The following is a 576,716-nucleotide window of genomic DNA, read 5'->3' as shown; positions in this document are numbered from 1 at the left end:
TGATGGGTCGCCGCCTAAAGACTCTCCCCAATTGCATGCACCCAACCGCATGCACCCGGACTGCATCAACCAGTTGCAGCGGCGACCTGTGGACACACCTCTGCCAGTCTGAGGGGACAGTATTGACCTTGATAGGCCAGTGGTCTCATTCAGAATAAGGCAGCTTCGTGAGTGACAGTGTTGAAACTCCTGCATCAGTTGGCATGCTTTAATAAGCACTGCATTCTGCATTTCACTCTGCATTTATGAGTTTTCGATCCAGGGAAGACAATCATGCCCAGAGATCATTGTTTTCACTTCTTCTTCTTTTTGGAGATTCTTCTCTTGGACGTGTTCTCCCTCCCTCACCTCTCTGCATTTCTGTCCAGAAGGGCAGCTAAAATGTTCAGGATAAGGAACAGATGGAGCACCAGTCCCACCCATTTTAAGCTGGTCCTGTTTGCAGGTTTGAAGTGTTTAAAAGGAGGGGAACATATTCTTCAAAAGGTCAAGAGCATTCATTAAAGCTCCTCTCGGAAGCTGGAGCAGATGCCGGTGAGCCTCGCGCGACTGGTAACCTCGGGCAAAATGGACCTTGGCGAAACAAGATCTGCAACCATCCTTCCTCTGATATTCTCACTTTGTGGCACTGATTCCCTGCGGTGAAGTTTTTCATTTTCTCTGGCAGAAGTGAAGGGCAGCTATGAGGCCAAGGTGGTGGTTGCTTAAACAGAACTTCAGAGGAGAAACTGATGAATACAAGAACAAGATAACCTTAACACAAGAACATAAGAAAGGCCATGCTGAATCAGACCAAGGCCCATCAAGTCCAGCAGTTTGTTCACACAGTGGACAACCAGGTGTCTCTAGGAAGCCCACAAACTGCAGCAGCACCATCCAGCACCTGATATAAATGGCATGCTCCTCTGATCCTGGAGAGAACAGGTATGCATCATGACTAGAATCCATTTTTACTAGTAGCCATGAATAGCCTTCTGCTCCATGAACACATCCACTCCCCTCTTAAAGCCTTCCAAGTTGGTAGCCATCACCACATCCTGGTGCAGGGAGTTCAACAATTTAATTTGAACTTGGTCTTATTGATTGGGGGGGTGCTGTCAAGTCACATCTGACTTATGGCAATCCTGTCGGGCTTTCAAGGCAAGAGACGTTGGGAGGTGCTTTGCCATCACCTTCCTCTGCATCACGACCCTGGTGTTCCTTGGAGTCGTCCCATCCAAATACTTGCCAGTGTCGACCCTGCTTAGCTTCTGAGATCAGATGAGACCAGGATAGCCTTTCATATTGTACGAAACTGGCTTCTGATATTGAAGGTCAATGGGAAGTAAGTTACACTTAAATCCTTAGAGGAGGAAGTGGAAGATCTTGCAAACCTGGGTTTCAGGCTCACTCACACACTCTGACAGGCGAACGTCTCCATCAAGAGTAACGTGTATGGTAATCATTACAGCGAGAGCTTTTGAAGGTGGCAAGTTTTTTCTTCTGATTTGAAATGCAAATTCTCCTTGACAGTGTGAAAGTACAATCATTTAATAGATTTGCAAATTAGAAATATTGTAGAAGTACCAACATGATGATTTTACTGCGAGCGTTGTAATAAACTTAAAATAATATCACGGAAAATTCCAGGTTTTGTTACATCTATTTGTCTTACAAAACCTTCAACACAGAAACTTAAATTCATTTTTTCTCTCTCTTTGATGCATAAAACATAATCTAAATGATCTCCACAAAATGAGCCAATATTCATAACCTGGCAAACAGTAGTAGGTTTTATAGAGTATTGCTATATGGCTAAAGTTTATAGGCATATGGTGTAGAATATGAATATGGTATCTTAAGAAGCTCAAGATTTCCCCTCCCCTCTCCTTATCTTTAAAGTAAGTTTCTAGCCTTCATGGTTTCCAACAACAGCACAGTCAAAATTGCTATCCAGCTATGGGGTTGCAAAGTGCCTTCAAGTCTCTTACAGTGACCCTGTAGGGTTTTCAAGGCAAGAGATGAACAAGAGTGGTTTGCCATTGCCTGCCTCTGTGTAGAAACCCTGGACTTCCTTTGGTGGGCTCTCATCCTAGTACCGTCATCCAAGGGGAGGGGGCGTGGCTCAGTGGTACAGCATCTGCTTGGCACGCAGGAGGTCCCAGGTTCAATCCCCGGCATCTCCAGTTAAAAGGGACTAGGCAAGCAGGTGATGTGAAAAACCTCTACCTGAGACCTGCTGCTGATCTGAGTAGACAGTACTGACTTTGATGGACCAAGGGTCTGATTCAGTATAAGGCAACTTAATGTGTTCATGTGTTCAAGCAGGGCTCACCCTGCTTACCTTCTGAGATCTGATGAGATTGGGCTAGCTTGGGACATCCAGGTCAGGGTGTGGTCAGTCAGTCAGTCAGTTTATTGTAACGGTCCAAGACCAGTCAAAATATTCGTCACATGTACAGAAAATAGAAATATTAAGTTTAAGTTTAGGAGGAATATAAAGTAATCCAAAACATGTAAGCACCAAGAATTAATTATAAACATTATGTAGGTCTTATACATGATTAACCAATTAAAATCAGTGCATAATAATTTACACTATGATAAAAAGTCTCAATTCATAAAAAGTCTCAAGTCAGGGTGTGGTAAGCAGAGGTGATTTGCCTTTGTGTAGCAACCCTGTTCTTCCCTGCTGGTCTCCCATCCAAGTACTAACTTTGGAAGCATTAGTAAAAAGGAATGTGGTCTAGGGATGCTGGAATCCCTGCCATTTTGACTCAAGTAAGTTGGCTGTTCATGAGCAGCTCAAGCCTGTTCAGTGGGTTGCCTTCTTTGAATTCAAGCAGTATGGTACAGTGCATTTGGCCATATGTCAAAAGACCTATAAAACTCTATTTTGAGTCTAACATTTTTTTAAAGTTTGTGTTATTGAGGTTTCCCACTCCTCCACACATAGCCAGCTGGGTGATTTTAGGCTAATCACAGCTCTCTAAGAGCTCTCTCATCCCTACCTACCTCGCAAGGTGTCTGTTGTTGGGAGATGAAGCAGCGGATCCCACTGGGGGGGATCCGGGTTTGTGGACCCGCGGGGGGAGAGAGGAGCGGGGGGAACAGGGGCTGGGTCCCGTCTTACCGGCAGCCGCGGCCGATCCGGGTGGCGGCGTGCCGTTCCAGGCGGTGGGGTGATGGTGGCACGGGTAGCCCAGGGCCCCCCGGCCAGCCCCCTCGGGGGAGGGGGCGGGCCTGGGTCCTACGTGAGGCAGCCGAGAGGGACAATGGTGGCCGCCAGCTCCTGTCCACCCCCGCGGCCGCCCCCCGCCCCCTTTTTGATGGTTTTGGCAGGCTTTGCCGGGGGTCACGGGGCCCGCCCCGGTCCAATGGGGGTCTGTGCCAGCCGGCATGCCAGGGGGGGATAAAACATGGCCCCGCCCCTGGCCACAGCCATTCTTTCCCCTCCACGGGGTTTGGGAGCAGGGCACCGGGTGCTCCTTCAAGTCAACGGGCGGGTCAGGGGATAGCCCCCCTGGAATGCACCTGCCCAGGGACCTTCAGGAACTGATTCTGGATGGGTACTATATGGACATATTCACCCTCATGAAGCCGGAGGCTTCTGAAGGCAGGAGCTCACGGGCAGGGAAGCGGGAGCCAAAAAAGCTCAAGGTGGACCCTCGAGATCGCACTTTTGACAACTGGTTGGTGGGCTTCGATGTATACATGGTGGTGGTGGCCACTTCTTACTCCAAACGGGCGTGGCATCTGCTTAATCACCACAGCTGCGTGCTGAAGGCTCGCGCCTTGGCAGGGAATGCGGCGGCCTTGGAGTATGATGAGGAGTTCCGCAAGCGGGCTTCTCACAATGACGCATGGCACTGGGATCTCATTGACAGTCACCTGTGGACAACGCTGGTGAACCCCCATGCCAAGGGCAGGCCCGAAGCCGGGAGATCCGGCAGGTGGGGCAACCGCAAGGACCCCTTTCGGCAGGTGTGTTGGGACTTCAGCCATGGGCGCTGCAACCGGTCCAAGTGCAAGTTCAAGCACATTTGCGAGTCGTGTGGTGGGTCCCACTCTAAAAGCAGCTGCACCAAAGGGTCCACTGGCCACCGGTCCTTTTGGGGGGGCTGGCCCTCTGCCCGCAGGGATGGGGAGGCCGGTGGCACCGCGGGTGGGGGCAAATGAGGCCTCCACGGTGGGGGGACTCACCAGCACACCAGTGAAGTTGGACGTGCTGCGGCGATGGCTGGCAGAGTACCCAAATAAGGAAGTGGCGCAGTTCCTGGGGGCAGGTTTCGCTGAGGGTTTCCACATCCTGTTTCAAGGCCCCAGGGTAGCCATGCTCTCGGGCAATCTGAAGTCAGCCAAAGAACTGCCGGGCGTGGTCGCGGACAAAATTCGTAAGGAGGTTCTGGCGGGACGGGTGGTGGACCCCTTCGAAGGCCCTCCATTAACCAACCTCCAGGTGTCCCCACTGGGTGTGGTCCCAAAGAAGGCTCCCGGGGAATACCGACTCATACATCATTTGTCATTCCCGAGAGGGGCCTTGGTTAACGAGGCCATCCCGCCTGAGTTTTGTTCAGTTCGCTATGCCTCCTTTGACCAGGCAGTGAAGCTAGTCCGGGCAGTGGACCACACAGTTGGCTGCCGCCCATGTGGGTCCCGGCATACTGCTATCTCAGGCTGCTCCCATCAGGCGGGTTGGGCGCAGGGTGTTATCAGCTGACGGACGGGTCAGCTGATCCCTGGATGCTGCCCTTCATGCTTGCCAATGCCTAACGCTGTAATCAATAAAGTTGTGGCCTGTTTACTCCAGCTATGGTGTACTAGTCATTCTTGGGTAAGATCACGCTGGTCGGTTACCAGGGCATGGGTTTCCCCTGGGGTGGCAGTAACCCCCTTCCCCCGTTCCGTTCCCCCCCCCATAGGGCTGGGGCCGCAAAGGAAGGATATTGCAAGCCAGTTTGATTCTCCTTAAAAGGTAGAGAAAGTCGGCATATAAAAACCAACTCTTCTTCTTCTTCTTCGTTTAGTTTTCACAAGGCTTTCATTTTTAACTCTGCAGATTGGATTCTTCAAGACTCCTATCTGCAGGCTTAGTCCAAAGTGGATAACTGGAAGAATAATGGGGAGGGGAAATAATTCGTGAACTTTACCAAACTCTCCATCTCTTTCTCCTTGAAAATGAGAACATGGCAGCCAAGAGGGACGTTGCCAAGAGCCCAACTGTTGCCTCACTGCGTTGCTTCCACTGCCAAGCCTCCATTTTGTCAAAAGGCCTGTATTCACTTGCCAGTGCAAATGTGGAATGGATGGGGTCCCCTCTTCTAGCGAAATGTCAGCATTCCTCTTGCCACCGATTGCTAAGCAACACTTCGTGAAAATACATTCCATTTTCTGCTCTTCCCATTTGGCACCTCCCACCATGTTCTTTCGTGTTCAGCTCCACCGTGTAACAAATCAAAAGGCTGTTTTCTGTCGTCGGATGCCAGTGCAAATTGTTGCCATCCCTGGAAGGAGAGGCAATCAAATTGGCAACCCCCAAAAAAGTGAAGACCTCCGAGTGACTGCGTGTACCGAAACGCCACGATTCAACGGAGGACGGAGTGCTGCCAAGCGAAACCCAAAAAACATGATGCCCCCCTCCTCCCCTCCAACACAGATTAGAACTTCAAGATGATCAAAGAAACAAACACTTTTAATGAAACATATGCAGGAGACGTCGAAGGAGAGGTTTCACGATGCATCTGCTCGGAGACCAGAAGGCTTATCAAAAGTGTGAAGTCGGAAAGGAGAGAAAGATTACCAGGGAGTGATGCCAGAGGAGATTGCAGGAATATTTTAAAAACTGAAGGCAGAGAAGAACATCTATCCGGTGCGAATCTGAAAGGCTTTCCCCTCAATCTGCAACGAGCTACCATACATTCTTAGGATGTGCATTGAATTAGAGCAGTCGCTCTTGAACTGCGGGCCTGAGTGTGCTTTCGGAAGGACCCTGGAAATAGCAGGAGAACCCTCCAGAAAAATGTGGGCTGCTTTTGCCAGAGCAAAAAAACCCCAAGGAAATGACAAATGAAAACTCAGTGCCCGCTTCCTCGATTGATGACAGCAGCGGGGAGCATGCGCCAATTTAGCAACGCTTCTCCTTTCTGTTCTGCAGGCTTACTCAATACTGCTGCATTGGCACAAAGAAGGGAAGGAGGTTGAATTCCAGCCTTCCAAACTGCCTTTCCTGTTGAAACAGCGAGAAAATATGAGCAAGCTGCAAAGAATAGGGCAACGGCTCACGTGGCAGCAAAGTTTAAGAGCCAGTGCTTTAAATTAAAGCAGGGTTCTCCATCCTTTTTGAGACTGCAGACACCTTCGGAATTCTGACACAGGGTGGTGGGTAGGGTTGCCAACCTCCAGGTACTAGCTGGAGATCTCCTGCTATTACAACTGATCTCCCGCCAATAGAGATCAGTTCGCCTGGAGAAAACGGCCGCTTTGGCAACTGGACTCCATAGCATTGCAGTCCCGCCCCTCCCCAAACCCCACCCTCCTCAGGCTCCACCCCCAAACCCTCCCTCTGGGGGCGAAGAGGGACCTGGCAACTCTAGTGGTAGGTGCAATCTTAATATGGCTGCCCCTGAATGTGGAGCCAACATTCAAATGTTAGGGAATGAGGTAATGCAAAAATCTCAGAGTAACCGTTCATCATGCCTTTTAAAAGTAACATCTTGTGAAAAAATAATTTCTTCTATACCTACAGTTTACCTTCAGTCACACGGTGAAGATCCTTGTGCTGTGGTGTATACAGCGAATCAGATCTCCAATGGCCAATCAGATGTTCTACTGGGCAAAAGTCCCACTAGCCCTGCTCACTTTCTGAGATCTTCAGGTGCCACCTGGAGGTTGGCAAGCCTACCAATGAAAATGCTGCATGTCAGCCCCCCCCCCCCCAATTTCCCTATAAGATTGTCACTTATAGGAGGGCAGAGAGCTGTTTCTGTTGGCAGCAGAGTATAGGACTCATAATAATGGGTTTAAATTATGGGCGGAAAAGTATCAGCTGGATATTAGGAAACTTTTTTTTTTTTTTTACAGTAAGAGAAGTTCAGCAGTGGAATCGGCTGCCTAGGGAGGCGGTGAGCTCCCCCTCACTGGCCGTCTTCAAGTAGCGACTGGACGAAGACTTTTCAGGGAAGAAGAAGAGGAGTTGGCTTTTATATGCCGACTTTCTCTACCATTTAAGGAAGAATCAAACTGGCTTACAATCACCTTCCCTTCCCCTCCCCACAACAGACACCCTGTGAGGTAGGTGGGGCTGAGAGAGCTGTGACTAGCCCAAGGTCACCCAGCTGGCTTCATGTGTAGGAGTGGAGAAACCAATCCAGTTCACCAGATTAGCCTCTGCCCCTCATGGGGAGGGGTGGGGCATCGAACCCGGTTCTCCAGATCAGAGTCCACTGCTCCAAACCACCACTCTTAACCACTACACCATGCTGGCTCTCAAGCATTAGGCTGATCCTGCATTGAGCAGGGGGGTTGGACTAGATGACCTGTATAGCCCTTTCCAACTCTATGATTCTATGATTTTACAGATAGCAACTGATCCACTTTACTCTGAAATGAGACCCCCTGGGTGACATTTGGACAGTCACTCTGTTAGCCTAACCTACTTTACAGGTTGTTGAGAGGATAAAAGGGAGAAAGGAGAAACTGTGCATACTGCCCTGAGTTCCTTACACCAAGGGTGTTCAAAATGTATGGCTGTATGAACAGGTCCCCCCTCTCCTCTAGCAGGAGGCTTTTGGGGCTGAGGTGAGGCAAAGATTGCGCGCGCGGCCGCACTGACGCGATCGCGTCACTTCCAGTTTACACCCATAAGCGCCGCATCGCAAGGGGGCTTTTACCACTCAAACTGGGAGTTTGTGTGGTAAAAGGCCCGTTGTGATGCGACACTTCTGGGTGTAAACGCATCGCTACGGGCCGTTTACCACTCAAAGTCACAGTCTGAGTGGTAAAAGGCCCATTGCGATGCAGCGCTTCCGGGTGTAAACCAAAAGTGCCATGGCGCTGCGGGCAGGCGCGCATGCACGCATTGCCTGCCGACCCTCAACTGGTCCACGTCAGCCAGGTGGACTGGCGGGGGTTTGCCCGCCACCACCTGGCACTTGGCTACCCTATGTATGAAGTAGGGATGTTTAAATAGGCCCTTTTCCTTTCTATTTTGTTTTCCTGCGTTGTTCCAGTGTGCTTTTTCATTCTGCCCCTTTTCACTGATGGCGCCGCTTTACCATTTGTTTCTTTTAGGCTATTTTTATGTATTTATGCATCATTTATATGCAATTATCGCACAAATAACATTGAGGGGGGAGTGTCAGCTTTGAGGGGAAAATTCAGCAGAGGAAACAGAAAACGGCTTGAAATTAATGACTTCTGGGTTCGGTTTGTACAAAGGAGTTAAAACACCACGAGGTTTTTAAAGTCAATCCAGGCGGGATAAGAAAGTCAGTAGCATCCTGAATGAAAATGTGATGGATATGTAGGTTTGCCAACCTCCAGGTGGTAGCTGGAGATCTTCCACTATTACAACTGATCTCCAGATGACAAAGATCAGTTCATGTGGAGAAAATGGCTGCTTTGGAAGGTGGCATTATACTCCATTTAAGTCCCCCCATCCCCAAATCCTGACTTCCTCAGGGTTCACCCCCAAAATCTCCAGGCATTTCCCAACCCAGAGCTGGCAACCCTATGGATATGAAATGGAAATTCCGAAGTATTTCTGCTTATTTATATTTATTTACTTCATTTATGCCCTGCTTCTATCCCCAGCGAGGACCCAAGGTGGCTTGCAACATCCCCCCCTTCTCTATTTTATCCTTACAACAACCTTGCGAAGTAAGTTAGTGTCTGATTTACCAGTATGATTGCCCGGTCCCTATTTGCCACCACCAGGAGGTTTTTTGGGGTGGAGCCTGAGGAGGGCGGGATTTGGGAGGGACTTCAATACCATAGAGTCCTATTGCCAAGGCAGCCATTTTCTCAAGGGGAACTGTTCTCTGTCACCTGGAGATTGGTTGTAATAGTAGGAGATCTCCAGCTAATACCTGGAGGTTGGCAACCCTATTCATCAAGGTTACCCAGCAAGCTTCCATAGCAGAGTGAGGTTTTGAACCCAAGCTTCCTAAATCCTAGTTGATCTACTTATTCTTATCTATGCTGCAAACTTGAAAACAAGGGCTGAGAATAAGCCTCCTTCCAGCTTCCCTCTCTTCCTGCCTTCCCTCCTTTGGGTGGCAGGAGAAAAATGTATTTTTAAAAAATCGCCAACTTTGCACAGTGTGATATCACTTTCAAGGAAAACCCAGAAATGACATCGCAGGACTCTAGGAACCACTGACATCTCTATGGTTTTGCCATGGAGCTTCAGGCAATTCCTAGAGCAACATGATGTCATTTCCAGTTTTTCCTGGAAGTGATGTCATGGCACATGAGAAGGTAACACCCCTCTCCCCATGTCCCCACTCTTCCATCTCCTGCCTACTGAGAATGTTCACTCTGCTAAACATTCCTAAATTTCACAAATGTCATAACATTATGGCTTGAGTGGCTGGTTTAGCCTAGGGTTGCCAACCTCCAGGTGCTGGCTGGAGATCTCCTGCTATTACAACTGATCTCCAGCCGACAGATATCCGTTCACCTGGAGAAAATAGCCATTTTGGCCATTGGACTCTATGACATTGAAGTCCCACCCCTTCCCAAACCCTGCCCTCTTCAGGCTCCGCCCCAAAAACCTCCCGCCGGTGGCGAAGAGGGACCTGGCAACCCTACCCACGGTCAAGGCAAATAGTATATTACAATACCTATGAATGCACAGCTGTTTTGCTTTTTTTTAATCAAAACTACAACAGCAATAATAATGAGTTCTCATCGTGCCGGAACTCAAAATACTCTGATTTTTTTAAAAAGGAAATAAAGTCTTAGCGCAGAGTAGACCCTTCTCACGTCCTCCCTCCCCTTTGCACGAACAACTCGAAACCTCATTTTAAAAGTCTTTGCCCTTGTAGTGCTTGGAGGGAGGGAGACGTTTGGCCTTCCCGTGTGTTTCTAAAAGTCCTCAGCCCTCTCCTGAAATTCAATTTCCTTTAGAAAAAGACTGTGCAAATGAATTAATCATTTCTTTCCATGGCAATTAATTTTCCACGGTGCCTGTGAAGCCACCGATCGGGCATCCACCAGGCGGGAAAGTCTCTCACTTCTGTTGATGTTGCTTCTGCTCTTTTAACTAGTTGGATGCCGGGCGGATTTGGTAGATACAAATGTGGCTGTGCGGAGGGGTGGGGGCGGTTGCCAACAACCTGGAGGGAAGAAAAAATGTCTTGCCCTTTTAACAGAAGCTGCACACATAGAAATGGGCAGCTGAAGCTTTTCATAACGCATAGGCAAATACCATAACCTGGTAAATAATATCTCATTAAGCCACTTGGAAGTCATAGAATCATAGAGTTGGAAGGGACCACCAGGGTCAGCTAGTCCAATCCCCTGCACAATGCAGGGAAAATCACAACCACCTCCTCTAGGGTTGCCAACCTCCAGGTACTAGCTGGAGATCTCCTGCTATTACTACTGATCTCCAGCCAATAGAGATCAGTTCACCCAGAGAAAATGGCCGCTTTGGCAAGTGGACTCTAGCACGGAAGTCCCTCCCCTCCCCAAACCCCGTCCTCCTCAGACTCCGCCCCCAAAAACCTCCAGGTATTTCCCAACCCTGAGCTGGCAACCCTACCTGGAGAAAACGGCCAGTTTGGAAGGTGGACTCTATGGCATTATACCATACTTTAGCAATGAAAATTGAAATGCTGTAAGCCTCTCTGCTGGCATGTTAGTTCCGGTACAACCCAGAAAAGACAATGGGTAGCTCTAGGAATTACCGGAAACTGTGGTTTTACCAGAGAGTTTCCGGAAATTCCTAGAGCAACCCATTGTCTCAGAAGTGATGGAATAACATCGACATCACACCCCATGTCTCCACCCCCCAACCCTCCACCTGGCAACCCTAACAACCATAGTTAGTGGAGTGTGGCCTGCCTTCTGACAACCACCCTATTACCCACAGATTAACTAAACCAGGATTTTACATGATTGTCTGAATTATGTGCCTATGTCACGATGGTGGGTTTGAATAAAAGCAAAGACATGAACGAGGAAAGAATCAGTTTGCAAATGAATGCAGATGAAATAGATAAATAAACATTCTGGAGTCAATTGTGGAACTGGTGGGTCCTTTTGAGTTGTTAACCACCAATTTGTAGTACATTTTGAGTTGTTAACCACCCATTTGTAGCATGCACAAGCAGATATGTGTTCTGTGGTACACATGAGCGAGAAGTTCGATGGCAGCTCGCTCCCTCTCCGAAAGCTGTTATTGCAATGGAAAAGGGCTTCTCATGGTGCCCCGGTCCCGTTGCCACCTGGCTCGCTTGAAAATCGATCAGGACCTACCTCCATCCGAAGGTGCCGCAAAGTTGCTGAAAGATGGCTCCGTCCTGGATAGTTCATCATTGTGGCGTCCCGACAGGAGAGAACAGATGCTCGGTAAGGATCATGCTGTCCTGGAAGTTGCTGAACAATTTGCCTTTGATGGATGCCGCAGTACTCTAAAAGGAATCGTGTACCAGTCAATTCAAGACATGGGATAGAGGAGGAGGAGGAGGCTTCTCTCCTGCCTGTACCTCTCTCCCCTGTTAACTTTGATTTGATTCTCACAGCTTTTACCTTCTGCAGCTTTTCTGTTTGCATTGTCTTATTTATTTAGATCGTTTGTATCCTGCCATGTCAAAACACACTCTAGGCGGCTTACTAAGTTAAAGCCTATAAATGAAATGTAATCCACAAAAACCGTACGCAGCCGTCAAGTGTGCTAATGCTAGTGCGAACTAAGGGTCAAACTACACGTTACAGCAGGGTTACCAGCTCTGGGTTGGGAAATACCTGGAGATTTTGGGGGCGGAGCCTGAGGAGGGCGGGGTTTGGGGAGGGGAGGGACTTCAATGCCATAGAGTCCAATTGCCAAAGTGGCCATTTTCTCCGGGGGAACAGATCTCTATCAGCTGGAGATCAGTTGTAATAGCAGGAGATCTCCAGCTAGTACTTGGAGGTTGGCAACCCTAATGCTACAGTCATCTTGAGTTTGGCCAAGAAGATTTTCAGTCAGACGCCAGTTTGCAAGTACTCCCCTGGGAAAGCAAGTTTGGGGTATGTGGGGGCCTGATTTGGAAGAGGGAGCTTAAGCCCTCCCACTGCCCCCGTTTTTCTGACTGGAAATGGCCCAGGGAAGCCACCGTTTGTCCCCCAGGAGGCTGTATATGTACTAACAGGCAATAGGACTCAAATTTTCCCCCATCCATGCCAAGAGTTGCAGGGATTTGGTTTTTTGGGGGAGAGGTTGTATAGCTTTTAAAAATATATTGTTATTTTTAGATCATTTTGTATCACTGTTGAGCCACTGACACTACAAACCTAAGCAGAGTTACACTCTTCTAAGCTAGGGTTACCAGGTCCCTCTTCTCCACCGGCGGGAGATTTTTGGGGTTGAGACTGAGGAGGGTGGGGTTTGGGGAGGGGGGACTTCAATGCCATAGAGTCCAATGGCCAAAGCGGCCATTTTTCTCCAGGTGATCTGATCTCTATTGGCTGGAGATCAGTTGAATTAGCAGGAGATCTCCTGCTACCACCTGGCAGTTGAGGAAACCAGCACAGGAGCCAAGTGTATACAAAGTGCACAATTTTTATAAGGCTACCAAACCTATCATACAAAGTATCTAATATATATACTATATACACTATCAATCTAAGAAACAATATATCAATACAAGTGGATTGCCAAGCTAAAACATACACGGTGACTGTACAAGTGAAATAGAGTCTCTCTCAATTGTAGAAGAAATGGTATCCAAAGTATTCACAACGTGGTTCACAAAGTATTCACAACAGGTTCACTGTACTAATATCCACCCGATATTAGTACAGTGGTGCCTATTTCTCCTCCACTACCTGGCAGTTGGCAACCCTATTCTAAGCCCAGTAAAGTCAGTGGGCTGAAAAGAACACAACTCTGCATAGGACCGCACTGTTAGGCCATTTATGCATGGCTATTTCCACGCCGTGCCCCTGCCGAATACTTCGGGGCTTTTCTTTTATTATGCTCGCATTTTCTGACTGTCAGAGGCCGCCTTGCTCTCCCCACGCCTTTCAGCATGTTTTGCCTGCATTTTCTGGATTCGTGTTAAGTCAGCATCCAGAAAACATGGGGTGGGGGGTGGGGAATGGTAGCATAATCAAAGCAAAGTCCCAAAGTAATTGGTGGGGTGGCCGCGAGGATACAGCCAAGCATAAATGGCCTTAGAGTTTCCCAGAGAGGAGAAAAATATCCCTATCAACTGATTCTACTGCACATTAGCAGTAATGTTAAATACAGAATTCAGTGTGTGAGTGAGTGTGTGTGTGTGTGTTAAGTGCCATCAAGTCGCTTCCGACTCATGGCGACCCTATGAATGAAAGTCATCCAAAATGTCCTATCTTTGACAGCCTTGCTCAGATCTTGCAAACTGAACGCTGTGGCTTCCTTTATTGAGTCAATCCATCTCTTGTTGGGTCTTCCTCTTTTCCTGCTGCCAGAATTCATTAGACCCCCCCCCCCCAAAAAAAAAAAATCTTGTTGGGTCTCTACTGCAGACCAACACGGCTACCCTCCGAAACAGAATTCATTGTTCTCTTGCCCCTGATTTTTTCTCTCTCAAAATATTTCTATGATAGCTTCTCCTGCCCCACCCCCATGTCTTTAATGGAAAATGAGATTTTTCACACCACCTTGGCAAATATTTTCCCCGGCAGGTACGCTGTCGAACATGTTGCATTGACAGCATGACATGGAATCTAAAAAGCACAGAGAGACTAATTACAGGAAGGAAATTACACCAAAAGACCAATTTTCTCATGATGCAAATGACAGCCTGGTGCCCTGCCTCCTAGCCCGATTGGGCAGTTTGCCTATGAAACCTTCTTGTATCGAGTTATATACAATTGCCACAGCAATTGGAGAGGGAAAAAATGGCATTCTCGCACAGTTAGCACCAAGCCTGAGAATCCAAGGTGAGCTGACAGCTAAGTAAGGTATCATATTAACAGCCCAATCACATCCTGCTGCTTCAGTTTCAGCACTGGAGAGATTTCCAGTGGTAGGCCTACAGCTGGGATAAGGCCAAAAGCCGACCCAAACCCCATGTTCTGCACCACTATGCCAGGTCTGAATGCAGCTCACCAACCCTAGTCTGGGGCCAGGATGTGGGGTGGATATAGGGCTGCCAGGTCTTCGCCACCGGCGGGAGATTTTTGGGGCAGGGGCCTGAAGAGGGCAGGGTTTGGGGAGGGGAGGGACTTCAACACGATAGTCAAAATGAATACTAGTCATGATGTATACCTATTCGCTACAGTATCAGGGGAGCATGCCTATTATATTAGGTGCTATGGAACACAGGAAGGAAGCTTCTGCAGTTGTCTTGTTTGTGGACTTCCTAGGGGCACCTGGTTGGCCATTGTGTAAACAGATGGCTGGACTTGATGGGCCTTGGTCTGATCCAGCAGGGCTTTTCTTATGGTCTTATGTTCCATGGTCCTCATTCCCATTGTGTGGTGGAAAGTTCTGTCAAGTTTCAGGGTTTTCAAGGCAAGAGACAAACAGAGCTGGTTTGCCATTACCTGCCTCTGCATAGCAACCCTGGACTTTGTTGGTGGTCTCCCATCCAAGTACTAACCAGGGCCAACCCTACTTAGCTTGCAAGATCTAATGAGATCGAGCTAGCCTGGGCCATCCATTGTAGAACCAGCTTAAAGAATTACCCAGTCCCTCCTTCAGCGAGTCTTGTCTCGTCTAGCCTTAGACAAAATGATCATCATTTCACTCCTGGCCAGCAGATTTCTTTCCCAGTCCTCTCCTTCCCTTGTGATTTTCCATTGCAGGCCTCGTTAGCCTGGAAACCCTCCAAAATGTTTTTTGGAAGCGGCTGCCATCTTTGCTAATAGCTATCTCAGCTTCTTCCAGCTTCTGCCGGTGAGGAGCAGCAGCTCCAGTGGGCTGTCTTTAGATGACGGAGATCATGCTGAATCCCTGTTCGGCTACAAAGCTACAGCTGGAAGGCCTGGGGGCAGGCTGCTCTCAGCCAAACCCTGTTGTAACAGCAGAGCTGATGAGAAGGCAGGAGTGCTGCTCTGAGCTCCTTGGAAGAAGGGCTGGACACAAATGAAAATACATTTTTGTGCTAGGACTCAGTCTAAGAGCCAGCATGGTGTAGTGGTTAGGAGCGGTGGACTCTAATCTGGAGAGCCAGGTTTGATTCCCCACTCCACCGCATGAGCGGCGGACTCTAATCTGGTGAACCAGATTTGTCTCCCCACTCCTACACAAGAAGCCTGGTGGGTGACCTTGGGCTAGTCACAGTTCTCTTCGAGCTCTCTCAGTCCCACCTACCTCACGAGTAGGGTTGCCAGCCTCCAGGTACTACCTGGAGATCTGCTATTACAACCGATCTCCAGCCGATGGAGATCAGTTCACCTGGAGAAAATTCCTGCTTTGGCAATTGGACTCTAAGGTATTGAAGTCCCTCCCCGAGCCCCGCACTCCTCAGACTCCAATCCAAAATCTGCAGGTATTTCCCAACCCAGAGCTGGCAACCCTACCTGGAGAAAATGGCCACTTTGGAAGGTGGAGTCTATGGCATTATACCCCGCTGAAGTCCCTCCACTCCCCAAACCCCGCCCTCCTCAGGTTCCACCCCTATAATCTCCAGGTATTTCCCAATTCGGAGCTGGCAGCGCTAAGCATGCAGAGTCCCAATTTATCTTGGGGTCACGCAAGGAAAGAAGACAGGGTTTACCTCTTCAACCTCCACCCAAATAACAGATGATGAGTTTTGAAGGACACACCTTTCCACCTCTAAAATGCCAATTACAAAGCAGAGACACTAGGATCCAGTGTCTCAGTTCATCCATAAGTTGCAACTTGTACAGCCTCAGTTTGCCTCAGAGGTCTGTGGAGCCGGTTGTGGGGCCTTCAACTTCCACTCGGATTTGCTGTTGAAAACTGGGCTCCCTGCTTTGTTATTAATAATGAACTTTGGGGACAGCCAGAACAAAGTATCGGAAATAGGGTTGCCAACCTCCAGGTGGTGGCCGGAGATCTCCTGCTATTACAATGGATCGCCAGCCAACAGAGATCAGTTCACCTGGAGAAAATGGCCGCTTTGGCCATTGGACTCTACACACATAAAATTTAACTTGCCATCCTATCCATATATTCTCTTTTAAGACTGCCTGTTACCTTGTAAAATATTTGAGAAAGTACTCAAAACACCTTGAAAAATGTTTTTGCTACTGTTCTGTATTAAACCACCACTGGTTACTTGGTTAGATTTGGCTAGAGAGAACCGAGGAGAACAGTAGACATGAAGAATGAACCCCAAAGAGGCCTTAACCAGAAATAAGATACACAGATTTAACAAGCCAGCTATTCTTCATTTCCCTTCACCCTCCTGTGCTGTAAGAGTAGCCTATTTCTTACCCTCTCGCAACGTTGAGCATCCGTTCTGCGCCTACTGTGAAGAGCAAATCACTGTCTCATTTGTAACGTGGGAAGACAAGCCCCAGAACTTTCTCAGCTTGTAGGGCTCCCCAGATACCTTTCTGCTTCCCCATTCAGCTGCCAAACAGGGGAGTTTGTGGGATTTCTGACACCTTTAAAGACATTCCAGCGGATTTAAGTACACCCGGGCAGATGGCGTGGAAGGGATACGCAGGAAGCACGGAGAAACCTCTGCCAGATATGCAGGTAACGTTGGGTTTTGGGGAGAAGAAAGGAGGCAACTATCGTCGTCACCACTCGCCGCCTCTGCCAAGAGCGGGGAGATCCTACCGATGATACAGCATCTCATTAAAAAGGAAAACTCTTCCACTTATGTCATTCAAGGAGCCTGCAACTTCCATGGGGTCGCGAAGCAATTATTTAATGCTTTCGACTCTCACTTTAAAAAAAAAGAAAAGGATGCCATGTTATTTTCAAGGCAACGGCCTCAAAATGAGAGCTCGGCTTCATTTCATTGTGGACTACGCTAGATAACTCTCCCCCTCTTGCTCCCTGGGGTCTCAGGCTGGCTTTTACCTCACATGAAAGCTGGAGCCAGAAGAACTGTCAGGAGGAGAAGAATTAACCGCCGAGGAACGATCAGATGCATTTTTCAGAGCCGAACGTGCAGGGGGGGGGGGGCAGATGTATGCAGAAAGCATTTAGCAAATCCGAAAATATTTCTTAGACACACACATGTGAAATGAAAAACGGAAACCAGGGCGAGGAAGGCCATCCGCATATTAGATGGAGCAGCCAAATAACCGAAACATATGAGTCTGATTTTGCTTGGTGGTGTGATTTCAGTTGTTTCGTATTTCATCTCTGCAGGGGGGCAACTGTTATTTGGTACAGAGCCAATGTATTTATTTAGATAGTTACACCCCACTTTTCTCCCCATTGGGGATTCAAAGCATCTTACAACATCGCTCTCCCCTGCTCTGTTTTATCATCACAACAATCCTGTGAGGCAGGTTAGGCTGAGAGAGTGACTGGCCCAAGGTCACCCACTAGGGCTGCCAGGTCCCTCTTTGCCACTGGTGGGAGGTTTTTGGGGTGGAGCCTGAGGAGGGCAGGGTTTGGGGAGGGGAGAGACTTCAATGCCATAGAGTCCAATTGCCAAAGCGGCCATTTTCTCCAGGTGAACTCATCTCTGTTGGCTGGCAATTCATTGTAATAGCAGGAGATCTCCGGCCACCACCTGGAGGTTGGCAATCCTATTTCCTATACTTTGTTCTGGCTGTCCCCAAAGTTCAATATTAATAACAAAGCAGGGATCCCAGTTTGTAATAGCAGGAGATCTCCAGCTAGTACCTGGAGGTTGGCAACCCTATCACTCACTGAGTTTCCATAGCAGAGTGGAACTCAAACTTGGTGGTGGTGAAAAGTGCTGTCAAGTTGCAGCCAACTTATGGCGAATCCGTAGGGTCTTCAAGGCAGGCGACGAACAGAGATGGTTTGCCATTGTCTACCTCTGCGTAGCAACCCTGGCCTTCATTGGTGGTCTTCCATCTAAGTACTAAATCAAAAGAGTTTTTGGCTAAACATTAACTTTCTGACAGAGCGGTTCCTCAGTGGAACAGGCTTCCTCAGGAGGTGGTGGGCTCTCCTTCCCTGAAGGTTTTTAAGCAGAGGCTAGATGGCCATCTGTCAGTAATACTTATTGTGAGGAGGAGGAGGAGGAGGAGGAGAAGGAGAAGTAGAAGAAAGAGAAGAAGGAGAAGAAGGAGGAGGAGGAGGAGGAGGAGAAGAAGGAGAAGGAGAAGGAGAAGAAGAAGAAGAAAAAGACTGAGTAGAGAATTCTGACTTTGATGGACCAAGGGTCTAATTCAGTATAAGGCAGTTTCATGTGTTCATTGTCCGTGGGATTCAAGGGATTTGTGGGGCAAAATGAGTCTGATATTAAGGGAACTTATTGTGTCCACAGTACAATCAGAGGTATCTAATCACTTTCTTTTTTATTATTTTAATTATTAAACTCCTAGCTGGGAAACCAGTTACTAATGCCTAATGGGAATAACAATCCTTTATTGCTCCTTGCTGGAATTTGAGTTTTCAGCGGCTATGTCGAACAATACGTTAGATTTCTGCCAAACAGTTTATTCTTATTAGCTTGGAGTGGGAGGTTTGAAACTTGAAAGCATACTTGCTATTTTCTTTCCTGTCTCCTGAAACACGCATTTCCTCCCTTGAACACATAGTTTTGAAATGAAAGGCAGGACTGAACGAAAGTTGGTTCCAGGCATACAATTCTGCATGCAAGCTCTGTCCATAAAAGGGTTTTTTGCTTGCGTGGGCAAAATCCTGAACTATAAGCAGCCTATAAACTAGGGTTGCCAGGGCCACCCTCTCCACCGGTGGGAGGTTTTTGGGGCGGAGCCTGAGGAGGGTAGTATTTGGGGAGGGGAGGGACTTCAATGCCAGAGTCCAATTGCCAAAGTTGCCATTTTCTCCAGGTGAACTGATCTCCGTCGGCTGGAGATCAGCTGTAATAGCAGGAGATCTCCAGCTAGTACCTGGAGGTTGGGGAGAAAAACGGCACCTCTGTACTCGTACCAAAAGGTTTAGAAAAACAGTACAGGAAACTGTATATACACAAAGTGCAAATATTTATAAGCTACTGAGGTGAAACATAGACCATATACGTGACATATATACAACACAATTATATACAATATGTACAGTTCACACAACAAATGTAGAGAAATTTCCAAAGGTCTCAACTGAGTACCAAAAATATATAGAGGAAGTTTCAAAGGTCACAACTGAGTACCAAATGAATGCTAATATTGTAATCCTTGTGTAAAGTTCATATAGAGCCACAATCATCGATGGATACGGCCGTTTCAGATCCACAGCAGTGGAAATCTTTCTTCAGTCCTTAATACAAAAGTGCTGTTACATATTCATCATTCCTTCCCACACAGGGTAAGTATAAGCAATTACAATCAGACGTCAGTAAAGTACATCACATAGTGCAGCTAATACCTGGAGGTTGGCAACCCTACTATAAACATGACAAAGAGGTTGAAGCCCTCGCTTTCTGCAGCAGGACTGTAGACGAATGATTGGACAGGTTGGGCTCGCAGCAGAGTGTAGTGAAGGTGGGTAAGCCGGGACCAAATTTGGGAAGACTGTGCAGCATTCAAAGAGGACTACGGAGGCTGCAGATTTCGCACAAACGTGTTCACAGTTGAACGTACCATAAGAATGACTAAGTGCGGCTTGTTGTATTGTTTGAACTCTTCGACCACAATTCCTTGAGTAGCACCACCTCCGGCAGCCACCTGGCCGCAGGTACGGAAGCACAGGGAGATACTGTGCAGTTCTGTCCCCTATTTAACTGGTGTGTTTTATGGTGTGTTGTACTGAGGGCTTTAACTGTTTCCTGAGCCGTCTCAGGGGCTCTTTGTGGCAGAAGGCGAGACAGAAATATTTCAATTAATTCATTAAGTCATGAAATCGGCCCTACCATTAAAGTGAATGTGGAATCTCACACAGGCGGGGAATTATATACACAACACCCCACGCAGAATATAAGGGACTCTGGACTGAGGCAGGGCATTGTATTGACTCTGTGTACATCTCCCCATCCCGAACCTTAATGCGCAGCCATGGAAATGAAATAGCTAGCTTTTTTTCCTTTTCTTTTTTAGAGCCAATTAATATTCCATGAAAGTTTCATTTAACGCCACAAAAAGTCATCTTCCCAATGAAGGGCACTCTTATAATCTCCTTGTTTCATTGTCTGGTAATGTGGAGTTGAGAAGCAGAGGGCTTGGTGAGTAAAATACAGGTTACATAGGTTAGAAAAAGTCACCAAGCATTTTTTTTAGTGTCTGTTTTTCATCAAGATACCGAAAGTTGGAAATTTCACCCAGTGTTAATAATACAGTATTAGTTACACATGACTGCCTTATTGGAACTAAACCAACATGACTCCTGCTCACTCCGTCCTGAATTTCTCTAGCGGGCAGCTATTTAAGCAGACAAAAGCCTTCCTAATTTGCAATATAGGTCAGTGCTTAGCTATGGGAGTTTTACTGTGGATCAAGTGTTAATTCTGCACGTTTGACAAAATCGCCATAGGAATATTGCGGTAAACAACATGTTTGTTTGTTTTTAAAAAAAAAAACAAAAAAAAAACCCTTATCATCATAAGATATGCTTCTTTTGGAAATAAAACACATAGCATACATGGATCAGAATCAGAATCATCATAGAGTTGGAAGGGACCACCAGGGTCATCAAGTCGAACCCCCTGCACAATGCAGGAAACTCACATCTACCTCCCACACCCCCAGTGACTAGAAGAGGGCCAAGATGCCCTCCCTCTCATCATCTGCCTAAGGTCACAGAATCAGCTTTGCTGACAGGTTAAGAGCGGCGGACTTTAAGCTGGAGAACTGGGTTTGATTCCCCACTCATAGAATCATAGAGTTGGAAGGTACCACCAGGGCCATCTAGTCCAACCCCCTCACAATGCAGGAAATTCACAACTACCTCCCCCCACACCCTCAGTGACCCCTACTCCATGCCCAGAAGATGGCCAAGATGTCCTCCCTCTCATTATCTGCTGAAGGTCATAAAATCAGCATTGCTGACAAATGGCCATCTAGCCTCTTCTTAAAACGTTCTTACATTGGTAAGCCCGGGTGAAATCCCCGTGCATAAGGCAAAGTGCAGGACACCCAAACCTGGTTTCACTCACAGCCAATTACAAAGCAGCATGTCCAGAGGCGGGGATTGAAATGTTTCCTGCTTCCTCAGAGCTCTTTCTGAGCGTAAGAAAGACTTCTTCAAACCCAGGCTTGGATTTCTCCCCAACTTTCAGATTTCTCCATTTGGGGTGGGGGGGTGTTGTTGTTGTTGTGGTTCTTAAAATGCTTTTTTGTGCAGCAATTGGGGATTTGGGGGGGAATATTTCTCACAGTGAGCACTACAAGTAAGCCAATTACAAAGCAGCATTTAAAGGGGCGGGACTTGATTTGACCTTGGAGGCTGCTGGTGCAGAGATTCCCAACAGGAAAATGTGGGTCCAGCCAGCAACGAACCTCAGGTAAAACTCACATGCATAAATGACCTTTGTTAACGTGTTTACATTTTAGGCTCTGGGAGATTTCTTTGCACGTATTACCTTGTGTCAGAAACGATGCCTCTCCCCTTGGTCAACGCCACAAGAAGCAGGACCTCATTCCCATAGATCATCCTACAATTAATTATGTACAATGGTACAGAGAGGCCCAATGACGATACATCAAGAAATACGACACTTGAGAAATCACATCCACATTTCACTCCCAAGGAACAGAGGATTATTTCAGCCCGACATATTTACACCATCGGGGGAACAAATTAATTATCCACTAGACAATTGCCTAGTGGTAGAAGACAAAGCTCCTCCATTATGGCAGACCGGAATAACTTTGAAAATAGTTGGAATGGGGGAGAGGCATGTGTGCCGAGAGGTTGACGCAATGATTCTAGGAGCTCCAGGCCAAGTTGGATGAGCTGGAACATGGCTTGTTTTTCATTATCTTGTGGAGAGAGAAGCAAGATGCCTTCTGGAGTGCATTATCAAAAACACGAGATTTTCGAGTGGTTGTGTTTTTGTTTCCCAATGTTATAATCCGTGGGTGTCAAACTCCTGGCTATGAGAAACAGGCCTTGGGGTCATGACCTGAGAACGGTACCAGATGTCTTTGCTCAAAGGACAATGTGCTCGAAACCAAAAGCAAAGAAAGAGAGAGAGAGTTGACGTACTGATGGACTTAATAGTGGCCTGAGATGAAAGACGGAACACATCTAGTTGCCTTCAACAGATCATCACAGGTTACGTAAAGTTTACCAACGTAAAAGAGGGGGGACTACTGTCATCAGATTGTAACTTCTGGTTGATTCCAATGAAGATTATGGAGTGATTCATTCCCCCCCCCACATCTGATCTCTGCTCAAACAGCCCTGGAGAACTGGCCACTCACATCTCTGTTTAGGGGTTCTCCTAGGGTTGCCAACCTCCAGGTACTAGCTGGAGATCTCCTGCTATGACAACTGATCTCCAGCCGATAGAGATCAGTTCCCCTGGAGAGGGGAGGGGCTGTGGCTCAGTGGGAGAGCATCTGCTTGGCATGCAGAAGATCCCAGGTTCAATCCCTGGCATCTCCAGTTAAAGGGACTAGGCAAGTAGGTGATGTGAAAGACCCCTGCCTGAGACCCTGGAGAGCTGCTGCCGGTCCGAATAGACAATACTGACTTGGATGGACCAAGGGGCAGCTTCATGAGTTTGAACCACTGGCCACAGAATAGTTGGATACAAACCCTCTTTATTTGGATGACCAGCAAGATGAGAAAATGGCCGCTTTGGCATTTGGACTCTATGGCATTGAAGTCCCTCCCCTCCCTCCTCAGGCTCTGTCCCAAAAGCCTCCCGCCGATGCAGAAGAGGGACCTGGCAACCCTAGATTCTCTGGACCAAAGCTTGTGTCCCTCTAACAAGAGCACCCCTTTTTACCAGATGAAAGTCACACAGTAGCTGTCTCCTGATAGCTAAAGTAATGATTGATGGTGGTATATCTTAGTGCTCAATTAATTTGAAAGAACTTCACATGGAAGTCACCTGGCAATGCTTGTGGTTGGAAAAGAATGAATGGGAGATAAAGGAATTCAATAGGTGGTGTGTGGGTATTTGTACCTGTGAACATAGGAAGAGAGGGGGTCTTTTCACTGGTTGGAATATTGAGCAAATAAGGAAAGAGGAACCACAGCACAGGAGATCTCATCTTGTGTTTGGGAGAGCTCAAGGATCATGCCTGACTCCTTGGCAAGCCTAGGCTGGACTGGCGACCTAACTTGCTGGGGAAATTTCCTGTGGGCTACTGCCATGGAGGGACACTGGTGAGCTGGAACAGGTACAGAGAAGAGCGGCAAGGATGATTGGGGGCTTGGAGACCAAGCCCTGTGAGGAAAGGCTGAGGGACGTGGCAATTTTCAGTCTGTAGAAGAGGAGGTTGAGGGGGGAGGGGACATGGTTGCTCTCTTGAAGTATTTGAAGGGCTGTCACTTAGAGGAGGGCAGGGAGCTGCTCCTGATGGCAGAAGATAGGATTCACAATAAAGGGCTTAAATTACAGGTGGAAAGGTACCATCTGGAAATTAGGAAAAGGTTTTTTTTACAGTGAGAGTAGTTCAGCAGTGGAATTGGCTGCCTAGGGAGGTGGTGAGCTCCTTCTCTCTGGCAGTCTTCAAGCAGCGGCTGGATGAATGCTTGTCAGGGATGCTTTTGGCTGACCCTGCACTGAGCAGGGGGTTAGATTAGATGGCCTCTATGGCCCCTTCCAACTCTATGATTCTATGACCCAAGTAGGCTTTGTAGTGCCAACGGTGCCTTGAGGGGCCTACTCAACTCAGACCTGACTGTAGTGGTGATTTCAGGGGATATAGGTTGTGCTGTCAGCCCCAAAGGTAACTCAGCTCTTCATTCGTTTATTTGGATAAACATACCATGCTTTTCTTCCTTTCTCTGTTTTATATGTTCAACAGCCCTGTGAGGTACTGAGGTGGGTTAGGCTGAGAATGTGTGACTGGGCCAAGGTCATCTGGTAAGCTTCTATGGCACAGTGGGGATTCGAACCTGGATCTCCCAGTTCCTAGCCCAGCACTCTAACCACTACACCACACTGGGTCTCTTTGCTCCGCGTCTGTTTTGACATACTAATCCACCTCTGAGCTTAATTGCTTTTCCAAATGCCAAATGACACTGGTACATTACGATGGATGTGAATGGGCTTATTCTAGTGCTCACACCTTGCAATCAACATTAGATTTCCTTGCTGTTTGTTGAGTACCACAGCAATGGCTGCTTCTAAATTTCTGTTCTTGTGGCAAGAAAAATAAGCCACCCTTCAAACATTATGCAAGGCAAAGTCTTTCTGCCATCCAGATGAACTTCTGACTTTTATGCATGGGAGTTTTACCTGGGGTTCGAGGCTCTCTTGGCCCACACTTTTCTGTTCCGAATCCTAAAAATGCTATGCATGTTTGGATAGATAAAGCCTACGAATATGTAACAATTGCACATTTAACAGAAACACTACAAAAAGATATTCAAAGACCAAACAAAGATAAATGGAACGCCTTTTATGAATATATTAAAATTAAAAAATAACACAAAAAAATTAGGAGATAGGTGTAAGTTAAGTTGATGATCAAATGTATTATGTTTTTGTTTTTTGTTTTTGAATGTAATATTGAGCTTTACAAGGGGGGAGGACTATGCTTTTTTTTTACTAATACTTTTTTCTTTTCTTTTGTCAATGTAAAATATTGTTTAATCAAAAGGGGGTTTTGTTTGTTTGTTTTTCCCCTTTTCTTTTTTCCTGTATCCCCACTTAATACTGAAAACCAATAAAAACATTTATTAAAAAAAAATGCTATGCATGTTGTTGTTTGCCCTGGAGAAAGTCCTGGGGTTTCCGGAGTACTGCAGAATCACCAGCTCAAATCTGGAAGTGTCTGAGTCCCCGCCCCTTGAAAACGCTGCTTTGTAATTGGCTGTAGTGCTTACTGTGAGAAAAACGTCAACCCCCCACCCAGCTCCCCTCTCCCGTGCTTTGGCTTATTCATGGAAATGAGGACAATTTGACCCAACCTGATCTCAGGGGAAATTGAAGAATCATGTTACAACCGGATTGGGAAGACCCGGACATTGTGCAGACTGGGCGCAAGGTCATCTCTGAGGGATGGAAAACTCATGCATAGCCCCAACGAAAAACCACATCGGACCGGCGGAGAAAATAAGTCAAAGCACCCATGCATAAAAGATCTGTATTGGTCCAAATGATGAGAAGCAACCCTAAATCACAGGACTGGTTTACATCGAGATGTATGTCATTGGATCTCCAGTCATTCGAGCACTCTGCACGGGTGCTTTGCAGCTGCCTGAGTCAACCAACTCCAGCACAAAGCATCCTACCTTGGAAAATTCTGCCTGTGGTTTACTTTTTTAAATGTGATTGACTCATTCACACATGCAAAGTGCCACGGGAATGTGTAGACCAGTGCTCTGTTGAGAAAACACGGGTTTATCAACAACATATCATCCTTTGGACTGCCAAAGTATTCAAAGCATATTCCAGGAAGTACTCGGATTTTAAGGACAGTGACCCACTCCAGTCATCTAATACAGGATTGCCAGGTCCCCCCACTCCTCCAGCGGGAGATTTTGGGGGAAGGAATCACACGCGCACGGCCGCGAGCAACACAATCTCATCACTTCTGGTTTACTTTCGAAAGCACCGCCGCACAGCAGGACAATTTACCACTCAAACCCCTATTTGAGTGGTAAATCGTCCCATCATGCTGCAACTTTCTGGAAGTAAACTGGAAGTGATGGGATCGCGTTGCTCAATCCTTGCTGTCAGCCCACAGATGGATTGGCGGGCAACTGCCCGCCAATCCAAGCCACCTGGCAACCCTACATCTAATATGACATTGAAAGGTAAGAGCTGGTCCACATCTTGCCAGAAGAGTTTTAGCTGCTGCTAACAAGTTCATAACCCATCCTCCATCCTATCATCTTCTAATAATCCTAATAATGCACTCTTGATAATCTGGACCCTCATAATCTTGCTAATCCAAAGAAGACAACGGCTGGGTCTTTACAAAATCTGATTCCTAATATAACATTGGTATCTCATATACCCCTGGTGCACTTCCTTTCTCGTTCCAACATCGTATACATTATTATGCATCCTCTTTAAAGCCAGGATGAAAGCTAACCACCCAGAAGTCTTGCTTCCCATTTATAATTATTCATTAAAATGCATTCCTTCCATCTGCTTGGAGTTATTTATTTTTCCAAACATCCCATCTTTTAACAAAGAGCTCCTCTCCACCATCCTGACATTACTAATTACTTATTTCCTTCTTCAACTGCACACACACACACACACACACACACACACAGAGAGAGAGAGAGAGAGAGAGAGAGAGAGCACTCTCTAGAATCCCACCTAAAAGAGCACCACCAGCGTGGTGTAGTGGTTAAGAGCGGTGGTTTGGAGCGATGGACTCTGATCTGGAGAACCGGGTTTGATTCCCCACTCCTCCACATGAGCGGCAGACGCTAATCTGGTGAACCGGGTTGGTTTCCCCACTCCTAGACATTAAGCCAGCTGGGTGACCTTGGGCTAGTCACAGCTCTTAGAGCTCTCTCAGCCCCACCTACCTCACAGGGTGTCTGTTGTGGGGAGGGGAAGGGAAGGTGATTGTAAGCCGGTTTGAGTCTCCCTTAAGTGGTAGAGAAAGTCGGCATATCAAAACCAACTCTCCTTCCTCTTCCTCCTCCTCCTTCTCCTTCTCTTCCTGAAGGGGAAGTGAACAAACAGGACATAGGGTCTTATTCCAAGACACTGAAATACTGGACAATTCTACCAACTATTTTGTCAGATTGCACAGAGAAGCCATTGAAATTCATAAACATCAGCACAACTTTGACAGAAAAGAAGAGAGTTTAAGAATGAATATGGCTTGGCTTCCTGTCCTGAAAAACTCCAGACTAACAGAGGCTACAGTCCACAATAGCCATGCGGATTAGCCTTGGATTCCACATGTTAACAGATCACTTCAGGATACAATGGTTCCACGTTAACATATCACACCCTCATTAGCACATTATCTTGATTCTTACAGGACAACGATTTGCACATTACCTTTAATACTTTTGCAGGACAATGACTCAGCTCAAACCCAACCCCCTTCTAACTATATATATTACTCTTCCAACACACTTGACACTGTCCTTCATTGTTACTCCTCTGAAGATGCCTGCCACAGCTGCTGGCGAAACGTCAGGAAAGAAAATACCAAGACCACGGTCATAACCTACAAGAACCAGGGAAGTGAATTGTACACGGTTTGTCACGAGCACCTTCCTAGGGTGCTTCTGTACTGCTGGGCTTTCTTTATCTGTCTTGTACCCACATTTAGCACACTTAAGGCACAGTGAATGAGGGGGGCTTGAGTCATGTAGTGGCCAGGCTGGGCAGATAGGCTGCTTTGGTGGGCAACCTCCTGCCATTGATCCTGCCATTGAGCGAGGAGAATGATCAGGGGCCTGGAGACCAAGCCCTGTAAGGAAAGGCTGAGGGAGCTGGGAATGTTTAATCTGGAGAGGACGAGGTTGAGGGGCGACATGATTGATCTCTTTAAGTATTTGAAGGGTTGTCAGAGGAGGGCAGGGAGCTGTTCCTGATGGCAGCAGAGGACAGGACTTGCAATAATGGGTTTAAATTGTGGGCAGAAAGGTACCATCTGGACATTAGGATTGTTATGTTTTTACAGTAAGGGAAGTTCAGCAGTGGAATGGGCTGCCTAGGGAGGTGGTGAGCTCCCCCTCACTGGCAGTCTTTAAGCAGAGGCTGGGCAAACACTTGTCAGGGATGCTCTAGGCTGCTTCTGCACTGAGCAGGGGGTTGGACTAGATGGCCTGTATGTAGGGATGCCAGATCCTTCTTCGCCACCGGTGGGAGATTTTTGAGGCGGAGCCTGAGGAGGGCGGGGTTTGGGGAGGGGAGGGACTTCAATGCCATAGAGCCCAATTGCCAAAGCTGCCATTTTCTCCAGGTGAACTGCCCTCTATCAGCTGGAGATCAGTTGTAATAGCAGGAGATCTCCAGCTAGTACCTGAAGGTTGGCAACCCTACACCCACCCCTAGGGTTGCCAGTCCTCCCTGGCCACCGGTGGGGGGGCAGGAGGTAGGGTTGCCAGCTCCAGGTTTGGAAATCACTGGAGATTTAAGGGTGGAGCCTGGGGAGGGCAGGGGCCTCAGTGGGGTACAATGCCATAGAGTCCACCCTCCAAAGCATCCATTTTCTTCAGGGGAACTGATCTGTGTAGTCTGGAGATGAGCTGTAATTCCGGGGGATCCCCAGGTCCCACCTGAAGGCTGGCATCCCTATCCACCCCTAACAAAGAGCTTTGCCTCTCTTTTTCCAGGCTTCTGTTTCAGCTCGTTCTCTTTCAGCGGTTACAGCAGACAGATGCTTTTCTAGAACAGCAATAGCTCTTTCTGGGGGTATATGAAACCGTAAGGTAAGAAACAGCTCTCTCCTGTGATGATATTTTGCATTTGCAGAGAGCTTCTTAGAAAGTTCAGAACACTTACACTAATTCATCCTCACAGCGCTCTTAGAAAGGAGACAGAATTAAAGATGTGCCTGAGGGAACAAAAGCATTTATGCTTTTATGTTATCACTATGTTATCATTGGGAACAACTTTAGGGGAGAGACCCTAGCTCAGAGGTAGAGCCTCTGCTTTGCATGCCGGAGGTCTCAGGTTCAATGCCCAACATCTCCAGCTAGGTCAGACTTGTCGTTGTACATTTGGTGATTAGCAAGCTGGTACTCATAATACTAGAACGTGGGGGTCATCTGCTGAAGCTGGAGGGTGAGAGATTCAAAACTGATAAAAGGAAGTATTTCTTCATGCAACGCAGAGTTAAATTGTGGAACTCCCTGCCCCAGGATGTGGTGATGGCTACCAGCTTGGAAGGCTTTAAGAGGGGAGCAGACATGTTCATGGAGGAGATTCATGGCTACTAGTTAAAATGGATACTAGTCATGATGCATACCTATTCTCTCCAGGACCAGAGGAGCATGTCTATTATATTAGGTGCTTTGGGACACAGGCAGGACAATGCTGCTGCAGTCATCTTGTTTGGGGGCTTCCTAGAGGCACCTGGTTGGCGTCTGTGTGAACAGACTTGTTGGGCCTTGGTCTGATCCAGCATTGCTTTTCTTATGTTCTTATGGTAGCTGCTTTTCCACGTTATTTATGCATATATGGTGAGCTTTTGCATGGCAGATTGTACGTTTTTCTGAAGAAGCTGGATGACGAAACAGTGCCATTTTCTAGAACAAAGCTTCTTAAACTATGGGTCGTGAATGCGGGGGTCGCGGAAAACTTGGCAACAGTAAATGGTAAAATTATACGTATACCAAATAATTATTTTAAAGTACATTTCTTTATGATTTATTATCAGTAAATGTTTGATTTGTATACCTATTGCATATACCTATATACCCAGGGTCATATAAAAAATTCTCAGGCAAAAAGGGGTCGTGAGTGGAAAAAGTTTAAGAAGCCCTGCTCTAGAGGACCTTCAGATAGAGATTACCTGACACAGCGGCAAGTCTGACCTAAGACGAATTTAAGGTGGAACCCTTGATTTATTTTTGGACTTTAAATTGTTCCAGCAAGTTGTGCATCACAGGACCACCTTTCAATTATTTCTACTGTATAGGTAGATATTCTTAGAAATAAGAGATTATATTATCTTTTTTCACTTCCAGTGCTGATTTTGGTGATTGATTTGGCATAAGGCAGCTTCATGTGTCTCTCATGGCCAGTGCTTAGAAGTTTGGACTTGGATCTGACAGACCTGGGTTCACATCCTCTCTCAGCTAATAGGTAGGGTTGCCAGGTCCCTCTTCGCCACTGGCAGGAGATTTTTGGGGCAGAGCCTGAGGAGAGAGGGGTTTGGGGAGGGGAGGGACTTAAATGCCGTAGAGTCCAATGGTCAAAGCAGCCATTTCCTCCAGGTTAACTGATATCTAACGGCTGGAGATCAATTGTAACAGCAGGAGATCTCCAGCTAATTCCTGGAGGTTGGCAACCCTAGCTAATGGGTGACCTTTAGTGGGCCTCTCTGTCTCATCTTACCCTACCTTACAGGGTAGTTGTGGAGGTGAAGTGAAGGAGGGCAGAACCCTGTATGCCTCCCTGAGCTCCTTGGAGTGGGGCAGGATAAAAATGTGACAAGCCAAACTCATGGAAATTGCCATCTACTAAGTAGGGTTGCCAACCTCCAGGTAATAGCTGGAGATCTGCTATTACAACTGATCTCCAGCCTATAGAGATCAGTTCACCTGGAGAAAATGGCTGCTTTGGCAATTGGACTCTATGGCATTGAAGTCCCTCCCTTCCCCCCACCCCCTCAGGCTCCGCCACAAAAACCTCCCGCCAATGGCGAAGAGGGACCTGACTACCCTACTACTAAGTCTGAACTTTGGTCTATAAAGGTCATTATAGCTGAGTCTGCCTGGCAGCGACTCTTCAATAACTTGTGTGCACTGGGTTTTCAACTCATCTGCTATCTGAACCTTTAACAGGAGATGCTGGGGACTGAACCTGGGATCTTCTGCACACAGAACAGATGCTTTACCACTAAGCTACAGCCAAACAGCAAGCGATACTCAGCTGTGTACATGTTTATAGAATGCAGCCGCAGAGGCTGCAAACTAAAGCGGAAGACCAGACCCTTCCCCGCCTCATTTCTGCTCAGATTTACTCCAGATTTTGTCACACAAGGCAAAAAGACATAGGCCATTTTTGCACGGTAATTAGCAGTATGTTCCAGGCTGAATTGTTCCAGGCCGCATATTTTTTTAAAAAAAATTTGCACGCTGAACCGTCATTCCGGAAGTGACTGCGAAGCTGGCGCATACCTGCTTCACATTACTAAAGAGCCCATTTTATGTGACTTTTAGTGTTTGCCGCAAAGAATCCCCCTCGAGAAACCATGCAAAACAACAGAGGCGCGCTAGCTATGCACATGCTAATGGCTATGCAAACAGGAACAAAGGAGCAGGCAAGTGGGGAGGTGGAATTTCTCCCTATGCGTTGGGACCGTGAATAGGCCTGATCTTTTCCACTGTGGGGTGAAAGAGCTGATAGGGAAGGGCATGATTTTTAGCTAGAGCAAGGGCCACAGCACACAGCAAAACGCTCTGTCCTTTTTTTTCCTGTTCTGCTCTGCGAAGCTGGCTCTCTCTTTTCATCTGCTTTGGTGACAGGTAAGCATCAGTGTGCCACTTGGGCGGGTGTTTAGGTCCAGCATCCCCAAAAGATTCCAGTAGAATTTCCACCACCACCACCCCCATATCGATGCATGCATGTCAGCACTCAACTGCAAACGTGTCTGCCGACTTGATGAACCAGCGTAACCTCACCTCTCTCCGTTGCTTCCTACACTTGGTGGCTTGTCAAAGCCTGTGCGCGCAAAGGATGTCACGTATCCATGTGCTAACACATTTGCATGCAGCGCTTGACACGAGGAGGGCTGAGGAAAAGGCTCCCGAAGAGCAGGAGCCGGGCTTTTAAAATAATGGTGATAAATGACAGTGTTTGCATGCATTCGTTTTCTCCGAGACGTGTGAGATTAAATTAATGAAGTTAACTTCCGAAAGCGTACGTGTTCGCCCTCTTTCTGGTGATCGGTAGGGTTGCCAATCTCCAGGTACTAGCTTAGGGTTGCCAGGTGCCCAGTGGTGGCGGGCAAACCCCTGTTAATTCACCCCTCTGCCCGCCGACCAGCTGAGGGTCGGTGGTGGGCAAATGTACACGTGCACGCACCGCGTTCACATCAGTTCCGGTTTACAACCGGAAGCGCCGCCTCATGAGGGGCCTTATACCACTCAAACTCTTTTACTTGAGTGGCAAAAGGCCCCTTGCAAAGCGTTTACACTTGGAAGTGTGGCATCGCAAGCGGCCCTTTACCACTCAAACTAAGAGTTTGAGTGGTATAAGGTCCCTTGCGAGGCGGCACTTTTGGATGTAAACCGGAAGTGACGTGCACTCGTGCAATCCTTAGCTCTGCCCCAAAAGCCTCCCGCCAGAGGAGAGGGGGGACCTGGCAGCCCTATACTAGCTGGAGATCTCCTGCTATTACAACTGATCTCCAGCCGATAAAGATCAGTTCACCTGGAGAAAATGGTCGCTTGGGCAATTGGTAGGGTTGCCAGGTCCCTCTTTGCCACTGGCAGGAGGTATTTGGGGGCAGAGCCTGAGGTGGGTGGGGTTTGGGGAGGGGAGGGGCTTCAATGCCATTAAGTCCAATTGCCAAAGTGGCCATTTTCTCCAGGGGTAGGAGGAAGGCTCCAGCCTCCCTTTCCACTCTGCAAGCCCGATCAGGAGCGATCAGGTTTGCAGTTTGGAATGAGAGGCTGGAGCATTCCCAGGAGCATGGGGGGGGGGTCGCTTCCCCCTTTCTGCGTCCGCCCGCTGACCATCAGTAGCCCGGTTGATTTTTGTAACCAGGGCAGGCTGTAGGGTTGCCAGGTTACTCTTTGCCATCAGCAGGAGGTTTTGGGGGTGGAGTCTCAGGAGGGCATGGTTTGGGGAGGGGAAGGACTTCAGTGCCATAGAGTCCAATTGCCAAAGCAGCCATTTTCTCCAGATGAACTGATCTCTACCAGCTGGAGATCAGTTGTAATAGCAGGAGATCTCCAGCTAGTACCTGGAAGTTGGCAACCCTAACAGGCTTGACGGGGTTAAGTTAGAGGCTTCCCGTTGCTGAAGGGTATTTAGAAAACAGTTTTCACATTACATACATGGTTACATTTGCTAAGGTTACCCTTCGTGGGATCTGTTATGCATGCAGCACTTTGAAATTGATTACTATGGATGTGCAATAACAGAGGAATATGCTTGAAAGACTGATGAAGAATCCAAAGAATTTGAAACGGCCGTATCTTCCTTGAAGCAAATCCTCCTTGAACCTATTATTGTCAGAACTACTCATTTACCTGTATGATACTTATACAGAAGATTGATGTACATACAATGAGAGACATTGCACTCTTGTTCAGATATATTCCTTGTCTTACCGTCCATGAGATGGGTTGTACAGTTGATGTATAAGATTTCTTGTTAATATGTATGTGTAATTGTTTGTGCGTAATTGTTAGACACAGTAGCTCATAAATATATATTTTTTGCACTTCATTATACTGGTTCGCTCCTGTACTAGTTTCCTCATCAGTTGATAATAGTACAGTGGTGTCTATTTTCTCCCCCAGTACCTGGAAGTTGGCAACCCTAACAGGCTGTATGTTCCGAGATTAACATTTTCAGAGCAAATCAGGGGCTTTCCTCAGCCCCCCAGTGCCCAGCTTTATACATTTGGTGCCCTATATGGCAGAGGTTTCTGCCCCCTGATAAAAAATGGGCCATCGATCATGCTATAAAATGTGATTCCAACCAGTCAGGAATCACACTATGATTATGACGATGTAACAGTGTCGATCACAAAGCCCATTCATGGTGAGGGCAATGCTTCCCTCTTTCTGAATTGTCACGTGCTAGGGTTGCCAGGTCCCCCCTGGCAACTGGCTGGAGTTTTCTGAGGCTGGGACGATGTGACCCAGAAGTGGTGGACGCTCTAGCAATCTCCGCTGAAAACTCTATGGTTTCCATTGAGTTTTTAAGGGGTGTTCTAGAATGTCCGCCCCATAGTTGCGGGCATAAACCGGAGCGTCCAGCTCCACGACTCTCGGGGCAGGCAACGGGGTCTTGTGGCGAGGGTACTCGGGCACCAGATCGGGGTGCAGCCGGTCGAGCAGCGTTTTTGGCCGGCGGCCCATGAGGAGTTCCGCTGGACACTTCCCGGTTGCGGCGTTGGGTGTGGTGTGCTGGGCTAGGAGGAACTCCACTGACCCCGTCCCAAACGTGGCGATTGATGCGACGTAACGCCTCCTTGGTTGTCTGGACCATTCGCTCCGCCTGACCGTTGGTGGCGGGGTGGAACGGAGCCGAGGTCATGTGGTGGATTAAGTTTTTGTCCAGGAACTCTTGAACTCGGCGGAGGTGAATTGGGCCCCGTTGTTGGAGACCACAGTGTCTGGCAAGCTGTGAGTAGCGAAAACCTTGCGCTGTTCCCGGATGACAACACGCAAGGTCATGGATCCGACATCGACATGGATCCAGCCACTTGGAGTAGGAGTCCACGATGAGCAGGAATGTCTTACCCTGGAAGGGCCCCACGAAGTCTATGTGGATGCGGGATCAGGGTGTGTGTGTGAACTCCCAGTGTTGGGTCGGGGCTCGCAGCATCTCCGATCGCGACTCCTGGCAGGGTCGGCAACGGCTCACCCACTCCTCGACAGCAGTGTCGATGCCCGGCCACCACACGTAGCTCCTCGCCAGGGCCTTCATGCACACAATTCCCGGATGGCAGGCGTGTAGAGCCTCCAGGACCTTCGTGCGCAGTTTTGCCAGAACTACAACGCGGTTCCCCCAGAGCAAGCACCCCTTGTTGAGCGAGAGCTCGTGCTGGCGCGTAGCGAATGGCTTGAACTCCCCATAGGGGTTTTTTTGGGGGGGGAGTGCTAGAATGTCCGTGGAAGTTATGGTCACCACCAATACCGGGCAATTGGCAAGGCTAACACATGCTCTTGCCTCTATTCAACCGTCCACTAGAAAAGGTGCGATAAGAGTTTTTTTTCCCCATAGGGAGGAAAGCTTATGCAACTCCCCCTTCTATTGTCTCCGGTCAGCTCTGAAAGATGCTGCCCTGCAAGTGTATCTCCTGAACATATTTCTCATCCCACAGGGTATACATACCATTCCCATTAGCCACCGTATTTTCATAGGGTGGTACGCTCAGAGCTACTAACCAAAACAGCTTTGCTTTGAGGCACACACAGCAGCCGGAGAAATACTCAACCTGCAGAGATAAAAGCCGCTCCAGTCTGGAGAGGGTTTCTTGCCAGGTGCAAGTTCGTCTTTTTTTTCCTCCCCCTTCTCTCCAAGAAGCCCTAGCAGCAAGAACAGCTGCGGAGGGGAATGGGAGGGAGGGAGGGAAGGAAAGGGGGGGGATAATACTATAAACTCAAAGAAAACACAACTGCCGTAGCCTGAACTTCTATTAGGAGAGTCAAAGCCCCCAAGAAGCAGTGTTTACATTCATCCAAATACTGCATCCGGCACTTCGAAGATACAAGATTTTTTACTTTATAGTTAGGAACTGGCTAGTCCACTTGAAGGCTAGGGTTGTCAGGTCCCTCTTTGCCACTGGCAGGAGGTTTCTGGGGTGGAGCTTGAGGAGGGCGGGGTTTAGAGAGGGGAGGGACTTCAATGCCATAGAGTCCAATGGCCAAAACGGCCATTTTCTCCAGGTGAACTGATCTCTATTGTCTGGAGATCAGTTGTAATAGCAGGAGATCTCCAACTAGTACCTGGAGGTTGGCAATGGCAACCCTACTGAAGGCCTATGAGGACTCTTAACAATGCCATTTTATTCTTTGTGTCAGTTTAAGGATAGGCAAATGTCTGTTCTGTGCCTTTTTATGGTCATTTGTCTCTTGGTAGCTTCTCTACTTTTATCTGTCAATTTTATACCTTGTCTTTGTTGGGTGTGTATATATCTGACAAATAAGGTTGCCAACCTCCAGGTACTAGCTGGAGATCTCCTGCTATTGCAACTGATCTCCAGCCCATAGAGGTCAGTTTCCCTGGAGAAAATGGCTGCTTTGGCAATTGGACTCTATGGCATTGAAGTCCTTCCCCTCCCCAAACCCCACCCTCCTCAGGCTCCACCCCCAAAATCTCCAGGTATTTCCCAACCCAGAGCTGGCAACCCTACTGACAAAGGGAGAAGAAGAAGAGTTGGTTTTTATATGCTGACTTTCTCTACCACTTAAGGAAGAATCAAATCGCCTTACAATCACCTTCCCTCCCTCTCCCTACAACAGACACCTTGTGAGGTAGGTGAGGCTGAGAGAGCTCCAAGAGAACTGTGACTAGCCCAAGGTTACCCAGCTGGCCTCATGTGTGGGAGTGGGGAAACCAACCCGATTCACCATATTAGCATCCGCTTCTCATGTGGAGGAGTGAGGAATCAAACCTGGTTCTCCAGATTAGAGTCCACTGCACCAAACCACCGCTCTTAACCACCACACCACGCTGGAGCTTTGACTCTTGAAAGAGCATAACCTGAAATCATTGTTGGTCTTTAAGGTGCTTCTGAACTTGAATCTAGCGGCTCTGTATATTTGTCATACCGGTTTTTAAAAAGTTGTGATCTATGCAGTATTTAAATTACAATGTCATTTATACCCATAAGCTGTATATTACGCTGATTGATTGGTGCACAAAACATGGCATGAAAAGAAGGGTTCCCGGGATTAGATCCCACCATAAATCACTGCTAACAGGATTTCTAGGTAGGATTTCTAGGAATTCCACCTACCAGCCTCCCCGCCTCCTCCTGCAGTATAAAATGCTCTCTGAAGTGCTACTGGCAGGTGTGGCCTCCAGGAACTGTATAAGTAAAGTTGCCAGGTCCCTCTTTGCCACCGGCAGGAGGTTTTTGGGGTGGAGCCTGAGGAGGGCAGGGTTTGGGGAGGGGAGGAAATTCAATGCCGTAGAGTCCAATTGCCAAAGCAGCCATTTTCTCCAGATGAACTGATCTCTAACAGCTGTAGATCAGTTGTAATAGCAGGAGATCTCCAGCTAGTACCGGGAAGTTGGAAACCCTATGTATAAGAGATTAGTCAGAGGTCTGCAGTGGCAGAGGAGAACCAACTCTTCTTCTTCTAGAAGCTATACAGGCTACAGAAATTAGGGCGTCGATACTAATAAAGAAAACGAAAACAAAGATTTCTAACCTAACTCAGAGAATACAGTTAGCTGGTGTCTGCTCTTCACTCACATCTGGAAGAAGCAAATGGGTGTGCATGTAAATAGGATACTCTTTGGCTGTCCCTCACATGGATATGCTGCCCCACAAACACAGACAGAACAAAGAGAATAGCTAATTTTCCATGCTCCCCTTACACATGTGTGTAGAAGGATCCTAGCCAATCCAGCTTCTGGGTTCCGACTGCAAAAAGCAGCCAGAATGCAGTAGCCAATAGTCAGATGTTCCTCACATCAGAGGGATTTCTCATCTCCATAAATACAGGCTTTCCTAAAATGAAACAGTTTTTTCCTGCTCCCATCCTGCTCTCAATCTGGGAGCAATCTGGGAGCATACCTATGGCACACCAGTGCAACCTCCGGTAAAAGTTCTCTATTTTTCATTATTTGATGTATTTAGTTAATTGGGGTAGCTACCCCCAGTTGTCCCTGGACGGCCAGGCTAGCTCGATCTTGTCAGATCTCAGAAGCTAAGCAGGGTCGGCCCTGGTAAGTATTTGGTTGGGACACCACCAAGGAATTCCAGGGTCGCTATACAGAGGAAGGCAATGGCAAACCATCTCTGTTAGTCTCTTGCCTTGAAAACCCTATGGAATTGCCATAAGTAAGCTGTGACTTGATGGTACTTTACACACACACATACACACACACACCAGTTGTCCCAGAAAAATAGGGAACCATTCCACACCAAAAAATAGGGAAGAATGGGGAGATACAGACCCCCCCACACACACACACACATCAACTGGTATCCAACGAACCATCAATGGAAGGTATGCAGATGTTCCTCACTACCTCTCCCCACCATATAGTTCCTTTCAGCCCCTGTTCTCAGGGTCTTGGGACCAGTATGTATGAACAGCAGTGTGGGTCTGGGGGCTGGAGTGATGGGGTTTCCATGAAATCACCCTCTCGTCCATCAATGAGGACTCAGCATCGAAAAAGAACATCCAAACTCTTCTCCAAAGAAGACTGATTTATTCCGCAAGAGGATTCCTCAGTAGAAAAGTCTGTGTTGATGTTAAAAGAACAGATTCGGCTATCTGGCAAGCTTTCCTCGCCTTAACGGCGCGGAGCCTAAAGCTGAAAGGAAAAACCATTCGCCTGTTTACAACTCAGTCTGATGTCATAAGCTATTCGGTGAGTGATGGAAGTTGGCGTCTGAAGACCGTTCCACCCAAATTGCTTTCTGACCAGCCCAACTCAGCCCTGTTTGCTAACAATTTTGTGTGTGTGTTTACAACACAGGTGGTGGTAGAGACCAAGCCACCTGGACCTTCCACCATGTTTACATATTTTCCTCGTGAGGTATATTTGCCCTCGTAAAGTACACGGTAATGCCTTTATCCTGTATGTGTGTGTGTGCAGTAACTAAACCTGCCAACCAACTTTAGGCTGGATCTCTGTTCTTCCCACTCTGAAATCCAGTCTCCCAATGTCAGCCACTGAGAGCAAGAAAGAGCTGAGAACTTTCCTGAATTCCATACGCGAGTCATCCAATCTAACAATCCTGGCCAATGTGCATCTGCTTGGTTCCCTCTCTTTAGCAGTCAATCTTCTGTGCTACTAATCCAGCCACCAACATGGCCTATATTGAAGTGTGGGAGGTAGGGTTGGGAAATACCTAGAGGTTTGGGGGTGGAGCCTGAGGAGGGGAGGGTTTGGGGAGGGGAGGGACCTCAGCATGTGTATAATGCCATACAGTCCACCTTCCAAAGTGGCCATTTTCTCCAGGTGAACTGATCTCTGTCTCCTGGAGATCAGTTGTTATAGCGGGAGATCTCTAGCTACCACCTGGAGGTTGGCAAGACTAATGGGAGGGTCCAAAATAAAATGAATATTCTCATATGTATTGATTATTGACCCTGACCTGTATGTCCCAGGTTGGCCAGATCTTTTATTTTATTTTTTATTCAAAAATTTACAAACAAGCAAACAACATCCATTCACATACATTCTCATACATGTAAAATAAATCGTCTGTCAAGGAGTTCATTATCAGATAATCGCAAAACTTTTACAGGTCATTGATTTAATCTAAATTCAAATTAAATCCATTAGCTGTAATCCCACTGCTTCCCAAGCTATTTTCCCAAACAATGCTAAAACTTTGGTTCTTGTAGGTTATCCGGCTGTGTGACCGTGGTCTTGGTCTTTTCTTTCCTGACGTTTCGCCAGCAGCTGTGGCAGGCATCTTCAGAGGAGTAACACAAAGGACAGTGTCTCTCAGTGTCAAGTGTGTAGGAAGAGTAATATATAGTCAGAAGGGTGTTGGGTTTGAGCTGAGTCATTGTCCTGCAAAGTATTAAAGGTAATGTGCAAATCATTGTCCTGTAAGAATCAAGATAATGTGCTAATGAGGGTGTGGTATGTTACTGTGGAACCATTGTATCCTGAAGTGATCTGTTAACATGTGGAATCCAAGGCTAATCCGCATGGCTATTGTGGACTGTAGTCTTTGTTAGTCTGGAGGTTTTTCAGGACAGGAAGCCAAGCCTTATTCATTCTTAAACTCTCTTCTTTTCTGTTAAAGTTGTGGTGATGTTTATGAATTTCAATGGCTTCTCTGTGCAATCTGAAACTTAATGCTTAATAATTATCTGACTGTCTATCAAGGCAATACTGAATCCAAATAGTTAATGCAGTTTTTCTTATGCAACTTTACTTTGCATTTAGCAGGTTGGCCAGATCTTGTCAGATCTCAGAAGATACGTAAGATCAGCCACCGAGGAAGTCCAGGGTTGTGATGCAGATGCAGGCAATGGCAAGCCACCTCTGTTAATCTCTTGCCTTGAAAACCCTCTGGGGTTGCCATAAATTGGCTGTGACTTGACAGCACTTTCCACAGTGGATTATGGAGGACAAGCTGGAGATATCCTGCTACTACAACTGATCTCCAGACGATAGAGATCAGTCCATAGAATCATAGAGTTGGAAGGGACCACCAGGGTCATCTAGTCCAACCTCCTGAACAATTCAGAAAATGCACAACTACCTCCCCCCCACACCCCCAGTGACCCCTACTACATGCCCAGAAGATGGCCAAGATGCCCTCCCTCTCATCAGCTGCTTAAAGTTATAGAATCAACATTGCTGACAAATGACCATCTAGCCTCTGCTTAAAAACCTCCAGGGAAGGAGAGCTTACCCCCTCCCAAGGAAGCCTGTTCCATTGAGGAACTGCTCTGACTGTTATAAAAATTTTCCTAATGTCTAGATGGAAACTCTTTTGATTTAATTCCAACCCATTGGTTCTGGTTCAGCCTTCTGGGGCAACAGAAAACAACTCGGCACCATCCTCTATATGACAGCCCTTCAAGTACTTGAAGATGGTTGCATCGGGGGCAGGCACCCTGCCCCAATGAATGTGCCACCATTAACAGACTGGAACTGCAGGATCCTACCCAGAACATCTTTTGTTTTCACTTACCAGCCTTCTCTTTTGAGAACCCTGGATCAGCTTTCTGGGAGCTTCAGAGAAATTCAGGAACCACAGATGGAAAACATCTGTTCCCCTGATCCTACAACATGTGGCCAGTCCTTACTACAGTCCTGCCCCCTACAAAGGCTGTTTTGTAGAGACAAGAGGGGGGTCCGTTTTCAGACCAAACAGGCTGAGAGGTGTTGTAGCGCGTGTTCATCTTCCGTTCTAAGACTACACTGCGCGTGGAAGACCATTTGCACTCTGCGTGTGCTTTACATGGATACTTTCATTTACGTATGGGAGAGAAGGAGAGAGAGATCATGCAGAGTTAGAACTAGGAGACATATATGATTAATGGGATAATCACAGATATTACAACAGCGCGAGGCAGTGCCTACTATTTCCCAGTCTCCAAGGACCAGCTTTCTTCACATGCAGTACAAACAGCTGCAGAACTTTCAATACAATCACCTCTGTTCCCTCTGATGTAGGACTTTGTTCGGCACGTTAAGAAATCCTGTCGCCTCATGCCTCTTCCCCAGCTGTCTGTTGTTATGTCTGATGGCTCCTTGTCTCTTATTGTTAATTCGATCCCTTGTTGAATTGACGGTGCCACGCTAAACAAAGTTACGCCCAGCGAAGACTGTCGACTAACGGAATCGAAAAGGGTGGACACAAGGCATAGTTAAATTGTGGAACTCCCTGCCCTAGGATGTGGTCATGGCTGCCAATTTGGAAGGCTTTAAGAGGGGAGCCCCAGAAAGCCCCAGAAGGTTGGACCAGAACCAACGGGTTGAAATTAAATCAAAAGAGTTTCTGTCTAGACATGAGGAAGAATTTTCTAACAGTTAGAGCGGTTTCTCAGTGGAACAGGCTTCCTCAGTAGGTGGTAAGCTCTCCTTCCCCGGAGGTTTTTAAGCAGAACCTAGATGGCCATCTGTCAGCAATGCTGATTCTATGACCTTAGGCAGTTCATGAGAGGGAGGGCATCCTGGCCATCTTCTGGGCATGTAGTAGGAGTCTCTGGGGGTGTGGGGAAGGGAGGCAGTTGTGAATTTCCTGCATTTTGCAGGAGGTTGGGCTAGATGACCCTGGTGGTCCCTTCCAACTCTATGATTCTATATGTCTGGAGATTTGGGGGCAGAGCCTAAGGGAGGAAGAATTTGGGAGAGGGAGGGAGCTCAGCAGGGATATAATTCCACACAGTCCATCTTATGAAGCTTCCATTTCCTCCAGGGAAACTGATCTCTGTTGCCTGAAGATCAATTGTAATTCCAGCAAATCTCCAGCCACAACCTGGAGGATGGCAACCCAAACCTCAGGCTATGGACCTTCCAGTCTAAGCCCATTCATTCCAATAGATGAGGCTGGGGTAACTCTGCATAGGATTGCACTGTTAGACTCTATTTGGGACTTCCAGAATGGATCAATACCATCTTGACTCCAGAAGGTATTTGAAGGTGATTTGGGACATTCAGGCCACGTAACCTTTTACGATGTCATGCTCCTTTTGGTTTACACTCCTCGCCTTGGCAGAACACATGCGTTCTTTGATGTTTGCACTGCGCGCAGCTGCTAAAAATTTAGAGAGCAATCCTAAACTGGTCTAGACAGAAGTAAGTCCCGTTTTGTTCAATAGGACTTGCTCCCAGGAAAGGGTTCTTAAGGTCACGGCCTTGGAAACGTGCTCAGAAATCAACAAAAGACATGTTTGTATCTAGATAATAAACAACAATCACATGAACAACAATAACACCCCAATATTAGGTAGGAAAAATGGTTTCTTGTAAGGGGGGGGGGCAACAGAAAACAGTCACTAAGGAGAGGAAAGCATTCAACATGCCCTGTGCAGTTAGTGACATCTAGTGGTGAAACCAGAGAAGAAGATGGAGTTGGTTTTTATACGCCGACTTTTTCTACCACTTAAGAATCAAACCGGCTTACAGTCACCTTCCCTTCCCCTCCCCACAACAGACACCCTGTGAGGTAGGTGGGGCTGAGAGAGCTGTGCCTAGCCCAAGGTCACCCAGCTGGCTTCATGTGGAGGAGTGGGGAAACAAATCCAGTTCACCAGATTAGCCTCCGCAGCTCATGTGGAGGAGCGGGGAATCAAACCCGGTTCTCCAGATCCGAGTCCACCGCTCCAAACCACTGCTCTTAACCACTACACCACACTGTACATTGCATCCAAGGCTCTAATTCAGATTGGGTGGGCACACCTCTTCAAAATCTTATTCTTCATCCCAAGATGTTGATGCTTTCCTCCCCATAAGCCATCCCATGCTAAGTGAATGTCATTTGAATGAGACGCCTCTGCCATCAAACATTCAGGGAATGAGAAAATAACTAAGGCCCTCTAAGCTAGGTGAATATTGAAGTAGTGTTGCATTCTCAAGTGAGGTCTGATCAGCGAGAACACACACACACACACACACTCAGTGACAGCTTCAGAACGGACCTGGTTGAAATCTCTTATTTGAAAGGATGGGACGTGGCTCATGGGTAGAGCATCTGCTTGAGACCCTAGAGAGCCGCTGCCAGTCTGAGCAGACAATACCGACTGTGATGGACCAAGGGTCTGATTCAGTATAAGGCAGCTTCATCTGTTCATGTATTCATGTGAACATTGCCCCGTGTGAAATATCCCCTACTCTTAATGTGCCATGAGGACTTGAACCCTAAACCTCCTTCCGAAAGAGCTCTTGCTTGGCAAATCTCCTCTGTGCCACAGCATCCTTCTTGAGACGGCCAGCAGAAGAAGAACATCCTGCCCCGAAGGATCCAGCTGGGAAAAGCTGACTGAAGCATCCAATAAGAGTTAGCCTGGCAGTATAAACTTGCTGCCTGCAGGCTGGGTCCTACAGTTGGAACAAGGCTCTGCATGTAAGTGAGTGGGCTGGTAACATATACCCCTGTGCTACTGGAGCTGGGTGGATAGGGTTGCCAGGTCCCTCTTTGCCACCAGCGGGAGATTTTTGAGGTGGAGCCTGAGGAGGGCGGGGGTTGGGAAGGGGAGGGACTTAAACACCATAGAGTCCAATTGCCAAAGCGGACATTTTTCTCCAGGTGAACTGGTCTCTATCGGCTGGAGATCAGTTGCAATAGCGGGAGATCTCCCCCTAGTACCTGGCGGTTGGCAACCCTATGAATGGACCATGGCTGAGTAATACAGCAAGTTTTATGTGCGGAACTTCCCAGGTTCAATTCCCAACATCTGCAGTTAAAAGGGCCAGCCAGTAGGTGATATGAAAGACCTCTGCCAGAGACCCTGGAGAGCTGCTGCCGGTCAGAGTAGAAAACACTGACTTTGATAGACCAACTCTTCAACTCAGCAGACGGCAGCTTCATGGGTTCACAGGTGATCAGATTGCTGCCGGTGTTTGACCTCATGCCCTGTCTTCTGCTTGGACTGCCTTACTGATGAGCTTGGCCATGCTTCTGCTAAACCCTGGACTGCCTTGACATGGAGATTGACCTCTGGCCCAACCCTGACATGGTGGTGGAAAGAGCGGGAGGTCTCCAGGTGCCACCTGGAATTTGGCAACCCAGCCTCCAAGGCCTGATGCGTTCAGACTAGCCTGGGTTGACCATAGGGTTGCCAACCTCCAGGTGGCGGCGGGAGACCTCCTGCTATTAAAACTGATCTCCAGGCAATAGAGATCAGTTCCCCTGGAGAAAATGGCTGCTTTGGCAATTGGACTCTATGGCATTGAAGTCCCTCCCCTCCCCAAACCCCACCCTCCCCAGGCTCCGCCCCTAAAATCTCCAACCTGGAGCTGGTAACTCTACTTGACCAGTTCAGGCCAAACTCTGATGTAGTTTGTGCTGAGCCCCGTGGAACCGTCCTCTGCTTCTGATTTTCAGTTCCCTTCACCTCTGGCTTGTCTGGGATTTCTCCGCGCAGTCTGAACGGCCTTACTCTTTCTCATCTGTCAGAAGCAGGAAGGCCAGGCCGCTGTGGTAGCTCTCCCTGTGTGACAAATGGCTCCTGGGAAAGCTCTCCTGAAGGCCCGCTGCCTGGGATGGGAGAAGGAACCACCTGGGGGAAAGCCCCCATTCATCCTGGAGCTCTACATATTGTGTGCGGGGGCGAGAAGGCCCCCAACTGGAAGGATCTCTCCTAATGGAACGCTCCCTTCTTCTTCACCTGTCATCAAAACAGGTGTCATTCTTCCCAGGTGCAATGTTCAAACAAATGCTGCTTTTCGCAAACCAAAGTTTTACAAAGCCTCGTTTTCATTTGATGGCTTGGCCTCCTGGTAGATGTAAAACATGCTCTCTGGGGTCCAGTTTTGGACTAGCTTGCAACCCAAACCTGCATTCGACACCATTTCGTTTTGCACCTGCTGTTTCCTTACACGTCTAACAACCTTCTCCCCTGTGGCATCGGTTAAGTGTGACAAGCTTTTATCCCATACAGATAAGCATACAACTCTCTCACCTTTGATAATTTGTGGAGGCAAAAAGGCAAATGCGATCTTGGGCTGGCTGTATCAACAGAAGTATAGTGTCCAGATTACGTGCAAAGCGATGGTATCGCTTTGCTCTGGTTAGACCTCACCTAGAGTACTGTGTTCAGTTTTGGGCACCGCAAGTTAAGAAAGATATAGACAAGCTGGAACATGTCCAGAGGAGGGCAACAAAGATGGTGAGGAGTCTGGAGACCAAGTCTTATGAGGAAAGGTTGAAGGAGTTGGGTATATTTAACCTGAGAGGGGATATGATAATCATATGATATGAGAAGACTGAGAGGGGATATGATAACTATCTTCAAATACTTGAAGGCTGTCATATAGAGGATGGTGCCGAGTTGTTTTCTGTTGCCCCAGAAGTTCGAACCAGAACCAACTGGTTGAAATTAAATCAAAAGAGTTTCCGTCTAGACATTAGGACGAATTTTCTAACAGTTAGAGGGATTCCTCAGTGAAACAGGCTTACTCGGGAGGTGGTAAGCTCTCCTTCCCTGGAGGTTTTTAAGCAGAGGCTAGATGGCCATCTGTCAGCAACGCTGATTCTATGACCTTAAGGAGATGATGAGATGGAGGGCACCTTGGCCATTTTCTGGGCATGGAGTAGGGGTCACTGGGGGTGTGGGGGGGAGGTAGTTGTGAATTTCCTGCATTGTGTAGGGGGTTGGACTAGATGACCCTGGTGGTGCCTTCCAACTCTATGATTCTATGAGTGGGGAATCAAACCTAGTTCTCCAGCTTAGAGTCCACCGCTCTTAACCACTGCGCCTCACTGGTTCTCACACCCATAAGGCACACCCATTGCCTCCTGTTATGACCACTGGCTCCTAGCTCAGCCATCAGCACAGGGCTCTCTGCTTGGAGCCGGCAGGCAGAGCAGGTCTTAGGGGTAATACCTGTTGCAGTGCATGCTCTCGGCAGCTAGAAGCCAGTTGAGGAACAGCAGAGAATTGGCTCCACCTTACAGTGCTCTCCCAAGCAGTGGCTTGGCCGAAAAACTTGCTCTCTTCCTTTGCTAACTCCGTTCCATTTTCCGAGGCGGCTTCCACAGGAGAATATTTCTCGTGGACGTTGTCCAACTCTTTGTGAGAGAGAATTTAGCTCGGTATTAATGCCTAAATCTGCCAAGGCGCAACAAAAATCGCCTGCAGCATTGAACAACAACAACAACCCCAAAAAAGAAAAGAAAAAAAAAACCCTCAAAATGCTAATGAGGATCGGATTTAAGTTTTTGTTGGGATTTATTGTACTTAGAAAGGCAACGAAATTTAAGTCAACAAAGTAATTATTCCAATTAAAACATCTTTGTTCGAAACTGACTGTGAATTAGGAAAGCAGCCACAGACGGGCACGGCGCTGGTCAACGTACGACTTAGGGAAAACTCCGGAGAGGGCGTTTTGCCAAGTTGATTTACCGAAAAGGCTTAAAGCAATCAAGCCCAGACACTCGTCCTTTGATGAAGATAGCTATCTGCCTTAAAATATTTCGGTGGAAAACCTCCTGCAGAGATAATGGAATGCCATTAAAAGTTTAGCGACAAGTGTTAAGAAAGAAAGAGACTCCAAATAGGCAGATATCAGAAATATTTGCCAATGACAAGTTTTTCCTCTCCCGCTGGGCTCAAATCTGGGAAAAGAAGGGGAGGGGGTTGCAGATCAGAAGAGCACCCTCTGCAAAGTTCGGTTTGGACGACGTTAAAATGCAAAGGAGGAGGGGGCTGTAGCTCAGTGGTGGAGCATCTGCTTGGCATGCAGAAGGTCCCAGGTTCAATCCCCAGCATCTCCAGTTAAAGGGACTAGGCAGGTAGGTGATGTGAAAGACTCCTGCCTGAGACCCTGGAGAGCCGCTGCCAGTCTGAGTAGACAATACTGACTGTGATGGACCAAGGGTCTGATTCAGTATAAGGCAGCTTCATCTGTTCATGTGTTCATGTGAACATTGCCCCGTGTGAAATAGCCCCTACTCTGTGTGCCATGAGGACCTGAACCCTAAACCTCCTTCTGAAAGAGCTGTTGCTTGGTAAATCTCCTCTGTGCCACAGCATACTTCTTGAGATGGCCAGCAGAAGAAGAACATCCTGCCCAGAAGGATCCAACTGGGAACAGCTGACTGAAGCATCCAATAAAAGCTAGCCTGGCAGTATAAATCTGTTGCCTGCAGGCTGGGCCCTATAGTTTGAACAGGGCTCTGCATGTAAGTGAACGGACTGGTAACGTACAACCCTGTGCTACTGAAGCTGGATAGACATGGCTGAGTAATACAGCATGTTTTGTGTGCAGAAGGTCCCAGGTTCAATCCCCTGCATCTCCAGTTAAAGGGACTAGCCAGTAGGTGATGTGAAAGACCCCTGCCTGAAACCCTGGAGAGCCGCTGCCGGTTTGAGTAGACAATACTGACTTTGATGGACCAAGGGTCCGATTCAGTATAAGGCAGCTTCACGTGTTGATGTGTATTCGTAGCTAATGTGTCCTACGATTATTTTATCCCCGGCATCTCCAGTTAAAGGGACCAAGCAAGTAGGGGATGCGAAAGACCCTCTGCGTGAGACCCTGGAGAGCCACTGCCGGTCTGAGTAGACAGTACTGACTTTGATGGACCAAGGGTCGGTTTCAGTATAAGGCAGATTCATGTGTTCATGCGTGTGTTCAAAGGGTTACAGTCTCTTGTATCATGACATGGATTCTCCCTTTGTACTTTTTTTGGCCGTCAAGTCACAGCCCATCCCACTTATGACGACCCTGTAGGGCACGGTTCCCCGACCTTTTTGAGCCTGCGGGTGCCTCTGGACTTCTAACACAGCGTGGTGGGCGCAGCCACAAACTGGCTGCGGGAGGAGGTGGAGCCAGCCAAAAAATGGCTGCCCCAACGTCAGTGAAGATCCTTGTGCTGTGGTGGCAACTGCTTCCAAAGCAATGTTTTTCAAAAGTCTGCACAGCCGATCAATTCTCCCATGGTCAATAAGTAGCCTTGCTGGGAAAAGCCCCACGTGACCCTTCCTACTTTCTAAAAATACTTAGCGGACAGCAGGTTGGCAGGTGTCATAGCACCCAAGGGTACTACATTGGGGACCTCTGCTGGAAGGTTTTCAAGGCATGAGATGAACAGAGGTGGTTTTGCCATTGCCTGGCTCTGCATAGCAGTCCTGGACTTCCTTGACGGTCTCCCCTCCAAGTACTAACCAGGACTAACCAAGTACTAACTCTGCTTAGCTTCCAAGATCTGGGCTATCCAGGTGAGGGTTGTTTTTCCTTGACCATGAGACAATGTAGCAGGTGGGTATGAAGAAGTGTTCTGCAAAGCCTAGTTCCATGGCCTGTATCTCTCTGGAGAAGCATTTGCGGCATGTCTGAATGAAGTGCAGCAGGAAATTCAAACCAAAGCAGGCTTTCGTTGGCCAAGTCCTGGCCGTAATGAAGTATCTTTATCAGAGAAATTTTGAAGACAGTTATTCAGGTGTCACATTCTGGCACAACACCGACAGAGTACGAAAGGTTACCCATAAGGATCCCAACCTGACCTCATGGAAGGCACCACATTTAGCCGTACAGAATGGAAATCCATCAAACTTGTGACAGATGGATTCACATTCTAGCTGTATCTGAAGAAGTGAGCTCATACCCTGCCAGAAAATATTTTTGTTAGTCTTTAAGGTGCTACAGGACTCTTGCTCTTTTCTACTACTGCAGACAGACTAACACGGCTACCCACTGTGAATTATCTACAAGAAGGTAGTAAGTCTTCTTGCCACTGTAGTAATACTATGGGAGGGGCCATGGCTCTGTGGTAGAGCATCTGCTTGGCATGCGGAAGGTCCTAAATTCAATCCTTGTCATCTCCCGTTAAAAGGACAAGGCAGCAGGTGATAATGAAAGACCTCTGTGTGAGACTCTGGAGGGCTGCTGCCAGTCACAGTAGACAATATTGACTCTGACAGATCAATCGTCTCATCAGTATAAGGCAGCTTTATGTAGATCCACCAGTGGAAAGGGATAGTAAACAGCCCCCTCCCCCAATTTTAACTGCCAGCTTAAGAACATGGGTGCAATTCGGTGTGTTCTTTGGAGGCTTTTAACCAGAGGCTAGATGGCCATCTGACAGCAAAGCTGATTCAGTGAACTTAGGGAGATCGTGAGAGGGAGGGAAGAAAAACAAGAGTTGGTTTTTATATGCCAGTTTTCTCTACCACTTAAGGATCAAACCGGCTTACAATCACCTTCCCTTCCCTCCCACAACAGACACCCTGTGAGGTAAGTGGGGCTGAGAGAGTTCGGAGAGAACTGTGATTACCCAAGGTCACCCAGCTGGCTTCATGTGTAGGAGTGGGGAAACCAACCCAGTTCACTAGATCAGAGTCTGCCACTCATGTGGAGGAGTGGGGAATCAAACCCGGTTCTCCAGATTAGTGTCCACCGCTCTTAACCTCTACACCACGCTGGCTCTCTGAGACAGTGTTCGGCTCTTGTGGCCCTCTCTTACACGTTCAGGGTAATGCCAATTGCCACTATGGGGTCTGGAAGGAATTTTTGTCCTGGCCTGCTCCTTTGTTCTTCTGTTTGCATAGCCATTAGCAATAGCTGTTTCAATAGCTAACGCCCAGCTGTTATTTTGCATTCTTCCTTGCAAGGATTCTTCACTGTGGGGGTGGAGAAAACACAAAACGTTGTAAAATGAGTACCCAGCTTGCTGGGGGTAAAGGGAAGTTGACTGGGGAAGGCACTGGCAAACCACCCCGTAAACAAAGTCTGCCTAGTAAACGTCAGGATGTGATGTCACCCCATGGGTCAGGAATGACCTGGTGCTTGCACAGGGGACCTTTACCTTTTAAGATATGTGAAGCAGATATGCACCAGCTCTGGAATGAAGGTTCAGCATGGAAAAATAAAAATATGCTGGGCACTTCAGCCTGGAAGGCACTGCTAATCACCAAGCATAAATGGCCTGTTTCAAAGGTAGAGGATAGTAGATTTCTGAGACAAAGAAGACAGAGACAGTCAGTTCTGCCTTCCGCTGACAGGCTTAAGATGCTGCTGTAGCAGAAGCAGCGAGATCATTTTTTGTCTGTGAGCTGGAAAATCAACTGCTCCTTTTTGCTGGGCACGGTGCTGTAGATGCACTCGAGTGAAACCAGCGTTAAGCTCGAACAACAGGCGGCCTTTGAGCCTACCTGACCCTCCCGAATGCCGCCCTTGGTCCCTCCAGTGGCCCTTTCCAGAGGCAAAAGATGTGCATAGGGGATCGATGGGCCTTGACAGGGAACCAGGACACAGGGGCCTCGAGCATCCCAGCTCCCACTCCCTTGGTAAAGTAGGCCTGTGGCAAAACTAGTTGCAAATCAAACCCTTGTGATATACAGGTGGAAACCAAGTTTTCAAAAGGCAAATTATTCCCTTTAAAAGACCTTGCTATCATTTGTGTGTGTGTGTGTGTAGTGCCGTCAAGTCGCTTCCGACTCATGGCGACCCTATGAATCAATGTCCTCCAAAACATCCTACTCTTAACAGCCTTACTCAGATCTTGCAAACTGAGGGCCGTGGCTTCCTTTATTGAGTCAGTCCATCTCTTGTTGGGTCTTCCTCTTCTCCTGCTGCCTTCAACTTTTCCTAGCATGATTGTCTTTTCCAGTGACTCTGGTCTTCTCATAATGTGACCAAAGTACGATAGCCTCAGTTTAGTCATTTTAGCTTCTAGGGTCAGTTCAGGCTTGATTTGATCTAGAACCCACTGATTTATTTTTTTGGCAGTCCTTGGCATCTGTAACACTCTCCTCCAACACCACATTTTAAAGGAATCTACTTTCTTCCTATCAGCTTTCTTCATTGTCCAGCTAACAGTTATCACTTGGTAAAAGCCACCTCTAAACCAGGTTGTTGTTTTTTTAGAACATTAAGGATGTTTATACACATTCAACAAAAGGGGGAAAAAGAAAAACACAACAGCAAGCTATGAGTCCAACTTCAACCTTTTAAAGTGATCTTCAACTCAGGAAAAGCCAAATCTATCACTGTGCAGCTTGGCAAAATTAATGAATTTTATTTACAAATTCACGTCCCAAGATTACAACAGTAAACACTTGAGTGAATTCCCGTACTAACAAAATGCAGCGATTTATTTGTAATGGTATTAAAATGGAACAGACTGAGAGTCTCTCTTGAGTCGGGTCAAGCAGTTCCGCAGGAGTCTGAGATACACGTGACGATCTCGTGTTGACTGCGATAAGGCCTTCCAGTGTTTTCCTCATAATCCTAGTGGCTCTCTCCTTTCTTGCCTACCACCTGTGGGAAGAGAAGGGTCAAGTTACAGCTTGGAGAACTGACAAAAAAGACTAATACCCACAACAATTAAGGAAGCTAGGGACTGCGGGAAGTATTTTTTCTCTTCAATGTGCATTCCAGAGCTGCCAGGGATAGGGGAAGAGATCTTTAAGCCTAACCTACCCCACAACGAAACAAAAAAAGGATTGAACTGGAAAATGAATAGTATTCAGCCAACAAAGCATGTCACCACGTACTAATTTTGCATTATGAGAAGAGGCCAAAGTGGAACTGGATACAATCCCCCCTCCAAACAGCCTTTTGTGTCTGCACTGAGACGCAAGCATCATTCTATGTCCTGCTATGCAGTGAAGCCAGAGATGATCCCAGTGGCAGCAAGATTGAGAAGAAGAAGAGTTGGTTTTTATATGCCGACTTTCTCTACCACTTAAGGAAGAATCAAACCGGCTTACAATCACCTTCACTTCCCCTCCCCACAACAGACACCCTGTGAGGTAGGTGGGGCTGAGAGGTGTGACTAGCCCAAGGTCACCCAGCTGGCTTCATGTGTAGGAGTGGGGAAACCAACCCAGTTCACCAGATTGGCCTCAGCCGCTCATGTGGAGTGGGGAATCAAACCTGGTTCTCCAGACCAGAGTCCACCGGTCCAAATCACCACTCTTAACCACTATGCCACGCTGGCAAGAATGGACTGTGAGGTACAGATACTGCATTGTGACTATGGGCCTCCCCAGTAATCTCATAAAGTTCCAGACCAGGTGTGTCAAACATATGGCCAGTGGGCCGGATCCGGCCCCTTGACAGCTCTTATCTGGCCTACGAGCCAGTGGAGGCAGCCACCCCCCACCCCAGTCCCTACTGTGGTTAATGGGGAAGGGCATATTTCTGCATATGTATAGACTTGGAGCAAGGTGTAGGGTAGAAACTAGTTCAAGCACTTAGTAGCAAGGTGTGAACATATAAATCCTAAACCGTCTGTAAAAAACAGACCTGTTCTCAAATTAGGGATGAAGTATTGAAGTCACAGTTTATGTGGGAAACTGGTCACCTATGTGTATATATACCTGGCTGCTGTACTAACCCTTAGTAAGTGCTATTTTTGTCCATTGTGAACCACTTCAGCAGAGCAGGGTGAGAAGGAGAAGATAAAGTCCCATTCCAGTTCTACCACCACTTTGGAGTTCAGAAGACACACAGTACAGTAACCCTCAAGCTATCTATCTCTTGTCAAGTGACGGAATGGTACATACCCAAGAGGCATATTGTGGCCATTAATTCCACAGACCAGTTTAAACACTGTACGTTTAACAAGACAGTTTTCAGCATTATCTGATAACAAAGATGCAAAAATATTCCGTCTTCTGGGCAGCAGCAGGAAACTTCATAACCTCTGAAGTCTAATATTCACAACTGATATGTAGAGTGCATAGTGAAATACTCCAAATGTTCCCCATTCCCAAAAATCAAGACTAGCCTAACATTGCAGAATAGGAATTGCGCTATACAGTGGCATGCAGATGAGACCTTTTTTAAGAGTTTCAAGACCAAAACTAGAACTACAATCTCACATCAGCACAATATTGTGTAAAAAAAACCCAACAGTTAAGATTTGATTAATTATGTTATAAAAAAGCAAAATTAAACCAGACCAAAAGAGTGAAAACATTTATTCTTCGCTTGTGTTTAAAAGCAAGGTGCTGCAGTTTGGATTAAGCAGGGTTACATCCACAAATTAAACTATTACGAGGTTAGCAGAGGTAGACCAACCATCTCCCAAAAAAAATCACGTCTATACCATTCAGAAGGGGGAAATAGTCAACTGGCCCATGTGTATTACCTGAAAAATTAAACATTCTGGCATTGACATTTTTTCAGCACAATCGGACCTGGTTATATATTCTCTTCCTTACCAACCAAGCAACTTATATGAATGGCAAAAAACTAAATAAAGCAAATTTGTTATTAATACAAACATGACCTGTTTTCCTCCACTGGGGATGAATTCTATTCAGATTCCTTATTTTGAGATTCCTTCTTATTGAGATTTAAAACTATCTGTCACTACAATACTCCAGCAGAGAAGTAATACTGCCTCCGATTTTAGTATCTTGCTGATGTTTTGGAAAAGGTAATGAAGTACTGGATCCATACTAAGCTTTCCAACAGTGGAATGGAACTTTCCTGCCTCCTCCCTCCCTCCGCCACCATAGTCAACACACACAATTAAACTGCAAGCTATCATCTGGGGAAAACATCCTCCAGAAGACAAGTGTTAAGTGATATGAAGAAGTGATATCCCAAGATATGAAGCATCCAAATTACAGGTAGGGTTGCCAAGTACCCCCCTCCTCCGGCAGGAGAATTTGGGGGTGAGGATCGCACGCGTGCAGCCGTGAGCAGTGCGATCCTGTCGCTTCCGGAAGCACCGCAACACAGTGGGACGATTTACCACTCAGACCCCCATTTGAGTGGTAAATCATCCTGTCATGCTGCAGCTTTCCGGAAGTGACGGAATTGCGCTGCTGGAGGCTGCGAACTCACGTGATCCTTGCGCTCAGCCAGCAGATGGACTGGCGGGCAGCTGCCTACCATTCCAAGCCACCTGGCAACCCTAAGAGGGACGTACGACAAGCAGTCGCCTCGCTGGTAACAGAAAGAGACAGCTGAAAAGCAACAAGGCGCAAGAAAGAAGATTTTAAAATGATATCGTTAAAAACGAAAGAGATGAGTCCGTGAGAAAAGAAGAGTGCCGTCCCAGAAGGCGTAGAGTAGGCAGCGATGGCACCGAAAGCAGTGAAATGGTGAGGAAGGCAAGGCAGACGCTAGATGAGCAGAGGGAACTGGGACGGGGTAGTGGAAGAAGAGCTCGTTTAAAAGAGATATATGTCTATATCTTCTGCATTTTTATTTCTTGGGGCCAGGGAAATGCTGAAAGATAGTAAAAAAAAACAAGAGTGTTAGACGGAAGCAAAGGAATTAAAAATTGCCACCGAACGAACAGGAAAGAATGGAAGCGTCATGCCGAAAGGGAGGAAAACCGATGCACGTCTCATGCGCCTGCGTTGGGGCTGCCATCTGACACACAGAGAGCGGTGGGAACTCTAGCATCGTATGCTCCTTGTGGGGGCCTGACATAACATTCATTCATTAACACATTTATACCTGGTCTTGCATGGGCCAAGGAGGCTTAAAATCATAATCTAAAACAAGCAAAATAAAATAACAAACCCCAAATCCCTCCCTCCCTACGGGATATTAACTAGCAAGGGGTAAAAAGAAAATAAAGCAGGTCTGGTCAAGTCTTGCCCGGACATAGGAAAGGGCTGGCAGCTCTTTGGGCCTGCTAAATTTAAGTCCGCACTATTTCAACAAAGCATACAGCATGCCACACGCTGCAAGTACTTTTTTATTTCACACGACAGCCAGCAAAAAAGGGAATCAAGCCATCTCTCATCCTGCTGCTTGTAGCCTTCCTGGCAGGTTAGCCTGGAAAGACCGATTTTTAAAGATCTTTTTTAGATCTTCTCGGATACGATATTTTCATCAGACGCTACTGTGTGTACCTATCAGAATAGCAGCACATTTCCCCTCTTTACATGGCAAAAATCTGACACAAGGAGCTTTGACCCTCGAAAGCACATACCTTTCCAAATTTAAGGTGCTACTGGACTCGAATCTAGCTGTTCTGCTGTAGACAGACATGGCTACCCTCTGGGACTCTCTTTACATCCTGGAGGTAGCCAGCCTACATTCTTCCCATTTAATGTTCTGTAACTCTCTTTTGTAAGAGTATGTGATGGAAATCTCATTGTGGTCCCAGGGCCCTCCAAATCTAGCTCCCATCTCCATGCCCAATATATATGGGGAGGGGCCGTGGCTCAGTGGTAGAGCCTCTGCTTGGCATGCAGAAGGTCCCGGGTTCAGTCCCCGGCATCTCCAGTTAAAGGGACTAGGCGAGGAGGTGATGTGAAAGACCTCTGCCTGAGACCCTGGAGAGCCACTGCCGATCAGAGCAGACAATACTGACTTTGATGGACCAAGGGACTGATTCAGTATAAGGTGGCTTCATGTGTTCATCATCCCCCCTCTTTTATGCACCTCAGACCCAGAGGGCTCTAAGCTCTTCTCTTCACAGCATCAATTGCAAGAGAGGACAAGCAGAGCTCTCCGCTAGTTTGTCTTTCTCTCTGCGATGACAACAGAGCTGACCCAATGGCCGAGGCACGGCTTAGCCCGGGGTCATTCCAGGCACACTCAGATGGTGCTTCTGCCAATTGCCGAAACAAGTAATTTTACATAAACTGCACTTTGGACCAAACTCCTTTTTAAAAGCCTTTGCAAACATAAAAGAAAACCTACTGCATTCTCCCCTCCTCCTTGCTGCCCCCAAAGGTGCACCAAACCTGCAGGAGTGGGACTCAAGGATGTCGTGGCAGACGGCAGTGGGAAGCAGGTGGGAAAGCTCCACATTAAGAACATAAGAAAGGCCTCGCTGGGTCAGACCGAGACCCATCAAGTCCAGCCGTCTGTTCACACAGTGGCCAACCAGGTGCCTCCAGGAAGCCCACAAACAAGACAACTGCAGCAGCATTCTCCTGCCTGTGTTCCAAAGCACCTACGGTATATACTCGTGTATAAGCCGAGTTTTTCAGCCCAAAAAAAGGGCTGAAAAAACCAAACTCGGCTTATACGCGGGTCAATACGGTAGGAGGGGGGAGGGGGAGGGGGGAAGGAGGGAAGAGGAACTTACCGCCGCCACCGCCGAAGCTGGCCCGCATGCCTTCTGTGTGGTTTGGAAGCGGCCAGCGGGGCCTGCCTGCTCACAGGCAGGGCCCCGCCGCCGGCCTGCGCACCCTCTGGGCGGCCTGGAAGCGGCCAGCGGGGCCTGCCTGCGCGCAGGCAGGGCCCCGCCCCGACCGGCTCCAGCGCTGGAAGGGCTCCGCTGCCGCCTCCAGCTGATCAGCGGGCCTCCTCCTCCCACCTCTCCCGGTAAGTTGGGGGTTCAGGGGCTCTTCCCCCTCCCCCCCCAGGGTGGCGCTGGGGTCGGGGTGGGTCTGGAGGGCCCGGGAGGGGGTGGCACTGGGGTTGGTCTGGAGGGCCCGGGAGGCCGGGCGGGAGGGCGACCCGTTGTATAAGCCGACCCTCTGCTTATACGCGGGTGCCTAATTTTTCCCCATTTTTGGGGTGAAATTAGGCACCTCGGCTTATATGCGGGTCGGCTTATACATGAGTATATACGGTAATATAATAGGCATGCTCCTCTGGTCCTGGAGATAATAGATATGCATCATAAGATCATAAGAAAAGCCATGCTTGATCAGACCAAGGTCCATCAAGTCCAGCAGTCTGTTCACACAGTGGCCAACCAGGGGCCTCTAGGGAGCCCACAAACAAGACTGCAGTAGCACTGTCCTGCCTGTGTTCCACAGCAACTAATACAACAGGCATGCTCCTCTGGTCATGGAGAGAATAGGTATGCATCATGACCAGTATCCATTTTGACTAGCAGCCATGGATAGCCCTCTCCTCCAAAAACATGTCCACTCCCCTCTTAAAGCCTTCCAAACTGGCAGCCATCGCCACATCCTGGGGCAGGGAGTTCCACAATTTAACTATGCGTTGTGTAAAGAAATATTTCCTTTTATCAGTTTTGAATCTCTCACCCTCCAGCTTCAGCAGATGACCCTGTGTTCTGGTATTATGAGAGAGGGAGAAAAGCATCTCCCTGTCCACTCTCTCCACACCATGCATAATTTTATAGACCTCTATCATGTCTCCCCTTAACCGCTTCTTTCCAAGCTAAACAGCCGTAAGCTCAGAACACTCAAGCCCCTTGGTTGGTTTTTATTTGCTGACTTTCTCTACCTCTTAAGGGAAAATTAAACTGGCTTACAATCACCTTCCCCTCCCCACAACAGACCCCCTGTGAGGTAGGTGGGACTGAGAGAGTGTGACTGGCCCAAGGTCACCCAGCTGGCCTCGTGTGGAGGAGTGGGGAAACAAAGCCAGTTCACCAGACTAGCCTCCGCCGCTCATGAGGAGGAGTGGGGAATCAAACCCGGTTCTCTGGATCAGACTCCACTGCTCCAAACCACCGCTCTTAACCACTACACCATGCTGGCTCTCTAGGTTTCCCCTCTGACTTGCTGTAGACCCAGGATCGGGCAGCCCCCCCCCATTCCCTTTGCTAATAAAAGACACCAGACTGAACTATCTGAAAATAAACTTAGCACCCAAACAGGGACATTCTTGGCCTGTGGAACATTGATTCTATTTGACTGGGGTTAAACAGTTGGCCACAACTGACAGCCTTTGACTGGTCAACTAGTGGCAGGCCAACCCCAGCATCAACCCGGTCTTTTAACTCTACGCTACCTGTCGCCAATCTAAAAGGCAGGCTCACTCCAGAGCAACAGTATCCAATGCACATGCGAGTCCAGCGCACACGTTTTTGCATCTTGAGTGTATCTGGCTGGGCTCCAAAGAAAGAGATCCCGAGCCCTTCTGATTGCAGAGAAATTATGAAAAATACAGAGGGAAGGCTGGGTCATCAGAAGAGAGCTGAAAAATGCTTTGCAAGATCGCAGGATCAACTTTAACACCAAGCCATATCCCCGTTTCAACTATGTCTTCTACCGGGCTTATGATTATACCAGGGGTGTCAAACATACGGCCTGGATCCGGTCCGCGAGCCGGCCAAGGCAGCCAACACCCCCCCGCAGTCCTGAACAGGGCTCGTGAGCCCACTGCAGGCTCACCAGCCAAGGAAACCACCCTCCCACCCCACACCCTTGATCTGGGCTGGCGCGGCCCAACCAAGTGACATTTACGTCATATCCGGCCCTCGTACCAAATGAGTGTGACACCCCTGGTCTATACTCTTACTACCTGCAAAGCACATCTTGGAAGCAGAAGAATGTGGCACAAGACCATGTACTTAAAAAAAAAAAATCCAACTACTACTTAGCATATTGATTCTGAACTTTTTTTTGGCGGGAGTACAACACATTCGTAGTACTGCAGAAGGGCAGACCAGTGGCAATTTCCCCCAGCCTTCTTCCCCCTCCCTCTACAAATCCTGGCTTCCTGGAGAGAAAAGAACCCATTCTGGAAAACCCTGCCTTAAGAGGACATTGGTCTTCACAAGCCTTCTCAGCAGGGACCGTGCATTCTTCAACACCTTGCAAACACACGCAGAACAACCCAGCCAAGATGCTTGCAGTTCTTTTGGCTGCAGTGCAAGTTCAAGGTAAAGACTCCGAGTTGACAAAAAAATCACTCTTTTCAGCTAAAACTACCCCCCAAACTGCAACCCGCCATCTGATTTGAGGCATTGGCTCTGAACATACCCGCTTGAAATCATTCATGTTTGTCGCTTGGACTGGCGTGCCGATGAATGTGAAATACGTGATTCTCGTTGTCTCTTCATCTCCTTGATTGGACTGGACGAATAACTGAAAGGTAGAAGATTAACACTGAGATATGGGAAGCAGAGAGCCAACAGCCCATTTCTTTATAATTCAACTTAGTTCACTTAATTCACTTAGAGGAGGGAAGGGAGCTGTTCCTGTTGTCAGAAGAGGATAGGGCTCGCAATAAAGGGTTTAAATTGTGGGTGGAAAGGTACCAGCTGGATATTAGGGGGAAAAAAATTATAGTTAAGAGTTCTTTGACAGTGGAATTGGCTACCTAGAGAGGTGGTGAGCTCCCCCTCACTGGCAGTCTTTAAGCAGAGGCTGGACAAGCACTTGTCAGGGATGCTCTAGGCTGATCCTGCATTAAGCAGGGAGTTGGACTAGATGGCCCCTTCCAACTCTATGATTCTATGAAAAGCAGATGGCAAGGCAAGGGATTGGATCCAGACTGAACTTCCCATTGGCAGAATGGAACTTCCCTGCTTACCACTGCAGCTCACTGATACACATGAAATGCTGTTCCTGGGGAGAAATAAGGGACCCTGAGAAATGACATGGGGGGTGTCTCTGAAGTGGAAAAAGGGAATTGGTGGAAGTGGCCGATTTAGTCAGTCAGTCAATCAGTCAATCGACCTTTATTGGCATATAGCTGATTTAGTCCGAGCTGACCACTGTTGAGTAGCACTCCTATTGACCGAAGAACGGTACACTCCGTCTATCTGGGGTGGTCGTCCTCTTCCACCGAGCGCACAGCTTCGGGAGGGATGCACATGGAGCAGTGAGGGAGGTAGGGGACACCCGCCTAGCTAGCCAGATCAGCCGAATCAACCCTGGCGATCAATGGGGTGACAGATGTCGCAGCCAGATGGCCCTCACATCCGTAGCATTCCTCAACATGCCACTTCAAATACACTAACGGGAAACATACGCTGGTAATAAATGGCAGGATTTGACCACGCATGAGGGCTTGAACCTGGTACTTAGAATGATACCAGCTTGCGAGCGACCCCCCAAGCTGGACCAACAAAGAAGCTTCTTAGCAGGAGAAAGCAGGTCATATGGTCATGACTGCTCTCCTAATAGAATTACACAATTCATTCAAGCCCTGCACCAAAACACAAACAACTTGGCAGCCAGACCCAATCTTCAAAACCCTGGAGAATGCAGAAAGGAGAGCCACAGGCAATGAACTGGCAGCTCATGCTTGGTATTCTTGGGTCTTGTAGTAAACATCTGCAAATCCAGGCTGTTCAGAAGCTGAACAACAAAGGATTCCTCTGCTTACAACAGGCCACTTTTTCCGTCTTGCCCAGGGGTCCCTGACCTTTCTAAGCCTGTGGGTACCTTTGGAATTTGAACACAGGATGGTGGTGGGCATGCCCAAAAAATGGCTCCCAAAGGAGGCAGAAAAATGTCAGGGAACAAGGCTATGTGTAACCCTAATAGTAACACTTCAGCCTTTCCAGCAGACACTCTAACAGGATGCTTTTAAAAATGAACATCTTGGGGAAAAACATTTTCTTGCTGACACTACAGCGACGATCACTGTAGAGATGACAGCTGCTGCCAAAGCAATTTCATTTTTGTTTTGTTTGAAACTGCACCGCCAGACTTCCAATGGCCTATCAGAATCAGTGCTGGGCAAAGCCCTGCCCACTTTCTAAAATCACTTTGCCAGTGCCTTGAAAGGTGTCAGTGGGCACCATGGGGCCCATGGACACCACGCTGGGGACCCCTGGTCTAGCCTCGTTTTCAGCCCCCCACCCCCACCCTACGGAAAGCCTGAGCGCTCTCGTCTCCAACTCTAATACTAGGACCACATCTAAGAGTGAAGGACATCGGAGGATCTTGTTCAGATCCAGAACCGCAGCGACAAAATCGGGCTCTGTTAAGAGTATCACAGCCCCTGTGAATGGTTTTAAAGTTCTACTATACCAGGGGTATTGAACTCATTTGTTAAGGGGACCGGATAAAACATAAATGTCACTTGGTCGGGACGGGCTGTGCCTCGTCAGCCCAGATCAGGACTGGAGGGGGTGGCTGCCTCAGCTGGCTTGCGGGCTGGATAACAGCTCTCAAGGGGCCAGATCCAGCCCGCGGGCCTTATGTTTGAGACTCCTGTACTATACTTTGGAAGCGGTCTTTCGAAATTATCTGCGATTACCATAAACAGGAAGCTAGAGTTAAAAGCTTTTAACTTACAGTTACACTGTTAACATTCTGAAACTTTACATAGCGAAGCTGGATAATACTTTCTTCTTTGATATCCTCTGGCGATAGTTCCAGAGCTTGAGTGGGCTCGCTTCTTTCCGCTTCTTCAAAATCAATTGATCGGGGGAGGTTGATAAAGATTTTTATGTACTTGGGACCTTGACCTGTGTTAACATATACATTAATATATATTATATATATATATTATATATATATATCAAACAATTTTAGAGCAGGCATCAATCCTTCATTTATAGCCGGTGGAATTTTGAAAGTTCCTCTGTACGTCACTGGCCCGTGGCATGATTTTGATCACATTGCCTAAGGTTTGTCCTGACAATGTGACACGATGGACAACACGATCCTTGGTGGCCAGGTCCAAATTAAACTCATGAGGCCACATCTTCCCATTTGGCCCATCGTGGCATCTTCCTCCAGTCCAAGGAGCCACCACCTGACGTTATGGTGATAGAAGGTTCCTTGGGCTAGGTGAAGGTAGTTTTAGCTGACGGCAGGACTTATCTAATTGTTAAGGCCTCAGAATGTGGGTTAAAAAAACCCACACAATGGGTCCAAGTAGTCAGAGCGGAAATGTTAGTCTTAAATTTGGAAATCGTACATTTTAAAAATAAAGGAGAAGATAAAACGTTTCAGAAAAAGAAGATTTGGTTTTCATATGCCGACTTTCTCTACCACTTAAGGAAAAATCAAACCGGCTTACAATCACCTCCTCTTCCCCTCCTCAAAACAGACACCCTGTGAGGTAGGTGGGGCTGAGAGAGAACTGTGACTAGCCCAAGGTCACCCAGATGGCTTCATGTGGAGGAGTGGGGAAACAAGTCCAGTTCACCAGATTAGCCTCCGCCGCTCAAGTGGAGAAGTGGGGAATCAAACTCGGTTCTTCAGATCAGACTCCACCTCTCCAAACTACCGCTCTTAACCACTACACCACGCTGGCTCATTTAAAATGCCAGTAACTCATGAAGCTAGGGATGCCAACCTTCAGGTGGGATCTGGGGATCCCCAGCAATTACACCTCATCTCCAGACCACAGAGATCAGTTCCCCTGGAGAAAATCGATGCTTTGGAGGGTGGACTCTATGGCACTGTACCCTACTGTGGACCCTGCCCTTCCCAGGACCCACCCCCAAATTCCCATGAGTTTCCCAACCTAGAGCTGGCAACCCTACTCTCTACTGGAGGCCGGGGAGGGGCCTGGCAATCCTACATGAGGCAGCCTCAAAAAATCTCAGCGGACATTTTCAGTTGCCTGGGCAATCCAAAACAGCAACTGCGGTTTCATTTTGAAACCCGAGATAGAAATGGGCAGACAGCAGATACCAGAAGGGAGACCGGGGGTTGAGAAGCAAAGCAAAACGGAGAGACAGGGAAGGAAGCAGGGAAAGGGAAGAAGCTGTGAGGGAGTGGAAGCGAGGGGCTTGTCCTTCATATTATCAAAACCACGACGGCACTAAAAATATCATCAGCGGGACACGTGAAGAAAATGAGGAGGGGCTGTGGCTAAGTGGCAGAGCCTCTGCTTGGCATGCAGAAGATCCCAGGTCCCATCCCCGGCATCTCCAGTTAAAGGGACTAGGCAAGTAGGTGAAGTTTAAGACCTCGGCTTGAGACCCTGGAGAGCCGCTGCCGGTCTGAGTAGACAATACTGACTTTGATGGACCAAGGGTCTGGTTCAGCAGAAGGCAGCTTCATCTGTGCTCATGTGTGTACCTTTGCCCCAAGAAAAGTCTTTTTACTCACCATTATCAGGCCCGTGAAATTTCATAGAATAAAGCTTGACAGGCTGGTTAAAAGCTACTGTAATAAGCAGCTGTGGAAGGGGGAAAAACAGCTGTAAGAGAGATTTCAAATGCACCTCTAAACTATTAGCATTCAACAATCTCATTTTGGCTTGAACTGCAGTGCTTGTTCATAGCGGTGACAAACAGACCTCCCAGCATATCAAAAGACAGAGCAGAGGTTCTCAAGCTTTCACCCATTACCATCCACCCAGTAAAGAACCGTCTCAGAGAATGCCCCTGCCCTCACCAAGGAGAAAATTAGGAGAACATTATGCCAGGAAAGCAACTTTATATATAGTTTATTATATATGCAGACAATGCATAAATAGGAGAGTGCCGATTTTTAGTTGAGCTGAATTGCCTTTTCTTTTTGAGAACGCGTTCCCCGCACACTCAACTTTGTCCCTATTTCAATGCTCCCGGTTTCTTATTCTCATGTGTGTGTTTTTATCCCAAGCTGGGAGGGGCCATTCCTGTTTGGGGCCACTTTGAGGTCAGGAAGCAATTTTCCTTCCGGCCAGATTAGACCTGGAGGTTCACCCCCCCCCCCCATCTTCTGGGCATGGAGTAGAGGTCACTGGGTATGTGTGTGGAGAGGTAGTTGTGAATTTCCTGCATTGTGCAGGGGGTTGGACTAGATGACCTTGGAGGTGCCTTCCAACTCTGATTCTATGAATCCAGGTGGCTGCATGCCACTTTATTAAGGACCTGGGAAGAAATCTAAGATGAGGGTTTTTAGCCTCGGGGCAGGGTGACCAGCATGAAAACTCTTCCACATGGGAAGTTGTTTCAAGGGGAAAGGGTAGCCTAAAATCCTAAATGCCTCACTTTTGACCTACAGAGTTCTGATCACCTAAAATTTGTACATTACCCCCCTTGGGGACTGCACAGCTCCCCAATTAGGAATCACTGAGTTAGTACATCACACTAGGAATTAGAAGACCTGGGGTCAAACCCCCATTAAGACAGGAAGCTTCCCTGGGACACCTTGGGTCAGTCACTCTCTCTTTCATCCTAGCCCCACAGGGCTGTTATGAGGATGGACGCAGGAGGGCAGAAACATGTTTGCACCCTGAGCTTCTTCGAAGAAAGGTGGGATTAAAAAATGTTTTACATGTAGTGGGCTGGATCCAAAGATGCCAATCTGCTGGTGCAACAGCAGTTACACTGGCACTTCCGCTGGCAGAGGAGGAGGAGGAAGAGAAGAGTTGGTTTTTATATGCTGACTTTCTCCACCACTTAAGAAAGACTCAAACCGGCTTACAATCACCTTCCCTTCCCCTCCCCACAACAGACACCCTGTGAGGTAGGTGGGGCTCAGAGAGTTCAGAGAGAACTGTGACTAGCCCAAGGTCACCCAGCTGGCTTTCTGTGTAGGAGTGGGGAAACAAATCCAGTTCACCAGATTAGAGTCCACCACTCATGTGGAGGAGTGGGGAATCAAACCTGGTTCTCCAGATCAGAGTCCACAGTTCCAAACCATTGCTGTTAACCACTGCACCACACTGGCGGGAAGGACCTGTCACTCAACACAGGACTGCACTGGTGAAAATGTGGAGAAATAAAAGGGCAGCACCAGTCACTAGGAGATAAAAAATACCGCCAAGGCCAATGGTGCAAAATAAAGTAAAAATACATTTTATATACTCAGTTAAAATCCCCAAAATTCCCTATGTGTTTTGCCAAGAGGCTTCTTCAGGGAAATTTGTTAGTCTTGCAGTGATTTTTCCAAAGAGTATAAGATCAGTAGCTACTAGATCAGTATTGTACTCTTTTGGAAGAGCACTGCAAGGCTAACAGATTCCCCTAAAATCTCTTGGCAAAATGCGTAGGGAATTTCAACTGAGTAAATATGCAGGCAAGACATTTAAATATTTTTTTACTGTTAAAAATGCACAAATGGAGGGCTTCTTCTCTCTCTTACTCTCCCAGGGCCTCTGTCCCTTAGAATTACAAATTAAACATTCTTTGGAGGTCAAATACCTGCTCATCACAGTCCGATTCCAGGTAAGAAGGGTCTTTACGTAAACAGTTCTCAAACTCATGTTCGTCACTTTCGTTAAGGCATTCACAGCCAGCTTTGTTGACGAACGGCATCAAATCCATCTGGAAGGAACAGAGAGTGGAGCGGATTAGATGGTCGGGCTGCATATGGAGGTAAGACATGCTTGAGTAGTAGAGCACCAAAGGAGCGAAACCCAGGTTTCCCGTGAAGGCTGACAAGACCTTCACTGCCCCAAACCCCCTTTTTCGGTCCATATATTTTCACAATTTATAATTCAGTGCTAATTTCCTCCTTTTTCTGGGCTCTGGTGACACTACATGAAAGTGCGATCATGGAGAAAAGAGGGAAAGACAGGACCAAACAGAGACCTTTGTTTCCCATGTCCAAAAAAAACTTGAAACCACTTTTAATGCAGGAGCTTTGATGCTTGGAACATGTTCCCTACTCTGAGAGCCAGAGTGGTGTAGTGGTTAAGAGCGGTGGACTCTAATCTGGAGAATCAGGTTTGATTCCCCACTATTCCACATGAGCGGCGGAGGCTAATCTGGTGAACTGGGTTTATTTCCCCACTCTTACACATGAAGCCAGCTGGGTGACCTTGGGCAAGTTACAGCTCTGTTAGAGCTCTCTCAGACAGGGTTTCTGTTGTGGGGAGGGGAAGGGAAGGCGATTTGTAAGCGGGTTTGATTCTTCCTTAAGTGGTAGAGAAAGTCGGCATATAAAAACCAACTCTTCTTCTGTTACAGCTAAAAAATTCTATACTGGCTTCTTCCCCAACCATAGCTTTTTCAGCTTGCAGGGTGGGTGGGTTTCGAAGACATGTTCACACATCCTCACTTATCACCTGATGGACTGCAACATCAAGTGACACCTCACCTACAGTAATGACCTGAACCCAAGACAGAAGTCATGTCATCCTGAGTCAAGTTAAACAAAAAAAGGAATATTGGACTTACTGTGAAGGTTCCTCTAACTCGAAGGAAGGGAGGGCATCTTATCCAACCCTAATTAAGAGGGGATTTCTCAGAGTGATAATGGCTCAGACACTATAAGATCACCTTGACCAGATGAAAGTGCCTTATACTGAATCAGACCCTTGGTCCATCAAGGTCAGTACTGTATACTCAGACTGGCAGTAGCTCTTCAGGGTGATAGGTCTTTCAAGTTACCTACTTGCCTGGTTCCTTTAACTTTCCAGTTAACTTTTCATTTTCATCTGTTATTTTTTTCCCTTACCAAATGGCAAATACTAAGATACACGTGCTTAGGTAACACTGTCGTGGGAGCTGGCGGATTATGCCAAAGTCCAGGAATGACCACCAGTAACCACCAGAGCTAATAGAAATGCAGTTGTTTATTTTTACAGTGCTCAAATACATACACTCTTTCCACCACTATTTCCCGACACAGACTCATGGAGTCTAAGCTATTTATACACAATGCCACCACTAGACATTAATTAGTGAGTCAGGCTGAGTCACCCTCCAGGTGCAAACATCACCTGAGCTTCTGGCCTCAATTGGTTCTAGCCAGTGTAAACCAGGCCTTCTAGGGGCTTTCATGCTATTGCAGCATTCCAGGTTGACAGTTAGATCCCCTCAATCTAACACCTGCTATTGTCACAGCTAATATGACAGCTTTGCATATTCCGACAAACACAGGGTGCAGCAAAACCAAGGCAATCTAATTCTGGAACTCTCCACTTAGCCAAGGCTAAGTTTTAAGCTTTACAATTCCAAAAACAACAACAACTGCATTACACTATAGGTCAAGTTGGTGGCTCTTTGGAAGTTAAAGATGCCACATTATATGCAACCTTACAGTAGGAGAGCCAACATTCACAAATCTAAACTGGCGCACAATCAAGCAATATTGAGGGCAAACATGAAGTCCAAGGCAATATTCATGGTTTATTTACATAAGGATCAGTATCTATTCAGCTGTGAATTTGAAGTACTCTACATATCAAAAGAGATGTTTTTTAAAAAAATTCAATGTAAAGCGATTCCATGATGTGAAAACTGCCATCAAGTCACAGATGACTTATGGCGACCACCTGGGGTTTTCAAGGAAAGAGACATTTGGAGGTGGTTTGCCATTGCCTGCCTCTGCATGGGCTGTGGCTCAGTGGTACAGCCTCTGCTTGGCATGCAGAAGGTCCCAGGTTCAATCCCCGGCATCTCTAGTTAAAGGGAGCAGGCAGGTAGGTGATGTGAAAGACCTCCACCTCAGACCCTGAAGAGCCGCTGCCGGTCTGAGTAGACAAGACTGGCTTTGATGGACCATGGGTCTGATTCAGTATAAGGCCACTTCATGTGTTTATGTGGCCTGAGAGAGTTCTGAGAGAACTGTGACTGGCCCAAGGTCACCCATCAGGCTTCATGCGGAGGAGTGAGGAGTCAAACCCGGTTCTCCGGATTAGTCTGCCACTCTTAACCACCACACCACGCTGGATCTCTGATTCTAGGTTTCTGAAAAGCTGTTTCCCCAGCTAACGGATCGGGTTTGCGAATAAGGAACACAAACCTTCACAACACCACAGAAACAGAGCGAGAGCCATTCAGGCTCATGGACCCATTAGCGGTCTTGGCGCTTCACAGAAATATTAAGCACTGAGCCCTGTCAAAGGTTTTTCATTAATATTTTGGGAAGAGGACAAAAATGGACCTCTTTTTAAAGCAGGAACATTAAGCCAAATATTGCTCAGAAGCTGTCATGGAAATGACAGCTCCAGTTGAGTGTTTTGTCACATTAAGGGCCTCATTTACATGTGTTTGTTTATCCAGCTGTCAGGCACGGCTTTGAACTGAAGTGTTCGCGAGCAGAAGGTAAGACTCAAACATGGAAAACGTGTTGAAAGGTGTTTGCTGAAAGCCGCTCGCAATTTCTTTCACCCCCAAGTCCAAACCTAGAAGCCACTGTCTGACGCTGGCGAGAGCCAGTGTGGTGGAGTGGTGGACTGGGTTTAATTCCCCTACTCCTCCAGATGAGTGGTGGACTCTAATCTGGAGAACCAGGTTTGATTCCTCAGAAGCTTAAGCAGGGTCGACCCTGGCAAATATTTGGATGGGAGACCTCCAAACATCCCCGGGGTCGCTATGCAGATGCAGGCAATGGCAAACCATCTCTGTTAGTCTCTTGCCTTGAAAACCCTACTGAGTCGCCATAAATCAGCTGCGACTTGACGGCACTTTGCACACACACACACACACACACACACACAGCAGTCATATAGATCTCTTATTGGTTTGACCTTAAAAGTATCTGTACAAGCCAGTTCCTGGGAGGAACTTAGATTGAACAGAGACCTGGGATTCCTGTCTCATTATCAATGCTGATTTCTCCATGCCTACTACCCCTCTGCATATCACACCTGATCCAATCAGGCCTGCCAATGTCATTTACCTGGTATTGACGTTTACAATAAACATAAACAGGCCCCTGTGGATATGCAGAAACCCCGTCCCCAATTCTTTGAGCATCTGACCAGTCAAAAAAAAATATATTATTGCAGCGGTTCCTAAACTTTTTGAGTCACGGAGCACTTTTCAGGAGAGAAATTCGTCACGGAGCACTAATTTTCACCTAGCACCTATATACTAAACCGAATGACAGTAGTATTTTTCTTTGCAATCCCTTCATGGAGCACTAGGAGATGTTTCGCGGAGCACCAAATGCTCCGAAAACAGTTTGGGAACCGCTGGTCTATTCAACGGAAAGGTCAACTATTTTTGAAGCTATTAACTATCAGAATGGGGGGGGGAGATATTTTAACCAGCAAAAGGCTTGACACTTGCACTAGTCACAAAAACAAATTAATAATTATGGGAGAGAATTAAAATTTTAAAACGGGGAGGATTTTTTTTCTCTTCTCTGAAGTATTTAGCAACTAGCAATACTGTAAGTTATTTTAGCCTATCATAAATTATTTGGAAATTTTAATTAGGAATGTTTTTGGTTGAGCTGCTACAATTTTTTACCTTTTGTATAAACAATACATGTGTTTTACTGGCTTGTGCTGTATCTGAAATCTGTAAATCTGAATACTGTAAGTGATATTTACTTTATATGTTGTATTTGATCCAATAATTGGATTTAATTTTAAAATGATGTTTTATAAGTACAATATAGAAAACTTTTGATTTATTGTTAAGATGGACGTTAGGACTGTTGGGAACTATTAGTGCTTTTACTGATATGTAATGTTGCATTACTGTGTCTTGCCCAGAAAATCATTGTTTGCTAGCTCTGGTCTGTTGTTTGTTAAAATATTAGATACTTTAATCATTGTTATGATTTTAAGATCGGACTTCACTAATCTATTTTTCCTTTCTGTATTCCTATCTGTTTGGAGATGCAGTTCTAGCAGATGACCAGTAGAAGCTCTGCTACTCTGTGATTGGCTCATCTGATCGGCTCATCACTGACTGGCTCATCTCTGATTGGCTTATGCAGGGCTGGGGGAGGGGTCGAGCAGCTCTCCCTAAGAAATGACATCAGATGGAAATAAAAGAACTAAGCTGCAACTAACACAGTGACAGCCCTGACCTGGATTTCCCAAGCTAGGCTGATCTCGTCAGATCTCAGAAGCTAAGCAGGGTCAGCCCTGGTTAGTATTTGGATGGGAGACCACCAAGGAATACCAGGGTTGCTGTGCAGAGGAAGGCACTGGCAAACCACCTCTGTTAGTCTATTGCCATGAAAACCCAAAAAAAGGGGTCGCCATAAGTCGGCTGCGACTTGACGGCACTTTACACACACACACAACACAGTGACACTTCTTGACTTCATGGGATATCTGTCTGCAGGCAAAGGAGTAGCCAACTGACACTATTTGACCTATGCCAATCCTACTGGATTCCTGAGGCATAAATTTATAAACCTGCGCAAGTCATTAGAATAATATTCAAAATAAATGTGCATACATATCCTTTTGGAATATCAGTATCCTCATTGTTTCCAGGGTCATTCTCTAGGTGCTGTTTGATTTTCTCTTCTAGCCCCACAACGTCAGCGCCTTGATACAGGTCGATTCGCACTTTGGTCCGGAAGAAAAGAAATGTAGGGGTGGCTGATATATTATTGGTTGCTGCTGTTCCCTAGCATACAGGGGGGAAAGTCTGCTGTTAGCACCCTGTAGCGGTATTCTCCAGTTTTCAAAGTAAGGATTAGATACACCACATCCAAAGTCAATGGCATAAACATTAACAACTGCAACACATCTGGTCGTATTCACAAAAGTTAATTCGCTTTTCATTGAGAAACACACTGAACGCTGATTTTATGGAGACAGAGGATTGTCTACATGTTGGCTTTTGAACTATGTACCACCAAAAACGTAAGCTGTAAGGCCTGCAAGAAAGAGATGTTCGGCCAGGCCTATGGTTGAGGACAGCAACGGTTCCATAACTGGTCTCCCTGTTCCTGTTTCATTGCGCGTTCTAGTTTTGTTCCATCTTGCCCACCCACCTTTTTCTCCTGACTGGGGCATTTATTAATAAATTGAATGGTGCTTCTAGATTTTAGCAATACATAAATTGCGGATTTTATTAGTATTTGAGCGGTAAACCATTATGTATTATGGTGTTATTGTTTTAAATTGAATCTAAATTATGACTGTTATTATGCTGGATGTGAGCCGCCCTTGGTCGGGCAGGGGCAGGATAAAAATGTAGTACAGGTTGAGGATCCCTTATCCGGATTGTTTGGGACCAGAAGTGGTCTGTATTTCAGATCTTTCCATATTTTGGAATATTTGCATATACATATTAAGCTATCTTGGGGATGGGACCCAAGTCTAATCACAAAATTCATTTATGTTTTATATACACTTTATACACATAGCCTGAATGTAATTTTAAACAATATTTTAAATCATTTTGTGTACATTGTACCATCAGAAAGCAAATTGGTGTGCTACTGAAGGCCTGTGAGTAATGCCTGCATGCCGGCTAAAAAAGTCTGGTTTTCAGGTCAGTCCGGATAAGGGATGGATGGACAGATGATAGACAGACAGATGATAGATGATAGACATAGATAGACAGACGAATGAATGAGAGAGACAGCTGATAGACAGACAGCTGACAGACAGCTGACAGACAGACAGCTGATAGAAAGATGATAGGATAGATTTAGATAGATAGTCGGATGATAGACAGATGATAGGCAGATGTTAGATGATAGACAGATGTTAGATGATAGACAGATGATACATGACAGAGTGCAGTTGAAGTGGTCACTGACTGCTTCACAGGGTACATGCAAAAGACACAGGTACCCTGTACAGAACTGCAGCAGTTGTTATGAAAACCTGATAGCACAAGCCATGCACCAATTTCAGAAGGCAGATGTTGGTACGAAACATGCAAGGGCCATATAGGGCTTTAAAGGTCAACACAAGCACCTTGAACTTCAGCTAATTCTTACATAATGTAGCAGTTACACCCAACAAAAATCAACGGGCTGCCCAGTAACAGTATACCGGGAAAATATTTGCTAACAGCTGGATTTTGTTTATTTGCATACAACCACATCAAGAACCACCACCGCTCACCTGGCACTGATGTACATCGACTTCCAAAAAGGTCGCCTGGGGATATTTATTGCTCAGAGAGTTGAAAGCAGGAGCTATCCTTAAACATGGCCCACATCTGTCAGGGGGGAAAAGAAAGAAAACACATGAACACCCCATATTCTGGACTACTGTAATGCACTGTACATTGGTCTCATCTCAAATGAATTTAGAAACCCCAATTGGTACAGAATGCCGTGCCGCAGCTATTATTGGGACCTAGATGGAGCACAAGAGATGGATTGACTCAATAAAGGAAGCCACAACCTTCAATTTGCAAGATCTGAGCAAGGCTGTCAAAGATAGGACATTTTGGAGGACTTTCCTTCATGGGGTCGCCATGAGTCGGAAGCGACTTGACGGCACTTAACACACACACACACACAGATGGAGCACACCTATTACTCCCATTCTGCAGGCACTTCACTGGCTACCCATAAGAAAGGCCATGCTGGATCAGACCAAGGTCCATCAAGTCCAGCCGTCTGTTCACACAGTGGCCAACCAGGTGCCTCTAGGAAGCCCACAGATAAGACAACTGCAGCAGCATTGTCCTGCTTGAGTTCCACAGCACCTAATATAATAGGCATGCTCCTCTGATCCTGGGGAGAATAGGTATGCATCATGACTAGTATCCATTCTTACTAGTAGTCATGAATACCCCTCTCCTCCATGAACATGTCCACTCCCCTCTTAAAGCCTTCCGAGTTGTAAGCTATCACTACATCCCGGGGCAGGGAGTTCCACAATTTATGCATTGTATGAAGAAATACTTCCTTTTATCTGTTTTGAATCTCACACCCTCCAGCTTTAGCAGATGACCCCATGTTCTAGTATTATGAGAGAGGGAGAAATGCTTCTCCTTGTCCACTCTCCACATACCATGCATAATTTTATAGACATCTACCATGTCTCCATCAGTTACCAGGCTCAACTTAAGGTACTGGCTATCAAATACAAAGCCCTTCAAGGCCTTGGACCATCATAGCTGCAATACCATTTCTCCCCCTATGCGCCACCACAAATGCGCCACACAATAGAGCAGGGTCTTCTGCCAGTGCCAGCCCGCAAATGGGCAAAATCAACAACTGCCCATGCATGTGCCTTCTCGGTTGTGACCCCTACCACATGGAACAGCCTGCCTGAGGAAGTCAGGAAGGCTCCCACTTTCCTGGCTTTCCACAAACTATGCAAAACTGAATTATTTAAGTAGAAAAGAGCAAGAGTCCAGTAGCTCACTTTTTCAGATACAGCTAGAATGTGAGTCTATCTATCCTTAAGTAGTGAAGAGTGAATTAATACACCCAGTGGCAATACCATGCTTATACCCTGCCAAAAATTTTGTTAGTCTTTAAGGTGCTACTAAACTCTTGCTCTTTTCTACTGCTATTGACAGACTAACACAGCTACCCATTGTGAATTATTTAAGAGGGCTTTTCTACACTGGCAACAGTCATGCCATACTAAATGTTTCACAGAGCTACTTGGATAAATTATTAGAGACTGTGGTCTGTACTACTGTGTATAAGCTTGCTGAAACCAGGATCCTACTATGTGATTTTTGCATCATTTAATGTGTCATATTAATATTTAGGTCATATTAATATTTAGGTAATTAAATTGTGTTACAGGATGTCATCTTATTGATGGTCTCCCTGTGCCAGTTCAATGAATTTCACTTGTAGAAGCAGAAAAACGTGCAATGCTATGGCGTCACATTTTAGCGACATCAATCTGACTGTGGAAGGAGATGCGCGAGAAACACTTTTGGCAGGATCCCTGCATTTGGCACACAACGTCCAGTTTCAGAAAAGACATCCAAGTGAATCATTTTCTCTGTAAGATGCATAATGAAAGCTTGCCAGCGGAGCCTTTGAAACTGAATCCGTTGTATTTTGGAATCTTGCAGGGATTTCTGACCCTACTAGAAATCAACCTTTGTCAACTTAGAAGTTTAGGATTTCAAAAAAGAAAAATTACCAACGCTTCTCCACAGGGCTCGGGACTATAACCAACTTGAAAGCCGAGAGAACATAAATTGTTTTCTGAAATAATACTATCCAAGCGCTTGGTGCTCTTCAGTGTTCTAGTGACGAATCGTTCCTTGCCTATTAAAACACACTGCCGCCTTGGGAGTACAATGGATCACCTTCTGCTCATGCTGAATATTACAAAAACAAGTGCCAGAGGAAAAGACGGCCGCAACAGTTACTCATAACCCTCCCCCCACATATCCCTGGCCAATTTGTGCACACTAACACCATTTCATTCATAGGGTTGCCATGAGTCGGAAGCGACTTGACAGAACTTAGCACACACGCACAACACCATGCCTTTGAGTATTTGCGGGACCCACTCAAGCGCCTCCAGCATTTCCCCAGTCACAGATCCACAAGCGTGGGCTTGCCTTACTAGCCAGTCTCTAATTGTTGTAGGTCCTCTGGCTTATGCCCTTGGTTTCTAAGGCAGGGGGGTCAAACATATGCACAAAGTGATGGTATCGCTTTACTCTGCTCTGGTTAGACCTCACCTAGAGTGCTGTGTTCAGTTTTGGGCACTGCAATTTGAGAAAGATGTAGACAAGCTGGAACGTGTCCAAAGGAGGGCAACAAAGATGGTGAGGGGTCTGGAGACCAAGTACTATGAGGAAAGGTTGAAGGAGCTGGGTACATTTAGCCTGAAGAGGAGAAGGCTGAGAGGGATATGATAACCATCTTCAAGTACTTGAAGGGCTGTCATATAGGGGAGGGTGCCGAGTTTCTGTTGCCCCAGCAGGTCAGACCAGAACCAGCGGGTTGAAATTAAATCAAAAGAGTTTCCATCTAGACATTAGGAAGAATTTTCTAACAGTTAGTGTGTTTCCCAGTGGAACAGGCTTCCTCGGGAGGTGGTAAGCTCTCCTTCCCTGGAGGTTTTTAAGCAGAGGCTAGATGGCCATCTGTTAGCAATGCTGATTCTATGATCTTAAGCAGATGATAAGAGGGAGGGTATCTTGGCCATCTTCTGGGCATGGAGTAGAGGTCACTGGGGGTGTGGGGGGAGGTAGTTGTGAATTTCCTGCATTGTGCAGGGGGTTGGACTAGATGACCCTGGTGGTCCCTTCCAACTCTATGATTGTATATGGCACAGGAGCTGGATTCGCCCCCGAGAGCTCTTATCTGGCTTATGAACCAGCCAAGGAGCACCCCCCCCCCAAGTCCCGATCTGGGCTGGTGAGACCTGGCCCGACCAAGTGATATTTATGCCACATCCAGCCCTCGTAACAATTGAGTTCGACACCCTTGCTCTAAGAAATGGCGTGTGTGTGTGTGTATGACAGATTCTCACCATTTCTGCCTTGGCAGCCCTATCTCCTTGTCACAATCTCCACTTCATAGAGAACTCAAGGTAAAGGGAGTCTGCCGTGGGGAAGCCATATTGGTGGAAATCTGTTCTCAGTGTCATTCAGAACGCCCGCAGAACTCCTTTCCGTCTTAGAACTAACTCTCCTGAACACAAAGAAAAGCCAACAAGATGTTGTAGAATAATGTTTTGTTTCTACTAATGGTTGAATCACATTAATTTGTTTAATACGGCGCAACCAAAGTCATTGTCAGGTTGGTTTATGCCAATACCTGCCATCATGTTTGTATGGACTTGTTTGCATTGGTAACCTCATCAAGATGTTGTTCTGCACAGCTTTTAGCCTGGCTCCCGGGTGGGAGTTGGGGAGTTTATCAGTGTGTGTGCGTGGAGGAGGTTTCTTTCTCACAGCAGCTGCAGAAAGCAACCTTGAGAGGTGCAGATAGCAATGGAGGCCTCTGGAAAAGTGAAACCACCTGGAGCTGGGTGGGAAATGAAGGGGAAGGGAGCCTGTGCCAGCTATAACCTGAGCTTGTAAGAATGTATATGTCATTAGAGTTTTAGTGCTTGTACCAGAGCTATGAGATTTTCTGAATGTTCCACGGAGGAGGAGGAGAAGAGTTGGTTTTTATATGCCGACTTTCTCTACCACTTAAGGGAGAATCAAACCAGCTTACAATCTCCTTCCCTTCCTCTCCCCACAACAGACACCCTGTGAGGTAGGTGGGGCTGAGAGAGTGTTACTGGCCCAAGGTCACCCAGCTGGCTTCATGTGGAGGAATGGGGAAACAAATCCAGTTCACCTGATTAGCCTCCGCCGCTCACGTGGAGGAGTGGGGAATCAAACCCAGTCCTCCAGATCAGACTCCATCGATCTTAACCACTGCACCACACTGGCTCTCCACTGGCTATTGCTGATCAACTACTGAGTGCCTTTGGTTACTGAATAATTGCCTGGACAACGAGAAGACTCACAGTAATAAAGCACGGTCATGACATTAAATCCATGAGCTTTGTGAACTGAGGCAAATTCAGAATCTTTGGAATGAGTATGACCACCATTATGGCTTTGATGATAACCTGGGATTCTGTGTTTGCTCCATTCTCTGAGAATCAGAATCCCTCACAGGGTTGAACATATCATGAAAAATATCTGGGTGTGTTAGGGCGCTCATTTATGTAGCTTAATCCGGTAGCGCTGTGCTGTACAGATTAAAGAAGGGGTCTGCTCCTGTGACTCCACAATACAACAGGCCAAAATACTACTAAACAACAAAAAGGAACTTTTCAGTTTAGGGCTAACTACCTGACCACTACAAAACTATTAGCCAATTGACAGAGTTCGGCCGCATAACGCCACATTTTTAATACTTAATTAAAAGAACTCTTATAGAGGGGCGTACAATAAACTTGAGTAAATTATGAAACGACGACATTAAATTCTAAGCTATAATCCTATGCAGTCTAAGCCCATTAAAATGTGCCAGTGTGGTGCAGTGGTTAAGAATGGTGGTTTGGAGAGGTGGACTCTAATCTGGAGAACTGGGTTTGATTCCCCACTCCTCCACATGAGCGGCGGAGACTAATCTGGTGAACTGGATTTGTTTCCCCACTCCTACACATGAAGCCGGCTGAGTGACCTTGGGCTAGTCACAGCTCTCTTAGAGCTCTCACAGCCTGACCTACCTCACAGGGTGTCTGTTGTGGGGAGGGGAAGGGAAGGTGATTGCAAACTGGTTTGATTCTCCCTTCAGTGGTAGAGAAAGTCGGCATATAAAAACCAACTCTTCTTCTGGCACTATTAGTGTACTGCTAACTTATGCAACATAAGCAATGGCCAATAATACTCACAAGGCTAGTTGTCTGGGAGCCAAGGACAGACAAAAGGAAGTCTTTCTTCATTTACAGAGTAATTAACTTGTGGAATTCTCTGCCACAGCAGGTAGTGAAGACCACTACCGTAGTTTAGTTAGCCTTATTTATCGTAGTGATTTATATCTCTCTTTTCTCTCCAATGAAAGCCCCCAAAGAGGGTCACACCATCATTGCCACCTCTTTCATTTTATCCTCACAACAATGTCTGCGAGGTAGGCTTGGCTGAATGGCTAGTGCACCACCAGCCAATGGAGTTTCTTAGCCGAGTGGAGATTTGACCCTCAGTCTGGACAGGAGCTCTTATCACTATGCTAGTTTTTAGTTCCAGCTGACAACTTTCCTTCAGAGAAGGTGCACTGCAATTGGTTTAATTCCTTGAGCAGGTGAAGATCACATGCCATCGCACCTGCTCGACGTAACCCCCCCCCCATTCAGATATCACATCTCTAGAATCTGGGGAGGGGGAAGAAGGAGGAATAAGATCTCACAGCCCACCAGGACTTCTTAATTGGGCCACAGGCTTCATTGCCCCAGGTGCAACCCAACAACAGAGGATAGAACTTGCAATAATGGGTTTAAATTGCAGGTGGAAAGGTACCGGCTGGATATTAGGGGAAAACTTTTTACAGTAATAATTGTTCGACAGTGGAATCGGCCACCTAGGGAGGCAGTGAGCTCCCCCACACTGGCGGTCTTTAAGCAGAGGCTGGACAAGCACTTGTCAGGGATGCTCTAGGCTGATCCTGCATTGAGCAGGGGGTTGGACTAGATGGCCTGTACGGCCCCTTCCAACTCTATGGTTCTACAGATAAGCACAGTTGCAAAATTTGATGCATTTGTGATTTTCCAAGTACGTATCCTTTTGACAGCTATCCTTCACTGACAGTGATGAAAGACCATATCCCAAGCAGGAAGTACGGTGATTAGTCACAGCGTATGAATGAAACCAGACTAGAGAATCTAGGGTGTGGGTTTAGTTACTAGAACAAGAGTCAACTTATTAAATGCTACAGGAAGGGTAGATACAAATAAACCCAGTGAGAACAGGATAGCAGGAATGTCTTGGCTGAAAACTGAAATGTCTGGCTGGAAAATACTATTTATTACTTACTCCAGTTACACCCCATTTCTCTCCAGTGGGAACCAAAGGTGGCTTACAACATTCTCCCCTTCCCCACTGTATCCTCACAACAACTCTGTGAGGTAGGTTAGGCTGAGTGTGTGTCACTGGCCCAAGGTCAGCCAGCAAGCTTCTACGGCAGAGTGTGGGATCTACACCCATGTCTTCTAGACCTTAATCAGACACTCTAACCACTACATCATATTGTCACTGTATGCAACAGTAGAAGAGCTCTTTTGTTACTGTTCTGCTGTGCTTTTACATATTTATAGCTCATCATAAGAACATAAGAAAGGCCATGCTGGATCAGACCAAGGTCCATCAAGTCCAGCAGTCTGTTCACACAGTGGCCATCCAGGTGCCTCTAGGAAGCCCACAAACAAGACAACAAGACATTCTGTGTCACACAAATGAATAAAATACTGGAAAATATTTCTTTCAACACTCTATGTTGTGTCTAGGCAGTTTTCAGTCCAACATGTCACACAGAATCATAGAGTTGGAAGGGGGCCATATAGGCCATCTAGTCCAACCTCCTGCTCAATGCAGGATCAGCCTAATACACCCCTGACAAGTGTTCAAAGAAGAGGAGTAGAAACTCACTGAAATGGGGCAGACAACTGACCAAGGATAGATCACAAAGACAAGCTGTGCTGGATCAGACCTAAAGGTCTACTGCTTCTAGAATGATTTTTTCAACAGTGGCCAACCCACAAGCAAAGCATGATGGCAACAGCCCTCCTCCACTTTTGCTCCATAGCAGAGGAGCCCTGCCCCATTAGTGCTAATAACCACTGATAAGTAAATACAGGGAGGTCAGGGGAAATGAGAGTCAGCATGGTGTTGTGGTTAAGAGCAGCGGGACTTTAATCTGGAGAACTGGGTTCGATTCCCCACTCCTCCACATGAAGCCTGCCGGGTGATCCTGAGCCAGTCACAGTTCTTTCTCAGTCCAGGTGGAGGCCGGCAGTGGCAAACCACCTCCGAATGTCTCTTGCTGTGAGCTCTAGCCCTGCGGCAAACCCATAAACAGATTCCAGCAGACGGCAAGTCCACGAAAGCAGTTTTATTGATTAGACTCGACAGGTTACAGAAGCCATATTCAGAATGACACTAGTAAGGGGCTAAGGCAAGGCACATGGCATATATGGAAAAGCAAAAGGAGATAACCAGTAACCCAAGCAACCCCCCTCCCAGAGGCAGGAAGGAGTACTTGGCAATTCCCACACTAAAGGAATCAATGAAGGACTCTATGAAGCCTAAACACGGGGCACAGACTGGCCTTGGAGAGAACTGCAAAACCACACCTGGGAGCACAACCATGAACTGTCTTCATGGCCTGCTCCTGACACTTGCCTTGAAAACCCTATGGGGGTCGCCATAAGTCAGCTGTGACTTGACGGAACCCACGAACCCACACACAGGGGAAACCTGAAGCATTTCAAGGCGGAGGCCATCAACATATCTTGCGGCAGGAAATTCCTTCAGTTAATTATACATTGGACAAATAAGTACTGTTGAAGAGAATACTCTTTCTCCCCATCCTGTTATACACAGTTGTGACGTACGTTTATAAACAAGAAATGGAACTCCCAAACATTTAGTTTCGCCAGCCTCTATCTGGTCTCTCCTGCATCACTCCTAAGTAAAAAAATCTCATACACATTTCACAGTGACAGGGCTGTAAGTGACTTCAAGTCAGGGATGAGAGAGAAGCAGGCAAGTCTGCAGAGAGCACCGAACTTTAAGACACAGTAAAGGCCGCTCAGTCTAAGTAAAAAACGAGGCGCATTAGACCCAAGAAACTTATCTTCTTAATTCAAGTCCAGTTGCACCTTAAAGACCAGCCAAAGTTTCCAGGATATGAGCAGCTCACTTTGTCACATAGGTATTTTGTTCCACTGCTAGTGTTGAACCCATAAAGTTGCCTTATACTGAATCATACCCTCGGTCCATCAAAATCAGTATTGTCTACTCAGACCGGCAGCAGCTCTCCAGGGTCTCAGGCAGAGGTCTTTCACATCACCTACTCGCCTAGCCCCTTTAACTGGAGATGCTGAGGATTGAACCTGGGACCTTCTGCATGCCAAGAGGATGCACTACCACTGAGCCATGGCCCCTCCACAGTCCTAGATATTATCCAGAAACAGGATGTTTGCTAATTACCACCCTAAGCAATAGAGAACCTTTACTGAACTGGCCTTTCGTGTTTAGAGATGCCGGGGATTGAACCTGGGACCTTCTGCATGCCAAGCAGATGATCTACCATTGAGTCATGGCCCCTCCCCTGTTCTACACGCTAACATGGCTACCCACCTAAAATTAACTTCATAAATCATAAATGACTCTTATAGCATCATAAAGACTAATAGGAGCTAGTCTTTAAGTAGTGACAGAAGCTTTTTAGATCTGGAGCATAATGAACGGGGGGGGGGGGGGAAGGTAATGTTACCAGCTATGCCTCTTGCATTTCATAATATAGTGACCCCACTGTTTACATTTTCCCCTACACCACATGTGCATTTTTAACACACATGCACCTTCCCTTTGCCAACAAAATACATTTCATGAGCTGGACATAAATGGGCCTTACTCTGCAAACCATTTATTGTGGTATAAGCTCTCAATCTTTTAAAGTGCCCCAAGGCAGATTTTTTCTGGTAATGCAAATACCTCTTTGGAATGTATAAGTTCATATGTACACTGTTAGGTCTCAACCAGCAATACGTAGGCAGGAAAGTGATACAAAAGCCAGGGCAGACAGCTGAATGAGCATATCATTCAGTGTTAAGAACAAAAGAAAGGCCATGCTGGATCAGACCAGAGTCCATCAAGTCCAGCAGTCTGTTCACACAGTGGCCAACCAGGTGCCTCTAGGAAATCCACAAACAAGATAACTGCAGCAGCACCTTCCTGCCTGTGTTCCACAGCACCCAAGATAACAGGCATGCTCCTCTGATCCTGCAGAGAATAGGTATGCATCATGACTAGTATCCATTTTAACTAATAGCCATGCATACCCCTTTCCTCCATGAACACGTCCATTCCCCTTAAAGCCTTCCAAGTTGGCAGACATCACCACATCCTGGGGCAGGGAGTTCCACAATTTAACTATGTGTTGTGTGAATAACAATGTTCAATGTCCTTCAGTGTTCAATGGTGTGCGGAAGCAGGCAGATACTGTGTGTGTAAAGTGTTATCAAGTCGCATCCTCTTTACTAGCAATTATTTAAACAGGGATTAAGAATACCGCAAGAGCCAGTGTGGTGTAGTGTTCAAGGTGTTGGACAAGGAACTGGGAAACCCAGGTCGAATACCCATTCTGCCATGGAAACTTGCTGGGTGACGGTGGGCCAGTCACAAACTCTCAGCCTTGACCCTGGCTAGTATTTGGATGGGAGACCTCTAAGGAATACCAGGAACATGCGGCAGAGGCAAGGAATGGCAAACCACCTCTGAATGCCTCTTGCCTTGAAAATCCTCTGGGGTTGCCATAAGTCAGCTGTGACTTGGCGGCAAGAAAAGAAAAAAGACTTGTTATCATTCCTTTACATAAAATCTGTGCTTGGCCATGCTTATGTAGAGTTCTCCTTACCCCACTTCAAAAAGACTTGTGTTCTTACAGCAAGCCAGAGAATCCTCTTTACACAGAATTCTCAAGATGAAGCAATGTTTCTATTAGTACCATGGAGATGCACGTTCAAATCCCCATTCAGCCACAAAGCTTGCTGGGTGACCCTGGTCCCCTCTCTCTCACTCTGAACCTCACCAGGCTTCCATGAGGCTAACAAAAATATACACCCATCTGAGTTCCTGAGAAGCAGCAGGCCAAAAAGCACAAAGGGTTATAGAAAAACACAAAAGGTTTCCCCCAAAAGTAATTAAAAATGATTCAGGTAGTAGGATGAAAAGAATCATACATAGAAACGATAGGACAAAAACAGAGGATTATATATTTAACGTACTGGTTTTTCAAAAAGTACAAAATGTAAAGTTATAACCTAGAATTAACAGAAATCACAAATGGGAGGTAGATATTTAATTGAACGTGCAAGTATAATTGTATGTATAGCAGCAATTACAGTATGTTGGAATACTAGTGTGTATGGTCGCAATCTCAGTTTGATATATTATATTGGATTGTCTTTTCAATTGCTGAGTAACAAACTGGATGGACAGTTATACACACACAGAGAGAGAGAGAGAAAGAGAGAAAAGAGAGAGAGAGAAAAGCAAGCGAGAGAGAATCTTTTATTTCCTTTCTATCCATTACTGAAAATTAAAAAGCAATCAAACAAGTTTCCCCCCAAGAGCTGGGGAGACCGGATTTCAAGTCTACTTATGCATGGGAGGTTTTGCCATTCTCTAGATGCACGTTTTCCCCATCCGAATTCTCAAAACTCTGCATGGGGTGTTTATTTTTGAGTTTTGCGAAATAGTATGTTGGAATACTAGTGTGTATGGTCGCAATCGCAGTTTGATATATTATATTGGATTGCCTTTTCAATTACTGAGTAACAAACTAGATGGACAGTTCTTTCATAACCTTATGTATTTTACATGTTTTAAATTACACACACACACACATATGTATATATATATATAGAGAGAGAGAGAGAGAATCTTTTGTTTCGTTTCTATCCATTACTGAAAATTAAAAACAAAATTAAAAAGCAATCAAACAAGTTTCCCCCCAAGAGCTGGGGAGACCGGATTTCAAGTCTACTTATGCATGGGAGGTTTTGCCATTCTCTAGATGCACATTTTCCCCATCCGAATTCTCAAAACTCTGCATGGGGTGTTTATTTTTGAGTTTTGCGAACTAGTATGTTGGAATACCAGTGTGTATGGTCGCAATCGCAGTTTGATGTATTATACTGGATTGCCTTTTCAATTGCAGAGTAACAAACTGGATGGACAGTTCTTTCATAACCTTATGTATTTTTACATGCTTTAAATTATACACACACACACATATATATATATGTGTGTGTGTGTGTGTGTACATATATATATATATATATATATAGAGAGAGAGAGAGAGAGAGAGAGAGAGAGAGAGAGAGAGAGAGAGAGAGAGAATGAATTTTTTGTTTCCTTTCTATCCATTACTGAAAATTACAAAAAAAAATTAAAAAGCAATCAAACAAGTTCCCCCCCCCCCAAGAGCTGGGGAGGCCGGATTTCAAGTCCACTTATGCATGGGAGGTTTTGCCGCTCTCTAGATGCACATTTTCCCCATCCGAATTCTCAAAACTCTGCATGGGGCGTTAATTTTTGAGTTTTGCGAACTAGTATGTTGGAATACCAGTGTGTATGGTCGCAATCGCAGTTTGATGTATTATACTGGATTGCCTTTTCAATTGCAGAGTAACAAACTGGATGGACAGTTCTTTCATAACCTTATGGATTTTTACATGTTTTAAATTATACACACACACACATATATATATATGTGTGTGTGTGTGTGTGTACATATATATATATATATATATGTATATATATATATATATATAGAGAGAGAGAGAGAGAGAGAGAGAGAGAATGAATTTTTTGTTTCCTTTCTATCCATTACTGAAAATTACAAAAAAAAATTAAAAAGCAATCAAACAAGTTTCCCCCCCAAGAGCTGGATTTCAAGTCCACTTATGCATGGGAGGTTTTACCATTCTCTAGATGCACATTTTCCCCATCCGAATTCTCAAAACTCTGCATGGGGCGTTAATTTTTGAGTTTTGCGAATATGGATGGGGGGGAAAGGAGCCTCTAGAGAACGAGAACGGCAAATCGAAGGCAAAACCTCCCGTGCACAAAGGCCCCCCACCCCCCACCCACCCCGCAGCCAAAGTCTCCAGCGACCTCGCTGCAGCCACTCCCCTCCCTCGCCCACCTCACAGGGGCGTTGTGCGGACCAAAGAGAAGAGAGACGGCAGCCTGGTCTCCGGGGAGGGAAGGCGGGAGGAACGCTCGCTCACCCCCTCATCGTGAACTTGGCCACCACCAGGCGGGACCCGGCCGCGCTCAGCTCGCTCTGGAACTCGGCGTCGTTGGCGACCACCTTCACGCCCACCATCCCGGCAACGGCGGGCCGCCTCAGCGTCGCAGGCAGGCAGGCCGGGAGCAGCAGCGGCGTCGCCACCCGCGAGGTGCACCGTCACCGCGGGAGGAAGGGCGCGCGCCCAGCATGCACCGCGGCCGCCCCGCCGCCGCCGTCCCAGAAACCCTCGCCCGAGACAGAGAAGTCATTCAGGGTTCCGCCGCGGAGGGGCGGGCTAGAGCGGCACGGGGAGCCAACTTCCGGCTGAAGTGGAATCCCGGAAGGGCGGCGTTGGCCAGCCGCGCGCCCGCTCTAGCATCGCCGTCTCCATCATGCAATCCCCACCCACGCACCCACCCCAGTCGGTTCCATGGCGGAAGAAGGTATTGATTCCGCAGACGCCATCTTGGTATAGGGCAATGGTTTGGGAGAAGGGGAGTCCGCCCGGCTTGCTGGGGGTAAAGGGAGTAGAAAAGGGCCAGAGTCCAGTAGCCCCTTAAAGACTAACAAAAATATTTTCTGGTAGAAAAGGGCCAGAGTCCAGTAGCCCCTTAAAGACTAACAAGAATATTTTCTGGTAGAAAAGGGCAAGAGTCCAGTAGCACCTTAAAGACTAACAGAAATATTTTCTGGTAGAAAAGGGCAAGAGTCCAGTAGCCCCTTAAAGACTAACAATATTTTCTAGTAGAAAAGGGCCAGAGTCCAGTAGCCCCTTAAAGACTAACAAAAATATTTTCTGGTAGAAAAGGGCCAGAGTCCAGTAGCCCCTTAAAGACTAACAAGAATATTTTCTGGTAGAAAAGGGCAAGAGTCCAGTAGCACCTTAAAGACTAACAGAAATATTTTCTGGTAGAAAAGGGCAAGAGTCCAGTAGCCCCTTAAAGACTAACAATATTTTCTAGTAGAAAAGGGCCAGAGTCCAGTAGCACCTTAAAGACTAACAATATTTTCTAGTAGAAAAGGGCAAGAGTCCAGTAGCCCCTTAAAGACTAACAAAAATATTTTCTGGTAGAAAAGGGCCAGAGTCCAGTAGCCTCTTAAAGACTAACAAAAATATTTTCTGGTAGAAAAGGGCCAGAGTCCAGTAGCCCCTTAAAGACTAACAATATTTTCTAGTAGAAAAGGGCCAGAGTCCAGTAGCACCTTAAAGACTAACAATATTTTCTAGTAGAAAAGGGCCAGAGTCCAGTAGCCCCTTAAAGACTAACAAAAATATTTTCTGGTAGAAAAGGGCCAGAGTCCAGTAGCCCCTTAAAGACTAACAAGAATATTTTCTGGTAGAAAAGGGCAAGAGTCCAGTAGCACCTTAAAGACTAACAGAAATATTTTCTGGTAGAAAAGGGCAAGAGTCCAGTAGCCCCTTAAAGACTAACAATATTTTCTAGTAGAAAAGGGCCAGAGTCCAGTAGCACCTTAAAGACTAACAATATTTTCTAGTAGAAAAGGGCAAGAGTCCAGTAGCCCCTTAAAGACTAACAAAAATATTTTCTGGTAGAAAAGGGCCAGAGTCCAGTAGCCCCTTAAAGACTAACAAGAATATTTTCTGGTAGAAAAGGGCAAGAGTCCAGTAGCACCTTAAAGACTAACAGAAATATTTTCTGGTAGAAAAGGGCAAGAGTCCAGTAGCCCCTTAAAGACTAACAAAAATATTTTCTGATAGAAAAGGGCAAGAGTCCAGTAGCACCTTAAAGACTAACAAGAATATTTTCTAGTAGAAAAGGGCAAGAGTCCAGTAGCACCTTAAAGACTAACAAAAATATTTTCTAGTAGAAAAGGGCAAGAGTCCAGTAGCCCCTTAAAGACTAACAAGAATATTTTCTGGTAGAAAAGGGCCAGAGTCCGGTAGCACCTTGAAGACTAACAATATGTTCTAGTAGAAAAGGGCCAGAGTCCGGTAGCACCTTAAAGACTAACAGAAATATTTTCTGGTAAAAAAGGGCAAAAGTCCAGTAGCATCTTGTGTGTGTGTGTTAAGTGCCGTCAAGTCGCTTCCGACTCATGGCGACCCTATGAATGAAAGTCCTCCAAAATGTCCTGCCTTGGACAGCCTTGCTCAGGTCTTGCAAATTGAGGGCTGTGGCTTCCTTTATTGAGTCCGTCCATCTCTTGTTGGGTCTTCCTCTTTTCCTGCTGCCCAGAAGTACCTTAAAGACTAACCAAAATATTTTCTGGCAGGGTATGAACTTTCGTGAGCCACAGCTCACTTCTTCAGATACAGCTAGAATGTGAATCCATCTGTCTTTACGTAGAGGAGAGTGAATTCAGACAAACATTAGTATGTAAATGTTAACAGTATGTAAATGTGAATAGCAGGCGTGATGGGATTAGGTGTGGTATGCAGAAGAGTCTGTGATGTCCAGGGGAGAGATGGGTGTGGAGAAACCAGCATTGGTAATGAGCCATGAAATCAATGTCTTTATTCAGCCCAGGTCAATGCATTGACTTTAGTTTGAATATCAACTGTAATTCAGCAGTTTCTCTAGGGGTAAAGGGAAGACGACTGGGGAAGGCACTGGCAAACCACCCTGTAAACAAAATCTGCCTAGTAAACCTCGGGATGTGACGTCACCCCATGGGTCAGGAATGATCTGGTGCTTGCACAGGGGACCTTTACCTTTTCTTAAAAGGTTCCAGACATCTGAGTTGGGAAATACCTGGAGATTTTGGGAGTGGATCCTGAGGAGTTAAAATACATCTGTGTTATTCACTCCAGTGACACAAATGCTATTACAGTCATGTCTCCAGTAATTAAGTGCTGCTGCATGACATCTAAAATCATACTAGTTGTCAGGTATGATACTACCTACAATTGTAACGCATTATAGTTCGGGGTTCATGCAAGAGGCACCTCACTTCAACAACCCAGAAATTTACCTTTGGAATATCATTCAAGCCGCTCATTTTGGTTCTCCTCTTGGAAATACCTACGTCAAACGATGTGCCAAGGCAAACAATGACTGGATTATTAAGGGACCAGGTATCTGAAGAAGCGAGCTGTGGCTCACGAAAGCTCATACCCTACCAGAAAATATTTTTGTTAGTCTTTAAGGTGCTACTGGACTCTTGCCCTTTTCTACTACCGTAAAACAAAGTCTGCTTAGTAAACGTCGGGCTGTGACGTCACCCCATGGGTCAGGAATGACCCGGTGCTTGCACAGGGGGCCTTTACCTTTACTTGGCAATAATTTTATCATTTTGCCCACCACCAGCACAAAAGGCTGGTTCAGTAGAGGTTCTCTATCGCTGAGGGCGGTAATTAGCAAAAATCCCATTTCTGGGTAATATCTAGGACTGTAGAGGGGCCGCAGCTCAGTGGTAGAGCATCAGCTTGGAATGCAGAAAGTATAGAGTTGCCAACCTCCAGGTGGTGGCTGGAGATCTGCTATTACAACTGATCTCCAGGCGACACAGATCAGTTCCCCTGGAGAAAATGGCTACTTTACAAGGTGGACTTTATGGCATTATACCCTGCTGAAGACCCTCTCCTCCCCAAACTCCACCACCAAATTTCCTTTCCTGACGTTTCACCAGCAGCTGCTGGCAAAACGTCAGGAAAGGAAATACCAAGACCACGGTTACATAGCCCGGATAACCTATAAGAACCAATGAACTCTGACCGTGAAAGCCTTCGACAATATTTCCACCACCAAAATCTCCAGGCATTTCCAATCCAGAGCTGACAACTCTAAGATTTTGAAGTATTCCTGCACAATTTTTATAAATCACTTTGATAATATTTCTTGTGTTTTTGGCTTCAATCTAATTCCAGTTCCTAAGCCTATGTGGCTACTCATGTTGTGAAACTCATGCAGCAAGTAGTCTACCTTGAAGGGTTGACTTTCTTGGCCAGTGTGTTGTAGTGGCTAAGAATGGTGGTTTTGAGCAGTGGACTCTGATCTGGTGAAACGGGTTTGATTCCCTACTCCTCCACATGAAGCCAGCTGGGTGACCTTGGGGTAGTCACAACTCTTTCAGAGCTCTCTCAGCCCCACCTACCTCACAGGGTGTCTGTTGAGGGGAAGGGAAGGTGATTGTAAGCTGGTTAGATTCTCCATTAAGTAATAGCGAAAGTCGGCATATAAAAACAAACTCTTTTTCTTAAATCCCAAGAAGGTTGGAAACCTGCCCTTGTCTTCTACCTGTTTGGATAGTGCAAAGGGGCTGGTGGCAGCTGAGGGGTGAGGACTCCAACTCCAGGTGTGTGGTAATTTTGTATTTTGGGCTGCCCCTAACAATAAGTCCCTTGACTGGGCCTTCTTGATATCAACCAACAGGGATGGAGATCAAGACCTCTCTCTGATGTGGCTTTCTAGCACTTGTATTCAGATAGCAGCCTCTGTTGGCTAAGCAGTAAAATGAGAACAAGGCAACAGAGGCAGTTTTGTATGTATGGGAGGGGGGACGTAAAGCATACATCTTTTGCTTCATTCATAGGATTATGAAAAAAGATAAAAATGATACAATGTTGCCAACCTATGAGTTTTTGTAACCAATGTTATCCTCTGCACTTCTCTCTCTGTTACATTTTTATCCCACTCTCCACAAAGGAGTTCAAGTTGGTCTATATGGTTCTCCCCTAGGGTTGCCAGGTTTCTCCTCACCACGGTCAGGAGGTTTTTGGGGTGGAGCCTGAGGAGGGCGGGGTTTGGGGAGGGACCTCAATGCCCTCGAGTCCAGTTGCTAAAGCTGCCAATTTCTCCAGGGGAACTGATCTCTATCGGCTGGAGATCAGTTGTAATAGCAGGAGATCTCCATCTAGTACCTGGAGAATGTACGAGTAGCCATGCTGTATTAGTCCAATGGTCCATCTAGTACAGCATCCTGTTTCTAACAGTGGACAGTCAGATATTACAGGGCCTGCAGGCAACACCTCTCACCTGCTGGCTCAAGGTCACCCAATGGGCCTCATTTCGGAGGGGAGAGTTTGAACCCAGATCTCTTCAGTCCTGATTTGACCCTCTTAACCACTATATTGCACTTTCTCTCTCTCATGATGGTATTTCCCCTCCGCATACATGTTGGTAACCATATACGAGCATATTCCACACAGGTATCCCTCTTATAGTTCAATCCTATGCAGAGTTACTCCAGTTTAAGCCCATTGAAATGAATGAGAGACTGCAGTGACTCTCTTTAGGATTGCACTATGAGTCTGCAATCCTGTGGATGCTTATCTGACAGTAAGCCCTATAGACCACAGTTGGACTTTCTTCTGAGAAAACACACTTAAAATTACACCCCATGTCCGTATCTAGGAATCACAAGTTTAAAAAGCTGACATGATCAAAAGTTTATCTGGCTATTTATTCAGGTATGTATAGAATATACAGTAGTAGTAGAAGAAGAGTTGGTTTTTATATGCCACCTTTCTCTACCACTTAAGGAAGAATCAAACCGGCTTACAATCATCTTCTTCTCCCCACAACAGACACCCTGTGAGGTAGGTGAGGCTGAGAGAGCTCTAAGAGAGCTGTGACTAGCCCAAGGTCACCCAGCTGGCTTCATGTGGAGGAGTAGGGAAACAAATCCAGTTCACCTGATTAAAGTCCGCCACTCCAAACCACCGTTCTTAACCACTACACCATGCTAACTCTGTTTATATACATTTATACACAATAAATATATAAATGTTTACATACGTTTATACACACATATTATCAATATTATATATATATATATATTACACACACATATAATAAATGTGTATGTGTGTGTATATATGTATATATTATTTATTTAAAACATTTCTATGCTGCCTTTCCACCCAAATAGGGTCCCCAAGCCAGCAAACATTAAAACATTTCAGACATTAAAACAGCATTTAAAATAGAGTAAATATAACATATTTAAACAATTAAATAAAATATATAAACACAACAGTGAGGAGAGCCAATAACGGTTATTGGGGGAATGCCAAACAGAAAGTCTTCACCTGCTGGGGGAAGACAATGATAGAAGGAGACAGATGAATCTCCCTGGGGAGGAAGTTCCAAAGTTTTGGTGCCACAACCAAGAAGGCCCTTTTTCTGGTTGCTGAAGCCACAGATGACAGGGGCACCCAAAGCAGAGCCTCCAAAGATTACCTGAGCGGATGGGTAGGTTCATATGGGAGAAGGCAATCCTGAATACTCATACTATTATCATTACTAAATACATATATTTATGTACATTGTATTTTTTATATATATATTTTATTATTTTTCAATAATTGCTATACATCTCATTTGACAATACACCCTATATACCAAGCTTTGACTCAATAAAAAAAATTAAAAAATTATTAGGTGCATGTCTTCAGTATTAAATATAATTAATAATAATTGACTTCCCCGCCGACTTCCTCCCTCCCTACAAATATCTGGTGTCTCCTTTGTATTAACATTTTCTAATCCTTGTAAGTCATTATTTTAATGTTATACTTTCCCCTTATTTAATATATTTCGATAAGCAATAATAATATAATATTAATTATAAAGAGAGAGGGGGGAAGAAAAGAAAAAATCATTTAAAAAATAAAAACAGAGACATAACAAAGCCCATTAACATGATTGTGTTGATGTGCATTGTAGATCCTCTCCCCACCCAGGAGGGCCTGAAAGGGTGGCAGGCGCGCGCGCACGCGCCGTCCTCCACCCACCTCCCCTCCCCCTCCCGTTTCCATGGCTACGAAGCTCGCCGGCTCCCTTTCGCTCCCTGTGGGTGGGCGGGGGAACGCCGCCGCTGCCGCCAAGCGCGGCGCCAGCGCTTTGCGACACTCGCGGCCGCAGTCGCGGCAGCTGGTGGAGCCCGTCAGCTGATTTGCGGCGGCGGGCGGGAGCGCCAGTGGGGAAGAGGGAAGGAGCCGGAGAGGGGGGGGGGCGCGCCCTCTCCCACCCCCCAGCAGGAAAGGGCCCGCCGGGAGCCAGGTAGGTGTCCCTGCAGGAGGCATCGAGGCGAAGGTCTCTCTTGTGCTCCCCTTCTCCTTCCACCAATGCTCCCTCTCGCTCCCTTCCAAGGTTGTTCCCCCCCCCCGCCGGAAAGTGGCCCCTCTCCATCCTCTCCCACTTGCTTCCTTCCAAGGTTGCCCTGCCCCCCATTAATAGGCGAGCCCCCCCCCCCAGAAAGTGGCACTTCTCCATCTTCTCTTTCCTTGCTCCCTTCCAAGGTTGTTGTCCCCCACCCCCCCGGGAAATGGCACCTCTCCATCTTCTCCCTCTTGCCTCCCTTCCAAGGTATTCCTGCCCCCTTAATAGGCGAGCCCCCCCCCGGAAAATGGCACTTCTCCCTCTTGCTCCCTTCCAAGGTTGTTGCCCACCCCCCCGAAAATTGCACCTCTCCATCTTCTCCCTCTTGCTCCCTTGCAGGGTTGTCCTGCTCCCCTTAATAGGCGAGCCCCCCCCCCGGAAAGTGGCACCTCTCCATCTTCTCTCTTTTCTTGCTCCCTTCCAAGGTTGTTCCCCCCCCCCCGGGAAATTGCACCTCTCCATCTTCTCCCTCTTGCTCCCTTGCAGGGTTGTCCTGCTCCCCTTAATAGGCGAGCCCCCCCCCCCGGAAAGTGGCACCTCTCCATCTTCTCCCTCTTGCTCCCTTCCAAGGTTGTTGCCCCCCCCCCGGGAAATGGCACCTCTCCATCTTCTCCTTCTTGCTCCCTTCCAAGGTATTCCTGCCCCCCTTAATAGGCGAGCCCCCCCTGGAAATGGCACTTCTCCCTCTTGCTCCCTTCCAAGGTTGTTGCCCCCCCCCTGGGAAATGGCACCTCTCCATCTTCTCCCTCTTGCTCCCTTCCAAGGTATTCCTGCCCCTTTTAATAAGTGAGCCCCCTCCCCCGGAAAGTGGCACTTTCCCATCTTCTGCCCCTTGCTCCCTTGCAGGGTTGTCCTGCTCCCCTTAATAGGCGAGCCCCCCCCCCCCCGAAAGTGGCACCTCTCCATCTTCTCCCTCTTGCTCCCTTCCAAGGTATTCCTGCCCCCCTTAATAGGCGAGCCCCCCCCCCCTGGAAATGGCACTTCTCCCTCTTGCTCCCTTCCAAGGTTGTTGCCCCCCCCCCCTGGGAAATGGCACCTCTCCATCTTCTCCCTCTTGCTCCCTTGCAGGGTTGTCCTGCTCCCCTTAATAGGCGAGCCCCCCCCCCCCCCCGGAAAGTGGCACCTTTCCATCTTCTCCCTCTTGCTCCCTTCCAAGGTATTCCTGCCCCCCTTAATAGGCGAGCCCCCCCCCCCGGGAAATGGCACCTCTCCATCTTCTCCCTCTTGCTCCCTTCCAAGGTTGTTGCCCCCACCCCCGGGAAATGGCACCTCTCCATCTTCTCCCTCTTGCTCCCTTGGAGGGTTGTCCTGCTCCCCTTAATAGGCGAGCCCCCCCCCCAGGAAAGTGGCACCTCTCCATCTTCTCCCACTTGCTCCCTTCCAAGGTATTCCTGCCCCCCTTAATAGGAGAGCCCCCCCCCCGGAAATGGCACCTCTCCATCTTCTCCTTCTTGCTCCCTTCCAAGGTATTCCTGCCCCTTTTAATAAGCGAGCCCCCTCCCCCGGAAAGTGGCACTTCTCCATCTTCTCCCTCTTGCTCCCTTCCAAGGTTGGCCTGCCCCCCTTAATAAGCAAGCCCCCCACCCAGAATGTGGCACCTCTCCATCGTCTCCCTCTCCCTTCCAAGGTTGTCCTGCCCCCCTCCGAAAGCGAGCCCACCCCACCCCAGTCTGGAAAGTGGCACCTCTCCATCTTCTCCCTTTTTCTCCCTTCCAAGGTTGGCCTGCCTTCTTATAGTGAGTCCCCCCTCCTGGGAAATGGCACCTCTCCGTCTTCTTCTTGCTCCCTTCAAGGTTTGCCTGCCCCCTTAATAAGCAAGCCCCCCCCCGGAATGTGGCTCCTCTCCATCATCTCCCTCTCCCTTCCAAGGTTATCCTGCCCCCCTCTGAAAGCGAGACCACCCCCCGGTCCTGAAAGTGGCACCTCTTCTCCCTCTTGCTCCCTTCCAAGATTGACCTGCCCCCCTTAATAAGTGGGTCCCCCCCCTCCTGGAAAATGGCATCTCTCCATCTTATTCCTCTTCCTTCCTTCTTTCCTTCCTTCCAAGGTTGTCCTGCCCCCCTTAATAAGTGAGCCCCCCCAAAAAAAGCACCTCTCCATCTTCTCCCTCTTGCTCCCTTCCAAGGTTGTCCTGCCCCTCTCCAAAAGCAAGCCCCCCGTCCCCGGAAAGTGGCACCTCTCCATCTCCTTCCACCTTCTTGCCAATTTCTCCCTCTCCTTAAGCCTCCTCTTCCTTCACCATGAAGTCGGCTTGGGGAGCAGCGACAAAAGCCTTTCCACCCTCCTTTGCAATAGAAGGGATTTGTAAGCACCTTCCTCAAACCCCCCCCCATTTCCTGTATTCCTATTATGTTCATTGGCGTGCATGTGTGGATGCCTTTTACACATTGCAAGCTGCTTTGAGAGACCGGTAAAGGCTGGAGGTGGGGGAAGTTGAGTGTGAATATTAGAAAGGGGGAGGGACACATTGGAAGAGGTCGATCCATGGTTGTGGTTGAAAGTGAACATAAGAAAGGCCCTGCTGGATCAGACCAAGGCCCATCAATTCCAGCAGTCTGTTCACACAGTGGCCAACCAAGTGCCTCTGGGAAGCAACCTTGATCTTTCTTGGTGGTCTCCTATCCAAGTACTAACCAGGGCTGACCCTGCTTGGCTTCCGTGATCTGATGAGACCAGGCTAGCTTGGGCCATTCAGGTCTGGGCTAGGTCAATTCATAGGTAGGCGCATTGGTCCAAAGCAAAATCCCCACATGTATGTGACTGCCTTTCTTAAGGACTAACCTAGGGTTGTCAGCTCATCTGGGGGTGGATCCTGGGGAGAGTGGGGTTTAGGGAAGGGAGGGACTTCTGTGGGGTATAGTGCCATAAAGTCCACCCTCCAGGGCATCAGTTTTCTCCAGGGGAGCTGATCCCCTACAGTCTGGAGATCAGTTGTCATCCCAGAAGATCTCTGGAGGGTGATAACCCTGACAACCAAAGCAAACATTTACCCTTTGGTGTCTCCAGAAGTCCTCATCAGGGCTTGATGAAGGGTTCTGGAAAGCTTACTTGCATTAGTCCTAATCGGTGGTATTAACGTGGTTTGGGGTATACATGGAGAAGGTCGTCTTCTTCTTTTGGTTGCATGAGGCACCCTAAGTGGTCAATGCTTTGCAGTGTTCTTGGGCTCTTTCAGTGGAAGGAGCCTTCTCTGCCTTCCCATACCACATGTGACAATTTCTCCCTTCTTCAGCATGGGTGGCAAATATACCGTTTTCATATCCCTCCCCATTGGGTATATTTTTTGAAATACGTGTTGGTTCTCTTCCCTTTTCTCTCTCCCCCCCCCACCAAAAAAATCCTCTTGACTTTAGTGGGTAGGGGGCAACAGTTGCCAACACTCTCTTCTGGTGCTTTTGATCTTGGCAGGTCTACTGTTGAATCTTGAAATGGGAACTCCTTCCGTTTCTTAGTAGCATGCTCTCTCTCCCCTCCCCGGCTCTTCTTGCATTATTATAAGCCGAGCAGGTGAGTATAGGGCATACCCTATTACCTTATCCGTAGGCAGAAGCTGGACAAGGGGACCCATGGTCTGTTTAGGACATCAGAAGGCTTTGCTGAGGTTTGGGGGAGAGAAGCCAACATAGAACAGTAGCTACAGAGAGGAGGTGAATCTGCACAGGTTGAGTGGAAAAGCTGATGGGATCTAAACCTGAGTTTTAAAACACTTCCCCTGCATTCATTGTTAGTCTGAAAGCCATAGTGTAGGACTGTAGCAGTTTTATAACGAATCATAGAATGATAGAGTTGGAAGGGACTACCGGGGTCATCTAGTCCAACCCCCTGCACAATGCAGAAAATTCACAACTATCACCTGGGCATGCAAGAAAGGGTTGTGAGAGCCAAACACTGATGCAAACCTTCCTGTCCTCCCTTTCATGATCTGCCCATGGTCATAGAATCAGCATTGCTGACAGATGGCCACCTAGTCTCTGCTTAAAACCTCCAGGGAAGGAGAGCTCACCACTTCCCGAGGAAGCCTGTTCCATTGAGGAACCGCTCCAACTGTTAGAAAGTTCTTCCTAACGTTTAGCCGGAAACTCTTTTGATTTAATTTCAACCCGTTGGTTCTGGTCCGACAACTTGGCACCATCCTCCGTGTGACTTCCCTTCAGGTACTTAAAGATGGCTATCCTATCACCTTTCAGTCGTCTCCTCTCCAGGCTAAACATATCCAGCTCCTTCAACAGTCTTCTTCTCTAGCTGGCAACAGATGCCGTCTTTTTGTGGGGCTTGGGTGGGAGGACTGGATCTTCAGCTGGATCTGTTTTAGTTGATGGCAGGTGTTCTTTGCTTTTATCCATCCAGAACCGGGCTGTTTGAGAAATACTTATAGCAACCTTAAGCAGCCTGTATCCCTTCCAATATAAAATCCTTTAATAATTCAGGAATAGCAGGCTGGTTGCTGTCACTTTTTTCTTCCTCTGTTCAGCAGGGACAAGCTTGGATGGCAGAATATCCAGTACCACCCATGCGGGTGGTCCCTCCTCCTTTCAAATGGTAACTGGGTATATATACCTCCTGTTAACTTTCAAGGAAAAGGAGCCCTTTCCTGTGTTTTAGGCCATCTAGTGGCTAACACTCTTCTGTATTTCTGCCCTGAAGCCTGTACTTTCTGGGGCACTGGGTCAAACTGACAGGGTTGCAGATATTCCCGGTTTTCCTGCTAGCCACTCTCTCCCCCCCACCCTTTAACAGCTTTGACTTTTGAAACTGTTGGGCTGTTTGGAAAACAAATGAATGTGCTGGTTGTTCAGGAAGTTAACCTCTCTCATAATACTAGAATGTGGGGTCATCTGCTGAAGCTGGATGCTGAGAGATTCAAAACTGATAAAAGGAAGTATTTCTTCACACAAGGCATGGTTATATTGTGGAATTCCCTGCCCCAGGATGTGGTGATGGCTGCCAACTTGGAAGGCTTTAAGAGGGGAGTGGACATGTTCATGGAGGAGAGGGGTATTCATGTCTACTAGTTATAATGGATACTAGTCATGATGCATACCTATTCTCTCCAGGATCAGAGGAGCATGCCGAATATATTAGGTGCTGTGGAACACAGGCAGGACAATGCTGCTGCAGTCGTCTTGTTTGTGGGCTTCCTAGAGGCACCTGGTTGGCCAATGTGGGAATAGACTGCTGGACTTGATGGGCCTTGGTCTGATCCAGCATGGCCTTTCTTATCTGATGGGCCTTGATCTGATCCAGCATGGCCCTTCCTCCTTTCACCCCATAATATATGTGCAGCATTCATTCCAGATGACTTGAATGACATTCTGAGCTGTATGCAGGTATTTATTTACACCCTGCTTTCCTCCTCAGTGGGGACCAAAAGCAGCTTAAACATCATCTTCCGTTATTTTATCTTCACAATATGTACTCCATTTGATAGAACTGCAGCTACTCTACTGTGCTTTGTGATATCGATGAGAACACTGCTTCCTTACATATTAGTACTTTGTTCCATTATGAAATTGACTCCTATTTTTAAAAAGACTTGTTGACAAAAAAATCATGTATTAGTAGGGCTGTTTGTGCCGGTGAGCTGTTTCAGATGGCAAGGAACACTTTTTAACAATAGTGTGAATTGCTACATTGGTCTATGGCTTGAGAGAGTACAGATACTACAAGGTTAACACTTCAGAGTCAATAGTGTAGAGGGTGCTGTAAAGAATATACAGTAGTAGAGCGTGGTGTAGTGGTTAACAGCGGTGGACTCTGATCTGGAGAACAAGGTTTGATTCCCCACTCCTCATGAGCGGCGGAGGCTAATCTGATGAACAGGGTTGGTTTCCCCACTTCTAGACATGAAGCCCGCTGGGTGACCTTGGGCCAGTCACACTCTCAGCCCCACCCACCTCACAGGGTGTCTGTTATGGGGAGGGGGAGGGAAGGTGATTGTAAGCCGGTTTGATTCTTCCTTAAGTGGTAGAGAAAGTCGGCATATAAAAACCAACTTTTCTTCTTCTAATATGGAAGATGTTGATGAGAGAAACCTGGGTTGGGGGGAGAAACCATTTGTCAATGCCTTATTGATGTTTCAGAACAATCCTAAGACCATAATGCACCTTTCCAGCATGAAGGAGCAGATAACTCTCTTCTCCACTAAGAGCGGGATAGTTTATCTTCCCTTTGAACCAGGGTCTGCCAGGATATACTGAGGCACTGCCGTGACTTTACGGGCATACGTTTGTTGGAAGGAGACTCTATTCTGGGTTATTGGTTAGTTTTTAAATGTAATTTTCACTGGAGTAAGTGTTGGAGGCCCTGATCTGGATAGCCCAGGCTAGCCTGGTCTTGTCAGATCTCAGAAGCTAAGCAGGGTCTACCCTGGCTAGTATTTGGATGGGAGATCTCTGAGGAATACCAGGGTTGTGAGGCAGAGGCAGACAATGTCAAACCACCTCTGTATGTCTCTTGCCTTGAAAACACCACCAGGGGTTGCTGTCAGATGTGCCTTGATGGCAAAAAAAGAGAAGTGTTGAGGTGGGACATGCAGATGTGCATGGCCTACTGGTAACCCAGGAGCAGTAGGTCCTCACCCCCCAAAAGGCAGCTTCATGTGTTCAAATTCCCTTTTCCGCTCTTGTGTATGTTTCGGACTCAGAGCAGGAATGCCAGTGTCCGTCGTATGTATTTTTAAAAACTGACCTGCCTATGGTGAGTTTTAGATCCATTTCCTTAAATCACTCAGGCATTTGTTGTCTGTCTTGCTCCATTGGGCTGGGAGAAGGTGGTAGCTTTTGGAAATTCCCCTGTGAACAGAACTTGCATGGTTTACCGGAGATGCGGCACTTCCTCTCCTGTGTGGGGGGAGAAGGCCTGAACTGGATATCCACATGTCTGTTGAATAATTTGCTTTGTGGCAATTTGAACAAGGTAGGGTTTAGACAGGGGGTATGAAGCTATGAGGGAGGCTTTGGATTGCCCAGCAGTGAATGCGGAGAGGAGAAGAAATCATTATACAAATTCTTTTTTAAAAAATGCTTTTAAAAATCAGTGCAAATTAATTTTTTTTTAGAAATTGATTTTGAAAGCAAAAGTGTATGTGGTTTGGGGGAAGGCATAAATTTTCTCTCGTAGGCTTGTGATAACTTTAAATCAATGCATTGCTCAAAACTATTTAATTTTCTCTCATAGGCTTGTGATAACTTTAAATCAATGCATTGAAATCAATGCATTGCTCAAAACTGTGCAGTCTAAGGGAGTGACAACAGTTTATGTCCCAAAAAGGCAGTCGTTGGCAGTGGGTTTAGTAAAGATCTTAAGTGTGTTTCCATGAAACAAAGCCCCATTGTGTTCAGCTGGGGTTAGTTCCAAATAAGATTGTTTAGGATTGCAGCCCTAGTGTTATACTACATGGCGTGTCATAATGAAGACGCTGTTTGGTTTCTAAACCGAGAGTGCATAATCAACGGTGTACTTCATAAGCCTCAGTAGTCCTGACATATGCACTGCAAATGTCAAAGTTCTGAAAAGTCGGCGTGGTGTAGTGGTTAAGAGCGGTGGTTTGGAGCAGTGGACTCTGATCTGGAGAACCAGGTTTGATTCCCCACTCCTCCACATGAGTGGCGGAAGCTAATCTGGTGAACTGGGTAGATTTCCCCACTCCTACACATGAAGCCAGCTGGGTGACCTTGGGCTAGTCACGCTCTCTCAGCCCCACCTACCTCACTGGGTGTCTGTTGTGGGGATTGGAAGGGAAGGTGAATGTAAGCCGGTTTGATTCTCTCTTAAGTGGTAGAGAAAGTCGGCATATAAAAACTACCTCCTCCTCCTTCTTCTCACCTCTGAAATGTTCACGAATTCACTCTTGCGATTAAAACAATTGTGATTTAACTTGCTTCAGACTACGATTGCTTTGGTTTGTTGAAGTTTGCACACATTATGCCCCTTTGTTGAGCAGTGTTTGAAACCTTCCGCTAGCCTAAGAATGTCTTCTTCCCCGGGGAAGGCTTCAAATGTTGCTGAGCAACATGGTAGGGGGAAGACGGAAGGCATTCTCACTTTTTGTAAAAAGTTCTGTAACTTGCACAAATGTAAATGTCTTCACTGTGGCTATTAACTGCTTATTTGTGTGTGTGTGTGTGGGAGTATTGCGTAGTTGGCCGTCAATGCTCTTTCCCTAATGTAGATTCGAAAAAGGTTAATTTTGTACTTTATCACAAGCCTATGATTCTTCATGGTGATGAGGATATATAAAGAAAACAAATGAGCACACAAGTGAATTTGTGTTTGTGTTCCCTGGCATATTATGGGAGTTCCTGCCATCAGCTGAGTGAAAGGATTACCCTTCCAAGTAGTGGCCTAGCTAATTTTCCAGGTCAATACAATCCTTGGCCCTCCTGCTGATAATGATAGGCTGATTACTGATTGATGCTGTGGATTCATCCCCATGGCAACCAGGACCGGATCTGCTTACTTAATTTTCTAAAAGCCCTTTCACAGGGCAGGCTGAAAATAATGATTTTGCAACATTTTGCCCCCCAAACAAAAATTTTTTCCTCATCCATTATATCCAAGGTTGCAGAGTAACTGTGGTTGAAAAAAATATACGTTAATATTTTCACTTCCTCCCTTATTTTCTCTATTCATTCAATAGAGCGTTGAAGTGTTGGGGGTTTTTATATGCTGACTTTCTCTACCACTTAAGGCAGAATCAGACCGGCTTACAATCACCTTCCCTTCCCCTCCCACAATGGACACCCTGTGAGGTAGGTGGGGCTGAGAGGGTGCTTAATGGAACTGTGACTAGCCCAAGGTCACCCAGCAGGCTCCATGTGTAGGAGTGGAGAAACCAACCCGGTTCACCAGATTAGCGTCTGCTGCTCATGTGGAGGAGTGGGGAATTGAACCCAGTTCTCCAGATCAGAGTCCACCACTTCAAACCAACACTCTTAACCACTACCCCATGCTGGCACATGAACACATGAAGCTGCCTTACACTGAATCAGACGCTTGGTCTATCAAAGTCAGACCAGCAGCTGCTCTCCAGGGTCTCAGGTAGAGGTCTTAAACTTCACCTATCTGCCTAGTCCCTTTAACTGGAGATGCCGGGGATTGAACCTGGGACCTCCTGCATGCCAAGCAGATGCTCTGCCACTGAGCCACAGCCCCTCCCCGAATACAGGTGTGCTGGCTAAGAATTTTTTGTAAATATGCATTTTTCCCTTTCTGATCATTTTATAAAACGATCAAAAGGTTCAACATTTCCCCCTCCCCTCCCTTGATTGCTTGTCATATAAAGGCCAGACACAAATAATGATCCAAGATCATGTACAGTGATTTTAATGCTAGTAGCATGTCTCTGAGATGAGTACTGCCACCTGAATTAATCATAATTTCTACAGAACCACTTAAATATTTCATCCCCAGTTTGTCACCCAGATGAATGTTTTCTGAGCGTGGCATAATATTGCTGTTTTTGCCTGAAACTTATTCATTGAGCTTTTGTGCTATCATCCAGGGATATGCTTGCCTGATCACGCTGTGAAGCTGTGGTAGTGTGTTTTGCACAGCATGTGTTGTGGGTCAGATTTGTGCTAATTAGTAGATCCATGAAACCACGATTTGTCCCTTTTCCTCTATCAAGGGCCCATCTATGGTCCCTCCACCTATATCTTCCCACAGTGCCTTTCTGTGACCAGCTGAGAAGGGCAGTCAAGTATCCAACTCCACAATGGATCTAGGTCCACCCACATTATGAACCCAGAAGAAGAAGAAGAGTTGGTTTTTATACGCCAACTTTCTCTACCATTTAAGGGAGACTCAAACCAGCTTACAATCACCTTCCCGTCCCCTCCCCATAACAGACACCCTGTGAGGTAGGTGGGGCTGAGAGAACTCTAACAGAGCTGTAACGTGCCCAAGGTCACCCAACTCTTCTTCATGCTTAAGCTGTGGTCCTTTCAGAAAGTTCCAGTCATAGGACTCCCGGTTAAATAACTGCACGTGCTCTGTTTTGAGCTTTTTCTGAAGATTGTTCTGAAAATAAAATTGGTTCAAAATGTAGCTGTAAGACTCTTTGCTTGTGAAGGCTATAGGTAGTATATCTTGCTAGTATAGAAAGAACAGCGCTGGCTGCCACCGTTTTCCCATTCATTCAGAAATGAATTTCGCACAGAGCCTTTCATCATCTTAGTAAACTAATACGAGTCCTTTATTGTTCCGTTCAAGATGGGAATAAGGATGGGAATAGAGGGAACATCATAAACTAACAAGCTAATCTAGGATGGACAGGAATACAGGAAAACATGTCCTGCTCTCCTGGTGGTAAGATGGAGAAGAGAGTGAGAAGGAAGAGAAGGTGTTATCCAGAAGGAAGAGTCTCTGAGAATGTGTGTGTGTTAAGTGCCGTCAAGTCTCTTCCGGCCTCTGGCGACACTATGTATCAATGCCCTCCAAACCATCCTATTGTTAACAGCCTTGATCAGGTCTTGCAAACTGAGGGCCATGGCTTCTTTCATATAGTCAATCCATCTGATGTTGGGGGTCTTCCTCTTTTCCTGCTGCCTTCAACTTTTCCTGGCATTATTGTCTTTTCCAGTGTCTTTTCATAATATGACTAAAGTACAGTAGCTTCAGTTTAGTCATTTTAGCTTCTAAGGGAGAGTTCAGGCTTGGCTTTTTTTTGTGTGTGTATGCCGTCAAGTCACATTTGACTTATGGCGACTCCGTAGGGTTTTCAAGACAAGAGATGTTCAGAGGTGGTTTGCCATTGCCGGCCTCTGCATCACAACCCTGGTATTCCTTGGAGGTCTTCCATCCACATAGGCCAACCCTGCTTAGCTTTGGAGATCTGACGAGATCAGTCTAGCCTGGGCTACCCAGGTTAGGGGTGATTTGATCTAGAGCCCGCTTATTTGTCTTTTGGACAGTCCCACGGTTTAGCAATCTACACATCAAAGGGACAGCACCAGAGGAGTGAAAAGGAAGGGACGGGGTCCTGAGCTATATATTTTTGTGGTTCTGTAGCCCCCTCTGAAGTCTTGGTGTGCGTTGAGACTGTTGCACAGTCCTTCCCTACCAACACTTAGCAGACAAATATTTGTCTGCTACTGTAGCTTTGTCATTGATGTAAAAATATTGATTTTTTCACACAGTTATATTTAGCATTGTAAATCATAGTGAGGCTTAGTCTGTTGTAATCAGCCTGTTATCTGTTAAAATGAGCTTGTGGCGCTCCTTAAAAATGAAGATATTGGTGATAAAGGCATTCAAATCCTGTACTAAAAAATCGGAAGGAAGCAGGTAAAGAATATATATATTTATATATTTATTCTAGTGATGTAACATTCCCTTTGTGAAGGCTTGGTGGTGGTGGTTCCTCATCTGGATTCTTTATGGTGTATTCTTGCCAGTATTTGCTAGCTACTTTAAGTGATTTACATTAAAACATGTTTAATTTCTTCATGTGAGCAATACAGCTTTGAAACGTTAAATGGAGTATCTATTATTATAAGTAGTATACAACATTTTAACTTTAACTGAATGTGGGAAAAGCTGTAGAACTGTAGTAAAAAAAATGTCTACGTTGCACTGAAAAGATTGATATTTGACTGTGCAATTGTCCATTTTGGAAATGGGCAGTAAAAGCTAAAATGCCTGTTAGAATTTCTGAGCAAATGCCTGTTAGAATTTCTTCAGCTATGTGTTTAATCCATAGACCATTGCACGGGTACTGTAGAGTTATGATAGATATCCAGCGCTAGCAAGCGTGAAATACATTCAAGTATATACAGAGTATGGGACCATGAGGATGCTGTCTCTTAAATTTGTAACACGGCTGATTAGGAAGTTTAAAATACTTTCCTAGTCCCGGTCAGTTCCTTTGATCATAGTTTAACCTCAAGGTTAAGCACTGCTTAATAATGAGAACACATTTCTACAAGGAACCAGCATAGTTATTAGTTTAGTTCTTAATTGGGATATGGAAATTAAAGGATTGCAGCATTTACGGATCTTTCTTGGTTTTGTGGTTAACTAAAGTCCCTTGATCCTCTAGCGACCATATAAAGTGTTCTTCTTGTGTGAGTACATCAGGACACAGAGGCAAATTTTAGATACCAGAGCAAGTAGCAGCAGATGCTAATCTGGTGAACCCGGTTGGTTTCCCCACTCGAATACATGAAGCCAGCTGGGTGATCTTGGGCTAGTCACACTCTCAGCCCCACCTACCTCACAGGGTGTCTGTTGTGGGGAGGGGAAGGGAAGGTGATTGTAAGCTGGTTTGATTCTTCCTTAAATGGTAGAGAAAGTTGGTATATAAAAACCTACTCTTCTTATTCACGTACTATGGAAGTAGAGTGTGTCTTTAGCCCTGTTGATCCTTAAACTAAACTGCCTTACCTTCACTATCCATCTAAGGGTGTAATGAGGTAAGAGGAATATTGAACCTAGAAGAAGATTAAGAAAGATGTTATATTTCCAAATTTTTGAAATATTTTATATTTCCGAACATTGGAGAACTCAGTTAGCACCCTTGTTTCCAGAATCTGATATTTCTGTGGCCCTCAAATTTAGTGTTGGACTGCTGGTCAATTGATAGCCTGAAATGATGGGTTACTACTACATCTCTGCCGTCAAATATTACACAAAGTCAAGAATGCCCTCATGTGCCAGTCCACCTGTTTCATTACATCATGCTTTCTGACGCCAGTGGCAGGAGGGAAGATGCTTTGCTCCTCAAGCAGTTAAGGATGAATCTCAGGAGTCCACCTGGTGCCAGAAAAGGCTTAAAAATATCCTTGTTATAATGAGTACATTCAGAACTTAGTGAGACAAAGGGCGAAAATGCACGGTCGCTTTATCCTCCTTTAATCCCTGTTTCAGCCAGGATTCAGCCAGGATCGAACGCATGCGTTTCGCCTAATGTGCGTTCGATCCTGGCTAAAACAGGGATTAAAGGAGGATAAAGCAACCATGTGTTTGGGGATAGTAACAGGAAGGGTGTTTTTTTAACTTCAAGTTTGCCCAGTAATTTATTTTCCTGTTAAAGCATTGCTGTTTTGTTTGTTTTAATTTTGCGTGAGTTAACATCGGCAAGCCATTATCAACAGGGGGTTATTTCCTTGCTGAAATATCGAAGGGCGGTCTTGTTTTGTGTATTTTTGTTTCTGTTTGTGCAGTTTGCATTGGCTCCTCGTGTGTGATTGGTCCAAACATGTTCCATGCCCAAGGGGAGATGTGTAGTTTAGATAGCTGAAGGTTGATGTAAACAGAGGAGAAGTGGAATAAATTGACATGCTTTGAATAAGCTTGAATAAGCTATACCTGATGGCAGGTTTATTGACTTTAAACACTATGAGGGCAGCTACAATGCCACCTAAAAGGCAGGAATATTTTTGAGGGATTTATAGACAACAAACATTGGCAGTTTTAAGCAATAAAATATTCATGGCACCTTATTTACTCCAAAACTTAAATAATTGTTTTCCTTCCGCTTATGCTGTTTTGTTTTCTTCTTTCAGCATAAAGTTTGTAAGGCTCATTTGAATTGTTTTACAGAGCGACTGTATTTTGAAGTGTAAGGATGTGACTCTGGCCACCAAGACTAGATTAATTCATGCCATCATATTCCCTATTACTATGTATGGGTGTGAAAGCTGGACAGTGAAGAAAGCTGATAGGAAGAAAATTGATTCCTTTGAAATGTGGTGTTGGAGGAGAGGGTGACGGATTCCGTGGACTGCCAAAAAAACAAATCAGTGGGTTATAGATCAAATCAAGCCTGAACTGACCCTAGAAGCTAAAATGACTAAACTGAGGCTGTCGTATTTTGGTCACGTCATGAGACGACAAGAGTCACTGGAAAAGACCGTCATGTTAGGAAAAGTAGAGGGCAGCAGGAAAAGAGGAAGACCCAACAAGAGATGGACTGACTCAATAAAGGAAGCCACAGCCCTCCATTTGCAAGATCTGAGCAAGGCTGTGAAAGATAGGACATTTTGGAGGACTTTCATTCATAGGGTCGCCATGAGTCGGAAGCGACTTGACGGCACTTAACACACACACACACAGAGCGACTGAGAGGTTACAAAATGTTTCACTTTAAGCCATCTTTGCCCTTGCAACGGTTCGTTGTCAGTAGTATCATGGAAGGAATCTTAATGAAGAAATTATTTTAGGTGAACCAGGCCAGAACAAAACCAAAACAGGTAGATGGGATTTCAGTAGAGGAGCAGGTCTCCCAAAAGGTTCCCAGTTTGTTTGAATGTATCTTTTGGTAACTTACCACCACAGATACAGCAGTAGGAGGAGGAGGAGTTGGTTTTAATACCTCACTTTTCTCTACCTTTAAGGAGTCTCAAACTGGCTTACAATCACCTTCCCTTCTTCTTCCCACAACAGGCACCTTGTGAGGTGGGGCTGAGAGAGTTCTGGGAGAACTGTGACTAACCCAAGGTCACCCAGCAGGCTTCATGTGGAGGGGTGGGGAATAAAACCCGGTTCACCAGATTAGAGTCTGCCGCTCTTAACCAGTATACCACGCTGGCTCTCCAGCATATCTAAAGGGGTCATTTCTAATAGTGGATTTGTACAAGCACCACAGATCTATGCAGCCCACAAAAGGAGATGTGTGTGATAAGTGCCATCAAGTCACTTCCAACTTATAGCGACCCTATGAATCAATGTCCTCCAAAATGTCCTATCATTAACATCCTTGCTCAGCTCTTGCAAACTGAGGGCCATGGCTTCCTTTATCGAGTCAATCTATCTCATGCTGAGTCTTCCTCTTTTCCTGCTGCCTCAACTTTTCCTAGCATGATTGTCTTTTCCAGTGAGTCTCATAATGTGACCAAAGTATGATAGTCTCAGTTTAGTCATTTTAGCTTCTATGAAGAATTCATGCTTGGTTTGATCTAGAACGCACTGATTTCTGTTTTTGGTGGTCCATGGAATCCCACTGATTTCTGTTTTTGGGTGGTCCATGGAATCCCATTGATTTTTGTTTTTGGTGGTCCATGGAATCCCACTGATCTCTGTTTTTGGTGGTCCATGGAATCCATGAAACTTTCCTCCAACACCATATTTCAAATGAATAGCTTTTCTTCTTATGTTTTGGAGGTCATTAATTCATAGGGTCACCATAAGCTGGAAATGACTTGATACCACTTAACACACACAATGTGGGGTCATCTGCATGTTTCAGATTGTTAATGTTCCTTCCACCAATTTTCACTCCACCTTCATCTAAATCTAATCCAGCTTTCCTTATGATATGGTCTACATATAGATTGAGGGCAATAAAATATGTCATTGTCTGACACTTTTGCCAATTGAAAACCATGCTGTTTCTTCATATTCTGACCTGACAATAGTCTCTTGTCCAGAGTATAGATTGTGCATCAAAACAATCACATGTTGTGACATGCCCTCTTCTTTTAAAACCCGCCATAGCTTTTCCTGATCCACACAGTCAAAAGCTTTGTCGTAGTCTGTGAAACACAGACTGATTGTTCTTCTGAAATTCTCTCATATGCTCCAGTAACCAACATAAATTTATCACTAAAAGTGATAGGGGTAGCATAATAGAATCTTTTGACTTCTAACTCAGTCAATGGGCTGTTTGACTTGCTTGGAACACCCTGTATCTTCCTGTAATACAAGCAGTATTATATGTTTAAAGTAGGATGCACTAGAACTAGAACTACTCCGTCTAAATATATTTGAAATTGAAAATTGCCGGTACTGATTTTAATAGTACAGTTGGAGATAAAAAGCCGCTTCGTTTTCCCCTTGGAAAAGGTCATGCTGCTATATAATCTCTTATGGCAGCACAAATACAGATTTTAAAAAGGCTCTGATGGTATGCCAAATTAGCTGTTTACCACTAAAGTGATGATGCATTGAGGGATGAAATAATTGCCAGCTGTTGTCCCTTTCCCTGAAGCAGAGGCTTTGTGCGTGGCTGATATTCAGGCAGAATCGCAGAAAGAAGGGAGCAATATTTGGCCAGAAGGGAGGCGCAACCCCCCCCCCCCCCAAAAAAAACTCCTATTGGATTAATATGCCCATTAACTATTTGCAATTCGGTATGTAAGGTATTCCTATATACAATTTACTTTATTGACCATTTCATCAGATAGTGTGTAAATATGAAAACCTCCTGCAGTAGTTTTTACTTAAAATGCATCTTTGGTGTTTTTTATTGGGGTGGGGGAGTGGATGAATAAGTTGTATGTTGCAAAGAAAGAAAGAAAGAAAAAAGAAAGAAAGAAAGAAATTGAGTGATTGATTGATTGATTGATTGGGAAGCAGTGCCGTTTCTTCATAGTACAGCTGTAGCAGCTTTAAAACTTAGCCTTCCTACTGCAGTGCTGAAACCAATACCACATAGAAGTGTCTCTTCCTCTTGTGGGTTTGAACTATACCAACTTTATCTGCTGTAGTTTCCACATTCTGAAAGAACCCATGGTAAAAGGCCTGTCAGGATATAACCTGGAGTTCAGAGTAGTCAGTGTGGACATGTAGCATGCTTATTGATAATGCTAAACCCAGCTATTTGAGAAAGCAGAATGGATCACAGTATCTTGCTCTCAATATTGAACCTCACTAACTTTTTTATCCCACCTCATTAATAGTATGGTGTGTGATTGGAGGGCAAAGAGGAGCCGCCACTGACAGACAGCAAAGGTTGTCTGCAAATGTATTAATTGGGATAGTTTCTGTGTTTCAGCTCAGGATGCCTGCATTTATTTTATATTAAACTACATCCCTTTTGATTTGAAACCTGCAACACATTTTTTTCCTGATGTTGCTTTCAGTTGTGCTGTTCTTAGGGGCAAATAACCATTAAGTTTCTTTGCCCAACGCTGATAGGCCAAGAAGCAAAATAACATTTTTAGTTAAGTGCTTAAAAAACCCATTTCTTAATCAGTTAGTAACTAATGGAGCAATCCAACATCCCTTCCTTGATTATCTTTAATTAAACTGAACGTTTTCTGGGTGAAGAAAACAAAGTTTGTAACGTTTCTGCAAAGGATAAGGTGAAATTGGGTCAAGATATCCAACTGCTTAAGACTTGATCCGTAAGAGGTTAAATCTAAGGCGTTCAGAAATGGAGCAAGCTTGCAGAAGCTGTTTTTTTTTTAGCACCTGCACCCCCTTGTTCTCCAAGCGTGGTGTAGTGGTTAAGAGCGGTGGACTCTAATCTGGAGAACCGGGTTTGATTCCCCACTCCTCCATATGAGCGGTGGACTCTAATCCGGAGTTTGTTTCCCCACTCCTTGGGCTAGTCCCAGTTCTCTCAGCATTCTCTCAGCCCCACCTACCTCGCAAGGTGTATGTTGTGGGGAGGGGAAGGGAAGGCAGTTGTAAGCCACGTTGAGACTCCTTAAAGGTAGAGAAAAGCAGGGTATAAAAACCAACTCTCCTCCTCCTCCTGAAAGCTGTTCAGGATATCTCTATACCAATATGTCTTCTGATAAGGGAAGCTACTGTAAGAAGTGAAATGGGCAGAAAGTATGCCTCTTCTGTCTTGTATGAGTTTTTGCTGTGTGATTGAGGATAGGTGACTTTGTCCAGTTCATCTTCCTTGCCACGAGGCGTATTAGTCAGCAGTGACTCTCATCAGTGGCTTTTTCATGGGTATCGAGCGTTGCCTCAAGGAAAGAAAAGGTGCCAAAATCGCTTACAGACTCAGTTCAGGGAAGCATCGATTAAACCCATGGGAGTTTCATTTGTTCTGAGTTTATATCAGGGGTTCCCAACCTGTTTGAGATTATGGGCACCTTTGGGATTATATGAGGGGGGTGGTGAGCGCCACCCCAAACTGGCTTCCTCAGGAAGCACGCCAAACCGAAGATGGCTGCCTCATAAGGTAGAGCTGAACAGGGTATCACCCTGGTTAAGAGCGGTGGTTTGGAGCAGTGGACTCTGATCTGGAGAACCGGGTTTGATTCCCCACTCCTCCACATGAGCAGCGGAGGCTAATCTGGTGAACTGGGTTGGTTTCCCCACTCCTCCACATGAAGCCAGCTGGGTGACCTTGGGCCAGTCACAGTTCTCTCAGCCCCACCTACCTCTCACGGTGTCTGTTGTGGGGAGGGGAAGGTGATTATAAGCCGGTTTGATTCTGCCTTAAGTGGTAGAGAAGGTCGGCATATAAAAACCAACTCTTCTTCTTTTTTTAATAACTGAGGAACAGTTTTATGGTTTTAAATGTTTTATTCTTATAGTCGTAAATTTTAATGTTGTCACCCGCCCTGGGCCTGGCGAGGGCGGGTAAGAAGTATGAAAAATAAAATAAATAAATGGAATAAAGTTAAAAACAATCTTACTTTTTTCCCCCCAGGTGTGAAAGCATCATGGCGGGCAACAGTCTGGTGCTGCCGATTGTGCTGTGGGGGCGCAAATCCCCCACCCACTGCGTGTCCGCCGTCCTGTTAATGGACGACGTGTCAATGATTGTAACAGGCTGTCATGATGGGCAGATATGTCTTTGGGACCTTTCGTCAGATCTGGAAGTAAGTGGAAACTGTGTTTCATGACGCCTTCGGCCTAAATCGTTTATTTTAACAGCTTTCAGAAATGTAATTTAAACTCATTTCCGGGCAGGCCTACTCTTGAGTTGGGTAAGTGTCTATAATCTATTGGTAACTCTTGTTGCAGTATGTGTGCATGGACTGACTCAATAAAGGAAGCCACAGCCTTCAATTTGCAAGATCTGAGCAAGGCTGTCAAAGATAGGACATTTTGGAGGACTTTCATTCATAGGGTCGCCATGAGTCGGAAGCTACTTGACGGCACTTAACACACACACACACACACACACACACACAACTCTGTTGCAGTATGTGTGCTTCTTCTAAAACAAAACCTTGTAGCTTGTGCTGATGCATGGCAATCAATATGTGTTATTGATATTCATAGGCTTGCTTTTGTAGGAGGTTGATTAAAAAAATCACTAAGCCATGGAAAATCAATGAGCCAAGCTGAAAAGTGACTCCATAGGGTCATTCCCTCCCCTCCTGACCCTTTTTTGGGGGTTGGGTGGGGGTAAACACACTAGGTCAATTTAACACAAATAACTAATATAGATATCAACCCCGGGAATGCATTGTGTTCCCTAAATTCTGCTTTTAAAGCTGTGCATATCATTTTGTTGCAAAAAAGTTACATGTTATATGTATTAGCTTTTGAAAATCAGGCGGTGTTGATAAGACTGCTCATAAAACTGCACACAGTGCAAATGCAGCCCAGATTTTCTGTGTCAGAATACTTGCCCTTCTTTCCTTTTATGTTGATGTGGATGGATTTTTTTTGTTTCTAAATCCTATTAGACCTTTTCTGCATATAGAAAATCTCAAAAAGCCACAGAACTTTGCCAGTTTTTCATAGATTTCTGTAATCATGGAAAAGGAAAAACAGTTTTTTTCTTATAGTCTTGTACTATAAGACTAGAAAGACAAATGTTGGCTGATTTGGCTGGTGTAATGTCGGACGTCTGCTCTAGGGCTTGAGCGAGAGCCATTGTTGCCGCTTCTAAGCAGTGACTTGTTTTGAAAATAATAGTTATAAATATTTTTTAAAGTGCTGGGCAATCCTGAAGTGAGAGCACCAACACAGGGCGGCATGTTCCTGCTTGGCGCCGCAGCTTCTCCTGCAGCAAAAGGGGTGTCGCCTGACCTCATGCACCTTTGGGATGCAAAACGCAGCTGTCGAGTACAACCGCAAACAGGGTCCTACACATCTCTCATGCGCCAGGTGGAAAGACGCTGGCTTTTGTGCACCGTAAACCAATTTGTGTACACAACTCAGACTCTGAAACACGGATTGATCTTGCCGATAAGCAACCCCCGTGGTCACAAGCTAGAGCTGAAGGAGCAAGATGGATCGTATTGATTGGATATTATAAATAGCAGGCAGCAGAGAAATTGCCTGGCGTGCTTAGAGTTTGGCAGGAGTAATGAAAGAGACTAGCATCTAGCCACTCCCCCTTTGTGTTTTTTTTCCCCTAGAGAAAAATAGCTGTAGCCTCTGCCAGTATAATTAACTCTGACCCCTTTAAACATAATATACCTGAAAGGTCGCCTCTTCCAGCATGGTGTAGTGTTAAGAGCGGTGGTTTGGAGCGGTGGACTCTGATCTGGAGAACCGGGTTTTGTTCCCCATTCCTCCACATGAGTGGCGGCCATTTATCTGGTAAACCAGGTTGGTCTCCCCACTCCTCCACTCGAAGCCAGCTGGGTGACATTGGGCTAGTCACACTTTCTCAGCCCCACCTACCCCACAGGGTGTCTGTTGTGGGGAGGGGAAGGGAAGGTGATTGTAAGCCGGTTTGATTCTGCCTTAAGTGGTAGAGAAGGTTGGCATATATAAAAAAAACTCTTCTTCTTCTTCAAAGGTCACCTCTTCCCATGTGCTCCATTATGATTGCTGAGATCCACTGAGAAGCACCCTTTTGTTACGATCATGTAGCATTGGTACAAAGAGGGTTCTTCTCCATGGTTACCTCCAGTGATAGAACATCCATTGGAAATATGCCATTGGAAATATCCATTGGAAACCCTGTAGCGAAACCCTGTAGGCATCCGGAGTTCAGGGTTGGTTTGCTCCAGATTTCTACAGTCCAAATCCTATTGCCCTGGATGCCCCGTCCTATTGATTGTATTTGACTTCTCATGAAGCTTCCTTATACTGAATAGGACCCTTGGTCCATCAAAGTCAGTATTGTCTACTCAGACTGGCAGCGGCTCTCCAGGGTCTCAGGCAGGGGGTCTTTCACATCACCTACTCGCCTAGTCCGTTTAACTGGAGATGCTGGGGGTTGAACCTGGGACCTTATGCATGCCAAGCAGATGCTCTGCCACTGAGCCACAGCCCCTCCCCCAGCCCCTATTACTTGCCCTATGTAATCCGCCTTGAGTATAAATAAAGTAACTAAAATAAAATGAAATTAGGGCATCACTTTTAGGTCATATCTCAAAGCAGTTTAATCATCTGAAACTTACATGTCCACGTGACCACCCTTTAGTGATACAACGTACAATTTAGTAAACAAAAGCCATCTCTTATTGTTAATACTGTTTGTTCCCTATTATGTTACATCACCAAAACGAAAAACCCTTAAAATGTGCCCTCTTAATTCACAGTTTGCTGCTTAAAATTGCCCCATAATAATTAGAGTTAGTCCCCACCAATCGGAGGGTAAATTTTAGTCGATCTATAACTAAACAGATTAAAGTGTGTAGCCCCACTGAATATAATTTATTTTGTGTTGAAAAGTTTCTGTTTCAGTATGAGGAAGGTTATAAAAAGGTAAAAGTAGTCCCCTGTGCAAGCAACCATGGGGTGACGTCACATCCCGACGTTTCCTAGGCAGACCTTGTTTACGGGGTGGTTTGCCATTGCCTTCCTCAGTCATCTACATTTTACCCCCAGCAAGCGGGGTATCCCATGGGTACTCATTTTACCGACCTCGGAAGGATGGAAGGCCGAGTCAACCTTGAGCCGGCTACCTGAAACTGACTTCCGTCGGGATCGAACTCAGGTCGTGAGCAGAGCTTTTGACTGCAGTACTGCAGCTTACCACTCTGTGCCGCGGGGCTCCTGAGGAAGGTTATACATCTGTACAAATTAGCCAACATACCAGTATCATAACTGTAATTGGAGTAAATGAACTGCTTAAAAACATTTTTTTTTAAAAGAATATGTTCTCCAGTAGAAGCCTGGGTAAGTCCGAAATAAAAATGAGTTGACAAATACAGAGTTGTAGTCACTGTGATATTTTGAACATAGTTTTTATGGAATATACTTACAGTGCAATCCTGTGCAGAGTTACTCCAGTTGAAGCCCACTGAAATGAACAGGCTTGGAATGGAGTACTTCTCTTTAGGACTGTGCTGTTATTCTATTTCCTTTCTGCTGAAGTGGCATACAAATGTATTGGGCGTCTTAACAGTAAGTTCTAAATCAGTCTAAGGAGAGTTTTGACACCTTAAACGTGTTACCTATTCCTGTGCCTATAATATACACTTTCGTTTCCAAAAGCGTTACAGAGGACTCACATCCATCTGTTAGCTCACTGCTTTCGCTGTAATCGCAATAGCCTTTATTTAGCACTTCTGCTTAAAAACTAGCCTGAGATCTTCTCAGTTTTTTTTTTGTGGGTGTCTCTTTTTCTCTCTAACTCTAGATAAATCCCAGAGCTCTGTTGTTTGGCCACACAGCTTCCGTCACTTGTTTGTCTAAAGCCAGTGCTTCCAGTGAGAAACAGTATATAGTGAGCGCATCGGAAAGCGGGTAAGATCTCTTTTTCTCTACCTTCCTCCAGTGTGATTAACTGCATAATTGGCTGTCCTAAGAGAACAGGAAAAAATGGCTTCATGTAGCATCATAGGGTCTGTTTGGACAATAGGGGGAGGCCGGGATCAGTCATAGAATCATAGAGTTGGAAGGGACCACAAGGTCATCTAGTCCAACCCCCTGCACAATGCAGGAAATTCACAACTACCCCCTCCCCCCACACCCCCAGTGACCCCTACTCCATGCCCAGAAGATGGCCAAGATGCCCTCTCTCTCATGAGCTGCCTAAGGTCCTAGAATCAGCATTGCTGACAGACAGCCATATAGCCTCTTCTTAAAAACCTCTTACCACCTTCCGAGGAAGCCTGTTTCACTGAGGAACTGCTCTAACTGTTAGAAAATTCTTCCTGGTGTCTAGACAGAAACTCTTTTTTTTATTTAATTTCAATCCGTTGTTTCTGGTCCGACCTTCTGGGGCAACAGAAAACAACTCGGCACCCTCCTCTCTATAACAGCCCTTCAAGTACTTGAAGATAGTTATCATATTCCCTCTCAGTCTTCTCCTCTGCAGGCTAAACATACCCAGATCCTTCAACCTTTCCTCATAGGACTTGGTTTCCAGACCCCTCACAATCTTGGTTGCCCTCCTCTGGACACGTTCCAGTTTGTCTACATCCTTCTTAAGTTGCGGTTCCCAAAACTGAACACAGTACTCTAGGTGAGGTCTAACCAGAGCAGAGTAAAGCGATACCGTCACTTTGTTTAAGTCGGTCTTTTCCCCTTTCCCTCACCCACCAGAGATCAGCCAATTAAAGGAGAGAGCCTGAGTTCTTACAGATATAGGTTAACCATCCATTAATTGCCTTTTATGCTGTTTAGGGAAATGTGCCTCTGGGATGTGAATGATGGAAGATGCATTGAATATACCAAATTAGCCTGCACACACACCGGCATACAGGTAATTACTTTATAGGTGGGTTAACCTGGCTACATAAAAATACAAATGCTTTTTATATTGGCTGCACTATAAATGCTTTTTTGAGAGCCAGCGTGGTGTGGTGGTTAAGAGCAGTGGTTTGGAGCGGTGGAATATGATCTGGAGAACTGGGTTTGATTCCCCACTCCTCCACATGAGTGGCGAACACTAATCTGGTGAACTGGATTAGTTTCCCCACTCCTACACACAAAGCCAACTGGGTGACAGGCAAGTTACAGCTCTCTCAGCCCACCTACCTCACAGGGTGCCTGTTGCAGTGAGGGAAAGGAGATTGTAAGCTGGTTTGATTCTCCCTTAAGTGGCAGAGAAAGTTGGCATATAACAACCAACTCTTCTTCTGGGTTCATAATGTGGGTGGATCTAGATACAGTGTGGAGTTGGATACTTGACTGCCCTTCTCAGCTGGTTTATCTTAGAAAGAAGGCGTTTAAGGGGAGATATGATAGAGGTCTATAAAAATTATGCATTGTATGGAGAGAGTGGACAGGGAGAACACAGGGTCATCTGCTGAAGCTGGAGGGTGAGAGATTCAAAACTGATAAAAGGAAATATTTCTTTACACAACGCATAGTTAAATTGCGGAACTCCCTGCCCCAGGATGTGGTGATGGCTGCCAACTTGGAAGGCTTTAAGAGGGGAGTACACATGTTCATGGAGGAGAGGGCTGTCCATGGCTACTAGTTAAAATGGATACTAGTCATGATGCATACCTGTTCACTCCAGGATCAGAGGAGCATGCCTATTATGTAAGGTGCTATGGAACACAGGCAGGATAATGCTGCTGCAGTCATCTTGTTTGTGGGCTTCCTAGAGGCACCTGGTTGGCCACTGTGTGGACAAACTGCTGGACTTGATGGGCCTTGGTCTGATCCAGCATGGCTTTTCTAGTGCTCTTATGGTCTGAAAACTGCCAAAATAGTGGACCAAAACCTCACAGATATTCAAAGCATCTTTAAAAAGAAAAAAACGAGAGTGCTGAACTACATAGCCATCAATCTGCTGTATTCTCTTAATTTAGTTCTACCAGTTTACCATCGGGACCCAGCGTGAAGGCAGATTGCTGTGTCACGGACATTACCCAGAAATTCTTGTTGTGGATGCCACCAGCCTTGAAGTCCTTTATTCCTTGGTGTCAAAGATCTCTCCGGACTGGATCAGCTCTATGAGCATTATTCGATCTCACAGAACGCAAGGTTGGCAAAGCCTTTATTACTTCTGGTTCTTTGTTTCTGTTGGCTCTTTCCAGTTAGGAAAAGACCCCCCCCCCTTTCTTCCTTCTTGCAGTTTGTAATCCGAGTTCAGCTTGAAGCGAAGGATATGTTTCAAAGTCTATCATTTTAATCAACCTCTGGTTTGCCTACTGCAATATGTTTGGGGAAGATGCTTTGGATTTTCAGTGTTAAAATTTTACATTGTTATATTCTGAGAATGGAAAGAGCCTTGGTTGTCCATCAGTGCAATCCTAAGAAGAGTTGTATCCTAAATTTATTGGAGACGATGGGCTTAGAAGGGTTTAGCTGTGCTTGCACTATAAGTAAGTCAAATGGGTAGACAGTTTGGAAACTATTGGAAGTTGTTGACTGAGGGCCTTGGAGTCACTCCCAGTGCTAAAAAGCCAAGAAATTATGCTGTAAATATCTGCGTTTTTATTGCTACAGTAAGGACAATTCTGCAGTATGTTCTCATGCCATGCAGGAACCTCTTATGGCTATTCTTCTTGTGAGTATCCTTCATTTTTTCCCTTTTATTTTCCCTAGAGGACACTGTTGTCGCGGTGTCGGTGACAGGCATACTGAAAGTGTGGATAGTAACTTCTGAAGTGAGTCACTTACAGGTAATGAGGGAAAACAAATGTATCTTCATGGTCACTGACAGTCTTTGTCCCTCCCAATCTCTTCTCCCACCGAAGAATGAACATAGCTGCTGTTGCTGGCTCATTACTCATTGGGGGAAACCAAAGGGTTTGAGCTAAACACTAACAGCCCATTCCTGAGCTGATGGCATAGGGGAACAGCGGGGAAGAGGTGCAGCAGCGCCTCTTCCTAAGCTGTTTCGCCTACGCCGTTGAAGGAAAAAAAGCCGTTTCACTGTTTCCCCCCTTCAAGTGGGGCTTTTTGCCCCATAGGGAACAGCGAGGCTGCACCTGCTAAAAAGCAGGCGCAGCACCTCCGTTCCCTGCGCCGGCGTACCAGACCGAAACTGGTTAGGGAGTCAGAAAGGGGTTTCTGACTATATATTACTCTTCCTACACACTTGACACTGAGAGACACTGTCCTTCAGTGTTACTCCTCTGAAGATGCCTGCCACAGCTGCTGGCGAAACGTCAGGAAAGAAAATACCAAGACCATGGTCACACAGTCCGGATAACCTATTTGTCTTGTATTTGTACATCGTTTTCAGTATGGGAAGTAGCCAGTCTTCATACCCTTGCCAGACCAGCTATGGCACACCTGTGATTGTTACGCCTTTGAGGGTCCAGCAGTCAGCTGCTAAAGAACAATGAGAGTGTTTAGTTACGCAAGATAGAGAGTCCCATGCGCACGCACACACATACACCCTGCCAATGTTTACCGCCTCCTCTTTAGAAAAAGAGTTGGTTTTTATACCCCGCTTTTTCTCTACCTTTAAGTAGTCTCAAAGCGGCTTACAATTGCTTTCCCGTCCTCTCCCCACACGAGACACCTTGTGAGGTAGGTGGGGTCGAGAGAGTTCTGGGAGAACTGTGACTAGCCCAAGGTCACCCGGTAGGCTTAATGTGGAGGAGCAGGGAAATCAAACCCTGTTCTCCAGATCAGAGTCCGCTACTCTTAGAAGATGAAGAGTTGGTTTTTATATCCCACTTTTTCTCTATCTTTAAGAAGTATCAAAGCGGCTTACAGTCACCTTCCCTTCTTCTCCCCACAGCAGACGCCTTGTGAGGTAGGTGGGGCTGAGAGAGTTCTTGAGAGAACTGTGACTAGCCCAAGGTCACCCAGCAGGCTGCAAGTGGAGGTGCCGGGAATCAAACCCGGCACTCCAGAATAGAGTCCACCACTCTTACCCACCACACCATGCTGGCTTTCTTTAGGTTGTGGCAGTGATGGGAAGCATTGAGAGGGTTATAAGCTATGTGCATCTGGCTTTGATTCCGTGCTGTCTGGATAAGGTACAGGCTTGGGGAGCCTTCTGAGGTTAGGGAGTTAATTGGGTGAGTTTACAGTAAGCGGATGCTATACATTGTTGGTTCTTGTAGGTTATCCGGGCTGTGTAACCGTGGTCTTGGAATTTTCTTTCCTGACGTTTCGCCAGCAACTGTGGCAGGCATCTTCAGAGGATTAACACTGAGAGACACTGTCCTTCAGTGTTAATCCTCTGAAGATGCCTGCCACAGTTGCTGGCGAAACGTCAGGAAAGAAAATTCCAAGACCACGGTTACACAGCCCGGATAACCTACAAGAACCAATGAACTCTGACCGTGAAAGCCTTCGACAATATTTTGCTATACATTGTGTTGCTTTATTTTGCTTCTGCTGATCGCAAGGAAGGGGCAACAAACTGTGTGTAGTAACTGAGGCTCCAAGCCTTGAGGCTGGAAATCCTGCTTACCCTCATTCTGGAGCCTCAGATTTGGCAGGTTAGCCCATTGCTCTTTCAAGCATATCTCTTGCCCAGAAGGGCTAGACGCATAAATGGTGTGCGGGTCTGCGCATAAATGGAAGCTCCTTGTTGCTGAATTTCAGGGTCAGTGCCCCATTGGGCACTTCTACAATAGGATCACTAATGACTGTGCTTCTCCGGTACTGACCATGCTGTTACACAAGCAAATAAATGATGCAGCTCCCTCTGCCCTTTCAGGATACGGAACCAATCTTTGAGGAGGAGTCGAAGCCAATTTACTGCCAGAACTGCCAAAGCATTTCTTTCTGTGCATTTACCCAACGATCGCTTTTGGTGGTGTGCTCCAAATACTGGAGGGTAAGGATAACCAGTTAAGTAAAAGCAGGCTTTTCTTTGCGGTGGAAGCCGCTGTAATCAAATTGTCGGTGAGGCTTGTATGCAAAGAGGCTCAGGGTAGTCAGATTATAAATCAATTAGGGCTTACTTTAATTGAACATGTAATCTCTTTGGTGGGCATGAACTCACGATGCTGCTGATGCATTGTTTCCATGGCCAAATATTATATGCCTTTGTTTAAACAGTGTGGTAGTATATAATATAAGAACATAAGAAAAGCCATTGCTGGATCAGACCGAGGCCCATCAAGTCCAGCGGTCTGTTCACAAAGTGGCCAACCAGGTGCCTCTAGGAAGCTCACAAACGAGATGACTGCAGCAGCATTGTCCTGCCTGTGTTCCACAGCACCTAATATAATAGGCATGGCATGCTCCTCTGATCCTGGAGAGAATAGGTATGCATCATGACTAGTGTCCATTTTGACTAGTAACCATGGCTAGCCCTATCCTCCATGAACACGTCCACTCCCCTCTTAAAGCTTTCCAAGTTGGCAGCCATCACCAAATCCTGGGGTAGGGAGTTCCACAGTTTAACTATTCATTTTGACTAGTAGCCATGGATAGCCTCGTCCTCCATGAACATATCCATTCCCCTCTTAAAACTCTCCTCTTAAAAAAAAAATCACTAAAATGCTGGCCTTTGTTTTCTGAATGCTAACAGACCACCAAAAGAATGCTTTCTAAACATTTAGGAAGGTATGTTCAGCGATCACTGGAAGAGTTTGCACTTTTAAGATAGTATTTACATGCTGATTTAAAAAAAAACAACCTGGCTTGTTTAGATCATCTAAAAAGGGCAAAGAAGTTAAGCTATGTGGTGTTTTCCATGATACCAATCACTGACCCGTTTTATGTCGTAATGATTCTGTGCTGTGAATCTTTTCCATTAGGTGTTTGATGCGGGAGATTATTCCCTGTTGTGCTCCGTCCCCGGTGAGAATGGGCAGACCTGGACAGGAGGCGATTTTGTGTCAGCGGACAAAGTGATCATATGGACAGAAGACGGTCAGAGTTTCATATATAAACTGCCTGCCAGGTATGTGGCGTTATGTGTAACGGGAGAAGGTTTAACTTTGGAATGTTTGATACTGGGAGGAGTTGCTGCTGTGTTAGCCACTTGGCACAGAGAGAGGGGGTAATTTTTTTTTTTTAATGAGTCTAAGCTTGGTTAAAGAAAACGTTTGTTGTACAAACGTCTCTAGCGGAATGATATGCTCTCTCCGGGACTGGCAAAACTGTAGAGCTTGCTCCCTCGTAATCCCAGCCTTGGGAATACATTTATTGTTCCTTCCTTGCACCAAATTACCCTATTACTCTGTTTCTATAAAACAAACAACAAGTCACACGGACGTAACACCAAAACGATTCTATCATTATGGCATACCAAAATCTACTTTACCAATAAAAGCATTTACCTTCTTAGTTATTCTGTATGTAAAATTATTACCTATTGCCTCAATCTATCAATCATATCATAATATTTATGCTTTGTTTTTGCTTTACCACTTTAACCTATCTATCCCTTTTGTAACTCCTGTCCATTTATCTAAACTCAAAGGGGTTATAGCAAACTTATTATAGTCGTTATCTACCTTTCCATTTTTCTTGAAGTTCTGAAATTGATCTGTTTTGTATAAAAGATGCTAGTTTTGCCATGGTTGCATATTCTGTTAATTTATTTCTCCATTCAGTCAGATCTGGGTATTTCTCGGCTTTCCACTTTGTTGCATGTAATTGGAGCCTTATATACTCTTGTGCATCATCCTCACCCATCCAAATCTCTGACAGGGCTGAACTATAAGTTAATTCAAGCAGACGAGGGAAACCTCGAGTCATACCTAACTCTGTGTTAGCCATACTTTGGGGGTTATTGCATAGGCCGAAGAAAAAAGAGGGGAATAGAATCCAACCTAAGAAACAGAGGTTGGGTACCCAAGGTTGGGTGGGGTGAAAAAAATTTAAATAATGAAAATATGTAATTTATTAGAAGCGCTATATCAAGATTAAAATTATTTTCAAACCGTTAAAACCGTACAATGGCATTTCCTAAGGTTGATGTCTGTCACCACAAGCCAAACGCGTTTCGGCCTATACAGCCTTCCTCAGTGGTCTGTTTGAATCACATGTGAAACATGCACACATTACAAATATATTTACATACACAGGCAATATAAAACAGACCAGGCATGTAATAGGTTCTATATATTACCAGTTACACCAACATCTGGTAAGATTGTCTTAGGTTTTTATGCTGGGCTGTATATGTCTCCCACATAAGTTGTGTGCAAATATCAACCTATTCATAGGCCATCATGATGCTGTTTTCTGCTTTCTTTCCCCGCCCTGCACCCCCTCGCAGTTGCTTGCCGGCTAGTGACACCTTTCGCAGTGACGTCGGGAAGGTTGTCGAAAATCTAAACCCTCCTCAGCTGCACTGCATCGTGGACCGAGCGGTGGTGAAATCAGAGAAACAGGTAAGGAGGCATTCCGTGCTGACAAGGCTTTTGCATGAAGAGAGGGTGACGGGGAACTCTCAAGAACATTAAAAACATAAGAACATAAGAAAGGCCTGCTGGATCAGACCAAGGCCCATCAAGTCCAGCAGTCTATTCACACAGCGGCCCCCAGATGCCTCCAGGAAGCCCCCAAACACGACCCCTGCGGCAGCAGCATCCTGCCTGTGTTCCACAGCACCTAACATAACAGGCATGCTCCTCTGATCCTAGAAAGAGTAGGTATGCGAAGAGACAGAAGAAAAAAGAGGGGAATAAAACCCAACCTAGAAAACAGAAGCTGGGTACCCAAGGTTGGGTAGAATAATAGATAGGTAGATAGGTAGATAGGGAGGGAGGGAGGCAAGGAGAGAGAGAGAGAGAGAGAGAGAGAGGCGCTATGTCTAGATTAAAATTATTTAAAAACTTTAAAACAGCACAATGGCATTTCCTGAGGTTGATGTCTCTAACCACATGCCAGACGCGTTTCGGCCTATTTGGCCTTCATCAGTGGTCAATTAAAACCCATGTAACACCACACATTACACAAATATATACATATACAAACAGTTTAAATCAAACAAGGCATGTATATAGGTTGTATACCATATTACCAATTACTCAAACATCTGGTAAGATTGATTCTAGTTGTAATACTGGTTTACATATGTCTCCCTTATATGATGTGTGCAGTTATCAACCTAGTAAAGCAATAGGTGTGCATCATGACTAGTATCCATTTTGACTAGTAGCCACGGATTGCCCTATCCTCTGTGAACGTGTCCACTCCCCTCTTAAAGCCTTCCAAATTGGCAGCCATGACCACATCCTGGGGCAGGGAGTTCCGCAGTTTAACTGTGTGTTGTGTGAGGAAATTTTATCTGTTTTGAATCTCTCACTTTGAGCTGCCGTAGCGAATATATATATGAAGGTGATTTTGGATGAGTCAAACTATTTGTCCATTTAATCCATTTTTGTGTCTGTTGACTGTCAGTAGCCTCTCAGGCAGGGTTTTTTTCTTCCTAATGTTTAGCCGAAAACTCTTTTTTGATTTGATTTCAACCCCTTAGTTCTGGTCCGACCTTCTGGGGCAGCGGAAAACAACTCCACACCATCCTCTAAATCAAATCTTCTTAAACTGTGGGTCATGACCCCGTATGGGGTCATGTAACTGAATGCAGGGGTCGTGAAAAATTTGTCAACAGTAAAATAATTGTTTTTAAATAAATTTCTTTATGATTTATTATAATGTTTGATTTGTATACTATTTTATATACCTACATACCCGGGGTCGGGTAAACATTTATCAGGCAAAAAGGGGTCACGAGTGGGGAAAAGTAAGAAGGACAGCCCTTCAAGTCATAGAATCATAGAGTTGGATGGGACCACCAGGGTCATCTAGTCCAACCCCCTGCACAATGCAGGAAATTTACAACTACCCTCCCCCCACACCCCCAGTGACCCCTACTCCATGCCCAGAAGATGACCAAGATGCGTTCCCTCTCATCATCTGCTTAAGGTTATAGAATCAGCATTGCTGCCAGATGGGCATCTAACCTCTTCTTAAAAACCTCCACAGAAGGAGATCTCACCACCTCCCGAGGAAGCCTGTTCCACTGAGGAACCGCTATAACTGTTAGAAAATTCTTTCAAATGTCTAGATGGAAACTCTTTTGATTTAATTTCAACCTGCTGGTTCTGGTTCAACCTTCTGGGGCAACAGAAAACAACTCAGCACCCTCCTCTATATGACAGCCCTTCAAGTACTTGAACATGGTTCTCATATCCCCTCTCAGTCTTCTCCTCTTCAGGCTAAACATACCCAGCTCCTTCAACCTTTCCTCATAGGATTTGGCCTCCAGACCCCTTACCAGCTTTGTTGCTCTCCTCTGGACACGCTCCAGCTTGTCTACATCTTTCTTAAAATAGGGTGCCCAAAACTGAACATGTCCTTGAACATGGTTGTCTAAGTAGCTGCGTCAACAAAGGCATGACATGGTAGAATCCTAACTTACACTTGGATCTCTATTTGCTACTTGGCAACTGAGATTGTTCTAATGCCTCTTTATTTTACAGTTATTAATCTGCCCTCCTGTTACTCGGTTCTTCTATGGCCGCAGGGAGTGTTTCCATAAACTGCTTATCCAGGGAGACTCGTCGGGCAGGCTTAGCATTTGGAGTATACCGGATACGCTCGACCAGCAAGACGTGACCGAAGGTAGCAACTTCGAAGTTTACTGGTTTACAGAGCTTTAGTGGAGGCTTATTGGGACAGTGCTTCCTAATGGTGGTGGTCTTTAAAAAAAACCCGAGAAAGTCTTTTTGATAATCCTGCAGACTCTTTTCTATGTGTACTGCCTCTGTTAACAGCGAAAGTGGAAGCTTTTGAAGAAGAAAATGATGATTAAAAAAAGCAAAGAAGTTAATCAAATTCTAAAAGAGTAGAAGTGTTATCATGCCAGTAAGGGTGACTGAAACTAAGTAGAGGTGTTGGTTTGTAGCAAACCATCCATGGGTCATGTGACTTGTCGAAGACAAACAAATGTATTGAGGTATGAATTTGAGTGGCAAGAGCCTACTTCATCAAATGCATGAATTGCACAGTGAAGATCTTCCCCATAACACCTATGCAGTTGGGTCCATGGAGGAGTGGGTGAAGGTAGACAGCACCCGCTTGTAATCCTGCATTCACAACATTATTCTGCATAGCAGAGAAATTCCTTTTGTCCCACATGTTAGAAGTGGCTGGATAAATATTTAAAATGTTCCTTCCTTCATTCATTCCTTCCTTCCCTCCCTCCCTCCCTCCCCTTCCGCATTGGACTTCTCTTTGAAGGAAAGCTCACATAAAAATAAATGGAATTAATAGCTTTAGTAAGTTAAAGGAATCATGGGAAGTAAAAGTTCTGGTCAGATTAAAAAGTGAGGGTAGAATCTAGGAATTTGTGGTAATGTTGCTGTCTGAAGATAGCAGAAATATTTCGTTCTGCCAGGTTTTTGTTTTAGATTTCCCCCCTTCCCCCCATTTGTCTGTTTTTGACACAAGCTTCAGTATGTTAAATCAGTAGGGAGTCTCCTTTCTCCACCTCTGCCTGCTACAACCATGGGTTCCTTTTGATGATCACATTCTTTGATCTGGTGATATAATTTTCATGGTGTAAATTATTTCACAAAGGATTTTTCACAAAGCTTTCAAAGGTGACTAGTCCATAGAGGTTGTTACTGTCCCAGGTAGATCCGTTCACTTGTATTAGATAATTGAACTAGAATGGGTGGGAGAGAGACACAATGTATGTTTTAAAATAATCCTATATTGGCTGTTTAGAGGCAGTTCTTATTCACTATAGGCAACCAGATTTTGGCTGTTTTTATGCCTTGCTGTGTTAAATCGAATTCAATGAAAAGCTCTGAGATAGTTTTAGTCTCTATAGCCGTTCTCTTCAGAGTATTTTATTTTGAAAGCAGGATTAAAAATAACGACCTCCACTTCGCTGCAAGAAGCATTCAGCAAACGTGTTCCACGCCCTGCTGGAATTATCGATCAGTTGAGCTTCATGCCCCACAGCGATGAACCACTTAAAGTGACAGCCAGCGTTTACATCCCAGCGCACGGACGCTTGGTTTGTGGCCGTGAAGATGGAAGCATTGTTATTGTGCCAGCAACTCAGACTGCTGTAGTTCAGCTCTTGCAAGATGAACACATGCGCAGAAGAGGTGTGTGATGTCATGGGAAACGTCTGTCAGTTGCATGATGTATAATGTTGTATGATACGGTTATCTGTATTTGTATTCAGATGGCATTTGAAGAAAGTGCTGGCACTCTTCCAGCATGGTGTAGTGGTTAAGAGTGGTGGATTGGAGCGGTGGACTTTAATCTGAAGAAATGGGTTTCATTCCCTACTCCTCCACATGAATGGTGGAGGCTAATCTGGTGAATCGGGTTGGTTTCCCCGTTCCTACACATGAAGCCAGCTGGGTGATCTTGGGCTAGTCACAGCTCTCTTAGAGCTTTCTCAGCCCCAGCTACCTCACAGGGTGTCTGTTGTGGGGAGGGGAAGGGAAGGCGATTGTAAGCTGGTTTGATTCTCCCTTGTGGTAGAGAAAGTCGGCATATAAAAACCAACTCTTCTTCTTCTTAATCTAACAATTATAGTGAACACAATGTGGCTGTGTGTGTGTATAAATATATAAAAATATATATGTATATGTTTGTGTATACACACACACATATACATATATATATCTTTTAATTGTGATGAATTGTTACTATTCAAGTTACAGCAGCTAGTGTCTTTTTGTTTCATGTGCTGTTTGTGGTTAATGTGGCTCCATTATGGAAAGCAAAAGAGAACTTTTGTAAAGCAATAACAACCAATGCTATTTGCATTCTTTGGATTTTTTTTTTTTGCCATCAAGTCACAGCTGACTTGTGGCGACCCCATAGGGTTTTCAAGGCAAGAAATGTTCAGAGGTTGCCTGCCTCTGTGTTACAACCCTGGTGTTCCTTGGAGATCTCCCATCCAAATACTTGCCAGGGTCAGGGCTGAGAGTGTTTGACTAGCCCAAGGTCACCCAGCAAGCTTCCATGGCGCGACTGGGGATTTGAACCTGGGTTTCCCAGGTCCTAGTCCCACCCCTTAACCACTATACCACTCTGACTTTCAGATTTAAAATGGGGGAATTTAAATACAGATTATAGAATTGTTTGTGGAAATGTCTAGATTCTTGAACAGACTGTTAGTGGGTATAATGTCGGGCATGCGGGGTGGGTCAAATTCTTGAGCTAACATCCATGTTTGGCACATTGATCCAAGATGATGGTGGTTATAGCATCTTGGCAGCAATGAAAGTTCCTTGCTAGTTTGCCCTTCTCATTCTCAATGTCATTGAGTCTCCTAGAGACAGTTCTCTCAGGGTTGTTTGAAAAATCGAGTAAAGACTTGCATGTAGTAAGGAGGCCATCCCAGAGATTCGCAGATAGAATTTGCACGTCTTCTCACACCACGCTTTTCAGTGGCATCAGTTATTCCCACATTCTGTTGGCCGACAAAAAGAAATCAGAAGATGCACATGGATGTGGACCCAAACTTGTATGAACCCGCTGGGTAGTTGCATAGAGTAGGAACAGCAAGTAGCTGTTTAGTAGGGAAGCCCTAAGAGAGGTATTTGGGGCAGAGTGGGCTAAGCATCGAACATGGTAACATAATAAGTTAAATGGGTAACGATAATAATAATAATAAAGTGCATTCAAGTTGCACCCAGCTTATGGCAACCTCTCATGAGATTTTCAAGGCAAGAGAGAGGTGGTTTGCCATTGTCTTCCTCTGCACAGCACCCTGGTCTTCCTTGGTCTCACATGAACACAAGAAGCTGCCTTATACTGAATCAGACCATCGGTCCATCAAAGTCAGTATTGTCTACTCAGACCGTCACCTACCTGCCTAGTCCCTTTAACTGGAGATGCCGGGGATTGAACCCGGGACCTTCTGCATGCCAAGCAGATGCTCTACTACTGCGCCACGGCCCCTCCCCATCAACCCTGCTCAGCTTCTGATGAGATCAGGCTAGTCTGGGCTATTCAAGCTGCTTAAATGGGTTATAGCAGATATAATATCGCCACGACAATGGAGATACAGGGCAGCCAGAGAACCTTTGCATGCTGCATTCTTCCTGGCTTAGTTTCACGTCCCTACCCCCACAGTGTTGAAGCTGTTCATAAAGTCTTCATGCAGACTGTATTTGTTTTCACCCCCCTCCCCATCCATTTTGCAGGTTGGCCACCCCATAGAACTCTGCGGGGTCATCGGAACAAAGTCACGTGTTTGCTGTATCCTCACCAGGTCTCTTCTCGCTACGACCAAAGATACTTGGTCTCGGGTGGTGTAGACTTTTCTGTCATTATCTGGGACATCTTTTCTGGAGAAATGAAGCACATCTTCTGTGTGCATGGTGGAGAAATCACGCAACTTTTAGTTCCTCCAGAAAACTGCAGTGTAAGTTGATGAAAGAAAATGACTTGTTTGCTATTTTTCTTTAATAATGACCAGCGCAGTCCATCTAGAATTGCACTGTTCTTTCTAGCCTTGTGATTCTGTTGATCTGAAAATCCTTCTCGTCAAAGATTTAAAGGTACCACTGGCTTATATTAACAAAGGTGTGATACTGACATCTAGCCTGCCATCCTGCACATGTGTACTTCAAAATATATCCCGTTATTGGGCTTAATTCTGAATAAGCATCTATGAGATTGCATTGTGTGCTTGTCCCTCTGGGTGCATATATCTTAATACTGGTTTAGACAGCAATATAAACCTAGGGTAAAAGGTAAATGTGCACCTCTGTGTAGGCAAGCAGAGTCCTGGCAGACCTTTTGGCTATGTAAAATCACAGTCTGCATTCAGCCGTGTGATTCCATTCGTCTGGAAATCCTTCTTGTTAAAGATTTAAAGGTACCACTGATTTATATTAAGAAAAATATAATAGTGACATCTAGCCTCCAGTCCTGAGCTTGTGTATTTCAAAATATATCCCGTTATTGGGCTTAATTCTGAATAATAATAAGAGTTGGTTTTTATGTGCCGACTTTCTCTACCACTTAAGGCAGAATCAAACCAGCTTACAATCACCTTTCCCTTCTCCTCCCCACAACAGACACCCTGTGAGGTAGGTGGGGCCGAGAGAGCTCTAAGAGAACTGTGACTTTCCCAAGGTCACCCAGCTGGCTTCATGTGGAGGAGTGGGGAAAGAAATCCAGTTCACCAGATTAGCCTCTGCCGCTCATGTGGAGGAGTGGGGGATCAAGCCCAGTTCTCCAGATCAGAGTCCACTGCTCCAAATCACCGCTCTTAACCGCTACACCATTCTGGAAGGGCTAGGTGCTTCTCAGGAAGTGAGCCTAAGCTCTGCACAGGAGTGGCCTTCACAGGTGCAACCTCTTTGTTGGCACTGCAGCAGCTTGGCCTGGCATATAGCAGAACTGCCCAGGACGTAGGTCACAGCCAGCATCAGAGGGCCAGCGTGGTGTAGTGGTTAAGAGAGGTGGACTCTAATCTGGAGAACCGGGTTTCATTCCCCGCACCTCCACATGAGCGGCAGACTCTAATCTGGTGAACCGGGTTGGTTTCCCCACTCCTCCACACGAAGCCAGCTGGGTGACCTTGGGCCAGTCACAGCTCTCTCAGAATTATCTCAGCCCCACCTCCCTCACAAGGTGTCTGTTGTGGGGAGAGGAAGGGAAGGAGATTGTGAGCCGGTTTGATTCTCCTTCAAAGGAAGAGGAAATTGGCATATAAAAACCAGCTCTTCGGAGTGGAGCAACTGGGTTTCGACAAACTTTGACTGCAGTAGAGTTCTTTCTGTTCGTAAGTGTGAAGTGCTTTAAAGTCTTCAGTCCCAAGGCTACATTGTCAGTGGCAAGATTTGTTTCAGTCCTTATATCCCTCCAACACTAGATATATGCTGCTCAAGATCAATTGATCAAGGAGCTTCTAAGGGATAAAAGGAAAGGTAAAGTCTTCAGCACGTTACATGATTTGCAGTGGTTTATATCTTGGAGCTTTTATTTTAGTTGTAAGTTCTTCCTATCCTTGAAACAACAAATATATTACGAGGGCAAGTGAGGTTATTTTTTCCCCCTTTTCAGTCACGAGTGCAACACTGTGTTTGCTCTGTGGCCAGCGACCACTCGGTGGGACTTCTGAGTTTACGAGAGAAGAAATGCATCATGCTGGCTTCCCGGCATCTCTTCCCAGTTCAAGTGATAAAGTGGAGGCCCTCTGACGACTATCTGGTGGTTGGATGTTCAGATGGATCTGTGTATGTCTGGCAGATGGATACTGGTAAGGCCAAGCGTGCGAGAAGCAGCTTAAATGATACTGTCGGTTAAAAGTGTGCTCTGAGCATTGTGTCCTATGAGGAAAGGTTGATCCTCATATGATCCCCCAAGTCCTGTGAGGAAAGGTTGAAGGAGCTGGGTATGTTTAGCCTGAAGAGGAGAAGACTGAAAGGGGATATGATAACCATCTTCAAGTACTTGAAGGGCTGTCATATAGAGGAGGGTGCCTAGTTGTTTTCTGTTGCCCCAGAAGGTCGAACCAGAAACCGGGTTGAAATTAAATCAAAAGAGTTTCCGTCTAGACATTAGGAAGAATTTTCTAACAGAGTGGTTCCTCAGTGCAACAGGCTTCCTCTGGAGGGGATAAGCTCTCCTTCCCTGGAGGTTTTTAAGAGGTTAGATGGCCATCTGTTAGCAATGCTGATTCTATGACATTAAGCAGATGATGAGAGGGAAGGCATCTTGGTCACCTTCTGGGCATGTAGTAGGGGATGACTGGGGTTTTGCGGGGGAGGTAGTTGTGAATTTCCTGCATTGTGCAGGGGATTGGACTAGATTACCCTGGTGGTCCCTTCCAATTCTATGATTCTATGTGTCTAATCTTGCTTTTAATAAAAAGCTTGCCGTGTGTGTTATCCTCCCAAATCTTCCTTGGGAAATTTAATTCTGAAACTGATTTTGTGCTTGGCTTTTAAGGACATGATAACAACAGAAAGAGCTGAAGCATGACATGTTAATATTTTTAATCTACTTGCTGTATTCATTGTTTAATAATATTACAGGCCTAAATCTTTTTTTTTTTTTAGCAACTGTGTGTATGTGTGTATTTTTTTGAAAAGAAGGTGGTAGAGAATGTAGTAAAACATCTCTCCAGGATCAGAGGAGCATGCCTATTATGTTAGGTGATGTGGAACACAGGCAGGATGGTGCTGCTGCAGTTGTCTTGTTTGGGGGCTTCCTAGAGGCACCTGGTTGGCCACTGTGTGAACAGACTTCTGGACTTGATGGGCCTTGGTCTGATCTGGTATGGCCTTTCTTATGTTCTTATGGTCTGATGAAGAAGTAGGCTCCAGCCTGGTTGAAAGCACAGGCTCAGAATAATCACACACACAAAGCAGCCGTATACTGAATCTGGCCCTTGGTCCACCAAAGTCAGTATTGTCTACTTAGATTGGCAGCGGCTCTCCAGGGTCTCAGGTTGAGGTCTTTCCCATCACCTACTGATCCCCTTAACTGGAGATGTTGGAGACTGAATCCGCATGCCCAGTGGATGCTCGGCCACTGAGCCACGCCCCCTCCTCGAAGTTCTTCATGGTGCAACGCGGTTTTTCATTTTGCTATAACAGACTGGCTCCGGGTTTTTTGCTGCAAGTTTAATAGCGAGAGAGAACTGAGCCTGGCTTCAGCTGAGGAAGGGTGGGGTATAAATTGAAAACTAAGTAAATAAATAAATTTAAAGTGGCCACAAGACTGCTCAGAGGGAGACTGGCGTATGAGGCATCTCACTACACATGGAACGGTTACTGTGTTCCATAGAAAAGCATACGAATTTTGCTTCTATTTCAAACAGTTTGCCCCCCCTTTTTCCAAGGTGCCCTCGACCGCTGCGTAATGGGGATCACCGCTGTCGAGATCTTGAACGCTTGCGACGAGGCTGTGCCTGCTGCGGTGGACTCCCTGAGCCACCCTGCTGTTAACTTAAAACAAGCGATGACCAGGCGAAGCCTCGCTGCATTGAAAAACATGGCCCACCAGAAACTGCAAACTCTCGCCACAAATCTCTTGGCTTCTGATTCATCTGACAAAGTAAGGTTCCTTTTTTTTCCTAATGGGGGAGGGGGAGAACCCTATCTCGTTGCTGTTCAATCCATACTAGCGAAATACTTGTTGATATGTAGGGGGAGAGCAGTCCTTGTGTTTGCCGAGAGCCTGAGAGGGAGGGGGATGGCAGATGCAAAGTGTCTACAGTGGTACACAACTCTCCAGATATTCACTGTTGGTGGCGGGTGGAGCAACCAAAGTTAGCGGTGAAAGGGGTTGTACAGATTTTGCCCAAGTCCAGTGCTTTATTCGTCACCCCATCCAAATGGACTGTGGCCATTCATTGGTATGGGAGAAAGTAAAGGGAAGGGTGAGACAATTATGCTAGGAAGAGTTGACGGCAGCAGGATAAGAGGAAGACTTACCATGAGATGCATTGGCTCAATAAAGGAAGCCACAGCCTTCAGTTTGTAAGACCTGAGCAAGGCTGTTAATGATTAGGACATTTTGGCGGTCGTTAATTCATAGGGTTGCCATAAGTCAGAAGCAACTTGATGGCACATAACACATGCAGTGGGCACCTCTGGGTGGGGTTAAACTTGCTTGTTCTTCCTGGTGAGTCCAGTGTCTAGGCTGAGAAACAATATTTTTATACCTCTTTGTTGTGTCCCAGAATCACAGTATGTTGTCCTGTAGAACCATACCAGCCCCTGTTGGCATAGCGCCATCCTGGGCTTTATTTCTTGGTCATGCTAGAGTAGTGATTGTTAACAAGGGCCATATGGCCTCACTAGATGTTGGGTGGAATATTCAGGATTTTCGGCAACTCCCCTTTCCCCATTTGCAGTGGCTTCTGACAGACCATGGGGATACTGCTTATCTGAGGATAAAATCCTAGCTTTCTCCTCCAGGCTCTTAAAAAGATGATCAAACAGTAGTCTACCGTTGAGGAACTGACTGACCATTAGGCAAGAGGATCTCATTGAATGTATGGGATGCATACACAGGTTGAGTATCACTTATCCAGACTTCTTGGGACCAGAAGTGGCATATTTTGAATCTTTCCATGTATTGGAATATTTTGGAATTTTTGCATATACATAATGAGATATTTTGGGGATGGGACCCAGATTCATTTATGTTTTATATACACTGTATGCACATAGCCTGAATGCAATATTTTTAATAATTTTGTATACATTGAACTATCAGAAAGCAAAGGCGTAACTATCTCACCAGAATCCCTGTATCAGCTGCTAAACAAGAGCTACAACAAAGAAACAAACAACGGCAGGCTTTCAGTTTTCATCTACGATTCAGTGTACACTGTATTTTATTTTTTTAGGGGAGAGGAAACATTGAAAGCAGGAAGCACTGATCTACCTCCATGCTGGCTCAAAGGGTCTGGTTTTTGGATCAGTCCGGTTATGGGATGCCCGAATAAGGGATACTCTACTTGTACCATAAATATTTGCATAAATAACATCTTCTTGACTAGAATGCTATTTTTGTCTTATTGTGGCTTGGGGGACATATAGTTGTGATTTTGCAAACTTGGTGGTCCATACTGGAATAAAGATTGTGAACCACTGTTCTATGGTATGACTATGTTCGGTATTGGTTTTAGATTTTGAAACATAGGTTGCTTTCCAGCATGTTGGCTTCATTGAGCAGGGGGTTGGACTAGATGGCCTGTATGGCCCCTTCCAACTCTATGATTCTATGACTGAGGCATACCAAATGTGCATATATTTTAATGGTAATGAATATTCGTCTTTGAGAGTTGTATGCGAAGATTTAGGAAAATTGGAAAGCAGTTGGAGAAACGGTTAGACATGTAATATTTTTAATATGTCTGTCTTGATTAAAGGCATTTTGTTTGGATTTCTTATTTGGAGCATTTGTATCCTGCCCTCCAAGCCTTGAAAGGGTAAAAATAATAGTGGGTACAAATTAAAAGACCTGCTGCTGTAAGAGCATCAGGAAATGGTTGTTAACCTGATACTTATAGCAACAGTTGAAATAAATGGAGGATTTCTGAAGGGTTTTTTGTGTGTAGTGGATCGATTGAAGGAGGTTTGGAATACCCTGAACACAGTGAACCTTTTACACTTTTAGTAAGACTGTGCAATGCCAGAAATTATTTGGTTAACTAGAGAAGATTTAAAATTTACTGAAGACCAGTCATCAGATTGTGCCTATGGAAACCCAATTTTCATCTCCTAGCTGATTCCCTTCTGTGCTTTGTTGAGAGAAGCATTTAATACCATATATGCTTTGTTTAGATCCACCCCCTTATTTATAAATTTGACCTTACAGAACAAACTTAGTCTTTATCCTTTTTAAAAATCACTTTATGTGACTAATAAAAGCTAAGATATGAGTGTGTCCTAAGTATGGCTTGCAGCTATGGTGATTGTTGCTTAGCTCAAAAAGAAAACACCGGTAGAAGCAGGTCTGCACGCAGAGATCCTTCATGAAAAATTTATTCAAGCCGAGCCACTTGGGATTTGTCTTGCCACTTCCTTAGCACTGGGAATTCTTCTCACCACTCTTGAGTAGCGATTTCTCATCTCTGGGAAGAAAAGAAAAAAAAAAGGAGAGAGGAGAAGAAAATACCTTTTTAATGGTTTCAGCTTCAATTAAGGATCATAGCTTGTTTATGAGAAATTTTAAACCTGGACGAAAGATAAAAAATCTTCAAAAAAACATTTACCAGATACATTTGCAAAGATGTTTTGATTCTGTCAAACAGTGCCATGAAGCTCATTCACAAGTTTTACAGCTTTTTTTAGTAGGGTTCCCTAAAATGAGGCCGAGATACAGTAGCCCAGGCTTAAAACCATAAGGTGATTGATATGTGACTTCAAGGTAACTCTTTATTTGAAAGGCTGTGCCCAAAGGCTGTTGTGAGTGCCCTCTTTAAGATAAGGTGCTGGTTTTGACCTTTGAAGCCTTACACGGCCTGGGACCTTCCTGGCACACACCCCAAAGATCATTGCATTCATCTGAGAATAATTTACTGGTAGTCCCCGGCCCTAAGAGTGTGTGGCTGTCCTCAACGAGAGCCAGGGCCTTCTTCTCAACCAATTCCAACAGCATCAATTCTACATAAAAGTAAGTAGGTGGATGATTGAATACGTAGAAAGAAAGAAGTAGGTAAGACTTGGCTATTAACTTTGCAAAGTCAAGAGATGTAATGGCTCCTCTTGCAACTGAGAAACAATCCCACTCCTCACTTAGTCGAAGAGAATTACTGGATCCAACCCCTTTCATTTATTTATTTATTGAATTTATAGCTCACCGTCCCCAGCCAAAACCAGGCTCAAGGCAGGTAACATCATTTAAAATATACATCAGTAGTACTAAAAACAGTACATGTATCAAACCAATACATACATCAAACCAGCGTGGTGTAGTGATTAAGAGCTGTGGTTTGGAGTGTTGGAGTCTGATCTGGAGAACCAGGATTGATTCCCCACTCCTCCATATGAGTGATTGAGGCTAATCTGGTGAACTGGGTTGGTTTCCCCACTCCAGCTGGGTGACCTTGGGCAAGTTACAGCTCTGTTAAAGCTCTCTCAGCCCCACCTACCTCACAGGGTGTTTGTTGTGGGGAGGGGAAGGGAAGGGGATTGTAAGCCAGTTTGAGTCTCCCTTAAGTGGTTGAGAAAGTCGGCATATAAAAACCAACTCCCTTCTCGTCGTCCTCCTCCCCAATTAAAATCAACAAAATCCCAGGATGGCATCCAAATGTAAATCCGATTGACCAAGACAAACACATAGACCACCCCTTTAGATCTAACTAACATACATATAAGAAGGGGGGAGAGGGATAGGGAGGCCAGCAGATAATAATACCCGCAGCTGTCCTCAACTATAGGCCTGGTGGAATGCCCTGTCTGGTGGCGTCAGAGCCCTGTGGGACCTCAGGACAGAGCTTTTTTCCCGACCACGAAACCTCACACGGGTGGCACGGCTGCGCCATCCACGGCTGCCAGCGCACCACTACGCCCATTAGGAATGAGCTGCCTGGATGGAGGTACTCATATGTAAAAGAATGCCGAGATTTACCAAGCCAAGGGCTTCTTGCTTTCTAACTTGGACAGCAGAGGGCACCAGAGATCCACATTGTGTTGCAGATTCATATTTTTCTTCTTGTATTTTATGGCTGGTGCCGATTTTAAACCATGTCATCCCACCCCCCCCCCCCCCGTGCTGCAGTTTCAATCCAGATATATAGATTTATTTATGTTCCATTAAAATCAGTGGTACACACATGCAGTCCTGTGCGCAGGGTGGCTGTAGGAATCTGTCAGCCCATCATATTTCCACCTTAAGTGCACAGTCTTAAACTTCGTTCCAGGTATCCCTCTCCTATAAGGCATCTAGTTGATTTAGCAGGATAAGAAATTAAAGGAGAAGAATATGTTTTTTTTTTTTTTTACAATATTTTGAAATGACGCGTTCTCTTAATGCAGTGTTTTTGTAAAAACATGTATGTTTAGTGGAAATAGTTCCCTTGAATATAACACAAATACATGTTTTGAGGGGGGGGGAAACCCAAAAAGGGGTCGCCATAAGTATGCTGCGACTTGACGGCACTTTACACACACACACACAAGGAGGATTTTACTAAAAGCACGTCATGTTAGTGTCCATAAAATTGTTGCATATTTAAATCCTTGTATAATTTTTGTTGTTGTCGTGACTTTTAATGCTTTAAAATAGTTAAATTCCTTGCACTGTATGTATATATTCCGGTGTTCTTAGGCGGAGCCCGGTCAGCTGCTTGCAATATTAGTTTAAGAGTACAGGATAATGTCCTGTTATTGAAAAGATGAGTAAGAGAAAATAATGTTTCCTCTTCCATTCATACCTTCCACGTCATCCATGCTAAATTCCCTTCTATACCTTCTGTCACGATTGTTACAGCAGTTTCATTTAATCCGTAGAACTACATTTTCTTTCTTTTTTTAATTTAAATTTTTTACTTTATTTAAAAAAAAACAAATACAATTCCAAAAATAGGGAGTCTAGAACAGTGATTCCCAACCTTTTTTTGACCAGGGACCACTAGGACTTTTTTGTTCAGTGCAGGGACCCCAAGATTCAAAATAAAAATTCCAAGAATTTGAAAATAAACTTTAATCATAACTGTTAGTTAAACATTAAGCTTAGAATAATATTTGAATATATATATTTTATAATAGAGAACTTTTAATTGAAAATATTAATTTATTATGGGTTTATAACTTTGTTTCGCGGACCTTAATTTAGTTCTCGCGGACCCCTGGGGGTCCACGGACCCCTGGTTGGGAACCAGTGGTCTAGAACATAAATTATTATATACATCAACAACAAAATATACAAGCACAAACTAACTGTACATTCTAGACAAAAAAACAACAACATTCCATTTTACAAACTTTTCGGACTTTGGGCTGTGTAAAGGACAGGTTAGTTTACTCAGACTCTGAGTACCCCTCCTTCTTTGGGATAATAATTTTTCTTCCAATTTGGGCAAATATTAAACTTGCCGACGTTACTGCGTTAAGCACAAATTCATGGACTTCTTTTGGAAGAAAATCCCCGCATTTTCTGATCCCTCTCTTTCTGAGTGTGTCTGTTGGTTTTATTTCTACAGCTTTAAAGCATCTGCTTGTCTATTTAAAACTTATACTATCCTGTTTCCACTTTCGTAAGTATCTCAAGGAGCATGCATGCATGCAAATAGAAAAATCTAAAACATTATTATTGAATATTTTAAAAAGACCAGCAGTCACGTTAAACCGCCAGGCTCGCAACAATAAAACATAAACCTATAACCAGGATGGAAAGAATGTAGCACTAAGTAGAAACATTAGGAAGTCAGTAATTGAGAAATACCATTCTAAATTGAAATGCCTTTTGTTTGAAGATGAAACTCCAGTTAGAGAAGATGAAGGATCCCTCTAAGGAGGGTAGGTCAAAGTGTGGGGGCCACCAGCTCTGAGGTTTTATCCAGTGTGGAGAACCGGGTTTGATTCCCCACTCCTCCACATGAGCGGCAAATGCTAATCTGGTGAACTGGATTTGTTTCCCCACTCCTCCACATGAAGCCAACTGGGAGACTTTGGGCTAGTCACAGTTCTCTTAGAGCTCTCTCAGCCTCACCTACCTCACCGGGTATCCGTTGTGGGGAGAGGAAGGGAAGGTGATTGTAAGCAGGTTTGATTCTTAAGTGGTAGAGAAAGTCGGCATATAAAAAACCAACTCTTCTGATCGGTTGTGAGGGGAAGGGATGTGGCTGAATGGTAAAGTATCTGCTTGGCACGTGGGGAGTCTAAAGTTCAGTCCCCGGCATCTCCAGTTAAAAAGACCAGGTAGTAGGTGATATTAAAGCCCTCTGCCTGATACCCTAGAGAGCCACTGCCAGTCAAAGTAGACATTGGTGACCTTGATGGGTCAAGGTTCTGAGTCAATATAAGGCAGATTCATGTGCATGTGGGTGGGGCCTTGGCTCAGTGGTAGAGCTCCTGCTTGGCATGCGGAAAGACCTAGGCTCAGTCCCTGGCATCTCCAGGTTGTAAATGATGAGCTGCGTATATCCCAGTGATGTTCCTAATGGGTTAAAAAGGTTAGGGGAAATGCTGTTTTCATAGTTTGTATTTCTGTGGAATCATGGAAGTTAGAAGAACTTTTAGTTTATTGGGTGTGCAGGTGTTGTTTTAAATTAAAGCAGTGTATCTCAGTATCTCAGTATACTGCATCATTGTCTGTGTTCACTCAGCCCTCCTTGGTAGAAATAAGTACACTCGGGCTTCACATTGTCTTCTAATTATTACATATTTTAAAATGTGTTTGCTGCTGCTTCATGTGTGAATTTAAACAGGACCCTACGTTATTTGCAAATCTGCATTTCCTTTTTTTCCCTCCTAAACTGGATCTCACTGTTTCGGTTTTTCTTAAGTGTCCGTGTTGCATGTAAATCCTGAAGTCGGAGAGTAAACCAAAAATAATGATAATTTTATTTCCTTATCGGTTGCAGGGAAACTTGCCTAAATACTCACACAATTCTCTGATGGTCCAAGCCCTCAAGACGAACTTAACAGACCCGGATATCCACGTGCTCTTCTTTGATGTGGAAGCTCTGATTATTCAGCTACTAACCGAAGAAGCCTCCAGGCCTAACACAGCCCTTATTTCCCCCGAGAATCTGCAGAAAGCATCTGGCAGTTCTGACAAAGGGGGTTCCTTCCTGGCCGGCAAACGAGCAGCGGTCCTATTCCAGCAGGTCAAGGAAACGATCAAAGAGAACATAAAAGAGCATCTCCTCGACGAGGACGACGAAGACGACGAATCCAGGCAGAGAAGAGAAGACGGCGACCCGGAATATCGGTCCGGCAAATCTAAGCCGTTGACGCTGTTAGAATATAACCTCACCATGGACACGGCCAAGCTGTTCATGTCATGCCTCCATGCCTGGGGCTTGAACGGTGTTCTAGACGAGCTTTGCAGCGACCGCCTGGGGATGCTGAAGCCACACTGTTCTGTCTCTTTTGGCTTGATTTCAAGGGGCGGCCACATGTCCCTGATGCTTCCAGGATACAACCAGCCTATAGGCAAGGTACCCTCTACCGATGCCGATGTAGGAAAGTCTGTGGCCCTCACCGAGGGGCACGTCAGGGGTACATATGGCATATCGCGCGCAGTGACTACTCAGCACCTTCTCTCCATTATTTCCCTGGCGAACACCTTGATGAGTATGACCAACGCAACGTTTATTGGCGATCACATGAAGAAGGGACCAGTCAGGTAGCTTGAGAAATGCCTTCTCTTTTAACCGCCTGTTGCTTTTTACAGTATGTTTTTGCCCATTTTTTGTAGCCATCTCATGGCTTTTATTAAGCGATGCGCCTGTGATCCGAGTAATTTTTTTCTAGTCCTCCCTGTTACGTTAAAAGTCTGTCCAGTGGTATCAGAAGTGGTGGAATATATGTAATTGGACTCCATTTAGGGATGCCCTTTCCTTCAGAATCTTTAAAATGTTACACTGTGGGAGAACTCCAGGTTCAAATCAAGCTGCATGTAAGGATGGATTCAGAGAAACCTTGAGATCTAGAGATATAGCTTTAATTAGGAAAACAATGCATATAACAGGAAAACAATATTCAGTAATAAACACACACATACACACACATTTGTGCAAATGGGAGAGAGATAGTGCCAACCCGGCAAATGGGAGAGAGATGGTACCAATTCCTTAGTAGACAACTTAGCATTTTATAGACGTATGTAAACAACATTCCATTGTTGCAAAAACCCTTAGAGCCAATCCAGAGATATTCACAATTTCCCTGGATGATCAGAGGCATAGATGTCAAGCTGACCTCTTAGCAAAACCACAACTGTTAAGGGGGAAAGTTCAGCGTGATGTAGTGATTAAGAGAGCCAGCGTGGTGTAGTGATTAAGAGCAGTGGTTTGGAGCGATGGGCTCTGATCTGGAGAACCGGGTTTGATTCCCCACTCCTCCACATGAGCATCGGAGGCTAATCTGGTGAACTGGATTTGTTTCCCCACTCCTCTACATGAAGCCAGATGAGTGGCCTTGGGCAAGTCATACTCTCTCGGCCTCACCTATCTCACAGGGTGTATGTCGTGGGGAGGGGAAGGGAAGGTGATTGTAAGCCGGTTTCATTCTCCCTTAAGTGGCAGAGAAAGTCGGCATATAAAAACTATTCTTCTCCTTCTCCTCCTCCTCCTCCCCCCCACAGTTGTATCCAGCTGCTGTTTTTCATACAAGGATATTATTACAGAACTAACATGAGTTATAAGGTTCAAGAGTGCATTGCTGTTTCTAACTACTTTGGTTCATGCATAGCATTCTGGGTATGGCTCAGGCCTCAATGTCAGAATTCCCCTTCAGCGTTACAAACGGGTGAATGCTGTGTTGGTGGATAAATTTCTTCATAGACTAGATTCGTTCACAGAACTTGGGTTGATCGGATTGTATCATATAAAATCCACGGGCGGAGGGGAGCTTTGTGGCTTCTCCCTTCAGCTGTAGCCCACTGAGCCCCATTCCCTGAAACCTTCTTCCTCAGAGTTGTTAGACCAAACAAGGATCAGACCAGATGAGCAAGCATATTATGTTAGGTGCTTTGGAACACAGGCAGGATGGTGCTGCTGCAGTCGTCTTGTTAGGGGGCTTCCTAGATTACCTGGTCGGCCGCTGTGTGAACAGACTGCTGGACTTGATGGACCTTGGTCTGATCCAGCATGCCCTTTCTTATGTTCTTATAACATGGGGGTCTACAGTGGAGGAAATGGGCTGTCATAGAATACAAGCCATTTTTCCTAGTCAGATTCTAGGATTGGTTCCGACATCTTTAAAGCAAGATTTTTTGTGTGTGCTTGGTTTTAAAAGATGAATCACTGCCACCTTTAAAAAAAAAAAAAACCACCTGAGAATGGGGGTTACACCTGTCCTGAGGCCCATACAGGATGCCAAATTCACTGCTGGGAGGAGGAATGGGGGCAGAATAATTTCGAGACAGAAAGGAAAGAGGATATCTGCGGCCTTGGGGAAGGACAGAGGTTGGGAGAAAATGTACAGTAGTTTAGAGGCAGGAAGGGGATCACAAGACCTGTAGGGTAGAGAGGAGACACCCACTATTTACACATATGAAACCACCTCCAAAAAAACAAACTTATAAAATATCTCCTGATTATTTTTCTTTAACCTGCTCAGCTTTTGATGATGACTCTTATTTGCAGACCTCCTAGGCCGGGGACACCCGAGCTTGCTAAAGGGAAGACACCTGCTCCTCCTGCCAGTCCGGCATCTCAAGGGCAGATTAAACAAGGTAACCTCAAAACCGTTGAAACAACCAGCGCATCGTTTGGGTTGAGTTCGTCTTCATTGTGTCCTCTCTCCTTGGGCCTCAGAAAAGAAACGTTTTGTCCTCTGCATCAGAATTAGGATGGTTAAAGCTTTGAAACGATATCGCCGGACACAGATTATTGTGGCCAAGTGAAGCCGAAAGGTCCAGCTCTTCTTACAAGGGATTGCTAGATGTTATGGAACCGAAGGCTGCCCTGTACATACAATCCTCTGGGCCCAAGGTGGCCATCTTTCTCACAATGCCCGTGTTGACGGCCAGGGGAGTTGCTATAGGCCGTGAGGTGGTCATGTGCTACCACACCTGGGGCTAGCTTTTTTGCCAGAGTGAAAGCACAGATTTTGCTACAGTTCCTGTTGGGTTTCACAAAGCTGATCTGGGTTGAAAAGAAAAGAAAAGTTTAGAAAGCATAGTCCTTGGCAACAGAGCTGGAAGTCAACTAAGTCTAACGAGAAACTATAGCTTCTGTAAGACCTTATTGTCAGGTTTGTCGCCTGAAGTCTCCATTCTGTTTCTAAATTGGTGGCGGTTGGAATGTTCACCAATTCAAAACGAACTATTTCAATCTCATTGAGATAACTTACCCTACCAATGCTGCGATTTCTAGCATTCAGAGGTTGGTCAGTTGCCAAGCATCTTTCTGAATACAGTGACCATGACAGTCCTCAAAAGGACCATGGCTGGAATAACATCTGAATCCTTAACTTGGCCAATGATAGTTTACATTGTTGGCTTTTATTTTCTCTTCTGAAACTTTTAAAGATAGTTTTAGACCACTTTCCCTTGTGATTCTGATGGTTTGGACAAAGAAATGTTTCATCTTTGTAAACCCTTTACCACTAGCTCCTTGCTCCAGCCATAAGGAGGTGCTCATTCCATGGGTCACGGAGGAGCCACATTCACAATTACCGTCAACTAGATGGTAATTGAGAGCCAACGTGATGTAGTGGTTAAGAGCAGCAGACTCTAATCTGGAGGACAGGGTTTGATTCCCCACTCCTCCACATGAAGCCTGCTGGGTGTAGATTTCAGTTTTATTCCAAGGAAAAAACTCCAGTGAAAGCCGTGTAATATTTTTTTTTTTAGTAAGACCAACCCAAATAACAACACGAACAAATGAAATTCTACCCAACACATGTACAAGCTTTTGATTTCTCAGAACTCTTCACCAGGCTGGGTGTAAAAAGCAAAAGCAGGAGAAGCCCTGAGGCCTTCTGTTGCTGGTTGTTTGAATGTGACTCAATGTCATAAAAATAAGGGTTTTTTTTGCCATCAACTCACAGCTGACTTATGGCGACCCTGTAGGGTTTTCAAGGCAAGAGACGTTCAGAGGTGGTTTGCCATTGCCCTCCTCCACGTCATGCCCTGATATTCCTTGGAGGTCACCCTGCAAGTTTCCATGCTTATAGTGGGGATTTGAACCTGGGTTTCCCAGCTCCCAGTCTGACGCTTTAACCACAACACCACGCTTAATTAACAAATACCTGACATTTCAGTAGGGCTGAATATTTGATTAAGGCTAGGATGATAGCTTAGATTCCACCCCCCCCATCCCCCGTGCCTCCCAGGTATCATTTCCTAGGTGGCATTTTAAATTCAGGAGTTTTCTCAACAACTCTCTGTTTCTCAAATCATCTCAATCTCAATCTTTACTAAGAACAGTTGTAGACCAGCACAGCTCTTCACAATTTACCGCTGAAACCCTTAGTATTACACTCTATCCACAGGTTTATATAAACAGTGAAAAAGTTATTTGCACAATTGTTGCAAACTATATATACTATCCATTAAAATTATTGGTATACCAATGTTCTCAGCAGTGTCTGACAGATTCTACAGGCCGCTGCACAAACTAACCTATGGATTTTCATCTATAAGCAACACTCGAATCATCTCTCCTTGTGAGTTTTGAATTTCTGCGGCTATAAAACATCGCAGCTCGCAGCGCAGTTAACACACATCGGAGAGAGGTTGGGAGCGATCAGCTCATGCGATTATTATTTTCAGCTTGCCCCAGAGCTTGGTACTACTGAGCTACCAAGCCAGCTGTTACTTTCGGTTACCCTGATTGGTATAAACAATGACAGCCAGGGAGACTATTCTTGTCCCTCACTTGCCCCCATCACAAAGGAGCAAAGCCAAAGTAACAGTCAACTTCATCGGAGGGGCCACGTGTGTATTTTCGAAAAGGCCCCTCGTTTTATCAGTAGAAACCAAAGGGGATGAGCTAAACAATTGGCTGCTATATTAGATATTGTTTAACTCAACCCCTTTGGTTTGTATTGACTTTCAGGCTTGAGTTTCTTTGTTCCCCTATTTCTCCAGTTGTCCCTCATTTATCAGTACAAATGTTTCACCCCACTAACACCAGTAAAAAAAACCAAACGAAATACACACAGATCTTGGAATACGCGTGATCTAGTTTTACGGCGGTTCCCCTGACCACTTTGCGCGTGCCACCATGATGCGTTTGTGTTGACATCACGGAAGAAGTAATTTTGATGCAGATGTCTTAGAGCGGCAGAAGAAGTTCACTGCATGAAAACCAAACATACCATTCGGGAAACAATGGTTAATCTGTTCAGGGAGCCTGACCCTATTGTTGCGCCGCAGCGGAATAAAGGAGGAGGATTAATTTGAAGATGCTTGTGCATGACATATGGTAATTCTCCGGGAGAAGGAAGTGGCAGCAAATGACCTCTAAATCTTACCGTTGACCTCTGGTTGTAGAATGGTGTGTGCCATAAGGCCTGCCCGTCCTTTCATATGATAATTTGATTCATGGAGCATTAGTGAAACGATAAAGTTTACGGCTGCCTCTGGACGGCCTTCTCATTAAAAAAAATAAGGGCCCCGCCGCCATTCAGAAAACGGCCCGTCGTAAAACTGCAGAAATTTTAATTTGGCAAAAACTATTTTGAGCAATTAAGTTTTAAGTGGCTTCCTCGCTAAAAGTAGTTGAACGGTGCACATTAAATCAATCCCGACTTGGCCTTTAGGAGATTAGTTTTCAAGGTGGTTTAACGCAGCCCAGCGTCTTAAAAGAAGCTTCCAAGGTTGAAACATTCAAAATTAGGTTCTGCTAAGTTGCTTGGGGGTGGGGGAGGCATTGGAGTAGAGAGGCGGTTATTCATATTTAAGGTTTTTGAGATTGTAGTTGTGGGTAATTTTAAAGGTAGTCACAATAGTGGCCAAAGCGGCACGTTTTCCATTGATTTCCACTAGCATAGCTGTGAGTAGGGTTGCAACTCCTCCCCCCGTATAAAACGGGATTGCTTGGGTGTTCCTGGTCCAAGTAAGCAAACGGGTTGAAATTAAATCAAAAGAGTTTCTGTCTAAACATCAGGAAGAACTTTCTAACAGTCAGAGGGGTTCCTCAGTGGAACAGGCTTCCTTGGGAGGTGGTCAGCTCTCCTTCCCTGGAGGTTTTTAAGCAGAGGCTAGGTGGCCATCTGTCAGCAGTGCTGATTCTATGACCTTGAGCAGATCATGAGAGGGAGGGCATCTTGGCCATCTTCTAGGCATGGATAGGGGTCACTGGGGGTGTGGGGGAGGAGGTAGTTGTGAATATCCTGCATTGTGCAGGGGGTTGGACTGGATTACCCTGGCGGTCCCTTCCAACTCTATGATTCTACAATTCTATCTCTTTTTGGTTCTGTAATTGACTTTTCTGCCCCTGACACATTTCTTGGAAGGTCACTGTGAGACGATTGTTCCAGTTAAAATAGTCCCAGAGATTCTCTGTTCTTTTATTATTATTATTATTTTAATTATTTAGCAATACTAACAAGGTTTTTTTCCCCTCCTTCTGGAAACGCCTGTCTTCATTATCCTCTTTATTTCTCTTTCCTACTCAAGTTGCTCCTGCTGTTTCTGCTAGCACGGAAGCTGACCGCTCTGGCTCTGACCCTGCTCCTCCTTTACATACCTGTTTCTTAGTAAATGAAGGTATTCTTCACCTCTGTTTCTATCTGTCTACTTGGCCTTTTTTTTCTCTTGACTAACTCGCTCTGTCATTGCTACATGCCTCTCTTAATCTATGCATCCATCCACTTTGCAAATACTAAGACAAGCTTCACTTAGCAACCTTTACTTGGAACTAATGATCAGTTTTAATTTGTTCCCTCTGCCTTTGGGCCAGATCACTTAAAAGGCAGAAAGACTATATGTCACTTAAACAGCTTATCCTACTGGTAAAGAAATGTATATTTAAGTTCTTTACGGTTCCCCCCCCCCCAACCACTTTCAACTTGAGGAGGGGGAGGGAGGGAGCCAGCAGCCGCAGCTCTAACTGTGCAGTCCTAGAAAGAGTTAACCCTCCTAAGCCCTTTGGCTTAAATGGACTTAGGGCACAAGTCTGTTTCGTATTGCACCGTAAATGCCCACGTTTGCTGAATTAAGGTTTATGCAGTTGTTAAAACTGCACAACATGTGAGCATTTACAGTGCAATCCGAAACAGACTTGTGCCCAAAGTGGAATGATTTGGGGTCCTAGAAGAAACTTAAGTCAGTACCTTCCTTTCTGCTGAAAAAATAGGCTTGCTTATAAAGATATTTTTCAGTGTAAGGGTTTGACCTCGTTTTAACTGTGAAGGAAGAGCTGCCTTGAGCCAGGAAGAAAGGCAGGGTATAAAAATTTGAACCACTAAAATAAATAAGCAAAAAAAAAAAAAAAAAAAAGCATTTGGGAGTGCATTATGTTGTGGGGCTCAGTTTTTTTCTAAGCTCATGGTACCCGTTGTTAACTAGTCTACAGTCTGTTACAAGATCATGACTTTTGACAACTTCAAAGACTAACAGCATAATCTGCGAATGAATAAAAACTGTGCATTTATCCGCTTAGCATTATTTACTTCATTGGAAGGAAGCCTTGCAGCGGCCAGGGATGGCATGGCCGAGGTGCCACTGTGGCGCCTCCAAAGAGGTTTCCCGGCCACTGCAAGGCTAAAAAAGGCCTTTAACAAAATAAAAAATTGAAAATGGGGGCAATAACCCTATCGACAACAGCAATGCTGCGCCAAGAAAAACCTGGCGCAGCAACGCTGTTGCTGGAGGGGGCGTTCCCGGACTGGAGGGGCTTAGGAAGCTGACTACTGTCAGCTCCGCCCCTAGGAACGCCGCCCCCCCCTATGCCGGCACCACATTTCTCTTCTGGGATTTAAGCCCCAGAGAGGCTGCGGCATCGGAGGAGCACTGTGCAGCTCTGCGGTGCCCAGGCGCTGATGGAACTGCCCCCGCTTCCAGTGTAAGTGCATCTTGTTCCGTGAAAAGAGGCACTTACGCCGGCAGGGGGTCACGCCACCTCCACTAGACTTTCAGCCCAATCCTCAGGGATGGGCTGTAAGTAATTGTTGATCACACTGTTTACAGCCATTTTTCTATATTTTACTGCCCATGATTTATGGAGAAGCTTTCAATTATTTGTGCAAATTGTTCTCATTCAACAAGAGATTGCTGTTCAGTGTATTCAGTTTTTCCTTTTACACAAGAAACGAACAATCTTTTTTTCAACAGGAAACGCTAATTAGTCTAATGGCTTCAGCACACATTGCATTATATCCCTCAGCTGCAACGCTGAAGGAGAATGGCTTCATTTAGCTCATAGAAAAACGGCAAGCCTGCCTCTACAAAAAAAACCCTCATTAGAATAAAGCAACTGTCCAGGCTACTTCTAGAGTGGTTCACGGTCAGACAGCATTTGCTCCACTATAGAGTTGTGTGGAACGTTCCCTAGTTTCGATTTTTCAAAAAAAACAACACCGAGATTTTGGGAAGGTGAACTCAGTGCCCCTCAAGCTATGCAAATATTTGGGTTTCTTCCCCTAAACGACCTCTTTGGCCGCCATATTTCCACTTGCCGTGGTGGTACCATCTTTCTCCATTACATGCGTTCTTCATGGATTAGCTACAGGGTGGCTGCACCCTATTGGGGATCTCACAGTGAGTGGGATGGCATGTCAGCCCCTACGTAGCGAATCAGATTTATTTACACGAGGGTGTTAGGGAGAGAAAAGAAAGCCTTTATAAACAAGTAAGTGGATGTTTTTGCAAGGAGGTCCCAAAAGTTGAAAAGGGGGGGGGGGCATTGCATTGGCACAGACAAAAATATTTGCAAGCAACAGAATCTGTTACACAGTTTGGGACCCTGTATTGTGGAAGAAGGTTGCCTTCGTAAGTATTTTGCTAAATATAAATGAATAGTTTTTGCCTCCGCTCTAGCTGCAGTCTGCTAATACTATGAAAAAGAATATACGGTAATATGTGCACAAGCCTGAATTAGGTATATTTTAATTTTTTTCACAAGAACATATGAGATAAAATTAGTTAGGGTTATTTAACAGCGATTTCCCGTATGGAACCAATTCTTTATCTTGTTATTGGTGAACATCTCAGTGTTTTATTTTGCTTTTTGGTTCTGTACTGTCTTTTAAAACTGTTTTAAAATTGTGTGTGTGTGTGTGTATTGCTGTGTGTGGTGTTAAAAGCTGGTACTTGGTTTCATTAGTTGTGGGGGAGTTTTTCTTTTCCTGCAGAGTTTTTGGTGGCCTGTTGTCCATGTTTTAGCTTTCCGTATCCGCTGCAATCCTGCACCTAAGGGCGAAAACTCATGGTCTCTTTAGCCTCCTTTATTCCCTGTTTCAGCCAGGATTCAGCCAGGATCAAACGCATGTTCAGCGAAATGCATACATCTGATCCTGGCTGAATCTTGGCTGAAATAGGGAATAAAGGAGGCTAAAGCAACCATGCGTTTTCGTCCCAAGTTGCTTACATGTAGGTGTAGTTGATAGCAAGGCTGGAAAAGTCCTAGGAACACAGTTGCCAGGGCGTCCAAAAGATTGATGCCGGTACCTAAGAGTCATGTCACTTTTATGTTATTGTTCACGGCTTCGGCTTAAATAAAACTGATACTCTTTCTATAAAAAGAATTGATTCCAGCGCTTAGGAGTTATTTTTCAGCCTTGTTGCTATGGCATTCCATATGCAGAACGATTCGCCATTCGCTTGGATCACAAGTGCTGGGGCAGATAGTTCTCCATCGCTGCCCCTCTTCATGTCCCCCTGAGATACATGGGGCAAGAGTCCACTTGCTGTGCTCTAACCTCCCTTCCCAGTGTGTGTTGCCTGTCTCTGTTGCACATAGTGACATGCCAGTGCCTTAGGGTTGCCAACCTCCAGGTGCTAGCTGGAGATCTCCCTCTATTACAACTGATCCCCAGCCGATAGAGATCAGTTCACCTGGAGAAAATGGCCACTTTGGCCACTGGACTCTATGGTATTGAAGTTCCTCTGCTACCTAAACCCTGCCCTCCTCAGGCTCCGCCCCCCCCCCAAATCTCCAGGTATTTCCCAACCTGGAGCTGGCAACCCTACAGCGCCTTCATATTGCTCACAGAGGGCATTGCTTCCTATTTGCTACGCTATAGTGTGGGTGTGGCATGGCGTATAGGCTTTTGAATGTAGGACAGGATTGCGGCCATTTTGTGCGTTTTTCATCTCTTTGCGTAATTGTGTTGTGATAAAGCTGTAGCATGAAAGCTAATTAATTCATGGAAGCGAAACGAAAGAGGTAAGTTTTTTTCAAATAACACATGAGTCTTGTAGCCAATGCAGTGAGAGACACTAGCATGTTTAAAAAAGGGTATCTCTATATACAATATATATGAGCATGTGTGGTTATATTAAATAGTATTCCGATAGTATGTGGTCTTGTCTTGAAGGTTATAGAGTAGATATGATTTTTTTTGGTATTGTTATAAATCACTGGGAAATGAGCAAGGGAGATACAAGGAAGAAAGAGGTATTGATATTCATCTGAGAGCTCTTCGCACACAGTCTCTCTTTCCCTTCTTGTCCCACCAGCTTTCTTTTGATCTCAGTAAAGGTTTTGTTTGCTGGGGTTCGTAAATCAGAAAGATAATTATTGAGAAAAAAGTGATGCAACGGGAGTATTTTCTTGACTTCATGCCCACTTTTTTCATTTGTGGCTTGCTTGTTTGCCTGGAGTCTGCAGAACTGCTCACTTTCTGTATAGTCTTCTTTCTTTCTTTTTAAAGAATAAAGGAATCATTCCTTCGTTCCATTTTGTCCAAAAGGCTTGCATTCTAAAGTTATAACCAGCAGCCAGTGACCCTTTCTTGGAGATGAGGGGGGGAAAGGCCGAGGCAAGAGGCAACACATTATGATAAGATAATAATAAAAAATGCAGTTAACATAAACTTCGATGTATTCGATTTAATGGTCAGGACAAGAGATTAGGGTGCAAATCCATGCTACAGTAAGTTTAACTTTACATTGTGTAGAGTAGTAGCAACCCTATTTAAGGCTGCCTCCATGTGTAAGCTTTTCTTCATTTTGGATTTCAAACTGGGGTGTTAATTTTGGAGCATCCACCCAATGTTGTGCTCTAATTGTCCTTTCCGCACCTTCTCTATGCTTTTTTTTTTTTAACCAAACCTAGCTTTTTTCCAAGGTCCCACCCACGCTGGTGCCCTTTTCCTTCTGTTAGCTATCTTTCTCGCTTGTCTCTGGAGGGCTTCTTGAGCTTTTTTTTTTTTTTTTAAAGCTCTAGCAATTACCAATTTGCGGGGGGGGGGGCGCTCCAGTGCCATGATGGGGAGGGGATTCAAGAAATTTGGCAGCAGGCAGAGGAAAGTATACAGAAAACTCCCGTGTGGGAACTTTTGATGCCAACGTGCATGCCTCTGCATTTGCCGCGGTACTGATGAATGCAAAACGGAGAATCCTCACTTCGTGGGCGCAGCCTTAATCTGAAATATACGTGTTCTTTGTGAGTGAACCATGGTTATGCCTGATAGTCAAAACACTGTGAATGCTGATGAATGGCATGGTGTTCAGTTACCTCTGTGACGGTTTATATGTTTAAACTAGGCTCCAGACCAGTAGCACCTTCGAGACCAGCAAGATTTTTGGGGTATGAGGTTTCAAAACTCCCATCATCAGATACAAGTCAGAATGGAGATCCTTGAGTCCTCGGTCTTATATGCATGGCTGTTTCACTCGCCGTCACCCCTCCAACGACTTTCGGTCTATGTTTTGATTATGCATGCCAATTCTGACCATCAGAAACTGCCTTGCTCTCCCCCTGCATTTGTCTGCATTTTGAGGGACCTGTTTTTATCTTGAATTTGAAAACACGGGGGAAATGCGGGGAAACGCAGAGGGAGAACGAGGCGACCTCTGATGATCAGAAACGGCATGCATTATCCAAAGACCCAAAGTCGTTGTTGGAGTGACAGCGAGTGAAACAACCATGCATAAAAGACCCTTATATTCCAGTAGCAGGTGGGAGGGGTGTTAATTTTGCATCTTTGCAAAATCCCTTCTACCTCCGACTGGGGTATGAGGACTCAAGGATCTCCATTTCGACTTGTATCTGATAAAGGGAGCTTTGACTCTCAAAATCTCATATCCCAAAATTTTTGTGGGTCTCTTAAGGTGCTACTGGATGCAAATCTAGCTGTTCTAACTGCAGACCAACACGGCTCCCCCTCTGAAACTATGTTTAACCTGTGTCTTAATAGGATGGAGTCAGCTTGCCGCAATGCACTGCGTGATGCTTCCTGACTTGCTGGGCCTGGATAAATTTAGACCGCCTCTCCTTGAAATGTTGGCTCGTAGATGGCAGGATCGATGCTTGGAGGTATCGTTTTTATTGAAGGTGGAGGGAGGGAAAAATGAATCTGTTGGCCAACGTGGGGGGGGATATTTTTATATCGAATATATTGTTCCAAGAAAAAGAAAAAAGATTGTAATATAATTCTGGCTTAAAGGTTGGAATTATATATAGGTATATGCAGTTCAATTTGCAGGTCAGTTTGGCAATAAATGGAGAGTTAACATCCTGGTGTGACATCCGTATATTGTAGTTAAAGGGGACGACCAGACTTCAGACAGCAGGATTTAATGGAAAGGGTGTGATGTGTCTTGCCGGCCACTTGATGTCATCCTTGTTCCATCAGGGAGGGGAAGTACTCTGGAATATGAAAAGCCCCCCTTTTCCATCAATCTGCAGACCACTTCAACCAATTTGGATTAAGTTGTTCAAAGCGTATTTACTTTTTATGCTTCGGCAGCTCAATAACCGTTGCAGATTTATTTTTAATACTTTAAAATATTCTCTCTCTGTGTGTGTGTGTGTTTTTAATGCATGTATGGAGAGCCATGCCCTTTATATCACTCCCCTGGGACTTTTATTTCTTCACTGTGTAACCAGTTCATAAGATTTGGATATACATGTGTGTGTGTGTGTGTGTATGCACATGTTCCAGCCAGCGTGGTGTAATGTTTAAGAGCAGTGGATTGGAGTGGTGGACTCTGATCTGGAAACCAGGTTCGATTCCCCCACTCCTCCATATGCGCGGCGGACGCTAATCTGGTGAACCGGGTTGGTTTCCCCGCTCCTCCACCTGAAGCCAGCTGGGTGACCTTGGGCTAGTCACAGCTCTCTTAAAGCTCTCTCTCAGCCCCACCTACTTCACAGGGTGTTTGTTGTGGGGAAGGGAAGGTGATTGCAAGCCAGTTTGATTCTTCCTTAAGTAGTAGAGAAAGTCGGCATATGAAATCCCAAGGTCTTCTTCATCTTCTTCGTCTTCTTCTTTTTCTTCTTTTAGTCATTTGCCTTTTATGAAAATTAGTTGTTTGCCTTTAGTGACATTTTCATTTTAAAAGTCACTTCAGTTGGCAGATGATGCCAGGTTAAAAATTCAGCGACAACATCCATGTTTTTTATTCAGTTTTTTAAGAACCAAATTTATTCTAGTAAAAATTAAATGGCCCTTAGCTCAGAGTCTCCTCGGGGCTGGTTCCTAGGGGGAGGCGGCCGAGTTGTTGACCGCAACTCCACTAGTCGGCAAATGAGGTTGCCATCCCCTGTTTTTGATAAATGATTGTCTGGCCTTGACATCGCCTCTGTGCTGTTGTAGCAAAAAAAAAATATGTTGATTGTGCAGCTTTAAAAGGAAATATATGAGAAGCAGACCTGTGACATTTACAGTACACTTTTGAACCGGCTCCTCGGCTTCATTGAAAATTTGCTGCCGGTTTGGTGGACTACTGGGCGGTGTTCTGTGGCACATACAGTAGATGAAGTCTTGTTGTATCCAGCGAAGTTTAGTGGTTAAGTGCAGTGATTTGAAGCGGTGGAGTCTAACCCGGAGAACTGGGTATGATTCCCCCACTCCTCCACATGAGCGGCAGAGGCTAATCTGGTGAACTGGATTTGTTTCCCCACGCCTACACACGAAGCCAGCTGATGATCTTGGGCTAGTCACACTCTCTGCCCCACCTACCTCACAGGGTGTCTGTTGTGGGGAGGGGAAGGGAAGGTAATTGTAAGCTGGTTTGATTCTCCCTTAAGTGGTAGAGAAAGTTGGCATATAAAAAAAACAACTCTTCTTCCTCATTCTAAGAGCTTGGGTGGTAGGTAGGTATTGCCACACCTCTGAAAACAGGTAAACATATGTTCAGATTAACATGGGGAATTAGCTAGGGTGTTTGCGCAGGGCTCAGCAAACCAGGATCTTTTTCCCCTAAAAAGGAGAGATTGGCTCAGGTGAGAATTCTGGTCTGACTAGTTTTTCCACTCCGGTAGAGGGTGGGGGCAAAATCCATCAGGGGAGGAGCCTGGGCTTCCGGTGGGGAGGGGGGTGTATGGCAGTTCCATATCAAAAAAATCCGTCTGTGCTTTATTTTTCCTGTGGAAAACTTTTTATTTAAGAAAAAAAACACCCCATTGTTTCATAAAATTAACCCCAATTAATGGATATCTGATCTTCATACCTTTTACTTTTTGGAAGTCAGTGACTCCATACAGGGTTGGAATGGTTGCGAGCTCTGGCAGTCTTTTATACTATGGCTAGAGGTAGAAGAAGAAGAGTTGGCTTTTATATGCCGACTTTCTCTACCACTTTAGAGAGACTCAAACTGGCTTACAATCACTTTCCCCTCCCCTCCCCACAACAGACACCCTGTGAGGTAGGTAGGGCTGAGGGAATGTGACTTGCCCAAGGTCACCCAGCTGGCTTCCTGTGTAGGAGTGGGGAAACAAATCCAGTTCACCAGATTAGCGTCTGCCCCTCATGTGGAGGAGTGGCTTCTCCAGGTCAGAGTCCACAGCTCCAAACCACCGCTCTTAACCACTACACCACGCAGCTGGGGCCAAGGGTGGTATATAAGGGTTGCTTCCAAGCCAGGCCAAAGTGGAAAAGCTGGATGGAGCACACAGGCCGTAGAGTGAGACAGAGCAAAGGTGGGCTCGCTTGAAAGGAAGGAAGAGGACCAGGGTGGCTGAAGCTCCTCTCCTTCCAATTCTGAGTCTGGCCATCCAGGATGGCAGAGGGTGGGCAAGCCAGTTCATCGAAGAAGAAGGATTGTTTCTTATACCCTGCTTTTCTCTACCGAAAGGAGTCTCAAAGCGACTTACAATTTCTCCCCCCCCCCCCCCGCCGGCAACAGACACCTTGTGAGGTAGTTGGGGCTGAGAGAGTTTGGAGAGAACCGTGAGTAGCCCAAGGTCACCCAGCAGGCTGCATGTGGAGGAGTGGGGAAACAAATCCAGTTCACCAGATTAGAGTCCGCCACTCGTGTGGAGGAGTGGGGAATTGAACCTGGTTCTCAGGATTAAAGTCTGCCGCTCTTAACCACTACACACGCAGAAGGTCCCAGGTTCAATTCTTGCCGTCTCCGGTGATGTGAAAGAACCTCTGCCAGAGACCCCGGAGAGCTGCTGTCAGTATGAGTAGATAATACTGACCTCAATGGACCAAGGGTCTGATTCAGTATAAGCCAGCTTCATGTGCGTTCATGTCAGTCATCATTGGTGGCCAAACTAACAGTTGGCTTTAAATCACTTCCTTACCACCCCCCTCAAAAGTTATTTAGTAAAGCTGTTTAGTCCTGTGAATTGGAGATGTTCTTTAAAAACTCATCCCGGCACAGATAACTGGGATTTGAAGATAACACACAAATGCTCTTCGCAAATGCACACAAAGGCTCTTGGCAAAGGCATGTTTTTGCTTGGATTTGCAGGTGCGAGAAGCCGCCCAGGCCTTGCTGTTAGCAGAACTCAGAAGGATCGAGCAGGTGGGCAGAAAGGAAACAATTGACATGTGGGCCCCTTACTTACCTCAGTACATGGACAGCGTGATATCACGTAAGTGTTTTCCGTCGCCAGACCAAAACTTGCTAAAAAAACAAAATCCTGTTGAAATATTAATCGGCATCAGAGAAGAAACCTTTTTTTATTTTTCATGTTGGCTTGAGTGAAAAAGGGAGAAGTTTGTAGCCATGTGCCAAGCTATGATATTTGCCAAATGAGGACTGGCAAATGCTGCAACCCATGGCAGTATGCTGGCATCGCACACACATGTTTCCATAACTTCCTGCCACCACCACAGAAGCATGCATGCACAAAGCTGTTGCGTGACACAGTAATAGATACAGAACCACAAGGCAGGACTATGGTTGCCAACCTCAAGGTGGGGCACTGAGATCTCGCATTACAACTGATCTCTAGAGTACAGATATAAGTTCCCCTGGAGAAATCGGCCGCTTTGGAGGTAAGGGTGTGATGCTGCAGTGAGGGAAACGGTCACCACGCTGAGGGTTTAACCTAGTTTAAGAATGGCTGATAAGAACCTAAGAAAGGCCCTGCCGGATCAGACCAAGGCCCACCAAGTCCGGCAGTCTGTTCACACAGTGGCCAGCCAGGTGCCTCTAGGAAGCTCACAAGCAAGACGACTGCAGCAGCATTGTCCTGCTTCCATTCCACAGCAGCACTTAATATCAGGCATGCTCCGCTGATCCTGGAGAGAATAGGTGTGTATCATGACTAGTTATTCATTTTTACTAGTAGCCATGAATAGCCCTCTCCTCCATGAACATGTCCTTAGGACCGTAAGAACTTTTCTGCCTCTGTAGGGTCCATGGTGTCAGCTTTATGTTGTTAAACTTGGTAATACGCACCCTGCTGGCATGTTGCATACCCGCTGTTGTTGAAATAAAAACAACTTTTTTGTTCATACAACTTCAAAATGAATGTCATTAACGAATGCTTAGACGAAGAAGAATTGGTTTTTATATGCCGACTTTCTCTGCCTTTTAAGGAGAATCAAACTGGCTTGCAATCTCCTTTCCTTCCTCCCCTAACAACAGGCACCTTGTGGGATAGGTGGGGCTGAGAGAGTTCGGAGAGAACTGTGAATAGCCCAGGGTCACCCAGCAAGCTTCATGTGGAGGAGTGGGGAAACCAACCCGGTTCAACTGATTAGAGTCTGCCACTCTTAACCATGACATCACACTGGCTCTCGATGTCAGTTCAAACAGGATTTCACATTCAATTCCACCATCCCTTCTCATTTTTCATGATTCACTGATAACAAAAATAGCACCGAAGACTGTTGTGAAGCCCAACTATATCTAAAACAGATATTTGCAAAACAAGATCGGTATTGCGAAATACACTGTAAAATTTCCTTTAGAAAATCTTACAGAGCCTTCTAAAAGCTGTGGCCAATACAGACAAGGCACCTGCTCTGAACTTTAGCTATCTCAATAGAAAATCCTTGAATAGAGATGAATCTGCAGTAGATGTTAAAGCATTTTTGCAGTTTAGTTTCTGGTCTTGATCTAGTGAAGACTAGTGTGTGTAGAAAGCTCTTCTTCCCCCCCTCTTACTGCATTTACAAGGGACTACTTCTGGGGGTTGAGAGCCAGCGTGGTGTAATGGTTAAGTAGCTCTAACCTGGAGAACCGGGTTCGATTCCCCACTCCTTCACATGGAGCCTGCTGGGTGACCTTGGGCCGGTCACAGTTCTCCCAGAACTCTCTCAGCCCACATGGAGGCAAGCAGTGGCAAACCACCTCCGAATGTCTCTTGCCTTGAAAACCCTACGGGGTCTGCATAAGCCAGCTGTGACTTGACGGCTCTTTCCACCACTGCATTGTTGGGGCCATCCCTTGCATTCTGCCTGCTTTTTGGGGACAGGTGCCATGTTGTCCTTTCGATAGGTTCATGCAAGACCCTCTTTCAATTTTCTATTTGTCCGCAAGGGTGGATCCAAGTATATTCGTGACAATTAAATACATAGGAGTGCCATTTATCTTAGGTCAATATTTTGAATTAAGTTTAGTTATGTCACCCTGATCTACCTTTTTTTTTTCTTGAACCCATGAGTAAAGCTGTCAAATGTGACCAAAATATCCATCTAGAAAATGAATTATGCATGTCTGTGGAATCATTTCAAACAAGCTATGGAACTTAGTTTGTTTTGCTTTTATTGGTGGATTACAATTTGTTTATTTCTAATAGGCATTTTTATGACATGAGAAATGCTTTACCCAAAGGAATTTAATTTCCTTTCATCAAGAGTGCTTTGTATCTTAAATGCCAATTGATTTTTTTGAAAGATATATAATGATCTTGTTAAATCTTGAAGAGGATATATAATGTAGCTTTACGTGATGTTACAGCATGTGTTCCCAAGAACAAGTTTGAATGAATACGATGTTAAAATTTTGGCATTAACTCAAGCATTATCTTTGTTTGAATAATTAAATTTTAAGTATTATATTCAATACTACATTATGATGGTAAGAGAACCAACAATAATTTCTCATATCCAATAATGAATGAACTCATAATTGGGGAAATATGTGCACCTGAATTTATGTATTTATTTCTTTATTTCATTTATACCCTACCTTTCTCCTAATTGGGGATCTAAACTGACTGACATCATTCTTCACTAGTAAAAATGGACACTAGTCATGATGCATACCTATTCTCTCCAGGATCAGAGGATCATGCTGAATATATTAGGTGCTGTGGAACACAGGCAGGACAATGCTGGTGCATTTGTCGTGTTTGTGGGCTTCCAAGAGGCCCCTAGTTGGCCACTGAGTGAACAGACTGCTGGACTTGATGAACCTTGGTCTGATCCAGAATGGCTTTTCTTATGTTCCATTTTATCCTCGCTACAACCCAGTGAGGTAGGTTTGGGATGAATCTGTGTGACTGCCCCGAGGTCACCCAGAAAGCTTCCATGACATGAGTGGGGATTCGAACCCGGCCTCCCAGATCCTAGTCCGAAACTCTAACCACTACACCAGAACAACTCTTAGTTGTTGTTGTTGGGTTTTCTTTTAAAACATTTGATTTGTTTGCGAACATAGCATTTTTCGTATTAATGTAAAACATGTGAGTTCGCTGCATGGGGATATTTTTCATAAAACCATTTTTCCTGGCAACAGGCAGATGTCCTTATGAGGATGGGTTAGACCTCACCTAAAGTATTGTGTTCAGTTTTGGACACCATAACTTAAGAAGGATGTAGACAAGCTGGAACGTGTCCAGAGGAGGGCCACAAAGATCTGGAGCCTGGAGACTAAGCCCTATGAGGAAAGGTTGAAGGAGCTGGGTATGTTTAGCCTGAAAAGGAGAAGACTGAGAGGGGATATGATAGCCATGTTCAAGTACTTGAGGGGCTGTCATATAGAGGATGGTGCCAAGTTGTTTTCTGTTGCCCCAGAAGGCCAGACCAGAACCAATGGGTTGAAATTAAATCAAAAGAGTTTCCACCTAGACATTATGAAGAATTTTCTAACAGTTAGTTCCTCAGTGGAACAGGCTTCCTCGGGAGGTGGTAAGCTCTTCTTCCCTGTAGGTTTTAAAGCAGAGGCTAGATGGCCATCTGTCAGCAATGCTGATTCTATGACCTTAGGCAGATCATGAGAGGGAGGGCATCTTGGCCATCTTCTGGGCATGGAGTAGGGGTCGGTGGTGTGGTGGGGGGAGGTAGTTTGGAATTTCCTGCATTGTGCAGGGGGTTGGACTAGACGACTCTAGTGGTCCCTTCCAACTCTGTGATACTATGAGCATGAATACTATATGATCGGAATGGCTGCTCCAAAAAATGTTTCAGACCTTCTTAAACCTTTTTGCTCGTACTGAGCTAGACCCTGCCGTGCTTTCAGTGCCGTCATTAGGAACACAATGTTCCCCCAACCCAGACAGTCCTTTTCCATTTCCCCTTCTTTGGGTTCCGGACACTGCTGCCTGTATACACGTCTGCAGCTCTTCCCCAGTTATGCCATTGTGTGCATGTGTGACAGGTGACGTGCATTCAGAATTAAACACTACCTCTAAATTATGCCAATGAGAGTAGCACGGGCAAACCGTCCCACGGGGAGAATCCAGAAGCATTTACAATCAGAAACGTTCCAATTTAGACACCACAAAACAGGGTTGTTTAACTGTGGTTTCAGTTTTACCTTCAAAACCCTCCATCACCTGGGTTTGAGGAATATTATTACATGCTGTTCTGAGTCCTTATCTGTCAGCCCCTGCTATAACCCCCCCCCTCCAATGACCTTTGTTCCTCCAGCTCTGCCTCCCTCGGCCATCTGAAGATCTTTTGTTCCTTCAAACGACTTTCTCCATTGCTGCCTTTACAGCTCTCAGAATGCCTGTGTTGCTGTGTCTTGCTTTTTTCGTATTCCTCCTCAAAACCCACCTTTTCCATGCCATTTTTGGAGCAGCCTCCTTCCCCTGTGTAAACCTAAGCCTCAGCACCTCTACCTGGAACAAGTGCATGCGTTGCTTCTCTTTAACACATGCAGCTACACATGGTGTAGTGGTTAAGAGCAGTGGTTTGGAGTGGTGGAGTCTGATCTGGAGAACCGGGTTAGATTCCCCACCCCTCCACATGAGCGGCGGAGGCTAATCTGGTGAACTGTTTCCCCACTCCTACGCATGAAGCCAGCTGGGTGGCCTTGAGCTAGTCACTGCTCTCTCAGCCCCACCTACCTCACAGGGCGTCTGCTGTGGGGAGAGGAAGGGAAGGTGATTGTAAGCCGGTTTGATTCTCCCTTAAGTGGCAGAGAAAGTCGGCATATAAAAACCAACTCTTCTTCTTCTCCTTCTCCTCCTCCTCCTCCTCCTCCTCCTCCTCCTCCTCCTCCTCCTCCTCCTCCTCCTCCTCCTCCTCCTCCTCCTCCTCCTCCTCAGACCTTTGGTTCATCAAGGTCAGTATTGCCTGCTCAGACTGGCAGTAGCTCTCCAGGGTTTTCAGCTACAGGTCTTTCATGTCACCTCCTATTTGAGCCTTTTAACTGGGCCTGCCGGGGGTTGAACCTGGGACCTTCTGCATGCTAAGGCCTGATTCAGTAGAAGGCAGATCTGTGTGTTCAGACAATGCTCTTATCTGTAAAGGCCACGGCTTTTTTTGGCAAGCTCAGTCTCTAAAGGTACCTGCAAATGTTCCACCGCAGGTCTCAGCTAAAAAAAAAAAAGGAGAGTTGGTTTTTATACCCCAATTTTCTCTACCTTTAAGGAGTCTCAGACTGGCTTACAATCTCCTTCCCTTCCTCTCCCCACAACAGACACCTTGTGAGGTAGGTGAGGATGAGAGAGTTTGGAGAGAACTGTGACTAGCCCAAGGTCACCCAGCAGGCTTCATGTGTAGGAGTGGGGAAACCAACCCAGTTCACCCGATTAGAGTCCGGCGCTCATGTGGCAGAGCGGGGAATCAAATCTGGTTCTCCAGATTAGACTCCACCACTCTTAATCACTACACTGTGTTGTCTCTGTTAACTGACCAGGTGTCCCAGCTCTGTCCCCTCTGCAAGTACTGTGGGAACCAAAGTATGAGAACTGCTGATGCAGTGGGGTTTTTTACCTCCTACTGTATCCACTAAGCTCCTCAAATTTATGTCGAAGGCTTTGTTGTCGAAGGCTCCCCAAATTGCTTTTCTAGGACTTCAGGAGAACCCTTAGAACACTGCGTGGGGCAAAGGGGGGGAGTCTTAGAGCTAGAAGGGACTTCAAGATCTAGTCCAGCACCTGCACAATGCAGGAAATTCAAACCCCCCACTCCCTCAATGACCCCTACTCCATGCCCAGAGGAAGGCAAAAAACTTCCAGGATCCCTGGCCAATCTGGCCTGGAGGAAAGTTCCTTTCTGACCTGAAAGTGGTGATGGGCATTACCCTGGGCATGTAAGAAAGGGCCACGAGAGCCAAGCACTGATCATCCCGTCCTGTCCTCCCTCTCATGATCTGCCTAAATTCACAGAATCAGCATTGCTGACAGATGGCCATCTGGCCTCTGCTTAAAAACCTCCAAAGAAAGGAGAGCCCACCACCTCCCAAGGAAGCCTGTTCCGCTGAAGAACCGCTCTGTTAGGAAGTTTTTCCAAATGTTTAGCTGGAAAACTCTTGATTTAATTTCTGCCTGTTGGTTCTGGTCCAACCTTCTGGGGCAACAGAAAACAACTGTGCTCCATCCCCTATAATGCAGCCCTTCAAATACTTGAAGATGTCTATCATATCACCTCTTTATCATCTCCTCTTCCGCTGGAGGGAGTTATTTTGTCAGCAGAAGATTGCCTTTGGGTCCCGCCCCCTTTTGTTTAAATTTGGAAAGTCTTTGAACTATTAAAGAAAGAGTCTGGCTGTAGGTCTAAACATGATGAATTACATATGGGTGCTGATTACTCCATGTGAGCAGTGTGCATCTGTTTGTTCTTGTACAACCACCTAGCGTTCCCTCAGACACATCCCTTATCAGTAGAGGTTGTGTGTCCAGCTGTGAGTCATAGCACTGAGCAATTTTGTGATTGTGTGAATTCCCTTTTGGTGGTAAGAAGTCTTATCACGATCCCTCATACGTGGGTACTGAGGGTGAGAGAGCTTGCTTGCTTGTTTGCCAGAATATTTCTTTGGAGTGTTAATTTTTCTCCTTAGTCCCCTTTACTTATTTTACCTCAGAAGAATACTGTACAAGGGATGGGTTTGGAGAGAAAATGGTGGTTAGGAAAAGCATAGAACCAGAGCTATTTAATAAGTTACATTTCAGAGAAGGCATAGATCTTAGATGGCTTAGCTGGTACAGTATTACAATTCTTAGATTCAGTTCAGAAATTCAGTTCCATTCCCAGAACTTCTTATAGATGTTTCTGTTCAGACTCCACTGCCTAGCTATCAAGGAAGTTGGAGACCATGCAATCTCTCTCCCCCAGAGTAACACAGAAGCATAGAGATTTCTCCTCAGATCTCTCTTCCAGTTCTCACTATAGATATACCCCACTTCTGTGGCAGTAATCCCTAAACAACACCCTGTATTTGGAATATCTCCTTCCCAGAGCCTATTCCCTTCCAGCAACCTGAGAAAGGGTCCCTTTCCTCCCCATCTCCTCCTGCCACTCCACAGGATTTGTTTCACAACAGCTTTGGCAAACTTGAACCCTCGGGTTCCCAGAGTCAAACAAAGCTACTGAACACATCGGTTACCAAAACCAGAATCCAATTCCTTTCTTCAGAACACAGTGAGCTCCTTAGCTCCGTCCACTCCCTTTCTCCGAGCTTCTCTCAAAGATGAAGTCTTTGTTCGTCACAGAGTCCTCTTAAACATCAACAATTTTAAAAGCTGGATTCAAATCCCGTAGCAGCTGGTAGACTGCCAAGATTTTTGAGGGATAAGCTTTCGAGAGTTAACGCTCCTTTCATCGGAGGGACTCTCAAAACCTCTTGAAAGCTCATACCCCGAAAATCTTGTCAGTCTCTGAGGTACTACTGGACTCAAATATGGCTCTTTTGCTTTGCAGACCAACACGGCTACCCTCTGAAACCAGGTTTTTTTAAAAAATAGTTCATTTTGATTGTAGCTATTGTATGTATCCAGTGTTAACGATGAAAATAAGTCTTTTAGCACCTTAGAGGAAAAAAGACTTATTGACACATGAGCTGAAGTCCATGTGCATCGAGAGAGGCACGAAGCGAATACAGATATACGAATAGCAAATGTAGATATACATAAATGCACAAACACAAAAGACCGTGAACAGTGTTAGAAAAATATTTTTAGCACCTTGGGGTTGTCTTAGCTACGTGATGGCTGAAAGCGTTTAGTGCACGGTACTAAAATCAGAGCCTTTAAAAAAAAAATCAATGGGTTTGATCCAAAGAATCGTGAGTAGAAGAAAAATTGCTGCTGTGTAAAACTTTGTGTTCGCCATGGCCAGTACAGTTCCATTATACAAGCCTGTGTGCAGTTTTCATGTTGTACATATACAACATCATCCCTGGAGAAATCAACCTCCCCACTATAAATGTATAAAAATCAAATCATAAGAGCTTAAGAGCCCTGCTGAATCAGATAAGTGGTGCACCTAGTCCCGTATCCTGTCTCACACAGTGGCCAACTAGTTACTGTGGAGGGCCAAGAATGAGAAGAAGAAGAGTTGGTATTTATATGCCAACTTTCTCTACCACTTAAGGAAGAATCAAACCGGCTTACAATCGCCTTCCCTTCCCTGCCCCACACCTTGTGAGGTAGGTGAGGCTGAGAGAGCTCTAAGAGAGTTGTGACCAGCCCAAGGTCACCCAGCTGGCTTCATGTGTAGGAGTGGGGAAAACCAATCTGGTTCATCAGATTGGCATCCGCCACTCATGTGGAGGAGGTGGGGAATCAAACCCAATTCTCCAGAATAGAGTCCACTGCTCCAAGTTACCGCTCTTAACCACTACACCACGCTGAGGCCTTCCTCTGATGTTCCCTCCTAGGACAAAATCGGAAAGTGTAGACAAAAGAAGAAAACTGCAGTTCTCCAAGGGATTTTCACAGGAGTCCTTTGATATAATAAGTTATGTAGGACTGTTTAAGCTCCTACCGGTGTAAGGTGTTGTGTAAGAACTGAAGAAGAAGAATTGGTTTTTATACCCCAATTTTCTCTACCTCTTAAGGAGAATCAAACCGGCTTACAATCTTCTTCCCTTCCTCTCCCCACAACAGCCACCTTGGGAGGTGGGTTGGGCTGAGAGAGCTCTAAAAGAGCTGTGAGTGGCCCAAGGTCACCCAGCTGGCTTCATGTGTAGAAGTGGGGAAACCAACCCAGTTCACCAGATTAGAGTCCACCGCTCATTTGGAGGAGTGGGGAATCAAACCCGGTTCTCCGGATTAGAGTCCACCACTCCTAACCAGTACTCTGCACTGGCGCTCTGGTGCCAAGCAGCAGAGTGTCTCTGAACTTGAATTCCCTTTTCCTGTGCAACACTTTAGTGTGAGGTTTCAGAAGGCGCTTCCATGAATGGAAGACCCCTTTGCATCAAAAGGGGCATCTTTGGGTGCAACTCTTTATCTTTTGCTGAGCACAGCCTTCTAGTACTGCACATGAACACATGAAGCTGCCTTATACTGAATCAGACCATCGAGGTCCATCAAAGTCAGTATTGTCTACTCAGACCGGCAGCGGCTCTCCAGGGTCTCAGGCTGAGGTCATTCACATCACCCACTTGCCTAGTCCCTTTAACTGGAGATGCCGGTGATTGAACTTCGGACCTTCTGCATGCCAAGCAGATGCTCTACCACTGAGCCACGGCCCCAACCAAAAATCTTTGGTTGGGCGGACAGCTAATACTGTCATAGCGGAACATAAGATGCAGTTGTATTCTTCGTATGCCTGCTTTTCTCTGTAGTTTTTTCATCTGCCAAACACCTTAACCATTTTACGTTTCTTTTAGTGATTCTGTGCTCTAGTAATCTCTTACTCGTATTTTCCTGCACTTTTATGTATACAAGCTAGTTCTCTAAAAGCCCTGGCTGTACGCACTGATTGCTTCCTAAATTAGTTCAACACTTGCCGCTTTGAAAATAATTTGTTGGGTATGAATATATAGAATAAGCTGTGAGATTTAATCAGTGTAATGCACTGATGTAGCTACATGCTGCTTTCGGAGCATTATGCTTTCATATACTGTAATCGCTGTTTCTCCTGCAGTTTAATAACAGTTTGTCATTTTTAGTTCCTCTACAAATCCATATGTGCAAATCCTCTGGAAGAACAGCTTTTGGGTTAACTTCCGCCAAGTGGTCGGCAATTAGCTTAAATGTATAAATGAGGGCCCCGGTGACAGAGCTGTAAAGTTTAGTTCCGGTTTTTCCCTATGCAGCTATTTAGAAATCTAACGTGTTCGTAAGGATTTCTGCAGGCCTGGTGCCTGAAAATGTGAAAAGATGCAAAATTCTAATGTTAACTCTGTCGTTCACTGTTTTTGCATTGAATAGTTCAGTGTTTGGAAGTGATATCTAACATTTAAACCTAATGTTTTCTTCTTGGGGGGGCACTGAAGACAAGGTGCTTGAACGGTTGGGGTGGTGGTGGAAAGAGTGAACTTCATTTTGGATTCCGTTCCATCACGGCTGGAAACAATAGGCGAAATTCTTCACTTTCAGCTCATTCCTGAGCTTTCCGGCAGTTGGGGATAGCATAGCCGAGGCGCTGCCACGCCACCTCCAAAGCAGTTTCCCGGCCGCCGAAAGGCTAAAAAAAGCCTTTTAAAAACTTTTTTTTTTTGCGGGGGGGGGGGGAATGGAGCATTTTCCCCCATTGAAAACAGTGAGGCTGTGCCAGGAAAAACCTGGTGCAGAACTCTGTTGGTTGAGGGGGCGTTCACGGGCTGGAAGGTCTTAGGAAGCTGACTAACATCAGCTACGCCCCTGGGAACACCCCCAGAATGCCCCTCCATGCCAGCACCGCATTTCTCTTCTGGGATTTAGGGCTCGGAGAGACTGCTGCGGTGGGGGAGCGGCGTGCATCTTTACAGCACCCAGGCACCTACAGAACTGCCCCCGCCGCCAGCACAAGTGCCCCTTATCACGGAATAAGAGAGCATTTACACTGGCGGCAGGGTCACACTGCCTCCTAAGGGGGTATCAGCTTTCAAGAATGAAAGCTCTCTGCCAGATCCAAGGAAGGGAACTTTGACTCTCGAAAGCTGATACCCACAAAACCTTATTGGTCTCTAAGGTGCTGCTGGGCTCAAATCTAGCTCTTCTCCTGTACACCAACATGGCTACCCTCTGAAACGTCACGTCTAGTTGTTCTGTGAGATACATCAGATTTTCAACCTTCAGAGAACCCTTTTCCTGTTGACCCTTCTGCCAGGGAGCCCGTGTCTGTCTTCCAGAGAACTCTGGCATATTGATATTGCAGAAGACTGGCCTATTCATTTGTTTGTTTATTCATTGCCGTCAAGTCACATAAGTTGACATATGACAACCCTGTAGGGTTTTCAAGACAAGAGACATTCCGAGGTGGTTTGCCTATTCCTGCCTCTATGTCAACCCCCTGGTTTTCCTTGGAGGTCTCCCATCCAAATACTTGCCAGGATCAGGGCTGAGAGTGTGTGACTGGCCCAAGATCACCCAGCAGGCTCCCATGGCAAGAGTGGAGATTCGAACCTGGGTTTTCCCAGGTCCTAGTCCTACACCTTAACCAAAACACCACACTTGCTCTCATTTTTTTTATTAATGTACATGTATAAATTAGGGTACATGTATACATTGTGCAGGGCACTGGCCAATAATTGGGTCTCTGGCACCCTGTGAAGTGAAAGTATGACCTAGATCCTAGATCTTACCTAGGCTTTTCCTATGTTCATAGAATCATAGAGTTGGAAGGGGTCACCAGGGTCATGTAGTCCAACCCCAGCACAATGCAGGAAATTCACAACTACCTCCCCCCAACACCCCCAATGACTCCTACTCCATGCCCAGAAGATGGCCAAGATGCCCTCCCTCTCATGATCTGCCTAAGATCATAGAATCAGCATTGCTAACAGATGGCCATCTAGCCGCTGCTTAAAATCCACCAGGGAAGGAGAGCTCACCACCTCCCAAGGAAGCCTGTTCCACTGAGGAACCACTCTCACTGTTAGAATGTTCTTCCTCATGTCTAGATGGACATCTCCTAGTGCAACTTGTCTTCAGTCTCCGTGGCACCTAAAAGCTGCAGATTTAAGAATAAACATGCTTATGCATGGTAACGTAACAGACCAAAGGGTCCCAACTTTCATAGAATCATAGAATAGGAGGGGACCACCTGGATGTGAGGGTGATCTGGCTGCGACATCTGTTACCCCATTGATCGCCAGGCTTGATTCGGCTGATCTGGATGGCTAGGCGAGTGTCCCCTACCTCCCTCACTGCTCCCTGTGTGTCCCTCCTGAAGCTGCGCTCTCGTTGGAAGAGGACGACCATCCCAAATAGAAAGAGTGGACCGTTCTTCTGTCAAGGGTATACTGTAGCAAGGAAGGGACCACCAGGGTCATCTACTCCAACCCCCTGCACAGTGCAGGAAATTCACAACTACCTCCCCCGCACACCCCCAGTGACCCCCACTACATGCCCAGAAGATGGCCAAGATGCCCTCCCTCTCATGATCTGCCTAAGGTCATAGAATCAGCATTGCTGACAGACGGCCATCTAACCTCTTCTTAAAAACCTCCAGGGAAGGAGAGCTTACCACCTCCTGAGGAAGCCTGTTCCACTGAGGAACCGCTCTCACTGCTAGAAAGTTCTTCCTAATGTCTAGACGGAAACTCTTTTGATTTAATTTCACCCCGTTGGTTCTGGTCCGACTCCATGAACTTCAGGGGAAGATTGGTAGTAGTGGGGGAGCTGCCCATCAAGGAACGTTTAGCAGCTGTTACTACTGTGAATGTTCTGGGACAGAAGGTTTTAGGACCAGACGTGTAGACAGCTTATTCAGGTACACATACGAGAAAGGAATGTGGTTCTGGTAAAGCAAAGTGATAAGAAAATGTAAGCCAGTAAACCTATTTGTATTTGGAGGAGAGGACTGCATAAGCAAGCAAGATTTCTTTGATGTTCCAACTAGAGCTGATAATATTACTGAACGGGCAAGCTAAATTTTTAAGCTGAAGAACAGCTTCTGCCTCTTCTGCTGTGTGAGCAGTTACTGTGCAAACTTGAAAGAAATCCCCACAACTACACATGGCTCTCTGTGCATGTGTATAGCCATAGTTACGATAAGGAATATTTATATTCAGCCTTCTGCTCTTGAAAACTGCCATTTTTGGTATGCTGCTGGATGTTAGGAGAAGAAGAAGGGTTGGGTTTTGTACCTTGCTTTTCGCTTCCTTAAGGAGTCTCAGAGCGGCTTACAATCTTTTTCCTCTGCCCACACCAGACACCTTGTGAGCTAGGTGGGGCTGAGAGAGTTCTGTGACTGGCCCAAGGCCACCCAGCAGGCTTCATGTGGAGGAGTGGGGAATCAAACCTGGTTCTCCAGATTAAGAGTTGGCCTCTCTTAACCACTATGCCACGCTGGCTCTCTTTAGGTTAGCCATAGTATTTAGCAACTTCTTCGGAGCGACTGGTTCCATCTCCAATGCAAGTAAAATTGTGGATGCGTGAGTAAAGCAAATTTTTACTCGTTTCGGTTTGGTTCACTGAAAGTGCAGCAAGCACAAAGCGATCATCCAGAGTAGATATTTGATTTTTGCAGGTTTTAATAAAGCTCATAAAGCACGATATGAACCACAGCTACTGGTGTACATGATAAGGTTAACAGCTTACCGTTACCACTTATATTTATGCCATATCCATTTCAGCCTTCATCCCTGACCTTCATTTTTATATTCGCTTTTATAATCTTTTTGGTTAATACCAAGTTTTTTGAGCTGGAGGTCGTCGCACAATAAAACTCACTAATAAAGCTTATTATCATTTTGTTCATGGTATTATTATTAGCTGGAAAGAAATGAATGTTTTTATCTCTCTCTTTAGTGTAGTAATAAATTATAATTAGCCTGTTTGGGCAGTGAAGTCATTGTAATGGAGAATTTAAATATGGGCGTTTAAAATAGGTTATTTTTTTATTTATTTTTTACAAAATTATCATTGATAGATTTGCGGAAATATAAAAAAAAAGGATTGGTGGGAGGGAGATACAGTCTTATGCTATTCTTGAGAGAGTAGGAAGACCCAATAATGGAAACCAGAGGACTGTAAAGAAGAAGGAGGAGGAAGAGGAGTTGTTTTTTATATGCCAACTTTCTCTACCACTTAAGGGAGAATCAAACTGGTTTACAATCACCTTCCCTCCCCACAACAGACACCCTGTGAGGTAGGTGGGGCTGAGAGAGCTGTGACTGGCCCAAGGTCACCCAGCTGGCTTCACGTGGAGGAGTGGGGAAACCCAACCCGGTTCACCAGATTAGAGTCTGCTGCTCATGTGGAGGAGTGAGGAATCAAACCCGGTTCTCCAGATCAGAGTCCACCATACCAAACCACCGCTCTTAAGCACTACAGCACACTGGCTCTCATTAGAAGAACTATACCAGGTAGTAGGACCGTTCTCTGCCCGAGACCTTGGAGAGGCACTGCCAGTCTGAGTAGACAGTGCTGACCTTGACGGACCAATGGTCTGATTTTGTACATTCAAGTGTGTTCAACTAGTCTTTTTCCCTAGGGAGCTGTCCAAGTACTCAGTGCTGGAGAGCTGCAAAGAAAAAGCTAACTTTCAGAATTGCCTCCCTTCTAATACTGTTGGCCAACTTTGCTTCCTTGAGTTGGCATCATATGGCTGGATCCTGAGCCTGCTTGGTGTGCTGCTGTTCATAGCTCTTGGGGTGCTCGTGCCTCTACCGTGCCTTGCCTTGTTTTGGCTACCCACTATTCTTCAGCCTCCAGTCTAGCAGGCAACCCAGCCCTACGGTTGCAGTCAGCGTGTTCATGTATGGATACATAGGAACAGGTCCCTGAGTTCTGTAACTCTAAGGCGCAACTTAGGGTGATGGTGGTGGTAATATAAATAAAGGTGTATTTAACGCTTAGTTAAATTGGGGATCTCCCTGCCCTAGGATGTGGTGATGGCTGCCAACTTGGAAGGCTTTAAGAGGGGAGTGCTCATGTTCATGGAGGAGAGGGCTATCCATGGCTACTAGTCAAAATGGCTACTAGTCATGATGCATACATATTCTCTCCAGGATAGAAGAAGAAGCCGCCACCGCCGCCACGCAGAAGGCGCGATCGGGTGGGGGGGGGAGAAGGCGGGACAGCCCGCCCATCAGCTGGCCGGTGGGAGCGTGCTGGGAGAGGGCCCGGCAGGCGAATTACCGTATTGACCCGAGTATAAGGCAAGGTGAGTTTTTAAAGCTAAAAATCATGGCTAAAAAACTCGGCTTATACTCGAGTATATACGGTAATAGGCATGCTCCTCTGATCCTGGAGAGAATAGCATCCATTTTGACTAGTAGCCATGAATAGCCCTCCCCTCCATGAACATGTCCACTCCCCTCTTAAAGCCTTCCAAGTTGGCAGCCATCACCACATCCTGGGGCAGGGAGTTCTTCAAAATAGTTCTTTTTAAGTATTTGAAGGGCCATCACTTGGAGGAGGAAAGGAAGTTGTTCCGGTCGGCTGCAGAGGCTAGGATTTGCAATAATAGGTTTCAATTACGAGCAGAAATGTACCGGCTGGAGCCAGCATGGAATAGTGGTTAAGAGTGGTGGTTTGGAGCGGCGGACTCTAATCTGGAGAACTGGGTTTGATTCCCCACTCCTCCACGTGAGCAGCGGACTCCAGTCTGGTGAACTGGGTTGGTTTCCCCACTGCTGCACATGCAGCCAGCTGGGTGACCTTGGGCTAGTAACAGCTCTCTTAAGAGCTCTCTCAGCCCCACCTACCTCACAGGGTGTTTGTTGTGGGGAGGAGAAGGGAAGGTGATTGTAAGCCTGTTTGATTCTTCCTTAAGTGGGAGAGAAAATCGGCATATAAAAACCAACTTTTCTTCTTCATCATCTTGATAAAAGCTACTGTTCTTATACTATGTCACAATACTTACTCTGGGAAGGAGAGAAGATAGAATTGGTCTTAAGCCTCATGGCCTGATCGCATCAATCACTTTCCTGACACTTAGTGATAGACGTAGGGCACATCATCTGGGAATAAGAGGAAGGCAGGTCATCTCCAAGACAGCTCTTGGGGAACAAAATCCCAGGAAATTACACAAATTAACCAAGAAAGCGATCAGTGCTGGAAGTCAGTAGAGATTTCTTTGGTTTAGAAATCCTTAAAATGTGCCATGCGGCTACCCGTGACGTTCTGTCACAACTGTGTTCAGTCTCTCAGTCTGTTGTGTCATGGGAAGAAATCTAAAAGCTCGTAGTGAGAGCCAGTGTTTCAGTGTGGCAAAGGACAACTCCGAGCCCTGACCTGTCTTCGCTCCTGCTTAACTCCCAATTCCTTTCTGTCTTATTTTTTATTTTAGGTGTATTTTATGTAGCACAGATGAGTTTCTCTGTGGCACCAGCTTCTTCCTAATCTACTTCCCCACTGGTTTGGCTGGCATTTCCTATCCAGTTGCAGAGGAAACGAAATGCTCAAACTGCCCCAGATAGTTGAATATGTCACTATTGAAACGGGCTAGTAAAGAGGTATAGAACTATTTGTAATCAGATAAGGAATTGCTGGATTTTTTTGTTCTCTCAAGGAGGCCTTTAAAATCTATTGAGAACTTTTCTGTCCTTCCCTTTGGAAGAAGTGCTGATTGTCTATAATTTTATACTCTTAACTTCTCGAATGGCCTGCTGTGATGTCATAGGGAGAGGATTATGACTTTAGGTGAAAGATGAACAGCGGGACCAGATGAGCGCTCATAGAAATGCGCACTCCATCTCTCTGCCCAGCATCCTTCGTAATAAGCAGACTATATGGAGTGGGGAGGTTTGGGGGATAGAACTTCTGTTCTTTCCATTTTTATTGAGCTTGATTTAAAAAGGGGGGGAGGGAAGCAAAACCTGCTTTAATTTGTAAGCCAGAATTATGTAGTGTTTGTCATCTTTTTTTATCCTGTCCTCTGAGATGAGTTTGGTATGTGCAAAGTTTGGGCCCCAGCTCAGCCACCCAGCCACGGCGCTGGTTAGACATTCTGTGTGTGGAGTTGAGGTCTATTTATTCTTGTGTTCTTGTGCCTGAGAACATCCGGTCACTTAGAATCATAGAATCATCGAGTTGCAAGGGACCACCAGGGTCATCTAGTCCAACCCCTTGCACAATGCAGGAAATTCACAACTACCTCCCCCCCCCACACACCCCCAGTGACCCCTACTCCATGACCAGAAGATGCCCAAGATGCCCTCCCTCTCATGATCTGCCTAAGGTCATAGAATCAGCATTGCTGACAGATGGCCATCTAGCCTCTGCTTAAAAACCTCCAGGGAAGGAGAGCTCACCACCTCCCGAGGAAGCCTGTTCCACTGAGGAACCACTCTGACTGTTAGAAAATTCTTCCTTATGTCTAGACGGAAATGATTAGAGTTCAAGCCTTTTTCCTACTCTTGAATTCTGTTGGCCCTGTGGCCTTTGGTTTTGTTTCTCATTAGGATTCTTACCTCAGCGTCACCTTGAAAGGGGACAGTTTTCATCATCAGATGAATGCCCCAAAGACTGGCTGAATGTGTGCATTCACTTTGTTCCAGCATCCATTGGAGGGAATATAGGAGGGTATATAGCTTATATACATCCTGTTGCCTTCACATTAGTGTCTGGCACGAGCTGCATTATGTTGGATCTCGCAGATCCGCCGAGGGAACATGCATTTGCTAGTGGGATGGATTTGTGTGATCCAGCGGTCGTTTTGTTCGGGTACAGTTTCATCTTGTGCTGCTGCTGTCGTTGTTTGGAATTATACTTGTTTCCGTAAACTGGCATAGCGATTGCTTGCCTCGAAATGGGCAGCTTGCCACCCCTGGAAGGTTTTTTTTGTTTGTTTCCTGTTTTCCAGGATGCTCTTGGGCCTTTTACGCAGGGACGTTTCCCCATTGTCACCCCCGCTGACTGCTTCGGGGCTTCCTTTTCATTTTGCAACCTGCCCGAGGTCCCCTCACTCTTCCCGCGTGTTTTGCCCACATTCTCCAGATTCTGGCTAAAACAGCATCTGGAAAACATAGGCAAAATGCTCGGGGAGAACGAGGGATCTCTGATGGGCAGAAAAAGCATGCATAATCAAAAGGAGGCCCCGAAGCAGTTGGCGGGGGTGACCGCGGCGAAACGTTCCTGCGTAAAAGGCCTTGGAGTATTGTGGATGCACAGTTAAGTCAATCGCTTCTTTTGGTGAGCAAAATAAGTGTTTCGTTGATTTCACAGACATACACACACACACACACGTTTTGGTATTTTCATGCTGGTGTTTTCATTGATACTGTTGGGTTTTGATACGTGTATTCTAAAGACACCTGCTAACATTTTTATTCTAGTGATTCTGCTTAATCTGCTGTTTTTTATGGTAGTTTAATGATTCTGCTCTTATTGATGATCCTTCTTTAAGCATTGTTAATGGTTTTGTTAGTGTTTTAGGATTGAATGGTTTTATTCCATTATTCTTAACTTACCAAGCAGTTCTTGACAGAGTTACAAGTTCAGGGTATAAATACTTAATTCTCTCCCTTGCTTTGGTTCTCATACCTGAAGTACCTTAACTCGCTGCCCGAACAGCTGTAGAGTTCTTGTGCCCGGCTTATCGTGGGCATAGATTGTGTACAGACACCTTCTGTTCAGCACTGCTCCCAACTCTAAAAATTATTGAATAACACCATATATTTTTTGTTTTTCTTAACTGCAAAAACAAGAAAGGCATATAGGGGTCTGTTAAAAGCGGATGCTGTTAAATAAAAAGGATAAAAATGGTAAAATATACCCCAAGATGATAAACATGCTTAAAAAATGGATTCTTTATGGTTTGTATAGTTTTTGTGCTTACCAAAGTTACAGATATTTTGCCAACTGTGTAATTCAGTATCCTCTTCATAAAATTATTCAGTTCTTACAAATAAGTCACGCAAAGTATTCTTCAACATCGCCAGTTCAAATACCTGGCCAATTTCGGGTTTTCATCTAAATGGTCACACTGCAATTTAGGTAGATTTTCTTCTTCTTTTTAGGTGTTCATTTTGTTGGCTTTGGATTTTTACCATCCACGTAGCACAGAACCTACGCCTCTGTTTGACAGACAAAAGATCTCTCCTGTACATCTTAGTTGCCTTTCTTTGTCCACAAAAGAGTATATCGTGTTAAAGATATTAAAGATATTAAAGATCGTGTTGCCCAAGAAGGGCGGACCAGAACCTACTGGTTGAAATTAAATCAAAAGAGTTTCCGTCTAGACATTAGGAAAAATTTTCTAATAGTTAGAGCAGTTCCTCAGTGGATCAGGCTTCCTCGGGAGGGGGTGAGCTCTCCTTCCCTGGAGGTTTTTAAAATTATTTCATTTCCTTTATCGATATATCGCTATTTCACTATCTCACCACTGCCATGCAGCATATTCTTCTCCTGCTTCACTCTTTCTCAGATCCTGGCAACTTTTTTCTGCGGTCTCATAATGCTCCCCCTTCTATCTGTAGATGCATCTTCCCCCGTGAGTTCTCAAAGCAAGTAGGGGTGCTTGTTTCTGACTTCTGAACATTCTTCTGAACCTTCTTTGGGTAAAATGTGCATCTAGAGAGCGGCAAATCCACGGCAACACCTCCCATGTTCCTCTTCATGACATCTGAGGTTTGACTCAAATTAACCACTTTATAAATGCATATTTTCTCGTGAATTTTCTAAGCAGGCAGGGGCGCTTGTTTTTGAGTGTTCAACATTCCGTTGGGAAAAATGTGCATCTAGAGAGCGACAAATCCACGGCATGCCCTTCCATGCGGGAAAATGTTTTTCCAACTCTTGCGATAAACCTCCCTATCAATAGCTTTTGATAGAAAAGACTTCTCTATCAATAGCTTTTGTTCCTTTTCTCTAGAGGTTGGGATACTGGGACCACATTTGCCTTTGGGGATGGGGACTTGCAGGAGAAAAGCTCTGGAATTCTCTGCATGCTCTGGGAAAAGCTTCTGGAATTCAGCTCCCTGAAGGAAAAACTCCTCTCTCTTTGGGGGAGCAGAGCCATGGGGGGGGGGGAATCTGTGAGGATTCAGGAGATTCCAGTGAACGGGCTGCAGCTATGAGGTGGAAGTGGCGGGGGGGGGGGTGATCCTCCCAATCTTTTTACTCTGTGCAGAAGGCACACAACGCACACCCTGCTTCTCTTTGTGCAGCTGGGATATTTGCAGCCTCTGCTTTGGGCTGCCAAGAAAACTTTGCTCTGGGAATCAAGATACTTCTGCATGGGAGGTTTTGACTTCAATTTGCCGCTCTGTAGATGCATAGTTTTCCATTGCCGTGAATGCTGAGACCTCTTGTTTTCCAGTTTTGAGAATTTGGGTGGGGAAGATGTGCATCTGGAGAGCGGCAAATCCTAGGCAAGACCTCCCATGAGGGAGGTACCAATTTATCGATATATCGCTATTTTATCGGGTAGAAATAATAATAATAAAAGGACGACATAGTCCATAGCGAGATCTCCACCAACGGAAAACAGGCTTTTTCGAGGGTGGCCACCGCACCCCGCACATGTGTGGGATGACAGAGGGCGGAGAAAGAGGTGTGTTAATGGTTGTGGGAGGAACACCATTGAGATAACCCAGCCCTATCGGAGCAAAGTTCTGCGTGTTGGGATACCACTGCATAATTCGAGGCTCCAATCAACATCGGACTTTTTCATTTGATTCGGTGCCATTAATAACTGTTTTAAAAGGCGGATTTAAAAAAAAAAGCTTTGAGGGAGCAGCAAATTCATCCGTGCATAAATGGCCAGGGGGAAGGGATCCTTGTTCAGAAGCTTTTGCGGATTTTGCATCTCAAACCCCCCCCCCCCAAAAAAAAACCTGGGCTTATCAAAAGTTGGGTACTTGGCATTATTTTCTGAATGAATGCTTATAATGTGCAAACAGTCGCTCAGGACCGTGGTGAGGAATTTGAAACCTTGGCGGCAGGTTGCGTTTGTCCTAGCCTTTTTCTGTGTAGTATCGCAGATGTCTCGTTCTACCTTTTGTTTGGGTCTTTGCAAACCCAAACTAGAGCGGGCAGCTTGTTGCTTGCATTCGTTCTTTCTCCTTTAAGTCTGTACAGGCATGTACCATCAACAGAATTGTCAACCGATAAGGTTTTTGTCCCCGCCTTCTAAAGTGTCAGGACGATCTATAAACATTACGGCACACAATTCAATACATGCTCACTGCCTATATTTTTATTATTTGAATGGGCTGTTCTTGCAGTTACCATTAGAAATGTGTTCGGCGTCATCGGTTATGGGTTTTGGATTTGGTGAAGGTTTAGGTCACATCTGAACCTTAAAGCAGCTCCCTTGGTTAATAGCTACACAGGACTAATAAATTGGACCATGCAATGTTGGTTCTTTGAACTGAAATGCCGTTTTTGAAAGGATTTCTTGGCTGTATGTATCTCTTGTACCAGGAACCTCCTCTCTTTCTCTCCCTTGCCCCACCACTGCCGCATGCGTCGTCTTTGACCAAACCAACATCTTTTTTTTAAAATGTGAAAATGATTGTTTTCTAGACCATAGCTGTGGATGTACTTGAAATCTTTGTGAGCACTCATTTTTGTTTTGTTTGTTTTTTTGTCCTGCGGGCGATAGAAATTCCGGTATATTTTTATATGTTCTGATGCTGCTGCAGATAGGGGGGGAAATGGCCACTGTGTCTTTAATGGAAAGCAAAAGGTTATCTTTCTGTGGCCTTTGTGTATATGTGCTGATGTGGATGTAGGCAGCCAGACAGGCAATGTGTGCAAAGAGACTGGGGAACCAACTGTGGATCGATAGAAATAGTGTGAAGTGAATTAATGTGAGGCAGGCAGTCTGTCTGTCATAAGGATTGCAGGGAACGTGGGGCAGGGCTGGTCAGTCACTGCAGAAATCTGTTTCCAATAAATTTAAGCCTTCTGTCTGGAAATAAACCATAGACAAAGTCGTACACCCTCCCCTATTGCTAAATTCAGTTTGTTTGTTTGTTTTAATTCAGGTACTATTTGTACAAAATTGATTCCAATATGGTAATGCGCTTAAAACGAGCAAAACAAAAAACAAAACACACACCCTCTTTTGCATGATGTGTCGGTATGAAGCGCAAACGAGCCGTCGTCATAATCTGAACCTTTCAAACGATCCTGTAAATCCATATTAGCCCCCCGAAAGAAAATAAACGATAAATTCTTTATAACGAGCGCGACGCCGTCCTTGCGTATCAATCGCCGTTTCGTTCAAATTGAGGTGGCAATCTCGCACGCAGCTGCCACGCGCGCGAGAAATATTGACTTTAAGGGTGCGTAATGGTTTTCGGGATTTCAGCCTATGATTACACATTGTTACGAAGCTCTCTGTCAAAACAGGGAACGCTCATCGCCCTGTCTTGAAAAATCTCTGAATGCTTTCAGCTGACGGTTTGACTGTCAGCTCCGGCGCCTCCAAGATACTTACTTGCGGGTGAATGCTCAGAATGGAGAAGAGCGCACGAAATATGCAACTCTAAGAAGACCTGTGGTTTTTGTTCCACCCCCCCAGTAATTTGAAGGATTAAGTTCAATTCATATCCGTAAATCCTAAAAACGAGTCCAGAAAAAAATTAAGCCCTGTGGCTTTAAAGAGATTGAGACAAAGAAGGTTTTTTTTAAAAAAAATGAAAGAATTCCTACTTGGCTCCATATGCGGAGTGGTCAGCCGGCATCCTTCAGAGATCCACTAGCAGTTCTTTTCCAAACAGAACTGTTCAGAGTTCCATGTCGGTGCCTGCTGAGTTGAATTTTTTTAAAATCTCCAGCTGAGACTCATGATGGCCTCGTCATGGACTGGAATCTTGATTGGCTTCTATAAATCACTTTTGGGGGTTCATCTCAGACCTTGTCTGATCAACAGGGCTATTTCCTCGAGCCCATCTCTCCCTGCTTGCTGGCTGCATCGATCCTGCCTTTCAGTACCACTTTCACTGTTCCGTAGCATACCTAATCACTTCCGCTCTGGCCCGGTTTGCTCCTTGCCTCCAGATTCCAATTCCTTACTCCCTGACCTCATGAACAAAACCCTTTGCTATTGATTTTAGCTTGGCGTTTGACTTCTCTGACACCAACCTTTGGCTGGACGGGCTGTTTGGACTGCTGACGTGGCCGCGGCCTGCCTTTGGCATGGCCACAGTGGGGTTGTCTCGATTAATTTAATCCTGATTTAGTTGAGATTCTGAGTCTAATTCTGACCACACTAGTCTTGGGTGACCCGTCACTATCAACCCAAACAGCCGATCTTACTTTCCAGCAACCAGCTTCAGAGAGCCAGCATGGTGTAGTGGTTAAGAGTGGTGGTTTGGAGCAGTGGACTGTGATCTGGAGAACCGGGTTTGATTCCCCACTCCTTCACATGAGCAGTGGAGGCTAATCTGGTGAACTGGATTTGTTTCCCCACTCCTACACATGAAGCCAGCTGGGTGACCCTGGGCTAGTCACAGCTCTTTCAGCTCCACCTACCTCACAGGGTGTCTGTTGCTAGGAGGGGAATATTAGGTGCTGTGGAACACAGGCAGGATAATGCTGCTGCAGTTGTCTTGTTTGTGGGCTTCTTAGAGGCAACCGGTTGGCCACTGTGTGAACAGACTGCTGGCCTTGATGGGCCTTGGTCTGATCCAGCATGACCTTTCTTATGTTTTTAAGGGAAGGGAAGGTGATTAAGCTGGTTTGATTCTCCCTTAAGTGGTAGAGAAAGTCAGCATATAAAAACCAACTCTTCTTCTTCACTGGAGAACCAATTCGAGAGATGGGTCAAGGATAGAAATGCTTCAACCCTCTTACACTTCAAAGTGCTCTGCTATTAGGTTTGCCAGGTCTCTCTTCACCACCGGCGTGAGGTTTTGGGGGCAGAGCCTGAGGAGGGCGGGGCTTAGGGAGGGGAGAGGCTTCAATGCCGTAGAGTCCAATTGCCAAGGCGGCCATTTTCTCCAGGTGAACTGATCTCTATCAGCTGGCGATCAGTTGTAATAGCAGGAGATCACCAGCTAATACCTGGAGGTTGGCAACCCTATCTGCCATACCAACCGGCTTTTACCATAGATGCCGCTTTTCTCACTCCTAGGTAGGCAACAGGAAAGTCAGTCAGTATCATGCACTGATCCAAATTCGGCCCTGTAACTGCTGAATATTAAACTTATGACTCTCTGTGAGAAAGCGTCCATCTAAAGCCAAACTAACCACCCAGCTGTTGTTAAGTTTTTTAGAGAACGCTGTCAGTGGTGGGACGTTTGCCAAATATTGCTGTTTAAACATTTCTCCCCCCCCCAAAAAAAAAAAATTCAGAAATGAGGAAACCGATAGTGCTTCTTGGTAAACGCACACATTGGAACATCGGTGGAAGAGTTTTGTGTGAGACAGACATCATGGATCACACCAGTGATAGGAGGCCATATTGCCTGATAGCCCTTCAAGCTCAACGCATCGCATTTTCATGAGGCTAGCGGAGAATATTTGAACAACACACACATGCGAGTTTGAATTGCGTATTGGTAGTCTCTAGCCTGAGCTCTTAATTGGGAAATTCACGTCAGTGCCTTACCTGCCTTTAACCATCGCTGGACTTGGCTGCCAGCTCAGGGGATTCTTTGCTTAGCGATGGGCTGGAATGTGTCACAGGATGTTCCTGGGCAAGATTCAGGTCCAGTAGCACCTTAAAAACTAACAGGATTTCCAGGATGTAGCTTTCGGGAGTCATGCTGTCCTTGTCGGATGTTTCTGGCAATGAGATACTGATGTAACACCCCCCACTCCCAAAAAATTCATTTCTTTTTTTAAACTTCTACTCATCCCATGGCTCCACCCGGCTCTCAGAGAGGCCAACATCGCCACTGATGTGGAAAACAAAAACAGTTATAAAATGGCTCTGATCGGGAGGGTGGGAACCCGCCAGCAGTAACGCTGTATAAAAGCAGCCTAAGAAATATTAGAGCAGGGGGGGTTGAACTCAGTTGTTACAAGGGCCAGATATGGCATAAATGTCACTTGGTTGGGCCGGGCCACGCCTCGCCAGTGCAGATCGAGAGCGGGGAGGGGTGTGTGGCTGCCTCAGCTGGCTCACCGGCCGGATAAAAGCTCTCGAGGGGCCGGATCCGGCCCGCGGGCAGTATGTTTGATGCCCCTGTTTGAAAGAGGCCCTTTTTAACAGCTCTCTTGAGTTCACCAGCGTCTTGCCAGATTCACAAATATCTGCAAAAAAAAAAATTTTTTTTAAGCCTTTGTACTGTTCACTTCCAAGGAAAAAAATAGAGCCCGTCTGAGTTAATTCTCTGAGGAGACCAAGATTCGAGTCAAGGAGCTCCTTAAAGACCAACAAGATTTCCAGGGTACGAGATTTCAAGAATCTAGAGCTCCTTTTGTCAGATACCAGGAAGCTTGGACTCGAAAGCTTACACCCTGGAAATGTTGTTGGCCTCTGAGGTGCTACTGGACTCAAATCTTGCTCTTCCACTGAAGACCAACATAGCTACCCACCTGAAACTACCTTCTGTGAAGAGGGAGTTCTTTAATAAAAAGGTACCACCACCAAGAGGGCCCTGCCCTTGACCCCAGTCACTGTAACTCTGCTTAGAAAAGGGTCCCAACGTTGAGCCTCTTTCTGCCTGTTCGTCACATTTTCTTTCCGTCCTTTCTCAAAGGAGCTCAGAGTAGTTCTCAGGGTTCTCTTCTCATTTATAGTCTCCCAACAGCCCTGTGAGGTAGGATATGCTGAATGTCAATGACTGGCCCAAGGTCACTTCATGCCTGAGCGAGCATTTGAATCCAAATCTCCTGATTAGTCTAACCGCGACGCCGCGATCCTCGATCTGATCTTTAATACGCAGGGAGACTCACATTTCAAGATCGCACAAAAGAGGAAGTGGATGTGGAAAAATGCGGAGCCAAGCCATTATTTTAGAGCACAGTGGATTAAAATGCATCCCTCATGGTACCCCAGCAACCACATCACATTTGCTATGCTTTTTATTCCCTAATTTGTATATAAAATAAGCTTATGTGTTGGTATGACTCTTAACCAGTTCTCCAGATAGCACTGGAGAATAAGGGAGGTCAGGCCTGGTAATGCATGCTCTTGTTCATTGACTTTATTTCAAGAAAAGGAGCCATATTTCACAGTCTGTCTCCATCTGATTTATTTCTGTTTTTCACATTCTCTCTCCTTTTGTCTTTGGTTTGCCGCTGCTGTTTTTTTCTTTTTTTTTTTTACAATGATTATTTATGATTATTTTTTCCCTCCCTCGTGGAAGTACAGATTGAAGCTTCTCAGATAATTTGCTTTTAAAATAATATGCTCCGATTTTAGGATGTTAAATAAAAGCCAGTATATATGAGCAATTGACTCGATCGTGTTGGCACTGCAGGGGCATAACTGTGCCTCCCTAGGCCAGAGTTGGAATCTTCTACTAAGCAGGGCTGATGGAAAGGCATTAAACTAAGCTCTAGAATCATAGAAACACCAGGGTCATCTAGTCCAACCCCCTGCACAATGCAGAAAATTCACAACAGCCTCCCCCCTCACACACACACCCAGTGACCCCTACTCCATACCCAGAAGATGGCCAAGGTGCCCTCCCTCTCATAAACTGCCTACGGTCATAGAATCAGCATTGCTGACAGATGGCCTTCTAGCCTCTGCTTAAAAACCTCTAGAGAAAGCCCATTGGTATTTGGAGAAGGAATATATCATATGTTATGTTATCTTGTATTGGTGGAAGATTCCTTGCCATACCCCTAACGTCCAACCCATTATTGAGCACCCCCTCACTGGCAGTCTTCAAGCAGCGGCTGGACAAACACTTGTCAGGGATGCTCTGGGCTGATCCTGCGTTGAGCAGGGTGTAGGACTAGATGGCCTGTATGGCCCCTTCCAACTCTATGATTCTATAATAAGGACCAGGACATAAATCATCTATTTGGGGAAGACTGAAGATGAATATTTTAAGGGACGGGTCCTAATAGGCCATTAGATATACAGTGTCTTGTGTCCTACCATCCATGAATGGAAGGCACCTAGAGTTTCCCAGCATTTCTCTCTGTTCCTGCAGCCCTTTCCAATCCCTGGAAAGCTAATTCCTGGGTTTGTGGGGCCCACACAAGGGAATAAAACTCTGCAAGGCAGGGAGATGGGAGCAAAGCTGTCTCTCCTTTATCTTCCATCAGAAGGTGAACCAGGGTGTGAGGTCAGCAATGTGGTTTTATTCTGTATCTTTGTTGTATGTGGTACTGCTTAAACTGACTAAAAAGTGCAGGTCCCTGTCCCCAAGAACTTGCAGTTTGCATTTTAATAGTGATGGAGAGAGAAGGGCAAGCGGTAGGGGAGAGTAATTGAAAAGGTGAGAACCAAAGGAGATGGGCAAAATGCAGCTAGATGGAATTTGGGCTCTGGAGACGAGGACTAACCAGTCTGATTAAACTACAAGAGATTTGAGTGTGTAGTTACGAACCTTGAACAGTAATTAAAAGGAGCTCATACTCAGTGGCGCAAAGGGAGCCCCGTGTCTCAGAATGGTAAGCTGCCGTACTGCAGTCAAAAGCTCCGCTCCCGACCTGAGTTTGATCCCGACGGAAGTCGGTTTCAGGTAGCAGGCTCAAGGTTGACTCGGCCTTCCATCCTTCTGAGGTTGGTAAAATGAGTACCCAGCTTGCTGCTGGGGGTAAAGTGTAGACGACTGGGGAAGGCAGCGGCAAACCACCCCGTAAACACAGTCTGCCTAGTAAACATCATGATGTGACGTCACCCCATGGGTCAGTAATGACCCAGTACATGCACAGGGTACCCAGCTTGCTGCTGGGGGTAAAGTGTAGACGACTGGGGAAGGCAGTGGCAAACCACCCCGTAAACACAGTCTGCCTAGTAAATGTCATGATGTGATATCACCCCATGGGTCAGTAATGACCCAGTACATGCACAGTACCTTTACCTTTTACCATACTCAGTGTTAATGAACACATGTAAATGAAACATTAACTGGTGTGGTGTAGTGTTTAAGAACGGTGGACTCTAATCAGGTGAACCGGGTTTGATTCCCACTCCTCCACACGAAGCCTGCTGGGTGACCTTGGGCCAGTCACGGTTCTCTCTGAACTCTCACAGCCCCACCTACCTCACAAGGTGCCTGTTGTTGGGAGAGGAAAGGAAGGCAATTGTCAGCCGGTTTGAGACTCCTTGAACGTAGAGAAAATTGGGATATAAAAACCAACTCTTCTTATGCTTTGAGTTCTTTAGGATATGTTGCGGAGAGAATGTTCTGCAGGGTATGAGAGACAATATGGGCAATCTATTGCCTGGGCAATAGATTGGCAATCTATTTACTAATTACATTATTTTTTACTGCTTCTGGTTATAATTAAAACAAGGTTCACTTTTTAGTAATCTGTATGTCGCCTGGAAGAAAGTCCACTGTTGTGCACTGTACACTTCAGAGGGATTGTGTTATTTGCTTTGCCATCATTTGAATAGCATGACCAGATCCTAATGAAATAAAAAAATTCTTAACCCAGACATTCACAGAGGTGGGACTCAAAGAATCCAGCCACTGCCCTGTTATGATCTTCAGAGAATCTGGTAAAATTAGGTTCAAGTCAGTAGGTCTTCCGAAGGGGAGAAATAAAGCATGAAATCTGGTTTCTGATGAGATCGCTCTGATGCAATTTTGTATGTTCTGTAACTCGTGGAGTACTGTGATGGACTTAAGTTTTCCGTGGCTTGACTTGTTTCAGCGGGAGTGACCACGGAAGCCATTCAGACCGCCACCGCCAGTCCAGAACCGTCAGCATCGGAACCTAAAATTCAAGAAGAAGAACACGATCTGGTGGATGACGACATCTCTGCAGGTAAGCCTTTGTATATTTAATCCCTTTGAACCAGGGCTCTCAGCTGTGTTGCTCTGGTGGTGGAAAGCGCTGTCAAGTTGCAACCGACTTACGGGGACCCTGTTGGGCAAGAGACAAGCGGAAGTGGTTTGCCGGTGCCTGCCTGTGAGCTTTCTTGGTGGTCTCCTGTCCAAGCACTATCCAGGGCTGGCCTGCGTTACTTCCAAGATTTGACAAGATTAGGCTGGCCTGGACTTGGGGAAGGGCTGTGCTCAGTTCGTAGAGCATCTGCTTGGCATGCAGAAGGTCCCAGGTTCAATCCCCAGCATCTCCAGTTAAAGGGACTAGGCAAGTAGGTGATGTGAAAGACCTCTGCCTGAGACCCTGAAGAGCCTCTGCCAGTCTGAGCAGATAATACTGACTTGGGTGGACCAAGGGGGATCTGATTCAGTATAAAGCAGTTTCATGAGTTCATGTGTTCAATCCCCGGCATCTCCAGTTTAAAGGACCAGGCAAGTAGGTGAAAGACCCCTGCCTGAGGCCCTGGAGAGCTGCTGCTGGTCTGAGTAGACAATACTGACTTTGATGGACCGATGGTCTGATTCAGTATAAGGCAGCTTCATGTGTTCATGTGGACTATCCAGGGCAGGATGTAGTGTTTGAAAGCCACAGGAGTATTAAACCAGGCTGCAGTAGAATCATTCCCCAGTTCCATGTTTTAGAAGTCTCAGGTATAAATATTTTCTGTGTATGGATCATGTATACACATTACTGCCGAAATTCAGTTCTCTTCTTTTTATCACATGACTAATCTCTACCTAACACTTCCACGATAAGTGGCACGTTTGTGTAAAAAAGATTCTCAGCTAATAGTCATTGGGCTGTCGGTCTAGTACAGGAGGTTGGATATTTGTATATTCCTCGTTTATATTTTGTTGGCAGTTGCGTGGAATTCCTAGGGAGGCTCAGGTCAGATCGCTTTGCTGCCGCTTTGAGACTTGATGTTGGTTGTCCCCCCAAAAAAGCTCTTTTGTGAAGACCTGTGTTACGCAAGATGAAGTAATATACCGTCTTCACCTTCCAGGGTGCTTTCCGGAATAAGCAGAAGCAAGAAAGATACAGCCTCTGCCCCAAGGCGCTAACAATCTAAATGTCAGCAGTGGGAAGAAATCAAAGGGGGGGAAAACAAAGTTAGGGGGAGCTAAATGCATGCAAATGTGATTACATGTCCTTGGTTTCGGTCTCAGTTGGAAATGAGGACTAGGGATTTATAGTGGGGTGGATCCCAAAAATGTCTCCTGTTCCTTGCCCCCACCCCCTTCCGTTCAGCCCACTGATCAGGGACATGGGTCCTCCAGGAACAGCGAGAGAGGAGAGTCAGAGGTCTGGGGGGTGGAGTGAAAACCACCTCCTTCTTCCACTGATGGAGATTATTGTTGGGATACAACTCATGGCATGTTTTTCTGGGAATCTACTCGTATGGCTTCTGCTAAGTCAGTAGCTCCACAATTTTAAATTGTGAGTCAAGAGCCAGCATGGTGTAGTGGTTAAGAGCGGTGGTTTGGAGCGGTGGACTCTGATCTGGAGAACCGGGTTTGATTCCCCACCCCTCCTTGTGAGCGGCAGAGGCTAATCTGGTGAACTGGATTTGTTTCCCCACTCCTCCACACGAAGCCAGCTGGGTGACCTTGGGCTAGTCACACTTCTCAGTCCCACCTACCTCACAGGGTGTCTGTTGTGGGGAGGGGACGGGAAGGTGATTGTAAGCCGGTTTGAGTCTCCCTTAAGTGGTAGAGAAAGACAGAATATAAAAACCAGTTCTTCTTCCTCTTCCTCCTCTTCTTCTTCATCTCTTCCTTCTTCTCTTCCTTCTTCTTTCTTCTTTCTTTTTCCTTCTTCCTTCTTTCTTCTTCTAAATAACTATAGGCCTTCCTTAACATTCTGTCAATACAACTAGCAAGCCACAGTTTATAGACCGAGAGGTGAGTTTCCTTTTGGATTCTGAGACTTGATTGAGCTCCGTATAGATTTCTGAGCAGGTTTAAAAGAGAACTATATTTATTTCTATTGACTGGAAGCCTGCATAAATTACAATGTGAAAAAATCTGGTAGGTCTAGAAGGAGTGAAACTAGTATCAAGGGCAGTAATTTTTTTTTTTTTTTGGCAGAGAATGAAAGAGGGTGAGGTTCAACTGGTAGCTGGAGCCCTCATGCTACAAAACAGCATGAGGCAGTAAATCCGTTTGGACTTTTGATGGTCTTTCACATTTAGGAAACTCTTAGCAAAGTCTCCCTGTTTGTGAGAGAGACTGCTGATGCACACTTTGCTACAGGGTTTGGGGTTGTTGTTTTTTGGCCTTGATGTCTTTTTAATGTTTAAGCTTTTTTGTTCTGAGCCACCCTGAAGTCAGTGAAATAGGGCCCGAATGTATGAAACTATATGTTTGTAGCATATAAAACATGCACTATAGGTTGCCTTAAATTGTTGACAGGTATTATTTTCTGTTGCTTGGAGCCAGTGTGGCGTAGTGGTTAAGAACGTTGGTTTGGAGCGGTGGACTAATATCTGGAGAACTGGGTTTGATTCCCCTCTCCTCCACATGAGAGGCAGACTCTGATCTGGGGAACCAGGTTGGTTTCCCTACTCTTCCACATGAGTGGCGGATGCTAATCTGATGAACCATGTTGGTTCCCCCTCTCCTACACATGAAGCCAGCTGGGTGACCTTGGGCTAGTCACACTCTCTCAGCCTCACCTACCTCACAGGGTGTCTGTTGTAGGAAGGGGAAGGGAAGATGATTGTAAGCTGGTTTGATTCTTCCTTAAGTGATAGAGAAAGTCGGTATATAAAAGCCAACTCTTCTTCTTCTTATGTCTAATTATTGTTGCTGGCTGATCCTAGACAATGAAAGAAGCCCAAACTCTGTCCCAGGCCAATAGTCAAATTGCTGTTGATACTAGGGTTGCCAACTCTGGGTTCAGAAATACCTGGAGATTTGAGGGTAGAGCCTGGGAGAGTGGGGATTTAGGGAGGGGAGGGTCGTCAGTAAGGTATGATTCCTTGCAGTCCACCTTCCAAAGCAGCCAGGAGGGGTGGAATAAATGTTTTAAATAAATAATAAGTGATTGATGTAGTCTGGAGATCAGGTGTTATTCTGGGGGCTCTCCAGCCCCCACCTGGAGGTTGGCAACCCTATCCCCAGGATCAAGATATTTCCACCAAAGAGGCTAATAAGGCTGCATGGGGTAAGTGGTTGAGGTATTAATTCATTTGCTGGTATGTGATACACCCATAAGGCACAAAATACTTTTTATTGCATATGCATGAATATATAATATAAAGCAAAACTGCAGTGATCAAAGGGTTTATCTAAAAGTGGAAGTAGATTAAAAGGTTTTAAGAAGAGCCCTGTGACGTAGAGTGGTAAGCTGCAGTACTGCAGTCAAAAGCTCTGCTCACGCAGAGTTCGATCCCAACGGAAGTCGGTTTTAGGTAGCCAGCTCAAGGTTGACTCAGCCTTTCATTGTTCCAAGGTCGGTAAAATGAGGACCCAGATTGCTGGAGGTAAAGTGCAGACGACTGGAAAAGGCAATGGCAAACCACCCCATAAACATAGTCTGCCTAGTAAACGTTGGGATGTGACGTCACCCCGTGGGTGAGGAATGTCCCGGTGTTTGCACAGGGAACTACCTTTACCTTTAAGGCCTATCTCACAGCACTGTTGTTGTGACACATTTTCAGTGTATACATATCTTTTGGCCTGTTACTGCCAAAGGGGGCGAGAAAGAGAAAGCCTACTAAAGGCAGCGTTTACTCCTAACTAGGATAGATAACCTTGCAGATTTTCAGTTGAGACTCGCTCTTCTTTCAGTATCTCTGAAGGTTCTGGCAATGAACCAAACTTACATTTAATTTGGTTAAAATGCAAATGGTTAATCAGCTCGCATCCCTCAGCTGGTCACCAGCTTTAACCTTTCTGCATTTAGTTTTCCTTCAAAAGCTAAAGCTTGTCATCTTTACAGAGGCTGTCCAGATAGGAAATGGAAGAACGCAGATGAAACAGTGTATAGTCAAATGACAGTCAGTTGACTATAATAAAAATAACCCCCTGTTGTAGGATGATAACTGGGAAGTTCACACAGCTTAAGGAAATATTAAGTTGTGATGGAGACCGCTTCTGTCTGAACTTGTCATCTTAAAAATATGATGCAGCTTCTTTTTGTATCTGTATTTTAATGCCAATATGTATTGATCGGTTTCATAATACTAGACAGTGTGAAAGAGTTCCCAGGAATTGCTTTCAGCTAAAGTCGTGAGTTTCCCCCCAATTTTTTAAAAAAATCTTTTTTGTAAATAAAATGTTCAGGTCTGCACCAATCACGTTAAAAGCGAAGCTACTTTTGCGGCATTTAAAAACGTAGAAGCCTATTTCAGATGCAGATTTTTGTACTGCTCTGATTCCGTGCATCATATTTGTGGGGGGGGGGGGAATACGTGTTGTAATAGTTTTAAAACATTTCATATATTTATACCAGTGGTTCCCAAACTTTCCATGCCACCGCCTCCTTGGTTCCACAGACTCAACCCCAGCGCCCCCTACTCTGTCCAACAACACAGTTGAATGGGCCCACCTCTAGCATCCCCCTGCTGCCCCCTTGCCACTTAGTGTCCCCCTAGGTAATCCCACTGTCCCCCAGGAGTTGGTACTGTCCACTGTGGGAACTACTGATTTATTCTAAAAAAACAGAACTTTTAAAAGGGTTTTGGGCGGGGCTGAAGCAAATAGCGCATCGCTCGCAAATCCTGGTTATGAATGGTAGTCGAGTTGCAGGTTCAGATGAATTGTTTCTAGCCACAATGTATTTAACAATAACATTAAGGCATTTGGGGAGGAAAGATTCCACCCAGTGGTGTTAATTAGGTTAATGAAATCTGTTCATCCTTCAAATGAGACCCTTGGAAGGAAAACTGGCAAATAAAGACAGCGTCACTGTTGTACCGTTTAAAGGGGAAAACGTCTTCTCCTATTGCAGTATTCCGATTCTCTTTAAATATATGGATGCATTTATTCCTCGAACATTAAGGCTAGAAAAGTTCGGGATGCCCTTTTTGTATTTTTTTTTGTTTTTAATTCAAGCCTTTCTCCGTGGGTTCTCTGTTCTGTGCAGTTCTGCAGCCAGGCTCTGTAAGAACAGTTTCAGCCGCCTCCTTGGTCAGCACAGCTGACCGCATAATGGGAGCGAAGGTCAAATGTCACCTGGCATTGTCAAAACCAGACAGTATGATACTATATCACTGCTTCTTGTTGACAGATTTAACCACGTACAGCTAAAAGCAATATGGTTCACGTGTGGATTTTAATGCTGCTCCTTTAAGCTTCAGTGCATGTAGTTTTCGACGCGTCTAGTTAGGAAGGATTTGGAATTCTAATGATGTAAAACTGGGGTATATGAGGAAAGGTGGGCCCAGGTCTACTGCTGGACAAGCAGGTGGGAGCTATAGCCAGGAGCGCCTTTTACCAGCTTCGACTGGTTTGCCAGCTGCCGCCTTTCCTGGGCAGAAAAGATCTGGCCACTGCGGCAACATGCCTTGGTTACATCTTGATTAGATTACTGTGATGGGCTATATGTGGGTCTGCCCTTGAGATTTTGGAAAATTCAATTGGTGCAGGATGCTGCAGCCAGAGTATTGACTGGAGTGGGTCATAGGGACCTTATCACTTTGGTCTTGGCCCATCTTAGGGTTGCCAACCTCCAGGTAGTTGCAGGAGATCTCTTGCTATTACAACTGATCTCCAGCCGATAGAGATAAGTTCACCTGGAGAAAATGGTAGCTTTGGCCATTGGACTCAGTGGCACTGAAGTCCCTGCCTTCCCCAAACCACGCCTTCCTCAGGCTCCACCCAAAAAACCTCCCACCGGTGGCGAAGAGGGACCTGGCAACCCTAGCCCATCTACGCAGTCTGCCAACCTGTTTCCATGCCCAATTCAAGGTGCTGGTATTGACCTTGCCTGCTCCCTTATGAACCTTCCTGACCACTGTGGTTATCTTCTGAAGCCTTGATTCAGGGGTCCCCACCTTTTGAGATTAAGCAGGTCGCAACTTGGGAGGGGTCCTTTCCAGTTCGTGGTGCCAAAATTCTGGAACATTCGCCCCCAGGGAGACTTTTCTGTCCTCTTCTGTTGCCATCTTCCATGAGCTGGTGAAGACTTTTTTGTTTTTGTTTTGTGTGATGATCCCTAAGTGATCCCTCCTTCCTGCCCAATGTTTTAGTTGGTGTTTTTATGTTTTTGTATATGTTTTAGCTCTGGTTTTAATGATGTAATTTTTGTGGATTTTTTATGGCTTTTAGGGTGTGGTTTTATTATGCATGTTTTAATTGTTTAGCTACCCTTGTAAAATATATAAGTAAACATTTTAATAAATGCATTATATGTGAAAAATAGAAATAAATCATGAATAGCTCTTTTAAATGTTTTAGTGGGTTATGATAAACTTAGTTTCATACTGTTCTATAGCATATCTTCTTTCTGAGGCCAACATACAGTGCCATGTATAAGAACATACATTTGCTGGTTAGACTTTCAAAATATTCTTCCTTGGCCGATGGGTTTGGTCTCTGTACTTATGCCAAAAGGGGGAAAAGATAACTTTTAACAGGGTGTGTGCATCTGTGCCACCCCAATCATTTCCGGAGGGACATCCATGTTCCCAGCTTGGTGAGACTACCCTAATTTTTATTTATCTTCCTTCCTATGGTTCTAAGTACAGCGAGTCTTCCTATTCAATGCCTTTTATCAATGGTCACTACCAGTGGCCCTGGTCGAGGGCAGCCGGACACTTCTCAAGCCGGGGACCACCAGTAAATTAGCGTTAGATGATCTTAACCTTCTCTGGGGAGTATACCAGGAGAGGGGAGTCTTTTTGAATTTTTCTTCTAATGCTGTAGAGGGCAGAGCCAAACATGGAGGTAGCATTAGTGGGATGCTGCTTGTGGCCTTTTGGCTGTTTGAGCAGTATCATTTAAGTAAGCACATGACCTCTTCATTTCTGTAGCGTCTATTCCCATATTCCCTTGAAATATAACTACTTCCTCTTCCCCTGTTTTTTTCCTCCCAAGTGCGATACTTTTCCTGAAATCTCAGCAAAAGAGCCCCTCCATCAGTTTAGCAACAGCAATGGATTCTTTGCATCTATAAATGCTAGAAATGTATTTTTTTTAAAAAAAATATATATATCTAAAGACCTGGAATTATGCAAACCGAAGGAGCTAATTACTGACATTAATTTACCGAAACTAAATTCATTTACGGGAGAAAGAGCAGCGGATTTCCATTGGTCCGCAGGCATGGTTTACAGTATTTCTTGTAAGCAATAAGAAATGTACTTTAAAGCATTCTTCAAAGAGTTTGTGCTTCTGTCGATGAGCAGAAATGCAGTTTGAGAATCTGCCTTACAGTGCTTTGTATTCTGATCTGTTTGTGCCTCATGGAACATGTAGGAGAGAGAGATGCGTAAACGCCTCTCAAAATCATTGCTCACTGTAGCCAGTTGTTCCATTTTTATGCAGTCGCCCTCACTGATCTCCGTCGCTCTACTTCCTTCTGCCCATATACACATTATCATTGTCTCTTAATTTGCTTAAGATGTTTTGCTAGACTTGGGGAAAGTGTACTGTCACTGTTAAGTTCGGGAATGTAAATAGAGTATAAATGAATCATTTTTCGAATGCACCTGATGCTGAAAAATATCCATTTCTAGTGTTCAGATATAGTTGAAGGAGGATTTAGTGTGAGACTGAGTATTGATTTGGGCTTGTTTCTCGTTTCTGAGGTTCCCTGCTAATAAAGCATCTGTATATCCCTTCTGGCTGGCAGAGTTGAGGTAATTTTGCACCATATCGAAGGGTGAACCAAGTCCGGAATGCAAAAATAGAAGCTGCTATGAAAATACATGGCTCTCCTACATGCTTTGCTTAAAAACAACTTTATTTTCCATGCGTCTGCCGTACGCTTTTCTAGAACTCTGTACCACCAGTAGTCTTACTGGCTGTCAGGGCTACCCTACAGTGCAAAATCTTAATGCTAGATAGGGCCAAAATATGTCACTCTGTGTGCTAGCTTTGGGTCTCAGGTGGGTACTGTTTCCCAGATCACCTGGGAAAACCATTTCTTAGACAGCCCGGATAGGAGAAGGTAAGTTTCACCAAGATCAAAGGGACCTATGGAAAAGTACATTTGCACAGGATCCAATGAAAGAAATTGTGAAACATGGGATATTCGTCCAGCACCTGTTCCTGAAAAATCTTGGCCTTACAGTCACAGATATAATACTTGGCAATGTGGACACCCATTTCAGTCATAATCACGACCTGTTGGCCAGCCATGGGAGGGGCTGTGGCTCAGTGGTAGAGTCTTCTTGGCAATCAGAAGGTCCCAGGTTCAATCCCCTGCCTCTCCAGTTAAAGGGACTAGGCAAGTTGGTGATGTGAAAGACCTCTTCCTGAGACCCTGGAGAGCCGCTGCCGGTCTGAGTAGGCAATACGGACTTGGATGGACCAAGGGTCTGTCACGCCTCCCGGGCGTCGCCGTCGCCCCCGGGGTCTCTGTCCTGGGGAAAGGCCCGGCCGGAGGAGCCTCCTCGGCTTCGGACCAGTCCGAGGGGGAATCTGAGCTGGTCTCCCCCTCGGAAACAGCCAGGATGACGGGAGACAGCTCCCTCTCTCCCACCTTCCTCCTGCTGTCTCTCGACGAGGCTCCTCTCTGGCCTTATATCTCCTCCAGGCCAGAGAGGTCCCGCCCCTTCCTCCTCCAGCCCCGCCCCCGGAAATTCCCTATAAGGGCGGCAGGGGGTCACGTGGCTGCCGGTGAGGCCGCTGATCGGCGCGCCCTCTCCTGCCCCGCCCGGGCTCGCCCGACGCTCAGCTGTTGAGCGGGGCGGGGTGGGGTGGCGCGCCTCTCTCGCGCCGCGGCCGGTGCTGGGGCCAAGCGCCCGAGGCCGCCATCTCCTGGGGGCTGCGCTTCCGCGTTGCCTCGTTCGGCCCCTGGGGAGGAAGACAGGGATGAGCAGCCGGCACCGGGCCTGTCCTCCCAGGGCCTGGCTTCCCCGTCGCCCGGTTTCCCCCCCCCCCCGAGGTGAGTGGCCTTTGCTCGGCAGGGTGGGTGGGGGGCTGGCTACGGCCCGGGCAGCCCTGAGAGGGGCTCGTCCCGGGACAGGGTCTGATTCAGGATCAGGCAGCTTCATGTGTTCAGCCAGATTCTCCTGAAGGCCTGAGGTGAATATGAGAAGCTGTTACTTCAAACTGGGTTGTTTGATGCTGCCGTATCCAGGCTTTAGAGACTATTGTGAGTAACCTTGAGAACCTGAGAGTAGGCATTGTAGGGCTATGTATTTCCCTACATACAGATAATCACCATACCGAGAACCAGCCCGTACACAAGAACTCTTGTCCAAACTCTTGTTTGGTTTTGATCTGTTTCCACTTCTCATTTTTTGCTTAGAACTCATACTCTTCTTGAAGCATATCATGATGAGTGTTCAGTTAGCTGTTTGATAAGGTCTGATAGCCCCAGAACAGTACCCATGACTAGGTACACATTCATATCCAGCATGCTGACAATTTTTTCAGTCTAACGTTTCATACAAAAACATGTATAAGGAGACCAAAAATAAACTGACTTGCTGTTCTTTTGCATAAGTCCTACAATTTGTTTGTTTGTTTGTTTGTTATGGAGAGCCAGCGTGATGTAGTGGTGAAGAGCGGTAGTTTGGAGTGGTGGACTCAAATCTGGAGAACCGAGTTTGATTCCCCACTCCTCCACATGAGTGGCGGAGGATAATCTGGTGAGTCGGGTTGGTTTACCCACTCCTACACATCAAGCCAGCTGGGTGACCTTGGGCTAGTCACAGTTCTCTTAGAGCTCTCTCAACCCCCACCTACCTCATAGGGTGTCTGTTGTGGGGAAGGGGAGGGAAGGTGATTGTAAGCCAGTCTGATTCTTCCTTAAGTGAGTAAGTCGGCATATAAAAAACAACTCTTCTTCTTCTTTATAGCCAGTCCCACAATTGACACTTAAGCAGTAAAACATTGTACAAAGTCAAAAGTGTAGCAGAGTAGTTGTTCAGGTATACAATAACATTCATAGGCCCAATCGTCTTCACCAATTTTGCTATTAATTCACAAATGCTTAAGAGCTAGAGGCAGAGGGAGAGCAGTTTGCCCTATATTGTGGAAATGCAAAATGAGGTAGTAGACGAAAATTGATATCCCGTTTCCAAACTTGATCAGGCTTGTGCAGATAATAAGGATGGGAAAATGGTGGGATTAGGCCAAAATATTGTGAAGGAATAAAAAAGGTAAAGCATACACAGCCATGTTCTTCTTCATCATCATCATCCCTTGTCCGACCCCAGCTGCCTGCAGCCTTCAAGATCAGCTTAGCCTTTCCAAGGCTTTTGTTCCCATAGGTGAAAGGTAAGCAACCCTAATAGCCCAGCCTAGCCTGATCTTGGAAACTGAGCAGGGTCAGCCCAGATTAGTATCTGGGTGAGAGACCCATCCAGTATGGTGTAGTGGTTAAGAGTGGTGGTTTGGAGCTATGGACTGTGATCTGGAGAATCAGGTTTGATTCCCCACTCCTTCACATGAGCGGCGGAGGCTTTTCTGGTGAACTGGATTTGTTTCTCCACTCCTACACATGAAGCCAGCTGGGTGACCTTGGGTTAGTCACATTCTCTCAGCCCCACCTACCTCACAGGGTGCCTGTTGTGGGGAGGGGAAGGGAAGGTGATCGTAAGCTGGTTTGATTTTTCCTTAAGTGGTAGAGAAAGTCGGCATATGAAAACCAACTCTTCGTCTTCTTCACCAAGGAAGATCTGGGTTGCTAAGCAGCAGCAGGTAATAAAAATACTTCTGCTCATCTCTTGCCTTGAAAACCCCGAGAAGTTTCATCCTTGTGAATCAGTTGCCTATGTTACTTTTTTTTTTTTTTTAAGGCAGAAGGAAGGTTTACAAAGAAGATGCTAGAATTAAGGCTTAGGCGACTAATGGAATGGTTTCCTTTCGGAGGTTTCAAGACAACCACACTTAATTGCCTAAATACGTGGCTTTAAGCCTTTAATTTGCAGATAGAGGAATTCTGAAAACTTAATAGCAGGATGCTTTGCTATAACAACGTTGTTCAGCAATCATGTGAACCCACCCCAAACTCCAGAACAAAATGAGTTTGCTTTCATCTTAAAGGGGCATAAACTAAAATGGTGGGCGCTATAGCAAGTGAAATACGGTTGCTTCCATTTTATCACCCATGGCTGATAAAACCAACCTGCCACCTTTCCTGGCTTATTCTGTATTCCTTCAGCAGCACAGTCGGGAGTTGCTGCCAGCGCCTATCGGTGAGATAGCCTTAGGGGACTCTTCTTCAGTAACCTTCCAGTCTCTTTCATGGTCAGCAGGCTGCAACCTTCAATTGAGCCAGATAACTCTTTCATTCTCTTCTTTTTCCCCTCTGTATTTCTGAGGCTTACAGTGCTGTCCTAAGCGGAGTTGGCCCCGTCTAAGCCCGTTTGCTTCAGTGGCCTGAAAAGGGTGTAACTCTGCTTAGGATGGCGCTATGAATCTGTTAGATGCCACTGTTTTGAGTGGTCATTGCTGTTTATGATTTTTTTCCCCCTTGGTGAATTAAATCCTTTCTCCCTAGGTCAGCGGGCTGTTGCTTTGTAAAAAAGCAAATCTGTCGTGATGCATTTGAGGGTCTGCCTTTCCAAAAACTTCCTGTTGTTTCTAGAATATAGGTGTAATCAAGTGCAGACAGAAAAGATTCTTTAGTGTAAGGATGTGTCACTGGCAACCAAGATCAAGTTAGTTCATGCCATACTATTCCCTATTACTATGTATGGGTGGGAAAGCTGGACAATGAAGAAAGCTGATAGAAAGAAAGTAGGTTCCTTGGTTCTCGTAGGTTATCCGGGCTGTGTAACCGTGGTCTTGGTATTTTCTTTCCTGACGTTTCGCCAGCAGCTGTGGCCGGCATCTTCAGAGGAGTAACACTGAAGGACAGTGTCTCTCAGTGTCAAGTGTGTAGGAAGAGTAATATATAGTCAGAAAGGGGTTGGGTTTGAGCTGAATCATTGTCCTGCAAAAAATAACAAAGGTAATGTGCTAACCATTGTCCTGTAAGTATCAAGATAATGTGCTAATGAGGGTGTGGTATGTTAATATGGAACCATTGTATCCTGAAGTGATCTGTTAATGTGTGAAATCCAAAGCTAATCTGCATGGCTATTGTTGACTGTAGTCTTTGTTAGTCTGGAGGTTTTTCAGGACAGGAAGCCAAGCCTTATTCATTCTTAAACTCTCTTCTTTTCTGTTAAAGTTGTGCTGATGTTTATGAATTTCAATGGCTTCTCTGTGCAATCTGACAAAATAGTTGGTAGAATTGTCCAGTCTTTCAGTGTCTTGGAATAAGACCCTGTGTTCTGTTTGTGTCAGTCCATGTTCAGCCACTACTGATTTCTCAGGTTGGCCCAGTCTGCAGTATCTTTCATGTAGGTTCCTTGTAGTATCTTTCAAGTAGGTTCCTTTGAAATGTGGTGTTGGAGGATAGTGTTACGGATACCATGGACTATCCAAAAAAACAAATCAGTGGGGTCTAGATCAAATCTAGCCTGAAGTGACCCTAGAAGCTAAAATGACTAAACTGAGGCTGTCCTATTATGAGAAGACAAGAGTCACTGGAAAAGACAATCATGCTAGGAAAAGTTGACTGCAGCAGGAAAAGAGGAAGACTCAGCAAGAGATGCATTGGCTCTATAAAGGAAGCCACGGCCCCCAGTTTGCAAGATCTGAGCAAGGCTGTTAAGGATAGGACGTTTTGGGGGATATTGATTCATAGGGTTGCCATGAGTCAGAAGCGACTCAAGGGCATGTAACACACACACACACACACACACACACACACACACAAGTGCAGACAGAGAAGGTCTCCACTGGGATAGCAGTGTAGGTTTTGATGGACTGCAGATCTAACTCTCCTACTCGTGCCTTTCCATTCCCTCTCTGCGTGTTCTTAGTCAATTAACTCCCCAATCAAAAGCTCAAAGAAGCGTGCAAAACTAAACGTTCTGATAAACATGGGAGTCCTGCTGACCTGGATGGCCCAGGCTAGCCTGGTCTCATCAGATCTCAGAAGCTAAGCAGGGTCGGCCCTGGTTAGTACTTGGATGGGGGACCACCAAGGAATACCAGGGTCGCTATGCAGAGGAAGGCAATGGCAAACCACCTCTGTTAGCCTCTGGCCTTGAAAACCCTATGGGGTCGCCATAAGTTGGCTGTGACTTAACGGCACTTTACATATACCGCTGAAAATGTTATCCTCCCATTTTATAATGCTGAGGACAGCTTATCTTGTGTCCTGTGTGACTCAGTACTGTGATTTTCCTTGCCCAGTCCAGTCTTAGCCAATGGTATCAGATGGTGGAAATCCACAATATTGTGACATCAGGGACATTCGAACATAAGAACATAAGAAAGGCCATGCTGGATCAGACCAAGGCCCATCAAGTCCAGCAGTCTGTTCACACAGTGGTCAACCAGGTGCCTCTAGGAAGCCCACAAACAAGACGACTGCAGCAGCATTGTCCTGCCTGTGTCCCAAAGCACCTAATATAATAGGCATGCTCCTCTGATGCTGGAGAGAATAGGTATGCATCATGACTAGCATCCATTTTAACTAGTAGCCATGAATACCCCTCTCCTCCATGAGCATGTCCACTCCCCTCTTAAAGCCTTCCAAGTTGGTAGCCATCACCACATCTTGGGGCTGGGAGTTCCACAATTTAACTATGTGTGGTGTGAAGAAATACTTCCTTTTATGAGTTTTGAATCTCTCACCCTCCAGCTTCAGCAGATGACCCCGCGTTCTAGTAGTATGAGAGAGGGAGAAAAGCTTCTCCCTGTCCACTCTCTCCAAACCATGCATAATTTTATAGACCTCTATCATGTCTCCCCTTAACCGCCTTCTTTCCAAAGGCAGGTTTTACTTCGTGTTGCAAAGCATACAGTGGCAGACCTATGTTTCTGATAAAACCTAGTCTCCGCCCCCCCAATGGTAAGATAGGTCGATTAGTATCTTTGTATCAGGCCAATGCCTGCTAGTGGGTTAAACAAATTCTTCAGCTTTCCGAAGTGGCTTCTCGGGGTCTGGAAAAGGTGAGCCAAGTTTCAAGCTCTACAAGGAGGCCATAAATTACACGGGCCCATTAACATCCAGTTACACATCCTTGAAAATCTCCTACACTGTAAAGCTTTAGCCATCTTTAAAAATTTTGCTTAGAAGGCTCTTCCCATAATTTCTGTGTCTTTTCATAAGATGTTATCTGTCTCTTGAAACTTAAAACTGGCCCACGTAAATCACTCAGCCCCCGTCCATGTAAAATGGGCCCAAGTTGGCTGCTTTATGGTTCTCCTGGGTCAGAGTTCACAGCTGCTGTCAGAAACCACAGCCTTTTTCTTTCATCAGCATTACCGTTGCATCTGACAGCTCGCCTTGCTGAATAAAGGGAGTTGCAAAGATGGAAAACTGACCAATAATGTCTTTAATAATTTACTACACTTTTTTTTTTTTTTTTGCAATTTCTTGAAAAGGAGAATGGCTTAATCTCAGCGTGCTTCGTTCAGAACAGGTGTAAATGATTACAGATTTAGGACATTATCCTCTGTGTGCGCGTGCCCGCATGTATCAACAATGGCTGTTTTTAGCAAGTGCAAGGATTCTCTGCCGGAAGATAAATTTTGCTTGCTTAGGTACCTTTCGTATTAAAGCAAAGGGTTTACATACCTCAAAGCTGGATGGGTAAATGTGGCGTCTGCAAACCAAAAAACAACGGAGAGCCTTAAGCTGGCAATTTATACTATGTAATTGAGGGGGGGGGTTAGTCCTAGATTCCGCCGTATGGTGTTCTGCATTCATTTTGACTAATAATAAAAGAACACCACTCCAAATGCCCCCTTGGCAATCATGAGGAAATGTATTCACTGAATTTAAAGAGCATTCAGCACCATATATACATCATGATCTAGCACCACATGTGAGTTTAACTTTCTGCTGTGCTTGAAACTCCACTGAAAATCCTGCTTCAGTCTTTGATTTTGAATAAGCGAAGCGGGGTGGGGGGAAACATAGAGAGACCACTGTATGTAGATGTTCTTTTTTTTCTTTTTCTTTCCCCCTGTTCTTAGACCGAGGTCTTGAACAATAAAACCATAACGCTTAAATAAGACCCATCTCTAAAAGCACCGCCCTTCGTCTCTTCTCTGCAGCCAACAAAAAAAACGAGCAACAAAATAAGAGTCCTCTAAGAGGAACTGAACCTTTTGCTCCAAAGCTGCTCGAGAAGAGGCGGACCATTTGTTAAAACCATGGTATAACCCATTTTAGCCTAAGTTGGTATACGTAAGGACAATGCAAAAGGATATGTACCAAGGAGTCCACTGACCGAAGTACATGTAGATGTTATTGAATGAAACTGCACTCTAAATACCGGAATTGTATTTATCCAACAGGTGGCAATATAAAGATGTTGTTCTGACCCCATAATTAATGTGGCGGCAATTAAACTGTCCTGTGGAACTGCCTTTCTGGCCACCCTGTGGAACTCCCTTTCTCTCTTGTGTTGCGGCATTCCCCCATCTCGCTGGCTCTTAAAAACGGCTATCCTTGGTTTTGTAAGTGTGAAATTAGAACCCCTTTTTAAGCCTGCGGGCGCCTTCGGGATTCTGACCCAGCACGGTGGGTGCAACAAAAAAAATGGCTGCCGCAGGAGGCGGAGCCACCCCCACCCCCCAAATGGATGCCACAGGTTAACGTCAGTCACACAGTGTAGATCTTTGTGCTGTGATGGCAGCCGCCGCCAAAGCAATGTTTTAAAAAAGTCTGCACGGCCAATCAGATCTCCAGTAGTCCATCAGAAGCCTTGCTGAGGAAGAGCCCTACCTGGTTCCACCCACTTCCTGAGACTTTTGGTGGGCACCAGAAAAGATGTCAGCGGGTGCCATAGGGCCCACAGGCACCAAGTTGGGGACCCCTGCTCTAGATCCTAAATTTCTCTCACAGGTCCTTAAAAAGGTGACACATAGCAAACAGGAATCAAACCCAACATTAATCTGGATGATGGCCGCCAGACACAAAGGCCTGAGATCTGTGCATAATATGTCTATGTCTTTTTTTTGCCATCAATTGACAACTGACTATAACGGTGACCCATAAGGTTCTCAAAGCAAGAGGCATTCAGAAGTGGTTTGCCATTGCCCGCGTCTACGTCACAGCCCTGGTATTCCTTGGAGGTCTCCCATCCAAATACTAACCAGGGATGACCCTGCGTAGCTTCCAAGATCTGACGATATCAGGCTAGCCTGGGGCTATCCAGGTCGGGGCATATCATGAATATGCCTATATAAATACAGGAGCATTACCTGATTGTGATAGATGTATGGTTTCCCCATTCGTCCACACAAAGCCTGCTGGGTGACCTTCGGCCAGTTGCGGTGCTCTCCGAACTCTCCCACCTACCTCCCAAGGTGCCTGTTGTAGGGAGAGGAAGGGAAGGCGACTGTATCCCTGTTTGAGATTCCTTAAAAGGTAGAGACAAGCGGGGAATAAAAACCATCTCTTCTTCTTCTTCCGATGTTCTATCTTTGTGCTCCAGTTTTTTTTTTTTAATGTGTTTACTTTTTGTGAGCCCGTCCACCACTTCAGACTGTTCTGAACACATGAAGCTGCCTTCTACTGAATCAGACCCTTGGTCCATCAACGTCAGTACTGCTTACTCAGACTGGCAGTGGCTCTCCAGGATCTCAGGCTGAGGTCTTTCACATCACCTACTTGCCTCGTCCCTTTAACTGGAGATGCCGGGGATTGAACCTGGACCTTCTACATGCCAAACAGATGCTCTACCACTGAGCTATGGCCCTTCCCTGGTCGAGCTCTCTGTTTGAGCTGTCTAACTGCAGCACTGGCCAGTTCGCTTTTCAGTGGCGGTTCCAGCGTTATGCAGCGTCCTCCCCAAGGCGACATGGAGGCCCCTGGGTTGTCTGCCTTCTCTAAGAAATGTAGCTTGTTAGGTTTAGGAGGGCATTTTTGGGGCAACTTTGTAAACAGGATATTATCTTGCAGAAAAGTTCTGCAGATGTATGTTTCTGGTCTCTCTCTCTCTCTCTGTCTCTCTCTCTTATTCATTTCTGGCATGTCAGGAAAGCTGTAGAAAAACGAAAAGGGAAAAAAACTCAACCTAAACTACACAAAGAATTAAAAGTTGAGCTAATATTATACAAATTATTATATGTTATTATAATATGTCATTATAATTTATTATTCTGTGTAAAGGTAAAGGTCCCCTGTGCAAGCACCGGGTCATTCCTGACCCATGGGGTGACGTCACATACCGATGTTCACTAGGCAGACTGTGTTTACTGGGTGGTTTGCCAGTGCCTTCCGCAGTAAACTTCCCTTTACCCCCAGCAAGCCGGGTACTCATTTTACCGACCTCGGAAGGATGGAAGGCTGAGTCAACCTTGAGCTGGCTACCTGAAACCGACTTCCTTCGGGATCGAACTCAGGTCATGAGCAGAGCTTGGACTGCAGTACTGCAGCTTACCACTCCACGCAATGGGGCTCATTATGGTGTGTACACGCATTTAAAAGACTAGGCCCAAAACATTTAGGCTTCAAATTAAAATTACTAAATATCCAACAGTGTTGATGATCTGTAATAAGTGCAGATGACCAGTGTGAAACCAGACGCGTTTTGGCCCTTTCGGCCTTCCTCAGTGGTCATGTATACATTCATACATATTTTCACAAACACATCCAAAAATACATAAAAGGTACGTTGAAAAGTAACAACCTTATATGATGTGTGGCCCGCTGTCAATTGTAGAGGCTGTGGCTCAGTGGTAGAGCATCTGCTTGGCATGCAGAAGGTCCCAGGCTCAATCCCCAGCATCTCCAGTTAAAGGGACTAGGCAAGGAGGAGATGTGAAAGACCTTTCTCTGCCTGAGACCCTGGAGAGCCGCTGCTGGTCTGAGTAGACAATATTGACTTTGATTGACCAAGGGTCTGATTCAGTGTAAGGCAGCTTCATGTTTCGAGTAGCGCAAGATGTTATTTTCACCATTTAAAATTGGCACACACACAAAGATTCTTATAGTATTTTGACAATGTCCCATGGATGTGGAAATCATTAACAGTGATACAACTTATTGCCCAGGAAAGCTGCCCTGAACTGCCGTGGTTGGAGGGAGAGACAGCATAGTTAAATAAATTGGTGTATGTGTGTGTGTGTGTGGGGGGTCATTCAACGATAATGTGGTGTACGTGGATGCCGGTAGCGGGTTCAACGTTAAGAACCACCGCGTCGAAACATAACCTGTGAAGTAACCACCGTAATACAAAACATGAAAAATTAATTGAGTAGCTGTGTAATTTACATGGATTAGAATTTAAACGGGGCATATATATATATATATATATATATATATATATATATATATATATATATATATATATATATATATATATAAAGAAGTTGGGTTAACCTTTCAGTGGTCCAACTTTCATGCAAGACAAGCGCTTCAGTGATGTTGGTTGTCAAAATTAAAGCTCCTGTCTCTGAAACATGGGCAAGGAGGAAAGCTCAGCTCCGGTGCCAAGCAGACCTCCTGATGTGAAGAAATAACCTTCAGAATGAACTTTTGGGTTCGGCCTCCGATATGCCGGGCGATATTACCTCACTGATGGAAATAAATTACATTAGACTGTGGCACACTATTATATATATTCTATATATTACATGGATTGCCCTTATAATTGATCACAAGTCCATATGAAAAAAGTTGTAATTCACAAGAGTAATGACAGCGGTGTCTCATATTTCAGAGGTTTTACATCTCACCTGTGAGTTATGACTATCCGTGTACAAACCCTGATAAAAATGGGGGAAAGGATTAAAAAAAAAAAAAAAGTCAGGCTCCTGGCCAACTCCTGCTGTTTTATTTTTAGGCAAAGCACACCAGCTCTTTAATGGATTCTGTGTGGGAACTTAAGTTTATGTCTGCACTGGTGAAACGAACTCTTATTCTGAAGCTCTTGACTTGCGTTTTCTCCTTAGGTGAGCGATTTACTACTTCAGGGGGCAAAATTAAAGCCTTAATTGATGAATAAATGGAAGAAACCTTTTTTTTTTTGTTACTGTAGTGTGTGTAGTAACATCAGCGTACTGACTTTTTGAAGAGGTGGAAGCAGAGGGCAGGGAGGAGGAACGAGGATTAGAAGGGACGAGTTTGAGAAAATGCAGCTTCGCATACACAGAGCTGCTGTGCTGTAGAAGAAGAAGAGTTGGTTTTTTATATGCCAACTTTCTCTACCACTTAAGGAAGAATCAAACCGGCTTACAATCTCCTTCCCTTCCCCTCCCCACAACAAACACCCTGTAAGGTAGGTGGGGCTGAGAGAGCTCTGAGAGAACTGTGAATAGCCCAAGGTCACCCAGCTGGCTTCATGTGTAGGAGTGGGGAAACCAACCCAGTTCAGCCGATTAGCGTCCGCCGCTCATGTGGAGAAGTGGGGAATCAAACCCAGTTCTCCAGATTGGAGGCCACTGCTCCAAACCAAAGCTCTTAACCACTACACCACTCTGGCTCTGTAGTAGTTAAGGCCATTGAAACAAGGAGACCTTGGTTTATATCCTACCACACTGCATGCAGCCATGTTTGAAGCCTTCTTCCAGTGGGAATGGCTGTTCCTCCAGCGGAAAAGCCGCTTGCATTAGTGGAAGGCTCCTTAGTCTAGAGCAGGGGTGGGGAACCTTTTTTCTGCCAAGGGCCATTTGGATATTTATAACATCATTCGCGGGCCATACAAAATTATCAACTTAAAAATTAGCTGACCAAGCCCCAAGCAGGCAGCTGCCCCAGATGCCCCCCCCCCCGGGCGCAGGCAAGCAGGCAGGCATCCAACCGGTGGCACACTCGCCCACCTGGTGGCACAGGATGGTCTGTTGCACCAGCTGGTTGTAGCCGTCCAGCCGCACGCTGGAGTTGCTCCTGCTTTGCATGGTCGGGGCCGGATTCTACAGCCGGCTCCTAGATCACCAGTCTTAGATCCTTCTGAGCTAGAGATCTGCCAGAATCCACAAAGGGCCAGACCAAATGATTTTGCGGGCCTTATACGGCCCCCGGGCCTGATGTTCCCCACCCCTGGCCTAAAGCATCCTTGACAAGTGTTCGTCCAGCTGCTGCTTGAAGACCTACAATGAGGGGGAACTCACCACCTCCCTAGGCAGCCAATTCCACTGCTGTGAGCTATTCTTACTTTAATTTCCCTCCTAATATCCACCTGATACCTTTCCGACTGTAATTTAAACCCATTATTGCAAGTCCTATCCTCTGCTGCCAACAGAAACAGCTTTCTGCCCTCCTCCAAGTGACACCCTTCCAAATACTTGGATTTGTGGTGTAGTAGGATATACAAGCCATTGGGTTTAATCTATGTTTTGCCGTGATACTCACTGGATGTTGTAGCCTTTGACCAGTCATTCTCTGTAGCCTACCCCATCAAGGACTTTTTGTTTGTTAGGACAAAATGGGGGGCACAGAAGTGTATGGGCGCACTGAGCTTCTCGGAGGACACAGAGGTGGGGAATGCTTCATTGCAGTTGAAACAGGGGAGCAAGTAAGGGCGGAACTGGGCAAGATGCATTATGAAATCTCCCACATGTCAAACAACATTGAAAGCAGGTGTTGTGGAAGCAGCAGAGGGAGAGGGTGCGGGGTGGGGTGCTTAATCGGGGTTTTAAAACTGTCTACTGTACAGAATCCATTTCAGGCATCTAAATAAAAAGGTCAGTTTCCAAATGTGCCGAGCACTCATTGCTTGTATCTCTTACGCATTAAAGTTACGTTTATTGGATAGGTGGACAGCAGCACTGTTTGCACCCGTCTTCCTTGGGGAGGGGCCATGGCTCAGTGGTAGAGCATCTGCTTGGCATGCAGAAGGTCCCAGGTTCAATCCCCGGTATCTCCAGTTAAAGGGACTAGTCAGGTAGGTGATGTGAAAGGCCCCTGCCTGTGACCCTGGAGAGCCGCTGCCGGTCTGAGTAGACAGTGCTGACTTCGATGGACCAGGGGTCTGATACAGTATAAGGCAGCTTCATGTGTGTCCATGTGTTCCTCTTTCAGTTTGCCTGTATTTTATCATGGGCCAAATTGCATCTGTTATCAAAAGCAGAATCTGAGGCTTTTCAGTGAGCCAGGAGGGATGTTTTTAATCGGCCACTTTACACGTGGTTCATTGATTTCAAGGGAGGTGTTTGACTCTCTGAAATGTTAATCTGACGTTTTAATGTGGGTTTGCTGTGTCCTTTAATTGGATTAATTCAGAACCTGAATAAGAACAGACTCTAAGCAATTAGAAGCGTAACTCTAAGAGCTTTGTTGCCGAGGAAGGGCATTTAACAACTTATATTTTCTCCATTTATTGTTGTACAAAGCTATGAAGCCTTTCAGTTACCATGCAATTAACATAGAGTAATAAACATGCCATAAATATCTTTCAGTTTGGGCAGTTGAAGTTAGGAGGAGGTTAGCTTGCTCTAACCATTCTAAAAAGGTAAAAGTCCCCTGTGCAAGCACTGGGTCATTCCTGACCCATGGGGTGATGTCACATCCCAACATTTACTAGGCAGACTATATTTACTGGGTGGTTTGCCAGTGCCTTCCCCAGTCGTCTTTCCCTTTACCCCCAGCAAGCTGGGTGCTCATTTTACCAACCTCTGAAGGATGGAAGGCTGAGTCAACCTTGAAACCAACTTCGGTCGGGATTGAACGCAGGTTGTGAGCAGAGCCTGGACTGCAGTACTGCAGCTGACTACTCTGCACCACGGGGCTCCTCTAACCATTCTACTAGTACTAAAAAAAAAAAGTTTCAGCATGACATTATCCATACATGTGATCCACAACCCCATTTTGTATGTACCCTGTGCCTCTTTCCTTGCAGCACCCTATTTAAAATACTTATCTCCCATAAGCTGTGCATGTGAGCAATTTTCAGTTGACTCAGAACTCTACCTACATCATCTTGGTTGTTTATGCATGGGAGTTCTACCTGGGGTTTGTTGCTCGCTGGACCCACACTTTCCTGCTGGGAATCTATGCACCAGCAGTCTCCAAGCTGAAATCAAGTCCCCGCCCCTTTAAATGCTTCTTTGTAATTGGCTTACTTTGTAGAGCTTACTGTGAGAGAAAAGCCCCCCCCCATCCAATTGCTGCATAAAAACGCATTTTAAGAACAACAAACAAAAACTGGAGCAATCTGAAAGGGGGTGGGGGAGAAAGCCAAGCCTCTGTTTTAAAAAGCCTTTCTTCTGCTCAGAAAGAGCTCCGAGGAAGCAGGAAGCATTTGAACTCCTGCCTCTGTACACACTGCTTTGTAATTGGCTGCGAGAGAAACCAAGCTTGCGTGTCCCACACTTTGCCTTATGCACGGGGATTTCACCTGGGCTGAGCTCAGGTGAGAGGGAAGAATCGGGTTAACGGAGGAAAGGGGAGTCCCGGGATTTGTGAGGGCTGGTAGCAATCTCCAGTAGACTCATGCATAAGTCCAAGGAACAACTGAGACAGACCGTGGGTAAACGTGAGTGAAAGTACCCATGCATAAACAACCCTTGTGTCTACAGCTAAGTGAGGGATCAATTTGCTCACTGCTGGATTTGTAGGGTGGGGGTGTCAGAGGCACATTGTTCAGATGGCTGAAGAACCTTAACGAATGCACAAAGCTGCCTAATTGGTCTATGCAGTCCTTTAAGCATGATCTGTCCACTCAGGTAAATGGAGAACCCAGCAGCCGAGTTCATGTGGGGCAGGGAAAGGCCTTCAGAATCCCCAAGGGAAAGCTCATACAAATGATAAAACCTGGAAATCATAAATTTAGGAGAACTAGACAAGAATGCAAAACAGATACATGCAGTATTGAGGCGTACCGATGTGATGGACTTAAACTCGTTTTAGCTGTACACCTATCATGAAACTCTGGGAAGTTAGGGGATTAGGTATCTCCAACAGAGTCTTGTCCCCATCTTTGCCAAATTTAAGCCCCTGGGAATTCATAGGGGAAGCAACAGCTGGACTGGGGAAGAGTAGAGGACAGCAGAGGGGGCCTCCCCTGGTCCTGGACAGCAACCACAGGTCAATGGTCTAAGAGCATCCCTGCGTATTTAGGGGAGGGGCTGTGGCTCAGTGAAAGAGCATCTACTTGACATGAGGAAGGTCCCAGGTTCAGTCCCCAGCCTCTCCAGTTCAAAGGGTGCAGCAGTAGGTGATGTGAAAAGACCTCGACCTGAGATCCTGGAGAGCCACAGCCAATCGAAGTAGACAGAACTGGTTTTGATGGCCCAAGGCTCTAATTCAGTATAAGGCAGCTTCTTGCATGTTCATGTATGTATTCTTCACAAATGAGCTTCCTAACCATTGGGTTGGGGGAAGCTCAGAAGAAAGAGGTGCTGTTAGCAGCAAATGTTTGTTCTTTGTTCTGTAGTCTCTCTCTTTCTGGCTTTTTCCTCGTCTGGTTGCTGCCCTGTGTTATTTGGTATCTTGCAAGCATCAGTAAACAGAGAGCCAGTGTAGCGTAGTGGTTAAGGTGTTGGACTAGGACCTACGACCCGGGAAACCCAGGTTCAACTCCCCACTTGGGCCATGGAAGCTTGCTGGGTGACCTTGAGCCAGTCTCACCCTCTCAGCCCTGACCCTGGCTAGTACTTGGATAGGAGACCTCCAGAGAATACCAGGGATGTGATGCAGAGGTAGGCAATGACAAACCACCTCTGTTAGTCTCCTTCCTTGAAAACCGTATGGGGTCGCCATAAGTCAGCTGGGACAAGACAGCAAAAAAAAAAAAAAAAGCATCAATAATGAAGAGGAGAGGCCTGGTTAGCAAGTATCTTTGTCACAAGTGGTGTCTGCCATTTTGTTTTTTACTTCATTGCTGGGTGTCCATACAATCATGACTATGTTAAGTGCTGTCATAGAGACTGCTTGCGTAGCAAGACTATAGTAGTAGTAGAAGAGTTGGTTTTTATATGCCTACTTTCTCTACCACTTAAGGAAGAATCAAACTGGCTTACAATCACCTTCCCCTCCCCTCCCCACAACAGACACCCTGTGAGGTAGGTGAGGCTGAGAGAGTGTGACTCGCCCAAGGTCACCCAGCTGGCTTCGTGTGTAGGAGTGGGGAAACAAATCCAGTTCACCAGATTAGTGTCTGCCGCTCATGTGGGGAATCAAACCCGGTTCTCCAGATCAGAGTCCACCGCTCCAGACCACCTGTGAGGGTCTCTGTCTTTGTGTCTCTGCTTTCCATCACCTGCGGTGTTATCAGTGAACTCGTAAAAGCAGTTCACACCTTCTGGTCTCAGGCGCCAGGCCTGATGGCCCATGTATCTTCCCCCCCGCTGTTCTTCCTGCCAGTACTCCCTCAGGCCGGTGCGGCCTTGGAAGTGTGATAGCCGCACCAGACTTCCTGGGATCCGTCTGATGTTTTGTATTATGCCAAGCTTGTAACTTCCCATAACAATAAGTGTGAACCCCAGTGCCCCAGTGCCCTGGAGTCAATATATTCTGTAAACCCGTATAGCCCCTCACTTGCAACTTTCTACCTGTGCCTGTCTCATCTCCTGAAGGCTTCAATAAATCTATTGTTTCTGTATCAACGTCTGAGCAACTGATTTGGAGAAGCAAACTCAGAGAGGGGGATCTCTCACATTAAGTTGCAAGTCCTTGCCTCTCGGACTGCAGCTGTACCGCTTTGGACAGAATGTCAGCCGACGAGGACACCACCCCTAACCCCGATGCCCCCAAGGAACCGGACGAGCCGGAGAAGCCGGACCCGAAGGAGGAGGGAGCCAAGCCAAAGAAACCGAAGGGTCGCGCACCCGACCAAGATCGGGACGGACGTCCCCGGGGGCTTACTTATTGGCTGGACTCTCCCAAGGGCTGGTCGCTCTCGCGGACTGCGGCGAAGGATCGCCGGTTGGCCTTCCCCAGCACGGGACTCGAAGGGGACCCGGCCCGCAAAGAGGCCCTCATGGAGGAAGAACGAAAGCAGTGGCAGGAAGACCGCCGGGCTATGCAGGAGCAGATGGAGATCATGCAACGCGTAATGGGTGAGATGGCCACGACCCTAGATGCGCTGAAGTTGCAACCTCCAGCCGGTGCTCCCCCAGACGGGGCGCCGGTAGTTCCGCCCGCAACCCCTGCCCCCCCGGCCCGTCGGGACCTGAAAGTCACGTATGACGGGTCGGGAGACCAGTTGACCTTTTTTATGGTCCAAGTAGACATTTTTATGCGGGAACAAGGCCGAACCTTCGTTTCTGAGGAGTCCCGGGTGCAGTACGTGGCTTCCTTACTGCAAGGGGAGGCGGCTGCCTGGATGGTGTTGCAGTATGAACTCCGCTCGCCGGTGCTGCGAACCCTGGACGAGTTCATGGTAGCACTCCGAAACCGTTTTGAGGACCCGACTCTGGGTGAGCGGGCTAAAGCCTCCCTGATGCAACTGCGCCAAGGGACTAAGTCGGTGGCGCAGTATGCAAGTGAGTTCCAGTCACTGGCTAGCCGAATTCTGGACTGGAGTGAAGCTACCTTGGTACAATGTTTCAGGGAGGGTCTCAACCCAGACCTCCAACATTGGGCCTTCATGCAAGGGAACCCCCCGGATGTGGAAGGTTGGGTTCGCCATGCTGCTGACATCGAGAATCGCAAACAACTCCTGAACTTGTCCAAGCAACGGCTTGGGCGAGACCCCAGGCCCCGAGGTGACCGTGGCCGGGAACTCCGGCAAGGGGGTGGCGGGGGTCTCTCGGCCGCGGAACGCCGCAAGCGGTTCGAGGCCGGCGTCTGCCTGATCTGCGGGGGAAAGGGTCACTTTGCATCGCAATGCCCCTCTCGCTCAGGCCGTCCGACCCCCCCCCCCCGCCAAACCCAGGCCGAGCCGACGAAACCGGCCGCCGACAGCCAGCCTCGCCGCAGAAGTGGACCACTGAGCCGGCGCTCCGGCGCACCCTCCGCTCTCCACGCGCGCCCCCAGGATGGGGCATCCGACTCTACGGTCCCATCGGGGTCCCGGATTACAAATACCGTCTTTGATTCGGACGGCTCCCCGGAAGCCACCACCCCGTCCCCCTCTTCCAGCGAGGAGGAAGAGTGGGAACAGCCGGCAAAAAACGCCGTCGGTCTGCTGTAGAGGGGGCTCCGCAGCAGACCGTCCCTATCGTTGTGCAAGGAGCTCCACCGATGGTAAGCGCCCAAGAGGACAATGTATTTGTGCGTGTTCATCTGTCCCTACCCAAAGGGGGTCCCCCGTTAGAGGTCCCCGCGTTGGTCGACTCGGGGTGTGCCCGCACCATGATAAATGAGGAAACTGCCAAGAAGTTGGGTGTCCGGCGCAAGCGGCTTCCGGGACCCCTCCGTTTTTCCCAAATGGACGGGAGTGACTTTAAACGGGGCCCTGTGACCCACAGAACTGCAGCCGTGATTATGTCCGTGGGGGAACATTGGGAACGGTTGTATTTCACCATCGCCCCTATTGTAACCCCTGTGGTGTTAGGGATGAACTGGTTAAGGGGACACAATCCCTCCATTGATTGGGTTAAACGGGTGCTTTCCTTCCCCGAAAACCCCTGTGGGTTGCATGACAAGGAACGGGTACTCAGAACTCCAGCCGCCGCACTGGTAGGGTCCCCCGCCCCAGTCTCTCCTCAATTACCCTCTGAGTACTCGCAGTTTACTGATGTTTTCGATGTTAGAGAGTGCGACGAACTGCCTCCCCACAGAGAAACGGACTGTGCCATCGAGATTGTAGGGGAAGGCAAACTGTCTAAGGGAAAGGTTTACCCCATGAGCCCTAGTGAAAAGACTGTATTGCGAGACTATCTGGATGTCAATCTGGCGAGGGGTTTCATACGCCCCTCCAAGGCTCCTTATTCAGCCCCAGCTTTCTTTGTAAAGAAAAAGACGGGAGATTTAAGACTGTGTATTGACTTTCGCAGACTGAACGCAGTCACCCAGTCTAATGCTTACCCCCTCCCTCTTATTCCTGACCTTCTAGCACAATTAAAGGAGGGCCGAATCTTCACCAAACTGGACTTGGTAGAAGCCTACCACCGCATTCGCATCAAAGAAGGAGACGAACCCAAAACGGCCTTTTCCAGTTGTTTTGGGATGTTTGAGTACCTGGTCATGCCGTTCGGACTTTCGGGGGCTCCGAGTGTCTTTATGCAATTAATTAATGAAGTTTTGCATGATTTACTGTTTCGGGGGGTGGTGGTATTTCTCGATGACATTCTTATTTACTCTGAGACCATGGAAGAACATGTGCGCCTAGTGCGAGAAGTGCTCCAGCGGCTGCGGGAGCACAAACTGTATGCTAAGGTGTCCAAGTGTGAATTCCACCAACCTTCTATTACATTTCTGGGGTATGTGATTTCCCACCAAGGGTTGGAAATGGACCCCGCCAAGGTCCAGGCGGTGCGGGACTGGGAAACCCCCACTACCCGCCGCCAACTTCAACAGTTTTTGGGGTTTGCCAACTTTTACCGGAATTTCATTCCCAACTTTGCCCAAGTTGCGCTTCCCCTCACTGCCCTGTTGCGTACCAAGGACAGGGGGGCTAGCGCCGCACTCCCCTCAGCCCGTCTGCAATGGTCTCCCCAGTGCCAGCAAGCTTTTGAACGTTTAAAGCTACTTTTTTCATCCGAACCCGTTTTGGCTCACCCGGATTGCACCAAGCCCTTCGTGGTGCAGGTGGATGCCTCGGATGTAGCCATGGGCGGGGCCCTATTGCAGAGGGATGAGGGGGGACGGTTGAGGCCATGCGCCTACTTCTCCAAGAAGTTTTCCCAGTCCGAAATCAACTGGGCCATTTGGGAGAAGGAGGCAGCAGCGGTCAAACATGCCCTTACCATATGGAGACACTTCTTGGAGGGGGCCGAGCTGCCGTTCGAAGTGTGCACAGATCACAAGAATCTTGAGGCTCTCAAGGGAGCTAGAAAACTCAATGCCAAACAAATTCGGTGGGCCCAATTTTTTGCAAAATTCCGGTTCACCCTCAAACATGTCCCTGGCAAAGAAAATGCCCTAGCTGATGCTTTGTCACGACTTCCCCAGTATCGCAACGATTTCGATCGCCCCGTCGACTCCCTGTTCACTCCCGAACAGCGAGGGGAAGTCCCTGGCTTGGCCGTCACCACCCGATCCCAAGCCCGCCAACCGGAGACCCCCCCTACGCTCAAAGGTATCCCGGAAGCATTCCAACAGCGACTCCGGGACGCCTCCTTACAGGAGGAGGAGCACCATCTCCTCCCCACTGGCTTGGAACGAACCAACACTTGGTGGGTGCAAGGGGGGAAACTATATGTCCCATCTTCCCTTCGCAAAGAAGTATTGGGACTTGTACATGGGGCCAGGCTAGCGGGTCATTTTGGTTTCATAAAAACGCTTCACCTGGTTCGAAGGCAATTCTGGTGGCCCGGTATGAGATCTGATGTAGAGTTGTATGTGCGCAGCTGCCCCACCTGCGCCACAGCCAAGAAACGGATGGGAAAACCCCCGGGGCTTCTCAAACCGCTTGAGAACCCCTCCCGTCCCTGGGAAGTCATCGCCATGGATTTTATCACCGACCTACCTCCAAGTCGGGGGAAAACGGTTCTCTGGGTTATCACAGACCTCTTTTCCAAACAGGTTCATTTCGTTCCATGTGCAGGTCTTCCTTCAGCCCAGGGCTTAGCTAAACTGTTCATCACGCACGTCCTCAGGCTACACTCGATCCCGAGGAAGGTCCTCTCCGACCGGGGGGTCCAGTTTGTTGCCAAATTCTGGCGGGCTTTCCTAAAGTTAATGGGAGTGGAGGAACAGGGCCTTTCTTCCGCCTATCACCCCCAAACGGATGGTCAAACGGAACGAGTAAATGCGGTAGTAGAATGTTATTTGCGTTGCTATGTAAATTTCCACCAGGACGACTGGGTCGACCTGCTGCCATTTGCCGAATATGCGTACAACAATGCGCCTCATTCCTCTACCGGCTTTAGTCCCTTCCAAGTTATATACGGGACGGATTTTGGCCCTTTCGGTTCTGCCCCCGTCTCGCCAGAGCTCCAGTCTACCCCTGATCTTCAGGAGTGGATTCAGGTGGTTAAATCCACCTGGCCATGGTTGCTCAAAAATCTGGAAAGGGCAAAAAGCAAGTACAAGGAACAAGCAGACAAACACCGGTCTCCGGGATGGGAACTCAAGGTGGGGGAGCAAGTCTATCTGTCCACCAAAAACCTCCGCTCTCTTCGCCCCTGCAAAAAACTGAGCGACCGTTATGTAGGACCTTTCCCCATTACCAGAGTAATCAACGAGGTTACCGTGGAACTGAGTCTCCCTAAGACTCTCAAGGGAGTTCATCCAGTCTTCCATATAAGCCTCCTCAAACCTTATGTAGCAGCTCCCCAGTTCCACCCCCCTCCCGCTCATGAGATTCCTACCGTAGTAGGAGGGGATACCCATTTGGAAATATCCAAGGTTTTAGATTCCAAATGGAAGAAAGGGAAACTGTTTTACTTTGTTCGCTGGAAAAACCTTGGCTCCGCTCATGACGAATGGGTGGCCGCACCCCACATGGCAGCTCCTCGCTTGGTCCGAGAATTCCACCTCGCTTATCCCGATAAGCCTCGTCCTCTCGGAGGGGGCCCTTAAGGGGGGCAGAATGTGAGGGTCTCTGTCTTTGTGTCTCTGCTTTCCATCACCTGCGGTGTTATCAGTGAACTCGTAAAAGCAGTTCACACCTTCTGGTCTCAGGCGCCAGGCCTGATGGCCCATGTATCTTCCCCCCCGCTGTTCTTCCTGCCAGTACTCCCTCAGGCCGGTGCGGCCTTGGAAGTGTGATAGCCGCACCAGACTTCCTGGGATCCGTCTGATGTTTTGTATTATGCCAAGCTTGTAACTTCCCATAACAATAAGTGTGAACCCCAGTGCCCCAGTGCCCTGGAGTCAATATATTCTGTAAACCCGTATAGCCCCTCACTTGCAACTTTCTACCTGTGCCTGTCTCATCTCCTGAAGGCTTCAATAAATCTATTGTTTCTGTATCAACGTCTGAGCAACTGATTTGGAGAAGCAAACTCAGAGAGGGGGATCTCTCACACCACCACTCTTAACCACTACACCACACTGGCTCTCTCAGCCTGTAAATGATACATATCTTAGAGTTTCCCTCTTCCTTACGCATCTTTTATAATCTTCCTGAATTTGCATCACAGGGTTTTCTGGTACTTGACGTTCATTGTATTAAGAAAGTCTCTTAATACTTTTCACTGAGTGTCTTGACTGGTAAGGTTCTGCGTAATTTAATTTGAAGAAAATACATTTTTCCCCCCAAAAAAAATACTGCAAGGAGTTATCAGAACATTTTACTGAAGAAATCTGATACACTGCCTGTTACCTTTCTAATGTACTGAAAATTAGACACCACCAGACACAACGGCCGTAGCTCATCCTGGAAAGAGCCTGTCAAAAGGAATATCAGTTATGCAAAAGTACATTGCCTTCTGCAATTTGCCACTCGTTGCAATGAAGTTTGCAGCAGGGAAGATCTGGACTGTAACTCTTCAAGTATGCCTTTTTATGTTTTGTACTGCACCTAGCATATTTTCCAGTTTTTAATAAATAAGATAGAAGTTAGTGATACATGCCCAGTCCTGACACCGTTCTCGACACACTCCCTTTTTGTGCTTACCCCCCCACACACACACACACACGCTAAAGTTGTGTTTTGTTTTAAGTTGAAATGGCAGGTGCATCCACGCACTACTTCCCTCTCATCAGGCCGCAACCTAAAATTTGTTGAGCAGATAGAAGTTTGCAACAAATGAAACCATCTGTCATCCCCAGCGAACAAGCCGACGACCCCACTGTTCAGGACAATGATGGTTTCCAAAGGAAGTCAGCCTTCAGACCAGGTTCCTGCTGGGTTTCATTTAAGTAGGTTAGACCAAACCTGAGAACCTGCCACAGATCCTGTCAACATGGATTTCGGCATGTGCTCTCCGCAGCAGCCTGCCTTAGACAGATCAAAGACGCTTTTAATTTGTGTCTAATCACTCCTCGGGAAAACCATCCACCATGTCCCGCCCTAGGTATTATGTGAAATGCTTGATGATGTAAGATTTAGTTCATCCAGAGCAACTGCTGCCTCCTTTTCAGATGCTAAATAAGAAAATCGGGGGAGGGGGAGGGGAGGAAACACATAGTTTCCAATATGCTGCTTTTCTCTCCTTTGCATTTCAATCTGGATTAGAATTTAGTGAGTTCATTTTGGTCGATGCTGCTGGCAATGTGCTCCAAAAAGTGGTGTTGAAAGAACTGCTAGTGAGTGGCAGTTGGGTAAATGCAACTAGTTCCTTGAGCTCCTGATGAGCCAGACCTTGAGTTCTTTGCAAACCGTGGAAAACACAACTTATCGCAAGCACCGGAAAAGACAGTAATGCTTGGAGAAGTTGAAGGCAGCAGGAAACAAAGACCCAACATGATGTGGATTGGCTCAATCAAAAAAGCCACAGCCCTCAGTTTACAAGACCTGAGCAAGGCTGCTAATGATGGGACATTCTGGGAGAACATTAATTCATAGGGTTGCCATAACTTGGAAGTGACTTCACAGCGCTTAACACATACCTTACAATCCTTTTGGTAATTGGATTAATGTATTCAAGTACTGCACACTCTTTAAAAAATATGAAAACATGAAGGCATTTTAGAGACAGGTATGTGATAAGGGAGATATAAATTCACAAGAGAATGGGAACCTGTCACTCAAAGTAATGTCACCCACTAAATTTGCATAGGTTCAGTGTGGAACCATGAGAAGACCAGTAAGAAAAGCAATAGCTGAGTGAATATTTGTTTTAGAGTATTCTACAAGAGAGTTGTAAACCACAGAACACATAAGAACATAAGGCTTGATATTCCCAGAACTGCTAAACTGAGGGTACCAAAATTTGCCTTCAAACTACTACATAAGGCAGAAGAAGAAGAGTAGGAGTTGGAATTGGTTTTTATATAAAAACTTTCTCTACCACTTAAGGAAGAATCAAACTGGCTTACAATCACCTTCCGTTCGCCTCCCCACAACAGATGCTCTGTGAGGTAGGTGAGGCTCAGAGAGCTGTGACTAGCCCAAAGTCACCCAGCTGGCTTCGTGTGGAGGAGTGGGGAAACCAACCAGGTTCACCAGATTAGCCTCTGCCTCTGCTCATGTGGAGGAGTGGGGAATCAAACCCAGTTCTCCAGATCAGAGTCTACCTCTCCAAACCAATGCTGTTAACCACTACACCACACTGGCTTTCCTAAGTAAACAAAGGATTTGCGTATATCTTTTAAGATAATCCCTGCTGTGTACCCGGCTCCTCTTTTGATACAGTATATGCTCCTCGAGCCTGGACCACACTGTATCTTCATTTCACTCGTCTTAATCTTTCATCCCAGACTTGCAGCTTTTAATCTTCTACTGCGCCCTGTCCCATGTGCATCCGGCAGAGACCCTATAATTAATCCTTCATTCCATTTGATATTGCTAGCATAGCAGGGTAGCTGAAACAATCATATATAATCCAAGGGGCTGTTGGTTCAGTCAAAAATATGGATTTAGGCCAGACAGTGTCAGCCTTGGCTCTCCCATCTGTAATATTTCCCATGATATGATCGGAGGGCACATAATGATAGCTCCATACAGAACCAAGTTCCCTTACCTTGAAGTGGATAATGAAGATCTTTCAGTTGTGCAGAAATTGCTTCTGGATGTGTTTGGTTATAAGAGTTTAGGTATATATGAGCACAGATTTAACTGGTTTATGCTGAGTTCTACACTGGCTCTCCTGGCTCACCTTTGTATACTCTGATTTGCAGCCGCTCTGCAAGATCTCAAACTTAAGGTTCTTTCCCATCACTGGAGAGCCTTTGAAGTGATTTTAGGGGTTGAGCTAGGACCATCTGTGGGCAAAATATGTGCTTGGCCACTAAGAAGAAGAGTTGGGTTTTTTTATACCCCACTTTTCTCTACAAAAAGTAGTCTCAACGCGGCTTACAGTCACCTTCCCTTCCCCTCCCCCACAACAGGCAGGTGGGGCTGAGAGAGTTCGGAGAGAACCGTGACTAGCCCAAGGTCACCCAGCAGGCTTCATGTGGAGGAGTGGGAAAACCCGGTTCACCAGATTGGAGTCCACCGCCCTTAACCACTAAACCACACTGGCTACCGGCTCTCACTCCACTTGATCTGAGTTGGTCCATATGCTCACCTTCATCTCATTTCCCTTACATTTCCCTTTACCAAGGTTTGAATTTACATGGTAAGCTACCTTGGGACAAAGTCTGTCTTCTGCAGTGTGTACATTGATATTGCAGTATTAACACTAATAATTGGAAAACAGCATTAAGCCTTTGTCGCTAATGAAAGCAGTCATTTACTATTCCGGGAAACCAGACAATTTGACCAGGGGTGTACAATGTAATACATTACAGCTATAATTTCAAGAAATCATTGTGCATATTAGTTGTGCAGTCGTAAATCAAATATTTCATATATGTTGTATACTGACACCATAGCTGTAAGGCTAAAAAAAGCAAGAAAAAACCTTTACAATTGTTCTTCTTGAGCGTGCACTATTTATGAAGGCTGCATTTGTTTGTGACGCAGACAACAAAGCTAAGATATAATTTTCAAATACAGGTAGAGTATCCCTTACCTGGACATCTCATATTCAGACTGATCTGAAAACCGGACCCTTCGAGCCGGCATACAGGCAGATCCGCGCTGCCTGCTTTCAGTGTTTCCTATCCCCTAAAAAAATAAAATACAGGGTACACTGCATCGTAGGTGGAGACTGAAAGCCTGCCGTTGTTAGTTTGTGGTTTGTTATTGCTCTTGTTTAACAGCTGATAACGGGTATTCTGGTGAGGCAGTTATATCTTCTCCTTCCTTCCTTCCTTCCTTCCTTCCTTCCTTCCTTCCTTCTTCTTTCTTTCTTTCTTTCTTTCTTTCTTTCTTTCTTTCTTTCTTTCTTTCTTTCTTTCTTTCTTTCTTTCTTTCTTTCTTTCTTTCTTTCTTTCTTTCTTTCTTTCTTTCTTTCTTTCTTTCTTTCTTTCTTTCTTTCTGGTTATCCTGGCTGTGTGACCGTGGTCTTGGTATTTTCTTTCCTGACGTTTCGCCAGGCGAAACGTCAAGAAAGGAAATGCAAAGACCACGGTCACACAGCCAGGATAACCTACAAGAACCGATGAACTCTGACCGTGAAAGCCTTCGACAATATTTAGATAGCTTGTTGATATTTCAGAGGGGAGATGAATGCACCGTTAAACTTTCCCCCCATTTACCCTGAGTAGCAGATAGCATCATTAAATCTGAAGATGTTCACTTCAAAAAGATTACCGAACCTCATGTACGACGGACCAGAAAGCAGGAAAAGCCATGGTCATTTTTTTAAAAAAATCTATTGTGGCAGGGACTTCTAAAGCTGCGGGCCAGCTGCCACAAAAAGTGTTCCTGCCCTTATAGGCCTCATTGCTGTGACTGATAATTCCATTGTGCTGGAAGAGTGCATCTGCTGTGGAAGGTCATGGAATTTGAGAGAGAGGTCTCCTAGGTATCTTGCCACCCAGCCTATATTTAAAAAAACACATGCACACACACACACACATACACACACACACACACACTTAGAATTTACTCCAGTGGAAAACCAGTATTCAGTTAATGAGACAGCTGCTGCAGTTCAGAAACCTCTTGATAGCTTCTAGTCTTCTTGCTTCTAGCCGGGTTTTTTTTGTAAAGGTGCAAATGTCATGATGAGAAAGTTGCACTCTGCATCTCTGAAATGGTTTCCAGTTCTTTGGCAAAAGTGTGCTTTGGCTGTGGATTGAGCCCTACCAGTTCTGCCAACTGAACGTTTCTGAAACTTTTGCAGAGAGGGACTGCGTAGGTTTTCCTCAAAACACGTTTGCCGCAATGAGGACTAGAAATTTGATGGTGGGTCTTTTGTTTTTGTTTTTAAGCCAATGCTGTCAAAAGTCTGTGCCAGTTACCAGACTTTTTGTATAATTTTATTGGAGTAGCCAGGAAAAGAGGAAGACCCAACATGAGATGGATTTAGTGTATAAAGGAAGCCATGGCCCTCAGTTTGCAAGACCAGAGCAAGGCTGTAGATGTAGGACGTTTTGGAGGACATAGATTCATAGGGCCCTGACCTGGATGGCCCAGGCTAGCCTGATCTTGTCAGATCTCAGAAGCTAAGCAGGGTCAGCACTGGTTAGTATTTGGATGGGAGACCACCAAGGAATACCAGGGTTGCTGTGCAGAGGAAGGCACTGGCAAACCACCTCTGTTAGTCTCTTGCCATGAAAACCCCCAAAAGGGGTCGCCATAAGTCGGCTGTGACTTGACGGCACTTTACACACACACACACACACACACACACACACACATTCATAGGGTCGCCATGAGTCAGAAGCGACTTGATGGCTCAACACGCACACAGCCATGTTTCATCCATTGCCACATAAACAAACAAGCATGGCGACTGCAGCAGCATTATCCTGCCTGTTTTCCACAGCACCTAAAATAACAGGCATACTCGGATACTGTAGAGAATAGGTATGCATCATGACTAGTATCCATTTTTACCAGTAGCCATGGATAGCCCTATCCTCCATAAACATGCCCACTCCCCTCTTCAAGCCTTCCAAGTTGGCAGCCATCACCACATCCTTGGGCAGGGAGTTCCATAATTTAACTATACATTGTGTGAATAAGCACTTCCTTTTATCTGTTTTGAATCGCTCACCCTCCAGCTTCAGCAGATGACCCCGCGTTGTGGTATTATGAGAGAGGGAGAAAAGCTTCTCCCTGTCCACCCTCTCCATACCATGCATAATTTTATAGACCTCTATCATGTCTCCCCTTAACCGCCTTCTTTCCAAGCTAAACAGCCTTAAGCGTTTTATTCGCTCCTCATAGGGCAGTAGCTCCAGCCCCCAATTTATATCTGTAGGATTAATTACCGAGTTAGACTGTTAGCTGTGCGATATTCGGCTCCAGGTTTTTCAAACTTATTCTCTCCTTCTCCTTGCCTCTCCAGCTGGTCTAAAAAAGAAAAGCCTCCATTAAATGCCATCATACAATAAAATACTTAGGTGAGCTGGGACTGTCGCTTGTCTCCTAACATAGGAGTCTCCCTGCCCTGGCTGTCACTTGTTAGTGGCTGCGGGCTTATTCAGGATCGTCTGTGTTTGATTAATCAGGTCTCTGTATGCTCAAGGAGTGGGAGGGGAAGGTATCGATAACCAAGCGGCTAAGTGTCTCCGCACAGTTCTAAGCCACCAGAATAACCTAATGGCCATTAGGGGTTATCTTGTTAAAGTTTAATTTAATAATGCTTTTGGCCTTTTGACCACGCTCGAAATCGGTATGTGGCTGCCCTGCTGGTTCCTGCCTGAGCGATTGCGAAGTATATATTTTCAGCGATTGAGAGGAAGGGAAACTTAATTTTTAAAAAATAAAATAAAATAATTAAATTCAGTTCAGTTTATTTACAGTCATTTGACCAGCAAATATCAGTACAAAATTACACTGTTAAAACCCCAACTGAGGATCTCCGTATCTTACTGGCTACATAACAGAACTTTGCCACTGAATAAGAGATAAAAGACATCTTCATCTTCTAGTAAAAACTTAGCAATAAAATCATCTGAATGGCTAACATTCCTAAAATTCCTGGTCGACACTGGTAAAATCAACTTATTTTTAACCTCCCGATAAATTCACTGTATAATAAAATATGTGTAATTGTCTCAGATGAATTAAAACTACAGGGGCATAATCTGGCCTCTACAAGTATATGCTGAAATCTCCTGCTGAGCATAGCCCACTGAAAGGCATTAAATAGGGCTCTTGAAAAGGCCCATCGAAAACTAGAAAAAATCGTGGCTCACATTGTTAATTAGTTGAGGAAGTGCTACCTTGGAAGCTGCCCTTGCTAGACAATAAAGTTGTTGATGTGTTCTCCCCCCCAAAAAAACGTTATGCATATGTAAAGGATTGGTTTACTATGGCTATGCTTCCTGTACAGAGGTTTGAGTGTTCAGTTTGTCTCGGGATGGGACGTTCCGAAAATCTTTACTGAGCCGCAGAAGACCCTGGATCCCCTTGCATAGGTGGGCTGTCCAATAATACATCTTGCTTGCAGTAAATCTGGAAATTGTAAAGCAATGTGTACATTTGGGGGGGGGGATTCTATAGAATTTGATGGTAATTTCCAAAATGGTTGTGATGAAGTCTATCATGTTTCAGTTTCCAAACATATTAATTTTTTACAGATGATAAAAAAAAATTCAAACCACTTCATAATTTGAAACTAATGCACTTTCCCCCTTCTACCATCCATTCCTCTTAGTACATTAGCTATTACAATTGTTAAACGAACGCCTCGACATTGATTGACATCTCTCAGAACCAATTAAAATGCACCGTAGCACCTGGGGGATGTGGCAGGTTATTTAAAATACCTTGAATTGGATATACAAGTCACCTAGTTGCCATTGTGATATCCAAGTTAAATATGTCATTTTCCCCTCAAATTAAAAAACAAACAAACTGTACTTAATTTCTAGAACGGATCCCTTGATATATTTTTTATTTTTCCTATTTGTGAATAATAGAAGAAAATCAAGTTAATACTCACATATCCCACTAATGACATAAGAACATATTTTAATGAAAAAAAATCTAATGCAGAGAATATACTTCTCTACTTTATGTCATGAAACTAAAAGTAATGCATGTTAGTGGAGATACGCTTTGTGTGGCCCAAATTTCATATTTAGTGATCAAAATACTGCTGTCTTAAGTAATTTTTTTGCATCTAAATGTCAAAATAATGTTTATAAAAACGAACTTTTGAAATGTGTGATATTGGCAGTCCAAAAATGCAGAAACGTTTACATGTTGTCATGGTGTTTAGTATTCATTTATATATTTTGGAGCGCTGTGCTTCTTACTTTTCTGTTTCTTGATTTAGTCACAACGTAGCAAGCTTTAAATATCAGTGAAGTAAAACACGTGTAACTTACTCCCGTACCCTAGCAGCTGCAAAATTTGCATGTGGAACCACTATATTATCGCCTTCTTAAGCCGCGTTTTAAAAAGTGTAATGCATGCAGCTCATTCTTCTACCCGTTTTCGGCCGCACTTTGATAAATAAATAGATCATCTAAGATTCAATAGACCAATTGCAGCATATAATAGCTATTCAGAGGCAATTAAACTGCCTTTTTTCATGCCGGCGTGTGAGAGCGCCCTTTCCCAACCTTCAACTTGATTCACGGTGATTCAAAATTAACTTAAAAGTCTTGTTTGCTGACAGCTTAAAGCTTAATTGACTGAAAGCCAAATAGAGTGTGTTCTGTATTCAGCACTAGGGCTATTGATAAAGCCATGTGTAAATTGCACATGTTGAAAGACAGCCATTGCCCCCCCCCCGTTCTCGTATTAGCCCACAACTTAGCATTGCTGCACAGTCAGAATTGCTTTGTCAAGTCTTTTATCACACCAGGTTAACTCGCTGGAGTTCCTCCAGCAGAGGTATCCTCGGAGTATCGAGCCTCTCTGAAACTGTAGAGTCCTTCTGTAAATCTGATGCTGGTTTCCCAGCTTCCTTCTTGGGTGGTATTTTCGTTTCTTTCGTTTGTGAGCGGTGGCGTTGACTCCGCTTTCCTCGTACTGTTACGGTGTGTTTCCGTGGTATTCTTTGTCACACCCTGCGTTCAGCAAGCAGGTACTGGGGGGGTATCTATGTGTATTTATGCGTATGCTCAGCCCCGCCCCCTTCCTAAAGGTTCAGGGTAGGCAGCAGAAGATTGCAAGCAAATAGAAAACCGCTACAGCATCGCTGAAGGAGCAAAAAAAGAAAAAGAAGACAGTCACTGTCCAAGTCTTCCATCTACAACTTGCTTTACATCGAGTCTCCCGATCCAATCCGAATTTTTAAAAGTCATGCAATGCCCCGAAGGATTCCAGAAGAAGAGAGCCGCTTTTATTTTAGGGGCGTTGGTCGAAAAAATGCCTTTCTGGTGTGCTTGTTGGTGGGCAGGCAAAAGGGGTCATTCAAAATGACCTTCTTGGTTTGAGGGCACATGGGGGAAGGGAGAAGGAACGTACCCGGATATTCCGGGTGCGAAGTATTAAAGCCATGACGGATACAAACCAACACCTCGAAGGGCGCTGTGAGATACACTGTAAGAGTGTAAGGTATTAAGAATAAACTCTACGTCCCTGTGCTGCTCAAGGAAGAACGTGATAAGCACAGCCCACTGCTATTAGTGTTCCTGCTGTCATGGCAACCAGTGGTATTTAAATGAACATTGACACATCACTGTGGATATTCTCTCTCTCTCTCTCTCTCTCTCTCTCTCTCTCTCTCTCTCTCTCTCTCTCTCTCTCTCTCTCTCTCTCTCTCTCTCTCTCAGCCACTTATTTACTCAGGTAGAAACTCCCCCCTCCCATCTAAATCCCTCTTGGCAAGGAACGGTCTCTAAAGCACAGGGCACGCTGGACCTATTGTGTGTAAACAATAATTCAGAATGATGTAAGTGATAATGTAAATTAGAAAGTAGAATAGTTTGTCGTCGAGGGCTTTTTTTTTTTTTTTTTAAATTGAGCAAGCCTTCAGAACTCAAGGAAAAATCTACTAAAATCTTTCTGGCTAGATAAGAAGCTTATCTTCATGTACCCAGTTACAGTCGAACAATTAATTTTTGCATAGGATTTATTAAACAATGCAATAGGAACAATATACAATAATGGATGGATGGATGGATGGATGGATGGATGGATGGATGGATGGATGGATGGATAGATAGATAGATAGATAGATAGATAGATAGATAGATAGATAGATAGATAGATAGAATACACAACGTATGTAAAGTGTAGTAAGAACTGGGTTTCAAAATTAGAGAATGAATGCGCTGGAAAAACTGGACCAGAATGAACAAAACTGAAGAGCCAAGCAATGAAATGGAATAATCTATGAAATGGGCAAGAGAGTAAAAACTGCCTAAAGCTTCTGCAAAATTACAGAAGTGTAGGGACATTCCCCCCACCCCTTTCAAATTTTTGATTTATTTAACTTAATGAAAACACGTGCTCACATATGGATTCTCCCAAGGGCTTACCAAAAAATGGGAATGGAAAGAACAATTAATTCGAAGGGAGTGAGCTGGAATGTTTTGTCTTCTTTTCCGTTCCTCTTTCGTGTAGAAGGAATACATCTGTCTCTTGTCGGTCTAAGGGTACGGACCCTGATGAGGGCTTGACCTGAGGAAGAACAGGGGCATTTGGGTTCCGTGAGGCGCTAGCAAGGCTGCTTCTCCCTGTTGCGAGCTGTTTGCTGTTCTGTGCCTTTGCATTTCCTTGCACGACTCCGAGGCTGCTTTTCTGACATTTTAAGTATTCCTCACTTGTAATTGCAGCCTTTAAATGTCGTTGTGCTTGCTTGTGCTTGAACAGGAAGTGGTCGTGGGGTGATTGTGAGCAGGTGCTTGCGTCGAGGTAGGTGTCTGCTTTGGCGTTTTCATTGCTTCCACCTGGGATAGAGGCATTAGCACTTCTTATTCGGTGGTTGCAATATTACAGGGGTCCCCGACACGGTGCCTCTAGCTAGGGTTGCCAGCCTCCAGGTACTAGCTGGCGATCTCCTGCTACTTCAACTGATCTCCAGCCGATAGAGATCAGCTCCCCTGGAGAAAACGGCCGCTTTGACAGTTGGACTCTATGTCATTGCAGTCCCTCCCCAAACCCCGCCCTCCTCAGGCTCCGCCCCAAAAGCCTCCCACCGGTAGCAAAGAGGGACCTGGCAACCCTACCTCTAGCACCCATTGACACCTTTCCTGGCGCCTGCCAAATGTTTTTAGAAAGGGGGCAGGGTGGGGTCCAGTGGGGTTTTTTGCCCCCTAAGGCTTCTGATTGGCCATTGGAAATTTGATTGGCTGAGCAGCTGCCACCACAACGCAAGGGTCTTCACCGTGCGACAGCACCAGCCATTTCATGACTGGCTTCCTGCTGGGGTGATTTTTTTTTCTTCCTGTCAGCCATTTGGGACTAGGGTTGCCAACCACCAGGTACTAAGTATGGAGACGGCTAGTTAATTTCAAGTCAATCACAGACACAAAGTAATCCAGAACTTAACAATTTATCACATAGGTGCAAATGTGCAGTGAAAGACTTACAACATACAATTCTATATACAATCCTATGTTCTCAATCCTATAAGGTAACAATCGCCACAATTTTCTCTTGAGTAATCTTCACAAAGGTAACTGGAGAACAAAATTCAAAAAGTCCCGTGAGGGTAAAGTTTCAATAGCATTTCTAGAAGATAGTATTTCTCTTCATTCTTCTAGAAATACTATTGAAACTTTACCCTCACGGGACTTTTTGAATTTTGTTCGCCAGTTACCTTTGTGAAGATTACTCAAGAGAAAATTGTGGCGATTGTTACCTTATAGGATTGAGAACATAGGATTGTATATAGAATTGTATGTTGTAAGTTATAAGTCTTTCACTGCACATTTGCACTTTTGCACCTATGTGATAAATTATTAAGTTCTGGATTACTTTGTGTCTGCGATTGACTTGAAATTAACTAGCCGTCTCCATACTTAATTCCTGACTGTGTGTAATAGTGCGGTGGTGTATATTTTGATTGCTTAACCACCAGGTACTAGCTGGAGATCTCCTGCTATTACAACTGATCTCCAGCTGATAGAAGTCAGTTCACCTGGAGAAAAATGGCCGCTTTGGCAATAGGACTCTATGGCATTGAAGTCCCTCCCCAAACCCCGACCTCCTCAGCCTCCACCCCAAAAAACCTCCCGCCGATTGTGAGGAGGGACCTGGAAACCCTGTTGGGGACCCTGCAATATTACATCGCTTCCAGAGGTGCATTTCACATCTGATTCATGCCCTGCAAACTGCACTTTGCATTCTGAGCTGTTCCAACCATTCGACAACAATATGCAGTATGCTCTGTGGCTGTTTGTGTGCTGTTGTTCTGATACTTTTTTTGTGTGTGTGTGTGTGTGTGTGTCTTAATTTATTATTAATTGCCTTGAGTGCCCTTGGCATCCTCCATTTCTCCTAGGGTGACAGTGAAACATTCATTGGCCAGGCCTTTTGCCAGAAGAATAGCTGTCTCTTTTCTTTTTTGTCCCTGTAGCAGCACTGCAGCCATTTTACATTTGGCTCTTTTTTATTTTATAAATGTATGTACATTAATTTTGTTCAGCTGCGCCTTTACTGATAATTATTACCTGTCTGAAGAGGTGGGATTTTAAAAAAATAGTGCTTGGTTGTGCTACACAAGAATAAGAACTCACCGTTCTGCTCCTGCAGTGGCTTGTACATCTAATTCTCTTTGCTTTGCACATCCAGCCACAAGGTTAGACCATTAGTGTCATTTGTGTGACACTAAGGAGTGCCTTAACTTTGTTTCCCCTTTCTCTTTTGCTCTCTGTTGTGCTTCTGCAAACCTTGCCGTGGCAACATTAGCCTCCTGCCTTAAGTACTGTGGCTTTAGATAACCGTTCTGAATTTTACTTATTGGCGTGCACCGTCAGATCGGACGGGACCACTAATCGCCAGGAGTTGCAGAATTAACATGCCCTCTCTTTGCACTCCTCACTTATCCAGAACTCACCTTGATAATTATGGGTTGCGGGGAATACGGAATGAGGCTCTGAGCAGAGGCAGATAATCCTTTACAGAGAGGCACGCTTCGTTTTGGCACATGTGGGATGACGATGTTTTATTGCCTTTTGGAAAGCATGCATGCCGCATAAAGAACTAAGTACCTCGTGAGCCCCCTCCTCCCACAAGCTTGCTAATTGCAAACGTAGCATTGTGCCTGCACCGAGTCTCCTCCTGAAGCATTGGCAACTGTTGTTCCCCAGGCTGACAGATCCGTGGACATAAAAATTCTGCTGGTTTCCACGTTTAACGTATATTGGGCACCGCCAGATTTTGCAAATATCTAATTACTGAAACAGTTGTTGCCATTCAATATCTACAAATATACTCTGTGGTTTTGTAATCTCTTTAATTTGTTTGTAATATAGCTCCACCGTTGAAATGATTTTAAGACATTCCCTGAGAAATATAAAAAACCGGGATGTGTAGGGTTTTTTTTTTTTTTTAATAACAGGAAGACAGCTTAGTACTAATAAATGTAATTTGCACACGATCTCTGATAGTTAATAGCACTTAAAAGATCTCTGGCTGTTTAAAAAAAATTAACATTTTCCTTTGTGGGGGAAAATACATTTTGAGTTTCTGTAAGACATTCCATTTTTAGTTTCTGATATTGCTGTATCTCTTATTGATTTCCTGGCAAATCATGGCTATCTAATTTTACCTGCCTTCTCATTGATTTCCAATAAGAACCTGGTCTGTTCATAAAGAATCCGGGATAAGTTGCAACTCGGTTTCAAAATGATTGCAATTTAAAATAGTTTGTTACTCATATACTTTTCAATAAAACAGTAATCATGCTTCAAAATGTAAAATCCAGAATACTGGTTTTATTGAAGCTTTACCAATGCCCAGTGAGGTTTGATACTCCAGAATGAATTGCTTTTATTGATCAGCTGTTTGTAATCTAGCATATCTTTAAGAGCAAGAGTTATTTGGGGGGAAAATATTTTCATTATGTACTTTGGGGTGTTTTTGTTGTTGTTGTTGTTTTGTCTAAGTTAGCCATCAACATCTGGTGCTGAGTTCCCCCTTTATTTAACTGGTGACTTTACATGCACAGTTTATTTTCTTAGCAGATGGGATGTTTTAATATTGTGAAGGCGGTGTTCTCTTCTAATCAGCCCCTGTACATTACCATGCAAAACCATGATCATATGGCAGATTGAAGGATATAGAAGTTAATCTTGAATCACTGTATGGAATGTCATTTTCAACATTGTATGAGTTCATCAATTAAAAAAAAAAACAAGGCTTTTCTCCATATTTTGATGCCTTTAAAGCTGTCATAACGATGCAAAAACAGTTCACATCCTCTTACCCCAGAAATGTTCTGTTCAAATGTCAATGCATCCCACTAAACTTATATATTAAATGTGTTTTCTTACATAAGTAGATATATTTTGAACCCCACATTACAGTATGCATTTCTCTTGTCCTGTGCACTTTTTTGTTGCTGGTGTTCTGGAATAAACATTTCACTGCACTAAAGGATGAGAGATCTAAAATGGATGAAGCCACCGTTTCCCTGACTCACAGTGAGAGCAGTCAGAAAATAGTTCGACACAAAATGGATTCTCTGTGCAGTTCTGTATGGAACAGACAGAGTAGCCCTTTAATCAACTAGGCCTAGATTTTGTGTGTTTTCCTATAATCTCCCGTGCACATGTTCCTTATTTGTATTTTGGTAGGACTGCTACGAAAACGGTTTTTAGTGAACTGCAAACAAATATTGTAAAATACTCGCTGCTTTTCCACTGTGCTAATGTTTTCTATAATCCTTCTTAATATCAAAACCAAACAGGTCTTTAATTTGACAGCCCATTACGCCCCTGGTTTTTTGCAGTCACACACAATTAAACTTCCAGTAACTATCTGCGATCCCGCAATTGAAAACCCAAGTAGTTACTAAATGTGCTTGCTCACAGTTTGAGAGGTTAGGTTGTCCAGTAATATATGTACTAGATATGACGCTAATTGTCTGCACCAACTGTTTGTATTTTTCAGTAATATTTATATGTAGACTGTTCGCTATGTAATAAGACTACTGGATACCATAATCAGAATATATCACAATCAGTGCCAAAGTAGGCTTACATTTGTTGTGAATCATTATGACGAGTATAAGGACGCTTAACGTTGTTCTTCTGTAGCACAGATGAGTTCTCAGTAGAACTCTGTGGGTAAACTTGAATTAATTATGAAAGCTTCACCTGCCTGCAATCCCCAAAGATTAACGAAAACTCGGATAGAAAGGCTCGAAAAAAATAATCAGCTACATAAGATTGGATGTGAAACAGCAAGCCATAAATGTATGAGTAAAGATGATAAAAAATGTTTGCAGTTTTATATCTTGACAAGGCCATCTGTGAGCGGTATCTATCTTCTTTATATATATAAAAAAAGCAACCAACAACTTGGGAGCGCTATTAACCCTTCCGGGTAATGACAGCAATTTAAAGGCACCTGGAAAGGGAGCATTAAGTGAGGAGAATTGCAGAAGCAAAGCGCTCTTATTCCACTATGTGCCGAAGCATGTCAGTACATTGTTAAAGTTAAGTGTATCCACATCCCTAAGAGCTAATGAATACTTGGTAGTCTATACTAATACTTTAGTGGATGCTGAACAAGTTTAGATGTTAAGCTTTTTAGGAAGAATGAATGATGGCTAATGATTATTTAATGACAGATCTCTGGACTGAAAGGCACTTAGCACTCAAAGTGTAGTGCAAAGCCTATTTCTCAAAGCCTCAGACAGGTTTATTTGGTCTCACCTTGAAGAGAACAGTGCTGTATTGATTTCATTGGTGTGGATTTAAGCACGGTATTGGCTTAGAATAGCACCAACTATGCAGCAGAAAATCAGCACCTTAATCCTTACGGCTACTGTAAGCTACTATGAAAACATTTTGGTTCCAGCCGCTTGGAAAACGGAAGCAGGTTTTTAGCCTAAATGCTGAATTTGTGTGTTAAAAAAAGGTCCTGCCACGCCGTTTACCATGGGTTGGATGGACAGGCGAGGTCAGCTGTTCTCGTAACGCATGTCAGAACCTGTGCTTCAATGCCATTGTTTTTGTTCGGCTTGTGTATCCTACCTACTTCACTGCAAAAGCTGTGAGAAGTTGATGAGAATATTTAAACATTTATTATGAAGGAGGCAGGGAGTTAATTTAACGTACAATCCCTATGTGGCACGTATAATATATAAATACTCTTTCTAATTTATAAATAAAAATTGTATTAAAATGAATTGCTCGTCTCTTTTGAGCCTCCTTTAGCGGTTAACTGTGTTCCAGTGGTGGTACGGAACGTTCATGAACATTCTGCTGATGGGGAAGAATCAGTCGCACAAAGTTGCCAGTCAGTGTAGCTGTTGTTGCCAGGCCTGGGGGCAGGGGATGATTTGTTCTTTTGTCAGGTAGGAGGTTTAGAGTGGCAGGGGGCAAAAAAAATGGAGGAGGAGTAAATAATAACCTTTATGAACATAAAGGTTCATAACCGTCTTTTTACAGGCTGCATTTGCTCACCTAGCTAGTCTTTGGAGGAACTGAAGACGGTTAAACATAGTTGTGGCCATGACACTTCCTACTGGAAGTAAGGCATGTAGTATATTTGTGCCGTTGACGTTGAGATAGGATTAGTCCCGTTTATTTTTATATATATAGATATATAGATATATAGATATATAGATATATAGATATATAGATATAGATATATAGTTTTGGTTTTCCTGCTTTCCTTTGTTCCTAGTAAGTTTCCGTTAACATCAAGCCTTTCTTGTAGGGTTGTTATCTTTTAAATTGAAAAAGGAGAGGGGGCGGGGAAACGAAGCCCATCTTCCGAGGACCAATTATGTGATCTGGGCATCCCCCTTCTTTTTGGCCTCCCCACATCAGATGATCAGCACTGCCCCAGTGCTCTGTTGGAAAAAATAGTCGCTAGCAGAGCTGTACTGTGGAAGCTGCTGAAGCCTGTGGAGGGAGGGGGGCTAATTAGAAATACAGGTTTCTTGTTACCTAGAGATTAGCAGAGGATGGTAGAAAACTGGACACTTTTTTTTGTTAAAAACAACAAAAAAAGGTCAGGTGATACCTCTAGTTCAACATGCAGCTAATGGAAATTTCAGTAACTACAAATACTTCATTGCCAGACAATCATTTGAAGCGGTGGAGTCTGATCTGGAGAACCGGGTTTGATTCCCCACTCCTCCACATGAGCAGCGGAGGCTAATCTGGTGAACTGGATTTGTTTCCCCACTCCTACACAGGAAGCCAGCTGGGTGACCTTGGGCAAGTCATTCTCTCTCAGCCCCACCTACCTCGCAGGGTGTCTGTTGTAGGGAGGAGAAGGGAAGTTGATTGTAAGCCGGTTTGATTCTCCCTTAAGTGGCAGAGAAAGTCGTCATATAAAAACCAACTCTTCTTCTTTTTCATCAGATACTGGTGGGTGTGTTTTTTTAATGTTGATTCCAGCAGGGGGTCTCCAACGTGCCACATGTTGGCACAATGGTGTCTGCTAGCACCTTTCCTGGTGCCCACCAAGTGTGTTTAGAAAGTGGATGGGATCCATTGGGTTTGTGGTCCAGCAGAGCTTCTAAATGGCCACTGGAAATCTGAGCGGCTGTACTGATTAAAATAATGTTCTTTCAGCTGCTGCTACCACCACAGTATTGATTTTATTCTCTCTCACTCTTCTTTCCCACTGTATTTTTTTTTAAAATATCCTCTTCTCCCCTGCCCTTGGATTTTCTGTGTGGTTGGCTCCGCCTCCCATGGCAGCCATTTTGTGGTCACGCCCACCACTCTATGTCAGAATCCCAGAGGTGCCCACAGGCTCGGAAAGTTTGGGGACCCCTCGTCTCTACTGGATCTCCTGAACAATGTGGATAGCCTTGCAGGGGCTGGACTAAGATCCAACCAGATTTGTCTTTTTTAAAAAGTTTTTATTATGTTTTAGGGAATACAGAAGAGAAAGAAGGGGAAGGGGGGGAATTTGCATCCGTTTGCAGTAAACGATATTGTCTCAATCATGAATATACACACATAGTACCAAAATTATACTTATTACTGCTGATTCAAAAGATTAGTTTCTATTCTATTTTTGCTCGATAAAAAGTAGTCGAATATATTTTTATGTATATTAAACAGCCGGTCTAAATAAGATAGTATTAAAGATAAACCATGGTCAGTTTCTCTAAAGATAATCATCGTTAAGGTGTCTGTATATAAAGAGAACTTTTGCTCATATAACAAGGAAAAAGATTAAGCTAGAGTTAAATATTTGAAGACATATAGATATACCATGGTAACCATTTCTCATTAAATTGCTCGACATTTTGTGTGTCGTCTAAGTTCATTAAGTAAGTCATCTTAGCCATATTTGCATATTCCAGCATCTTTTCTTTCCATTCGTCTATTTCTGGTAGAGTCCTTTGTTTCCATCTCCTTGCAAGAACTACTCTCGCAGCCGTAGTGGCATATTTAAGCAAGTCTTTATATTTTGCTGGTAAGTCTGGTGGCACTATGCTCAATAGAAAACCAGATTTGTCTTGTTGGAATCTTCGTGGAAGCTTGTTTATGATTAAACAAATAAATATTGTCGGTGTCAGTAGTAAGACACCTATAAACAGAGAAACACGGTTAAAAAACACTATTTTATCTTTAAAATAGGCAGAAGGAAGTGCCCAACTAGTACCTGGAGGTTGGCAACCCTACTTCTCAGGCATGTTTGTCCACAGCAAGTGGCTTTCACGGCTCTCACGGCAAGTGAGAAGCAGAGGGGGTTTGCCATTACCTTCCTCTTCTTCCTTGGTGGTCTCCCTTCTGAGTACCAACGCTGCTTAGCTTCCAAGGTCTGACGAGATTGGGCTATACCATGCCAACTCCCCCCCGCCACCAGTAAACCTTACAGACTTCTATATAACTGCCAGAGTATCTTGATGATGGCTTCCATTGTTTTTAATTTCTTAAGAGTTACTCAGGGTGTACATCCTTGCAAAACCTTCAGGCCACTTGTGCGAAGCTGTTGAACACATGAAGCTGCCTTGTACTGAATCAGACCCTTGGTCCATCAAAGTCAGTATTGTCTACTCTGACTGGCAGTGGCTCTCCAGGTTCTCAGGCAGGGGTCTTTCGCATCGCCTACTTGCCTGGTTCCTTTAACTGGAGATGCCGGGGATTGAGCCCAGGACCTTCTGCATGCCAAGCAGATGCTCTACCACTGAGCCCCAGTCACTTCCAACTTATGGCGACCCTATGAATTAATGACCTCCAAAACATCCGATTATTGACAGCCTTGCCCAGGTCTTACAAACTGAAGGCTGCAGCTTCCTGGGACTATGGTGCTAAAAAGTGCCATCAAGTCGCAGTTGACTTACGGCTACCCCATCAGGTTTTCAAGGCAAGAGATGAACCGAGGTGGATTTCCATGGCCTGCCTCTGTGTAGCAACCCTGGACTTCTTTGGAGGTCTCCAAGCAGAAGCTCTTACACTGAGCCACAGCCCCTCCCCATTTAACAGTAAAATAGAAAAGGCCATTTTGCATTATTTAGTCAGTGAAAGGATGTAAAGGACTGGGAGACTGGGGGATGTGATCAGAAGGAAGAAGAAATGCAACGAAAGGGGGCACGGCTTACAATCAGTTTTTCACACTTCCCGAGGCACGCTTGAAATTTTTATAAGGGCCGTTCAGCGCTCTTCATGCAGGGCACATGCGGCTGATGATCAAGTGTAGCCCTGCCTTAGAAGTGGCACAACAAGAATCTCGACACTTCACAGATGACAACACAGTTAAGTTTCCAATAGTTCAGGTCACTCGATGGTGTCACATTTCTATGAATAATTAAAAGGCAAATAGCAACGCCTGTATACTTCTGTTAATGTACTGCATCACTTATAGGCTTTCCCCCCTGTATTTAATGTCTAATCTTGTTACTCTCCAGGTCAACAGTGCTTGAGTGCTACAGAAATAGCTTGCCTAGGGTTTTTATTTCTAAAGAACCGAAACCTTCCATTGACCCCAATTTGTAAAGCTGGACTCCAGCAGAAGCCCATGCAGTTTTCCAAGAAGCAGGGAGAAGTCATGTCAGTAGATTAGCGCTGAAAGTCTCCCAAAGTAAGGCATGGAAATATTTCCTTTCAAAATCTTTTGCTTAGTTATATATATATATTTTTTTAAAAAACTTTTGTTCCCAAGGGAGCTTTCCAAAAACAAACAACAATTGTTAAAATAAAATTCCCACAAACAAGACCATGAGTAAAACCAGAGAGGTTGGTAAAAGAAGTTTCCAATCTAGTCTTGGGACTGAAATGGGTTGGTTGCCCTGCTGAATGACCTTAGCCGGGAGATGGACAGACAGAGTGAAGAAGAAGAGTGGGTTTTTATATGCCAACTTTCTCTGCCACTTAAGGAAGACTCAAACCAACTTACAATCACCTTCCCTTCCCCTACCCATAACAGACACCCTGTGAGGAGGGGGGGGGTGAGAGACCTCTAAGAGAGGCCACCCAGCTGGCTTCATGTGGAGGAGTGGGGAAACCAACCCCCTCCAGTTCACCAGATTAGCGTCCACCGCTCACGTGGAGGAGTGGAAACTTAAACCCAGTTCTCTCATCGGCTTTCGATACCATCGATCATGGTATCCTTCTGGACAACCTTTTGGGGTTTGGATTGGGAGGCCCTGTTCTGTGGTGGTTTGGGTCCTATTTCAAAGGTAGGTTTCAGAGTGTGGTTCTGGGGGATCGCTGCTCTGCCCCGTGGTCTCTGGCCTGCTGGGTTATGAAAGGTTCTGTCTTCTACCCCATGCTTTGCAACATCTACATAAAGCCACTGGGAGAGGTCATCCGGAGATGTGTGATGAGTTGCCACCAATACATAGGCCACACAGCTCCATCTCACCCTTCCAGCAGATCTCACCCTTCCACCAAATGGAGGTGCTACTGTAGTGGGAAGGTTTGACCCAAGAATTAGTATGTTTCCTGTTCTTGATGGGGTTGCCCTCTCCGTAAAGGAGGAGGTTCATAGCTTGGGGGTTCAGCACCCGGAACGCAGGCGTGGGCCTTTATGCCGGTGGGCCTTTATGCAACCTCCAGGGGAATGCAGGAGTGGGCCTTTATGCAACCTCCAGCCACTGAAAGCTCAGGAATGGGCTGAAAGGGTCCAACAATCCTAAATTGTTCCATAATTTGAACAGGAGTTGAATCAGCAGAATGACATTTCCACTGGAGGAGAGGAAGGTGGTGCTTGGCTCTTGTGGCCCTTTCTTACATGCCCAGAGTAATGCTGATCACCACTTTGGGGTCAGGAAACAATATTCCTCCAGGCCAGATTAGCCAGGGAATCCTGGAGATTTCCCCCCCCCCCATCTTCTGGGCATGGAGTGGGGGGGTCACTGGGGGTGTGGGGGGGAGGTAGTTGTGAATTTCCTGCATTGTGCTGAGTGTTGGACTAGATGACCGTCGAGGTCCCTTCCAACTCTGTGATTTTAGGAACCTTGTGAGGGTAGGCTAGGCTGATATACATGAACTGGCCCAAGACGATGCATTGAGTTTAGTGGTGGATTCGGAGATGCAGAGTTGGGAGTCCCGGATCCTAGTCCAGGGTTCTAACCACTCTACCACATTGCCTGTCAGCCCAGGGCTGCAACCCTTAGCAATTAATCAGCTTAATTGATTTAATCAATTATATCTAGTCTGATTTTAAAATTGCTTTAAAAAACTACGGTAATTTAAAAGTAATAAAACTTGCATGTTCTCCATCAGAAGAGGCATTTCCTTAGTTTGTCACACAGTAAATACTGCCTCGTCTAACTTGGTGCCTCTTGTAACGCATGCATGCATAATCTTAAAAGCAAAGCACACTGTTTCCCTTCATTCCGTCTATGTTTTATTCACGGGCACATTTATTCCGATTTAATAGATCAGTTACAACTCAGACAATCACTATGCACTTTTAACTTAATTTGCCGTTCCAGTCAAGAGTCTGGGGATAGCTTGATATGGACTCTGCCTTCTGTTGAATTCGGACATTTCTCTTTGTGGTCCAGTGCTGTGGGGATTTTATTTTTTTATTTAAAGCATTTATTAGCCACCTTTCTTTCTTACGGAGCTCAAGGCAGCTTGCAATATGCATAAAATACATTAGAATAATGTACATAAAAATACATACATCTCAGGCCAAGAGTCTTTCCAAGTCTTGCTATCTGGGATCATTTTAACTGGAGCGGCCAAGTTTTTAAAAAAAACTTCTCCGCTTATATACCCCACTTTACATTATCCAAAGCAGCTTACAATCAGATCATAACATACACTTAAATCAACAGTTACAGTTGACCGGGGGGATCTTGTTCTCACATCTCGGGCCCGTTTCCTTTGCGGCTGTGCCAAGGAGGCTTTTGCTAGGAGAAAGCTGAAGGCAGCAGGGAAAGAGGAAGACCCAACATGAGACGGATTGGCTCAATAAAGGGAGCCCCGGCCTTCAGTTTGCAGGACCTCGGCAAGGCTGTTAGGATGCTTTGGAGGGCATTAATTCGTAGGGTCGCCATGAGTCAAAAGTACATAAGACACAAGGAGGCTTCGTAAGGCTGGGAGACAACATTGAGGAGGAGGAGAAGAGTTGGTTTTTATATGCCGACTTTACCACTGAAGGGAGAATCTAGGCTTACAATCACCTTCTCTTTCCCTCCTCACCACAGACACCCTGTGAGGTAGGTGGGGCTGAGAGAGCTCTAAGAGAGCTGTGACTAGCCCAAGGTCACCCAGCTGGCTTCATGTGTAGGAGTGGGGAAACAAGTCCAGTTCACCAGATTAACCTCCTCCGCTCATGTGGAGGACGTGGGGAATCAAACCCAGTTCCTCCTCCGCTCATGTGGAGGAGGTGGGGAATCAAACCCAGTTCCTCCCGATCAGAGTCCACCTCTCCAAACCACCACTCTTAACTACCACACCATCCTAGAAGGTGACCATCACACCATGCAGGAAGGTGGCCTGATGCTGCTGGCAACCTATACATATAAAGCCTGTGTTCTCTGGGCCCTCAGTAAGGTGGCAGGTCCCCCTGGCCACTGATGGGGGATAGGGGGGTAGAGTTGCCAGATCCAGGTTGGGAAACTCCTGGAGATTTGGGGATGCATCCTGGGGAGGACCGAGACCTCAGTGGGGTACCTTTCCATAGAGTCCACCCTCCAAAGCATCCATTTTCTCCAGGGGAACTGATCCCTGTAGTCTGGAGGTGAGCTGTAATTCCAGAGGACCCCCAGGTCCCACCTGGAGGCTGGCATCCCTAGCCGTCAGTGCTGGGTACTGCCAACACGCAGTTGGCTTTTAACCAAAAGGTCTGCCATTCAAAGATGGTGTCTATGTTCAAGATCTGGTGGGGGCGGCAGGAGATGGCTGTCCTGCTGCATTTGCCAACCGTCCGAAACCCAGACAAACCCTCAGCTGCTCAAAATCCCAAAACAGTATTTTCATGATAATAAATTAGTTTGGTGTTTACTCTTCCCAAGTTTTTTTTTTAAAAAAATACCTAATACAGTAACAGAGGACCATTGATACATGTCTAATAGCAGATATAAAGTATCTGGGGGTAGTCCATCTCCCATAAAATAGCCTTTAGCCTTAATTCAAATCCATTGATTCCTGTTCCAGTTAAACCTGCCCGAACTTAATATGTCTCTTAATCCTTTTATTGTAAGCTAGGATAAAATTAATTTTACACTAGGATCGTGCAAAGCCAATTAACATGATCTTTAGAGTTATTTAGTAAAGTGCTTCAAACTGTTAAATTTATCCTGACCTCTCGCTTGCACTCCCTGACTGCTTTTTAAATGAAGCAATCAATACCTCGCAACCTTTTAAACAGCTTAAACTTTTCCAGACGTTTTTTTTACCTATATTTTATTTCAACGCATTAGGGTGGAAAATATATACATCCGCCCTTGCGGAGCCATTCCTCAAAAGACCCGCCTGCCGTTTGTGTTGGTATTCTGCCGGCACCTTTTTGTGTGTGTGTGTGTGTGTGTGTGTAGCGTTCAAAGCGCGGAGCCCGGAGTGTTCCGTTTTGCTTAAAACCGAGCCGATAATGAAGAAATCCGTCACTTCCATTTACTTAGTGCACTTTCTTTGCACTGCGTCTAGAAATCTAAGTGTGGAAACCTTCCCCCCTTTTCTCTGGCAGAGCTTCTTGTTTTCCACGCAGGGCTATTTGAGGTTATTAATTTTCTCGCCGTGATAGGGTGATCAACCGTACTGTCAAGAAAATGGATCTCCGTGTCACCCTCTCGCATGATTAAACGAAGGCCCATCACTGTGAGAAAATACCAAATTTTTGCGAGACAAATGAAACTTGTAGGGAAGGACAACTTTTATAGACATTATTTCATTTTAAAATCTCCCGTTTGGCTGTCAGTTTATTTGTTGGGAAGGGCCGCAATTAATTGCGAGTTCCTACTAATAGCTCAGAAGCAAAACCTGGCTTCGCCCTAGGGTTGCCAGGTCCTCCCTGGCTGCCGGTGGGGTGTGTGTGTGTGAGGGTTGCCATCTCCATGTTGGGGAACTCCTAAAGATATGGGGGTGGATCCTTGGCTGGACATGGGACTCCGTGGGGTACAACCCCATAGAGTCCACCCTCCAAAGCATCCATTTTCTCCAGGGGAACTGATCTCTATTGTGTGGAGATGAGCTGTCATTCTGGGAGGACCCCAAGTTCCACCTGGGGGGCCATTTGTGCGTGAACACATGAAGCTGTCTTATACTGAATCAGACCCCTGGCCCATCAAAGTCAGTATTGTCTACTCAAACCGCCAGAGGCTCTCTAGGATCTCAGGCAGGGGTCTTTCACATCACCTACCTGCCTAATCCCTTTAACTGGAGATGCCAGGGATTGAACCTGGGACCTTCTGCATGCCAAAGCAGATGCTCTACCTCTGAGCTACAACCCCTCCCCTAATTAATTTCTCCGAAACTTTTCTCCCAATCCACCGCTGACTTTTTCCAGTGCTAGACATTTGTGATTTTAAGCATAGTTGTGGGATGCTGAGCTCTCTCCGAGTCTCATCACCATTTCAGGCTGCCTTCTAAGGTTTTTGGCCCTTGAATGCATAGTGGACAGCACTTGGGTATCTGCGACATGCAAAATGCCTCAACGCTTACTTTAATACAAGTCTGAACACTTGTATTAATACAAGTCTGGTGTAGTGGTTAAAAGCGGTTGGTTTGGAGCAGTGGCCTCTGATCTGGAGAACCGGGTTTGATTCCCCACTCCTCCACGTGAGCTGCGGTGGTTAATCTGGTGAACTGAATTTGTTACCCCACTCCTACACACGAAACCTGCTGAGTGACCCTGGGGTATTCACAGCTCTCTCTGCCCCACCTACCTCACAGGGTGTCTGTTGTGGGGAGGGGAAGGGAAGGTGATTGCAAGCCGGTTTGATTCTTCCTTAAGTGGTAGCGAAAGACGGCGTATAAAAACCAACTCTTCTTCTTCCACTAGCAGTCAATGTAAACTTTTTGGTCGTTCATTCCTGGAGAAACAGGTCCGCGTTAATAAGGCGTCATTTCGAAATCGGCCAACGTCTCAAAACCTTTGAGATAAAGGAGCGTTTGGGTTACACATTTATTCCGAGACGAGAAGGGTTAACTTGAGGTGGCTTTAATCAAACAAAGAGGAAGATCAACAAGGGTTGTTGGGGGGGGTAGGGTTTTTTTGCCAAGCGCCCCTGTTGTTTAATTTCCTACTGGAAGCAGCACATGTGTGGGGCTTCCCCCCCACCCCCTTTCTTTTCTTTAAACAGTGACCATTGCAGAGGCTGAGCGGCTGGGGTCAGCGCCTCGCCTATTGATCAGTATCCCCGCAGTCTCCCGGCTCCGGCATCTGCTTCATTGGCTTCTTTCAGCGCCTGCTCCAGTACATTAGAATAGAAATCCATAACCAGAGCTGTGCTCATCCGAGCAGGGGAAGAAACTAAATTAAATGGTATAAAACAATCTTGGATCAGGAGTTTGCGCCAATTCATCTTGATCTCAGATGTCACACCGGGCTCTCCGTCTGAGCACCTGGGCTAGAGGCAGCCATAGTGAAAATGGATGGAGGCGCGATCATTCATTTGTCAGCGGAGGAGCCCGGCCGCGGTTAGCAATTCCCTTCTGCAGAGGTCAGCTGACAGAACAATCAGTGCGGCTGCAGAATGGAGCTTTCCTTTGAACTATTGTTGTGGAGCGTGCTTCTTCGGGGTGGGGGGGGGCGGAGGAAGGGCGGCGTGGTGGCTTCCTCCCAGATCATTGTGTTGTGAGCGAAGCGGATTTAAAAAAATGGATCTATTTAGGCCGAGGTCCCCCTTTCGGTTTGTGTTGCCTTTAATAGCGGCGATTATATATCCCAATTATAGACGTTTAAAACGGTTACGTATCACTTAGCATAGAGAGCGTTTTCATCTTTCTCCCGTAGAAGGTGACTATTGATTTTTTTTTTCTCCTGTAGTTCCTTTCCTTCTCATTGTTAAAGATTCCACACACCCTTTGGGTGTAAAACTATCAGAGCCGGAGCCGGACTGGGAATCGGTTTTCTTAACAGGGATTCTTATGCTCATTTAAAAAAGAAGAAGAAGAAGAAATTTCATTTGCTGCCGTTTGGGCGTACAGTACTGTACAGAAGATCTTTTATTAATTCACACTTCGTTAATCTTCAGACCTAGTAATTCTCCCAGAGTACCGAGTGGCCTCCTGTGACTTCTCACAAAAGAGATTTAACATCACACTGTAGCAGGGAAGGGTGAATTTTTAAAATTAATTTAGCTGGAATATATGAAAGTGTCTTTCCTCGCACGTTCAAAAAAATTATAAATAAATCTCACACGCAGTTGTCAAAATAACAAAGGTAATATTAAGAAGCTTTGAGGAGTTTATGTTGAATTGTCACAAATGCTGTACACCGTGAGTCTGCACACCTGTGTTTGAATAGGTAGCCATTTTCTTCTGTTGTTTCAAGGCAGGTTTGTATTCCTTTGTGCATAGGAAAGAGAAAACTTCAGCTAGGTTTCCCAACCTCCAGGTGGTGCCTGGAGATATCCTGCTGTTACAACTACAGCCAATAGAGATCAGTTCACCTGGAGAAAATGGCCGCTTTGGCAATTGGACTCTATGGCATTGAAGTCCCTCCCCTCTCCAAACCCCCCCTCCTCAGGCTCCTCCCCCAAAATCTCCAGGTATTTCTCAACCTGGAGCTGGCAACCCTGTCAGTTACTTACATTCCTACCCCCCCCACCCTGCCCTTGCTTTGGAGTACCTGAGAAATAATTCTACTACAGCCTGAATTTGTAGTAACACCCAGAAACCACTCACAGTGTGGCATAAATGTTGGGAAACCAAGGGATCATTTGTCCCAACTCTGGACTACAAAGCCACTATGCCTTTGGAAGTAAAACAGTGTGTGTGAGGAATCTTCCAATTCTCTTTTAAATACAGTGTTGGTTTTTCAACGTTAATGATCAGCTGTTTGAGAAGTTTTTTTTATGGATACTTATTCATTTCAATGTCCCTTGACCCCACTACAAGGCTATGAGGCTTAGATAGGGCTTGAGAAGACAGTGACTGGTGCAGGATCACCCAGTAAGCTTTATGATGGAATGGGGATTTGAATTTGGATCTCCATGGTCTAGTCCAACACTAGGAGAACCAGCGTGGTGTAGTGGTTAAGAGCAGTGGTTTGGAGTGGTGGAGTCTGATCTGGAGAACCAGGTTTGATTCCCCACTCCTCCACATGAGTGGTGGAGGCTAATCTGGTGAACTGGATTGGTTTCCCCACTCCTCCAAATGAAGCCAGCTGGGTGACCTTGGGCTAGTCACACTCTCTCAGCCCCACCTATCTCACAGGGTGTCTGTTGTTGGGAGGGGAAGGGAAGGTGATTGTAATCCGGATTGATTCTCCCTTAAGTGGTAGAGAAAGTCGGCATATAAAAACCAACTCTTCTTCTAGGAGCTGTTGAAGCATGGATTCTTCCTGTGCTACACAGTCCCATGGGAAGAATCCACACTCTGGCTCCTTGTTGGCTTTGTTCCAAGGGTAATGCTGGAACGGAAAGGAACCACATCATGTTCTTCTCCCATGTGGCCAGAGGCTTTTGATGTTGATGGCCAGTGCAGGAGCAAGTGGTATTACGGTGACCCTCCACGTTTCTAAAGACAAAATTGGGGAGAGTCTGAACTTTGCCCAGTGAAAGGATCCCCCAAAGTGATAGTCGATCCTCCTCCTAATCAATTCTCTTTGTGTTGCATTGCAGGTTCTCTTTCCGGATTTCCACAAATGAAAAAAATATCTATGTCTTACGAAGAGAGGCGCAAGCAAGCCACTGCGATTGTTCTGCTAGGAGTAATCGGAGCAGAGTTTGGAGCAGAAATCGAACCTCCGAAGTTGTTGACCAGACCGCGCAGTTCTAGCCAGATTCCCGAGGGCTTTGGCTCAACGAGTGGTGGATCCAACTATTCTTTGGCGAGGCATACTTGTAAGTTTCCTCCATCCCCTCTGAGTGAGGTTTCCTGCATTGAGTGAGGTTCCTCTGTCCCCTCTGAGTTTCCTCCGTCCCCTCCAAGTGAGGTTCCTCTGTCCCCTCTGAGTGAGCTGGTCTGCTAACATTTACCTCTAGAAACCCATAGAGCATGTCTTGAGCCAGTGTGGTGTAGTGGTTAAGAGCAGCGAACTCTGATCTGGAGAACTGGGTTTGATTCCCCACTCCTCCACATGAGCGGCGGGGCTAATCTGGTGAACTGGATTTGTTTCCCCACTCCTACACATGAAGCCAACTGCGTTAACTTGGGCTAGTCACAGCTCTCTTAGAGCTCTCTTAGCCCCACCTACCTCACAGATTATATCTGTTGTGGGGAAGGGAAAGGGAAGGTGTTTGTAAGCCAGTTTGATTCTCCCATAAGTGGTAGAGAAAGTTGGCATATAAAAACCAACTCCTCCTCTTCTCCTTCTTCTTCTTTGAATTTCAGTGTACAAATACCGGAAAATACTCCTGCTTATGATATCACGTAAATTAAGCCTGTGATGTCCTTGAATTCTTGGAAATATGTTTCACATTGTGCTAATTTATAAGTTTTTACACATATTTGTACATGTATGCAGAGTATCATAAAAATGTTCAAGAGCTGTCGTCCGTCGAGCATCAGGTTGGACCAAAAGGCAGGATCTGTTTACAGATTTGTCTCAGAAATGCATTCTCATGCTTAAGTGGGGTAGGAGGGGAAGAAATTTCCATTCAGGGTTTGTGGAAGGCAGAAAAAAAGATTCACAGTAACGTTTGAAGGTGCGCTGTCGAGTATAACCAAGATTAAATTGCAAGAAAGGCAGTGTATTTAAATGTGTGTGTGTGTGTGTGTGTGTGGTTACAAGTCTCGGTCACCTCCAGGTGCATCCGGGGAAAGCTTCTTGGACAGGGTGTGTAGTGTACATACTATTCAAGCAACAGAGGCAGGGAATGTAGTCTGTTCTCCACCCACAGTTCTCTAGCCGTTTTGACCTATGAGCAAATTTCTTTCCAGCTCAATATGTTATTTACTCAGACCTGGGGCGTGCCACTATTCAAATCAAATTTGAAGAAAGAAAATTATGTTAGGGACAACTCTGCATCACACAACACGTCTCTCACAGAAATTCCCAGTGCCTAGAGAGACGACTGAAATAGCTGAACAAAATCTTGTATAAGAGGAAGAAACTCCTTTCCCTAACCGAAAAACAAAACAAAATACCCACTAGCAGCCTTATCTGAATATAACATCCGAAGCTACTTTGTGTGAACTAACCCTGATCTACCTGGAACCGCATTTGAAGAAGACGAAGAAAAAGAGGTGGTGTTTATATGCCAACTTTCTCTACCACTTAAGGAAGAATCAAACTGGTTTACAATCCCCTTCCCTTCCCCTCCCCAAAACAGACACCCTGTGAGGTAGGTGAGTCTGAGAGAGCTGTGACTAGCCCAAGGTCACCCAGCTGGCTGCATGTGTAGGAGTGGGGAAACAAATCCGGTTCACCATATTAGCCTCTGCCGCTCATGTGGAGGAGCGGGGAATCAAACCCAGTTCTCCAGTTCAGAGTCCAACGCTCCAAATCACCGCTCTTGACTACACCATGCTGGCTCTCCAGCTCTTTAGTCTTGTAATTGTTCCGAGGAGACAACTCCACAATTTCATACTGCTCTAGATTTTTTCATTTGATTCCATTCTAAATTACTGACTAACTTATAGCCGTCAGCTCTTCTACCAACACTTTGTTTTTACCGCTCTGATGTCTGTAGAGCGTTATCATGTCCTTGCTACAGCTATTGCTCCTGTTCAATATAGCCCTTGGACACTTTTTCCTAGTGGAAAGAACTAGATCAAGAGTCGTGAAACAGAGTTCTCATTAGCCCGTCTCAAACACTAATGGCAGTTGAATACGATCTGTGAAACGCAAGAAAATTATTTCCCGCAATTATTGGTAAAGTTATTAATTTTTAGTTCTTTCTCCAGTTTATGAATTTTGCAGCTAATTACTTGAATGGTTTCACAATCCATTGGCCTTGGCTAAATTCCCAAAGATTACGATAAAACTCTTCCGTAGCACAAAATCAAATAAGACTGAGTGCTCTTTGGCTTGTGTACTGTTTCCATATTTTTTTTTTTAAATGTGGTGCTTAATTCATGATCCGGACATCAGTTAGATGAATTTATAAAGTCAATCTGAAAATCCATATCTCTTCTCATCTGTCACATTCACACATGCTAAAGTGAACTTCAGACTTAAATCGTAAAGAAAACGTTTCAAGCTGAGCTCAGTGCCTGGACATGTTCTGGAACCAACTAGCCATGTGCGTGTAAAGCGCCGTCAAGTCACAGCCGACATCTGGCAACGCAGTAGGGTTTTCAAGGCAAGAGACTTACCGAGTTGGTTTGGCATTGCCGTCCTCTGCCTAACGACCCTGGTATTCCTTGGTGGTCCTCCATCCAAGTACTAATCAGAGCTGACCCTGCTTAACCTCTGAGATCTGACGAGATGTGGCTAGCCTGGGCAAACTCTGTCATTAGCCTGTTGGTAAACTGCAGTACTGCAGTCCAAGCTCTGCTCATGACCTGAGTTCAATCCCGACAGAAGTTGGTTTCAGGTAGCCGGCTCAGGGTTGACTCAGCCTTCCATCCTTCCGCTCATGTGGAGGAATGGGGAGTCAAACCCAGTTCTCCAGATCAGAGTCCACCACTCCAAACCACCGCTCTTAACCACTACACCACGCTGGCTCCCTGAGAGAATGCATATGTGTTTGTCTCCCATGCTTGGGGCGGCGGGGGGTTGAATAACACATATACATTCTTTATACTTTGTAATTTTTGAGCAAAACCATGTTTATTCTCGTTGGAATATCGGAAGATGAATGTTTATGAAGATAAATGTCGGAAGATGGGCTAGCCACAGCTCTCTTAGAGCTCTCTCAGCCCCACCTACCTCACAGGGTGTCTCTTGTGGGGAGGGGGGAAGGGAAGGTGATTGTAAGCTGGTTTGATTCTTTCTTAAGTGGGAGAGAAAGTCAGCATATAAAAGCCAACTCTTCTTCTCCCCCCCCCCCCCGCCCCAACAAAGTGCCCCTAAGCATGTTCCCTATGCTGGGGGGAAACGAACACATATACATTCTTTATACTTTGTAATTTTTGAGCAAAACCATGTTTATTCTCCTTGTTGGAATATCGGAAGATGAATGTTTAAGAATAAGGTCATGTGTAGCCTTTCATTGTTATCATCTCCGCTGTAGAAAAGGGCTGAGGGGGTTTGCCGTAGACATTTGTGTGTATCTGTGCATTTTCACTTTTCAAAACCTCAAGCTTTTTTGCGAGGGCAGGTCTATAATCAAAGCTAAATAGTCTGTTTTGCTGGGGTATGCACTGTCAGCTAGGTCCTTCCTTACAATGGAAAGGCACAAAGAACATCTTGACAGAGAGGGGTTACTTATCATTAATTGTAGTTCTCTGAGAGACTTGAGTGTTGCCTCTCTGTAATCACATTTGTTGACCCCTTTGCCTTTCCCCTCGAGTGCTGCTCTCTCGTAAGGAAGAGCATAGGCTCCTCTCAAACTCAACTGCAAATGTATGGTACCACAGGTCCCTTTGGGATTGAAAATATTGGCTGCCCTTTATCTCAAGTGAACTATGGATAATGCTTGCAGAAGACCACGGGCATTCCCTAAAACAGATTTTGGCATGCAAACGACAAATATCCGAATGCTCATTCTTACCCTTGAATGCTGTCAAGTACTCTGAAGCGAAATTGTCCTTCATTCAGAATTGTTCCTTTAACAGGCAATGGGGAATCAGGTCCTAGTTAGTAGACAACTAAATAAAAGCAGATTCAGATGACCATTTCACCCATTTGTTGAGCAGCTCTACGCGTACAACCATGGTATGTGTAACTTTATTATAAGATAAGTCTCCCATGAGCAATAGGCTCGATGTCTACCATCCTTCTTTCACCAATGTCAAATATCTGACTTGTGCAAAGAAGAAAAGAATGCATGACCCACTTCTGTGTAAATCCCAATATTTGGAATGTCCTCGATGCTCACAATCTGGATCGTCTTGCTTTTTCTGGCAACTCGACAAAACAGGACAATGTACCTTTTGTGCATTCACACACTAGTCAATATATCGAACTGAACAGTGAGTAGATTTCTAAGCCTGTACAGCTAAAGATTTTTCCCCCCATGTGTGAGAATTAGTTGGCGTTGCACTTCAGGCGATTCACTCTCTTTCGTATCGTTAATAGTTGGTTGTTCATATCCACATTAGTTATGTTTGGGTCTTTCTTGCTCCATCCAAACAAAATGGGTGTGCTTCACCTTCATTCCTCCTCTGCAGCTGTTATTAAGTATAGCCGTAGGCCTCATTAAAGGAGTGCAGACTGCTTCTGCAGGTACTGCAAGAACTTCCTCGAGCTTTCCCAGCCTGGTTGTTGTGTGAGCCTTGCTTGAAGCAGTTGGCCACATTATACTCCTTGATATTTGCTCGAGAAATCTGGTTTTGCAATTGTCTTGCAAAAATGTTTTGGAACTGGGGCGGTGTTAAGTGTGCAAATAAGGGCAGTACAGACTCCACAGTCACCCAAGTTGTATCCTATTTAATGCAAACGCTTCAGATTAGATTCAGCTAGATACCAACCCAACAATGACTACTGAAGTCAATGCTTGTTGAGAGGGGAGATGCACAGCTCTGAAAATAACCCTAGTTTTGTGAATCCTCTCTTCCTTCAGAGAACTAATCTGTACTGAGGTGGTACAGCTGTGCCTGAATTGAATCCACCTTTTTTCCCTGTAAAGTCACAACTGACTTTTGGTAACCCCGAAGGGTTTTTGAGACAAGAGACCTTCAGAGGGCAGTTGCCATTGCTTGCCTACATGCCATGCCCCCTGGTATTCCTTGAAGGTCTCCCATCCAAATACTTGCCAGGGTCAAGGCTGAGTGTGTGTGACTGGGACAAGGTCACCCAGCCAGTTTCCTAACAGAGTGGGGATTCAAACCTAGGTTTCCCAGACCCTAGTCTACCTACAGTAGTACAAATGAACAGGCCAAGGGCAAGAGTTCTGATGTAGCCTTTTGCCTAACCTGAGGACTTTTGTGCAGAGCATTCTTTTATGTGGAGGAGCACATGTAAGCACCCCACCTCCAGTCTGAAGTGCTACAGCCAAGATTCAGGCATTATCACAACTGGAACTAGACCACCGTAGCAGGGGATGTATATGTCTGCCAGGCCATCAGAATACTTGGTCGTTTATGCATGGGATTTTTGCCTGAGGTTCATTGCTTGCTGGACCCACACTTTCCTGTTGGGAGCCTACGCACCAGCAGTCTCCAAGCTCAAATCAAGAAGCATTGGAGTCCCCCTCCCCTTGAAATGCTGCTTCGTAATTGGCTGTAGTGAGAGAAAAGTTCCCCCCTGAAACCCATTGCCGCATTAAAAAACATGTTGAGCATTTTAAGAACAAAAACAGAGCTATTTGAAAAGAAGGGAGGGACAAATCCAAGCCTTGTTTTTAAAAGCCTTCTACTCAGAAAGAACTGCAAGGGAACAAGAAGTATTTGAATCCCCGCCCCTTGAAATGCTGCTTTGTAACTGGCTGTTTGCATGCTGTGAGAGAAACCAAGTTTCTGTGTCCCGCGCTTTGCCTTATGCATAGGGATTTCAAGCGGGCTGAGCTCAGGGGAGAGGGAAGAATCGGGTTTATAGAGGGACAGAAAGTCTCAGGATTTGTAAGGGCTGGCATTGTGGTCATCTCTAATAGAGGGAAAACTCATGCATAACTCCAAGAAACAGCTGAGACAGACGGGGGGGGGGGTGAATGTGAGTGAGAGTACCCATGCATAAACAACTCTACTTCAACGTTTTCCCACCGGCTCTGACCAGGAGCATTTTGAGATCACCAAAAGAAGGTGGGTCTTGTGGCAATAAATCTTTGTTTACCTGCACTGATATATGGCGTTTCCAGCATGCACAAAGCATGTTTTGTCCGCATAGGCAAGAACAAATGGGCAGTGTTACTGTATCCAAAACTGAATCCACCGTGAAAAGGGAGTGAATTTTCTTGCTTTTAATTACCAAAAATGTGTATGGACAGAATGTACATACATGAGTTGTGTAATTGTGACTTTTACTTAAAACTACAACCACTAATCTCCTCTCCCAATTACTAACACACACACCCCTGCACCATATTTGACTGTTCTGTTTGATCTTGGTGATCTTGTACTATTTCAGTTTGAAACAGCCATACTGTTCATGTTCTTTGGTTGGATGGCCCCGTAATTTGTCAGAATATGCACAGGAACCAAATGAAAGACTCCCCAAGCTCTTTAAAGAGACAGCAGTGGATAAGTGTAATAAATATAAGAAATACAATCTATATTAAATCCAGTAGGTCCCACAAGCTTTTTATGACAAAGTTTTAAGAACCTTTGGTCTAAAGTTGAGGCCATCAGCCCTAAAAGGTGATGTAATTTATAATAACAATTAGGAAGCAGCTTGTTTCAGTAAGCAAACATCTCATTGATTTGGTATTGTAGCATATAAAACTCTATCAAACAATTACCTTCTGTTGTGTTTAATGCCAATTAATTGTGATATTTCTGCCCTGTAAGGAAGGATGTGATTCTTTAGGAATTCACACAGTGACCTTGCCTGACATCTCGCATTAATCTCTGTTGACCTTACAAATGGTTCATGAGATATTTAATTATAAAATGCCACGTAAAGAATTTCTCATTACAGATTCACCACATCACACCTAAACGGCCGCTAATGCTATGTTTATAAAGTTAATGGGCTGATAAATCTGAATGACTCCTCCGTCCTGAATATGAAAATACTCAGCTCAGTCATTTATGCAGTGTGTTTTTCAAACCGTGCGCCATCAATATAGCTATTAATGATAAGCATTTTTGCTCTCCAGCTCAGTCAATGTCATGTCCAAATATATATATATATATATATATTCAGGCACTGTGAATGTGGAGGCACTGTGAATGTTGAGCTATTTTTTCTTCCAGAAAAGGTATTTATTTATTCACATTTCTCACCTGTCTCAATCACTCTGGCTCAACATACACTGTGGTATATATATATATATAAACTTGACTACATTGAAAATTTAACTGACAAAAACTTAACAAAAGAGCTATCAGTTCTTATAAGCAATAGTAAAGGGTGTCTGCAGTCAGTTCCCAACCCACTTGTTCTTATCCATTTCCAAATCTTAGCCAGATGTTTCAGCAGACATTGAGATGATGACAAGAGACCAAGTCAGTTGGAAAGAAGGTTTTGGTACTGATATCATCATACTGAGGGGTGCTGGACTCAGCCCTGTGAAAATTGAACAGGGCAGACTGGAATGGCAAGGGGGACTGTGCCAGAAGGGTTCCTTCTGATGGCTGCTTCTTGTGGGGACAGGTGGGCAAGAGATATGGGAAACGTATGGTGTGATGATGCCATGTCTTGAGAGTTCTATAACAATGCAATGTGGACAAGAGAATGAATGTGGAAAGTATGTGGTGGAAAGTGCCATCAAGTCGTAGGGGACTCATGGTGACCTAGAGGGGTTTGCAAGGCAACAGGTGAACAGGGGTGGTTTGCCATTGCCTGCCTCTGCATATCAACCCTGGACTTCCTTGGTGGTCTCCCATCCAAGGACTAACTAGGGCCGACTCTGCTTAGCTTCTCAGATCTGCCAAGATCAGGTTAGCCTGGGTCATCACATGAAGCTGCCTTGGTCCGTCAAAGTCAGTATTGTCTACTCAGACTGGCAGTGGCTCTCCGGGGTCTCAGGCTGAGGACTTTCACGTCACCTACTTGCCTGGTACCTTTAACTGGAGATGCCAGGGACTGAACCTGGGACCTTCTGCATGCTGAGCAGATGCTCTACCACTGAGCCACGGCCCCTCCCCCCATCCTGGTCAAGGTGAATTTTATATAGGGCTGGCCTTTTCGACAAAACCCCATGTTTGTCATCCCATCTAGTTTCACCGGTAGTGTCGCTTATGAAGCGAATTACACAAGATTGTGTGGGGTACACCAAAAGGCTTCGCAGCTCCAGGAGCTCAAAGCATTACCTGCCACCTGCAAAATGATTCCACTGCCATTCCGTAAGGTTTGATGGCAGCCTTTTCTGAAGTCACCGAAGATGAGTTCCTCCCGCAGCATTAAGTTTGGAACTCTTTGGTAGTTTGCCTCTATGGACGAGTTAAAATGTGAACTTAAAATGCGACATTTTAATGTGGGTGGTGCCTTTTGCTTCCGTGAGGTCAATGGAAGAACTTGTGTTGGATTGAATGTAGCTGGGCTGGGCTTTTTCTTTTCTGCCTATAACATGAAATACAAAAGGTTGCTTAACTTACTTACATTATTTATAATCTACCTTTCTCACCAAGATTCAAAGCACATTACAAAATGTTAAGTTAATGTGATCAATGGGATGTGACTTGGGATTGCCTCAGTCTGAACAAAGCTTAAGTATTAAATGTGATATGTTAAGCTAGCAGTAAGTGGCATTAAAAAGGTAAAGGTCCCCTGTGCAAGCACTGGGTCATTCCTGACCCATGGGGTGACGTCACATCCCGACGTTTCCAAGGCAGACTTTGTTTGCGGGGTTGTTTGCCAGTGTCTTCCCCAGTCATCTTCCCTTTACCTCCAGCAAGCTGGGTACTCATTTCACCGACCTCGGAAGGATGGAAGGCTGCGTCAACCTTGAGCTGGCTACCTGAAACCGACTTCCGTCGGGATCGAACTCAGGTCGTGAGCAGACTGCAGTACTGCAGTGCTGCAGCTTAACACTCTGCACCACGGGGCTCCTCTATGGCATTACATAACTAGAAATACAATGCACTGAGAACAAGCTAATGCATGCAGCAAAAGATAACCCAGACCATACAAAGTAATAAAGTCCACAGTTCTCTGTGTTGAAACATCTCTTGAACGATTTGGTTACGATCTCGCCCTATTACCTTTATAAAAAATGTTCTCCTGAACTATGGTTTTACATAGTTTGTGGAATGCTAGAAGTGTGGAAGCCTTCCTGATCTCTTCAGGCAAGACATTCCACAAGATTAGGGCTGCTACAAAGAACACACGTGTACAAGCTGTGGTTGATCTTGCCCATTTGCAGGATGGTACCTGCAGATATGAGGGTCCAAGGCCATGAAATACTTTATGTGATGGCCCAGTACCTTCAGTTGAACCCGGTAGCTAATAGGAAGCCAATGGAGTGACTGTAAAATGCGTGTAATATGCATACTCTTCCTAGCTCCTGATAATGACCAAGCTGAGGCATTCTGTACCAACTGGAGTCTCCGAGTTGACTTCGCGGAGAGACCTATGTAGAGTCTAATGTAGAGTCTAATTCACTCTACATAGGTCTCTCCGCGAAGTCAACTCGGAGACTCCAGTTGGCACAGAATGTGGAGTCCAGTCTGGATGTTACCATGGCATAAATCCAGGTGGCCAGATCGGTCGCGTCAAGGCAGGAGGACATCTGGGTGAAACTAACTTGAAAGCATTTTTCCTGGTGAAATAATATGAACAATCATCAGAGTTGCTCTTTTGCATGGGAAAAAAATGGATGTGATAGTCATAGTTTCAAGGGCTATCAAGCTTTTCAGTAATGATACTTATCTTTTTAGTAGCCTTTGCAAAGTTAATTTTAGCAATTGGAACTGCAGATCAGAACCGGGGTCACTGCTTATCAGCCAAGGCCCATTGATTGCTAACTGGACCAACAAATTCGGACAGAAAAAAATGTTGATTGTTTGCTGCTTTCATAGCACTGTAATATAGTTTCATAGCTGGACTAAAAATACACTTAAAGCTGGTAGAGTTGGATTCTCTCCATAAATTGAAACAAGTCTGAGCTAAAGCTCATTTACTGTCTTGGAACGGAATTGATCTTGCTTTCACATTTGATTCACCCTCTGCAGGTTTTGAGAGGAAGAAAAATAGCATTGTTAGGTCAGTTTAACTAGGCCAGAGTTAGACGGAAAAGATTGGCAAACCCGTCCTTTTAATTCTTTTCTCTTTCTTTGTGGCCAATTTTATGAGCAGCTGTGCTCATTTAAATGTAGTTTAGCGCCTCTTCTGACATAAATATACAAACGGTGTTTTTTTCTTCTTCCCCATGGAGAGTACTTGCCTAAAGAGTAGTGATATTGTTTTATATGCGTGTGAGTGTTTGATTAAGGCACCCACAAGTCTTATACATAATATCCAGAGCTAGCAGTGTGCATTTCTAGGGGACTGTACTTTGTAAAAGATAAAAGATTAATTGCTCCCTATGTATACATTTTTGAGCTTTCTTCCCTCTGCTGTAAAGGACTACCAAGCAAGCAGCTGTGTTCATTCCCACTCACTGCAGGCCTGCAGCATTTCATCAGCATGCGTGGTTTCCAGCCTAAAATCCCTGGATATCTTCATTTCCCCATTTATTGACATCAGAGACTTTTTTTTTTTCAAATGATGAAATTATTCCATTGAACATTTGTGATGGGAAAATCTCACTGCAGCAAACCCCAATTTTAATCTTGGCATGCATATGGATTATTGGTCCACTCAGATGCTCATAGACTGGACTCCCAAATGTATCTCTTTTGAAAAACAGGGAAAGTATGGGAAGAACTAACTAGTAGAGTAGTCCTTTTGTACGGCTCTCTCTAGTAAAAATTTGACTGTTTACAAAACTCATGGGCTCATGCGTGCTTGCATGCACTATGTGCCTTTCCAAAATCTTGCTGTGACTTAAATTATAATTAAAACTCCTAATAAATTAAAACTGTAATATAAAGCTACCCAACATCTGCAGATGGAATGACATTCATGTTAATTTTATCTTCGTCACTGAAAGCTCGTCAAATAGGCTTTGCGTAATTACCTGACTGAGAACAACAGAAGCAGATCTTAATCTGGCAATTTCAACTGGTAAGGGGGAGGGAGTTCTGTTACTTAATGTCATACTTCCATTCCATTTTTGTTTCAATTCTACCACTGCATTTAGAACATGTGTGCTGATTTTTCCACACATGTAACAGACAAATCATTTCTGTAAGAACATAAGAAGAGCCATGTTGGATCAGAACAAAGGTCCATCAAATCCAACCTTCTGTTCTCGCAGTGGCTGACCTGTTGTCTCTAGGAAGCCCATGAGTGGGGTGACTGCAACAGCATCCTCCTACCCATGCTCCCCAGCAACTGATATAAAGTGGCATACTGACCCCTCTGGTACTGGAGAGAGTAGATGTCCGTCATGACTAGCAGTCATTGATAGCTCCATCCTCCATGAATTTGTCTACTCCCCTTTTAAAGCCTTCTAAGTTGGCTGCCATCCTGTGGCAGCGAGTACCACAATTCAGCTGCATGCTGTGTTAAGAAGGGGCTGTGGCTCAATGATAGAGCATCTGCTTGGCATGCAGAAGGTCCTGGCTTCAATTCCCGGCAACTCCAGTTAAAGGAACTAGGCAAGTAGGTGATGTGAAAGACCCTTGCCTGAGACCCTGGAGAGCCGCTGCCGGTCTGAGTAGACGATACTGACTTTGATGGACCAGGGGTCTGATTCAGTATAAGGCAGCTTCAGGTGTTCATACTTAGATCTACCCTGAATCTCCCTCCCTTCAGTTTCAGTGGATGACCCCAGGTTTTAGTATTATGGGTGAGGGAGAAAAGCCCTGTCCATTCTCTCCACACCATGCATAATTTTATAGACCTCTATCATGTCTCCCCTTCCCTTTTTTCTAAGCTAAACAGCCCTAGGCAATTTAACCAGTCCTCATAGGGCAGTTGTTCTAGCCCTCGCCTGTGAGCAGGTGAGCTATTTAGAAACTCTCTCAGCCTCACCTACCTCACAGGGTGTCTGTTCTGGGGAGGGGAAGGGAAGGTGATTGTAAGCCGGTTTGAGTCTTCCTTAAGTGGTAGAGAAAGTTGGCATATAAAAACCAACTCTTCTTCTTTTCTAAGTGTTCTCCACGTACTAGCCATCTAAACCAGGGGTGTCAAACATAATGTCCGAGGGCCAGATCCGGCCCCTTGAGAGCTCTTATCTGGCCCGCAAGCCAGCCGAGGCAGCCACCCACCCCCACTCTCGATCTGGGCTGGCGAGGCATGGCCCAGTCGGACCAAATGACATTTATGTCATATCCGGCCCTCATAACAAATGAGTCCGACACCCGATCTAAACCATCCCTTCTCTCTTTCTGAAACGGAGGGTTTCTAAAACGCTCCATGGACTGCAGCGGTGATCAGAGCTGCACCTTTGCAAGAGTCGAGTAACAGCCCACTGAAATTATTAGAATTGGCCAAGAGATAAGGGCAGAATTAACTGTTCTGAAAAAATGAATTGATAACATCCCATTCATCTTCATTTTATTCTTCAGCGAGTCTCTTAATATTTGTTTACAGTTCCTGGGGAAAAAGTGCGCCACAAATCTTAATTTGTAGACTTTGCACAACAATCTGCTTGTGGCGTCGCTGAGACACGCCGCCTTCAAAACCATATACCCTTGCTTTTTCTTCTTTTTTTTACAGTTAGGCCATAAAAGGCTGGCAGGCAAATAAGAGATGCACTTTAAGCCTCTTTTAATAACACAATTAAAGTAATAAAAAATATGTCTTACTGTTTCATTAATTTCACTGTTAGAACATAAAGGGCGTTGGATGATGTCTTTAAATCAATTGGAGTCTTCCCCCCAGGGCTCAAAAAGTCAGGATCTTATCTCGTATATTTGCACTTAGGAGCTCATGTTTAAATTTCATTTTAGCCAATGGTGACAAAATCAGCAAAAGCTGTTTTACGTAAAATTTAAAAAAAAAAAAAAACACCCCGTTCTCAGGAACACCTACAAATGCAGAGTCACCGCAGACTTAGTGGAAGGATACGGCTGTTAAAAGGTCACAAAAGTGTGCTCCTTCCAACACTACTTCTCTCCTTCCTGACTCGAATACGTTTGAGCATTTTGTTTGGGCGCTGATATTAGCTGTGGTTTAAGAGAACAAGGATTTTGCTGCACAAGCCCGTGAAGAAGTGTAAGAAGTCAGCGTGGTGTAGTGGTTAGGAGCGGTGGTATGGAGCGGTGAAGTCTGATCTGGAGAACCGGGTTTGATTCCCCTCTCCTCCCCATGAGTGGTGGAGGCTAATCTGGTGAATTGGATTTGTTTCCCCACTCCTACACACGAAGACAGCTGGGTGACCTTGGGCAAGTCATTCTCTCTCAGCCTCACCTACCTCACAGGGTGGGAGGGGAAGGTAAGGTAATTGTAAGCTGATTTGATTCTCTCTTAAATGGTAGAGAAAGTCGGCATATCAAAAACAACTCTCCTGCTATTTCGGATGGGTTTAGAGCCCCTTGAAGAGACATCCGCTTTGTGAAGGACTGTTAGGGTTGCTGTGTCCCTCTTTGCCACCGGTGGGAGGTTTTTGGGGTAGAGCCTGAGGAGGGCGGGGTTTGGGGAGGGGAGGGACTTCAATGCCATAGAGTCCTATTGCCAAAGCGGCCATTTTTCTCCAGGTGAACTGACTTCTATCGGCTAGAGATCAGTTATAATAGCAGGAGATCTCCAGCTAGTACCTGGTGGTTGGCAACCCTAAGGACTGTGTAAGTGGTATAAGACGCAAGGGGGAAGCCACTGCATTACAGAAATTTCTGCCTCTTTTGTGACCTTGTAAATTAAATCTTCTGGGCATGTAGTAGGGGTCACTGGGTGTGTGGAGGGGAGGTAGCTGTGAATTTCCTGCATTATGCAGGGGGTTGGACTGATGACCCTAGTGGTCCCTTCCAACTCTATGATTCTATGAAAAAAGGACTTAACCCACGTTCCCCACCCAAAGGAGTGGTTGCCTCTTAGCCGGTTTTGTTTCGCACTATTATCGCCCATTCTTATTTTGCAGATTCATCGGCGCCTGTCGCTTATTGTAATCCTTTGAGCTATTATGCACACTTGTCAATAGGCGCTGAGTAAATATGCCAGGCACCAGCCTCTACCCCTCCTCGCTAATGCAATCCTTGGCTACTGTACCAAGGCCGATGCGTATTGGCGGATTTGCATTAGCATAGATGCTGCTCATCCCGCACTAGATAATGGACTCAAAGGTTAAGAGCAAAGGATCGCAACGGCCCCAATCAGGGAAGCTTTTCTAGGGCTAATTACCTCTTCACTGCGCTGACTCTAATGTGACATGTTTATTGCCTTAACTAACAACTCATTAGCTTAGTTGATGTTTTTGTCAATATTAATTCGTTCATTTAAGCCAAGTCAAAGCTTAAACAAAGATGTCCAGACTGAGAAGTGGGCAGCGCGGTGACTTTTTGTTTAGTTCATCTTTCTCCACCACCACCCCTCCCTTTCCCCTAGCTCAATTTAAACAAGATAAATGTTGACGGGAGAAATATTTAGAGTGTCTGTAGGTAGTAGGTGTTTGCTAATGTGTTAGCGTTCAAGGGCCAGGGTGCTTTATTTAAATAGGGGGAGGCTTAAATGGTTCGGGAGTGAAATGTTTAATAAATTAAAATGCACACTTAGTGTGTGTCTTGGGAAGAGACAGGTAGACATGCTTTGAAAAGGAGTTCAGTCTCCAGTAGGTTGGGCTGAGCTGCCTAGGAAGGCGTGCCGATTGGCCAACGCCTCCCGGCTGCTAAATATGGCAGGCGGTGTGTTCAGTAAACAAAAATGAGAAGCCGAGTTTTGAGAACTGCCTGTAGGAGGGGGAAAAAACACATAAAAATCAATACTTTATCTCAACCACAGCAATAAGTAGCTAAATGAATGATATTAAAAAGAGCCACTGTGTAATAGCATCACAGTAATGATCAATTACATTTATCTAGGAAACTTACTTGTTTAGCTCTCATTCACATTTTACTAATGGACGATTGCGGCAGTTCATTATTTCAGCGGGCTTCATTTGGAAATGAAAATAATCCATTGCAAGATTCATGATCACGATTTCAGTATGCATAAACTGGAAGTAGAAATGAGTATGACAGAGGCCTTGGGTTATACCGGGGCTGGGCTTGTGTTTGTTTGTTTTTTGTATTTTTTTTTTAAGGGAGTACGGAAAAACAGAAACGAAAGAGAAGACCTAATTAATTTTGTGTTGAACAGCCTAGGAGCTGAGGATGTAGCGTAGTACGGATGGGAATGTTCCCAGTCACGTCTCCTAATTGAATGTTAGCAGTTAACTCCAGTGCAGTAAATGTAAATGAAAATGTGGGGTTTATTGCGTTATCTATAGAGAGCCGTAAATGTACCAAGTGGCTTTTCAGAGTCCATCCCTACATAGGGATGTTGTGCCGAAGCGACTGGTATCCATAAAGCTGCAAAGGGTGCACTTAACAGCAGTGAATTGAAGAAACGAAAGCATTTTTTTAATGCAGCTTCACAAGGCATGTTGGAAGGTGAGGAAAAAGGGAACAGGGTAGACATGAAGGCTGGTGGCATCTAGACGGGTAGCCGTGTTAGTCTGTCACTAGCAGTAGAAAAGCGCAAGAGTCCAGTAGCCCCTTAAAGACTTAACAAAATTTCTGGCAGGGTGTGAGCTTTCGTAAGCCACAGCTCACTTCTTCAGATACAGCTAGTTGTGAAGAGAGCCAGCGTGGTGTAGGGGTTAAGAGCGGTGGTCTGGAGTGGTGGACTCTGATCTGGAGAATCGGGTTTGATTCCCCACTCCTCCACATGAGCAGCGGAGGCTAACCCGGTGAACTGGGTTTGTTTCCCTGCTCCTACACACAAAGCCAGCTGGGTGACCTTGGGCAAGTTACAGCTCTCTTAGAGCTCTCTCAGCCCCACCTACCTCACAGGGTGTCTGTTGTGGGGAGGGGAAAGGAAGGTGATTGTAAGCCGGTTTGAGTCTCCCTTAAGTGATAAAGTTGGCATATAAAAACCAACTCTTCTTCTAATTCAGCAGTCTCTAATAAGGAAGCTCAAGACTATGCATTCTCTGGGACTTATTAGAGATCTGGGATTTCTGTCTCATTACCAATGCGGATTTTTCCATGGCCTACTATCCCTCCGCAAATCACACCTAATCCAATCATTTACTTGCTTTTGACATTTACATTGTCATTGGGTGTCTAATTCACTCTTCTCTACTTAAGGATAGATGGACTCACATTCCAGCTGGACAGATGGACTCAAATTCACGAAAGCTCACACCCTGCCAGAAATTTTGGTAGTCTTTAAGGTGCTACTGGACTCTTGCTCTTTTCCGCTGGTATCTAGTTAGACTGCTTGCAAGCCCGATGTGGAAAGCACAGAGTAAAATGCCTGATTTAAAAAAAAAATCAGATTTAATAGACGTACACTACAAATTCTTTCCACTCAAGACCCTAACCATCAAAACCTAACAACAAGACCTTGCGGGGTTTCAAAGAGGCCGAGGCTTTAGCAAGTGATACCCCCCCCCTCCAGTATCCTTGGTTGAGGTCAGCTCTGCTACCCGAACTGCTGCAAGCAATATTCCATGTGCCTGCTGTTGTACATTAACAAACAAGCTCCGCTGAGATCTCTCCTAGCCTAGTGTTTACTTCCAGGGGAAATCCCTCCAGTGTCTTCCCTTGACCTCAGAGCATGTATCTGCAATGCATGAGAATTACTAGGGGAAAGATACCTTGCTCTGAAAGGATGCAGCCACCCAAGAGGTCACATATTTCCCCTACCACCACCACCATACGCACAAAACAATATATATCACACTGGGGCAGATTTTCTCATTACCTCAACATTGCTGTGTAGAGTTGCCAACCTCCAGGTGGTGGCTGCAGGTCTCCTGCTATTACAGCTGAACTCCAGGCGACGGAGATCAGTTCCCCTGGAGAAAATGGCTGCTTTGGCCATTGGACTCCCAGTCCCTGGCATTGAAGTCCCTCCCCTTTCCGAACCCTGCCCTCCCCAGGAATGTGGTGATTGTGTTGTGTATTCTTTCTGTGTGTTTCATCTGTTTTGTGTGTTCTTGTGTGTCTTTTGTATACTTGTCAAATCAAGTTTTTAAAAAAGAAATTGCTCTTGTTATGGTGCGCAGAAATATTGAAGTTTCTCCGTTAAAAAAAAACAACAACTTGAGGACCATGAAAAAATCATGGAACACAAAATCTGGCCACCTGTACTCCAAGCAGCTGTGGTGGGGAAAGGCCTTGTTCACTTAGCAACACTTAACGTAAGTGGCCGGTCATTATTAATTCATTTGGCATTCTTTGTAATAACATAAATCTTAGCAAACTAATTTGGTTTTAAAGTGCTTATAATAAGGAATCTCCAGAGGTTGGAACTTTAATTGAGCTATTAATGAACGCATCATTATCTTAAGGTGGCATTATTTTCTTCCGTCAGCTCTTCAACCACTGATGTCAGGAGACGGTTACTTTGCCTTTACTCGGTTCCTTTCTCTCTGTGTTGCATGCATGCCATTTCAAAGGGAGTTCCACATAGTTAAACGTTCTCCGTTGTTCAGAAAAGCTTCTGTCTGGCAGCTCTGCGTTTCTCTCACAGTGTCTGGCAAGCCACGGATAGTTAGCGTAAAGGTAGAAACTGTGGTACTTCTGGAATCGGACTCAAGGAACGAGGCTTTCTTGTGGGTCCTGGATTCTAGTTCTCCTGCCTTTCACTTTGGCCGACAAGGACCATAGCTTAGTGGTAGAGGACATGCTTGGTATGCAGAGGGTTCAATCCCCGCCACCTCCAGTTAAAGATTTGGGGTAGACAGCTTAATGGACTAGTGGTCTAATTTGATACAAGTCATGTATGTGTAGTTTGAGATTGGTGGTGATGGTGGTCATAGAAAAGCCCCCTTTGCCTTAAAACGGTTCCCAAACTGTGCTCCACAGAGCACTTGGTGCACTGTGTACATAGATTCATAGAATCATAGAGTTGAAAGGGACCACCAGGGTCATCAAGTCCAACCCCCGTCACGATGCAGGAAATTCACAACTACCTCGCCCACCCCACTCCCAGTGACCCCTACTCCATGCCCAGAAGATGGCCAAGATGCCCTCCCTCTCGTGATTTCCCTAAGGTCATAGAATCAGCATTGCTGACAGATGGCCATCTAACCTCTTCTTAAAAACCTCCAGGGAAGGAGAGCTGACCACCTTCCAAGGAAGCCTGTTCCCCTGAGGAACCGCTCTAACTGTTAGAAAAGTCTTCCTAATGTCTAGGAAGAATTTTCTAATAGTTAGAGTGGTTCCTCAGCGTTTCTGAGGAGTGGACATCTAGTGCTTTGTGAAGAGATTGGAAAGAAAAATACTAGTCATTTGGTTTAGTACAGAGGTGCTAGGTGAAAATTAGTGCTCGGTGACTAATTTCTCTCCTGAAAAGTGCTCCGTGACTCAAAAAGTTTGGGAACTGCTGGTTTATTTTTTTATTATTTATTTTTTAAAAGATATTTTATTAACATTTTTAAAAGCAAAGATAACAAACAAACATATACCAACAATAATCATGGAGAACCTTTTGGATATCTGACGACTGCAGCAAGGATAGTACTGGGAACTGCTGGTTTATTTGATTTTTACCCCGCCCTTTCTCAACCAAAGTCAGGCTCAGGGCGGATCTCAACAAATGTCAAGAGCATTTGTTCAATCACCACCGTCTTAAAATCAGGGCCCACAGGTGTTGGCTAATAGCAGCAGTAGGCAATCGGATTCTCTCAGCTCAGTCCTTGGGCTTTTGCCTCTCTCTGTACATCCCTGCTTTTGGGAACTCGCTACGATGATCTTACGTTGCATTTTGAGGAGCAGAACCTCAGGGCTAAAGAGAACAATTCACCCTTCCAATCAACAACCCCACCTTTTCCCCAGTCTCCCTGGAGACCACAAACCCTTGTGTGTGGGGGGGGGGGGAAATATGCTATTGGGTCTGTGACCCAGCACATAAGGGAAAGCATGCGCTGGAATTTGAGGAGCTTCATCTGTGTCTGTTCAGCACAGTCCAGAGGAAAAATAATTTTGTGGGTTTCAGAGAATCTTTGAAAAAGCCCACTGAAAGGTTCAGTAGAAGTTGTATTATCTTGATGATGCTCTGTTTTGTAATATTTAGACGTCAGGGTCTTTTCCAAGCCCTTGACCCTGTTTTTTGCCCCCTGCAAGGATCCCTGATTTACAGATTAATTTGGTGTTTGGTGAGGCCCAGTGAGTTTTTTATTTTAAGTCGAAATAGAATTGTCATAAATAAGGCCCAGATTCAACAGGATAAGTCATTTTGACGGAGGGGTAGGCATTTGTAAAGTCCATGACGTTTTGTTGTTTAATGTAGCATTTCCGCAGGCCAAAGGCCATGGGATGGGTTTTCTTGTTTGCGTGTTCTTGTATCCTATTGATATATAAAAAGAAGAAGAGGAGTTGGTTTTTATACCCTGATTTGCTCTACCTTTGAAGAGTCTCAAACCGGCTTACAATCACCTTCTTTTCCCCTCCTCACAACAAACACCTTGTGAGGTAGGTGGGGCTGAGACAGTTCGGAGAGAACGGGGGCTAGCCCAAGGTCACCCAGCAGGCTTCATGTGTAGGAGTGAGGAAACCAACCCGGTTCACCAGATTAGAGACTGCCGCTCATGTGGAGGAGTGGGGAATCAAACCCAGTTCTCTCTGAGAGACCACTCTTAACTACTACACCATGCCGGCTATATCAGGGCTCAGCATTATAGGCTTCTTCATCAGTAGACTTCTATGGTTTGTGCTAATGGTAAACATTTCAAAATACATGGGGCGGCATTTGAAATCAAAATAGCCACGTTTGATCTCTTCCTGACTCTGGTTGTTGTTGTTTTTCTTGCATGACAGGCAAGGCTTTGACGTATCTTCTGCTCCAGCCTCCCAGCCCCAAACTTCCTCCGCACAGCACCATCAGGAGAACGGCCATTGATCTCATTGGACGAGGGTTTACCGTGTGGGAGCCTTACATGGACGTGTCTGCTGTGTTGATGGGCCTGCTGGAGCTCTGTGCAGATGCCGAGAAGCAGCTTGCCAAGTAGGTACTTCTTCCCCCTCGAGTTCCTTGGCTATGTGGTGATGCGCTTCATTTTGAGTAGGGTTGCCAGGTCCCTCTTCGCCACCGGCGGGAGATTTTTGGGGCGGAGCCTGAAGAGGGTGGGGTTTGGGGAGGGGAGGGACTTCAATGCCATAGAGTCCAATTGCCAAAGCGGCCATTTTCTCCAGGTGAACTGATCTCTATCGGCTGGAGGTCTGTCGTAACAGCAGGAGATCTCCGGCTACTACATGGAGGTTGGCAGCCCTAATTTTGAGGTATTGGGTTACGTTGAGATCCTGTTCATGGGAGTGACCTAATGGGTTTACCACAGTGTGGGACGTGGGCCCCCTACTTCGTTGGACCGGTGTGCACTTGAAGGATGCTTTGAAAGGATAGAGTGTGTGAACAGAAAATGGCAGCAGAGACAATCACAGAATTATTGAGGGCGGTATTGGCCTCGTTTCTCTTTTGGTTTCCAAAGGAAGGGGAAGGTTTACTCCTTCACAGCTAGGAGGAGAGATCGCTATGGCTATGGAGACATAAGGAAGTCTGAGTCTGTGGCCACGCTGAGGGTATTTATTTATTTATTCATTAGATTTGTACCCCTCCCTTCCCGGCTTTGGTGGGTCTACCAGGATGAGCTCATCACTTTGCTAGTCAGTCTGCGGCTGCTGAGCCATCTGAAGCTGGTGCTTTTTTATTTCAATTTTAATAATTTTTATTAAAATTTCAAAGAAAAGAAAACCACACATAACAAACGCAGTCATTCCCATGCCTACAATATAATCCACCTTCCAGGGGATTCATTCTAAATGTATCCTTTCAAACTTACAGAGAAGACCAAAGGCCTATTCAGCTATCTTACAATGCGTTGCTTGATCTTAAACTATACCAATAATAATCTTCAATCAGCTAATATTCTCTATTTACCATTCCACATAAGCTATATCCTGTATATATTAAATATATCATCTAATATTGCTATTCCAGTTATCCCCCCCCCCTTTTTATTTTTCCAAATAAGCACAAATATAGCATGGCCCCTCTTTACTTATTTGCAGTTTAAGTTTAATATACTCAAAATAAGATGCCCAGTTCTTCTGAAATTCTTCCATTGATCGTCCTTTCACCAAATTAGATAGTTTTGCCATCACTGCGAGCTGTTTTTCCCCCCTATTCCTTTCTTTTCATTTTAAAGCTAAGACTCAAAAAGCAAGCACGTGCCAGGGAATACACTGGCGGGCACTTAAGGCGCCGTGTTCGGGGTATAGTGAACGGCAGTCTGTCTCTTTTTAACAAACTCTTGATTTTTGTGATCTGGCGACACAGAGCTGGTTTCTGTGCCAGGGCGTGGGTATACACACTATATACTGTGGGCTCGTCAGTTTTCAGTGGGTTGATGTATTGAAACATAGCAGAATACAAAGCAGCTAGTTAGTATGACGCCAGGACTAGGATTCTGTGATGCGCAGTGCCGTCAGTGGTGAGTTCTCTGTTCTCTCGCCCCAAACCAGATCCTGCCATTGTGTTTTATTGGGAACAATCATTTTAAGGGGTTCTGTTTCCCAAATCAGATCTGTTTTAAGGGGTTCTGTTTCCCAAATCAAATCCTGCCCATTGTGTTTTATTGGGAACCATCGTTTTAAGGGGTTCTGTTTCGTGGCGATAGTAAAGAATCCCTTATTTGTATGTTTGGCTTGACCATTCATAAATAGATTTATGGGTAGTTTTTTTTTAAAAAAAGATCAGTCGTAAACTACTTCTTTCAGTTTTTAAGAAATCAAATTGACAGTGTCAAATGTTTTTGAATTGCAAGTTGTTTGGCATCTGCCCTTTGGCTTACATGGTAAATGTACTTAAGTACATGTACTTAAGTAAATGTACTGTGCCACAGACCTTAAGTCACAAACCTGGACTTTCACAGCCCATTCCTTAGCTGGCGGCGTACGGGGACAGCGGGGAAGAGGCGTGGCCATTCCCGTACGATTCCCGTACACTGTTAAACAAAAAAAAAGCCGTTTCGCAGCTTTTTTTTGTTTAACTGGGGTCTTTTGCCCCATAGGGAATAGTGAGGCTGTACCTGCTAAAAAACAGGTGCAGCACCGCTGTTTCCAATACCGGCCTACCGGGCCGAACCGAAATAGGGAGCCGCCGGTCTCCCGCCCCCGGAACGCCCCCCTGCGCCGGCGCGGCCGCTGTACACCGTGGCCTGCGCCACAGAGAGGCCGCACCAGGAGATGGGCAAGGCGTGGCTCCATGGCACTTGGGCGCCGGCGGAGCCACCCACCCCACCAGCGTAAGTGCGTGTAATCTCGTGATTACACACACGCTGGCGACGGGGTCAGGCCGCCTCCTGAGAGGTCTCAACCTGAAACCTCAGGAATGGGCTGTCAGTGTATTCAGTTGTGGTTTGAATAACATTTGTTCTACAGAGAATTAATCCATGGTGGTAGCTTGTATTTTTCTTTGTTGTTATTTGTGTTAAGGCACAACTGCTCCAAATTTTATCTTAAATGTAAATATAATTTTAAACCAGTATAATCACTTGAATCCTATCTTTATGAAAGGGATGAAAATTTGTGAATGATCCCTCATCCAACTATACTGACAGATTTTAGGGATAGTGAGGAGAAAAGCAGGGGAACCATGACATATCAGATGTTTGACGTTTACTGTGAGTGTTTTTATGTGTTATACAATTAGTGTCGAGCTGAACTGCCCTAAACTTCGACACTGTTCACAGACTCTGAATTTGTGGGGCTGACTGTGTGGGGAGGGGTCATGATGAGGTGCAAAGAGTTCACCCCACTTACCCATGTTGGTGATTTTGCTTTCAGCTGCAGTGACGTGCCATCTTTTTCATGTACTTTTTCCAGAATATGGCATAGTGTTGTTTCCTGTACTTCACTCTAATATGGCTTTCTGATGATACCACATAGCCAATAAAATGTGCTTATTCCTGGCCTTCCTGGCCTTATTCCTGGCCTTATTCTTGCGTCTTGAGGGTAAAGATTTTTTTAAAAAGATGTTGTTAACTGAAACAAGGAACATGGTCGATGTTAAGTTTACGTGAAAAAGCGGCAAAAAAGGTAGATGGGGGAACGCCGTAAAACCTTTCATACTGCCTAAGCTGTATCTGTGCTCCTCCTTGTGCTGAGAAAGTTCTAGAAAGAATTCTTGACAGAGTGAAATATTCAGCTACGAACCCATGTTTGCCACCATGTGTGTGCTGAACAAGGATCGAAAACCAGTTCTGACTTCCTGATGCGTACCTGTATAGTACATGTATTTTCAAGCACTTGTTTGCTGCATACAAATTATGCCTTTTTAGAAGAATAGCGTCACACCTAAAAAGTACTGCATGTAGAGAGGTCCTTGTGCAAGTTCTTATGGGGTGGCGTTTGGCTTAACCACCTCGAATCTCCCGTTATCACTCATTCCTACATGTGGTTAGACTCAGTCACCTCTTCATCCTGAGTCTCTTTTTACTGTCAGGGCAATCAGGTTTCATGTTAATAAGCGAATCGGGTTTCATAACTAGCCCTATCTTTATGCAGTAAATAAATACGACTGAGTACTGCACGCAGAATGAGAAGAGAGTCTGTTGCATCCGTTCATATTTCTTTATTTGCATTAAGATAATTCAGTCCAGGCTCTTCCACACAATTTTTAGTGGTGGATGTGATAACAAACAAAATGTATGCAAGGCTAGTAATGCCGTTTCTGTTCAAGTCTCCAAGACGAATTGTTAACTCAGTGTAGTAATCTTGCCATTCCAGTTCAAGGAGGATGTCTTAATGTGCTTTTTGAGCTTCTTAAAAGCTTGTCACACTTGCTTAAAACAAAAGCCAGGCTTCTGAAATACTTCAATGCAACCAGCACACTCCCTACAAGGGAACCCGGTAATTCTTTCTTGAACAGTACTATGTACTTAGTCTTAATTTCATAATCATGTTAATGAGTTGCTCGTATTTTCCAGTTTTTAATCTGACTCAAATTTCAATAGGTGTATTGAAAGATTTTTTTTCTCTCCTTTAAATTCATACACTGTCCAATCCCAGAGGTTTGCCGTTACCTAACAGGCAAGACTAAAAAATGCAGGCAATTAAAATGACCTTGAGGAGTCTATATAGATATTGTTGTGTATCATCTTTTTTTCTTACGATTAGAGTTGTTTCATGGAAATATTCGCACAAGGTATTCACTCGGTTCAGGAAAATATAACCAGCAAGGTAACTGAGAATGAGAATATAGCAGGTATTTCTTTGCTGTTTCCAGTCATTGCAATCTTTCGTCAGAAGCAAGACACAAAATACAGCAGTTGTGGTGGTCGTGTGCCAAAATTAATATCTGCATTCATATTGTAAATCAAATATAATTGCAAGTAAATTAAACAACGGTGTAAATTAAATTAAACAACAACAGCTCTGTTGCATAGATATAGTTGCTTTTTTACGAAGAACTCGTAATCAATGCACTTGCAGCCTCCAAGTGATAAACAAAACCTTTTCTTGGTTTTGTTGCCAGTTGTCATAACTTGAAAAAATCCATCCTTTTTATGTTTACTTCTTACTTAACACAAACGCGCGCACACAAACTGTCTGCAAGTCAAACGATGTCATATTAGCCAAAGGGGATAGCAAAATATGTTGATGTAATACAGATTGACACAAAAATTACATTTCGTTCCAATAGAGACCTGGTTAAATCAATTATATTTATAACCTTTGATTAGCTGTTTTTGCACTAACTTTTTATGAGTAATAAAAACAAAGCACAACAGGGTATTTTTTTTTATTCACTAATGGATCTATGCCACCTAATACAAACACAGTTTTGGCTATAATTGACAGTTGTGCCATTTGTTCCAAAATTGCAAACGTAACCAAACCACAATTTCCGATCTGTTTCTCATGGTTTAAATTACACTGGAATTGTGATGTTCAGAGTTGAGTATTTTTAAAAAAATTTTTGCCACCAAATAGAAGTTCCTGCTTAAGTGAAATGAATAAATTTGTTTTAACAGTCAAAGCCTAATATACATGAATGGTTTATGACACTGAAAGTTATGTATCTTAATAGTGTTTTTTGGGGGGAAATGACTATTATCTACTTGTTCGCTACCGATGTTAGCGTTTTATGTACCCTACCTAGTGAAAAAGAGGCAACAAAGGCATCCTGGTGACAAGAATGTGTTTTGATCTGTGCACTCCTAGCTGAAAATTTTTATTCCAAGGCATGTTCAGCATCTGAGAATATAAATGTCATGATTGCGACAGCATACTCCTGCATGTATCAATAAGAGAACTGCATGATTTTCTGGCAAGCTCAAAATACTCCCCCCCCCTTATTCGCTTGATGAATTTTGCACTAGTTTTCGCCATTTAATTATTTATGGAATGGATAGTGAGGGAGGGAAAAAACATGCTTTTCTCAGCAGCCATAGAATTGTGTTTGCATTTAGCATGTGAACAGATTCAGATGAATCAAGATTAAAAACTAAGGATGTTTTTTGTGTGCCGTACATAATTTTTCCAGTACGCTCATCTGTAATGCTTCTTTTAAAGATAAAAGGTCTGGTATTTAATAATAACTCTAAAGTAATTCCTGGGAATTACAAATATTTCCATTTAAAATTTTCTCACTTATCAGAATATATAATCAATGTTTTCATTTATCTTTAAATGCCTGGGTTTTTTTTTTTAATAAAGAAAAGCTTAGAACAACTAATTCAGTGAAACACTGGTTTATGTTTGTCTGTTGATAAAAATGTCACAGGAATTTAACTTTTGATTCTTATCCGCATCTGGTACTGTGTTTTTTTTTTTAATTATTATGATTAATCTTTGTATATACTAACTATAATATTCTGAAAACTATTTATTTTCTCTAATCCTGTAATTGTATTATCATGCATTTTTTCATTGAACTAGATTTAAAAAACAAAACCATTTGACTGATGTGGATTTCCATGTGGATGGAATGAACCTACACCATACTCCCTTTCCCCCCTAGTTGCACCTAGTCATCATTCTGAGTCATCGGATGACTCAACTTTGTGTACATTATGAAGAGGTGAATATTGATAGCGGGTCTTTGCTTTTTATTACCTGGCATCAGTGAAACAGATTTTCAGAGATCAGGCAACTGTGTTACTTGAGCCCAGGAAGTACGTGTGTGGCGCCGATTCCATCTGAAGCGTTTTAAATAAAATCCTTATTCTTTCTCTCTTTAATTTTTTTTTCAAAAAATTGAGAAAGACATGTTGTGCATGCTTGTGCATTAAGCATGGCTTTCATAAAGACCGAGGACAGCTTCTCAGGATTCCACTTTAGGCTCCCTAGTCCATCTCCCTCGCTGTCACAAAGATTAGTATTGCTCTCTCCGTATACCGAGCCACTGAATAAATGAATGTATCAGCATGTAGCCTTGAGGAGACCAATGCAATTTTCATCATGATAAATTGCATAATAAGCGAGAAAGTGTTTGCTTATTAATCCATAACAAGATTTAGATTGAAAACGGCCTGTTATATCCGTGGCAGGTACAGTGCTTGACAGTAAAGGGAGGGGACTTAAGACAGAAAGAAATGGAGCAACAGAGTGTACAGGGGGTTAAGTGTGCATCTTACCCTCCCGTAGCCCCGCTGCGCTGCCCCTTTTTTGTGCCTGATTTACCGTGCACACAATAACAGCGCACAGCTGCCTTGCTTCTGTCTGTGATGTTAAGCACGGTTTATAAAAGGAGCTTTTATGTCAAGCGTGTGGTTTCGAGGGTGGGGGGAGGAGGGGAAAAATCGCTTCACATTTATTGACAAAAGGGGGAGAAAAACACATGCAGTGTTTATCTTTTTGTGTGTTACTCGTGTGTCTGAGCGTAAGTGTGTGTGTGTGTTGAATAAAATACGTTTCCGGGCTGGAGTGTGCTGGAGTGTTTTGAATGACGCCTCTACTGTTCTAAACCCAGCTCTTTCCCCCACCCTCCAATCATCCTGCTCCCACCCACCCACCCTCCAAAACAAAAGATTAGACTGTACGTTGAGTGGAACCGTTCACTCGGGAGGATTAAGAGTATTTTTCTAGCATTAATTAGGCTTTGATTCCTAGGCTTGGACAGCTGTAGGGATCTTTGTTGCCCATAATTTCCCCTCTTTGAATGATAAACCGGAGGCTGTGATTCAGATTACTTTGTACAGTGCATCCTCGTGTACTGGGATGCAATTAAACAGCAGCTTTAAATATTTAAATGGTGGGCGGGGGGCTTAGTGTAGTTCATCAGTACTGTTTCCACGTATCCTCCTCTCCACCCGAGCAAGGCTTGCGCTGAGACGGAACTTGATGGGGTGAGATTTGTTTTCCATCTTCAGACAGCAGTAGTCCAAGACTGCAAGAAAGCGTAAAGGATTGAAACAAATAGTAGACAGCGTACCAGTCAGAGAGTGCGTGTAAAGTGTCCTCAAGTCTTGGCCGACTTATGGCGACCCCTTATGGGGTTTTCAAGGCAAGAGACTAACGAAGGTGGTTTTCCATTGCCTGCCTCTGCATTGCAACCCTGGTCTTCTTTGGGGACCTTCCATCTAAGTACTAACCAGGGTCAACCCTGCTTAGCTTCTGAAATCTGACGAGACCATGAAGCCACCTGGGTGACCTTGGGCTAGTCACAGTTCTCTCAACCCCACCTACCTCCCAGGGTATCTGTTGTGGGGAGGGGAAGGGAAGGTGTTTGTAAGCCGGTTTGATTCTTCCTTAAGTGGTAGAGAAAGTCAGCATATAAAAACCAACTCCTACTCCTCCTCCTTCTTCACCTTTCACCCCAGTGGGGACCCAAGGTGGTTTACAGCATTCTCCTCTCCTCCGTCTTATCCTCACAACAACCCTGTGAGGTAGGTGAGTCTGTGTGACTGGCCCAAGGTCACCCAGCAAGCTTCTGGGGCAGAGTAGGGATTAGAATCTGGTTCTCCCCTATTCGAGGTCTCCACTGTCACCCCTACACCACAAAGATGGCATTATAGTAAAGGAATGAAATGCAGGCCCTCTTAGGACGGAACTATATGTTAAACATTCGAGTCCAGTAACACCCGAAAGACCAACAAGATGTCCAGGGTATACGCTTTCGAGAGTCTGACAGAGAATAAGAAGAGTTGGCTTTTATATGCCGACTTTCTCCACCACTTAAGGAAGAATCAAACCGGCTTACAATCACCTTCCCTTCCCCTCCCTACAACAGACACCCTGTGAGGTAGGTGAGGCTGAGAGAGCTCTGAAAGAACTGTGATTAGCCCAAGGTCACCCAGCTGGCTTCATGTGTAGGAGTGGGGAAGCAAACCCAGTTCACCAGATTAGCCTCCGCCGCTCATGTGGAGGAGCGGGGAATCAAACCCGGTTCTCCAGATCAGACTCCACTGCTCCAAACCACCGTTCTTAACCACTACACCACTCTGGCTCCAAAGGGTGCTTGGACTCTTGGAGGCTTATACCCTGGAAACCTTGCCAGTCTTTTAGGTGCTTCCAAATGCAAATCTTGCTGTTCTGCTGCAGACCAGTATGTCTACCCACCTGAAAATATGTTGCATATTGTTTGCTTATTTCAAAGGGGTTCCCCCCCGCCCCCCATTACATCTTGCAGCCACTGGCAGCTGTGGTTTCAGTGGGGAGACTGCTTGAAGAGAGGGGATGATGAGGCGCTTGTTTTTTACTTGCAGAGGTGAAGCTGCTCAGAGGGGCGTGGTTTTCAGGGGGGAGCGCTGGAGGATGGGGGAGGGGTTTAAAAGTCCACCCATGACCCTCCCCCTGGAAATTGTAGCTCCAGCAGCTGCCATCTGAGCAGAAGGGGGGGAGTCCTTTAAAGCAATCCCAGAGCCTTGCGCAGTAAGGTATAGGTCTGTCCTTAGTGTTACTGATACGGAAGCGTAAGATCTCTGACTTCGAATGGTGTCCAGCGCTTTCCGGTTGATCCAGTCCTCGCGCCTGCTTTTGTTTTATGCCAGGGCCCTAGCGATGATGCTAGCGCTGCTCCTTCATGTGCAGTTCTCGCTCTGGCAGGCCAGCTGGCCTGTTGACAGGGAGGGGTTAATCTCTGGCCACATACTAACACTGCAAAGGGTCATTAGTGAATTAACAAGGAGCCTGTTGCTATCCAGGAAAAATCTATGCCTTGCCCAACAGGAGGAGGAAGAGCGCCGTTGAGAGAAGCATGTGCAGATCTTTCCTAGGAGCAAACTTTTTTAACATTGAGAAGTTGCATTCCGAATTTTTTTCTTTTTGTTAGTGTCGCATTAAAAAAGACCAGCAGCACAGAAAATGCATGAATTGTATCATGTTAACAACGTAAGAGCCCTGCTGGATCAGACCAGTGGTCCACCTTGTCCAGCATCTGTCTCATACAGTGGCCAACCAGTTGATATGGTAAAGCCAGCGTGGTGTAGTGGTTAAGAGCTGTGGTTTGGAGCTGTGGAGTCTGATCTGGATTCCCCACTCCTCCACATGAGTGGCAGACGTCAATCTGGTGAACCGGGTTGGTTTCCCCACTCCTCCACATGAAGCCAGCTGGGTGACCTTGGGCTAGTCACAGTTCTCTCAGAGCTCTCTCAGCCCCACCTACCTCACAGGGTGTCTCTTGTGGGGAGGGGAAGGGAAGATGATTGTAAGCAGGTTTGAGTCTCCCTTAAGTGTTAGAGAAAGTCGGAATATAAAAACCAACTCTTCTTCTTCTTCCTCTTCCTCTTCCTTCCCCCTTCTCCTCCTCCTCCTCCTGGAGAGAAAATGGAGGAAACCTGAGTAGAAAAACAAAAAAAGGGGGGGGGCTCAACCAGATAAGTACAGAGAGCTTCAGAGGCTGAGGTGGAAGAAGAGTTGGTTTTTATATGCCTACTTTCCCTTCCTCTCCCCACAATAGATACCTTTGTGAGGTAGGTGAGGCTGAGAGAGTTCAGAGAGAACTGTGATTAGCCCAGGGTCACCCAGCTGGCTTCATGTGGAGGAGTGGGGAATTGAACTCAGTTCACCGGGTTAGCGTCCACCGCTCATGTGGAGAAGTGAGGAATCAAACCCGTTTCTCCAGATTAGAGTCCACCACTCCAAACCACCGCTTTTAAGCACTACACCACGCTGGCTCTCTAACTGTAAACTATAACAAAATAATTATATTTATTACAAGGTGTACACTGTAAATTTGTTAAAAACACAGGGCCTGGAATGCAGGCTACATATAAAAACACCAGTTACAAAAATCTCATACACACTTGATTCAATGTAAATGACCGATACCGGACCATACGCGTTTCAGCCTGAATAAGGCCTTCCTCAGTTGTCATAAATACAAAAACCGATTATTAAAAACACATCCGGAAATGAACCTTATGAGGTATTTTTAACTGAAAACAGGAAACCATAAGAGAAGGGAGGCCAAAAAAAAGCCAAATTAATATAACTAAAATCTATACTATAAGTAGAAATTTTTGAAGAATCATTAAGTAAAAGAAGCAGTATATACCTTAGATCCAGTGTTGCCTGATACAAATTCTTAACCCAAATCATGGGTCTCACAAAGGTATACAGCAGTGGTTCCCAACCTTTTTTTGACCAGGGACCACTAGGACTTTTTTGTTCGGTGCAGGGACCCCAAGGTTCAAAATAAAAATTCCGAGAATTTGAAAATAAACTTTAATTATAACTGTTAGTTAAACATTAAACTTAGAATAATATTTGAATATATATTTTTATAATAGAGAACTTTTAATTGAAAATATTAATTTATTATGGGTTTATAACTTTGTTTCGCGGACCTTAATTTAGTTCTGGCGGACCCCTGGGGGTCCACGGACCCCCGGTTGGGAACCAGTGGTATACAGCATGGGAGGAGGTAACAAGTAATTCTTTCTAGGGGCAACGACAAAAAACCTTGATCCGGCCACCTCCGAAGGAATAGGAAAAAAGACGACTGTGGGGGGAAACCTGTGTGTGTACTTGCCACAAATTCGACAGGTCCTGGGTCCCACCTTGTATTTCCTCTTCTCTTTGTGCCACTTCTGACAGCCTTAATAAAGCGAGGTTCCGTTCTCTGAAACATGTAAAGCAGGCATGACATTTCTTCTGTCAACAAGCAACGGTCCCAGTGTGCTTATCAGACTACCCGACAGCGCGCGCCACCGACAAGCTTTCTGATTGTAAGCAGGGCAGCGGTTATGCTAAACAGCTTCGCGGGTGAATGTAATTTTTCCCCCTCTTTTCCCCCCTAGGACCATACCTCCCCCACCCTCAAAAAAAGTATCTGTAAATATTAGACAAAAATTGGTTTGGTCTTCTGGCAATCTTGAGTTATGAATGTCAAGTGTATTGTTAGATAGAGGGTTTAATATGGCTAACAAACATTCCTTTCCCTGTGTATTGTACTGTGAGGGGGGAGGAGGAGGATGGTTTTTATATATGCCGACTTTCTCTGCCACTTAAGGGAGACTCAAACCGGCTTACAATCACCTTCCCCTCCCCTCAACAGACACCCTGTGAGGTAGGTGGGGCTGAGAGAGCGCTGAAAGAACTGTGATTAGCCCAAGGTCACCCAGCTGGCTTTGTGCAGGAGTGGAGAAACCAATCCAGTTCACCAGATTAGCCTCCGCTGCTCATGTGGAGGAGTGGGGAATCAAACCCGGTTCTCCAGATCAGCGTTCATCACTCCAAACCACTGCTTTAACCACTACACCACCCTGGCTCTCAGAAAAAGAAGAAGTAGTAGTAGTAGTAATAGTAGTTTTTATATACTGACTTTCTCCACCACTTAAGGAAGAATCAAACCGGCTTACAATCATCTTCCCTTCCCCTCCCTACAACAGACACCCTGTGAGGTAGGTGGGACTGAGAGAGCTCTGAGAGAGCTGTGACTAGCCCAAGGTCACCCAGCTGGCTTTGTGGGTAGGAGTGGGGAAACCAACCCATGGGGTGACATCACATCCCGACGTTTGCTAGGCAGACGGTGTTTGCGTTGTGGTTTGCCATTGCCTTCCCCAATCATCCACGCTTTACCCCTAGCAAGCTGGGTTCTCATTTTACCGACCTCGGAAGGATGGAAGGCTGAGTCAACCTTGAGCCGGCTACCTGAAACCAACTTCCATTGGGATCGAACTCAGACCATGAGCAGAGCATCCCTGCAGTAGTGCAGCTTACCACTCTGCTCCAAGGGGCTCTTACCATTGTACTGTAGCTGCTCCTATATAGATACATAACTGCTGGCTGGTTAGCAAGCAGTAGGAATCTGTTTTTCCATTCATATTTCATATATAAAAATACAGTAAACCACAGTTTCCCATATGGAGAATACCTTTCTCCTTTGCAAATGGAAAGAGTAACTCTTCACGAGGGCCTGTAAAGGCACTCAGTATAACCATCCTCAGAGCGGTCAAGTTTGTATTCTATCAGTATGTTTGCTGCTTGCCCTGTAAACTGAGAACATGGTGAGAAAGGCCAGACAGCTGCCATTCACCCTAATCTGTTTCTACTGCTTATGCCTTTGCAATGCCCGCTCCCTACGATACTGTGGCCATTCACCCTCTGGTTTGAAGTCCAGCAAGGAAACATGGCACAGTCCCAGCTGACTTTCTCAAAAACGCCTTCAAATTAAACATAGCAGGAGGAATCTCTTTGTTGACCAACAGCAACTGAGCCATTAAAAAAGGTAAAGCACCGGGTCATTGCTGACCCATGGGGTGACATCACATCCCGACGTTTATTAGGCAGACTACGTTTATGAGGTGGTTTTCCATTGCCTTTCCCAGTTGTCTACACTTTACCCCCAGCAAGGTGGGTAATCATTTTACCGACCTTGGAAGCATGGAAGGCTGAGTCAACCTTGAGACGGCTACCTGAAACCGACTTCTGTCGGGATCCAACTCGGGTCGTGAGCAGAGCTTTTGACTGCAGTATTGCAGGTTACTGTTCTGAGCCACTGAGCCACTAGTGACTTCTAGTCTGTTTTGAAGCTCTATTGAGAAACACGGTAGGGTTAATTTGACTATAACAGCCAACATACAATCTGCCTATCGGGCATGAGTCGTGAGCATCCTTGTGCTTCCTCTAACTCCCTTCCTTCTCATTTTGCATGCCCTGCTTCTCTCGTTGACTTCTTGGCTCAGGTTTGAACAGTTCTGGCTGGAGTGGAAGCACAAACCCAAGTTGACCAGTTCAGATGTAACCCAATTCGTCTGGGTTTGCCTGGACCAAGAAGCCATTAGGGAGAGAGGGTATAGGTGGGAATACAAGAGTGTGTGTCTTGGACTGGACTCTACAACTGTAGTTTGGCCATTAGGTATAAATCAGGGCCTTGACTCAGGTAGCGTGGCTATTGCTTTATCATAGCAAACTGCTCAGTGTGCCCTCGAGCACTAGTCTTCATCCTGTGGTTCAGAACTCTCAGGTGAGCCCTAAAGAGCCGCCATTTTTTGCTGATGTTTTGACGGATGTGCAGTTAGAGTGTGTGCAAAGAGAGGAAGGGCACCCTTGACTCTCTTTGCACCCAAACCCAGAGGAGCAGTGGGACGATGGCAGCAGGCCACTCAACGGTGGAATGGATTATTATTTTTAGTACGGGCAAGTTCAGACAGCATTGTGTAGTGGGTAAAGCAGCATTTCTCAACCAGGGTTCCCCAGAACCCTAGGGTTCCATGAGAAATTGCTAGGGGTTCTGCGAGAAACAGTGATGAAAAGACCAATCATATGTAAGTCATATGCAATCATACGTTGGTGTTCCCTGAGACATGAATATTATTTCAAGGGTTCCGCAAGGGTGAAAAGGTTGAGAAACGTTGGGTTGAGGTGGCGGATTAGGACCTGGGAAACCCAGGTTCAAATCCCACTTGTGCCATGGGAACTTCCTGGGTGACCTTGGGCCCATTACACTCTCAGCCCTGACCCTGGCTAGTATTTGGACAGGAGACCTCCAAGGAATACCAGGGTCTTGATGCAGGGGCAACATCCATTGCCTTGAAAACCCTACTGGGTCACCATACGTCAGCCATGACTTGACAAGGTGGGACCCCTGGCAAAAGCTTTCCCATGCTCCCCCTGCAAGTCTGGCACACCTACTCCACCCCCACCAGTTGGTCCTCAAGCCGGCCCGCCCCCGATGAGTGAGGTAGTAATGCAAGCTGTCTTATGTTCTTATACCTATTCTCTCCGATGTCAGAGGAGCATGCCTATATTAGGTGTTGTGGGATAATGGTAGGATAATGGTGCTGCAGTCGTCTTGTTTGTGATCTTCCTAGAGGCACCTGGTTGGCCACTGTGTGAACAGACTGCTGGACTTGATGGACCTTGGTCTGATCCAGCATGGCCTTTCTCATGTTCTTATGTTCTTTCTGTTACATGAATTCCTGCCATGTGCTTTGGCAGCCCGGTGAGTCCCATGCTGCTAGCAGGGGGGTTAATGGTGGGCCCTGGGTCTCGAAATGTTGACAGTGTTAACAAGTGGTGATCGCCTTGTACACTTAGCCTTGTAATGCAAGAAGCTCCAAACCAGAGCATCATGTTTGGAAGTCTGCCGTATCCTCCATTTATAATGGCTGTACATAGAAAGAGAGGGACTTGGCGTAGCACGCCAAAATGGAAATGAAATCGGTCTCTCCCAGAGCCCTTTTGCCCTGCAAGCCAGAATAAACCAATGCCGTCGGCTGATTGGAATAATAACGGTAGCGCCGCCGAGCGCATTATTGTCTGTAAAACTACCGCCAAGAAGTAAAACACATGATTTCTTTGCATGACACTGTATATTTGCGTTGCCCTCGGCTCCGCAATATGTATTCAGCGCTGCAGCCGGATAATTTGTTAACAAGGCCTTTTTAACACTTTGGACAGATGCACATATTGTTTTCAATCTTCACGGTAAATTATTTGATTTTGTATTGGATGCTGGAACACCCTGACTCCTAATCACCGCTCATTGTTGGGAGTCCATTATATTCTAACTGTTTGAGTGCTCCCGTTGACCTTGAACTGACATTATAAGCTGTGTCTAATCTTTTCACTCTATATTTCTAATGCCTCTTTTCTTTTCGGGTTTTCCCCTCCCTCTCCCCCCCTCCCCGCCTTCCCTCTTTGTCTGATCTCCGATTAGCATCACAATGGGGCTGCCCCTGAGCCCAGCAGCTGACTCCGCCCGCTCGGCACGCCACGCTCTCTCGCTCATCGCCACGGCCCGACCACCCGCCTTCATAACAACTATCGCCAAGGAGGTGAGCGGAAGAACTTTTCCCTGCTGCTCGCTGAGCTGTGCTTCAAGGAAGGACAATTACTTCATTGTTTAGCGAGAAGAACTGTTTAGGAATTGATTTACCCATCTTTTTTAAATATTTCTCTTTATGTTTTGCTTTTGTTTCTCATTCGTCTCTGTATATGTTCGTGTACGTTTCTAGGTTTGGTATTCCTGCGTTCTTGTTTTGTGGGTTTGTGTGGGTGCGTGAGAGAGAGAGGTAATATAGAGAGGTCTGTGTGTAGTTAGTATAAAGGGTATGAAAACTAACTAAACTGCACTGCAATGAGGCCCTGGATCCTTAGGAATATGTAGTTAATAATAGAAATTTTTAAGTAAATATATGACTGACAAAGACCAGCATGATATTACTAAACTCTCCAGCTTCTGTCTTAATCGGCAACAGTTGTTCGGTAGCTTTGCTACTCATTGACCTATTTCAGAGTACTTTTTATGCATGGGTATTATTTGGGATCCTGAGCTGAGAGCAGATAACCAAATCAAAGTTTTATATCTATTTTGCCACATCATTGCATCTTTTTTGCCACATCACAGCATGATTAATTAATAAATAAACTTATAGCCTTCGGTTCTCACCGAGGCTTGAGTTGGATTGCATGGGATAAAACAGGGTTGTCAAATAGCACGATAGCATGAGATATCTAATAAACAAAGCAATAGGACTAGGGTTACCAAAAATAGAAAGTCTGCAAAAAAAAAAAAAAAAAATCAGACATGATATGTCAAACAATGCAGAGAATGAAATTACAGCATTAGAACTCAATGCAGTAAGAGCAGAGTAATATATACAATTAACAGATAATGCATACCCCTAAACAGTGGCGTAGATTACAGTCTCATATTCTAGAGTCTTGGTATGATTTGGCGCCAAAGGCCATCTCTAAGAAACAAGACCTGGACTACCATGCAGAAAAGGGTCTAAATTATACACTTAGAATGTGGAATTTTCTGTTTGCATGGCCAGTGCCATCTTGAACACTCACATCAGGCTCATGGTGGAACTCTGTATCCTGCCAGCCATTGTGTTGTGATTCCAAACACGCCAAAAGGATGAAGACAATCTAGTCATCTCTGTGTGTATGGTTCTCCTCCAGATATAGGCCTCTGCAACTGCCTTAAGAAAGTTAACAATGATTCATGGGATGTGAAGACCTCAGAACTCTGAAAGATGAGGGGGCACATCATGATAGGAAATCCCTTATACACTGCAATTTTTAAAATTGATTTGCTTACAAGATTTAATACACATACCAGACCATAAAAACAACAATTAAAACACTGGGCAGGATCAGTGAGGGAATGCCAGAGGAAACAAAAAACAGTGCCCACTATCGCTTGCACTCATGAATGTACACAGCAGGTACTCACATAACATACCACGTCACCAGGGAGGCATATACAGGCCAGGTCCAAGTAGTTGTAGCTTTCAAACGATCTGTGAATCCACTTGGTGTTCCCATTGGGGAGAAAGGAGGGGGAGAAAGGAGGCATCCCCTATGTTACTGTTGTTATTATTTGCTTCCTATATCCCCCCCTTTCTCCCCAATGGGGTCCCCAAGCAGCTTACAACATTCTTCCCTCCTCAGTTTTATCCTCACAGCAACCCTGTGAGGTAGGTTAGGCTGAGAGTGTGTGACTGGTCCAAGATCGCCCAGCAAGTTTCCATGGCAGAGGGAGGATTCAAACCTACATCTCCCAGATCATAGTCCAGCGCTCTAACCACTACACCACGTTGACTCTGTATGATCTTGCAATCCCTGTACAGTGGGAGTGGCACAGGATTGGGCAAACAAAATGGTCCATACGCACACAGCTGTTCTAGAGCCCCCTCACTAGTGCTAAACCCAGATTTCGAGGTTTCCTAAAAAGATGATGATTCTGAGACTGATCACCTGAGCCAGGCAGAATCCTGGAAGAGGAGGAGAAGGAGGAGGAGGAGAGCTGGTTTTTATATGCTGACTTTCTCTACCACTTAAGGAAGAATCAAACCGGCTTACCATCATCTTCCCTTCCTCTCCCCGCAACAGACACCTAGTGAGGTAGGTAGGGCTGAGAGAGCTGTGACTAGCCCAAGGTCAGCCAGCTGGCTTCATGTGTAGGAGTGGGGAAACCAACCCAGTTCATCAGATTAGCCTCCGCCACTCATGTGGAGGAGTGGGGAATCAAACCAGGTTCTCCACCGCCCCCAAATCACTGCTCTTAACCACTATACCGTGCTGGCTCTCAATTGACAAGTCCGTTTGGCTTTGACAGTGCAATCCTATGTAGTTACTCTAGACTTAAATGCATTGATTTCTTCAGGTTTAAACTGCAGTAATGGCCCAGGCTAGCCCAATTTCATCGAATCTTGAAAGCTAAGCGGGGTCAGACCCTGTTAGTACCTGGATGGGGAGGCAGGCAAAGGCAAACTACCTCTGTTCATCACTCCCCTTGAAAACCCTACAGGGTTGCTGTAAGTCAGCTGTGACTTTTCACCACCAGAACCAACGGGTTGAAATTAAATCAAAAGAGTTTCCGTCTAGACATTAGGAAAAAATTTCTAACAGATAGAGCTGTTCCTCGGTGGAACAGGCTTCCTCAGGAGGTGGTGAGCTCTCCTTTCCTGGAGGTTTTTAGGAAGATGTTAGATGGCCATCTGTCAGCAATGCTGATTCTATGACCTTAAGCAGATGATGAGAGGGAGGGCATCTTGGCCATCTTCTGGGCATAGAGTAGGGGTCCCTGGGGATGTGGGGGGGGGGGAGGTGTGAATTTCCTACATTGTGCAGGGGGTTGGACTGGATGACCTGGTGGTCCCTTCCAATTCTATGATTCTACCATCAACTCTACACAGGATTGCACCATGAGAGAAGCAAAGTATCAGTTTTCATTTTAAAATTATAATTTATAACCCAAGAATATGAAGAGAATAGTGTAGCAATGCCACCCAGAAGTGTTTTAAAACCAAAAAGTCAGCATGAAGAACCTCAGATGTATTCCCGTAACTTGTGGCTTCCCGCTTCTCATGTTTGCAGATCACATTTAGGATGCTGAACTGTGTAGTTTGGCAGCGCATCACCCTTTCTGGCATTGTCCTGTTGAGGACTCTTCAGATTAATCAATATGGAATAGGGAGTTATGAAAACTGCCCCATAAACATGCATTTAAAATAATAAAATTTAATATGGTGTTGCTCTTTTTTTTTAATAACCATTCGACTGGAATGAAAAGGATTGCCAACAAACATTAAATTCTTGCTAATCTACATTGACTCACCTTGAGAATCCACTTAGAAGCGCATTATTGTTTCAATGTGAGTTGCTTGTTTTGATACTAGGGTGGAGAGAAGTTATTTCAATTCCTGATTAATTTATGCAGAATAGAGATGCTTATTCTTGTCAGCTTCTTTTGATTTTTATCACATATATGTTGCAATTGAGAAGTTTCAAAGTAGAACCCTCTGGTAATGCTGAGTACTTGGGACAAATAGTCAGTACTGATTAGATTGTGTGGTTGTAGTGGTTAAGAGCAGTGGTTTGGAGCAGTGGACTCTGATCTGGAGAACCGGGTTTGATTTTCCACTCCTCCACATGAGTGGTGGAGGAGAATCTGGTGAACTGGATTTGTTTCCCACTCCTACACACGAAGCCAGCTGGGTAACCTTGGGCTAGTCACACTCTCTCAGCCCCACCTACCTCACAGGGTGTCTGTTGTGGGGAGAGGAAGGGAAGGTGATTGTAAGCCAATTTGATTCTCCCCTAAGTGGTAGAGAAAGTTGGCATATAAAAACCAACTCTTATTATCATTATCATTATATTGTCGAAGGCTTTCACGGTCAGAGTTCATTGGTTCTTGTAGGTTATCCGGGCTGGGTAACCGTGGTCTTGGAGTTTTCTTTCCTGACGTTTCGCCAGCAACTGTGGCAGGCATCTTCAGAGTAGTAACACTGAAGGACAGTGTCTCTCAGTGTCAAGGGTGTAGGAAGAGTAATATATAGTCAGAAAGGGGTTGGGTTTGAGCTGAGTATTGTCCTGCAAAAGTAATGTGCTAATCATTGTCCTGTAAGCATCAAGATAATGTGCTAATGAGGGTATGTTAATATGGAGGGTATGTTAATATGGAACCATTGTATCCTGAAATGATCTGTTAATGTGTGTAATCCAAAACTAATCTGCATGGCTATTGTTGAATGTTGTCTTTGTTAGTCTGGAGGTTTTTTAGAACAGGAAGCCAAGCCAAACTTCACGAGCTAACCGCATTTATGACCATCTAGAACGGGTTCTCTTACGAGAGAGAATTCACACTACCCGCAGAGAACTTGCTGCCACAGACAAGGAGTTGTTTTCCTTACATATCAATACTAGCCACAAAATGAGAAGCCATGATTGGGACAAGATTGATAATCTCACCTACAGAAAAATGGAACAGGGGTTAACCAGCCATACTTCCAGACAGAAGCAAAAGTTTAACAAATTACAGGAAAGAAGACAGACCAGTCCAAAACTTGACAACAAACGGAGAAATCAGCAGTGGCTGAACATGGACTGACACAAACAGGACACAGGGTCTTATTCCAAGACACTGAAAGACTGGACAATTCTACCAACTATTTTGTCAGGTTGCACAGAGAAGCCATTGAAATTCATAAACATCAGCACAACTTTAACAGAAAAGAGGAGAGTTTAAGAATGAATAAGGCTTGGCTTCCTGTTCTAAAAAACCTCCAGACTAACAAAGACAACATTCAACAATAGCCATGCAGATTAGCTTGGGATTACACACATTAACAGATCACTTCAGGATACAATGGTTCCATATTAACATACCATACCCTCATTAGCACATTATCTTGATACTTACAGGACAATGATTAGCACATTACTTTTGCAGGACAATACTCAGCTCAAACCCAACCCCTTTCTGACTATATATTACTCTTCCTACACCCTTGACACTGAGAGACATTATCATTATCATTATTATTATTATCCGGAAAGCTCTTCCAACTCTAGACTGTAGTAGGGAAAGTTAATGTGAATAATTTGCAAGAAGATAAACTGAAAATCCACTGAAAACTCTGTGTGTGTGTGTGTTTGTGTGTGTGTGTACACACATGTAACAAATCATTTTTCATAGGTCAATTTTATTTTACCGTCAAGTCACATCGGACTTATGTTGACCCCTTGGTGGGGTTTTCAAGGCAAGAGACGTTTGGAGGTAGTTTGCCATCGCCGTCGAGCTAGCTTTTTCACTCTGTCTGGTCCAATTCCGCATCGTACCACAGCCCTCAGCCAGTGTGGCTTTTGTATGTGCAGGTCCCATGGTCCCCAGCACTCCAGTGGTCAAAGTGGACTCCTCCTTTTTTCAGCAGCGGAAAAACCAGCTGTTTTTGACCCTGTCATTATTGTTAGGTTATAGTTTTGATTTGCCTTGCATTTGATTCCACCAGCCTTCCAGTTTTAATTAAGCCAATTATCAAAATGAATTTTGGAATTGCACAATTGGCCACAGCTTTTGGCAACTGGGATATATTATTATTATAATTAGATATCAAATTTATGTCCCTCTTTCTGCCCTTATATACCGTATATACCCGTGTATAAGCCGACCCGGGTATAAGCCGAGGTGCCTAATTTCTCCCCAAAAATGGGGAAAAATTAGGCACCCGCGTATAAGCCGAGGGTCGGCTTATAACCCCTCCCCCCCAAAGACTTACCTTCTGGGCTCCTGGCGGCGGGAAGCGGCGGATCCGGCGGGGGCGGCGGAGCGCCCTCCCCGCGGCCGCAGCAGGCCTCTGAAGGCCGCTCCCGGACGGGAGAAGGCGGCGGGGGCGGCAGAGCGCCCTCCCCGCGGCCGCAGAGGGCCTCTAGAGGCCTCTCCCGGCCGGGAGAAGGCGGCAGGGGCGGCGGAGCACCCTCCCTGCGGCCGCAGGGGGGCTCTGGAGGCCGCTCCCGGCCTGGAAAAGATGGCGGTGGTAAGTTCCCCCCTCCCTCCTCCCTCCTCCTTCCCCCCTCTACCGTATTGACCCGCGTATAAGCCGAGGCCGGCTTTTTCAGCCCTTTTTTTGGGCTGAAAAACTCGGCTTATACGCGAGTATATACGGTATGTGTGTGTGTGTGCATGTCACAGATTAATGAACATAGGTTAAATGGCTAAATCACAGTACAAAAGGGAATCTTGAATCAAATCCCATCATAATTTCTTCTTGCTCAGTGTTTTAGTCATAGCGGGGTGGATCCTACCCCCGCCACCCTGTGTATTTATTTATTTAAATATTTATACACCGCTTTCCCTTTTTGTTCATGTTTGATGCCTTCCCCCCACTTAAGTGGCTCTTCCATTGGAGAAAGAGCCAATTAATGTGGAGGAAGGCTCCTTGGAAGATGGCTGGATCCACCCCATTAGATTAGTGCTCATGCACGCTGGCAAGTAAAGATAAGGCCTGAACTCATTGAATACGTATTAATCTGAGCATAGTTCAGAATTTCTTTCAAAGGAGAAATGAGAGACTGCTGCTGCATTGGCACCGCTCCGCAGAGCAATTTGGATGGGAATAATTTTATAGGCGTTCCTGATAACTTTCCTGTTCTCGTAGGTCCACAGGCACACGGCTCTTCAAGCAAACACCCAGTCTCAGCAGAACGTTCACACCACGACCTTGGCTCGGGCCAAGGGAGAGATTCTGAGGATCGTTGAAATACTTATTGAAAAGATGCCCACCGATGTTGCGGAGCTCATTGTAGAGGTGAGGCTTGTCTTTTATCACCCCCGGACGTATTTCTGATCAGGTTCATGGGCCTGAAAATTCCACAGGGCTTTTGGACACTGTAAGGGTTTATTTTTTTACTCGTGTTTAGAAAATTAAACCAGTGCCTTTTCCGTGGCCCATGTGGTACACATGAACACATGAAGCTGCCTTATACTGAATCAGACCCCCGATCCATCAAAGTCAATATTGTCTGCTCAGACCGGCAGCGACTCTTCAAGGTCTCAGGCAGAGGTCTTTCACATCACCTACTTGCCTAGTCCCTTTAACTGGAGATGCCGGGGATTGAACCTGGGACCTTCTGCATGCCAAGCAGATGCTCTACCACTGAGCCACAGCCCCTCCCCTAATGGTAGTAGAACAAATCGCTGGTTTCACAGGGCTTTCTAAGGAGGTTAAATGCTAGGTACAGTAATGTTTGAAGAGCTCTGTGGCGCAGAGTGGTAAGCTGCAGTACTGTAGTCCAAGCTCTGCTCACGACCTGAGTTTGATCCCAACAGAAGTTGGTTTCAGGTAGCCAGCTCAAGGTTGACTCAGCCTTCCATCCTTCCAAGGTCGGTAAAATGAGTACCCATCTTGCTGGGGGTAAAGGGAAGATGACTGGGGAAGGCACTGGCAAACCACTTCATAAGCAAAGTCTGCCTTGGAAATGTCGGGATGTAACGTCACCCCATGGGTCAGGAATGACCCGGTGCTTGCACAGGGGACCTTTACCTTTACAGTAATGTTCAGGGCAGGTTAATTTAATAGCTTGTTGCTTTTATATTGATAGCTTATTTTAATTGTATGCCACCTTGAGCAAGACTCCGACAAGGCAACACAGAAATCTCTAAATTAAATAATTAAATAGCCTGACCGTGAAATGACTTGGTCTGGTCTGCATAATATGCTTGTGGAATTAAAATTTAAGCTATATTGGTCTCCCCCCACACACACACTCCAAAAACAGCAGTTTCTCCTGGAGTCTTAAGTTTTCATGAGTTTGAGGAGGCTGGCTTCTCTACCTTACTCACCTTTTTGCACTTTTAGTGATCTTTATCTGCTCTCAATGTCCCATCCCTTCTGGAGCATAATTTTGTCCTCATCAGGCTGGATTTTAGAAGATTTCCCCCCTTAATTTATGAAGACCTTTTCCCGCATGTCTGGGGACTCGCCCAAGTAGGTGGAAAACCCTGCCTTGTCTGTGGGTAGCCCCCTCGTGTGGCTTTTGTTATCCACACAGGGGCAGCTGGTTTACTGTTGGGAGCCATCGTGGTGCAGTGGTTAAGAGCGGTGAACTCTGATCTGGAGAACCAGGTTCGATTCCCCACTCCTCCACGTGAGATGTGGACGCCAATCTGGTGAACTGGATTTGTTTCCCCACTCCTATGCATGAAGCCAGCTGGGCGATCTTGGGCTAGTCACAGCTCTCTCGGCCCCACCTACCTCACAGGGAGTCTTCTCCTTCTCCTTCTTCTTCTATAGTATCTGCCCATATAGTATCTGATTAACAAATGTTTATATAGATGTTGTATAACTAATGCCAATAAAGGCTTCGTATTCATATTCGTAATACCACAGGAATGAACAAATCTTTGATCAAGTCTAACATTATGTTACGTAGAAATTGTTTGTATCCTAACAGTAGCCTTTCACGATCCTTGTGCTATATAGTATCCTGGCCACAAAGCTTCGACGTCATCTACCTACTGTGGCTGTTACTCAGCCAGACACCATCTCCATACGATATCCTCATTGCTGCCATAACGGTGTTAAGTTGTTTGCCACGTTGTACTCCTTGTTTCATCTGGAGAGGCCTCTCATCTTTGCCAGTCGTGTAAGCACTGGGTGCGTGGCAGTTCCCTGTGTTATGGAAGTGTCATATGGCAACTGGCTGTACATAGGGTTGCCAAACTCCAGGTACTAGCTGGAGATCTCCTGCTATTACAACTGATCTCCAGCCAATAGAGATCAGTTCACCTGGAGAAAATGGCTGCTTTGGCAATTGGACTCTGTGGCATTGAAGTCCCTCTCCTCCCCAAACTCCGCCCTCATCAGGCTCTGCTCCAAAAACCTGCCACCTGTGACGAAGAGGGACCTAGCAACCCTAGCTGTACACATTAAAGATCAGAGGCGGGAGATGAATAACCTCAAAGAAAAAATGTTGAGCAGCCTCTGTGCGAAAGACCTAACATGTATCTTGGCTCTTTAGCATATCGCAGGATCACATTAATCGCTCTTTGAGATCCTCATATTTGTCTTACTGCGATTCAAATGAAAACGCTCGCTCGGAATCCAACCTAAGGGCTTAAAGTTCACAATCCTGTCCCCCGCACATATATCTCAGGTGTCCCTTAGGGCTTGTTTGCACAAGTAATTAGCTGTAGGCCAGTGCCCAGGTGAAGTAGATTTAGTGCACATCTGACCTGCATTGTATTCACCGAAAGCACCTGGGAATCTGCGTAGGCCTGGTTAAAATTGTGCTATTTTGAAAGGAGAGGGAAGGTGGCCTTTCTATAACTGACAGCGTTTTCTCGGCAGGCGTAGTTGTTGCGTGTGGACCGAGGTCGTCGGCCCTTGCGGCCTTTGTTGCCTGTCCCCTTGTTGCCTTTGTCAACAAGATGAAGCACCCACTGAACCCATTTTTCCGCTTTGTTCGCTGTTTCAGCATGGCGGGAGCATATGGCTGTAATTGTGTGTACAGGGAAAGATTGAAGGCTGGACAAAATGGGAGGCAAATGGGGCAAAGGTGTCCAGAGCAGAAGCAAGAGAATGACTTATCAAAAGCAAAGATGTTAGAAAGGGCAGCCAGAAGGGGAGGTGGTTGAGGAGGCCAGGAGATAAGAGAAATGGATCAGAGTTTTCATGGAGGGCAGCGGAGCTAGGAAAAGGTGAATCAGATTTGAAGGAGGTAGAGAAGAGAATGAGTAGCATTTAGGACAAGATAAAAAAACTCTATAATGTGGGGCTATCAGGAAGTCAAAGTATGTTGGAAGAGATTGTGGTAGCGTTAAACCTAGGTATAAAGGTGAACATACTCTCCGTGCTCTTATCGTATTGCTTCTAAAATCCAGTTTTTGCGAGCAGCTCAAGATTAAAGAGCCACTGATGACCCCAGGTCTTTTAAAACATGGAGAGACATTCCTGAAATCTGAATACGACTTTTGAGATTTATCTTTTTATTATATGATATTAATACAAATAAAACATGAAAAACAAACAGAACTGAGATTACTACAAAAAAGCAGAAGGTCTCTTACTAATGATTCCTTTGCAGATAGCATAAGAAACATAAGGTAGAATAGGAAACATATCATTACTTGGAAAAAACCATTTCATTATTTGGGGAGGGACTGTGGCTCAGTGGTAGAGCATCTGCTCAGGTCCCAGGTTCAATCCCTGGCATCTCCAGTTAAAGGGACCAGGCAAGCAGGTGATGTGAAAGACCTTTGAGACCCTGGAGAGCTGCTGCCAGTCTGAGTAGACAGTACTGACTTTGATGGACCAAGGGTCTGATTCAGTATAAGGCAGCTCCATGTGCTTTCATGTGTTCAGAATTATAGATTCAATAGTAAATACTGAAATAAACAATATGTGATAAGCTAGATGATTAAATGATGCCAATCGCCAGACTATTTCTATTGGTCCCTCCATGATAAAAACTATGAAGGAATCATGGGAGGTGGAAATCAACGGCAGTACTTAGGAAGAGAGAGCAACCTGCCGAAAATCAGATGGATCATCTAAAAGACTTTTAGAATCCAGAAGTAGTAAGGGAGATGGGGGAAAGTTTGATGGGAATAGGGAATCACGCATTAAAGGGGTCTAAGAAATGCTGTGAAATAGTTTTTTGTGCGTAATTACAAATTAGCCATGCTTTACCTTTTACACTCAGGTTATGGACATCCTCATGTACTGCCTGGAAGGCTCGCTGGTCAAGAAGAAAGGTCTTCAGGAGTGCTTTCCGGCCATCTGCAGGTAGGAAGGACAGAAAACTGGAAATGTGAATATGAAGATTGGCGATAGGCTGGTTTCAGTGTCTTTCAATGATTCCTAGAGCTGCCCTACGCCACTTAAGCTTTTTAACCGGAAGTGACGTGACCTGGAGCCAGCTTCTGTCTCTCCCCCCACACACACACACATATACACACACTGCTCATACAAACAGTGCAGAGATTCAATTCAGGGCTGGCTGCAAGCTCACTGGCAGCACACAGTTGCGGAAGACATAACACAGGAGTCGCAAGCAGTAGCACCTGGTCAGATGTTTCTGTATTTCCTGGAACTGTACCCTGTTGTGCCCCTATCCTTCACATATTGTGAAAGTTCAGCTGTTATAGCTGTTATAGCCAGTGTGATATAGTGGTTAAGAGCAGTGGTTTGGAGTGCTGGACTCTGATCTGGAGAACCGGGTTCGATTCCCCACTCCTCCACATGAGTAGCAGACGCTAATCTGGTGAACCGGGTTGGTCTCCCCACTCTTCCACATGAAGCCAGCTGGGTGACCTTGGGCCAGTCACAGTTCTCTCCGAACCCTCTCAGCCCTACCTACCTCACAGGGTGTCTGTTATAGGGAGGGGAAGGGAAGGGGATTGTAAGCTGGTTTGATTCTTCCTTAAGTAGTAGAGAAAGTCGGCATATAAAACCCAACTCCTCCTCCTCCTTCTTCCTATATTTTGCTTTCAAATACTTCCCCTATCATTTGTTTGTGTGGGAAAGAGAATGCAGATGTGGTCAGGCACTGATGTTTTCCAGCAGCAGTCAGATCCAGCGAGCGCTTGATAATGCACATCTTTTAAATCCATGTGTGTTTACAGGAAAATGCATGTGCTTTTATTCATATTAAGCAGCAGCATTTCTGTTGGTCATTGTTTGAAATTAATAGCTACCTCCCACGTGTCCTGTTCACGAGTTTTCATTAGAAATCAAATTGCCTTCTAGTGTAACTTGTTAAAGCAACGAAAGGCAGCTGACTCAGTTTCAGTTATCACAGCATCTAACAGTCTTGACTTTTATTTAATTTTCTTGGCCTTGTGGATGTGCAGAAATTATTTAAAGTGTGTGGTCAGCTTCAGATTTTTTTTTTTTTTAAAGATCCTGAGCGGGTGATCTGGGGCCGCAGAAAATTTCACACGCTTCCAAACGTCTGCCAGCACTACTCTACTGTAGGCCTTTCTTGTGAAATAGGAATGAAACAATCTTACTGGGCCAGGTCAAAGGCTCAGCTCTCTATTTCCAGTAGTGGTCATTCAGACAGCAGTCACAAGGAGGACATGATAGTGGAGGCTTCTAGTACTTGTTCCCACTATTTCAAAAGAATTCCCAAGAACTGGTCCGTTGAAAGAACAATCTGTGCTTCTGCTCCCTCTATTTTTGTTTATAACCCCTCCTAACCTCTAAGCAGGTCAGAGAAGAGAACATACAGTTCTCTTCTCCTTTCCTCTTAATCAACAAAGATGGTGAGGGGTCTGGAGACCAAGTCCTATGAGGAAAGGCTGAAGGAGCTTGGTATGTTTAGCCTGAAGAGGAGAAGACTGAGAGGGGATATGATAACCATCTTCAAGTACTTGAAGGGCTGCCATAAAGAGGAGGGTGCCAAGTTGTTTTCTGTTGCCCTGGAAGGTCGGACCAGAACCAACGGGTTGAAATTAAATCAAAACAGTTTCCAACAGGAAGGAAATTTTTTCCAACAGTTAGAGCGGGTCCTCAGTGGAACAGGCTTCCTCGGGAGGTGGTGAGCTCTCCTTCCCTGGAGGTCTTTAAGCAGAAGCTAGACGGCCATCTGTCTGCAGTGCTGCTTCTATGACCTTAGGCAGATCATGAGAGGGAGGGCATCTTGGGCATCTTCTGGGCATGGTCACTGGGTGTGTGTGGGGGAGGTAGTTATGAATTTCCTGCATTGGCCAGGGGGTTGGACTAGATGACCCTGGTGGTCCCTTCCAACTCTATGATTCTATTATTCTAATCTCACAATGATCCTACAAGGTAGTTAGCTTTGAGAGATGGGGACTGGTTTGAAGTCGTCATGTGAACTTCATGGCTGAGCAGTGGTTTGAACCCAAGTCTGCCGAGTGTAGGAGAGCCTGATTTGTTCTTTTCAAAATTCCAAATACTGTGTCTCAAGGTTTGACTTGAGGGAGGGGCCATGTTTCAGTGACAGAGCATCTGCTTGGCATGCACAAGGTCCCAAGTTCATTCTCTGGCATCTTCAATAAAAATAAGTCTTGACCCTGCTACCGTAGAATCATAGTATCATAGAGTTGGAAGGGACCTCCAAGGTCATCTAGTCCAACCCCCTGTACAATGCAGGAAATCCCCACTCCCCCAATGACCCCTGCTCCATGCACAGAAGATAGCAAAAACAAAAAACAAAAACCCCTCCAGGATCCCTGACCAATGTGGCCTAAAGGAAAACCGCTTCCTGACCCCAAAGTGGCGATCGGCATTATCCTGGGCATGTAAGAAAAGTCCATGAGAGCCAAGCACTGACGCAATCCCTCCAGCATTGCTGTCAGATGGCCACGTAGCCTCTTCTTAAAAAACCTCCAAAGAAGGAGCGCCCGCCACCTCCCGAGGAAGCCTGTTCCACTGAGGAACCGCTCTAACTGTCAGGAAGTTTTCCCAGTCTCAGTAGACAATCCTAATTTCAATGGGCCAGTGGTCTGATTCGCCGTAAGGTGTCTTCAGCATGTTCATGTGATAGGCAGCAATTCCTTACACTTTCTTCCGTGAGCATCACGCTCCAGATACACGGATATAGCCTTAGGAGGAGTGACTTCTGTCAATGTGTAAAGGAACAATTAAGTATTTCCACAGGATATAACTGTCCCTGGTGATTTACACAATAAAGTGAAGTTGACAATGAAGTATTTGAAGTTTAAACTCATCTCAGGGTGGCGTAATAGTTCATGCAGCCCAGATAATTGCTGCAGGTACGTTTCACACAGTGGAAAGTAAAGCTTGAATGACATGCTCACGTCTTCGAAAAAATTTCCGGCATGGTGAAAACCTCATTCCAGTGGGGGCTCACGCATACATTATGCGCGGGTGATAAAAGTTGTGGCTGAGTTGCCCCTATTTTGCCACGGAAAACAAAAGTGTAACGCTGGGTACGCTGGCCGTTGCATCTGTCACATGCAGTTACAAAAAAAGCCAAACTCTTTCTGCAGCTGGTGGGCTGAAAGGACCTGGGGAGCAATTTTAATGTAGCGAGCCGTAAAACCAAGGAAGAAAATGCACCTTACAGGAGTGTCACTAAAAATTTCCCCCGTTCATTACATACTTGAGATGTAAATACAGCAGCAAAGACAAGCTGGGGAATTAATGCCTGAGAAATTCCCTCTCCTGGAGGCGTCTTTAATAGAGACGCATTGCCTTTTAAATTGTGTTAAATAGCATGCGTTATATCTTACTGTATGTAATTATGGCTACTATAAAAATGATACAGCCTTCTACTAATGTCAGGGCTGCTTTCAGACCAGGGATAAAAATTTCCTATGATTTTGCTTTGTAACTCTGGAGGGAATCCAAATGGGAGAACGTAGATACAGCCTTGTTACTATACTTTTCAATATCATACACTGATGTGCTGATCTAATGACTAGAGGATTCATTCACTTTTGCCGCTTGGCATTATGATTATTGTAATAATTATTTATTGTTTTGTTGAATCACTGTTATCTTCTCAGTGAGCTGTGGAGGCCGGTACCAGTTATCTTTGTAGCCAGCATGGTGTAGTGGTTAAGAGCAGTGTTTGGAGCGGTGGACTCTGATCTGAAGAACTGGGTTTGATTCCCCCACTCCTCCACATGAGCAGCGGAGGCTTATCTGGTGAACCGGGTTGGTTTCCCTGCTCCTCCACATGAAGCCAGCTGGGTGACCTTGGGCTACTCACAGTTCTCTTAGAGCTCTCTCAGCCCCATCTACCTCACAGGGTGTCTGTTGTGGGGAGGGGAAGGGAAGGTGATTGTAAGCTGGTTTGAGTCTTCCTTAAGTGGTAGAGAGAGAGTCAGCATATTAAAAACCAACTCTTCTTTTCTGTTTTCACTAAGAGGTCTGAGACATAACCAGCCTCACCAAGAGGATAGATCAGGGGTTCCCAGGGCAGTGTCCAGGGGCCCCATACCATCCACCACCACCTTTCTTGCCACCCACCAAGTGTTTTTAGGAAGTGGGCAGGGCTCTTGCTTAGCAGGGCTCCTAATTGGCCACTGTAGATGAGATCAGCTATGCAGATTAAAATAACATTGGTTCAGTGGCAGCTGCCACCACACTTTGTTTTATAATCTCACCCCTCTTTCCTAGTGTATTTATAATTACTCCTCTTCTCCTCTGCACTTGGGCTCGCCCTGCACGTATGGCTCTTGTGGCAGCCATTTTGTGTAAGGTTGCCAGCTCCAGAGGTATATTTTGTATGTCAAAACCAAAATGCACGTTTGCAAAAGAGTTGAGTCGCGTTGCAAAAATATGTGAGTCTACTTTTGGAAGCTCAATCCTTTCCCCTTAATAAGCTCAACGATCTTGTTTTAGCAGGGATACGTTACCAAATATGGCATCTTTAGACACACTCCACTTTTAATAAGTACACATAGCAAAGCCATGGGAGGCGTCAAAAATGTCTTTAAAAAAAAAACCTCATGCATGTTGCAGAAATCCAATTGGCCCCAATTCCTCGGCATTTCTTTTTATTATTTATAAAAGTGCTATTATTAATATCAAGATGTGCACTTCCAGCCAGAAGACAGTCAGCCAGTGCAAACCTCATTTAATTTGTGCCACCAATGGAAAGACTCGGTTCCATTGGTATTGTAATTTCTATAGAAGAAGAAGAGTTGATTTTATACCCCGATTTTCTCTACTTAAGGGAGACTGAAACTGGTTTACAATCTCCTCCCCTTCCCCTCCCCACAACAGACACCTTGTGAGGTAGGTGAGGCTGAGAGAGTTCAGGGAGAGCTGTGACTAGCCCAAGGTCACCCAGCAGGCTTCATGTGGAGGAGTGGGGAAACCAACCCAGTTCTCCAGATTAGAGTCCACCGCTCATGTGGAGGAGTGGGGAAACCAACCAGATTAGAGTCCACCGCTCATGTGGAGGAGTGGGGAATCAAACCCGGTTCCCCAGATTAGAGTCCACTGCTCTTAACCACTACACCACGCTGGCTGTACACTGGGGAGGACAGTTGTTTGACTACTGTTTTGAGCCATTTGATGCATGGAATTTTGTGGATTTACAGTCTTCCAGTACTTTCCAGTTTTCTTGTGCTAGCTCACTCTGTATTCTCTTAGCCTATTATAACTCTAGATACAAATACTACACGCTCAAAACAATAAAATAATACTAGTAATTGTATTAGGCATAGGGTAATGTCGCTCTTGACATTTTGAAAATTTTACGGATAGAAAGGCCTCCTTTTATTTTCTGAGATTGATATAGGGCTTAATTCTGCAAGATGTGTAAGGATGTGGTTACCTTTAAAGAATGACTATTGCTGAATTATGCTTATTAATGATCAGGATTAAAATTCAGTGAGTGCCATCTACGGGTAATTTCTGCCACTGAAGGCCAATTGAAATGAATGGGAACTGACGAAAATACCTCTCCCACTGCTTGCTTCTATGTGAAAGAGGAACCAGATGTGGTCAGCTGCAGGTGTTTTCCCATAGCAGTCAGATCCAGTTAGTGCACGCATCCCTCTGTGTTTTAATGGATCTTACACAGGTAAAGCGCTCAGTAGATTGTTCCCAATTCATCTATGTACTTTTGCTAAACTAAAGAGACTCCAATTATTTTACCAGCTACATTGCTGCCTTATCATTTGTAAAGAAAAAAATTAGGTTAGTTTGTTGGTTGCCATATTATATTCTGTATTTTTTGTTGGTTTTCCGGAGCATGGTACATTGTTCCCCGATTTCTTTTGAAGATACGGTGTGCGATCCAGTCTCACTTGCTGCAGCTTACTCCAAAAGGCACTAATTGGATTATTTTATGTATTCAAAATATTTGTTAGCCGCCTTTCTTCCTACGGAGCTCAAGGAGACTTACAATACTCGTAACAGTTGAAGCATGCCTGCAAGAGCACAGATAGGGGAAATGCAAGTCTACCCCTGCTCTAGCGCGGTGCAGTTGTTAAGAGCGGTGGTTTGGAGCGGCAGACTCTGATCTGGAGAACCAGGTTTGATTCCGCACTCCTCCACATAAGCGGCAGACTCTAATCTGGTGAACTGGGTTGGTTTCCCCTACGCATGAAGCTAGCTGGGTGACCTTGGAAGACAGCTCTCTTAGAGCTCTCTCAGCCCCACCTACCACACAGGGCATCTGTTGTGGGGAGGGGAAGGGAAGGTTATTGTAAGCCTGTTTGATTCTTCCTTAAGTGGTAGAGAAAGTCAGCATATAAAAACCAACTCTTCTTCTTGCTCTTGTTCACATATATTTAGAAATGCATTAAATGCTTTGATAGCTCTCACCAGAAAACAGAAACGGATACTGTTGAATACGGTCAAAATTCTATTTATGGTCCCTGGTTTGCTTGGTTGTTGTTTTTGCTTTGTTGCAAGCATTTACAGACATAAGATGAGCACACTTTAGGAACTATCTGTTTCAAAGCGAAGAAGAAGAATAAGAATTGGTTTTTATATGCCGACTTTCTCTACCACTTAAGGGAGACTCAAACCGGCTTACAATCACCTTCCCCTCCCCACAACAGACACCCTATGAGGTAGGTGAAGCTGAGAGAATGTGACTTGCCCAAGGTCACCCAGCTGGCTTCATGTGTAGGAGTGGGGAAACACATCCAGTTCACCAGATTAGCCTCCGCTGCTCATGTGGAGGAGTGGGGAATCAAACCCGGTTCTCCAGATCAGAGTCCACTGTTCCAAACCACCACTCTAAGCCACTACACCATGCTGGCTGCATAGCAATGCAACAACTGCAAGGCTGTAGAGGATTATAAAATGGTTGTTTTCACATGTGACAGTGTGCTGATACCATTGCAGGCAAACATAGCTAAAGCATAGTAAGGAGGTTAAGAAGAAGAGTTGGTTTTTATATGCCGACTTTCTCTACCACTTAAGGAAGAATCAAACCGGCTTACAATCACCTTCCCTTCCCCTTCCTATAACAGACACCCTGTGAGGTAGGTGGGGCTGAGAGAGCTCTAAGAGAGCTGTGACTACCCTAGGTCACTAAGCTGGCTTCATGTGGAGGAGTGGGGAAACCAACCCAGTTTGCCAGATTAGCCTCCGCCGCTCATGTGGAGGAGTGGGGAATCAAACCCGGTTCTCCAGATCAGAGTCCACCGCTCCAAACCTCCACTCTTAACCACTACACCACGTTGGCTCTTAAGTTCTTTTGTTTGCATTCAGTGGCATCAGCACATAGATGATTCTTAACAGCTAGGCAACATCTTCATAGTTTGCAGCAACAGAAGGCAATGGTTTAAAATGATGCTGATATCATACTGCTGCCCTTGTACAAATCTATGGTGAGACCACACTTGGAATACTGTATACAGTTCTGCTCATGTGTGTGTGTGTAAAGTGCCGTCAAGTCACAGCCGACTTATGGCGACCCGTTTTAGGGTTTTCATGGCAAGAGACTAACAGAGGTGGTTTGCCAGTGCCTTCCTCTGCACAGCAACTCTGGTATTCCTTGGTGGTCTCCCATCCAAATACTAACCAGGGCCGACCCTGCTTAGCTTCTGAGATCTGACGAGATCAGGCTAGCCTGGGCCATCCAGGTCAGGGCACAGTTCTGCTCACCACACCTAAAAAAAGGATATTGCAGAGCTTGAGAAGGTGCAGAAAAAGGTAACCAAAATGATCAGGGGAAGAGCAGTTGAAACACTTAGGGCTTTTCAGCTTGGAAAGAAAGCAGTTAAGGGGAGACATGATAGAGGTCTATAAAATTATGCATGGTATGGAGAGAGTGGAGAGGGAGAAGCTTTCCCCCCTCTCTTATCATACTAGAATGCGGGGTCATCTGCTGAAGCTGGTGAGAGATTCAAAACTGATAAAAAGAAGTATTTCTTCATACAACACATAGTCAAATTGTGGAACTCATAGTTAAATTGTGGAACATAATTTGTATGTGAACAACCTACCAAAACCTCCAGGTGGTGGCAGGAGATCTCCTGCTATTAAACTGATCTCCAGCCAATAGAGATCAGATCACCTGGAGAAAATGGCCACTTTGGCAATTGGACTCTATGGCATTGAAGTCCCTCCCCTCTCCAAACCCTCCCCTCCTCAGGCTCCGCCCCTAAAATCTTCAGGTATTTCGCAACCCAGAGCTGGCAACCCTAACACTAGCCCATTGCTTTCATTTTTTTCCCCCTGCACACTTTGTTAGCTCGTTTGATAGAGAGTATAGATAAGGTGAAATTCTGCTAAATAAATTTCCTGGGCGTCTAAAAGCCTCTTCCTCAAAACAGATGCTAAACTGCTTGAATTGAAAACTAGAACAGAAATTAACTTTTCTGAATTTGAACTTTAGTGCTCTATCAGGATACTATTTTTTTAAGACGAGGAATGTATAAAACGGTGACTTAACAAACCCTGTTGGTTTTTCCAGAAGGGAAATCACAGATGCTTGCTAGTGGCTCTGTTTAATTTGTATGTGAACAACCTACCAAAAGCAATTGTTCCGTAATAGATTTTTAAACTACTAAAGTCGGCACTATAATTATGCACATAAATGGCCATTAGGTAGCACTCCAGTCAAGCAAGTTAATTCCTTTAAATACTGGAATTTTTTTTCTTTCCCAGGAAGTTGAAACTGTCAAATTGACTATATCCAGTGATCAAAGAAAGACAAAAAGCTCAAGGATTACTAGGTAATGGACAGGCTAGCCACCAATTATTCTCAGTTCCTTCATGGAACACATATTTGGGGTTCTGGCTGTACTGCTTCAAAAGAGAATACCTACAATAGCTTGGAGTTTTTTTTAGATGTTTTGTCAATTTTCCATTTCCCTCCCCTCCCCGTGTCATTTTTGAAGCTAAAAGCCTGTTTAAACTTACTTGGATTGTAAACTAAGTTTAAACAATTATAAACGTGGCTATTCAGACTAGGTGTAACTTTATGTGGATGGTTTTGATAGATGTGTGACGTGCTGACATGTCAGGTCTTAAATGTAGTTTCATATTATCATTTGGTTTTAATTATACTTGTGTTTGGCAATTATGGCTGGGAATGCTTGGCTGTGATTGACCTTTAGTAATGTAATTATTGTGTCTTGTAATAGCCAATTGGCTAAGCAATAAATCTGATCTTCAACTTGACTGTAAGCCATTTGTAAACTTCCAATGTGGATTTTCACAAACAAAGACTTAGGCATATGCTGAGAGGGGCAAATTATAGGAAGGAACTGTGTTTTAGTGGTAGAGCGTATATTAAGCCAGCACAAGGCTCCAAATGCAATCCCTGGCATATCCAGTTAAAAGATTTCAGATAGGAAGTGTTGGGAAAGACCTTTCACTGCCTGAGATTCTAAAGAATCATTGGCATTCAGAGGTTAGGTAGGTAGGTAAGGTAAAGGTAAAGGTCCCCTGTGCAAGCACTGGGTCATTCCTGACCCATGGGGTGACGTCACATCCTGACGTTTACTAGCCAGACTTTTGTTTACGGGGTAGGTTGCCAGTGCCTTCCCCAGTCATCTTCCCTTTACCCCCAGCAAGCTGGGTACTCATTTTACCGACCTCGGAAGGATGGAAGGCTGAGTCAACCTTGAGCTGGCTACCTGAAACCGACTTCCGTTGGGATCGAATTCAGGTCGTGAGCAGAGCTTGGACTGCAGTACTGCAGCTTACCACTCTGCGCCACAGGGCTCCTCGGACCAATGGTATAGGGCATGAAATATGAAGATGGGCTTTTTCCCATTTGAGTAGAAATGTGTTCAGAAAACGCCTTGCCTTCCACTAACTCCGCTGCCAAGTTTAAGGATTTTAAAAATGATCTCAGCACAGTTGTACTTTGGATTTCAAGAGCCAGCGTGGTGTAGTGGTGGTTTGGAGTGGTGGACTCTGATCTGGAGAACCGGGTTTGATTCCCCACTCCTCCACATGAATGGCGGAAGCTAATCTGGTGAAGTCGATTTGTTTCCCCACTCCTACAGGGAGTTCCACAATTTAACTATGTTGTGTGTTATTGTAAACTCTTCTAGTCCTACTCTCAATTTTCTGTTTAGTCAAGCCACAGCTACTTTAAATGGAGGCAGGCGAAAGCTGCAGTTCAATGTATTTAATCTTGTGTGCTAACAAAAGGTGAAATTCCCCCAGAAATGCCTCCCATGGAAGCCTGACTAGAGTGTGAATATTTCGCAGGTGACCCAACCAGGCTGAACTCGGCCAGCGTACGGCAGCTTGCTAGGTACCCAGACGAGTGAGCGCATGTGCATGCACAGAGTTTTTGCAGTCCCCACAAAACAGTCAAACCAGGAGGGTTGGGATGCACATGACGGGCTGATGTTGATAAATATTTGGTCGGGGGGGGGTGTTCATAAATTGTGCACAACTGCACAATTGCAAAACTGTGGTCCCTAAATGAACCTGCCTGAAAATCATATTGCCATATCCATTCCTGCTCTGGGCAGCCCAGAGGAAACGATTCCTTTCCCCTCGACCTTGATACGTACAATAAACCACCGCCACAAAACAACTTAGTATCCTTTTCATTTTGTTTCCTAGATTTTGTTCAAGCCTATTAAATAATTCTGCGCAGTTTTCTTATGGCCCCAGGCTTCAGAATCCCTCTTACAAAAAACCTTGCACTTCAGAATCACCTTTTCAACTTCGAGGCCTCCTCTATCCAGCACAGCCAAGAACAAAAGCCACTGGTCTTCGCATTGAAATCCATTCTTTCCCTTGATGCTTGCCAGAAGGCGCTTGCCCCCACCCCCAATACCAACCTACAGACAGAACGCCTCCGAGGAGGTAGGGAGATCATAGGCAGGGTCTTCTGTTTTGTTAGTTTAGAAATTATATCTTACCTCCCACTCCTAAAAAGGGCACTTGAGACTACAGCTCACAACACAAACAGATTGTAGTTTGTGTTGCAGCCCAGGATAGTTTTTTCCACATTGACCATGACATTTGTAGTGACTGAACTGTCATGCTTAAAATGGTGTCTTAGGACAGGGATGTACAACTAAAAATCTTTGCACCAGCGCTACTGAATAACATTTTAATGAAGTTTTACATCACGCACAGTCCAATCAAATCTCCTTTCCCCCCGCCTCTCTCTAATGTTCCTTTCAGGTTCTACATGGTCAGCTATTACGAGCGGAGTCACCGAATAGCAGTTGGATCTCGCTTGGGTTCAGTGGCCCTCTACGACATCCGGACTGGGAAATGTCAGGTAAATAAATCATTGTGATCTCATCTCTGCAAACTGCAGAAGTTATTGAAAGGAAAGCGACGAGCTCTCGCACCAGTTGACACGTCGAGTCTCTGCGACGTTATGGATAATGCTAAGGGGGATCAATAGTTTAATGAAGGACTCAATGTATATAGAGTCTTACTGTTTTCATTCGCTGCAACTGAATGGCGAGCACAGATGGATTAATAATAGCTGTCCAAAAAAGCTGTAACTCCTCACAAACTACCTTGGACATCCAGCCTGTTTCAGTGTTGGGTTTAAACGTCTGCCAATTTCCGCCTTTTTAGCAAAACTATGTGAGTGAAGTATTTAAAAAAATATGTAGAAACCAATGTTGTCATTTTTAATACTCAAGGGTTTGTCATGCAAGTGCAGTAGATAAAAAAAGAACTACTAATCACCACCAGTCCAATTAAGCTGCAGTCTGAAACACAGCAGTTAGGAGTATGCCTCACTGAACTCTGTGAAGCTTTCTTTTGAGTAAGTGTGCTCAAAGATCACACTGTAAATTTTAATGCAGGTAGTCACATTAACCCCTGATCTGGAAAGCCCAGGGTAGCCCGATTTCATCAGATCTCGGAATTTAAGCAGGGTCGGCCTTGGTTCGTACGGGCATACCTCGGAGATATTGCGGGTTGGGTTCCCGACCACTGCAATAAAGCAAGTAACGTGACTTATTTGGTTTCCCAATGCATGTAAAAATTATGTTTATACTATAGTTAAATTGTGGGACTTCCTGCCCCAGGATGTGGTGATGGCTGCCAACTTGGAAGGCTTTAAGAGGGGAGTGGACGTGTTCATGGAGGAGAGGGCTACCCATGACTACTAGTCAAAATTGATACTAGTCATGATGCATACCTGTTCTCTCCAGTATTCAGAGGAGCATGCCTAATATATTAGGTGCTGTGGAACACAGGCAGGATAATACTGCTGCAGTCATTTTGCTTGGTGGCTTCCTAGAGGCACCTGGTTGTCCACTGTGTGAAAAAACTGCAGGACTTGATGGACCTTGGTCTGATCCAGCGTGGCTTTCGTTATGTTCTTAGGTTCTTATACTGTAGTCTATCAAGTGTGTAATAGCATTATGTCTAAAAACCAATGTATATACCTCAATTAAAAATATTTTATTGCAAAAAAAATGCTAACCATCATCTGAACCTTCAGTTAGTCGTAATCTTTTTCTGATGACTGCTGATCAGCAATAAAACAAAGTGCAATAAAACGAGGTATGCCTGTACTCGAATGTGAGACCACCAAGAAAGTCCAGGATTGTTACACAGAGGCAGGCAGTGGCAAAACCACCTCTGTTTGTCTCCTGCCTTGAAAGCCCCACGGGGTCGTCATAAGTCAGCTGGGGCTTGATGTTGCTCCCCACCACCAGTCAAGCTAACAGGCCAATCCTAAACAGAGTTACAAACTTCTCAGTCCGCAGAAGGCAGTGAGCTGATTTCGTCCTTGTGCCAGTGTAGAGACGGCCAACCTTCCTAACCGTAAGAAAGAAATACCAATATCTAAACATGGCCAAGTCAGCAGCCTCTGCTGTTTTATTCCTCCCTTCCCAAACCTAAGGGGAGCTCTTCATTCAACTTTTTTTCAGGATTCCTGCCAACTCAAAGTAGCTCACATTTCTAGCAAGACAAGGGAGGTGGATCTAAGTTGAACTTCATTGGCTCTAAGTTGAATCTGAGGAGAAAAGGCAGATATAAATGTTTTAAAATCCTTTGGAGGTTTTTAAGCAGAGGCTTAGATGGCCATCTGTCAGCAATGCTGATTCTGTGAACTTAGGCAGATCATGAGAGGGATCGCCACTTTGGGGTCAGGAAGCAATTTTCCTCCAGGCCAAAATGGCCAGGGATCCTAGAGGGTTATTTTTGCCATCTTCTGGGCATGGAGCAGGAGTCACTGGGGTGTGTGAATACCTGGGGGTATTAAAAATCACACACTGGGGGTGTGAATCTCCTGCATTGTGCAGGAGGCTGGACTAGATTACCCTGGGGGTCCCTTCCAACTCTATGATTCTATGAATTGTAGTTTCAACATAGCTTTGTGTTCCAGATTTTGATACTGACCTATGAATTAAATTTATATTCACAAATAAGTTCAGTTTATCATATGAATGCATATTCTTCAGAAGAAGAGCTGTAGTTACCCATAGAAGCTTCCTCCAATGCTGACTGAGAAAGTGTAAAGGACAGCTCTGGTAAATGTTTTAGAATACCCGCTTCTTGAAGTGCTTCCTTCTTTCTCTTCTCTCCTTCCCACACTCACCCCAGTACTTGTCCTGGCAAGAAATAAAATACAGCTTCACATTTAGATGCCCTGTAGGAGAGAATTGTCCCATTTGCCAATTCATGTCCGAGGATGGCCTAGCTGTGATTTCTCTTCCGTTTCTGTTAGGTAAGCAAAGGGTTCATATCGAGGGATTCACAGCCCATTCCTGAGCCTTCGGCGACCAGGGATGGCATGGCCAAAGCGCCGCCTCCAGAACCGTTCCCTAGTCATCGAAAAGCTTTAAAAAGCCTTTTGAAGGTTTTTTTTTTTAAAGGGGGGGCATTTTGTCCCATTGAAAACAGCAAGGCTGCGCCAGCAACACAGTTCTCTCTGTCAGCGTACCCGGGGCAAAAGGGGTCAAGAAGCTGCCTACTGGCAGCTCCGCCCCTCGACACACCCCAGGAATGCCCCCCACCTGGGATGCCAGCGTGGGGCTTTGCAACAGTGGGATTCCAGTGGAAGGCCCAGCTAGTATCCCTGTGTGATGCTGCAGCAGCAGCACTGGGAGAATGGCTTCCAGGTCCCCCCTCCGGCATCCGTGCCACCCTGGATGGCATAAGTGGCATGGGTGCCTGCACAGGGGGCACGACCTGGCCTCCTAAAGACTTTCATCCTTTTGAGTCAGGAATGAAATCTCTGTTTAACTGCATTTGGTCCCTTCTATCACTGCTAAAGGTTCATTTTTTTTTTCATTTTTTGAAATGTGGATGGCAAAAACCCTAGAGTTCCAGAGTGTCAAAAGAATCTTTACACATTTTTACTCGAGCTTTTTATTTCTGTTTTGGGGGGGGACAGCACAATAAATTTTCAGTATGTGGACATGCTTGTATCCTAGATTCTCCCCCACACACACAAACACACCACCACCATCACAGTTTGCTTGCTAACATGTCTGCAGGGCAAACACTCTGATTCTTTTTTTTTCCATACCACTGGTTCTAGAAAGTGTGCCTCTACATTATGGATTCCAAAATGTGCTTTTAAAAATGTGTCTGTCTGCGAGTCTAAAGTAGCTGACGAAGGTCAGGGGTGTTGATGGACAGGCTGGTTAAGTGCTTACAGCTACATATCAGTATGAATGGTTGGATCTGCGATGGAAATCTTCCCTCTGGCTGGCTTTGCCCTTGGTTCAGTGGACGTGCTGCAGTATCCTTACCTTCCTGACTTTTTTGCCCTCTTTCTCCTAGAAACCTTTCAGGATGTGTTCTGCGAGCAGACAACCGGCAGTTTGAAAAAAGCAAATCATTGGCTTATAGTAGCACTTTTAACCCATATGGGCTTAGTTGTTTTTTTTACGTTGTGCTGTGATGCCATCTTTAAATCAGTACAGTGAAATCCAGGCACTGTAATTTAGGCGAAGGAGCCTCACAGCCTGTTTGGTTGGGATTCATGATGGTCCTAAGAGAGGGGCTCGTCCAAAGTATAGCGCCGCTCAGGTGTGTGGTCTGAGTTACGTGGCACTTCGATGCACTCCACTTTCTTTTCTGAGCCCGGTGTTGTGCGCCGTCGTGCATTCAGACAGCCGAACTAACCTTGGGCTGCATCACGATGTCACGGTAAGTGGCAGTTAAATTCCAATCGGAAACAAAAAGTGTGTTGTGGAGCTCGCACGACGGCCGGTTATTAAGATTCAACAAAGGTTTGTGGACCCCCAGAATTCATGGAACTTGCTACCGAGTATATTCAAACAGACAACGGCCCTGGCTTTAGCCAAGATAGCTAAATGGAGCCACTGAATTCCTTTTGAGTATCAGACACTCTATTGACCTGGATGGCCCAGGCTAGCCCAGTCTCGTCAGATTTCAGAAGTTAAGCAGGGTCAGCCCTGGTAAATTCTTGGATAGGAGGCCACCAAGGAAGTCCCAGGTTGCTACGCAGAGGCAGGCAATAGCAAACCACCTCTGTCTGTCTCTGTCTCTTGACCTCTACAGGGTCTCCATAAGCCAGCTGCAACTTGACACCACTTTCTACCACCACCAGATGCTGGAGGCAAACTGAGGAGGTCCATTGCCTTTATGCTCTGGTTGTAAGTGTCTGGGGGGCATCCGCCTGGCCAGCATTTGAAGTTGAGGGGGGACATGATTGCTCTATTAAAGTATTTGAAGGGCTGTCATTTAGAGGAGGGCAGCGAGCTGTTCCTGTTGGCAGCAGAGGATAGGACTCGCAACAATGGGTTTAAATTGCCGGCGGAGAGGTACTCTCCAGATATTAGGGAAACGTTTTTTACAGTTAGAGTTGTTTGACAGTGGAATCAGCTACCTAGGGAGGTGGTGAGCTCCCCCTCACTGGCAGTCTTCAAACAGCGATTGGACAAACACTTGTCAGGGATGCTCAAGGCTGATCCCGCACTGAGCAGGGGGTCGGACTAGATGGCCTGTATGGCCCCTTCCAATTCTATGATTCTTAGTAGGACTCTGGACTGGATGGGCCCTTGGGGCTGGTCTAGCAAAGCATTTTTTGTGTGTGCCAAGGTATGTCAACAAATCGGTGCTAGGAACTGGCTCCATCTTTGCACAGGAGTGGTCCCTTGAACTTGATCCTTCTGGTGCTGGGAAAGTTGGTCTCGTTGTGAAATAACTGCTTACTCCCATCTGAGGGCAAGTCCAGTCCCTTCCTATAAACAAGATTGGGCTTCAAGAAGGAGTTCCAGTGGCTGCCGTTTGACAAATGAATTCAATATGTTTGTAATTCATTATTTAGAAGCCTGGCGATTACAGGAGTTTGTTGGGTAACTGGTTAGCTACTGTTGGTCAGAAACACACAGTTCGTGCACTCGTAGGATCTCCTGAAACGTGGTTCCCGGTTGCCACCTTGAAAGTCTGCTGGAAGTCAGAGTGGCATGGGAGTTGCCTACAGAGGGGCCTAACGCACTCAGTATATACTACGTTTAAAAAAACGTGTTATCCAGGTTAGATCGCACCTCAGACCTCCCATTTTGGCTTGGAAATGCTTTGGAAGCGCCAGGCATCGTTTTTCCCCCAAAACACCTATACCACGATGTATTTCGTTATGTCGTTTCAAAACCGGCAATCCAAGGGGTGCATTCAGTTACATAGGCTATTCAGTTCTCCTCCCCTCTTTTTGCAACACCCAATGAAAAGCCTTTCTCCTCCCATCCCACCTTCCCCCTCCCCTCCCGTTTGTGTCCACCAATCATTATTGTGACTTAATTTGTGACTTAATTATTGTGACCACAAGTGCTTGTGGTCTTACAAAGGAACACGGGATTGTTGGAACATTAGATCAACCATTTGTATTTGTGCAGGGTCCCAATCAAACATTTCCCTCTTTTATTTGCTTGCGTCCTCCATTTTTTTTATTGCCATCTGCTTTTGCTATCGTTGGGTCAAAGGGAGGCTTGTTCGTTGAGACAAAGGGGAGGGGTAGAAGAGGATCCCAGATGGGACACGCTCCTTTTGATTGGTTTCTGCTTGGACTGTACCATCACTTAAACATGAGCGGGTGGATTGCATTGCCAAGCATTCCCCCCCCCCCATCACATTGGGGATTTGTCTGCTCTCTACCTAGCCTCAACGGGAATTTCATGTTTTTGGAGGAAAAAAACCCCTTTCTTAACCTCCAATCCACCACAGCGAGCATTCCTGGCAGCCTCTGGTAATTGGAGAAATAAAAGTGTACGCTTGCAAGCCCCCCCCCCTTATTTAAACCATGATAACTTCTAGTGCACCCCCTCCCCCAATCTCTAGGCAGAAGGACTTTCCCTATTCTGCTTCTGGGTCCCGATTGATTGCTAGACCCCTTTGTTTTCCCAACCACCCAACTTCTAGGGCACACTCCCCCCCCCCCATTAGTTTCACTAGTCGGTTACAATGCAATCTGATTAGAGAGTTCTCTGTGTGGTTTGTGTGCATGCGGGAACTAGAGGCGTCGGGGGAAAACGTGATGGAACCAACAATGATTTATAAGCCCGCAGCATATTTAGGGAAAGGGGTGTATGTATTTGTGGTGAACTTGCATTCCATTGGAAACCCTTAACTGAAAATTAGGGCGAGATTGACAGGCACAATTTGGGGGGGGGGGATATATCATTTTTGTTTCCAGCCTTCTACAAACTCAATTATTGTGTATTCTTCAACTTTAATGAGCCTATTTGAATTGTTGTGGTTCCTGCTCCCTCCCCTGTAATTTTCTTTCAATTGCAGTGTACACACTGGTGGTACTAGGGCTTTTTTAAAAATCCAAATTAGATATATCGGGGGGAAATAAACAAAATGTGGAGTCACTTTGACAAAATGGTACATTTCCTTCACTCATATTGAGAGACAGCGTGGTGTAGTGGTGAAGAGTGGTGGACTCTAATCTGGAGAACCGGGTTGGTTTCCTCACTCCTCCACATGAAGCCAGCTGGGTGATCTTGGGCTATTTACAGTTGTCTTAGAGCTCTCTCAGCCCCACCTACTTCACAGGGTGTCTGTTGTGTAGAGGGGAAGGGAAGCTGATTGTAAGCCACTTTGATTCTTCCATAAGTGGTAGAGAAAATCGGCATATAAAAAACAACTCTTCTTCTTCATATCGCCTTGTGTTTTTTTTTACCTGAGGTTTTGGGGGTGGAGCCTGAGGAGGGTGGGGTTTGGGGAGGGGAGGGACTGCCAATTGCCAAAGCGGCTATTTTCTCCAGGGGAACTGATCTCTATCCGCCGGAGATCAGTTGTAATAGTAGGAGATCTCCAGCTAGTACCTGGAGGTTGGCAACCCTATAAAAGGTTGACTTTATTAAGTATTTGCCTTTGATGCGACCTCCAAGATCTCTCTCTCTCTTTTTAAAAAATATGCTGTGGTTTAATTTGGGGTCTGCTTGACCTCCACACTCAATTATTAAAGTATGCTTTTTGCCTGGGCTGTAATCTGTTGCATTTTCAAAAGGCAAGTGTGAAAGTTACAGATACTCAGGTCATGGTCACTGAAATACTTAGTCTTTATATAGTGCTTGAAAGTGTTTGAATTGCTTCTCAGACCTTTCCAAATTAGTGCAAAAAACATATTTTAACAGGTATTGAGGTGACCTCATGCAGATTATGTCGCCTCTGCTGACTTCACATTTGCTGCTTCCCCCCACCCCACCCCCGAGGAGGGCAGGGAACCAGCCAAGGTAGGAGGCACAGACTGCGCTGAGATGCACCATATATGACCCCTCGAAAAGCTTATTATGGCTTTATTGCAGTGTCACTTACCCCCAAAATCAGCCCACAGCAGATGGGTGAATCGTAGAACATATCTGGTTGAACTTTAAGTTGATGATGGCTCAGCACTTTATTGTTGGCAGCACGGATCAGTTTGACCCAAGTTGTAATGGTGGATGTGAAAATTCTAGTTGCGCCTTTCTAAATGGCCCATTTGAAATTCCACTCCTACATATTTTATACTGTTGTTTTAATCCCTTGCGCTGAGGAGCATAGACTTGCTTTGAATATAAATTATTCTTTGGTTTGGAGCCAGCCAGCTATTTTTATTCAATCTCACCCGATTCTTCTCCTTACTATAGACCCCAACCATCATGACTTTTGTTCACGTTTCCATGATGAACACATGAAGCTGCCTTATACTGACTCAGACCATTGGTTCATCGAGGTCAATATTGTCTACTTAGACTGGCAGTCACTGGAAAAGACAGTCATGCTAGGAAAAGTTGAAGGCAGCAGGAAAAGAGGAAAACTCAACAAGAGATGGATTGACTCTATAAAGGAAGCCATGGCCCTCAATTTGCAAGATCTGAGCAAGGCTGTTAAGGATAGGACACTTTGGAGGACATTGATTCATAGGGTCGCCATGAGTCGGAAGCGACTTGACGGCACTTAATAGACTGGCAGCAGCTCTCCAGGGTGTCAGGTGAAGGTCTTTCGCATCACCTACTACCTGATCCTTTTAACTGGAGATGTCGGGGATTGAACCTGGGGCCTTCTACATGCCAGGAAAATTCTCTACCACCAAGCCACAGCCCCTCTGATGATCCCCAGCGTAGTCTTTTTTGGTGGACAAAGGAGACCCCAGATTCTTTTCTCTCTTTTTTACCAGCAGAAAAACTGGTTGGATCCAACCTGTTGTCTCTTGGTTCCTCAAGTTACCTCTACTCTGGCAGGCTTAAGAAATCTGGGGCTATTCTGAAGTGACTGTGAAGAAAATGCCAACTTGTATCTTACCACTCTGCTCAGCGAACAGTGGTACATGGGAAGCTCATGCTCTAGAGCAAGGGTCACATGAACACATGAAGCTGCCTTATACTAAATCAGACCCTTGGTCTATCACAGTCAGTATTGTCTACTCGGACCAGCAGACTCTTCCAGTGTCTAAGGCAGAAGTCTTTCACATCACCTACTTGCCTAGTCCCTTTAACTGGAGGTGCCGGGGATTGAACCTGGGACCTTCTGCAGGCCAAGCAGATGTTCTACCACTGAACCACAGCCCCTCCCCAATGGTGCCCACCAACACTTTTTTCTGGTGCCCACCAAGTGTTTTAATGAAGTTGGTGGGTCCAGGTAGGGCTTTCACCCAGCAAGGCTTCTGATTGTCTATTGGAGATTTGATTGGCTGTGCAGATTTTTTAAAAATGTTGCTTTGGCAGCAGCTGCCACCACGGCCCAGGATCTGCACTGTGTCGCTGACGTTAAGCAGTAGCAGCCACTTTGTGGCTTGCTCCTCCTCCTCTTGGGGCAGCCATTTTGTGGCTGCGCCCACCATGCCGTGTCAGAATTTCAAATGTGCCCACAGACTCAAAAAGGCTCTAGAGGACCACCCCATGTTAGCTGACTAACATGAAAGGAGACTATTTAGAAGAAGAAGAAGAGTTGGTTTTTATATGCTGATTTTCTCTACCACTTAAGGGAGACTCAAACCGGCTTACAATCACCTTCCCTTCCCCTCCCCACAACAGACACCCTGTGAGGTAGGTGGGGCTGAGAAAGAGTGACTTGCCCAAGGTCACCCAGCTGGCTTTATGTGGAGGAGTGGGGAAACAAATCCAGTTCACCAGATTAGCCCCCAACGCTCATGTGGAGGAGTGGGGAATCAAACCCGGTTCTCCAGAACAGAGACCACCGCTCCAAACCACCGCTCTTAACCACTACACCACGCTGGCTCTTGCAATTTTATATTGACCACCCACACTTGATTACTGTATGGGAGTTTCCCCCTCCAGATTTATGGCCAATAAGATAAAAGCACAATCTTCTGCGTCTTATTATGAACAGCGCCCATGGCCGTTATATCTAAACTATACAACCGGTAGCCTGTGGACTCAATCTGGCCTCCAAGGGCTAACCCATCTGGCCATACTGTGCTCTTGAGCTCCTTCATCTGCAGTACGGAGAGCAACAGATGCTTTGCAGCGCCCTTCTCTTGTTGTATACCTCAGCAGGTCACTGAGATTTGGTCCACATATGCAGCAGAGGCAGTGGAAGTAATTGCATCACTTCTGACTTGCAGGTGTGCTTGGAAAGGAGGAAATCAAATTTTTTTCCCCCAACACTACCCTCTATTAAAACACCCAACAACAACAAACTCTCTGAAAGTAGTAAACTAGTGCAGAAGGCAGCAGGCTAAAAAAAATTCTCCAAGTTGTTCTAATGTTCTGAGCTTGGATCTTAGACAGCTGTTAGAGATGTTCCTAACGTTCCCCTTCCCACTGAGTTTTTGAGGAGGAACAGATGTCTATAGCAGAAAGAAAGATCTGCCCCTGAAGCAAAGTTCCACTCAGTTTGGATGCAAACGACAGTGGACAATGCAATCGATACATTTAAACACCCAACTTTCATTCGTTTATTTATTTACTTCATTTATACCCCCACCTTTTCTCCCAATGGGGATCCAAAGTCACTTACATCCTTCACTTCTCCTCCATTTTATCCACAACGACCCTGTGAGGTAGGTTTGACTGAGAGAGGGCAACTGGCCCAAGGCCATACTGCGAGTTTTCCATAGCAAGAGGGGGGATTTGAACCTGGGTCTCCCGTGTCCTAGTCTGACATTTTAACAACCTGTGAGCACTTGCCCCGTGACAGTCCCATAAACAACATCCACAGACAAGTAGTCCAAAAGAGAGTTGATTTATTGGAGAATTCACAGGTTAACAGTAGCTAGGAATCAAGACGGCACTTATGAGAACTAAAAGCTTGGTGCTGGGTATAAATGAAAGTTCAGAGTCAAAATACATAGTTGGCAGTTGACCGTTGGTGAGGCTGACCTTGGGCAGCACCTGGTGAAAGCACAACATTCTCTGTCAGACTATGCCTGGCATTCTCTGCACATTGCCCAGGCTAGGCCTGACACAACCGCACAACACTGGCTGAATAAAAAAATGAAAAAATGAGAATGCAGGAGACATCATAAGCATCAGCATAACAGAAGCAAATATATAGACACTTGTAACTTGATGTGTCAAAAAAATAATATTTGCACGGTAGGGTATAGCCCCACTGCAGATTATTGTTACATCACCTTGTAAAATACAGGAGGGAAAGCATCACCCTGATTCATTATGCGTTTTGGTTGATGTCTTCAAGTATTGTCATTAAGTGCCATCAATATAGCTAATTCTCAACATGGCCCTATCTGTGGATTCTTAAATCTGGAGATTGGAGCCATGGACTGGCCAGACAGAAGTCCTTACATATTTTTAAAAAGCCCCAGATTTGCAGAAAAATCTGAAATCTTTTAAAAAAATACATTGGGGAATTAAAACCCTGCAAAATAATAGAGGCAGCACCCTCAGTGGCTGTTGCTAGGTAACCACAGCAATATTGTCAGCCTTCAAGCTTTGGTTTCTGTAAGTAAAAGGCAGGGGAAGAGTGGGCAGGGCTCATTCCAGGACTGTTTAGCCTTTGTGGAAGGACTCACAGGGCCCAAGCCTGCCAGCAACTACCAGGCAACTTGATACCATGCAATTTGCATGACTCACCCAGACCCCAACTGCTTGTTCCTTTTCAACAGTAGCCACCTCATGAAAGCCAGTGTGGTATAGTGGTTATAGGTTCAGGCTAGGATCTGGGAGACTAGCTTTGAATCACCACTCTGCCATAGAAGCTCACTGGGTTTCCTTGGACCAGTTACACATTCTTATCCTAACTTACCTTATCCTAACAACGTATTTTGACTCTGAACAGATTTGTTGTGAGGATAAAATGGAGGAGAGGAGAATCATGTGAGCAGCTTTGGGTCCCCATTGTGGAGAACAGCAGGGTATGGATGAAGTAAATAAATAATAAATATAGCTGAAGAAGGGAGGCAGATAAAATGTTGGTGGATGGGTGGGAAGGAGAAAAGGAAGCAGGGAAAGGTGAGAATATTGGGGTTGCCAGGAGAAGGGAAGGAGAAAATAGTGTGGGGATGGAGATACAGGAAAAAGTAAGGTGCTCCCTGCAAGTCCTTCAGGTTCCCCACCACGTATCTGGGCCCGACCCGGCCCAGTGGCCAGAAACACCCAGAGTTTTCCAAGGGAGAGGCTGCCAGGGGGAGGAAAAGACAGAAAGGTGAAGAAGGAGGGCAGATAGGTAGGTTGGCTGTAGGGTTGTCAACTTCCAGGTACTAGCAGGAGCTCTCCTGCTATTACAAATGATCTCCAGCTGATAGAGATCAGCTCCCCTGGAGGAAAATGGCCGCTTTGGCAATTGGACTCTATGGCATTGAAATCCCTCCCCTCTCCAAACCCCACCCTCCTCAGGCTCCGCCCCAAAAACCTCCCGCCAGTGGCGAAGAGGGACCTGGCAATCCTAGTTGTCTGGTGAGTGGGAAAGAGAGAAGGAAACAGGAAAAGGAGAGGTTTCAAGTGCTGTCAGAGAATGGAAAGAGAAGTAGCAGGGGAGGGGAAAATGAGATACCCACCCTGCAAGTCTTTGCAGGTCCCCCATTTGTTAAATTACAATATCATGGTGAGCTGTAGATTCGCCACAGCTTCCGTTCACATTCTGCCATCCTTATATACTCGAGTATGAAGGCATCAGTTTTTTTCTATCAGTTTTTCACTTCCATTTCCCGTAAATCATCCCTGCAAGTAAGCTGATCTCGTGTATGTGTGTGTTAATTATTCACATTGCCTTGGATTTCTTTCATGGTTTTCGTGCTTTGCGGCTTTGTGTTCTAAAAAAAAAAATCGCAGCAAATGATTTCTGGTTATGGCAAAGCAGGGTGTCACAAGGCTGCCGTTCTGTTGTCTGAACGAAGGGGGGAAAGAGAGGTTACTTTTGTTCAGAATTCTCAGAAATAGATCCATATGCATTCTTTCCCCCCTTTCAGCACATTTTTAATCAGGTCTACGGCATGATGGCTCTATATAGCAACTCGGAGATTGCATCTAGTGATTAATGCCATGATGGATGCAGAGAATCACCTTTTCCTTGAGAAATAATAAATCAGCACTTGTTTCGGATAGTATTTTTTCCTTTCCAAGAGTGGTTTTGCAAAATTAGCACTGCATATTTAAAAAGTTGTCATTTATTAATACGGCTTGCAAAATATCGCCTCTGGCAACAATAATCTGCGTTGCCTTATCATCCCATTACATTGATTCATTAGCTCTAGCAGCATACTGTACATATAAATCTATTAACTTAATACTTTTATTCCCTACTTAATTCTAAAAGCAAGCGATCATTAAACGTTAGTTTGGGTATTTATGATTTTTAAAAGCACAGGTGTTATGATAACCTTGTTAGCAGAGAGCTGCGTGGGTCTGTTATTGCCTTTAAAGGAATCTCTGATTGTTTTAGGAGGCAAACCTCATTCCTTTTAGTATTGCACGTTAAGTATTCAGGGTACATACTATTTCCTGTCTTACACTCATCACTCAATGTTTAGATCTGTTTTCATCAGGCTTTCTCCTAATACGTCCTTTACTTCTTTCGGATCGTCCTTTTTTCGGCCGCCGGCCCCGGGTTGTATAAAACGTTTTAACGGCCATTTTTATTTTGTTGCTGCTATATATGAAGTTAGAATTAATTTCATATTGTGTCTCTCTCTATGTGTGTGTGTGTGTGTGCGCGCGCGCGCGCTTTCCTGTAGTGGTAGGTAGTGTATTGTGGGAAGTGGAACAAGGCAGTGTCCTTCCCATGGCTGTATTGATTTGCCCTTCAGCTGTTTGCAGTGCATAGAGAACCTAGGGCCTTGTTGTTGATTATCTACACAATGTCTCTGTGAACATTATTGACCCAATGCTGCTTACTGCCCGTGGCTCTTGATTTTTCACACCGTCTCCATGACACTCATAATAAAACATACTATCTTATTGCTACTCTGCTCTGGAAAGAGACCGATGCAGCTTTGGTACATCTGCTACATTTCTGGATAACATTTATTATATGTCGGCGGGGGGGAAGCTTATAGCAACTTTAAGGTTTTTAGGTTTTGGCAGATTTCCTCCGATTTGAGGCGGGGGGAGGAGGGGCGGCGCCGTCCCAGCTTTAAAGAGTGAGAATTGCGGCGTTGCGGCGCTGAAACGAATAGGTTGCAAATCGCAACTGATTTTTTCTCTCTCTCCCTCGGTCATAATTTCCTTTGAATTGGCAGGCAGCTTCATAACAGTTGAAAGCAGAATGCTGATGTCTGATACTGGCCTAACGCTGCAGGCGAAACCTAAGCCACTTCAGCGGTGGGGGGGGGGATCTCGTGTTTTGCCTTTCCCTAATTGGCTGTCAAATGCTGGGGAGGGGGGAGTGTTTGCCCTGGACTTCATTCAGTAATTTGCGTCTAAATATAATTAACCTGCACTCCTCAGACTCCTTAAAGTGGAATGATCCCACCAAGGTTAATAGGAATGAGTGGGCTTGTTACTGGTGTCCTTAGGAATTTAAACTTCCCGTAAGAAATCAATGGGAGCCTGTTGTTTAATGCACACCGTCGCAAAAGGTGTTCTAGTGTATTCCTGTAGGATATGGCAGTGAGATTCTCTCCCCTGCCCCCAGTTAAGCTTCTTGCAATGAGATTCCTTCCACTCTAGTTAAGCAACCTAATTTATTTTTACAAGCGGGTCTTCATAAGAGCATTTGCACGATCCTGTGCTTATTGGTGCATTAGGACTCCACGCTAGGCCTAGCGATTTTTAATAGTTATTGTATTATACTTAATGAGCACATCATAGAAGATAATGGTTTACAGTTGCGGCTTTTAAACGCAATTGATAATTAAATCACTGTGGTTTGAGCACCAAAGAAAACCCTACTCAGCATAATTCATCTCAAAACACATGATGAGATACCTCAGCTTGCTTGCTGAATCCAACTCAAGATTTGGAGTAATTGAAACTGCCCCATATGCCTAAGAGAGTGAATGGAAACCTCACGTACTTGTTGAGCTCTCGTGTGACTAAACGTCTATATACAGCAGGGGTTCCATTTAGAGACCATATCCCATCATAAAATGTATTTCCAAAGCAGGCAATGTTTGTCTCTTGCCTTGAAAACCCTACAGGGTCTCCATAGATCAGCTGTGACTTGATGGCCCTTTCCCACCCCCACCCCCCATACATCACCTTGGACCCTGAAGAACACCGATATATTGGACCTGATCACTGGTTCTGCATATTGGAAGACTACTATTTAAAAACCTCAGAATAAATTTAGTGACTAGTTAGGCTTAGCTCAAGTTACAGCTAACCCGTTTAACAACACTGTGTATACTGTTGCACCATGGTTAGCTCCAAACAGAGAGGAAGCACAGAAGGCTGTCAGCAATGCTAATTCAATGACCTTAGGCAGATCATGAGAGGGAGGGCATCTTGGCCATCTTCTGGGCATGGAGTAGGGGTCACTGGGTGTGTGTGGGGGAGGTAGTTGTGAATTTCCTGCATTGTGCATGGGGTTGGACTAGATGACCCTAGTGGTCCCTTCCAACTCTATGATTCTGTGTTTTCTCAGCAACCTGCTAACTATGGTTAGGAGAAAGAGGTCACATAGGGACATAGCATAAAATGGGTTAGCAGGGATTCTCGTGGTGTCATTTGTCATAACTTACCCATTTAAAATCTATCCCGCTTCTCTAAATGTTCGAAGCCACTTACTAACAAAAAAATGAAACAAGCCCCCTGAAAAGTTAAAACTGTTACTAATCCTTAGCATATTTCAGCATTCTTGCTGCCGAAAACGAGCCCGTACAAAAATGCTCTGAATCGTATTTGTATGGCAACAAAAGCAATGTTTACTTATTTAATTCACTCCTACCCTGCCTTTCCTTCCAACGGGGACCCAACGCGGCTCACATCATTCCCCTCTCCTCCATTTTATCCTCAAAACAACCCTGTAAGAAAGGTAAGGCTGGGAGACTGGGACTGGCCAAAGGTCCCCCAGTAAGCTTCCATGGCAGAGTAGGGATTCAAATCTGGGTCTCCCAGATACTAGTCCAACACTCATGAACAAACAGATATGGCAAGTACCTTTAAATGGACCACGTCGGGAAAGTAAACGTTTGTCCCCAGTTCTGTTGTGGACGAAGAGCAAGATTTGAGTCCAGTAGCACCTTGGAGACGAATAAGATTTTCAAGGGGTAAGCTTTGGAGAGTCAAAGCTCCCTTTGTCTTTGACTCTTGAAAGCTTATGTCCCCACATTTTCATTGGTCTCTGAGATGCTACTGGACTCGAATCTAGCTCTTCTGCTGCACCCATGGAACCTGTCTTCATGTGTGGACAAAAAAAGCACACCCGTATCTTCCAAACGACCCATTCATTTATAGTTTAGATCCCACTAAAAATTACAGCCACAGTGATTTTCCACTTGATTCCGACTCCTCCATTCTTATGCAAACAGTGCCCTCTGAGGGCTGACCTTTATTTTCCTATCACTTCCACTTGTGAGAGGTATTTGAATTCCAGCAATACAATAGTATTATCTTGCTGCGAAGCACCACGTAATATCTTCATGCGGTCCTTCCGTGTCCTTCCTGAATGAAGGATGCTCTCCAGTAAGCAACTGTGATACCCTTTTTTTGTTCTGGCCCGGTATGAAATGGCCAAGCCTCTTTTAAGTGTATGCTGGGGCTGCATCTTCTGAGTCATAGTTATCAGGTATTGTAAAGGTTAAACCTTATCATCTGCACACACACACACACACACACAAAAAGGTTGAGGTTTCATCAAAAACTTCCATCCTCACAACCTGTCGGCCACAATTTGATGATTATTATTGATTATTTCACAGCCTTTCACTCACTCTCTGCCACTGCGGCCCGCCTTGATATACAGATAGGGCTTCGGTCCAGCTAAAATAAGACTCCATCTTGATAATGGACTGAGATGAGATATTGTTGTTTGATAAAGATAATTGATGTTTCACTGTGAATTGGAAAGCAGTTCCGTGCGTACCAGATCCTTGAGTGTGTTCTGTCTGCAAAACAGGGCAAGTGTTTACAAAACAGAACAAAAGACCCTGGACTTCTGCATACCACGTCCTGTGTGTTTATAGCATTTGCCCGTCGTTCAAACCCTGACTGCATTTTGTAACGGCCCGAATACATAGCTGGCATACATGTTTCAGTAGGTAGTTTTAGCTATCCTCCTTGATCGTATTCTGAAGTGCTCTTCCCTCGCTTACCCGATAATTAAATACTGGATTACGAGGATTCGTTTTTTGCCCGAACAATCTGCCTTCAGGTGCTGGCTGCATATAATGTTTCTTAAGCGCACTTATTAAATTTCCTTTCGCAAAACCATTGACAGGGCCAACGATTAAGTGTGGGAATTTCCGCTCCACCTATCAGCTGAGGCATTCTTGTAAAGCACATAATTACCGCTAAGTGATTATATGCCTTTTGTTGGCCATGTCCATTTTCGGCTGCTAGATTTGAGTTGATTAAGGTATCGCTCATCTTGGGTGCCGTTCCTCTGATTTCTTTTAGTCTTGTTATCACCCTCGTAACCCCTAATTAAGAAATAAGGCTTGACAGGGAGTAGGGTTATCATCAGATAATGACACCCCAAGTGTGTTAGGAGGCACAAGGTTCAGCTGAGTGCCTATAATCCTCCAGGGGTGTGATTATCTCATGATAAACATAGAACATCACAAGCTCATTGATATTACCGCAGTGTGTTTGCACAACTGAGGTTGTCCATTGAGTTGCCACTTTTTTTTAATCTTACTTTTTTTAAAAAAATCTTCTAATTGAATATACAATCACAGTAGTGAGCTTTAACATACATTCTATACGCTGTGCTTTTAATATACCTTATGTCAACATACAGTGTGCAAAGCATTCTTGCGCTGACTTCTGAAAGTTAAATCAGGAAGCGAAATAAACAAATCTGAATTTAGCTGTGAGTAGAGTTACAGCATGGATGTTTAGATATTTAAATGCCAGAAAGCAGAGGTCAAATGCTGAGCCACCTTCCCCTGCACGTTTAACTCTGGGCCGCTTCATATGGTAGTGTAGGAATGTTGAGTTGATTAAGGTATTGCTCATCTTGGGTGCCATTCCTTTGATTTCTTTTAGTCTCGTTATCACCCTTGTAACCCTCGTAGTATAGCCATTCCAAAAACTTGGACAATAAAAATATGCTCCATTAAAATTATTGTTTTGGAAATGTACAGTATTTTCATAGACATTCTGGGAGGTCTAAAACCTTGCTTTGAACAGTGTTTTCTTCTTGTGATCCGGAGTAGTGATTGAGTGGGGATACATATTTGAATGGGTCTTAGTAGTATTTTTCTTCGAAAGATGTGTGATAGTCAATTGTTATGTCTTTGACTTTTAAATACACAATAATACATCTGTGCTCACTCTCTGTAGAGTAGCATGGGACACAAACCCAGATTTTGTTTTAATGAACAGGTTTGCCTTTAGGGTTACCAACCTCCAGGTAGTACCTGGAGATCTGCCACTATTACAACTGATCTCCAGCCGATATAAATCAGTTCCCCTGGAGGAAATGGCTGCTTTGGCAATTGGACTCTATGGCATTGAAGTCCCTCCCCTCCCCAAACCGCACCCTCCTCAGGCTCCGCCCCAGAAATCTCCAGGTATTTCCCAACCCGGGCCAGCAACCCTGTCTGCTGTACTGAAATGTAAGTTCCAGCACAAACCTTTATGTGATTGTTCTGTGAGTTTTAGAATTTGTCTCTTGGCTATAGTGAGGGAGAGCTTGGTTAAATATATTGTACACCTTCTCACTCATAGAGCGAAAACTCATGGTCGCTTTAGCCTCCTTTATTCCCTGTTTCAGCCAGGATCGAATGCATGCATTTTTGCCGAACGTGCGCTCGATCCTGGCTTAATCCTGGCTGAAACGGAATAAAGGAGGCTAAAGCGACCATGCATTTTCGCCCATAGTCGAGTTGAAGGCCTGTTCATATGCTTCACTTTTACTACAGGGAGGGAAAATGTCTGTGTATGGGGGTGGGAGGAACATGTGGCCTATTCCTCACAAAGCATGGCACAAGAATATGTTTTGGCCAAAGTGAAGTGTTCTCTGTACTTTGCTGCACAATAAACACTCCTGCTGTGTGTCATTGATGGCAAAGTGTATACTTGATACATGCTTCATACTCAACAAAAATGTCAAGCATAAAGCAGCTGTTGGTACCTCCACAATCAAGGGGAAACAAACCCGGGAAATTTGACTCAGCTGTGTTGGGGGCGGGTTTGTTAGGGTGGGTTCTTAAGCACACTTCACTTGGGAAGAAACATCACTGCAATCGGCCAGACTGGTTTCCCTGTTGGTATCCCATTACTAATATCTGGAGCCAAACAGACATTTATCAGGAAGTAAGTCGCATTAAACTTGGAGATTTCCAGATTTTTCATTTGGTTGCTATCAAATCGAAATAAACAGATACTCTCTGGATAAAATGTGTATTGATAAATACTGATGTTGTTGCCATTGCCAATCCAAAACTGTGCTCCATTAGAAGGGCCTGAACTAAAGAGGGGCCATGGCGTAGTGGTGGGGCATGCCCCAAGGTCCCAGGTTCAATCCCAAATTTTAAAAAAGGATCAGGTAGAAGAAGAAGAAGAGTTGGTTTTTATAAGCCAATTTTTTCTACCTTTTAAGGAGAATCAAAGAGGCTTACAGTCTCCTTCTCTTCCTCTCCCCACATCAGAGACCCTGTGAGCTAGGTGAGGCTGAGAGAGTTCGGAGAGAACTGTAACTAGCCCAAGGTCCCCCAGCTGGCTTCATGTGGAGGAGTGGGGAAACCAACACGGTTCACCAGATTAGAGTCCACCACTCATGTACAAGAGTGGGGAATCAAACCCCTTTCTCCAGATTAGAGTCCACTGATCCTAACCACTGTTCTTAACTACTACACCACGCTGGCTGTAAGTTCTAAAGACTTAGGCGCTAGCGTTTTCTTAAGAGTCAAGAGCGATTTCTGCTGCCACCCAGTGGAATTTTGCTCTTGGGTGGAGGGTGGTCAAGGGAATCTCAAGGAGAGCATAGTGGGGGATGCAGTAGGAAAGGGGTATTAGTGGAAATTGCCACCCCTCTTAAGAAAGCTGAAGTACCTTTAAGTCTTTGTAACCCGCGTGGTTGGATGCAAACCGTTGTTTCCCCTGAGCATCTTAATTGTAGTAAGATGAATGTGCAACGGATTGGGTATGTTGTCTTAGGCCCTCTTTCTCTTTCCCCCTGCCAAATTACAGTTCCCAGGATACCTTCTGAAGAAAGATCAGCTGTTAAATATTTTAAGTCTGCAGCACAGTTAATGTGCTCTTACTCTGCTCCTTAAATTGTGCCATAAAGAGATTAAACGCCAGGGCCTGACCAAAAACATTTCTTTTACCATTTTTAGCGTTACCGCTGCATGTCAATTCTGCGGTGAAACAATTAGTGAGGAAGAATTCAGATTTTGTACTCATGTTTGAGCCAGATATTGGCACTTAAGGAATTTGGGGGACTGACTTGGCATACCCAGTGAGAGATGAAATTGTTCCTGGGGCAGGCAGGCAGGCAGAAGCATAAACAAGGTCCCAAAAGTCAGAATTGTTCAAGACCACACCATAGGTTGCAAAAAATGCAAATAAAAAGTTGGGGGCCTTGCAAGGAACCATAGCATGGGGAATAAATAGGAAATTCCCATAATGCCATAGTGCAACATGGGCAAGTTCTAGAGCAGTGGTTCCCAAAGTGGGCAGTACCACCCCCTGGGGGGCAGTGGGATTATCTTGGGGGCACTAAGAGGCAAGGGGGCAGCAGAGGGTGCTAGAGGTGGGCCCCTTTAACTGTATTGTGGGATAGGGTAGTGGGTGCTGGGGTTGAGTTTGTGGAACTGAGGGGGCGGGTGGCCCAAAAGGTTTGGGAACCACTGGTCTAGGTGAATAGTTTCCTCATCTCCAAGTTCTGAGTAGTAGAAGAAGAAGAGTTGGTTTTTATATGTGGATTTTCTCTACCTTTTAAGGATAATCAAACTGGCTTACAATTGCCTTCCCTTCCTCTCCCCACAACAGACACCCTGTGAAGTAGGTGGGGCTGAGAGAGCTCTAAGAGAGGTCCATGGTCCCCCAGTTGGCTTCATGTGTAGGAGTGGGGAAACCAACCCAGTTCACCAGATTAGCCTCCACCGCTCATGTGAAGGAGTGGGGAATCAATCCCGGGTTCTCCAGATTTAAAGTCCACTCCTCCAAACCACCGCTTTTAACCACCACACCATGCTGGATGGAGTTGCACAGTGACTCTCACTGCAGAGGTCTCGGGGATAGGCAAACCAAAAGCCACTGGCTTAGCTTAAAATGTGAGGCTAAAATTTCAACCTCTCTTTCTTCCCGTGCCGTTGGGAAGAAAAATGGGGCTTCAGGAAATACATGCCTTGACCCACTCATCACTCTTTATTCCGGGTAAGTCCCCCAAGCAGTTTAGAGCCCTTGGATGGAGCTGCAAAATTAATTAGAATTAGAGTGTTTCTCCCCACCCCCTTCCTGATTTAACTTACCCAAACCGGCCTTCCCTACTCTGTCTGCTTTTGGCCCCTTTTTTGAAAAGGAAAGGCTTGATCAACCTTGGAGTCTCCCTTATGGCTGCTGGTCTTAAAGCATGATTTTTCTCTGTCTGATTTTTCTCTGCCTGTGTTTAAAAACAGTGTCAGTTAAACACATTCCTTAATCTTTTAAAGGATGACCTATACTCCTAGTCTGGACGTGACCTTTGCCAGCTACAAGGCTGTTTTCAAGGGGCTCATCTTCTCTTAAGGGAAAACAAGTGCATGAATTCTCGAATCTGGTTTGCCTTTCGCCTCTATAGGGTTCACCTATGGGATAATGCTGCTGCAGTCGTCTTTTTTGAGGGCTTCCTAAGAGGCACCTGGTTGGCCACTGTGTGAACAGACTGCTGGACTTGATGGACCTTGGTCTAATCCAGCAAGCCCTTTCTTATGTTCTTATGTACACCTGCAAAGTTATTTTGAAAGGGACCAGAAGAAGAAGAGTTGGTTTTTATATGCCGACTTTCTCTACCTTTTAAGGAGAATCGAACCGGTTTACAATCTCCTTCTTTTCCTCCGCCCCACAACAGACACCTGGTGAGGTAGGTGGAGTTGAGAGAGTTCGTAGAGAATTGTGATTTGCCCAAGGTCACTCTGCAGGATTCACGTGGAGGACTGGGGAAACCAACCCGGTTCACCAGATTAGAGTCTGCCGCTCATATGGAGGAGTAGGGAATCAAACCCAGTTCACCAGATTAGAGTCCACCGTTCATATTCAGGAGTGGGGAATCAAACCTGGTTCTCCAGATTAGAGTCCACCGCTCATATGAAGGAGTGGGGAATCAAACTTGGTTCACCAGATTAGAGTCAGCCACTCATGTGGTTGAGTGGGGAATCAAACCCGGTTCTCCAGATTAGAGTCCACCGCTCATGTGGAGGAGTGGGGAATCAAACCCGGTTCTCCAGATTAGAGTCCACCGCTCATATGAAGGAGTGGGGAATCAAACTTGGTTCACCAGATTAGAGTCAGCCACTCATGTGGTTGAGTGGGGAATCAAACCCGGTTCTCCAGATTAGAGTCCACCGCTCATGTGGAGGAGTGGGGAATCAAACCCGGTTCTCCAGATTAGAGTCCACTGCTCATGTGGAGGGGTGGGGAATCAAACCCGGTTCTCCATATTAGAGTCCACCGCTCCTAACCACTGCACCCAGGCTGGCTCCTGGGTGAAAGCCTTGAAAGAGATTGAAGGTGATCTGGTTCTGCATCTGGCCCATGTGATGCATCCTGTACCACAGGGCAATTCAGGGTGGCTGAATTCCAATAGCAAGCCCCAAAAGTGCCTCAGAGGACTTCTCTTTCCAGGGACTTTTCTAGTCTGAAACTTGGCGAAGCAGACATGCACTTGTGCATAGATCAGGGGCGTCGAACTAATTTGTTAAGAGGGCCAGATATGACATAAATGTCAATTTGTCGGGCCGGACCATGTGTACCATAAAATATAATGCCCAGATCGGGGCGGGGGGAGGTGGCTGCCTCAGCTGGCTCGTGGGCCGGAGAAGGAGAAGAAGAGGAGGAGGAGGAGGAGTTGGTTTTTATATGCCGACTTCCTCTACCACTTAAGGGAGAATCAAACCAGCTTACAATGACCTTCCCTTCCCCTCCCCACAACAGACACCCTGTGAGGTAGGTGGGGCTGAGAGAGCTTTGACTAGCCCAAGGTCACTCAGCTGGCTTCATGTGTAGGAATCATAGAGTTGGAAGGGACCACCAGGGTCATCTAGTCCAACCCCCTGCACAATGCAGGAAATTCACAGCTACATGCAGGAAATTCACAAAAGGGGAGGGAAAACTAATCCAGTTCACCAGATTAGGCTCCGCCGCTCATGTGGAGGAGTGGGGTATCAAACCCGGTTCTCCAGATCAGAGTCCACCGCTCCAAACCACTGCTCTTAACCACTACACTACGCTGGCTCTCAAGTGGCTAGATCTAGCCCCCGGGCCATATGCTTGACACCCCTGGCAAAGATCTTAGCTTTAAAGCTAAAGCCTTGCATCTCTCCTTTGTGAAATGGATTATTTCTTACAGCATGGGGGGGAGAAGGGGGGCTCCTCTCTCTTTCGTCACATGCATATGCCCGCTTAGGCAACTGATGTTGACTCTCTTAGAGGATTGCTATGAGGCTAAAGGGTGTAGGACACGTAAGGAGGTTTAATGGAAACAAACCTTTTGATCCTCCTATCAGAAGTACATTTGAAATGCAACTGAAATAGTACAAGGGAAATCTTATGCAAAGTATTTTGATAGCAGGATTCTAAACTAGAAAAGGGTACGAATATATCTTTTGCTCGCCTATTTTCACTGTTGAACAAATACTGATTTAGCCACCGTTTGATTCGTTGCCTTTGAAACGCAGCAAAATGTGCAGTAGCTGACTGTGCCAGGTATCATCATTATTATTACTTATTAACTGTTATTTATTTTGAATGGCACTTCCTTTCCAAATGCTCAGCAATTATATGGATAATTAGAACTGCTTCTGCCAGGGAATATCAGGGTTAATGGACACCTTTGTTTCCTCCATCTCAAAGTGTGGATTGAAATAGGGTTTGTTTGGGGGGTTTTTTCCCCTCCTCCCCTCTTCCTTTCTCCTGCGCTTTTATACAGTTGGTTTGAGGTTTTGCCTTTTGGAGGGGCTGTCTTGTATGGATCGTAAAAACGCCTAGGGACACGTTACTGTACGTGAACTGTGCAACGCAAGAGCAGATTGCATGGTATTGACCGGGAATGCGGGAACGTGGAAGCTCCTTATGACACAGCTGTTAAAAGGGCTGGCTATATAAGCAGGCTGAGGTTGGTGATGTGTGATCATATCAATTTGGGGGTGATTAGAGAGTTTAGGTTTTTAAAGCAAAGCAACAACCTTGTTATGTCCCCCCCCCCCCCCAAGCTCACTGGAAAAAGGTCTGCCTTCCAGTGCTTTTTTAAAAGCATATTTGGGATTTCAGGAGTGTGAAAAGCATTTTTTTTTTTTAAAGGAGGCTTTCAACAATTAGTCACAGTGTTTTTTAAAAAATGTCCACTTGTTTTTTAAATGATGTCATTGGCCGATGGAGAACTTTTAAGTGACCAGTAGGTATATTTTAACAACGTATAATCTGACTAATCATGTATGTTAAGTAATGGCTGAAACTTATAAGCAGGGATCTATTATATAGAATTGGAAAAATCAGTTAAGAATATCGGCTTTTTGTGATAGCAGCGATGTTATTTTATGAGAATAACCTTTATCATGCAGTTAGAATGCTATAAATATCTGGCATCCTTTGGAAGGTCCTATACATTGTATGTATTGTTAGTATGTATGTTGTATCTTTTTCTTTAATATATATATATATATATATATATATATATATATATATATATATATATATATATATATATATATATATATACACATACACACACACACACACACACACACATATATACACACTTATATATATATATATATACACTTATATATATATAATACTTATATATATATAAGTGACCAGTAGGTATCTTTTGTTGAGGGCTGCACTGATTAAACCTAATGGCAAATCAAAAAGACAAGCTTCAGACAGTGATGAGAGAGAGTGTTATAAAAGAGAAAGAGAGAAGCAACAAGCTACAAATAACATCATTTCAAGCTTAAAACCTAATGTCAGTATTTACTGTGCACCTCTTCCAGTAACATAGTGGCATGCAGTCCCAATGGAGATCATTAGATGCTGGGTAGCACCTTTCTGTTAGACCTCGGACACCTTATTGGCTTCTGCTTCTGTCACATCTGGCTCTGGTAGTGCTGAAAGCAATCTTGGGCCTGATCCTGTGAAGAGACAGTAGCACTGACTATCACAAAGAGGCCCGATAGTAACATTTACCAAAACTGTATTGAAATAAGCCCATGCAAGCTTGGTACCGTGGTTAAGAGCGGAAGATTCTGATCTGGAGAAGTGGGTCCCTCCCCACTCCTCCACATGAGCGGCAGACTCTAATCTGGAGAAGCGGGTTTTGTCCCCCGCTCCTCCACATGAGTGGTGGACTCTAATCTGGAGAACAGGGTTTGATGATCAGGGGCCTGGAGACCAAGCCCTATGAGGAAAGGCTGTGGGAGTTGGGAATGTTTAGTCTGGAGAAGAGGAGGTTGAGGGGAGACATGATTGCTCTCTTGAAGTATTTGAAGGGCTGTCACTTAGAGGAGGGCAGGGAGCTCTTCCTGTTGGCAGCAGAGGATAGGTCTTGCAGTACTGGTTTTAAATTGAGGGCGGAAAGGTACCAGCTGGATATTAAGAAAAAAAAAATTATAGTAAGAATTGTTTGACAGTGGAATCGGCCACCTAGGGAGGCGGTGAGCTCCCCCTCACTGGCAGTCTTTAAGCAGAGGGTGGACAAGCACTTGTAAGGGATGCTCTAGGCTGATCCTGCATTGAGCAGGGGGTTGTACTAAATGGCCTGTATGTCCCCTTACAGTTGTATGATTCTATGATTCCCCACTCCTCCACTTGAGCGGCAGACTCTAATCTGGTGAACCGAATTGGTTTCCCCACTCTTACACATGAAGCTGGCTGGGTGACCTTGGGCTAGTCACAGTTCTCTGCAAACTCTCTCAGCCCTACCTACCTCACAAGGTGTCTGTTGTGGGGAGGGGAAGGCAATTGTAAGCCGCTTTGAGACTCCTCAAAAGTTGAGAAAAAGCGGGGTATAAAAACCAACTCTTTTTCTTTTCTCTGGCCCATACCTCCTTTGTTCGAAAAAGCAAAGGTGTGTTTGGATCGAATAAGACCCCATTTGGGCAGGCTCTTCTGTATTTGTTTATTTTGGTGCTGGTGCAGACCACTGCCAGACTCCGGAGATCCGATTCAGCAGGTAACTGGTTCCAGCCTGGGACGGCACTTCTTCTTTATTCACATAGCTGCCTGTGTAGGGGCCGAGCTACACAAACAGCATAGCAAACTAGGAGATGCCAATTTCAATCTTATCAGCTGAACGGCAGCTTTGCTGAAGCTATGCGCGGGGAGTAAGCCACCTTATTTATTTCCAAGAGCAGAGTCCTGAGTGAATATTTTTAAAGGAGCTTCGGTGGTAATTGGGTGGCCGTCTCTAATTGATGATGGCTTTGGGGGAAAGAAACAGCCATTATGTGAGAAGGCCTTGGGGGAGTTCGGGAGGGCGCATCCGCCGATCTGCCAGGGTACGGAGAAAGTAGGCACAGTGCGACAGGCAAGAACTTGCATCGCCGCTGGCCTGTGGGGGTGAGCAGCGCATGCCCCATGAAATGGTTGCTGCAGACCATGAACACATGAAGCTGCCTTATACTGAAGCTGGCCCACAGTGTGGACACCGTGGTCAGAGCCCCCTTCTGGTCTTGTCCCCGGCAACTGCTGTTGAACAATATACTGAATAATGTTCCAGAAGGGTAGCTGTGTTAGTCTGCAGTAGAAGAGCCCGATCCTGTAGCACCTTAGATACCAACAAGATTTTTATCGTCGAAGGCTTTCACGGTCAGAGTTCATCGGTTCTTGTAGGTTATCCGGGCTGTGTGACCGTGGTCTTAGTATTTTCTCTCCTGACGTTTCGCCAGCAGCTGTGGCAGGCATCTGAGAGACACTGTCCTTCAGTGTTATTCCTCTGAAGATGCCTGCCACAGCTGCTGGCGAAACGTCAGGAGAGAAAATACCAAGACCACGGTCACACAGCCCGGATAACCTACATGGACCGAAGATTCTTATCGATCGGTCTCCATTTGCTGTACAACACCCTGACCAGTGTCTTTGGAAGAAGTATCCTTTCTTTCTTTCTTTCTTTCTTTCTTTCTTTCTTTCTTTCTTTCTTTCTTTCTTTCTTTCTTTCTTTCTTTCTTTCTTTCTTTCTTTCTTTCTTTCTTTCTTTCTTTCTTTCTTTCTTTCTTTCTTAAATTTCTACCCTCGCTCTCAGTCCCAACCAAGGCCGGGCCCAGAGCGGCTCTCGCCCATCAAAAACAATGCATCATATGCTTTCTTGGGGAAAGCATGGCACAAATTTCCCCACAGTTTGAAGGATAAGTGGTTTGTAGTGTATTTTTTAAAATTGTCAGTCATAATAACCTTTCGAGGGTCAATGCTTCCTTTGTCGGGAGTATCTGACACAGGAATCTGATGAAGTATCTGATGAATACACATGAACACATGAAGCTGCCTTTTACTGATCATATTGGTCTATCAAAGTCAGTATTGTCTACTCAGAATGGTAGTGGCTCTCCAGGGTCTCAGGCAGGGGTCTTTCACATCACCTAGCTGCCTAGTTCCTTTAACTGGAGATGCCGGGGATTGAACCTGGGACCTTCTGCATGCCAAGCAGATGCTGTACCACTGAGCCACAGCCTCTCCTCTAAAACATGAAACAGCAAGTAAGCCCTAAAAGAGGAGAAGGAGCAGAGCGTCTGTTGTTTTAGATATTTGGAACGGGGGTACAGTAAATGAAAAGAGGGTGTGTAGGTCAGTATCAGCACATGTGTTTTACATGCAGGTTCAATCCCCAGTACCTCCAGTCATACAATCTCATGGAGGCAAGTTCAGAAAAGATTCTGCTCTGCCTAAAATCCCACAAAGCCCCCAGCAGTCAGGGGCCCTACAGGCCATCGAGTCCAAACCCCTGCTCAATGCAGGATCAGCCTTGAGCATCCCTGACAATGCAGGATCAGCCTTGAGCATCCAGGCACTGCTTGAAGACTGTCAGTGAGGGGGAGCTCACCACCTCCCTAGGCAGCCGACTCTTAAAGTCGATAAATCTATTAAAAGCTAGATGGACAAGTGGTCTGACGTGGTGTAAAACCACTATATATGTTCATATAAATGGCAATCTGGGTTTTACAGCTTTCTGACCCATGTGTCATGGCCCCTGTGTTAATGGTGTGCAACCATGATTACACAGAAGGATGCCCCTTTTCCTTGCCCCACTCACCTTACATGGCACAAAGTACTGTGCGTTTTCATTTGGGTTTTCATTTTGATTAGGCACTTGTTTGTTTTGAAATATTCCCCAGACTTGGGCCACAGCTCCCATGTCTAGTAAATAAAGGAACAATCTATTGTGCTTTGGCCCTATGCTACTGTGCCCCTAAGCCCACTGCACGTCTATGCACTATATTGGTACCGTGACTTCCGGTTATCAACACTGAGACAGATATACAGGTTGAGTATCCCTTATCCGAAAAGCTTGGGACCAGAGAGCCAGCTTGGTGTAGTGGTTAAGAGCAGTGGTTTGGAGCTGTGGACTCTGATCTGGAGAACCGGGTTTGATTCCCCACTCCTCCACATGAGTGGTGGAGGCTAATCAGGTGAACTGGATTTGTTTCCCCACTCTTGTACATGAAGCCAGCTGGGTGACCTTGGGCAAGTTACAGCTGTGTTACAGCTCTCTCAGCCCCACCTACCTCACAGGGTGTTTGCTTTGGAAAGGTGATTGTAAGCCGGTTTGAGTCTCCCTTAAGTGGTAGAGAAAGTCGACATATAAAAACCAACTCTTCTTCTTCTTTGGATTTTGGATCATTTCGGATTTTGGAATACTTGCATATACATAATGAGATATCTTGGGGATGGGGCCCAAGTCTAAACATGAAATTCATTTATGTTTTATATACACTTTAATATGCATAGCCTAAAAATAATTGTATACAATATCTTTAATAATTTTGTGCCTGAAGCAAAGTTTGTGTCTATTGAACCATCAGAAAGCAAAGGTGTCACTATCTCAGCCACCCACCACAGAGCTGAGAATAAGCAGTGAAAAGATATATCGCCGCTGCAGGGTTTTTTTCCCCCCTTGGGGACGCTGAATAAACTGTCCATTGTGCGCCTGTGTTTTGACTGCGACCCATCACATGAAGTCAGGTGGCATCATGTCGGCACTCCAGAAGTTTCTGATTTTTGATCATTTCGCATTTTTGGATAAGGGATACTCAACCTGTAGTGAATAACTGAAGGGGAGCGGATTTGAACACATTAAGCTGCCTTACACTGAACCAGACCCTTGGTCCATCAAAGTCAGTATTGTCTGCTCAGACCAGCAGCTGCTCTCCAGGGTCTCAGGCAGAGGTTTTTCACAACACCTTCTTGCCTGGTCCCTTTAACTGGAGGTGCCAGGGATTGAATCTGGGACCTTCTGCATGCCAAGCAGATGCTCTACCACTGAGCCACGGCCCCTCTCTGGATTGTGGTTTCGTTCCTTCTGAACTGGACAGGCTTCTATTAGTACTGGTAGCTGACCATGGGAGGGAGGGGCCAGTCGTGTACTGGATTATGCTGGTGCCATTGATACTGTAGTATCAAATACTTTTGATCTCCCCATTACAAAATGGAGACGTGAAAGAGATCGCTTCTCTCCTTTTCTTTGCAGCCCTAGATGACAGCTCGGGGTGGGGAGAATCATTTTACTTCATTTGTACCCAACCTTTCACACTAGTTGGGGACCCAAGGTGGCTCACAGCCTTCTCCTCTCCTCCGTTAAGTCCTCACGGCAACTCTACGAGGTAGGTTAGGCTGAGAACCTTTCCCCCCCCTTTATTTCTGTTCTTTATGCTCGCGGACCAGTAGGTCACAAGCAAAACAAATTCAGTAAGCTCAGTAGTACAAATATAATCAAACTTACAAAAGTTAGAAGGAAGTATCATCAGAAGCCATAGATAAAATTTTTGCCACGGTGAGGGTTATATTTGGAGCAGTAATTCGGCTGAGTATGTGTGACTGGCTCAAGGTCACCCATCAAGCTTCCATGGCAGAGTCTGGATTCGACCACGGGTCTCCCAGATCCTCCTCCAGCACTCTTATGCTACTCTGTGTTCATGGAGGAGAGGGGTATTCATGGCTACTAATCAAAATGGATACTAGTCATGATGCATACCTATTCTCTCCAGGATCAGAGGAGCATGCCGAATATATTAGGTGCTGTGGAACAAAGGCAGGATGGTGCTGCTGCAGTTGTCTTGCCTAGAGGCACCTGGTTGGCCACTGTGTGACTACTGGACTTGATGGGCCTTGGTCTGATCCAGCATGGCTTTTCTTATGTTCCATACTGGATCCTCCTTCTGCACTCTGGAGAAGAGTAGCGATCTGTAGCGTGGTATAGTGGTTAAGAGCGGTGTAGTCTGATCTGGAGAACCAGGTTTGATTGCCCACTCCTCCACATGAACAGCGGAGGCTAATCGGGTGCACTGGATTTGTTTCCCCACTCCTACGCATGAAGCCTGCTGGGTGACCTTGGGCTAGTCACACTCTCTCAGCCCCACCTACCTCACAGGGTGTCTGTTGTTGGGAGGTGAAAGTTATTGTAAGCCAGTTTAATTCTTCCTTAAGTGGTAGAGAACATCAGCACATAGAAACCAACTCTTCTTCTTCTTTCTCCCCCCCATGCCACCACCACTCTGCAGTACTGCAGTCCAAGCTCTGCTCACGACCTGAGTTCGAGCCCAACGGAAGTCAGTTTCAGGTAGCCGGCTCAAGGTTGACTCAGCCTCCCATCCTCCCAAGGTCGGTAAAATGATTACCCAGCTTGCTGGGGGTAAAGGGAGGATGACTAGGGAAGGCACTGGCAAACCACCCCGCAAACAAAGTCTGCCTAGTAAATGTGGGGATGTGACGTCACCCCATGGGTCAGGAATGACCTGGTGCTTGCACAGGGGACCTTTACCTTTAAGAAGGGGAATCAGCTAGGCTTCTGCCCCCCCCCCCAAGTAAGTATGGGATGCAGCAGAGTTCCTGTGACTAGACACAAACATGTTGTGAAGAGCCTGTCAGTTAATTGGCTGCCTGATCCCCAGTGGTGAACGGGAGATGAGCCGAACTGGCAGGTGTTTGAGCTTGACTCTTGACACACCAGGGCTCACGAGGCAGCTTCCATCCTCCTCCACAATGCCGTCATTTAATGTAGGGAAAGACTTCTTCCAGCCAAAAACGATTGCCTTGAAGAGGCTCTTTTCTCTTATTCAAGAGATGCATCCTAGTGTTCAGGCCTGATCTGTGGCTCTAGAGCTCCGGAGAGGCCTCAATTATGAAACGCTTCCTTCCCCCAAGATGAGTTCGAAACAAATAAGATTGATTTATTTTTAAAGGGGGGGATTTATTGGGATATCTCTCTGAAAACTGATTTGCTCTAAGAGATTAATTGCAAATGGCTGGGATTGCTGCCTAAATAAAATGGCATTCTGCTTTATGGGAAAACACTTGACCAGAGCTTGTGGGTCAAGTGCCGCTGAACATTTTACAGCCAAATACCTCTTCCTTTGTACGACGAGTGTCTCCTTTGTGAAACACGATGGCCCACAAGGTTGATCTTTGAGACAGAGCTGCCTGGACGTCGTTGAAGCGGGGGACGCTGACGAGCAAGTGATCTTTTTTGTCGTGTTTCCAGTATTAAGAGGATGTCAGATTCTGAAGAATGCTCAGCCATCTCACAGTCTGGGAAACCATGACTCCCCCTCCCCCCTCCCTGGTACGTTATGCTGTCATTTCAAACACTGGCTAAACAAATCCGTTTTTCGTCCACTTTCTTGGCTTCAGTACACTGTCAAAAGCCAACCTAAGTGGGGTTTGCAGAAGTGAATGGAAAATATGTTGTCAAGCTGCATGACTTTCAAGCTGCATGACTTTTAGTCATGGAATAGGGGTCACTGGGGGTGTGGGGGGGAGGTAGTTGTGAATTTCCTGCATTGTGCAGGGGGTTGGACTAGATGACCCTGGTGGTCCCTTCCAACTCTATGATTCTATAATATATATACACACACAAATAAGAACATAAGAGAGGCCATGCTGGATCAGACCAAGGACCGTCAAGTCCAGCAGCAGTCTGTTCGCACAGTGGCCAACGAGGTGCCTCTAGAAAGCCCACAAACAAGACCACTGCAGTAGCATTATCCTGCCTGTGTTCCAAAGCACCTAATATATTCGGCATGCTCCTCTGATCCTGGAGAGAATAGGTATGCATCATGACTAGTATCCATTTTGACTAGTAGCCATGAATACCCCTCTCCTCCATGAACATGTCCGCTCCCCTCTTCAAGCTACACATATGCACACACACAAGTGGGAGCCCACAAAACTCATGAAGGGGAATCCCTCCCCCATTGATGAGCCCTCCGAGGCCGTCCCCCAGTCCTGGTCTCGGATGGCGAGCCCGCTGCAGACTCGCAATCCAAGGCAGTGCCCTCCCCAGTCCCGATCTCTAGGCGTCCTGCCGGTCCAGAGCAGCTGCCTCTGGGCTGGGGGGGACGGGACGCTAGTAGCTGTGCATGGACAGAGAACGCTTTCTTTAGTTTGAGGGATTTTAACCCCCCCCCCATTTTTTTAAGTTTCAGATTTTTCTGCAGACTCAGGGGGTCCCTGTTGGGGATTCAGTCTACCCCCTATCTGCAGATTTAAGAATCCACAGGCAGGGGGCAGGCTTGGGAGTTATATATTTATCTATAGAAATACAGGGCACTTGAGAGCAGGTTTATGCTTGAACCCATAGAATCTTACATATAAACCAACGCGCTAAAAGAAACTTTGATTCTTTTAACAGCAAGCTCCCCTTCCCCATGTTGTGACAAACCGCTTTTGAAAGTCCGCTCCAGTTCAACAGAACTTTGCCTTGAATTCCAGGAACGCCGCTGTTCAGGAATCCTAGCCCCAAAGCCTTTCATGGTTCTTCACATCCTGGACACAAAACTTGATACCATTTTAAGCCTTTCGGATTCTACAGCTTCTACTTCTGTATTTTTGATGGCTTCTTCGCTGGGGATCCTTGTGGGTTTGAGTGTTGTCACACTGGAGCGGAATCTGGTACCGCTGTGTTGCTTTGATTGCATCCCAAGAATAAGGCTTAGAAAGTAATGATCAAGTCATTGTGTGACTGCTGCTCTTTTTTAAAATAGAAAGGTAGAATTTTATGTGTTCCCCCATTCCTCACCCTGTAACGTTGCCTGTGGGTCCGCTGCTACAAGTAAAATTTGTCTTTGTAACATGCAAGCAACTCCCTAGAACAGTGTAGTAGACACTATTTCTGTAAAATCGAAGCTTCTCCCCACTTCAGTCAGTCAGAAATGGAATTGATATCTCTTTCCAAAGTATTTATACCACTCAGCACAATCCTGCGTGGTGGTGAGATCTGTGCAGGTCTGCTGATCAGAAAATGTTGTCTGTTACGTTATCTGCTGCTTTCTTATTTCTCATTTCTCTCGTCCATTCCTTCATGAACTTTTAAAATAGACAGTCAGGCGCCAGAATAAAAAACTGAGGTTATCACTGACTGTCACTTTGAAAGGGGAGGGGCTGTGGCTCAGTGGTAGAGCATCTGCTTGACATGCAGAAGGTTTCAGGTTCAATCCTCAGCATCTCCAGTTAAAGGGACTAGGCAGGTAGGTGATGTGAAAGACCTCTGCCTGAGACCCTGGAGAGCCGCTGCCGATCAGAGTAGACAATACTGACTTTGATGGACCAAGGGTCTGATTCAAGTACAAGGCAGTTTCATATGGAATTGGAAGCACTTTCATTTCAAATATGTTTTCGTATAATATGAATAATGAGTTTTGTTTCATTTTGTCATTTCATTTGTTAATATCTGAATGGCCACCTCTAATTGTGAGCTGGATGAAGTGTTACAAATTTACAGAATAGTTAGCTGAACAAGATAGCCATTGTTTTCTTGTACTTCATCAAAACACTTCAGACTGTGAAAACTACAAACATGCACTCTACTTCTGTGCAAATTTTACAAAGATCTTTATGTTTTGCTATCCTGATTTAAATTTATTGTAGCGTACTACTTCTGTAAAGCAGACTGGTACACAGTAATTTAGGCCTCAGTACATTTTTGTCTTTTTTTAAAAAAAATGGTTTTTATCATTGTCATCATCAAGTCTTTATTGCATTATCAAAAAAGATATAGCAACAAAACAGAATAAGGTGGAAATTCCACCAAAATAAAATTTAAAAATAATAAAAATTTAAAATTTAGACATTTTCCAGAGAGTACTAAAATACAAATATGAATTCATTATTGATATATAGATATATATTAGAAAGAAAGAAAGAAAGAAAGAAAGAAAGAAAGAAAGAAAGAAAGAAAGAAAGAAAGAAAGAAAGAAAGAAAGAGGAAGGGAGGAGGGAAGGAAGGAAGGAAGGAAGGAAGGAAGGAAGGAAGGAAGGAAGAAAGAAAGAAAGAAAGAAAGAAAGAAAGAAAGAAAGAAAGAAAGAAAGAAAGAAAGAAAGAAAGAAAGAAAGAAAGAAAGACCATACAATCCAGAGACAAATAAAAGACAACAAATAACCCAGAGTGGAGCAGTCACGAGTCAAACATATTATGGTCAGCATGCTCCATCATCTTTTTATCCTTCATGATGGTGGCAGCAAATCTTACAATTTGGAAAATAATGAATTCGTCGCTATCTTTCAGTAATATAACTAATTTCTCCTGATCTGACCTTCCTGGGAAGCAGGATATCATGTTCCGCAAAAATCTATGACGATCATCCTCATATCTTGGACATTGGAATGTGGTTGGATAAATCCGCAATAGACTTTTGATCACAGGAGCAGACACTTTTTCTATATGGGACCTCGTTAAAACAGCCTTCCAAGAGCAGTGAAATATCTAAACGTGTCCTGGTGAAGGCCTCCCTGTACTTGCAGTATGCTGAAAGAGTCTGGGGAGGGGAAGACAGTTGTCTATAAAGTATAGATGTTCTCAAGTTGCCTACAAGACCTACATCAGTTTGAGCACTCTGATCTACCAATCTTTGATTTATGAGTAGTTTGGCTACATAGAATCCTCAAGTATTCTACTGAGAAGCCAAGACTAGCCGCCAATCTCAACTCCAAATTTGTCACAGTACAGTACTTAAAAGCCCAACTAAATATCAAAGGCTCATCTATTGTCCTGAGATCAGTTACTTTTTAAAATCTGTGGAGGTAGTTTCCCAATCCATTTCGCTCTTCTTTCCTCCCCAGTTTCTCTCTTTTTGTGGGTTCATTTCTTTTATGTTTTCATTTTAATATTGTAAGATTTCTAAGGGAATGGTTGGTTTTTATCAGTGTTGTGAACCTCTTTTGGAACTCTGGTCCAAAAGTGGGATACAAAATCTAATAAATCAATGAAAATGAACACAATAAGCAACTTCTGTGGACCAGGGTGCAGGTCCGAATTAAAAAGTCCAGCTTGCTTCTGAGAGATACCTTTATAAACAATACACCATGTTATGTATCAGTAATGTTATTTTTTCTCCAAAATCTGTCTCTATTAGAAGTATTGTTTCAGTTCAATTGTGAAGGTTCATATAAACATTTATATTAATGTTGTCACACTTCATGATTGTTTGTTTGCATTAAGATTTTGGACCAATTTTTCCCATGTAAAGCGCTCTTTCTTGAGCGAGCCTTTCTTGTATTGAACATCAACCTTGTGGGATTTGTGGTTCAAGGGGAAGTACTTTGCAATGATTTATAGCCGCAAGACCATGTAAATTCCAGGATCATTATTTGTCTGATTAGGTGGATTCGATACGTTTTTGTCACTTAATCTTGTAGGTATTTATAATAGCAGTGGTGGCATTTTGACAATTCTCAGCATTGTATCTTAACAGCAAATGCTTCCTGAGAAGTTAAATCTGTGGAGATGGTTTCTTGGCCCGTTGTGTGAGGCGCATACTGCATAATGTTTTTAGAGCAATTGTGCGTGTTTTTTTTAACTAGTCTAGAGCATAGAGCTGGTTTCTTGAATCCTTTCATAAAATTAAAAATATAAGAATTATTTTGCAGAGGGCAGATTCCTATTCTAGGCAATTTCTTTATTGTATTTTTTTTTAAAAAATGAGCAACGTGAATTATCATTGAAGGCTTATTTGTGTACAGCAAGAAGACTGAGAGATGTTCCCCTTCCCCAAAGGTGCTTCTCTGAGCTGATTGAAATATTCTTACCTCATCTAGATAAAGGTCACATGTAATTCACTACTAGCCTGTGAGTAGGGGGGGGGGACAGAGTTCTTTTTTAAAAAAGATGCAGCAGCAGTTTGCAGCAACCATGCGCCCATGCATGTTTACACAGATAGCGAGATATCGGCTACCTTTGCTCTGAAGTATTTTATGCCCCTTACAGTAATCTGGGAGCCCAGCCCCTTAATTACATCCACTTAGAGGTGAGTGCTCCTAATTAGGAGTAACTGCTCAAAATGCGCCGTTGACTTTACTGCCATATTAATTTTTGGCAGTGTCATCTTGAAATATCTGAAACAGAAAAGGAGCCGTACGCTCCTTAAACTGCGAATGTAAATCAAATCTTTGTAAATGTCTGGCGTGCTTGAAAAATAGGCTGCATTGATTTTTTTTTAAGAGATCAGCGTAAATAACTTAATAAAATGTGATGGGCTCAGAGGATATGGGGCGTGTTGGTCAGCGCTCTTGTTTAGCATCATGTAATGTTTTGAGGGGGCGTCTGAGCGAGTACATTTGAGATAACATTTTGTGAAACACGCTGTAACACTCAGATGGCTGCAGCTGTTGTCTAATTTTTTCTGGATTAAGTTTGGCCAGGAAAGACGCTGCCTCATTTTCAGCTTGTCATTTGCCCAGGAAGTAAAAGCAAATTGTAATGAGGGAATCACAGCAGGAGAACCTCTGAACAAATGAGAAGCATATATTGACTGACAGCCAGCATGCCATTTCAGTGATAAATGTATTTTTATACACTGCTGTTCAAGGTCACTTTCTGTTCTCTTTGTATGCTGGCTGTCAAATCATGCAGTTTTACGTTTTAATACAAAGTAATTTGTGATGGCTGATGCAAAATAATAGCATTAGATTTTTTCCCAAGAAAAAATTAAGATGTATATCTGAGTTAAAACTTTACCACTTTTTATTGAGGAAACCATGTGGAAGACAAATAGAAAATAAATTAAAGACCTTAACACGAGTCTGTACCGCCTTCTGATAATGTAATAGTGAGGCAGCAATACTAAGGACACGTAATGGAGTTCAAACGAAATCAAGATAATCTACTTCTATTAATGTATTTAGGATAGAAGTGTGAATTATTTTATCCCAAAGATAATGGAACTTTTCGGAGTGGTGTGGAAAGAAGACAAGTTCAAAATTCTAACAATATTTATTTGGAGAAACCAGCAACGAATCTGTATGAAAAATGGAAAGTTCGTTTTAACTCTGCCCTGAATATAAAATTATCGAAGTGGAATACACGTGTTAACATCTGTTCAAAATCTGTTGCAAAGGGGGGGACCACTGGAAGGCAAAATATATATAGCTTCGCTTGAAGCATGTGACTGGATGACGTGTAAGATGGCTCAAAAGAACCATTGCATAATTTTTATGAGTATTAAGAAAAAAACATTAAGTGTGCGTGCAACAAATACATGATCCAAATGTCAGAAAGCCAGCAATGCCTGCAGCTTCCTGTGAATTGTATACTCACTCATGGCAAACCCAGGTTTGCTGCTAAGTAATGTGTGAACACTGAATGTTTGACATTGTGTATCATATGAAGAAGAAGTTAGTTTTTATATGCCACTCAAGGGAGAATCAAACTGGCTTACAATCACCTTTCCTTCCCCTCCCCACAACAGACACCCTGTGAGGTAGGTGAGGCTGAGAGAGCTGTGACTAGCCCAAGGTCACCCAGCTGGCTTTGTGTGTAGGAGCGGGGAAACAAATCCAGTCTACCAGATTTAGCCTCCGCCGCTCATGCGGAGGAGTGGGGAATCAAACCCAGTTCTCCAGATCAGACTCCACCGCTCCAAACTACTTCTCTTAACCACTACACCACGCTGGCTCTCCTACATCATGCTGGCTCTCCTACACCACACTGGCTCTATATGCATGGAAATTGCTTTCCTACACCACATTGGCTCTATATGAATAGAAATTGCATGCCTATCCAAGAAAGTATACTCTACAACATATTTTCTACAGTTTTAAAGATGTGTATCACTCAGTTCTGTCTAGTATCCTGTCGCTTCATACTGGTCATTAATGTACTACAAATGAAGGGCACGAATGGAGTTTACCATACCTTGCTTCATTCCTAGCTTCTGTTACCCTGAAGGAACAGGGAAAAGAGGATTCTTTCTCTGGATTCCTTGTTCAAGGTGTCGATTTTTTATTTTTATTTTTCGTTTTTGTACTGTACAGAAAGGGAGCTAGAGAGCTGTCTTGGCATGGTGAAAACAGTAATAATTCTGTGTTACTTCAAGGTAACTTTTACCAAGAATGACAAGTAAGAATTTATTGTTCATCTCACAGGATCTAAAGATTGCAACAACCAAATATAGGATTTGGGGAGGGGTGCCCAAAACAGAGCGAGGGGGGGGATTCTCTTTGAGAGCAGAATCAATCAATAGCCTCATTGCCGTTAATATTTCCCCATACTGGCCAACAGGAAGAAGTTTTGCCTCCAGACTGGAGCTATGTGTGACTTTGAATTTGCTTAAAGCTGTTGGAATTGGTTTCCCTCAGATATTCCTCAACAGTTGCACATCTTCTTGAACCTAAAAAACAAACAAAGGAAAAGCTGTACAGAATTGCACTGAAAGACCGTTCATACAAACATTCACTTTCTAGTAGTAGCCAGTCCGATATTCAAATAAGAAGAGGAAAAGGAAGATGAGGAGGAGGAGGACTTGGTTTTTATACCCTGCTTTTCTCAACATTTAAGGAGTCTCAAAGCGGCTTACAATCGCCTTCCCTTTTTCTCCCCACAACAGACACCTTGTGAGGTAGGTGAGGCTGAGAGAGTTCGAAGAGAACTCTGGCTAGCCCAAGGTCACCCAGTTAGTTTCATGGTTAGGAGTGGGGAAACAAATGAGTGTGGAAATCAGATTTTAGAACCACTCTTGCTGGCTTATTGCTGCGTTTGATTTTTTAAAATAGCATATTCACTTTACGGTGGGTTGCATGTAGTCATGCCATTTCCCGGTGGTTAGGAGTGATGGACTCTAATCAGGAGAACTGGGTTTGATTCCCCACTCCTCTACATGAAGCCAGCTGGGTGACCTTGGGCTAGTCACAGCTCTCTTAGAGCTCTCTCAGCCCCACCTGCCTCACAGGGTGTCTGTTGTGGGGAGGGGAAGAGAAGGTGATTGTAAGCCGGTTTGAGTCTCCCTTAAGTGGTATAGCAAGTCGGCATATAAAAACCAACTCTTCTTATTCAATTAACGTACTAAAAACTGCAAAGCTTTCCACAAATATTCAGTGCTTGGCATTTGTTACGTGAGCAGCCGCTGAACATATTCTTCCGTAAAGCTTTTATCTGAGGCCTGCTGTGTCCTTTGCCTCGCTGAAAACGTCAGCGAGTAGAAATGCATTTGATTCAGCTGCAAGGATGCATGGATGCGTGCACATCCTTGTTTATTTGACTAATAAATAAAGAGTGAGCCCTGCAAAGTGCAAACCGAATTACGCCATGGAGAGGGAAATCTGTTTTTAAAGGATTAGCATCTGCAAGGAAAGCCCATAAATTATAACATCAAAGCGATTTGGCTCCCTTAAGGATTGCAGTTGTTTGGATAAATTGTCAGTGGCCAAGAGTGCAACAAGTTTGCTAGCAGTATTGATTTTCACCTTTGAATTACCCAAACATTTTTCATTGGCAAATATTAATTGCTTGTTAAGTGCTAAGGAATTTGATGGCCGAAATATTGAATCCCATAATTAATCGGCCTTTTAAGTTCCCCTTATCATTAAGCAATTGAGATTATAGAAGACACTGGCGCTTGCTAGAGCTAGCCTATCTTCTACATGATGTACAGTAAGCAAATATCACAATAGATTATTCATGTCTTTTTGGTAAGTGCAGTACATCTTGGTTTCTGTTGTACTGCATCTCTCTCTCTCTCTCTCTCTCTCTCTCTCTCTCTCTCTCACACACACACACAATCAATTATGGGGGGTTGCTTGAACTGCAGATTTTACCTACTTGTTCTAGAGGTTTTCCTGGCGCTAAACCTGGCCCTTAAAATACTCGGGACCTGGCAGGAGCATATTCCCATTTTCCAGGATCTTTTGGTTTTGTGCAGCACTTAATTAATCAAGAGAATGATTGAGTTGGTTGGCTGTCCAGATTTGTTCTAGAGCCAATGTCCAGTTGAATTTTAATTAGAATCTGTTTTTATCGTAATCATTTATAGGTTTTATGATCTATTTAAGTTTGAGTGCTATGTTGTGTATGCCGTGAACCGCTCGGAGTCCTCTGTTAAGGAGAGGGTGTGGGTTATAAATCGAATGAATAAAATATTCCCGAAGGGTCTGCTGTACAGAAAGTATTATTTAGCTATAATGGATCTACTTGACCTGCAGTTCTTAAAACAGAAGACGAGGCTCCTGGAGATAAAGATTTGTAGATAAGACCGGACAGGGAAACCTGGTAGGAGTAAGAGACAAGGAATGCTAACCTTGTTCCCACTCATTTGATAGAAACTGAAGCCCAGAAAGCAGTGCCTTAATTTTCATTGGATTTTTTTTCATTGACGATTTGTTTGTTTTATTTATAACATTTATATGCCATCATAGAATCATAGAGTTGGAAGGGACCACCAGGGTCATCTAGTCCAACCCCCGTTCACAGTGCAGGAAATTCACAACTACCTCCCCCACACACACACAGTGACCCCTACTCCATGCCCAGAAGATGCCCTCTAATGAACTGCCTAAGGTCATAGAATCAGCATTGCTGACAGGTAGCCATCTAGCCACTGCTTAAAAACCTCCAGGGAAGGAGAGCGTACCACCTCCCGAGGAAGCCTGTTCCACTGAGGAAACGCTCTGACTGTTAGAAAATTCTTCCTAATGTCTAGACGGAAACTCTTTTGATTTAATTTCTACCTATTGGTTATGGTCTAACGTTCTGGGGCAACAGAAAACAACCCAGCACCCTCCTCTATATGACAGCCCTTCAAGTACTTGAAGATGGTTATCATATCTCCTCTCAGTCTTTTCCTCTTCCGGCTAAACATACCCAGCTCCTTCAACCTTTCCTCATAGGACTTTGTCTCCAGACTTTTCCACCCAAATAGGGTCCCTAAGGCAACAAACAGCAAGGCACTAAAAATTTATTTTCCCCCATTTTTAACGGAATATTGTTCCATTTAAATCCAGTGTTATTCCATCACGGAGCTCAAAAGAGCACATGAAAGGATTCCCAAGAGGTCTCCTGTGCAGCTAAGCCTATATCTGCCTAGATTCAGCATGGTTGCCATATCATGTGCCTTCCACCTGTATTCTGGTTGTCTTCTGGAAGAAGCGAATGCCCAGCTCCTATTGTTGGGTCTGCCTGCATAGACAGGTATGGTTGCTTACTGTTCTATGACCTTAGGCAGATGATGAGAGGAAGGGCATCTTGGCCATCTTCTGGGCATGGAGTAGGGGTCACTGGGGGGTGGAGGTAGTTGTGAAGTTCCTGCATTGTGTTGGGGGTTGGACTAAATGACCCTGGTGGTCCCTTCCAACTCTGTGAGCCCACTCTGAGCCTGACCTTCGGGTTGGGGAGAGCGGGGTAGAAATGTAATAAATAAATGAATAAATTCTAACTGTCCCATCAATGTCCTGGTTGATCTTTGGAATATGAAGGTAACCCAGGTGGTAGACAAGGTCTTTCCTGGGCAGCGTATCGCCAAGGGAGTCAGATTGGCTCACTGGAATGCAAGGCAGCTGGAAACAGTGAAGTATAAGGGACAGTAACTAAAGTCTGTGTGTGTTTTGTTTGATTTTGCCATCAAGTGACAGCTGAGAGCCAGCATGGTATTGTGGTTAAGAGCGGTGGACTTTAATCTGGAGAATTGGGTTTGATTCCCCACTCCTCCGCATGAAGCCTGCTGGGTGACCTTGGGCTAGTCACAGTTCTCTCAGAACTGTCTCAGCTCCACCCACCTCACGTCTCTGTTGTGGGGAGAGGAAGGGAAGGAGATTGTGAGCTGCTTTGAGGCTCCTTAAAAGTAGAGAAAAGCAGAATATAACAACCAACTCTTCTTCTTATGACAACCTCGTAGATTTTTCAAAGGAAGAGACGTTCAGAAGTGGTTTGCCATTGCCCGCCTCTGCATAGTGACCCTTGTATTTCTTTGTGGTCTCCCATCCAAATACTAAACACGCTGGAGGGGGAGGTATTGTGTTTGGCTCTGCCTCCTGCAACAGCCATTTTGGCTTTGGCTCCACTTTTTGAGGCAGCCTTTTTGGGGTGGGGCTCACACACACCCCCTCAAAATTTCAAAGATGCTCTGTCTCAGATTCCAGATTAAATATCGTACATTGGCAGGATGTTGTTTTCTTCAGTGCCCCCTTATAGCTGGGCAGCTCATTCCTGAGCTTTGCGGCTCCCGGGGGACGGCATAGCCGAGGTGCCACCGCGCCACCTCCAAAGCGCTTTCCCGGCCACTGGAAGACTTTAAAAAGCCTTTTTAAAAGGTCGGCAAAATGAGTACCCAGCTTGTTGGGGGTAAAGTGTAGATGACTGGGGAAGGCACTGGCAAACCTCCCCGTAAACATAGTCTGCCTCATTGACATCGGGATGTGACATGACCCCATGGGTCAGTAACGACCCGGTGCTTCCACAGGGGACTTCCTTTACCTTTTACATTGTACAGTAGCAGCTACTGTTCTGAAATTTTACATGTTGCCGACACAGACCCCCATGGGCTGGCATCCTAATTTCTTTATGGCCTTGGTCCCTCTAATTACACGCTGCAGGTTATGTCAGGAGTGAACATAAATGACTGTGTCGATCACTGGGCAAGGAAAAATGACGCGAGCCTGTGGCATTCCAACACCTTTCCTGCCACCAGAGGGGCAACTAAGGATAATACCCTATAAAACAAGCTCTGCGAAGAGAGTACATTTAGGGGAGCGGGGATATTGTTTGGTAGAGAAAAAAATCAGCTTCATAATCTTGTTCCTAACCCTCAAAGTGGATTTCTGCAGTTTTGCGTAAACAACAGTGCACTTGATGTATAAAGATTTGTTTCTCAAATCTATTTTAAGCAGTTTTTGAAACCCCTTCCCATTACTGAGAACATGAGTTGAATGTACCGACAAAGGTTGTGGTGGGCTTCATTAACCCTGTGGTCCGCCTGTTGGGCAAAAATGCCAAGGCTCTGTTGCCAAAAGGCATCATATAACAGCAGCTAGCAAAAGGGTACTAAGAAGAAGAAGAGTTGGTATTTATATGTGGACTTCCCCCAACTTTTAAGGAGAATCAAACCAGTTTACAATCTCCTTCCCTTTCCCCTCCCCACAACAGACACTCTGTGAGGTAGGTGGGGCTGAGAGAGCTCTAATAGAGCTGTGACTAGCCCAAGGTCACCCATCTGGCTTTCTGTGTAGGAGTGGGGAAACCAACCCAGTTCACCAGGTTAGAGTCCGCCGCTCATGTGGACGATTGGGGAATCAAACCCGGTTCTCCAGATTAGAGTCCGCCGCTTATGTGGACGGGTGGGGAATCAAACCTGGTTCTCCAGATTAGAGTCCACCGCTCCTAACCACTGTACCACACTGGCTCTAAGTGGACTGCAATGGATCCTGATGCAACCAAGAGGACGATCCCCTTTTAATTCCATGCAAAAAGTCACACAGACATAACCAGAATTTGCTCTTTGTTGAGGCAGCAGTAGCTGTTGCTTGAAATCCATGCAAGTAAATATTTGAAAAGTAGCTGCAGGCATGCTTCCTCCTCATGTGTGGAGAACACCTGCAGGCCACCTGCCCCAGGTTGCTCTGCCGCTTGTGCACTTGGGGCTTGCATTTTATCGCTCACACCTCACGAGAATGCACATCTGGCCATTTTCCGGGTGTGGCCTAGGGGCTAAGATGTGGCTGTAACTCTGGTGAGAACATCTCCGATGTTCCTGGCCCAAGGGATAGACCTGAAATGCATTGCTTTCAACACTGTACTAGCTCTCAGTCTTGGCTGGCTTTGCCTAGGTTGCTGTAAGGGGCTATCGATACAATATTTATGATGTGCTTTGAACTTTTGAGGGAGGAGCTGCATCAGTAGTTATAAAGCTCTTGCTGTGTGTTGCCCACAGGCCTTTTCAGAATGCACAAAGTGAAAATAAGCAGCAAAGCATTGCTTGTGCACATGCACACCCACACCGTTCCCTGCCTGAAGTACATGTCCTCAAGCAGTTTTATGTCTCATTCCTATTTTTGTTTTGCCTTAGCCTTTTGCATAAATTCTCTTTCTGGTGCGATGCCTGTTTAACCGCAGCGAGATAACTGTAGGCACTCATTGTGACTTAACAGAGTGGTCGCCGTAGGAATATAACTAGCTCTTTGAACCCCACAGTCTGTTAAAAGCCCTACATGGATATTCTCTCCACAGCCAGTTGACCCACTGGCAGAAAGGTCAGTCTGCAGCACAGGTCAAAAGAACCCTCTGTGCATCAAGGGAAGGCAGGATCACGCATAGATTGCCTCCCGACATCTTAGATGGAGTCTTCCCTGCGCCCTGCTGAAGTGCCTTAGCGTGCTGAACCTGCGAAGGAAGGAACTTTGAGCCACACGTGAAACAATTTTTAAAAAGAGAAGGAGGAAAGCATTTGCCTTAGCAGTGTGTGTGTTGTCACTGAGACAGGAACAAGGAGATACCAGAGGTCTAAAAAATAATTATACAAGCATCATACACACACACACACAATTCAGAAATCACAAAATGTAATAGAAGTTACAGAAAATTATTACAAGCATACCTCGGAGATATGGTGGGTTCGGCAGGTTCGAATATTGTAATAAAGCGAGTCACACAATTTTTTTTGTTTCCCAGTGCATATAAAAGTTATGTTTATACTACACTGTAGTCTATTAAGTGTGCAGTAACATTATGTCTAAAAAAATGTACTGTAATAATAATGAAATCATTGCAAGAATTACCAGCATGTGACACAGAGACATGAAGTGAGCAGTTGCTGTTGGAAAAATGGTGCCGATAGAATCTCTCGAAAACGCAGTATCTGTGAGGCTCAGTAAAGCGGGGCGCAATAAAGCGAGGAGTGCCTGTATTGTGATTATGAAAGTACGAGGTTATGCCATAATATATCCGTGAGTCAAAATGGCAACAATTAGAAACAGTATCGAAAGAATTTACAAGCCTAATGTAGCAAATAGCAATTTGAATGCAGATATCGTATAGAGCTTCAACATGGCAATTCTATAAAAAGGTTAACAAACTAGAGCAGAGCACACAACAGACAGGGACAGGATGCTGGCTAAGTTCCGGTTTCGATGTCTGAATCTTCATCAGTCATGAACGACCATGCATTGGTTAATTTGGGAGCCAAAAAAATCAAGAGCAAATTCATGGTCTGTAGTACGGTGCAGCTTCAAAGGACAATCACTATGGCTCCTACCCAAAGGTCAATCTGTGTGAGAATTTTTGAATTATTTATATATATTTTTGATGCTTGTAGAATTATTTTTACACCTCTGGTACTTTGTATCTCCTCGTTTTAGTCGTTCAGAGGTTCTTCCCTTCTTTTTTGCCACTGAGACAAGGACGTCGTTGTTGTGCTCTTTCATTCCTCTTTGTTGTGTTGATACTCTAAAACACATATTAATGAGAGCCATTCCTATCTTTTCTTTTTTCTTTCACATTGTCTGGCTAGTGGAATTTATCATGAAGCAATGTTCTTTCTGAACACTGCCAGACTTTACCTTTGAGGATGATGGTTGGCTTGCTGGATTTTATCATTTGCCCACCCGTGCTTGCTTGCTTTATTTATTTATTTATTTATTTATTTCTGTTTGTTATGGTCCATTTTTCGCACTTGGACTCAAGACAGTTGACACAGAGTGAGCCAATACAATGAACAGTATGGGACATTCAGTGAGCATTGCAATAGGAAATAGGGTTGTAGAACCAACCCGAAGTCTGAAAACAGAACTGAAGCAAAGCATGGGAATTAATATGACCCATTAAATGATGCAAAAATTACATGGTACAGTGCAACTCTATTGCCTGCATTTTAAAAAGCCCTCTTGAATAATTCAATTTTGCATAGTTTACAGAAAGCCAGGAGAGTGGGAGCCACAGTGGTGTGTCTGTTCTTGAAGACAAATGAACAAACTTTTGGTTCAGTCCACCAGGTTTCGCAAGAGCAAGCTTCCTTAGAAATTCTGCAGTTGTATTAGCTTTTGGTGGATGTTCTTCCTCACCTTGTCACCCTCTTCTAATCCAGACGTATTGAGGTGTGCCTGTATGATTGTAATGAGGTGGTCTTTTACATCACTGTCTCTTATTCTTGCTTAGACCATCCATGGCCACCAGGGGCCCATAACAGCTGTGGCGTTTGCTCCTGATGGACGGTATCTTGCCACTTACTCGAACAAAGATAGTCACATCTCCTTTTGGCAGGTAAGCAGCATGTTTCAAAAAGGGCATGTCATATTTATTTGTTTTGCTCTTCTTAGCTCTATCTTAAAATGTTTCTGTGTGTATTAGTGTAGTAATAAATCTTCTAAATAGAACGACCATATTTACCCTGTTAACCTGCTGGGTGACCTTGGGCCGGTCACAGTTCTTTCAGAACTCTCTCATCCCACGTGGAGGCAGGAAGTGGCAAACCACCTCCGAACGTTCGCTTGCCCTGAAGACCGCAAGTGGTCACCACAAGCCAGCTGGGACTTGACGGCACTTTTCCACCACCACCAAGGATTTTAAATGTCAAACCTATACACTGTGTGGCAAATTTATTTATTTATTTTAAGTATTTTTTATTGTATAAAATATATTGTCACAATACAAAACAATACAGTACAAAACACAAAAAGACGATACAGTACACATAACAGAATATAGATATTTAAAACTACATTTCTTAGACAAGACGTTGCTTTGTAAGTAAAGTAGACTTTAGTTATAGTGAAATTATGAAATAGCTATATAAAATCAGGCTATGTAAACGGTTATTAAATAAGCCTAGTAAATTTATCCATTATACCATATAATTCTCGAAATAGCTATGTTGTTACATCTGGAGAAACTTACTTCTATTCAGTTAACATGGGAACAGCTTAGTAATATATGTAATATGGCAAAATTATTTTAACTGTGTGCTATTTTATTGGTTGAGACGACATGAGACGACAAGAGTCACTGGAAAAGACAGTCATGCTAGGAAAAGTTGAGGGCAGCAGGAAAAGAGGAAGACCCAAAAAGAAATGGATTGACTCAATAAAGGAAGCCACAGCCTTCAGTTTGCAAGATCTGAGCAAGGCTGTCAAAGATAGGACATTTTGGAGGACTTTCATTCATAGGGTCGCCATGAGTCGGAAGCGACTTGACGGCACTTAACACATACACATTTTATTGGTTGCTAGCCACCCTCAGCCTGACTTCGGTTGGGAAAGGTTGGGAATTCAAATACATCAAATAAATAAATAAATAAATAAAATGAAAATAAAAAGTAAAATAATAATAGCCACATGATGCTGGGAAATGGCATGGATGTCACGTACAGTGATGACGCTCCCAGTGGGCACAGTGGTGGTGATACCATCTACACCAGGGGTGTCAAATCCATTTGTTACAAGGGCCAGGTATGACATACCGTATTTTTCGCTCCATAGGACGCACCTGACCATAAGACGCACCTAGTTTTTAGAGGAGGAAAACAAGAAAAAATATTGTTTTCCTCCTCTAAAAACTTGTCTTATGGAGTGAATGCCGGCTGGGCGCATGTGCATTGGGACGGCGCGAGCCAGTGTTCCCCGCCCCGACGCCCAGCCGGCTCTGTGCACCCCACCCGCCTCCCAGCTGGCCGTTAGGGCGGGGGACGCCGGCTCACGCCGTCCCGATGCGCACACGCACAGCCAGCTCTGTGCGCCCCGCTCGCCTCCCAGCTGGCCGTCGGGGCAGGGAACGCCGGCTCGTGCCGTCCCGACGCGCACACGCCCAGCCGGCATTCACTCCATATCCCCTCACTTTTGAGGAGAAAAAAAGTGTGTCGGATGGAGCGAAAAATATGGTAAATGCCACTTGGCCTGGCAAGGCCATGCATACCATAAAATTTAATACCAGGTACTGGAGATAAAACTTTATAGAAGACACAGGCGAAGCCAATTTATGATATTATTAGTTTTACTTTCTTTTTTACTTAAAATACAAATATGCTTAAAACAATAACACTCTTACAGTATTTTTTTAATAGTCTTTGATCATTGACACCTCAGGACTGGGGTGGGTGGGAGGTGGCTGTCTCAGCTGGCTCCTGGGCCAGATAAAAGCTCTCAAGGGGCTGGATCCAGCCCACAGGCTGCACGTTTGACACCCCTGATCTACACAAACTACCCGGCACCATTGGGTAAAGAACATATGGGCAGTGGGAAGGCTCACTGACAGACAGGGGGAGGAAGGATATGCAGGCAGGTGGGGATGTATGTGGGCTGGAAGGACAGCGCAAGCAGGGTCCTGGTGGTGGGCAGAGAAGGAGAGGGGGCCCTAGACACTCTCTGCCTGGAGCCCTACGAAACCTGGAACCGGCCGTGGCTGCAGTGACACTATGTACCTGGTACCGTAGTAGGGTGGTCGATTTATTTTATTTTTTTAATCAGGAAAGACCTGTTTCAAAATCTACACCGTTTTTTAAAGATTCTTCTGCGGAACTACAGTCATGGAAAAATGCAGTTTCTTGTTTTTGTTTTTGAAAAATTCGTTAATCGCTGGCAAGGGCTCTAAAAATAAGTATGTGAATGAGCTTAGCTTTCACTGGGAACCTAATGCACTACTAAGCTGGGGCATCAGGGGGTTCTCCTGGGCAAGCCCTACCAAAGTGAAACAGGCGTTGGGCGGTCAAAGCACTCCCATTCATTTTGGCGGGGCTCACGCAGCAGACATTCCGGGAAGAGTACGCCTCCTGTTCATAATCGCAGCCCACGTAGGTAAAATACCTTTGTGAGCGCAGGAGGAACCTCTGCTGGAAGAATTACCGTTTCCTTGGATTCCGCATTCCTGTAACTATCAGTGAACAGTATATATCTTTTAATCCACCGTGAATTTCCGCATGTCATTCGGTGATAACTGTACATGCTGGGAAGAGTATTGAATTATTATCCATCTTCGTGTAGAGTGTGATTTCTGAAGCAGTGAATAAGAACTGTGAAAACCCTCTTCCATCACTTGCATATATTTAGCTGAGTTACATAGGAAGATCTAGGGAAGCAATCAGACGTATTGATTGAGATGTTTTACATGATCATCGGAGAGTGTGGGGGACGGCGGGGGCGATCTCCGTGCCCAAGCACGTGCCTGAACAAATAAATTGCCACACTTAAGTCTACTGTGTTTAAATCCTCCTCTCTTCTCTGGTGGCTTTAAAAAAAAACTCATAGCTTTAACATAAAGAGTTAAAATGAGCCCAGACGTTGTGTTTTATAATGTGCCCCCCTGCACTAGTGATTTCTCTCCCCACCACTGCCCTGCCTGTGTTCTATTCAGCACTACTATTAATGCAGGAAAATCAGTAACATTAGTCATCTTAAAAGGGTTATTACTCAAGATGATTTAAATTGTGAAAATGTCAGCGGGGCTTGCATGCTCCCTGCCACAGATGCCGTGATTTACACTCTCTGACACCATTCTGCTGCTGAGAAGGACCAGGGGAGGGGAAAAAGTAATGGTTTCTCTGTTGCACTGATCAGAATTCAGGACATGATATTGGCAGTCGCACATCTTAAAATGTCCGAGGATACGCCAAGGTTTTCATGTGTCAGAATCTCGGGCGCAACACTCAAACCGTCATCCCCACCTGTTCTATGCGAAATTTCAAGATCCTAATGCATTTAGTTAAAGGGGGGGTGTTCAAGATTACAGGGGCAGGTAAAGGGGCTGTTGCTCTATTTCCTTGCTTTAAAGCTCATAACACCTCTAGCAAAGCGATACAAATTGACCAGTTGCCTAGAGAATTGGAAGCTCCAATATTTAAAGGTTTGTTCCCTTGATAGTTTGCTTGGAGAAATGGCAGAACTATAGAAAGCTACGGCCTGTTGTTGCTTTCTTTCTTTTTTCAAAACATACCCTATCGATAACACCTATTCTGCTATTCAGAAGCGTTGGTGACCGAAGCAGATGTTTTGTATGGGGATCTTGAGTGGCTGTGGCGGCTTGAGACTCGCATTCTAACTCATACAAAAGACAGCCTCAGCAAGCTTCCTAAATCAAGTTATTTGGCAGAGAAGAGCAAGAGTCCCATAGCACATTAAAGAGGAGAAGAAGAGGAGGAGGAGGAAGAGGAGGAGGAGGAAGAAGAATTGGTTTTTATATGCCGACTTTCTCTACCACTTGAGACTCAAACCAGCTTACAATCACCTTCCCTTCCTCCTCCCCACAACAAACACCCTGTGTTGTAGGTGGGGCTGAGAGAGCTCTAACAGAGCTGTAACTTGCCCAAGGTCACCCAGCTGGCTTTGTGTGTAGGAGTGGGGAAATAAACCCAGTTCACTAGATTAGCCTCCTCCGCTCATGTGGAGGAGTGGGGAATCAAACCCGGTTCACCAGATCAGCCTCCACCGCTCCAAACCACCGCTCTTAACCACTACACCATGCTGGCTCTCTGGCATGGCATGAGGTTTCATGAGCCACAGCTCACTTCTTTTTTTTATTTAAATTTTTTTATGGTGTTTAATACACAAATACAACACAAACACAAGTACCTCGCACACACAACCTGCAGTCGTCTTACAATACTTCTTGCTAGGAACAAGATTTCCTTCAAATATCGAATGTGGGCAGAACTCTAACAGCTCACTTCTTCAGATACGCAGTCGACGATTTGTCCTTATTGACTACATGAGTATATGCCTCTTCATTAATTCTAGGTCAAGACTACATGACTTTCTGTGAACCACTTTTCTCACTCTAAATAATGAGAAAGATTATAGTGACTGAAGAAGACTTTCCCTCAAACCATGTCACACCCAGGAGCTCATCTGTTTGTACAGCAAATGTAACCTTCAGATTCTTGTAACTTGGATATATGTAATCAAGTGGTTTTTGGCACAGCAATTGTAACTTGCAGACACTTCACCATGGGTAACCATGTTAGTTTGTCTGTAGCAGTAGAAGGCAAGAGACACCGGAAAAGACATGCATGCTATGAAAAGTTGAGGGCAACAGGAAAAGAGGAAGACCCAACAAGAGATGGATGGACACAATAAAGGAAGCCACAGCCCTCAATTTGCAAGATCTGAGCAAGGTTGTCAAAGATAGGACATTTTGGAGGACATTGATTCATGAGTTGGAAGCGACTTGATGGCACTTAACACACACACACAGCAGTAGAAAAGAGCAAGAGTCCAGTAGCACCTTAAAGACTAACAAAATTTCTGGCAGGATATGGGCTTTCGTGAGTCACAGGTAATACTCGCGAAAGTTCAGACCCTGCCAGAAATTTTGTTAGCCTTTAGGGTGCTACTGGGCTCTTGTTCTTTTCTACTGCTACAGACAGACTAACATGGCTCCCCATCGTGGTTTGATTTGTTAATCAGTACTGCAGTTGCAAGTTTGTTTGTTTTTAAACGCATGTTAAATGCAGGATCAAATCACACATTCCAGCAGCAAAGGCTGAGTGTTGAATTTTTGCACTGGAATACTGTTGCCCCAATACATTGATTCTGTGCGGGGAGTTCCAGTGAGCACATAGATCTTCCCCGCCAACAAGGGTGTCCCTCTTCACTGGAAGAGTGAGCTTTGCATATGGATACATAGAGCTAACCTTCCCGTGAAAGGGCATGGGAAAGGCTGTTCTCACAGAACCACTTGATTTCTATTGTCTCAGCAACCTTCACAAGAATCACGTATGGTAGACCATTGCTCTTTATCCCCATGTGTACAAATTGGGTCAGGAAGGGCTGTGGCTCAGTGGTAGAGCCTCTGCTTGGCATGCAGAAGGTCCCAGGTTCCATCCCCGACATCTCCAGTTAAAGGGACTAGGCAAGTAGGTGATGTGAAAGACCTCTGCCTGAGACCCTGGAGAGCCGCTGCTGGTCTGAGTAGACAATACTGACTTTGATAGACCAAGGGTATAAGTAGTATACCACTTATTCAGTATAAGTGGTAGACCATTGGCTTGGCATTCAGAAGGTCCCTGGTTCAATCCTCCACATCTCCAGTCAAGGAGAAGTGATATGAAAGACCTCTGTCTGAGACACTGCAGAGCCGCTGCCGGTCTGAGTAGACAATACTGACTTTGATGGACCAAGGGTCTGATTCAGTATAAGGCAGCTTCATGTGTTTAAGAATGTGAAAATAGTGCCTTGCATAAGGCCATCCACACTGGGACTTCACATTAAGTAAACCATATATGCGGCATTCACTAAACAAGATTTGAGTCTGGTAGCATCTCAAAGACCAAGTTTCCCAGGGTACGAGCTTTCGAGAGTCAAAGCTCCCTTCCTCAGATGCCATTCCTACTTGTATCTGACGAAGGGAATTTTGTCTCCCAAAAGCTCATACCCTGGAAATCTTGTTGATCTTTGAGGTGCTACCAGACTCGAATCTTGCTGTTCTACTGAAGACCAACATGGCTTGTATCCATTTTAACTAGTAGCCATGGATGACCCTATCCTTCATGAATATGTCCAACTCCCCTCTTCTAGCCTTCCAAGTTGGCAGCCATCACCACATCTTGGGGCAGGTAGTTCCACAATTTAACTATGCGTTGTGTGAAGAAATGCTTCCTTATTGAATCTCACCCTCCAGCTTCAGCACGTTCTAGTATGGTGACCCCACGTTCTAGTATGATGAGAGAGGGAGAAAAGCTTCTCCCTGTCCACTCTCGCCATACCATGCATCATTTTATAGACCTCTATCATGTCTCCCCTTAACCGCCTCCTTTCCAAGCTAAACAGCCCAAGGTGTTTTAACCGCTCCTCATAGGGCAGTTGCTCTAGCCTCCTGATCCTTTTGGTTCCTCTTTTCTGCACCTTCTCAAGCTCTGCAATATCCTTTGACATTTACTGACGGTTTCTCTCTTTCCCAATTTCTCCTGGCAGATGAACACCTCTCTTTTGGGAAGCATCGGAATGCTGAATTCTGCACCGCAACTTCGCTGTATTAAAACTTACCAGGTGCCCCCCGTCCAAACGGCATCGCCAGGCACCCACCAGGCCCTCAAACTGGCCAGGCTCATCTGGACTTCCAACCGCAATGTTATCCTTATGGCGCATGATGGCAAAGAGCATCGGTTTGTGGTGTAGAGTTAGGAGGCAGGAATTCTTTCTCTAAATACAATTTTCTTTTGAAACTCCCTGGTAAATTTCTCTTCCTCTCTGTGATCTTAACCCTTGGAGGGGTCCGTGTTGGTGACCGTAAAAGTTATCCAGAGGGATTGGCCCAATGGCGTTATATTCTGCTCGGTACTCTGCGGCAGAGCCCTTCTTTAAGCCATCTGCTAAGTTGAAGGTTTGCTCATGAACTCGGCAGCCCATGGCAATGAAACGAGCAGGTTGGGGGGCAGGAGTTTAAATCAGAGACGTGTAGGTAAAAGGAGGATCTTGAGTACACGGCAGCCTGATGAGTCATGGCTTCTTCAGCAAGAGTCTGGAAGACCTTAATTTGGCAATTAAAAAAATATCAGATCACAAGATTAAAGCTGGGTGGAATGATAATCACATTAAGAAAAGCTGAAATAATCCACAAAATTTAAATTTAAAGGGGGGGGTTCTTTGAGATATTTAAAATCTTGATGTTTACTGAAAGCTTATATGTTTACATTGACGTTCTTCCAGCAGCTGTTGGAGGAAGGCTGGCTTTGGGATTTTTAGGCCACTCTTCAAATCTCTAGGAGTCCCACGGCGTGCACATGCGGCTTCACAGATGCAGCCCTCTTTGCTTTCTCAACCTGCAGAAGAGAACCCAGGCCTCCCCGTGCGCGTGGGTGCTCCAGCGTACCTGCCGCACCTGCCAATTCACAGCATTAAGAAGGTTGCGCCTGTCAGGCTTGGGAGTTCAAAAGAGGATTTTTTTCTACTTGCTTTGAGAATTGGCATGCTTCCTTATATCCATTTCTGAGCAGTCTGGGAATGGCGGTAGTGCTTAATGAATGAAGAAACAATTTTATGGAGGTTGGGGAAGAGGGGAAAATGTCAACGTGATGAATTTTAGAACATGAAAGTTTGCAAAGAAAAGTTAGGCGGGAAACAGTATGAATATCAATATTTTCTGGGGATGCCAATGTAGATATACCCGAGGCTGCTCTCTCTCCTCCCACACTGGGTTTGGCAAGGACACAAGGACCCTTCACATTTATACTACTGAGCTTGTGTTTGTGTGTGCGTGTGTGTCTTTTTTAACGATGTAAAACTAATCATGAAGTAGCACATTTTCAACATTTTGATTTCGTTCAAGAACAGAGACGTAAGAGTTCGGAAATATCTGGTGACACAAAGTTGATAATTATCGCAAGAAACATTTTTTTAAAAGTTAACTAGAATCCAGTTTCACTGTTTTTGTGCATTTTCCTTATGAAGATCCAATTGTAACAGCTGACATTCACATATCCTCCCCTCCATGTCTTGCATATTTATTTTTGTGTGAAGATGACCTGGATTTTGTTCACAGGAAAGAGAAAAACGATGTAGAAAATGTTTTATTTAAACACTTGTGTGTGTTTGCGTGTGTGTATGTTTTCTGTGCTTCTACCTTGCATTCTCTTTGCCTTGGAAAAACATGCAGAAAGAATGCTCTTAGTAAACGCAGACGTGTTCAACAAAAGTGGAGCCTGTAGAAAACTCTGAACTAGACTGAATGAATAAATAAAAGGAAATGGTAGGTTCTTAATGTAAAACACATTGGGTGCGTTTCGTTTGTGCAATCCCCCTTGAAATGAATGAAAGTTGTTCAGGAATAGTGTAGAATCCTTTCTCTGCTTCAATAGGTCTAACAATGGAGAAGTTCCTTGTAGTTTGCATAACACTGATTTTTTTTAAATGAGTAAATGATCTGTTCAATACACTGTACATGTAACAAAGATTGCATAGGCCACAATCAGCATACCTTCTTGAGATTTTAAAAGCGCAGCAAGAAATTAAGAACCATTAGGAATGTTTATCTCATACTGCTGTAAATTTGTATCCTTTTTAACTGTGGCAAAGCTAAAACAGTGTATGTTTAGTGGTGGCAAAAAAAATCAGTCATGAGATGTAGATGTTTTTTAGTGAATTTATGCAATGCATATTGTATTTATGAAAAGCGACAGTGGGATTTGGAAAAGGCACGAAAATGCACAGAACACGGACACTTTGCAGAATCAAACATCATGTTCTAGTGTTGTGTTTGAGTGTAGATAATGAAGAGATAACTTTGTGCTTTTTCCCATGGAGATTCCAACGGCGTATTTACTTCTGTTGCAGAATTTCCTTTGTTCATCAGTTCCAGCAATCACAGCACGGGGCTCTGATTCTTACACGGTGCTGTATATAATCAGGGAGGCAGTCCCATTTCTTCAGTCTCGAGTAAATGCCTTCTGCTTGCAGCGGGACTCAGTGCAAGAGAACGCACTCCAAAGCTGAAGAAAACTGAAAGGGCAATCCCTTCTTTTATGAAGTTCCATGTAGGGCGACTGGTCAGAAGTACACATTACAATAAACACAGGGTAGCCGCTGAAAATGGTATCCCCGTGTCACGTTTCCCCCCTCCCCCTTTGTAGCCTCTAATAAAACTTAGCTGTGTCCTGATGTCATAACACTGGGTATTTTTCCCACCAGCGGGGCAAGGATATGTATGATGTTCGGACACAAGTAAGATTTGCTGCATTGGAGAAGGGAGGAAAGATAGACCTGGGAGTCGCTGTTTTTGCACGTGATGTGCAGTTCCATTGTCTGTGTGTACCAGAGATGGTGCATTGTGCCGAACGTGCAGGAGCATCAGACAGGTTGGCACTCAATCAGTGTTTGTTTCAGTAGTCCCATACACACATTTTTTTAAGGCACGGATGCATAGCAACCATACTTGGCGAGTGGACTTTATAACTAATTTTTTTTTTTAACAAGCTTCTTCAAGATTCGTGGCTAAATTCAAATTTGCACACACAAAAAAATTAAATGCACCTGCTTTTGTTAACAAAAAGTAACATTCTAGTCGCTCGGGATTCACACAAATTATGTCTTCCACAGATATCTAATTTATGGGGGGTAATGTCTGCAATTGTTCAGGGCTTCTAACTCAATGAGAAAGCTAGTCTGTGGACGGGAGTCATTTAAGCAGGAGAATCAATATTTACATACTAGTGACTGCAACAATCCACCATGCCCTGCATGGGGAGACCACACGGGAGCCAATGGAAGCTGCACTGGCCTTTGCAGGTAGTTGCCCTCCAAGTCTTATCTCCCCTAACTACCACAGGCTCAAATCTGCCCTCAAGCGACTTTCTCAACCCTCACTGCGCAAAACTTCACCCCATAGCTTAGATCTTTCAGCACCGCAGCAAAATTTGTATCGTCATCCCAGTGTAAGCTTTTAGCGTTCTATTGATTTGTTAAGTACTGTATTTGGATTTGTCCTTGTAAATGTAGAGACGTGTGTGGCTTCATTGGCAGTTTACAAGCAAAAAGATGACATGATGAGACACCTGTATGAAAATGTTGTCATGGCTAAAGTCGCAGTGTACGGTACCTGATTAAAACGCCCTGCATCGAGAAACTCTTTGACGATTCCACTTGTTGGCTGCTGCATGTACCAAATGGCCCTGTGTAGATAATGTGTGTGAAATAAATACTGAATCAGACCGAAGATTGTCTTCCCTGTGTTGCGATCCCTGTTTTCGATTGCCGCTCTCAAAGCCACCAGGTGGTTGCGCTGTTAGGGCTGAAGATGTTACAGTTAAACGTACAGCTCCTCCTGAACACAGTCACCACCCATCTCTTTCCTCTCCCTCTCCGTAACGTTATCTAGTAGAATTGACTCATTTTGTGCCACTGCAGAATTCTTACACACACCACTAATGCTGAAAAGCAAGGGCAGGAAAACATGGGATACGATGATGGTACAATGCAAGCTAATTTCCACTGTGTTATAGAATAGGGGACCTTATTTGGGTGGAAAGGCAGCATATAAACATTTTAAATAATAAATAAATAATAAGATGGGAAATAAATAATAATTGGTCAGACATTTTTAGCGATGCATTCCTGGGTTATGATAACACCTAGTTGGACCCTTAGTTTCGTAATCAGTTTTTCGCTTGGCCTCCTAACACGTTTCATTGTGACAGAGACTAATTTTCAAAAGATCCAATGTGTTCATACAGCAAAAAGAAATCAGAATGTGAGGGGGGGAGGATGCCACTTGGGGGGGTCGTTTGTTTGTTTGGGGGCAATACAATTCTCCCTCAACTCAAAACGGTAGATCTTTTACAGTCATCGAAGCATCTTCCATAGCACTGGAAAACAGTAGGTCTTTTTTTGTGACCTCGCCTCTGGAGAAGCAGCCCCAGAGCCAAATTATTTGCTAAGATGTTTAGACAAGGACAGCTGTCCGTAGGGAGCGGAAGATGTTGTCTTTGCTTCATCCGGCAATTTGGTTCTGCATACCTGTGGTATCAACGGATTCATTATTCTTCGGAGAGGATCATAGCAAACAATTGATTCCTCCTTTTCTCCCCCCCCCCTTTGGAGGTTTTTTCTCGTAAGAAGGCAGAATGGTGTGAATTAAGCTGGTCATTACATAACAGGAGATGGCCATGCGGTAATCACAAAGCGTTCCTAATTGCATCACTTGATTCTCGAGGTGCGCGCCTCTTGATTCTCGAGGTGCGCGCCTGCGTTGAAACAATTGACAGCTTAAATATTTTTCCTATAGGTAGAATCTGCTCGGCAACTGTTCGACTGCGGATCGCATAAACTGATCAAACGCAGAAAGGGCATGACATTAATAGGAAGGTAAAGCCAGGCAGTGCTGGCTGAACTTTCACCTTTCACCTCTTCAGCTGACAGACAGCGTTGAGTGTTGGAAAAAAAATCAATACTTAGGAGCCAGGAGGGAAATATTTCCAACCTCTAACTAGAGAATGTATTTTGACAAGGCCAAGATAATCCAAGCTGCACCGGAGAAAGAGAAAAGAAGACTCATTTTTAAAGCTTGACACTTCAAGGTGTTTTTGTACAATGGTTTAGAGAAAGCATCGATAACGCACAAATACCAAAGGTCAGAAAGAAAAGCAAAGAAGAATTTCAGAAATCACATACATTGTCTCCCCGCTATTTACTTTGCCAAACAACGAGATTGTAGCCGGGCTTTGATTCCTCAGATACATATGCATGTTAAAGGAGAGGGAGAATTAAGCAATTCCCTGAATTCTACCGGCTTGTCCTCTTTTGGATGGGGGTGGGGTGGGGGATTACAGGCGTTTGTGTTCTGCCTGAAGCAATTTTCATTGTGTAGTAGCACACACACTCCTTCCTCATCCCCTCTCTCTTGTATTCTGGCACCATCTTGTAGCAATTGCTGATGAATTGAGTACAGGATTCCTCTTTGGGGAAAGCGAACGTTGGGCATACATACACGATCGTGCAAGGAACAGATCACGCTCGTCTTAGGTTTGATTCATACAAACGTGCGTTGCTGGATCTGTGTATGTAAACAGACCCCATTCTATACAAGATGATGTAAAAATTCCGGGGAGTTGGCTGCTCTTTTCACATGCAAAAGCACTGGTTGAGGTTGGAAGTCACCTAGTCATGAATCCCCATATGCAGACTAAGTTATACCTCAGTCTGTTTCCATCTTGTTCTGAGAGTTATTTAGTAATCTGTGAAACACAAAGGTAATCTACTGGTAACTCGTGGGTTTGCGACTCTTGTTCCCCCTCTGCTACATCTTGTTGTTCTGTCCTTCGTTCCCTTTGTATCGGCGTTGCTAAGTTAAATTTCAGGGCCGATCACTCAGAACACGCTGGGGTCACTGATCGAATGTAACCTTAGGGATCCTTTCCCCAGCAGCCGTATTTTCTTAGAGACCAACAAGATTTTGGGGGTATAAGCTTTCGAGAGTCTTAATGCCTAGGAAATCCAAAATGGCAGGCAGATCTCATGAAGCAGTCTTGGTAACAAATTTTTGTTAAGGTTAGGCTTTTTGTACCCAGCCGAGAGTTCCCCCAGGTTTGCAGAAACGTTTCCCCAATCTATACCTGGCCTTGGGTTCCCAGACCTTTGCTGGCAACTGGCAGGAGGTGGGGGGGAGAGAGTGGAGATTGACAAAAATGGTATCATGCAGTGCCATGACATCACTTCCGGGCAAGTACCAAGAAGTGACATCACCACATGAGGGAATGCTCTCTGAATTTCTCTGAGGTCTATAAAGATCAAGGGAAATCCTTGAACGTCACCCAATGCAATGATGCCACTTCTGGGTACTCACCCAGAAGTGATGTCACAGCATCATGTGATACTATTCCCCTCCCTTTCTGCTCTCGCTGCTCAATCAAGCAGCAGTGGGGGCAAGAGGCTGCTGCAGGAGGTCGCCTGCTGAAGTTGGCAATGTGGCCACCATAACCTAGCTTCATGGTATGGACTTTTTTTATCTGCACTTGGACTAGAGTTGTCAGGTCCCTCTGCGCCACTGGTGGGAGGTTTTTGGGGTGGAACCTGAGGAGGGCGGGGTTTGGGGAGGGAAGGGACTTCAATGCCATAGATTCCAATGGCCAAAGCAGCCATTTTCTCCAGGTGAACTGATCTCTATCGGCTGAAGATCAGTTGTAATAGCAGGACACCTCCAGCTAGTACCTGGAGGTTGGCAATCCTACCTTGGACCATATTCAGAAATAGATATAAGGTAGTTTAGGCTGGGCGGATTGGTTTTCATTACAATATTTTTACTGTAATACAATATTTTAATTGTTTAATAATTTTGTCTTTTTTGGTCCTCAGCTATATAAGAATTTAAACCTTTCAAGCACATCTGTGGCAGTGAGATCCAGATTCTAGATAAATAGGACTAAAAGAAGACTCTAACATTTTTTCCTTGCCATTAACTAGAAGTTGCAGGGGGGGTTCTAGAAGAATCTGGAAGAGCACGGTGTTTATGGAAGCTGAAACAAACACTCCCTCCTCCCCCCCCAAAAAAAAAAATTGAGGAAAATAAGCTTGACAAATAAGAGGCTGAGCATAGAGGTGATGCACTTTTAGTAACTGAAGAGGCGTCTCTCCCGACAGTAACCCAGCATTGAGTCTGAGCTGTTGCAAATTGCTTAATAGCTATGGCCACCTACTGGCTAATTACTTCAATATCACAGACAATCCATCCATTGCAAGCTCTACAAGCCCCACTTGGAACAGATACCTGTGATGAGAGGGGCCACTTGAGATCTATAGGGAAAATATTATTACAGGAAATTACAACCGTCTCCTCTTTTGTTGGCGAAACCAGACTTCTGTTCCGTTCCAGGCACTGCCGTGCTTCTGACAGTCAGCATAATAGCATCCCTGCCTGGACAATTGAGGCCTCTTTTCTGTGCATAGCATACATAACCCTTGTCTCGAGGCTTTATGAATTATAAATTCATGGTATGTATTTATTAAGTGTCATCTTCCAAGAGATGCCGATTGCAAGTGGGAAAGCAAATTCTATTTCAGAATGCAGAACCGGGGCTGGAAACAAAGGCTGCGTCCCTGGTATTGATCTAAGAATTTCACAAAGAGACGAATACCGTCTTTTTTTTTTAAGTGCTATGCATATGCCTTGAAAACATCAGCCACCTCTGATAGTTAACAGAAGATATGGTTTATAGCATAGGTATGAATGTTTTTGTTATGGATTTAAACACACACACACACTCCTTAACTCTGGGAGCCCCGTGGTGCAGAGTGGTAAGCTGCAATACTGCAGTCAAAGCTCTGCTCACGACCTGAGTTCGATCCTGACAGAAGTCAGTTTCAGGTAGCCGGTTCAAGGTTGACTCAGCTTTTCCTTCTTTTGAGATCGGTAAAATGAGTACCCAGCTTGCTGGGGGTAAAGCATAGACAACAGGAAGGGAATGGCAAACCACCCCATCAATAAGGCTGCTAACCTCCAGATAATAGTTGGAGATCTCCTGCTATTACCACTGATCTCCAGCCAATAGAGATCAGTTCCCCTGGAGAAAATGGCTGCTTTGCCAATTGGACTCTATGGCATTGAAGTTCCTCCCCTCTCCAAACCCTGCCCTCCTCAGGCTCCTCCCCAAAAACCTCCCTCTGGTGGTGAAGAGGGACCGGGCAACCCTACCCATAAACAAAGTCTGCCTAGTAAATGCCGTGATGTGATGTCACCCCATGTGTCAGTAATGACCCAGTGCTTTACCGTTTAAAACTGTTGGATAAAGTGAAAAGGGGCACTGGTGACCAAGTTTATATGTTTCTAAGTTATCCAGGGTTGCCAACCTCCAGGTGGTGTCTGGCGATCTCTTGTGATTACACCTGATCGCTAGGCAACTGAGGTCAGTTCACCTGAAGAAAATGCCCACTTTGGAAGGTGGACTCTATGGCATTATTCCCCATTGAAGTCCCTCCCCTCCTCAAACCCTCAAAAGAGTTTCCGTCTAGACATCAGGAAGAATTTTCTAACAGAGTGGTTCCTCAGTGGAACAGGCTCCCTCGAGAGGTGGTGAGACCTCCTTCCCTGGAGGTTTTTAGGAAGAGGCTAGATGGCCATCTGACAGCAATGCTGATTCTATGACCTTAGGCAGATCATGAGGGGGGGCATCTTGGCCATTTTCAGGGCATGGAGTAGGGGTCACTTGGGGAGTGGGGGGAGTTGTGAATTTCCTGCATTGTGCAGGAGGTTGGACTAGATAACCCTGGTGGTCCCTTCCAACTCTGTGATTCTATGATTCTAAGTCGGTTGTGACTTGACAGCGAAACACACATGCACCACAATCCACTTACTGATTGACTGAAAAGCTTTTATCATACTTGTAATCTGTCTAAGGTCCCAGAGAGAAAGGTAGACTATAAACAAAGATCATCTCAAATATGAGTAGCCTGGTGAAAATTAAATTCTTCCACAAGTATGCAATGATTAATTGAGGAATCAGTAGGCATCCAGCGCTTTGGAGTGGCCTTGTAGGCAAAGCAGGAAGAGGTGGGGGACATATTTTTCTGGATATCAATTGAGTTCCATAGCAGTGAGGTGATCCAGTGTCTGAGAAACTTTTAGTATCCTAAGTTCGACTTTGTCCCCCTATCATAGTGCCATAATAACCTTTCGAGAGTCAATGTCAGAAGTAGCTGACATAGGAATCTGATGAAGTATCTGATGAATACACATGAACACATGAAGCTGCCTTATACTGAATCAGACCTTTGGTCCATCAAAGCCAGTGTCTGCTCAGACAGGCAGCAGCTCTCCAGGGTCTCAGGCAGAGGTCTTTCACATCACCTATTTGTCTAGTCCCTTTAACTGGAGATGCCAGGGCTTGAACCTGGGACCTTCTGCATGCCAAGCAGAGGCTCTACCACTGAGTCATGGTCCCTCCTCCAATATGACTCCAAATTATCTGATGAAGAGAGCTTTGACTCTTGAAATATTGGAAATCTTGTTGGTTTTTAAGGTGCTACTGGATTCAAATCTTGCTGATACACTGAATTGGAGATTTGTTTTCTTTGGAGGAAGGCGGAAGCCACGTCTGTTAAACTGGTACAATTCTCGTATATGACTTTAACATAGATATATCCCAATTTGATTGACAATATTCTGACTTCAGTATATTGGTTTTCCTGTGTTATGTCAGTGTGTGTAAGAAAACCAAAATCCAACCAAATATTTTTTTACATGGAAAGTAAAAATATATTAAATGGTTATTCCAAAGATTATATAGCAATTAATTTCTGCAGAGCTTCCTTTTAAAGGTTTCTAAAGTTCTCCTCAGCTGGTTGGCAGAGCAGATGCTGCTGGAATCCCTGCTGCGATGGTATAAAACATTTACGTTAATCTGAGTTTGTAAACTAAATCTTTCAGTAGTACCCGTCATACGTGCACATTCTAGTGCTAAAGTACTAAAAATGAATATTGTATCATCTCTGTCTCATTCCTAGAACTGATACCAGGGGTCTCATTTTGATATTTAGCAGAAACGTAATACTGGAAGTCAATCACCTGGAGAACGAATCCAGTATCATAGTTAAAGCTGCTCCAGGCAAAGGTGATTTTTCAGGATTTCCCCCCCCCCTTGGAAAAATTGTCCAGTTCACTGGGCAATTCACAGCTTCTAGCAAACAAGATGGGGCGAATCATAGCCAGGATGTGGTCAGAGCGTTCAGGGGTAAAAAATTAAAGACGAGGGCAACAGACACCTAAAGAGGAAGAAAAGCCCTTTGAACAGCCAGCTTCACTAGGAGCCTTCCCTCTTGTTGGGAAATTAAAAATTCATCTGCTATGAAAAATTAAAAGGTGAAACTTTCCTCTAGAGCAGTTCAACAGCTTAGATTGCTTGCAGGTTTTTTTTTTTTAAAAAGTGATTGTTATAAGGTTATAAACATCGAAGCCAAAAGCAGATCATTCCAATCAAAAGCAGTAGAGAAGAGCAAGAGTCCAGTCGCACATTAAAGACCAACAAGACTTCTGGCAGGGTATGAGCTAGTAAAGATTTTGAAGTGTAAGGATGTGTCACTGGCCACCAAGACTAGATTAATTCATGCCATCGTATTCAAGCCTGAACTGACCCTAGAAGCTAAAATGACTCAACTGAGGCTATCGTATTTTGGTCATGTCAGAGTCACTGGAAAAGACAGTCATGCTAGGAAAAGTTGAGGGCAGCAGGAAAAGAGGAAGACCCAACAAGAGATGGATTGACTCAATAAAGGAAGCCACAGCCTTCAATTTGCAAGACCTGAGCAAGGCTGTCAAACATAGGACATTTTGGAGGACTTTCATTCATAGGGTTGCCATGAGTCGGAAGTGACTTGACGGCACTTAACACACACACATGAGCTTTCCGGAGCTACAGCTTACTTCTTCAGATACAGCTAGAATGTGAGTCCATAAGAACAGAAGATGGGTTAAAATTAAATCAGAAGAATTTCCATCTAGACATTAGGAAGAATTTCCTAACAGAGCGGTCCCTCAGTGAAACAGGCTTCCTTGGGAAGTGGAAAGCTCTCCTTCCCTGAAGGTTTTTAAGCAGAGGCTAGTTGGCCATCTGTCAGCAATGCTGATTCTATGAACTTGGGCAGTTCATGAGAGGGAGGGCATCCTGGCCATCTTCTGGGCACTGGGGGTGTGTGGGGAGGAAATTGTGAGTATCCTGCATTGTGCAGGGGGTTGGACTATGATTCTAAGAAAGGCCAGGCTGGATCAGACCAAGGTCCATCAAGTCCAGCAGTCTGCTCACACAGTGGCCAACCAGGTGCCTCTAGGAAGCCCCCAAACAAGACCTCTGCAGCAGCATTATCCTACCTGTGTTCCACAGCACCCAATATATTCAGCATGCTCCTCTGGTCCTGAAGAGAATAGGTATGCATCATGTCTCCATTTTGACTAGTAGCCATGGATTAACCACTACACCATGCTGGCTCTCCTAGAGTTTCCAGCAGTTCCTAGAGATACCCTTTGTCACTTCTGGGTTTTTCCTGGAAGTGACCTAGTACCACAGATGGCATCCTGGCAAATCTTGGCCCCGCCCACAACCCTCCTGTCAGTTTCCACTGCCTGGCAACCCTACTGTGTGTTTCTGTGGAAAGTAGAGCATCTGCTTGGCATGCAGAAGGTCTCAGGTTCAGTCCCTGGCATCTCCAGTTAAAGGGACTAGGCAAGTAGGTGATGTGAAAGACTTCTGCCTGAATCTGTGGAGAGCCACTGCCGGTCTGAGTAGACAATATTGACTTTGATGGACCAAGGGTCTGATTCAGAATAAGGCAGCTTCATGTGTTCATGAGTTCAACAAGTTTGAACTGTTCATGAACAGCCAAACAATTTGGCCAAAGATTGGCTCTCTGATTGCTCCTGGTGAGCAGGACAGGAACCAAACCCGGTGCGTGTTCAAATATTCCTTATTAGAACATGGAGGCCGTACCATTGTTACCAACTACGTGAAAAAGACCACAAACATGCCGATGCAAAAAAAGATGTTCTTCTTAAACTAAACTTTGGAGTGTCTTGAAATCCATAGAAAATCTCAAGGCGCTCCTGCTCAGTTAGGATTGAGGGATGAGCCCTTGGAGGAGGTCTCTGAATATGGATGGCAAATCAGTAAAATCTGAGTGATGAGATGACATTAAAACAATATATTGATAAAGCTGGTATCCTGGCCCCTCAGTGTCCTGACTAATGCAGCAAATGGCTATCTTTAGAAATGCTTATCCTAATAATTACCGAACTGCAGGACAAATTGCTCCAGGAAAACGGACACAAAATACAGTAAACCAAAATCTGCAGCGCAAGGTTTGTACGTCTGCGATAAAATGGCTGCTTTTGATTTTACTGGAAATCCTGATGCGATAAGTAGGTCTCATTTTAACACAAAGGCTCCGCAGATACTTCTGAAAATGTGGACGTGTTTTTTAAGAAAACGATCAGGGGGGCATTAAGTACAGCGTAAACCACAAATCCCTAAACTTATTGCAAGTCACACTAGCGTATTTTGTGGGGGGGGGGGGGCCTGCTGGTGTGTAGCAAGAGGAAAATTAATAAATGTTCCTGTATATTCCAGAAGAGGTGGCCTGCTGCATCTCTGGATGATGTACTGCCCAGAAGAGGCTGCCCGTTGCATTTCTGTACTGCCTGTCCTGGCCTCTGTCCCATCAGCTTCTGTTGGAGATGGGTAATGTTACTGCATCTGTACTTGGATTTGTTTGGGTCATTTGCAGTTATGGTTGCCAACCTCCAGGTGGTAGCAGGAGATCTCCTGCTATTACAACTGATCTCCAGCCAATAGATATCAGTTACCCTGGAGAAAATGGCCGCTTTGTCAATTGGACTCTATGGCATTGAAGTCCCTCCCCTCTCCAAACTCTGCCCTTGTTAGGCTCCGTCCCAAAAACCTCCCGCCGGTGGCATAGAGGGACCTGCCAACCCTATTTGCGATGCAACCTTAATTCCAGTCTGTTTGTGTGTTAAGTGCCGTCAAGTTGCTTCTGACTCATGGCGACCCTATGAATTAATGTCCTCCCAAATGTCCCGTTGTTAACAGCCTTGCTCAGGTCTTGCAAACTGAGGTCGCGGCTAACTTTATAGGTTCGATCCATCTCATGTTGGGTCTAATTCTTTCCTGGCTGTCTTCAGGAACATCTCTGTCTTACAGCCCTGCAGAACTGGGTTAAGTCCTGCAGGGCATGGGTCTCATTTGACAGAGTGTTCCACCAAGCTGGGGCCAGAGCCAAAAGGGCCCTGGCTCTTGTCTGAGGACAGCCAGATGGTTTTCAGGCCAGGCCAAGGGGCCCCCATGGTTCTGCCAATGCCACTAGGACTGAGCTTAGCTTGCTCCTGAGCTTCTTAAACATTAGCGTTGCCAGCTCTGGGTTGGAAAATACCTGGAGGCTTTGGAGGCGGAGCCTGAGGAGGATGGATGGGAGGGACTTCAGTGTCATAGAGTCCAACTGATCTCTATCAGCTGGAGATCAGTGGTAATAGCAGGAGGTTGCCAGCTAGTACATGGAGGTTGGCAACCCTACAGCAGGGGATTCGAACTAGTGGCTACCTGATTGCTAGCTCAGTCTCTTCACCACTAGACCATGTCAGCTCTCAAGGATATTGGTTGGGAAGGAGATGGAAAGTAACTTTCGTGCTGCATGTTCTATTGCCCAAAACGGCTGCATCTTTTCTGCCCGCCGTTCCTTCATTTCAATGCCGCTTTTCCTTGTGCCGTTGCCAAGGTCAATGCAAATCACTCGGCTGAACTTCTAGCGAGACCCACTTAAGTCTTTCCCCTGCTTTTGTACTCAGCAAATGAACCTCCCTCAACAGGCTGGAGGAGTCTGATCCCGCTGGGAAGCCGGAACAGCCTCTGATATAATCTCCTTCTCCAAATCTACGGCATGAATCTTTAAGCGCTGAATCCCAAATCAATGAAATTAATGATCTCGCCCGCTGCTAATTTATACCTGTCTCTAAATGAAGACATAACTTTTATTTTGTCCAAGTTGCTCAGCTCGTGCCTGACATTAGTACAGAGGCTAACAGGGATCAAAGGATTCCAGGAGGGAATTTTCCTCGGGCCTGCACCAAGCGTGCGGAAATATTCTATCCCTAATTAAACCATGGTCCTTTAAAATTATTTCAGCATCCAAAGCCAGAACCATAGTTATAATTACAGGGAAAGGGAGGAGACCATGGATAAACCTGAACTTGAGGAAGCAAGGGAAGGATTCATTCTAGATGTCACTTCCGTGTGTGCGTGTGTGTGTGTAAAGTGCTGTCAAGTCACAGCCTCATAAAATCACAGAGTTGGAAGGGACCACCAGGGTCATCTAGTCCAACCCCCTGCCCAATGCAGGAAATTCACAACTACCTGCCCCCCACGCCCTCAGTGACCCCTACTCCATGCCCAGAAGATGGCCAATATGCCCCCCCATGAACTGCCCAAGTTCATAGAATTAGCATTGCTGACAGATGGCCATTAGCCTCTGCTTCAAAACCTCCAGGAAAGGAGAGCTTACCACCTCCTGAGGAAGCCTGTTCCACTGAGGAACCACTCTAACAGTTAGAAAATTCTTCTTAATGTCTAGATAGAAACTCTTTTAATTTAATTTCAACACGTTGGTTCTGGTCTGACCTTCAGGGGCAACAGAAAACAAGCCTCATGAAGTTTTCAAGGCAAGAGACTAACAGATGCAGTTTGCCATTGCCTTCCTCTAGTGTTCCTTGGTGGTCTCCCATCCAAGTACTAACCAGGGCTGACCCTGCTTAGCTTCTGAGATCTGACAAGATCAGGCTAGCCTGGGCCATCCTGGTCAGGGCCTTCCATTATGGTTGCCAGTAGGGTTGCCAACCTCCAGGTACTAGCTGGAGTTCTCCTGCTGTTACAACTGATCTCCCGCCGAGAGAGATCAGTTCACCTGGAGAAAGTGGCCGCTCTGGCAATTGGACTCTATGTTATTGAAATCCCTCCCCTTCCCAAACCCTGCCCTCATCAGGCTCTGCCCAAAAAATCTCCCACCAGTAGCAAAGAGGGACCCGACGACTCTAGGCCTAGGCCACCGAAGTAGCAAAAATGTCTTTGTTTAGACATTGGAAACAAAGTTGGCACACTTTTTCAGGACATTGTTGTGTTTGAAGACTGAGTACCAGCTTGACTTCCAGCGCATTGGACTGGAGCCCCACAATTCCATCCCACTTTTGGTGGAACAGGTGTCTGGAGTGAAGAGCTCACTGCTGACAGAACACACGTCCCATTCGAAGTCTCCATCTTCTGGTAGAAGACTCGGCCATTAGTGGAACCAAACAACTAGTTCCAACCTATTGTCATGGTACGTTTCAACCTGGTTGTCTCAGACAATAGGTTTTATTGGAGACACAGTGTGGTGTAGTGGTTAAGAGCGGTGGTTTGGAATGGTGGACTCTAATCTGGAGAACCGGGTTTGATTCCCCACTCCTCCACATGAGAGGCAAAGGCTAATCTTGTGAACTGGATTTGTTTCTCCACTCCTGCACATGAAGCCAGCTGGGTGACCTTGGGCTAGTCATAGCTTAGAGCTCTCTCAGCCCCACCTACCTCACCGGGTGTCTGTTGTGGGGAGGGGAAGGGAAGGTGAATGTAAGCCGGTTTGATTCTTCCTTAAATGGTAGAGAAAGTTGGCATATAATAACCAACTCCTCCTCCTCCTCCTCCTCCTCCTCCTCCTCCTCCTCCTCCTCCTCCTCCTCCTCCTCCTCCTCTTCTTCTTCTTCTTCTTCTTCTTCTTCTTCTTCTTCTTCTTCTTCTTCTTCTTCTTCTTCTTCTTCTTCTTCTTCTTCTTCTTCTCATTAATTCATGAGAGGCCCAATCCTCATAATGCTATTCTAAGGTTTCTGGGAGTCTATTGACTAGATCTCAGTAGGATTCTGAGTAGACCTGTTTAGGATTGCTCTCCAGATCATCCTGACAGATTGATAGAACCTGCCTACAACCTCATGCAGATGAGATTTCATGGTGATAGTCACCTTTGACCCTTCCTGAAGTCCTACGCCACTGATCGTTCATCTTATGACCACTCGCCAGCAACCTCTTAACCATCTTTTCAGCCAGCAAACGTTATCTATTGCTTTCATTGATTGAAATCTGCCTTTTCTCTGAAGCAGAGACAACTATTTCTCCTTCTCAAAGACTTTGATCTATTTTTCCTACTTCCCATTTCCAGTAATTTTATTACAGGGGTTTCCTCATCCAAAGCAGAATATGGAATTGGAAAGGAAAACTGAGAAATGTGTGCTTAAGCAGTTATACCCTTCCAAACCATTGTCTTCCATAGACTTAGAAGGATATAACTCTGCTTAAGGTTGTACTGTTAAGTCTCCCTCCCTTGATGAAATAATTAATTCAGAAGTCCCACATCATTCAATGGTGGTTAGCCCCAGAAAAGTGTCCTTAGGTTTGCAGCTGTTGTTTCTAGGCTATCAATTATTAAATATTTTATTTGCTAACAAAACATGCCTATCAGCCCATTCCTGAGCTGAGGCGTACAGGGACGGCGGGGAAGAGGCGCAGCGGCACCTCTTCCTAAGCCGACTACCGTACGCCGTTAAACAAAAAAAATAATCCGTTTTGCGGCTTTTTTTTTGTTTAACAGGGGCCTTTCACCCCATAGGGAACAGCGAGGCTGCGCCTGCTAAAAAGCAGGTGCAGCACCGCCATTTCCGGAGCCGGCGGAAGTGGCCAAAAGGGGATAGGGAGCCACCTAACCGGCGGCTCCTCCCCCCCGGAACGCCCCTCTGCGCCGGCGTGGCCTTTCCACGCTGTTGCCGGTGCCATGGAGAGGCTGCGACGCCGGAGGGGAGGAGGCACGGTACCACTGCGCTCGGCCGCCGCCGGGACTGGCCTAGCCGCTAGCATGAATGCGTTTAATCATGTGATTACACGCATTTACGCTCGCGGCCAGGTCACGCCTCCTCCAAAGAACTTTCAGCCCCATTCTCAGGAATGGGCTGTTATACCCAATTTATTCAGTTGATTATTCAGTGGAATTTAAAGAAATTGGCATATTATCAGCACCTCAGTGTTGAGCTACTGAGGGGTATGAACATACGAACATAAGAACATAGAAAGGCCATGCTGGATCAGACCAATGTCCATCAAGTCCAGCAGTCTGTTCACACAGTGGCCAACCAGGTGCCTCTAGGAAATCACAAACAAGACGACTGCAGCAGCACCGTCCTGCCTGTGTTCCTCCGCACCCAATATAATAGGCATGCTCCTCTGATCCTCGAGAGAATAGTTATGCAGCATGACTAGTATCCATTTTGACTAGTAGCCATGAATAGCCCTCTCCTCCATGAACATGTCCACTCCCCTCTTAAAGCCTTCCAAGTTGGCAGCCATCCCCACGTCCTGGGGCAGGGAGTTCCACAATTTAACTATGTGCTGTATGAAGATATACTTCCTTTTATCTGTTTTGAATCTCTCATCCTCCAGATACGGTTGCCAACCTCCAGACAGGGCTTGGAGATCTCCCAGAATTACAATTAATCTCCAGATGACAGAGATCAATTCCCCTGGAGAAAAGGGGTGCTTTGGAGGGTGGACTGTAAGGTATAATACCCTAATAAGACCCCGCCCCAGGCTCCACCCCCAAATCTCCAGATATTTCCCAACCCAGAGCTGGCAACCCTAGATAAAATCTACATGTTCATAAGTTTGTCAATTGCTGGCAACCCTAGATAAGATCTACATGTTTGTCAATTGCTGCTTGAATGCTATCTGCTGAAACGTTAAAGGGCATTTAAAATATTTACTGACTTGTGTGTGTGTGTTAAGTACCATCAAGTCGCTTCCGACTCATGGTGACCCTATGAGTGAAAGTCCTCCAAAATGTCCTAACTTTGACAGCCTTGCTCAGACTTACTACCATTTAACTGACTTACTACCATTTAAAACTATCTGTCTCCGAACAAGGACTCAAGGTAGATTACAATACCGATTTTAAAAAATCGCCAAAATAAACACAGATCGATCTTAACAGAACATACAATGCCAGAGCCTCAACAGATAACAATTTACCAAGAGTGCATTTAAAGAACTCAACTTTGAATAGCACCGAGAAGTGAAGAAAAAAGGGGGCCACACTAAAGCAAAATGGAGGTGAAGAAACAAATGGTGCAAGGGAAAGGATACTTTAATAAGTTTTGTAACCCCACGCATTTCGTATAAAGCTTCTTCAGGGGGAGTCTTTATTGCTGGCACAGGATGCTGAAGTAGAATCAGAAAGATTCCCCCTGAAGAAGCTTCCCCACTAATCTAATATAGTGAACTGGGTTGGTTTCCCTACTCCTCCACATGAAGCCAGCTGGGTGACCTTGCGCAAGTTACAGCTCTGTTAGAGCTCTCTCAGCCCCACCTACCTCACAGGGTGTCTGTTGTCGGGAGGGGAAGGGAAGGTGATTGTAGGCCGGTTTGATTCTTCCTTAAGTGGTAGTGAAAGTCCGAATATAAAAACCAACTCCTCCTCCTCTTCCTCCTCCTCCTCCTCCTCTTCTTCTTCTTCTTTCTTAATCCAAACCCAAATTAATGTTAATATTGTTCATTATCTTTAGTGATATTGTTCATATGGCCAATTCAGCCCTGAACAATGTCACATTGAGATCAAAATAAGAAGGAATAAAAAAAGGAACTATCTAAATAGCCCATAAGGAAATCAGTATTTTTAAAATCTTAATTGACTGGGAAAGAAATTTGGCGACTGCCAATGTAATATTAAAATCTACCCCTGCTAAAAGAACCCTCAGATGATCCTGTTTAGAGATAGATTCCCAAATAAAAGGCATGCTAAACACGCAAGTCACAACATATATAGATGAGCGTGGGGCCCCTATGCTCGTGGGGCCCCTGGGCAACTGCCCAGCATGCCTATGCATTAAGATGGCCCTGTATGCACACATGCATTTATATGCACACTTATACAAACACACATACACCGTGATTGGTTTTGGTGCCTGCCGTCTGTGTCTATGCTCCTGGGAGTCTTTTCCAAGCTCGCAAATAAGGATCTCGGGGCATGCTGAGTGCCAGGGCTTTTTAAAAAGCACAGGTGCTCTTTGAGTGTCTGAGACTTGTCTTTTTTGGTCCCCAGCGATGTCACAGATAGTATATATCTGTCAGTTTCTGACTCCAAATGGCTCTAACTGCCAGAAGGAAAGCAGAGGTAGGAGCCATCCAATCTTCCTGCTGTAGGTTTGTGCCCCGTTTTATAACAAGGTATGGATTTTTTTTCCCTGGGATGACACGGACTAATGTCACCTATTTGTATTTCCGGAGCTGCATTCCTGTCCATCTCCAGCCTGCTTGTTGGAGAGAGATGAGGGGGCTTGACAGGAGGACAGTTTTTATGGGTCACTGGGAGCAGAGCTACTTCTCTATGCACATAAGAACATAAGAAAAGCCCTGCTGGATCAGACCAAGGCCCATCAAGTCTTGTTCACAAAGTGGCCAACCAGATGCCTCTAGGAAGCCCCCAAACAAGATAACTGCAGCAGCACCATCCTGCCTGTGTTCCACAGCACCTAAGATAATAGTATCCATTTTGACTAGTAACCATGGATAGCCCTCTCCTCCATGAACATGTCCACTCCCCTCTTAAAGCCTTCCAAGTTGGCAGCCATCCCCACGTCCTGGGGCAGGGAGTTCCACAATTTAACTATGCGTTGTGTGGAGAAATACTTCCTTTTATCTATTTTGAATCTCTCACCCTCCAGCTTCAGCAGATGACCCCATGTTCTAGTATTATGGGAGAGGGAGAAAAACATCTCCCTGTCCACTCTTTCCAAACCATGCATAATTTTATAGACCTCTATCATGTCACAGTTTCCTGTCCTCCCATCCTTTCAATTCCCCCTTCGCTTTCTTTGTCGCCCAGTGACACGTTGGAATGTATGTCCGCTGCAGGAGAAATGCAAAAAAAAAAGAGAGAGAGAGAATGCTACAGAACCTACTTGAATAAGACTACTTTAAATAAATCCTTACCCTGAGCCAAATGGCCCAGGCTAGCCCAGTCTCATCAAATCTCAGAAGCCAAGCAGGGCCAACGTCTACAAGGAAAATTTGAAGGAGCTGGGTATGTTTAGCCTGAAGAGAAGGCTGAGAGGTGATATGATAACCATCTTCAAGTACTTGAAGGGCTGTCATATAGAGTTGTTTTCTGTTGCCCCAGAAGGTCAGACCAAAATCAGCAATGCATAGAATCAGCAATGCTGATTCTATGACCTTAGGCAGATGATGAGAGGGAGGGCATCTTGGGCATCTTCTGGGCATGGAGTAGGGATCACTGGGGTGTGTGGGGGGGAGGTAGTTGTGAATTTCCTGCATTGTGCAGGGGGTTGGACTAGATGACCCTGGTGGTCCCTTCCAACTCTATGATTCTATGAATGCTGGTTAGTACTTGGATGGGGGACCACCAAGGAATTCCAGGGTAGCTATGCAGAGCCAGGCGATGGCAAGCAACCTCTGAATGTCTTTTGCCTTGAAAACCCTACGGAGTCACCATACGTCAGCTGCAACTTGATGGCACTGCCCATCACCAAATAATCCCTGGTGTGCAGGACCCAGAGAGTTGTGTTGGAGACCAACTGTGATCCAGGTGAGACTTGTCCTCTGGTTATCCTCAAGGTTCAGGCTTATCTCTAATGCTATTGAACCTCTGTATAAAGCCCTTAGGGAGAATAATTTGTGGCTCTGGAGTAGGCTGTCCTAAGAACATAAGAAAAGCCCTGCTGGATCAGACCAAGGCCCATCAAGTCCAGCAGTATGTTCACACAGTGGCCAACCAGGTGCCTCCAGGAAGCCCACAAACAAGACGACTGCAGCAGCACCATCCTCAATATTCTGAGGACACCCCGCTCTCTACTTCTTTATCCAAAGCTCCTGGTGGTGCTGTAGAAACTGTGAACCACTGCTGTACCTCTGTGGTTAAATGCTTAAGGGTGAACAAGTTGAAACTGAATCATGACAACACAGGGATCATGCTGGTATATCTTGCCTTAGGAAGCTTGTGGTTTGCATTGTCCTCTGTAATTCATCTCATGTCTCACCAAGAAAGGCATAAACAATGTAAATAAAATAAAATCATAAAATAGTTGAATCATAGAGTTGGAAGGGACCACCTTGGTGCTAGAACAAGGGAGAGGTGGTTTCACCTGATTCCCCCTCCTCACTCCAACCCCCCATGCCGAGTAGCATTTTGGTGATGTGGGTCCCATGGCTTCCATTCATGCATGGGGAGGGGGAATCAAAGACAGTTGATATGGGAAGGAGCAGGCAAGGAAAGGTCTACCAACAGGAACACTTACCAGAGGATCCAACCTGCAGTCTGTACTAAACCTGCCCCCTCGCCCTATTTATCAGGGCCACTATGAGCAGGAAGCAGTTTTCATGTCCTTGCATTAGGGTTGCCAGTTCTAGGTTGGAAAATATCTATAGATTTGGGGGGTGGAGCCTGAGGAATGTGGGGTTTGGGGAGGGGAGAGGCTTCAATTAGGGTTGCCAGGTCCCTCTTCACTACTGGTGGGAGGCTTTTGGGGCCGAGCCTGAGGAGGTGAGGGTTTGGGAGGGGAGGGACTTCAATGGCCTAGAGACCAATTGCCAAAGCGGCCATTTTCTCCAGGTGAACTGATCTCGATTGGCTGGAGGTCAGTTGTAATAGCAGGAGATCTCCAGCTAGTACCTGGAGGTTAGTCAACACAAGAAATCACCTGCGCTGTACAGTATAGTAGCTAAGAAAGAACCAGCACGCAGCTCTTTATGCAAAAGGTATCAAACAGTGTATTACAATACAGTGGAGACAATAGTGAAGTGCAAACAGAAAGCATATACACAAAATATACACAAAATAATGACAAGCTATATCAAACTCTCCAAAAACGAGTCACGACAGGCTTCTCATAAGAGATGCGAAGTACAATAGTCTTAAATAGTGTCAAAATCGACTAGAACATAAATGCGTCTTGGCGCTTGTATATTTTACAAGAGGGGGGAGCAAGCCCCGGTTCCACGGAAGAATGGAAGTAATAGATGGGAAACGTCTTCTGGAATTCTGAATGTTTTTTCGCAGATTATTGCTTCTTCAGCCTCTCGTCATTTGCAGCAGAGCTCACGTGCAGGGGTTTCTCACAAGACGCTCGCTTGGCTGACACAGAAACCTGCAGGCACCTTCCTTCGACATCTCACTGGCAGGGAGAAGTCTGTCGTGACTCGTTTTTGGAGAGTTTGATATAGCTTGTCATAATTTTGTGTATATTTTGTGTATATGCTTTCTGTTTGCACTTCACTATTGTCTTCACTGTATTGCAATGCACCGTTTGATACCTTTTGCAATCAGAGCTGCGTGCTGGTTCTTTCTTAGTACCTGGAGGTTGGCAACCCTCGCTTCAGTGGGGTATAATGCCATAGAGTTCTCCTTCCAAAGTGGCCATTTTGTCCAGATGAACTGATTTCTGTCGCCTGGAGATCAGTTTTGATAGCCTACCCTACTTTGCACTGAAACTCCTTTATTTTCTTCCAGGTATAAGTCAAATTGGAGGAAATATTTAGACCCTCTCTCCACATGACACCCATGTCTTATGCAGAAGTACACAAAAGGCCACCTTGTTTTCATCTGACTAAACTGGAAGCTATTTATACAAGATTGTGTCCTGGCTGTTGTCTCCAGCAGCCAGATGAATGTCTCTCCGGGGCCATGCATTTCTCCTGGACAGGTAAGGCTCCCAGCTGATGCTCTTTTGAAAGGTTTGTCATGCGTCCCCCTCCTGTGTGTCATCATTTTAAAATGTCAGCCAGAGAAAAGCTCTTGAGCGTATGTAGAAAAACTGAACACATGATAAAACAAGGTTGGCATTTTAGAAAACACATTTGCTGTCCCATTCCAAGGCTCTCGGGCCAATCCTCGGGCTACAGGTCGACATGGCAATCCATTTGGTGGAGCCAGGTGGTAAAGCTCTTCCCAGATTCAACCACTGCAGATTTCAAGGGGTGTGTGTGTTAGGGTTGCCAACCTCCAGGTACTAGCTGGAGATCTCTAGCCGATAGAGATCAGTTCACCTGGAGAAAATGGCCACGTTGGGCATTGGACTCTATGGCATTGAAGCCCCCCCCCCAATTCCGCCCTCCTCAGGCTTCACCCCAAAAATCTCCTGCCGGTGGTGAAGAGGGACCTGGCAAGCCTAGTGTGTGTGTTCCTGTTCAAATTCTCCCTCATACCCACAAAAATCCTTCTCCTTGTAGGATGAACAATACATGGATAAGAAGAAAACTAGCCTGGACTCCCCTCCCTGACACACTGCTTCCCCAAAAGAGCTGTTTTTAATCTTTTCTTTTTAGTGATAGGAGTACTCGGTTGGTAGGAAAGCATCCCTCCAAACCCTCCCTCCCAACTTCAAACCTAAGCTGCCAAACCCCAGGTTGGGACATTCCTGGAGATTTCAGGGTGGAAGCCTATTATGTTAGGTGCTGTGGAACACAGGCAGGATGGTGCTGCTGCAGACGTTCTTGTTTGTGGGTCTCCTAGAGGCACCTGGTTGGGCACTGTGTAAACAGACTGCTGGACTTGGTGGACCTTGGTCTGATCCAGCATGGCCTTGCTTATGTTCTTATGACCGAGGCTTGAAGCCTTGCAATACTGTTGTGGATGCACAGCAACACCCCCTGAAGGCATTAATTTCTTGAAGTACAGGTGCTGCTTCTATTCTTTTGAGGAAATTAACCCCAATTTTTTTTTCTTTTAAGATCTCAGATTTTTCTGCAACCTGGGGTGTTTTTCAGGTTTGAAGACAGAACTGTTTTGTCTGTTCATGGCTCCAGTCTTTGGATTTAAGTATCCACAGATTTGGCCATGTTGAGAACTAGCTTCCATACTTAAGTTTTCTGGAGGAACCATGATCATCATTGATTGGAAACATAAAAATGCCAGTATAATTGTGAGTTTTTGTAGGCAACTGGATATTTGCATGGTAAATGAGAAGTTGTTGCAGAAAATATTGTGACCTTTTCAAGGAATCACTTTTGTTGAACATAAATTGTATTTCCTGTGCTCACACCTATGACATATTCCTGAAGTGGTTAGCTGTGTGCTGTGTTGTTTTGCTATGATTTGCATAGGCCTTGTTTGATGTACTTCATTCTGGCAGGGCCACTTGGGGTAAGAGGACAGTCTTGTAGGGCATAAGATTTTGCACAGGGTTGGTATACATAGTCTTTTCCTGATGGGATCAAGGCATAGCCAGAGCAAATTAGTTTGCAGAAATGCTCCTTAGAATACTCTGAAATTTATATCTTGAATATACGTCAGACCCAGTATTTAGCATCTGACAGCATTTGATAGGAGATGGGCAGTGGCATTTAGTATTTGACATCTTACAGACTCTGTGCAGTTTCGTATTTGATGTCTACCCCAAAACAATGAAAACCAGTCAACAACTGTCAAGGTTTCAAATTCAGCAGTAAAACATTGGAAATGTTGGGTGGATTTCAAGAAGAAGAAGAAGAAGAAGAAGAAGAAGAAGAGGAGGAGGAGGAGGAGGAGGAGGAGGAGGAGGTGGTAGTGGAGGAGGAGTTTTTATATGCCGACTATCTCTCCCACTTAAGGAAGAATCAAACCAGCTTACAATCACCTTCCCTTCTCCTCCCCACAACAGACACCCTGTGAGGTAGGTGTGGCTGAGATAGTGTGACTGGCCCAAGATCACCCAGTTGGCTTCATGTGTAGGAGTGGGGAAACAAATCCAGTTCACCAGATAAGAGTCTGCGGCTCATGAGGAGGAGTGGGGAATCAAACCCGGTTCCCCAGATTAGAGTCCACCGCTCCAAACCACCACTCTTAACCACTACACCACGCTTCAAGTATTTTAAAGTATTTGAAAACATTCATTCCAACTCATGTTGGCACCCGATGGAGAGTCTTGGAAAGCAGACGGTACCCGCTGCCTTTATTTGGATTCTATTTGTGGGATGGTGCACCACACAACTCCAAAATACCCGGCATGCCTTGGACCCACTTATTTTCAGACACACATTATGGACCAAATTGGAGCCTGACCATCGGGTCTGCTGACCCCTCCCCCATGCTATATAGCTGGCCAAATAGGGGAAGGCTGCAGAAAGCAGCATGTGAGCTACCTGGCTGACCGATGCTAGGCAAAATTAGCCCAAGTCTTCTGCTTCTCCCCTTCATCCAACCCAGAAATAATCAGACCTATGGTTGAAGGCCATGAGTAGTAAAGGTTGAGTATTCCTTATCCAAAATGCTTGGGACCAGAAGTGTTTCAGATTTCACATTTTTTCGGATAAGGGATACTCAACCACTAGGAGGAGGAGGAAAAGGAGGAGGAGGAGGAGGAGAAAAAGAAGAAGAAGAAGAAGAGGAGGAGGAGGAGGAGGAGTTGGTTTTTATATGTCAACTTTCTCTACCACTTAAGGGAGACTCAAACCGGCTTACAATCACCTTCCCTTCCCCTCCCCACCACAGACACCCTGTGAGGTAGGCGGGGCTGAGAGAGCTCTAACAGAGCTTTGACTTGCCCAAGGTCACCCAGCTGGCTTCATGCGTAGGAGTGGGGAAACAAATCCAGTTCACCAGATTATCCTCCGCCGCTCATGTGGAGGAGTGGGGAATCAAATTTGGTTCTCCAGATCAGAGTCCACCACTCCAAACCACCGCAGTTAACCCCTAAACCACGTAAATAGCCGTAAGACAAGAGAGAGCCTCCATTTATTTTGTATTTTGTCTGGATTAAAAGGTGTTAATTTGTAAGACTTGTATTACAAATGTAATATGTACCTTTGTTACTGTTGAATTGGTGTGTGTGTGTGTTAAGTGCCGTCAAGTCGCTTCTGACCCCTGGCAACCCTATGAATCGGCATCCTCCAAAATGTCCTATCTTTGGCAGCCTTGCTCAGGTCTTCCAAATTGAGGGCCGTGGCTTCCTTTATTGAGTCAATCCATCTCTTGTTGGGTCTTCCTCTTTTCCTGCTGCCCTCTACTTTCCCTAGCATGACTGTCTTTTCCAGTGAGTCTTGCCTTCTCATAATGTGACCAAAATATGATAGCCTCAGTTGAGTCATTTTAGCTTCTAGGGTCATATATACAAATACATGAATCTGGATATAATTTCATACTGGTACCCAAAAATGTCATGTTGGTACCCAAAAGTTGGGTAAAAAGGTAAAGGTAAAGGTCCCCTGTGCAAGCACCGGGTCATTCCTGACCCATGGGGTGACGTCACATCCCGACGTTTCCAAGGCAGACTTTCTTTGTGGGGTGGTTTGCCAGTGCCTTCCCCAGTCATCTTCCCTTTACCCCCAGCAAGCTGGGTACTGATTTCACCGACCTCGGAAGGATGGAAGGCTGAGTCAACCTTGAGCCGGCTACCTTAAAACTCTGCGCCACGGGGCTACCAGTTGATAAAACTGTTTGTCTTGCACATTTAGTACCTGACTCCCCCATTATTATCATTCAGCCCACCAGAAAGCTGGCAACCCTAGGCTGGGAAAGTGTGGGCAAGGAGCGGGGTTAGCAGGCACAATCCCGCTCTGGGCATGTCGCCTGTATGCACGAGTCTCCTGTGTGCCCAGGGACGCCTGCTTGTGTATATAGGGCCATCACCTGCGGTAACTCCAAGTATACAAAGCAGTGGGATTGAATAGCAGGCCTCTGGTTGCAGACAGCTTCTGCCTTTTGTGTGCAGATGGCTGAGGCATTAAGAATCTGAACATTCCCTATTGTCTCTTAAATGGCCCCTCTCTTTTCCACAGTGCACTTGATGGGTCTGAATGACTCATCCAGGCGAATATGGATATATGCCTTCTGGGCGATTGCAGGCTTTTTAACAGACTAGCACTGCCGCATCATAAAACATGCCTATAAGATTGGCGGCGCATCAATCCGCTGAGCTTTTTGCATGACCTCAAGGTAGGACGCCACTGGTGTGGGGAAGTACAGAACATTTGGGCGGGAAGTCGATGGGCGGTAGAATGGGGACTGTGCATTTTTAACCCATGGAACTCAGTGCTACAAGAGGTAGTGTTAGCTACTAGACACATTCATGGCTAGGGATGCCAACCTCCAGATGATGGCTGGAGATTTCCCGCTATTACAACTAATCTCCAGGCGACAGATCAGTTCACCTGGAGAAAATGGCCGCTTTGGCCATTGGACTCTATGGCATTGAAGTCCCTCCCCTTTCCAAACCTCGCCCTCCTCAGGCTCCGCCCCCAAAATCTCCAGGTATTTTCCACCCTGGAGCTTGCAACCCTATTCATGGCCCATCAGTGCCTGCTAGCCATGATGACTAGGTGTGGAAATTCCATGTTTAGAGGCAGTAACCCTCTGAATGCCAGTTTATGGAAGACAATTGGTGGAGACTTTGGCCTTGTGAGCCCTTCCGGGGGCAAATGGTTTAGGGTTGCTGACTCTGGGTAGGGAAATTCCTGGAGATTTGAAGGTGGAATCTGGAGAGGGCAGGGTGTGCGGAGGGGAGGAGAGGAGAGGAACCTAAGCCGGCTTTAATGTAGGGTTGCCAGGTCGCTTAGATTGGTGGGCAATTGCCCACCAAGCCATGGTCCGGCTTGGAAACAGGGATTGCTTGTATGTGAGGCTGCACCGACATGATCACGTCACTTCCAGTTTATACCCGGAAGAAGAGTTGCTAACCTCCAGGTACTAGCTGGAGATCTCGTGCTATTATGACTGATCTCCAGCCGACAGAGATCAGTTCACCTGGAGAAAATGGCCGCTTTGGCAATTGGACTCTATGGCATTGAAGTCCCTCCTCTCCCTCAAAGCCACCCTCCTCAGGCTCCGCCCCAAAAACCTCCCACCGGTGGCAGACCTGGCAACCCTACCCAGAAGTGCCACATGGTGATGCGGCACCTCCGGGTGTAAACCAGAAGTTATGTGATTGCATCACCGTGGCCGTGTGCATGCGATCTGTGACTCAGCTCCTCCCCAAAAATCTTCTGCTGGAGGAGAGGGGGGACCTGGCAACCCTATTTTAATGCCATATTATACCCTCCCAAAGCAGCCATTTTGTCAAGGGGAACTTTGTTTTCTGCAGATCACCTGTAATTCTGGGAGATCTCCAGGCCTCACCTAAACCGGTTGGACATTACGGAGAACAAAATGCTGGACTAGATGGGCCATTGGCCTGATCCAGATGTCCTCTTCTTCTGATGCACTTATGAGGATCAAATCGAATCAAGTAAATTTCTCCCTTCCTTTTTCTTTAGGCCAGTTCTTCTCTCAGCCAAGGCAGAACCCATGAGACAACTGGCTCATTTAAATGCAAAATCCATATAGGCTTTGCAGGAGAGGAGAGAAATCTCTGAGACTAGCAAGCAAGTAATGATCTAGGGTGAATCTGCACACCCAGGTAGTGCTGCACCAAAAATAACTCCCTTGCATGTGTGCTGGTATTTCTTTATAATCCACCTTTCTTTGAGATCGCTTCTGAAACAATCAAAACACCAACAAGAAGTTATAATCCTAGTCTATTAAATAAATAAACAAACAAACCAAGGTATACACCTAACATATACCGGGCAAGACTAATTAAAAATTTCGAAAGATTATTTGAACATTAGTGTTACAGGACGAATTCAACGGAAAAATTAAGCTAAATATAAGTATAAGTAGGTGTAATATTGTGGGCTGAACCGAGCTATACTGTAACAGGCGAGAAAGCTTTGAATTGGTATAGTTACAAATACTAAGATTATTTGTATGATAGGTTGGATCTTTTTCCCTTCCCTTGCCAGTTCCTCTATGTTACTTTATGTTACTTTATGTATGTATGTATGTATGTATGTATGTATGTATGTATGTATTGTATATATATATATATAGAGAGAGAGAGAGATCTATTCTCTTCTTTTCTTCTCAAAAATGAATAAAAAGATATTTTAAAAAGAAGAAGTTATAATCCTAACATTAAAAAGAAGAAGCTGGTAGAAAGGAAACCAGTTATCAACAGCAAACTGAAGCCTTATGTTTGATATTTTCCTGTTCAGCTATCGAAACATCCGTGAAAGAAGAAGAAGAAGAAGAACAAGAAGAAGAAGAGGAAGAAGAAGAAGAAGAGTTGGTTTTTATAGGCCGACTTTCTCTACCACTTAAGGGAGACTCAAACCAGTTTACAATCTCCTTCCCTTCTCCTCCCCACAACAGACACCCTGTGAGGTAGGTGAAGCTGAGAGAGTGTGACTAGCCCAAGGGCACCCAGCTGGCTTCATGTGTAGGAGTGGGGAAACAAATCCAGTTCACCAGATTAACCTCCGCCGCCCATGTGGAGGAGTGGGGAATCAAACCCGGTTCTCCAGATCAGAGTCCACTGCTCCAAACCACCGCTCTTAACCACTACACCCCACTGGCTCTTGTGGTCTCCCCTGTGTGGACAGGGGTGGCATGCCAATATTCCAGCTCAGTATGTGCAAACCAAAGTCCAGACTTGGAATGCATATGTATTTCCTGAAACTGTAACATGGAAAATTGGGTGTGTGTGCCTGTTCACACAAAGTGGGAACCATGTGTGTCGAGACCATTGTGGGTAGCACGCGCTCATGATAACGTGATTAGAGCACCCAAACTGAAGTCTGAACAGGGTAGATATCTCAAGTCGCTTGTCTTGAAATGATAAGTTTGTCTCAACTGTCAACGTGTGCTAAGGAAGCCCAGAGATTCGCCATTATTTTGTCGTGACCTATGCAGGTCTCTTCTCTTAACAGCCTCCCTTTAACCATGTAACAAAGCAAGATTTGCAGTTGTTATTCCTTTTCATTTGAGGGTGACAGATATACTTTCCCCTTTACACCCCACTCCTCTTTTGGGATCCTTCCCTCATATGAGCCAAATCCTCAGCTGGCCTACATGGGCTCTGTATAATAGAAGGAAAAAGAGGGGAATGAAACCCAACCTAGAAAACAGAAGCTGGGTACCCACAGTTGGGTGGGATAAATAAAATATATCGATAATGAAAATATAATTTATTTAAAGTGCTATGTCAAGATAAAAATTATTTAAAAATGTTAAAACAGCACAATGGCATTTCCTAAGGTTGATATCTATAACCACATGCCAGATGCGTTTCAGCCAGTTTGTCCTGCTGATTCTGTGACCTTAGGCAGATGATGAGAGGGAGGCCATCTTGGCCATCTTCTGGTCACTGGGGGTGTGGGGGTGGTGGGGAAGGTAGTTGTGAATTTCCTGCATTGTGCAGGGGGTTGGACTTGATGACCCTGGTGGTCCCTTCCAACTCTATGATTCTATTCTATTCTATTCCTTCCTCAGTGGTCAATTGAAACCCATGTAAAACATACACACATTTACAGAGATATATACATATACAGACAATATATATCAGACCAGTCATGTATATAGATTGTATAATATATTACCCAGCTTGCTGGAGGTAAAGGGAACACGACTGGGGAAGGCACTGGCAAACCACCCCGTAAACAAAGTCTGCCTAGGAAACGTCGGGATGTGATGTCACCCCATGGGTCAGGAATGACCCTGTGCTTGCACAGGGGACCTTTACCTTTTTAATATATTACCAATTATACAAACATCTGGTAAGATTGTCTCAAGTTGTTTTGCTGGGCTGTATATGTCTCCCGTATAAAATGTGTGCAATGCATGAGTATCTTGACACAGCGCTTTAAATAAATTATATTTTCATTATCTATATATTTTATTTATCCCACCCAGTTCTGGGTACCCAGTTCCTAAATTGGCTCAGTGCCACTGAAGCCAATCACTTTTGTGTGCCTTCCATTTGCACAGTGGCTTCATCGTGGCGAGGCCAAATTGGATGCCCGGGAAGCCTTTGGATCTTAAAAGCATGAGTAATGGCCCTTTTGGAAGTCCGCAGAGAAGATCTGAGGGTTTCCTCTGGATCTCAGGGTCAGGCTTATTGACAGAACGCTACTCCTTGGCATCCTGCCATCCTGCCCTGAATGCAGCAAATTACCGGATCGTCGCATGAGGCCAGAGTCACTCGACTGCCTGTCGTTGTTTTCCTTGAGCAGGTGCAGGTCTTTCGCTGCTTCGGATGCGGTCGGTAGAACTTGAGTACCCCACCTCTTCGACTGTAGGGGTGGTGATTTCCTCCCTATCCAAAATGTTGTAAGCAGCCAAAGAAAGAAGAAAGAAGAAATAATAAATGGAGGCATTCTAAGCGTGGTTACATAAGAACATAAGAAAAGCCATGCTGGATTATGCATGGTGGGGAGAGAGTGGACAGGAATACGAGAATGCGGGGTCATCTGCTGAAGCTGGCGGGTGATAGATTCAAAACAGACCAAAGAAAATATTCCTTCACGCAAGGCATAGTTCAATTGTGGAACTCCCTGCCCCAGGATGTGGTGATGGCTGCCAACTTGGAAAGCTTTAAGAGGGGGTTTGGACATGTTCATGGAGGAGAGGCATGGCTACTAGTAAAAATGGATACTAGTCATGATGCATACAGCATACCTATTCTCTCCAGGATCAGAGGAGCATGCCTATTATATCAGGTGCTGTGGAACACAGGCAGGATAATGCTGCTGCTGTCATCTTGTTTGTGGCCTTCCTAGAGGCACCTGGTTGGCCACTGTGTGAACAGACTGCTGGTCTTGATGGGCCTTGGTCTGATCCAGCATGGTTTTTCTTATGTTCTTATGATTTGGAGGGATGAGTCTTATAGAGCCATGAGTGGGGGGAGGCATAGTTCAAAGGTAGTTATGTGCTTTGCATGCAATGCGTAAAGTCTCAGATCCAGTCCTTAGCATCTCCCCTTCAAGGTCCTCAGGGCTGGGGAAACTCTTGCTCCAAAGGGCCACTGCCAGTTAGAGCAGATGGTGCGGGACCAGCAGTGCAATTGACTTCAGCTGACTTAGAAAGGTGTCACTTATGGTTGCGAACCTTAAGGTAGGGCCTGGAGTTCTCCCAAAATTACAACTGACCTCCACACTACTGAGACCAATTCTCCTTTGTTAGCAGACTCCATGGCATCCATCACATCTCTGCTGAGCTCCTTCCTCTCCCCAAACTCCACCCTCCCTTGACACCATCCCCAAATCTCTATCAATTTCCCAAGCCAGAGTTGGCAACCCAAGTTGCACTCTGTTTAGGATAGTTTCAGGAGGGTAGCTGTGTTGATCCGCAGTAGGAGAGCAAGATTCGAGCCCAGCAGCACCTTAGAGACCAAGAAGCTTTTCGGGGTTTAAGCTTTCGAGAGTCAAAGTTTCCCATGTCAAATCAAATCAAAGTCCAAAGTCTTGTTGGTCTCAGGAAGAAGAAGCAGCATTGGTTTTTATAACCCGATTTTCTCTACCTCTAAGGAGTCTCAAACTGTCTTACAATTGCTTTCCCTTCCTCTCCCCACAACAGACACCTTGTGAGGTAGGTGAGGCTGAGAGAGTCCGGAGAGAGCTGTGACCAGTCCAAGGTCACCCAGCAGGCTTCAGGTGGAGGAGTGGGGAAACCAACCCAGTTCACCAGATTAGAGTCTGCCGCTCATGTGGAGGAGTGGGGAATCAAACCAAGTTACCAGATTAGAGTCTGTCACTCATGTGTAGGAGTGGGGAAACCTACCCAGTTCACTAGATTAGAGTCTGCCACTCACTTGGAGGAGTGGGGAATGAAACCCGATTCTCCAAATTGGAGTCCACCACTCTTAACCGCTACACCACACTGGCTCTAAGGTGCTACTTTACTTGAATTTAGCTCTGTTTAAGATTGCACTACAGATCTGGTGATTGTAGATGACCCAAAGGTCTGACTCAGCACTCAGCAGCTCCATATGCACATATGCACAAGATTGCTTTCTTCTGGTATACCGACAAATATTCAACGCACGCCAAGACTTGGCTAAAAAAGAAAAAAAAAGTTTGGCAAAGGACCAGGCTGAGAAGTTAAGTCGAGCTCCTCTGCGACGCTGAACCCTTTGTGTTCCATTACCTCACGCTCATTCTCCAGTGGGCACAGCATGAGCCACTGAAAAAAAGAAAGCTTGGCCAGACCTGGGGATTATGGGTTGCGCATTGCCGTGGCAGATGGCAGGGCTTTACAGCTAAAAAAAAAAAAAGTCCACTCTGGTGCTTTTGCACATCTTGAAAAGATTCCTTTCAGAGTTCATCTTGGCTTGGAAGAGACAATGGCAAAGGTTCACTTTGGGGCTTTGAAAAGGGAAGCGAGGATCTTTGTTACACGTCCTCCTTCGGCTTTCTCTCAGAGGAAAGATGCCAGCTTGGCCGTTTCCTCAGTCAATTGCTTTGTTTAAAAAAAAAAAAAAACACACCTCACCATCGCCAATTGTTAGATTTGTTGTAATAAACCCCAAATGTCAGAATGACTTTCTGATCGATTAAAACACACATACACACACAAAGTATTTGCATGCCAAACATTGAGCCTATAGACGCGATAAGGGTTGGGTCAACTGGAAATGTCTTTGCTGGGGTGAAACTCCATTGTATGTAAGACACTGTAAAATGCAATGTACAGTGGGTTACCTGTTAAAATGTTTAAGAACATAAGAAAAGCCCTGCTGGATCAGACCAAGGCCCATCAAGTCCAGCAGTCTGTTCACAAAGTGGCCAACCAGGTGCCTCTAGGAAGCCCCCAAACAAGACGACTGCAGCAGCATTGTCCTGCCTAATATATTCAGCATGCTCCTCTGACTTGGAGAGAATAGGTATGCCTAGTATCCATTTTAACTAGTAGCCATGGATAGCCCTCTCCTCCATTAACATGTCCACTCCCCTCTTCAAGCCTTCCAAGTTGGCAGCCATCCCCACATCCTGGGGCAGGGAGTTCCACAATTTAACTATGTGTTGTGTGAAGAAATACTTCCTTTTATCTGTTTTGAATCTCTCACCCTCCAGCTTCAGCAGATGACCCCACATTCTAGTATTATGAGAGAGGGAGAAAAAGCTTCTCCCTGTCCACTGCCCAAGCCATGCATAATTTTATAGACCTCGATCATGTCTCCCCTCAGCCACCTTCTTTCCAAGCTATACAGCCCAAAGTGTTTTAACTGCTCCTCATAGGGCAGTTGCTCTAGTCCCCTAATAATTTTGGTTGCTCTTTTCTGCACCTTCTCAAGCTCTGCAGTATCCTTCTTTGGGCGTTGCTTGTTTAGTTTGCTCCATTATGCGAGCTGATCTAGCAACATGGCAGTGAAATTCTGCATCCTGATCTTTGGCTATGCCTTGGGGAATCTGCCGCACCGTTTTCGTTTGGTTTATGAGAATGGATTCCGTGGCACAATCTTGGAGACCCCTTTCGCCCCCAAGATTTCCCCGGTTTCTACGAGAGCTTCTTTCAGACGATAACCACTTAGCCACATCCCGGTGTTCATTAACGGCCTCTGAATGTGCAAATAAACCATTCATATGAGGGAGGGGTGATTTTGAATCAACAGCAGATAAAAAACTGTAACGGTGCAGCGTTATTATTATTATTTTTTTGGCTTGCTTTCTCGAGAGTCAATGTGTAAGGTCCATTGATCATTCATAGAATGTCAGGTGGCTTACAGATGGGAACACAAGGCTATTGATTTTTACTAGCTTGCTAAAAATTGAAGGTGGGGGAGGGAACTTTGAAGAGCTCAGCACTCGAGCTCGCCTACCAAAGTGACAATTTGGCCCCTCCAGAACTTGGGCAGGAGGGAAATGTAGACCGGTTTGCATATTTGGGGATCGTAATGACACACTTTGCAAACTCCTGGATTTTGTACGCAGCTGAAGTTCTTTCGGAAGAACATGTCAGACCGGAAACAGTGAGGAAGGGGTCGAGAGGCCGAGTATCTTAAGTAAATGCAATGAATTCAACCGGCCCTAAATTGGCAACAGTTACACACAACTAAAGATCTAAAGGGTATCTAATCAAAGCGGGAGAGCCCCGATGAGTTCTCATCAAGTGCATTGACTTGGAAAATGGGGAAAGTTTAGGGTCAGACATATGTGTTCTCAGGGGAACCCTTGGCTCGCTCTGCAAAACGAAAAGTCAACGAGGGCTTCCATACACTGGCGTTAGGATTTACTTATTCCAATGTCATATAAATGTATATATATTTTTAAAAAAACCTTCCTTCCATTTACGGAAAACATCCACCTGCTTACAAAGCAGTGGGCAAAGATGCGCAGCGGTGCGTCAGGAATGAGCCAAGGATGAATTATTAATGGCAGTGCGAGCTTAGCCACAGAGAATGTTTCGTCCAGTGGTTAATAATAAGCACCTAGAAATCTCCATTGCTACATTAAATTAAAGCAGTGCTTATTATTCCCCTCCTTCTGCCTCGCATGCCTGCTGACAATATGCAATAATTCATTTTTACACTCGAATGTGCAGGTTGAGGCTTACGCCGATTGGATCGACGCCATCCTTTGCAAAGAGGGCTGCAGAGGAGACGGGGGAGGGGGAACATTTTTGGGAAAAAGAGGGAGCTTCTTATGTTTGGCTTTGTCTGCAAGTGATTGCTTTAGGGGAGTTTTTTGCCTTTAAAGTAGGGTTGCCAACCTCCAGATAGTAGCTGGCGATCTCCTGCTATTACAACTGATCTTCAGCTGATAGAGATCAGTTTACCTGGAGAAAATGGCCGCTTTGGCCATTGAACTCTATGGCATTGAAGTCCCTCCCCTCCCCAAACCCCACCCCCTCAGGCTCTGCCCCCCAAATCTCCAGGTATTTCCCAACCCAGAGTTGGCAACCCTACTTTAAGGCCCTAAAAGGCTTGGGGGTACTGTAGGGTTGCCAACTGCAGTTTGGAAAATCCCTGAAGATTTGAGGGTGGAGTTTGGGGAGGGGAGGGACCTCAACAAGGTATAATGCCATAGAGTCCACCCTCATAAGCTGCCATTTTCTCCAGGGGAACTGATCTCTATAGTCTGGGGATAGGCGTAATTATGGGAGATCTCCAGGCCCCGCCTGGAGGCTGGCAATCCTAGAAGAGAAGCCTCCTCCCATACCTTTCAACCTGCCCGTTAAAATCTGGTCTCCATGACCCTGCCTGTAGAGATGAGGTGGTGGCAACCAGAGACAGGGTGTTTTCAGTGGTGGCACCTTACCAGTGGAATGTCCTCTGCCTTGAGGCTTGCCTATCACCTACTTTATTATCTTTTAGTTGCCAGGCTGAAACATTTGATTTTTACTTATATTTTATGGTCTGCTTCTAGCCTGACAATTTTTGTGTGTGGTGAATATCACTGTACACATGAACACATGAAACTGCCTTATACTGAATCAGACCCTTGGTCCATCGAAGTCAGTATTGTCTACTCAGACCGGCAGTGGCTCTCCGGGGTCTCAGGCAGAGGTCTTTCACATCTCCTACTTGCCTAACCCCTTTAACTGGTAGGGTTACCAGGTCCCTCTTTGCTACCAACGGGAGGTTTTTGCGGCAAAGCCTAGGAGGGCAGGATTTGGGGAGGGGAGGGACTTCAATGTCATAGAGTCCAATGGCCAAAGCAGCCATTTTCTCCATGTCAACTGATGTCTATCGGCTGGAGATCAGTTGTAATAGCAGGAGATCTCCAGCTACTATCTGGAGGTTGGCAACCCTATTAACTGAAGATGCCAGGGATTGAACCTGGGATCTTCTGCGTGCCAAGCACATGCTCTACAGCTCCTCCCCAACTGTAGGTTGCTGAATACTATTTTATACTTCTCAAATGTCCCTGGCTTGTTTGTATGTCTTGTCTTATTATTGATCATTCTCATGTTGTTGTTGATGTCATTGTTCTGTTCACTTTGCAATTTGCCTTGAGTGGGTCTCTGGAGAGGCAACACAGACATGATCAGAAGCAGGAATTGAAATTCTTATTAATAGCATCTTGATCCACTGACACGGCTGTGGCCATTCAAAACTGGGGAGAACAGAAAGTTGAGACAGACGCATAATATCTGCAGGGAGGGCATGCACATCTTCATTGCAGGACCTCGTTGGTGAGTGAGACGGTAATTCCCCATAACTCTTCTAGATCCACAAAGTCTTCCCCTAGGGTTGCCAACCTCCAGGTACTATAATTGTGTAGAACAACAACAGCACCTGACTCGCAATGAACATCAATTTTTTAGTTATTTAGTAATAGAAAAGCAAAGATAACAACAATACAGTAGACTGATTAAATTGAATGAATAGATAAAGAAATAAAGAACCCCTCAGAGGGGTAATATCACCCAAGTCTGGAGAAAGTAAGTCCATATGCAGGAGGGCTGCGTCACCCTGTATGCTGGAGCCCAGATTATATATAGGTTGCGTCACCTCACAACGGTAAGTCCAAAACGAAACACAAATGGATTTGAGTTCATCCGATACAAAAAATTGCTTGGGATAAACGTTTTTTGTATCGGATGAACTCAAATCCATTTGTGTTTCGTTTTGGACTTACCGTTTGGGAGGGGAGGGACTTCAATGCCACAGAGTCCAATTGCCAAAGTGGCCATTTTCTCCAGATGAACTGATCTCTATCAGCTGGAGATCAGTTGTAATAGCAGGAGATCTCCAGCTACTACCTGGAGGTTGGCAACCCTATTGCGGGGGCATGGCTGGCGGCTGCAATCAGGCTGTGTGCAACCCATGCGATGTGCCAATGTCACTTTTGGGTTTACCCGGAAGTGATGTTGCTGTGTTGCGTGGGTTGCGCATGCATGCCCCAATTGCAGCCCCCCCCCTCGCTGGCTCTCTTTCATTCATCGACCAGCTGTTAGCGGGCCGGATGGTGTATTGGCGGGCTTTTGCCCACCCCCACAAGGCAGTTGGCAAACTTATTGGGAATGAACTAGGCTTACCAATTCCGGCATGAGGAATTCCTGGAGATTTGGTGGCAGTGTCTGTGGAGGGGGAAATCTGGAAAGAGCTCGCCTTGAATCTATGGTATACCATAGAGTTCCTGAGTAAGACTGTTAATGATAGGACGTTTTGGAGGTTGTAAATTCATAGGGTTGCCATAAGTCGGAAGCAACTTGATGGCACTTAACACATACATGCTATAGTGTTCATCCTCTGGCGCTGCCATGTCCTTACAACCTCCGGGTAGCACCTGGAGATATCCCACTATTATAATTGATCACCAGACAACAAGATCAGATCCCCTGGGACAAAATGGCTGTTCTGAAGAAAAAGAAGAAGAGTTGGTTTTGATATGCCGACTTACTCTACCACTTACGGAAGAATCAAACCAGCTTAGAATCACCTTCCCTTCCCCTCCCCACAACAAACACCCTGTGAGGTAGGTGGAGCCAAGAGAGCCCTAAGAGAGCTGTGACTAGCCTATGGTCACTCAGCTGGCTTCATGTGGAGGAGTGGGAAAACCAACCCAGTTCACCACTACACCACACTGGCTTTCTGGAGGGTGGACTCTATACCTGAAGGTTCCTCCCCTCCCCAAGCCCCTCCTCCAAAATCTCCAGGTATTTTTCAACCCCGAGCTGGCAACCCTATGATGACTCCAGGGGAATTGATCTCTGTAGTCTAGTAAATGGTCGTAATTCTGAGAGAATTCCAGGACCCCATGTAGAGGTTGACAATGGGCGAAAAGGCACGGTCGCTTTATCCTCCTTTAATCCCTGTTTCAGCCAGGATTCAGCCAGGATCGAACGCATGCGTCTCACCTAATGTGTGTTCGATCCTGGCTAAAACAGGGATTAAAGGAGGATAAAGCGACCATGCGTTTTCGCCCAACGTTAGAATGAATGAATGAGGACGTTGGCTTATTCAGGCATTCCGTGTGTACATCAAAGCACAGATACAACTGTGGAACAAAGACATTACCTTTTTAATTTCTCTTCCCCCCCCCCGCCCTTTTTTTCTTTCAGTGTCTGCTCATAAGCCAGGGGTCTTGAGCAGGAAAATAGATCCCACTTGCTCGCTCCCACAAATACAACCCACATTTTTTCACACAGTCCGTTATATGCCACCTTTTGGCCCAAGCTGTTTTCCTCTTTAAAAAAACCCAAAAAACGTGAAACACCCCCCACCCCGGTATTTAGCTAAATGCAGAGGCGCAAGTTAGGGCGAGACCTACGCAAGAGAATATTCTGCGACTCCTGCAGTGAAGTAACTAATGTCAACTTTGGATTAGGTAGAGAGGAGAGATAGATAGAAGTAATTAAAACGGGTGTCAATAATGCGGTGTGTCGCACGCCGCGAGCAAGGCACGTGCCGGGCCGTATAATTATCTTCCAAACTCTCCCACTGTCAGATCCGAATGGGGACTGACTCCAGTGACTGAAACACACACACACACACACACACACACACACACACACACACACACACACAGAGCTCTGTTTAGATTGGTATTTGCCAACAACAAAAGGGGGGGGAGAGACTTAACCCTAAAAAAACTAGAATAAGGTGCCCTAAGGTCAAGAATCAACATGAAACATGGGGTTAATACATTTTTTTAAAAAAAAAAAACAAACATCTTTTATTATGAATTTTATAAAACACCCAAAACAAGAACAAGCATACACATTCACACAGTCTTTTTTTCACCCACCTCGGGGTTCTGGTAAACATTTGCCATTTCATAAACTCGCATTTTATATTATATCGTTAGAAAGAAGATTAATCTACTTGATATACTATTCTGTAACTGTTGCCATGATATCTGCTTTTATTATAATTACATTCCTGGCTATTACAACTACTTTCCCGTTTTCCATTTAAAAGTTGTACAATATTTATTAAATTTATTCTCCCCGTCTAGTTTAACTACACTCTCTATTTCTACTTTTTATTACATTTAGATCCGTTCTCTAATCATTTCAGCTTGTACCACTGGGATATAGATACCACTATACATCTGAGTACTCATATCTACTGACTTCTACTTTACTATGTTACACCTTAAGCTTTGCATATTCATAATAAGACGCCCATTTCTTCTGGAGTTCATAATGATACAAGTGATCTTATAAATGATGTATGATAAATGTAATACAAACACAAATAAACTGCGTGTATACAGCCCTGTTCAAGCCTCTATGTATCTGTTGTAAATATTGAACATTCATAACCAATAAACACACATAAAAACTCAAAATTCCAACCAAACAATACCAAAGCTAAGACCAAACACGTTTGTATTAAATTTATTATTTATAAGATCACTTGTATCAATATTAGCCCCGTGTTTCACGTTGATTCTTGACCTTAGGGTACCTTATTCTAGATTGGTATTTGCTAGTTTAATGCAAATTCTGAGCCCTTCTCCCACCCCCCACCCCCGGTGCAGGAACAACACGTTAGATCGGGCTGCTAAAAAAGAAAATCAAGAGCAAGAATTCATAGTTCACACGGAAAACATAGAAGGGGGAAGGGAGAGAATGGGAAGGCGAGTGACAGTCCAGCTCTCCAACATTACGCTTGCCAAGATTTATGGAACTATTGTTTGCAAAACAATAGCTCTATATTTAGTCATGTCCTAAGGGATAGGGGGCCCAAAGCCAGAGGTCAGAACACAGAGGTTGGAGGTCACAGCCACAAGGGGCTAGAGGAGATTAAATATCTTCCTTCTCAAAACTGGGTTTTTTTGATAATTAATTGGTCCCCAAACATAAAGGCTTTAAATGATTTCTCTTCCCCCCCATATATATGCACATCTAATATTGCTATTTCTAACATGCACAACCATTAAAAATAACCAGGTGGTTGGGATGCTACATCTGACAAAGTCAGCCCAAAGCCTACACAAGCATACCCTACAATAAATGTGTTCATTTTAAAGATGTCACAGGTCTCTTCTCTCCCTCTCTTTTCTGTAGTAGACTACAGAACCACTACACAACTGGAGTTTCTAACCCATGGGTTGGAAAACCAGTTTGTTTTTGAAGCAGAGCCATACGCAAGTTGCTTTGGTTTTTCCAGTATTGCTCTATCGAGCTTTATCGAAATATGCACTATCACATTAATCAGCCACTTAAACATCAGCTTTGCAATGTGTTGGAGAACACATTCTCAACTGAAGAAATCCTCTATTTGCCTCAGCACACTAGTCAGAGAGCCAGCGTGGCGTAGTGGTTAAGAGCGGTAGGCTTTAATCTGGAGGACCAGGTTTGATTCCCCACCCCTCCACACGAGTGGCAGGCTCTAATCTGGGGAAACGGGTTTGGGTTCCCCAGGTGAGGGGTCTGGATATATATTACATATATTTTAAGTATTATTAGTGAAGATGTTGATTATATAGGCTGTTACGAATAGTTCTAATAGTAGACCTGATGAAGACATATTGGGGGTGAATGATAGCATAAAATTGTACATGTTAGTACCAGTATTTTAAGTTTACCATAATTGTACCATAATTGTAATTAAGACAAACAATTTAGGGAAAATAAAGGCTAGAGAATAATTGCTTATATATCCATTTAATTACAGAAGCAAGTGGTTGTGTAGACTAAAAGAATAATATTAGAAGATATAAAATATATTAAAACCGCTCTATTGTATATTGGAGGAAGGTTTTGTTGTAGATATGAAGAATGAAGAGTGTGTGATGTATGTGAAGTTGCTTATGTTTCATTAAAAATAATTACAAAATTAAAAAATAAATAAATAAAAGGAGCCTGATTCTTCCCACCCCACACTAGTTTCACACCCCACAGTTCCCACTCTACACCAGATGCACCAGTCCTGAGCTTTTCTGGTGTAGTGGCTAAGAGCAGAAGACTCTAATGTGGAGAACCAGGGTTGATTCCATGCTCCTCCACATGAAACCTGCTGGTTGACCTTGGGCTAGTCACAGTTCGCTTCTACTTTCCCTCTTCCTGGAAACCCTCATATCCTCACCTTTCCTTGCTTCCTTCTCTCATTCCCACCTACCCACCAACCAGCCAACCTGCCTTTTATCTGTTCCTCATCTTCAGCTATATCTATTATTTATTTACTTCATTTACACCCCACCTTTCTCCATGATGGGGACCCAAAGCAGCTTATATCCTTCTGCTCGAGCAGCTGACATCCTTCTACATCCTTATCCATCGAGAGGCAGCATGGTGTGGTGGTTAAGAGCTGTGGACTCTGATCTGGAGAACTGGGTTCTATTCCTCACTTCTCCACATGAAGCCTGCTGGGTGACCTTGGGCCAGTCACAGTTCTCTCTGAACTCTCTCAGCCCCACCTGCCTCACAAGAAGCCTGTTGTGTGGAGGGGAAGGGAAGGAGATTGTAAGCTGCTTTGCAGCTCTTTAAAGGTAGAGAAGAGCGGGGTATAAAAACACTGCTGTATAGCCAGAGACAAAAGGGGGTCTCCTGGAATCCATCTTGTTTGTACCAAGCTTCAGAACTGACTGGGCAAGTTCAGGCTTGTTTATGAGCTGCAAGTTTGGAAATCCATGGCTCAAATGTTAGTTGAGCCAGAAGCTGATTCAAGTCAAGATTTAGGGCTCTTCCTACAGTAAATGGAAAATAACACCTATACTTTACAATGGCCTTTCACAGCTGGAGATCATGTAACATGAATGCTCAAAAAGTCTGCATAGATGTTAATTATTGTAAGCATGCATGCTTGGTGGTCAAATGAGCGATGCACTGTTAGTGGCACTCAAGAGATCAGTCTAAGTGAGGAGGCCAAGTCAGAAGAGCATTTGAGAAAGGTGGCTTTAGAGGAACATTCTCAAATCTTTCAGACTCCGATTACCTTGCCTCTGTCGTGATGAGGCGAGATCTCCCAGGGAAGTAAAACTCCACCACAAGCTCATCTACCTCTTGATGAGTTATCACTCTCTGTAAGACCTTTGACCTCAGGTTGCATATCCCAGCCGTGACCTTCATCAAGAATACATAGAGGTGGAAAAGGTGAAACTGTGCTCCAGCCATCACTATGGCAACACACACAAAGAGCAGGAGGCCCATGCTAAGTGAGCAAAGTTTCCGAGAGCAGGAAGAAAATCCACATGAGCCCTAAACCCCAAGTTCCAGGAGAAAGCCATGTCCATCAGGGGCACTTCGAGCCTGCCTAGGGGATCCCGGTGTTTTGGTATGTCCAGGATAGAGTGGCCTCAATGGGTAGGGCTGCCAACCTCCAGGTACTAGCTGGAGATTTCCTGCTATTACAACTCATCTCCAGCTGACAGAGATCAGTTCCCCTGGAGAAAATGGTTGCTTTGGCAATTGGCATTGAAGTCTCTCCCCTCCCCAAACCCCACCCTCCTCAGGCTCATGACTAGTATCCATTTTAACTAGTAGCCGTGAATACCCCTCTCCTCCATGAACATGTCCACTCCCCTCTTAAAGCCTTCCAAGTTGGCAGCCATCACCACATCCTGGGGCAGGGAGTTCCACAATTTAACTGTGTGTTGTGTTTATTCTTTTATCGTTATTGGAATGGTTCTGCAGTATCCAAGTCAACCTCTTTTCTCGCTGAAAATTAACAAAATATGTTCAGTTCCTCATTGACATTTCCCTTATATTTCCTTGTGCCACAGTATCACATATGGAGTTTCTGCATTTTTCTTTTGCAGCTGGGCAGAAATATTTCCACCATTCATTGCAGGAAAGTTCGAAAGTCAACCCAAGTAACCACAATGATGACAAATGGTTTTACAGCTGTTGTCAACGGGGATTAATTTCTAAATATGGTCAACTACAAGTTCAACTTAAGATCATGGATTTCCCTCGATCGCATACATTTATATATATATATATATATATATATATATATATATATATATATATATATATATATATACACACACACACACAAGAGGCTTCCTGGGATGAGCTTCAGAAGAGATAATCACATCCTTCAAGGATTAGTCACATTTGACTGCCTCCCTGGGGTGTGAATTATCTAACACAACTGCTCTCCAGGTTGGGTTGCTCCAGCCCAACACGGAACTAAATCCTCATTAACTGTTGCTGTACTGAACTTCATCCGAAAAACATCAGAGGTCCCACAGTAGGGGTTTTGAGATGTGAGATACCGCCAAAGCTCTCTTTCGATGAGTAACGCTGAACTTCTAAATGAGTAAGGCTGAACTTCTATTCCTCTTCTTCTATTCTATCCGGCCCATGCTGAAGCTGTTTAGCCTCAGCATGGGCAGACATGCGACACAAAGGGCAAGAACCAAAGGGCTCTTGGCCCTTGGTTCTCAGCCTGGGGATTGTCACCTGTGACCCTGAGTGAGACAGACCAGCACTAGACCAGGATTAGGGTTGCCAGCTCCAGGCTGGGAAATACCTGGAGATTTTTGAATCCAGAGCCTGAGGAGGGTGGTGTTTGGGAGGGGAGGGACTTCAGTGCCATAGAGTCCAATTGCCAAAGTGGCCATTTTTTCAAGGTGAACTGATCTCATTCTAGGGTTGCCAGGTCCCCTCTTGTCCACTGGCAGGAGGTTTTTGGGACGGAGCCTGAGGAGGGTGGGGTTTGTGGAGGGGAGGGACTTCAATGCCATAGAGCCCAGTTGCTAAAGCGGCCGTTTCCTCCAGGTGAACTGATCTCTATCAGCTGGAGATCAGTTGTAATAGCAGGAGATCTCCAGCCACCATCTGGAGGTTGGCAACCCTATCTCTATTGGCTGGAGATCAGCTGTAACAGCAGATCTCCAGCTAGGATTTGGAGGTTGGCAACCCTAAACAGGAGGGTGGAGCATCATATTGTATATAGATTTGCTTGCCTGTTGGTTTAAGTTGCATTTGCTTTATATGCTGCTTTGAGTTCCCAGGTGGGGAGAAAAGCAGAGGATTCATGTCTAAATAAATTAATGTATATGCAAGTCCATCCTGAGTGGAAAGAATGCAAAAAGCCCAAAGCCCTGTATAGAGCAAAATCCCATGATGAAATTCTTTGTGGACATTCCTGCTTCAGACATTGTAAAAAAAAAGTCTTGCACATGGGCTTCAGCACATCAAGAACAGTTGTAACCAACCTCTTTTCCTGAAAGGTTTGCTTTCTACACATGGAAAGTTTTATTTTAAAAAGATGGGAGAGCAGGTAGCAATGCTCTCTTCGACCTGAATTATATTCTTTATTTCATCAATGTCCTACCTTTTCTAGTAGGGTAGCCAAAGGCAGAATACATAGGATTCTCTACAGGTCTCTCCTCCAGGCACTGCCCAGGCCCAGGTCTGCTTCGCTTCAGAAAGTTGCCTGCAAAGATGCCTTCAGACCATAGCCTGGATTCAGTAGTTTCAGAAAGTCTCCCCCACATTATTCTGAGGCGGGCTCTTGGGTCGGTGGTAGGGTTCATACATTGCTTGCTGAAAGTCCCAGATACAATTGCTCCTAGCTCCAGTTTAGGGATCTTATGAATTCCATACCAAACGTGTTCAACAATCTAAGTTTACCTTGTTTCACAGTGATGCAGAGATGAGGGCCAGTGTCTGGCACTAAATGGCTCAAATGCCTGACAAACACGTTTGCATTGGGCTTACGGTTGCCAACCTCCAGGCGGTGGCTGGAGATCTCCCGCTATTACAACTGATCTCCAGGCGACAGAGATCAGTTCCCCTGGAGAAAAGGGCCGCTTTGGGCAATTGGATTCTATGTCATTGAAGTCCCTCCCCAAGCCCCTCCCCCCTCAAGCCTCACCTCCAAAATCTCCAGGTATTTCCCAGTCTGGGGTTGGCAACCCTAATTGGGTTTGACGTTCAACAATGGCTAGTAGCCATGAAGGCTAAATGGAACATCCATTTCCAGATGCTGTATACTTCTGAATGCCAGTTGCTGCCGAGTGGAAGTGAGTGGGGAGGGGCCGTGGCTCAGTGGTAGAGCATCTGCTCGGCATGCAGAAGGTCCCAGGTTCAATCCCCGGCATCTCCAGTTAAAGGGACCGGGCAAGTAGGTGATGTGAAAGACCTCTGCCTGAGACCTTGGAGAGCTGCTGCCGGTCTGAGTAGACAATACTGGCTTTGATGGACCAAGGGTCTGATTCAGTAGAAGGCAGCTTCATGTGTTCATGTGAGTGGAAGTTTAGGTCTCTGTGCTCCAGGGCATTGGGTGCACCTCTGTTGGACAGGCAATACACAACTAGTTGGGTCACTGGGCCAATCCAGCATGGCTTTTCTTATTTTCTCAAACATTTGCATGTACATAGTAACAGCATTCATATGAACACATGAAGCTGCCTTATACTGAATCAGACCCTCGGTCCATCAAGGTCAGTATTGTCCACTCAGACCAGCAGCGGCTCTCCAGGGTCTCAGGAAGGAGTCTGTCACATCACCTACCTGCCTAGCCCCTTTAACTGGAGGTGCCGGGGATTGAACCTGGGACCTTCTGCATGCCGAGCAGATGCTCTACCACTGAGCTACGGCTCAGTAAGGGAACAGGAACTATTGTGAAACCTGCCTTGATGCAATCTCCAATCTTCCATCCCACACAGTCAGATCTACATAAGTCTTAATTACACCTCCTCTGCATAGGGTTGCCAACCTTCAGGAGTGGTTAGGAGCGGTTGACTCTAATCTGGAGAACCGGGTTTGATTCCCCCACTCCTCCACAAGAGCAGCGGAGGCTAATCTGGTGAACCGGGCTGGTTTCCCCACTCCTACACATGAAGCCAGCTGGGTGACCTTGGGCTAGTCACACTCTCTTAGCCTCACCTATCTCACAGGGTGTCTGTCGTGAGGAGGGGAAGGAAAGGTGATTGTAAGCTGGTTTGATTCTTCCTTAAGTGTTAGAGAAAGTTGGCATATAAAAACCAACTCGCCTCCTCCTCCTTCTCCTCCTCCTCCTCCTCCTCCTCCTCCTCCTCCTCCTCCTCCTCCTCCTCCTCCTCCTCCTCCTCCTTCTTCTTCTTCTTCTTCTTCTTCTTCTTCTTCTTCTTCTTCTTCGTTGTTTTGATAATGTTAGCCGCCCTGATCCCGGCCTGGGCCAGGGATAGAGGGCAGGAGATAGATAGATAGATAGATAGATAGATAGATAGATAGATAGATAGATAGATAGATAGATAGACAGACAGACAGACAGACAGACAGACAGACAGACAGACAGACAGACAGACAGACAGCATTTATTTCTGCACTGCCCCTTCGTTTTTTTGCTTTGCCAGGCATTCAATCTAAAAAGAAGTTCTGGGGACCTACAAAGTTGCTTTTATTCAGTGATGCTCTGGTTGTTCCCGACAAAGGGAACTCCTACTAGCTGAAATTTGCAACACTTCTAGCTTCCACGGCTCTTCCCCTGTGGGACAAGGAAATTAGGTAGGCTTAATCCAGGTGCCCTTTCAAGAGCGCTATTCAGTAGCTGTGACCTGCTGCATTATGACCTCCTGCGAGCTTGTTAACTGCTCACACAGATGGCTCCTAATTGGCAACGCGCAACCCGAACTTTAATGAGTCAGCTTATTGGCGGCTATTGGGACGGTTGCCTCTGCTGCTGCTTTATTTAATTTTTATTTTATTTTATTGGTAGTGATTGATTTTATTGATTCTGCTTTATTGTTAGTAATTGGCTTTCCAATTTATTTGTTTGCTAGCTGCCCTGAAAGTTGATTAAGCTGAAAGGCAGGAAATAAATAAGTAAATACATTTACTTTCCATTCTGGCCTGGAGACTTTAGGGAACACCAGTTTTGATCAGAGGCTAATGTTCTGGTTCCTGATATCTCATTCTCATTGTTGTTGTGTTGTTTTGTTGTTGTATTTGCCGTCAAGTCACAGCTGACTTATGTCGATCTCATAGGGTTTTCAAGGCAAGAGAGGGGAGGGGCCGTGACTCAGTGGTAGAGCATCTGCTTGGCATGCAGAAGGTCCCAGGTTCAATCCCCGACATCTCCAGTTAAAGGGACTAGGCAAGGAGGTGATGTGAAAGACCTCTGCCTGAGACCCTGGAGAGCCGCTGCCGGATTGAGTAGACAATACGGACTTTGATGGACCAGGGGTCTGATACAGTATAAGGCAACTTCATTTGACCATGTGACGTTCGGTGGTGGTTTGCCATTGCCTGCCTCAGTGTCACTCCCCTGGTATTCCTTGGAGGTCTCCCATCCAAATACTAGCCAGGGTCAGGGATGAGAGTGTGTGACTAGCCCAAGGTCACCCTGCAAGCTTCCATGGCAGAGTGGGGATTTGAACCTGGGTTTCCCAGGCCCTAGTCCGACACCTTAACCACTATACCATGCTGGCTCTCAGTCTTGTACCCAGATATAATCCCTTAACATACTGGATCAGGACAAGGTCTCACCCTGTTTTCAACAGCAGTCAGTCATAAGCAGTCTTAAGGATGTTGGGAACTTTGACACAACATGATTTCCTGGCTTTGATCGAGTATCGTCACTTACATGAAAGATGAGCTCCTCTTTAGATGTTTTCTCTTGAAGTTCATCTTGAGCATCATGCTGAATAGTCTTGCATGTGTACAGTAGTAGCCACTTGTGCTAAAGGGCCAGGCGTTAAGTGACATGTAACAGATCTGTATTGCTACTTGTGGTTGCTTTTGCACTTGCCCAATCCACAAACAAAACCTTTCAGTTATCAGAGACTATAATTATTCCCGCCCCCCCCCCCTCCGGGGATGGTTAGGTCATTAAAGTCACATCCTTGTCAAGCACAGAATCACACACCGCCTGTCTCTTCTTTGCACCTGTGCAATTGGATGCATCCTTTAACTAATCCTACAGAAGATACGTTGCCTGGTTTTTGCACCTGTGCAGTCAGACACACCCACCAATAAGCATTTGAAGGAACTGATTGCAAGGCTAGCTAGGCTCATAGGCAGACATTGAAGTAGTAAGTCTCAACTCAAAAATCTCAAAATATTTTTCCCCTTTTAACTACGTGCTTTTTAACAATTGCAGATTGATGAGAGGTGTAGCAGCTGTGAGAAAATTGTCTAATTGTACAAATAAACAAATTAAGTTTGGACACATCCAAGCAGAAAAATGAACGACTGACTCTGTCATCTGGAGATCAGTTGGAATTCAAGTAGATCTCCAGGCTCCACCTGGAAGTCCCTATGGTACACTTACCCTGTGGGATACTTTACTAGCAAAATCTGCCTGAAGCCTATTTGTATCTCAAACTAGACCAGCTGATTTGTTTCCTATGTACTTCTTCAGCAATTGAACGTACACAACCTCTTCAAACATAGGCAAGTGGTTGATGAAACACTCAACGGCTCTGATCACAATTTGCAGACAAGCTGTGAACGAAAGTGTTGAATTATCTCTGGTGATACAGTGTTGGATTATATTGTTTACGTTGTTCTATTTAATATTTTCGGGATCAAGGTTGATCCTCTGAGGTGAATTAGTAAATCCTCCACATCATACAGGACAGATTTAGGGGCCAGCATGGTATAGAGGTTAAAATGTTAGACAAGGATCTGGGAAACCAAGGTTTGAATCCCCACTCTACCATGGAAGCTTGCTGTCTGACTGTGGGCCGGTAACACATACTCCTAGAGTAACCCTACCTCACAGGGTTGATGTGAGGATAAAATGGAGGAGAGGAAAATGATGTAAGCCACTTCATTTTACTTATTTATTTTTTCAATTTAATACCCTGCTCTCCCCAGCCGAGACCCCATTGGGGAGAAAGGTGGTATATAAATAAATAAATTTGGGTCCAGTTCTGACATAAAATTTCTAGATCTGAGCTAATCACTATTTTTGCAACAACAAACAAGAAAACTTTCCCCCACAGATCTCAGCTCTTGCCTTTTGTACCATATTTTCTTATGTCCTGTTTTTGAAACAGTCACACATTTCTCACAAAACCATAGGCTTACATAAAAATAGTTTGAAAAATTCACTCTAGGCAGAATTTTTTTAAAAAAAATCACAGCAATATAAAAGCACAACTCAAGTTAATATATTTTCGAACTGCTAACAGCAGCTTGGGTAAGTGGAGTTTTTAAAGAGGTTTCATTCCCTTTCTGCTAACCAAAAGAATGTGAAACGTATTTAAATATTTATCAGGTGGGTAAAATTTTTTATTAATATTATCTCATTAATCTCCTTCCATCTGCTGATGTTCTTTAGGCAAATTAGATCAAATGCGGTCTTGTGGGCTTAATTTTGTGGTTGATTTCAAAAGAACGGATGCAGGCACCTTTTTTAGTCTTTCGCTCTCCCGGCCCCATTCGCTCCCCCCAGAACCACCAAATGCAGAGAGGTTCTTTAAGTGGTCTTGTGCGATATCTGTTTGGGATCCTCAAGAACCTTCTTCTAACAGCAGGTTCTATGGTGATATTATTTCATATCTCTGTCATAACCATAATAGTGCCTTAGTGAGAAACAGGGTTGCCAACCTCCAGGTACTAGCTGGAGATCTCCTGCTATTACAACTGATCTCCAGCCAATAGAGATCAGTTCCCCTGGAGAAAATGGCCACTTTGGCAATTGGACTCTATGGCACTGAAGTCCCTCCCCTCCCCAAACCCCACCCTCCTCAGGCTCCGCCCTTAAAACCTCCCGCCAGTTGCCAAGAGGGACCTGGCAACCCTAACTTGATGCCACACAATTATTATTCTAGTCTTAGGACTAATGGAAATGCCCTCTAACAGTATAGACTGTCCGATTGCACTCTTTATCCTTTTCAGAGCAGGAATGCCAAAGCATTTGCTACCACTGGATGAGGCTGGAAAATGTGAATTTCCTAGCCAGGGGCTTGTTCTGTACTGTCTTATGCTTCCATTAACACGTCGCTAGGGACATTTGCTGCATTAGAAATGTGCCAGCTGCCATTCTATTGGGCTGCAGAATCCCAGTGTGAACTTTCCTAGGTTTCAGGGGTGGGTTCTCCCCCTTTAAGCGGCAAATGGCAGAGAGTTTTCTGTTTCAAACTAATGACAGGAATAGATCACGACGGGAAGCTGTATTAGCCTGTCTGTAGCAGTAGAAAAGAGCAAGAGTCCAGTCGCACCTTAAAGATTAACAAAATTTCTGGCAGGGTATGAGCTTTTGTGAGTCGCAGCTCACTTCTTCAGATAAGTGAGGTGTGACTCATGAAAGCTCATACCATGCCAGAAATTTTGTTAGTCTTTAAGGTGCTACTGGACTCTTGTTCATTTCTAAAGAAGGGAAGTTAAACTGAGGCAACTTCACACATGCTGAATAATGCACTTTCAATCCTCTTTTAATGCACTTTAATAATAGTTTGCATTTTTGCAAGTAGATTTGTCCTTTTCACAGGGGTCATTCATGCTTGGTAATTAGCAGCGCATTCCAGGCTGAAGTGCCCCGCATGTTTTTTTGAGTTTTTCACGCTGAACTGTCATTCAGGAAGTGACTGCAAAACCGGCGCATACCTGTTTCACATTTCTTAAGAGCCCCTAACGCGACCTTTTGTGTTTGCTCCGCCCCCGCCTCGAAGAATCCTCTCAAGGAAGCATGCAAAATCACAGCCGTGAGTTAGCTATGCAAATGGCGATTGCTAATGGCTATGCAAACAAAAGAAGAAGCAGGCGAGTGGGGTTGGAATTTCTCCTTTTGCATCGGGACCATGAATAGGCATTTTAAAGGTCGCATTTAAAAAAAGAGCTTTGAGCGAGCATCAAAACTGACCATGCATAAATGGCCACAGTAAAATCCAGCTGCAAAGTGGATTGAAAGTGGATTGAAAGTGCATTATTCGGCACGTGTGAAAACGCCCCAAAGGAAGTGCAAAACAGCTTTGGCACTCCAGTTATTTTATTTTTTGCCATCAAGTCACAGCTGACTTATGGCGACCTGGTAGGGTTTTCAAGGCAAGAGACGTTCAGAGGTGGTTTGCCGTTGCCTGCCTCCATGTCACACCCCTGGTATTCCTTGGTGGTGGCCTCCCGTCCATACTAGCCAGGGTCGAGGCTGAGAGGGTGTGACTGGCCCAAGGTCACCCAGCAAGTTTCCATGGCAATAGTGGGGATTCGAACCTGGGTTTTCTCAGGTCCTAGTCCGACACCTTAACCACTACACCACACTGGCAAGTTATACACCCAAAGCTTAAAGTTTGCCAATACTTTAGCCCCGTGTTGGCGAACCTATGGCACGCGTGCCACTTCCGGCACGCGTAGCCCTCTCTGCCGGCACGCGCGGTTCCTCCAAGCCACTGGCCTTTCCGGCTCTGCCCCACCCCGGATGGGGGAGGCTATAGCCCAGGGGTGGGGAACCTCTGACATCATTGGCGGTGGCCCCCAGACTCTCCCACAGAAGCTGCCACCATTGCCGCCGCTGGAGCTTGAGCGGCCGGCCAGGCGGGTGGGAGAGCGGGGAACAGAAGCCGAGCGCCCACACTTGGCATGGCCGGCGGCTTCTCCGGTGCCCTCTGGGCCTGTGCGGGCGGAGGGGCGTGGCTGGCCTGTGGGTGCGAAGGAGGCGCCCTCTGCCCCAAACCCCGCCCTCCTCAGGCGCCACCCCCAAAACCTCCCACTCATGGCGAAGAGGAACTTGGCAACCCTAGCCTCTCCCTCTGGGCCCCCTCTGGGGGTGGTATTCAGGTTAAATTGCCTCATTGGCACTCGGCGATAAATAAGTGGGTTTTTGGTTGCAGTTTGGGCACTCGGTCTCTAAAAGGTTCGCCATCACTGCTTTAGCCCGTGGGGACCAAATGAGAGTTTCAGTTCAACAGCAACACAGTACAGTGGATAGAGTTGAGTAGAAACCGGTTGGAACCGAAAGGGGGATTGGTTACTGCTTGGCTTGCCTGTGATTGGTCAGGTTGGTAAGGGGTGTGCCTGATTGGTGGAAATTTGAAAATTCTAGGGCTGAGAGAAGTCTGTTAGGATCAGTTAAAGTCAGTTAGTGGCAGTTGGGCAAAGAGAGATTTGAAGAGAAGACTGAGAAGAAAGGCAGGAAGTCCTGGAAACCCTTGGAAAACAAAGCAGCCAAGAAATGCGGGTGTGGTAGAAAGATTACTGTATCTAAATATGGTATATAAAGAGGCAGGAGTTGTTCTTTTCTCATATTATTTTTGTTGGCTCAAGTGAAATTTGTCCTGATGTTTAGATCTTAATAAATATATTTACTTAATCAGTCCCGATACCTTGCACTTAATTATATTAACTGCCATGCTGTTACATTTGCAGAGGGGGAGATTGGGTCCAACCCCCAAAAGGGACAGGTGATGCTCTAGGCATCCCCCAAAACTCTATGGTAAAGGCCACAGAGATTTGGGGGGATTCCTAGAGTGTTATTTGGCACTTCCATGTTCAGATGCAATTCCCTCTCACACACACCCTCTCCTGCCATGACAACAAGCATTTGCAGTCAAGTGAGTAAATTAGCAAGCAAACATTCATTGGAGGTGGGCAGATGGCAACCCTATGTAATATATAGCTATACTACCATGTTATAGTTAAATTAAATGCCATGCTTTGAGAGCAAGTGTGGTATAGTGGTTAGAGTGCTGGACTAAGGTCTGGGAGATCCAAGTTCAAATCTCTCTACTCGGCCGTGGAAGTTTGCTGAGTGACATTGGGACCACCACACACACTCAGCATAGCCTATCTCACAGGATTGTTGTGAGTGTGTGTGTGTGTGTATGTGTGTGTGTGTGTGTGTGTGTATATATATATATATATTAATCTCTCTCTCACACACACTCACTCTATGTGTGTGTGTGTGTGTATCTCGATAGATAGATAGATAGATATTAATATCTTTCAAGGTATCCTTGAAGGTACTTTCAGTGAAAAGGAACAAAAAACCTCCAGTGGTGGCAGTAATCTCACCTGACCATAGGGTTGCCATCTCTGAGTTGGGAAATACCTGGAGATTTTTGGGGTGGAGCCTGAGGAGGGCGCGGTTTGGGGAGGGGAGGGACTTCAATGTCATAGAGTCCAATTGCCAAAGCGGCCATTTTCTCCAGGGGAACTGATCTCTAATGGCTGGAGATCAGTTGTAATAGCGGGAGATCTCCAGCTACTACCTGGAGGTTGGCAACCCTACCTGACCATATGTCACAGCCTGTACCCTACCATTCCATTCAACAAAGTTTGATGCCTCCCTCCAACAAAATAGGCTCTTTCACTGGAGAGAGAGCTACTTAAGTTGGAGGAAGTCTCCTTAGACCGGAGAAAGGCTTCAAACTTTGCTGAGCAGAATGGTAGGATACAGGCCCTTCCCTGTTGTACACGAACAAGCACATTTCTTTTCCTAGTTGGTATTTTCAGAGCTACTGGTAAACCTGTTTCCCCCGATGGGTAAACCACACAGAATCTCAGCCAATTGGGATTTCCTTCCAACGTGTACCAGATGTTTAAAAATGCCTTTGGAAGATAGATGTCTTGCTGCAGCATGCACGATACAGCTCCATGTGAAAACGAGTGCTGCCAGCTTTATCCATCTGATCCACAGATTAATCAGTCAGTTGATCAATTAAAGCTCTTGTTGATTCATCTGCGGTGATGGACGACACCTCCCTTGGGCTAGACTCTGAAGGAGATCAAGTAGACTAAGCTATTTGCCAATTAGTTGGCACTTGGTTTCTCCAAGGCCAGTTCCAAGCTAGGAATTTTGTTCCAAACTGGGTGTAGGACTCTCTTTTCCTGCCTCCCCTCCCATTCCATTCCTTCTGCCCTCCCATTCTCCTTCTTCAGTCCTGTTCACAAGTTACAGCGAGCACACATACAATCTGTGTCCAGCCTACACTTGCTTGTTCTTAGTAAAGGTCCCCTGTGTAAGCACCAGGTCATTCCTGACCCATGGGGTGATGTCACATTCTGGCGTTTACTAGCAGACTTTGTTTTATGGGGTGGTTTGCCAGTGCCTTCCCCAGTCATCTTCCCTTTACCCCCAGCAAGCTGGGTACTCATTTTACCGACCTCGGAAGGATGGAAGGCTGAGTCAACTTTGAGCCGGCTACCTGAAACCAACTTCCCTTGGGATCGAACTCAGGTCATGAGCAGAGCTTGGAGAAAAGTCGTCGAAAGGTTGGAATGGTGAAGAATTCTAGATAATCTGGAAGCACTGGAAAAGATGGGGTGCTCTGTCCCCAGAAAGAGGGTGCACGTTTCCTTTTGGCATCATCACATAGTTCAGGATGGTCCTTTTGTTCTAACGACCACTGGGCTGCCGCATTGTGAACCTGCTGCAATTTCTGGGTTGTCTTCGAGGCTGTCCCAACAAGCTCTCATTCAAAAAGCTCTTGTGCACCAAATGAAAAAGCCTGTTTTTCAAAAATTCCAACTCAGCACTCCAAGTGGGGCACTTTACTGACTGGCCCCACTTCTGCTGTGGTCCTGCTATCCACTGTCCTGCTAGTTGCAACTTATCAGCAAGCATTCTCTAGACCAAGATTTGGTTATGGCTACCCACAGTCCTAGATGATTCCCCCTGGCTCTGATGTTATTGATGGAGAGCGGGGCTGATGGCTCACCTAGGACTCTAGTGAGTTCTTGACCGAGATGACATTTGAGTCGGCGTTCCTAGCTCACACTCTTAGCAACTATGGAACATCAGCTCTCTATGGAAGGTGAATATTCCAAGACTGGAGTTGCAGTCCAGTGGAGAACATTGTAGAAGAGGAAATGTGTCTCATCCCTAATGCCCTCACAGGAACTGTCCAGTAGGAGTTCGTAAAAACCCCATATTCCAAACCATAATGAAGAAGAAGAAGAGTTGGTTTTTATATGCTGACTTTCTCTAGCACTTAAGGAAGAATCAAACCTGCTTACAATCACCTTCCCTTCTCTCACCTACTATGTGAGGTAGGTGGGGCTGAGAGTGTGTGACTAGCCGAAGGTCACCCAGCTGGCTTCATGTGTAGGAGTGGGGAAACAAAGCCAGTCCAACAGATTAGCCTCCGCCACTCATGTTCAGGAATGGGGAATCAAACCCGGTTCTCTAGATCAGAGTCCACCGGTCCAAACCACCACTCTTAACCACCACACCCAAGCCAGATAAAATATGTATGCGCCTTCAAGCCGCAACCGACTTATGGCGACCCCAGGAAGGGGCTTTCCAGGCAAGTGAGAAGCAGAGGTGGTTTGCCATGGCCTTACTCTGCACAGCGACCCTTGGTGGTCTCCTATACAAGTACCAACTCTGCTTAGCTTCCGAGATATGATGAGATCGGGCTATGCCATGCCACCTTCCCTCCCCTTAGCTGGATAAACAAAAAACAAAAAAACACATTTTTCCTCTCATCGGCCAAATATTGCACTTGGAGTACTGGAAAAATACTACATCCCTGCGAGTGAAATGTTATATATTGAAAAGGTGTCTGGATTCCTATAACAAAGGAGCCACAATTGTGCATGAATTGCACTGTAAACTGATGGTCTAGACAGAGCCGCTCTTTCAGGGGAGCTTACCGGCAGTCTGAAGCGGTCAGTCATTCAAAGGGTCAATTGTGCCATTTTTGAAAATTGCTCCTGGCTCCTTTCATGATGAAAGAGGTTGGCTGTTATCCTGTCTCTGCCGTGGCTCCCATTTTGCCTTTGCGCTCTGCCGCTGAAGGGATTTCTCCTCTCTCCCCCCCTGCCTCTACGGCCATGCGATAATTCTGAACAGAGCCCTCTTAACTGTGTTCCTTGTATCAGATAGACAGTCTACACGCAGCAAGGAAAGCTTTCAGCTTTGGCTGTTCGGCTTAACGCACGCACACACAAATACTCGGAGTGAGCGGGCAGCAAAAGAGGCAGCGGGCAGTTGCCTATCCCTCCTGAGGAAGCCTCTTCAAAAGAAGGCTCTCATCCACCCATCGCTTCAAGGTGAAGACTCTTTCATGTACAAAATGACACACTCTCTCTCTCTCCTGCTTTGTGCATTCTTCACCCAGAGCCTAGCAGGGAGGGGAGGCTAATAGATATTTACAAGAGATTCGCACTTGGCTCAGGGTCTATGCAACTCTCTCTCCCCCCCCCTTCTCTTTGATTGCAGCTCAGAACCAAAAGAATGAAGGAAAACAATGCTCTTTGTCTTTCTTGCACGTGTAGGTAGGGTTGCCAACCTCCAGGTAATAAGCAAAACAAAAACAAGGGCACCTCCGTGCCTTTACCTTCAAGGTTTGGAAATTAGCACGGGTGAATGGTACACAAATGCACAGAGCCAAGTTATAACAAACAAGTATATAATAAGTGATAAAGCCAAAGGACAAACAATGTGTAGCAAGTAAACCTAACCAATGTGTGACTAATATTTACATTAAAGCACAAGAAGTCACAATGTAATTTCACAGGCAAAAAAGTCCTCTTCTTAATATTTCAAAGATGATCAATTCCATAGGATATCCATTAGGTATAAATCCAAAAGATGGGGGACGGCCGTTTCATCTTGGTTTCTTCAGCCCCACATTATATCATCTATTCCATAGTAATTCCAAAATATAACAAAGTCCACTAGGGTTCAATATTAAGCCACAGCAATGTCAACAAGTTCCCATGGGGCTGAAGAAACCAAGATGAAACTGTAAAGGGCCTAGTATGTGCAGGTACTGCACATCAATAGAATCCTGAGTCCCAGTCAATCGAGTTCACCGAAGTTACCGGACCAAGCATTTTTTACAAGCCTACTGAGGAAGGCAATGGCAAACCGCCCCACAAACACTGTCTGCCTGGTAAACGTCGTGATGTCACGTCTTGTGTCAGTAGTGACCCGGTGCTTGCACAGGGGACTACCTTTACCTACTTGTATTAACTCTCCCTATGGGGAGAGCCGCTGCCACCACAGCTGCCACATTTGTAGAGCAGGGGTCGGCTCTGCGATGGACGGAACAAACAGGTGGCCCAGCGAAGGAGAAAACAAAAGGGATGCCCCCCCCCAAGTCTCAGAAGTTCCTACTTGTGTGTTCATATTTTGATAGGCAAAGCTGGATCCAAGATTTCCATGGATGAAACATTCGGAGAAGTTGTCCTTACCAGCAGACATAGCCAGTGTGGTGTAGTGGTTAGGAGTGGTGGACTCTAATCTGGAGAACTGGGTTTGAGTCTCCTTAACAAGTAGAGAAAATCGGGGTATAACAACCAACTCCTCCTCCTCCTCCTCCTCCTCCTCCTCCTCCTCCTCTTCCTCTTCTTCTTCTTCTTCTTCTTCTTCTTCTTCTTCTTCTTCTTCTTCTTCTTCTTCTTCTCCTCCTCCTCCTCCTCCTCCTCCTCCTTTCCTTAAAGCCCCCTTTCCAAAGTCACTGCTAAGTACTGAATGATCCTATGATTCTATCCTGATGGGTAGCCATGTTAGTCTGTCTATAGCAGTAGAAAAGAGCAAGAGTCCAGTAGCACCGTAAAGACTAACCCCATTTCTGGCAGGGTATGAGCTTTCGTGAGTCACAGTATCTGAAGAAGTGAGCTGTGACTCACGAAAGCTCATAACCTACCAGAAAGAAAAGTTTTTAAGGTGCTACAGGACTCTTGCTCTTTACTACTCCTATGATTCTATCCTCTGGGACGGCATGCTGAACAGCTAGGGGGCATCGACAAGAAGGGGGATTCAGTTAAAACTGCCTTGTCACTTTGGTGCAAACAAAGCAAACTCCATGAGCGGAGCAAAAAAATATGCCACAGTGAAGAGGAACATTTGGGCTGGTTCTTCCTTCTTGCCGTGAGCCTTTATACCACATTGGCTGGTGTGCCAAAGGATCCTTTGATCCCCAGCAATGGTTGGGAGGGGCTGCCTGGGGAAAATGGTCAAAAATCCTTTCCAAAACTCACTCCCTTCATAGTTTCTTGTTGAGGGAAGACAAAAGATAATGTCCCACTGTCTTCAAGAGGGATTAGGATTACTCTGCTCCCCCTTCCCCACTGTTAACGGATTGGTGTCATAATATCTGTGAGAATTTCAATTACAGCAAATATAATTCTTTATAGAGGCACCAGGAGCATTTGCACAGGAAGTAAAGTACCCACCAAGGATCATGGGAATTGCAAGCAAACATTGCAGACTTAGTCCCATTTGGCCTGTGCAAAGGAGACTGAAGGAAATATCTGTGCTCTTGGGAGAGCTGCCAGTGCGGGGAAAGAGGAGAAGAGAAATGTTTCTGGGAAGGTAAAACTCGACACTTGGCATGTGCCAAAAAGCATCTGCTGTTTAAGGCAGATTTCCTCTTTCATAGTCATCATGTAATCTTATTATGGTGTCTCAGTAAGATGAGCCCAATTATCCAAGGCATGTCATTAAAGGGTACTGTCTCCTTTTAACCGTTATATGTTGTATCTTTTTTCCAGTTTTGGAAAATCTTTTTTCCTATCACACAGGAAATAGGCAAAGAGAAGAAGAAGAAGAAAAAGAAGAAGTGGTTTTTATATGCTGACTTTCTTTACCACTTAAGGAAGAATCAAACTGGCTTACAATCACCTTCCCTTCACCTCCCCACAACAGACACCTTGTGAGGTAGGTGAGGCTGAGAGAGCTGTGACTAGCCCAAGGTCACCCAGCTGGCTTCATGAGGAGGAGTGGGGAAACCAATCCAGTTCACCAGATTAGTCTCCGCCACTCGTGTGGAGTAGTGGGGAATCAAACCCAGCTCAGACTCCACCCCTCCAAACCACCACTCTTAACCACTACACCATGCTGGCTCTCATTAGGAGAGTATTCCCAGGCAGGCCAACTCAGAAGTAATCCCATTTTCACCGATGGGACTTCCTTTCAATGTTCTTAGGATTGCAGCCTGTCAGCGGAATCCTAAGCAGAGTCCATTGATTTCATTGGACTGAAAATGACAAAATTGTGCTTAGGTTTGCACTGTAACCACATCATCCTTCCCAGAGTCACTCCAGTCTAAATCTCAGTGTACTTAAACTGGAGTAACTCTCCATAGGATTTCACTTGAAAAGACAGGGGAAGCATGGAATCTGGGACAAGGAAGAAGGAGAAACATAAGAACATAAGAAAGGCTCTGCTGGATCAGACCAAGGCCCATCAAGTCCAGCAGTCTGTTCACACTGTGGCCAACCAGGTTCCTCTAGGAAGCCACAAGCAAGACAACTGCAGCAGCATCGTTCTGCCTGCGTCCCAAAGCACCTAATATAATAGGCATGCTCCTCTGATCCTGGAGAGAATAGGTATGCATCATGACTAGCATCCACTCCCCTCTTCAAGCCTTCCAAGTTGGCAGCCATCACCACCTCCTGGGGCAGGGAGTTCCACAATTTAACTATGTGTTGTGTGAAGAAATACTTCCTTTTATCAGTTTTGAATCTCTCGCCCTCCAGCTTCAGCAGATGATCTGCATTCAAGTATGACAAGAGAGGGAGGGTAAGGATGCCAGCCAGTATTTGCTGACATAACCAATACAAATGTCATCCACCAGATATGCAGTTTAGGAATTCAAGAAAACAGAAAACTGTATATTCTGTCAAGCTCAGTCCCATCATGCCTGATTCCGCCCGTCCCCTGCCAGTTTCAACTCTGGCTCCCTCCTTGACTGAATAGATCCCATCCTATCTCCACCTGTGACCTACGTGATTTCTCTATTCTTTCCTAGTTTCTACTTAAAAATCAAAATTTGCCAATACTCCCCAAACTGACAAAATTTGCCGGAAACTGCATCTGAACAGGTAAAGGTGTGCATGATCAAATGGATGCAGAACTTCGGTGAGATGATTCCAATGGAGACTTGGGAACATTTGTGGATGATAGGAATCAAGTTTTCTTCTTCACAAGCGAACAGAGAGAATTGGTATAACATGTTTTATAGATGGTACCTTTCTCCGAAAGACCTTCAAAAAATGTTAAAAGCAAATCACGCAAATTGCTGGAAATGCTCATAGACTGAAGGGACCTTTTCCCACCAATGGTGGACATGTAAAAAGAGCCCGCAATTCTAGAAGACTGTACATAAAGCCGTTCAAAGTATTTTGCAAGTGCACTTCGAATTAGATCCCAAATCCATGCTACTGGGAATTGTTCCTATGCAAATAAGTCCAATCCAGTGAGAATTCTTCCAATATGCTACCATGGCTGTGAGAATCCTGTACGCTTCATATTGGAAGAACACCAAGATCCCAACAAAGACTGAATGGCTATGCAAGTTATTCAAATTCGCCACGATGTCAAAATTAACCGGTTTGATAAACAAGCAGCCATTAGATGATTTTTGGCATAAATGGCGACCCTTCTATGATAAATATGCATGAGGTCTGAAACTTATTAATTGTATTTAATAGGGCAATTAGATTTAATCAGAAACTGAAAACCAAAAGAACATATATCACCAGTGTAAATACTTGTGTAGGATTGTGTAATGATCATCAGACGGTATACTATTTGATTGGGTGTATAATAGATCAATTTGTCTTTGAGATATGTAAAGTTCTTATTGACTGAGTTTGGATATAAATATAATCACTTCCCTCTTTCCCCAGTTCCCTTTTTATTTCTGTACCCTAAACATTCGTCAATAAAAATATATTTTTTTAAAAAAAATTGCCAATACTACCCCAAATTGACAAAATGATGGAAGGAACAACAGATGGAAGATTCACAGTGGGGCTTCTGTAACTCTAAATGGTACTGCCATGACAAGTTATGAAGAAGAGCCCATCACTAATCAGGATCTAATAGACTCCATATTGTGGTTTGGACTGCCAGGAAGCGAAACGAGAACCAGCGCAATACCAAGGAGATCTCCATGTATATGTGCTATAGCAGTGATCTTCAGCCTTTCCAGACGGAAGTCCCGCTAAGTGGCAAGCACATGATGGGAAGTCATATGACATCAGAGTCATGTGACAGGAAGAGGGGACACAGAGGGATGATCTCACTAGGGTTGGGGTCAGAACTTTGAGCCGCCAACCAACAAAGCTGGGGGCAGAAAGCATAAGGCAAGCACCAGGGCATGTACTATAGTGAGGAAAAAGCCAAGAGTTAGGGCCGTGGATGAATCCTCTCCACCACTGAATAACCCTCCTCACCATTCTGTTGTTCACTTGACCGTGAATACAGGTGGAGGCAGGAGACATGGTACAACCTCTGGTACAATTTTCCCTAGCAGCATAGACCTTCTGAAAAGCAGCAAAAATAATATGGAATCTTTATAAAGGCTCATGACCCTTCAGGTGGAACTCTGAAACTCAGGTCTTAACTCACGGATTGAGGTCCATTTTGCTACAGGGTTTGAAAGAGTTTGCCATAGCTCAGTGGCAGACCAGAAGAAGAAGAAGAGGAAGAAGAGGAGGAGGAAGAAGAGTTGGTTTTTATATGCCAACTTTATCTACCTTTTAAGGAGAATCAAACCGGTTTACAATCCCCTTCCCTTCCTCTCCCCACAACAGACACCTTGTGATGTAGGTGGGGCTGAGAGAGTTCAGAGACCACTGTGACTGGCCCAAGGTCACCCCACAGACTTCATGTGGAGGAGTGGGGAATCAAACCCGGTTCTCCAGATTAGAGTCCGGCGCTCATGTGGAGGAGGGGGGAATCAAACCCAGTTCTCCAGATTAGAGTCTACCGCTTCTAACCACTACACCATGCTAGCCCTCTTTCCATGTAGACATTTCCACGTAGACATTCCTAGATTAAATCCTTGACATCTCCACTGAAGGGTTTCTGTAGCAAGGTTGGTCAGAGTGAGCTTGAAGACGTGAGACTTTTAAGAGCCACCACAAGTCAGAGTACTGAGCTAGGTGGTCTGACGACCTGATTGAGTAGAAGACAAACTGAAGCTCTGTTCTGACAAGATTGCATGAACATTCATGCCCCCCACAACAAGCATACACTGTTCCGTTTAGCATGTGAAGTGATGAACATCAATTCTCAAACACACAGTTCTGTGTAAAGGTTTTTATGGATTGCAGTTTTTCATATTTAAAAACACATATTGCAAAGTTTTATGTTTTATAATAGTTTATAGCTTGCTAGATTATGTTTTATAATAGTTTATAGCTTGCTAGGAGCCCCGTGGCGCAGAGTGTTAAGCTGCAGTACTGCAATCAAAAGCTCTGCTCACGACCTGAGTTCGATCCCGACAGAAGTTGGTTTCAGGTAGCTGGCTCAAGGTTGTCTCAGCCTCCCATCCTTCTGAGGTCGGTAAAATGAGTACCAAGCTTGCTGGGGGTAAAGGGGAGATGACTGGGGAAGGCACTGGCAAACCACCCCGTAAACAAAGTCTGCCTAGGAAATGTCAGAATGTGACATCACCCCATGGGTCAGGAATGACACGGTGCTTGCACAGGGGACCTTTACCTTTGGAGTTCAATAGCTGCCCTTCAAGCTTCTCCATTTACAGAGATGGTGCCATAGGGGAAAACAAAGGAGAGAAACTGGAGCTCAGAGAATTTTCCTACATTGAGATCTGTAACAATCAACCCGATATCAGGCATCGTGGAGAGATGGGTCATGAGATGCCACTGTCCTGGAGAGAGAGAAGCAGGGGGGAAAACTCAAAGACAAAATGTTGAGTCCAGCAGTTTAAAAAGACAGAGGAAGTAGAGAGATACCACAAAGATACAGAGAAGATAAAAGAAGAGGCCAGGAGTGCATAAAACAGAAGTCAAGAGAGAGAGAATTTGACTGGATAACTTCAGCTGAGAGAAAAGATTAGAGATCCAGGACTGTTAACTCCTTCTGGCACCCAGGAGATGCACATTCTTCATAGCCAGCCTAAACCAGAGTTTGCAGGATTTTCAGAGATCAAAACGTGCTTTAATAATACTATTTTGTTTCCCTGTCCCTGAGCATTGTGAAGTGGAGGGTAGACTTTATGGGGTCAGTTTTCTTTGCAAACGGAGATGGGGAAATGGAGGGAAAGCTCTTCCTACAGAATCACTGGGGGGAAAATATATGAAAAGGGAACACCCAAGAAAGGGACGCTATACTTAGTGTATACTTACCATTGGAGATATGAAACAGGATAATCAACCATTATCCAGCGTGTTCGTGCGGCAAACAGCTATACTGAATACTTTCATTAAATGTAACTATAGACACTGAACAGCAAGAAATAAATGGTTTAAACAAGCATAAAAAAAAACAGGTGTGGAAGTCAGTGGATCCAGTCATACATGGATCAATGCAATTAAAAAGAGAATTGCAGGATGATGAACGATATCAAACAGGATCCCAATGTTCAATGTTGGACTGGTACATTGGTTTATTTAGGAGAGCTTTATTTAAACAAAGTGAAGGGTCACCTTTGTGTTAAATGTTGGCTTTGTGCCTTGTTTAATTGTGTGTGTTTTTAAAACTGGGGATCGTTAGGTACTTTGAGGATTTATGGTGGAAGAAGAGGGCCACACCAAAGATGGAGCAAAAGAAGGGGGTAAATGGTGCAGCAGATGAAAGAGTTGTTTTATTCAGACCTACTGCCCCTACATGCGTCACCTATGTTTCTTCAGGGGGTGTGTGTCTGTATAATTGTATCAAGCAATTTCAACAGGAACGGAATTTAAAATTTAACTCTTCTTTCCACTGCACAAGTTTATTTGTTCTTTTGCTCCATTTATAGGGGGAGCCTGATATTTTGGAAGGTAGGTTTAGATGTAATGCATATGATCCTGGGGAGGGGGGCGGATCCTCAGGTCCATGCAGTTTCCCTGGAGAAAATGGCCGCTTTGGCCATTGGGCTCTATGGCATTGACGTCCCTCCCCTCCGCAAACCCCACCCTCCTCAGTCTCCGCCCCAAAAACCTCCCGCCTGTGGCAAAGAGGGACCTGGCAACCCTAGGCAGGAGACCTCCCACTGTTACAACTGATCTCCAGCCGATAGAGATCAGTTCACCTGGAGAAAATGGCCGCTTTGGCCATTGGATTCTATGGCATTGAAGTCCCTCCCCTCCCCAAACACAGCCTTCCTCAGGCTCCATCCCCAAAATCTCCAGGTATTTCCCAACCAGGAGCTGGCAACCCTAATTACAGTTGATCTCCAGATGACAGAGATAAGTTGCCCTAGAGAAAATGACTGCTTTGGAAGGTGGACTCAGTGTGGCATTGTTCCCTGCTGAGGTGCCGCCCCTCCCCAAACCCTAGGGTTGCCAACTTCCAGGTAGTAGCTGGAGATCTCCTGCTATTACAACTGATCTCCAGCCTATAAAGATCAGTTCATCTGGAGAAAATGGCCGCTTTGACAATTGGACTCTATGGCATTGAAGTCCCTCCCCTCCCCGAACCCCATCCTCCTCAGGCTCTGCCTCAAAAACCTCCCGCTGGTAGCAAAGAGGGACCTGGCAACCCTACCAAACCCCACCCTCCCCAGGCTCCACCAACAAAATCTCCAGGTATTTCCCAACTCAGATCTGGCAATCCTAGCTATGCATAGTAGTAGTAGTAGTAGCAGTAGTAGTGGTAGTAGTAATGCAAAGCATAGTTCGCTAATTTGGATGCACTGGAAATCTGTGGTTTGCGATAGATGTAGATGTAGTGTACCTTGATTTCAGTAAAGCCTTTGATAAAGTCCCCCATTATCTTCTTGAAACAAAGCTAGTAACATGTGGGCTGGACACTGCTACTGTTAGGTGGATTGGTAATTGGTTGACCAACCGAACCCAAAGGGTGCTCATTAATGGTACAACTTCATCCTGGAGAGGAGTGACCAGTGGGGTGCCACAGGGGTCTGTCATGGGACCGGTACTATTTAATATTTTTATAAATGACTTGGATGATGGAATAGAGAGCCTGCTAATCAAATTTGCAGATGACACCAAGTTAGGAGGGGTTGTTAATACCCCGGAGGGTAGAGTCAGAGTTCAGAATGACCTCGATAGACTGGAGAGCTGGGCCATAAGCAATAAAATGGATTTCAAAAGGGAGAAGTGTAAAGTACTTCACCTAGGCAGAAACAACATAAGGCACAGGTACAGGATAGGAGATAGTTGGCTTGACAACAGTGCATGTGAAAGAGATCTGGGAGTCTTAGTGGACCACAAACTGAACATGAGTCAACAGTGTGATATGGCAGCTAAGAAGGCCAATGCAATTCTGGGCTGCATCAATAGGAGTATTGTGTCTAGATCAAGGGAAGTAATACTACCACTGTATTCTGCATTGGTCAGACCTCACTTGGAATACTGTGTCCAGTTTTGGGCTCCACAATTTAAGGAGGATGTTGACAAGTTGGAGCATGTCCAGAGGAGGGCGACCAGAATGGTCAAAGGTCTGGAATCCATGCCCTATGAGGAGAGACTTAGAGAATTGGGTTTGTTTAGTTTGGAGAAGAGAAGGTTGAGGGGAGACATGATAGCCATGTTTAAATATTTGAAGGGATGTCATGTTGATGAGGGAACTAGCTTGTTCTCTGTTGCTCCAGAGAGTAGAGACTAGGACATGGAGTAATGGATTTAAACTAATAGAAAAGCAATTCCACCTAAACATTAGAAAGAATTTTCTGATGGTGAGGGCTGTTTGATGGTGGAATTCACTGCCTCGGAGGGTGGTGGAGTCCCCGTTTTTGGAGGTCTTTAAGCAAAGGCTAGATGCCATCTGTCGGGAGTGCTTTGATTGTGGAATCCTGCATGGCGGGGGGAGGGTTGGGGTCACTGGGGATGTGGAGGGAGGTAGTTGTTAATTTCCTGCATTGTGCAGGGGGTTGGACTAGATGGCCCTGGTGGTCCCTTCCAACTCTATGATTCTGTTAAACACAGAACTCTCCAATTAGATGCACAAAACAGAGAGCTCTGACCTGGGTGGCCCAGGCTAGCCTGATTTCATCAGATCTCAGAAGCTAAGCAGGGTTGGCCCTGGTTAGTACTTGGATGAGAGACCATGAAGGAATACCACGGTCACCATGCAGACAAAGGCAATGGCAAACCACCTCTGTTGATCTCTTGCCTTAAAATCCCTACTGGGTCGCCATCAGTCGGCTGTGACTTGACAGCACTTTAGATGCACCCACACACACACAAAAGAGAGGATGTGGTGTGCTCCAGGATCCCCCAGGGCTACATACAGAAAACCAGGGTTTGCCTTTGCATCTCAACCTAGGCCATTTAGGCATGGGAGGTTTTGTCTTGGATTTGCCTCTAGATGCATATTTTTCCCATCCGAGTTCTCAGAACTCTGCATGGGGGCTTATTGTTGAGTTCTGAGAATTTGAATTGGGGGGGGGGGAAATGTGCATCTAGAGAGAGGCAAATCCACGGCAAAACCTCCCATGCCTAAATGGCCTAGGGCTTAGTCTTAATTTTGGCTGAATAAGATCATGAGATAACCAAATGTACTTCAAATGACAAATCCAAATTGCCTGTGATGTTTTCTTAGCCAACCTCTAGCAAGCTGGTTTTACATCAGCAGCACAGCAATGGAACTTGACTGCATTAAACACCTGCATCCTAAACCTATTTACCTGGAAGTTAAATCCCATAGAATTCAGCTGAGCTTAGTTCCATGTTAAGCACATTCAAGATTGTCATCTGGGAGCTCCGCTGCTACTCAACTCTCCCCCATTTTTCTAGCCCCACAAAATAAATCTTTGAGTTCAACCAAAGGCAGCGATTGTGCACGGTACGCCTAGAGCTCTGGAGCAGGGCCAGCTGGGTTGCCAACAGCGCTGAAGGTGAAGTGCTTTAAAAGACTCCCCTTTCCAGGTTAAAATGTCGGTGTGCAGGTGTGCTACTGAGTTTCTATTTGCCTCCTGGAATGAGCAATATAAACCTCCTGATTTAGCTGCCGTTCAGCGGTTGAGGATGAGGATTTGTCTCTGGCTTAATCTCTGGGGGTTAGTGTTTGCTTTAGGTTGGGTTGCAAAGAATAAGAATAATTGTATGCCATCAATCACAGCCGCCTTGTGGTGACCCTAGAATAGGGTTGCCAACCTCCAGGTAGTAGCAGGAGAACTCCTGCTATTACAACTGATCTCCAGCCGATAAAGATCAGTTCGCCTGGAGAAAACGGCCGCTTTGGCAAATGAACTCTATGGCCCCCCCTCCCCAAACCCCCAAACCCAAAACCTTCCACCGGTGGCGAAGAGGGACTTGGCAACTCTATGTGTAGGGGATGAGAGTGTTAAAGAGAAGCAGGACAGAGCAGTAAAACTAGCATGCTGTGGTGGTTACAGTGAGACTAGGATCTGGGAGACCCAGGTTCACATCCTCACCCTGACATGGAAGCTTGCTGGGGACAGTCACGTACTCACAGCCTAGCCCACCTTGCATGGTTGTTGTGAAGGTAAAATGGAGAAGAGGAGACTAATGTAAGCCGCTTTGGGTCCCATTGGGGAGAAAGGCAGAAATCCATTGGTTCTGGTCCGAGATTCTGAGAAAACAGAAAACAATTCGGCACCCTCCTCTATATAACAGCCCTTCCGGTACTTGAAGATGGTTATCATATCCCCTCTCAGTCTGCTCCTCTTCAGGCTCAACATCCCCATCTCCTTCAACCTTTCCTCATAGGACTTGGTCTCCAGACCCCTCTCCATCTTTGTTGCCCTCCTCTGGACAAGTTCCAGCTTGTCTACATCCTTCTTAAATTGCGGTGCCCCAAACTGAACAAGAAAAACAAGAAAAAGGGAGTGGGGTGTGCAAAATGTTGTGGTGGGGAGGAAAGGGAAGTCACTGCTGTAGTCCCTCTGGTCAAGCTGTGAAGCCCTCTCCAGGCTTGGCTTCATGGATCTGGCTTCAGGGAGAACAGCTGTTGAACACATGAAGTTGCTTCATACCTAGTCAGACCACTGGTCTATCAAGGTCAATATTGTCTAGCCCAAGGTCACCCAGCTGGCTTATAGTGTAGGAGTGGGGAAACCAAGCTGGTTCACCAGATTAGCCTCCGCCGCTCATGTGGAGGAGTGGGGGATCAGTCCCGGTTCTCCAGATTAGAGTATACCACTCCTAAACACTACAGAGAGCCAATGTGTTTTAGTGGTTAACAGCAGTGGCTTGGAGCGGTGGAGTCTGATCTGAAGAACCAGGTTTTATGCCCCTCTCCTCCACATGAGCGGCGGACTCTAACATGGTGAACTGGGTTGGTTTCCCCACTCCTCCACACGAAGCCAGCTGGGTGACCTTGGGCAAGTCACAACTCTGTTCGAGCTCTCTCAGCCCCACCTACCTCACAGGGTGTCTGTTGTGGGGAGGGGAAGGGAAGGTGATTGTAAGCCGGTTTGAGTCTCCCTTAAGTGGTAGAGAAAGTCGGCATATAAAAAACAACTCTTCTTCTTCTTCTTCTTCTCCACAATGGCTTTGTATGAATGTGAGAAAGGCAGCCAAAGCAGTCTGTGAGTATTTTAATCATGGATTAGAAAATAAAATATCTATTCCGGGGGGATATTAAAATAGAAAGTGTGGCCTAGGTGATATCAGTTAAAAGGAAATGCATAAAAAGCAGTTATATGTTAAGGGGCGGGCAAACCACTACACTCCTAACCACTACACTCAAGAGGAGGAAGATTATTGCCATTCCCTCCCTCTTGTTTCAGACTCTGAATTTGCTCCCCACCCTGTTCATTTGGGTCTACTGAGCCACAGGAGCATAATTTCATGGGTAACAGAAGGCTGCAGTCAGACGTGAAGTAGGAAATTTCCCTACCGGTAGCACAGCTCCACTCATGCTGCTTAGGCAATACCTTGATCCAACACTCTAGCCAGTTGGCTTCACCGCTGTGGGTCAAGTTATCCTCTCTTGCAGCTTTAGAATCAGGAAGAGCCTCAGTTTGGGCTCAGCGGCTTGCGTAGGCTCATGTGTTCTCTCTCACTCAGGCGCCGCGGCATCTCTGCTCCCCAAAGCGCACAGTTTAAAACAATGACCTCGAAAGCCCTCCGTGGTCTATTAACTCGGTTAGTCAGGAGACCGGCTTTCGTCTGCTGGCCCATCCCGGGAGCTGAGCTCAGCCTGGAGCTCTCAAGGTCGTTTTCTGAGCATTAAAAAAATAACTTTCCGATGTCAGCAGAAACAGTCCTGCATTTTACTCTTGGCAAAGACAATTCCTGAGTGAATGGGCTAAAAGAAACATTGAACAATTTGGCTTTTCTGGAAGTACATATTTGCAAGAATGTGGGAGACATTCATCGGGTTGCCAGGTTCCCCTTGACAATAGGCAGGGGATGGGGATAGGGGTGCCAGATCCAGGTTGGAAAACTCCTGGAAATTTGGAGGTGGAGCCTGGGGAAGACAGGGACCTCAGTGGGGTGCGATGCCAGAGAGTCCACCTTCCAAAGCATCCATTTTCTCCAGGGGAACTGATTTCCATAGTCTGGACTCTGGAGATGAGCTGTAATCCCGGGGGATCACCAGGTCGCACCTGGAGGCTGGCATCCCTACAAGTACAGGTGATATAGGCCTGTATTTGATTTAAGTAGTGCCAGTGTGATGTGGTTAGAATGATCTGGAGAACCGGGTTTGATTCTCCACTCCACATAGGGTTGCCAGGTCCCTCTTCACAACCCGTGGGAGGTTTTTGGGGTGGAGTCTAAAGAGGGAGGGGTTTGGGGAGGGGAGGGACTTCAATGCCATAGAGTTCAATTGTCAAAGCCGCCATTTTTCTCCAGGTGATCTGATCTCTATCAGGTGGAGATCAGTTGAATTAGCAGGAGATCTCCTGCTACTACCTGGCAGTTGGCAACCCTACCTCTACATGAGTGGCGGAGGCTAATTTGGTGAACTGGATTTGTTTCCCCACTCCTACACATGAAGCCAGCTGGGTGACCTTGGGCTAGTCACAGTTCTCTCCGAACCCTCTCAGCCTCACCTATCTCACAGGGTGTCTGTTGTGGGGAGAGGAAGGGAAGGAGATTGTAAGCTGGTTTGATTCTCCTTAAAGGTAGAGAGAGTCGGCAATCGGCATATAAAAACCAGCTCTTCTTCTTTTCTTTCAGTGGTATAACAACAAAGTGCCATCAAGTTGAAACCAACTCATGGCAACCCCTCCTAGAGTTTTCCAGGCAAGAGAGGAGCAGAGGTGGTTTGCCATTGCCTGCCTCCGCATAGCAATGCTGGTCTACCTTGGTGGCCTCCTATCCAAGTATTAACCAGGGCCAACCCTGCTTAGTTTCCACAATCTGATAAGCTGTGGGTAGCCTGGGCTATTCAGATTGCTTTTCTTTTGATGTGTGCGTGTGTTAAGTACCATCAAGTCGCTTCCGACTCATGGCAACCCTATTAATCAAAGTCCTTCCAAAATCCTATCTTTAACAGCCTTGCTCAGATCTTGCAAATTGAGGGCTGTGGCATCCTTTATTGAGTCAATCCATCTCTTGTTGGGTCTTCCTCTTTTCTTGCTGCCCTCATGCTTTTCCCAGCATGACTGTCTTTTCCAGTGACTCCTGTCTTCTCATAATGTGCCCAAAATACGACAGCCTCAGTTCAGTCATTTTAGCTTCTAGGGTCAGTTCAGGCTTGATTTGATCTAGAACCCACTGATTTGTTTTTTTGGCAGTCCACGGTATCTGTAACACTCTCCTCCAACGCCACATTTAAAGGAATCTACTTTCTTCCTATCCGTTTTCTTCAATGTCCAGCTTTCATACCCATAGGCTGTATTTATTACCATTCTAGCAACTTCACTGAACCCAGCTGCATATTTTCTACTTGCATGGCACGATAAGAGTATTTTCGCTGACGGGTACCTAATCACGCTTTCGTAGTGAGAAAGGTTATGATGTCCGCACCTTTGTCAGAGTTAACAGGAGAGTTTCCTCAAGAGCTCTGGAAACTTTGCAGAAAAACCTGATCCGTTCCAAGTGGTTAAGGGCAGCGGGGGGAGAGGAACCAGCTGGCGATGGAAAATAATGAAGTGTCTATAACTGTGAAATGTTGCTCTTAAAAAGAGCAGAGGGGGCTGACAAGCTTGTTTGGGGAGGGGGCTTACAGTGGCGTGGCTGGTGTTGAAGGATGGACTGCGTTGTAGGGTGACATTCATGTTACAATGTCAATTGGCGGAGGGTTTTTTTTTTTTTGTAGCGAATTGGAAGAGGGTGGGGGAGTCATGATTCAAGCAACCTGAGTTCCGCGAGGCACCTCTGCTCTGTATAAATGGAGCGGCGGTCGCCCACCGGAATGGGATGCAAACCGAGCGGTCGTGGACCAGATGAGACAGGTTGCGAGCCAGCCTGTCGCATTCTTGGACAATTGAATTGATTTGTATTTGGCTGGCTTGTTTTGTTTGGAAAGGGTCCTCATAAAGGAAATATATCTACCAGGTTGCAAAATTCCACAGCAGGTGCTGGATTTTGAAAGCAATGCTATTTGCAGCAGGGCTGATCCAGGGTATTAAAAAAAAAATCAGGGCCAATTTCGGCGGATTTCTTTTTTTAAGAATAAAAAGAGAGTGGCTTTTTTTTTTTTTTTTTTTTTTGCAGAGCAGTGACTGACTGCCGTACTGTTAGTAGGGTTGCCAAATCCGAGTTGGGAAATTACTGGAGATTTGGGGATGAAGCCTGGGGAGGGTGGGGTTTGGGGAGGGGGATGATATGCCGTAGAGTCCACCCTCCAAAGCATCCGTTTCCCCAGGGGAACTAGGGATGCCAGCCTCCAGGTGGGACCTTGGGATCACCTGGAATCACAGACTACAGACATCAGTTCCCCTGTAGAAAATGGATGCTCTGGAGGGTAGACTCTATGACATTGTACCCCACTAAGGTCCCTGTCCTCCCCAAGCTCCATCTCCAAACCTCCAGGAGCTTCCCAACCTGGCTGCCAGGTCCCTCTTTGCTACCAGTGGGAGGTTTGGGGGAAGAACCCGAGGAGGGCGGGGTTTGGGGAGGGGAGGGACTTCAATGCCATAGAGTCCAATTGCCAAAGCAGCCATTTTCTCCAGGGAAACTAATCTCTATCAGCTGGCGATCTGTTGTAATAGCAGGAGATCTCCAGCTAGTACCTGGATGAAGGCAAGCCTATAAAGAGATTAGGCAAGTAGGTGTCGTGAAAGACCTCTACCTGAGACCCTGGAGAGCTGCTGCCAGTCTTAGTAGACAATACTGACTCTGATGGACTAAGGGTCTGATTCAGGATAAGGCAGCTTCATGTGGAAGATCTCCAGCCACCACCTGGAGGTTAGCAACCCTACTTTTACAAAATCAGACGATTGACCCATCATGGTCAGTATCGTCTTCTTGGACCAGCAACATTCTCCAGGATCTCAGGTTGAGATCTTTCACATCACCTCCTAATTGAGCCTTTTCACTGGCGATGCTGGGGATTGAAACTGGGATCTTCTGCATGCCAGAGAGATGCTCTGCTACTGAGCCACGGTTTCTCCCCAGATGACCCTGTTTCAGGTCACCACCAGCTGAACGTTCATAAATGGTACACTAGGGCTAAGATAATACGAGCAAGAAGATTTATAAGGCTCAGGCTCCAAGCCACAGCTCTCCCATTAGAGCAAAATGAACTGCAATGCCTTCGTTCCCTCAGAATATGCTCCTTCGGAGGATTTTGCTGTTCAGCATTTGTTGTATATTCTGTGACTGTTTGACAAATATCTTCAAATATCTCATGCTGGAATTTAACATCACTGTGTCTAACAGTAAGCCAGCTGTCCGATGTGTAGATGAGTGGGCCACTCACAGGCAACTAGGGTTGCCAGGTCCCTCTTTGCCACTGGTGGGAGGTTTTTGGGGGCGGAGACTGAGGAAGGCAGGGTTTGGGGAGGGGAGGGATTTCAACGCCATAGAGTCCAATTGCCAAAGCGGCTGTTTTTCTCCAGGCGAACTGATCTCTATCGGCTGGAGATCAGTTGGCTGCCAACTGGAAGGCTTGAAGGCTTGAAGAGGGGAGTGGACACGCTCATGGAGGAGAGGGGTATTCATGGCTACTAGTCAAAATGGATACTAGTCATGATGCATACCTATTATCTCCAAAATCAGAGGTGCATGCCCATTATATTAGGTGTTGTGGAGCACAGGCAGGATAATGCTGCTGCAGTCATCTTGTTTGGGGGCTTCCTAGAGCAGTGATGGCGAACCTTTCAGAGACTGAGTGCCCAAACTGCAACCCAAAACCCACTTATTTATCACCGAGTGCCAGTGTGGCAATTTAACCTGAATACCACCCCCAGAGGGGGCCCAGAGGGAGAGGCTAGGGTTGCCAAGTTCCTCTTTGTCATTAGTGGGAGGTTTTTGGGGTGGTGCCTGAGAAGGGCAGGGTTTGGGGAAGGACTTCAGTGCCATAGAGTCCAATTGCCAAAGTGGCATTTTTTTCCAGAGGAACTGATCTCTATTGGTTGGAGATCACTTGTAATAGCAGGAGATCTCCAGCTAGTACCTGGAGATTGGCAACTAGTTGCTTAGTGTTTTCTCTCTACATATCAAGACAAATGGAAAGGTGTTTGGAGGATGGCTTGTGGGCATTCCAAAGGTGGAAAAGGACTGCACGCCCCTCCGCCCGCACTGACCCAGAGGGCGCCGAAGAAGCCGCTGGAGGGAAAGAAGGAAGGAAGTAAAGAAGTAAAGGGAGGGAGAAAGGGAAGGGAGGGAGAAAGGGAAGGGAGGGAGGGAGAGAAAGAAAGAAAAAGAGAGAGAAAGGGAGAAAGAAATGGAGCGAGGGAGAGAAAGAAAAGTAGGGAAAGAAAAGGACGGAGAAAGAAAGAGGCCACTCAAGCATGGGAGGTTTTGCCTTGGATTTGCCACTCTCCAGATGCACATTTTCCCCCATCCGGGGCAGGGCAGAGCCGGAAAGGCCAGCTGCTTGGAGGAACCGCACGTGCCGGCAGAGAGGGCTACGTGTGCCGGAAGTGGCACCCGTGCCATAGGTTCGCCAACACGGTCCTAGAGGTACCTGGTTGGCCAATGTGTGAACAGATGGCTGGACTTGATGGACCTTGGTCTGATCCAGCATGGCTTTTCTTATGTTCTTAACAGCAGGAGATCGCCAGCTAGTACCTGGACGTTGGCAACCCTACAGACAAGGTAGGGGTCTCTTTGTCCTTGGGGGACTCCCCCCCCCCATGAAGAAAAACATGATTTTGTAAATTAACCAACAGGGGAGAAAAAAAGAAAATTACTTGGTTAGCCTAGTCGTTTATATTTAACTGAGGTAGGACATAGGGTTCCCCCCCCCCCCCCATGCACCCTTAAAGGTTCATAGAGGCAAACAAACCACACGGTGGTGAGACCTGGAGATATTTTTTTTTGCAGCAAGGATAATAATAATAACAGTGTCAAGGACACCATTCAAGATGATGCCTGGAGAGCTATTCAGTATAGTCCTATTTACGGCCATTATAAAATGCCTGTGGATAGTTCAACGACCGATTTTCAAGAGTCTTTTTCTACTGTTTGAAGGATCAGGAAAATCTATCAGCTGGAGAAATTAAGCGATTTTTCTTCAGGGGGGAAGAGACGGCGCGAGGAAGCTTCGTACATTAAAATGCTGGCCGTAGATTCGAGATGAATGAAAAATTGGCCTGCATAATAATGAGTCTCCAAGATAGATTTTTAAAAGGTTGGGAAACCGGCTGGTTGGAGAGGTTGTTTACAGTGGGTGGATTTCCAGGCAGCCCAAGAGTTATCAAACCTGGTGGGGGAATATTCTCCCCTCTTTCGACCACTGTTTTGCTGCCTCTTGTTGAGCTTTTTTTTTTTAAAATGACAATTCAGTTTGCCAGGGTTGCACACAACCAGCAAAATAAATAAATAAATAAATAAATAAATAAAAAATCCCATGCTAAAGTGATTGTAAGCAAGCATGCACTAGACATAGGACAAAGGCAAAGAGGTGAGCATTCGGAAATATACTAAGCTACAGCTCTTGAATGAATACGACAGCAGAATGTATGTGCAGGAGTGGATTTCATGATTAAGTGTCCTCATCAATTTTTAAAAAATAAAAGCTCCTTGGCCACAGAAAGATAACAAATCAGGGAAATGGGCCCCAGCCTAGTCTTGACATGCTTGTTTTCCATGTGCAGGGAACACGAGGGGAGGGGCTGTGGCTCAGTGGCAGAGCATCTCCCTGCCCCAGGATGTGGTGATGGCTGCCATCTTGGAAGGCTTTAAGAGGGGAGTGGACAGGTTCATTAGGGTTGCCAACCTCCAGGCAGTAGCTGGAGATCTCCTGCTATTACAACTGATCTCTGTTGTGAACTGATCCCTGTTGCCTAGAGATCAGTTGTAAGTAACAGCCAGAGATCTCCAGCCACCACATGGAGGTTGGCAACCTTACCACACCACCATGGAAGCTCACTAGGTGATCATGAGCCAATTGCACACTTTCTGACTAACCTACCTCATAGGTAGGGTTGCTGGCTCTGAGGTTGGGAAATACCTGGAGAATTTGGGGGCAGAGCCTGAGTAGGGCGGGGTTTGGAGAGGGGAGGGACTTCAATGCCTAGAGTCCAATTGCCAAAGCTGCCATTTTCTCCAGGGGAACTGATCGCTATTGGCTGGAGATCAGCTGTAATCGCAGGAGATCATAGAATCATAGAGTTGGAAGGTACCACCAGGGTAATCTAGTCCAACCCCCTGCCCAATGCAGGAATTTCGCAACTACCTCCCCCACACACACTCCATGCCCAGAAGATGGCCAAGATGCCCTCCCTCTCATGAACTGCCTAAGGTCATAGAATCAGCATTGCTGACAGATGACCATCTAACCTCTGCTTAAAAACCTCCAGGGAAGGAGAGCTGACCACCTCCCGAGGAAGCCTGTTCTACTGAGGAACCGCTCTGTTAGAAAATCCTTCCTAATGTCTAGATGGAAACTCTTTTGATTTAATTTCAACCCGTTGGTTCTCGTCCAACCTTCTGGGGTAACAGAAAGCAACTCGGCACCATCCTCTATATGACAGCCCTTCAAATACTTGAAGATGGTTATCATATCCCCTCTCAGTCTTCTCCTCTTCAGGCTAAACATACCCAGCTCCTTCAGCCTTTCCTCATAGGACTTGGTTTCCAGACCCCTCACCATCTTTGTTGCTCTACTCTGGACACGTTCCAGCTAGATCTCCAGCTAGTATCTGGAGGTTGTCAACCATAGGAGAGGAGGAAACAGGACAAGGGGAGAGGCTATGGGGGCTTTCAGGAAAGGGAAAGAGCAAATAGTGCGGGAGAGGAAAATGAGATACCCTTCCCCAAGCCCTTGTGGCTCTCCTGCCTGTACACTTTCTATCTGTGGCATGGCCACAGGAACACATGGAAGTCATCAAATGATAACTGAGAACATGTGGACCAAACCTCAACATCTCTCCTCCCTGCATCCATTAAAGTTTTCTTATCCTTGCACTGGAGATTACCCCTCCAACACATAATAAACTCCTCTTTGGTGTGTTTCCAGCTTCCGAAGGAAAAGTGTTCCTGTTCGGTTTTCTACATATCATACATATTTTCTCACATTTCCTTGCGGGTTTCCAGCTGGGAAATGATATGTGGGGAAGAAACATTCCTTCCTCTCTCCTTTTTGCGACATTCTTCGCGGCGTGTGCTTTTCATTTTGGATTACCCTTTCCCTGCCTCTCCTTATCGTGACTTGTTTTGCTCAGCGTCGTAATGTGCTTGGAACTATTTTATAAAAGGGAGTATTTTTAGAGTTAAGTGCGAGGCGTGAGTAATGCGTCTTAATTAGCCGCGTTAAAAAAAAAAGTTGATCAATACGCAGAATAAACGGCTCTCCCTGGCTACCCAAATGGACTTCAGTCACAGTTTTTGTTATCAAATGGTGCTCTTTGGCCATCCTGTCTCTATAAATGGAAGTCCATTTTCTTTTTCCAATGCCTCCAGTTACATTTAATTGACTGGGAAAGACATCTATTATGTTTTTTTTTTTTTTTTTTAACAAAAAGCTCTCAAGCAGTGCCAGATCCCTGCTACGGATAACCGCAAAAAGCATCCTCTCAGGATCTCCTCTGAGAAGCCAGGGTCTGCAGCCTACAGAAGCGTCTGTGTTCCCTTAGCACCTTCCAAGAGTAGATTTAAATCCAGAGTTCTGAAGAGGAAGGTAAGCCAACCTGGGACTCCGTCTCCCAGTTCCCCGCTCCCCTGGCTGATATATCTGACCGGGAAAGAAGACCACAGAGTAATGAGTTTCGCTTTAAACGATCTACCCACACTGACTGAGTTTGTGCCTTCCATTTTACTTTTACGGTGTATGAGATCTCGAGTTGATGGGAATGGATGGACCACGAGGTGCCCAAGCCGTAAATTGGCTCCTTTGTTATTAAATGTGACTGTCCAGGTGGCGTAGAGGAAATCTCTGCCGTCCGGTTTGCTTCTCGCACGGCAGGTATATATAACTGGATTCCAGAGACGGTTAAAGCCAGGCGCGTCTGCGAAAGTTTTGGCTTTGGCGAGCTAGGCCACGATCAAGCCGAGAGGGGTCTCGGTGGCAGAGGGTTCACTTCGGCCAAGATTTTCCTACAACTGAATCACCGCCGAGGCGGAGAGCTACCACAGCTTGAGCTCCTGCACAAATCCCCCGCTGAAGGTGCGTAAAAAAAAAATTACCCAACTGAACCCACAGGATTTATTCTCTCCCCCATCATTACAGAACGGCATATTTCACGTTGATAACTGCAGAGCAGCATCTGGAGGAAGGGGGCCTCTGTCATAAACAGCCGAGAGGCGCAGCGGCTCCATGCGGTCCGGTGAACTTGTGATGCAGCCCGTATCTCCGCATCGGAACATGTGATTGCTGTGATTTGTACAATTGTGGCACCGCCTTTTGGAGGCTGCATTGATTGTGCTCGGCTTGCTTCCCTTAGGGGGGTCCTATTTCCTGCACTGAAAGCCATGGTGTATGTGTGTGTTTTTTAAAGGGGGAAGCTGCTCTCTGCTTTCTTCTTGGAATAGCTAGATATTGTACGGTATGCAATTGTTCTTTTAGCCATCACTTTTGACTGAGCAAGGAAGTGCGCTTGAATAGTGCCAAACTGCCCAACAATAGAAAGACACTCTCCTATTAGGTCTGCACTAGAGCAAGATACAAGTCCGGCACCTTAAATACCAACAGGATTTTAAGGATGTAAACTTTTGAGAGCCAAAGAAGCTCCCTTGGTCAGATACAAGACTCAAATCTTGCTCTTCTACTGCAGACCGACCCAGGTGCCCTCCTGAAACTATCAGGTCGGCGTAGGGTTGCCAGGTCCCTCTTCGCCACTGGCTGGAGGTTTTTGGGGTGGAGCCTGTGAAGGGCAGAGTTTGAGGAGAGTCCAATTGCCAAAGCGGCCATTTTCTCCAGGTGAACTGATCTCTATCGGCTGGAGATCAGTTGTAAATGCAGGAGATCTCCAGCTATTACCTGGAGGCTGGCAACCCTAGGTTGGCGTTCACAATAACTTGATATGGCCACAAGAGAAGGACCCCTTTCAGTTCTCAAGAGAATAAACTCAATAACTTCCATTACTTTCTATGCCACATCGTTGGCGTTTCCTCTTGTGCTTAGGGTCCCAGTGGAAGCAAAAATAGGGAGGGGAGTGACGTCACACTGTCACTTCTGGTTGTACCCACGACATCATGACACTTCTTGAATTCCCTGAACTCTATGGTAAAAACAATAGAGATTGGGGAATCCCTAGAGCATCATGATGTCTAGGGTTGCCAGGTGCCCCCTCGGCTCTGGGGGGAGGTTTTTTGGGCAGATCTGAGGCAGAGATCACATAGAATCATAGAGTTGGAAGGGACCACCAGGGTCATCTAGTCCAACCCCCTGCCCAATGCAGGAAATTAACAACTACCTCCCCCCACACATCCCCAGTGACCCCAACCCTCCCCCCACCATGCAGGATCCCACAATCAAAGCATTCCTGACAGATGGCCATCCAGCCTCTGCTGGATGTGCGTGACTGCGCTGGATGTGCGTGGCTGAGCTGATGCAAACACATCACTTCCAGTTCGCACTTGGAAGCACCGCATCTCAACAGGCCTTTTACCACTCAAACGGGGAGTTCAAGTGGTAGAAGGCCCATTGCGATGTGGTGCTTCCAAATGTAAACCGGAAATGATGTGACTGCATTGGCAAGGCCGCACATGAACACGATCCCCGCTTCCATGCTGGGCAGTGGATTGGCAGGCAATTGCCCGCCCAATCTAAGTGATCTGGCAACCCTAATGATGTCACTTCCAGCTACAACGGGAAGTGACATTGCAATGTTGTGTGACATCACTTCCTACCCCCACTTTTGCTCCCGCTGGATCAAAAAGCAGCATTCAGGGCTGGAAAATTGTCCAGGCTGTGCTTTTTGTCCCCAGCATCTCATATTCAGAGGTACAGTGCCCTGAACATCGAAGCTCTGTTGGGATGTGATCGCTAATAATCATTAATAGACTTCTCTTTCATGAACTCAACTATTCCTATTTTTAAAGTTGTTTAAGCTAGCAGCCATCATCATGTTTCATAACAGCAAATGCCATGCATTATTATGCATTTTGTGAAGAGCTAAATCATGTTCCACCCGTGGAGGATTTCAGAAACCTGTCACTGGTCCTGCCAATCCAAGATGAGCTTTCAACCATTCGAGGAAACATTATTTTGATTAATCCCAATCTATGCATGCATTTATCTTGCCCTCGGTCCTCCTTAAACCACGTGAGCTAGCTTTTGCTGAGAGAAGGTGATTGTCCCGTGGTTAGCCAGTGAGTTTCATGGCTAAGTGAAGATCTGAACTCAGTCCCCCAGATCCTAGACTGACAGTCTAACCATTGTACCACACTGGCCAAAGGGGATGGCGCAAAACTAGTATTCTATAAAGATGGATAGTTGAAATGATAGCAACAAGGATAAAACAACTTCTGATGCCCGTGCATATATTGTGAATATTAATAATGATATTTTGCCGTACAAGATTCATACCTGCAGACAGTGTGCTGTTCTTGTTCTGGGGTTGTGCGGTTGTATGTGTTTAACTTTAGCCTTCTCGGTGTGTGCTTTTTTTTTTTTTTTGCATTTTATTTCTGCCGCTGAGAGTCTTGTTTCCTGTTAGGCTGTGTCTCAGAAACAATTTCAAGGCATTCCTGGGGGACAGTAAGTTGGATGGTGAATTTCCACAACTGACATTATGAAATAAATGCTGCAAGACCCCTGCAGGCTGATCTTCATTTCGCTTTGCAGCAATGTTGCTTGCCTGCAAAGACAAGATCTTGGGATGGTAGGAAAGCTTCACCAGCCTTTGCAGGGCTGCTCTGGAACAGTCTGATATGTGATCGAGTGCAAGTAGGATTGCCAGGTCCCTCTTCGCCACCGGCAGGAGGTTTTTGGGGTGGAGCCTGAGGAGGGTGGGGTTTGGGGAGGGGAGGGAATTCAATGCTATAGAGTCCAATTGCCAAAACGGCCATTTTCTCCATAGAATCATAGGATCATAGAGTTGGAAGGGACCACCAGGGTCATCTAGTCCAACCCCCTGCACAATGCAGGAAATTCACAACTACCTCCCCCCCCCCACACACAGTGACCCTTACTCCATGCCCAGAAGATGGCCAAGATGCCCTCCCTCTCATCATCTGCCTAAGGTCATAGAATCAGCATTGCTGACAGATGGCCATCTAGCCTCTTCTTAAAAACCTCCAGGGAAGGAGAGCTTACCACCTCCTGAGGAAGCCTGTTCCACTGAGGAACTGCTCTAACTGTTAGAAAATTCTTCCTAATGTCTAGATGAAAACTCTTTTGATTTAATTTTAACCCATTGGTTCTGGTCTGACCTTCTGGGGCAACAGAAAACTTGGCACCCTCCTCCAGGGTGAACTGATCTCTGTAGCTTGGAGATCGGTTATAATCTAGGCTTGCCAGGTCCCTCTTCTCCACCAGTGGGAGGTTTTTGGGGAGGAGCCTGAGGAGGGCAGGGTTTGGGGAGGGGAGGGACTTCAATGCCATAAAGTTCAACTGCCAAACCAGCCATTTTCTCCGGGAGAACTGATCTCTATCGGCTGGAGATCAGTTGTAATAGCAGGAGATCTCCAGCTAGTACCTGGAGGTTGGCAACCCTAAGTACAAGCACGGACAGCTAGTGGCGGGGATCCTCCAATGGCCACCCTTCCTGGCCTAGTTTCAGATGGGTAGCTGTTAGGGCTGCCAAGACTCCAAGCAGCAGTGGGTAAACATTAAAAAAACTCACCAGCATCACAAGTATGATGATGTGACGTCCGGGGAAAACCCAGAAGTGATGGAAGTAGTTCTAGGACTCACAGGAAACTCTATGGCAAAACCATAGAGTTTTGTTCCCTAGGGGCATTTGGTCTGCCACTGTGAGAAACATGATGCTGCTCTACCTGGACTTTTTGCTGTGATCCACCAAGGCTCTTCTTTAGAGTTTCCAACTTCCAGGTACTACCTGGAGACCTCCTGCTACTACAGCTGATCTCCAGCTAATAGAGTTCAATTCACCTGGAAAAAATGGCCGCTTTGGCAATTGGACTCTATGGCATTGAAGTCCCTCCCCAAACCCCACCCTCCTCAGGCTCCGGCCCAAAAATCTCCAGGTATTTCTCAACCCAGTTCTGGCAACCCTACTCTTCTTACAGTTTTAAGAAAGATGTTGAACTCAAGTGCCCCCCCCCCATCAGCCTTTTATGGATTCCGCTTTTAGAGGCGAGATCTGAAGCGCAAACCTCCACAAAAACCGGCTGCATCGTTTCAAAAGAAGAAAAGAAAACCCCTGCCGTCCTCATGCTGGCCGCAGTCGACCTCCAGGCGAGATCCAAGCACTCTGCTACACTTTGGGAAACCTGATCTGCAGAGGCCAGTCCAGCTCTGTGGCTTCGAGGCCCTCCTTGAAAAGGGAAGGAAAGAGTCTCCAAACGTCCAAAAAAGAAGAAGCTAATTCTGGATGCTGAGGTTAGTTAATGGCTGCGAGAGAGCCTCTCTCTCTCCACCCAAGCGCCGCACCACTTTGCCACCCTCTCAGCAATAAAGCGGAGGCTGCTCCGGCTTCACCTCCACGGGCAGGGCTGTTTTTAGATGACCTTTGCCGTTCTGACTGCACGCCTCACTTTTCTCAAATGTTTCCATCAAAAAGCCATCATAACTAGCTCAGTGAGATTTTTTTAAAAAAATCCTTAGTAAGGCAGCACAGAATAGATTCCTTTTTTAATTTCGAGGTAGCAAATAGCAAGCTTTGGAGGGTAGAAATGTTTTTTTGTCGTCCCCCCCCCAGTTTGGTTAGGTGTACTTCTCAGGAAGGGGTCGATTCTAAGAGCATAATCACTGAAAGGCACCTTCTTCAACCCTACTTAGTGTCCTAGATCGGATGGGATCAGGATATACCATGCAACCTTCCCTTCCTTTCCCTTTACCTGTTGATGGTATTTTGATGACATACCCACCCCATGTCCTTCTGCTGCAGTTTTCTCTGGGACCATTCACAGGAGTGACCCCCCCCCCCCGAACAATCATCTAGGTCACATCATGAATTAGATGGCCTCATAATGCCACAAGGCTTTCCCCTTCCTGGAATCAGCCCTGTGAGAGATCCCAGCCAACAAGATGGCATTACAACCCCACATAGCCAATCAGGTTTGATGGCTTGAGTTAGCCAAGTCAGTTGAGAGCCAAAGTCAGTTGAGAGCCAAAGAACATCTGGACTATGTAAAAGGATGGGCAAACATCATCTGAAAAAGAAGACTTTTTCAATGCCATAGAAAGTATTTGCCCCAAAATAGGCTTAGGCCAGCCCAAGTTTATATCCTTCATGGTTGCCAGCAAATAGGATTGGACCATACAGTTTCCACACATGGAAGGATTTCTGTCCACAGAAGTGCAACTTCCCTGCCTCCACTCTTCCACTGCATCAAGAAATACTCCCCAAATGCAGCTCTTAAGGGAGGGGGGACCCCCAGAAATAGCTTGGGGGGAGGGAGTCGGAGGTCTGCTGAAGGAGGGGGGATTTTCAAAAATCGCCCCTCCTTATGCAGGTGGAAATTTGGAGCAGGATCCAACACATTCTAATTTTTAAAATACTGCAAAGGAAGTCTGGTTCCCCAAGGATCAAAACACGAATCAAAGGAACATGTCCCATAATATTAAGGCTCCTGACTTTTGACCCCTCATAGGTTGGCAAGCCGGAGAAAGATGAGATGGTTGATAAGCACACTGCAGCATCTTAGAGTCCACCCTGAGCTGTTTTGCTGTCTGTGCAATGCCAGAGAGATTGTGCTGTCTGGGCAGCAAAAGAAGAAGAGGATCACTTGAGTTTTTCCCCCTCTGCAGCCGAGCTGGCAGCATACCCTCACACCCAAGACTGGGGAACAGAGCGTCTCTTTTGTGCTGTGTGGGCACAGCTAGCTCTACGGCAAAGAAAGTCGCTCGCCTGGGATTCTTATAGAATCATAGAGTTGGAGGGGACCACCAGGGTCATCTAGTCCAACCCCCTGCACAATGCAGAAAATTCACAACTTCCTCCCCCCCACACCCCCAGAGACCCCTACTCCATGCCCAGAAGATGGCCAAGATGCCCCCCTCTCATGATCTGCCTAAGGTCATAGAATCAGCATTGCTGACAGATGGCCATCTAGCCTCTGCTTGAAAACCTCCAGGGAAGGAGAGTTCACCACCTCCCGAGGAAGCCTGTTCCACCGAGGTCTTTAATCAAGGCAGAAGGCTGGCCCATTTGGCTCAGTGTCATCTTCTCTGACTGGCAGAAGCTCTTTAGGGCTTCAAGCAGCGAAAGAGGTTTCCTAATGCCTGATCCCTGGAGATGCCAGGGATTGAACATGGGACCTTCTTGCATGCCAGTTATGTGTTCTGCTGCCACTGAGTCTCCCTCCCTCCCATATCTGACAAAGGGAGTTTTCACTCTCTAAAGCTTGTATCCTGGAAATTTAGTTGATTTTCAAGGTGCTGTGTTCGTGTTAAGTGCCGTAGGGTCACTTCTGACCTATGGCAACCCTATGAATTAATGTCCTCTATAACATCCTATCATTAACAGCCTTGCTTAGGTCTTGCAAACTGAGAACCGTGGCTTCCTTGATAGAGTTAATCCATCTCATGTTGGGTATTCCTCTTTTCTTGCTGCTGTCCACTTTTCCTAGCCTTATTGTCTTTTCCAGAGGTCTTCCCATGATGTGACCAAAGTACTATAGCCTCAGTTTAGTCATTTTAGCTACTCCCTCCTGTAGTCTTTCATCCTGATGCGAATTATTTGAGACAAAGTATTATAAGAGGCTCAAAACATGGGACTCCTCCTAAGAGAGGAGTCCTCCATCATTAGCACCCCCTTTCTCTGTTTTTGTCTCCCGTTTCCTCTTTCGAGGAGCTCGCTTTCACTAACCAGGTTTATTAAGCACCCCGCAGTCGCAGATCCTCAGCAATGCATCCACTGCCGGAAATTGACGTATTGAAACCATTAGTGCCAGAAAATTAACATCACTTTGCTAACTGTCTATAGCGCACCGGTCACATGCATTACCTTCTTTAACCCGCGCGCTTTCTCTTGATCACTGGAGCTTTCTGCGTAACGCGACTCAATTGTGTGTTTGTCTTGTTGTGCAACCAATTTGCTTGTCTCGCTCCTCTCTTGTGGACCGGATAATGGGTACTAATTAAGGTGAGAGACTGTGACTGGGGATGGAACTGTTTAATTCTGTGCTGACATGCGCAGAGGTTCAGAGAGTTAGGAATTTCACTGGCTAGGGAAACACCAGGGCAGGGTCTTATTTTTAGTTATACAAAGGGATGAGAGCCAGTGTGGTGTAGTGGTTAAGAGCAGCGTACTCTAATCTGGTGAACTGGGTTGGTTTCCCCACTCCTCCACATGCAGCCTGCTGGGTGACCTCGGGCTAGTCACAGTTCTCTCAGAACTCTCTCAGACCCACCTACCTCACAAGGTGTCTGATGCAGGGAGAGGAAGGGAAGGTAATTGTAAGCCGGTTTGAGACTCCTAAAAGGCTGAGAAAATTGGGGGGGTGAAAACCAACTCTTCTTCTTCTACTGCAGATTACTTCACTGGACCACTCAAAACACTATCACCCACAACATCTAAACATCTAGGCTCTGCTTGCTGACAGAAAGCAAAAATTTCTGGAATGATGTCTGAGCGGAGGGCTGTAATCCATTGGGAAGGGGCTGTGGAGAACATTTGCTTTGTGTGCAGAAGGTCCCCAGTTCAATACTCGGCATCTTCAGCTACAAGGTCCCGATAACAGGGGATGTGAAAAACCTCAACCTGAGACTCCAGAGAGCTGTTACCAGCCAGAGTAGACAAAACTGACTTTGGTAGATCAACAGTCTGACTCAACATAAGGCTACTTCATTCATTTATGTGTACCCCTGTTAAGGCATATTGCTTGGTGATAGGCAGGGGACGGAGCCTGGTAGAGTGGCCCATTGATCTGTCCAGGGTCCTGAACTTTTGCTTCTGGCAACCTGAGCTGTGGAAAGTGTGGCCAAGTTGCAGCCGACTTAGGCAACACAGCAGGGTTTTCAAGGCAAGAGACGTTCAGAGGTGGTTTGCCATTGCCTTCCTCTGCATAACAACCCTAGCATTCCTTGGTGGTCTCCCATCCAATTACTAACCAGGGCTGACCCTGCTTAGCTCCTGAGACCTGACAAGATCAGGCTAGCCTGGGCCATCCAGGTCAGGGCACCTGAGCTCTAGGGAACCCAGTTCCTTGGTGGTCTCCCATCCAATTACTAACCAGGGCTGACCCTGCTTAGCTCCTGAGACCTGACAAGATCAGGCTAGCCTGGGCCATCCAGGTCAGGGCACCTGAGCTCTAGGGAACCCAGTTCCTGCCTCTTCACAAAATGCTACCTCCAGCTACACCCAGAGTGCAATCCTAAGAGGACTTCAGCTATATTATTGATTTAGTTCATATATACCCCGCCTTTCTCCCCAACGGGGAACCACATTATTTTTCTCCATTTTATCCTCACAACAGCAGTGTTGTGAGGTAGCCTACGCTGAGTGTGCATGACTGGCCCAAGGTCACCTGGTGAGCTTCCATGGTAGAGTGGGGATTCAAACCTAGGTGTCCCAGATCCTAAACTGAAATGTTAACCACCACACCACACTGGCTTTTATGGAGGAGGGCTGCTGTTGAACTGTACTGAGCAGCCAGGCCTGGGTGATTTATGGAAGTTGTGTAGTTAGAAGTCCCCTGGTGGTTGTTGTCCGGCTTGGCCCCTGTGAGTTCACCCTCAAAGGCAAAACAGCTGTATAAAGGGCCCTACCTTTCCCCCTACCTTTTACTGACAGAAACCAAGGCTTGATCGCTGGCAGTACTGCTGTGGTTGCCTAGCAATGGCCACATAGGACATTTGTTTCTTAAAGCTATAGGCATGGCTTCTGTTACTTGGGTTCTTTTTAATACCCCAATGTATATTTTAAAGTTTGTCCTCAAACCTTTGGCTTTCTACAGGTTTGTAGAAAGATCTGTCTTGTCTTCTCATGACCTTAATCCACACATGGGGTCACATTGAGAATTAGATATAGTTACAAGTGGAGACCTGGGAGATTTGCAGGGGGAGCTCCATCCTGCTCACTTAGCTCTCTCTCCCCTCCACCTTCAGTTTATACATAAAATGGTCCTATTATATGCTACTGTGCAGCATTTCAAACTAAATCTTGAACACATGAATCTGCTTATACTGAATCAGACCCTTGGTCCATCAAGGTCAGTATTATCCACTCAGACTGGCAGCAGCTCTCCAGGGTCTCAGGCAAAGGTCTTTCCAATCACTTACAACCTGGTCCTTTTCACTGGAGATGCCAGGGATTGAACCTGGGACCCTCTGCATGCAAAGCAGAGGCTCTATCACTGAGCCTCAGCCCCTCACTGATGCATGTGCAATCATGCTTTTGTGCATGAAATGTGTGCACAAGAAACAAGATGCTTGTGGTTGAGTGTGCAACTGAACCTGGGTCTCCCTGATTCCGAGTGTAACAAGCTAACCACTATACCACACTGTCTCAGTATGTCTACTGAGAGCCAGCGTGATGTAGCAATTAAGAGCAGCGCACTCTAATCTGGTGAACTGGGTTGGTTTCCCCACTCCTCCACATGAAGCCTGCTGGGTGACCTTGGGCTAGTCACAGTTCTCTCAGAATCTTTCAGCCCCACCTACTTCACAAGGTGTCTGTTGCAGGGAGAGAAAGGGAAGGAGATTTTAAGCCGGTTTGATTCTCCTTAAAAGGTAGAGAAAATAGGGGTATGAAATCCAAATCTTCTTCTTCTTCTTCTTCTTCTTCTTCTTCTTCTTCTTCTTCTTCTTCGTCTTCGTCTTCGTCTTCGTCTTCGTCTTCTTCTTCTTCTTCTTCTTCTTCTTCTTCTTCTCCTCCTCCTCCTCCTCCTCATCCTCATCCTCTTCCTCCTCCTCCTCCTGTTTGAAGGGTCTCTGGCCATGCCTGGGTTTAAATACTTGGGACAAAGCAGGGTACAGAAGCTCAGCTGCCAGAGATGTCACCAAGCATCCTCCCCCACTAGACACACTTGGAACAACTTGTATCCTATATTGCAGCAGCTTAGTTTCTAAAGCAAGCTTGTTATTAAACCAGCCATACATTTCAGCTCGCTTAAAAAAAAAAAACCCTCCAGAATGTTTTTTTTAAGTGTTTAATTACAAAATTGATCTCATTGTGCCTATTATAGCTACAACTCAAACATTCAACATCATTTACTGTTTGGATAAGTATTTACGGGAAGGGGCCGGGGAGGAAAGTAAATGCACTTTAATGCACGCAAGCAATGTAAAGAAGAAAAAACCAGCCCCTGCTCTCTCTCCAAGAAGAAAAATCATGACAGTGATTTACCAGGGAAAGGTACAGGAAATCAGGAATTGTCTCTGGTAAACGGGGACGTCGGGGGCATATGAGAGATACATTTCTAGTCGAGACCTGTTGTTAAAGGATCAGAAGAGCAGCTGCCACTGGAAGGAGATTTAAACAGAAGGAAGGGACTTCTTGGGTAACTTGGTACCTAGCATATATATCTGAAGGCAGTGGGGCATGACTTTCCAAAACCCCTTCCCAGTAATGCAGTCCTTTTAGACGAGGGATCACCAATGTGGTGCCCACCTGGTGTTCATCAAGTGCTTTTAGAAAGTGGATGGGGCTAGGTGGGGCTTTTGCCCAGCAGGGTTTCTGGTGGGCTGTGCAGCTTAGAAGGCATCCTTTTAGAAGAGCTTCTGTCTGAAATGATCAAGACTTACTAGGAGAGCGAATGCATAATTTCCCTCCCTGACATTTTGTGGTTGGCTCTGCCTCCTGCAACAGCAGGGTTGCCCGGTCCCTCTTCGCCACCGGCAGGAGGTATTTGGGGTGGAGCTTGAGGAGGGTGGGGCTTGGGGAGGGGAGGGACTTCAATGCCCATAGAAGGAACTGTTCTCCAATCCATCCCAATCACCCTCAATTTAAACCCTACCTTAAAGCATGGTGATCCCCCATAAACCTCTGGCAAATTTGTACAATGGGGTACCAATTTATCGGGAACAAAGGAGAGCCAGGCACTCTTCAAAGAGGGCCGTGTTGTTACCCTGTGTGTGTGGAGAGCCGCGAGATGTGACCGAATCTTTCTTCGCCCCCTTCTTCCCCTCTTCTTATCCCCCCTCCCATTTCATGACTTTGTTCTCTGTCAAAAGGCACCGAGTCAAGGAGGAACGGCCACTCTTTTGTGCCAGAGATTTGAATTTGACCCCCACCAACCTTAAAAAAAAAAAATCAATATGCGCGGGGAGAAGCAGTGGGCCCTGCTTTTCCAAGACCCTTTCGCAGCTGTGCAGTCCTTTTAGACAGATGTTATCTGACTCACAGTCTTCTGAATACTTGAGCGAGGTGGTTTTTTTCCCTTTTTCCAAACTGCTCTCCTCCTATAATGTCACTGTTATCTTTAGCCACCTCCTGAGAGTAACCATAGGTTCGAAATAAATAGGCCCTCTTCGAGACATATAAAATAAATACGGTTACCTTGATGGCCAGGCAGAGGGGGAAATCGCCGGCATTTACATCCAGGAAGGCACTGGTGTGTGACAGAGGTCATCAGCTGACTCTATAGAACCTCCGCCGGAATGAAAAATATATGAGGCAGAGCTGCATCGCTTGGAGGTAGGAAGGGAAACAGTAAGGACAGGAGGCTGAAAGACTGGGGTGGGCTCTTACCCCACCGAGGCTGCAGACAGTTTGTTCAAGGCCTCATGCTGCCTTTGAGGAAGCGTCTATGGCAAGCTACCATGAGCTTCTTGTATATTTCAGCATCATGGATGTGGCTTTTGCAAAAGGCAAAAGAGGTGGTAAATGTGTGCGAGAGAGCTTTGTCCCTGCAGGTAGCAGTTCCTCCGTGGGGAAAAAAGGGTTTGTCATCTCCCTGACATGCTAATTTTCTATGCATGAGTAATTGTTTTGCCATCTCCTTGAGATTCTGATTTTCTATGTGCAGGGGATTGTTTTGCCATGTCCTTGACATGACGATTTTCTATGTGCAGGGAATTGTTTTGCCATATCCCTGACATGCTCATTTTCGATGTGCAGGGAATTGTTTTGACATCTCCCTGACATACCAGTTTTCTATGGGCAGGGAATTGTTTTATAAGGAGGAAATGATCCCTCCTTGGAGTCTCGATCTGCAGTCTGAAGTGATTCAGCCAATACCTTAAAATACTACTTTGGAGAACTGGTCTCAGATTTTTCCAGCATGGTTCCCATCGCTTTACAAGAGATCCATAACTGTTTGGGTATGCTGAACATTAAAAGGGCAGAAGCTTCAAAGCTATCACAAGGCCGGGGTCAACTGGAGGAGAATCTCCTGGCCAGACCATATTATTGGCAGATTCTAATTCCAACCACTAGAGGGCAATAGCACATACCTGTGCTCTGCTCCCCTAGCATTCTTTAAGCTATTTTGCATATTAAATCTCGGAGGCTTTTCTTCTGTGAAACTATGTACTCAGACCCCCACCCTCAGAGAACATCTGTTGCCCAGTTATGTGTGCAAATACATAAATCTTTTGCATTATGTTTCACCCTTTCCCCAAGGAGCTCAGGGTATTACATCTTCACAACAACCCTATGAGGTAGGAAAGGCTATGAGAAAGTAACTGACCCTAGGTCTCCAGCTTAAACTGGTATTCAGCTTAAATGCAGAATGGGGATTTGAATCTATATCTCCCTTTATGCTGGCCATTGGCCGCAACAAATAAACAAACACCTATATCTCCCTTGTTCTGGTTCAAATCACAGGTTTTCTTCTCTCCAGTGCCATAGCAGTGTTTCTCTGATGACTTTCCTGAGCATTGTTCCAGTGTGTCTGGAAAAGAAATTCCATCTGCGCACCTTACATAACTGATATAAGCCTTGTGTAATATTTACGAGGCAGTATGTTTGGCTTAAACGAGAGGCACCTAGGTTCAAATGCTTAACTCTAAAGTCCAAAATGCCACATAACAGTTCCATAGATGTTGTGCACGATTTGGGAAGAAGAAGAAGAAGAAGAAGAAGAAGAAGAAGAAGAAGAAGAAGAAGAAGAAGAAGAAGAAGAAGAAGAAGAAGAAGAGTTTTTTATATGCCGACTTTCTCTACCACTTAAGGAAGAATCAAACTGGTTTACAATCACCTTCCCTTCCCCTCCCAGACACCCTGTGAGGTAGGTGGGGCTGAGAGAGCTCTAAGAGAACTGTGACTAGCCCAAGGTCACCCAGCTGGCTTCATGTGTAGGAGTGGGGAAACCAACCCGGTTCTCCAGATTAGCGTCCGCCGCTCACGTGGAGAAGTGGGGAATCAAACCCGGTTCCCCAGATCAGAATCCACCGCTCGGAACCACCACTCTTAACCACTACACCACGTTGGCTCCTCCAACAAGTTTCCCCCAGGATATAAGCATTGGAGGGAGGAACATTAATAATTTGAGATATGCTGATGACACTACATTATTGGCAGAAAATAGTGAAGATTTGAAACGACTACTGCTGAAAGTTAAAAGAGAAAGTGCCAAAGCAGGACTACAGCTGAACATCAAGAAAACAAACGTAATGACTACAGGAAAATTACACAACTTTAAGGTTGACAATGAGGAAATTGAAATTGTTCAAGACTTTCTATTCCTTGGCTCCACCATCAACCAAAACGGAGGCTGCAGCCAAGAAATTAGAAGGAGATTGAGACAGGGAAGGGCAGTCATGAAGGAGCTAGAAAAGATTTTGAAGTGTAAGGATGTGTCACTGGCCACCAAGACTAGATTAATTCATGCCATCATATTCCCTATTACTATGTATGGGTGTGAAAGCTGGACAGTGAAGAAAGCTGATAGGAAGCAAATAGATTCCTTTGAAATGTGGTGTTGGAGGAGAGTGTTACGGATTCCATGGACTGCCAAAAAAACAAATCAGTGGGTTATAGATCAAATCAGTGGGTTATAGATCAAATCTAGACCCTAGAAGCTAAAATGACTAAACTGAGGCTATCATATTTTGGTCACGTATTTTGGTCACGTATTTTGGTCACGATGACAAGAGTCACTGGAAAAGACAGTCATGCTAGGAAAAGTTGAGGGCAACAGGAAAAGAGGAAGACCCAACAAGGATGGATTGACTCAATAAAGGAAGCCACAGCCTTCAATTTGCAAGATCTGGGCAAGGCTGTCAAAGATGGGACATTTTGGAGGACTTTCATTCATAGGGTCGCCATGAGTCAGAAGCTACTTGACGGCACTTAACACACACGCACATAAGCATTCAAGCACCTTCTGCATGCAAAGCAGTTGCTCTACCACTGAGCCATGGCTCCTCTTATAGGTAACAGCCTAATGCTAACAGTCCAATGAAATTTTATCTATGAAATGTAATTAATTTGGGGAACCTAAAAATCAGGTTCCCCAAATTTTCTTTTTTGCTGTTTAATTTCTACTTCAAAATTTGATTTTGATGATGACTCTTTTGCTTTTAAAAAATCCCATTCTTGTTAATAAACCTTTAAGGTCATAATGTGAAGTATTCTTGCTTAATTCTGTAATTTGCAGAGTGGAGACAGACTTAAATGAGATCATTCACATATAGATTGGGCTATAAATCTCCCCCATATACTTTTATCGATGCATCCATCCATTATAACTCCTAAGTTGTGAGTATGGTAAGATTGTCATCAGCATCACATGATTAACCCTGAGACCTGAGCAGTTGAAATATTTGTGAATATTCCACAGTAGCCCAAAAACTCAGTCTAAAGGCTGCCAGTTTTTAAGTGAATTGTAGGGGATCGGGACACCACATTTTGAAATGGTATTTAATAAACCACAAGTGGACCTGGCCTCTGTAGCCAATATAGTCACTTTAAATCTCTACTATGACAGAAGATATAGAAAGAATCAGGAACAGCATATCCATTCCCATAAGCCATTCATTTATTGGACGCTGATGAATCTCTATATAGCATGTAAGTGAGCACTCATATGGCTGCTGCTGCCGTCTCCCTTTCCAGTCTATTCTTAATTGGTTGGGGGGGGGGTAGTTAAGAAACTTTTAATTGAGTTTGATTCTGAATTGTGGGGGGATCTACTTTCTCATGATCTGATTTCTTCTACTTTAACGCACCTTTTCCCATGGAGCCCATACATGGGAAAGCATACATGGATTTCCCCCACATACACCTGTTTACCCTCACTCAGCTCCTAACTCTGGGTTTGGAAATTCCTCGAGATGGGTGGGGGATGGAATTTGGGGAGTGGAGATAACTCAGCAGGGATGTTAATGCCCTAAAGTCCACCCTCCAAAGCAGCTATTTTCTCCAGGAGAACTGATCCCTGCAGGGTTGTGCAAAAAATGTTTTTGGGTAAATTTTGGGTTTTTTCAGCTCCCCCCCCCCTCGCAGTCCCAATCTGGGCTGGGGAGGCCTGGCCTGGCATGACCAAGTGACATTTATGTCATAGCCACCCTTATAACAAATGAGTTTGATACCCCTGCCGTAGAGTCTACCTGACAAAGCAGCTGTTTTCTCCAGGGGAACTGATCTCTGTGGTCTGGAGACCAGTTGTAATTTCAGGAGATCTCCTGACAAAGATTGTCAAAACCGGATCACAGAAATTAGAAAGCCATACAGTAAGAACAAGAGAATGCATAGAATAAACCGTGCAGTAAACTACAACCCTGTTCCCAAAAGCTGTCTCTTTGCCAAAAGTGTCCAATTTGTGTGTCGTCGTTTCATTAAAGATAATAAATAATATGCTGATAACTGAAAAGCAGTGTTGCCATTTTTCTGGCAAGCGAACCAAAAGCAAAGCCCAGGCCTGTCACCTCTCCTGTGGTTCGTTGGCAACCCCATAACCAAGCTCTGCCACTGGGCTCCCCGATCAATCAGGAGGCTAGCCCAAGATGCTCGGAGAAAGCATCTACTCATCACGATTCCCATCCGCCACGAGATGAATCATTAAAAGCGCTTCCCCTCCACACACACACACCCCTTGGTAATGCTTTTAGGTCCAGAAAAGTTGCTAGGGGTCCAAGGACAAAGGTTGGCAGGAGGTTAAAAGATAAAGTACAAAGATGTGTTTACCATCCCACAGGGTTTTGGTGACAAAGCGGATGGGCAAGGGGGGGGGGGAAACGAGCCCTAGCGGCCTAATAAAACCGTTGATGAAACCGAAGGGAGCGCTTATATTTAATTTGGGTTTTAGCATTTTTAAAGAAAAGGGAAAGTGGATCTGTCGGATGTGCTGCCCTGTCGGGCACAAGCAGGGTCCTCTTTTTGCTCTCAGAATGCTCCTAGTAAGACATTTTAAAGAGCATCTGGCAAGCTTTTGACATGGGGGCAAATGATCGTAAAATCAGATATACTCAGTTGAGGCATCATTTGTATTTAGAGTGGCAAACCTCCAGAAGGTTGACTCTATGACCTTAAGCAGATGATGAGAGGGAGGGCATCTTGGACATCTTCTGGGCATAGGGGTCACTGGGTGTGTGTGTGAGGGGGAGGTGGTTGTGAATTTCCTGCATTGTGCATGGGGTTGGACTAGATGACCCTGGCGGTCCCTTCCAACTCTATGATTCTATGATTCTAAGGAGGCCTGGAGATCTCCTGGAATTAGGACTGGTGCGATTACAGAGATCAGTTCCCCTGGGGAAAACAGCTGCTTTGGCTATGGCACTCGGAGGTCCCGCCCTTCCCCAAACCCCGCGCTCCCCAAGCTCCATCCCCAAATCTGCAGGAATTTCCCAACCCAGAGTTGAGAACCCTAGCTGTATTTCCATGGTTGGAGGAGTAGGAAAGCATCTGCTGTGTATCTATTTATTTTTGTTCAGACTATTTCTATGCCACCCCTTCAGACAGTGTTGCCAGCTCCAGATGGGGAAATACCTGGAGATTTTTAGGGTGGAGCCTGAGGAGGGTGGGGTTTGTGGAGGAGAGGGACTTAATAGCAAGAAATCTCCAGCTAGTACCTGGTGGTTGGCCACCCTAGGAGGAGTGGGGAAACCAACCCAGTTCACCAGATTAGAGTCCACTGCTCATGTGGAGTAGGGGGGAATCAAACCCAGTTATCCAGATTAGAGTCCACTGCTCTTAACCACTACACCATGCTGGCTCTGATGTCATACTTCTGGGTACCTCCTTAACATGTTCTTGCAAATGTCCCAGTAAAATATTTTTAGGACGTTTTGAAATACTTATATAACAACTTTTCCTCAGAGATCTTGAAAAACTGGGCAAAACCACACACACACACACACACACACACACACACACATATATATATCTCCAAAGTGGCCATTTTCTCCAGGCGAACTGATCTCTGTCGCCTGTGGATCAGTTGTAATCCCAGGAGTTCTCCAGCCTCCGCCTGGAGTTTGGCAACCCTATCCTCACAACAACCTTGACAGGAAAATTAGGTGAAGAGTGATTGGCTTGCGATCACACAGCAAGCTTTGTGACAGACTGGCAATTTGAACCTGGGTCTCCCAGATCCTAAACAAGGTGAAATGACACCGTGAAACGTCCAGGGCAACTTTGGGCCGGCCACTCTCTCTCCGCTTAGCCTACCTCAAAGGACTGTTGTGAGGATAAGATGGAGGAGGGTAGAGTGGTGTACACTGCCTAGAGCTCCTTGGAGAAAGGGTGAGATACAAATGCGCTAATTTTTTTAAAAAATATGTTTATTAAGATTTACAATAATAAAGCATTAAAAATGAAATTGTTTCCAAACAAACATTGACCAGTACTTATAAAACCTATAAAACAATCAATCTCATTATACATCACCACCAACAAAATCTAGATGTTTAAGTGTGTTCTCCATTCTGGATATTGTGAATTCCATCTAATTCCTCTATGTTTTTGTTATTTTGATAGTAAGTCAATTTTATCAAAACATAAATTTCCCTTACTTTGTCGAACCAACTATTTAAGTTTGGAGAGTTTGTTCCTTTCCAATATCTGGCAAAATTTATCCTTGCTAATGTTAATGTAAGGAGGAATACATCAAGATGCTTCTTATTCATAGTCGGTAAACCGTTTAACAAGATTATTTCTGGATTCATTTTTTTTCTATTCCCAGACCTTTAGATAGTATATTAATCACTTTTTCCCAATAAGCTGTGCACTAAATTTTTTAAAATGGGAAGCGGAGACTTGAACAAAGGATTCTCCAGTCATAGAATCATACAGTTGGAAGGGACCTCCAGGGCCATCTAGTCCAACCCCCTGCACAATGCAGGAAATTCACAACAACTCCCCCCCACACCCCCAGTGACCCCTATTCCATGTCCAGAAGATGGCCAAGATCCCTCCCTCCCATGAACTGCCCAAGTTCATAGAATTAGCATTGCTGACAGATGGCCATCTAACCTCTGCTTAAAAACTTCCACGGAAGGAGCACTTCCCACTTCCCGAGGAAGCCTGTTCCACTGAGGAACCACTCTGTTAGAAAATTCTTCCTAATGGCTAGACAGAAACTCTTTTGATTTAATTTCAACCCATTGGTCCTGGTCCAACCTTCTGGGCCAACAGAAAACAACTCGGCACCCTCCTCAATATGACAGCCCTTTTCTGTAGACAGGAGGTTCTTCAGCAGCAAGCTCACGTCAAGTCTGACGCAAGCTAGGACACGGAGTAATGGATTGAAACGAAGAGAAAAGCAATTCCACCTAAACATTAGGAAGAACTTCCTGACGGTGAGGGCTGTTCAATGGTGGGATGCACTGCCTCGGAGGGTGGTGGAGTCCCCGTCTTTGGAGGTCTTTAAGCAGAGGTTGGATGGCCATCTGTCAGGAGTGCTTTGATTGTTGGATCCTGCATGGCAGGGGGTTGGATTGGATGGCCTTGAGGTCTTTTCCAACCTTGTGGGATTTTGTGATTTTCTGCAGCCAAGTAATATAACAAAGGTTTGGTAAGAGAGGAGGGGAAGCTCTTTTGCATTTCATCTTACAGACCCGTCTCCTTTCCCCTCTGCTGTCTTGCTGTGACTTCAGAGCCTGGTAGAAACTGTAATTGTTTGGAAAGTCTCTGATGGCAAGAGCCCATTAAAGCGCGGGGTTAGATTCCTGGAATTAGCAGTCGTTAGATTAAGAAATGCAGCCCCTGGAAGGAGCTGAGATGTCTAACGATGCCAAGGTAAGGGACAAAATATCAGAGCAACGACTCTCCAGGGGATCAAGAGCAAACAAGACGGAGGAAATGACTAAGCGTCTGCATGCCATTAAAACAAGAGCCGGGTACTGCTTGGATTAATTGCGCGTGCTCTAATGCAGAGGCAGGCTTTTAGTTGGGAGAGGAGCCGGGCTTCCACAGGGTATTATGATGAGCGTCACTTCTATGCAACCAGATTTCCCCTTCGAAGGCAAGAAAAGCCCCAAGTGGATTAGCTGGAAATGTACGACCACCTACCCTGTTACTGCATTGATTTAATTCGTTCATTTGTTCCAAATCTGTATCCAGTAACAGAAAAGCCAGATTCGAGTCCAGTAGCATCTTAAGGTAAAGGTCCCCTGTGCAAGCAGCGGGTCATTCCTGACCCATGGGGTGACATTACATCCCGACGTTTCCTAGGCAGACTTTGTTTACGAGGTGGTTTGCCAGTGCCTTCCCCAGTCATCTTCCCTGGGTACTTCCCTGGCAAGCTGGGTACTCATTTCACCGACCTCGGAAGGATGGAAAGCTGAGTCAACCTTGAGCCGGCTACCTGAAACCAACTTCCGTTGCGATCGAACTCAGGTCGTGAGCAGAGCTTGGACTGCAGTACTGCAGCTTACCCCTCTGCGCCACGGGGCTCCTGGTAGCATCTTAGACACAACAAGATTTTTGAGGTATGAGCTTTTGATAGTCCACAATCCACAGGGATTTTCTGAAGCCTGAACTCTCCCTAGAAGCTAAAATGACTAAACTGTGGCTATTGTACTTTGGTCACATAGGGTTGCCAGGTCCCTCTTCGCCACCAGCGGGAGGTTTTTAGGGCAGAGCCTGAGGAGGGCAGGGTTTGGGGAGGGGAGGGACTTCAGTGCCATAGAGACCAATTGCCAGTGCAGCCATTTTCTCCAGGGGAACTGATCTCTATCAGCTGGAGATAAGTTGTAATAGCAGGAGATTGCCAGCTAGTACCTGGAGGTTGGCAACCCTATGGTCATATGATGAGAAGGCCAGAGTCAATGGAAAAGAGAATCATGCTAGGAAAAGAGGAAGACCCAACAGGTGGTAGAAGAAGAAGAAGAAGAAGAGTTGGTTTTTATATGCCGACTTTCTATACCACTTAAGGAAGAATCAAACCGACTTACAATCACCTTCCCTTCCCCTCCCCACAACAGATACCCTGTGAGGTAGATGGAGCTGAGAGTGTGTGACTAGCCCAAGGTCACCCAGTTGGTGTCATGTGTCGGAGTGGGGAAACAAATCCAGTTCACCAGATTAGCGCCGCCGCTCATGTGGAGGAGTGGGGAATCGAACCTGGTTCTCCAGATCAGAGTCCACCAAACCACTGCTCTTAACCACTACACCACGCTGGTAATGGATGAGCTCAATCAAGGAAGCCAATGCCCTCCGTTTGCAAGACCTGAGCAAGGCTGTTAATGACAGGACATTTTGGAGGACATTAATTCATAGGGTCTCCATAAGTCGGAAGTGACTTGACAGCACTTAACACACACACACAAGGTCCTTCTGGACTCAAATCTAGCTCTTTCTACTGAAGAGCAACACTGCTACTCTCCTGAAACTATCTAGTAACAGAAGTTTACTTTCCAACCGGAGCCATTTACCTGGGTCGCTACCCAGAGGCAGGCAATGGCAAATCACCTCTGTTAATTTCTATGGAGTCTCCACAAGTCGGCTGTGACTTGATAGCACTTTGTGTATGTAAAGTGCCCTCCAGTCGTGGCCGACTTGTGGCAACCCAGTAGGGTTTTCAAGGCAAGAGATGACATTAGGAAGAATTTTCTAACAGTTAGAGTGGTTCCTCAGTGGAACAGGCTTCCTCAGGAGGTGGTAAGATCTCCTTCCCTTGGGTTTTTTAAGCAGAGGCTAGATGGCCATCTGTCAGCAATGCTGATTCTATGACCTTAGGCAGATCATGAGAGGGAGGGCATCTTGGCCATCTTCTGGGCCTGGAGTAGGGGTCACTGGTGGTGTGGGGGGGAGGTGGTTGTGAATTTCCTGCATTGTGCAAAGGGGATTAGATTGGATGACCCTGGTGGTCCATTCCAACTCTATGATTCTATGAACAGATTTGCCATTGCCGTCCTCTGCATAGCGACCCTGGTATTCCTTGGAGGTCTCTGATCCAAGTTCTGACCAGCTTCTGAGATGTGACAAGGACAGGCTAGCCTGGGCCTGACAGCGCTTTAAAGGTAAAGAAATTGTTGCAAGCACCGGGTCATTCCTGACCCATGGGGTGATGTCACATCCCAACACATCCCATTACTAGGCAGACTTTGTTTACAGGGTGGTTTGCCATTGCCTTCCCCGATCATCTACACTTTACCCCCAGCAAGCTGGGTACTCATTTTACCAACCTTGGAAGGATGAAAGGCTGAGTCAACCTTGAGCTGGCTGCCTGAAACTGACTTCCGTCGGGATTGAACTCAGGTTGTGAGCAGAGCTTTTGACTGCAGCTTACCTCTCTGTGCCACGGGGCTCTTTACAGCACTTTACACCCATTTGAATCCCAAACTGTGCCCCAAGGAGGACAAGTTTGGACTAGCACCATTTTCTTGTTGCATTTCCCCCCCGCCCCACTGTGGTTGCCAACCTCCAGGTACTAGCTGGAGATCTCCTGCTATTACAACTCATCTCCGAGAGAGATCAGTTCACCTGGAGATCAGTTCACCCAAACCCCACCCTCCTCAGGCTCTGCCCCAAAAACCTCCCGCTGGTGGCAAAGAGGGACTTGGCAACCCTAGTGTCCTGGGATGGGTTTGTTTATTTATCTGGGCATGGGTACCTCCACTTTTCTCTCTAACGCTGGCCCAAAGCCACTTACAACATCGTTCCCCACCCCTGTGTGATGTAGGTTAGGCAGAGAGGGAGTGACCAGTCCAAGGTCATCCAGCAGAGTGAGGTTTTGAACCTGGGTTTCCCAGCTCCTTGTCTGACACTCTAACCCCTGCATGATGCTGGCAATGTGGAGCGGCAAGTAAAATATTAACAGCACTTCATGATATGGCAGGGATGGGAGGGACGGCGGTCCCCTGAATAGGGCGTTCTTGTGCAAGTTATAAAAGAAATGGTGCCAACTGTGCCAGCAACACAGTACATTTGGGATCCCATCCTTCTACATGGAAATGCTGCAAATCTTGGGTAGTGACCCGCGTCTACACATTTACCAGAGTCATTGATCAAAGATTTATTTATCAGCCTAGACGTGATTGATTTATATGCGTTTTGTTTGAGCAAGTTAATTGCAAATGGTCACTTAACAATGTCCATTTTTGGAACATGCAGCAGCCAAGTTAACACCCACTCCTCCACCACCACCCCCGGTCCACCTCCCCTTGCCAGTGATAACGTCATGGCGGTGATAACATGTTGACTTGTGTCTGGATCAACAATGTGTCTCTTTTGGATGCCTAACCTAGGAGAGATTAGATGGTCACTGCCATTAATAATCTACTCAGTAAGGAGCCAGGGGTTTTAGCGGTGTCAGGTGGGGAGAGATATTTCCCCTCATGTCCTGGGAAAGTCTAATATTTAAACTGATGTTTAATCTGGGGGCAGGCGGAGGCACCTCACGGCAGAGGTCCGTGCCGGAATCTGGAAAGCCTTTGTCAGCTGCCGCTGGGATGCGATTAGATTTCAGAGGTTCCCAGCTTTGGGATTTTAAAATAACACACAGGGGTGTTGCTCACAGATAGGGGGGCTTGTGAGGTTTATCGCAAGCTGTAGCAAAGAACTGTGATGTGTTTCTCAGAATGGCTCCTTTGTCCGAATGATGCAAGAATCATCAATTTGGCCAAAGTCTTTGAGCTCTCCACTAAGAAGAAACTTCAGTAAATATGAAGAAGTGAGCTGTGGCTCATGAGAGCCAGCATTGTGTAGTGGTTAAGAGCGGTGGTTTGGAGTGGTGGACACTGATCTGGAGAACCGGGTTTGATTCCCCACTCCTCCACATGAGCGGAGGACGCTAATCTGGTGAACTGGATTTGTTTCCCCACTCCTCCACATGAAGCCAGCTGGGTGACCTTGGGCTGGTCATGGCTCTCTTAGAGCTCTCTCAGCCCCACCTACCTCACAGTGTGTCTGTTGTGGGGAGGGGAAGGGAAGGTGATTGTAAGCTGGTTTGAGCCTTAAGTGGTAGAGAAAGTATATAAAAACCAATTCATCTTCTTTTTCTTCTTCTTCCCTGCCAGAAATTTTGTTAGTCTTTAAGGTGCTACTGGACTCTTGCTCTTGTCTACTGTAAGAAGTAACTGTCAGTCTGCCTCCCTGATGCTTCATGGAAAAATTTACCAATATTATTACTACAAATTATGAAGGCTTATACATTAGTGAATTATTAAATAACTATTCTTATTTCATTCTGACCTGGATGGCCCAGTCTAGCATGATCTCTTCAGCTCTTGGAAGCCAAGCAGGGTCGGCCCTGGTTAGTACTTGGATGGGAGACCACCAAGGAAGTTCTGGGGGCTATGTAGAGGCGGACGATAGCAAACCACCTCTGTTTGTCTCTTGCTTTGAAAACCCTACGAGGGTCACCATAAGTCAACAGCAACTTGATGGCACTTTCCAGCCCTCATTATTTAACAGGTTGTTCACAAATATTATCAATTAAATTATTACAATGAATTGTTGTTATTTGTGATAATTGGGCATTTATATAGGATCTCAGTGAAGTGCTCAAAAACGTTCATGTACCACTCCAAATTAACATCCAAATCACAAGATATCATAGATCTGCTCTATGGTCAGGCCGCACTTGGAGTATTGTATGCAGTTCTGGAGGTCTCAATTCAAAAAAGATGTGGACAGAATCAAGAGGGTGCAGAGGAGAGCTACGAGGATGATCAGGGGCCTGGAGACCAAGCCCTATGAGGAAAGACTGAGGGAGTTGGGAATGTTTAGTCTGGAGAATAGGCAGTTGAGGGGGGACATGATCGCTCTCTTTAAGTATTTATAGGGCTGTCACTTAGAGGAGGGCAGGGAGCTGTTCCTGTTGGCAGCAGAAGATAGGACTTTCAATAACGGGTTTAAATTGAGGGTGGAAAGATATCAGCTGGATATTAGGAAAAAACTTTTAGAGTAAGAGTTGTTTAACAGTGGAATCAGCTACCTAGGGAGGGGGTGAGTAGGGCTGTCGATTCGGTTCGTTCGAACCGAGCAAACAGCCGAATTTCCCTCGATTCGGGGGTTTTCAGTTCGGATGGAACCGAACTCAAAAATAGGCGGAAAAAAGGACGCGCCGAATTCAGCAAGTTCAGTGATCGCTGGATAAATTCGGCAGGTTCGGCGTTCCCTGAACCTGCCTTTTCCCGCCTTTAAACCCCCCCCCCGCCCTGTTTCCTGGGAGTCCCAGGAAACCGGGCGGGGGGGTCTTTAAACTGCTCCAGGCTGCCTGGGCAGGAATCTGAACCGGCCCAATTTTTTTTTTTCAACAGCCCTAGGGGTGAGCTCCCCACTACTGGCAGTCTTTAAGCAGAGGCTGGACAAACACTTGTCAGGGATGATCTAGGCTGATCCTGCATTGAGCAGGGGGTTGTGCTAGTTGGCCTGTATAGCCCCTTCCAACTCTATGATTCTATGATTCACTCTCAGCAATCCTTACAACAAACCCGAAGAGTAGGCCACAACTCTTATGCACATCTTGCAGAAGGGGAAAAGGAGGCTGGAAAAGCCACAGCTTGGCTTCCTAAAGCCAAACAAAACAGTCCAGTGACACCTTCAAGACTAACAACATTGATTCCCAGCATGAGCTTTTGTGAGACAGAGCTCACCTCTGAGAAAATTTGATTCAGGGATGTGGCAGTTTACACTCCCCTGACACACTATCATTACAAATAAATCATCTTGGCGCATAGGAACAAAAGAGAACTTGCAGATGTAATTTCGGAACCTCTGACCATTATTTTTGAAAAGTCTTGGCAAACAGGTGAGGTGCCAGAAGATTGGAGGCAGGCAAATGTTGTCCCCATCTTCAAGAAGGCAAAAAACGAGGATCCGGGTAACTACCGACCCATCAGCTTGACTTCTATACCAGGAAAAGTGTTTGAACAAATAACCAAACACTCCGTCCTTGAGCATTTAGAAAGGATGGATCTGATCACTAAGAGCCAGCATGGGTTTCCCAAGAATAAGTCATGTCAGACTAATCATATCTCCTTTTTTGAGAAAGTTACTACCTTGCTGGATCAGGGGAATGCTGTAGACATAGTTTATCTAGATTTCAGTAAGGCTTTTGATAAGGTTCCACATAGTATTCTAGTTGACAAATTAGGAAAATGTGGGTTAGATCCTATTATTGTTAGATGGATCTGCAGCTGGTTGACAGATCGTACCCAAAGAGTGCTAGTTAATGGTTCCTCATCCACTTGGAGAGAAGTGACTAGTGGAGTTCCTCAGGGATCTGTGCTGGGCCCTGTGTTGTTCAACATCTTTATAAATGATTTGGATGAAGGAATAAAGGGGATGCTTATTAAATTTGCAGATGATACTAAATTGGGAGGGGTAGCAAATACAGTAGAAGACAGAGCCAAGATGAAGGATGATCTTGACAGGCTGGAGGAATGGGCTAGAACTAATAAATGCACTTCAACAAAGACAAATGTAAAGTTCTGCATTTAGGTAGGAAAAATCAAATGCATAATTATAGGATGGGGAAGACTTGTCTGAGCAGTAGTGTGTGTGAAAAGGATCTTGGGGTCTTAGTAGACTAAACACTGAACATGAGTCAGCAGTGTGATGCTGTAACTAAAAAGGCAAGTGCAGTCTTGGGCTGCATCAACAGAAGTATAGTGTCCAGATCACGCAAAGTGATGGTATCGCTTTACTCTGCTCTGGTTAGACCTCACCTAGAGTACTGTGTTCAGTTTTGGACACCACAATTTAAGAAAGATGTAGACAAGTTGGAAGGTATCCAGAGAAGGGCAACAAAGATGGTGAGGGGTCTGGAGATCAAGTCCTATGAGGAAAGGTTGAAGGAGCTGGGTATGTTTAGCCTGAAGAGGAGAAGACTGAGTGGGGATATGATAACCATGTTCAAGTACTTGAAGGGCTGTCATATAGAGGAGGGTGCCGAGTTGTTTTCTGTTGCTCAAGAAGGCCGGACTAGAACCAACAGGTTGAAATAAAATCAAAAGAGTTTCCGTCTAGACATTAGGAAGAATTTTCTAACGGTTAGAGTGGTTCCTCAGTGGAACAGGCTTCCTCAGGAGGTGGTAAGCTCTCCTTCCCTGGAGGTTTTTAAGAAGAGGTTAGATGGCCATCTGTCAGCAATGCTGATTCTGTGACCTTAGGCAGATGATGAGAGGGAGGGCATCTTGGCCATCTTCTGGTCACTAGTGGTGAGGAGGGGGGAGGTAGTTGTGAATTTCCTGCATTGTGCAGGGGGTTGGACTTGATGGCCCTGGTGGTCCCTTCCAATTCTATGATTCTGAGAAGAGAAGAGAAGAGAAGAGAAGAGAAGAGAAGAGAAGAGAAGAGAAGAGAAGAGAAGAGAAGAGAGAACATCAGATACAATCCAGCCCACGCGCCATTGTCATTGTAGTATCATTAATTTCATGCGTTAATGCCTACTTTGCTCACTGAAATCCCTGGTATGTTAAAGTGTTCTAATGTGGCTGGATCATAGCAGTTATTCTTGCTAAAGCAGAAATGCAGGGCCTTGTTGGAGAGCAAGTGGTTGTGGGTAACTATCTGGAACACCTAAGCTACTAGTTGTGTTAAAGTAGAAGGAAAGTGTTAAAGTAGAAGGAAAGGGCCAGATCTGTTTGTTTGTTTGCTTCTTTTTTTCTTTCTTTCTTTCTTTCTTTCTTTCTTTCTTTCTTTCTTTCTTTCTTTCTTTCTTTCTTTCTTTCTTTCTTTCTTTCTTTCTTTCTAGATGCAAAACAGATGTTACGGAAGAAGGGGTTTTTAGTTCACTGTGGGCCCTATGAAGATTTATGTCTTATCTGGGGGAAAAATAAAGCAGACAGTTCAACAAATTCAAGCTCATACCTAGTCCCATGTTCAGAGGTGGCATATGGGGAGGAGGGCTAAAATGGAGAGAGGGGCTACTTCCCAGATGCCCTGCTTGTGGACTTCCTGGACGCATCTGACTGGCTAATGTTGGAAACCAGGATGTTGTTCAAATGCATGTTGGGCAGGTTTGGAGGGGTGTCTCGTGAGCTCCCCAGTGGGCCAAACTCACAAAAGAGCAGTCATATCACAGCCTCCTGTGTGCAGTCTGCTTACTTCACACATGAATAGAGTTGTCAGGTCCCTCTTGGCCACCAGCGGAGCCTGAGGAGGGCGGCATTTGGGGAGGGGAGGGTCTTCAATGCCATAGAGTCCAATTGCCAAATCGGCCATTTTCTCCAGGTGAACTGATCTCTATTGGTAGAGATCAATTGTAATAGCAGGGGATCTCCAGCTAGTCCCTGGAGGTTGGCAACCCTACTTCAGCATCTTTCTGAACATGAAATAGAAGGTTGCCACAGAAGCTCTCAGCAACTTCTTGGGAGCTTCTGTGAAAACCACCTATCTCCTCGAGAGGCAGCATGGCATAGTGGATAGAGTGTAGGACTAGCATCCTCAGCCACCTGGGTTTGAATTCCCACTTCTACCACGGAAGCTCTCTGGGTGACCTTGAGCCCATCACAAACTCTCAGCCTTGCCTGCCTACAAGGATGCTCTGAGACAATGGAGGAGGGTAGAACAAAGTTCTAAGCCAACTGGGGAGAAAAGCAGGAGACAAATAAAATAAATAGAAGCATGATGTAAGTCATAATACATGATATAATCTCATAATACTAGAACGGGGGGGGGGGTCATCTGCTGAAGCTGGAGGGTGAGAGATAAAAAACAGAGCGCATGGTTAAATCATGGAACTCCCTGCCCCAGGATGTGGTGATGGCTGCCAACTTGGAAGGCTTGAAGAGGGGAGTGGACATGTTCATGGAGGAGAGGGCTATCCATGGCTACTAATCAAAACGAATACTAGTTATGATGCATACTTATTCTCTTCAGGATCAGAGGAGCATGCCTGTTTTATTAGGTGCTGGGGAAAACAAGCAGGACAATGCTTCTGCAGTCGTCTTGCTTGTGGGCTTCCTAGAGGCACCTGGTTGGCCACTGTGTGAACAAACTGCTGGATTTGATGGGCCTTGGCCTGATCCAGCATGGCCTTTCTTATGTTCTTATGTTGTTAAAGACACTTGGTGAGTGCCAGGAAAGTAGTCGGCTGGCACCACAGTGCCACATTCGTGGACCCCCCCACCCCGCTCTAACCACACCACCCAAGCTGTCTTAATTAATAAATCATGTTACATACCACTTCATTCAATGCAAAACAAAAAGGAATCCCACAGCTCAACAGCTCAATAGTGCAATCCTAAAAAGAGTTAAATCTTTCTAATCCCACCAAAGTTCATGTGTTGAGAATGATGTAACTCTGCTTAGAGCAAGCGTGGTGTAGTTGTTAAGAGTGGTGGTTTGGAGGGGTGGACTCTGATCCGGAGAACCGGGTTTGATTCCCCACTCCTCCACATGAGCGGTAGTGGACTCTAATCTGGTGAACTGGATTTGTTTCCCAGCTCCCACACATGACGCCAACTTGGTGACCTTGGGCTAGTCACACTGACTCAGCCCCACCTACCTCACAGGGTGTCTGATGCAGGAAGGGGAAGGGAAGGTGATTGTAAGCCAGTTTGATTTTTCCTTAAGTGGTGGAGAAAGTCATCATCTAAAAACCAACTCTTCTTCTTCATCTTCAAATTGCACTCTTATGGTGGCAGACACTTTTGTGGGTTAGAACCTTGTTACATTGAACACGTTCCAGAGAGGCACCCATATTACTTGGCTGCAGCAACCAGAGAAGTGGATAAAGTCTTTGTTCATTCTTAATTCTAAAATGGTAAAATTGTTTTTTTGTTTGTTTTTTACTATGAACACTTAAGACTTTGTCAATGAGCAATAAAGGTTATCACTCTTGACCAGAAAAGAGAAAGCCTAAAAGGAATAAGAGAACTAGGCTTTGCCAGCCAAGAAAACACATCTGTTTGCCAGATTCTAGGAAGGATTTTTGAATGATAACAGACATCGAAGGCCTGTCTCAGCGCCCCCCCTTGAAATTAATCAGGAGAAGGGCACAGGGAGAATGCCTGAGGATCTCTTTGAAAATCCCAGCCGTGTTAGGAATGGATTTCACGCCGAAACAACACCCAGAGCCATAGTGGATCTCTGCTAATTACCGTTAAGGACCAACCACTTGGAGCGCCACACACACACGGCGGCTTTTCTCCTGGCTGACAGACAACTGTCAGCTGGGCGAGAGCGACTAATTAGTAATTGATAAATATAAGTGTGCTTGTCTTCCCGGAGTAGAGTACCACTTGATGATAGTAATTAATTGTTCATTGATTCCCATAGGCTGACGTGAGGTCTGCTCGGCTGCTGTCGAGCCTTCCGCGCCGGCAGACAGAGGGGCTTGAGGGGGGGGGGCAGCAGATGGCCAAGAAGCAGGGCTGCTGGGGAGGCTCGGGGCCGGGGGGGTGGCAGGGAGAAAAGCGGAGAACCTACACGGGAGACAACTGAAAACTGAACAGGACTGAAGACGTGAAGCATCTCTGCAGCTGGCCTTCGATGCCACCAGGCGTTCGTGTGCCTCGTTAAATCGGGCAAAATTTTCGCTTGTGGAGTTTTCGTTGGCTGGAAAGGCTGGTTAGGAGGTTTGGGGAAGAGGGTTTCACCTTCTGGTTACTAGGGTGGCGGTGTTGTGTTGAGACCTGAACCCATAACAGATCCTAAAACTTGAGGGGTGTCCGGAGAAGAAGAAGAAGAAGAAGAAGAAGAAGAAGAAGAAGAAGAAGAAGAAGAAGAAGAAGAAGAAGAAAAGGAGGATTAGTAGTAGTAGTACTAGTAGTAGTAGGAGGAGGAGTTGGTTTTTATATGCTGACTTCCTCTACCACTTAAGGAAGAATCAAACCAACTTACAACCACCTTCCTTTCCCCTCCCCACAACAGACACCCTGTGAGGTAGGTGAGGTTGAGAGAAATGTGACTAGCCCAAGGTCCCCCAGCTGGCTTCACGTGTAGGAGTGGGGAAACACGTCCAATTCACCAGATTAGCCTCTGTCACTCATGTGGAGGAGTGGGGAATCAAACCAGGTTCTCTAGATTAGAGTCCACTGCTCCAAACCACCACTCTTAATCACTAACCTCTGGAGAACCAGCGTGGTGTAGTGGGTAAGAGAGGTGGTTTGGAGTAGTGGACTCTGATCTGGAAAACCGGGTTTGATTCCCCACTCCTCCACATGAGCAGCGGAGGCTAATCATGTTGAACTGGATTTGTTTTCCCACTCCTACACATGAAGCCAGCTAGGTGACCTTGGGCTAGTCACAGCTCTTTCAGCCCCACCTACCTCACAGGGTAGAGAAAGTTGGCATATAAAAACCAACTCTTCTTCTTCTGCACCATGCTGGCTCTCAGGTGTAGTGAAGGGTTCAGCAGACTTTTTAGCTTGCTTCCAAGGAGCTTGAGTCAGCACATGATGTGGCTCTTCCATTTATCTTTGCATCAACCCTGTGAGGTAAGTTAGAGTGAGTGGGAGGGGGGTGGAGTGAAGGGCCCAAGGACACCCATGAGCTTCATGACACAGTGGGGATTTGAAGCTGGGTCTCCCCAAACCAGAAGGGAGACTGCAACCGAGAAATCTGAAGGAGACTGAGACTGAGAAGGGCAGCCATGAAGGAGCTAGAAAAGATTCTTAAATGTAAGGATGTTTAGCTGGCGACCGAGATCAAGATAATTCATGCCATAGTATTCCCCATTACTATGAATGGTTGTGAATGTTAGACAATGAAGAAAGCTGACAGGAAGAAAGTAGATTTTTTTAAAATGTGGCGTTGGAGAGTTAAGGATAGTGTGGACCGCCAAAAAGACAAATATGTGGGTTCTAGATCAAATCAAGCTTGAACTCTCCCTAGAAGTGAAATGACTAAACTGAGGCTATCGTCACATGACGAGAAGACAAGAGTAATTGGAAAAGGCAATAATGCTAGGAAAACTGAAAGGCAGCAGGAAAAGAGGAAGACCCAACAAGAGATGGATCGACTCAATAAGGGAAGCCACAGCTCTCAGTTTGCAAAACCTGAGCAAGGCTATTAACGATAGGACAGTTTGGAGGTCATTAATTCATTCGGTCACCATAGATCTGAAGTGACTTGACTTGGGGAGAGGCTGTGGCTCAGTGGTAGAGCATCTGCTTGGCTTGCAGAAAGTCCCAGGTTCAATTCCCTACATCTCCAGATAAAGGGACTAGGCAAGTAGGTGATGTGAAAGACCTCTGCCTGAGTCCCTGGAGAGCTGCTGCCAGTCTGAGTAGGCAATACTGCCTTTGATGAACCGAGGGTCTGATTCAGTAGAAGACAGATTCATGTGTTCTTGTTTTCACTTAGCACAAACACACACTCCCAGCTCCTAGACTGGCACCCTAACCACTATACCACACTAGCTGACATATAAAGCTGTGAATCCCGTGAAATGGTCCTTTGCCAGTACGCTGCAGCAAACTCTTCTTGAGTTTGTTGGTGACAGGAGCAGGTTGCCCCAAGTGCTGATTGACAGTTTAATGTGCTAATGAATCAGTTCATTAGGATTAGCAATTTATTTCTTATCATGTAGCTATCCTCGCCACAGAATGTAATTAACACCAGCATTTCCTCTTCATTAACATTATTTATTTCTCTTTTATTTATTTAGTATGTTTTTAATTCCACATGGACAAGTGGATCAGACCACTGGTCCTTCAAGGTCAGTATTGGCCTTTTATGCCAGGACATTTCCCCGCGGTCACCCCCGCTGACTGCTTCTCGCCTTCCTTTTGATTATGCATGCCTTTTCCACCCATCAGAGGTTGCCTCGCTCTCCCATTGCGTTTTGCCTGCGTTTTCCAAATTCTGGCTAAAACACCATCTGGAAAACACGGGCAAAATGCGCGGGGAGAGCGAGGCAACTTCTGATGGGCGGGAAAGCTGGGTGACCTTGGGCTAGTCACAGTTCTCTTCGAGCTCTCTCAGCCTCACCTACCTCACAAGGCGTTTGTTGTGGGGAGAGGAAGGGAAGGAGATTGTAAGCCGTTTTGAGACTCCTTAAAAGGTAGAGAAAATCGGCATATAAAACCAAGTCTTCTTCTTCATTTGGGGATACTGCACAACTGGGTAGCTCTGTTCAGTGAGCCCACATTTCCAAGAATACCATTCAGGGGCCATAGAGCCCATGTTTGTGTGTGTAAAGTGCGTCAAGTCGCAGCCGTTATGGTGACCCCTTTTTGGGGTTTTCATGGCAAGAGACTAACAGAGGTGGTTTGCCAGTGCCTTCCTCGGCGGCACGCAGCAACCCTGGTATTCCTTGGTGGTCTCCCATCCAAATACTAACCAGGGTTGACCTTGCTTAGCTTCTGAGATCTGACGAGATCAGGCACCCATAGCCTCACAGAAAAACCAACAGGCATCTTTACAACTATGGTTGCCAACCTCCAGGTGGAGCCTGGAGACCTGCTGGAATTATAGCTGATCTCCAGACCACAGAGATCAGTTCCCCTATAAAACACCTGGAAAGGGAGCAAGGTCTGCTTGTGGCTCCATGCTGTTGTCTTCCAAGTGCTTTGTAGCCGTTCTTTGCTCATCCGCGTTGGGCCTTCGCGACATGCTAGGCTGTATCTCTGCCACCACAGAAATGTCAGCTACAATAGGGAAGGAGAGGATAATAAGATAGGGAGTTGGCTGAATCCGCTGATAGGGACCTCATTCGCCTAGGCTCTTGAGGACACTGCAGTTCATTAAGCAAACTTGAATGTAGAGGGCACAACCCCGCTTTCGGCTGCTATGCCGCCCTCCCTGGGGTACTTTCTTGTCACAAGAATACCTCGCCGAGAACAATACCTCGTCAGGGCCCAGGGAGAAAAATCTGCTTCCTTTCAGCGGCGGCGTGTCAGTTGTTCCCGTGCCCCGCCTCCCCTTCAACTATTTGGAAATCGAGATTAATTATTGTAAGGCTGAATCTGGGGATGCGCTAATTTTAGAGGGACAGAAAATCTGATCTATAAGGCAACATTTGCTTTTCTGGGACTTTGGTGCACTCCCGGTCTGGATGGTTCTCAACAACAGAAGATATTTGTGTGAGAGATGAGTCTTGCTATTTCCATGTTTGTTTTTAAATGGGTTGTAATTGGGACTTTTTTTTAGAGTTGCAAGTTGCTTGGGAAACAGACAGTGAAAAGTTGCATAGTATACAACTTGGCTTTATCAAATAAATAAACAGCTTCCATTTTGCATTTACAGTGCAATCCTAAGGGGGGAGCCAAATGTGGCCAGGGAGCCGACTAATCTTTACACTGTCATATCTCAAAGATATGCCAGCATCAGGGCCAATTACGCCTGCTTCCCCGTTCCCCTTGCTTGTGGCCAGGAGCTGCCCTGGCAACACTGCCTCCCACACCTGAGCCCAGCCGTGGTACAGTTGGGCAGGGGTGGCAGGAGCCGCGTTATCCTGGCACCATGGGCCCTCACACACAAGGGGGATTGGTGTGTGAGGAGTACTCCAGGAGAGTTGCCCAGGTTTTAGACTCCGCACTGGGTAGGGTTTCCAGGTTTGGGGAGGGGAGGGACTTCAATGCCATAGAGTCCAATTGCCAAGGCGGCCATTTTCCCCAGGAGAATTGATCTCTATCGGCTGGAGATCAGTTGTAATAGCAGGAGATCTCCAGCTAGTACCTGGAGGTTGGCAACCCTATCAATTGAGGGACTCGTGATATCCTCCAGAGAAAGTTGAACTTTGTTGGAACCCTTTTTACTTTCCTCAGAATTCTTCGGGATGAAATTTTGTGGCATCTTATAAATATGTGAACTGCTTCCTCGCACTGACAACTTGTTCCTAGTGTTGTCAAACTTCTTTTGGCTTTCTCATCATTTTGTGGCTGTTGCATTTTAGCAGGATCCTCAAAATTTTCCTCGGAATTTGGCTTTCCTCTAAACTTGCCTCGGCATGTTACTCCCAGTGAATTTCAGCAGTAACTCTCAGCCCTACACTGAAAGGCCATTCCTTATGGGAGGGAGGAGGGACCCGTTTGGAGGTCTTGAGCCCCAGTAAACCACAGGGCACCTGTGTGTGCATAGGGTTGTCCACCTCCAGGTGCTAGCTGGAGATTTCCTGCTATTACAACTGATCTCCAGCCAATAGACATCAGTTCACTGGAAGAAAATGGCTGCTTTTGCAATTGGACTCTATGGCATTGAAGTCCCTCCCCTCCCCAAACCCTGCCCTCTTTAGGCTCTGCCCCCAAAACCTCCCGCTGATGGCAAAGTAAAAAGTAAAGCACCGGGTCATTCCTGACCCATGGGGTAACGTCACATCCCAATGTTTACTAGGCAGACTATGTTTACAGGGTGGTTTGCCAGTGCCTTCCCCAGTCGTCTACACTTTACCCCCAGTAAGCTGGGTACTCATTTCACCGACATCGGAAGGATGGGAGGCTGAGGCAACCTTGAGCCGGCTACCTGAAACCAACTTCTGTTGGGATTGAACTCAGGTCATGAGCAGAGCTTGGACTGCAGTACTGCAGCTTACCACTCTGTGCCATGGGGCAAAGAGGGAACTGGTAACCCTATTTGTATGTGGCTAATATGGGTACAGGAGACCACTGTGAGGGATACACAGAGCCAAAGTATATGTGTGAGAGCCATAGCCCTTGTGAGACAATGGGAAACAACTGTTCAATTTCCATCAGTCTTCCTACCACGGTCTCTGGCTTTAGCATCATCTGCTTGGATTTCAGCATCCCCTCCTTGTCCCATATATTGAGAAGATTTATGGGCACCATAAATTGACTTTATTAAATTGACAGAGTAAGGCCTTTGACATTGTCTCACATGACTTGCTCCAGTGCAAATAAAGGAAATGGCGGGGGTGGATTTTGCCACTGTAAGGCTGGCCCGTAACTAGCCTGAAAATTACATGCGCGGAATATTTGTCAATGAGCTACCCAGACTAATGCAATAAAGGAGGATTAGAAGATTCAGTCCTGCTGGCTGCAGCAATATTTACTATCTCCAGTAACAATTCAGGAGAAAAATATGAACAAAAAATATGATGGGCTTTTGTCTTATGTTTTTACAAGACCGTTTTCTTTTTCAGTCCTCAGTCCCCCATCCTGTACAAAAGTGCTGACGGACACCATAAATCCAGCTTTTCTACATAGAGAAATATGAGGCTGGACAGGTGGGGTGATTTTAAGGGTTATGGGGCCTCCCCAGAATCTTTCACACATGCCGAATAATGCACTTTCAATCCACTTTCAATGTACTTTGAAGATGGGTTTTTTGTGAAACAGCAAGATCCACTTGCAAGCGATCGTTAAAGTGCATTGAAAGTGGATTGGAAGTGCATTATTCGGCATGTGTGAAAGTGCCCACAAAGAACTTTCCAGATCCTTCCCTATTTGGGTCAATTCTGGCTTGGGAGATTCCTGGAGATTTGAGGCCCATGCCTGGGGAGGGAAGAGTTCACCCTCCAACGCTGCCATTTCCTCCATGGAAATTGATCCCTGTATTCTGGAGACCCTTTGTCATTCTGAGAGAAATTCCAGACGCCACCTGGAGGTTGGAGACCCTATGTCCTGCCCATTCGTGTCTGAAAGTCCCAGAGTCTTTCTGATTACTAGGGTTGTCAACCTCCAGGTGGTGAGATTTCCTGCTATTACAGCTGATCTCCAGGCGATAGAGATCAGTTCCCCTGGAGAAAATTGTCACTTTGGCAACCGGACTCTATGGCATTGAAGTCCCTCCCCTCTCCAAACCCTGTTCTCCTCAGGCTGCGCCCCAAAATCTCCAGGTATTTCCCAACCTGGAGCTGGCAATGCTACTGATTACTCATGACAGCTGTGGTAGGCAGGCTGTGATCGACTAAGGCTAAAGTGTGTTTTTTTAAACCCCAAAGATGCCTTCTCTAAAAACTGTCAAGCAGAAGCCTTAATAATGGGCCAGCTTCATAGACTTCAATAATGGCTAGGGTTGCCAACTCTGAGTTGAGAAATTCATGAGAGCCAGCGTGGTGCAGTGGTTAAAAGCGGTGGTTTGGAGCGGTGGACTCTGATCTGGAGAACCGGGTTTGATTCCCCACTCTTCCACAGGAGTGGCAGAGGCTAATCTGGTGAACTGGGTTGGTTTCCCCACTGGTTGGTTTCCCAACTCCTCCTCCTCCTCCTCCTCCTCCTCCTCCTCCTCCTCCTCCTCCTCCTTCTTCTTCTTCTTCTTCTTCTTCTTCTTCTTCTTCTTCTTCTTCTTCTTCTTCTTCTTCTGGGGTGGAGCCTGGGGAAGCCAGAATTTGGGGAAGGGAGGGATCTCAGTAGAGTATAATGCCATGAAGTGCCATGGAGGTTGGCAACCCTATTTGGGGGCAGCCCCATGGGCAGCAGCCCCCTCAAACGGGAGATGATCCACAGATCCTCGCACCCAGCTCTATAGCAACTATGCCACACTGTCTCCATAGGAACCTGACAGAGAGGGGTTTGTGCTTTTGAGATGCGGGGGGAGTCTGGGAGGCCTTTCCATCCCCTTGAAACTCTGTTGTTCTCTGGAGGGACGATCTTGTGATTCTCCAGGCGAGAAGCCCTATTTGCCGTTGGCCGAAGCTGAAGGGAATAAAATTTTATTCGTTTCCTGCTTTTTGTAAGTTTGGCTTTAAATTTTCTAAAGAATGTTGGGGGGGGAGGGGCATAGATCTATCATGCCCACAACATCTTCTTGATGTCACTTCAGTTTTTCATCAAGAGATGCTTGGGGCAATATTGTATTTCACCAGATCAGCTGGAAGAGGAGGGGGGGGGATGGAGTCGGAGTACCAATTTCATTTCCTTGTCATAGAAAATGAACATGCTCCTTTCCCCCCCTTTTCTCCCCTCTCCCTCCCCCCAGACCTTCTTATCTTCTTCAAGATACCAGTAGAGACCTATGTTTGTGTAATTAAATTAGAGTTAATGGGCAGCCCAAAAAATAAAAAAAAAGAGAAGACTTAAAAAAATTGTATATCCTTCCCCACAACATTAATTTTATATCGTGCTTTTATGTCTGTACAAGTAATTAAGTTAGGGAATGTATAAGAAACTCGGAAGAGACGAGGGTTGAGGTACCGCCTGAGCAGGGCTGAAGCCGAACCACATTGTCATGGGAGTCACGGCAACACCGGTCTTAAACCATCTCCTGTGATTGCAGCCGTTTCAACAATCCTGATGTCATTTTCTCCCAGCTCGGCGATGGAGGAGGTTACAGGCAGGTGCGAAGTCAGGCGGGGCTGGGAAGGTACAGAGAGCTAAAATCCCTCAAAGGGGAAGAACTGTCAAGAAAGTGGCAGGGATGTTATAAAACTTAATAAAAAAAAATTTTAAAAAGAAAGTGGTAGGGAGACTGCTTTGGGGTTGACAAACTTTTCCTTCAGGTTTGGAGCCAAGAAATGGGGGGGAATTGTATTACTCGAGGACTCTGTTTGCTGATCCCCTTACCAAAAGAAAAAAATGCCCAGAATGGCATATGACAAAAGCCAAATTCATGCAATCAATACTGAGCCATCAACCAGCCAGTGTGGTGTAGTGGTTAAGCACGGTGGTTTGGAGGGGTGGACTCTGATCTGGAGAACCAGGTTTGATTCCCCACTCCTCCAAAGGAGCGGCGGAGGCTAATCTGGTGAACTGGATTTGTTTTCCCAGTCCTCCACATGAAGCCAACTGGGTGACCTTGGGTAAGATACAGTTCTATTAAGAGCTCTCTCAGCCCCACCTACCTCACAGGGTGTCTGTTGTGGGGAGGGGGAGGGAAGGTGATTGTAAGCCGGTTTCATTCTACCTTAAGTGGTAGAGAAAGTTGGCATATAAAAACCAACTCTTCTTCTTCTTCGACCAATGAAATCCACATTATCAATAAAAGGGCGGTAAGAGCGGTGTTGGAATATCACACTAAAACAGTTTGGCAAGCCATCAGTCAGTAAAAATAAAAGCTGTTCAACAGCCATGGAGATTAGCAGCAGGTTGAACAAATTCTTCAGGAAAGTTGCCTGAAAGCACACACAAACAAACGGTGTTGCATCTTCAGCATGTGGGGTTTGATCCAACGCACTCCAAACAGTTCCCTGGGAGTTGAACAGATCTTTCCTCCCCCCCACCCACCTCTTCATCTATAGCATCATGCATTCTCTGAAAAACAGCATCTAGGGTTTCAGGGTGGGGTTGCCAGCTCTGGATTGGGAAATACCTGGAGATACCTGGATTGGGAAATACCTGGGGGGTGGAGTCTGAGGAAGGTGGGAGTTGAGGAGGAGAGGGACTTTAATGGGGTATATGCCATAGCGTTCATCTTCCCAAATGACCGATTTCTCCAGGTGAACTGATCTCTGTCACCCGGAGATCAGTTGTAATAGCAGGAGATCTCCAGCTAGTACCTGGAGGTTGGCAACCCTACTGATCCTTCTTCTTGCATTTCCACTTGTGCAAGAACTCCAGCACAAGCCAAAGTTTTGTGCTGGATCCAACCCAAGATGCTGTGTGCCTTTGTGCTTGCAAGGTTGAATGTTCTACCCTCAGCTGCGCTATTGGGGAGGTTTCAGAAAATCCCATACATAAATAGACTCTGTCCTTGCAGACTGAGATGTGTAGAATCACTACAGCATGTTTTCCCGTATTGCCCTTTTTATGCTGATATTCGAGCCAAACTCCTTAACCCACTCTTAGTTAATTGGAATGGAGCACAGGACAATGCAAGGTAAGACTATTTCTTTCTGGACAAAATCCTGCCACAATAGTCAGGGTAGCAAAATTTTTGCAACTGGCTACGAGGCTCCGGGAACTCAAATTTTTGACTTCGTTAAGTCATAGTTTTGCACTCTATAGTCTTTATACTCATTGCAAACATATGCCAATATAGCGGTTGTTGTTGTTGTTGTAATATGCTGTGTGATATGTGGGTCTGATGTGGTGGGGAAGAAGAAGAAGAAGAGTTTGTTTTTATATGCTAACTTACTCTACCACAAGGGAGACTCAAACTGGCTTTCAATCACCTTCCCTTCCCCTCCCCAAAACAGACACCCTGTGAGGTAGGTGGAGCTGAGAGAGCTCTAAAAGAGCTGAAACATGCCCAAGGTCACCCATCTGGCTTCATGTGTAGGAGTGGGGAAACCAACCCGGTTCGCCAGATTAGCATCCACCACTCATGTGGAGGAGCTGGGAAGCAAACCTGGTTCTCCAGATCTGAGTCCTCAGCTCCAAACCACCAGGTTGGTTCCCCCACTCCTCCACAGGAAGCCAGCTGGGTGACCTTGGACTAGCCACAGCTCTCTTAGAGCTCTCTCAGCCCCACCTACCTCACAGGGTGTCTATTGTGGGGAGGGGAAGGGAAGGAGATTATAAGCTGGTTTGATTCTTCCTTAAGTGGTAGAGAAAGTCAGCACGTAAAAAACCAACTCTTCTTCTTCTACTTCTTCCAGGTGAACTGATCTCTATTGGCTGGAGATCAGTTGTAATAGCAGAAGATCTCCAGCTATTACCTGGAGGTTGGCAACCCAAAGCAGCTCCCATGTTGCTCAGTGCATCAAAATGCAGCCTGGAGATGAGCAGTTGTAATGGAAAATCTTTTTCTGTTTTAACATGGCTTCAGAGAGGACTTTTTTTTTCTTTTTTTCATTCCATTATATGGCCTTTATGGCTGATGGACTTTTCTTGTTCACTGGATGCAGTTTTTAGTGTGGTGGGATGTAGGTCATATTTGACAAAGAAGTTGTGCTGTGACCTGAATGCACAAGCAAGAACTTCTCAAAGTGAGTCTCGGCTAATGTGCAAACTTTGCAAGCTTAGTCCTCGGTGGCATTTGGCAAAAGCCAGCAAAAGTCAACACACTGCAAAAAAAAAAAAAACTGCTTCAGAAAAAAGCTGACGATGCCCAGCAAATGAAATTCAGACCTGCCTTAACTCCTTTATTTCTGCTTCTGTTCGGCAGCTCTGCTTTACGGAGGCTCAGATCAAAGAACAATTAGAAATCCGGTGCTTGCATCTGCAGAGATCTGTGCCAGAATAAAAGAGACTGGAGATTCGGTGGGAGGACACGGAAAGTACGGAAGGTCCCCAGTCTCTGCAGTTAAAGGATCTTAAGCAGCAAGAGCTGGGAAAGACTTTTCTCTGTCTGTGATCGTGGAGAGCTGCTTCCAGCAAGAGTTGAAAATATTGAGCTAGATGACCTGACTCTAGGGTTGCCAGGTCCATTTGCCACCAATGGGAGGTTTTAGGGGCGGAGCCTGATGAGGGCGGGGTTTGGGGAGGGGGGACTTCAATGCCATAGAGTCCAATTGCCAAAGCGGCCATTTTCTCCAGGGGAACTGATCTCTATCGGCTGGAGATGAGTTGTAATAGCAGGAGATCTCCAGCTAGTACCTGGAGATTGGCAACCCTATCTGACTCTGCATAAAGCCATTCCATAGGAATGTACAACGTTGCATGGTTACAATTTTGCTCTGGCCCTGTGTCTTCTCATTAACATCTGGATTGGTAGTACAACATGATATAGGGATGCCAGCCTCCAGGTGGAACCAGGGATCCCCCAGAACTACAGCTCATCTCTAGACTGCAGAGATCAGTTCCCATGGAGAAAATGTCTACCTTGGAGGGTGGACTCTTTGGCATTGTACCCTAATGAGGTCCCTGTCCTTCCCAGACTCCACCCTCGAATCTCCAGGAGCTTCCCAGCCTGGATCTGGAAACCCCAGGGTTATTAGGTCCCTCTTCACCACCGGCGGGAGATTTTTGAGGTGAAGCCTGAGGAGGGTGGGGTTTGGGGAGGGACTTTCATGCCATAGAGTCCAATTGCCAAAGTGGCCATTTTTTTCCAGATCGGCTGGAGACCAGTTGTAATGGCAGGAGATCTCCAGCTACTACCAGGAGGTTGGCAACCCTAGGAAACTCCCACCCTCCACCAGTGGCCAGAGGAGTCTGGGCAACCCTGCATGTGAATTTGCATCTTTCTGATGGTTTTGAATCCATGCCTTTTTCATATGTATTCCTGCATCATGCATCTGATTCAGTTTGCAGTTTGCAATTTGCTCTTGTAGCATATTGTGCAGTTAACGCCTTCCAGTAACGCTTAAACCATACCAGTAATACTTTGGTTTCTGTGTCTTCTTACTGACAGTCACATTAGGGTTGCCAACTTCCAGGTACTGACTTTCATTACTATTTCAATTTGTACATAGGCCATAGTGACTGCTTATAGTTGACTAACTTCCAGGTACTAGCTGGAGATCCCCTGCCATTACAACTGATCTCCAGCCGATAGAGATCAGTTCACCCAGAGAGAATGGCTGCTTTGGCCATTGGACTCTTTGGCATTGAAGTCCTTCCCCTCCCCAAACCCTGCCCTCATCAGGCTCCGAACCAAAAATCTCCTTCCGGTGGCAAAGAGGAAACTGGCAACCCTAAGTCATGTATCCACCGGGGTGAAAAGAACCCGTAGGAATAGAGGTAGGGTTGCCAGGTCCCTCTTCTCAACCGGCGGGAGATTTGGGGGCGGAGCCTGAAGAGGGCGGGGTTTGGGGAGGGGAGGGACTTCAATGCCCTGGAGTTTAGCTAAAGTTTGGAAGCAAGTGAATAAACCTTCAATTATTCACTGGAGAGAGAAATTATGGATGTATATGAGGATGGCCAAATTAACGGAATGCCTACATGGAAAAGATACGGAAGAATTTAAAAAAACCTGGTCTAAGGCCGCCTCATATTGGGATAATTTGGCAAAAATGGATTTTACAGCATTAATTAACGAGTTATAGAAATTAGTTTTACTAACTTTATATTTTTGTGTTATTAACTATAATAAATACTGTTTATACACTTCTTTGGAAGTCGGGTGAAGGGTCACTTTTTTTTGATGGGTGGAGGGCGAAGGGGTATCTTATTGAATGTTATAATTAAGCAATTATGAATGTAAAAATTTGGGTATATAGATACCCTTTTGTATTTTGCTTTTTTATTGTATATATTTTTATGTTAATTTTACTTTATTTGTTTGTTTTTTATGTTTTATGTTTTGTTAAAAAAAGTAATAAAAAATTATTTAAAAAAATGCCCTGGAGTTCAATTGCCAAAGCGGCCATTTTTCTCCAGGTGATCTGATTTCTATCGGCTGGAGATCAGTTGAATTAGCAGATTTCCTGCTACTACCTGGCAGTTGGCAACCCTAAATAGAGGCCTCCTGCTTGTGTATGTGTGTAAAGTACTGTTAAGTCACAACCTGCAACCATTCTTTAAAAGAAAACGTCTACATCAGAGAACTGATACACAGGGATTTTAACTGGCCTGGCAATTTAAAAAGAAAATATGAAAAAGCCCTGGTGGCACAGTATGGGGAAGCAAAGATCCCAGGACTATGGGAGAGGAATTGTGGGGAAACCTGCCATGTGGAAGCCCCATTGCTGCTGTTCCAGACATGATTCTTTCACTCTCCTCCCTATTGCCTCTCACAAAAACTCTGCCCAGTGGGTTAGGCTGAGAGAGAGCGTGCTTCCAAGTTCATGGCACTGCGTTCATAAATGACAGGTTGCTTTCCAATACAATTGGCGAAATGCATTACTGCAGCCTTTTTATTTATCCTATTTTATTGACGGTTTAATACTGTCAATAATTCCATTATTTGCTCTTTAATGCTCCATTTAACTGAATATTGGAACCAGCACGAAAAGCAACTGGTTAAGAAAATGAATTCCTCTACCACCATTGGATGGTATAACATTAAGTTTACACATCAACAAGTAATTCAAGAACATTTATTTTTATGTCATACAACAAAACACTCTGATGTGAATAAGTTTTGGGTTGGATCCAGCCATCTTTTCCCCTCAGTCACAGTAAATTCCTCTCCTTATTACATCCCCCATAGCTTTTGTCCATGTAGGTCCCGTGATGACAAACATAGCTTTTTTGGTGGACAAGGTGACCCCTTCCTTCCTTTTTTTCACCAGTGGAAAAACTAGCAGTAAGAACTTCTAAAAGGAAGGTTTATGTATGTTTGTACCTGATTTTTTAAACTTTCTACCCTACTCCTTCAAAACCACAAAAAAGATTACACAGTATTAAAAAAAAAACACAATTTCATAAGATCATCACAACTTAAGGCAGTGACAAGCCAAGAATGACAACGCCAAAGAAATTCCCTCCTCGCACACAGGCACAGCTCACATCCCTCCTGAGCTCCTTCCCAATTGGACTCTATGGCATTGAAGTCCCTCCCCTCCCCAAACCTTGCCCTCCTCAGGCTCTGCCCCAGAAATCTCCTGCCAGTGGCAAAGAGGGACCTGGCAACCCTAAGAGGGGGCAACCACCCCCCAGCTTGGTTGCAGAGAATCCGCCAGAGAAGCAAAAAATACACCCGTGGCTAAAGAATATTTTCCATGCCAGCTTCGTCTCTGGCATTTAGGAAGCCTTTCTTCTGCCGCAAAAGCAAAGCTTTGCCTGGCGAAGTCTGGCTGGAGCTGGCTAATTTTTAATGAAGGCAACCGCGGTATTAATAATTTATAGCTGGTCTATTAAAGTTTCTCTGTTTTAAGTTGCCGGAGTGAGAGTCTTCATTCTGAACCGTATAAAAATAGCCTGATTAATTGACTGTCTCGGGGAAACACAGGCTGTTCTCTTGATTCACTATAGGTATGAAAATATCATCCCATTATTATGTTCAAGTTAGTGGATATTCAAAAAATTCATTGTAGTTATAATTAATGCTCGGGCTGAATCCGATATTTCTTTTTCTTCACAAGGTGTGTGCAGGTTGTAAGTTCAGTGGGGGGGAAATGTTGCCGTTGTGTGGAAATCTGTCTTCTTTCTGTCCTGTTCTTCCCTCATGGAGTTCAGGGCCATATGTACGGTTCTCATCTCCTCCAGTTAGGCATGTAGGGATAAAAAGCCCCCCTCATTTCTGGTAAAAACCCACAAGTGACATAGGTTAGTTCTAGGAATCGACGGAAACTCTACAGTTTTACCACAGACTTCCCAGCAATTCCTAGAGCTACGATAAGGGTTTTTACTGGAAATGACATCCTCATGCCCGCAACACCACTCCCACCATGTCTCTGCCCCAAACCCTCCTAGCAACCCTAAAGGCAGGTTAGGCTCCTTTAGTCTAGTGAGGTGTTCCTTTAGTCTAGTGAAAATGCAGGACCCGGATGGGAAAGGGCTGTGGCTCAGTGGTAGAGCATCTGCTTGCAGAAGGTCCCAGGTTCAATCCCTGGCATCTCCAGTTAAAAGGATCAGGCAGGATGTGATGTGAAAGACCTCCACCTGAGACCCTGGAGAGCCACTGCCAGGCTGAATAGGCAATTCTGACTTTGGTGGACCCACAGTCTGATTCAGTATAAGGCAGCTTCATGTGTTTATTCATGAAAGAAAAGGCAGTATCGTGGCCATCGGTGGTAGAACCTATGAACACTTCCCAGCTTCCTTCTAATTTCCCTGGATTCAGGGGGTGTTAAATTCCCTATGTAACTGAGCTTCTTTCTTTATTTACCCCAGAAGTCAAAGCAGCTATTATTGCTACACACACACACACAAGCACACAAGCACACACACAATACACTTTTAATTAATTGTCATTCTATTTTTATCCTTGTTTGGGTCAGACGCCTAAGTGTCTATCCGTTTGATAGCTCTCAAGGGACTCTTTTGTTCCAAAGAGGTGAAAAATCGTACCCACAAAAAGAGTTTCCTCATCCGATCAATTCCCTCTAACAACTTTATTGATTAGCTGCAGCAACATTTTTCATTTATTAATTATGAAGAAGATGTTCTGGGGGGTTTCTTTAAGTTAACTATTCTGATAGCCCTCAACCCCCCCCCCCCCCCGTCCGTATTAATCGTGACTGACTGGAGCTCTGATTCCAAATGAAGACCCCCATTAGTAATTTATAGGAAGTCTATTAAAGTTTCTCTGTTTTAAATTCGGGGAGTGAGAATCTTCATTCAGAGCCACATAAAAATTGCTTGATTAATTGACTGCCTGGGAAAATAAGTATCAGTGCATTTAGATCCCGTAACACTTTCAATATGGAAATAACCTGCATTCTCATTATTACTGAAATTCCCATTCTGCCGGCTGGGGCGCACTAGAGTGCCACAAGAGAACTGACAGCGTGCTCTGAGAAATCTATGAATTAAATCATTATTGCTCCCATAGGCCCCAAAGGACCTGCTCTCAGAGGAGTTGGATCATTGCATCTCTGCATGAATCTCTGATCTGAACACACCTGCTTCCACTCACCTGCCATTTGGGGCATGTTATTCTGCTGCATATCTTCCTCAGGTGAGATCAAATATTTCAGTAGTGTAGCACAGTGGTTAAAGGTTTTCGGACCAGGATCTGGGAGAACCGCAGGTTCGAATCACCGCTGGTGCCAGTGGAGCTGGCCAGGTGTCCCTGGGCCAATAGCACGCTGCTGACCTAACCAACCTCACAGGATTGAGGATAACTTGGAGGAGAGGAGGAGGATGTAAGCCATTTTGGGTCCCCCTTGGGGAGAAAGGCAGGGTATAAATTGAGTAAATAATTGTTTGGGGAAGGACCATAGCTCAGTGGTAGAGCATCTGCTTGGCATGCAGAAGGTCCCAGGTTCAATCCCTGACATCTCCAGTTAAAGGGACTAGGCAAGTAGGTGATGTGAAAGACTTCTACCTGAGACCCCGGAGAGCCACTGCCGGTCTGAGTAGATAAGACTGACTTTGATGGACCAAGGGTCTGATTCAGTATGAAGCAGCTTCATGTGTTCTGTTCAGTACTTCCCAATGGAGAATTGCAATAGAACCACTCACTTTCTGGAAAAGTGGCCTGTTGCATCTCTGTGTGAATCCTTGTTCTGAGCTTGTTTCCTTCTGATCAGAAGGCATATCCAGATCAGTGACAAGTAAGACTCAGTTCTCACTTGCAGAAGAATGAAATGGTGTAATGCTAAGATACTAGTATGAAATACTCCATGTCATACTGAGGTGAAGTATCACAGAACTGGGAATGCTGCCCTATGATTATGCTAAGAAAACTCCTCACTAGGGCTGCTTGGGCCTGTCACCCTCTTTCACCCTAGCCCAACTCACTGGGTTGTTGTGAGGCTAAAAAGAGGAAGGGGAGAATGATACATGTTGCTCTGGGTTCTCTGGAGGAAGAGTGGTGTGCAAACATGCTTGACAGATACTCAGAACTGCTTAGCATCAACAAAGTCCCACCATCAAACTAATTCAGATTAAATCCTGAACTGTTGTTAGGTCTCAGTTAATAGATCTCCAAAGAGTTAATGAATCCCCTTGGGGTTTTTTTGTTTGTTTGTTTTTAAGTGAGATGGAGACTGGGTTTTAGCATCTATTAAAATCATTTTTTTTAAATAGTGGTTGGAAGAGATCTTTATCGCTTGAGTTGAAGGGCAGGGCTGCTTGCTACTGCGAGGAAAGAAGGAGGAGGAGGAGGAGGAGGAGAGTTAGTTTTTATGCTGACTTTCTCTACCACTTATGGAAGAATCAATCCGGCTTACAATCACCTTCCCTTCCCCTCCCCACAACAGACACCCTGTGAGGTAGGTGGGGCTGAGAGAGCTCTAAGAGAGCTGTGGCTAGCCCAAGGTCACCCAGCTGGCTTCATGTGGAAGAGTGGACTCTCTTTATGATCCAGCAAAACTATTCCTACTTTCTTTGGTCCTTGTGTTACAATTGTTTTCCCCTTGGGTTGACCCCTTTGGCCCACAGCTCTAACCCTTAGAAGATTTGTCTCTTTCTGGGTTTAGGAGGATGGTTAAAGTAAAACTTTCCCCCTTTCTCTTTCCCCGTGGCCACTCTTCCTCCGGTACACCATGTTGAGTCAAGCAAGAAGGCAATCTGGAGGAAAAAGGCTTGTATTTTTGAACCTCAAATAAAGGTTTTATTTGGGGCTTAGTTTGGTTTTTGTTTGTTCAAAGGATCACGTCGGCGTGGATTTAACCTAAACGAGTTTGCTCATCCTGGGGGTAAATACAGATGCACACAGGGATAAATATATGGGCTCTGGCCCTAGATAAATATATGGTCCCTGCCCCCAGCTCCCTGGTGAGTTGATAACAAAACCCCCATTCATTTCAGCCTCATTATGGGCTTAACTTTTTTTTCTCCCCTTTTTGTAGTATAAATGTAAGTCATGCTAAGAGAGCAATAGTTGTCCTTAGGGGAGGTTCTGGGCTTCCAAGCTGGGCTGATTATTTTATTATTTGGCTGGTTTCTTTACCACTGCAATTTTATTCCATGGATCAGGTTTGTGGTTTGACTTTTCCCCCACCCGAACAAAAAGACAATTAACGTCCCCCCTTCTCTCCAACACCACCGCCCCAAATCCATTGGACATTTTCGATATCTTTTGCAGAAACCGCATCTAGCAGGACTGCGCTTGGCAAAGCATAACAAAGCATATCAACTTAGAAAAGTCCAACTTGGCCGCATAACGAAATTGTCCGGAGAACTGACTCTCCCTCTCCGTCACCGCCAGGTTGCCCCTTTTGCCGAGATTGCTCTTCCCCGACATAGTGGAGGCAATTCTGTCCCTGTGGCTTCGAGACATGCAGGGACAGAGAGAAAGAAGGAACTCGTTTGGGTAAACAAGGAAACCAAAGTGGCTCGGAGGGAAATGAAAAAACCGCGGCTCGTATGAAGCCAGCAAGTATTCTGATGAGTTAGATATTACAGTTTAATGCTCAGCCAGCGCACCGTGGAGAGAGCAGTGTGAGGTTGTGGGCTCCTGAATGCTATTAATTTTCAAAGTGTATTACAATTACAGGAACACCTGTGCTACAGAACTTTGAGCCGAGGCACCCAGAAGCGCCACAGTTTCTAATAGCCCTCGAAATATCTAATTTCATGCTGGCAGCGGGGGGTCCGCGGCTGGCGCTTCCAACGGCAGTGGAGGAGAAAACCGAAAAGGACATCCGCGGCGTTCAGAGGTCTCTGATCAGACATGAATTTGTGTGGGTTTTGCTTTCAATGTTTTCAGCCTCGACCCAGGGCTGCTGGTTTGCTGGAAGATGAACATTTGGATTATGGGGGTGTTGGGGTGTAGCAGTGGCGTATCGGGCAAAGGGCCCCCGGTGACACCTGGGCAGGATACAAAATAAGCACCATGGACCGTGTAAGATATTCACTATCAACCCAGTGCATTTTTTCTCCCACACTTTCAGAGAGAGAGCACGTGAAGCTGCCTTATACTGAACCAGACCCTCGGTCCATCAAAGTCAGTATTGTCTACTCAGACCAGCAGCGGCTCTCCAGGGTCTCAGGCAGAGGTCTTTCACATCACCTACTTGCCTCATCCCTGTAACTGGAGATGCCGGGGATTGAACCCGGGACCTTTTGCATGCCAAGCAGATGCTCTACCACTGAGCCACAGCCCCTCCCCAGAACATAAGTAAAGCCATAAACACATGAATCTGCCTTATACCAAATCAGACCCTTGGACCATCCAAGTCCGTATTGTCTACTCAGTCCGGCAGCGGCTCTCCAGGGTCTCAGGCAGAGGTCTTTCACCTAATTGCCTCGTCCCTTTAACTGGAGATGCCGGGGATTGAACCTGGGACCTTCTGCATGCCAGGCAGATGCTCTACCACTGAGCCACAGCCCCTCCCCAGCAGGCCTGGCTGGTGTGCATGGTTCTCCCTGCTCCATTTTATCCTTGCAGTGACTGGTCAGAGTTGCTGGCAAAGAGTCCCATACTAGGGTTGCCAGCCTCCTGGTGGGGCCTGGAGTTCTAGAATTACAGTTGATCTCCAGACTACTGCGATTAGTTCTCCTGGAGGAAACAGCCGCTTCAGTGGGAGGACTCTGGGAAAAACAAAAAGTCCTAGAGTGGTATCACCTCAGCACTCAGGGTAGCTCTAGGAACTGCTGGAATCGCTCTATGGTAAAACCATAAAGTGTCTGGTAATTCCCAGAGCTGCCTTGCATCACTTCCAAGTTTTCCCTGGTTTTCCCTGGAAGTGACATAGAGGTGCAGGACTGTAAAGAAGCGGCGTGCAAATCTTCTAAATAAATAAGTGTACTGCCTGAGTGGAAGGGTGAAAGAGCATCCAGCATCCCTTCTTGCACCTACAGAGAGGCTCCAACCCAAAGATCTGCTTTTTCCTGACTGTAGAAGGTCTTCACCTTTTCCCCCTCGGAGGGAGGAGCAGTATAAATCCTCCCCCTTGCCTGTTTGGCTGGAGAAGGGAAGACTTGTGAATGCAGACCTATAGATTGTCTGTCTGCACCCTCAATACCGTGGCACTGTCTCATAGATTCAGCAATTAGCTCCCCGATTGTATCCATAACCCAACACAAAGGCCTCTGCGGGCGGAGAAGAGTTCCTGTCTGGCAGATCCTCTCGCGTCGTGACCAAGCCGAAAGTGGGAGCTGATGGAAGAAACTTGCGCTCCCTGGAGAACCGGGGTCCAAAAGCTGGCTTTTGAATTTATAAACAAATGCAGTAAATGCGGGAAGGCACAGAAAGAGTGGGAAGGTGTCTCCATGAGTCACAAGGGACACCGATCCTAGCTGGAGCTATCGAAGTGAACGCCCAGCAAAGGAAAAGGGAGATGGGAGGGACAGCAGAGCCTTGCCAAACCACCAATTGGAAAGCACAAGATGGAGCAACTCCTACATGTCTCAGAGCTACAGATGGGAACTCGGCAAGTCGAAAGAATGCTCTGTACTTTGTTGGGGAGGGAGGCACCGTCATCCACATGCATTTCTACTCTGCTTGAAGCACAACAGAGATTTTTAAAAAAAATTAATTTCTACCCTGCCCTTCCCGACGAAAGCCAGGCTCAGGGCGGCTAACAACAATAAACAGAACAGTTATCCATATTAAGATCACAAGTAACTGTTATCATCAAAACTTCATTAAATAACTAAATTTAAAATTAATCAATTCCAATAAATAACAAGCGGCACCTTATAAGTAGGGTTGCCGGGTCCCTCTTTGCCACCGGCAGGAGGTTTTTAGGGCAGAGCCTGAGGAGGGTGAGGTTTGGGGAGGGGAGGGACTTCAGTGCCATACAGTCCAATTGCCAAAGCAGCCATTTTCTCCAGGGGAACTGATCTCTATCGGCTGGAGATCAGTTGTAACAGTGGGACATCTCCATCTATCACCTGGTGGTTGGCAACTCTGCTTATAACACTGAAACCAAACAAGCTCAAAACCCACAGTCAGCATCCCCTGAATAAGATCATAGTGCCATGGGTAGGGTTGCCAGCTCCAGGTTGAAAAATACCTGGAGATGTTGGGGGCAGAGCCTGAGGAGAGAGGGATTTGGAGAGGGGAGAGACTTCAATGCCATAGGGTCCAATTGCCAAAGCGGCCATTTTCTCCAGGTGAACTGGTATCTATTGGCTGGAGATCAGTTGAAATAGCGGGAGATCTGCTAGTACTTGGAGGTTGCCAACCCTAGCCATGGGGGGGAGGGGGGAGGGGGGGGGAGGGGAGGGAGGCCAGATCTGACAAAAACCATTGCTGTCCTCAACTATAGGCCTGGTGGAATATCTCTGTTTTACAGGCCTTGTTGAACTCTTTAAGGTTCTGCATGCAGAAGGCCCCCGTTTCAGTGGTGGCCATCTTCACTTGGATCAGGAAGCAGATGGTGTGAAAGACCTCCACCTGACACCCCAGAGAGCTGCTGCCAGTCTGAGTAGACAATATTGACCTCAAGGGGCCAGTGGTCTCACTCAGTGTAAGGCAGCTTCATGTGTTCAAATTTCGCGAGTCATTCCAGAATGAATAGGTAATTTTGATATTCCATTAGCTACTGAGAGCCAGAGTGGCATAGTGGTTAGAGCATTGGGATGTGAATGGGGAGACCCAGGTTAAAATCTGCTCTGGTCATGGAACTCACTGGATGACCCTGGCTCAGGTATTTCCTCTCCATATAACCTTCCTCACAAGGTTGCTGTGAAGTTCTTTAGTGTGTAAATATGAAGATTGTTAAATCAGTATTTAGTATTAGAAACCTGTCATTTTAGCTTAATTGATGAAGAAATGTGTATGTATTGGATTGAAGCTCAGACACAGATATGTATATATCTTTTTTGATCTCCCCTTTCCCCCTTTTTTCTTCTTTCTTTTATATATATAAAAGGTGAAGATAAAGTGGAACAGAAGGAAAACTAGGTATCCCTCTCTGGAGGAAGGAAGGATAAAAAAAGAACTTAAGAAGGGATTCTACGTCAGATGGATGGTCTATCCAGATCCCTGTCTCTGACCAGATCTAGGTGCTTCTATAATATCAGAAGCTACCATGTGCTTATTTAAGGCATCTCAAGAAGTCAGTTTAGGCAGCACTCCATAGCTGGGTATGGACCGAATCCAAGCCCCTAGATTCCACGGTAATATTCCTGAAACCTCTGCTAGCACAATTGCATGCCGGGATTGTTAGAGCAGTGAGAGCCTTCTAAGAGTGCAGTTAAATGTACTTGCAGCTGAAAGAGTAGTTTAGTCTGCTTGTACCCCAGGGAGAGTTGTGGTCCACTCTCTAGCGTTTAGGGGTTTATTGAATGTTTTCTCTTGCAGTTCAGCCTTGCTTCTTGTCGTATCTCTCTCTCTGCTGCTGCTGTGTTAGTGTGTGTTAGTGCTTGTACTCTGAAGGCCTCTCTGTTGTATCAGTGGTCTGGAGTCAGTTACTGATGAAGTAAATGAAGAAGCTGGAAGCGCATATGGAGCCTAATTATTATCCGGAAAGCCCGTCTTCTTGATCTACTTTGAGCCATGGGTCTCTGGAGATTCTTGGATTATTATACTTACCTGGCCCACTTGGCACCTAAGGAGGAAGATATATCACTTGGTTCTTTAAAGATATGGACTTTTCGATTTACCTGTTGAACCTTGTTGACTTACCTGTTGAACTCTCAGGTTTGCCTTTACCTCTGTTGAAAGGTTGTATTCTGTGCAATTGCTTATAAAATATTGAATGAATACTTTAGTTTCTATACGTTACTGTCATGTTTGATAGAAATTCGTAGTGAACATAGTATATAATATTATAATAGCCTAGAGTTGTATTTTTTGCAAATGGTCTGCAGTCAGTTCTTGCCTTTTGCAAATCCTTGAACACACATGAAGCTGCCTTATACTGAATCAGACCCTTGGTCCATCCAAGTCAGTATTGTCTACTCAGACCAGCAGCAGCTCTCCAGGGTCTCATGTAGTGGTCTTTCACATCACCTACTTGCCTAGTCCGTTTAACTGGAGATGCCGGGGATTGAACCTGGGACCTTCTCCATGCCAAGCAGATGCTCTTCCACTGAGCTACGGCCTCCTCCTGTTGAAGTAAAGCAAACTCCAAAGCATGGGACTTCTTAGTTGGAAGCCCCCCTGAGCCCAGCAGTGATGGGGAGGGAGGCTTCCAACAATGGATACAATAAAACATAAAGATACATATAAATACCTCAACGTTAAAACATACAAATAAAAGCTTGAAACTGGACCCAATGTATACATATATGGCGCCTTAACTCACTAATTAGCTCCTATAAAATGTTCTCGTCAAGAAAGCTGGCCAGAATTGGATTATTTCTTGAACTCTGTCAACAGGAATCAGTGGCTACTTTGTGTAACGGGAATCTCGTGATGCAAGATGTTCTACAACATTGACTAGGATAGTGGAGTGGGCTGGAAGAAGAAGAAGAAGTTGGTTTTTATATGCTGACTTTCTCTACCACTTAAGGGAGAATCAAACTGGCTTACAATCACCTTCCCTCCCCCTCCCCACAACAGACACCCTGTGAGGTAGGTGGGGCTGAGAAAGCTCTAAGAGAGCTGTGACTAGCCCAAAGTCACCCTGCTGGCTTTGTGTGTAGGAGTGGGGAAACCATCCCAGTTCTCCAGATTAGCCTCCGCCGCTCATGTGGAGGAGTGGGGAATCAAACCCAGTTCTCCAGATCAGACTCCACCGCTCCAAACCACCACTCTTAACCACTACACCATGCAGGCTCACTTAGAATGAATTATGGTGGGAAGTGTTATCAAGTCACAGCTGACTTCTGGAGACCTCATAGAGTTTTCAAGGCAAGAGCCAGCATGGTGTAAAGAGCGGCGGATGCTAATCTGGTGAGCCAGGTTGCTTTCCCCACTCCTCCACATGAAGCCAGCTGGGTGACCTTGGACTAGTCACAGTTCTCTCCGAACTCTCTCAGCCCCACCTACCTCGCAAGGTGTCTGTTGTGGGAAGAAGAAGCGGAGGCAATGGTAAGCTGGTATGAGTCTCCTTAAAGGCAGAGAAAATTGGGGTACAAAAACCAACTCTTCTTTGTCTCCTTCTTCTTGAAGAGATATTCAGAAGTGGTTTGCCATTGCCTGCCTCTGCATAGCAAGCCTGAACTTCCTTGGTGGTCTCCCATCCAAGCACTATCCGGGATCAATCCACCTTTGCTTCTAAAGATCCAACAAGATCAGGCTAGCCTGGGCAATTTGGGTCAGTGGAAAATATGGTCTATAGGGCTTCAAATAGAGTACATATTATAAGGTGTGCTCATATTTTTGTATATAAGTGACAGGATTTAGTTCAGAAATGACAGGATTTAGTTCAGACTGTGAATGAACTTGATTATACATGAATGGATGTGCTAAATGCTAGTGATGAGCTGCAAATCAGCATTAAACTGCCAAATTATTCAGTGACCTTTCAGAATATGGCTTCAGATATTATGAAAATAATAATTTAAAAAACCAGATAGAGAGTTGATTCCCAGCTTCCCGAGCTATGTTTAAGGAATATGTAGCAATATCACAAGGAGCCCCATGGCGCAGAGTGGTAAGCTGCAGTACTGCAGTCAAAAGCTCTGCTCACGACCTGAGTTTGATCCCGACGGAAGTCGGTTTCAGGAGAAGGGAAGGTGATCGTAAGCTGGTTTGAATGTAAGAACACAAGAAAGGCCATACTGGATCAGACCAAGGTCCATCAAGACTAGGGCTGTTGAATTTAAAAAAATTCGGTATAGTTCGGATTCGGCCGAATTCAGCCCGTTTAGATTCGGGATATGCCGAAGTCCGAACTCCCCCACTTCGGATCCGTTCAATTCGGCGGGAATTCAAAGTTCGGAAAAAAATTCGGCCGAATAAAGCCATTAAAAACACAATTGCGCCTTTCCGTGGCTCTGGGGGGGGCATTTTTGGGGTTAGAGGTCCCAAACTTTCGGCAGAGCTTCAAAGGATGTTTATTGAAAGACTCCCCAAGTTTTGTAAAGATTGGGTCAGGGGGGGCTGAGATATGGGCCCTGAAAGGGGTCCCCCCCACCCTTAATGTGCATCTCTCAGCAGAGCTTGCCGCCCACGCACAAAGCTCCCAGCCCCGACAACAGCTGAGAAATTTGCAAAGCAACTGCAAAACAACTGCAAAACAACACAACCTTGTTAAACAACACCTTTGCAACACACAACTGAAACCTCCCCCCTCAAACCAGGGAGCGAGAGACTCGAGGGGGAACACACACCCCAGGCAGAACCGACGAAAGCCCCCTTTGGCTTCCCCCCCCACCCACAGAAACTGCTCCCTCCCCACACACACACAGACTCTGCTCCCCCCCCACACACACACATACTCAGGAGAAAAATTATAGATTAAAGCCCCCAAAGGGGTCTTACTGTGGCTGTCTTCTGTTCCATCAAGAGGGGCTGAAGAGGACTTGTAATCCAAGATGATTCCAATTAGGCACGGGAGGTTTTGCTCTGGAGAAGATGCACAGGATCGGCTGATCCATTCATCCCAATAGGGGAAAGGGGAAAGGGGAAAGAGGAAAGCCCATATCTCGGGACCCCCTGACCCAATGTTCACAAAACTTGGGGGGTATCTTAAGAACACTGGTCTGAAACTCCGCTCAAAGTTTGGGATCTGCACCCCCAAAAATGCGCCCCCTGCAGCCATGGAAAGAGAAAAGGGGGGAGGCGATATTTCTGCCCCCACTGAACCCATCTTTACAAAACTTGGGTAGTATCTTAAGAATAATTGTCTGAAGCTATGCTAAAAGTTTGGGGGCTATATCCCCAAAAAAGCGCCCCCTGCAGCCACATAAATGGAAAAAGGGGGAGGGAAAAGGGGGAGAGCCCATATCTCGAGACCCCCTGACCCAATGTTTACAAAACTTGGGGGGTATCTTAAGAAGCTTCATCTGAAGCTCCAGTGAAAGTTTGGGGTCAGCACACCCAAAAATGCGCCCCCTGCAGCCATGGAAAGTAAAAGGGGGGAGCCCATATCTCGGGACCCCCTGACCCAATGTTTACAAAACTTGGGGGGTATCTTAAGAAGCTTCATCTGAAGCTCCAGTGAAAGTTTTGTGTCTGTACCCCAAAAAATACGCCCCCTGCAGCCACAGAAAGGAGCAAATGTGCACAAGCACCCCCCCCACACACACACACGAGGATTTTGTTCTCTCTCTCTCTCTCCCTGGCCGGGCCGCACATCAGCTGATTCCTCCAGTACTCAATCCTGACTGATTGGCCAGAAGAAGACCCAGCTTGGCCACCGATTGGCCGGGGGAGGAGAATGCTGCTTACTGACGGTTATGCTGCTTACTGACGGCCCCGAATTGGCCGAATTTATTCACGAACTCCCAAACTCGCTGAATTCGGCCCCCCCGGTTGCCCGCCAGTTTTGAGTTCGGTTCCTCCCGAACTAAAAACCACCGAATCAGGGGAAATTCGGCTGATTTTCAGTTCGGGCCGAACCGAATCAACAGCCCTAATCAAGACCAGCAGTCTGTTCACACAGTGGCCAACCAGGGGCCTCTAGGAAGCCCACAAACAATGTGCATCACCTTACACTTACCTGCATTGAACTTAAGAACATAAGAAAAGCCATGCTGGATCAGAGGACAACCAGGTGCCTCTAGGAAAACCACAAACAAGACGACTGCAGCAGCCTCATCCTGCCTGTGTCCCACAGCACCTAATATAATAGGCATGCTCCTCTGATCCTGAAGAGAATAGGTATGCATCATGACTAGTAGCCATTTTTACTAGTAACTATGAATACCCCTCTCTTCCATGAACATGTCCACTCCCCTCTTAAAGCCTTCCAGGTTAGCAGCCATCGCCACATCCTGCGGCAGGGAATTCCACAATTTAACAATGCATTGCGTGAAGAAATACTTTACTTTGATTCTTCCTTAAGTGGTAGAAATAGTCAGCATAAAAGCAGTGGTTTGGAGCGGTGGAGTCTGATCTGGAGAACCGGGTTTGATTCCCCACTTCTCCACATGAGCAGCGGAGGCTAATCTGGTGCGCTGGATTTGTTTCCCCACTCCTACACACGAAACCAGCTGGGTGACCTTGGGCTAGTCACAGCTCTCTTAGACCTACCTCACAGGGTGTCTGTTGTGGGGAGGGGAAGGGAAGGGAAGGTGATTGTAAGCCAGTTTGATTCTACCTCAAGTGGCAGAGAAAGTAGGCATATAAAAACCAACTCTTCTTCTTCTTCCTCTTCCTCCTCTTCATGACCTCAATGGATTCTGAAGGGTGTAACTCTGCTTGGGAGGGCACTTCAGGGTGATGGCACCAATGTCACGAAGCAGCGGCTCGCCCTCGTTCTGTCTGCCTGTCTCGTACCGACCAACGCCCTTTTTACTTTGTGGAGGTGAGCAGCGCTGGAAGCTAAGTATGTCACCTCAAAACCACCATTACATTCAAACAATGGGGAACAGTGCAAGAAGACAAAGGCCTCAGCAGAACTGTGCAGGCAGACAGCAACCGAGGGGGGCCATGCGCAGCTCTGTTTTTTTTTTTTTTTTTTTAAAAAGCCAGAATCAAGCCCGTCATCTATTTGGCAGGGATTGAAAGAACAAACACAGTCCCTTTTCCTTCTCCCAAAGAGCTAATTAGTGCAATTCCAGCTTCTCTTCCAGGGCTACGGACACGCAGCTGGGGCAAGAGAGGGTGGCGCGCACAGCACGCTCTCGCACGCACGAATCCCCATTCCAGCTAGAGAGCCATGCATGCCCCAGCCTGCTTCTGTGTGCTCGCTGGATCAGGGCGAAAGGGAATGAGCAACATTGATTTTTCTCAGGTGGAGGATTACTGTGGAAAACCTGCAGCGAGAAAGGTTTTCTCCCCCTCCCCTAAATGCATTTTCATGTCTACATTTCCTCTCTGAATTAACTCAGGTCAATCCCCCGCCTTCCCAAATGTCTGCAGCCCCTCGTCCTGATCCCTGCGTTCCCCATCCGAAAGAAATCTCCTTTTTGGTGTGGGCTCTCGGTGGCATCCCCGGTGTGCTCGCTCTCCGGTCCCTCCGGCACGGCTGCACAAGCCGCTGTGATTTCAGCAAATCATTAGCAACTCCCTTCCCTCCGCAATAACTTGCGCTGGAGTCATCCATCTCCTCAAAAATTTATTACAGCATATTGAGGTTTTCTCTTGGACTGTTCGTAGCCAATTCCATTTGAAGGCAATCAAATCTCAGTGGAAGACCCCCACTCTGTATTGATGTTGCTTTGAAATGTTTTTTCCCCTTATTTCATTCTTTTCCCTTCATTTTTCATCCTTTGGGTGTGTTGCAGCGCCTTTGCTGGGAGTTTTTGTTGGTGAGCACGACACCGTCGGACGGAGGCACCTAGTCATCTGGCCAAGACGCACCGGCTGCTTATCTGTGGATGCCAGGCAGCGTGGGCTTTTAAGAGGCAATCACCTCCAATGTGGTACCCGTGGATCCATGATGTGTGTTATGATGCCCACTGACTTCCATCATTTCCCCAAAGCAAAGAGTCATTTCTGGCTTTTTCCACTTTACTAGAGCAGGAGGTGAAGCTGATATATAGCTGTCATATAGAGGATGGTGCCGAGTTGTTTTCTGTTGCCCCAGAAGGTCGGACCAGAACCAACGGGTTGAAATTAAATCAGAAGAGTTTTCGGCGAAACTTTAGGAAGAAGTTCTGACAGTTAGAGCAGTTCCTCAGTGGAACAGGCTTCCTCGGGAGGTGGTGGGCTTTCCATCCCTGGAGGTTTTTAAGCAGAGGCTAGATGGCCATCTGTCAGCAATGCTGATTCTGTGAACTTAGGCAAATCATGAGAGGGAGGGCAGAAAGGGTTGCGTCAGTGATTGGCACTTTCTGAAGCAAATTTCCCCCAGGCCATATTGGCCAGAGATCCTAGAGAGTTTTTTTGCCATCTTCTGGGCATGGGGTAGAGGTCACTGGGGGTGTGGGGGGGAGGTAGTTGTGAATTTCCTGCATTGTGCAGAGGTTGGACTAGATGGTCCTGGTGGTCCCTTCCAATTCTATGTTTCTATGATTCTATGATGGGCAGTAGATTCAGGGCAGAAAAAAGGAAATTCGTATTTACACAACGAGTGATTAAAACGTGGAATTCGCTGCCAGAGGATATAGTGATGGCCACACAGGGGATTAGACAGATTCATGGAGGAGAGGACTATCAGTGGCTACTAGCCATGGTGACTAAAGGGAACTTCCACATTGTGAAACAGTAAACCTCTGAATACCAGTGCCAGGAGACCACATCAGTGGAAAACCTCGGCCTCTAAGCCCTGTGGTTGGACACCTCTGGAGGAACTGGCTGGCCACTGTGTCAGACAGGTTGCTGGACTAGATGGACCTCTGGTCTGATCCAGCAGGGCTCTTCTGATGTTCTTCAATGCTTCAGAAGAAATACGGAAGCATCACCATTGTGTCTTCAAGGTAGCCTCAAGGTGACTGTGGCTGGTTAAAAAAATTAGAAGATGGTTTCTGAGTTGCAGGTATTGCCTACTCAGACTGGCAGCAGCTCTCCAGGGTCTCAAGCAGAGGTTTTTCATATCACCTGCTTCCTGATCCTTTTAGCTAGTGATGTTGGGAGTTGAACCTGGGACTTTCTGCATGCCACACCGATGATCTTCCACAGAGCTACAGTTCCTCCCCTAAACATCTGGGTGGAGAACACATGAAGCTGGCTAATACTGAGCCAGACTCCTGGTTTCTCAAAGTCACTATTGTCTTTTCTGCCTGGCAGATCTCTACTGGAGGTTTTCTGCCTGGCAGATCTCTACTGGAGGTTTTTCACAGCACCTATTACCTGATCATTTCAACAGGAGATGCCAGAGACCTACAGATGGACCTGGGGCATTCTACATATGAATGAGATGCTCTACCACAGAGCCACAACCTTACTTTCCTCTGTAGGGTGGCCAGTTGCATAAGAAGACAAGCTATATCAAAGCAGGAATTATGGTAGACTTGACCCTTACTGGAGATCCTGGGGATTGAACTTAGGACCATCTGCATGTCACACAGATGCTCTACCACTGAGCCACGGCCCTTCCTACCTGACCCTTCCTCCCCAGCCAGCTTCTCACTCCAAAATGTCTACTTCCTGATCTCCTGGTGGCCCTGGAGACCAGAGGGCTACTGTTGGGTGTGGCCTTCGCAGAGTGGAAAAACCCATCCTAAACCTGGGTCTGTGCATGTAAATTTCTGCTCTGGATCCCAGTATTCCTCTGTCTGGGAAGATGGGATGCTGAATTTGGTCTTTCCCCAATCCCGACAAACAAATGTCCAGAACTCTTCTAAAATCCTATGACATCTGTATCCTACTTTTCCTCCACAAAGGAAAGGTCAGGAGGGTTTCAGCTTGGAGGGCTTTAAGAGGGGAGTGGACATATTCATGGAGGAGAGGGGTATTCATGGTTATTAGTTAGAATGGATACTGGTCATGCTGCATACCTATTCTCTCTAGTATCAGGGGAGCATGCCTATTATTTTGGGTGCGGTGGAACACAGGCAGGATGGTGCTGTTGCACTAGTCTTGTTTGTGGCTTCCTAAAGGCACCTGGTTGGCCACTGCATGAACAGACTGCTGGACTTGCTGGGCCTTGGTCTGATCCAGCAGGGCCTTTCTTATGTTCTTATGTAGGGTATTCCTGGTTCCTAGGGATGCCAGCCTCCAGGTGGGACCTGGGGATCCCCCAGAATTACAGCACCTCTCCAGACTACAGAGATCAGTTCCCTTGAAGAAAATGGCTGCTTTGGAGGGTGGAGTCTATGGCATTGTACTCCACTGAGGTCCCCATCCTCCCCAGGTTCCACCCCAAATCTTCAGGTGTTTCCCAACCTGGATCTAACAACCTTACCCCCCATTCCCCACTGGTGGCCAGGAGGCACCTGGCAACCCTACTGGTTCCTCTCTCTTTTGCTTTACCCTCACAACAATCTTGTGAGGTTAGGCTGAGGCCCTGCCCAAGGCCAACTAGTGAGCAATGTGGTTGAGAGGGGATTCGAACCAAAGTCTCCCCAGTCCGCTATAACCATTACAGTATGGTAGCCAAACTGCGACCTGGCTTGGGTTGTGTGTGTCTCTGTGTTATAATGGTTCCTGGAATGGGTAGTAGGTACACAGTTCCCGCTTCTCCCAAAGGGACATCTTTTGTAATGAGAGCCAGAATGGTGTAGTGGTTAAGAGCAGTGGTTTGGAGCGGTGGACTCTGAATTGGAGAACCAGGTTTGATTCCCCACTCCTCCACATGAGTGGCAGAGGCTAATCTGGTGAACCAGGTTGGTTTCCCCACTCCTACGCATGAAGCCAGCTGGGTGACCTTGGGCTGGTCACACTCTCTCAGCCCCACCTACCTCACAGGGTGTATGTTGTGGGGAGGGGAGGGTGATTGTAGGCTGGTTTGAGTCTCCCTTAAGTGGTAGAGAAATTTGGCATATAAAAACCAACTCTTCTTCTTCTAATGATGATGAAACCACATGGACCATAAGGAAAGTTTTGTCTGAAGGGCTTCGCTGTTGATAATAGCAGGCAACAGGTGTGCAAGGGACTCAATGTCTGGCAGAGAATTATAGCTTTCAGATATTCAGCTTTATGGAAAAACAAGATGCAATGTATACTCCTTATGATTTGCTAGATTTGATTCCAGAAGCACCTTAGAAACCAACAAGATTTTCAGGGCATGAGCTTTCGAGAGTCAAAGTTCCCTTCGTCAGATACCACATATCCGACAAAGGGAGCTTTGACTCTCGAAAGCTCATATCCCAAAAATCTTGTTGGTCTCTATGGTGCTACTGGAATCTTGCTGTTCTGCTGCAGACCATCATGGCTACCCTCTGAAACTATCCTTATTATTTTGGTCTGCATTTGCCTTCCTCTCTGAACTGGGGAGGGGCCGTGGCTCAGTGGTAGAGCATCTGGTTGGTGTACAGAAAGTCCCAGGTTCAATCCCCAGCATCTTCAGTTAAAAGGTAGTAGACAACCAAGTGGAAAAATAAATTATTTGATTTTGCTTTGATGTCCAGATGCTTTGATGTCCAGATGCTTTGATGTCCATTTGATGAAAATGAATTTAATAGATGGTTTTAAGATAAAATGGTAGCCTCTATATGATCATTACTCACATGCTCCAAACTTTTCCACTCTTTAGTGTGTAAATAACCCTGACCTGGATGGCCCAGGCTAGCCTGATCTCGTCAGATCGCAGAAGCTAAGCAGGGTCAGCCCTGGTTAGTATTTGGATGGGAGACCACCAAGGAATACCAGGGTTGCTGTGCCGAGGAAGGCACTGGGAAACCACCTCTGTTAGTCTCTTGCCATGAAAACACAAAAAGGGGTCGCCATAAGTCAGCTGTGACTTGACAGCACTTTACATACACACACACAGTGTGTAAATATGAAGATTGTTAAATCAGTAATCAGCATTAGTAACCTGCAGTCTTAGTTTAATTGACAAAGAAATGTGTATCTATTATACTGAAGCGTGGACATAGATATGGATATACCTTCTTTGACTTCCCATTTTTTCCCTTTTTTCATCTTTCTGTACTCCATTATATAAAAACAAAATAAAATATTTTTTTAAAAGTGGACTAGACAAGTGTGTGTGTAAAGTGCCGTCAAGTCGCAGCCGACTTATGGCAACCCCTTATGGGGTTTTCAAGGTAAGAGATTAACAGAGATGGTTTGCCAGTGCCTTCCTCTGTATAGCAACCCTGGACTTCCTTGGTGGTCTCCCATCCAAATACTAACTAGGGCTGACCCTGCTTAGCTTCTGAGGTCTGGTCAGATCAGGCTATCCTGGGCCATCCAGGTCAGGGTACTAGACAAGTAGGTGATGTGAAAGACCTTTCTCTGCCTGAGACCCTGGAGAGCCACTGCCGGTGTAAGTAGACAATACTGACTTTGATGGACCAAGGGTATAAGGCAGCTTCATGTGTTCAACTGCCCTATTTTGTCTTAACATGAGAAATATATGTATTTGTGTGTGTGTGTGTACCCTACCTATATATATAATCACACACACACACACACAACCACCCTGCAGTAATAGCTGCCTGCTTTCTCTGAGGAGCCGAGTTTCAGAATAATAGGCCATTGCCCGGCTATGGGATGGAGCTGTCCACAGTGCTGAAACACCGCTATCAAACAATGCTGGGGAAACGTATTTGGTCTCAAAACACCACTGATGGTTTTCTAATATCAGGGAAAATGCACTAATTTCCCAATGCAAGTACACTGATGTGCATATGATTTACTATTTGTCTGTATTTGATGGCTGATGTACCAATAGCATTTTGTGTGTGAAACTGTTAGGTAGCTGACATGGCGTGGCTCAATGGTAGAGCATCTGCTTGGCATTCAGAAGGTCCCAGGTTCAATCCCCGGCATCTCCACTTAAAGGGACTAGGCAAGTAGGTGATGTGAAAGACCTCTGCCTGAAACCCTGGAGAGCCATTGCCAGTCTGAGCAGACAATACTGACTATGATGGACCAAGGGTCTGATTTAGTAGAAGGCAGCTTCATGTGTTCAATAGTAGTAGTTAGCACTTCCAGACTTCTAAAATCCTAATGCATTGGTTATGGAATGTCCTGTTTCTGTTGATTGTACTGACTCACTTCGTGTAATCCTCCTTGAGACCTTGTGAGAAAGGCAGATTAGAGTCCGCTGCTCATGTGGAGGAGTAGAGAATCAAACCCGGTCCTCCAGATTAGAGTCCATTGCTCTTAACCACCACTCTAAACCACTACACCATGCTGGATCTCTGGTCAGAAACTATTCAGCACAAGTCCAAGTAGCGTTTGATGGCAGGATGTCTTCACTGTTGGCAGAATGATATTAATGGAAACCCAGGAAAGGGTTTACAGCCCAGTATAAGAGCACACAGTTCGTATACATAAAGTGCAACCTCTGTTATCTCCAGGAAAAGGTTCTTAAGAAGAAATTAAATCAAAATAATTTCTGTCTAGACATTAGGAAGAATTTTCTAACAGTTAGAGGGGTTCCTCAGTGGAACAGGCTTCCTCGGGAGGTGGTGAGCTCTCCTTCCCTGGAGGTTTTTAAGCAGAGGCTAAATGGCCATCTGTCAGCAATGCTGATTCTATGTCCTTAGGCAGATCATGAGAGGGAGGGCACCTTGGCCATCTTCTGGGCGTGGAGTAGGGGTCACTGGGGGTGTGGGGGAGAGGTAGTTTAGAATTTCCTGCATTGTTCAGGGGGTTGGACTAGATGACCCTGGTGGTCCCTTCCAACTCTATGATTCTAAGCAGAGCTTAGAAAGACCTTCTCAATGGAATTTGGAAAGCCACTGCTTATCCTAGTAGACCATACCAGTTTGGAGGTACCACTGGTCTTACTCGTTAAAAGGCAGTTTTATATGGGGGCATTCACCTTGCTTTCACTTTTCTCAGACAATGGAAAATTGGTTTCTTCTCCATCAACTGATTTTTATCTCTCAAAGCTGATAAAGTAGCAACTGCTTATTGGAACTAGAACTGCCAGGGGATTCTTGGCCAGGAATGCGGTGAAGAGGCTCATGCGCTCTCTTGAGAGACAACTCAAGCTAGAAATTTCTTGGGCTAACATCAGTGTTTGTATGTGTGTGTGACAGAGAGGGAGGAGAGAGAGGAGACACGCAATAGGGATGCCAGCCTCCGGGTGGGACCTAGGGATCCCCTGGAATTACAGCTCATCTCTAGACTACAGAGATCAGTTTCCCAGGAGAAAATGGATGCTCTGGAGGGTAGACTTTATGGTGTTGTACCCCACTGAGGTCCCTGGCCTCCCCAGGCTCCACCTCTAAATCTCCAGGCGTTTCCCAACCTGGATCTCGCAACCTTACCCCCATCCCCCACCAGTGGCCAGGGGGGGACCTGGCAATCATAGCATGCAACCAGGTGGGAATGAAAAGTTTAACCCCTTTCATCTCTTGCCCCACAGGTCTGGTCCGAGCCAAGGCCCTGCGCAGCTGCTGTTTGCCACTAAGAAGGCTGGGAAAGTTTCATGACAGATCTTCCATCATCATACCTAATAGGGTACAAGATTCAGCTTTCAAAGGGGATTAGGAAGATTCATGGAGGACACATCTATCAGTGGCTATTAGCCATGGTGACTAAAGGGAACTTCCTCATTGAGAAGCAGTAGACCTCTGAGTCCCAGTGCTAGAAAGCAACATCAGGAGAAGGCCTTGGCCTCTGTGCCCTGTTGTTGGACCTCCATAGCAACTAGATGGCTACAGTTTTGGGCACTGCAATTTAAGAAAGATGTAGACAAGCTGGAACGTGTCCAGAGGAGGGCAACAAAGATGGTGAGGGGTCAGGAGACCAAGTCCTATGAAGAAAGGTTGAAGAAAGGAAGGCTGAGAGGTGATATGATAACCATGTTCAAGTACTTGAAGGGCTGTCATATAGAGGAGGGTGCTGAGTTGTTTTCTGTTGCCCCAGAAAGTCGGACCAGACCCAATGGGTTGAAATTAAATCAAAAGAGTTTCTGTCTAGACATTAGGAAGACTTTTCTAACAGTTAGAGCGGTTTCTCAGTGGAACAGGCTTCCTCAGGAGGTGGTAAGTGCTCTTTCCCTGGAGGTTTTTAAGCAGAGGCTAGTTGGTCATCTGTCAGCAATGCTGATTCTATGACCTTAAGCAGATCATGAGAGGGAGGGCATCTTGGCCGTCTTCTGGGCATGGAGTAGGGGTCACTGGGGGTGTTGGGGGGGAGAGGTAGTTGTGAATTTCCTGCATTGTGCAGGGGGTTGGATTTGATGACCCTGGTGGTCCCTTCCAATTCTATGATTCTATGTGTGAGACAGTACGCTGGAGCAGATGGACTATGGGGCTGATCCAGCAGGGCTGCTCTTGTGTGGTCGGATATAAGGAGAGTGGGATGGAATATCAGGGATAAGCTGTACACTCTTTTTCCAATTAGCGATTCATTATTTGGGAGACAGTAAATGGAGCCATTTGGACCTCGATTCCATCCAGCACTTACACTACGTGTCTACTTGAATCGAAGCATGAAAGAGAAGGAGGGGAAAAGATATTCTTTGCCATAAATAAAGAAAATTGTGGCTGTAGTGGACAGAGAATCCCACCATAAGGTGAAGGGAAGGACATGGAGGCAAAGGAGAAGGTCGGAAGAAGGGTAATTAAGGAAATGGTCCAGAAAGAAATTATACAAGAGAGGATTAGGAAAAAGTACAATGGGTGTCAGTTCCCAAGAACATAAATCACATGTAGTTTCGAAGGAGATAGCAACAATGTGATAGGAAACCCAAGGATGAGAGTGTACCGGAGCTGGGATATGAGCATGAAATACGGCATGTCGGCAAAAAGTGTGTGTGTGGGGGGGGAATATAGCCCGGGTGATTTATACGCTGTCATATGCTGTGCCGGGGAAGTGGCAGTTCCACTCCAGGCAGCTCTTGAGAGACTATAACGGGAATGCTGCCTTCTGTTCGGAGCACATCGATAGCTGAAAAATAGCAACAAATAAGCCAAAGAGCCACAAGGCATCCCTGCCCGGCGTTACCGGGTCGGTTGAAAATACATATCGGAGGTCATTAGTATGACAAAAATGAACGTGTCTGAGGGCATACACAACATAATTGACATCAAGCACACCCCCTCCGGGCGAATTTATTTAAGAGGAGGGGTTGGATCTACTTCTGATTCTGTATCGAATGCTTCTAATAGGGGAACTCGCCGGTGTTCATTTGGTCGTTGCCATATTCGCTCTGGTCAGGCCTTCATCGAGTTAGGAAAGGGGATGCTTTGGAATTTTTGGAAAGCGGCCGTTTGAAAAGAGCCGAACCTCCCTTGCATTGTGATGCTTGTTTGTTCTCGAGTTGAGCACCTCATTCGAACAGACAGATGATTTGTTGGCAAATCAAAAAGGGGAGCGTTTCAAAGAGTTTTGCATCTGTGCTGTGGTGGTGTCCAGGTGCCACTGGTACATACTCACAATCTGTTGGCTTGCCTGAATTATGTTGTGTCGCCCCATCATAGAATCATAGAGTTGGAAGGGGCCATACAGACCACCTAGTCTAACCTCCTGCTTAATGCAGGATCAGCCTAGAGCATCCCTGACAAGTGTTTGTCCAGTGAGGAGGAGCTTACCTTCTCTCTAGGACATTGATTCCACTGTTGACCAACTCTTAGGGGTATTTTTCACGGTGGATTTTGCTTCGGTTTCGAATAGGAGCAAACAATAAACCAATTTAAATAGCTTTTTCATGGCAGCACAGATTCCCACCCCCCATCCCAAGGCATTTTCAATTTTTCATGGGAGAAACAGCGCACTTCTCTGCGCTGCTTACGTCTGCTGCCGCTCATGACTCACCGCTCCAAATCCGCCTAATCCCGCCCACTCTTCCCATGATCCTGTGTGTGTGTTTTGGGGGGGGGCATCCTGAAAGCGGCAGATCCAAGCCAAAATCCCCATCACCCTTCTGAAGAGGGGCAGCCAGCCTGCTCTGGGTCTCCCTCCAGCCGGTGCGATCCTGTGTGTGTGTGTGTTTGGGGGGGGCATCCTGAAAGCGGCAGATCCAAGCCAAAATCCCCATCACCCTTCTGAAGAGGGGCAGCCAGTCTGCTCTGGGTCTCCCTCCAGCCGGTCCGATCTTGTGTGTGTGTGTGTTTGGGGGGGGGCATCCTGAAAGCGGCAGATCCAAGCCAAAACTCCCGTCACCCTTCTGAAGAGGGGCAGCCAGTCTGCTTTGGGTCTCCCTCCTGCCGGTGCGATGCTGTGTGTGTGTGTTGGGGGTGGGCATCCTGAGAGCGGCAACTCCCCCAGCCAATCACCATTCTTGGGGGAGGAGAAAGGAGACGTCACGGGGAGCGAAGCAAACATTTTTTTATGGGCATCCGAGAAACAAAACGCGCTTCTACTGGAAAGTACGGCTCAGAAGTGGTTTTGATTGCCGCTGACATAACGCGGCTTTTCTACCTCTATCAGGGAAAAGCCGGATCTGGAGCGAATAACCAAAATTTGACTCCGACGCAAAACAGCGTCGAAACAGCAGCAAATCTCCATGAAGAATACCCCAAAGAGTGGGGGAGAAATACAGTGATCTGTGAATAACCTAAGGGCCAATTCACATGATATAAACTCCTTCTGGCCATCATGAGGACATTGTGTCCGACCGTGAGAGGAGTTTTGTGCCTCCCAAAATACATATGGGCCTGATTCTGATCACAACCACAACAGCTTTAAAGTGGTTTCAGTTGCCGCAGTTATAACACGGCTTTTATTGCTCATTCCGGGAAAATGCGCACCTGCAATGAATAACCAAAAATTTGCACCGACACAAATGAGATTCGAAAGCGCAGCAAATCTCCGTGAAAAATTCCCGTCTGTAAAAATTTTTTCCTGAGATCCAGCCAGTACCTTTGCGCCCACAATTTAAACCCGTTATTGTGAGTCCTATCCTATGCTGTCAATAGAAACAGCTCCCTGCCCTCCTCTAAGTGACAACCCTTCAAAGCCCACTGACATCAAATCAGCTATTTTCCTGCACTGCTTTTGTTCCTGCGTAGCTGGCTGTGTTGATCACATTGCCGTGTGCTCAGAACTTAGAATCATAGAGTTGGAAAGGATCACCAGGGTCATCTAGTCCAAACTCCTGCACAATGCAGGAAATTCACAACTGCCTCCCCCCCACACCCCCAGTGACCCCTACTCCATCCCCAGAATTTGGCCAAAATGCCCTCCCTCTCATGATCTGCCTAAGGACATAGAATCAGCATTGCTGACAGGTGGCCATCTAACCTCTTCTTATAAACCTCCAGGGAAGGAGAGCTTACCACCTCCCAAGGAAGCCTGTTCCACTGAGGAACCGCCCTAACTGTTAAACTTGCCGGAATGGACTACAATTCCCAGGTTGCTGTGAGAGAACGTGGCAAGTATTTCAATCCAGTTTACAACACTGAATTAACAGGAACTGATACTTGGCCTTGGGAGTCAGGCAGACACACTGGGTAAGACTTAAATGCTTATTATTAAGTCTGTGGGCAGGTTTAGAATTGGGAGAATAGGGAAAGGGCACTACTACAAAATGGCTCCCATGAAGGCCTGGAGCCAATCAGAAAATGATTGTCATGAGGTACTGAGGGCAATTGCAAAATGTTGGGAAGTTGTAAGCCAAGCATTCTCCTGCTATGAAGTCAATTGTTTATAAGTTCTCTCCAATGAGGTGAAGCAAATGGGCCCCAGGAAACCCATCAGTATGCGCCACGGTTCCCACAGCCTCCATGGTAGGGATCACTGTATTAGACAGACAAGCCACACTATTTTCTCCCACCATGCACACACACCGAAATATCAACCTTGGGACGGACAACCAAGGTGTGACAACAAGGGTTAATCTTTGAGAGAAGTTCAGAGAAAGGGAGTGGGTGGAATTGGTATTCTGGTTTTGGTAACCTGCGTGATCAGGAGCTGTGTTTGAATCTGGGAACCTGAGGGTTCAGATTTGCCTAAGCTGGTTTTAAACAAATCCTGTGGAGTGAAAGGCAGAGATTGGGAGGAAAGGGACACTTTCTCAGGTCATTGGAAGGGAATAGGCTCTGGGAAGGAGATATTCCAGAGTTTTATTAATGGATTACTGCCACTGGAGTGGGGTAGTTGTATAGTGAGAACAGGAAGAGAGATTTGAGGAGAAATCTCCATCCTTCTGTGTTTCTCTAGGGAAGAGAGGTTGGATAATCTCCACCTCCCCTAATAGCTAGGCAGCAGAGTCTGAATATTAACATCTATAAGTTCTGGGAACTGAACTGAAGTTGTGAACTGAAACTAAGAAGTGTAATTCCTGTACCATCTAAGCCATCTAAGATCTATGCCTTCTCTGAAGTGAAAGTTATGAAATGAGCTCTGGTTCTCTGCTCTTCCTAACTACAGTTTTCCCTCCAAAACTGCCCCTTGTACAGTGTTTAATAAATCTCCGTTTCTGGTTTGTTAACTTGAAATAAGCCTCTCGTGTCTAATTTCTTCTGCGGTAAGATGAGTAAAGGGGACTAAGAAGGAGAAAATTAAAATTAACACTCCGAATAAACATTCTGGCAAACAAACACTTTGACAAGCAGTCTCTCTCTCCCTCAGTACACACAGGGATCATGATACAAATTTATAAATTGTGCTTGACTGAAAAGAACTTGTTGGTAGTCCCTGGGCCTAGAAACATCCAGCTGTCCATGTCCAGGGCCTGGCTTTTTTGACCCTGGCCCCAGCCTGATGGAACTCTTTGTCGAATGAGACCCATGCCCTGTGGGACCTAGCTCAGTTACACAGGGCATGTAAGACAGATATGTTCTGCCAGGCTTATGGTTGAGGACAGCGACGTTTATAGATCAGCTGGCCTCCTTGCCCACTGCCCTCCCTGCCCTCCCCTTATTTTTTCCCTTCCTATTCCCTTGTCCCACACTTTCTGACCTTTTCCTTTCCTGCTGCTTCTCCACCCCGTTGCTGTTTGCGTTCCCGGCTGGGATATAAGGACTCAGGGATCTCCATTCTTACTTGTATCTGATGAAGAGAGTTTTGACAGCAGCAGCAGCAGCAGAAGAAGAAGAGTTGGTTTTTATATGCCGACTTTCTCTATTACCGTACTTAAGGAAGACTCAACCCGGCTTACAATCACCTTCCCCTCCCCACAACAGACACCCTGGGAGGTAGGTGGGGCTGAGAGAGCTCTAAGAGAGCCGTGACTAGCCCAAGGTTACCCAGCTGGCTTCATGTGGAGGAGTGGGGAAACCAACCCGGTTTACCAGATCAGCCTCCACCGCTCCAGATCAGACTCCACCACTCCAAACCACCACTTTTAACCATGCTGGCTCGTACCCAGAAGGCTCGTACCCAGAAATCTTGTTGGTCTCGAAGGTGCTACAGGACTCGAATCGTACTGCAGACCAACCTGGCTACCTTCTGAAACTATCTCCAATCATAGGATCTCCCTTGGACTGAAATTTGTTGTATGCTTTCTAGCCATCTGCAATGAGGATGCTGTGAAGGAGCAGACAGTAGGTTCCCTAAGCTTGCCACGATGGCATAAGAAGTACCTGGATCCTGTTGCTAGAATCTGCTGATCCAACCCTTATCGTCTAACTCCAAGGACCATTGCTCTAAACTCACAGAAGAGGAAAGGGCTTTCTGGCTTTGCTGAGATGGTGAGAACTGACTCGGTGAGAATCATCAAGAGAATTGCTGGCCGGTGCGTGATGGCATTGTTCAAGGGTAATTGGCATAGTTTGGGAGAATGGGTCAAAATGGTTGGGAAGGCAACAAGGCGCTTGTACAGTATACAAACAAAGAGCTTTGTAAGAGAGTTATTATATAGCATATTGTTCAGCGGGGTTTAGAGGCAGAACAGAGAAAAGCTTTAGGAGAAGCTCCTTGCTAGTAATGTATACCAAAGATAAACAGGGATAAAGGGGGGAGAGTCTTCGGGAAGAGAGGGTGGAGAGAGAAGTGGGAATGGACAAAGATTATCAATACTTGAAGGAAGAGAATAGAACAATTTTTGTTATTGAGCCATGGCGGTCTTGCAAGAAGACGACTGAAGCACAAAGAGGTTTTCAACGAGGACAAATGTAGGCATAGCTATGGAAAAGGCAGGGCTGATTTTAGTTCTCATTAAAAGTTCTATTTGAACCTTGCAAATGGAAATCTGCAGTACCCTTTCCCTGTTGAGCGAGATGGTCAAATCTCACCCATGGGCTCCCAATCAGTTACTGAAAAGTGAAGTCACGTGGCGGTGGTATCCAAATTAAACTACTCAGGGAGGTTTTCCCATAATGGAATTTTGCTTTTAAAATGATTTTTTAAAGCTTTTAATAGTGTATTTTATAACAGCAGATCTAATATGTATCAAAAAAATTCAGCAAAGAAGGGGGATAGGCAACATGGTTGGAGGAGGAATGAGGGGAAGAGAAAGAAGGAGAAGGAGAAGGAGAAGAAGAAAGAAGAAGTTGGTTTTTATATGCCGACTTTCTCTACCACTTAAGGGAGACTCAAACCTGCTTACAATCACCTTCCCTCCCCCTCCCCACAACAGACACCCTATGAGGTAGGTGAGGCTGAGGGAGCTCTAGGAGGGGTGTGACTAGCCCAAGGTCACCCAGCTGGCTTTGAGTGGAAGCATGGGGAAACCAACCCGGTTCACCAGATTAGCCTCTGCCGCTCATGTGGAGGAGTGGGGAATCAAACCCTGTTCTCCAGATCAGAGTCCACCACTCCAAGCCACCATGCTGGCTCTCAGCCTGTCTTCATCTGGCCTAATTGTAAAGAATGGCACGAGCGAGAAAGAAGGAAAAGAAAGAGATGATGCACGAAGCTGCCCCAGTACTGCCTGGAGGTAAATAGGCTTGACATCTTCATCGATCTATCCCAGGGGTAGGCAAACTCATTAGTCAAAAGAGCCAAATATCAACAGTACAACGATTGAGATTTCTTTTGAGAGCCAAATTTCTTAAACTTAAACTATATAGGTAGGTACACTGTTTATTAACTTAATAAACTTTAATTAAAGTTTTAAGTCTTAATTAAACTATAGGTACACTGAATAAAACTTGATATCATACTTAATAGTGATCTTATTTATTGATAAAAATTAAATTGTAAGTCCCTGCCATTTTCCCCTCCCCATCGTCCTCGTCTGGAGGCCTGGTCAACCGCTATAAAAGCCTATTGGTAGACCTGGCCTCCGGCTGAGTCCCATTGGGAGGCCAGGTCTACCCATTGGCTTTCTTGGCAGTAGACCTGGCCTCCGGAGGCCCATAGAAGCCAATTGGTAGACCTGGCCTCTGAAGGGGAACTTTTTCCCCTCCTTGGAGTCCAGGTCTACCGCCAAGAAAGCCAGTGGGTAGACATGGCCTCCCAATGGGACTCAGCCGGAGGCCAAGTCTACCAAAGGAAGCCCGCCCCGCCCAACAGCTGATAGGCAGGGGGGCAGGAACCGCCGAGCCGCCCGCACAGCAATCACACGGCTAGAGGGGAGGGGAGGCTTTAGCCTCCCAACCATTGAGGGCAAGGGAAAGGGGGACCCAGCCATTCTCCACAGCGGGGGGGAGGGAGAGACAGCGCGCCTGCTTGCCTCTCTCTCTCTCTCTCTCTCTCTCTCTCTCTCAGGCGCACCGGCTCCGCAGCCCTGCTGCTGGCGCGAGCAGGCGCGAGAGCAGGGGCTCCAAACCAAGTTCAGAGAGCCGCACTCAACGGGCCAAAGAGCCGCATGCGGCTCAGGAGCCGCAGTTTGCAGACCCCTGATCTATCCACTACCACGCCAGGATCCCTTTCTTGGTCTGTTGCTGCCAGCACAGATCCCATCAGTGTATATGTGAAGTCGGGATTTGTTGCCCCAATATGCATCACTTTACACTTGCTCACATTGAATCTGATTTGCCATTTTAATGCCCATTCTTCAAGTTTGTAGAGATCCTTTCGGAGCTCTTCACAGTCCGATTCTTTTTAACCACCCTAAATAATTTGGTGTCATCTGCAAACCTGGCGACCTCTCTGTTCACCCCCAACTCCAAGTCATTGATGAACAGGTTAAAAAGCACCGGTCCCAACACAGATCCCTGAGGGACACCACTTCTCACATCCCTCCATTGGGAGAACTGACCATTGATTCCTACTCTCTGCTTCCTATTTTTCAGCCAGCTCTCAATCCATAAGAGAACTTGTCCTCTTATCCCATGACTATGAAGTTTGCTTAGCAGTCTTTGGTGGGGGACGTTGTCAAAAACCTTTTGGGGATCCAAATACATGATTTCCACAGGCTCATTCCTGTCCACATGCTTATTAACACTTTCAAAAAACTCTAATAGGTTAGTGAGACAGGACCTACCTTTACAGAAGACATGTTGGGTTTTGCTCAGCAGGCCTTGCCCTTCTATATGCTTGACAATTCTATCTTTAATAATACTTTCCATCAATTTTCCTGGAACAGACGTTAAGCAAATTGGCCTGTAATTTCCTGGGTCTCTTCTGGAACCTTTATTTTTAAATAAATGGGTGTTTTTTTATAAATGGGTGTTATGCCTGGGACACCTTCTTGGAACCACTGCCTCTCTCTTCCTGCAAACCCCCTTTCCAAACCCCCTTTCCTAGGCAGCTGTTGCCTCCATCTTCATCCTCCCCCCCAACCAAAACTAAACTAAGTGCCTCTGCATTCAAACCCACCTATCCCATGTTAGCCTCATAGTCTTTCTTTTGAACTCTTCCTTGTTGACTCTCCTTTCCGTGTCCAGTCAAAGCTGATATCTGAAAGCCGGAAAACATAACCCCCACCCTTTCCCAGCATGACTCTCCCTCTCTCCATTCAGGGAAGGCTTTGCCAGCAAGGTGTAGTGGTTAAGAGCAGTGGTTTGGAGCACTGGACTCTGATCTGGAGAACCGGGTTTGATTCCCACTCCATATGAGCAGCGGAGGCTAATCTGGTGAACTGGATTTGTTTCCCCACTCCTACACATGAAGCCAGCTGGGTGACCTTGAGCTAGTCACAGCTCTCTTAGGGCTGTCTCAGCTTCACCTACCTCACAGGGTGTCTGTTGTGGGGAGTGGAGGGTGATAGTAAACCAGTTTGAGTCTTCTTTCCCAGCATGGCTCTCCCTCTCTCCATTCAGGAAAGGCTTTGCCAGCGTGGTGTAGTGGTTAAGAGCAGTGGTTTAGAGCAGTGGACTCTGATCTGGAGAACCGGGTTTGATTCCCACTCCAGATGAGCGGCGGAGGCTAATCTGGTGAACTGGATTTTGTTTCCCCACTCCTACACACGAAGCCAGCTGGGTGACCTTGGGCAAGTTGCAGCTGTGTTAGAGCTCTCTCAGCCCCACCTACCTCACAGGGTGTCTGTTGTGGGGAGGGGAAGGGAAGGTGTTTGTAAGCCGGTTTGAGTCTCCCTTAAGTGGTAGAGAAAGTGGGCATATAAAAACCAACTCTTCTTCTGCTGCTGCTTTGCCGTATCTCATTTCGGAACAGCTTAGTGGAAATGCCGTCTCTTGTTCTGAAGGATGTCCTACTTTCAGTCTGGCTTTATCTGGGCTTGAGCAGTTACAAAGAGGTCAAGTCCGAAGCTTGTCCGCCCTTAGCACTGAGCGACTCGCCGGCCGCTGCTCGGATTAGAATATTGGACTCGCCGGCAGCTCTCGGTGGTTACCTCTGACGGCTGCATTCCTGCTCTAAACTGATGAAGGGGGGAACGATTGGGAAAAGATTAATAATCAACGTCATAAGGACGGGTGCGCCAGAGCCCAGAAGGTTCAGGCCGCTGCAAGGACAATTATTTTACTTGAGGGGCATACGCTAGTCGCAACTGGGGGATTAGGAGTCTCGGCTCCGAAGGATAATGACAAATGCAGCAAATGATTATTGAAATGCTAGTCTCTATGGCAACAACAGTCTGAAACAGATTACCAGTAGAAGTGCACACGCACAAAAATTGGGAGGAGGGGTTTCGTAGGACTGCTCGGTAGTCCACGAATGGCATCACACGGCCCAGGAAAAAGACCAATTGGGTGCTCGTTTAAATAGTGTCTATCAACATGACAGATTCCCACTGCTTTAATAATCATTCCCTTTCCTCAACAAACCCCAGGAACTGTAGGGGAAGAAGACCTGGTACCTTCAAATAACACTTCCCAGGATCCTTAGGGGCCTGGCAACCAAGCCCTATAAGGAAAGGCTTTGTATCTGATACAAGGAAGCTAATGCACTCCTAAAAGCAGGCAACATCACTGCTCACCTGCACCAAATGCAACTTACACGGTCCTCCCCCTCCTCAAGGCTGCATTCCTATTGAGACCCAACCAGAAACCCCAGGAGTTGGGAATGTTCAGTCTGGAGAAGAGGAGGTTGAGGGGGGACATGATGGCTCTCTTGAAGTATTTGAAGGGCTGTCGCTTAGAGGAGGGCAGGGAGCTGTTCCTGTTGGCAGCAGAGGATAGGACTCACAATAATGGGTTTAAATTGCGGGAGGAAAGGTACCGGCTGGATATTAGGAAGAAATATTTTTACAGTAAGAGTTGTTCAACAGTGGAATAGGCTACTTAGGGAGGTGGTGAGCTCCCCCTCACTGGCAGTCTTTAAGCAGAGGCTGGACAAGCACTTGTCAGGGATGTTCTAGGCTGATCCTGCATTGAGCAGGGGGTTGGGCTAGATGGCCTGTATGGCCCCTTCCAACTCTATGATTCTATGATTCTGTAAGTGAAGCCATGACAATGAAATTGGTGGTGGGGGGGGAAACCTGGAATTACAACTGATCTCCAGATGACAGAGTTCTGTTCCTCTGGAGGACATTTCTGATTTGGAGGGTGGACTATAAGTCATTGTACCTCACTGAGGTTCCTCCCTTCCCCAAACCCCATCCTCCCCAGTCTCCACCCCAAATCTTCAGGATTTTCCCAACCTGGAGCTGGAAATCTCTTTTGGGATGTATACCTCAAAAAATGGTTTTTTTAAAAAAATCCAGATATCAAGGAACCAAAAACATTGGTATTCCCAGTTATCTGGGCTCCAAATACCAGTTTGGTATCCAGATCCAGGTTTTTCTTTTCTTTTCAGGATTCCAGTATTATTCAGTTCCATTATTCCTTATGGGGAATTTTCCCAGAGGGCTGGAGGGGCTGTTTTTTTGAGCAAATAGCTCCAAAATTGCATATGAGCTTCTGATGCCAGTCCCTTTAATAACCCCAAGAGGTCCAATTCTATGGGCTTGTGAATTAGGTGCCCCTGTTCCATCCTCCATTGTTTCCTATTGGGGGGGGGGGGATTCCACGCTTTCTCCAGGGCAAACCATAGCCAAATAAGCAAGAGCAAGCAAAGCAACTGCTGGTAAAAAGCCTTTCAAAGCAGGCAGAACCAACAAAGAACCAACCCAGAACCAGGGAGTCCTGGCCGAACCGCAGGGGAATGTGGCATGCCTAACACAACAAATGTACAATCTGAGAATCCAAGTCAATGTCAAACTAGAGAATCCTCCCCAAACTGAAACCCGACACAAACCAACACATGCACAGAACACACTGTTGCAAGACCCACAAACAGCCTATTCCTGAGAGGAAGGGCTGAGCTGGTGGCTGGAGGTGGCGATGCCCCCCAAATCAAAATGCTGCTCTCACCCTCGAGCCCCGTGGAACTGCTCCATAGGGTTCCACAGGGATATGCCACCTAAAAAGGTGTTGTACATCGAGGTGAGGGCAAAGGGGATGTTCCTGGCCTATGCGCCATCAGGACGTAGGTGGGAGGTTAAGCCAGCGTCCCAGGGCTGCGCTGCCACAGCAGCGCAGGGAGGGCAGCATGAGAGGCCCAACAGCCGGCGTCCGTGCCAGTCTTGCCATGCAAGGGGCACAGGTGCTGGCACAAGAGGCACAGATGCTAGCAAGGGCCCCTGGCTCTTCCTAAGGGCTTTCAACCCTCAAGGTCAGGAGTGGGCTGAAAACCAATTTCAAAGGACAGAATCAAAGCCAAACCAACATGGCAAGCCAGAACCAAACCCCTGGAAGACACAGAAACAGTAAAATTGAAGGGGGAGGGAATCCTGGGAGTCTTAAAATGCTGGCTCCCAATATTCCCAGTCACTCTTGAATATTTTCAGGAGTTTTGGGATCCATTTCCTGGTATTCTGGAAAATCCCAGATTCCATCTGGACACCCAAATATATCTAAAATATAGCAATAAGAGAAATACTTCTGGGAGGGATATAACATACACAGTCTCTTAGCACCTAACTCATCTCTCATATTTTAATTCCTTCCTTCCTCCAAGGAAGTCAGGTTGCATCCCCTATTTTACCCTCACAAGAACCCTCTAAGATTGTGACAGAGTGACCTGTCCAAAGTCACCCAGCAATCTTCATGGAAGATCTTCATGGAAGATCTGAGTCCTCACCAGGCTAAATTCAGCATTCTACCCACTTTTAAATGTGGAAATGGACTATCATATTTCTAGAAAATCCCAGAATCACCTTGAATGTGTATTACTTGGCTTCGGTGATAACACAAGAACTAGCCAATAGGTACCTGCAACTGCTGTAGAAGCATAGTTGTTTGCATGTTATACTGACTTTCTGATCAGTTCTTTTGACATTAATTTGATGCTCCCCTACCTTTTCCCACATAGATAATTTGTGGATTATGGGAGTGTTTAGGAATGACTACTGAGTAGCATCCCATCACAGAAATGTCAGTGTGGTTTCTGGAAGACAGACATACCTGTCAACAGAGGGTGTGATGACACCACCCTACAATCAGAACTTGATGAATAAGTTAGGACTGATCACCCCAATGCTTGCACAAGAACACGTAGTGGGAGCCAGCGTGGTGTAGGGGTTAAGAGCAGCATTTTGGAGTGGTGGACTCTGATCTGGAGAACCGGGTTTGATTCCCCACTCCTCCACATGAGCGGCAGACGCTCATCTGGTGAACTGGATTTGTTTTCCTGCTCCTACACATAAAGCCAGCTGGGTGACCTTGGGCTAGTCACACTCTCTAAGCCCCACCTACCTCACATTGTGTCTGCTGTGGGGAGGGGAAGGGAAGGTGATTGTAAGCCGGTTTGAGTCTCCCTTAAGTGGTAGAGAAAGTCGGCATATAAAAACCAACTCTTCTTCTTCTCATGTGGAGAAGTGGGGAAACCAACCCGGTTCCCCAGATTAGAGTCCACTGCTCATGTGAAGGAGTGGGGAATCAAACCCGGTCCCCCAGATTACAGTCCACTGCTCATGTGGAGGAGTGGGGAATCAAATTGATCTTAACAGCTACACATTGCTGGATGAGACATCTAACAAACAAATGGGCTAGGACTAGGGTTACAGAAATCTAAAGCAAGCATAGAACATTAGACAGGACTCAGAATGTAGATGTGATGCAAAAAGTGGCGTGACATCATTAGATACAATGTCGGAAAACGGTATTACATCAATAGAGAATAATGCAGAGGCAGCTGGATAATGCATATAGCAAACAGATAATTTTTCCAATACACAAAGATATGGCTATTGCAGTTGACTGAGCATAATATTTCTCTCTCCCCTCCCCTCTCTCTATATATATGAATATGAGGCAGGAGGAAAGCGCCAAACTGCTTTGTGAGAGAGAAGCCCTCCTCTTTGCACACAAATATCTAAAAACTATTAATTTGGGGGCAGCCGCTAGGAAGGAATACATGAAAGGGAAATTGATTTCTATTTAAATGGTATGTTTTCATCACCTTTTTCCCAAGCCTGAACATTCATCTTTGAGTACCTGTGCTAATTGATTTCAAGAGCAATTCGACGCAATCGCTGTGGAATAATAAATCTAAGCCCAAAGAGTCCAAAGGAAGGGATATCAGCTAATGCTACAGGGGTTGGAGAACAATGGCTGGGAAGAAAAAATACATTTTTAACATCAGAGTCACATGAGTTGGTGTTTTGTTTTGTTTTTTTAAGATCCATGCAGAGGGGAGACTGCAAGCCGGTTGGTGAAGCCGGGTCAGAAATTTAGGGGGGCAAGCTTCTGATGGGTGCCCCTATGTGTATGTTGACATTCTAATTACCCTTTGGGGCGATGCCCATATAAAACACCCGGAGCACTATCATTCCTTACCAGCATAAAGTCAAACTGTGAAAAACGGTGTTTTAATTTGCAGAAATAATTCAACGGGAAGCATAATTAAAAAGGCTTACAGTTAATATGAAAGCTGCCATTAATCTAAGTAACGATCTCCAGGCAGGGACAAAGCCCAAATCTAAAAAAAAGGCCATCAACACATGGCTAGATTGTCATTTGTTCGTCCCTGTTTAGTCTCACACTTTTTGATCCCCTGTTAAAAAAATCGAACACATGGGCCAGCATGGTGTAGTGGTTAAGAGCGGTGGTTTGGAGCAGTGGACTCTGATCTGGAGAACCGGGTTTGATTCCCCACTCCTCTACATGACCGGAGGAGGCTAATCTGGTGAACTGGGTTGGTTTCTCCACTCCTACACATGAAGCCAGCTGGGTGACCTTGGGCTAGTCACAGCTCTCCTAGAGCTCTCTCAGCCTCACCCACCTCACATGTGTTCATGTGTTCATGTGAACTGGATTTGTTTCTCCACTCCTACACATGAAGCCAGCTGGGTAACCTTGGGCAAGTCACACTCTCTCAGCCCCACCTACCTCACAGGGTGTCTGTTGTGGGGAGGGAAAGGGAAGGTGATTGTAAGCTGGTTTGATTCTCCCTTAAGTGGTAGAGAAAGTTGGCATATAAAAACCAACTCTTCTTCTTGACGAAGAAGGGACAGAACAGGGACAAACAAATAACCATAGCTCTGCCTCTGGCAGGTGGAGGTGGCGGCATCGACACCGAAAAGAGCCGAGGCCCAGTGGCAGGAGAGCAAGGAGACCACACGGCATCTGCAGGCCCGCCTGGGCCAGGAGAAAGAGGAGCTGGAGTGGCAGAGGAAGGCCCAGCGGGCCATCAAGAAGGAGTGCAAGCACCTGGAGCAGCCATGCAAGCTGAAGAAGCAGATGCCGCCACCGGGTCCAGGCTCCTCCTCTTCCATTCGGTCAGCTTCAACGGGGAATGGCTGGAAGGAAGTGTGTTTCAAGTGAAGCCCTGTGGACATGCCAGCGTCTCTGGGTTGGACTACCAGGTACAGAAGGAAGGGGAGTCGACCAGCATGATGAAACACACCAGCAAGCGCTCATAATTAAAGCGATTCCTTGTTTTAAGTCGGGACAAAGGTAGGATTGGAAAACACTGTAAAGTTTCACGCGGAAGCGGGTTGGAGACGGGGAAGGGAGACAACCATGCATTTGGACTAAGGACATTTGCTACATTTGTGGGGAGAATCGCAAGAGAAATCAGCCATGCGTTTTTGACCAAAGAGCAGGGTAAGAGAATCAACACAGTTGAAATCCGATCTGAGGAGGGGGGATTTCAATGTGATCCAAAGCAAAGTTACACCGTTCCAAGCCCATTTACTTGAATAGACTTGAAAGGGTAGAACTCTGCTTAGAATGGCACTGTCGCTTGTTCAAGGCATCGTTACATTTGTGGGGAGGATGGACACGGACGACTGATTCAGCTCAACTGACCTGTGCAATCCTTGTTTTTAAAATGCATGCTATTTGTTTGTTTATTTATTTATCTGTGCAGCAGCCCTACATTTCCTTGATGTCCTCCCATCCAAGTACTAACCAGGGCCAACCCCTGCTCAGCTGACAAGATCTGACCAGAGTCAGGTGAGGATGAGAGAGTTCAGAGAGAACTGTGACTAGCCCAAGGTCATCCAGCTGGCTTCTTGTGGAGGAGTGGGGAAACCAACCTGCTTCACCAGATTAGAGTCCACTGCTCGTGTGGAGGAGAGGGGAATCAAACCCGGTTCTCCGCCACTCTTAACCACGCTGGAGAAAGCCTTCCACCTGCCTAAAGAGACTTCATCCAATTGAAGTGGCTCTTCTGCTCACATGTGCTTGGTCAGGTCATGTCAGTGGGATAAAGTGGCCATCAGAAACTTACATAGACAAGTTTTTTACCCATTGGTCAGTGACCTGAATAAATCAGGACACAGAAGTCAGCCTTGGACACGTGAACACACATGAAGCTGCCTTATACCGAACGGTCCATCAAAATCAGCATTGTCTACTCAGAGCAGCAGCTCTACAGGGTTTCAGGCAGAGGTCTTTCACTTCACATACTCGCCTAGTCCCTTTAACTGGAGATGCCAGGAATTGAACTTGGGACCTTCTGCATGCCAAGCAGATGCTCTGCCACTGAGCTACGGCCTTGCTAAAGGATTGTGCCTAAAATACTAGACGTTACTTTTAAAAGCTTGATAAGCTTGTCCCTTGGATAAAAGTCTGCACATGGAGGAAGAAAACTCTGCCATTTCCCCTAAAATATCTGGCTGAAGATCGCTCAGCTGGAAATGTTACCAGGAGCTGGTGGATTTCTATTAAAAGAATTTTCGGCACCTGCTTTGCCGAACTTTCTTCTGCCACCACTTGGAAAAGTAGCCAGGTGGTTTCTCTTCCCCAGATGGAGCAACCAGCGGGGGGGGGGGGGGGGAGCAAACGTGCCAGAAAGTCTTGAGCAGATGGGCAGCTCGACAAATCTTTCTTTTATTTGGGATTTTGCGCCTTCCGGTGTCCTTCGGCCCCCCAGCCTCGCTTCACGCCAATTTCCAGCACGCTGTGATGTAAAATAACACGCCTCGCTGTAATCCGGTGTAGCGCAGACAAAGTGGAAAAGAAAAGGCCTTCGGGTGTCGTGTGGGGAGCCTCCCCCTCTGCCCCTCGCTGTCAGCCCTTGCAAAATGCCGAATTAAATTTATTGCAATGGATATTGGCTGCAGCGTCCCTTTGTGTTTGGGGGGAGGAGAGGAGCAGGGAGAGAATAAATAAAATTTCCTTGAGTTGCTGCCGGTTTGCTCTGCAAGCCATCTGATAGTTTAGAGGAAGCCCCGGAAGGGAGGGGAAACAAATCCTACCAGAATAGCGGTTTGCAATTATTTAACTCATTTCAAGGGAAGGGTTCTTTGTCTGCGTTAAGGCAGGTAGCCCCCACCTATATACACACACACGCACACACATGCACACAAGCACACACCGTGACCTGAGCTAGTATGTTCTTCTACAGTGCAAAAAATCTGAGCAGCAGAATGAAGGGGGGGGGGGAGAACCGACCTCAACAGGAAGAGAGGCGAGATTAAACATTTATTATTTTGCCTGGGATGCCCTTATTAAGGGGACGCAGGCAGCACACGCTAATTGGGACCAACAACCGCTCTCACTCCAAGCTGGCACATCAAGTCAAAGTTTCCTTTGTTTTTGTTATGGTGCAGTGGAGGGTGGGGGAAATTCCAACATGGACCCCGTCAGCTGAGACAGACTCCATGCCAGCAAACCAGAGAGCGCCACTTCTCACATAAATGCACAAACCCACTACACCGAGGAGGAATTTAAACCACAAGCAGTTCCATAGGTCACATGGGGGTCTGTCTACACATGATTTAGCCCAGTGGTCCCCAAAGTGGGCAGTACCACCCCATGGGGGGATTACCTAGGGGGGCACTAAGAGGCAATGGGGCAGCAGGGGAGGCACTAGAGGTGGGCCCCTTCAACTGTGTTGTTGGATAGGGTAGGGGGTGCTGGGGTTGAGTTTGTGGAACCAAGGGGGTGGTGGCCCGACAAGTTTGGGAGGTAATCCGCCCTCCCCCCCCCCACCACTGTGAGAAAGTTAGATGTCCTCTCTCTTCAGGGGGCGTTGACCTAACTCTAAGGCGTCTTCTGTTCAAGGCTAACTGACAGTCCAAGGAAGTCAAACACCCCCTGGATTTCTGGTCTGATTCTGTAGCCTGCAAGACTTGGGCAGGATTAGCCATTGCATTAAATAGTGCATAGAGTACACAAGCCCCGTGGCGCAGTGTTAAGCTGCAGTACTGCAGTCCTAGCTCTGCTCACGACCTGAGTTCAATCTCGACGGAAGTCGGTTTCAGGTAGCCGGCTCAAGGTTGACTCAGCCTTCCATCCTTCTGAGGTCGGTAAAATGAGTACCCAGTACTGCTGGGGGTAAAGGGAAAATGACTGGGGGAGGCACTGGCAATCCACCCCGTAAACAGAGTCTGCCTAGTGAACGTCGGGATGTGACGTCACCCCATGGATCAGGAATGACCCGGTGCTTGCATAGGGAACCTTTACCTTTTACCTTAGAGTAGAACCTTAAGTGTAAAGATGTGTCACTGGCAACCAAGATCAAGTTAACTCATGCCATCCTATTCCCTATTACTATGCATGGGTGAAAAAGCTGGACAATGAAGGAAGCTGATAGGAAGAAAGTAGATTCCTTTGAAATGTGGTGTTGGAGGAGAGTGTTACAGATACTGTAGACTGCCCCAAAAAAACCAAATCAGTGGGTTCTAGATCAGATCAAGCCTGAACTGACCCTAGAAGCTAAAATGACTAAACTGAGGCTTTTGTACCTTGGTCACATTATGAGAAGACAAGAGTCCCTGGAAAAGACAATCATGCTAGGAAAAGTTGAGGGCAGCAGGAAAAGAGGAAGACCCAACAAGAGATGGATTGGCTCAATAAAAGAAGCCACGGCCCTCAGTTTGCAAGATCTGAGCAAGGCTGTCAAAGATAGGACATTTTGGAGGACTTTCATTCATAGGGTCGCCATGAGTCGGAAGCGACTTGACGGCACTTAACACACACACACAGAGTAGAACCACAGCCACATGGGGCCACTGCTGTGGTCCTAGGGTTGCCAGGTCCCCCCGGCCATTGGAGGGAGGTGGGGAATAGGGTTGCCATCTCCCGGCTGGGAAACTCCTGGAGATTTGGGGGTGGGCCCTGGGGAGGACAAGGATCTCAGTGAGGTACAATGCCATAGAACCCACCCTCCAAAGTAGCAATTTTCTCCAGGGGAGAATTAGCTGGCCTGCCTGCCACCCCTCAACTGGAAACCATAGAGTTTTTGGAGGAATTTGCTAGAGCATCCCCATCAAACCCAGAAGTGGCTTTATTGCTGTAAGGTCAAGATATGCCCCCACCACAATGAAGCTCATGCGGGTAGAGAGGGGAGACCTGGCAACCCCACACAGGCCTCCCCTGGAGGCTGGCATCTACTTGGGACATTAACTAGGATAATGAAATGGGCCTGCCTGGTTTTCCACTATTAGGCCTATTGAAAATTTTCTGCACTATAGGAGGAAACAGGGATGCCAGCCTCCAGGTGGGACCTGGGGATCACCTGGAATTACAACTCATCTCCAGACTACAGAGATCAGTTCCCCTGGAGAAAATGGATGCTTTGGAGGGTGGAATCTATGGAATGGTACTCCACTGAGGTCCCTGTTAGGGTTGACAACCTCCAGGTACTAGCAGGAAATCTCCTGCTATTACAACCTATCTCCCACCGATAAAGATCACTTCACCTGGAGAAAATGACCACTTTGGCAATTATGGCATTGAAGTCCCCCCCTCCCCAAACCCCACCCTCCTCAGGTTCCACCCCAAAAGCCTCCTGCTGGTGGCAAAAAGGGAAATGGCAACCCTAGAACCTGTCCTCCCTGGGCTCCACCCCAAATCTCCAGGAGTTTCCCAACCTGGAGCTGGCAGCCCCCCCACCAGTGGCCTGGGGGGATGTGACAACCCTAGGAGGAAATGGTGGCTGCTATCACAAGATCACCGATTCCTAGTCCTATCCTTTAGGTAAACCCAATGGCAGAGTCTTTCTAAGACTGTTCCACATGCTACCTGGCTCAGTGATAGAGCATCTGCTTGGCATGCAGAAGGTCCCAGGTTCAATCCCTGGCATCTCTAGTTAAAGGGAATAGGTAAGTAGGTGATGTGAAAGACCTCTATCTGAGACCCTGGAGAGCCGCTGCCGGTCTGAGTAGTCAGTACTGACTTTGATTAAGTGAACCTGAGACCTTCTGCATGCCAAGCAGATGCTCTACCACTGAGCCACGGCCCCTTCCCACCTGATCTCATCATAACCTGCCTCACAGGACTGGTCTTGGACCTCTCTCTCTCAGCTAACCAATCTTACGTGGCTATTATGAGGATAAGCTGGAGAATCCGATATGCTGCTCTGAGATCCTTGGAGACACAGTGGGATAAAACTGTGATTGTTAGATGAGGTCCAGTGGTAAACAATAGAAAGCAAACATTTGTCAGGTCAACTTTAAAATCTGCTCGCTTTTCAGACCCAAGAGCAGTGTGTAATACTCTAGGGCACACCAGCACTGGCTAGCTGTCAGCTCGAATCCACAGAAGTATCTCCGCACTTAGTTCCTTTCCCTCTGTTCTTCTCTTTTCCAGCATCCTCTTCATGCTACCTCATATTTCTGCCCAACTAATACTTAAGATATACACATGGTCACCATTTTCCATGAACAGGGTGGATATCATTGGATACCCCCGTGTTCTAGTTTTGGGGGTAGAGGGAGAAAAATTATCTCTGTCCATTCTCTCTAAACCTGTGCATAATTTTATAAACCACCATCTTGTCCCTCCTTGGTCATCTCTTTCTAAATATGAAAAGCCCAGGACTCGTCAGCCTTTGCTCATAGGTAAAGTGCTCCAAACCCCTAATCATCTTGGTTGTCCTCTTCGGTACTTTTTCCAGCTCTGCAATGCCCTTTTTGAGACACAGTGACCAAAACTGCACACAGTATTCCAAATGAGGCTGTGGCATAGATCTATACGGTGGCATTATCATAGAATCATAGAGCTGGAAGGGACCACCAGGGTCATCTAGTCCAACCCCCTGCACAATGCAGGAAATTCACAACTATCTCCCCCACACACACACATACCCAGTGACCCCTACTCCATGCCACTCCATGCCCAGAAGATGGCCAAGATGCCCTCCCTCTCATGAACTGCCTAAGGTCATAGAATCAGCACTGCTGACAGATGGCCATCTAGCCTCTGATTAAAAACCTCCAGGGAAGGAGAGCTCACCACCTCCCAAGGAAGCCTGTTCCACTGGGGAACCCCTCTAACTGTTAGACAAGTCTTCCTAATGTCTAGACGGAAACTCTTTTGGTTCTCGTAGGTTATCCGGGCTGTGTAACCGTGGTCTTGATATTTTCTTTCCTGACGTTTCGCCAGCAGCTGTGGCAGGCATCTTCAGAGGAGTAACACTGAAGGACAGTGTCTCTCAGTGTCAAGTGTGTAGGAAGAGTAATATATAGTCAGAAAGGGGTTGGGTTTGAGCTGAATCACTGTCCTGCAAAAAGTAACAAAGGTAATGTGCTAACCATTGTCCTGTAAGTATCAAGATAATGTGCTAATGAGGGTATGGTATGTTAATATGGAACCATTGTATCCTGAAGTGATCTGTTAATGTGTGAAATCCAAAGCTAATCTGCAAGACAGGAAGCCAAGCCTTATTCATTCCTAAACTCTCTTCTTTTCTGTTAAAGTTGTGCTGATGTTTATGAATTTCAATGGCTTCTCTGTGCAATCTGACAAAATAGTTGGTAGAATTGTCCAGTCTTTCAGTGTCTTGGAATAAGACCCTGTGTCCTGTTTGTGTCAGTCCATGTTCAGCCACTGCTGATTTCTCAGGTTGGCTCAGTCTGCAGTATCTTTCATGTTCTTTTATCCTTGTTTGTATGCTGCGTTTTGTTGTCCCGATGTAAACTTGTCCACAGCTGCAAGGTATACGATATACTCCTGCAGAGGTGAGGGGGTCCCTTTTGTCTTTTGCTGATCGTAGCATTTGTTGTATTTTCTTGGTGGGTTTAAACACTGTTTGTAGGTTATGTTTTTTCAAACGTTTCTCCATCCTATCAGTGACTCCTTTAATAAATGGCAAGAATACCTTTCCTATGGGAGACTGTTTTTTCTGAGTTTTCTGATTTTTGTTTGGTTTAATGGCCCTTCTGATTTCATTCTTGGAATAGCCGTTTGCTAGCAGTGCATGATTTAGATGATTAGTTTCTTCCTTGAGAAACTGTGGTTCACAGATCCGTCTTGCACGGTCCATTAATGTTTTGATTATTCCTCTTTTCTGTCGGGGGTGGTGGTTGGAGTTTTTGTGTAAGTAGCGATCTGGGTGAGTTGGTTTCCGGTAGACCTTGCGACCTAACTGAAAGTTTGTTTTACGGATGACAAGGGTATCAAGAAATGGGAGTTTACCCTCAATTTCCTTTTCCATGGTAAACTGAATGTTTGAATGGATATTATTAAGATGGTTTAGAAAGTCCATTAATTTTTCTTCACCATGGCTCCAAATAGTAAATGTGTCATCTACGAACCTGAACCAGACTGTAGGTTTGTAAGGTGCCGATTCTAATGCTGTCTTTTCAAAATATTCCATGTAAAAGTTTGCTATTACTGGACTGAGTGGACTTCCCATAGCTACTCCATCAATCTGTTCGTAAAATTCTTTATCCCATAGGAAATAACTTGTTGTCAGACATTGGTGAAATAAGGCTGTTATATCTTCTGGAAAAATCTGGTTAATCAATGAGATTGTGTCTTTTACTGGAACCTTGGTAAAGAGGGATACTGTAGACTGCCCAAAAAAACCCAAATCAGTGGATTCTAGATCAAATCAAGCCTGAACTGACCCTAGAAGCTACAATGACTAAACTGAGGCTGTCATATTTTGGTCACGTCATGAGACGACAAGAGTCACTGGAAAAGACAGTCATGCTAGGAAAAGTTGAGGGCAGCAGGAAAAGAGGAAGACCCAACAAGAGGTGGATTGACTCAGTAAAGGAAGCCACAGCCTTCAATCTGGTGAACTGGATTTGTTTCCCCACTCTTCCACATGAAGCCAGCTGGGTGACCTTGGGCCAGTCACAGCTCTCTCTGAACTCTCTCAGCCCCACCTACCTAACAGGGTGTCTGCTGTGGGGAGAGGAAGGGAAGGCGATTGTAAGATGGTTTGATTCTCCTTAAAAGGTAGAGAAAATCGGCACATAAAAACCAACTCTTCTTCTTCTTCTTCTTCTTCTTCTAACTGACACGGCTAGCCACCCCAAACAATCCGTGTGTTACCCAAACCTGAAATACGGCACATCTTGTTGCATTTACACAGCACACTTGAGACCAGCCCAAAAGTGCGTGGGCAGTATCCTGCTGACATTTCCCCCCTTTGTGTCGCTGCGTGTCTCATGCTCAATTGCTCTTAAACGTACCCTCTGAATCCCACAATGATTAAATAAGCCTATCAAATCCACCCTCGCGGTCCCGCCTCCGTCTTTATGCTCGGGCATAATGCACAGTAACTGAGCAGAGGCGCTGCGAACCGTGAGTGTGTGGGCGTCGCATTGAACCGAACAATGCTCCATCAAACTGAAGTGCTTTGCGGCCGCCGACCCCTTCCTCCCTCTGACACGGGACCGCGTGACCTTGCCAGCAAGACTCGGTAGACCTCTAAAAATAAAAATAAAAATCTGATTACTGTAACTACAATTAGGCCTAGGAGCAGTTTGAATGTATCGATGCAGCTGGAACCGTTCAGCAAAATAAAATAAAAAAATACCCAGGAAAATAATAGCCAGTGGACAAGCAGAGACCATGGCAAGCCTATTGATTGGTTCTTGTGCTACATGGAAGACAAGCCGAGCTTTGGGTAATTTCTCGCAAACAATGTACCCTAAGCCTTCATTTACAGATTCGGAAAATTGAACGGAAACATTCAGGTCTGTCTTGTACAGAATCCCGGCAACAAGCAGTTGCTTCCTGTCAATAGATATCATTTTGCCGCTCTCCAGGCACAAAACCTTTGTTGGGCTTCCTCGGCTGGTTCTGGAGGGAACACCCTCCCCAGCAAAAAAGTGCTTCCTTCCAAGGCTTGGATAGTGCAGAACATCTGCGGCAGAAGCTCCGTCCCTAGCTCCATCCCTAGGGTTGCCAACTTCCAGGTACTAGCTGGAGATCTCCTGGTATTACAACTGATGTCCCGCTGACAGAGATCAGTTCACCTGGAGAAAATGGCCGCTTTGGCAATTGGACTCTATGGCATGGAAGAGACTGAGGTGTCGGGGGGAGCAGCATCCCGCTCCGCACCGCCCAGGCGCTGACAGAACTGCCCCCACTGCCAGTGTAAGTGCCTCTTATGAAGGAATAAGAGAGCACTAACCCTGGTAGCGGGGTCACGCCACCTCCTAAACACTTTCAGCCCATTTCTTAGGAATGGGCTGTTGGAGACTTACTTAAAAATGAAAGCCGTGGGTTTAGAAAAACCAGTAATTTTCAGCAATAAATCATGATAATGTTACAGCTGTCTCATTGGGTTGCCAACCTCCAGGTAGTAGCTGGAGACCTCCTGCTATTACAACTGATCAGCCGATAGAGAACAGTTCACCTGGAGAAAATGACTGCTTTGGCGATTGGACTCTATGGCATTGAAGTCCCTCCCCTCCCCAAACCCCACCCTCCTCAGGCTATGCCTTAAAAACCTCCCACCGGTGGCAAAGGGGGACCTGGCAAGTGGCAACCCTATCCATCCCCACATCATGTGAATGAAAGGGGAAGGCTTTCTCCCCACCACCGGTGGACTGGCCTTCCTGAGGAATTGTCATCAGAGCGGACTGGCCTTCCCGCGTCATTCGAGCTGGCCTCCCCATCCTCCCCTTCATGCTTTTACCAACCTAAACCAGTAGGGTTGCCAACCTCCAGGTTCTAGCTGGAGATCTCCTGCTATTACAACTGATCTCCAGCCGATAAAGATCAGTTCACCTGGAGAAAATGGCCGCTTTGGCAATTGGACTCTATGGCATTGAAGTCCCTCCCCTCCCCAAACCCCACCCTCCTCAGGCTCCACCCCAAAAACCTCCCACCGGTGGCAAAGAGGGGCCTGGTGCCAAAGAGGGAACCCTATAAACCAGGGAGGCTGACAGTTTCTCCAGGTCCACCGTGGCCCTGTGCTCTAGAGAAGAGCGCCACTTGCTTAATTGTTTAACCAATCAATAATTGGAAGCCTGCTTTAAAATTTTAAGGCTCATTTATTGTACATCGTGGTTTTATTGTATTGTATTGTGTATGTTTTAATCATGTTAGAGGCCCTGAGCCCAGCCTCAGGCGGGAAAGAGGGCCAGATACCAATTGAAACAAACAAACAAATAAATAAATTATAGTTTTGTTTTATACTGGGAGAGATGTGCATTCAAGCACCGCAAAGAGTGGGCGTGCTGCGGCCAAATGAAAACTAACAGCCTTCGATTTTTAAAAAAAATAGCAAAGGAAGAAGAGTTGGTTTTCATATGCCGACTTTCTCTACCACTCAAAGAAGAATCAAACCGTCTTACAATCACCTTCCCTTCCCTTCCCCACAGCAGACACCCTGAGAGGTAGGTGGGGCTGAGAGAGCTCTAACAGAGCTGTGACTAGCCCAAGGTCACCCAGCTGGCTTCGTGTGTGGGAGTGGGGAAACAAATCCAGTTCACCAGATTAGCCTCTGCTGCTCATGTGGAGGAGTGGGGAATCAAACCTGGTTCTCCAGATCAGACTCCAGCGCTCCAAACCACTGGTCTTAACCACTACACCATGCTGGCTCCAGCCTTCCTTAGTTGTATGTCTTACATAAGTAGTTTTCTGGTTGCTTCCAGTCTGGATTTGCCAAATAACACAGGGCACCACCTCCACCCTGTCTGCCTGGTCACTGGAATTTTTTATTTCAGCTCTGTGGAATTTATGTACAACTTATCCAAGTTCCAGACAGCTGAACCACAGTAGAACCAGCCTGCATGTGTGTGTGTGTGTTTTTCTGAAGGGGGATGCTCCTCAAATAAGCATGTAAAAGAATTGGTGAAGAAGTATTTGAAGAAGAAGAAGAGATGGTTTTTATATGCCGACTTTCTCTGCCACTTAACGGAGACTCAAACCAGCTTACAATCACCTTCCCTTCCCCTCCCCACAACAGACACCCTGTGAGGTAGGTGAGGCTGAGAGAGTTCTAAGAGAGCTGTGACTAGCCCAAGGTCACCCAGCTGGCTCAGAGAGGGGAAGCCAACCAAAAGGCTATGGAGGGAGATGGGAGGGAAGGTGTCATGGTATAGCTTGACCTCGTCAGAAGTCAAACATGGACAGTACTTGGTTGGGAGACCACCAAGGAAGGCTCTGCAGAGGAAGACATTGACAAACCACCTCTGCTTCCCACTTGCCTTGAAAGCCCCTTTCCATGGCCGCCATAAATTGGTTGCAACTGGATGGCACTGACATGCGTATGTATGGAAAGAGATGGTTCCATACATATGTATCAAAGGAGGTAACAGACACTGTCCAATAGGTGCTTGTGATACTAGTAGGGTTCCCTACTAGTAAGGAGATAGCTATGCTACAAACATATATAGGTTTTATACCAGTTTAGTCACCATGACTTCTGCAAAGAAATCTGGGGATTATAAATTGCCAAGAGTTTCAAGAACTCTGTTTGCTCCCTTCACAATGGAGGTGAACTCAGGAAAGCCGAAATAAAATTTAGCTCGTCTTTTAAGATGCTCCAGTTTATTTTTACTACAATAGCTTAATGCAGATCTCCCTTTGGAAGTGTTCCCAGGGTTTCTTGGGAAGAGGTCATGTCTGTAGGTTACAGTTGGGATAGATTACTGAAGAAAGTGCTGTGGTCATAAATTTTTTGGGGGGGGATCTAGGGGTTACCATGGGAGACTAGAATTTGGGAGACCCAGGTCCAAATCCCCACTAAGACAAGAACAGCTAGAATGGAGTCCAGTAGCCCCTTAAAGACCAACAAGTTTTTTGGGGTATAAGCTTTTGAGATTCAAAGCTCCCTTTATCAGATAATTAATATCTGATGAAGGGAGCTATGAATCTCGAAAGATTATACTCCCAAAAAACTTGTTGGTCTCTAAAGTGCTAATGGTCACAAATCTAGCCGTTCTACTGCAGACCAACATGGCTGCTACCCTCTGAAACTAAGCCAAGAAGTTCATAGGGAAACCTTGGCAAAGCCTCTCTCTCTCTCCCTCCCTCCCTCCCTCCCTCCCTCCCTCCCTCCCTCCCTCCCTCCCTCCCTCCAAGGGTCAACATGAAGAGATAATGTAAGAGGGAACCATGTATGCTGCCTTGAGCTCCTTAGATGAAGGGCAGGCTAAAAATCAGATGGACAGACAGATGGGTGAATAGATAGATGGATGGACAGACAGATGGATAGATGGACGAATAGATGGATAGATAGATGGATAGATGTAGACAGAGACGGGGGGAGAGAGAGGAAGAAGAAGAAGAAGAAGAAGAAGAAGAAGAACAAGAACAAGAACAAGAACAAGAAGAACAAGAAGAGTTGGTTTTTATTTGCCGACTTTCTCTACCTTTTAAGGAGAATCAAAGCATCTTACAATCTCCTTCCCTTCCTTTCCACACAACAGACACCTTGTGAGGTAGGTGGGGCTGAGAGGGTTGAAAGAGAACTGTGACTAGCCCAAGGTCATCCATCTGGCTTAATGTGTAGGAGTGGGGAAACCAACCCGGTTCACCAGATCAGAATCCGCCGCTCATGTGGAGGAGTGAGGAATCAAACCCTGTTCTCCAGATTAAAGCCCACCGCTTCTAAAGACTACACCACTCTGACAGACTAGCAGGCTCGCTGGCTGGCTGGCTGGCTGGCAGACAGACAGACAGACGTCTGAATGCAAGCTCTTGTGCCATTTGGAATTTGTTTCTACCCTACAAATTCAGTTTCTAAATCTTAGTTTAATCCCAGTATACAATTCCAGTTCAGAGGGAAGAAGCCAACTTCTATATACCCTGGAACCATCACATTCCAACAGTGAACTGAAGCTTGCTTTGAGGCTTCACAAGCCGAGAGGACTTTAGTCATAGTTGATGCACAAGAGGGGAGGGGATCGAGGGAAGCACAGCAGCATGAGTCTTGCAACATCTGGATGCAGGCCATCTTTGACAAACGAACCCACAGGGGGTTTGTGGTGGTGAGCCCTGTCCCTGTCTACTTGGGCTCAGTGGACAGTCTCCAAGGAAGCCAAGAAAGTGGTGTAGTGGTTAGAGTGCCAGACCCAGAATTGGATACCTGCTCAGCCATAGAAGCTTACTGGGTGAGTTTGGTTAGTCACACTCTCTCAGTAGAGTTGCCAATTCCCTTTTGGGGTGCAGCCTGATGAGGGCAGGGTTTGGGGAGGGGCTTCAATGCCATAGAGTCCGATTGCCAAAGCGGCCATTTTCTCCAGGGGAACTGATCTCTATCGGCTGGAGATCAGTTGTAATAGCAGGAGATCTCCAGCCACTATCTGGAGGTTGGCGACCCTACCTCTCAGCCTAACCTGCCTCACAAGGTTGTTGTGAGGATACAATGGAGGAGAGGAGAACAATACAAGCTATTTTGGGGGCCCACTGGGTCTAAATGAAGTCAATAAATAATGGCCTGCAAGAAGCAAAGTAGCAGCCTTGCTTCCCCCCTTTTCCTTTTGATATCATATCCTCGAATCAAAACTTGAAAGAAGCATCCATCTTTCCATTCTTTTTTTTTTTCTTTTTCTTGCTCGTATCGAGCTAGGGGAAAAAAAATAGGTCAGGAACACTGCAAGGGGGGAAAAATACAATCATCTATAGAGGTAATTGCACCAAGCCTGCTCCATAGACTGGTGGTGCCTCCGTCATTACTTGTCTGACATGAAGCGAGAAGGGGGGGGAGGGGAATGCACCTGGTGTGCGTCGCATGCACATTGGGAGAAAGCACCTCTTTTTGTTCCAGAGCTGCTGCACACATCACACATATTTTAAAGGCATCTCTACACAGCAGACATCTCTAAGGACAATAAAGATATCTTGGCCAGAACAGGCCACGGGTGACCTCAACCCACATTCTGCTCATAGCAGCCGCCAGCTAAATGCCTCCAGGAAGTTCAGATGCATAGCCTTGCCTGCAACGGGCATCTGGGAGTCATACCTGTATGTGGGGAGGGACTGTGGCTCAGTGGTAGAGCCTCTGCTTGGCATGCAGAAGGTCCCAGGTTCAATCCCCGGCATCTCCAGTTAAAGGGACTAGGCAAGGAGGTGATCTGCCCGAGACCCTGGAGAGCCGCTGCTGGTCTGAGTAGACAATACTGACTTTGATGGACTGAAGGGCTGATTCAGTATGAGGCAGCTTCATGTGTTCATGTGTGGTGGTGGAAAGCACTTTCAGGTTGCAGCTGACGTGGTGACTCTAATCTGGAGAACCGGGTTTGATTCCCCACTCTTCCACATGAGCGGCAGACGCTAATCTGGTGGACCAGGTTGGTTTCCCTACTCACAAGCCTCACTCTCAAAATTCAAAAAATACCTGTAGGTTCAAAAAGGTTGGAGACTCCTGCCATAGAGTCTGCCCTCTGAAGTGGCTATTTCCTCCTGGGAACTAGTCTTTGTAGTCTGGAGATCAGTTGTATTTCCAGGAAAATTCGGGAAGAAGAAAAAGAAGAGTTAGTTTTTATATGCCAACTTTCTCTACCACTTAAGGCAGAATCAAACCGTCCTACAATCTCCTTCCCTTCCTCTCCCCACAACAGACACCCTGTGAAGTAGGTGGGGCTGAGAGAGCTCTAAGAGAGCTGTGACTACTAGGGCTGTCGATTCGGTTCATCCCGAACCGAAAAACAGCCGAATTTCCCCTGATTCGGCGGTTTTTTGTTCGGACGGAACCGAACTCAAAAAAGGCGGGAAAACGGGGAACCGAATTCAGCAACTTCGGGGTGTTCGGTGAATAAATTCAGCAAATTCGGGGTTCGGCGCAGCAGCATAACCATCAGTTAGTAAGCAGCATTCTCCCCCGGCCAATCGGTGGCCAAGCTGGGTCTTCTTCTGGCCAATCAGTCGCGATTGAGTGCATGAGCCCAGCTGCTGCATGGCCCGGCCGGGGAGAGAAAGAGAGAGTATCTGTTTGTGTGAGAGAAATCCCCGTGGGGGGGTGCTTGTGCACATTTGCTCCTTTCCGTGGCTGCAGGGGGTGCATTTTTGGGGGTACAGCCCCCAAACTTTCAGCGTAGCTTCAGACGAGCCTTCTTGAAAGAATCCCCAAGTTTTGTAAAAATTGGATCAGCGGGAGCTGAGGTATGGCCCCCCTTTCCCTATTGGGATGAATGGGATCAGCCGATCCTGTGTGAATCTCAACAGCAGCAAATCCAAGGCAAAACCTCCCGTGCTTAAATGGAACCGTACTGGATTACCCAGTCCTCCAAGTCCCTCCTGATGGAACAGAAGACATCCACAGTAAGACCCCTTTTGGGGCTTTAATCTATAATTTTTCTCCTGTGTGTGTGTGTGTGGGGGGGGGGAAAGCAGAGTCTGTGTGTGGGGGGGAGGGAGCAGTTTCTGTGGGTGGGGGGGAAGTCAAAGGGGGCTTTCGCCCATTCTGTCTGGGGTGTGTGTGCCCCCTCGAGTTCTCTCTCTTCCTGGTTTGAGGGAGGGGCTTCAGTTGTGTGTCCTCAGGTTTTCCCTCATTCATAAGATTGGTTAGGTCTATTTTGATGCTTGCTCAAAAATTGTTTTCAAATTGTGACTTAAAGAATGCATTTGCCTGGTCCCGAGTCCGATGCAAAAGGGGAAATCCCACCCCTCCTGCTCCTTATGCTTAGCTAGCATGCCTCTGTCACTTTCCATGGTTTGCAAACTCCCAGGCGTCAGGTGTTGCTTTGCATGGTTGCAAACGTGTTGCTTTGCATGGTTGTGTTGCTTTGCATGGTCTGCAAACTTCTTCTGTCCCTTTCCATGGTTTGCAAACTCCCAGGCGTCAGGGGTTGCTTTGCATGGTTGCAAACGTGATGGTTTGCATGATTGTGTTGCTTTGCATGGTTTGCAAACTTCTTCGCACCTGCCCCGCCCTCAGCTCAGCTGTTTGTCGGGGCTGGAAGCTTTGAGTGGGTGGCAAGCTCTGCTAATTGAAAATGCACATTAAGGAAGGGGACCCCTTTTGGGGCCCATATCTCAGCCCCCGTTGATCCAATCTTTACAAAACTTGGGGGTTATTGCAAGAAGGGTCCTTTGAAGCTACGCTGAAAGTTTGGGACCTCTACCCCCAAAAATGTCCCCCCTGGAGCCGCGGAAAGGTGCGGTTGTGATTTTAATGGCTTTATTCGGCCGAATTTTTCCCCGAACTCCAGACCTCATGCCGAATTGCACGGACCCGAAGCGGGGAAGTTCGGACTTCGGCATTTCCCGAATAAAAACGGGCTGAATTTTTCCAAATCCGAATTTTACCGAATTTTTTTTTCAACAGCCCTAGTGACTACCCTAGGTCACCCAGCTGGCTTCCTGTGCAGGAGTGGGGAAACAAATCCAGTTCACTATATTAGCATCCACCACTCATGTGGAGGAGTGGGGAATTGAACCCGGTTCTCCAGGTCAGAGTCCACCACTCCAAACCACCTCTCTTAACCACTGCACCATGCTGGCTCCCCTGCACTTGGAGCCTATCTTTCCTAGAAATTAATCTTCCCGTATAACTTCCCATAAATGGAAATTGTAGTTTTTTGCTCTCTCTTGAACTGCATTGAAACACAAAGAAAACAGCAATTGATCCCTGCAATCCATTAAATTCTGACCATGTTCCAACAGCAGCCATGGGCTAGCGACCATTGTGATGACTAACGCTACCAATGGCACAGTTGGAAATACATTAAAGAAACTTATTTCTTTACACTTCAGACAAATCATCCCTGCTCACATGTGGACTGGTCCATTCAAAACAGAAAAAAGGAAATTGCAAGCAGAGGAAGTTCCATTTCCCAGCACATTATTTACAAGGATCCACAACGTCGCTGCTTCGTACGAACAAAATTTGCAACGCTGATTGTGGTCAGAATTGGCTGGGGGCATCGCCCCAAGAAACAGGAGAACGGGGACCCATAAAGGAATGAAGCTTGCATGAAATCTGCAGAGAGACGGTATCTGAGCTTGGTCAGCCAGCGATAATCAAGGTCATTACAGAACATGCAGAGAGTGTCAAGTGGATCCCTAATATTTATAGCCGTACAAGCAGGGTGAGGGTAGGCGGCAATTGCCTTTCTGCTTTATGAGGTCTATATAGCACTGACAGGCGATGGAAAAGAAGGGTGAGACCGAATTTTCGAAATTACTACCCAGGCAGAACAAAGTGAGAGAGAGGAGTAAATTATTCTGACCCATCTACACCAGGGCCGGGGATTCAAACTGTGTGATCCTAAGCAAGAGGGGTCAATCAGCTTAGAACGGAGTAACTCTGCTTAGGGTTGCATTGAAGGGCCGTAGCTCAGTGGTAGAGCATTCTGCTTGGCATGCAGAAGGTCCCAGGTTCAATCCCCGGCATCTCCAGTTAAAGGGACTAGGCAAGTAGGTGATGTGAAAGACCTCTGCCTGAAACCCTGGAGAGCCATTGCCGGTCTGAGTAGACAATACTGACTTTGATGGACCAAGGGTCTGATTCAGTATAAGATTCTCACCAGTACTTACGTTGGGCATATTAAGCAGCTGCAGTCGACATAGGGATCAACATGATCTACAGCAGTGGTCTTCCCTCCAATAGGTCAGGTCTCTCAGGCAGGGGGCTGCAGAGGCTTACTTGAGGGTCAGGAACCTCTATCAAGCCTCCATTTATCTGTTACATTTGGGAAGAGCCCACCAAGGGCACCATACCTTGCCCCTCCCTTGGCAAACGTGCCGAGAGGAACAGTCAGGGCCCAAGAGGAGGACTCTGAGCAGTGGAGAATATCTCTGTTTCTCAAAGTCAGCTTCATAGAGAGGGTTGCCAGGTTTGGGTTGGGATATACCTAAGGTATAAACCAGGTTGGTTTCCCCACTCTTGCACATGAAGCCAGCTGGGTGACCTTGGGCTAGTCACACCCCTCCTAGAGCTCCCTCAGCCTCACCTACCTCACAGGGTGTCTGTTGTGGGGAGGGGGAGGGAAGGTATCCATAAGCCAGTTTGATTCTCCCTTAAGTGATAGAGAAAGTCAGCATATAAATACCAACTCTTCTTCTTCTTCAAAGCAGCCATTTTCTCCAGGTGAATTGATCTCTATCGGCTGGAGATCAGTTGTAATTAGGGTTGCCAGGTCCCTCTTTGACACCGGCGGGAGGCTTTTGGGGTGGAGCCTGAGGAGGGCGGGGTTTCGGGAGGGGAGGGACTTCAATGCCATAGAGTCCAATTGCCAAAGTGGCCATTTTCTCCAGGTGAAGTGATCTCTATCGGCTGGAGATCAGTTATAATAGCAGGAGATCTCCAGCTACCACCTGGAGGTTGGCAACCCTAGTTGTAATAGCGGGAGATCTCCAGTCACCACCTGGAGGTTGGCAACCCTATTCATAGACTCTCTCCCTGCAGAGAAATCCCCCCTGGCCTTCTGCCCCCCCACCTGGCATAGCTTTGCCACCCCCCTCTTGCCGATTGGTCCACCAACGCTCTGCGCAAGTGCTTGTGGTATGAAGCCTCCTCTCCCCAAGAAAGCTGCTATTTCAGGGGTTGGGGTAGAGCTAAGGCGTATGGGATGACAGGTGGGGTGGGAGGGGTTTAGGGTTGACAGCTCTGGGTTGGGAAATACCTGGAGATTTTGAGGGTGGAGTTTGGAGAGGGTGGGGTTTGAGGAGGGGAGGGACCTCAGAAGCGTACCGTGCCATAGATTCCACCCTCCAAAGCAGCCATTTTCTCTAGGGGAACGGATCTTGGTTATTTGGAGCTCAGCTGCAATAGCAGGAGCGCTCCAGGTGTCACCTGGAGGTTGCAATGCTAGGATTACCTAGCTGAGCAGAGAAAAAAAGAGATAAGGTGTGGGAAGAATGGGTGAAGAAGGGTGCTGGGTGTTTGGGTAGGAGGTGAGGTTAAACACTTCCACCTGAGAGCCTAGAGACCTGCTGCCAGCCAGATCAGACCATACTGGCTTCAAATAGTCCAAGAGTCTTGTTGAGTATAAGGCAGCTTCCTCAGAGCAGGTCTCTGAAGCAGCCTGTGATGGTTTATTGTTCAAGCAATAAAATAAATTGGGAAGAAACAATAAGTGTTGCATATATTGCAAATTACTCAGTTTTTAAAAAAAAGACTACCATCACTGTGGCATCAAAATGTTCCAATTTTTTTTTTACATGTCTAAGCTACCTAGGCTAGCCTGGTCTGGTCAGATCACAGAAGCTAAGCAGGGTTGACCCTGGCAAGTATTTGGATGGGATAACTCCAGGGAATACCAGGGTCGTGACACAGAGGCAGGCAATGGCAAACCACCTCCGGACATCACTCGCCTTGAAAACCCCACCAGGGGTTGCCGTAAGTCAGATGTGACTTGATGGCAAAAAACAGCCGTGACCTGAGTTCGATCCCAACGGATCTCTGGGGGTGTGGGGGGAGGGAGGCAGTTGTGAATTTCCTGCATTGTGCCAGGGGTTGGACTAGATGACCCTGGTGATCCCTTCCAACTGTATGATTCTATGATTTTTATTACACCTTCATAAGAGACTTTTTCTCATGATCAGAAAGTCAAAAGGATGCTTTTTTCGCCCTGCAAAGAATAGCTCTCTCTGCATCATCCTTTTATATTACAAAAGGCATACAACCCTCAGCGCCATCTGAAAAAGAAAAAAAAGAGACTTTCTGGTTGTGTGTTACTTACCCACCAGACATCTAATTCACTTGAAAGGCTTCAGCCGGAATGAGCCTTTTTATGGGTTTCCCCTTCAGGTTACCTAGTGAATTTCTCCAGGGTTAAAGGGAAGGGGGGAGAGAGAGAGAGAGAAAGAATTTGACCTGCCTTGGTTAGGCTAATTGCCAAATTGTCTCTCTGTCCCCCCCCCCGGCTTCCCTGTTGTCTAGCTAATTGGATGGGCCAGCTCTGGCTGCGAGGCAGCTCGGAATGAGACGGCAGGCAGGTCACTACAGAGATGAAGCCGGGGTCATAAATAATTTGAAGTGGCATCGTCCCGCTCGGTCATAAAATGCCAGAGGGGAGCTTTTCCTGGGATGGCCCTGATAGGAGCATTGCGCGCCTAGCGTGGGACAGGCTGTGCCAAAGCAGGCCCAGTTGGAGAACGGGTTGCCAACAAGGCCTGGAGAAAGAACATACGAACATAAGAAAGGCCATGCTGGATCAGACCAAGGTCCATCAAGTCCACACAGTGGCCAACCAGGTGCCTGTAGGAAGCCCACAAACAAGACTGCAGCAGCACCATCCTGCCTGTGTTCCACAGCACCTAATACAATAGGCATGCTCCTCTGATCCTGGAGAGAACAGGTATGCATCATGACTAGTATCCATTTTGACTAGTAGCCATGATGGATAGCCCTCTCCTCCATGAACATGTCCACTGCCCTCTTAAAGCCTTCCAAGTTAACATAAGAAAGGCCATGCTGGATCAGACCAAGGTCCACCAAGTTCAGCAGCCTGTTCACACAGTGGCCAACCAGGTTCCACAAACAAGACTGCAGCAGCACCGTCCTGCCTGTGTTCCACCGCACCCAATATAACAGGCATGCTCCTCTGATCCTGGAGAGAATAGGTATGCATCATGGCTAGTATCCATTTTGACTAGTAGCCATGAATACCCCTCTCCTCCCCCTCTTAAAGCCTTCCAAGATGGCAGCCATCACCACATCCTGGGGAAGGGAGTTTCGCAATTTAACTATGCGAATTTGACCTGCCTTGGTTAGAAAAATGGTTAGAATAATGGATCTGTCCTCTTAATAGAGGTTTAATAGGATATTATTTCCCCAACCAACCTGGATAGCCCAGACTAGCCCAATCTCGTCAGATCTCAGAAGCTAAGCATGGTACGCCCTGGTTAGTATTTGGATTGGAGATCACCAAGGAATACCGAAGTCGTGACACAGAGGCAGGCAATGGTAAACCACCTCTGAATGTCTCTGGCCTTGAAAACCCTACAGAATCGCCATAAGTCGGCTGCGACTTGATGGCAAAAAAAGGATATTAGTTACCAGGTAATGCTATTTACCTCCATGCTATGAAAAGTTTTTAGGGTTACCAACCTCAGATTTTTTTTAAAAAAATCAAAAACCGGTGGCATCATTTATGTCTTTATGTCACTTCTGGGTTTTACTGCAGATTTTCCAGCAATTACTAGATCTACCCTCTGTCACTTCTGGATTTTTCCAGGAAGTGTGTGTGACATTGCTCACACACCCCAAATACCTACCTCCTAACCTCCCACCGGTTACCAGGCAGCCTGGTTGTACTCTGTCCTCCTCGGGCAACGGGCACCAATCCCAAATCTCCAGAAATGCAGTGGGGATCTCAGTGGGGTATAATGCCATCGAGTCCACCCTCCAAAGCTGCCATTTTCTCTGTCATCTGGAGATCAGCTGTGATACTGGGAGATCTCCAGACCCCACCGGGAAGCTGGCAACCCTAGACTGAAATCTGGGCCTTCTAGATCCTAGCCTGATACTCTAACTACAACACCACACTAGTTACTACTCTGCTGTTCATGCGTCTTTGAAGCCCTCCTCAGACTGAAGGGAAGGGAGTTCCCTCCCGGCTCTCACCATAATATCTTCTGTTAGGGTTACTAACCTCCAGGTAGTAGCTGGAGATCTCCCGCTATTAGAACTGATCTTGAGCCCATAGAGATTAGTTCCCCTGGACAAAATGGCCACTATGGCAATTTGGCAAAGTCCCTCCCCTCCCCAAATAGGGTTGCCAGGTCCCTCTTTGCCATCGGTGGGAGATTTTGGGGGCAGAGCCTGAGGAGGGCGGGGTTTGGGGAGGGGAGGGACTTCAATGCCATAGAGTCCAATTGCCAAAGCAGCCATTTTCTCCAGGTGAACTGAATTCTATCGGCTGGAGATCAGTTGTAAGAGCAGGAGAGCTTCTGCTATTACCTGGAGGTTGGTAATCAAAATCGGGCTACAGACGCTTACCTAGCCTCCAAGACAGAATGGCAGAATAGACGTCTCTTTTCAATTTTGGTGAAATTTGCACGTGGTACTTCTTGAAGCTTGATGAAAGCTCTGAAATGGGGATTTTACCGGAAGCCCATTGCGTTTGAAATCAATTCCGTGCTTCATTTGGACATTACCATTCTGGATTGTTAACTTTTGTGCACCTGATTTTCCCTTTGTATATACACTTACCTGGTGTATTCTATTGTATTATAACAAGTCCCTGCTCTGTATTTATACCTTTGGGATATTGTTTTGGTGAGGCTCTACCTCATAATACAAGTGCTTGCAAATTGCTTTGGATCTGCTTTATTGAGCTTTAAACAAGTGCAGACCTTTGATTCCTCAATTACCTGGAGGTTGGCAACCCTATCCCAAAACCCCGCCCTCCGCAGGCTGGTGGCGAAGAGGGACCTGGCGATCCTATCTCCTGCAGAAGGCTCATTCCTCTACAGCCCACCCATTTCCACACACACCCAGCTCCCCCACCCCACCCAAAAATTATCCATGACAAAAACTTTCTCCAGCACTGTCCCTGGTATATTGTGTGTGTGTGTGTGCTTTCCCCATGGCCAATAAAGCTTCTTAAATGAGAGAAATCAGTGGTGGAAACTTGTTAGACCTTCTAGTATTACAGTTCACATTCTCTTCCAGATCATTAACACTGGATCTAGCCCAAATTCCCCACGGGATCCCGCCAGACAGTTCCCCACAACTTGATACATTGCTAATAATAATTATCGACTGTTTACAGCGTTTCAACCACTCTCTCGGCTTCATGACAGTTCTCATGCCCGAGCCAATTTGAAATCATTTTTCCCCTGCTAAGATTTCATGATCCGCATCTATTCGACGGCAGTGCGGTTTCAGAGGAGAAAGGATGCTCAGCTCCTCTTGGAACTGTCTCCACTTCCTTTTTGTATTTTCCAAAAAAAAAAAAGATGTTTCCAAGAAAAAAGAAGCGATGGCAATATTAATAATATAACTTATATAGCAATTTCCAAAATGCTATACATACACTGATGGTTTCCATTTTCGGAATAGCTGTTGTCGCTGCTACAAATGTAGGGGCATTTTGAAGGGCGATGGAGCGACCACCACACACAGGGGTTTTCCCTGGGCTTTCCTTGCCTCAAACCAACAGAAACACATACACAAACATGGCCTGCGTTTGCCTCCATCACTGGAGATCTCAATGCGGGGGGGTGTTAAAAAAATCTGCAATTGCTAGATTGCTAGAGTGTAGGGTTGCCTTCCTCTTCGCCACTGGGGGGGGGGGAGGTTTTGGGGGTGGAGCCTGAGGAGGTCAGGGTTTGGGGAGGGGAGGGACTTCAATGCCATAGAGTCCAATTGCCCAAGCGGCCATTTTCTCCAGGGGAACTGATCTCTATCGGCTAGAGATCAGTTGTAATAGCAGGAGATCTCCAGCTACTACCTGGAGGCTGGCAACCCTACGAGACAGCTGTAACATTATCAAAAGCCAAAAACGACTGGCTTTTCTGAACCCACGGCTTTCATTTCTTAAGTAAGTCTTTAACAGCCCGTTCCTAATGGGCTGAAAGTACTTAGGAGGCAGCGTGACCCCGCCTCTTATTCCGTGCTCTCTTATTCCGTGATAAGAGGCACTTACGCTGGCGGCGGGGGCAGTTCTGTAGCCGCTTGGGTATGCTGCTCCCCGATTGCCGCATGGGGGGGGGGCGTTCCTGGGGACAGAGCTGATCGTAGTCAGCTTCCTAAGCCCCTCCAGCCCGGAACACCCCCTCCAGTAACAGCACTCCTGCACCAGGTTTTTTCCTGGTGCAGCCTCGCAGTTTTCTATGGGGGGAAATGCCCCAATTTCCTCAAAAGACTTTTAAAAAGGCTTTTAAAGCCTTTCGGCGGTGAGGAAACTTCTTTTGAGGTGCTGCAGCAGCGCCTCGGCCATGCTGTTGCTGGCCGCCGACAGGCTCAGGAATTGGCTGTTACTCTTTTCATTGCAGAGGTAGAAGGGGAAAGATGTATCTCCACGACACAAAGGGCTAGAGATGTACTCTATTTTTAATGAATGCCCGGAATTCAGAATAACCAGGAGACTGTGGCAATAGATTACTGATACTTTTTTAAAGCCTAAATATAGCCTTCTGGTAGCATGGTGGGAAAATGCCAGTCACGAGGGCAGGTGGGAAGGAAAATGGCTCCAGTGTGAGTGGAACCTTGTTTAATATGCACCTTCCCATCCAGACTGCTTGTCAACGTGCTGTGTGCAAAAAGACAGATGAAAGGCCAGTTTGGGAAAGAGCGTACCAAAGAGGGCGAAAGGAAGAAGACTGGAGAACAATTAAATGACAACTTTGTGTGGATGCTCCAAATGAAAGCACTGCAGTTTGGCAGCCGAAGCAGATATAAATCTCCATGTGGAAGCAGCCATTTTTTCAGTTATCCTTCCAGACTATCAGTCTTGTAAATTGGGCCTGTATTATTACTAGGGTTGCCAGCTCTGGATTGGGAAATACCTGGAGATTTTTGGAGCAGAGCCTGAGGAGGGCAGGGTTTGGGAAAGGGAGGGACTTCAGTGCCATAGAGTCCAATGGCCAAAGCGGCCATTATCTCTATCGGCTGGAGATCAGTTGCAATAGCAGGAGATCTCAGTTAGTACCTGGAAGTTGGCAATGATAATTATTACACCCATGTCACAGATAAAGGAACTGAAGTTCACAGACACTGGCTGTCACTGAGCATAAAGCTGAGCTGTGAGCCAGAACTTTTCAGCGCACGACGCCTGTTTTCATGCTACATTGGCTCTCTAAGCACAGCAGGGCAAGAGTATCATTTGCTGGAAATTAATGTGAATTACTGCCTGTCAATTTGCTTTGTGGTTGTCCCCCCCACCCCCAGAATGTATTGCCGTGTTCACAAATGAAGTGACTGTAGTTATTCATGTATTTTGTCAGATTTGATGGGCAGGGAAGTGGGCGGGCGGAGAATTTTAATCCTTTCTGCAGCCGGGCTTCCCACTCGTCTCAACTAGGTCCCAGACAGCCGTCTGTCTATTTTGTTCCCAAGAAGGAAATCAGTCCATGACAGCATAGCCCTATCCAGAGTTCAATCTCTCTATTACCATGATCCAGAATATTATGATGGTATCCGTGTTATATCCCACCTTCCTCTCCATGACTCCCGGCAACATACTTTCTTCCATTTCACCCTGACAATTATCCTGTGAGTAGGGTTGCCAGCCTCCAGTTACTAGCTGGATATCTCCTGCTATTACAACTGATCTCCAGCCGATCGAGATCAGTTCCCCTGGAGAAAACGGCCACTTTGACAATTGGACTCTATGGCATTGAAGTCCCTCCCCTCCCCGAACCCCACCCTCCTCAGGCTCCGCTCAAAAAACCTCCCGCTGGTGGCGAAGAGGGACCGGGCAACCCTAGGTAGATGGGAGACAAGATTTGTCCCGCAGGCCACCAGTTGCTAACCAGAACATGCATAAACCAATCCAAGTAGGGGCTGACAAGTTCTTAATTAGCAGAATTTCCAAGATCCATTTTTTATCATGCAGGAAATAGTTTCCAGGCATCAATTAATTGCTCTGCTTTGCTTTCCCTGCGTTTCCTGGTGATCCACATTGCGAGCAGAGGGTGTCGTTCCATATCAGATGAGCTGTCAAGAAATATCAATAAGGCCGCAGAACCAAGATCATACACCGGGATGCCTCCATCGGAGGTTTTCTTTAGAGGCCTGGATGGAAGCAACCTACCCCACCCTCCCCGCCACCAAAAGCATCTTCAAAGTGGAGTTTGTAAGAAAGAATTCCTTCCCCCTGTTCAAAACAAAAGAGATTTCACAGGGGTGGGGTGAGGTGGGGGGAAACAGGTGAAGAGGTGGTAGATTTAATAAACTGTCTCATATTTTTAAATGAAAAAAATGATACTTCATCTCTCTAATGACAGAACGCTTGGGGATGGTTTACTGTAATATATGCCTTTTTTAATACATGGCTCACAATCCTGGCCCAACAGCCGTATGAAGAATGGAGAAGCCGGCAAAAGGTTAATAGAGCACTGGTCCTTTTTTAATTGAAAAAATGACTGAGGGACCATGTAGCAGACTGAGCGGTAATATTATTACAGGCTGTAAGTATTGTTCCAGAGACGTACGGTTCATTTGGGAACGCAGTAATGAACAGCGAGCCGTGTTTCTCAGCTTCGACAAGAAAGTGAACTTATTCTCAAATAGGTTAATAACCATCTCCTCGTGTTGGTGTTGGGTGTTTTTATTTTGTTAAGCTACAATATATTTTTTTCTAAAATAATATGTTTATCTCTCTTTTCATGTTTCTGTAGCTGCCCAAAGTTTCTAAACCAAGAATCAGCGGGAGACATAGAGAAGGGTTTGTTTCTCTTTCATGTCACCGGTTTTGCTCTGTTGAAGAAGAAGACGAAGACGAAGAAGAAGAAGAAGAGTTGGTTTTTATACCCCACTTTTCTCTACTGAAAGGAGTCTCAAAGTGGCTTACAATCACCTTCCCCTCCGCACCACAGACACGTTGCAAGGTAGGTGGGGCTGAGAGAGTTCTGAGAGAACTGTGACTGGCCCAAGGTTACCCAGCAGGCTTCATTTGGAGGAGTGGGGAATCCAACCCAGTTCCTCAGATTAGCATCCGTCACTCTTAACCACTACACTATGCTGGCTTTCCGGCTTTTCAGTCAAGGTGCTCACTCTACCGATATGGGCTTTCTCCATTCTAGCCTCACAACAATCCTGCAAGGTCGCCAAGGTTGGACATTTTTTAGAAGGGATTTTGACTTGAGGGGACAAAGTACTAGAGTCCTGTACTAGAGGAAAGCCAGCACGGTGTAGTGGGTAAGAGCGGTGGTTTGGAGCGGTGGACTCTGATCTGGAGAACCGGGTTTGATTCGCCACTCCTCCACATGAGTGGCAGAGGCTAATCTGGTGAACTGGATTTGTTTCCCCACTCCTACACATGAAGCCAGCTGGGGGACCTTGGGCAAGTTACAGCTGTGTTACAGCTCACTCAGCCCCACCTACCTCACAGGGTGTCTGTTGTGGGGAGGGGAAGGGAAGGTGATTGTAAGCCGGTTTAAGTCTCCCTTAAGTGGTAGAGAAAGTCAGCATATTAAAACCAACTCTTCTTCTTCATCATCATCAAATGCTACAGGTATCCACCCAGAAACTGACAGAGTTTCTTACACTGCAGTCCTGATGAAGGGACTCTGAAAAACTTATACCTCGAAAAGCTTGTTGGTCTTTAAAGAACTACTGGACTCAGATCTAACTGCAATCCTAAACAGAGTTAACCCCAGAAGTCTATGGGCTTAGAACGAAGTAGCGCCACTTAGGATTGCACTGCTAGTACACGTGTTTGATCTTCCTGTCTGACTGTCTGTAAGCAGTCCATTCTCCTTCTAGGGATGCCAACCTCCAGGTGGGACCTGGGGATCCTCTGGAATTACAGCTCGCCTCCAGAACTACAGAGATCAGTTCCCCTGGAGGAAATGCATGCTTTGGAGGGAGGACTCTGTGGCATTGTACCCCCCTGAGGTCTCTGTCCTCCCCAGTATCCATCCCCAAATCCCCAGAAGTTCCCCCAACTGGCTCTAGCAACCCCCCCTAACCTGAACAGGAAGTGTGAATGGGGCAGGCAGCTGCTTTTATGCAAGAATAAAAACAGCTGACTGATTGACAAAACTAAATGTGTTTTGTTTTATTTTTGCCATTTTAAATATTGCTTTTTTGTTAGAGCACAGTGAAATGAAAACAGGAGCTCAGCGGCACTTTAGAGGCTGACAGCATTTATTCTAGCATAAGATTTTGTGAATCATCATTAGGATTGTGCAAAAAAAATTCGATCCATTTCGGGTTCGAATTTATTAGGGCTGATTTTCTCTGGTAAACCTGGAATAAGCCGAACACCCATACCAGTAAAGGGGTCTTTTGGCTTTATTTCCGGGTTTATGAAAAAAATGCAGACCCATTATTGTCTATGGGGAATTTTGAAGCTCCTGTGGGGGCATTTTTGGAGGTAGAGTCACCAGATTTGTTGAGAAGCTTCAAGGAACTCTCCTTGCATGAACCCCAAAGTTTGGTGAAGATTGGGTAAGGCGGTCCAATTTTATGGGGTCCCAAAGGGGTCACCCCCTCCTCCATACAGAAGGATTATAAAGTTTACAATGTTTCTCTATGGAGGAGGGGGTGACCCCTTCAGGACCCCATAAAATTGGACCCCCCTTTCCCAAACTTTACCATACTTCAGAGTTCATGCAAGGAGAGTCCCTTGAAGCTACCCTGAAAATTTGGGAGCTCTGCCTCCAAAAATGCCTCCCTCAGAGCTCATTTTAAAAATCCCCATAGGGAAAAGCCTGGGGAAAGTCAAAGCCAAAAAAAGCCGAATACCTATTCGGTTGATTCTGCCATCAGCTGTCCAGCTTTGGCTTTATTCCCAGTTTTAATATTTGGCTTTCATTTAATCTGAAAGAAGCCAAAAAGGCCTTTTTCGGGTTTATTTTTGGTTTGGGTTTATTGATATGCACAACCGAATCCAGTAGCACCTTAGAGTCCAACAAGATTTTTGGGGTAGAAGCTTTTGAGAGTCAAATCTCCCTTCATGGCTTAGTGGCAGAGCATCTACTTGGTATGCAGAAGGTCCCAGATTCAATCCCTGGCACCTGCAGTTAAAAGGACCAGGTGTTCAGTGATGTGAAGGACCCTGGACAGCTGCTGCCAGTCAGAACAGACAATACTAACCTTGATGGACCAATTGTCTGATTCAGTACAAAATACTATGGGTAGCTTCAGATAGAAATGTAGGCATGAACCATCCAAAACTAATCTTTTCTTATCGATACTGATTGGAGATACTTAGAACATAAGAAAGGCCATGCTGGATCAGACCAAGGTCCATCAAGTCTAGCAGTCTGTTCACACAGTGGCCAACCAGGGGCCTCTAGGAAGCCCAGCCCACAAACAAGACGACTGCAGCAGCATTGTCCTGCCTGAGTTCCACAGCACCTAATATAACAGGCATGCTCCTCTGATCCTGGAGAGAATAGGTATGCATCCTGATTAGGATCCATTTTGACTAGTAGCCATGGATAGCCCTCTCCTCCATGAATATGTCCACTTCCCTCTTCAAGCCTTCTAAGTTGGCAGCCATCACCACCTCCTGGGGCAGGGAGTTCCACAATTGAACTATGTGTTGTGTGAAGAAATACTTCATTTTATCTGTTTTGAAACTCTCACCCGCCAGCTTCAGCAGATGACCCCGTGAGAGAAAAGCTTCTCCCTGTCCACTCTCTCCATACCATGCATGATTTTATCCACCTCTATCATATCTCCGCCTTCTTTCCAAGCTAAACCTGTTCATGGTGGTCCCTTCCAACTATATGATTAAACATCCCTAAGTGTTTTAACAGCTCCTCATAGGGCAGTTGCTCTAGTCCCCTGATCATTTTGGTTGCTCTTTTCTGCCCCTTCTCAAGCTCTGCAATATCCATTTTTAGGTGTGGGGACCAGAACTGTACACAATATTAGCTGTGGTGACCAGAGCTGTACACAGAATAAACACTTAAGCACGTGTTTAACTTTTCAGTCAAAATCATACAAATCAACTCTGGATCGCTACGTAAGGAAAGTTTGCTTTCCTCGTTTTAGCAATCTGTTGAGTTTACAGGCCTGCAGGAAAGCTTTACCCACCAGAAGAGATAACAAGCCCAATAAAATAGAAAAAGCCTGCCATGATGAAACACAAAAGGCTCTGAGTCTCAAAGTAGCTGGGAAACCTGAAGGGGGAATCCAGTTCCAATGATAAATAAAAGATACTCCGTGTATAAATTATAGCTGCAAACAGTAATGGGAGATTGACGAGAGAGCCGCACCGTCATCCGAAAAGAAAAAGAAAAGCCCGTGCCAATAACTGTAAATGTAATGGCTGCTACTTCCCGAGCTTCCTCTAAGTCAGGGGTATTTTCAAAGGTTGTTAAGAACAGAAGCAGTAGGGAGGATGGGGAATTGAAGTGCATGGGTGGAAAGGAACAAAGGAGCATGCCGTTTCCCCTCCCTGATAAAGCAGCCTCCATCTTCTAGCCGAAAGGAGAATTCCCCCTCGGTTAAATGCTCAAAGTGGGGGTTTGGAGATCTGCTCGCGCCGGCTGGCTTATTGCAAACGGGAGGCCCTGGCCACGGTCTCGACAGGGCTGAAGCACTTGCGCGGACGCCGTGGCAAAGGAGGGAGCCGGCTTAATGAGCATGGGGTTCAAGTAGTCCGGGACCTCACGCTTTATCTGCTGACATTTACATGCCCAGGATGCTTGAATAAAATGGTAGCGATGCTTTGGGAAGTCTCAGGAGGCAGGGGGAGCGCTCTGGATTTCTCCAGATCAGAGAGGGTAGAAATTCAGGGTCCTGCAGGATGCCAGATTGCCCTTCCCACAGCAATAACACTGTGCAGTTAGCGAGGAGACACACAGAGAAGCAGCTCAGCTTTTGTTGGCAGAGGTTTTTATTATTAAGCACAGAGTAGACGTACTTGGCGTTGACCTGGATGGTCCAGGATGGTCCGATCTCATCAGATCTCAGAAGCTAAGCAAGGTCAGTCCTGGTCAGTAATTAACAGGGTTGCCAACCTCCAGGTATTAGCTGGAGATCTCCTGCAATGACAACTGATCTCCAGCTGACAGAGATCAGTTCACCTGGAGAAGATGGCCACTTTGGCCATTGGACACTATGGCATTGAAGTCCCTCCCCTCTCCAAATCTGCCCTCTTCAAGCTCCACCCCAAAAACCTCCCCCACGGGTGGTGAAGAGGGACCTGGCAACCCTAGTAAATAAATGGGAAACCACCAAGGAAGTCCAAGGTTGGTATGCAGAGGCAGGCAATGGCAAACCACCTCTGTTCATCTCTTTCTCTACCGCTTAAAGAAGAATCAAACCAGCTTGCAATCACCTTTCCCTTCCCCTCCCCACAACAGACACCCTTTGAGGTGGGTGGGGCTGAGAGTGTCTAGCCCAAGGTCACCCCGCTGGTAGGAGTGTGGAAACCAACCCAGTTCAACAGATTAGCCTCCGCCACTCGTGGAGAAGTGGGGAATCAAACCCAATTCTCCAGATTAGAGTCCACCGCTCCAAACCACCACTCTTAACCACTACACCACACTGGCTCTCAAGGTTTGCTGTGACTTGACGGTACTTTCTACCATACCTACTTGGGCTTGGAACCAAAAGTGTCCTCTCCAAGGAATTATATCTTCAGATTAAATCCTTCTGCTCACTGAAGAAGTCCTTCCTGGAACTGGGCTCCTTCTGTTCACAGAGAGGTGTTTTGGGAGCCAACCTCCAACCCATAGGCCTAAACTGTATCACACCTAGCCCCAGGTTCAATCCCCCGGCATCTCCAGTTAAAGGGACTAGGCAAGTACGGTAGGTGATGTGAAAGACCTCTACCTGAGACCCTGGAGAGCTGCTGCTGGCCTGAGTAGACAATACTGACTTTGATGGACCTTGATGGTCTGATTCAGTATAAGGCAGCTTCATGTGTTCATGTGGAAATTCATTTGTCTCACTCCATTGGTGTCTCCCATCAGTGGGTGGAGACTTTTTTGTTTCGTTTGGCATACTCCCAGTAATGTTTATTGGCCATCCTCCCTGGTTCTGACATAGTTTGTTTATGTGTTTTTCTTGAATTATTTTATAAATTGAAATTTTCGTTTTCATTGTTCAAGTGTTTTAATGGTTTTATTTGTACCACCGTGGGGACCCTGACTGTGTGGAAAGGGGGAAGAAAGTTGTTTTCAGTAAATACACACATATTTATTTCACGACTTTTCTCTCCAATCGGGATCAACTGAGAACCAGTTTCTGCCTGGAAGTGAGATAAAAATGCAATCAGTGAACAGTATAAATAATGAACTTGCCACATCCTTGATCGCCCATTTCACAAAATTCTGAGCAATGTATGTAGTAACGTTACAGTAATTCACAGTAATGCAGATGTCGCACATCTGTTATGAATAGAGCTTCACAGATATGAATGGGTCATACAAATTACAGATGGGTAGTAACTCCTCAGGCTTTGCAATAGAATCAAGGTCACACATGCTGGTGGCAATGGTCAAATTCAAGTGCTACACCAGGATGTGAGAAAAAGGTCCGAGCCAAGGAGAGTTCCCAATGAAGGGAGGACTCAAACTTAAGGCCTTTTATGCATGGCTGTTTCCCTTGCGGTCACCTAGGGTTGCCAGGTCCCTCTTCGCATCGGCGGGAGGTTTTTGGGGCAGAGCCTGAGGAGGGCGGGGTTTGAGGAGGGACTTTAATGCCATAGAGTCCAGTTGCCAAAGCGGCCATATTCTCCAGGTGAACTGATCTCTATCGGCTGGAGATCTCCAACCAGTACCCGGAGGTTGGCAACCGAAGACTTCGGGTTTTTGTTTTGATTATGCATGCCGTTTCCGACTGTCAGAGGTCGCCTCGCTCTCCCCCTGCGTTTTGCCCGCATTTTCAGGGACCTGTTTTATCTCGAATTTGAAAACACGGACAAAACGCGGGGAAACGCAGGGGGAGAGCGAGGCGACCTCTGACGGCCGGAAACGGCATGCATAATCAGAACAAAGGTTTCCCGGTGGAAGTTATACTCACGTTGCCTTGCTAACTCTCAAATGATACTCGCCATTGCGCTACAAGCGTGCAGGGCTGAGGAGCAACCCCCAGTCACCAGGGAGAAGGATCTGTTAAGTCCTGAAGCAAATTCAAAACGACGACGCCACTCGAAAGGGCATCATCTCTGGGCTGTGATTGACAGTTTTCTCTGGGCCCCTCTCTCACGGCGCTTTCAACCCGGCGGGAGGCCAGGTTAAGAGACCGCTGGGGGAAATGGCCCCTTTGTAGGGCAAGCATCACCGGCTGTCCGTGGACAGATCACAGCCCAGGAAGCATTTCTGAGAATAGCAAACCAATCCTGAAGCTACTTTCCCATTATGAGGGCTTAAAGAGGTGGGCGAATATTGAATAATTACTAATAGGGGGTAGGGGGCCCTGCAGGATTAATTACAGCGGTGGACATTTCAACCGCAATTACATAGCGCTCTGGTGAAATGTAGCGTTGTAAAGGAATCCTGAGGAGGGAGTTTCAGTCCTCCCGACATCCAATAAAGCTACGTGACCCTGAGGATATTGTCTTCCCCGGAGGTCAGAAATATGAATAAATTATACTTCTGACAACCTTGAAACCGAATAAAGGTAGTCAGGAGGAGATATCGCTCATCTCTGGCAAAAAAAAATCTGACACATGTACATGAGACGGACAGAAGTGTTCAAAATTAGAACGAACGAAAGCATAAAGAGGGAAAGGGGGCTGGTGGGGGGGGGGAGAGGAATAGGCCTTCTAATTTTACTTCATCCAGAACTGTCCGAATGAAAAGAGCAAGAGTCCAGTAGCACCTTAAAGACTAACAAAAATATCTTGTTATCTGAAGAAGTATCTGAAGAAGTGAGCTGTGGCTCACGAAAGCTCATACCCTGCCAGAAAATATTTTAGTTAGTCTTCAAGGTGCTACTGGACTCTTGCCCTTTTCTACTACTGCAGACAGACTAACACGGCTACCCACTGTGAATTGTCCAAATGAAAGATTGAGATAACCTTTGGAAGGTAGGTTTTGGCAGTGGGTGATTGATTCTGGATGTCAACATTATCCATCCAGTGTGGTGTAGTGGTTAAAAGTGGTGGACTCTAATCTGGAGAACCGGGTTTGATTCCCCGCTCCTCCACATGAGCAGCGGACTCTAATCTGGTGAACCGGGTTGGTTTCCCCACTCCTCCACATGAAGCCAGCTGGGTGACCTTGGGCTAGTCACAGCTCTCTTAGATATCTCTCAGCCCCACCTACCTCAAAAGGTATCTGTTGTGGGGAGAGGAAGGGAAGGAGATTGTAAACTGGTTTGATTCTCCTTAAAAGGTAGAGAAAATCAGCACATAAAGACAAACTCTTCTTCCTACAAGGTTGGCAACCACCACAAACGAATTACAGAAATCAGTAATTGTATATATCCTGCTTTTCTCCCCAATGGAGGCCCAAAGCAGCTTACAACACCATTCTCCCTTCCTTTGGTTTTTATCCTCACAACAACCCTGTGAGTTAGGTTAGGCTGAGAGAGAGACAGAGAGACAGAGAGACAGAGAGGGAGGGTATGATTGGCCCAAAGTCACCCATTGAGCTTCCATGGCCGAGTGGGGATCCAAACCCGAGTCTCCTGAATCCTCGCCCAATACTGTTAAGCACTATTAAGCACCACACCATACTGGCGTAAGCTTGTGGTGGCTGGAAAATAGCCATATTAAACTGAGGACTTTGAAAATGTCGATTATATTATCAGGATGCTGTCAAAGGGAATAGAAAGAGTTAATTTCTTTTGGGGGGGCCCCCCCGCCAGGGCACAATCTCACCACATGCCCTGAAAAGAAACACTTCTCCTTATTTCTTACTGCATATGAGGTTGGGAAGATGTGATCGGGGCATAGGGTTGCCAGATCCCTCTTTGCCATTGGTGGGAGATTTATGGAGCAGAGCCTGAGGACAGCAGGGTTTGGGGAGGGGAGGGACTTCAATGCCATAGAGTCCAATTTCCAAAGCGGCCATTTTCTCCAGGTGAACTGATCTCTATTGGCTGGAGATCAGTTGTAGTAGCAGGAGATTTCCAGCCAGTACCTGGAGGCTGGAAACCCTATTGGGGCAGCAGCACTGAGAAGGAGAACTTAACCCTTCCCTCCAGCATCATTCTCTCTCCCCCAAGCCAGTCTGCATTAAGCCTGGGGGGAAAGGGAGGAGAGACAGATCCCTGTATGTGTGTTAAGTGCTGTCAAGTTGCTTCTGACTTACAGCGACCCTAAGAATGCATGTCCTCCAAACATCATATCATTAATAACCTTGCTCAGGTCTTGCTGATTAGGGGTCTTGGCTTCCTTTATAGAGTAGAGCCAACTCATGTTGGGTCTTCCTCTTTACCTGCTTACTTCCTAGCATTATTGTCTTTTCCAGTGGCTCCTGCCTTCTCCTAATGTATCCAAAGTATGATGTTTAGTCATTTTAGCTTCTAGGGAGAGTTCAGGTTTGATTTGATCTAGAACCTGCCGGTCTGTCTTTTTGGCAGTCCACGGTATCCACTGAACTCTCCTCCAGCACCACATTTCAAAGGAATCTACTTTCTCCCTTTTTAAAAAAATTTATTTTGTATAAAAGGGGTACAGAAAGGAAATGAAGGGAAGGGAAAAAAGAAAATAAAAGATGCATCATCTACCAAGCTTCCACATAGATTAGGTTTAAGAAATAAAAAGAAGATATTACCAAATATTATATCATTCAAAACATTACTCCATCTCAAAATTCTTTACAATGAAAAAAGAAGCGTATTTCATCCACTAAGCCTCCACTTATGAAAATCTAATCCCATAACTTCTATTGCGCATCTTATACATGTATATATCTTGTATACCTCTGTAATTTCTCTTTTATATTACGTTCAACCCTATAAAATAGTTTATTTGCCACCTAAATAAAAATACTTCCATCTCAACACAAATTCATCTGTTGATTTCATATTAACCAGTTAAGAACATAAGAACATAAGAAAAGCCCTGCTGGATCAGACCAAGGCCCATCAAGTCCAGCAGTCTGCTCACAGAGTGGCCAACCAGGTGCCTCTAGGTAGCCCCCAAACAAGACGACTGCAGCAGCACCATCCTGCCTGTGTTCCACAGCACCCAAGATAATTGGCATGCTCCTCTGATCCTGGAGAGAATAGGTATGCATCATGACCAGTATTCATTTTAACTAGTATCCATGAATACCCCTTTCCTCCATGAACATGTCCACCCTCTCCTATAATACTTGAACGCGGGGTCATCTGCTGAAGCTGAAGGGAGAGAGATTCAAAACAGATAAAAGGAAGTATTTTTTCACACAACGCATAGTTAAATTGTGGAACTTGCTGTCCCAAAATGTGGTGATGGCTGCCAACTTGGAAGGCTTTAAGAGGGGAGTGGACATGTTCATGGAGGAAAGGGGTATTCAGGGTATTCAGAAAAACTTCTCCCTGTCCACTCTCTCCATACCATGCATAATTGTATAGACCTCTATCATGTCTCCCCTCAGCCACCTTCTTTCCAAGCTAAACAGCCCTAAGCATTTTAACCGCTCCTCATAGGGCAGTTGCTCTAGCTCCCTGATCATTTTGGTTGCTGTTTTCTGCACCTTCTCAAGCTCTGCAATATCCTTTTTTAGGTGTGGTGACCAGAACTGTACACAGTATTCCAAGTATGGTCTCACCATAGATTTGTACAATGGCAGTATGATATCAGCAGTTTTATTCTCAATTCCTCGACTAATTATGGCCAGCATAAACTAACCAGTTGCGTTAGTTTAGCCATGAATGCAAGATCGGAAAGGAATCTACTTTCTTCCTGTCAGCTTTCTTCATTGTCCAGCTTTCACACCCATACATAGTAATAGAGAATACAATGGCATGAATTAACTTGATCTTGGTTGCCAGCCACACAACCTGGCACATAAGAATCCCCATATTGTCCCTTTTAAAGGTCCCCATACTGTTTCTTTCTTCTATACTGGGGCTAAAGCAGCAAATGGGGAGACCATCTTTGGGGAAATTGGGTAGGGGTAAGAGTTCCACCCATCCTTCTCCAGCACCACTCCCACATTTTCCCCACAGCTGGGTCTTGTTTCTAAATTACACATGGGGAGATCCAATCATAGACTTCCAATGTTGCATGTAATTTGGCCCTAAGTGTTGTGGGACTAGGCCGCACTTACCCATTAAAAAAAGAGAAAGTGATCTGTAGTTTCTCAGGAGTATTTTTCTCCATGTTATTTATCTATCTATTTAGATCGTGTATGTCCCTGCTTTTTTCTACCACACAGTATTTCCCAAGGTGGCCTTTGGTATACATCTTACCAACACCCACTTCTCTGCTAAAACTAAGTCTGAGTACATAGACCTGGAACAAATACACATTCTCAACTTCTCTTTCTCCATGTCTTTGGTATACATCTTACCAACACCCACTTCTCTACTAAAACTACGTCTGAGTACATAGACCTGGAACAAATACACATTCTCAACTTCTCTTTCTCCATGTCTACCAGTCTTGCCTCTTATTTTAGATTGTAAGTTACTCCGGGCAGAGACCCGCCTTCCTTGCTTGCCTCTTATTTTAGATTGTGTAATGTCTGTAATCATCATTGTATGCTTATGTATTCAGTTTGCATAATTGTTCTTCTGGAAAAGCTAGGCCTAAAGTATAAAAGCAGGTTTGGAATACTGTGTATTCATACCGCACACATGGAAACTTTGGGAACGTTGGCATCCATAACTATAAAAGGCCAACAGAACACATTGCCTGGTACAGGCTTTCCCCTGTAGAGACAAACAGTGTCTTACCTTCACTGTTAGGAATGTGAATCACAAGACCAAGTGTTTGCTTAGAGACAGCTTCTACCAATCTCTATACACTATGTTAATTAAAGTAAGATAGATAACCAATGTCTAGTAAGTCTACGTATTTTGTAACACCCCTGACCAGAGGTTATATATGTTGTGGCAATCCTTTGTTCTGGTGTGCGAGCTGTCCTCCGCTTTTGGGAAGCTCCCACCCGGTATGTATTATTAAGCTTAATAAACAAACTGTTCTAAATTATCAACCTCTTCCTGTGTTATGGTCATTTGGTTCATCAAACCATTTCACAGTCATAACAATTGTAAGTTACTCCGGGCAGAGACCCGCCTTCCTGCACACTGCCATGTATAGTGAAGGCATTACAGCTACTACTACTACTATTACTATGTACTGTTACTAAATTTCTATTGACAACAAATGGTATCTTTAATAATTTATTATTTATTTATTAAACCATTTATATCCCACCTTTCACACATGAACACACATGAAGCTGCCTTATAGTGAATCAGACCATTGGTCCATCAAGTTCAGTATTTTCTACTTAGACTGGTGGCAGCTCTCCATGGTCCCAGACAAAGGTCTTTCACATGACCTACTGCTTGGTCCTTTTAAGTGGAGATGCTGGGTATTGAACCTGGAACCTTCTGCATGCCGAGCAGATGGTCTATCTCTGAGCCATGTCCCCTTGCTAAATGCGGCTGCCTTCTACTGATTCAGACCCCTAGTTTATCAAGGTCAGTATTGTCTACTCAGACTGGTAGAGGCTCTTCAGGGTCTCCAGCAAATGCCTTTCAAATCATCTGCTGTCTGGCCTTTTAACTGGGGATGCTGGGGATTGAACTTGGGGCCTCCTGCATGCCAAGCAGAGGTTCTTCCTCTGAACCACAGCTCCAACCCCCGTGGTTCAAGGTGTGGTAAGTTACCTGATGCTATCGTCAGCACCTCAAAAAGTCACTTGTATTTTAATATGCAAGTTTAATCATTCATCCTAGACCAGGGATGTCAAACATAAGGCCTGAGGGCCAGAAACAGACCCTTGAGAACTCTTATCCGGCCTGTGAACCAGCCAAGGTTTCCCCCCACTCTCAATCTTGGCTGGTGAGGCACGGCCCCAGCCTGACCAGCGTGGTGTAGTGGTTAAGAGCAGTGGTTTGGAGCAGTGGACTCTGATTTGGAGTACCGGGTTCGATTCCCCGCTCCTCCACATGAGCGGCGGAGGCTAATCTGGTGAACCTGGTTGGTTTCCCCACTCCTGCACATGAAGCCAGCTGGGTGACCTGGGGCTAGTCACAGCTCTCTTAGAGCTCTCTCAGCCTCACCTACCTCACAGGGTGTCTGTTGTGGGGAGGGGAAGGGAAGGTGATTGTAAACAGGTTTGATTCTTCCTTACGTGGAAGAAAGTCAGCATATAAAAACTAACTCTTCTTGTTCTTATGTCATATCCAGCCCTGGTAACAATTCAGTTCGACACCCCTGTCCTAGACTGAAAGATCAATCAAGAAACTTAATTTTTGTTTTTTTGTTTATTTCCTTTATTTCTTTCCATCTGCCAGACTCCCAGTTAGATTGATATTCAAAACAGCTTCCTGGTTAATCTTATAAACCAGTCAAAATAGCTGACCATGCTAACAGCACGTTCCTAAGCCTCGCCAGCTAACCCTGACACCAGTGTAACATGGAGATTTGCCAGTGTCAAGGCATGCTGCAGCCATCCACACAGGCATCCTACAGGAGTAATCCTACAGGGCCCAGCATTGGGCAGTTCCAGGGACTCTTGGGGGAAGGAGCAGGGCTTAGTTGATCATAGAATCATAGAGTTGGAAGGGACCACAAGGCTCATCTAGTCCAACCCCCTGCCCAATGCAGGAAACTAACAACTACCTCCCCCCACATCCCCAGTGACCCCAACCCTCCCCCCACCATGCAGGATCCCACAATCAAAGCACTCCCGACAGATGGCCATCCAGCCTCTGCTTAAAGACCTCCAAAGACGGGGACTCCACCACCCTCCGAGGCAGTGCATTCCACCATCGAAAAGCCCTAAACCTTTCCAGATCCCACCCCTAGTGCTGCAGTATCAGTATGCCAGCCGCCAACTTGGTGTTGGTGGCTCCTGTGGAAATTTTCCTCATTGTGCCTCTTGGCAGGTAGCCATAGAATCATAGAGTTGGAAGGGACCACCAGGTCATCTAGTCCAACCCACTATACAATGCTATTCACAACAATGGAAATTCACAACTATCTCCCCCACTGCACCCCCAGTGACCTCTACTCCATGCCCAGAAGATGGGGGGGAAACCCTCCAGGATCCCTGGCCAATCTGGCCTGGAGGAAAATTGCTTCCTGACCCCAAAGTGGCAATCAGCATCACCCTGGGCATGTAAAAGAGGGCCATGAGAGTCGAGCACTGACGCAACCCTTCCTGAGGTTACCTGGCTGCAGGCGGGGATATAGGGGTGTGACGCTGGCTGTGGTGCCACATCACTTCCAGTAAAACATTTCCAGATTCCTATAGCTGGGAACTCTATGGTTTTTGCCATAGTGTTTCCAGTGATTCCTAGAGCTACCCTACATCACTTCTGTTCCCCCCCACCTCCTGGAAGTGACCTGCAGCCAGTGTTGCAGAGGGGTATTTTTCTCCCATCACTGCTCAGAGCGGTAATGGGAACAGGAGCAAGGATGTGCTACCCCATCTGAGGACTTGGCAACCCTAACAATACTCCACAAAGCAGAATTTTGGTTCTTGTGTACATAAATAAACTGTACGCTCAAGGAGCATATTTACACCTGCTTGTATCTTTGCATTAGGATTATGGGGCGATGATGCAGCATCCCACGTTTGTGTTTGGCACAAAAGACCACGCTTGTAAATGTTGAGGTTGTCATTTACGATGCCCTGGAAAATGGATCAAGCCAGAAAGCTGTGAATTACGGCATCAGCACAGGTTGGAAATTTCCCAAGATCTGTTTGCGATGCTCAAAATCCCCCCCTTAAAAAGTCATCCGGTGGGGTCGTTGCTTTTTTTGAAAACAATAAAAACGGAGGTGTGAATTGTCCTGCAGACCCATAGCCTTTGTTGCAAGCGTAATCCTGGAAGATTTCAGGCCAAGGAGCGATCCTAATTCATTAAAAATGATCCGCGAGGGGACAATGTCATCTGCAGTTGAACTTTTGCTTGGCCGGGAAGCAAAATTGTTAAATAGTTTGCGGCAGGTACTCGGGAGTGAGCTGAAGATTTATGTTTGGGGAGAGCGGCCCTATCTGTCATCTGTGAAAAGCCTCATTTACAGAGAGACAACACGAGAAAAGGCAATCAGCTCAAAATCTGCTAAGCTGTGAATTTATAACTGCGGCTGCAAAGGAAAAAAAAGGTTGTCTCTTGTTTCAGGGCCTGTCAGCGGGAGCTGAGAAGCTCAAATCAAGCCAAGAGAGAGAGAAAGAGAGCAGGAATGAATTACAGGGCCGGCCTTGGGAGGGCAGCCTTTTGGATGGAGGGTAAGGGTCAATGGAAGGGGGGATTCAGACCCATCCGTTCCACATCCGGACTATGTGGCCGCATCTCCTTCTCCCCGAGTTCAAAGAGCCAGTATCAATGGGCCATACCTAGCAAATTTGTAATTTAAGCCCCCAGGTAACTGGCCTAGAGCAAAATCCCTACATCGACAAAAAAGAGAGAGAGAGAGAGAGAGAGAGCAAGATTAATGGAAGCGCAGAATAAAGAATTTCCTGCTTTGCACTTATGGGTGACCTTGAGCATCCAGATCACGAACGCCGCTCCCAAAGAAAGGGTCGCCATCCTCGCCATTAGAAAATACTGAGCAATATTTCACAAAATATTCTTCAAAATTGTGACTGGATCTGTTGTTGTTGGTTTTTTTTTAATATCCCGACTTTCTCTACCACTTAAGGAAGACTCAAACCGACTATCACCTTCCCCTCCCCTCCCCACAACAGGCACACTGTGAGGTAGGTGGGGCTGAGAGAACTCTAAGAGAGCTGTGACTAGCCCAAGGTCACCCAGCTGGCTTCATGTGTAGGAGTGGGGAAACAAATCCACTTCACCAGATTGGCCTCCGCCGCTCATGTGGAGGAGTGGGGAATCAAACCCGGTTCTCCAGATCAAAGTCTACTGCTCTTAACCACTACACCATGCTGGCTCTCATACTTTCTACTACTGAGCCATGGCTCCTCCCCAAAAGAAGCTTATGATGGAGCCAAATACTGAGTCAGATATCTGCTCCATTTAGCTCAGTGTTGTCTACTCTGACTGGCAGCGTTACCCAAGCAAGCAGACCCATGCCAAGGTACACCCAATGTGAGCAGGTCAAAGACCCTGGCTCCAGGGATTGTTTTAGTTTTTGTATATACAGACACAGCTTAGGTTTGACATGCTACCTGGAAAGGAGAGACGGATAGAGGGAGGCCAGCGCTTAACCAATTTTATCTTTATTGACCTAAGCCAAAGACTCAGAAGAGAAACAGAGGCAGTTCAAGATAGAGAGGCAACTTTAGAGCTGTTCTAAACATGGAGACGTTCTTTATGTGGACAAGTTTAAGCAATCCAGCAGTAGCAATTTTCTCAGGCACTTCTACACACAATAGCTGTATTTAGCCACAAATCTCCAGAGTCCAGTTTACTTTTAGAATTTACTCCCAACCTATGTTTTACCTTGGTTAGTTCCAGAATAAATATGGTTGCCAACCTCCAGGTGGCGGCTGGAGATCTCCTGCTATCTTCAAGTACTTGAAGGGCTGTCATATAGAAGAGGGTGCCGAGTTGTCTTCTGTTGCCCCAGAAGGTCAGACCAGAAATTAAATCAAGAGTTTCCGTCTAGACATTAGGAAGAACAGTCTAACAGTTAGAGTGGTTCCTCAGTGGAACAGGCTTCCTCGGGAGGTGGTCAGCTCTCCTTCCCTGGAGGTTTTTAAGAAGAGGAAAGATGGCCATCTGTCAGCAATGCTGATTCTATGACCTTGGGCAGATCATGAGAGGGAGGGCATCTTGGCCATCTTCTGGGCATGGAGTAGGGGGTCACTGGGGGTGTGGGGGGGGAGAGGTAGTTGTGAATTTCCTGCATTGTGCAGGGGGTTGGACTAGATGACCCTGGTGGTCCCTTCCAACTCTGTGATTCTATGTTATTAGAATTGAACTCCAGGTGACAAAGATCAGCTCCCCTGGAGAAAATAGACTCTCTGGAAGGTGGACTGTATAGCATTATACCCCGTTGAAGTCCCTCCCTTCCCTAAACCCAGCCCTCCTCAGGCTCCACCCCCAAAATCTCCAGGTATTTCCCAACCTGGAGCTGGCAACCCATATCTCCTTCTACCCAGGATTCTCTGAGCTCTCCAGGAACAGGACAATTATGCACCTTCAGCTGATGCCAGCCTCTTTAACTGTCTCTTAACTGCTCTCACTATGTTGTTCCTTCTGTAGCATGCTCAATCTTTAGATCACTAGGGGCTAGAGATATGAAGGCCCGGGGGTAGGGGTGCCAACCTCCAGGTACTAGCTGGAGATCTCCCGCTATTACAACTGATCTCCAGCTGACAGAGATCAGTTCACTTGGAGAAAATGGCCGCTTTGGCAGTTGGACTCTATGACATTGAAGTCCCTCCCCTCCCCAAACCCTGCCCTCCTCAGGCTCTGCTCCAAAAACCTCCCGCTGGTGGCAAAGAGGGACCTGGCAACCCTACCCGGTGAGGAGGTATCAAGGGAAAACAAGTTATTTTTTTCTGAGGATTTTTTGTTTCAATTTTTCCAATGAAGAAATTGGAAATTAGGGGCATCACAGGGTGGGAGGAGGAAAAACTCCTATAAATATTTGAGTTTTTGGAAGGAGTGAAGGGCTTTCAAGCAAGAATTGTACAGCACAAAGATTGTGATGTCTTTAGAATATTTCTACGCCACCCGCTCCCGAATCTTGCTGGAGGCGGCTTACACTTCAAAACCACAATATTATAGCACAGGCCATTAAAATACAAGCCACTGGACATAAGTACTGGATACAAGCAGCATAAAAACTATCTATAAAACAGAGGCAGACCATTAAAAAGCTGGTAAGATAAAACCCCGGATAAAAAGTCTGGGTAAAAAGATGTGTTTTAGCCCGGTGTCTAAAAGGGAAGTAAAGTTGGCACCAGGTGAGACTCAAGAGGGAAGGCATTCCAAGGGCGAGGTCCCACCACAGAAAATGCCCTGTCTCTAGTTGCCACACACCTCACTTCTGAGGTAGGGTTGCCGGGTCCCTCTTCACCACCGGCAGGAGGTTTTTGGGACAGAGCCTGAGGAGGGCAGGGTTTGGGGAGGGGAGGGACTTCAATGCCATAGAGTCCAATTGCCAAAGCGGCCATTTTCTCCAGGTGAACTGATCTCTATCGGCAGGAGATCAGTTGTAATAGCAGGAGATCTCCAGCTAGTACCTGGAGGTTAAGAAAATCAGTACAGGAGCGAATATTATTAGAAATCAACAAATTCTTATTGACTACACACATATATATTACAAAAATAGTCACGTTGACCATCAACATACAAAACGCAACATACATCAGACACAAAAGGTGAGTAATAAATAGGGTGAGTACACTTCAGTCAATAATCTTTCTATGTTTCTTTTTCCACAGGAGCAGGTTTGTATGGACGAAAGGATGTCAATGGACAAAAGTTCATCGAGAGGATATGATCGTTTCGAAGTCTCAAAATTCAAATCTTCATCAGTCCTTCATAACAGAAGTCTCATAAATTCCTATGTTATCATCCATGTTGCACAATCCCCTTAGGGTAAGGTTTCCAAAATACTGCAATATCAAAATATCCCAAGCAGGGTAAAATTCAAAGTTCCTTCCTCTAAGGGTAAGGTCAGGAAAAGGGAAGGGACTTCAATGCCATAGAGTCCAATTGCCAAGGCGGCCATTTTCTCCAGGTGAACTGATCTCTTATCGGCAGGAGATCAGTTGTAATAGCAGGAGATCTCCAGCTAGTACCTGGAGGTTGGCAACCCTACTCCTGAAGGCACAGAGAGCAGGGCTTGAGAGGCGAATCTTTTGTGGCGAGCTGGACAGTATGGGAAGATTAGGTCCTCTATGGTAAAAACCTTAGTTCCAAGGCAGGCTAGAGCATCACCTGGAAATTATATCACATCCTCCCCAAACTCCACCCTACCTAGGCTTTGTTAAGGCAGTGTTGAGAAACCTACTTAGGAGGGCACTGTTAATGAATGAATGTAAATAATCTGTCCATAATTAACACAACATATGACATATTAGGCCTATGATGTTAACAGACTATTGACAAGTTCAGTATTTTTAGTGTTAAGTTTAACTCAGCATCAAAATCTGCGGATACTCCCTAATGCTCTGACTTTATGAAGACAGTTTTTAAGTCCAAATAATAAAACTTCTTTAGTTTACTACAAAATTTATGGGTTCTGTTTTCCACTTCTATGTTTGCAACTTCTCAGATGGCAAACACTAAGATATATGTGTTTGGATAGCACAGAATTCAACAGTTAGCAACTCCGACAACAAAACATTTATACTTTTAAATTCCATAAATATGCCAAATAGTATGAAGTTATGGATGGGATACCTTAAGGCCAGAGATCAGTTCCCCTGGAGGAAATGGCCGCTTTGGCAGTTGGACTCTTATGACATTATACCCCAATGAATTCCCTCCCCTCCCTAAACCCCACCCTCCTCAATCTCCAGCCCCTCCCCAAATCTCCAGGTATTTCCCAACCCTGAACTGGCAACCTTGCCATTTGAGCATTCACAATGTAATATTCACTGTTCTATTTAATTGCTCCTATCCAATGAATGTTATGCATAGATATTTAGTCACCTGCTGTTCCTTTATTTCAACACTGGAAGGCAAACTGTTTGTTTTGAATAAAAAGATGAATTTGCTCGTTATCTTTCCTATTTCAAGCACAGAGAAAGAAAAGAAAGGAAAAGATTTTTACTGCCTAGAAACACATTCCTTTCAGCCTCTCTCTCCCCCCTCTCTCTCTCTTGTGTCCCCCTGTCACTCAAGCAAGTTCTTTCCCTGTTGGCGGACTGTGAATGCTGCCCGTCATGGAAGTATCGATCCCTTTCACAAAATCATGGTGTAGCCAGCCGAGTTTCCACTTTGACCTTCAGCGTACCCTTCCAAAGTATGTACACAACACGGAGACTTTAATTTTTTTCCCCTCCCAGAAAAAAGACAGAAAGCACAAAGCCAAAGGAATGCAATTTCTCCCCGTGAAAGCGACTGCTCAGTCCTCCTTTTGCAAAGAAGACCATGACCTATAATTCTGGGCTGGTTCTAAATTCTCTCTGCCCGGTGGTAGTTTCTCTGTCCTCCTCATTTGAGCTGCCTTCCTAAGGTATCCCAAACAAGACCCTAGTCGTGTGTATTCCTTGCATACAATTTCCACAAGGAAATATTCAACGACTCCCAAAGAAGCAGGATGAGCTGGGCCAGAGATGAGAAGCTCCTTGCAAGATCACAGATGCAAGAGGAAGAAATGAAACTGGTTGCTATGAGATTTTTATTTTTGCAGGGGGCGGGCGGGGGGCAGGGCAAATAGTAGTAGTCTTTAATTGAGCATTCTCTACAGCCTATACATTCAGTGCTTATGTTCTAAATATATGTTCTGTGCTCCAGGAATTCCTGCACAGCTTGTACTTTGTAAATAGAGGATATAAACACATCACCCTGGAGTAGGGTTGCCAACCTCCAGGTAGTAGCTGGAGATCTCCTGCTATTACAACTGATCTCCAGCCGATAGAGATCAGTTCACCTGGAGAAAAGGGCCGCTTGGGCAATTGGACTCTATGGCATTGAAATCCCTCCCCTTCCCTCCCCTAACCCCACCCTCCTCAGGCTCCGCCCCAAAAACCTCTCGCTGGTGTAGGGTTGCCAGGTCCCTCTTCGCCACCGGCGGGAGGTTTTGGGGGTGGAGCCTGAGGAGGGTGGGGTTTGGGGAGGGGAGGGACTTCAATGCCATAGAGTCCAATTGTTAAAGCAACCATTTTCTCCAGGTGATCTGATCTCTAGCGGTTGGAGATCAGTTGTAATAGCAGGAGAGCTCCAGCTATTACCTGGAGGTTGACAACCCCACGTCGGTGGCAAAGAGGGACCTGGCAACCCTACCCTAGAGATCCAATAGTCACATTGACAACAATGCAGTAATTAATTAGTGTTTAATTTTATTTACTAATTCAAAGATTCCTATCCTTCCCCACTTTTCACGGTGGCTGAAAGTGGTATTTGTTTAATTAAAACATTTATAAACTGAGGGTAGCTGGTTGGTCTAGAGGTACAATTCTAGTCTAGGGCATGAGAAAGTGCCAAGTTCAAATTGTGAGCCTGGCAGTATAGGTACAATCAATCACTTGTTTTTTTATTGTCCTTTATTTGAGTTTGATAGACAAAGACTGGTTGAATGGTTTGATAATGGAAAGAAGGCACTATCCCTTCCTGAATTTTTTTTTAATAATAAATCAGAGATGGTAAAGATTGCAAAAGTCTCTCTCTATCAGTGTCTTTGCCAGCAAGTGAAGAATTTTTGTTTCATTGGCATACCCCCAATAATGGTTACTGGCCCTTCTTCTGGTATTGTTTATGCTATGGAGAAGAAGCAAGCGAGCACCAAGAAACACATTGGTGAATGCTACGGCTCCCATAAGTAGGGTTGGGTTGGGAAATACCTGGAGATTTTTGGGGGAGACTGAGGAGGGCAAAGTTTGGGGAGGGGAGGGACTTCAACGCCATAGAGTCCAATTGCCAAAGCAGCCATTTTATCCAGGTGAACTGATCTCTATCGACCCGGAGATCAGTTGTAATAGCAGGAGATCTCCAGTTAGTACCTGGAGGTTGGCAACCCTATCCATGAGTAGCATATTGGGAATCAACATCATAGTAAATAGCAGTGTTAGGGGGTCAACTGAGGCCTGCAAAATTATGCAGGGGGAAAAGGGTAAACCCCCTGCGCCATGCCATCGGCCCAGAACTGAATCGGGTGCCCCCGTGGCAACTATTTACCATTTTAAAAACCCACGGGAAATCCATTCATGGATCTCCCAAGTACCCGCATCTCATTTAGTTTGACCCTAAATCATTTAGTGCTACTCCTGGAAATTATGACTGCTTGGGGAAGTGGGGAGCGTGTAACAATATGTTCAAGCCACAGTAACAACAAATGTTTTTTATCTGGGAAGAAAAACAGAGAGAGATAAATGTTATTGGGGGGAGGGGAACAGCTGATGGTTACAGCCTGTAGAGAAGGCAAGAGATGAGACAACCTGAAAGCAGAGAAGAACGATTAGATTGTCCCACAAGAGGAGACCGAAATAGAATTGTGGGCTGCCGAGTAAAATCCTTCTCTTTTATTTAAATTCACTGCCGAAGCCCCTCTAAGAACTCTTGGAGGAGCAGTACTTTAAAGTGATTACAATAATGGATTTTTGCATTCTGCGACACAATAGAATTAGGGGGAGGATTTAGTAAATGTATTAAATCTGTTAAGAGAAGCATGGAAGCCGGCAGCGTCTTCAAATAATTGCATTTGATTTTAACTACGTGTTACAGCTTTACTGCAAAGTGGTCCCTTAATAATCCAGTCATTGTTTGCCTTGGCATATCGTTTGACGTAGGTATTTCCAAGAGGAGAACCAAAATGAGCGGCTTGAATGATATTCCAAAGGTAAATTTCTGGGTTGTTGCAGTGAGGTGCCTCTTGCATGAACCCCAAACTATAATGCGTTACAATTGTAGGTAGTATCATACCTGACAACTAGTATGATTTTAGATGTCATGCAGCAGCACTTAATTACTGGAGACATGACTGTAATAGCATTTGTGTCACTGGAGTGAATAACACAGATGTATTTTAACTCCTCAGGATCCACTCCCAAAATCTCCAGGTATTTCCCAACTCAGAGCTGGCAAACCTAGCCCCGGGATTAACAGGAGATGTCTGGAACCTTTAAAGAAAAGGTAAAGGTCCCCTGTGCAAGCACCAGGTCATTCCTGACCCATGGGTGACGTCACATCCTGAAGTTTACTAGGCAGACTATATTTATGGGGTGGTTTGCCAGTGCCTTCCCCAGTTGTCTTCCCTTTACCCCCAGCAAGCTGGGTATTCATTTTACCGACCTCGGAAGGATGGGAGGCTGAGTCAACCTCGAGCCGGGTACCTGAAACTGACTTCCATCGGGATCGAACTCAGGTCGTGAGCAGAGCTTGGACTGCAGTACTGCAGCTTACCACTCTGCACCACGGGGATCTTCGTTTGGAACCTGGTACACCATTATTACTGGGGGAGGAGGTTGCATTAGGGTTGCCAACCTCTAAGTACTAGCTGGAGATCTCCTGCTATTACAACTGATCTCCAGCTGACAGAGATCAGTTCACTTGGAGAAAATGGCCGCTTTGGCAATTGGACTCTATGGCATTGGAGCCCCTCTCCTCCCCTAACCTCACCCTCCTCAGGCTCCACCCCAAAAACCTCCTGCTGGTGGCAAAGAGGGACCTGGCAACCCTAAATTGCGTGGAGGAGTGTTACACCCTGGAGAGTCACACCTATTTCCTCTGAGGTTACGTGGAGGTGGGTTTTGGTTCTCTACGCTCCTTTCCACTAAAGCTCTCCATATTATCTTTTTTGGGGGGGAAATTAACCCTTCAGTTTTTACTTATTCATTTTATCTTATTTTATTTAGATTTTGGAATGTTCTGCAAACCTGAAGTTTTTCTCAGTCTGTAGAAAGATGTATCTTGTCTGTTCATGGCCCAAGTCTCTGGATTTAAATATTTACCGATGGAGCCATGTTGAGAATTAGATATTTTGATATGCAGATTAAGCAGATTAACCCAGCATGGTGTAGTGGTTAAGAGCGGTGGTTTGGAGCGGTGGACTCTGATCTGGAGAACCGGGTTTGGCTCCCCACTCCTCCACATGAGTGCCAGACGCTAATCTGTTGAACCTGGTTGGTTTCCCCACTCCTACACATGAAGCCAGCTGGGTGACCTTGGGCTAGTCACAGCTCTTTTAGAGCTCTCTCAGTCCCACCTACCTCACAGGGTGTCTGTTGTGGGGAGGGGAGGAGAAGATGATTGTAAACTGGTTTGAGTCTTCCTTAAGTGGCAGAGAAAGTCAGCATATAAAAACCAACTCTTCTTCTTTGTATTTTTAAGGAAAAGCTTATCCATAGTGAAAGTTAATTACACACCCTAAAAATATGCATGATGCCATTCAGAAACTGAAGGCTCACGAATAACCCCGTAAATTTTATCTGACGTTTTATGAAAGAGATGACCAATTCACCTCTAATCGCTTGCTAGACATCTAAAGCATTATCTAAAGATCAGGTGACAGGTAGCTTTCTTTCCATGTGGGCTTGTAAGTACACAGGCCCTACATATAATGGATTACTTATAAAATAAATTTATAATAATTACTCAAAAACAAGTGACAGTTGAAACAATAAGGAGACTGAGTTCCAAAGTTCCTTGAAAGATAATGTGTGTTTTGACTCACAGCTATCCAATGAACACTTTAATCTCACCGTAGCACTAACTGGTACAATAAAGAACGGGCTGAGATACTTATTTGAAAAATATGCAGAGTGCTATAATTTTTTATGACTGCATGTTTAACTTCACTCTGATTGTGGGCCCATGTGTCTGGGCTAATCAGAATGCAAAGGCACAGATTATCTTCCAAATGGGATCCCGAGGAGCCAAGGATTCTCGGTAGAGAACCAGTATGGTACGGTGGTTGGGGCAATGTAGGACTTGGACCAAGGAGATCTGGGTTCAGACTTAACCACAAAGCTTAAGGCCACAGGACACTGGATGCCTCGAATGTCACTGGCTGACAGTTCATTTCTGGATTCAGTTCAAGGTTCTAGTTAAAGCCCCTCATGTAGGGATGCCAGGTCCCTCTTCATCACCAGTGGGAGGTTTTGGTGGCAGAGTCTGAGGAGGGTGGGGTTTGGGGAGGGGAAGGACTTCAATGCATAGAGTCTAATTGCCAAAGCGGCCATTTTCTCCAGGTGAATGGATCTCTATCGGCTGGAGATCAGTTGCAATAGCAGGAGATCTCCAGCTAGTCCCTGGAGGCTGGCAACCCTACCCTCCTGACCTGGGAGGACCCACATATCTTCAGAACTGTCTCTTCTGATATCTATCTATCTATCTATCTATCTATCTATCTATCTATCTATCTATCTATCTATCTATCTATCTATCTATCGTTTCTACTTGTATCCCGCCCGCCCCCTGTCTAGCAGGGCTCATGGCAACTAGCAACATATTCTACCACAATACAATAAAACTTAACCATTAAAACCACAACAAACATGTGCAAGCCATCATATCAAAAATCATAATAAGGTGCCGTTAATCAAAATCAACAAACCCCGGATGAAAGTCAAATGATGACCCTGCAGTAAAACCAGGGGTGGGAGAGGTGTAGCAGCTGACAGCAGCCCAGATGACAGTCGGGAGGGCTGGTAAGGTGGTCAGGATGGGTGGCAAACAGCTGAGAGGGGTCCCTTCAATCCAGGCTGGCATAAGATGTTAGCCATATAGACCATTGCTGTCTAGGGTTGCCAGGTTGCTCTTTGCCAACGGCGGGAGGTTTTGGGGGTGGAGCCTGAGGAGGGCGGGGGTTTGGGGAGGGGGGGACTTCAATGCCATAGAGGCCAATTGCCAAAGTGGCCCTTTTCTCCAGGTGTGCTGGCCCCATTGCGTAGAGTTTTTGATTGGCACTCGGGGGTCAGTTTCAGTTTCAGAATTAGACATATAGCTGAGACGAAATGGCATGATTAGTTATAATGCCATTAGTGTGAACTGGAAGCTTATTTCATCAGTTACAAGAAGCTCTGGCTAATTGAAGTGTGGGGTTGCGCTCTCCTTGAATGATTACATTTGCCACTTGGGGTGCTCTTAGATCGCTGTCAAAAGACGGAAATTCAGGTCTGCTCTGGTGCATCCCTGCCTTGGCCGGCAGCATTTGGCTACGGTCATCCAGACTCTGATCAAATCCAGAGTAAGCCATGGCAACACACTCTATGTGAAGTGCGAATTTGTTCAAAATGCTGCAACTAGATTGCTGGCAGGTATGACCAAGGCCTTTTACGCAGGGATGTTTCCCTGCAGTCACCCCTGCTGACTTTCGGGGCTTCCTTTCGATTATGCATGCCTTTTCTGCCTGTCAGAGGTCGCCTCGCTCTCCCCGCGCGTTTTGCCCGTGTTTTCCGGATGCTGTTTTAGCCAGAATGTGGCCAAAATGCGCGGGGAGAATGAGGCGACATCTGACAGTCAGAAAAGTGATGCATAAACAAAAGGAAGCCCCGAAGCAGTCAGCGGGGGTGACCGTGGGGAAACGTTCCTGCATAAAAGGCCCAAGATCCCCGATACTGAAAGCTCTACAATGGTTGCCTGTTTGCTTCTAGGTACAATTCCAAATGTTAGTTCTCATCTTTAAAGCTTTCAAACTGTTTGGTTGGGACCATATTCCCAGAAAATGCCTGCTTATCAGTTAAGGCCATAAACTGGGCCTCTTCGGTATGTGGAATGGATCCATGTTTTGAAGCTAAGCAGACAGCTAGAAGAGACAGGGCCTTTTCTGTGGTAGCCCTCCCCCCCAAAAAAAATTAGCCTGGTAAGTATTAGCCTGGTCTGTGATACTTTAGCTACGGGCACAGGGATAAATCATAGTTATTTATGCAGGCATTTGACTGTTGTTGTCTGTAATAGCTAGTTTGTCTTCCCCCCCTTCATTTCCATTTGTGTAACAAGCTTTTTCACTTTCTTTTGGGGGGGTGGTTTTTGTTAGTAGGGTTGCCAGGTCCCTCTTTACCACTAGCAGGAGGTTTTTGGAGCGGAGCCTGAGGAGGGTGTGGTTTGGGAAGGGGAGGGACTTCAATGCCATAGAGTCCAATTGCCAAAGTGGCCATTTTCTCCAGGTGAACTAATCTCTATTGGCTGGAGATCAGCTGTAATAGCAGGAGATCTCCAGCTAGTACCTGGAGGTTGGCAACTCTATTTGTTAGAGTTCTTTAGTGTTGCTGTGTTTTTACTGTCTGTGTTTATTGCTAGTTTTATTTTATACTATGGTTGAGTTTTGTATTGATTGTTTGCCTCAACTGACAGCACAGACATTAAAAAAGAATGAATGAATATTCCCTTTGCCAAGGTAGATCAGTTTTTCCCCAAGAGTAATCTCTGAATCAAAAATCTAGCAAAACCGAAGTGAAATATGATTCCCTGTGCAAAATAACCCCACACTTTTTTTGTTTACACAATATTATAAGTAGCAGCAGATTAATCAGAGCAGTGGAAAATTAATTGCATGCATTAATAAATACTTTCATTTATTCATTTCCTAGTCACCAGAATTGATATCCTTGCATGTTCCAATAACAGCATCCTTCCCCACCCCTACAGAATTAAAGGACACAATCTACCAGGAATTCTTGCTGTTCACATCCTTTTGAAACGAATTAGGGTTGCCAACTGCCAGGTACTAGCTGGAGATCTCCTGCCATTACAACTGATCTCCAGCCGATAGAGATCAGTTCCCCTGGAGAAAATGGCCACTTCGGCAATTGGACTCTATGGCATTGAAGTCCCTCCCCTCCCCAAACCCCTCCCTCCTCAGGCGAAGAGGGACCTGGCAACCCTAGTGTTGGCAGATGGCTGGCACAGGGAGGCACTTGGCTGGGCAAGAAGCTCATGCCCTTACAGTTTGTAGCACATGGGGAAATAGGGAGCACCAAATATATGTCATAAAATAAGGGCAGGGGTGGTTCCAGGTTTTGGGGGACCCCAGGCAGAGAGTCCCCCCCCCAATACAGTAGCTATCACCAGGCCCCCTGCTAAGCTTTCCAGGTAGCCTCTGGCAACCGACGGGGGAGGGGAGGGGGGTCTTACCAGGCGTAAACCAAGGGCTAGGCTTCAACACCGTCAACACGTTGATGTCACTTCCGGAAGTGACATCATGATGTCGCCAACGACATGGGAGACGCTCTGGTATTTGGACAAAAACTCTATGGGAAGAGCTGTTTTTACCATAAAGTTTTGCCCAAATGCCAAATCCCTAGAGATACCCTAAATCTGTAATTCAGTCTAGTGATCTCAATCGAAGAAAAAACTCTCTTATTTTACCCACATTGCCCTCTATTCTCCCCCCCCCTTTCCATGCACAGATGTCCACTGTCTTTAGGGTTGCCAGGTCCCTCTTTGCCACCGGATGGAGGTTTTTTGGGCGGAGCCTGAGGAGGGCGGGGTTTGGAGAAGGGAGGGACTTCAATGCCATGGAGTCCAATTGCCAAAGCAGCCATTATTTTCCCCGAGTGAACTGATCTCTATTGGCTGGAGATCAGTTGTAACAGTGGGAGATCTCCAGCCACCACCTGGACGTTGGCAACCCTAACTATCTTCTGGTTCAGTAGCCCAGCCATTTTTTTAAATGAAAGCAAACGGCAGCTGTCTTTGCAAATTGTGAGCATCCTGAGGCATGCTCATGCTTACTTTTCAGGACCCTGCTGGAAGTTGCTTGTACAGCAGCTATTTCCCCCAAAATATCCCACCTTTGACTTCCACTCTGACTTGGAAGGACAAATTGCTTGCAGAGTCAGAGGCGCCAAGTTCCATTTTTACAGTTGCGTGTGGCTTAATTCGTTTGCGCTGAGCTAGCCTGAAGACAGAGAAATTATGCAGTGGGAGACTGGATGATAACGTCAGTAGGGACAGAAGCGACTGCAGAGCCTTTCCCGTAGGCCAAAAACATCCGCAGGGCGACAGCATCATGCAAGTTTGGAATAACTTGAGCCAGATTTGGGAGACTTGAAAAACCTACCCCATTTTTAACTCCTGGGTGTAACTCTCCTCCACGCAATCTAGGGTTGCCAAGTCCCTCTTTGCCACCGGCAGGAGGTTTTTGGGGCGGAGCCTGAGGAGGGCAGGGTTTGGGGAGGGGAGGGACTTCAATCCCATAGAGTCCAATTGCCAAAGCGGCCATTTTTCTCCAGGTGAACTGATCTCTATAGGCTGGAGATCAGTTGTAATAGCAAGAGATCTCCAGCCACCACCTAAAGGTTGGCAAACCTCCATTTGATGTTTGTGTTGCATAATGAACACGTTCATTGAAACCACGAAGATTCACTGGTTTTTTGATGTAGACTGCTGCGATAAGAATAGGGTTGCCGGGCCCCTCTTCACATCCAGCAGGAGGTTTTTCAGGCGGAGGAGGGCAGGGTTTGGGGAGGGACTTCAATGCCATAGGGTCCAGTTGCCAAAGCGGCCATTTTCTCCAGGTGAACTGGTCTGTATCAGCTGGAGATCAGTTGCAACAGCAGGAGATCTCCAGCTAGTATCTGGAGGCTGGCAACCTTAGGTGAACTGATCTGTATCAGCTGGAGATCAGTTGCAATAGCAGGAGATCTCCAGCTAGTATCTGGAGGTTGGCAACCTTAGATAGGAAGTTATAAGTTCTAGTTTTCCTGCTCACTCACTCACATCTGGGACGAGTGTTGATTGCACAACGTAAAAGGGGGAAAAACTTAATCCACGATAACTGACGGGCGGCAGACGTTTTAGACCAGTCTGTCACCTGCCAGTAACTTTGTCGCTCCGTGACATGTTCCTGGGATGTCTCACTCTCTCTGTCCTCTTCTTCCCCTTCCCCTTAAGCTGAAGCATGTCTCTCGTCGCCTTATCGCCACGCGTTGAAGGGATGCTGCGACTGGGGTCTAGTCGCCCTGCTGGCCACGAAGCGGCGAACCGTTCCCAGGCCGCCCCGTTTGTCTCGAGCGGAGTCCACCTTTCGAGGGAGGGTGAAAGGGGAGAAAAATGGATCACAGGTTTCCAGCCATGTGAAAACAGGAGCCAGGGAAAGAGAGTAAGAGCGAATTCTCCAGCTGACTTGTTGCTAGGCAACCCCAGGCTTTGCCGGGGTGGTCTTTCTGCGGGGCGTAGGCCCCTTGCCATCTCTCTAGCTGCATTCTCTCCCCCTCTCTTCCATCTATAATATATACCAGAATATGTATCCTCTTGTAAATGCCAACTGTGTGAAAGCAATGATAACCCCTTAGTATAGCAGTCATAAATGTGCTTGCCCCCTTGCCCGGTGCGATTGACAACCCAAAGCTTTCCAGCGTTGCTTTTTCCGACCTCTCCACCCCACCCCGTAGCTCTTTTGCGCTTTAGAAATACACAGAGAAGTGAGCTTTTAACATGCGTTTTGAAACCCAACGTTTTAGAGCAAGGCCTCGGTCAAGAAGGTTTGCATTTCATTTCATTTCATTAACCTTTATTGGCATACCAAAAGACAGAGATTAAAAAACAACAACACTATACCTAGAAGGTTTGCATTAAACGTTCCTTCCTAACCCCATGCTCGCTCTCATCCTTTTAAACCTCACTCACCCCCCCCTCAAAAAAATTTTGCCCTGACATCTCAAACCATGGAAAGATTCATGCTTTGGCCCCGTTGGTAATGATCTAGATGGGAAGGGGGGCTGGGAAGCAATTTAGGAAGGAAGGACTGGTAATGTGCCACCGCGGGGATAATCCAGTGCCTTCCTAGTGTATGTATTCCCTGCCATGAAGGACGGTGATTTTATTGGCAGAGCGGATGGAGGTCAAAGCGTTCCTAGCCCAATTAGCGCTTTGGCGAATAAAATTGACTGGCGCTCAGGCCGCAGAAGACACTGCCTTTTGTCCCCACAAGCCCCGGAGGTCTTCTCGCGCTCATTGTGGCGGTGAAAACCTCACAGTCAGGAAGGGACTCCATTTCCCCCAGCTCTGCCTTTCGGGCAACGGTAACGCAGAGATCCTCTGAAGCTGGGTTTCCTTCAAGAAAAGGCATGCGGTCACACACATGGCATAGAGCAGGGGGGCCCAGCATGGTGCCGGAGGGCACCATGGCATTCGCCAACAATTTTCCTGGCGACTGCCAAGTGTTTTTAAAAAGTGGGCAGGGTTGGATGGGCCTTTTTTGTCCAGCAAGGCTGCTGATCGACAGAAGAAGGAGAAGGAGAAGGAGAAGAAGAAGAAGAAGAAGAAGAAGAAGAAGAAGAAGAAGAAGAAGAAGAAGTTGGTTTTTGTATGCCAACTTTCTCTATCACTTAAGGGAGACTCAAACCGGCTTTCAATCACCTTCCCTTCCCCTCCCCACATCAAACACCCTGTGAGGTAGGTGGGGCTGAGAGAGCTCTAACAGAGCTGTAACTTGCCCATGGTCACCCAGCTGCCTTCGCTTTGGCAATTGGACTCTATGGCATTGAACTCCCTCCCCTCCCCAAATCCCGCCTTCCTCAGGCTCCGCCCCAAAAACCTCCCGCTGGTGGCAGAGGGACCTGGCAACCTTAATCATCTGTCTGTCTGTCTGTCTGTCTGTCTGTCTGTCTGTCTGTCTATCTATATATCTATCGTCGAAGGCTTAATCATCTATCTATCTATCTATCTATCTATCTATCTATCTATCTATCCTCGAAGGCTTTCACGGTCAGAGTTCATTGGTTCTTGTAGGTTATCCGGGCTGTGTGACCGTGGTCAAAACCAAGACCACGGTCACAGAGCCCGGATAACCTACAAGAACCAATATCTATCTATCTATCTATCTATCTATCTATCTATCTATCTATCTATCTATCTATCTATCTATCTATCATTTTAGTATATTTTAATCCCATCCTTCCTCCCAGGAGGTCCGGGTAGGCTTGCCAATTGCCTGGTGGAGGTGGGCAAAAGCCCACCAATCCACCGGGCTGCCCGCCACCCCTCAGCTGGTCAACAGGCGGAAGAGGGCCAGCGGATGGGAGGGCAGCGATCAGTGCATGTGCAACCAGTGGTCTGATTCGGTATAAGCCAGTTTCATGTGTGTTCATATCTGCACTCTGGAATGTCCCCTGTCTTTCATCCCCGGCAAACCTCGTTTTGTGGCATTCAGCTGAAGCAGCCGGCAGAATTAGAGCAGCGGGGCAAAGTCACAGGGACAGCCAGATGGAAACGTTGCCCAACACGGCTTGGAAAGAGCTTTTTTTTACTCGGATTTCCAATCCCTGCCTCGCAGGTCTTCTACCCCCTCCCAAATTGATCTCATCCCCACAGAGATTAATTTTTTTATACAATTATCCTAGAGTCTGTGATAATCTTTCCATTAAAAAAAAAAGAGAGATTTGGGTTTGCAAAGGCGCAGGATTAGGATTTAATGCAAGTAATCTATGGGAGGTTTGGCTTTGTATATGTCACTAATGACCCTGACACTATTTCTTGCCTCAGCTCTTCATCAAAACGTATATCCACAATCTATATTCATAACAGGAAATGCATATGAACTCTCACACAAGCTGAACACCAGGAGACGTACCTTAGTTTGTTTTATTTATAGAGCCAGTGTGGTGTAGTAGTTAAGAGAGGTGGTTTGGAGTGGTGAACTCTGATCTGGAGAACCGGGTTTGATTCCCCACTCCTCCACATGAGCGGTGGAGGCTAATCTGGTGAACTGGATTTGTTTCCCCACTCCTACACATGAAGCCAGCTGGGTGACCTTGAGCTAGTCACAGCTCTCTTAGAGCTGTCTCAGCCTCACCTACCTCACAGGGTGTCTGTTGTGGGGAGGGGAACGTGATAGTAAACCAGTTTGAGTCTTCTTTAAGTGGTGGAGAAAGTCGGCATATAAAAAACCAACTGTTATTATTATTATTATTATTATTATTATTTGTATCCTGTTTTATCCCTATAGAAGATCCAAAGTGGCTTAAAGCATTGTTCCCATTTTATACTCACAACCAACCCGTGGGGTAGGATGGGTTGAGAGGGAGTGACAGTCCCATGGTCACCCACGTTCTGACTCAGCTTCATGTGTGTTTGTGTTCAGGAAAGTAAACCAACTACCCAAGAGCTAATCAGGGAAAGACACGCGTGAGACAATCTGATGCTATGGAGTGTGTGTGTGTGTAAAGTGCCGTCAAGTCGCAGCCAACTTATGGCAACCCCTTTTTGGGGTTTTCATGGCAAGAGACTAACTGAGGTGGTTTGCCAGTGCCTTCCTATGCACAGCAACCCTGGTATTCCTTGGTGGTCTCCCATCCAAATACTAACCAGGGCTGACCCTGCTTAGCTTCTGAGATCTGACGAGATCAGGCTAGCCTGGGCCATCCAGGTCAGGGCATGCTATGGATTAATCTACCGCGAATTCACGATTTTAAGATAGGAGAGTATTATGGAGGGGACCATCTTCCCTTACAATTAACTCTTTCATTGTCTCCTGATTGTTTTTTATTCCCCGGTTTATCAACAAACCTATTACAAGGACGAAAGGCCTTGAGGCCCGTTAGATGGTCACCTGAGTTAACTCCTATTGTAGTGAATATTATGCATTCAAATCAATGTCGGTCCGCCCTTACTGAATTTTTTAAACAGAGGGATACGGTGCAGATGATAGAATCGTTAACTAATATTTTAAACCTTTTTAAACCAATCTATTCAAAACCATCATCGTCCCGAGGATTCCAACGTAAAAATAGCTGGTTTGATGGTGAGTGTAGAGAAAGTATTAAAAAAATAAGATCTCTTCACCGCTTATATAAAAATACCAGCTCAAATATACATCTGTTAGATCTTATACGGCTAAAGAAGTCATTTAGGTCCCTGATAAAGTTTAAAAAACAGCTGGACATATATAAATGCTGGAAATTACTCATCTCAGCAATAAATAATAACGAAACCCAGACTTTTTGGAATCTAGTGAATAGAGGACTCTCTACGGTGGCTAGTATCCCTTCATGCATTACTCCTGGGATCTGGGAAAAATACTTTACTTCTAATTTTGTAACGGTCCCTGGTTTTGATTTGGATGAGGAACTGGTTGAACCCCCCCAAATGGATAGTTGGCCACAGGTCTCCCCTGAATGTGTGAGTGCCTTAATTAAACAATTTCGGTCAGGTAAAGCTCCAGGTCCTGATTTAATTCCGGTTGACCTTTTGAAAGTAAATCTGTCTTGGTGGAGCCATATTTTGGCCTCACTTTTCACGCAAATAAATAACACAGGAGATATTCCCGCAGCATGGAAACATGCAATAATTGTGCCACTTTATAAAAAAGGACCAAAAAACGATCCTAAAAACTATCGTCCTATTAGTTTGCTTTCATCAATAGGTAAAGTATATGCAGCCTTTTTGCAGTCAAAATTATCGAATTGGCTAGAAACTGAAGAAATAATACATCCGGAACAAGCTGGGTTTAAGAAAGGCACCTCTGTCTTGGAACATTGTCTTATATTATATCATCTTGCAGATAAGTATTCTTCATACTCAGGGGGCTCTTTGTATGTTGCCTTTATGGATTTAAGGGCAGCTTTTGACTCAGTGCCTAGAGGCCGACTGTGGGCTAAATTAAAAACCACAACCATAGATAAGAGATTACTTTGGCTGATTTTTAAGCTTTATGAGAACCCTACCGCTCAGGTCCGTTGTGGAGTTGAAGGCCAACTTACTAATAGTATTCACCTCTTAAAGGGGGTGAAACAAGGTTGCCTTTTGGCCCCCATGCTGTTTAATTTTTATTTTAATGATGTGATTCCGTTTATTCAAAAGACAGCTTATCATGCACCAATATTAGCTGGTCATGAGGTTCCCATTTTGCTCTATGCGGATGATACAGTCCTTTTGTCTAGATCTGAGGTGGGCCTTCGTAAGACTATTAATAGGTTTATTGATTATTGTAACCAGGAGGGTCTATCAGTTAACTATAGTAAATCAAAAGTAATGGTTTTCTCAAAGAAGATCAAAGTAAAACGAAATCCATGGAAAGTTGAGGGGGGTGAATTAGAGATGGTGTCCCAATTTAAATATTTGGGAGTTACTTTTAGTCAAAATTTGTCTTGGAAACCTCATCTTAGCTTGGCAAATAAAACTGCCAAAGTTAATTCGAATGCTTTGTTAAGATTCTTTTATTCCAGGGGAGGCAAATATGTTCCTATGGCTATTACAGCTTTCAATGCCAAAATAATCCCTCAGTTTCTATTTGGAGCTCCCATTTGGATTAATGAAATCACGGAGTCTGTTGACAATATACTTATACATTTTCTGCGGCGTTTGACAGGCTCTCCAAAGTGTGTGGCGGGAACGGCACTTAGAATGGAACTTGCACAGTGTTCTTTTGAATCTAGGGCCTGGATTGCTGCCTTCAAATTAAGGCTGAAGGTTCTCTACTCAACTCCTAACATCCAAGGGGGCCTGTTACATAGATTAAAGGAAGATAACTACAGAGGGACGTGGGGAAGACATATAGATAGTAAACTGGTACTGCTTGACCTTCCACCATTAGTTCTTAACAACTTAAACTTTTCTGAAGCACTTAAATTAGTAAGGTCAAGGGTGAGAAATCTTGAGTGTGTTAGCACTACATTCCGCGCTAGGCGCGTATGTTCTACCCTTGCACTGGGGATTCCCCCTCCTGAGTTCGTGCCCTCTTATGTGAGCTTGCTGACAATCCCAAGCCATAGACGTGCCTTTATGCTTGCCAGATTAAATGCTTACCCAACTGCAGAGATGTCAGGTCGTTTTGCGAAAACTCCATACTCAGATCGAGTTTGTGAATGTAAATCTGGAGATATTGGGACTTTACACCATCTCTTATTGTTTTGTCAGCACTGGTCAGCTCCTCGGTTGCGTTGGATCACCCCAATATTGTCTAAATACAAACTTCCCTTGGAGTCCTGGGTGATATCCCACATAATGGGAGATATTCATCCTGATATCACTAGTTCTGTTGCAAGATTTTTGGCGGAGGTGATGTCGCTCAAACGTCAAAACAAAACAAGCACGTAAACTACGAGTTGAATGTTGAAACAGATTTTGTGATTTCAATGAGACTGGTTCAGGGGGAATATATTGTTATGGTATTAGTGATGCTATGTTTAGTAATTGTTTCTACTGTGTTTTAACCTTAAGTATACGTTGGGTGTTGTAAATTGATTATGTGTTGTTGTATTATGTATTATTGTTATGGTTAAGCTCAAGACCTTTGGTCAAAGGAGCTAGTAAATAAATGGAAATGGCTATGGATTAAGATCCTACTAAAAGTAAGATTGTCAACCTCCAGGTACTAGCTGGAGATCTCCTGCTATTACAACTGATAGAGATCAGTTCACCTGGAGAAAATGGCCACTTTGGCAATTGGACTCTATGGTGTTGAAGTCCCTCCCCTCCCCAAACCCCACCCTCCTCAGGCTCCACCCCAAAAACCTCCCACTGGTGGTGAAGAGGGACCTGGCAACCATAACTAAAAGGGATTCTGGCAAGATGGCAAAGCTGGACTTCTTTTCTAGGGGTTGGACCATGGAAGAGCTTCTGTTGTGCATGCAGAAGGTCCCAGGTTGACTGCCCAGCTTCTCCAATTAAAGGACTCAGGAACCCAGTAAGCTTCCACAGCACAGCAAGGATTTGAACCTGTGTCTTCTAGATCCTAGTACCACACTCTCATCACTGTGCTGTGCTGTTAGTTCAGATGAGATCGAAATTGGTCACCTTCTCTTATACTGCATGTTTTATTGTGACATCAGAAGAGAGCTGATCCAGCCTCAATTAAGAAAGCTATGTGGTCGCTCAAAGGAATTTTATGTTAGGTATCTCCTCTCAGATGAAGGTCCGAAAATCACTAAACTTGTTGCTAAAAATTTTTTTATGGCAACAAGGATAAGACACGCTATGGTGACAGCGACAGACAAAGGATGAATAATAATCTTGATTTTAGATAGACCTCAGATTTTGGAATGATAATTTAATGTTATTTAATGTAATTTTACCATCTATTGTATTTTGATTTTATTTATCATATTTGTTTTTATCACTGTTATGCTGCTCTATGACCGTAATAAAGTCAAGTCAAGTATGCCGTTCTGGCATACACCAGCTCTGGGGAGGTCATTTGTGACTGGGAAAAAGGCTAAGGGTAGGGCTGCCAGCCTCCAGGTGGTGGCTGGAGATCTCCTGCTATTACAATTGATCTCCAGGCAACAGAGATCAGTTCCCATGGAGAAAATGGCTGCTTTGAACGGTGGATTGTATGGCATTATACCTACGGTAGCCAGTTCCGGGGTTGGGAAATACCTGGAGATTTTTGGGGCGGAGCCTGAGGAGGGCGGGGACTTCAATGCCATAGAGTCCAATGGCCAAAGCAGCCATTTTCTCCAGGTGAACTGATCTCTATCAGCTGGAGATCAGTTGTAATAGTGGGAGATCTCCAGCTACTACCTGGAGGTTGGCAACCCTACTCCAGGTGTTTGTGGGTTTTCCTCCCTAATCACCATCGTTCAAGCATTGCCCAGAAGGAGGAAAAAAAAGGAGAAGGCTTTGCTAACTCTGCAGCTAGGGTCGTGCAAACGGTGCCGCTCTCTACTTTCATCCCTGCCCTAAAAACCCAATGGGTGAAGAGGTCAGAGGAGACTCTGGAGGCAGCTTTGCAGTGTTCACCTCCGCCATTGTTTTGTCGGCATGACAGATGGCCTCCACCATGCAGAAAGGTGAACACGCAAAGCAGGTGACCCAGTTTGCTTTTCTCTTAACCAGCGTGATTGCCTCTCTCGCTGCCAGCAATAGGAAGCCTGTGGCTTTTTGTTTGTTTGTTTCTTTGTTTATTTCTTTGCTGTAAATGAGAACACATCTGTAAAAAAAAAAAAAGGATCCTTCTCCTGCAAATAAAAATACATACATATAACAGGACAAAAGCAACCTGAAAGTGAGAGCGTAACACCTCCATCCTCCAGTTTCTTGTATGTGTTGGAATAGTAAGTAGGGTTGCCAGCTCTGGGTTGGGAAATACCTGGAGATTTTTTGGACACAGCCTGAGGAGGGCGAGGTTTGGGGAGGGGAGGGATTTCAATGCCATAGAGTCCAATTGCCGAAGCAGCCATTTTCTCCATGAAAACTGATCTCTATCGGCTGGAGATCAGTTGTAAGAGCGGGAGATCTCCAGCCGGTACTTGGAGGTTATCAAAAAAGAAAAAACTCGTGCTAAATATGGGAAGATAGCAAAAAAGACCATAGCACTGTGGCTTTTTCGGCCCTGGCCCCCGCCTGGTGGAATATCCTCTCGAGTGAGACCAGGGCCCTGCGGGACGGGCTTGAGACCAGCTAGGAGCCTGTCCTTGGATCATGTGCACCTGCATTTGATGATGTGACATTACACATTAGGCTTTGCACTGTCACACATGCTTCAGTGATGAACACAGTTTATGGATTATGCGAGCATAACGGTGACTGAAGAAACTTGGATGTGAAATAGGTCTTTAACCGGTTGCCTGTCTCGCCATTCGTATTTTGTACAATTTAGTGCTGTGCTGCATAGAATCATAGAGTTGGAAGATACCACCAGGGTCATCTAATCCAACCCCCTGCACAATGAAGGAAATTCACAACTACCCCCAGTGACCCCTATTCCATGCCCAGAAGATGGCCAAGATGCCCTCCCTCTCATCATCTGCCTAAGGTCATAGAATCAGCATTGCTGACAGATGGCCATCTAGCCTCTGCTTAAAAACCTCCAGGGAAGGAGAGCTCACCACCTCCCGAGGAAGCCTGTTCCACTGAGGAACCCCACTAACTGTTAGAAAATTCTTCCTAATGTCTAGACGGAAACTCTTTTGATTTTATTTCAACCCGTTGTTTCTGGTTCAACCTTCTGGGGCAACAGAAAACAACTTGGCCCCCTCCTCTATATGACAGCCCTTCAAGTACTTGAAGATGGTTACCATATCCCCTCTCAGTCTTCTCCTCTTCAGTTTATTCTGAACTCATATATCCTAAGTTAAATCATGTATAACTTGTGATGTGTAATAGCATGTAGTAACTGGGTGTTATGTAACAGTAACTTTGTGCAACAATAGAAATCGATAATAGGATTTGTTAATGGGTGGATCCTTCGATGTGTAATGATAGAGATTAGCTAAGATAGTGAGTACTTGGAGGTTGGCAACCCTTCGTGTAAGTATGAAATCTGGCAAAAAAAAAATATGCATTAGTCTCTCTTTCTAATCTCACCTCAGCTAGTACAAACTCACCTAGCTAGCTCTATGCAAGTAATTATTTTCTCAGCCCCAATATCCCCACTGCAATATGCAGGCCATAATACCAGACTCCTTCTCAGGGCTGTTGTGAGCTAATGTACGTGAAACACTGTGAACACTCAAAATGAAACTGACCTGTATCAGTGGACCCATAGGTCAGAACCCGCTGGTGGGTCAAACACTTGGCCCCAAGATGGGTCACAAGCCTCTATCGATCCACCATCTTTTCTGGCTGCTTTTTGGAAGAACCTGCAGCTGCTCCTCTGCCTAGGGACTGTAGAGTTGCCACCTCTGGGTTGGGAAATTCCTGGAGATTTGGGGGTGGACCCTGGAGAGGGAGGGGTTCAGGTAGGGGAGGCAGCTCAGCAGGATGCAATGCTACAGAGGCCACCCTCCAAAGTTGCCATTTCCTCCAGGGGAACTGATCTCTGTTATCTGGAGATCCGTTGTAATTCCATGTGATCCTCCAGCCCCACATAGATGTTGGCAGCCCTAGAGAGAAAAGGGGCTGCTCTGAGAGGACCAAAAGAATAAGAAGGAAAGTTTGTTTGGCTGTGGTGTAGTGTAGTGCAGCCAGCGCGGTGTAGTGGTTAAGAGTGGTGGTTTGGAGAGATGAACTCTGATCTGGAGAACCGGGTTTGATTCCCCACTCCTCCACATGAGCGGCGGAGGCTAATCTGGTGAAGTGGATTTGTTTCCCCACTCCTCCACACCAAGCCAGCTGGGTGAACTTGGGCAAGTTGGTTTTTATATGCCGACTTTCTCTACCACTTAAGGGAGACTCAAACCGGGTTACAATCACCTTCCCTTCCCCACAACAGACACCCTGTGAGGTAGGTGGGGCTGAGAGAGTTCTAACAGAGCTGTGACTAGCCCAAGGTCACCCAGCTGGCTTCATGTGTAGGAGTGGGGAAACCAACCCGGTTCACCAGATTAGCCTCCGCCGTCCGTGTGGAGAAATGGGGAATCAAACCCGGTTCTCCAGATCAGACTCCACTGCTCCAAACCACCACACCACGCTGGCTCTGGACTCGAACCTTGCTCTTCTACTGCAGACAAACACAGCCACCCTATGAAACTAATTTCAGGCTAGGTAGGGTGGGCTCAAAGTTCATTTAAATCAACGAAAACCAGAAATATACTTTTAAAAATCTTCTTCTAAGCTAGGAATTCCAATTCTGCTTCTTTTTTCCCTTTCCTTTCCCCATATTGTTTCGTTTCCCCTCGTTTCCTCTTTCTGCACTTTTCTTACTCCGGGTTGCTGCGGAGCAGAAGGGGGGGGGGGAAGCTCGCTTTGTAGGATGGAAACCGGCCCCCAAAGACACCCGAACTGTGTGCAGCTGAGCATGGTCTAAAAATACAACTTGATTGACCATTCATCTACCATCCATGGCTGGGCTTTTCATTTTCGAGCAACAAAAGAGTCAGGAAAAAGCTTCCTCGGCATTCAGGCCATCCCAGGAGAACCCTATTCTGACAGCACCACGACTCTGGGGGTTTCACTGCCATAGGCAAGCGAGGAAACGTCTGCCCTTCGCCCTAACCAGACCCTCGTGCAAAGAAAACTGCTCCTGTGTCTCATATCTACGCTTCCATTTACTGCAGAAAACCAACCCACATTTGAAGAAAAGAAAAAAAAAACCAAAAAGATCAACTGGGTCTTCTAAAAAAAAATGTCGAAAGCGAAGGTAAGAAAACCAGATTAGGGGGGTGTTATTGTTAAAACATATACATACAGCTGAATTCAGCTCACACTTTCTAGAAAGGGCTGTCAAAAGCCAAAGCATCAAGACTCTGCCTATCGCCCATCTTGCTGAAAAAGGAAATTCCAGCCACTTTCCACTTATCAGAATCCACACACACAAACACACACACACACACACACACACACACACACACAGAGCCTGTCATGAGCTTTGAAAGGGAAACAGACAGGCACCCATCTTTTCCCCCTTTCCAGGGCCAGAGGTACAGATCAATTCAGATCACGTCCTCCAAAGGCAATGCAAAAGCATGCAGGCTCTTCATTTCAACCGGCTTGCCAAAAAAGAAGAAGAAGGAGATTCCAAGCTATATTTAGGTTAACAGGCTCTATTTGTAAGTTCTAATAAGTAATAATAATAACATTTTTCTTACGGTAAACATTCTCCTTTCATTATGTTATAACAGGTAACTTGCTCACTGCTCGGTATTTTTAACGAATGTATAGAGAAAGCAATATATATATATATATATATATATATATATATATATATATATATATATATATATATATATATATATATATAATTGGGGAGGGGAGGGACTTCAGTGCCATAGAGTCCGATTGCTAAAACGTCCATTTTCTCCAGGGGAACTGATCTCTATCGGCTCGAGATCAGTTGTAATGTGTGTGTGTGTGTGTAAAGTGCCTTCAAGTCTCAGCCAACTTATGGCGATCCCTTTTGGGGTTTTCATGGCAAGAGACTAACAGAGGTGGTTTGCCAGTGCCTTCTGCTGCACAGCAACGCTGGTATTCCTTGGTGGTCTCCCATCCAAATACTAACCAGGGTTGACCCTGCTTAGCTTCTGAGATCTGACGAGATCAGGCTAGCCTGGGCCATCCAGTTGTAATATATCACTTGTAATATATATCTTTGTCGCTGCATGCCCCCAAACGAAGGTGCAAGACAACCAAACACTGAGTTACCGTAAACTAGTCTATTTAAATTGCTGATCTGCAACAATAAAGAACTAACTTTTAAAGGTGGGTTACTGCAACTCATGGCACAGAGTGGTAAGTTGCAGTACTGCAGTCCAAGCTCTGTTCATTACCTGAGTTTGACCCCTACAGAAGTCGGTTTCAGGTAGCCGGCTGAAGGTTGCCAGCCTCCAGGTGGTGGCTGGAGATCTCCTGCTATTACAACTGATCTCCAGCCGATAGAGGTCAGTCCCCCTGGAGAAAATGGTCACTTTGGTAATAATAGGACTCTATGGCATTGGAGTCCCTCCCCTCCCCAAACCCCACCCTCCTCAGGTCACCCCAAATATCTACCGCTGGTGGTAAAGAGGGACCTGGCAACCCATCCTTCTGAGGCTGGTAAAATGAGCTTTTGCTGGGGGTAAAGTATAGAAGACTGGGGAAGGGAATGGCAAACCATCCCGTGAACACAGTCTGCCTAGTAAACGTTGGGATGGGACATATGTACTTTTAAATTTTTATTTATTTATTTATTTAATTTCTAACCCACCCTCCCAGTCCAGGGCCAGGCTCAGGGCGGGTAACAACATTAAAACCACAAATAACCACATAATGCAACACCTAAAACTATAAACACAATCTCACAGATTATTAAAACAGATGACTGCCAATTAATGCAGTGCCCGCTGCGACATAATAGGTGCTAAAACCAAATCAAAACCAAATGAGCAACCCACCCCCTATAGCATCAGTTGAAAAAGTGGGGGGGGGGAGGGAGACCAGCATTAATATCACCTGCAGCTAGGGTTATCAACCTCCAGGTAGTAGCTGGAGATCTCCCGCTATTACAACTGATCTCCAGCCGATAGAGATCAGTTCACCTGGAGAAAATGGCCGCTTTGGCAATTGGACTCTATGGCATTGAAGTCCCTCCCCTCCCCAAACTCCTCCCTCCACAGGCTCCACCCCCAAAATCACCAGGTATTTCCCAACCAGAGCTGACAACCCTACCCTGGAGAAAACAGCTGCTTCCAAGCTCCAGGTTGCCAGCTCCAGGTTGGAAAATACCTGGAGATTTTGGGGGTGGAGCCTGAGGAGGGCGGGGTTTGGGGAGGGACTTCAATGCCATAGAGTCCACTTGCCAAAGCAGCCATTTTCTCCAGGGAAACTGATCTCTATCCGCTGGAGATCAGTTATAATACCAGGAGAGCTTCAGCCACCACCTGGAGGTTGGCAACCCTACTCCAAGGGAACCAATCTCTGTTGTCAGGAGATCAGTTGTAATTCTGGGAGATCGCCAGGCCCCACCTGGAGGTTGGCAACCCTAAACCCTAATGACCTCAGCATCCTTAAGAGAACATTATTGGAATATAAACTGATGCTTCATGACAACTTTTCCAAGAGAAACGTTGTTTGTGTAGCA

At 45.7% G+C, this 576,716-nt stretch overlaps 2 protein-coding genes across 2 annotated transcripts; one reads left to right on the top strand and one right to left on the bottom strand.

Annotated features, from left to right (window-relative positions):
• Positions 1–51,012: 51,012 nt before the first annotated feature.
• Positions 51,013–83,699, bottom strand: TXNL1 (thioredoxin like 1). Its single transcript, XM_056848182.1, has 8 exons — positions 83,592–83,699; positions 71,262–71,358; positions 69,634–69,807; positions 64,687–64,809; positions 62,663–62,732; positions 60,893–61,065; positions 58,625–58,729; positions 51,013–51,275 (listed from the first exon to the last, which is right to left on the bottom strand). The coding sequence occupies exons 1-8, from the start codon at positions 83,687–83,689 to the stop codon at positions 51,246–51,248; spliced, it is 870 nt and encodes a 289-aa protein (XP_056704160.1). The 5' UTR covers positions 83,690–83,699; the 3' UTR covers positions 51,013–51,245.
• Positions 83,700–109,001: 25,302 nt separating this feature from the next.
• WDR7 (WD repeat domain 7) lies at positions 109,002–350,549 on the top strand. Its single transcript, XM_056848181.1, has 27 exons — positions 109,002–109,160; positions 112,832–112,938; positions 113,821–113,899; positions 114,957–115,131; positions 115,696–115,772; positions 117,773–117,892; positions 118,821–118,966; positions 120,290–120,404; positions 122,499–122,640; positions 123,888–124,136; positions 126,195–126,415; positions 128,065–128,260; positions 129,848–130,062; positions 137,048–137,814; positions 139,778–139,866; positions 143,761–143,850; positions 149,445–149,563; positions 152,950–153,073; positions 181,385–181,498; positions 239,623–239,844; positions 259,658–259,844; positions 274,944–275,061; positions 281,674–281,823; positions 285,719–285,801; positions 297,076–297,175; positions 343,606–343,710; positions 350,346–350,549. The coding sequence occupies exons 1-27, from the start codon at positions 109,002–109,004 to the stop codon at positions 350,547–350,549; spliced, it is 4,473 nt and encodes a 1,490-aa protein (XP_056704159.1).
• The last annotated feature ends 226,167 nt before the right edge of the window (positions 350,550–576,716 follow it).

The sequence above is a fragment of the Euleptes europaea genome, chromosome 4 (assembly GCF_029931775.1).
Source record: "Euleptes europaea isolate rEulEur1 chromosome 4, rEulEur1.hap1, whole genome shotgun sequence".
NCBI lineage: Eukaryota > Metazoa > Chordata > Lepidosauria > Squamata > Sphaerodactylidae > Euleptes > Euleptes europaea.
Note: the sequence above shows the minus strand (reverse complement) of the source record. Positions and strands in the feature narration are given on the sequence as shown.

Coding starts and splice junctions, on each gene's coding strand:
- TXNL1 (XM_056848182.1), bottom strand. CDS start 83,689: ATGGTGGGCGTGAAGGTGGTCGCCAACGACGCCGAGTTCCAGAGCGAG. Junction 69,808..71,261: donor TCGATGTACATCAGTGCCAG/GTGAGCGGTGGT, acceptor CCTGTATGCTAG/GGAACAGCAGCAACCAATAA. Junction 62,733..64,686: donor AATCGGACTGTGATGAGCAG/GTATTTGACCTC, acceptor CCCCTTCCACAG/CTGCTTATTACAGTAGCTTT.
- WDR7 (XM_056848181.1), top strand. CDS start 109,002: ATGGCGGGCAACAGTCTGGTGCTGCCGATTGTGCTGTGGGGGCGCAAA. Junction 109,161..112,831: donor ACCTTTCGTCAGATCTGGAA/GTAAGTGGAAAC, acceptor CTCTAACTCTAG/ATAAATCCCAGAGCTCTGTT. Junction 143,851..149,444: donor CTGTTTCTTAGTAAATGAAG/GTATTCTTCACC, acceptor GTGTCTTAATAG/GATGGAGTCAGCTTGCCGCA.